Source organism: Macaca thibetana, chromosome 17 (assembly GCF_024542745.1).
Source record: "Macaca thibetana thibetana isolate TM-01 chromosome 17, ASM2454274v1, whole genome shotgun sequence".
NCBI lineage: Eukaryota > Metazoa > Chordata > Mammalia > Primates > Cercopithecidae > Macaca > Macaca thibetana.
Genome location: NC_065594.1, coordinates 59,075,841 through 59,652,556, shown reverse-complemented (window position 1 = coordinate 59,652,556; position 576,716 = coordinate 59,075,841). Strand labels below are relative to the sequence as shown.

The 576,716-nt window shown below is 37.5% G+C and overlaps 2 protein-coding genes, 2 long non-coding RNA genes and 1 pseudogene across 17 annotated transcripts; 2 read left to right on the top strand and 3 right to left on the bottom strand.

Annotated features, from left to right (window-relative positions):
• Nucleotides 1–119,758: 119,758 nt before the first annotated feature.
• Nucleotides 119,759–190,828, bottom strand: NDFIP2 (Nedd4 family interacting protein 2). The gene is made up of 8 exons (XM_050766647.1): nt 190,015–190,828; nt 154,471–154,636; nt 142,167–142,300; nt 135,826–135,919; nt 131,907–132,031; nt 127,223–127,289; nt 124,515–124,620; nt 119,759–123,116 (listed from the first exon to the last, which is right to left on the bottom strand). Exons 1-7 carry the CDS (start codon nt 190,333–190,335, stop codon nt 124,517–124,519), a joined length of 1,011 nt encoding a protein of 336 aa, XP_050622604.1. The 5' UTR covers nt 190,336–190,828; the 3' UTR covers nt 119,759–123,116; nt 124,515–124,516.
• A 770-nt stretch (nt 190,829–191,598) lies between these two features.
• Nucleotides 191,599–249,200, top strand: LOC126940630 (uncharacterized). Its single transcript, XR_007720842.1, has 3 exons — nt 191,599–191,773; nt 243,942–243,985; nt 249,125–249,200. It is a non-coding gene; the product is annotated as an uncharacterized LOC126940630 (long non-coding RNA).
• A 776-nt stretch (nt 249,201–249,976) lies between these two features.
• On the bottom strand, nt 249,977–266,288 carry LOC126940629 (uncharacterized). Its single transcript, XR_007720841.1, has 2 exons — nt 254,536–266,288; nt 249,977–251,381 (listed from the first exon to the last, which is right to left on the bottom strand). It is a non-coding gene; the product is annotated as an uncharacterized LOC126940629 (long non-coding RNA).
• On the top strand, nt 266,287–361,398 carry RBM26 (RNA binding motif protein 26). Of its 14 annotated transcripts, none has more exons than XM_050766640.1 (22): nt 266,287–266,903; nt 294,870–294,988; nt 296,269–296,405; nt 300,702–300,790; nt 301,469–301,686; nt 303,636–303,896; nt 305,725–305,964; nt 306,357–306,527; nt 306,841–306,996; nt 312,863–312,974; nt 314,111–314,270; nt 317,126–317,290; nt 317,957–318,088; nt 319,293–319,364; nt 327,737–327,862; nt 328,210–328,284; nt 329,703–329,870; nt 331,413–331,517; nt 335,341–335,541; nt 338,194–338,280; nt 350,708–350,821; nt 358,223–361,398. In XM_050766640.1, exons 1-22 carry the CDS (start codon nt 266,833–266,835, stop codon nt 358,241–358,243), a joined length of 3,000 nt encoding a protein of 999 aa, XP_050622597.1. In that variant the 5' UTR covers nt 266,287–266,832; the 3' UTR covers nt 358,244–361,398. The 14 variants fall into 14 exon arrangements, with proteins under 14 accessions (XP_050622597.1, XP_050622596.1, XP_050622595.1 ...); XM_050766639.1 differs by having other exon boundaries at nt 358,220–361,398; XM_050766638.1 differs by lacking the exon at nt 358,223–361,398 and adding an exon at nt 352,461–354,117 and having other exon boundaries at nt 306,387–306,527; nt 306,856–306,996.
• A 143,036-nt stretch (nt 361,399–504,434) lies between these two features.
• LOC126940628 (pre-mRNA-splicing factor SPF27-like) lies at nt 504,435–505,106 on the bottom strand (annotated as a pseudogene).
• Nucleotides 505,107–576,716: the final 71,610 nt, after the last annotated feature.

The following is a 576,716-nucleotide window of genomic DNA, read 5'->3' as shown; positions in this document are numbered from 1 at the left end:
CATGAGTTCAAGTTTTTAGGCCACAGTAAGATATAAAGAAGCATACTTCTAGAATTGCCCTAATTGTAGAACTCATTTTATAAAGAGTATTTCTCCTTTCACATTAGATAATAGTTTACAGGAAACTATTATGTATGTAGTAAAAACATTTTACTACAAACATGAGGGTTTCTTATTATTTTATTCTTTCAAATTATGCTGCCAAAACTGAACTTGTAATTCTACAGAGGGCTCTATTTTTTAACCACAGTATATATTACATGTTACCCATTCACTGGCAAATGCCACTTTGTTCCTATCCTGTTTAGTAAAAAATAGATAAAATTTCAATAGACTGTCTTACGGTGTTGACTAAGGTAATTTTCCACATAGCTTAAAAATTACCAATTTTCTTCACTATCTGACTATCGCAACTGAAATTTAGCATCCATGTTGTGAGGAAGCCCAAGCCCCATGGAGAGGCCTTGTGTAGATTTTTCAACCTACTGTTAGGTAGTAGGACTGAGAATTAAATATGGAATTGGAAAGATACATCCAGTTGGATTTCAAAGTCTCTTTGGACCACTCATTGCTATATTCTTCCCATTTCCCTCCTCCCATTACACTTTTTGAAGGAGAATGTCAATAGCAGTTGTCTGTGCTTGCCCTCCCATGGCATATGGATTATGTAAGAGGCAGGTCATTTATCTCTTTAGTTCACAGATCTTTAGACCAGGAAAAATAGGCCTCAGAGACCTGATAATCTACACCCATAGAGCATATTACAGATATGGATTTCATTTTAATAGTGAGATTCTGAACCTCAAAACTAAGTCTGATGCTGAAACAAAAATGGGATTTTAGAAGCCCTGGAAGAGGGCAAGTGTATCTTACTATTATATTGCAATAGCCAGAGGGCTAATGGTAGACATTTTGTTTTCCCAAAATGACCAAAGCAACATTTTCAGTCCCACATGCTCTTCCAGAAATTGCCACTCCCCCATCAAAAGGTGAGATTTCTTTTGTTGTCCTTGCAATTGGGCCACCTTTTGTGGGATTTCCTGAAAGAATAAAATATGGCAGAATTGATGCCTGTATAACTTTTGAGGTTAGGCCATAAAAGGCAATATGGCTTCCATCTCTCTTTTTTTCTATCTCTCTTCTCTTCTCAAGATGCTCACCCTCGGAACCCAGTCACTATGTTGTAAGAAAACCCAGGCCTCATGGGGGACTACAGGTATATGTTTGGTAATGGTCTCAGTCGTGGTCTCAGCCAACAGCCAGCACTAACTATCAGACATTTGGATGAGCAAGTTTCAGATGATTCCAGCATCCAGACTTCAAGCTGCCCCAGTTGAGGCCAAGTTGGAGAAAAACAAACTATCTCCAACAAGCCCTGCTCAAAATGCAGGTTAACGAACAAAATAAATGTCATTTTTTAAGCCATTCACAGTTTTGAAAAATAACTGACTTTGGAACTCATCACGAAAATTATTTTTCTTTCTCCCACACCAGGAACACAAATATCTCTGTCACAACCTATGTTTATAGGAACGATTGCATACTTAGATGAAGGAAAATTAGGCTTTTCTGTGAGGGTCCCCTACCCTAGAAATTCGTGAGGCTCATCTACCCCACAGAATCTCCCAACCCTCGCCACAATTGAAAAGAATAATTCTATTTTTGAAAACACTATGCTCCTTGTGTATAATTAAATGTAACATGGTTTTGATGAGGTCGGGACTGAGGCTCAGAAAGCCACAGTACGAGGTCAGTCTCACTCCGCACACTGCAGTACTACAGTGCTTGTGTTCAAATGATCCTTCTTTTACTTAATAATGGCCCCCAAAGCACAAGAGTAACGATGCTGGCAAATCGGATATGCCGAAGATAAGCCAGAAAGTGCTTCCTTTAAGTGAAAAGGTGAAAGTTCTCAATTTCATAAGGAAAGAAAGAGATTGTATGTCAAGGTTACTAAGATCTATAGTAAAATAAGATACGTTGATAGAGATGGAGACCACATTCACATAATTTAATTACCATATATTGTTAAAATTGTCCTATTTTATCATTAGTTATTGTTAGTATTGTACTGTTCCTAATTTATAAATTAAACCTTGTCATAAGTATGTGCATATAGGGAAAAAAAACCATAGTATATATAAGGTTCAGTACTATCTGTGGTTTCAGACATCCCCTGGGGACTTTGGAACATATCCCCTGCAGATAAGAGGGACTACTGTACAGATAAAAATTATAGGGGAGAGTGCAGCAGGATAAAGAAGGTTGGGGTGGTACGAAGAGCAACTTGCAATTTAAAACAGGGTGGCCAAGGCTGGCCTCTATGACAGGATAGCATTACAATAAGGGAAATGAGGCATTTCACCATGCCTGGAATGTTCTGGTCACGTGTGAGTAGAGTTCAGTGAGTGAAGGGTGAGCCATAAAAGGTGAGATCAGATTTGCAAAGACCTTTAGGTCTTCATAAAGACTTTGTCTTTGATTAGAAGTGAAATCAGGATCCCCTGTAGAATTTTCAGCCAAGGAGTGACAAGATCTGACAGCCAGAATCACTGACTGCAATGTCAACAAACAGACTGAAGGGAGCAATGGTAGAGGCAGGGAGACCAATCCAAGGCAATCACAGTGATCCACGTAAGAGATGGTGGTGGTTTGTCAATGGTAGTAGCAGTGGGTAAGTGAAAAGCAATGTCTCTGAGTATGTTTGGAAAAATATAAGAAGAAAAAAGTGCTTCTTTACTGATCCAAGAGAGAGATGAGTAGGGAGTGAGAGTTTTAAGATGGTGGCAAAAGCAATATAGATAGCCCAAGGAGAACCAGTGCCACCATATAAGTGGTCTCAATGGAGCATGAAATGTGCAGTAGCACAGTAAAGCAAGCACCAGTGCAGCAGAGACCTGGAGCTGGTTGTCCCAGAACTCCACGGGGAGCATTAGCAGAGAAACCAGGCACACACAGCTGTTGAAAATTCTTATCGTAAACACTATTTGCTAAAATTAATTACATTGGCATGATGCTATCTGTCCTGATTCTATATTAAAACTATTGATTCAGGTTCCCCAATGGCAAAACCTCAAAATTTCATGAGTTAAGTTTTGTAGCTTGTATGTTTTAACTTCAGTTTAGCCAAAAGCATAAAAGCATAGAAAATGAAACATTAAAGACCAGGATAAACTGCAAAACAGAAATTGAAAACTTCAGAATACACATCAGCTCGGGTAAGCATGTTCTTGTCACAGTCCAGCTTTTAGCTTCCATCTTTCGGGTTTCTTTAACCTTTAAAATATGCAGTAGCAGTATTGACTTAAAGTTGTAATATATTGAGATCTCCCCTTAGATGTGTGACAGGTATTTACATTTGGGGAAATATTTTCATTTAATATCCATCTTATTAGTCAAATGAGGTTGTAATTTCCATGAAGCTATATGGACTTGTACATTAATACAAAGATCTCTTGAGACAGTGTATTCCCATGATACAGTTTTTCCACTGGTTTGTTCTCTACCCAACCAGAGAGGTAGTCAGAAACTTGTTTCCCTAAACATCTATGATTAAATAAAGAAGAAAAAATGGGGAGCTAGAAAACAAGGGTAGACACCATATTTGTCTTACTGATTCCTTTTCCCTTCCACAAGAAAAAAGAGCCAACTGACATTTTTCTCCTAAATCTCCAGAAACTGTCAGACTAAAATTGTTAATGTTCCAAAAAACTTGTTTTGATAAATGAAAACATTTCAAGAATACCTTTAAATTTTTGATAAATTTCACTTAAATGGATTACACCTAGAGGAGGAAAAAAATGGCTAAGTGGGTTTATTTCCATCTTCAGAATTAACATTCTCCAAACAGAAAATGTGTTTTCCATTTTTTCCTCTCTCCATAGTCATGCAGCCATGCTTCTATATTAATATTTCTTTTCATAATCTGTCTGGAATTCTTTCACCACTCTTACGTATCTTCCTTGATACCACTGCTTCCCTCTTTACCCTGAAATCACAGTGGTAGTCCTAGATCTGACTTTTTGTACCTATTCTTTCCCCCTCATTCTGCCTGCCAAATTAATCTTCCTAACACATTTTGGTAGGTCACTACCCTGCTCTGAAACCTTCCGTAATTCCCAAGTGCCTACAAAACTAAGCATAAAAGCTTTACGTAGCTGCCCCCTAGTGGCCATCCACTGACTCACTGTTCTGGACTCCAGTTCCTACCAGCTGCTGAGAATGTTTTCCATTCAAGGTGGAATGGCTTTTTATGTTCTAAAGGGAGGCAAAGGTGGGAAATTAAGAAGACAGAAGCCTTAACTTTCACAGCTATGGCAAAGAACACAAAAGGGAAATAATCTCGCCCTTCCAAGGGGGCATTTGTCTTACCAAGAGCTCTTGTAGAAAGAGCTCCACATGTTAAGAACACTCTTTTGCGTTATTTCCACCTTTGATAACGACACCAACAGTGGAATTTTCTGTACAAAGCACAAAAAAAGACACAACACCTGATTTACAACCTAGTTGGTCCCCTGACCTTATTTCCTAAAGGCGCAATGTCGTAAATCAAGACTCCACTCTTGGACTAGAACGTAATATAAAAATAGCAAAATTGATCAGAAAATACACTTTTAAAAACACAAAATTTGCCTTTACAAATATTAAGAATGTAAAACAAATATTTAATGTCACTTCTTCAATGTTCCTTTGGGGTATATTTTTCTTTCTGTGGTCTGGACAAGCTAATGTGTCTTAAGTTGTAAGTGCAAAAGGGTTTTAACGTGAACTATTTTGGTCTCAGTCTCAGCTGAAGTCTTAATACAAGGGAACGCCAGTTACTCTGACATTCAAAACTATAATCCCATATCACTTAGGCAGAATTAGCAAAGGAAGTGGGTCAAAACCAGGTTGCAACATTGACCCCTCAAACCTATTACAAGGTGTAAAAAGATTAAATTTGAAGAGCCAAAAGGAATTGGAAATGAGAGAGAAGATTTCTTTGAAGACTGCTGTAACTGTGTGAAGTCTCCACCCACCCACACTTTGAGAGTGGAGTGGGAGCATCAGGTTGTCTCCTAACTTAAAGCCTAATTAAAAGGGGTTTATGGAGATCACTTAGAGAGCTTGAAATGTGTCCCCTGAAGTTTGAGAAACAGAGTGGACTGGTGTATCTGACTCATACCTAAGTAATCGAAAAGACAAGGGTCTGGTTGGGGCAGAGAACAAACTGTAGTTTGAAAAATAATCTTATTCCTTTGGACAGAGTCTCAGATGTGCATTTCTCATACACTAAATGTGAGTCATGAGCAAGCAAGAGGAAGAGGAGCTATCTTAGATCCTGTGCAACAGAGTCTCTGGGAGGAGCAAAGAAACATCAAAGGAAAGATGCTGGAGGGACCGCTAGCATTCTCGGGAAATGACAACTGAATCCCAATGATCATGAAAGAGGATGGGTATGTCCACATTGAAGAAACTGCGTGTGTAAGACCCAATGCAATGGCAGGGGACAGAGAGAATGTCTCCCAAGAACCCAAACACCCCTGAGATGCCACCATGGTCAAAGTAAACCTTTGTCGTGTCTGAGATGTTTAAGAACACTTCCTTCTGCCCTTCTACCTCTCCTTCCTCCCTTCAATTAACTATAGAGAAACCAATCTCGGGACAAAGGGAGAGGAGCAGAGGCACTAGGCATGGAAATACACAAGGTAGCCGTGCCCCTTAATCCCAATGCATTTGACTAGACATATTTCTGAACTTAGACATTTGGTGATTAAAAGCTACTAGTAGGATTTGTATTTTTGGAAAAAAAAAAAGTCATGAGTCCACATTTTATTTGAAAACAGAAAAGAAAATAGCATTCCAACTGTATTAATGTTCATGAATAGTAAAATACTGGTGGTAGGATACTTTTCATGTAATGTAATTACATTTTTGTGTTTCAAAAATTCCTTATTTTTCCATTTGAGTAAGATCTACGTAATTCAAGAGTCAATACTTTATAGTCACTTCTTAAGTTATTATTCCAGATTTTTTATAATACAAGTATTTATCTACCATAAAATTAAGGAAAAAATGCTAGTCAACTAAAGGAGTTATTTTAATATAGATCAATTATGAATAACTCATGCAATGAATCCAAGATTCAGAACTTTATAAAGTTACTGTTCATTATTTTCCAAGTAAATTTTTTTCCTGAGTGTGTCTGAACATGCAAGAACAAAGTCTACTTGATTTATCTGTACTTTAAGAAAATTTTCCTTGAGTCTGGAAATGTAAACCTCAGAGATTAGATCATTGCTACTTTTAACCCTCAGTTAACTGTAGAATGGATCTTGTCTTAATAGCCTTTTAATATGACTTAATGTGAGTTATGGCAGATTCAACATCTTTGTATCCCAACTATAAGATATCTCAATCACTGTTAGGTCCAGAAGGCTCCCACAGGCCAGTCATACTCAGAGGGCCACAGGGGATTGGTGATCACTCCGTCTGCCCCTTAAGTTGGTATAATATTTAGCAAGCATCTACTAAATGAGGGAAGATATATTGAGATGGGAGGATGGGTGTTAAAAATAATTGTAGCAGCTTGGTTTTCACTTACTATCTGTTATTCATCTTACCAAGTGAAGAGATAAAATCGGTTTCATTTCGTATGTATTTTGAAAGATAAATGTGCTTTTTCAAATATTAGTACTACTACATCTAGAATTTATGTAGCAAATTTTTATCTACTAGGCTATAACATCTGCAAGGGAGAGGGAAAAACACTCTTTTTTCTTACCCATCCAAAGATACATGAAGTGTTGGTTATGCTAGGCTTGAATACCACAGTGAATAAGCAATCTAACTAAAATACAATTCAAACCCAAAAGTAGGAGATAAAGACAGATAGGTCAAATGTGACCTAGATATAAAGGTATTGACTTCTACTTTTAGTCATCTATTCATGGTAAAGTAGCAGTGACTGGATTAACCCATCTACCTTAATTGCAAGCAGATAAAATACATAAAACAACACATTTCAGACTTTGGACAGCAGGTAGTGTAAGACATGATCCTTGAGAGAAGGTAAACAAGGTGAGCTCTACAGGTAACTGTAGCTGACTCCTGTCTCAAGCCTAGAGAGTGTTTTCAGTGCGGTAGAGGTAGAGGGAGCCCAGGCACAGCCTCATAGTCTCCCTAAGTAGAAGACACAGAGCTAAATAATAGGAAGCTATGGCGGCTAGAATTAGCAGGACAGAGCGCCATAGAGGAGAGACATGCGCAGAAAGCAAGCAGGCTCAGGAATCCGCAGTGTTGCCTTGCTTCTTTGAGTACTGAAAGGCGTGTAGGAAACTATCAAGGCTAGAGAAAGAACTACCAGAAAGGAGCAGGAGGAACCATGCCTGGAGCTCACAAAGAGCTAGGAAGAGTTCCTGTTCCCACCAAGCGAGAGAAGAAAGACCTCAGAATACACGGAGCATTGAGGAGTGTCCTCCGAAAGGTTACTACCCTAGTAGTGGTGCTAAATCGGGCATGGACTATAGACTACAGGCTACTCAGGACCTGCCTAAGAATGCTTAAAAGCATGCCTCAAAAGGATCAAACTGATGCTAACCAACTTAATTACATCCCAGAGCAAAGCCCAAAAAGATTTAAGGAAATACAAAAAAAATCCAGCAGCCAGCAATGCAAAATTCACACTGTTTGGCATTCGATAAAAAATTATCAGGCACAGCAATATAAGCTACAGCTAGAAAAATATAAATTAATATAAAGAATCATAAACATCATGTGAGGTGCTTTGTCCTTGGTTTCTTGAAAGGGAGATTTTGGGGTTTAGGGGTAGAAAATGAAGGATTTTAATGAAAGATGCAAGAAAGTAGAACCTCTGTCACAAGATTTAGGAAGAAATCTTGAAATGAGGTAATAATGTTCTGCTCAAGAACTGCTGCTCTTGAACAAAGAAGAGATCAGTTTCAAATGTATGATCCATAGAACTTGCGTGGTTGTTTGCATATGGCAAGTCATGAAGAAAAAAGTTTAAAAGCTCCATTGTTTTTGAATTAATGTAACTTAGAAAAGAATGTTATCATAAACCAACAAAGGAAAGGGAGAGGAGGATAAGATCAGCGGATATGTTGAGTGTCAGGTCATTGTGGAGCGTGTCCAGTGGAAGATGGGCCATATGAGACTAGAAAAGGATGGAAAGAATTAAGTAAATGGTGGCAGCCACTGTGCTGCAGGCTCTTACTTGCTTTCTGAGAATCAGGAGCCTCCAGGCATGTGGCTTTGTTGCTATCCTATGCATTGTTAAATCGCCCAAGTAAAAACTAAAGAGGAAACCCTATTCAATTGCACAACTCCATGGAAAAACTAGACTTGCTTCTGAATGATCTATAATTTTAAAAGGAATTTCATGTAAAATTGGACTTCTGGGAGAGCCTAGAGACTTCTAACTTGCATCTTTCATCACGGCCTCTGGACCCTGGCACTGATCCTCACTTCTCTAATTTGGGGTCTGGTTTTTATCCCGTGCTGACCTGATGCCTTTGTTCAGCTTTGGCCACATTGAGTGGGTCCTTTGTAGACGAGCTCTAGGCAAGCTCTGTCCTGCCTGGGCCTTATAGCTCACTTCCTTTTCAATCTGTGTCATTGCAATTATTTCCAGTAAGTTGATTACCCTCCCAGGTGTCTACCTCATGTTCTAACCCAGTGCCCAAGAGCTCAGCTAGGGGAATACCAAACCAGTGAACTGACCTGTGCTTTCTTCTGTTTTACCAGCTAGTTAAACTTATATTCAGCTTCACCTGATGGGTAAGTCCTAAAGACTTGTTGGCAATCATCTTCCCCTAAATGTCAAACATAGTTTGCTTTTGTCATGTGTGCTCAATTTAGTCTGTGTTGTAGAATAAAAAGAGCTATAATCCCCAAAGCTTAATTTCCCCATCAAAATATTTCCTATGGAAAATTCTTGTATTATCTTTTAGTGGTTATCAGCCTGGGATCAGAGAACTGTAGATGATATGTGATTAGTTTCCATAGAAATCCTATGTTTTATGTTTTATGCATATATAAAATATTATTCTGAATAAAGACTATGGGTCTCAACAAACTGTTAAAAAAAAATCATCGTGGCACCAGAAAAAGGCTAAGAAATCCTACAAAATCAGTGGTCTCATTGCAAAACTCTATTCTTGAACTCATTGATATATTTGAAATGTTGAATACCTAGGAAGGCATAAGGTAGTTTGTGGGAAAAATGGAGAAGATCAAGATGTGTAAGGCATGGTCCTGGGTAGTTCAAGTGTACTTTGGAATCACAAGTCTCCTATTTTTATGTGTGCCCCTCATAAAAGCTAGACAAAGTCACTCTCCACCACATGTTCCTGTTCTATTTTCATCAGAGCACTAATAATATTTGACATTATCTCATCTGTTTCCACTTTACTTATTGTCTGTCTCTCCTACCAGAATATCTATCTGTCTTATTGACTGCTAAATGTCCAGACCCAAAACAGTGCCTGGCTCATAATGAGAAGTCAATAAATATGCAACAGATGTATATGTGAATAAATGAACAAATGAAAAGTGAGAGTCACCCTAAGACTAAACTAGACCCCGGTTATGGAATGTTTATGCAGCACCATGCCAAAAAACTAAAAAACAAAAACAAAAAAATCTTCCTGCTCATTATTTTCAGATAGCCATTTGTCCCTCTCCCCAAAAGCCCACACTGAGAAAAGTCACCTGCCTTTTCTTCCTTGCCCCCTCTTTCATGGAGTCCTCACCCATATGCAGTGTTCTCTGTGTTCTTCCTCCTTTGTCCTCTCAGAGCCAGTTCACAGCCTGCCTTCACCCACTCTGCTCTCCACGAGTGACCTTTCTTGCCAGACAGCCACTTAAAAAGTCATTCTTTACACAAGCAGCAGCAGCCCCCAGAATTTCTGTTGGGTAAAATTCTCCACCTTGCTACACAAACACGAAAAGCTAAATTAATAGTGCGATCTCGACAAGTGCATATGAGTTCAAAGGAGAGAAAAATCGGCGGGCCCTGGAATTGTCAAGAAAAACTTCATGGCAGGCGTGTGACTTGAGCTGGTGCTTGAAGGATTAGGTTGCAAGAAGTTTGCACCGTGCCCTGTCCCAGGAGAGGCCCTCGTGCAGTACAGATCAGCATTTATAGCACTCACTGGCTGACATGCAAACTGTTCAAAAAGGGAATTGGAGCTACTATTTAAACAGGCCCAGAAGGATCCTCAGTACTGTGGGTCTATTCACGCTTTAGTTCAAATAAAACTGAACTCTAAATTCTCCAAGTAAACTTCATCACCTCTCAAACACTTATCCCTTCAGCAAACCGTGGCATATTCCCTGATTTATGAAATCTTTAGAAGGTGCTAAAGGGCCTGGAGGAGGATATTCAATTGCAAATTCCTCAGTGCTTCCCTGCCCTGGGATTCTATAATGACAGGAATACTAATATTTAGCTTTTGACTAGGACTTTCCATGCAAGGTACCCAAAACTCTTCACGCATATTATCTCCTTATAATTCTTACTGGAATTCTGCATTTTAAAAATGCTTCAGGCAGGCCTCCTGTCTCTCTAACATTTCCTCAGGTTCTAGTCCCAAAGCACCCACCTATCTGCCTCCATGATACCTGAACCATTACGGTCCTCCTTCCTTAAAGTGGTATATTTCCAACAGGTCATTTTTAAAATACTGATGCATTTTCTGGGATGCGTCAGACATCACAAACTGATGGAGTACTTTGTCAGATAAAGGCTGGTCTCTTAAAAAGTAGAGAGAAATGTACTTAAAAAAATGAAAACAAAGGGAATAAATTTAGATTGTGGGGAGTAGAAAAAAAAGATGAAACTTCCAGATCATTAAAAAAAGCAGTATATGGGACTGCTGGGCAACACAGTCACTAAATGAAGTCAATGGAAGCTCTAGGATGAATAATCTAAAAGAAAGTGGTACTCCCCAAACTCAAGCTGAGCTTATTGGACTCCATATAAGGAGGATTAGTGGGTTAGTAGAGCTGCCCTGACTGCTGAGAGCAGTTGTTCACGAAGTAATGGAGCTGGAAGTTGCACCAGAATTTGTTATTCTTAGTGATGATTTTAGGAAATGCACAAGACTTTTTTTGCTGTAAAACAAGACTGAGTGAAAGTCAATTCTGATGCTGCTATCATCTCATCAAAGCTCTGCTATAAATACAGTAAAGAGTACAGCAGATCTATCCATTCTGAAATTGTTCCCAATAATAATTCTCTTAACATGCTCTCGCCACTCTTTCCAGTCTGTTCTTCCTTCCTGCTGAAAATGGGTTGGCATCTCTGCTTTCAGCTCTCAACTTAGACCGACTTCTACTCTTTTTGGGCTCTCAGTTTGGTTGCTCCTGCCACCTCCATGCCCAGCATGCTTCCTCTTAGCTCCCTTCCTCTCTATCCTCCTCAAGAGCAGCAGCAGGTCCCCTGATGTGAATTCGCCATGCCCCTGCCTCCCTCTAAAAGCAACTGAACTGAGGGTGCTAAAATTCATCATCTTCCAAGTCTGTATGCTTTAAAATTAATGTATAATTCCTAAAATCTATCTCTTAGTTATAAAGTGTATTTCTCCCTTGTAATCTGTATCTCTCTCAATTGAGCAAAGTGAGATAGACAGATTCTGTTGAGAGATGTGTTATTTAGAATGATTATTTCCTTAGCAAATTACTATCATTTGTAGTTGTTTCCACTCTAAATAAAAGAAATATTCTAAATTTCATCTTTTCTTTTCCACAATGTGTACCCTCTTAGTATCTTCTTTTGGGGAACAAAAATATTCTAAATTTCATCTTTTCCACAATGTATACCCTCTTAGTATCTTCTTTTGGGGAACATAATATTAATCTTAGTTTTTCTCCCCAGACTTTTTAGTTCTGTGTATCTAAATTTTCATAAAAAGATAAGCAAACACTACAGGTTCCCTCCAGAACAGAATATTCTCAATCAAAAGTCACTTGGCCTTAAACAGGGAACCCAGAACAATGAAACATGTGTTTGGCTACCTTTCAAAAGAAATACTGCTTCCCTGTTCCTCTCACTGCCAGTCCCTCAAGGCAAGCATTGATCCCCAGAGATCTGTGAAGTTTCCACATCTCAATTACTTACTTCAGAGCTTAAGGAAAAATCTTTCCAAATTACCCAGTACTAACTAATCAGTTTAGGTAACATACTATCATTTCTTTGTTAGTGTCATTCTGTGGGATTGGCATTACTGCTCTCTTTCCATCACTTCCTTTTTTTTTTATTTATTTATTTTTTTTTTTGAGACAGAGTCTTGCTGTCTCCCAGGCAGGAGTACAGTGGCGCAATCTCGGCTCACTGCAACCTACACCTCCCGGGTTCAAGAGATTCTCCTGCCTCAGCCTCCCGAGTAGCTGAGATTATGGGCATATGTCATCACGCCTGACTAATTTAGTAGAGACGGGGTTCTACCATTTTGGGCAGGCTGGTCTCGAACTCCTGACCTCCAGTGATCCACCCGCCTCGACCTCCCAAAGTGCTGGGATTACAGGCATGAGCCACGGTGCCCAGCCTCTTCCCAGCACTTTCATACTTCGTTTGCCTTGGATGCAAAGATTAATAAAACAATATGGTAACTCCTGTGAAATAAAATCAACTGCTTTTTTTCTCTTTTTTTCACCAATACTTCTCCTTGTCATCCTAAGTTACATTTTGTTGCTAAAACTAGAGATTCCTTCCTTAGAAGACCATCAAATTAATCATACTATGCTGCATTGTGGAAGGAACATTCAACTACGACTCAAAACACCTTGGTTCTATGCCAGAATCAACCTATCATTACATAATACTCCCAGTTCCACTAGGTTTCAACTTCTTCATTTGTAAAATTAGCAAGGCAAGCTGAAAGTTACCACTCTCTTTGCGAACTTTGTTATTCATTTATTCAGTATTTACTGAGAACCTACTATATGCCAGGCACTGTGCTAGGCGCCAGATATATAAAATGCCATGGCCTCCAGGAGCCCACATGAGACTGACAAGTAAACAAGTATCCACAGAAGAAGGGGAGTTTGAGAAACATACAGAGAGGGAATCCTACCTTCTCCCGGGGATGGGAGTGTGGGTGGTGCAAAAGAGGTGACAGCTGAATGAGGCCCTGTGGGTTAAATAGTAGTCCAGGAGAGAAAAAAGGCAGGATAAGGGGTTCTGGGTGGGGAAAATTCCAAACATAGAGGAGAGAATGTGTAACAAGATAATATGCTGGAAGTTCTTTGGCCTTTCCAAAGCACAGACATATGAAAAGGAATGACACATTTGGGAACTGAGAGACGTGTGGATTAGCTGAAACTCAGTGCATGGTAAGGCATGGCCACAGATGAGCCAGAGAGAGAAGCTGGGGCCACAAGGCCACGGGGTCACGCTGTGTGGAGTCCTATGTGTATCAGGATTTAGGCTTCATCCCAAGCAATGGGAAGCAGCATATGTTTTACGTTTTAGATTTTGTTGTTTTTTGTTTGTTTGTTTTTTTAAAGAGACAGAGTCTCATGCTGTTGCCCAGGTTAAGTGCAGTGGCTTGATCATGGCTCACTACAGCTTCAACCTCCCAGGCTTAAGCAATCCTCCTCCCACTTTAGCTTCTCAATGAGCTGAAACTACAGATGTGTACCACCATGCCAGGCTTTTGTGTGTGTGTGTGTTGGGGGGGGGGCGTTAAAGACGGGAATCTTGCTATGTTGCCCGGGCTGGTTTTGAACTCCTGTGCTCACTCAAGCCTCCTGCCTTGGCCTTACAAAGTGTTGGGATTACAGGTGTGAGCTCAACCAGGCACTGGTTTTAAAGCAGGGGATCATGTTGGCAGTAGGGTGGGGATGGGCTGGTGGGAGCAAGTCTTGCAGTGGCGAGAACAGGTGGAATGCTCCTGCAAGAGTCTAAGCAAGACAGAAGAAGGGCTCAAAACAAGGGGATGGCTGGGGGATATGGAGGAGGGAACATATATGAGAGGTACTTCTGAAATATCATTGACTGGCTTTGCTGACCACTAAATATGAACGGAGAGTGGGAAGAAGAAACTGGGAAGCTATTTGGGTGATGATCCCACTCACCAGAATGGCACAACCAGGAGGAGGAGCATTTACGAGATTAAATGTTCAATTCAGGACGTAAAGTGTAGAAAGTGTCTATGGAACATGCAAATAGAAGTATCTGTAAGATAGTTACACAATCAGATCCAGAGTTTGCTAAGTAGGTAAAGAGTTGGAGGTTAATACGGACATCAGTCATAGCACACAGAGGGTAGTTGAAGCCAGGAAGCTATGAAAGTGGGTATTTTCCAAAGAAAATATATAGAGTAAGAAGGAAAGTGGGTCAAGAATGGAAACAAATAGAACAATAAGATTGGCTCTTAAACTGTTTTAGGTAACAGACCATTTGAGAAACTGATTATAGCTATGGACCATCTATATCCCCAGAAAAATGTTCACACAAACAAATTTTAGCATGGAATTTTAAGGGAGTCACTGACTCCATGGTTCAAGGATGGCAAGTCAAGGACAGGGAGCAAGAGAACATAAATAATTTCTATTTTTCATTTTGCTGTTATAAAGCATATTTCCAAGGATACTAATTGCCAATAAATGAGACACTCAGAGTTTTGTTTTTTTTTCTCCCCCCTGCCACTAAAGAGTCTCTGCAGTGTGATTCTTCACATGAAGAGAGAGTTTCAGATTCCATGCTATGGAAGGTTTGCCTCTATCTGACCATGTCTGTCTGAGGCACAGGATCATCTGATCAGCCACCTATTTCAAGTAATGGCAAAACCAAAATTCTAGCAGGAAAGTGGCATTGTATCTTGGAGGTAACTGTAATGTCCCAGACAGCTCATCTGTCCCACGTCTGAAGAATCTGAGACCTGAGCTCTGTCTGACATCCAATTATCAAGGAATAATTCTACTTGTGCCTCTCTTCTTTTCTCTTGGCTCACTTCATTTGCCATCCAAGTCCTTTTCTCCTTATAGAACTTGACCTTGACCCTCTGGTCCAAGAAAGACATCTGACATCTCCCTACTTCTGAGTCCAGCACTGTTTTCTTGCTTTTCTTATTCAGCTCCCTGAGCTCCAGGGTCACAAGTTCAGGATCTCTCTAAAGTACACTATGTCTGCAGGAAGCAACAGTGCTACCACCCCCAATGGAACTCAGAAGCAGATAGATTACTGAAAAGAGCTCAGGCAGAAACTGATTTTTCTTATCTAAATTATGGGCCACGTGAAAGTTTTAAGCGCACTTTGAATTATAAGGAAGCTGTACTTTTCTAAGCGTAAATAGGAGTGGGAGAGGTTTGTGTCCGCTTTTATCTTATCATCCTACCTCAATCCTAAACTTTCCCACCTCGAAGGGACAGACAGAATGAAACTTTGCCTTACCATTTTCTTTCCAGATTTTACCGCCTTTTATCATTTTATCACGTGGCCAACTAAGGCTGAAAACTACTGCAGCTTCCTCAATACTTGCCTGTACACACGTGCAGTAAATGACACCAATGTTAAATGTATCATTTGGTATTTAAGGAGATGAATCCCTACTTTCAGATCACACATTCATTGGTACATTATCCTGAATCTCCCTACAGAGCTCTATATTCTTTTTCTCAATCCACTAAACTCTGAACTACAGATATCTCTTCCTAAGCGTTCGAGGAAATAGTGTTGTGATATGGCACTAAACAAGGATGCTTTGTTTAGGAATTTTTTAATGGTCAAATTGGGAAACAGTTACTTCCCTTTGTAACTCCAGGTCCTTTTTTCAGATTACAAGAGCAAGCAGTCTGTAGTCCTGTAAGTTTTCTGAGGATTAGGAATACCATGACCATTCACGAAATAAATCAACAAAAAAGCATTCAAGAGCTCCTAATGCTAAGTCCAGCACTGTGCAGGGGATATAAGAAAAGCACAGTTAAGGAGAAAAGAAATGAAGCCAACACATCCCTCTAAGTCTCAGTCTTTTTATCTATAAAATGGAGACGTTATCTACTACTGTGTTATGGAGTACTATGCAGTGCTCTTGAAAGAACTGAAAGATACTGTTGGCAAAGCCCTAGCCAAGGTTTGATCTCCCTGTCATATAAGTTCTTTGAACTTTTTCTTTATACCACCTACCATAATAGTAATTATATTGCTATTTGTGTGATTATTAACTGTCTCCCCCATAACACTACAGTCCTAAGAAGAAATAAGGTCCATCTTACACTATACTCCATAATGCTCCACATGTGGCCCAACCTCAATAAATGCTTGTTGAATAAATGAGTGGATAAACAAAGGCCAATAAGTTTTAGCTCTACTTCAGACTAAACTAAGAATAGTGTGTATTATTTTATTCGAGTCTATCCAAAACTATACTGAAAAATATAAGATGGATTTTACTATTATTTCACACACGGGATGACAGAAGTCCAAAAGGAAGCTCACCAATGAAATGCAAAGCCGAAATCCACATTTCCTGACTTCCCGTTCCCAAACTCTCTTTAAAATGGGAGCAAAATGCCTCATTTGACTATTTTCTGTACTCAATGAGTTCTCCTTAATTACATAAATGGTATAATAAAAACATCTGTAACAAATTAGAAAAAAGAGAAATATGGGGAAAATACTCTAAAGAATCACTTTTTTACCCTGCCCCCTTCTAGCCAAAATGTAAACGAGCATTTCTATTCCTTTCTCCCAACAATATGCTAACAAGCTTTTTTCCTAGTTGTTTCATTGTTGTGTTATTTATTTTATTAACATTCCACCAGGTTCTGTCACTTGGGGTGCTTTGTGCCTTTGGTCAGAGCCTTGTCCCATATTCCCAAGTGAAACAGCATGGCGTCTTTAATGTCCCACCCATGCCACACTGCCTCTTGATAATTCCACACTCCTAAGGCACCAGGGGCCTCAAAAAATTTACAATGTCCAGTCCTCAGGAACCCAGGTAGCCTAGAAGCTCCAAGCCTTTCTTAATTTCTGAATTTCTTTAAATCCATCTGTTTAACATTTGTCTCTGAAAACTATAATCTGCATGTTAGCAGGTTCATCAGATATGTGTGTCTTAAGTAAATAATATGTGATCTATCCAAAGAAAACAAACAAACAAAAAGCTTAGTTAATAGATTCTTACTTTCCAAAGACAATTGAGACTCCGTTTTAAAATTCAGTTGCAAATTCTGTGGAGATGTTGAGAATGATTTTGAGCATGACATGGCATGAGTCTGTTTTTATGACCATTTATGGCAACAATTTTCCAGCAGTGCCAGGGCTCATGAACACGTAGCTCATTTTTACCTGATGAACGAACACTAAGAATTATAAAATGTATATACAAAATGTTTATACATTCCACACATGAGATTCCATACACATATAACTCTACAGCAGTTATGGAATACTATACAGCAATAAGAACAAACTGGCATATGCTGTAATTCATATGAAGCTAAAATACAATGCACTATGTCCAAAAAGCAGACACAAAAGACTACACACTGTGTGGTTCCATTTATATAAAATGTCCACAAAAGGCAAATTTCTGGAGATACAAGTAGATCAGCAGTTGCCTAGGATGGGAAGTGGTAGTGTGTCCTTTCCTTAAACAGATAAGGAGAAACTTTTTCAGGTGATGGAAATGTGCTAAAACAGGATAGTGGTGGTACTTGAACAATTCTGTAAATGTCCTAAAAGTCACTGGATTGTACACTTACAATAAGTGAAAATTTTGAATGTAAATTATACCTCAACCAAGTTGTTTTTAAAATGATGTCTGTGGGTCGAGTGCGGTGGCCCACGCCTGTAATCTCAGCACTGTGGGAGGCTAAGTGGGAGGACAGCTTATGTCCAGGAGTTGAAGACCAGCCTGGGCAACATAGGCATACCCTGATCTTTACAAAAAAAAAATTAAAAATTAGCTAGGTGTGGTAGTATGCATCTATAGTCCCAGTTTTTTGGGAGGCTGAGGTAAGAGGATTGCTTGAGCCCAGGAGGTAGAGGCTGCAGTGAACCGTGATGGCTCCATGGCACTCCCGCCTAGTGTAGCAACAAAGCAAGATCCTGTCTCAAAAATAAATAAATGACGTCTCTGAGAGCCAGTCAGCACCTCAGGATTTACAAATGGAGCCTTGACACTTGAATGCACTGTTTCATGATGCAGTATTTAGACTTTATATTCACAAAATCCTTCTGTACCGAGTTATGGATAGATGGGTTCTTTCCAAGGAGTCCTATTAATCTGCTGGACTGCGTCTGTTGTGATTTTAAGAAGATTTAGTTTAACAACTATCTTGCGTTAACTCTGGAAATCGTTATAGTAATTCCCTGTGGTCAGGAGGGAATACGTGACTGTGTGAGGTTTAAACCCTCAGCAGATATTCAATGAGGATCACTTCATTATGTTACGACCCTTTGGATAGTTGGAGTGGTTTGGCTCAACATAAATAATGTTTTTGTCTTTAATATTTGCTTAAGTAGAACCATCATCATTATGCCATTAGGTTGAATTTTAGGATTTAGGCTTGTTTCGTTGGCTTTTGGTGCATTTATTTTTGGCTTTCTTAGGAATTAACCGCAAACCATTAGTGAAAACAATAAAGCGGCCAGAAGAACTGTACAGAAAGCCTGGGCAAAAACAGTTGAGGAGGTCGTTAGCAAGGTCTCCCAGATTTTTGCCTGAGTTACCCGAATACATTGACAAATATCTCTATTTTAAAGTCATCAAAAAGGAAAAATATCTGGAACAATTTCTGCAGAAATCCCTTGGACTTTTCCTCATTTTCCCCCACTTCCCCCTAAGCCTGTGCCACAACACATACCACTAGACACCCATGACAAATTACCAAGACCACACCATTTATTAAAAGTAAAACAAGATTAAGTTTGGTTGTCCATAAAGAGGAAAGATCTGGAAGCACCTTTTAAACTAATCTCCCACTATCACCAAGATTCTGATGAGTGTAGCAGGGAGAGATGTTAGAATATACTGGGCATGGGAAGGCTGTCTTTGGAAGAGTCTGACCCAACCTCAAGTGGGAGGGGGCATGTATGTGAATTAGAGATGAGGGTGAGCGCGTGTCCTTTGAAAAATCTACCCAGATAGTTTGCCTATAGGAGTTAGAAGTTTCCTCTTTAGTACTTTCATACCTCTTTGAATCTGATTCTATTTTAATCACAATATATTGTTGTCCTTCTTCCTCATTACGTTAAAATCCTCAAAGATAAAACTAACTGCATCTTATACATTGTTCTATCCACAGTTCTGGGCATACTGCCTCCTCCTCTCCATACGCCCTGTTCAACTTTTAAGTTCAGTGGTACATGTGTACAGGATGTGCAGGTTTGTTATGTAGGTAACCATGCGCCATGGTGGTCTGCTGCACATATCATCCCATCACCTAGGTATTAAGCCCAGGATCTATAAGCTATTTTGCCTGATGCCCTCCCTTCCCCCATCTCCCACCCTCCCACAGACCCCAGTGTGTGTTTTTACAACCAGGTGTCCCTGTGTTCTCATCATTCAGCTCCCACTTATGAGTGAGAACATGCAGTGTTCGGTCTTCTGTTGCTGCATTCGTTTGTTGAGGATAATGGCTTCCAACTCCATCCATATCCCTGCAAAGGATATGATCTCGTTCCTTTTTGTGGCACACTGCCTTTCACACAGTGTGTTCAATACCCATCCCTAGGAGGAATGTATTTACTGTAGAAAGACTATTGTAGAAGTTTTACAAATAAAAGTAATTATGTAGTGAAATGAATTTATTGGAACAACTACATTGGTTAACACATTTACCTAGGGAAAGAATGTACTCGTTTGAAGATTTTCCATCAGGTTTTATACTCAATATCCATGTAGTTATTTTTGTAAGCCAGTTGCTTATGTGAATGTACAGCATACTACATACCTTTAGCACCAAAGAGTCATGTCATGCTATCACTAGGAGGTTCTCTAACTAATATCATGTCAGAGAAACTTTCAAGCGTGCTTTAAAAATGCTTATGTAAAATGTTTCCCTGGCCATGATATCATGTCAAGTCTAAATATAGAACTTGCTGTCTGTAGTGTTTTTAGTCTTCGGTACTATTCCTTTTAGCTATGGCTGTGCAACTTGTTTTGTGAACCAGTCAACCTGTTATGATGATGTCAGTATAGAAGTTATATAATGGTTTTCCTTCAAAGATTAAAGATATATGACCAATATTATAAAATACTTAGATGTGACAGAATGCTTTATAATTAGATGAAATGTGCTTTTGGAAAAATTCTTATAAAATGTACCAAATAATGTAACAAACCAAGCCCATGAAATCATTTCTTACTCTGTGTAACTCTTTTAGCTCAATATCATGTTTTTTTTCAGACATGCGGAATTCTAATGATCAAAGGTTTATTAGTAAGACAGGAAAAGGAAGGGAGACAGAACCAAATCGGTTAATACCTTATAAAGCTACTTTCTATTACATTTAAAGTATATTAGGAAAAGAACATGTATTGATTAAATAAGTTATCACTAGTTATTCTATTACTGCTAAACAGGAAAGCTAGACCTAAAGTAAGCAGACATAGATCTGCCGATGAGTACATAGCAGGGGAAGTGGCTGTGTGCCACAGTCTGCCATCTGGTGACACCTCATTGAAAGAGAGATAAGGAACAAGAAAAATTATTGTGAACTTTCTTTATCCCAGATAGTTAGGATGTTTACTTCCACTCACCTTAATGGCTACATGTCACTAGTTCCCAATATCTGACCTGGAGTAAACAGACTCTTCATGATTTATTTCACTACATTTCAGTTTCTCATGAAGACTCTGTTGAGTATGAATTCTAAAAAGATTGGTCCTTAGGCAACAGGAAAGCTCAATGCCCAGTTAGAAAGATAACACAGCTGTTTGTTCAAACACTTTTCTAAGTGATCCGCAGTGGCAGCAGGAATGAAAATGATGTCTCCCAGAAAGTAACAACTTGGCTAAAGTTAAACTAGCTTCATTAAAGAGCATAAGAGAGAAAGACTCAAAAGAATGCTTGAAAAACTATCCTAAAGAAGCTCAACAACCAACTTTACTTATTTAAGTGTCTAAGAAGCAGACATCTGAGTGTCTCTAATCTTCTAAAATAAAATGATGATCGTAGGTTAAAGACAATCTGAAGTGTTAATTAAATGATTTTGGTTTTAAACCCATATTTTAAGGTATATGTAATTTATTGCTTGTTTGTATTAAGTGTATTTTTTTTTTTTTTTTTGACAGGGTCCTGCTTTGTCAACAAGCTGTAGTGCAGTGGCACAATCATAGCTAACTACAGCCTTGAACCTCTGGTCTCAAGTAATCCTCCCGCCACACTGCCTCAGCCTACCAAGTAGCAGGCACATGCCACCATGCCTGGCAATTTTTATTTTATTCTTATTTTTTTAGAGACAGTGTTTTTTTTCTGTTTCCCAGACTGGTCTCAAAAGATCCTCCTGCCTCAGCCTCCCAAAGTATTGGGATTATAGTGTCAGCTACTACACCCAGTCCCTAAATGCAATTTCAAAGAACTATCTGATGTCAAAAATGTGTGAGAAATTTTTTAACAAGCCTTTATTTCCCCTAAGGCTAATAGTTGTTTTGGCTGGTAAATATGGATCTAAATGTATTGTAACCTCAGAATAAATTCAATTAACTTATATTACAGAATCCATGGGCAAATGATTTTCTCATTCTTGCAGCAGATATATTCTCTAAAAAAGCAAGAGTACTATAAATTGCTAGGCTTCTCTCTGGCCAAGGTGCTGCTACTTTAAAATAACCTCCTCTAGGTCTATCCTAAAAATCAGCGTTGCTGCATGAGAAAAGAGAATGGAGTCTAAGTAAGCAGATCTGGAGTGAAACCCAGATTTTCATCACCTTCTCATGGTATGACCTGGTAAAACAGTTTAACTTTTCTTAGATTTGACTGCCTCCTCTGTAAGGCTTTGTAGGCCATTGTAAAGATTAAATGAAATAGCATATTGAGAGTATCTGGCACATATTAGATCTTTAATGAATACTAGTTTGCTTCCTTCTTCCTGTAACAAACATTGAAGATAATACATTCTAATATATCTAATAGGTTTTTATTGGCACAAGATTTTACTGACACTCGAGAAGACAGTGGACTCAGACAAAGTGCTTATCTTTGAAAAGCTTTACCTTTTTCTATGTATCGAAAGAATTCCATGAGATAAGACAGGATTTTCCTCTCATTTCTTTGTTCCATCCCCTCCACTGCCTGGGTGTGAAATAAATTCACAATAACTCATAGAAATTGCATTTTAAAGGGCTGGGCGTGGTGGCTCACGCCTGTAATCCCAGCACTTTGGGAGGCTGAGGAGGGTGGTCACCTGAGGTCAGGAGATCAAGACCAGCCTGGCCAACATGGTGAAACACCATCTCTACTAAAAATACAAAAATTTAACCAGGTACTGTGGCTCACGCCTGTAATCCCAGCACTCTGGGAGGCCAAGGCAGGCAGATCACGAGGTCAGGAGATCAAGACCATCCTGGCCAACATGGTACAACACCATGTCTACTAAAAATACAAAAAAAAAAGAAAAAAAAGAAAGAAAAAGAAATTGCATTTTAAAAGAATGTCAATATGTCAATTTAAGCTTTTGATTTATAATAATCCACTCTGAAGAATCAGAAACAGCAGGACTTAGGAGTCTGGTGAGGGTCAGTCACATGTAGAACTGGAAGGACTCTCTCTCTACATTGACATGAAAACCAGCAACAGTCTGGCACCCTCCAAGAGTACTGGCTTTGAAAGAATTGGACCGTGACACCTTAGTATGGATGCTGGGATTTCCGTGATGGATCTCAGGCACTGCTAACAGTAAAGATACCTCCAGTCATTTCAACAGCAGAGGACATCAGCAAAAGGAAAACAGAGAGGGAGAGAGAGAGAATACGGCAGATTCCACTCATCAGCTGAAACTAGTAGACTTGTTGCCTTCCCTTCGGGGGCTTCAGGAATATTTTAGTTATGCATATATCATAAACTTTACCTTTAAACTGTATAATTCAGTAGCTTTTAGTATGGTTACAGAGTTGTACAACTGTGACCACTCTAATTTTGAAACATTTTCATTACCCTGAAAAGAAATCCTAAACCCGTTAACCCCATTCTCCACCACCCGCCTGGTAACCACTCATTTACTTTCAGTCTTGACACTCTTATCAAAGTGCTTCATTTTTTAAAGAAATCTGTATGAAGTAATCTGTGGTTTTCTTCTTTCCTCTTCTTTCTCATGTATTTTTCATTTTTGTTACCATTTTAAATCTCTGCTTTGCCCTGAATTTCTCCTTGCCTGTCCTTCGTAGCTGACACGCTGGCTCCCACACTTTCTAACCTGTCTTGCCTCAATGTGTCTTAATTCTTTTGACTCCAAGGCTCAGAGGCAATGGCCATCTTATCATCAAAACATGAGTGAGAAAAACTAGTGTATGCTTAAGTCTGGGATTGCTAGGGCAAGTGTAGGTAGACTGAGAGTGTCTCTCAAGTTCCTTTGAGGAAGTCATCAGGATAGTGTTATGCCCACTTCCACCCCAGACTCCAGCGGGTACTGTTCTAATTCTCAGCGTTTACACAATGCCTGGCATATAGCATGCCCCAGTAAATCATTGTTGAGTGAAAGGAATAAACATATTCCTCTGTGATGTCTACTGGTCTGCCCCTTCCATAGAACCATGTGGCTCGAGCATTATTTACTTTCCTTCAAACATTATCTATTAAATGCCATCCTGGTGCTTAAAAGGCTATAATAAAATATAAAGAAAGATATATATGTCAACTTGGAGTGTTTTTCCTAGATTGCTGAATCCAACAAACTCAAAGCCCCTAGAAAATAGCCTGTACCTTTTTCTCCGTAGAACATGAAAATATAAATACATTCATTTACAATGTACATTAGTTTTTCATTAGTGTTTTTTCTAGATGACTCCTCAGCCAGTGCTATTCAGGACATGCAGAGGATTTTCCAGTCTTTGTGATATTCTTTAACATGTAGATGGGAGGGGAAGGAAAAGAGGTATGAGGCAGTGAGCTACAAGTCTCCACACAAACCTTTCTTTCAGTTCAAGTAAGAAAAGGGAGATAAAAAGCCAAACGCAGGCATACTGTACCCAGCAAGAGCCAAGAGCTACCTTTAAGATTGGCAGTTCCAAAAGGCATCAACAGGAATCCTTTTGGTAATTACCAGTTCGGAAATGTCATCCCATTGATTGTGACAGACATAAACCAGCTGTGCTTTGTTGAGGGAGAACAGAGGCCCAGCCTGAGCAGAAACAAACAGCGGGCCAGCTGCAGCCTGCACTCCGACTTCCTCCCCACAGAACTCTCCCACTTAATACTTGCCAAACTCTGAAGCAATTAATCACACAGCAGAAGTAGATCTGAAACGTCTGAAATTGCCTGTTGAAGATTAACTGAATCTATCATATTTCCAGCTTCACTGGGAGGGAGGGAAGAGCGTCTTTTCATTGCAGAAAGATTCTCAGTCAAATGAATTGCTAAGATCTCAGGCTGGTCCTTCCAATTCTGACTGGAATTTAAAGAATCTGCTGGCCAGAAATCCTTATTCTTAAGTGCAAGACAGGGAAAGGACATAGACATTTGCGTTTATGAATTTCTGGAGTAGAATTGAAGGCACAGCTTCAAGCCAACACATGTGTCCCTACAGCCTAAATAGCTATTTGAAGAGCAATTTTTAATTTATTCTGCCTATTATTTGTATGAAACAGCTCCTCTGCTGCAACACCCACCCCTTCCTGGGTGGGGAATTGCAGTCTATGTCAGGGGTCGCAGGTGCACCCACCACGTGTGCCGCCCACCTCACCTTCAGGGTAATGTGGGCCTCTCAGCTGGAGCTGTAGTGCAGCGCTCAGCATCCAGCACGGCTACTGCCTGGAAGTCACACTGCCTCGGGCTCAGGAACAATCAGCTGCTGCCATGTAGCTGCCTGGTGCAACTCACCCCCATCCACCTGAGGCAAAGGCTTCTGGTGACTCCAGGGTGAGGGGTGGGCATCTGCCCTCGGGGCATCACTGATCTTCCAACCCTAAATGGTGTGTCTTGGGCTAACCCAGGGCATCTTTATATCTTTATATCCTTATCTAGTCACTGTCATTAGATACCCAGACTAGGCCTCCAGGGAAGCCCGTGAGATTGCCATTTCTTACAGGAAGATGATCACGTCTTCTTTATACCCAACCAGAGTGTCTAGTTTAACTCTCTGCCTGTTCATTTCTTTAAAAGTGTCATCATCGCGGGATCTGGAGGCAAGTTTACTTCTTCCTGTTTTAAACTATTCGTTTACATAACATTGATTCCTGCCAAAAATGCAATTGTTTTTATTTTTAAAAGCTTTGTTTACATAAGTATCTTCTTAGTGACATAACTTCTAAACAACATCTGTGGCATGTATTAACTATCTTTTAAATAGAATGAAAGGCCTGTAGGTTCTTACATGGGATGAAAGCCCAAAATATGCTAGAAAGTAAAAAAGCAACCACAGAATGTTTTGTATGAGTTTGTTTTCTGAAAAATAGTCATATATATAATATATAATATCATATATATTATATATGTAATATACATATTATATATATAATAATTTAGAAGACTGCACACTGAATTTTGACAGCAGCTCTCTTTAGGAGGAAAGAATATTGGGAATTTTTGATCCCTACATTTTGTATTTCTGTCATGTGTAATATTTTTATGTCAGATCTTGGTAGTTGGAAAAAAGAAAAAACTAATTACCAATCAATGCCAATTATTAGTTGTGATTTGAAAACAGAGAAAGCCTTAGCTCCATTGGGCCTTCCACTCAAAATGTGGTCCCTAGAACACCAACAGCAGCATGACCTGGGTTATTCTGGGAGATGCCGAATCTTAAGCCCCATCCTGTGTCTATATCCATGTTCACACTAAGGTGGGAAAAGCACTGGCTACCCATGTTAACTATTGCCTTCTTCTCCTGGCATATGTAATTCCTTGTTATAATAATAAAAAAAAATAAGGCTGAGTGAAGTGGCTTACACCTGTAATCTGTGCAGTTTAGGAGGCCAAGGCAGGAGGATTGCTTGAGTCCAGGAGTTTAAAACCAGCCTGGGCAACGTAGTGAGACCCCATCTCTATTAGTCCACTTTTGCACTACTAGAAAAGAATACCTGAGACTGGGTAATTTATAAAGAAAAGAGGTTTGATTGGCTCAAGGTTCTACAGGCTATACAAGCACGGCACCAACATCTGCTCAGCTCCTGGTGAAGCCTCAGGAAACTTACCGTCATAGCAGAAGGCAAATCAGGAGCAAGCACATCACATGGCAACAGCAAAAGCAAGTGAGAGAGAGGGGAGGCCCCAGACTCTTGAACAACCAGCTCTCATGTGAACTAACTGAGCAAGAACTTACTTATCACCAAGAAGATGGAGCTAAACCATTCATGACAGATCTGACCTCATGATCCAATCACCTCCCACCAGGCCCCATTCCAACACGGAATCACATTTCAGTATGAGATTTGGAGGGGATAAACATCCAAACCATATCACCGTCTCTTAAAAAAAGAAAAGAAAAAAAAAGAGGTGAGTTTTTGTTGTTGTTGTTTTTAAATTAGCTAAGAATGATGGCACATGCCTATACCTGTGGTCCCTGCTACTCAGAAGGCTGAGGTGAGAGGACCACCTGGGCCCAGGAGGTTAAGGCTGCCGTGAGCCAGGACTGTGTCACTGTACTCCAACCTGGACAACAAAGATCTTGTCTCAAAATCTAAAATTTAGCAAAATTATCTGCTGTTACTTTATTTTAGAACTTGAACTACGGCATAAAAAGATTTTCGTAAGAGTATATTTTTAGTCATTTGATAGCAATGAACTAAGCTCCCACTGAGTACCTGTCTTCACTGGAGAAAGTCAAGATGGAGTCTATGCCTCCAGGTGCACGCAGTCAAGTAAAAGAGAGAGACAAATAAGCAGTTGAATGGGAAAATATGTAAAACTGGTACAAATACAGGCAAAAAGTGTTAAGGAGCCACAACTAATCAAATTCTGTTATTTGTATTATTTGGTGAAATAAAGAGTGTTCAATAATATCTTTGCATACCTTACTGATTTTTTTTTTTATCACTCAGAAGTAGAGGAAGGATATTGGAGCAACAAACTCTAGACTTAATTATGTCTACTAGGGAAAAACAAGTTGGAGCTATAAAAACAAAAAGGAAATGGGGGGTGGGAAAGTAGCAATATTGTCTTGAGCTTATGATATTAAAAACAAAACAGTAAACACAGAAGAGCAATGAGTACATCCAGATGTTAGACAAGCCCCACTGATCTGAGAGTCTGGAGTGGGACATTTTGGAAATGAATCATTTGGACAGAAATGAATGATTTGGACTATACATCTGCCCAGAGTCCACATTGGAAAAGAACAGAAAGGGAGAAACTTTTGTTTAAAAAAAAAAAAAAAAAAAAGTAAAATAAAAATATGTGTGCCTCTATACCTAAAAGGGAGGTCTCTGGTGATCTAAAGTTTTAAAGGTCATTTACAAATAATGAAACAATGGGCATTTGATTAAAGAGATTTATGACACTCCCCTTTAGAATACTTACGTTTAACTTTTGGCCTATGTGAAAATGGAAATAATATTTGCAATTTTGTTCTAAACCCAATTCAAAGAAGCTTAGACTGGTGAGCTGAAAATGTAAAACTCTTTGGGAGAAATCTGTGTGCTCCCTTGGGAACTGGAGACTTGCATACCGACAATAAGAGAAAATGACACACTATGCTAGTCATTTTCTGAAGAAGGAAAATAAAAGGCTAGATAAAAAAGGTGCTTTGAAGTATCATTACATGCATGACTTTGGTGGACAGCCCTGGAAGCTAGAGAAAAAGAGGATGCACTGACCATTTCAGAATCAGGGGCCAGTCGCGCTTACAATCCTAGACTCTGCCCACACATCTGGAACATTTCAATAAAAGACTTGGAGATAAGATTGACAGCTTCACGTCAGACACAATTAGAGGAATGAGGGTTTCAGTCCCTGATATGTAAGATGAAAGTAAAGTCAGACAAAAGCAGAAATAATAGCAACTCTTGAGATAAAAGTGAATAGCAGAGAGATATTTGTGAAATAAGTAAGAGAGAATCACCAAAATCATTCTCCTTTCAACTCAGCAATGTTTTAACAACCCTTGCTGACATTCCAGCACTTGAGTCTGAAGATGTATCTTAGCAGAATCTTCCACGCAGTGTTCTAGTCATATCCTATTAATACTCGTCATTTCTAATAAGTATTATCATAGCTTGTTAACTGATCTTTACAATACAGTGTACCTAAATTAAAATATATGAAGATTGCATTTTAAATATGGCTCTAACACATAGCTTTTTTTTCCCCACAAAAAAATAAGAACTTCTGAATTAAACAGATAAAAAGATGCCACATCATTAGAATTATTTAATGATGGTCTCTTTCACTTGAAGAGTGAAAAGATTATTTAAAGATGGTCTCTTTAACTTTCAACTTAAAGCCTTCAATGTTTTAAATCAGTGCTATCTGACTAAAACAATAGAATGGAATGCATTTCTTCATATTTTACCTCTTTCAAGTAAACAAAATTTGAGGTGACTTACAGCAGAAAAGCTACACGGTAAAATCTAGTAGATATTCATTAAAATATTAGAAACTTAAAAAATAATTAGAGCCCAGGACAAAGATATGACCACTCTATGCTTTACGATTTGCAAGATTGTTGCAAATGAGTTGCAAGCATTGCTCCACTCTTCCTGGTAAAAATATCATTGTTGTCATTATTGTGAAAAAAACTTTGAACCTCTACCTATGAAATGATGTATAAAAAAGTACACGTTGTTTGTGTCTTTCTTTTGTTAATATCATGCAAAAGGCAGAGTCAACATTAATCTTTGTCCTCCTCGAATTCCTACAGCTGTTTATACCATTCCAAGTGTGCTCTGTGGACCGGCAGCATTGGCATCACCTGGGAGCTTGCTAGAACTCCAGACTCCCATGCGCCATTCCAGACCTGCCCAATCAGAAGCTGCATTTTATCAAGATCCTCACGTGCTCTCCCATGCGCCATTCCAGACCTGCCGAATCAGAAGCTGCATTTTATTGACATCCTCACGTGCTCTCCTGCATCTCAAAGATTGAGAAGTACAAATCTGTAACACCAATCTTCCAGCAAAATTATCATCTCAGAGCAGAAACTAGCTTATTCCCTTCTTTTTTCCATGACAACAACCACAGTAGAGAAAATATTATGCAGTTTGAAAAAAAGCTTAAGTAAAATTATTTTAAGAGAATGAACAGTTATAAAACAAAAAAATTAGACAAAGCAGATCAAAATTCAGGACCAAAATCAGTTCGTTAGATTTCAAAATTAGACTATGAGTTATACGTTTTAATAATGTCATTGTAAATATTATTAATGACTAATTTATTACTTATGTGTGACAGATACTAATAAGCACTTTGTATCATCTTCCTTGCAACTTTATGAGGTAGTATTACACCATTTTATTAGTGAGGAAATTGAGATTTGAGATTAAGCAAATTCTCCAAGTCAACTGTTTGAAAGCGGAGGAACTACAATCTAAATACAGGCTATCTGATTACAAAAACCATATTTTTAGCTTCAGAGCTCTGAGTTTCTAAATGGTATAAAACTTCAAGACCACATGAACTTGGAAACCTTGCAATAGGTCAGGTGATTGAATCTTTTCAAAGTTTGAATCAAACAATTGAATCTGATCAAAGTTGATAGCTGAGTAGGTCACATTTTTAAACAACTATAGCTTGCTTATGTGTTTGTGACTGTAAAATCACAGGTCTGATTCCACAAATTTAAAAAGTATATTCTAGTATCAATGGAGATGAGAAATAGGGAAATAAATTGAGTAAGAAATGGCAAGAATGCATATATATACATATGTGTTATATGTATCATCCACATTTCAAAATATTTAATACATATTCATCCTTGTGGATGTTTCTAAGTATAAGCTTTCTGTTTCCCTTGACAATAGTTGTCAAGTGTAATTAATCCTCTCTACAGCTAGAGAAACTGAGGTTCCAATCAGTAAATGTGAATCAGGGGCCTCTTCAGGTGATGTGTGGACTCATTGTTAAGATATTCATGTTTATCATCACTCTCTACATTTGGTTTCTCCTGTTGGTGGAAAAATGTAAAGAAGATAGCAGGTGTGTGTATCTAACTACATGAGTATGGACCATGTGTATAATGAATGCTATCACATGCAGGTGGAAAGATACATGAAAGGTGGGGTCAATGATCCATGAGGGAGAAGAAGGTACATTCCTCCATAAGGGCGGGGACTTTGTTTTTTTATTCATGATATCCCCAGTGCAATGCCTGGTACTTAAAAGGTATTTGATTCCTTTGATTGGGTGAATAACCATTGGGGGTTTCACTACTACTCAAAATTTATCCATTGAAACTTTGTAATCAGACATATTTGCATTTGAGTATCAGTCTTACTAATTCTATGATTTTTAAGTAAGTTGTTTAACTTTCAACACCTCAAATTCCTCATATATAAAATGGATATAATGATGCTAATCACGTTAAGGTAAGAGGATCAAGTGAAACACTGTGTAAATTGCTTAGCGTGGCTCATGGCACTTTGCATGCCCAATAAATGTAGCTGGAGATATCAGGTCTCCAGTGGGGAGACCTCAGTTTTTACCATGGGATCCTAGCCTAGCTTGATTTTTCAGATGTATAGACCAGAAAGAACCATGAACTGACAGCCCTTCAGTGGTAGAGCCATGACCATGAGCAGGCCCTCGACTGTGTCTAGCCCTCATTATTCGCAATTGACAGAAGAAAGTCTTTCTTTAAAATCAGATGGACTGGGCGCAGTGGCTCACACATGTAATCCCAAAGACCGAGACGGGCAGATCACTTGAGCTCAAGACCAGCCTGACCAACATGGCAAAATCTCATCTCTACTAAAAATACAAAAACTAACCAAGCATGGTGGCAGGTGCCTGTAGCCCCAGCTACTCAGGAGGCTGAGGCAAGAGAATTGCTTGAACCTGGGAGACGGAGGCTGCAGTGAGCCGAGATTGCACCACCCCAGCCTGGGCAACAGAGTGAGACTCTGTCTCAAAAAACAAAATCAGATGTAGAGTTCTCTGGATGTCTTTCACCATCAGAAAGCATCTCTTCAAGCCTCTTCAACACTCCCAATAGCTGAGTGGATTCCCGCCTAAACAACAAAGACCACCCTGCAGAGTAGTTGTGACCACAAAAGTCAAAGTTGCCCTCTTCATTTGTGAAGAGGAAATAGTTCACTTCTCCTGCTTAGTTAGGCCACTCATCCTTGGGTACTATGGAAATAATTCAGATCAACTACCCCCGTATTTAGATTTCCTTGATATTTAGAGGTTTTGAGTTCCTTATATTACTTTAACCAGTCCCTAAAGGGGATATAGCTGATAGAGAAATTACCTGGGAACTTGGGCCTATTGTTGCATACTTTTTTTTTTTTTTTTTTTTTTTTTGAGACGGAGTCTGGCTCTGCCACCCGGGCTGGAGTGCAGTGGCTGGATCTCAGCTCACTGCAAGCTCCGCCTCCCAGGTTGATGCCATTCTCCTGCCTCAGCCTCCCGAGTAGCTGGGACTACAGGCGCCCGCCACCACGCCCGGCTATTTTTTTGTATTTTTTAGTAGAGACGGGGTTTCACTGTGTTAGCCAGGATGGTTTCGATCTCCTGACCTCGTGATCCGCCCGTCTTGGCCTCCCTGTTGCATACTTTTATGAATGATGAAAACAAGAGGAGGTAGATCCAATGCATGACAAAAGAAGAATTAAGCCCTTAAGATGGCATAATTTCTGAGGTTATTTTGAGTGTGACCATTATGATGTTGACAAGAGGCAGTATAGTGCAGTGGTTAGTTAGAAAGCTACGATCTGTGAGACAAATTTGCCTTATGGCCTGTTTTTACAAGACCTGCAAGCTGAAACTAAAGTTTACATTTGTTAAAGGTTATAAAAGAAGAAGGAGGAGAAGCAGCAGCAGCAGAGATCATATGTGGTCTATAAGTAAAATATTAAATATCTGGCCCTTTACAAAAATAGTTTGCCAAGCCCTGGTTAGACTTCACAGCTACACTGACTGAGATCAAGTCACATTAGGACATCTTATGGCAAAAACTCTATAATTCAGCTTCTTCATCTTCTAAATGAGAAAATAACATTTACCTGTTTCTGGCACAAAACAAACCCCCAATTAAATATTTTCTTCCATTATTTATGTTGAGGAAAACAAAGCAAGATAAGTGAAATTAGCTCAACTGTGGTTTTCTTTTTCTTCTTCTAATTCTGATTTATCATTATATTTCCAGCACTTGGCACATAGTAGATGTACAGCAAGTAGTTAATGAGTATTTTAGGAGTTAATGGGTATTAGAGTCTTTGATTTTTAAATGTATTTTAATTTTAATTTTTCAGTAAATTTATGTTCCAAATTAAAAATAAACCTGTTGGCCAGACAAATAAATGAAAGTTTTTTAAAATAAAATTTTTTACATGTAACTGACCTTCCAAAAAGTAAATTACAGGAAAAAAAAAAAAAAAGAAAGAAATGCAGAAAGTAAACTATAGATTAAAAGAGAGTTAATAAGAGTGAATAAGATTAACACAATGTATAAATCTTAATTTTGATTTAAACATTTTTTAAAGTTATTTATAAAATAATTGGAAATGTGAACACAGAATGGATATTTGATGATATATCAAGGAATTATTAATTTTTACATGATGTATTATGTATGGCTATTATGTTAAAAACAGAATCCTGATCATTCAGAGATAAACATTGAAATATATGTAACAGAAAATGTATAACATCTGGAATTTGCTTTAAAATGTGAATCATTACATAGTCTATGCATTTAACAAAATATCACATGTATTCCATAAATATGTACAAATATTATCAATTAAAAATTATAATTGAATCAATTATTAAATGGGGGAGAAAAGACAAATTTCCCATGCAAAAGAATTGCAAATATCTTATGTAGATATCCCCTCAAGAAGAAACATACCTTAAGTGTGGACTTAACTTCACATATCTTAAGTCACTTAAGTCACCTTAAGTGACTTCCTTAGAGGGTGGGGTAGCTTTATTGTAGAAAAACCTAATAAACATTACTTCAGCCAGGTGATCAAGGCCAACGTCAGCAGTCATAAATCATGTTGATACTGCGATGTGACATGATGTGATGAAAATGACACTTCACCTCTGTGAATAAACCATAACCCATAACCTCAATCTTATGTCATGAGAAAAAAAAAATCAAATTCTAATAGAGTATTCTAAAAATATCAGAGTGGAACGCCTCAAAACTGTCAAGGTCTTCAAAAGCAAGAAAAACTGTCACAGCCAAGGACAACTAAATAGAACATGGTATTCCAGGTAGGACCCTGACATAGAAAAGGGGCTTTAGGCAAAAAATAAGGAAATCTAAATAAACAATGGACTTTAGTTGATAATAATGTATTGATATTGGTTTATTATTTGTTACCAATGCATCATAATAACATAAGATAGTAATAATAGGGGAAATTGGGTGTGATTGATATAAGAACCCTCTCCACTATCTTCTCAATTTTTCTGCAAATCTAAAATTATTCTTTAAAAAAATTTCTAAAATATGGGATGGGGGTTGGGGGATGGGGAATTGATGCCTGAATAGATGAAACAAGATTTGTCCTAGAACTAATAATTCTAAAAGTTGGGATATGGGTACAGAGAGATTCATTACGCTGTTCATTACATAGTCTAGTAAACTTATTTGTTAGATTTTGCTGTCTACTAAATATGTTTGAAGTTTTCCACTGAAAATGTTAAGAAAAAAGTAACTTTCAATCAGACAAGGAGGTTAAGAAATAGTGTCCTGAAATGTGGTATACATATAAATACCATGAAATACTACTCAGCCATTTAAAAAAAAAAAAAAAAAAAAAAAAAAAAAACACGAAATACCTTTTGCATCAACTTGGATGGAGCTGGAGGCCATTATTCTAAGTAACTCAGGAACAGACAACTAAGTACTGTGGTTCTCACTGATAAGTGGGAGCTAAGGTATGGGTACACAAAGGCATACAGAGTAGTTTCATGGACATTGGAGACTCAGAAGCAGGGAGGGTGAGGGGGGATGAGGGATGAAAAAAAATACCTATTTGTTACAATGTACACTACTCAGTGATGGGTGCAGTAAAATCCCAGACTTTACTAATTGTACAATTTATCCATGTAAAGATAAAACCACTTGTCCCCCTAAAGCTGATGGAATAGAAAAATTAAAATGGAAAAAAGAAAGTGTCCCAAACTACATTTTTCCTGACAGTTATACAGAAACACCTTACTGATGTACACTAAGTGTCAATTATTAAGAAACCATTAGAAATAAGAAGTTTGATTTTGACACACTAATTCAACATAAAGCATCATTTGTTTACTAAACAGTTGTCTCGTGATATTTATAACTACTGCACACGGGAGACAGCTGTGATCGCTATTGAAATAGATTTGTGCTATGTATAAATTTGTAGATGATATCTATCTCTTTCTACATTTATAGAAGTCATGCAAATTAAATTATTCCATATTAATACTCCTAAGTTCATCTACACTCAACCTCCAATAGTACTGTTTCACATTACTTTATGAACTCCATCCATTAGGCGTGGGATCAAGGCTGTGCTAATGAGCTGGTGAGTGACTATAATTCAGTCATCACTACAGAATCCCCAAATCATATATTTCACATAATCTGTTATATGATGGATGTATATGCAACTTTTTTATTAAAGTTGAGTAAATATGAGAATGGTACTTGATATGTGAAAAGTCTTTAAAAACAATCATTAAACAAGAAAAAAACAATTTTTCTCTCAGATAATTCATCTTCTAAGATACTTTGCTCTCAAATAACTAGTCAAACAATGTAATTAAATGCACTAAAATAATAATTAGTGTAAGAGTAACTTACAAAAAGGATAGAAGTAACCCATTTTGTTAATAGGGAAACTGTGGCAATGAGAGGTGAAATCCAAACTCACAGAACTGTTGAGTGACAGAGCCAGATATATAAACGCAAGCTTGAGTGAAGTTAAAGCTCATGGTTTTGCGCTATAACAGATGCCTCTCTTGTGAAATATTCTGTACAAAAATTCAAACTGAAAAGGCTCAATTGCTCCATTACCCTAGCATCGGCCCCATCTCTTCTGCAAGCCAGGTCAGCAAGCGTTCTGACCATTAGGCCATCAAAGTTAGTAGACATGTATGTAGCCTGCGTTTTGTTCTTGTTTTCCCTCAATTTCCTTGTGCAACTCATTTTTCTGTATATTTCTTAACATATTATAATCATTTTTATCGCTATATTATTTGATCCCCAACAGCTATTTTCACCTGTTTAACTACAACCATCGGTAAGTTGTGAGTGTTTATGGAGTTAGTGAGTTCCCTTGTTGCAATGCAAGGGATTTTTGCTATTATTTATTAAATATGTTAGACTGATGATGTGCAAAATAAACATTTGCAATCAAGGTTGACTGTACTTAAGAAATTGCCTATGATAAGAATTATATAGTAATTGCAAAATCTGTACTTTCTTAATGCTAAGTAGAGTCTGCATAACAGAATAGCCTGCTCTAAGATTCCCTCAGTCATTCCAAACCTCACCTCTTTCATTCACACATTCAGTCATGTAGATGAGACATAACCCCAGGAAAGTTAAGGAAAACATTGGTTGTGAAAAACATCTTCAGCAAACTATGTACTTTGTCTACACCACTTTTCTGAAGGGGTAATATTTCACATGTGCTCAACGAAGGGTTTGTTGAAAAAATGAATGAGATAATCCCTCTAAATCCTAGAAGCTTTCTGAACTAAGTTTACCATATACAGATTTTACCCAGGTAACACTTTAACAAGCTGGGTCACCAAGAAAGCTCTTCCTTTCGCCCTGAAATCATTAGTTGGTGCTTCTACATGTAAAAGCTGGTATTTTGTCAGGGGCCTCAACAACATGTAGGGTTCTCAGGAACATTGAATTCTAAAGCTGTGGTTAATCCTCAGCAATTTTTTTTTGAAACTGTGTGTTTTAGCTTCACCTACAAAAGACCTAACAGAGATTTCCTACAGAACAAACATCAGCAGAGAGGATAATTGTAATGCCCTTTACAAAAACAACTGTTAGGACTATTTAGCCAGAGCCAGCAATGTTAGAACTTGTCCCCACTTGCTGAGAAACTCAGGGGTTGTTCTACTGAGCTACCCTTACCCACACAGTAGACAAGCCTCCCAGCCTGGCTCATGATGGGACTTGTCGTAATTCAGCTGGAGCCACTGGTAAATATCCACCTGTCTATTACTCATTAATAGAGAGAGACAGGATGTCAGCTGTTTCCGTGACTTGGAGAAACATAGGCTTTTACCACCTTCTGGCTTACTCTCAAAGTAATATTAGAAACAATAAGGCAGACAAGAATAAAAAAGAGCAGGAAGATGCGATGTCAAAAATAAAAATAAATCATCATTGGCTGAAGGATACAAAGATTATAGCCTTTACCTTGCTTCACAGGTTTTCATAATTCAAGTTTGGCAGTTCAGTCATCTTAGAAGATAGGGAAAAATAGACTCCAAACTGATTTACATATTAGAAAAATTTATTCTGCTAATGCTGATAGATATTATAACATTTGTTGCTTATTAACCCCCATCACCGATATTTAGATTATATAACTTGTGCTGACCTGTTTGAACAGTAAATAACTTACATGTCACCATAAGCTTAATTATGATAAAATAAGGCAGACAAAATTGAGGCCCTGCTTGCTGACACAGCCTTCTAGTCCTCCATGTCTAGAGTTCTATTCCTTTAATGTCTTTATTGTACAGATAATTATGGATCAATACTAGGAGTCAAGCACTTGGTTTGCGACAAAACAAACATGCTGCTTCCCATTCAGGGGTTAGTCTATTCACCAACAAATAAATGTATAATTTCACATAAGCATAAGTGCTACAAAAAAAAAATAATAAGTGGTGCAATAGAAGCAAGCGGGTGGCGGAGGTGGCGACATAGGGACAGGAAATCTATTTTGAGCAGAGCTGTCAGGAAAACTTCTCTGTGTAGCTAACATTTAAGCCAAGACCTGAAAATTGATGTCAGTGGTGAGAAGAAAGTGGTGATATTGGTGGGCTGGGAGTCCCTAGATTAAGAAAGCCTGACAGTACAAGAAATGAGAAGGAGGCCAGTGTACCTGAAGTGTGGCAGGGAGGGGAGCAGAGATTAATTTGCAGTAATGTGTGCGCCCAAACATAGAGGAGTTAAGATTTATCTGATTGACAACTGGGATCCACTGAAGAGTTTTAGCAGAAGAGTAATATGATCACCTTTTTTAAAAGATTATTCTGGTCTCCAACTCCTGACCTCGTGTTCCGCCCACCTTGCCCTCCTAAAGTGCTGAGATTACAGGTATGGAGAAACGCTGTCTCTACTAAAAATACAAAAATTAGTTGGGCGTGGTGGTGTGCACCTTAATGCCAGCTACTCAGGAGGTTGAGGCAGGAGAATCACTTGAACCCAGGAGCCAAGATTGCACCACTGCACTCTAGCCTGGGTGACAGAGTGAGACTCCATCTCAAAAAACAAAAAACAAAACAAAACAAAAACAATATATATATATATATATATATATATATATATATATATATATATCCTGCAGGTGCTATGGAGAATAGAGGGGAAGAAGGAATGGATGATGGCAGAGAGGCACTGCAGTGGCCCAGGGATGAGATGATACCTTGGAATATGGTAGTGGTAGACAGAGAAGTTAAATGTGTAGAGTTGAGATGCATTTGGGAGATAGAAGTTGCTGGTGGGTGAGCTTTGAGGAACAAGAGAAAGGAACGCATTAAGTTTGGCTTCTTAGGGTTTTGGCTTTCGCAACAGGACCAAACTCAGCTTCTGAACTGGGGAAGGATGAGACTTTGTCATTTTATAATGACCATATTTCTCAATGCTAAGATGCATTTTTTCTGCAGTTTGGTGTTTCTGAAATTGATATGTGTCTTACAATCAATGTCAAAGGAAAACTCTAGAGAAGCTGTGACAACATTGTCTTCCCTTATAAATATGTGAAATTGGCTCAAGGTGGAAGACATCTATCCATTCATCAGATAGTCACCTAGGCTATTTGCACTGATTGCACAACACATGGTGTATCTTAATTTGCTTTACTTAACATGTTTGCATAGAGATTACACTACAAAGCAGCCTTGAAACAATGACATTGTATATGCAGAAGAACAATAAATATATTAAATAAATAAAGCCAGAGAACACAAATTTACCATAAATTAAGCACATATTAGCCCCTGGAAAACTGTTTTACCATGAAACAATCAGCTAGTGTTTTTCAGGCTCTGAAAATTACAGATAGCCCCAAGAAGATAAACTGGGGCTCATGGTGGGGCGGGAGGGAGGAGTGAGGCTAAAAGAGCTGTCATTAAGATATGTACAAATATGTTACTTAGGCTGGGCACCGTGGCTTATACTGGTAATCCCAACACTTTCAGAGGCTGAGGCAGGAGGGATCACTTGAGCCCAGGAGTTCAGGGCTAGCCTGGGTAACATAGTGAGACCCTGTCTTTACAAATAAATGTATAAAAATAGCTGGGTATGGTGGCATGTGCCTGTAGTCCCAACTACTCAGGAGACTGAGATGGGGGGATCACTGGAGCCGAGTTCGAGGATAGAATGAGCTATGACACTGCACTCCAGCCTGGGTGACAGAGCAAGACACTGTCTCAAATTTATATATATAAATATATATATACACACACACGTATGCATATATATATATATATAAACTTGTCATATACCAGGTAATATATGAAAGGCAATACAAATTGTTCCGTCCTGAGTATTTCATAATAGGATTTTCAGTGATAGGAAAGATTAACTTGAGCCATTCAGATGCTAATTATCTATCTGACTAAAACATTCAGGTGACTTTTGAAGAAGCTGTTGGAATGCCAGTGAAATGAGGTTTGATTAATTTTGATAAGAGGATATACCAAACATTCCAATTGCACTTTAATTTTTCCTACCTTTTTTTTTTTAAGAAAAAAAAAAAAACAGCATTTTGGCTGTGTTGAGGGGAGGAGAGTGTGCCCCAAGCCCCATCTAAAGAGGCATGTGGTATCTGACATCTAGGCTTTGCACAGTGGGCAATCCAGTGTGACAAGGAGACACAGAACCAGCTCTTTGTATTCCAGCAGGTTGAACGCAGCCTGATCTCTGAGTGCATGACCAGAGCTAGAAAGGAGTAGCCAACTGGGTCCAAACACTTCAGATGGAGCAAGCAACCCCTGTCCCTGAGAAGTGGCATCTTTCATCAGGTATGACACTTTTGTAAGAATCAGCCTGACAAACCATGCTGACCTGTGCCAGGAGCCAGGCATGGAAATAAATGAAGACCAAGCAAATGAGAACAGATAAAGGCTATTTATTCAGAGCTATAGCAAGGGAGTTAGCCGCCATCATCTGTCTGTAAACAGAAATTCAAAGGAGTAGAAGAGAAACCTTCAAAAGAGAAGGCTTCAGGTGTGCCCTGACTGGAGGCTATTGGCATGGGAAAGCTTTAGGTGGGCTGTCTAGAAGCAAAGCACCCTATGTGATTGGTTAGGGGTGTAGATTAAGTTTTCTTGGGTTGGTCTGAAGTTGAATGCAGAGACAAAAATGAAAGAGGTTACTCATCAAGTCCTGGGCATCTGTAGCTGATTGTTGCAGGGGTTATTGTTTAGGTTTCTAGGCTGGTTGCTACACACACTGGTCTGACTTCCTACAAGTCTGACTTAGAGATAGGCTGGTGTTCTGGGCTGGTGGCTGTAAATGATTGAGTTCTAGGCTGGTTGCTGCAGATTGTAGGTTAGAGCTCGATTTCATATATATTCTGACCATTCTCAGTTTGTATGTGTCAGTTTCTCATAGAGCCACAGAGACCTTACTCCAGTGAAGACCAGCAAAGTCTCAGGCAGAAGAAGGTTCTACTTGATAGCAACACCACCTGGCAAGAAAAGCTGGTATTTGTAGCAGCCCAGTTCCCTCAGGAGGATCATGTATAGCACTGCTGTCACTTCAGGAGAAGACATTTGCTGTAGAACTTACCCAGATAAGTATTGAGTATTTATTTCAAAAGTACTGAAGAAACCTAGAAATGGATTTCAATTAATTTTGGATCTGAGCTGAATTAGCAGGTGAGGAAGAGAATACGTTTCAGCAAAACAACGAAAATTTTTGAAAGAACCCAATTCCTGTGAAATACCATCTTTGCCATCAGTTTTACTTTACTCATCGTCTGTGATAAGCCTATGAGTATAATTAAGCAAAAGCTTCTCATCATTTAAAAAAAAATAGCTAACAGGACTAGGTTAAATGGTGAACTACCAATGGTAGCCACCCATGCAGTGTTCTTAGACATATCTTCTAGTTCTTAAGGCAACATGGAATTATACATGTGCTTCATTATGAGAAAAATAATTACAAAAACCCCAGTTCAGCAAATAAAAATGGCATCAATGTTACAACAATAATGAAAAGTACCAACAAGCAGCAAATATATATTACATACATACACACGCACACACACACACATATATAAAAAATACAGATGGGATTGAGGATTTCCTTGAGGAAGAATCTATTCCTCCTTAACATTGCATTTTACATTGCATTAACATTGCATTGAAGACAACATCAATGAAAAGTATTTTATTAACATCTTTCTCTAACAATTATTTGAAGGTTCCCAACCATTGGTCTAGGTTGACCTCACACATGTCAATACTGCATTCATTTTTAGCCTATTCTGAGAAAGGTACTGTGTGTTTTATTTTTCCTTAAACATTAGAATCTCATCTATCACAACCATTACATTATCTCATAAAACTTTTTCTAATAAATTTTAGAACAACCCCACACAATAGGTATTATTATTCTCATTTCACTAGTACAAAAACTGAGGCTTAAATAGGCTCTGAGATAAATCAAAGTGAACCAGCTAATAAGTGTGAAAGCCACTTTTCTTTCCATCTAAAATCATCTTTGTTTCACACAGACTTCTGCTTTTGAGACTTAGCCACATAAATACATATGGATCTGGTTCATTCCACTGAAGGGTAATACTTCATTTCCTTTTTCTTGGCCACTTAAGTTGCTTCTAATTTTGCTCTTAAAAACAGCACCGCAGTGAACATCTCTATATATGTTGCCTTGTACGCCAAAATAAAAATATTTGTTTAAGCTCTGGGTGTATATCTAGAAGTGAAATTTCTGGATTATTGAAAATATCAACTTTACTAGAGATTGCAAAATTACTCTGCAAAGTGCTTGTACCAATTTATACTTCTCAGTTATTCTTTTGGGTTTCTTCACTCTATATTCCTCCAAAATAAGTCAAACTGATACATATGAAATGACATTTTATTGTGATGTTTTAATGTACATCCTTTCATGTATTTAATGATCATACAGATTTCCCTTTCCATGAGCCGCCTGTTATATACTGTTAAGGACTGAAGTGTGTGCCCTCAAAATTTTTATGGTGGAATTCTAAACCCCAGTACCTTAGGATGTAACTCTATTTAGAGAGATAGGGTCTGTAAAGAGGTAGTTAAGATTGAACGAGGTAAGAAGAATAGGACCTAATCCAGTATGGCTGGCATCCTCATAAGAAGAGGAAGGGACACCTAGGGAGGCATGCACATAGAGAAAAAAGTATGTGGGGAACACAGTCACAAGATAGAGAGCCACTTTCAAACAGTGTTGCTTCCTTTTCAAAACTCAGTGCTGCCAGGTGCAGTGGCTCATGCCTGTAATCCCAGCACTTTGGAAGGCTGAGGCAGGTGGATCACCTGAGGTCAGGAGTTCAAGACCAGCCTGGCCAACATGGTGAAACCCTGTCTCTACTAAAAATACAAAAATTAGCCAGGCATGTTGGCACATGCCTGTAGTCCCAGCTACTCAGGGGGCTGAGGCAGGAAAATGACTTGAACCTGGGAGACGGAGGTTGCAGCGAGCAGAGATCATGCCACTGTACTCCAGCCTGGGCAACAGAGCAAGATTCCATCTCAAAAAAAAAATAATAATAAGATACTGTTAAATGTTGCAAAGAATAAGATCAAGGGAATCTCATCTACTACTGGTGGGAGAGTTACCTGGGAGAGTCTCATTTACAAATAAAGCTGGAGGCATCATGCTACCTGACTTCAAACTATGCAACAAGGCTACAGTAACCAAAACAGCATGGTACTGGCATCAAAACAGATAGATAGACCAATGAAATAGAACAGAGGATTCAGAAATAATGCCATACACCTACAACCATCTGATCTGATCTTTGATAAAGCTGACAAAAACAAGCAATGGGGAAAGGATTCCCTATTTAATAAACAGTGTTGGGAAAACTGGCTAGCCATATGCAGAAAACAAACTGGACCCCTTTCATTACAGCTTTTACAAAAATTAACACAAGATTGATTAAAGACTTAAACGTAAGACCTAAAATCATAAAAACTCTAAAAGAAAACCTAGGCAGTACCAGTCAAGACATAAGCGTGGGCAAAGACTTCATTTCTAAAACACCAAAAGCAATGGCAACAAAAGCCAAAATTGACAAGTGGGATCTAATTAAACTAAAGAGCTTCTGCACAGCAAAATAAACTATCATCAGAGTGAACAGGTAACCTACAGAATGGGAGAAATTTTCTGCAGTCTATCCACTTGACAATGGGCTAATATCCAGAATCCACAAAGAACTTAAACAAATTTACAAGAAAAAGCAAACAACCCCATCAAAAAAGTGGGCAAAGGATATGAACAGACACTTCTCAAAAGAAGACATTTATGCAGCCTTTAATTTAAAAGTTTGATCCTGTATTAAAATGGAAAACCCTACAAGAAGAGTAACAAAGGATCTAAAAGCAAAGTATCAAGCTGGATTGCTCTTGGTGCAATTTATACTAATCTCCTCTCTTACCATATTTGTAGCATGCTCACGTATTCACATTTTTCTCACTTTGGCTCCTTACTTTGAAAACCATAGCCACACTGGACTGTGATTATATATGTGTTGGTACCTAACGTCTTACTTGTCCAAGGTAATTTCTATTTTAACAGTAGTCCTCTGTAAGTATATTTTGTTGGTAAAATTTTCAAGCCAATAGTAGAAAATATTTTTGCAGATGTATCTTCCCATCGTGATCATCACTCTTTCTCAATGTCTTGAATTTCACTTCTTTGGGTTGGCATATGGTTTTAGAGATGCACATGGAAGTTGGTCAAAAATTCCAACTACAGGAAACTTCAATATGTACCAATTTTTTTCTCTAGGAAATTACTGTGACCTTTTATTTAACGTAAGTGGAGCTCATTCAAAAAATAATGATTTATACAATTTATCTGCTATTCCTTTTAGCAATCATGCAGAATTATTAATTTTGCTCCTAGAACTGGAATACCAAAAACATCTTATCTCCAAGTCACAGAATATGATGTTTTAGAATTTACAATATAGATGTTTTTATCTCCTTACATGACCAAACAGAAAGTTGTAAGCTGTGTTCATAAAAATGGAACTTCAGATGTGAAAATGGACCATACTAACTTCCCATTTTGTTGTTTCCTCAAGTTCTGCCATTTAACATTTACTTAAGACTCAACAAGACATATTTAACAGAAAGGCTTTCCACCAAAGAGGCACAATTTAGGACACATATTTGCTTACTTTGTTTCTAGGTCCTGATGTAAGTGGCAATGAAAACTGAGCTATCTATTCTCACACTCAGTCTGTAGTAGTCAGTATTTGAAGCAAAATGGAAAAACAAATCACCCTACTTAATCTTTAGCCTTGACTTGTCCCTACTGAATAGATCTGTAGCTAACAATATTAAGAGTTTAAAAAAAACTGGGAAGAATAAAACAAAAAAACAGGAAAGGGACCAGAGAAATAAGAAAATAAAATGGACATTCTAGAGAAGTTTGCACCTGCTTAAAGGAGAAAAAATGATGTCAGACCCTCTTTGCCTTCTCTCCTTTAAGAACAGGGTTAAATAATTTGTGTTTCTCCATATATTCTCCACTCTTGATCTCTCAATACTTTCAGTTAGATTTTTGGTTCATCAAATCCTTTCCTCAGATTCTATTTAAATGACATTAACATTTGCTCACTGGGAATAGGACTGATATTATCAACTTACTTAACAAGGGCTATGAAATTTGAGACAGACTGTGGGAAAATGTTGGCTCAATGGGTAGTACTCTATTTCTGGTTCTCTTTTCTGGGCCAGAATGTCAGAGAGATAAGTTTCTGAATTCACACGAGTTACTTTCCCTGCCCTGTCTGCACATTGCATGGCAGATGGCCGAGTGTGGACTAATGTTCTTTAGTAACTTAAGTGTGGGATGGAACCAAAGCCAAGTTATTATCTTCACTTTTTTTCTTGATCAGAGAAGCAGCCTTGAAACTCATGACCCCATTCTTAAACAGTGAAATGTCTTTTAAAATACTGGTTCATTTTAAGTAGCAAACCCGCAAGACACTATATTCTATATATTTATCTCTCAGCTACAAAGAAAATCCTAACAGTGAAGGCTTTTGATAAATTAGTAGTTATGTTTCAGACAATATTTTTGTTTCATCTAAAACTACTTTTTATTATTATATGCTATATAATACATATCAAATAGTATATAAAACATTATTTTATTTATGTTTTACATAGAACATATATAAAGAAATGTTATCAATAGATTAAAGAACCCACGGTACCCCTCCCTGATAACCTCTTATTTCCCTCTAGGGACAATCACTGTGATAAATTCATTAATCACTTCTTTTCATAATTTTGCTTTATATGTATGTCTTTAATGTATGTGCATCACTGAACAATTACTGTTTTTTGTTGAGCTCTGCATAAATAAAATCATAGAATGTGTGCTTACATGGCTTGCTTCTTTCACTCAACAGATTTTAAGATTCACCCATGTCGACACTTGCAGCTTTCATTCATTTATGTATACTATATACATAATATATACTCTATGCTATACTATATACCATGCCATGAACATATAGTATAAATACACCAATATTTATTTGTACATTTTATAGTTGGTGAACACTTGAATTTTTCTGGTTCTTGACTACTCAGAATCATGCTGCTATGAACATTTTTGTACATGTCTTATAATACACTTGTGCAGGAAATTTTCCAGGAGTTATATCAGGAAGGGGAAGAGCTGGTCATATCCTAAGCACAAATTGTACCCTTACTGGTAAGACTAAACTGTTTTGCAAAGAGCCTCTACCAGGTAACACTCCTACCAGCAGTGGATGAGATTCTCATTGATCTATATTCTTTCCAGCATTTAACAGTAACTTTTTGTTTGTTTGTTTGTTTGTTTGTTTTTTGAGACATAGTCTTGCTCTGCCGGCCAGGCTAGAGTGCAGTGGTATAATCTTGGCTTACTGCAACCCATCTGCCTCCTGGATCCAGGTTCAAGAAATTCTCCTGCCTCAGCCTCCCAAGTAGCTGGGATTACAGGTACATGCCACCATGATCAGCTTAATGTTAGTATTTTCAATAGAGACAGGGTTTCACCATGTTGGCCAGGCTGATCTTGAACTCCTGACCTTGTGATCCGCCCATCTCAGCCTCCCAAAGTGCTGGGATTACAGGCGGGAGCCACTGCGCCAGGTCCAACCGCATCTAACTTTTCATATTTGCCAGTCTGATGAGAGTTAAATAGCATTTCATTAGAGTTGTATATTTCATTTTAGGGATTACTAATGAAATTAAACATTTTTAATATGCTTAAGCCAGTCATATATTGTTTTCTATGAAAATCCATTTATGTCTTGTGCCTATTTTACTATTGAGTAAATTTGTGTTTCAATTCTTGATTTGTAGGAACTATTTATATATTTATAGTCACAATTATTTATTAGTTATATATGTTTGTAATATTTTCTCCTGGGTTTGGATCATGTTTTTATTCTGCTTGTAGGATCAAAAGCTGTTAATTTTAAATGGTAATTCATCAACTATTGCACTTATAGTTTTAATTGGTAATTCAACTATTGCACTTATAGTTTGAATTTTTGATTTTCTGGCCGCTTAATAAAGTCTTTCTTTCCCAAAGGCTATAAAGTTATGCTTCAGTACTGTCTTCTAAAATTTTTAGTTTTGCCTTTCACATTAAAGGTTTAATCCGCTGGAATTAATTCACCCTGATTCCCTTAATGTCAACAATTTACATAATCAGAGTAGTTATCAAAACCAGGGAATTAATATTGATACAATACTGTTTACTGAAAAAATTAACATTTCATTAGTTTTCCCACTCAGATCCATTTTATGTTTGAGGATCCAATCCAAAATCCTACATTTCATTGAACTGTTGAGGGTTCCTCAAGTCTTCTCTGACCTTAATACTTTTGATGAGTACTGGTCAGTTATTTTGGAGAGTGTATCTCAGTTTTGAACTTTCTCATGTTTCTGATGATTAAAATAAGATAGGCATTTTTGTCAAAAATGCCATAGATGTGATGGCATCTCTCACTTCTTCATCTCAAGGGGTTCATAATCTCAACATCTTAACCATGATTACTTCATTAAGGTGGTACCTTCCAAGTATCTCCACTGTAATGTTACTATTTTCCCCTTTGTAATTGATAAATATCTTGGCAGAGATACTTTGAGACTATGCTAATGTCCTACTCCTCTTCAAACTTTTACTGTTTGATCTTGTCCTACTCCTCTAATGTCCTACTCCTCTTCAAACATCTACTGTTAGATCTTGCTTGCTACAATTACTGAACTCTTTGTCTAATGGGTGTTTATCACTGTCATTTTTCTGATTTATCAGTTTCAATTATTCCATAAGCAAAGACCATCCCTTATTCCCATTTATTTATGTCTATATAGACTCATGAATATCTATTTTAATCTGTGGACTAAAATCCAACACTATTATGAGTATTCTGTTCTTCAGATTTGTCTAGTTTGGGCCATAGGGAACTTCAATTTGATTCTGTGTCCTTTTGGCATGGCCCATACTTTTTTACCTTTTTTTCCTCAACCACTTTTTTTTTTCTGCTACCACAAAATGGTCCAGGCTCATCTTGTATATTCACTGGCCCAATCATGCATTCAACTAGAGAATCCCTAGTTCCTCTTACTAGAGAGTAATAGTATTTGGAAACAAAGATTTGAGTGCTAGGTTTACTTTTCTGTGGTGCCATTGCCCCTATGCTTTCTGAACATGTGCAGATAAGAAACATATGCCTGTGTACTAACTCACACATGTATCTCTGTTTCTGTATCTGTGCATATATATTAAACAATTTGAGTTTATGATACCATCAGTCAGCACAATATTCATTGCAACCTTCCCCTTTTCCTTATTTTTACATTTCTATTTCTGACTGGGAAACCCAACTCTCATTATCTATCATATATTCATTTTTTTCTTCAATCCTATTATACATATAAAATAGTTACTGAATTACTAATCCATACTCTTATAGATTTACTAACTAGAGCATGGTGTTTGTGTACAGGATTGTTTTGGGTTTTGCTTTTGTTTTTTGGTCTAACCTTATGATATCCAATTAAACTACACTTTTTCCAGAGTTACTCAGATCAGGCCTTACCTTCCCCATCCCCTTCAGTAAAATGTTATTTATTTGTAATGCAGTTAGGTTCATTTTTTTTTTTTTTTGGCTATTTATACTCCATTTTGACATCTGTATACCCTGGTTAACTTAATTTGTTTAGTACATGAAACATTACTATGGTTATTAGAGTCAGAGCTATAGAAAAGTTGAATTCATTGAAGAGTATACCTCTTCTTAAACCATATTATCCTACTCCCATTCCTCCCTTCTCTCTACCCTCTTTCCATTTACCTCTGTAAGTAACCAATCTCCTTGTTTACAGATTTATCCTATATTTTGCATGAACTAGTATATACATACTTTCTCATATCTCCTTCTTTCTTATATGATTGTTGTCATACTTTACATACTCTTTAATAGTTTGCTTTCACACTTAATATATCCCGAAAATCACTAGTCACTTCCCAGAAATCACCCACCTTCAATTTTATAGCTATATAGTTTTCTGTTGGGTAAATATACCATAATTTATGGTACTATTCCATTATGTATAGATGCTTATATTCCCAATAGTCTGCAATGGCAATGTCTCAATGAATAGTCTTGTGCATATGAATGTTCATATTGTTGGAGGTTTAGAGTCAGGACAGATGCTTAGAAATGAAATCTCTGGGCCAAAAAGTAAGAGAATATGTAGTTTTGTTGAGTCTTGCCATAGATCCCTTTAGAAGAGAAGTACCATTTTGCATTCCCACTAACAATGTATGAGAATGCCCATTTCTGCACAACCTCACAAACAAAATGTTATTGCTTTTTAATTTTTACCACTCTAAAAATGAGAAATGTTATCTCTGTGCTGTTTTAGTTTGTATTTCTCTAATTATGATTTAATTTGAATGGCTTCAGATGTTTAAGGACCACTTTTGTATCATTTTTAATGTAAATTGTTTGTCCATGTTTTTTCTAATTTTTCTATCAGGTTTTTGATCTTGTGTCTCTCAACTTTTAAGAGTTCTTTGTCTCTACTATGTGTGGTGAATTTTCTTCCGGTTCATCAGTTGCCTTTTGGTGGTGCTTTTGATATGGGGCTGCTTTTCTATGAAAATTTTTTTATTTTTATATAGTCAGATTTTCAATCTTTTTTTGTCTCTGGATTTGGAATCATAGTTATAAAGATTTTCCCTGTATCAAGGTTAATGAGAGTTCAAGGTTAATAAGAGTTCATTCATAGTTTATTCCAATACTTGAATGGTTTTGTATTTTTTACACTTTAGATCCTAATCTAGAATTTGCAGTTTATTCTTATGTATGGTGCAAGGTATACATTTAAATTTATTGTTTTCCAAATGGTGATCTAGTTGTTCTAGCATATTTGTTAAAAACCTGCCTTTCTCCCAGTGATTTGAGTTGCCACCCCAGTATCCTTTATGTCCACCTATTGCCTATACAACGATGAGCTTTTTTCCATTTTCTTTTTCCCTTCATCTCCCAATTTTTTGACGCATTATTTCTATTTTGTTACAGTATATGGCATTTGTAAATTCATTTTTCATCCTCGTTCCTACTTACATTTAGTCTTAGATGCACATTTATATATTTTCAAGTGTTCGCCATCAGTCCTTTTGCTGAACTTTTTCCAGTCAGCACTTGGTGGGATTTAATCCTCTAGTAGATTCCTCAAGAAGAGATGATGAGTACAGAATTTCCTAATTCCTCACATGTTGAGAATTGTTTTTCTATAGGCTTCATATTTGACAGATACCTTAGTTGGCTGAAAAATCCTTGGCTTTCACTTTTTTTCACAGATTTTTTTTCAAAGTGCTTTCTTGTCTTACTTTGTGAGCTTTCAAAAGTCTAATGCAGTGGGACACGGTGGCTCACACCTGTAATCCCAGCACTTTGGGAGGCTGAGGCGGGCAAATCACCTGAGGTCAGGAGTTCAAGACCAGCCTGGCCAAAATGGTGAAACCCCATCTCAACTAAAACTACAAAAATTAGCTGGGCGTGATGGCAGGCACCTGTAATCCCAGTTACTAGGGAGGCTGAGGCAGGAGGATGCTTGAACCTGGGACAGGGAGACTGCAGAGAGCCGAGACCATGCCATTGCGCTCCATCCTGGGTGACAAGAGTGAAACTGTCTTTAAAAAAAAAAAAAAAAAGTCTAATGCCAGTCTAATTCTTTTGCCTTTGAAAGTTATTTGGCCATCTACCTGGAAGCCTTGAGAATTTAATCGTAACCTATGAAATCTAATAATTTATTGATAAATTATTTGGGACTTTATATATGAATAATCACACAATCTAAAACAAATTATATTTTTCTAGCTTCCTTTCCTATCCTCTTCTTTCCCTCCTTTCTTTCTCTCTGTCTCTATCTTACTGAACAAGCCAGGACCACTTTCTTGATTACAGGCCAGTCAAGTCCTCCTCCCTATGAATAATTCTTGGTGCCTCCTGACTCTATGCTATGCTCTTGGTTCTACCCTCTGAGTCATCCTTCCTTTTTCATAAAAAATAGCCCGAGGCTGCAGCAAAGTAGTTTTCCAACTTGTTCCAGTTGGCATCAAGTTAGAAATCCAGTCTTCTTTTCATTTTGGGCAGGCTCTGCCCCCTTCAGTTCAAGCTAGCATAAACAGGTATTTAGTTTACCAATATAAAATGCTAAGACAGATGGCAATAAATTAAAAGTGTACTAAGCACTTACATAAAGAGGTAATTAAGAAAATAAGCAGTTTGGGGCTCTGATGCCAGGCAGACTTGGGTCAAACTCACAATCTGCCACTTACTAGCTCTACAAACATGGGCTCATGTAAGTTCTCTTTATTTCCATGTTATCGTCCTAAAATGTGGATGAAGGACATAAATAAACAAACATTTAAAATACTTTCAGGGCCTACTACATAGTGAAAACTAAATCCAGCTCGGTTATTGCCAAATGGTTGTTATTCCTTCCCAAGTAGCGTGTGCATTCACCATGGATAAATGAACATGAAAAGATCAGTGGCAGGAATTGAGCAAAGAAAAAAGAACTACAAGCTATTTAGCCATTTTGACCAACATTTTTAAAAGAATAAGTAACAAGTGATGGTAGATGCTTTCTTGCAAATTGTATCTTGATTCTTTTTTCTTTCTTTTTGGTCAGGGGTAAAAGCAGCACCTCTGAATGAAAAAGGCATTGAACAGAAGTCAGAAGCCTTGGCTTTTCATGTTGCCTCCTCCTCTGCCCGGTAGCCACTTGATGTAACTCACAACCATCCAAGGCTTAGTTTCTGTATCTACAGAATAGGAATTCTAGCCTTGTCCTGTTCTCTCCCCACGATTATTGTCACTCTGAAATGGACAATGAGGCTGTCAAAAAAAGAAAAGAACCAGCACTGTACCCGCTGTGTGTCCAGTACTTGAAATACATGGTCTCACCTACACCTTTCAAAAACCCTAAGAGGGAAGTATTATTTTGAGCAACTTACACAGAAAGAAATTGAGACTCAGAAAGTTTAAGTGACTTGTTCTGGATTACTTGCTAAATGGCAGAGCTGGGTATGAATCTAAATTGAGATAGTGAAGCTCAGTTATCAGAACTAAAATGTCACTTCTACCTAATCAGCAGGAAAGACGTACTGCTGAGTCAAGAAATGCCAACTTAGAGGGATCTCCTACTGAAAAGCAGAAATGGACAGACTTCAGGAAAGGTTAAACCTGCTGGTAGGAATGAAACTGGCTTCAAGGAAGAAAGGACAGAAAAAGATCAGGCCCATAGCATCCATCAAGTTCCCCTCACATTACTTCATGAAAGCTCCCACTTGCCATCACCACATTCCAGCTACCTATTATGCTCTTTTCTACCTGCAGCCTCTCCCCTGGGTCAGTGAGACTTGGGCATCTGGGTACACTTGCACATGGATTTTCTTCAGGTAGCCAGCTGCTAGTTTTCACTTAAAGTTCACTGTGAAGATAGGACCCAAGCTCTTGGTTTTAGCTAGTTCCTCCAGAGTTCAATCTGCATACTTATGGGCTCAAGTTTCAGTAGCCCTTTCATTGATACAAAACCCAAATTCATAACCTTATTATTTTTTACGTAGAATATTGCTGTCGCTGAAAAAAAAAAGTCTAAGGTGTACCATCACCTCTCCCTGGCAGATGAGAACTTCCACATTGACTTCTCCCTGGGATTTGGACCTAAACTTGTTCCTTTATCCATGAATTTATGAGAAACCACTGTGCCTCACACAGTTCCATCCCAGCTTTCACTCTCTTCCCTCCACACCCTCATTGCCAATAATATATCACCTTGCTCCACCCCTAGAGTTTAGCAGGAGTTGCCATCTTGTTTCATGGCTAGAACTGTTTATGATACACAAGTGATGTCTTTATCCTGATTAACTGTTCCCAAATATGGACTCTGGAAAGTTGCTTTACTTCACAATAAACTTATCAGAATAAGTTTTTTCTTATGGTCCTACAAACCATTAAAAAGCACTGGACGTTGGTTTATGGAAATTATTGATAATCCACTCTAGTTATCAAAATAACAAAATAAAGATCACTATCTGTCAGTATACCTATGTCCAAATACTGTAAAAATAATGCATCAGCTAAAGTGGACAAAGGAGATGATTAACAGTGTGCTGAGAGAACATCAAGCTAACATCAAGTGTGTCAATCACACTCACCCTCTGTGTAACAGGAAAAGAGTCATGATTAGTACAGAGGATTACATTTATTTCTCTGCTATAATCTGAACTTAATCAAAATATCTGCTGGTCATGTTTATGTCTATCTACCACAAAATAAGAGTTAAAGAAAGCATTATTTATCTTTATTTTAACACTTAATACAAAATGCAAATAGTCCTAAAATATCTACCAAAGCTGAAAGATCAAACTGATCATAGCAATTTCCATATTAGCTCAGAATATGTCAAAGCAAAGAGCTACACAATAAATGCCTAGTTGTATTCTAAAAAGTGAGAGGGCAAGAAAAACTCTAAATAGGTTCACTTTGAAGACTGCGCAAAAAGCAGATGTCATCAATACAAATTATCCCTGAGTTTTGTTTAACACAGGGCAAAAAAATTTTTTTAATGTTTTCATCCGAATTATATTTTTTCAGAGAGGATACTGACACATTGTTGCCTCTCAGAAAATTAGTGAATGTAGGAATACAAACTCTAATAAAAAAAACTTTTTGGCTTCTTTCAGCTCCTAACACATACTCTAGGTTCACTTTACGGTTATCAGGAGAAATCTAAGGAAAATAAAGCTCAACAGAACTGCAGAGCATCAACTGGCTTAACCTTGTCAAGTAGGGATGAAGCCGGAAGTGCCATGTGACACTGACTGACAGAAATCAAAACCGATGAAGAAAAGACACTGAAGAAAAGATGGCAAAAAGTTAATGAGGTGTGTCCTCCACCATGGCCAAGATCACAGAAAACTGATAGACACATTCTGTGTTTCAGCAAACTAGTCAGTTCTGGCAGCCTTTTTTAACCTTCCCACAATCCTGTTTACATAATCGTGTTACTGGCAATGAGAATCACATGGACAGACATTTCTAACTGGACAAATCACATTCCTGATATCCCAATACTAAGGTTATTACAGTATGTAACGTCATAAAGTGGAGGGGAAAAAGGATTTGTAGACTACAGTGCATTTTTTTCTCGCTCTGTCGCCCAGGCTGGAGTGCAGTGGCGCGATCTCGGCTGACTGTAAGCTCTGCCTCAGCCTCCCGAGTAGCTGGGACCACAGGCTCCCGTCGCCACATCCGGCTAATTTTTTTTTTTTTTTTTTTTTTTTTTTTTTTTTGGTATTTTTAGTAGAGACGGGGTTTCACCGTGTTTGCCAGGATGGTCTCGATCTCCTGACCTCATGATCCGCCCCCCTGGGCCTCCCAAAGTATTTTTTTCTTTTTAAGAGACAGGGTCTTGCTGTGTTGCCCAGGCTGCTGGAGTCAGAGGCAAGATCATAGCTCACTGCAACCTTGAATGCCTAGGCTCATGCAGTTCTCATGCCTCAGCTTCCCTGATAGCTAAGACTACAGACACACGCCAACACACTCAGCTATATATTTCTTTTTAATAGAGATGGAGTCTCACTATGTCACCTAGGCTAGTCACAAACTCCTGGCTTCAAGCTATCCTCCCACCTCAGTCTCCCAAAGCACTGGGATTATAGGCATGAGCCACAGCACCTAGCCCAATTATTGTTAGCCCTTTTGGGTTTTAAGATAGAGTCATTTTTTTAATGGTGGTAAAATAAGCATAACATAAAATTTACCATCTTAACCATTTTTAAGTATACAGTTTAGTAGTGTTAAGTACATTCCATTGTTGTACAATCTCCAGAACTCTTATCTTGCAAAACTGAAAGCTGTACCCATTAAACAACTCCCCATTTCCCCACTCCCCAAGCCCCTAGGAACCACCGTTCTATCTTCTGTCTCTATGAGTGTGACTACACTAGGCTCCTCATTTAAGTAGAATTATACAGTAATTGTCTTTTTACAACTGCCTTATTTTACTTAGCAAAATGTCCTCAAGTTTCATCCATGTTGTAGCATGTGTCAGAATTTTCTTCCCATTTAAGGCTGAGTAATATTCTGTTACATGTATATACCGCATTTTGTTTATCCATTTATTTATTAATCAATGGACATTGGGGTTGCTTCTACTTTTTGGCTATTGTGAATAACGCTGCTATGGACTAGCGTTTCTGTTTTAATCCCATGCTTAACTGTGTCTCACACCCACATTCATTAAAACAAACCTGCAACCTCAAGTGGCTCACATTCCGCTGAATGGAATGGGAAGATTGAGTAACATGGAACGATTAACCACAAAAATGTGGTACGCATTTCTACCAAAATATTAAATTATATTTTAAAAGAAGATTCCCCATACATTATACATCATGCCTAGAAACTTTTTGTTTTCTGCTTTTTTGTTGTTGGTATTTATTTAATGATATACAACTTCAGTTATATCATTCAAACATTTTGTTAAAGCAACTAACACTCAATACCTGTTGGTTGGTCTTGTCAGAATATCAGCCTGTGATACTGAGGAAAGATAACTAACAGTTTCTCTGAAAGAAAAGAAACTTATTACAACAGCGTTATATCCTGAAGTTCATTGAGAATAATAGGTAGATTTAAAATTATCATTTTAAATAGAAGGATACACAAAAAAAGAGAAATACATGATTGGAAAGTTCTAGACAGGCAAAGTCTATCAGAACATGGATAAGCATTTTTTTAAAGGCAAATTGTTGCAAAAACAAGTGTGGCAGGTCCTCAAATAATATTGTTTTATTCAATGTCATTTTGTTATGAAGTTAATGAGAGGGAAAAAATTGCCTAGAGTAAAACTGGTTTCATTATATCTTGTTTTACTTGAAGTTTGCAGTTTCTAAGAACATATTGATGACGTTGAGTGAGGACTTACTGTATTCATACTACATTAACTCCTGAGCAGGATTGTTGGAATAAATACTATTACTGTTTCTTGTGTGAGAATCATGAAAATACCTGTCAGAAGTGGTCAGTGAGGGAACTGCTACAAGATTGAGGATAGCAGCCCCTGACTGCAACATTCAAGTTAGCTTTAAAATTACTCCAATTTTAATCAATCTCATTGTACTTCCGTGGGACATGAAATGAACGTAAAACAAATAAAAGGACTGTTAAAATAACTACTATTAAGATACGAATCAAATGATTAAATTTGAGGTTAAGAAACTATTTTCTCACTGAAGTAGAAACAGTATTGGTATATTGAGAAGCAAAAATCTGACTGTCATCTTCATTTATTCAAGGGTATGTAGACTTCGCAATTTTCAGTTCAGTTTAAGTGTCTCATCAATGGTGACAAATGAACGGTGCAAATCTGAAATCTCAAAAGCCCCCTAAAGGGAAGGGAAACTCATATTTAATAATAACTTTCTTTTACTAGGAAACATACTAGTTGCCTTTAAATTTTTTCTTATTTAAACCTTATAACAATTCTTTAAGAAAGGCAAGTTTAGCTCCATTTTACAGGTGAACAAAATGGAGATCTGATAAATTATTTAATTGGCCCAAGGTCATAGAGCTAGGAAATTATAAAGCCCCAAAAAGTACTTAGCTCTGTTTGAATCTCTAACCCCCCGCCGCCTGAACAGTGAACTTAAATTTTAGAAACTCTTCCCCCTATATTACTGCACTAGATGACTTCATTTCAAATGTCTTATTTTTAGCCACACCTTTTTCCAAACACTTCACAAAGTCTTAAACCAACAGAACCATAAGAATCTAATACATAATTGTGTGCTAAATAAAAGATGTGAGATTAAACTGCATGTATAATATTTTCTGAGCAGCTTCATGATTCTAAGTTACTATTTGAGAATGCTGTTTGAAGTTTTCTTTTGCATGTATGTACCACTTGTCATATAACAATCACAAAATAATGTATGAAAGGATGTATCAATCATCTCATTTTGTTATTGTCTTCTACATTTAATGACTAAGAATTTATTAAATGAGTAAGTGAATGAATATACCCATATGAATAAATTTTATAAACAAAGTGGTAAAATGGCATACCATCTTCTTTGGAAGGTTCACAGCAACTCCTCCAGGAAACAGAAGACATTCTATGATTCAGAAAATCTTTAAAGCACAGAAAATCTGAAAAACGGCCAAGCAAAATCAGACCCACTATATCCTTTATTGAAAGTTCAGTAACTTAGCAGGTTCCTGCCCATTGAAACCTAAGCATGTCTTCCTCTTGTCTAAATCTTAATGATGGTGAATCCGTTACTTGAACACGCAGTGATAGTTCAGGCTACATAGATGGCCTGCATATTACTTAGTTGTCCCCAGTTTATTTCCCCAATTAATCTGCAGGTACTCCTCATGCTACTAACACCTGTACTTCTTAAGTTCTCAACGTGAGTCCCTGAAAATTACCTGTGAGCCCTCCTATCACTACGTAGAGAGTAACTGTCTTCAAATGAGGGTTGAAGGCTGGGGTATTAGAATGTCCTGTGAGAAATTTCAAAGCTATATAACTTTGCCCTGCCCCCGTTGTTTCACCCCTTTCATGTTTTGATATGTACTATGGGACACCTGCCAAAATCATGGGGAAGACATATAACGTATTAACTTACAAAAAGTATATCCCAGCTTGGGAACAGGGGGATATGTCAAATCTGGGGCAAGGGGCCAATGGGAACAGCTTGACAAAGCTCCAAAGTTACTCTGATACATATAACTTCTTGAGACCTACATCAGCGGGCCCCCGGCCAGTAAAATATGAAAAAAATTCCTGAAAGAAAAATATTCAAAATTACATAGTTCAGAATTTAAGGCAGTTCCTTCAATGTAAGAAATATAACTGGATAAACAGCTGACTTGTTTGCCATGAATGAAAGAGAACTTTCTCAGTTACATCACACCCATAGGATCCACTTCGCCCACACGCTCTGTCCTGTGTAATTAGCATCTCACTAGTTACAAGCCAAGCTCCCTCCCTTCCTGCCCCGTGATCTTCACCATGCGCAAAGGACAGGAATTGTTATGTCCATTTCAGGGACAAGGAAACTCATGCTCTAGGTGGGTAAATGTGTTGCCCAAGGCAACATGATCAGGAAATGGCAGAATCCAAAGTAGAACCAGGCACTTTCGTGTGGAACACAGAACTGTTAAGTGCTGAGACATTTTGTAACAATTTATGATTGCCCTGTTAAATATAAAAATAAATAAATCAAGGATTTGTAGTTTGTTTATCTTAGAGGTTTTTAATTTCATTGTTCTCATAATTAATTGAATTGTATTCTAAAAAGTATTGATCCACAAGAATTTGGGGGAAAAAAAATGAATGAATCCTTCATGATGGTGTTATTGAACAGAACTGGGGCCCACATGCCTGGTGCAGCAAAGCCAAACACTGACATCAGGAAAGCCGTGAGATAAAGTGAGGCATTTATTGCAAGATACCAATCAAGGAGAACTGGGCATCTCGCGCTTAAAACTCAAACTCCCTGATGGTATAAAGGTAAGAATTTTAAAAAGCAGAGAGGCAGAGGTTACAGGCAAAGTCATAAGTCAATACAAGGAGGCTAAACATTAATTTGACCTAAAAAGATAGGACACCTAGAAGTGGGGACTCCCAGCATAAGTGGACTTCAAAGACTTTCTGATTCATGATTGGTTAAGGAGGCAAAGCTTTGTCTAAAAACTTGGGATCAGCAGAAAAGAATGTTAGCTCTAGCTTGTAGGCATGACCTCCTCCAGGCCCCTCAGGAAGAAATTCAGAACAAAAAGCAGAGGTCAGAGTTCAGTCCTTAGTTTCTCCTTATCTGAGATCTACGTGCCAGTGGATCTATTTGGTGTGGGTCTGGATTCTGAAAAACAACTCAGTGACATGGTTAAGATGTTAGCTTTAGTTTCTATAGGGAACAAAACATCTCCTGACTCCAACCTCCTTGGTGATTGTTTTAAGTTACTATTACCTTCTTACTTATGAGCTGCTTATTTACTCTTCAAGGCTAGCTAGATGCCTGGAATATCCCTCAAAGGAGCTCAAGATTTTCCTTTATTACCCTGCTTTGGGGGGCCAACAAGCCCCTAAGAGGGGTCCCTGCTCTGTCTCAACAGGGACATTCCTCCCAAAAGTAAATCAACACTCAAGCTACAAGGGTATGGGTAAAAATAAGTATATATTAGGAATTCCATATACTATTTCAAAATACTTTATACGTAATTAAGGAATGCAAACATTTATCAAATACAAGCATTTTCTGACCACCTTACAAAAGCAGCATATAACGCACAAATAGGTAAAGATTACACTTTAAAATAGCAGAAGAGTCAAAGACAGAATCCAAAACCAAGGTTATTCAAACCAAGATTCTTCAAATCAAGGGCATAGCTGCTTCATCACGGAACACAGAGTAAACCACAACCCTGCCTAGCCCCTGCCCCTGCACTGACCGCTCCAGGTGTCCTCTGGTGTTCAGCTACCCTCTTTGGTCACTGAACTACTTTCCTGGAGGGGATGTCCAGTGCCTTTCCCATCACCTTCGGTCACTCGCAGGCCAGGAATAAATGGCAAAAGGGGTGTCCCTGGTGCCCAGTTGAATGATGATGTAATCTGTTTAGTACAATCCCATAGCATTTTTCATAGCTAATACTGAATTCAAGTTCAATACAATTTACAGCATAACAACAAGAATATTTTTGAGGTAATGAAACTATGTACTGCAGTTTTTGTCTATTGTAAAATGGTCCTTTAACACCACAAAGTTGATAATAGACCTGCTGTGAACTTTCTTGTAAACACGAATTGTTTCATACTCCGGTTTTTCATTGTCTTAATTTTCATGTAATTATACTCCTTTGTTCTACTCCAAGTAGCACTTTACCTTCCTTGATATTTAGACATCCAAATAATTGCAGATGGTTATCAAGGACTATCTTTGCTTTCTCTAAGCCAAGGTGAACCTATTTAATTCCTTTAACCTGTCCTCCTAAGTCAGTGCCTTCAACCCCTCAATCATCTTCCTGACTTCTTGTTTGAACTTTTTCCAAGAAAATGTCTACATCTTTCCTGGTCTCAGGCTCCCAGAACAAATGTGGTTTTCAGGTGCCATTTCATCAGAATCACTTCCCTACCCTGGGGTAAATCTCTTGAATTCTTCACATCCCTTTGGTCTTTTTCTCCCTTTCTATATCCAGGGTGGGTCCAAGGTGTTTCACTGCCCAAGGCAGAATGAAACTTCTTTTATGCCATGTAATTGGATTCATTTCAGAAGCACTCACACTCTCTGTCCTCCACCCTCTCCTCCCCCTTCTTCTGCTTCTGAATTATAGGTAAACTGCTAAGTTATCTGGCTGTAAGAGACTATAAATAAATCCCAGGTCTTGTAGTATTAGAAAAGGCAACAGGCCCTGGGAGGCAGAATTGTGGAATCTGGCAATTCATTTAATTCCTAAGAGCTTCAGTGTCCTCATCTTTAAAAGTAGGCAATAATAACTGTTAAAAATGATTAATTGGAGGTCCTTAGACTGAGGTGGCTCCTGCACCCCAGGTTCCTATGTAAGCAAATTGAAACCCAACTCAGTGTAAACAGTAAAACAAAATTTAAGCTTAACCAAGCATAAACTGTCAACTAACCTCTAACTAGGGACTTTCCACTGAAATAATCCAAATAAGGCTACTGCTCCACTATGACCAACAAATATTTTTTTGCTTTGCTTCCATGTTCACCCTATAAAAGCCTTCCCCTCATTCCCCTTGGGCAGAGCCTCCAACCACACGTGGTCTGTTTGGAGCTGCCCAATTCATAAATCAGTCTGCTCAAATAATCTCCATAAATGTTAATGTGCCTAAGTTTATCTTTTAATGTAACAAAAAAGTATATAAAAATAAGAAGTATACAAAATTATGTGTATAAAGTAAGGTTTTGGGGGATTGTTTTGTTATAATCAGAGTTTGTCATAAAAAAAAACAAGGCAACAAAATGACTTCTCAAAAAAGTAATATTACATATAGAAGAAATGCTACCAGTAATGCAGACATCTTGCTTTCTCCAAAAACCCTACAAATTATGAATGATCTCTTGTTTACACATGTACCAAGTCAGTTTTAGTCCTATCAGAGAAGACAAATTAGCACTCTTTAGAGTCTGTGCATAGTATTTTCCCTTACTCCTAAGAAGCAGGCTTTGTGTGCCTATGAAACCTCATGTTTTCAAAAATCACATTATAAAAGCTACTCTTTCAGCCAGAGTCTAAAAAGAAGGAACTCATAATGTACAGATTATCAAACTCATCGAAAAAGCTATTATTTTTCTGTAGGAAACTTTTAAATAAAGTGTTTGCTATAGCCAGCTTTTAAAAAGTCAGACCAATTTACTGAACATACTCAATGCTGAGAACTCCCCAGCTTTTGTTCAAGATAAAAGGCAATTTCTTTTCTACATCTTTTCTGCACATTCTTTATCCCTTTAACATTCTTATTGTTAGGATAATCAGCCTCCTTGGGATTCCTGTACCTCCTTCAGCAGGATGAAGACTAAACTCATTAGCAAGGGAAGACCTGCCCCACCTCTCCATGCCCACTGAATGCTTCAAGGTCCCAGATGCTGGCCCAGATCCTGCTCAAGAATTTACTCCGCAGTTGTTGTGTGCATTGGTGGCCAACAGTTCTCAGCCACATCTGTCTCCAGGCATTGTTCTGCATTAAAGACAGCTCCCTCACCCACTCCTTGCTTCTAATGACTGATCAATCAAAGGCATTACAGGCCTCAGGGTTGATTGAGGACTCTGTTGCAAGTGCATTGTAGTTCAACTTCTGGGTACAATCCAGCTTCCTAGTCACCCTAGGTGTTGAACTCTTGCACTTTCTGATAAAGTTCTTGCACCCAAATATGTCTCAGATGTTGGTCCAAGGAAGCGGACTCTGAAGTGGGATGTTGTATCAACTGTATCACTAGATGGCCAACTCATAGGACCCCTTCACTTGTAGTAGGGGGAGCACAGAGAGCCCCTGGCATAAGTAGCAGTTCAATTGTCAAAATTTTCTCAGTGGTGAGCTAGACCTGTGTACCAGTGGAAGGTAATGCATGGGCTGATGCAGCATAGCAGGGATTTGTAGTTCATGTTGCTAGGATCAACTGATGTTTTAGGAAAGGATAGTAAATAGCTGAGAGTGAGTAATCGTTAATTAAAGTATAATTATTTAAGCAGGGCAGAGGGGACCCTCCCTAGGCAGTATATAAAGAGACTCGTTTTTTACAACCAGATGCTGTATTAGTTCATTCTCACGTTGCTACAAAGAACTACCTACAACTGGGTAATTTATAAAGAAAAGAGGTTTAATTGGCTTGTGGTTCCACAGGCTATACAGGAAGCATGACTGAGAAGGCCTCAGGAAACTTACAATCATGGCAGAAGGCAAAAAGGAAGGAGGAACATCTAAATGGCTGGAGCAGGAGGAAGAGAGCAGAGAGGGGTGTGGGGTGTGCTACACACTTTCAAACCACCAGATCTCGTGAGAACTCTGTCATAAGACAGAACTAGGAGAATGGTGCTAAACCATCAGAAACCATCCCCATGTTCCAATCACCTCCCACCAGGCCCCACCTGCAACACTGGGAATTATAATTCAACATGAGATTTGGGTGGGGACACAGAGCCAAACCATATCATTGGGCAAGAAAAACTTGGGAAGGTTAGACTTATGACTTAATTTAAGACTAGCAGAGCTCCAGGGGAAGTTGTACTCTCAACTTTGACTCGTATGCTACATCAAGATCAGAGCCCTGACTGGGATGTAGTGGGAAGTTAAGACATGGGATATCTGCATTGATACATTCAAAAATCTTATATCCTCAATTTTTCCGCAGCCCTTTGGGCCTGCAGAAGTGGCCTACTCCTCCCAGTTAAAGTCTAGTGACCCTCTCCTTTCTTAAAAAGTATTAAGAGATTTCTGCCTTACAATATTAAACACACACATATGAATACACAGGTCACTCTTGATCTACTACCATCTCGTGGCCACCAGACCAATAACCAAGTCAAAATATAATCCCACTGAAGTAGTATTGGGTCTGTTAAGAAAACAAAGGGATTATACCTTAATATTGCCACAGGACCCCAAGAGGTCACACAGAAACCAGAAGAGTACATAAAGGACTGGAGTCTAAGAGTACTAGATCACCAGGAGAAGAACATAAACTGGACGGGGAAGAGTTTATGTCATGGCAGCACTCCTGTGACATAGAACTCAGCACATTGGCAAGGATCCAGGGAGACAATCCAAACGCACTGGTAGGGTGGCTCTGGGAAGCTTGGAGAAAATGATAGCCCTCACTAAATGAAATAGAAATGCCAGAATTATCAAGGCAGATGGTGAAGAAGGAATTAGAAGACTCAAGAAGTGGACACATCAGAGTGGAATAAATAAATCACAGGAAAAAAAATGAACAAGTATCTTACTTTTCCTTTGTAAGGTACATTCATACATTGTTGCCAAAATTATCTTTTGAAACTCATTCCCGATCATGTTACTCCTCTTATTGCATACTGAATAAAATTCAATGCAATAGTTTTAGGTTATTTTTATTATATGTGCCTGCCACATTACATAGGTGCTCAGTAAATAGTTGTTGAATAAATGAATGGACCTCGTAAGCCCTCAAGACTCAGCTCTTCCTGTTACCTTCTCTTTCAAACACTTCTATCTATCTACCTACCTACCTACCTACCTACCTACCTACCTACCTACCTATCTATCTATCTATCTATCTATCTATTTAAGAGACAGAGTATCTATCATTCTGTGGCCCAGGCTGGAGTGCAGTGGCATGATCATAGCTCACTGCAGCCTCAAATTACTGGGCTCAAGCAATCCTCCTGCCTTAGCTTCGCCAGTAGCCAGGACTACAGGCACGTGCCACCATGCATGGCTAATATTTTTGTAAAGACAAGACCTCACTATGTTGCCCTGGCTGGTCTCAAACTCCTGGCTTCAAGAGATCCTCCTGCCTCAGCCTCCCAAAGTGCTGGGATTACAGACATGAGCCCCTGGCCCTGGCCCAAATACTTCTCATTTAAAAGGACAGACCCAGTGACTTTCTCACCATTCCCCAATATGACAGCCATTCACAGCCTGTGCCTTTGTATAAGCTGATTCTCTGCCTCAAATGCTATTTTATCATTCTTTTATTCATGCAGCCAACAAATGTGTATTTAATGCTACACACACACACCCTGGAAACTCCCATCCACTCCTCATGTCACCATCTCTGAGAAGGGATTGTAGGCTTCCCCAAGTGACATATTTCCTCTGGGCTGTGGCATTTGGGGCCTGCCCTCCTAGAACTTTCCCCTTTGTCATTTGTCAACATTCATATTTTTCTCCCCCACTTTACTGAGTGCACTCAGAGCAGAAAGACCACTATCTAGCTCAGACCCCAACAAACAGGGACGTGTGCCAGAGATATCTATTTGTTTTGTCTGCATAGATGGACTTTCAACGTTCTTCTTGTAACAACACCCCTACTTCTTTTGGTGAACTACCACCTTCTCCCCACCTCCCCCCTACACTCTATGTGTCTCTAACTGCTAATTACAATAATTTATACCCTTAAGCACAAAGGTGGGCATGTGACCCAGCCCTAGCCAGCAGTGCATCTCCTTGACCATCATACCTGGGCCAAGGATAGACACATGATCCCAGCCAGACCAATAGGAACAGAGTCCTTCTCTGGGATGCTATAAATGGGCCCTATAAAGGGAGGAGATCCCTCTTCCCTTTGGGTCCCTAACTTAAACCAGCTGATGGCCATGAACTCCTGCTCTCACCATATGAAGGAAGTTCGTCTGAAATAGGGAGAATGTGGCAACCAGCAGAGAGAAACAGAGCAGGACGAACAGAGAGACAGACCCAACAACATTGTTTTGGTCTTTGAAATCTCTGAGGCCAGCTACATCCCTAGTTACTGAGGTAAATCTATCAAAAAGAATTTGTTAAATGAACACAAATAAAAAATTTAACTTTCAAAATTGTGCTCATTGTCAAATCTCAAGTCAGTCATATTTAATTATCCCATAAATTTTTACTGAGTCTCTACTATGTGTAGGGTATTCTGTTAGATGCAGGCTGGCACATGCGAGCACCTTATTATTTTCATAATGTAAGGCCATTGTATGATGCTATTTGAAATTAGCACCTCCGAAAAAGTAAATAAATTTAAATGTTATTAAATATTTATATTTTAGGGTGATAAACCCAACCTATTTTATTGTACTTATATTCTTGGTTATGGGGGTAATTTCTTATTGTATCATTTCACATAAAAGCAGATAATACCAAAAACATGGCATAGATATTGGATTAGCAATGTAAAAGTCAGCTAACTAGTAAACATATCAAATGAGGCCAGGAATAACAATGCATGCTAAATATATGTGCCCACTAGAAGTTGAGATTGGTTTTATTCTTGATAGAGAAGGAATGATCATGTAAGAATCTGATTGCTTTTTAAGGTTGTCTCTAATTCTGCCACCTAAACTGACATGTTTTCCCCGAAGGTAGGTTAGCAGAGTATAAACGTCAGATTGCAAATTCAAGTGATTAGTGTTCCACTTGAAAAACTAGTGTTCCAGTGTTCAAAACTTAACACCTCTAAAGAGGTGAATATATGGCCAACTCTTGATTTTCAAGCAGTGGGTAACTCATTTGAACATTTTTAGGCAATAACTGACTCACTCTAATTAAGCCTTAAGGCCAGGTCTAGGAATACGAACTAGAAAGAGAAGTCACAGCCTCATCTAATTTTAACAGAAGAATCTCTTTCCAGGCTTTTCCATTATCATCAGTTTTTCTAAATGTTGAACTACATATAATATTAATTTCAACAGAAAAATATAATAGTAGGTAAGGATTCAGAAGATTTTTTTCTCAATAAGTAGTGTAATAATACAATGTGTATCAACCCTATTCATAATTTCATCTTATCACATCTGAAATTTTAATATATAATATTTTTTTCTACACAATCAAGTTGCTGGTCATTAATTCATGAATCATATCAGAAGTAATAAATTCAGAAGTAATAAATGCTGTGTTCAAGAAAATAATATGTGCTATGACAGGAAATTTTAAAAACAAGGGTAGTTTCAAAAAAACAAATCAACATTACATTAAAGAAAAGTTTTATTTTGAGGATATTAGAGCAAATATTTGGAGCACATTTGCTAATATTTTTATACTCTTTCTACTCAGTTAACTTTCTCATTCAAAAAAAAAAAAAAAAGAAAAGAAACAAAACTAACCTCCCCTAGGCTGCAAATTTTTTCTCAAAGTAGGTAACTCTTGAAAAGTTCAATGGTCCAAACCTTTATATTTGAAAAAAAAAGGCAGGGGGGTCAAAGACAAAAAGGAATTCAACAGTTTGAATCTCTTCCTGTTTAGAAATGACAAGTATTTAAAACTAAAGAGTGACATATGAAAACAAAATTTATGCCATATTGCATGGTATTAAAAAATACTAAGGGTATTTATAATTCAATATTGAGTCACCCTAAAATATTTTATTTAACACCCTCATTTTTCTTGGAAGAAGAAAAACTTGAAAGGACGTACAGTAAAAGAATCTTAACAAGGTTAAGAAAGGAGACTATAAAATAAAAACTAATAATTGAGGAGAAATCAAATGTGTCAACCATAAGTATAAACATAATTGAGAGTAAAATGTATCCATGATTTTCCTGAGAATTAGGATGAAAATAGACACACTCACCTATGATGTTGTTTTGAACATAAACACTCAAAGCATAAAGCACATCAATTTCTTGTCTAAATAGTAAATAGTAATTAATATCATCTAGGATTTTATATATGTACAGTGTATGCTTCAAGAACTAATGTTCTTGACAATTTTCCAACAAATATACAAGTTTTTTTTTTTGCTTAATGACTCTTCTATAGCCCCTGTTTTCTAGAGAATATGTCCTAAAGATAAAAATAGGTTCCTGATAAAAGTCCAATTCCACCCCACTTGAGGAAGCTCAGCCCATTTCAAATTCCTAAACAAAAGAAAGTTCCCAAGAAGGGCCTTCTTGGCTAAAATGAGGCATCCATCATTTTCTCTCCTGTTTCTGCAGTGATAGTTCCTATCACTACTGAGGACAATAGTGGCAGCCATATTACTGCAACTCACAGAAGTGGTCATCACCAGTGGTTGACACCACCACCAATAACACTGCTTAGACCCATCAATATGCAAGTCAAGGCTGCCTCATATCATAAGTGCTGATGTCTGTGCTGGAACCACCATCTCCCATTTCTGCAGAACTTCTGTCCCTTGGACTGAAAAATGCTGAATCAATGGAGATGTTATTGAAAGTGTTTATTTTTATTCTTATTGAGACTGTTATTGTATCCCCCTTAAGCACATGTGGCTTAAGCTAGTAGATGAGGTGGTATACACAGGCTTACCAACCCTAACTTTGGCTTCTTTTCTTTCAAACAAATAAAGTATCTTGACTTCTCTTAGGCTAGGCTAGTTCTTTCTCAAGAGGCTTCTGAGCACTCATGTAAGTAGATTCACCCAAAGAACTGCTCCACCCATCTTCTAGACATACTCAGGCATGTCTGAACCTCTGACCTTTCCCTATTTACATCTCCATGTGGATATATTATCTTCAAAATGAATATTCCCATATCTACCCCAACTTAATTCTTCCTCTAACCTTATCTCAGCAAATGGCCCATTCATCTATCCAGTTAATCAAGTCAAAATCATAAAGTCAACTGTAATTCTTCTGTTTCATTTGTCCCCTACATCCAATACCCAGCAAGTTATATCAGTACTATGTCCAAACATTTATACTTCTGTGAGAGCCTCCTAGTTAGTTCTTCCACTACTACTCTTGCCTCTGTGCTGTTAGTTCACCCACACAGCTGTCAACGTGATCTTTTAAAATGTGGTCATATCCTTCCCTATACTGTAATGAGAATACAAACTCCTTACCATAGCCCATAAATCTCAATATGATCTGACCCTACCTACCTGTATTATTTATCTGTTACTGTATAACAAATTACCCCAAAACATAGTGACTTGAAATGACAACACTTATTATTTCACAGTTTCTGTAGATAAGAAATCCAAAGGCAGCTTAACTGGGTCCTCTGTGTCAGGGTCTCATTCAAAGAATTGCATAGAGCTGCAGGTCATCTCAGTGCTCAACCTGGGGAGATCCCATTCCAAGTTCACTCATGCCGTAGTTGATAGGATTCAGTTCATTGTGGGATGTTTGTGTGAGGGCCTCATTATTCACTGGCTATTGGACAAAGGCCACATCTAGTTCCTTGGATACAGGCCACATCCAGTTCCTTGGATACAGATCATAGATCTCTCCATAGCACATCTCAAAACATTGCAGCTTGCTCCACCAGAAGGGGTGAGCCAAAAAGAGCCGAATAGAGAGACAGAAAGGGAATGACACAGTTGACAGTGTCCCCACCCAAATCTCACCCTGAGTGTTAATAATCCCCACATGTCAAGGGCAGGGTCAGGTGGAGATAATTGAATCATGGGGGTGGTTTCCCTCATACTATTCTCATGATAGTAAATAAGTCTCACAAGATCTGATTTATAAATGGGAATTTCCCTGCACAAGCTCTCTTCCCTGCTTTCACATAAGATGTGTCTTTGCTTCTCCTCTGCCTTCCGCCATGACTGGGAGACCATCCCCAGCCACGTGGAACCGTGAATCCATTAAATCTCTTTCCTTTATAAATAACCCAGTCTCCGGTGTGCTTTATTAGCAGCATGAGAACAGACTAATACAGTAAAGTAGTATTGATAGAGTGGGGAGCTACTGTAAAGACACCTAAAATTGTGGAAATGACTTTGGAACTGGGTAACAGGCAGAGGTTGAAAGTGTTAAGGGCTCAGAATAAGACAAAAAAGTAGGAAAATTTGGAACTTCCTAGAGACTTGAATAGTTTTGACCAAAATATTGATCGTGATATGGACGATAAAGTCCAGATTGAGGTGGTCTCAGATGGAGAAGAGGAACTTGTTGGGAACTGGAGCAAAGGTGACCCTTGTTATGCTTTAGCAAAGAGACTGGTGGCATTTTGCCCCTGCCCTAGAGATGTGTGGAACTTTGAACTTGAGAGAGATGAGTTAGGGCATCTGGCAAAAGAAATTTTTAAGCAGCAAAGTATTCAAGATATGCCTTGGGTGCTGTTAAAAGCATTTAGTTTTATATATTCACAAAGACATGGTTTGCAATTGGAACTTATGTTTAAACAGGAAGCAGATCATAAACATTTGGAAAATTTGCAACCTGATGATGTGACAGAAAAGAAAAAGCCATTCTCCGAGAAGAAATTCAAGCCAGCTGCAGGGATTTGCATAAGCAAAGAGGATCCAAATGTTAATCACCAAAACAATGGGGAAAATGTATCCAGGGCACATCAGAGACCTTCATGGCAGGCCCTCCCATCACAGGCCCGGAGGCCTAGGAGGAAAAAAATGGTTTCATGGGTCAGGCCCAGTACCCACAACAGTGTACAGCCTAGGGACTTAGTGCCCGGTGTCTCAGCTGCTCCAGCCATGGCTAAAAGGGGATAAGATACAGCTCAGGCCATGGCTTCAGAGGGTACAAGCCCCAAGCCTTGGCAGTTTCCACATGGTGGTGAGCCTGCAGGTACACAGAAGTCAAGAATTGAGGTTTGGGAACCTCTGCCTAGATTTCAAGGATGTATGGAAACTCTTGGATGTCCAGGCAGAAGTTTGCTATGGGGTAGGGGGAACCTCATGAAGAACCTCTGCTATGGCTGTATGGAACGGAACTGTGGGGTTGGTCCTTTCCCCATGTGAGGACACAGCTACAAGGTGCCATTTATGAAGCAGAGACTGAGCCCTCACCAGAAACCAAATATCCTGACCTCTAGATCTTGGACTTCCCAGCTTCCAAAACTAACTTACTTCTAGATGGAAAGATCATGGCAGATGGGAGGCAGGACTAGACTTAAGCTCCCACTCAGGTGGACAGAACAGCACGTGGAGGCTGGCAGCATGAACTTCGGCTGCAGAGCAACTGCAGAAATTCATTAGGAAAGCCAAGAGAATCCACAAACCCTCTGAAGGAAGCAGATTGCTCCTGCAGGACCCAAATGCTGTGAGTGCTCAAACAGAGGAAGTAGGAAAGGGATATCGTCCACCCCTGAACACACATCCTCACTGGGGAACCTGAAGGTCTAGACTACAGGAGAAGACTCTGACTTTACCTGGAGCTGAGTCAGTTTAGAGAGCTTAGTGAAATACAGGGCAAGAGGAAGCAGTGGAAAAATCCCTGTGGGCTTTCTGGGTCCCCAGCAAGCCATTTCTTCCTCACCTAATAAGAGTCCTTGAGGATGGCTTCCAGAGGCACTGGGAAAAGACCACAGAGAGAAGAAAACCTCCAAATGAACTTTTTAACAATTTGAACTGATTGAGAAGTCTTCCCCTGCCTTGCTAGAGAACTAAAACTTCCAAATACAAGAAACTCAAAGAACACCTGGGAAATTCATTGCAAAAAGATCATCACCTAGGCATGTTGTCATCAGTTATCTAAAGTTAAGACAAAGGAAAGAATCTTAAGAGATGTAAGGCAAAAACACCAGGTGACCTATAAAGAAAAACCTATAAGATTAACAGCAGATTTCTCAGCAGAAACCCTACAAGCTAGAAGGGATTGGAGCCCTATCTTTAGCCTCCTCAGACAAGACAATTATCAGCCAAGAATTTTGTACCCAGTGAAACTAAACTTCATAAATGAAGGAAAGATGCAGTCTTTTTCAGACAAATAAATGAGAGGATGTGCCACTACCAAGCCAGCACCATAAGAACTGCTAAAATGACCTCTAAATCTGGAAACAAATCCTGGAAGCACATCAAAACAGAACATCTTTAAAGCATAAATCTCACAGGATCTATAAAACAAAAATACAATTAAAAAAGAAAACAAAATATACAGGCAACAAACAGCATGATGAATGGAATGATACCTCACATCTCAATACTAATGTTGAAGGTATATGGCCTAAATGCCCTACTTAAAAGATACAGAATTGCAGAATGGATAAGAATTCACCAACCTTCTGCTGCCTTTAAGAGACATGCCTCACACATAAGGACTCACATAAACTTAAGGTGAAGGGATAGAAAAATACATTCCATGCAAAGGGACATCAAAAGCCAGCAGGGGTAACTATTCTTATATTAGACAAAGCAAACTTTAAAGCAATAGCAGTTAAAAAAGACAAAGAGGGTCATTATATAATGATAAAAGGCCTTGTCCAACAGGAAAATATCACAACCCTAAATATATATGCACCTAACACTGGAGCCCCCAAATTTATAAAACAACTACTAATTGACCTAAGAAATGATTTAGACAGCAACACAATAATAGCGGGGAATTTAATACTCCACTAACGGCACTAGACAGGTCATCAAGACAAAGTCAACAAAGAAACAATGGATTTAAACTATACCTTGGAACAAATGGAGTTAACAGATAGTTACAGAACATTCTACCCAACAACTGCAGAATATACATCTATTCAACAATCCATGGAACTTTCTCCAAGATAGACCATAGGATAGGCCACAAAATGGGCCTAAAAAAATTTAAGAAAATTGAAATTATATTCAAGCACTCTCTCAGACCACAGTGGAATAAAACTGAAAATCAACTCCAAAAGGAACCTTCAAACCCTGCAAATACATAGAAATTAAATAACATGCTCCAGAATGAGCATTGGGTCAAAAATAAAATCAAGATGGAAATTAAAAAATTATTTAAACTGAATGACAATAGTGATACAACCTATAAAAAAACCTCTGGGACACAGCAAAGGTGGTGCTAAGAATAAAGTTCATATCCCTAAATACCTGCATCAAAAAGTCTGAAAGAGCACAGTTAATTTAAGGTCACACCTCAAGAAACTAGAGAAACCAAGAACAAACCAAACCCAAACCCAGCAGAGTAAAGGAAATAACCAAGATCAGAGCAGAACTAAATGAAATCAAAACAACAACAACAACAAAAAAAACATACACACAAAAGATAAATGAAACAAAAGTTGGCTCTTTGAAAATATAATAAAATTGATAGGCCATTAGCAATATTAACCAAGAAGAAAGAAAATCCAAATAAGCTCAATTAGAAACGGAATGGGAGATATTACAACTGACACCACAGAAATACAAAAGATTATTCAAGACTACTATGAACACCTTTATCTACATAAACTAGGAAACCTAGAGGAGATGGATAAATTCCTGGAAAGATACAAACTTCCTAGCTTAAATCAGGAATAATTAGATACTATGAACAGACCAATAACAAGCAGCAAGATTGAAATGGTAATAAAAAAATTACCGACAAAAAAAAGTCCAGGACCAGATGGATTTATAGTAGAATTCTACCAGGCATTCAAAGAAGAATTGTTACCAATCCTATTGACACTATTCCACAAGACAGAGAAAGAGGAAACTCTCCCTAAATCATTCTATGAAGCCAGTATCATCCTAATACTAAAACCAGGAAAGGACATAACCAAAAAAAGAAAACTACAGACCAATACCCCTGATGAACATAGATACTAAAATCCTTAACAAAATACCAGCTAACCAAATCCAACAACATATTGAAAAGATAATTCACTGTGATCAAATGGGGATGCAGGGATGGTTTAACATATACAAGTCAATAAATGTGACACACTACATAAACAGAATCAAAACCACAAATCACATGATCATCTCAATCGATGCAGAAAAAAATATGACAAAATTCCACATGATTTTATGATTAAAACTCTCAGCAAAATTGGCATACGAGGGACATACTTCAATGTAATAAAAGCCATCTATGACAAACCCACAGCCAACATAATACTAAATGGGGGAAAAGTTAAAAGTATCCCTCTGAGAACTAAAACAAGACAAGGATGCCCACTCTCACCCCTACTTTTCAACATAGTACTGGAAGTCCTAGCCAGAGCAATCAGACAAGAGAAAGAAATAAAGGGCATCCAAATCAATAAAAAGGAAGTCAAACTGTTCGCTGATGATTTATTGTTTACCTAGAAAACCCTAAAGACTACTCCAGAAAGCTCCTAGAACTGATCAAAGAATTCAGCAGTTTCTGGATGCAAAATCAATGTACACAAATCAATAGCTCTTTTATATACCAACAGTGACCAAACAGAGAATCAAATTAAGAACTCAACCCCTTTACAATAGCCACAATAAAAATAAAATACTTAGGAATATACTTAACCAAGGAGGTGAAAGACAAGGAAAATAACAAAACACTGCTGAAAGTAATCACAGATGACACAAGCAAATGCAAACACATCCCATATTCGTGGATGGGTAGAATTAATATTGTGAAAATGACTATACTGCCAAAAGCAGTCGACAAATTCAATGCAATTCCCATCAAAATACCACCATCATTCTTCACAGATTAGAAAAAACAATCCTAAAATTCACATGGTACCAAAAAAAAAAAAAAAAAAAAACCAACAACAACAGCCTGCATAGCCAAAGCAAGACTAAGCAAAAAGAACAAATCTGGAGGCATCATACTACCTGATTTCAAACTATACTATGAGGCCATAGTCACCAAAACAGTATGGTATTGGCATAAAACTAGGCACATAGACCAACAGAACAGAATAGAGAACCCAGAAGTAAACCCTAATACTTACAGCTAACTGATCTTCAACAAAGCAAACAAAAACATAAAGTGGGGAAAGGACACCCTATTCAACAAACAGTGCTGGGATAATTGGAAGTCACATGTAGGAGAATGAAACTGGATCCTCATCTCTTACTTTATACAAAAATTACCTCAAAATGGATTAAGGACTTAAATCTAAGACCTGAAACTATAAATTTTAGAAGACAACATTGGAAAAACCCTTCTAGACATTGGCTTAGGCAAGGATTTCATGACCAAGAACCCAAAAGCAAATGCAATAAAATAAAAATAGGTGGACTTCATTAAACTAGAGAGTTTTTGTAGAGCAAAAGAAACAGAAGAGTAAACAGACAATCCACAGAGTGGGAGAAAATCTTCACAATCTATACAGCTGACGAAGGACTAATATCAGAATCTACAATGAACTCAAACAAATAAGCAAGAAAAAAAAATCCCATTAAAACATGGGCTAAGAACATGAATATACAATTCTCAAAAGAAGATACACAAATGGCCAACAAACATATGAAAAAATGTTTAACATCACTAATGATCAGGGAAATGCAAATCAAAACCACAGTGCGATTCAATCTTACTGCTGCAAGAATGATCATAATCAAAAAATAAAAAAATAGATGTTGGCATGGATGCAGTGAACAGGAAAGATTTCTACACTGCTGGTGGGAATGTAAACTAGTACAACCACTATGAAAAACGGAGATTCCTTAAGTAGAACTACCATTTGATCCAGCAATCCCACTACTGGGTTTCTACCCAGAGGAAAACAAGTCATTATATGAAAAATATTCTTGCACATGCATGTTTATAACAGCACGATTTGCAGTTGCAAAAACGTGGAACCAACCTAAATGCCCATCAATCAATGAGTAAAGAAACTGTGGCATATATATTTTTTTCTTGCTAATTTGAGTGCATATATGAATATGATAGAATAAAACTCAGCCATAAAAAGAAATGAATTAATGGCATTTGCAGCGACCCGGATGAGATTGGAGACTATTATTCTAAGTGAAGTAACTCAGGAATGGAAAACCTAACATCGTATGTTCTCACCCACATGTGGGAGCTAAGCTATGAGGATGCAAAGGCCTAAGAAAGACACAATGGACTTTGGGGATTCATGGGGAAAGGATAGGAAAGGGGTGAGGGATAAAAGACCATAAATTAAGTGCAGTGTATACTGCTTGAGTAATGGGTGCACCAAAATCTCACAAATCACCACTAAAGAACTTCCTCATATAACCAAACACCACCTGTTCCCCCAATAATGTACGGAAATAAAAAAATTTAATTAAAAAATAGAAATGTTGGGTTGGAGCCTCAACAGAGAGTCCCAAATGGGGCACTGCCTAGTGGAGCTGTGAGAAGGAGGCCACTGTCCTCCAGACACCAGAATGGTAGATCCATCGACAGCTTGCACCATGCACCTGGAAAAGCCAGACACTCAACACCAGCCCATGCAAGCAGCCAAGAGGGGATTGTACCCTGCAAAGCCATAGGAGCAGACCTGCACAAGGTTGTGGGAGTCCACCTCCTGCATCAGCGTGACCTGAATATGAGACATGAAGTCAAAGGAGATCATTTCAGAACTTTCGATTTGGTTTCCCCCCTGGATTTCAGACTTGTGTGGGGCCTGTAGCCCCTCAGTTTTGGCCAATTTATCCCATTTGGAATGGGTGTATTTACCCAATGCCTATATCCCCATTGTATCTAGGAAGTAACTAACTTGCTTTTGATTTTACAGGATCATAGGCTAAAGGAACTTGCCTTATCTCAGATGAGACTTTGGACTGTGGACTTTCGAGTTAACGCTGAAATGAGTGAAGACTTTGGGAGACTGTTGGGAAGGCATGATTGGTTTTGAAATGTGAGAACATGAAATTTGAGAAGGACTGCGGTGGAATCATATAGTTTGGCTTTGTGTCGCCACCCAAATCTCACCTTGAATTGTAATAATCTCCACATGTCAAGGGCAGAGCAAGGTGGAGATAATTGAATCATGGGGGGCAGTTTGCCCCATACTGTTCTCATACTAGTGAATAAGTCTCACGAGATCTGATGGTTTTATAAATGGGAGTTCCCCTGCACAAGCTCTCTTCCCTGCTACCATGTAAGATGTGCCTTTGCTTCTCCTTTGCCTTCCACCATGATTGCAGATAATATATCCACATGGAGATAAAAACAGGGAAAGGTCAGAGATTGAGTGTCTGAGGCCTCCCCAGCCATACAGAACTGTGAGTCCATTAAACCTGTTTCCTTGATAAATTACTCAGGCTTGGGTATATCTTTATTAGCAGCATAAGTACAGACTAATACAGGGAGAGAGCAAAAAGTCATAGTTTTTTATAAGCTAATCCCAGAGTGATATTGCTTCACTGTTGCCATATGCTATTTGTTAAAAGAGAGTCACCAAGTCCAGCTCGGAGACAAGGGAGGGGATTACACAAGGGCATGAATTCCAGGAGGTGGAATCACCAGAGGCCACCTGCACACCACATCTGTTCTTGAACTTCATCTCCAACTCCTCTCACCTTTGTACTCCAGGTGCCAGACACCTTGGCTGCCTTCCTGTCTTTTTAATACACTAAGCTTGACTCTACCTTAGGGCCTTCTCCCTAACTATTCCTCTGCCTAAAACCCTTTCTCCCCAGCTCTTCATGTGGCTGATTCCCTTTCAGGAATTCATGCATCTGCTCAGACATCACTGCCTTCCGAACACACTAACCACAGTATGATCTTCACCCATTCCTCTCTAGTCCATACCTCAATTTTATTTTGGATTTGAAACCAAGTTACCAAAACAATCACTCTTTCTGATTCTTCCTGAAGGAACAAAAAACAAATCAAAACAAAACAAACAAGAACGCTTAAGAGCTGGCCAAGTTAATAGACAGTAGAATGAGTTCCCCAAACATGTGCTGCATTAAATAAATTAAGAGAAGCCAGTACCCTCCACTTCCACTTTTATCTGGGCATGAAACTTATCTTGACTTCTAACGCTGCCATGGGCCCTGATTGGATGCTGTGCAGCTCCACAGCAAGAAATAAGAAAGTTTCAAATACATTTCAGGATGTTTTTCTCAAGTTAAATGTTTGCATGAAATAAAGTTAATTTACATTAACCTTTAATTTTCCATTCATCCCCAAAGTACAATCAATGTTTATATATGTTTATATATAAAATAGAAAAACTGCTGATCCCTAGAATAGAGGTATTGGCCTAGAAGCTGCGAACAGGAGCAATTTCAATTAAAACTCTGATGTATAATGCATAATAATTTTAAATTACACCTCTTAGAAACAGGCACTCTTAAATCTTAAAGCAGTGAGGAATGAAGAAAGTTTGGTTAGCTGTGACAGGAAGTACTTTATTTCATGGCAAGTCAGAGCATGCAGAGAAGTCAGAACTGTTTCATAAGATTTGCACGGTGGCTCCTCACAAACTGAAAGGGATATTTGGCCGTAATCTACGTCCTTCTCCAAACAATGATACTGTGATAATAGCACATGCCCAACATTGATAAGAATGTTTTTATTACCTAGGGAGTTGATTTCAGGAAGGTTCAGGTTTCATTTGCAGAATTTAAGACAAGATTTAAACAAGTTAATAAGTATTTATTTAGGTTGTCCTCTTTGAACGTTGGCATGAGAATGAGGCTGGTTAGGAAATGTAAACATGCTGTGTGCCTTGGTGGTGCTTGATCTGGGGACCTCACCATTGCTATTGAAGTCCTAAGACACAATAAGGTATATTAATCCCTGGCAGACAGCTATAGGATACCCTAGAAGAACTTGCAAAACACTGAAAAAGCAGATTTGGCATTGCTGTGATTCAAGACCAACTACTCACAGAACTTTATAAAAGCAAACTTTTTTTTTCCATTATAATTTTGTCATAAAATCGGTGAATGAGTTCAGGGTGAACATTTTAGCCAAATCTAAAGACCAAAACAAACAAAAACAACAACAACAAAAAAGTATTTTTCTATTTCCTAAAGACAAATTTCCTGTGAGAAAGAGAATCAAACATTCTTTAGTTTAAAAACAAAAACTAGTAGAAAAAAGTGGAAAGTACATATACCGTTCCCTTTGATAGAAAGGCAAAATGTCAACTAGGATTTCCATGTTCGCTTATAAATTTAACTTAACTCTAATGACGATATGCATGGATTTTTTAAATTTGATAAACTGATGAAAAAGCAAATAAAAATTTAAAATTAAAACAGTAAAAATAACTATAAAATTTCTGAAATGATAATGGTGGTCAGGGGACATTAGCCTTCCTAGGGATTAAATCAATTATCAAGCTAGTTATTATAAACAGTATTAAAATGCTCCACATCACTAATCAGAGAAATGCAAATCAAAACCACAATGAGATACCATCTCACACCAGTCAGAATGGCTATTAATAAATAAAAAGTCAAAAAATAACAAGTGCTGGTGAGGTTGTGGAGAAAAAGGAACACTTATACACTATTGGTGGGAGTATAAATTAGTTCAACCATTGTTGAAAGTAGTATGATGATTCCTCAAAGAGCTAAAAACAGAAAAGACTACTATTTGAGCCAGCAATCCTAGGTTGGTATACACCCAAAGCACTTGATATACACCCAAAGGAATATAAACCATTCTATTAAAAAGATACATGCACTTGTATGTTCATTGCAGCACTGTTTACAATAGCAAAGACACAGAACCAATCTAGGTGCCCATCAATGGTGGACTGCATAAAGAAAGTGTAGTACACATGCACCATGGAATACCCCATAGAATACTACACAGCCATGAAAAAGGATGAAATCATGTCCTTTGCAGCAACATGAATACAGCTGAAGGTCATTATCCTAAGTGAATTAATGCAGAAAGAGAGAACCAAATACCACATGTCCTCACTTATAAGTGGGAGCTAAACACTGGGTAGTCATGGACATAAAGATGGCAACAATAGACACTGGGGACTACTGGAGGAGGGAGGGACAAAGGGGGAAAAGGGTTGAATAACTATTGGGTATTATGCTCAGTACCTGGGTTACAGAATCAACCATACCCCAAACCTCAGCATCATGCAATATACCCAGGTAACAAACTAGCACATATACTCCCTGAGTCTGAAATAAAAGTTGAAATTATTTTTTTTTAATTTTAGTGCACATAGTTTTCACCCAGGTATTCCACCTCTAAAAATTTATCTTACAGAAATACTTGCAAAATTACATTTATATAAAGATATTCACTGTAGCAAAAGTTTAGAAAGTGCCATCAATAGCGCATTTTACTAAATAAGTAACAGATGATCTAAACCATGGCTGATACTGTTGTTTGTCTTCTGTTTCGCCAACAGACTAGTTTCACTAATCCTCTCCCCAGCCCCAGGAGATTCATCTTGAAGAGCCTATGCCAACAACAGTCATTCTGTTTTCATTATTGGAATGCAATAAAATATCCCAAACCACTGCCTCTGGGTGAACTGAGTAGCTGGGGGATAGGGGAAAACAGGAGATTTACTTTTCACTAAATACCCCCTTTGAATTCTTCGAATGTTGTTACATGGGCATGTATGTGTGAAAAAATACATAAAAGTTGTAAAAAGCATTGTTGCCCATTTTTAACTAGAAAACTAGAGCATAAAAATGCAAATTTTATAGGTTTTGAAAGCAGTAGAAATAAAACCTAAGCCTACAATACATTATCTCTAGTATGAGTTCCAGCAAGTCCCGACATCTGCAGATACATCATTTGCTGTTAATATCTCTTGCCTAGTGATTATACAGAATGGCTTACAGGCTGGTGACTATAAAATCACGCGGACAGGTGACAGAGCGAGACTCCGTCTCAAAAAAAAAAAAAAAAAAATCAAGCAGACAAGTTCCAATTCATTTGTGCTGATATAACAAATACCAATTGTGCTGATATAACAGAATACCTAAGACTGGGTAATTTTTATAAAGAGCAGAATTTTTTTACTCACCGTTCTGAAGACTGGTAGTTCCAAGGTCTAGGTGCCAGCAGGTTCAATTGTTTGGTGAGGGCCAAGTCTCCACTCTCAAGATGGTATCTTGTGTGTGGTAGATGCACCTGACAGCAATAACTTAAGCATACCCTGAGAATGACCCTGTATGCTAGAGTCACCTAATAATGTGACTTACAAAATGAGGGTTACCACATGGAGGTTGCTGGGGAGGGGAGGGTGCTAAGTGAAGGTGCTGTATAAACTGCATGCTTTTTGCAAGTGGTTGTGGTTCTCCCGTCCAGACTGCCACCACTGGACCTTTCCTGTATGTAAGTCCTTCCCAGTAAGACTCTGTCTTGTTTGTTGGCTCTAGGTCTCTTCTTCAGCCTCCTGAACCTGGTGCCGTCCCTACTGAAGTTCGCAGGGGTCCCACACAACACCCTGATGCTGCATCCTCTGGAGGGGAGGAACACTTCGTGTTCACTTGCCAAAAAAAAAAAAAACAGGTGAACCCACTCCCACTCCTGCAAGCTCTTTTTATACGTTCCCTAATTTATTTATGAGGGAGGAGCTCTCAGGATCTATCACCTCCCAGAGGCCCCACCTTCCAATACCATCACCTTGGTGATCAGGTTTCAACGTGAATTTTAGAGGGGACACCACATTCAAACCATAGCAGTCTCTGCCACCCTTTACCAGTTATATGACTTTAGGCAGGAAATGTAATTATCTGAATCTCAGTTCACTTATCATGGAACAGGATGATAATTTAGATAAAGCCCTTAACGCTGTGCTGGGCTTTTATGGGCGCTCTTGTGGATACTGGCCATTGTAGTATGCTCATCTAATTAAGGCAGATTCAGATGCATTTTCAGCTCAATATTTAGAAACTTTTTCAGCACTTCTTAAGATAATCAGAAACATAGCATAAGGGGGTCATAAAACTAAGATTGGGATAACTCCTTTTGAATTAGCAAAAGAAGAGTATTCTGGGCCGTGTTTCTTACACTTTAACTTTGCCTCAAACATTGGAATCACCTGGGGAGTCTTTTAGATTACTGATGCCTGGGCTCCACCTTCGAAGATTCTGATTTAATTGGTTTGGGCTGCAGTCTGGATGGGAGAACCGTTTAAGTCCTCAGGTGATTCTAATGTGCAGCCAAGGTTGAGGACCACTGGCATAGCCTCTTCATTAAGCCATCTGTTCTCAATTAAGTCTTAGCTATTCTTATGCTGGTAGAGGTTTGGAGGGCTTATCCATTTCCCCCATAGGGCAAAAGTTTCATCAGGGCTTTATTTCTTTTTTTTTTTTCTTTTAGCCTGCCTAAGTGCCTTGTAGAATCTCATCGTCACTGTTGATTGACTGTTTAATGGCAAATTGTGACGGCAACTAGAAACCTCCCTCCACGAGGCTTTTCTTCCTCAGGTGGTCAGTCTGCTTAATGAGAATCCCAGTTAGGTGTGGCACACCTTTGCACTGCTATTCTGCAGGCAAATATTTCAGAAACTGGTTTGATTCCTGGCCATAGCAGTCATTTTCCCGTTGTCTATCTTTCCCTCCCATTTGTTTTTGACTTTTAATGGGTTAAATAATTTTGTACATAAAACCATGCCCAGAAGTAACCAACTTATTATTATTATTATTATTTTGCTTTCAGATGTTTAGGAAGGGAATGTGCTGTAGCTGAAGAGGGTGGGATTTGTGGTCAGGAAATGAGTTCAAGTCCCAATTTGCCACTTATTGCTGAGGAGTCACTTTGCATCATTGCTAGACCTCAATTTTCTAATTTATGGTAGGATAATAATAGTATAGGTTGTTAAAAGGATCATGTGTATAAAAAGCATTTTAGAAAATATAAAACATTTTTCAAATATATGATTGTGAAAGGAATAAATGAAACCTTATACAACTGATACAATTATGTATAACAATTACTTAGTATCACTCATTTAGAATAGACATAACTTTCCATTTGTCTGTCCTTTCTCATTTGCCTCATCTATCAGATCCCACATCCCTGTCTAAATTTTAACTCAGTTACCTTTATTTTCAACTCTACTGATATTTGTCATATAAACTCAAAACAGATGTGTCATTATGAACATATAGTATTCCTTTTCCCAAGGACCTCTTTACAAGGAAGCTAATAGGTACTGTTCAAACATTCATTAGGCAGATGTGTATTGAGAACCTGCCAGGTGGCAAGCACTGTGCAGGGATCTGTGGTTGAAGGAATGACCAGGACAGAACACTGGTAGAGCTTAAGTCTAGCAGAAATGTGATCAATGTTGCAACTGGAAAAGATTATTTGCAGGGACCTCACATAGTCAAGGGTTAGAAAAAATCACCTCGAGCCAAGTGAAGCTTAGCAAATTTGCCAGCCCAAACAGAGCTAGACGGGGATGGTGCCCAGGCATGGAGAACAGGAAGGTCTGAGTGACAGAGACCACAGTTCGTTAGGGTAACTGAAAGAAGTTCAGTGTACCTGGAGAGTGAGAGAGGGAAAGTGTTGAGTGAAGAGGCTAGAAAGGTCAACATTAACCATAAGCCTCAGAACCCTATCAAGGGATTTGGATTTTATCCTAAGGGCATTGGGAAATCATTAAAAGATTTGAAACAGGAGAGTATGTAATCAGATTTCTAGGGGTTTTGTTTATTCTGTTTCCTTTGTCTGGTTGCAATGTGGAGTATGCATTTGGGAAAGGAATAAGGCAAGGAGACCAGATGTAATACTCCTGAGGTCAGATGGTTGTGATCAGGCTTCGTATTATGATAAACGGGGTTGGAGAGACATGGAAGGGAGCAATTTTTGTAAAACATAGATCTGATCGTGTCATTCCCAGAATCAAAACTCTTTAAGCCTTTCCCATTGTACTTAGGATAAAATTTCAGAATTCTTAACATGGCTTAAGGAGCTCTTTGTGTTCTGGCCCCATTCCTCTTGCATACTCACCCTTTCTGTTCTTTACAGGTACCAAGCTCTTGGGACAGGAGGAAGATCACTCATAACCTACCTAAAAACTCTGTATGAGATAAAATTGTTTGGTTCACTGCTTTATTCCAAAAGCAATGAGTGAATGAAGTCTGTGGTTTAAGACGTATTTACGAATTCAACAGAATTTGGAGGGGAGATGAACAAAGGTTTCTGGCTTGAACAACTGGGTAGTTTGGGGAATGGTTTAGAAAAGTGACAGAAAAGATGGCTCAATATAGCTTATGTTGAATTTGACATGCTGCAAGGTACCCAAGAGAAGATGTTAAATGGGCAATTGGATACAAGTACTTAACATGTACCATATTCTGTTGGTCCTTTCACATGTATTTTCTCACTCAATTAACTAAAGACAAATGTAGATAGAAACAATTAACTACATGACCTAATTTTTTAAAGTACTTTCTACACTATGTTAATGCAGATTATGAATATTCCCATACATATTTATCTGGGGAAATGAGCAATTTATCATGGAGGAATTTAAAAACTGTTTAAAAACTGATTTGAAACATTTCATTTCTAAAGTATCCCTATAGCACAGTTATGGGAAGACTTAAATAAACAAAAACAAGTACAAATGATTGGGTGAATATTTCATTCCCATGGAGCAATTTTAGCCTGTCCTATTCTTTTGCATGAGTAATTATGGGGCCCAGCTTATTTTAAATCGGCCCAGTTGAAGTAAAGAAGAAAATATCCTATCAGTCCTACATCCAACAAGACTCATTACTCCATATCACTTTCTAAATCAGTTTATTCAGGAGTTCCCTCTTCCTGCTTTTGGCAAAGTATTAAAAGCCAAGTATGTGGAGTATTTCTTCTTCTTAGTTTATATATTTTATACATTTTTGTTTCTAGATTCAACTTTATGCATTGAGGATGCAGTTCCACTGCATCCTTCAAACCTTCAGATTCCAAGCCCATCAGCAATAGAACTAAGCACTTGGCTCCATCATATTTTAGAACAGTGCTTCTCAAAGTGTGGTCTGTAGCCAAGCACATTGGAAGCAACAGGGCTGCTTCCTTAAAACACATACTTGGGTCCTTAACCCCAGATCCACAAAGTCATCATTTCTCAAAATGGGGAAAGCTCAAGAATCTGCATTTTTAAATAGCTGCCCAGGTGACGTTTATACACACTAAAGTTTGAAAATTGGGATAATTAAAAACCATGTAAGGCAGCTAATTCTCATTACACACCTTGCCACCAATAATGGCTATGAGCTACCTTCTCACAGAAGTAATATACCAGAACAATAAATACATTAAATGAAGGTTTGAATTCAAGTAAAAACAAGAAGCTGCTTGAACACTCTGAATCAGACTCCATGAGAGAAGTTTTAAAAAGCTTTTATTTACCAACTGGTACCACTACAGTAATTGCTGGAAAACTGAGTTACAGGTATTTTACATGGAACTACTAAATACCAGATTAGTATTCACTGATTACAAAAAAATAAGCTAATTGAACATAAACATAACCAAAGGGGAATGCTTCACATTTAAGATGTTTTATTGAGAATAAGGAAGATACACATTACAAAATGATTCCTAGGTTATGAGGTTTTAATTTTTAGATTTTGTTGTTGATTTTGCTTGTTTGCCTTTCAATGAAGTTTCCTAAAATGTATGGCAGAATTGATTGACTGAATTAAACTCAATTATTGCCCACAAACCTTTATTCAATGTCTTAATGTTACTTGTAGAAAAATTGTGTGTATAATATATATAATTTTTAATACTCAATTCCAAATAGGGATATTACAGTTTGGTTAAAACTTTTGTTTTCCAAGACAAATAAATACTGTTATTCGAAAGATGCTAGGCAAATGGAAGTATATGAGACTAGATTTCTGCTGAAGTGTCTAGTCTGTACTTTTTAAATTTGTAAAAGAGAAGGAAAAAATCATTTCTGTGAATATTTTTATTCACAAAGCTGCAGTCTTTTTTATTCAGATCCTAAAAGGTTAATTTTAAGTGCTTTTCTTTTGCAAAAGGAGTAGAAAATTCTATTATCCATCAATTAAACATAGGTAAGAAGTAACAGACAGCGAACAGAAGAGAGATACATATTATGCATGCAAGGAAAATTAAAACTCGGGATGTTGAGGGGCGGGGTGTGCTTTGATGTACAAAAGAACCATTGTTAATGTGGGACAAAACCTCCCCAGTATGGAACAGAGATAAAAAGGAGGGAGTTTCTAGCAGATCAAGGTCAACAGAGATATGTGAATAACATAAATGCTATTAATCTAGTACCAAATGAATCACAGGAGTTCAGCAGGGTCTGCTTATGTGGCAGAGTTCATGGCAGGAGTTTTTTATGTCACTTTGTATTAGATAATGAACAGATTCATCAAGATTCCTAAATACCATCCAAACTGGCATAGAAGAAGCTTTAAGGAGCTTGAGAGAACAAATCAAAGCACTAGATCTGAGGCTCGGAAAGGTAATAGGGATGTTCAAACAGTGCAGCGAGTTTAGATACTTGCAGGCATCCATACAATCTCACTCTGCAGGAAATGGCGTGAGAAAGGATTTCGTAGTTGGAAGACTAGCAGCTTATTATGTATAATGTCACCTCACTCATTATGTCCTAGTTTAATAGTTGGAAAAGATGCAGACAGTATTACCTTAAAAGAGTGTATGCTGGAAAACATGAAATTCTTTTCCTCTTATGACTCATTTAAAATACAAAATGAACTGCTTCTCCTTTCTCCAGATAAACTATAAAATTGCTAATTAAGTAGCATCCCCTTTTCTCAGATTCTGCCCAAATGTTTCAGACTCCTTTGATCTAAATCTTATTTAAGTATACAAGACTTAAGTCAGATTTCAGTCTTATTTAAGTCATTATATATATGTGTATATATATGATTAATACATATTAGTAATATGTACTAATATTTTATACATATAATTTATATATAATACTAGTATGTGTATATATACATACAGACATACATACACACATGCACATCATTCTAGGCACATGCCTTTTAAAAGCACAATTATGAGGAATTGAAAAAAAAACTGTGAAGAAAACAGGACTAGTAGCTGGTAATCTAACAGAAAATAAAAAAGGAAGAAATCAAAGAAAGAGAAGAAGATAGAAAGTAAAAGTAAGAATTTAAGGATAAGTTTTTCAAAAATAGACTACAAAGTAATACTGTTTTCAATAGTAGGTTACATTTCCATCTATCCAATGAGGCGTAGAAGCTTATATAAATATATCGAAAACTCTAAGAACAGGCATCCCAGATTGGCCCATGAATGACATCTTAATTTGAATGTCAGCAACATGTAATGAGTTCCTCTCATTTCAGCTTCAATCATTTTTTAAAATATTAAGTGCCTTGAATGTACTAGGTATTGAGGATCCTGTAGTGAATAAGGCAGACACGATTCCTGCCCTCATAAAGCTTATTGTTTTAAGACTGCTATTGGTGGTTACAGTAGGTTGAAAAGTGTAACTCGAAAGGTCATGTCCACTCAGAACCTCAGAATGTGACCTTATTTGGGAATACTGGTCTTTGTCAATATAACTAGCTAAGGATCTTGATTAAGTCACCCTGGATTTAGGACCCTAAATCCAATGACTTGTGTCCTTGTAAGAAGAGCAGACACAGAGAAACACAAAGAGAATAAGTCAACTGGAAGGTGGAGGCAGAAATTGGCGTGATGCCTCTATAATCCAAGGAAGGCCAAGGATTGCCAGCAGCTGCCACAGGCTAAGAGAAAGGCCTGGGATAGTTTTTCCTTAGAGGCCCCAGAAGGAAACAATATTTTCAACACCTTGATTTACTTTCTGGCCTCTAGAGCTGTGAGAGAATCCATTTCTGTTGTTTTAAGCCACCATGGTAATTTGTTATGGTAATGGTTCATGGTAATTTGTTATGGCAGCCCTAGGAAACTAATACAGTGGTGAACAGAGTTAATGCAAAAATGACTACCCACACTGAAGTCTCCCTTATCACAGTGCCACTGAGCATGGGCATGGCCTGTCAAAAACAAAGATGCAGATGTGGCATGGTCTTTAACAAAATCCTCAAAAAAGAAATCAAAGAATGAGGAATGGGTTCACTAATAGTTGCAGAGGCTCTTAGTGTTGGAAGGGACTTTGAGACCAACTAGAGTCATCCTGTTCAGTTGACAGCAGAAGAAACTTAAATGAGTTGTTTCTTGGCTTCCTCTCCCCTTTGCCTCAGGAGAGATGCAGATGGTCTGTCTTATCTCCGGCAGGAAATCTCCATCTGGCTGGCACCCTAAGTGATTCAGCTGGATTCCCAGGGAGGGGGAATTTCTCATGAGTAAGATGGTAACCACAAAATTCATTTATTCCAGTTATTCTAGAGCATCTACTCTGTAAGTCACAATGGTAGAAGCAAGAAATACAAACTCCTATTTGTTAGAAACACATACACAATCCCAAATATAACCCCTCTTACATTTAAATTATAAGTAAAGTCAGAACAAGTATATTTTTGGTTCCTTGGGTTAAAACTAAAGGTTGGAAATAAGGCAGACAAGAAAGGAAACTTGCCTTGGTCTTTTCTGGTTTCTATCATAGAATACCTTAGACTGGGTGGCTTACAAACAATGGAAATTCATTTCTCACAGTTCTGGATGGAGGGAAGTCTAAGAACAAGGTGGTAGCAGGTGTGGAGTCTGGAGAGGTCTCAATTCCTCACCAGACACCAAATCTGTCTGGTGATGGCAGTTGGCAGTCTTCACATGTGTCTTCACATAGTGGAAAGGTAAGAGGGATCTCTCTGGATCTCTTTTATAAGGGAATTAATCCCACTAAGGGATTAGTTATGATCTCTAATTAGTTATGAGTGCTTCGATCTCATGACCTAATCACCTCCCAAAGGCCTCGCCTCCTAATGCCATCACTTTGGGAGTTAGGATTTCAACATAGGAATTTGGGCAGGGGGCAGGGGGAGGACATAATCATTCAGTCTATTGCAAAACTATAAAACATTTCCAACTGTGGTAATTAAAACAAGGGAAAGACTTTGCTTTCTGACTTATAGCAGAGTAATGCTTCTACTAGTCTTAGAAAAACTGGAAAAGGACAACAAACACAAACACACAACCCTATTTAATGGCATTGAACTACAAAAGTAGTCAAACTTCAGGGGTAAAGATCCTTGATTTCCTTGTTTTTTCTTTCAGAAGAAAAAATTAAGCCTAAGCAGAGACTGAGAAGCTGAGCAAAGCTTTTAGCAACCCCATGGGGCTGGAGAAACAGAAATTGCAGTTCAAGACTATCAAGAGTCCCATGTTGAGAGGAGGCAATATTCTAGAGAGAAAGAGAATAACTTTGATATTCAAGCTACTATTCCTCTGGAGACAGTCATCCATTTCTTTGTGGCTTAACCCAAGAGGGAGACAAGCTGATCCAAGAAGTGCTTGCTAGGTGGCTGAAAAACTGAGCAGAGCTATTGGCAATCTCAGTGTGCTAGGGGGATTTTTTTTTTTTAAATGGAGTCTCCCTCTGTCACCCAGGCTGTAGGGCAGTGGCACGATCTTGGCTCACAGCAACCTCCGCCTCCTGGGTTCAAGGGAGTCTCCTGCCTCAGCCTTCTGAGTAGCTGGGATTACAGGCACATACCACCATGCCTTGCTAATTTTTTTGTATTTTTAGTAGAGACAAAGTTTCACCATGTTAGCCAGTCTGGTCTCGAACTCTTGACCTCAGGTGATCCACCTGCCTTGGCCTCCCAAAGTGTTGGGATTACAGGCATGAGCCACTACGCCCAGCCAGGGGATTTTTTTAAAATGGCATTCAGGGACTTGTCAGGTGGAGGTGCTCAAGGGTATTATTAGTCCATTTACAGGCTGCTGATAAAGACATACACGAGACGGGGTAATTTATTTTAAAAAAAAGACGTTTAATGGACTCACAGTTCCACATGGCTGGGGAGTTCTCACAATGATGGCAGAAGACGAAAGGTACATGTTATATGGTGGCAGGCAGAAATGAGAGCCAAGCAGAAGGGAAAACCCCTTAAAAGATCATCAGATCTCGTGAGACTTATTCACTACCAAGAGAACAGTATGGGGGAAACCGCTCCCACGATTCAATTATCTCCCACTGGGTCCCTCTCACAACACATGGGAATTATGGGAGCTACAATTCAAGATGAGATTTGGGTGGGGACACAGCCAAACCATATTGTCAAGTAAACAAACCAAGGTTTCATTTGAGACTTTCTACACCCTAGACATAGGGTGAACCCAAGGTAGTCAGAGCCTTAAAGACAGGCACAGCCTCAAATGCCTTGCTCCCTAATTAGATGAATGTGATCTGCTGATATACTAACCGTCTCCCAGAAGATAAATAACATTCTTTCGAAGAAACAGATCACCGTCTAGACCCTCTACCATTTTCCACACATAATGTCCAGACTCCCATGAAAGATTATCAGACATACCCAGATAGACAATTAAGAAACAAACCAGACTCTGTAGTAAATCAGATATTGAAATAATCAGACACAAACTTTAAAACAAGGGCAAATTCCACCCCCGCCCCCAACCACAGATAGTTTATAAAGGATCATAGATGAATTTGTAACATATGAAACTGGAAGGGGACCTGGCTAGAAATCTTGGTAACTCAGGAATGAACTCCTTGTTAACTCCTCTGAAGGCTGTTGTTCTGAGTGAGTAGTCCTTGTTTAACAAGAGGGAACTTTGACTATTGCCCAGAGGTTCATTTCTTTACTACCTAGTGATTGTTCATGAAGTCAGGACCTCTCAAAGTTCTCAGAGTCTGGAATTATTGAACAGTACACAGTACTTGAATTTTTTTTTTTTTTTGAGATGGAGTCTTGCTCTGTCGCCCAGGCTGGAGTGCAGTGATGCAATCTTGGCTCACTACAACCTCCAGCTCCTGAGTTCAGGCAATTCTTCTGCCTCAGCCTCCCAAGTAGCTGGGACTACAGGCCCACACCACCATGCCTGGCTAATTTTTGTATTTTTAGTTTCACCATATTGTCCAGGCTGGTCTCAAACTCCTGACCTCGTGATCTGCCCACCTCGACCTCCCAAAGTGCTGGGATTACAGTTATGACCCACTGCACCCAGCCAGTACATGAATTTTTTAATGGTAAAGCTGAATTGTGTGAGAGAATGGGAAATTTAGGACAGACCTGGTAGGTGAATAATAAGGGCTCGGAATATCAACATTGTGCTTCCTATGAGTTACGGTGGGGGTCAGACACCAACACAGACTGTGGGAAGAAAGTAAATGGATTTCCCCCATAAAGATTTAATCAATAGTCCTTTATTTTTATTCATCAGAGGATAAGGGAGAAAATGGGACAGGGGGCTCTGAAAATTGTAATTCCCTGTCCTATCTTCTGCCCCCACACTCATTAAGCCACAAACTGAAAATTAATAAAATTAAGACAAGCCTCCCCATTACCTGATTCAGTTTACTTTTTTTTATCTTTTCTTGCTTGCTTTTCCTTCCCTGGTTTTCGCCATAGACACTGCATCTTGTGCTCTTCCCTGAAGATGTCTGAAAAGCTATGCACACTCTTCTATGTTCCCCAAAGTCCTGGCATGGAACTCTCCCTGAGGTAAGAGTTTCTGGGATCAAGATCAGCACAGAGGAAACGGGGCAGGGTGGGGGGCACTCAGCCTCCTCCCCTGGCATCATTAAGAACTTTCAGAATAAGGGAAGAGCTCTAACCCTGACAAGTTCCTGCATGGGGAATGAACCACTCACTCTGCTGTAACAGGGCAGCTTTGCTCTGGGTACCACATTTGTGCAATGTGTGTATTTCTAGGCTGAAAACAAAAGAGTTTTTTACCTTCTCAATCCTTTCCCATAATTACCTTTAGTGGTGAAGCAGTTAATGCAGTATTCCTCCTCTTGGCTAAAAGTTTTCATTTTTTATTGGCACTATTTTACCCCTGGAGACAATAGCAGATTGTTTCTGGTGTGTGCAGAAGATCTTGTTCTGGCAGGCAGGCTTCCAGTCAACAAGCTTAACATCCTCTGCAAAGAACGTGTGAGTGTCTTGTTCAAACCTGACTTACAAGTAACTTTTATAAAGACAGTCATCCTAATCACAACCTGCCATGGTGTTAGAAGCTGGCACAAAACCGAAACCAAAAATACGCTCAAGAAAGTCTGAGGTAGAAGTAAACCCAAAAGAGTAGGAGAAGGAGGCTATTAATGAAATCCTTGGGTCAAAATGCTTCTGACCTCAGACTCTCTTCATAGCACCCAATTAGAAAAAGCCTTTCTTTTTCTCATACCTCTGACCTGGTTAACAGCCTTCAAACATGTATATTGGGTAATCTTAACCGCAGCAATCACCCCAGATTGGGAGTGTACCAGGCAGAAAGGGAAGGAATTTAAAGCAACGCAGGAATCCTTACTGTCTGGGCCTAACTGTCTGTCCCCAAGGCAGAAATCACCAGCCTCCACCCTACCCTAATTATGGAGGAGGCTATAATTCCTCTTCCACTAATAGCTGCTCAAGTACTCCTGATACCCAGTGGAAACGCATTGTTTAGGTGGCCTCCATGAGAGGATCTCTCTCTGGGGGGACAAGGAATCTGAATTAGGAGAAACAATTAGTAAGACCTTCATATAGTCATACTCTATAAAGCATAAAGCATTTTGCCTTACCATATCTCACAAAATTATGTGAAGAAGGCAGAGTTGAAAGATAGGGAAATAAACCCAAGGTAAATGGACTTGCCAGAGGTAGCATGGATGGCAAAGACAAAGCTGGTTATTAAAATCAGGTTTCCAAGGGAGAAAAGACCAATCTCCCATGAAGAAAAATACCGAATAAGTTATGGAGGTACTGTGTCCTCAAGGAAGTGGAACATAACTCTCCACTCCTTGAGTATGGGCTTTGCATAATGACTTCCTTCCAAATTACGGTTGGGAGGTGAAGTCATTTCACAGTGGAGAAACCCAACAAACACTATCTCAAACAGGCAATGAAAGTGAATATCAACAGTGATCCTTCATGTTAACAATATATACCCTTGAACTGTTGTGATAAGAATGGCGCTTGACCTCTGTGGTCTTCCCCCCAAAATCTCTTAACCTCAAAGTAATAATGAGAAAAACATCAGACAAATTTCAACTGAGGGACATACTACAAAACACCTGCCCAGTATTCATCAAAAGTGCCAAGGTCACAAGACAGGGATGCCCTCTCTCACCACTCCTATTCAACATAGTGTTGGAAGTTCTGGTCAAGGCAATCAGGCAAGAGAAAGAAATAAAGGGTATTCAATTAGGAAAAAAGGAAGTCAAATTGTCCCTGTTTACAGATGACATGAATGTATATTTAGAAAACCCCATCGTCTCAGCCCAAAATCTCCTTAAGCTGGTAAGCAACTTCAGCAGTCTCAGGATACAAAATCAATGTGCAAAAATCACAAGCATTCTTATACACCAATAACACACAAACAGAGAGCCAAATCATGAGTGAACTCCCATTCATAATTGCTACAATGAGAATAAAATACCTAGGAATTCAACTTACAAGGGATGTGAAGGACGTCTTGAAGGATAACTACAAACCACTGCCTAACGAAATAAAAGAGGACACAAACAAATGGAAGAACATTCCATGCTCATGGATGGGAAGAATCAATATCATGAAAATGGCCATACTGCCCAAGGTAATTTATAGATTCAATGCCATCCCCATCAAGCTACCAATGACTTTCTTCACAGAACTGGAAAAAACTACTTTAAAGTTCATATGGAACCAAAAAAGAGCCCGCATCTCCAAGACAATCCTAAGTCAAAAGAACAAAGCTGGAGGAATCATGCTACCTGACTTCAAACTATACTACAAGGCTACAGTAACCAAAATAGCATTGTATTGGTACCAAAACAGAGATATAGACCAATGGAACAGAGTAGAGGCCTCAGAAATAGTACCACACATCTACAGCCATCTGATCTTTGACAAACCTGACAAAAACAAGAAATGGGGAAAGGATTGCCTATTTAGTAAACGGTGCTGGGAAAACTGGCTAGCTATATGGAGAAGCTGAAACTGGATCCTTTCCTTACACCTTATGCAAAAATTAATTCAAGATGGATTAAAGACTTAAATGTTAGACCTAAAACCATAAAAACCCTAGAAGAAAACCTAAGCAATACCATTCAGGACATAGGCACGAGCAAGGATTTCCTGACTAAAACACCAAAAGCAATGGCAACAAAAGCCAGAATAGACAAATGGGATCTAATTAAACTAAAGAGCTTCTGCACAGCAAAAGAAACTATCATCAGAGTGAACAGGCAACCTACAGAATGGGAGAAAATTTTTGCAATATACCCATCTGACAAAGGACTAATATCCAGAACCTACAAAGATCTTAAACAAATTTACAAGAAAAAATTAAACAACCCCATCAAAAAGTGAGCAAAGGATATGAACAGACAATTCTCAAAAGAAGACATTTATGCAGCCAACAGACACACGAAAAAAATGCTCATCGTCACTGGCCGTCAGAGAAATGCAAATCAAAACCACAATGAGAAACCATCTCACACCAGTTAGAATGGCAATCATTAAAAAGTCAGGAAACAACAGGTACTGGAGAGAATGTGGAGAAACAGGAACTCTTTTACACTGTTGGTGGGAGTGTAAACTAGTTCAACCATTATGGAAGACAGTGTGGTGATTTCTCAAGGATTTAGAACTAGAAATACCATTTGACCCAGCGATCCCATTACTGGGTACATATCCAAAGGATTATAAATCATGCTACTATAAAGACACATGCACACGCATGTTTATTGTGGCACTATTCACATTAGCAAAGACTTGGAACTAACCCAAATGTCCATCACTGATAGACTGAATTAAGAAAATATGGCACATATAAGCCATGGAATACTATGAAGCCATAAAAAAGGATGAGTTCATGTCCTTTGCAGGGACATGAATGAAGCTGGAAGCCATCATTCTGAGCAAACTGTAGCAAGGACAGAAAACCAAACACCACATGTTCTCACTCATAGGTGGAATTGAACAATAAGAACACCCGGACACAGGGCAGGGAACATCACACACCAGGGCCTGTCTTGGAGTAAGGGGAGGGCGGAGGGATAGCATTAGGAGAGATACCTAGTGTAAATGACGAGTTAATAGGTGCAGCAAACCAACATGGCACATGTATACATATGTAACAAACCTACACTTTGTGCACATGTACCCTAGAACTTAAAGTATAATAATAAAAAAAAACGTGCCAAGGTCGCCAAACCCAAGGAAAGTTTGATAAACTAACAGCCAAGAGGCGCTAAGAAGACATGATGACTGAATATAAATAATGTGGTATCTTAGATGGAATCCTGGAGCAGAAAAAGAACATTATGTGAAAAACAAAGAAAATACGAATGGAGTATGGACTTTAGTTAATTAGAATGTATCAATATAGTCACACTAATTGTAACAAATATACCAAACTAGTGAAAGATATTAATATGAGGGGAAACTGTGCTGCACTCCATATATGAGAATGCTATTACTGACTCTCAGTTTTTCTCGAAGTCTAAAACTGATGTAAAATTAAAAAGTTGTTAGACAAAAAAAATCAGGCTCTCTGTCCCAACCCTCAAATATTTCCATACGAGCAAACACACTGTTCTGCCTTGTATGAAGCAAACATTTTCCTGAGAAGTCTGTAATTCAATTAGTGTCTCCCCCACCAGAATCTGTAGGCTCTGGGAAGGGAGACCATGCCAGTTTTTTCTGAGCATTAAATCTCTAGGACCTTGTACAGTGCTTATCATGTAGTAGATACTCAATAAATATGTGCTGAGTGAAGGTAATTAGGTCCAGTGTTTAGAACTGGTTTGTCTAAACTAATTAAATTCAACACATTCAATCCTAGGTCAAAAAGGATGCTAAAATATTTTAAATATCAAAATAGGAAAATAGAATTACAGAGCCTCTTTCAATAATGTTTTAATTCTAATAGTAGGGTTCAATGTGGACATTCAAGAACAAAGCAAAACTAGAGCAAAGTTAAAAGTGCCAATTAAGGCCAGGTACAGTGGCTCACACGTATAAATCCCAACATCTGAGAGGCCAAAGCAGGAGGATTGCCTGAACCTAGGAGTTTGAGACCAGCATCTCTTCCAAATATTAAAAAAAATAGCCAGGCATGGTGACATGTATCATGTATTTGCAGCTACTCAGGAGGCTTAGGTGGGAGGACTGCTTGAGCCCAGGAGTTCAAGGCTTCTGTAAGCCATGATTGCACCATGGCACTCCATCCTGGGCAACAGAGCAAGACCCTATCTCTAGTAAATAGAAACACCAGTTGGAACCCACATAAGAAAGAGGAGGAATAGAAGAGTCAATGAGCAGTCCTGCCTTCAAATACATATAGACAATATGGTTTCACATTAAAAGCCATTGATAGCGTGCATACCCCCAGAGAAAGGTCACAGTTGTAAGACAAAAAGTTATGCTTTCACTTTCCTTGGCTTTTTAGATTTCCTCAAAATCGTGTGGACAGTTTGAATTTCCCTACAGAAAAATAAATATGAAATATTAAAATTAAAGAATAGATAATATGCCATGAGAAAAATCTCAAAAAGTTGAGAAAGTTTAGCTAGAAAAAGGAAAACTGAGTATGTGATTCAATAAGTTCACTTAATATATAACAAGTTTTTGTAAGGAAGACACTGATCACTTCTACAGCTTCACACAAGAACAGGGAAGAGAGGGATGAGCTTAAATTGCAATAAGCCTTTAAGAGTAGAAACTTCCTCTTTTATATCCTGGATAGCTTTAAAAACATAATGGTCAAACATCTGGTCTACATGACCTCCATGGAAGAAGGAAGGTGCTCATGAAAGTCCCTTTTAGCCTTGTCAATCCATGATTCTACTATTTCAACTCTGTCTTGACTCTGCAACCAAAAATGGTGTCTGTTATGCATTCTTCTGACACCAACCAGACCACAACCTTTATGTGGATAGAAACCATTTCTGTTTTGTTCACCTCTCTCCTCCACACCTAGCTTTAGTGCCTGGCAGTTGATGCCCAATAAATAGTTGTTGAACAAATGAACCATCTTGAACCATGAAAGAAGATGACCAATTACATTCCACTTTTTTAGACTCCTGAGAACATGATATAGAAGAACAGAAATAAAAGAATGTTGCTAACATCAATTTCTTCTTTTTTTTTTTTTTTCGAGATGGAGTCTTGCTCTGTCACCCAAGCTGGAGTGCAGTGGTACGATCGCAGCTCACTGCAGCCTCTGCCTCCCGGGTTCCAGTGATTCTCCTGCCTCAGCCTCCTGGGTAGCTGGGATTACAAGTGCATACCACCACGACTAGATAATTTTTGCATTTTTAGTACAGATGGGGTTTCACCATGTTGGACAGGCTAGTCTCGAACTCGTGACCTCAGGTGATACACCCGCCTATGCCTTCCAAAGTGCTGGGATTATAGGCGTGAGCCACTGCACCCAGCCCATTAATTTCTATTCAATCATCTAAAAAAAGTAAGTAAATATTCTAAAGAAAAGCACAGAAAAATGTATTAACAGGGCCTGACACATAATTGGCAAGTCATATTTTCTAAAGGTGGCCACACTTAATATATATCCCATCCCATATACTCTTCTTACAAAGTGACATCAGCACACAGACCTTGTAATTGTTCCAACTGATAGTATGTTGCAAAAATGAAGCTGCATGACTTCTGAGGCTAGATTATATAAGGCAATGCCTTCTGCCTCTCTCTCTCTCTCTCTCTCTCTCACAAGCTCTCTCTTTCTCACACACACACACACATATAATCTTACTCACTGGATGATTAACTTGGAACCCAGCCACCATGTTGGGAAGAATCCCAAGCCACGTGGAGCTCATAATTTTTTGTTGATAGCTAGACATGATGAAGTAAATAGGTCTTTAATATGAGATTTTATGTTTGTCTGGCTAGGAGTTAGGTTGTATTAATTGTTTGCTGTAGACGTAGGTGTCAGAAGCTAAAATTTTTCCTAGTGTCCTCATTTTTTCCTCCTCTGTTGTCTTTGGGCTTCCCTAGAGACTCTTTCTTAAATAGAGTCTGAGTTTTGCAGTCCGTTCAGGTGTAATTCCTTGTTATTATATATACAGGGGCCTGATTTATGTGGTGGTAATGCGTGGTAATGCATAGGAGAGGGGAAACATTCTCCCCTCATTATGTCCCTGTCTTTGTGAGCCTGTGTCCCTGGGCTGTGACCTTCACAGTGCTTGTCAATTTTTTTTTCCTCTTTAGGTAAAATAGAAAGGCTAGAGGGGGATGAAGTTGTATATTTCCCTTCCTCTAGGTCAGTTAGGCCCTAATGAAACCTGTGATAATTAGGGTCTGGTATAATAATTTCCCTTGAGAGAAACAGAATGTTCTGGGCATATTTCAAAATGGCCACTCCCTTTAATTCTACCAGAAACATAAGCAGATTTTTCTCCAGTATTCATGCTAAGAACCCATTGGGGCTCCTGGAAGTAAAATTCACACACACAAAAAAATGGTAAACCCTTAAAACTTGTCCCCCAGAGTGTTTAACTCTTAAGTTTATCCAGTAATTGGTCAATTATAGTTCAAATCTTCCTACCCAATACTGGCTTCTGCTCACAGTAAGCTATGATTCTCTGTATTTGCCTGTCTCTCCAATTTTGTGGGCAACATCTTGCCCCATTATCTCAATCTTCTGACAGATCTAAGAAGAACTGTTAGTTTTGTTAGCTTTCAGTTTGTTTAGCTTTGTCTTATTGTGAGGACAACCATGGTGACTTACAAGCTTTTTACATGTCAGACAAAAAACAAGCAGCTCACAGTTCATTCTGCAAACTTCTAAATTTTATAAATAAAATTTATAATTAAAATATTTAAGTCTTGTTCCCTTCTACCTAAATAGCACACTTACAGCATCCATAGAAAAGGAAAGAGAAAAAAATCAAAAGTAATAGGACTGTCTGGTATGAGGGGTTTCCTGATGGGCAAGGCATTGGCCACTGGTCTGGATGGGTCACTCCAGGGGACACAGCGGACAGAGCTGAGAACCAAAAAAAGAAAGAAAAAAAAGAAAAAAGAAAAAAAAGCAGCTGTGCAGGAGGATGTGCTGTCCCATAAGTGCTCTCAAAACCCCTTTATTATTTTTCTGTAATAGTAAAAATATATAATATACATAATTGGCAGGAATAAGCCATAAAAGAGCACCTGGAATCTTAATTTCAATTTCAAGCCAACCTAATATTTTCTAAACACATCTGCAGATACGAATGTTCTCTAAATCAGATTTGTCAAACTTTCAAGAATATTTTCAACTATAATCTGGGACAAGGACTAAGTTGTACAGGTCTGGCTCATCAACAATTGTGAGCTGATTTCAAAAAGAACACTTTGTATTATGTGTGTTCTGTATATGTTTGAAGAGGGATGGGAAAAGTCTTGTGTATTCAGGGAAATAGAGGCCACCACCCCAGTCAAAATCTGATTTCACCCAAGACATTGTAGTAGGGCCTTGTTGCCTAAGGTCAATTCTTTCTTTTCATTAAGTGAAGATATTATTGTAAGAAGAATGATTGAGGACTTTTTCAGTTTTAAGTACCAAAAACCAATGTAACTAACTTAAGGAAAAACAATGGAAAGATTTTTAGACTGGCTCATGAAATTCAAAGATTTTTGAAAATCAAGGCTTCAAGACTCCAGTGGGAACCTCACTACATGAGTTCCTTCCTCCCCACATATGTCTCAGCTACTAAAACTCCTAGTCTGTGTATTTTACATTTTGAATTTCCAGAAGAGAAAATTATATTGACCTAGCTTGGATCAGTTGTCCACCTTTGAGTCAATTATCTATGGCCATGGGACTGTAGAAACACAACAGCTGAAATAGCATGTCCATGGTTTACGGGGAAGGCTCTTCTCATATAAACAGAAACAGAGGCATCATTACAGGGACCCAGTATTTAGGATTTACATTTTCCCAGAAAGGGGAGGGCAAAAGCCTAGTTGTAGCCTATTGGTTCTTCTGAATCAAGGTCTTCATTTAAACTTAGTTTTATATCACAATATTATTTTCTCCACCAAGAAAACTACTGTAATAGCACTGACATTTATTTCACAAGAACACTGTTGAAATTAGAAGGGGAACCCTTTCCAAATGTATTAAATCTTGATGGAACTAAGCTATAAAGTGAAAACCTACTCCCCAAAGGTTGATATTTAAACTTTTATATATAATTTAAGATATTTTATTTTATTTGAATGTGTAAGATTCTGATACAAATTTTTGACTAGATCTTTATACTAATAACTATGTAGAGACATTGAATCTCATAGGCTGCAATTCAGGCACGTAAAAAATATTTTTCCAGAAAGTGGAAAGATGGCTGACTAAAAGCAGCGGCAATCAGAAGCTCCCATCAAAAAGAACCACAATAGCATGCAAATCCTGCACTGGCAGCCAAGGTATCCAGATTCTCTTATCAGAACCGACTACGTCAGCATGATCCACAGGGAGGAAGGAAGAGCAGCATGGTGCCCACCTGAGAGCCACACAGGGCAAGGGAGACCCCACCACCCCAGTGGAGGGAGACGGTGAGTGAGCATGCTATCCAGCCGGGAAAACTGCTTTTTCCACGGAACTGTGCAACTCAAGGATTGGAAGATCCCACTCACAAACCAATGCCACTGGGGCCTAGGATCCCAACCCCAGAGCTGCACAGATTCTCAACAGCTACAATCTGCTTAAGCCTGCCAAGTTCCTGGTGGGAGGGGCAACCAGCACCACAGCTGTGGCTGCCTGCTGTCTAAGCCGTTTGAGCTCCTTGGGACAGGGGCAGCAGCCAGCACTGGGACTCATAACTGCCTAACTTGCTAAGCTCCCTGGGCAGGGGAAGGAAGACATCCATCTCTATAGCTCCAGGCTGTGCTTTTACACCGCTGGAGCCAGGAAGTCTGGATGGCCTGGTCACAAGAGGTGTCCCCCACAGCCCAACACACTGGCTGTGACTGACTGCGGCCAGAATGGCTCTTTAGGCCTCACCCTGACTCATCCATCCTCACTGGGTGGGGCCTCCCTGCAGGAGCTCCAACAATTCCAGCCAGAGATTCAGGGACAGAACCCTGACCCCCCTGGGCCTGAGCCCCTAGAAGGAGGGTGGTCACAGTCTCTGCAGACAAGCAGACTTAGCCTTTCCTCCTGGTAGTTCTGAGGAATCCCAGCAGCCCAGAATAGTGGGTTTCCCCCAGCGAAGCACACCCCCTCCACCAAGGGACAAAGTGCTTCACTAAATGAATCCTGTTCCCCATGCCACCCAATGGGTGAGACCCTCCAACAGGAGTTCTCAGACACCCTTTACAGAAGCAATCCTACTGTTATCCGGTTGGTGGTCCTTGAGGTCAGAGGTCCAAGAAGAAGGAGCAGGCACCCATCTTTGCTGTTCTCCAGCATCCTTGAGTGACATTTTGTACCATTCAGGACATAGGCATGGGCAAAGACTTCATGACAAAAATGCCAAAAGCAATTGCAACAAAAGCCAAAATTGACAAATGGGATCTAATTAAACTAAAGAACTTCTGCACAGCAAAATGAACTATCATCAGAGTGAACAGGCAACCTACAGAATGGGAGAGTTTTTGCATTCTACCCAACTGATAAAGGTCCAACATCCAGAATTTACAAGGAACTTAAATAAATTTACAAGAAAAAAACAATTCCATCAAAAAGTGGGCAAAGGACATCAACAGATGCTTCTCAAAAGAAGACATTTACGCTACCAACAAACATGAAAAAAAGCTCGACATCAGTAATCATTAGAGAAATGCAAATCAAAACCACAATCAGATACTATTTCACACCAGTCAGAATGGTAATTATTAAAAAGTCAAGAAACAACAGATGCTGGCAAGGCTGTGGAGAAATAGGAATGCTTTTACACCGTTGGTAGGAATGTAAATTAGTTCAACCATTGTGGAAAGCAGTATGGTGATTCCTCAAGAATCTAGAACCAGAAATACCATCTGGCCCAGCAATCCCATTACTGTGTATATACCCAAAGGAATACAAATGAATATAAATCATTCTGCTATAAAGACATATGCACAGATATGCATTACTATTTACGATAGCAAAGTCATGGAACCAACCCAAATGCCCATTAATGATAGACTGGATAAGAAAATATACTACATATACTGCATGCAATAATTTGCAGCCATAAAAAGGAATGAGATCATGTCTTTTGCAGGGACATGGATGAAGCTGGAAGCCATCATCCTCAGCAAACTAACACAGGAACAGAAAACCAAACACTGCACGTTCTTACTCATAAGTGGGAGTTGAACAATGAGAACACATGGACACAGGGAGGGGAACATCACACACCAGGGCCTGTTGTGGGGTGGTGGCGAGGAGAGGGAACTTAGAGGATGGGTCAGTAGGTGCAGCAAACCACCATGGCACATGTACACCTATGTAACAAACCTGCACGTTCTGCACGTGTATCCCAAAACTCAAAATAAAAAATATATATATTTTTCCATAACTAAATTTCTTTTTTGAGCTGTTATCCTATGAATGACACAAAATTAATGCTAATCAAGTAGAATTTCCTCTGCCAGTTCAGAACATTTTCCCCATTCTCTTTCCATTTCTCTGAGATTGATTCCAAGATGCAAAAGGATCTCTAATATCCAGGCATGGGGGCAGGTGGGTGATCAGATGCCTTCTGACCACCCATCTGCCCCCATCTGTCCATGCTGGTATATCTTGCTGGTCCTTGCTCTCACTGGGCCCTAGTGTGGAACATCTATCTAGCTAACACCCACCAATGACCTGAGTTCCATCTGGTCTTCAGTCTAAACTCCTAAAGTATTTCTCTGTGTCACCCTTGTGCTAACCTTGGGGCTCTGCAGGCCCAACAGCCTTCTCTACCTGTTTCTGTGACCATCTTAAAAACAGGGCAATGTTTTAGATGTTATCCATGTCATGTTGCCTAGATAATATGACCCGCACCATGATGTGGAAAAACACTGGAAACCTCACCTCTCTCTCCTAGATCCACCCAGGAACAAAGCAAAGTTGCAAAGAATTCCTGTATCCTTAAGTGTGTGCATGGAGTTCTTTATTCCCTCATACCATCATCTAACTATGGCTCTTTTTTTCTATTCTTTCCCTGAACTGCAGTAACATTATCTAGTCTAGGAAGGTGGGCTACCTGGATCTGTCCAATATTCTTCTGTGTCTCTCTTCTTTGGCATAGACTTCAGCATTCTGACTTTGACATCAATTTTCTTACAACTCAAAGCCTTTATTTCTTACACTACTATCCTTGCCATGAATGTCAAGATTGTGTTTCAGAATTTGAAACTGAACATTGACTTTTTTTGTTAGTTAAGGCCTTTACTTGCTAGTCTTCGCACTACTATAATGAACACACCTTGAAAACTGTTGGTACTACCTTCCCTGCTGTCTGACTAAGGAGCACATGGCAGGAAGTCACAAGAAAGACCAAGGAATAAAGCACAGATTAACATTTCAGGCTATCATCTCATTGCACTAAAGAAAAGTATGTAATTATTCTTGATACTTTATTTTAAAATAAGTATGCCTTTAAAATTATAAGATATTTTCCTTTAACTTACCATAAATGAGTGAAATGGAACATTTATTAATGATATATCAGTGAACAGCAAACCTATGCATGAACCGTCTGATCCATCTCTATTTGGGGGTTTTGTTTTGACATTTTAAGAGTCTTTATTAAAGTTAATGACATTAATTAAAACATTTCTTAAACATATTTCCAGTGCAATGGAATATTTGAAAAGCATCTAAGGAACAATAACCAACCGTATCCAATGAAAACCCAACACCTCGATTTGACTTAGCCAATTTGCCCAACCTATATGAACATTGTTCGGAACTCAAAGACACCCTGGCATCAGTCATAATCTTGGCTCTTTCTGTTGAAGAAACAGTTGCAGTTTGTGCTCAGCACAGGCAGCTGAAAATTCTGAACTAAACTGAACCAGCCTCACTCAGGCTGCCAGCATCCAACATTTCAAAGTAGTTTAATCCAGTCTCTCTAAATTTTTCCTTTACCTATCTCCTCTTCTGGTTTCCACAGCCAGGTGACCTAAGTCAACACAGCACATTAGTCCTTCCTTATAGAAAAACCTGATGGGAAAGAATAATGTCTACAACTTGTCCACTCATTTCTGCTTATAGTACTGCCAAATATGGGGGCTTGTTTCACTTTTGTTTTACTCTAAATGTTCACAAATGGTTGGGCCATTCCTGGGCCTCCTCTAGTTCTATAATTCAATCTGTTAAGTGAGGTTTTTTGTAAGAGACCTAACACATGAGGCAGCACTGAAAGATGAATCAACCTCCTGTGAAATTCAGCTTAACGATCAGAGCCCTTGAGCTGACCAAGAGCCATGATTAGAATCTTCATTCTTCCGGCTACTGTTGAAAGCACTGACATCATATTCCATCCAGTGTCATACAGGCCATGATTTATCACTGCCAGCCAAGGAATATGCTCATCCTGCTATTTTCCTGAATAAGGCTACCATGACATCTTTATATATTTTTTCTTCTGTTGAATTTTTTCCATGTGTTAAATTCCCATAAAGGAGATTACAAAAATGATTACAAATGATAATTATGACAATTGTATAAAAATAGAATTTAAGATAAAACACTTAAGAAAAATAGAATGCAAATTTACCTGAATAAATAACAATAACTGTGCTTGTGGTCAAGGGCCTGGAAGGAACATGCCAAAATGAACATTGTACCAAGATAATGGGGTTATAAATAATTTCCTTTTTCTTTAGAAAATTTATAAAATGATGTTAAATTTTGTTGGAATTTTTTAAAAGACCACTGAAGTTTTCTAATTAGAGGAGCACTTTAGTTTCGCATTGAAATGATTGTTCTGATTCTGTAAAGAGCATATGGAAAAAGAATGACTTTTCTTTAGCGCATTATAGCTTTTTAATGACAAACTGTACTTGCATTGTTTGCTGGAGGTTTCAATATTTGAAAAGTATCAAAGGAACAATAACAGTAAAAAAAGAAACAGTACCCTTTTATATTGTACTACTCTTCCCATAATTATGCACATTTGGGGAGTTATAGTATCAGCTGATCTACTAATTAAACATAGATGAATAGTAATTTTTTATAGTTTAGTTCTTGTTTATTCAGATTTTAATTTAATTTACATTTTGTATATACATTTCAGAGGAAAGACAAAATAAACAATAAGAAAGAAATAAAATGGGGATGGGGTTTAGTGGCTATTCTTTGGGTGGACAAGAGAATAAGACATTTCCTGTATTTGTAAAATTATCTTAAAAGACAGCTAAGAGCCATTAATGCATGCTAGTTGCCTACTTTAAATCAAAATAGAACAGACCCCAATTCTTTCTTTGTTTCCAAGTATCACTGTATGTCACTTTATCTCTACACTTCAACAATTAGGTAGGTTCTAGCATTTAATCGAGAGCTTTTGTTTTACATCAAAAAACTTCCACATGGGCAAAAGCAGATACTGTTAAAAAACAAAAACAAACAAACTAAACAATGTGCCTAATTCATCTCCCTTAGAAATCGCAGCACAAAAATGCTGTGGACTGCTGCTTTGCGTACTGTATTTTTTTTATTTTTTATTTTTACTTTTTAAAAGTTTTTTTGGCTGATGAGTTGTGTGTGTGTGTGTGTGTGTATGTGTGTGTGCATGTGTGTTCCCTCTTGTAAGATTCAATAGGGGAAGGTATAAGGAAAGGAGGTTAGAAGAAAAAAGGCATTCAAGTTCTCTAACAACTTGTAGTTGCCAGTCTGGAAGGGAGTTTTACAAATAGGTCACTCATTAAAAGTTTATAGGGTGAATTCAGGAAGGCTGATCCTGAGGAGAACAACAGTGAAGGTTTTATAGAGCATTCTGGGTGGGCATAAGCATTGAGCAGAATCCAAAGCCTACAGAAACCTTTTTTTTTTTCCAGATATTCATCTAGCCACTCACTAAGCATTCAGTTAGTGCTTACCCTTAAGTAAACACATCTAATCTCTGTTTCTTCTTCTCAGGAATCAAGAGAAGAAAAACTTGGTGACACAATTGATGAAGTCATTTCTCCCTCATACCCCTTCTGCAGATGTGTGAATGCTGATGAATGCCAGACCTAGGGGATGGGAGGATGTAAAATAAGGAGTTAGTAGTGCTTTTTTTTCTTAAGAATGTCATCTTTTTCTATTTTAAAAGCTGTTCAAAATTTACCCAAAACTGTGTAAAAATCAGCAACAATGTACACTAGAGATACAAATGTTTAAGATTTTTAAAACATTTTAAAATTGTACTAACATGGGCAACTAACATATCTACTTAGAAAAATACAAAAATCTTTTCCAGTAAAAGCTACAAATACTTCTCTTGTTTTGTTTTCCAGATATTTCTAGAAAAAAATCCAAGTATACAGGTCTCATTCTGTCTGGACACATTTCATCTCATCATTCAAGGTCACTACTTCATGGTTCTCTGGATGATCTTGCTCCCTTTCCTTCATTCTCCTTCCAATCTCTCATCATGAGGGCTCTTTTATGTGTTCAACAAAGCATCAAGCTCAAAGCATAATAATCACAAGGCTGTACCTGCTTCTCTCTAGTAACGTTCTTCAAAGACACTGAAACAAATAAATAACAAATGACTGATCAGCTGTATTTTTTCTCCAATCTAAATCACTTGTGGTCAGGTGCAGTGGCTCACGCCTATAATTCTAACACTTTGGGAGGCCAAGGCAGAAGGATTGCTTGAAGCTGGGTGTTCAAGACCCCATCTCTACAAAAATTAATTAGCCGGGCCTGTTGGTGAACATCTATAGTCCTAGCAGCTCAGGAGGCTGAGGCAGGAGGATTCCTTGAGCCCAGGAATTGGAGGCTGTAGTGAGCTATGATTGCACCGCTGCACTCCAGACTGGGTAATAAAACAAGAACCTGGCTCCTCTCCCCCACGACCCCCCCCCCCTGAAAACTTTAACAGTCACATGAGGATTTATGGATTTTTTTTTCCTGGTTTTAGATTTTTAGTAACTGCAAAACTGAAATCCTTGTTATGATGAGTAATTTTTGTAAAATCTGATCACTTCATATTTTAAGACTCTGAATGTTACTTAAACATTGCTTTTGCTGGTTTTCTCTAGCAAAGGAAGGGAGTTCTTCAGTTACTACCTAATGGAGGTAGAAGTCCCTGTTCTCAACTCAGTCTGCTTTGATGCCTGAGAAGGGGCACTCCTCATTACTGCTGGGGAGGGAAGCGTGTTTCAGCTCGCTCCGTGGTCTCCACCGACACCAAGGAGGGGTTAACTTTGTTACTGCTGGGTACTGGAGAAGATCCCGATTCCCCACTAGGCAGCCTCTAATACCTTATTTGGTCTCCTCACTCCAGCTGGGGGTGTAGGGTGCCTGTGACAACCTGGCAAGTGTAGAAGTCTAGACTTCCCATTTCATTGGTGGAGGTACGGGTAGAACCACAATTTTTCCTGTGTGATTGGTTGCAGTAGAGTGGCTATTGTCTAGAAGTTTTCCATCTGCTAGTCTGTCCCTTTCCTGGTCCTTTGCATAGAGAGGCCAGAGTTTCACAGGTGGCCTTCTGTGTCTTTGCCCTTTGGTATTTCTAGGCTGCTGGCTTCCTCAGTCCCATGTCTGAGATAACTCAGAAAACTCAGGGAACTTCACCTGTGTTGTTTCTCATATCATAAGGCTCCAAGCCAATGTACTGCCTTCCCTCCACCTTTTGATGTCTTCTAGTGTTCATTTTTTACATAATGTCCTGGGTCTTTAGTTGTACTTAGTGGGAAACAGGAAAAGTGTATCTACTTCATCCTCCTAGAAGCAGAAGTTCTCCGTTACTATCTTTTAACCTGTAGTATACCTAAAACAAAAGGTAAAGAAACTATCATTACTAGAGGGCCATATTTTAAAACTCCATTTAACTTCACACCCAAACGTGTTGTTTTTCAATCAGTTCTCACCAAACATATGAAAGGTCATCCTAGGCAGGATGGATCCTTCAGTTTGATCATGTGTCTGGGACCAAAAAGTGTGCTAAAGATACCAATAATTTTCTGCCCACTTCTACACAAGAGTCTGTTCCTACCAAGGCTCCAAATAAAAGCAGGTATGACCCTGCCCTTTGCCCAGTGCCAGATGGCATTATGGGTGAATACAACTGACCCACAGAGTTGGAGGGTTCCTGGGAGAGAGGTGCAGCGGATTCTATCTCCTGTGAATTTGAGGTTGGGACTTGAGAGACTTCATAAGTTTGTTTCTGTCGAGTTCATGTGGTCAGGTCAATAAAGGGCTGAGCCAGGCATTTGGAGGTGACTGTGATGAGCCAGGCACAAGTGGAATAAACTGAAGAAACCAATCTACAGAAGGAAAAAGAATAAAGCAGACACCCAGAGAGCAGAAGAAATAAGAAACCATGGAGTTCCAGAGAGCGATTGTGTGAATGTGTTTCTGACTTGGCTCCTCATCACTATTCCATTGCTAGTTCCATGTTCTTGTGTATCCAGGCTACATGCCCTGCCCTTGGGTTTCATGAGTCAGATACCCCTATATCCTTCCAACAGCTTGCTTATGTTTCCAATCTGTGCAAAGGCTGAGTGCAAAGACTTCTCAGCCTTTGCATGGAGTATCTCTACGTAAGATTTTGAGTGAGCATGGGCCTTTGATCTTGCTGCTGCACCTCTCCATATGGAGAATGTTTCTCCCAATGGCTGTAGAGAATCACTCCCTCCTAGTTTTCTTCATCTCTTCCTTTGCCCCACTTTCTCTATTGTTCTTCAACATAATTACAGAATTTTGAGAAATATTACATCGTTTATGGGAAACAAAGACCAAAGAGACATATAACTTGACAAGACTTGCTGAAACGCCGTCAGAGAAGATAACCAAAACCAGAAATAATCATAAAACATGGTAGAAAATAAAGCATTTTACAAAAGAAGATCCAATAGACAGGTATGGAAGTTCAGAGGAGAAAGACACTCACTCAGATCTCCTCCTGCTTCACTAATCTGGAAGTCATGTTACTGCCAGCATCAAGGATCCATTAGTATATGTCTGGCATAAATAATATAGACTGTAAATAGACACTGTGGAATATACTGACTATTGGGCATCCTAAATCCAAATGAGTGTGCAGACATTATAAGATCAGTAAGTTGATTGTATTGGTTCAAGTGGTAAAACTATCGGAAGGGATAGTGGGTTATTTTTGAGAGGACAACTTCTTAATTTCTTCTGAGCCTTCTACTTGCAAGTCAGGTGGTGTCTGTTTGATGATCTTGGAAAAGAAAAAAAAAATCCTTATCTAAAAGACTTCAAATATAAGAGAATACAGATAGTCTTGCATTTGATTCATTTATATTGAAGGTGGCTAATGGGGCCTCTAGCCAACAGCAGATCTAATGGGATGTATATGGTGAGTCACTGAGGATTCCAATACAGCACCCTTCTTTCCTACCTGAGATATGCGTAAATAATGAAACAAAGCAGTGGCACATAGACAAACAAAATATTAACTTTACTACTGATAAAAGTAGATTGGAAAAAATAGGTTAACTAGATGAATTCCAGAATTGGGCCCCCTTGTCCCCTACCCAGGAAGTAGTGGACTATGAGCCGCTTCCCTGGGTGGGGATACAGGAGAGCCGACCCTGGAGAACACAGCATGGCAACAACTGCTGTGAACTGAGCTCCCCAAAGGAAGAAGACAAGCTGAGCAGAGCATACTCAGGTATTTACATCTCAAATTTACCCATCAAATAAACGACTCCCCTGGGGAAGAGCTAATAAAGAGGTGGAGGAAGATCAGGAGTTACAGTAATTACATTCCCTCCACATGGAAGAAACATCAAAAGTAAGAGGGGAACTTTTTCCCTTCCCACTGTCCAACAGTATACTAAATCTAAAAAAATAAAAATAAACCTCTAGTTCACAGACATGTAAGATATTAGCATTATGAAAAATGAGAAACATTTTGCTAGAATTCAAAGACCCGGAGATTTAACAATGCATATGAATGGCTAAAGTTAATGTACTTATATTGCAAGTAATTTTTTTTTCATTTCTCTTCCAGATTTTTTTTTCCAGAGACAGTGTCTCCGTCACCCAGGCTGGAGTACAGTGGCATGGTCAGAGCTCACTACAGCCTTGAACTCTTGGTCTTCTGCCAACTCCCTCCTTGGCCTCTCAAAGCCCTGGCATCACAGGTGTGACCACTGCACCAGGCCTCTTCTGGATGTTTTAATATTTGGGCTTTACTCCTGACTTCAGGCAATGATACAAGAAAATGGTGAGAGGGAGGAGGGGAGAAGGAAGACAGGTCAAGAAGTAAGGCAGTAGGAACAAAAGAAGAAAAGAGTTAACACCTACTGTTAGCAAATAGGTGTGAATAGTCCTATACTTTTTCTATGCATCTCAACTGCATTCTACAGAGTTGAGAGAAGGTCAAATTCAAAATCTGGAACCTGAACAGGCAAGAGGTGTGTCTCTCTGTAGGACTTCTTTACATTTTTTAACTTTTAAGTTCAGGGGTACGTGTGCAGGATGTGCAACTTTGTTACATAGGTAAATGTGTCATGGGGGTTTGTTGTACAGATTATTTCATCACCCATGTATTAATTCTGGTATCCACTAGTTATTTTTCCTGGTCCTCTCTCCCTCCTGCTAACCTCCACCCTCTCTTTGGCCCCTGTGTGCATTGTTCCCTCTATATGTTCATGTGTTCTCATAATCTAGCTCCCACTTATAAATGAGAACATGTAGTATGTGGTTTTCTGTTCTTGTGTTAAGTTTGCTAAGAATAATGGCCTCCAGCTCCATCTATGTCCCTGCAAAGGACATGATCCTGTTCTTTCTTATGGCTGCATAGTATTTCATGGTGTATATATGTACCACATTTTCATTATGCAGTTTGGCGTTGATGTTCGGAATTTAGGTTGATTCCATGTTTGTGCTATTGTGAATAGTGCTGCAATGAACATACATGTGTATGTGTCTTTATAATAGAACTATTTGGGGTATATACTCAGTAATGTATTGCTGAGTCAAATGGTATTTCTGTTTCTAGATGATTCTTTGAGGAATAATCGCACTGTCTTCCGCAATAGTTGAACTAATTTACACTCCCACCAACAGTGTAAAAGCATTCCTTTTTCTCCACAACCTCACCAACATCTGTGTTTTTGTGTTTTTTGTTTGTTTGTTTGTTTTTGTTTGTTTGTTTGTTTTACTTTTATAGTCAAAATAATAGCCATTCTGACTGGAGTGAGATGGTATCTCATTGTGGTTTTGATTTGCATTTCTCTAATAATCAGTAATGTTGAGTTTTTCTTCATATGATTGTTGGCCACATGTATGATTGCTGGCTGCATGAGAAGTGCCTGTTCAGTCTTTGCCCACTTTTTAACTGGGTTGCTTTTGGCTTGTAAATTTGTTTAAGTTCCTTATAGATGCTGCATAGTTTGCAAAGTTGTCTCCCATTCTGTAGGTTGTCCATTTACTCTGTTGATAGTTTATTTTGCTGTGCAGAAGCTCTTTAGTTTAATTAGATCTCATTTGTCAGTCTTTGCTTCTATTGCAATTGCTTTTGGCATCTTCATCATGAAATCTTTCCATGTGCCTATGTCCTGAATGGTATTAACTAGGTTTTCTTCCAGGGTTTTTATAGTTTTTAGTTTTACAGTTAGGTCTTTAATCCATCTTGAGTTGATTTTTTTATGTGGTGTAAGGACGTTTCAATTTTCTGCATATGGTTAGACAGTTATCCCAGCACCATTTATTAAATATAGGGACTCCTTTCCCCACTTTTCGTTTTTGTCAGGTTTCTCAAAGATCAGATAGTTGTAGGTGTTTAGTCTTGTTTCTGAGTTCTCTCTTCTGCTCCATTGGTCTATGTGTCTGTTCTTGTACCAGTGTCATGCTGTTTTGGTTACTGTAGCCCCGAAGCATAGTTTGAAGTCGGGTAGCATGATGCCTCCAGCTTTGTTCTTTTTGCTTAGGATTGCTTTGGCTATTCAGGCTCTTTTTCGGTCCCATATAAATTTTAAAAAGTTTTTTCTAGTTCTGTGAAGAATGTCAATGGTAGTTTAATGGGAATAGCATTGAATCTATAAATTGCTTTGGGCAGTATGGCCATTTTCACAATATTGATTCTTCTTATCCATGGCATGGAATGTTTTTCCATTTGTGTCATCTCTGATTTCTTTGAGCAGTGGTTTGTAGTTCACCTTGTAGAGGTCCTTCACTTCCCTTGTTAACTGTATTCCTAGGTATTTTCTTTCTGTGGCAATGATGAATGGGAGTTCACTCATGATTTGGCTCTCAGCTTAACTGTTCTTGGTGTATAGAAATGCTAGTGATTTTTGGCCAGGCATGGTGGCTCATGCCTGTAATCCCAGCACTTTTGGGAGGCTAAGGCAGGCAGATCACGAGATCAGGAGATCGAGACCATCCTGGCTAAACGGTGAAACTCCGTCTCTACTGAAAAAACAAAAAATTAGCCAGGCATGGTGGTGGGTGCCTGTAGTCCCAGCTACTAGTGAGGCTGAGGCAGGAGAATGGCGTGAACCTGGGAGGCGGAGCTGGAAGTGAGCCAAGATCACACCAGTGCACTCCAGCCTGGACGTCTGGACAACAGAGCAAGACTCCATCGAAAGAAAGAAAGAAAGGAAGAAAGAAAGAAAGAGAGAGAGAGAGAGAGAGAGAGAGAGGGAGGGAGGGAGGGAGGCAGGCTAGTGGTTTTTGCACATTGATTTTGAATCCTGAGACTTTGCTAAAGTTGTTTGTCAGCTTAAGAAGCTTTTGGGCTGACACCATGGGGTTTCTTAGATATAGGATCATGTCATCTGCAAGCAGGGATAGTTTTATTTCCTCTCTTCCTATCTGAATACATTTTATTTTTTTCTCTTGCCTGGTTGCCTTGGTCAATACTAAGTTGAACAGGAGTGGTGAGAGAGGTCATCCTTGTCTTCAAGGATGCCAGTTTTCAAGGGGAATGTTTCCAACTTTTGCCCATTCAGTATGATATTGGTTGTAAGTTTGTCATATAATGGCTTTTATTATTTTGAGGTATGTTCCTTCAATAACTATTTTACTGAGAATTTTTAACATGAAGTGATGTTGAATTTTATCAAAAGCCTTTTCTGCATCTATTGAGATAATCATGTGGTTTTTGTCTTTAGTTCCGTTTATGTGATAAATCACATTTATTGTTTTGTGTGTGCTGAACCCATCTTCCATCCCAGAAATGAGGCCCACTTCATTGTGGTGAATAAGCTTTTTGACATGATGCTGGATTCGGTTTACCAGTATTTTGTTGAGGATTTTTGCATCAACACTCATCAAGGATATTGGCCTAAAGTTTTCTTTTTTGTTATTGTAACTCTGCGCAGTTTTGATATCAGGATAATGCTGGCCTCATAGAATGAGTTAGGGAGGAGTCCTTCCTTTTCAATTTTTTAGAATAGTTTCCGTAGGAATGGTACTGGCTCTTTTTTGGACATCTGGTAGAATTTAGTGTGAATCCATCTGGTCCTGGCCCTTTTTTGATTGGTAGGCTATATATTATTGCCTCAATTTCAGAATTCATTATTGGTTTACTTAGGGATTACATTTCTTCCTGGTTCCGTCTTGGAAAAATCAATGTGCCCAGGAATTTATCCACTTCTTCTAGATTTTTCTAGTTTATATGCATAGAGGTGTTTCTAATATCCTCTGATGGTTGTTTGTATTTCTGTGGGGCCACTAGTAATACCCCCCTTATCATTTTTGACTGTGTTTATTTGAATCTTCTCTCTTTTCTTATTAGTCTAGCTAGCAGTCTATCTATTTTATTAATTTTTTCAAAAATCCAGTTCCTGGATTCATTGATCTTTTGAATTTTTTTTTTTTTTTTTTTTTTTTTTTTTTTTTTTTTTTTTTAATCTCTCTCACCTTCAGTTCAGCTCTGATTTTGGTTATTTCTTGTATTCTACTAGCTTTGGAATTTGCTCTTGGTTCTTTAGTTCTTTCAGTTGTGATGTTTAGTTGTTAACTTGAGATCTTTCTAGCTTTTTGATGTGGGTATTTATTATGATGTGCTATAAATTTCCCTCTTAATACTGCCTTGGCTGTGTCCCAGAGATTCTGGTAGGTTGTATCTTTGTTCTCGTTAGTTTCAAAGAACTTCTTGATTTCTGCCTTATTTTCATTATTTATCCAACAGTTATTCAGGAGCAGGTGGTTCAGTTTCCATTTAGTTGTGTGTTTTTTAGTGAGTTTCTTAATCTTGAGTTCTAACTTGATTGTGCTGTGGTCTGAGACTGTGTGGTATGATTCAGTTCTTATACATTTACTGAGGAGTGTTTTACTTCTGATGTGATCAGTTTTAGAGTACATGATGTGTGGTGATGAGAAGAATGTCTATTCTGTTGTTTTGGGATGAAGAGTTTTGTACATATCTATCAGGTCCACTTCATCCAGAGCTGAGTTCAAGTCCTGAATATCTTTGTGAATTTTCTATCTCTTCTAATATTGTCAGTGGGGTGTTAAAGTTTCTCACTATTATTGTGTGGGAGTCTAAATCTTTTTGTAGGTCTCTAAGAACTTACTTTATGAGTCTGGGTGCTCCTGTACTGGGTGCATATATATTTAGGATAGTTAGTTCTTGTTGAATTGATCCCTTTACCATTATATGTAATGCCCTTCCTTGTCTTTTTTGATCTTTGTTGGTTTAAAGTCTATTTTGTCAGAAGCTAGGATTGCAACCCCTGCTTTTTTCTGTTTTCCATTTGTTGGTAAAATTTCCTCCATCCTTTTATTTTGAGTCTATGTGTGTCTTTGCCCATGAGTCTCCTGAAGACAGCATACCTTGGGTCTTCGTTCTTTATCCAGCTTGCTACTCTGTGGATTTTATTTGGGACATTTAGCCCATTTACATTTAAGGTTAGTGTGTGGATTTCATCTTGTCAACATGAGGCTAACTGGTTATTTTGTAAACTTGTTTATGTGGTTGCTTTATAGTGTCACTGGTCTGTGTACCTCATTGTATTTTTATAGTGGCTGGTAACAGTTTTTCCTTTCCATATTTAGTGCTTCTTTCAGGAGCCCTTGTAAAGTAGGTCTGGTGGTAACAAATCCTTTCAGCATATGCTTAGCTGAAAAGGATCTTATTTCTCCTTCATTTATGAAGCTTAGTTTGACTGGATATGAAATTCTGGGTTGGAGTTTCTTTTCTTTAAGAATGCTGAATATTGGCCTCCAATCTCTTCTGGTTTGTAGAATTTCCACTGAGAGGCTGGCTGTTAGTGTGATGGCCTTCCCTTTGTAGGTAACCTGGCCTTTCTTTCTGGCTGTTCTTAATGTTTTCTCTCATTTTGACCTTGGAGAATCTAAAGATTATGTGTCCTGTGGATGATCTTCTCATTGAATATCTTACCAGGGTTCTCTGCATTTTCCGAATTTGAATGCTGATCAATTTAGCTAGGTTGGGAAGGTTCTCCTGGATGATACCCTGAAATGTTTTCCAAATTGGTTCCATTCTCTTCATCTCTTTCAGGTACCCTAATCAGTTGTAGATTCAGTCTCCTTACATAGTCCCATATTTCACTGAGGTTTTGTTTATCCCTTTGCATTTTCTTTTTTCTCTAATCTTGTGTGCCTGTCTTATTTCAGAAAGACAGTCTTCCAGCTCCGAAATTCTTTCCTCCACTTGGTGTCTTCTGGTACTAATACCTGGGATTGCATTGTGCAGTTTTCATAATGTGTTTTTCAGCTCTACCGGGTTGGTTATGTTCTTCTGTATACTATTTTGGCTGTCAGTTCCTGCACTGTTTTATCATTATTTTTAGCTTCCTTGCATTGGGTTACAACGTGCTCTGTTAGCTCAGTGAAGTTTGTTTTTATCCACATTCTGAAGTCTACATCTGTCATTTCAGCCATCTCAACCTCAGCCCAGTTCTGAACCATTGCTGGAGAAGTATTGCTGTTATTTAGAGGAAAGAGGGCATTCTGGCTTTTTGAGTTTTTAGCGTTTTTGCACTGATTCTTTCTCATATTTGTGGGCTTATCTACCTTCAATCTTTGAGGTTGCTGACCTTTGAATGGGGTTTTGTTTTATTTATTTATTTATTTATTTTTAACAGTCTGGACACTTTTCCATAGGGCTGCTGTGGTTTGCTGGGGGATCCACTCCAGACCCTACTTGCCTCGGACTTCCCAGTACCTGGAGGTACTACCAGTGAAGGCTGTGATTCAGCAAAGATGGCAGCCTGCTCCTTCCTCTAGGAGTTCCATCCCAGCGGGGCACAAACCTGTTGGCAGCCTGAACACACCTGTAGGAGGTAGCCTCCTACAGTCCACCTCTGAGGACTCGGCTGAGGTCCCACTCAATGCAGAATAATAGATCAGGGTCCCACTTAAAGATGCAGTTTGGCCACATTTGGCTAGAGCAGCTGTGCTGTGCTGGGGGATCCCTTCCACACCCAGTCTGTTTGGACTCTCCAAAGTCTGCAGGCTAAAATGGCTGAGTCATCCAAATAGCAAAGATGGTGGCCTGCTCCTCCCCCAAGGGGCTCTGTCCTGTCTCAGGTTAAGTGCCAGTGGCTGGCTGGAATTCCAAGCCAGTCAGTCTTATCTTGTGAGGTGCCATGGGAGTGAGATTCACAGACCAAAAATGCCCAGCCCCCTGGATTCAGCCCCCTTCCCAGGGGTATGTACAGACCTCCTACCCTGCTTAAGTTGCAGTCACCTTTGTCAGCAATCCCAGATCCCAAATATGTAAAGTTCTCAGATCTCTGTGCACGCCTGAGTAGCTGTTTTGCTGAGACTCAATGCAGCTCTGTACGTCAGACCCAAGGCCCTGGTTAAATGGGTTCATGAGGGGATCTCCTGATCTGAGGGTTGCAAAGATCCATAGGAAAAGCATGGGTTCCTGAGGTTGCATACTCACTGTTTGCCTGGGCCAGGGATTGGGGTTCTCTTGGTTCCATGTCACTCCTGGGTGGGCCGTCACTCTGTCTTGCTTTTCTCCATTCGCCATGGGTCGAGCCGTTTCCCTGATCAATCCCAGTGTGAGTACTTGGATGTTTCAGTTAATGGTGCTGTATTTACTCACCCCTTTTGCTCCTTTCTGTGAGTCACACATTGTAGCTGCTTCTAGTCAGTCATCTTGCTTCACTCCTGCCATATTTTAACTCTTCTCTGAAAAGCCAACATTACGTATTTGGGAGCTGGACTACCATAAAAGGGAGTGTTGATTTCACCCGGCCATTCTGATTTGTTGTTTTTCCAAGCAGATATCTGAAAATGGCACCTGCTTTCCCAGCCAGGAAGGTGGCCAAAAAAAGAAAAAAAGGGAAGGGAAGGGAGAAGGAAGGGGGAAGGGGGAAGTGGAGGGGAAGGGAAGGGGAGGGAAGAAAGAAAATGGCACCTGCTTCGCTTGGCAAAGTTTTGTTGGTGGTTAATGTGGACAGCATGGAATGACCTTTGAGATAGTTGTTGAAATCATGGCTGCTGACATTTTCACTAAGCCATTCTCCAGAAGCGACTGGGAAGTAGTGGGTTCCCAACTGGAACACAGTTGAAGAATAAAGAGAATAAAAGGGCGAGAATCAAGCAGATATAAACCCATTACTTAAACTACTTACACACTGCCACAGTAGTGAGTTGACTGAAAATCAAACCATGCGTGAGGAGTCTGGTCAGTAACCCCTGTGGGAAGGTAAGACTTGCAACTTTTTTTTTTTTTTCATGTTGGTGGTTTGTGAAGGCCTAAGCAGCTCTCCTGTAAATTCTATAGAACATAGGTTACTGTAAGCACCTTTAAAAAACAAGGTGCAAGATTTTGCACATCACTGTGAGCCACTGGCTTAGCCACTGAGGATATTACTTACTTTGGTCATGTTTAAGAGCAATCCAAACTGTTTATCACTACACAGTACAGAGAACCCAAACTGTGTATCTGGGTCCCGCTTCACCTCCAGATACCATACTGGCATTCAGGCAGGAAAAACTGGGGAAGAAGAAGGGTGTGATGGTTAATTTTATGTGTCAACTTGACTGAGGTAACGGATGCCCAGATAGCTGATTAAACATTATTCCAGGTGTGTCTGTGAAGGTGTTTCTGGAAAAGATTAACATTTCAATCAGTAGACTGAGTAAAGAAGATCTGCCTTCACCTATGTGGATGTGCATTGTCCAATCCATTGAGAGCCAAAATAGCACAAAAATATGGAAGAGGAGTGAACTATCCCTCTTTTCTTGAGCTGGGACAATTCATGTTTGCCTGCCCTTATACACTGGAGCTCCTGGTTCTTGGGCCTTTGGACTCCAGACTCACACCATTTCTTCACCCCACTCCCAACTTCCAACTGGGACTGGGAGTTACACCATAGGCTCTCCTGGTTCTTAGGCCTTCTGACTCAGTGAATTACACCTCCAGCTTTCCTAGTTCTCCAGTTTGCAGACTGTAAATAGGACTTCTCAGCCACCATAATCACATAAGCCAATTCCAATAATAAATACCTAGACAGATGGATCTATTGACCATACATATATACATACATACATAGATCCTATTGGTTCTGTTTCTCTGGAGAACACTAATACAGAGGGGTTCTAAATGGCTGTAGGTTTAGTCAGAGAACAGTGACTGCCACATCCTGGGACATGCTGGTCCCAAAACAAAGGGAATTCATTTTAAGTCCAGCATTATTTGTTTCTTTACTTTATTTTTTGAGAGGGAGTCTCACTCTGTCACCCAGGTTGCAGTGCAGTGGTGTGATTTTGGCTCACTGCAACCTCTGCCTCCGGGGTTCAAGTGATTCTCCTGCCTCAGCCTCCCAAGTGGCTAAGATTACAGGTGCCCACTACCACACCCAGCTAACTTTTGTATTTTCAGTAGAGGCAGGGTTTCACCCTGTTGGCCAGGCTGGTCTCAAAACTCCTGACCTCATGTGATCCACCTGCCTTGGCCTCCCAAAGTGCTGGGATTACAGGCATGAGCTACCACGCCCAGCCTAAACTCAGCATTATTTTAGTCTTCTCTCAGCCTACCCAGGCTGGACTTTCTTGCCAACTCTGACCTTTTCCCTCCAAATGACCTCGTTTCAGAGAACTTCTCACCAAATTGAGTTGTAAGGAGTTCATAAAATAGGACATTTACATGCTGCATATATCAGATCCAGGAATAGTTCAGCTCCCAAAGGCCTCGAAACCACAAGTCATTCTTCATCTAGAGACTAAAGGACCAAGAAAATAAACCTTGGTTTCGCAGTAAATAAACTATGTTTGCAATAAAGAAACACTACTCTCCCCTGAGAGCAGTCTCCTATAAATACAAAGCAAGAGGTACACTTTTTCAGACATTTATACCTGGGATCCTCTCACCTTCATAACCAGAAGTTATGCTGACATCATAGAGCACAGGATCATCCTAGTAGAAAAATCTATGTGGAAAACATCTGTAAGAGTGTGTAATAAATTGTTAACAGTGGTTACTTCTAGAGAGGGAGATAAAGTTGGGAGATATGTGAAAAAGATGTTCACAATTACTCTACATATTTCTTGTACAGTGTTTTGGAGAAAAGGAAGGCTGTACCATTGTGGACATCTGCAGTGGTATCTGCAGTGGTAAAGTGAGTGGCTCACAATGATGTGGAAAATCTTGATCTTTTAAAGGTGTTTAGTATGTGCTAGGCTCACTGGAGGCTACGATTCTATACCTCACACAGATCCTGCCCTCTAGCAGAAGTGGTGAGGCATGAATGCACACTACTGAGACACACAGTAGAAAGTGGTTTAATAAAGAGCCTCAGAAGAAGTGTTATGAGAATTGGAAAGATAATTCCTTCCTTCTGAGGACAATCAAGGAAGGCAGAGAACATCATGCAAGAGATGGAAAAATATGAGAATGCATGAAATGCTTAAACACACTGCACGCTTCTACTTAAAGATCTAGTTCCAGTGTCACCTCTGCAGTGAAGAGTGACCATTTTCTCCTGGAGTTCAATTGCTCTGACCCATAATTTTTGTTCATACCTCAATATTAGGCAATTTTCCTCTTTATAAATCTTCCTCTATTAGACATTGAGATAAAGGCCAGAAGACATTTTATATATACCAGCACACAGTCTCACACTGGCATCCATCCTATCCAATCATTCACTAAATGTATTGAGCTTTGTGCTTAGGTGTTGTGGGCGGGGGGGAGGGGGGGGTGGTGACATGCAAAATTGAGTAAGCTATAATTGAGGATAGTAACCTAAAAATTAATACTCCCAGCACTGTCTCGTAAGTACCTCACACACATAGGGCTATAGAAACCAAGATGATGAAAATTAAAGAGGATGAGAGGAAAAGGTTTCCTGAAAGAGATAGCAATTAAGGTTTGTTTTTTTGTGTGTGTTTTTTTTTTTCAAAGAAGGTGGAAAGAAGAATAGGGTAAAAGACAGATTTTATGTGGCAGTAACAGCATAATCCCTTCAAGAACTATTAACAGGCACTCAAAAATATTTCAATGATCCAAAGTATGATCAGGGTAGAGTCTGGAGAACTTGATTCCCATCTAATTATTTCCCTTTTGACATAACAGCCATTTTTGAAAATAAACCCAAGGTTGACCTATGATTGAAAGAGAAAGCCGGTGAAGTAATTTGTCCTAGAATCAGAAACAATATGCCCACCAGCTTACTTCCTGATCACTTCTAACAAGGATTTCAGTGCAGTGGCTCTTTGAGCAAAATAAATGTGTCACTAGTTATAGGATAGTATCATCTAAGTCAATTCAGAATGAAAATCTAAGGGACTGGCCTCTGGGCTCCCCACCCTTCTGCCTGGAGAGGTATGTCAAACTTCCACTTTTCCTACCAGCTAGAATGCTTTACTGCTTGGTAAACAGGCAACTGCCTTCCCCCTTTCACCTAATTGCATCCCTTAAGATCAAATGTCATCTAGGTAACTTTTGCTTTAATTCCACTTGCAGGAGACAAGACATAAGGAGCAAATATGAATTTAATTAGGGAGTAGTAAAGTGGTTCTTTGCAAGACTGAAGAGAGAGAAAACCTCTAAGATTCTGTGAACTGGAAGTATTGCTTTGGTGTGCTATAACCTCTGCTGTTAAAGGAGTAATACCCCATATATTCTCTATTTAGGTGAATTTTTTTTTTTTTTTAAATAACAGTTTCTAATAAAACAAGGAGAATTTTTTTTAAAGCACAACTCAATCTCTCAAAACAAAAATAATGAAATATAAGCTCAAAACATTAAAAAAGTAAAAGCAGCACATACTCTGAGCTTGAAGTAAACTTTAAAAACATGTTTTTAAAAGTATGAAATGAGTTTTCTATTTTTCTTATTTACTTGCTGGAAATTTTTGCATGTTAGGTATTATGTCCCCAATAAGAATTCACACCCATAAGCAGGTCCGACCTACGTGACCAATGATACTTTACAAAGTAGAAATGAACAAATTATTTTCAAAAAGCTGGTATTTTGTGTTTATTAAAATTAAACCACAATTTATCTCCTGACATACAAATAACTGAGAAGTTAAAAGATGTTTAAACTCCAACCTAATTTCAGAAGTGTTGTTTCCATCTCCAATCTTGAAAGGTTTGTCACATAAACAGTTTAGTGAGGCCAAAGTGGTGATAAGAAGTGAATCTTAAACTGATTTTGAAAAGGATGCATCACAGGTTCACACTTCCACATCTATACAACTTTTATTAACAAGTAAAATACATGCCAGCATGTTTTATATATGGGCAAGGACATTCCTATGATAATGAATGGCACATTATCATCTAACAATTGACCTTTATCAAATATATGTTAATATTTCATATGACTATTTGAAGAATTAAACAACTAATAAATGCTAAAATAACATTTAACAGCAGTTAAAAATATAAAAGCCATTCAGTTTAATATTTACCATAAGCTGGATTCAAATACAACTATTAAAAAAAATACTATTCCTCTTCTACAGGCCAAATGGTTCATTAGAAAACACTGTGGCAATAACAACTGGCTCCTACCCTTACCCCAGTTCCATCCCTCAAAGGGCAGTGGAGCTAAGGTAGTTGCTTCTTGGTGCGGTCTACAATTATACACAGGACGATCATATAACTTATCCTCCAAATTAGAACACTTTCGAGTACGACGAGGCACTATTAAGCTAAGAAAACAGGAATAACCAGGACAGTTTTGAGCAAACTAAGGATATATATTACCTTAGTTAAGTACGGTGTCACATTCACTATCATTACCTTATGCACTTCTGGAAATAGTGCATACTAGATGAAAAAAATTATATTAAATGAAGGAACTCTGAATTTTTCTCCAACTGGATATCTGGAACTCCACTTTTCCTGTTAGGAGAGATTTTACTGGAAATAATATTGTTTTAGCAGGTAAAAATATGTGAACAACTTCAAAGGCATGTCTAAAATGAAATATATCTTACAGACTTAAAATAATAGGCTAAAGTTTAGTATTTTTTTCTATTAAGCAGAGATTTTCATTTTAATCAAATGTAATGGGATTTCTATTTTAATCTAAGTTCCTAAAATCTATCCTGCATACACCATATGGAAAAGTGTATTTTTGCCTTAAAATTCAGTTTATTGCATAAATACATGAAAATGGATTATCCTAGCCATGACCAGCTTATTAATTTACAATAGAAGTAATTTGAAAAATTTTTGTATTAACTTCCAATCCCCAGTTCACACTCAAAAATGTTTAGATACCCTAACAAGAGTTCTGATTTTTCAATCTTTAAGGCAGAGTGTAAAGATGATCAAGTGTCCCCAAAACACAACAGCAGCTGTTCAAGGTCACAGGAAATGAAGTATGCAGGATTTGATATATCTGAAGGGAACATTAATTTCTTGAAAATAACATTCTGATTCCCTTGCTTATGTGATGAGATTTAAGGCTACCATTGAATTATGCCAATTATAGAGGATTAAGTCATATGTATACTTGAACCTTATAGATTTGGGGGGAAAAAGTCAAAACAAAAAGTGAAGTTTTGATGCTGGATCAAAAGTAACATATCCATATTCAGAAAACAAGCACATATACCATAAAAGCTAAAATGAAATTCTAGTAAGTCGATGTTTGACAGCTAAGCTTCCTAGTAATTATTTAATTACCATGTAGCAAAGCTTTAATTTAATTTAAAAATTATTGAAAGAATAAAGTACAGGTCTATAAGAAATTAATACGAAAGAGATACAGCATGAGTTTGAATATGTTATTAGTACAGTTTAATTTTAATTAATTTCCAAATTAGGCAACTAAACCAAGTATTTTTTCTTTACCCCATGCTATTGTCTTACTTCAAGGGTTGTAACACAGGTACTTTAATACAACAATAAAAATTTTAATACAACAATAAAAATTCTATGCAGGAAAGTAAACTGAATGAGACAAAACAAAAAATAGGCTATATTAGCAAAACTAAACTATGTTTTATTTATCAAAGACAATGAAACAATCAGAAAATACAGAGAAATACAGAAGGGGTTATAAAGCATAATAAATTTTATTTTTTGGAAATGGAAAAATGTCCCTGAATAGTTAGATGTACCTTTTAGTAGTAATGTCTAATAATAAATAAGAAATCAATTTTATACGTTCCATATAGCTGTATTAAATAATTTTTAAGTTTAAAAGATAAAATACCATCATTTTAAATGTTGGTATTCAAAACCAAAGATATAACCGAAAGGAAAAACAGATGAGACATAAAATGATTTGCAAGATGGGAAATATAGTAGTTTATGAATGTAAATTAACTTCCAGTTGTAATAATGGTTACATACTCTCACTACACACACAGACCCCACAGTCCTATATGCCACAAACACATTTCCATAACTTGAAAATGAGTGTTTTGCATATCTCAGTTCAGGATATGTTTTTTACAAGTTAATCCTAAAGTCATAAAGCAAGAAGCTATTAATAGTACAAGATTTTATTTGCTAAGCTTTACAAATTAAACTCTAAAAAAATTATTACAATGATACTGACAGATATTTTATTGGCTTTTTAAAAGACAAACACAAATGAGAATTATCTTATTTAGAAAATTAACTTTCAAAATTATCTTAAATGAAATAAATATAATATCTAATACAATCTCTTCCTGCAAGAATCTCCAAGACGGGCAATCCTAAAAACCCAGCTTCTCATCTGAAAATCCCTAAAACTAGTATGTCCCTTAAAAAATTTTTTTTTTATCTTATAAAGGACATTTGGTATTCCCACATTTTCTTAAAATTTGTCCTAAAAGAAATTCTATCTTTAACACTCAGGTTTCTAAATATATATATGTGTGTGTGTATGTGTGTGTGTGTGTGTGTGTGTATATATATGTATACATATACATATATATATTTAGTTCACTTAATTTAAAATTAATGGAAGCTATCTGGACACAATTTCTAAGAAAACATTGCAGAAAGTAAGTTATGCATGGTTATTTACAGGAAGAGTTTTCCTAAATAATAATGTAAATGTCATGTTCAAAAATCTGACAAATCCTTTCTAATAATCAGCACTGCAGGTTTCAATAAACCTTATGTAACAAAAGATGTTTCATGTGTAGAATTACCAGATGAGTCTAAGAGCCAGAAACTAAATCATTAGACATGGTTAATAATTTCATTTTTATTATACTAAATGTCAGGTCAGAAGTCAATGGCATTTACAAGCTGGAAGACTGTTTATCCACTCAACTCTTTCAATTATATCAAACACTGATTAACCAAATGTGACTGGACTTAACTGCTACAACTTTACGGTTTCTATCAAGTATACGCAAATCTCTCAAATGGGCACATATGCGTATGTGCAAAACAAATGAAATACAGATACTTAAAGAATGAACAGAAATGGCTTGTAAGCATAAACCACCCTGCCATTCAATTTTGAAGCTCCGTCTTTTCTTCACTAGTCTTCTGTTATTAGTAGTCTTCTATTAAAGTTGTAGGTTTACAGATGATCCAGAAATTTCACATTGGTATAAGAAAGGAATGTCAGGTTGATGCAGTCTGGAGACAAAGAAGGAATTAGTCTTAAAATGTATTAAGTTGTCTTTATCTAAATCACAGTATAATACAACACATTTTATAGAAGAATTATATCAAGTATATAATATTCTTTTGATAAAGTCTATAAATCAGAATATATTCTAAAGTGTAAGGTTTCTATAGCAGACTTTCATCTAGAAAATATTTGCATTGTATTTTACACTCTTTGAAATGCACAGAAGATAACCACACAAATTAGTAAAATAGCAAAATTACTTTGCCTTTTAATCTTATTATTAATACTGACAAATTCTTAATGCCACTGTTTGCGAAGATATTTTGCTTGTTAAAATAAAGCGACAGCGACTTCTTTGGGAGTGGTTGGGGGAGACTTTAATAGAACACTTAAAATGATACTTAAACATGATCTAGAAATACAAGTGTATTCACAGTACTCTAGCAGAAATAAGTAAATTATATAAGCTTATGTATAACTTACATAAATGATAAATAAAATGTAAGCAACCAAATCACAAAGCATAAAATTTATTTGAAAAAAGAATACTTAGTAAACTTGAAACACTTTGTTCCTTATAGTCCTACATTCAGAAGTTAAGCACTAGTAGACATTTTGGTTATGGAGTTCAAATGCTTTATCAATTTACATTATTTATAGGCATAAAGTATATGGTACTTGCTTTAAAAAATAGAATAGGGAGTAGGAAGTCACTTTATGTGAAGATACTCCCGCTGCACAATAAATAAATACTATTACTATATCCACGGCCTCCAGAAATTCACTGGATAACTAGTAAGACAACGTCTACTCATTTCTTCATATTCCTACTTATTCAAGTTGTAGCCTTCATAGTTGATAAAAACCAGCACACATTAAGAAAACAATAACAGAACTATTTTCTTCACATGACTTTTATTCCTTGATCCAGACTGTTAAAAGGACTGCAAGACAAATTGTTTTTCAATCACAGATTTTTTTTTCCACCAGATATCTATGCGAATTTCACATTGTTTTATACAAAAATGCCCATTCCTTCAGTCTAAGTACTATGTCATAGTTTGTTGTTTTTCAAGCTTTCAAATTTTGTGCTGGTGGTTACTTCATATACATTCTATGGTTAATCTTTAAAGAGAAGTTTTAAAAGTCTGATTTAAAATTTCAGTTTACTCGTTATGTATTTTAAAAACTAAAATTTATGAAATTCAATTTTAAAAATCTAAGAGTTATCTAAAAAGGTCTATGACTTATTAAATTTCAATAAGCTAACCATTAGCAGTATTAAAAAATATTAAATATGCTAACAGTAAAAATCATGAATACTCATTAGGCATTTAACATGTATCTGGTAAATTTGAATACATAAAGGAAATAGGCAGAGTTCACAGATTAATATTTCTTACCTCTATAATAAGAAGAAATACCTTGTTCTATGAGCAGCTGCCATACTTTCAGACATGTTTCTGACTTTTAGATAATTAACAAATCCTCTGAAGAAAAGGAGCAGACCTGAGAAAATTGAAATAATATGGATATATATGTTTTTATACAGAAAGGGGCAAGATAAATTTAAAGTAGACGATTATGAACAAGATCCTCTTGGCTTAAGGAATTTTATTTGCAGACTTCCATTCATTTCTGTAATATATTTTACACTATAAGGATAAACTCTGTCACAAGGAAATACAATTTTTCAATTTGTTAAGCCTAGATGTACCAAAATTAAAGCAAATCTAGTTATAAAAATCCAGAATTACATAAAAACATACATTTAAGTAATTTCCTTAAATAGCAAAGTTACCTGATGCACTTAAACTGATTCAACTCATAAAACTCCCATTGAGCCCATGGGTTCAATCTTTTCAATTAATGTAACTACTGAGTGAACTAAGACATAGTTATTTATATAAAATACATAAAAAGGAAAAACATACATGTGGTTGCTAACAACTGTGGGGAAAAAAACAATAAGCCTGTACAGCAGTATCAAGTGCCTGTCATCTGTGAAATCTGTATTTGAAGATATGTGCATTATGTACATGTTTTCAATTATGAGTTCTTATTTTGAAGTAATAATAAGAAACTAACATAATAAAAAATTAAGAAGAGTTAGAAAAGACAACTTGGAAGACAATTACTCTAATGATTTAGATTATTTGGGATTCTTCTTATATCTATCTCAGTTTTCTCCTTTGTAAAGTAGTATTTTAAAATAACCACAGATATATGTAATAATTTAAAAAGCAATACCTGTGAAATTCTCTAAAGTTTCACATAACAAATATTAGATCAATATAAAACATTACCATTATTAGTATAAGCCTTTGAAATACTTAAGCACATGATTCTTAGGGAAACATTAACCCCAGTAAATTTTTAATCAGGAAATTGGGGTGGGGGATCCAAAAACAAAAACAGAAGGTATCTACTGTATGTGTATGACTTTCCTCACCAGGAGGAAAAGGAGTTTGTGAATTTAAAATACAAAGTCTCAAACTAAATTTGTACCCCAACTGCAAGGCAATAATCAAATCACTAAAAAAAAGAAGCATGTGTGTAGTAAATTGGAGAGGAAAGACAGAAGAGAGCTACAAATGATGACTTAAAGGGTATAAATTTCAGCTAAACCCAATTGCATCTGCTTCCCATGTCCTAACTCCCTCCGTTTGGGACTCCCTCTGCATTCCACCCTCATACCCTTCCGGATGCTGTTCAAAGATAGTAATACTGTTATCCAAATGTAAAACTATTACTGAAAAATGTAAACCAACTTATTTGTGGGATCCCTTCCTTTCTCTCTAAAGCTGCTGTTTTCTAACACACATTTTACTTTTCAGGCATTTTCTAAAAGAAGTCACCCAGTTCATATCTAAAAACCAATCACTCAGTGGCTACTGTTTCTGAGCATTCTACAAAGTGCTCAACATTCTTTTCAGCATATGTGAGAGCAACATTTTTAGCATTTATTACATTTTCACATTCCCCTAAATAAATAAATACTAGATTACGGCTCTGAAGTGGAACTGGCATTGTCCTCTGTATTCTACTCTGCCCCACATTAACCTCCCTAAGATTCCTCCAATCTCTAAATAATATATATACACACACAAATGTACTCATTTAATATACTTAAATACTTAACAGACTTTATAAACCTTCTCACTTTTAGGTAAAAAACTCAATAAAGAACACGGCATTCAGGCAGTTAGAACACAACAATATAAAACTGGCTTCACCTCCAGATGCATCTCAACAAGGTCATAACACTAAAATAATTTCACTATAGCTATTAAAGAATTAAGTGACCTTATTTAACAATAATCTGTTTCCCAAAAGATCCTAAAGATCTAACAGTACGACTAAATAAAAACTTAGAGAGAAGACTGCCACCTACTGAAATGCTGTTATTTTCTGGTACAATTCTGAGTGAAACATGGGCTTTTAATCCTAACAAGAAACAAAATGTATTCCTTATGTCAGCAAATACATCTGAAAAGTGGATTAAAGGTATAATGTGATTTAATGATTAACTTAATTATCTCACATCGAAGGTAAAAAACAAAAGGGAACAAAAATTGAAAATCCATAAAATTCCATCAATATTAATAAAAAGACATGTCTTATAAGACAACTCAAGAGAAGTACTGTGATCATTAGGCATAAAGCCTTTCCTTATGCCTGGTTGATTAATAATTAATTCAAGGCACAATTCAAAAGCATAAAGAATGTTTCCACGATCGAAAAATAAGAGAATAGACAGAACAACCAAACTATCCAACTCTCAAATTTCCTAAGATCATTAAAAGAAGTTATTTGTGTATATTTTCTGAGATAAATGCTAAGACAGTTTTTTATCACATTGTTATTTTAAAATTTTGTGGCATTCAATGATCATCCCACCACTGACTCTTTACACTGATAGCCTCTGGATTTTAAATCTAAGAAATCTGTAGTGCTATGTAGAATAGTTTAAAAATGTGAGATGATGTGTTTGAATATGAGAATTTTACAGAAGAAAAATAATTTCCACATAAATTGTGCCATAGTTTATTTATATTTACAGTTTTTGGAAATATCAAAGTTAAACTAAATACATTAAGAATAAACTTACCAAGTACAAGAAATATCCACCAAAGCCAATACTGTCCATTGAAATATCCAGTAAAATAATCAGAAAACTATGGAGTGAACATAAATATATTAACCAAATTCGTACACCTGAATTTGAAAATCATAGATTATCTTCAGTTTCAGAATGATTTACCTCAAATAATCTTTAACACTTAAAAATAGCACAAAGGAAAAATAAAAACACCTAATGGCATACATATATATAAATTATTTGAGAAAAAAATCATCTTATGCAATAGCAAAAAAAAAAAAAAAAAATTAAATGAAGTATTTTGGAAACAAAAACCAGTTTCAAACTCCCTGCAAGAAATACAAGTAAATGTTGTATGTCTGAATCACACATTTTCTTATTAAAAATTTCACATCAGTCCTTCTTTCATAATCTCTCAAAACCACAACTACCATCCCAAACACACTATAGCAACCCGCTGCTTCAGATATTAACACCAAAAGCCACATTAGTTTAATCTTATCAGATGGGGGTATCCTGCTGACCTCCAAAAAGAAGAGCTTTTGACCTTCTGTACACTCCCTACTGCTAATCACTGCCAAAAATACTAGGTGCATAAAGACCCCCATTAGAGTCTTTCTATTTTCAAACTAGATGCTCTAGCATTCAGTTCCCAACAGTGAGCTGAGAACAGCTAAATGAACCTTAAAGTGGCATTTCAACAGTTCCTATTAGTGGCCATGGCAGACAGTTTTATATTCTCTGTGGTGTGGGAATATGAACAGGCAGATGGAAGGCAGAGTTTGATGATATTGGACACAGTTATCTTTTCCTTGATTAGACTCTAGACATTACACTTCATTAATTTTAAAAGGCTTTTTAAAAAATCAATCTGATTTTCTTCAGTTACTTCAGATAACTTTAGCACCTAAAACAATGCCTCAAATGATTTTTTAAAAAGTGTTTAATATAACCTACTCTAAAATTATTAAAAATTAGCTTGTATTTACCCACCCTGTTTCCACTGGCCTGCAAACTGAATCTGATGTAACTAAAAATGATTTTGTTAAATGCAGACTTGCTCCCAAATCTGATATTAATTAAAAGTATTTGTAACTTTATAGGTAAAGATTTCCAATTATTTGTTGGTAATTTCCATATAAGCTTAAAAATCCTAGGCTTTGGCAATAATAAAAAATGCTTACAAATTGTAAATAATGTTATTTAGTAAGCATATCAAATAAAGATTACCTAAGTCTACTTTTTATAGCCTTTTAAGTATTTTCTCAGGAAGTATTTCTAATTAATAAATCAACCATTTATAGTAATTTCAGTATTTACAGTAATTTCATGTTTTACATTTTATAGTACTTTTTAAAAATGTATAGTAATTTGAGCGATTTAAAATTTCAAAGTACTACTAAACACAGAGATCCCACATACACCTACATCTTTAAAATATGTGTACAATGAAGGAGGGACTTGAACTGGAAAAGATGCAGCTTACACAGGACTGTACTATACTATTTTTTAGTCAAGTGATTCACAGTTAGAAATAAAACACTTTCATATAGGTCTTAAAGGCTTTTCAAGAACAAAAAAGAATAAAGAACCAAGGCAATACGTTTTTATTTTAAATTTCTGCGTGTTACCCAGTAACAGGCAACCCGAACAGCCAGAACAGAGTCTGTCTTCACCAAAATACTTTGAAAGAGAAGGATTCGCTATGTAAAAAGGATAAAGTAATGTTGGACTCATTACTGTGTTAGCAAAAATGTTTTAAAATACTAAAATCATAAGCCTAAGCCAACTGTTGTTGTTGTTTTTTAATATAAGTAAACCAATCATGTTGATTGGCCAGTCACAGGCTAGAGAAATCAAATTTTGGAAAATAAATTAATGAACATTAAGAATTCATCTGATTTTATTATATTAATACAACATCACTATTTCATTGTTTACATCCTACTTTCGAAATGTAATTTCTTAGTTTTTAATAAAACACATATGTATTTTTAACCAAATAATAAAAACCTTAGACAGAAGTAGTATTGGAAGCCTAGGCTAAAGATATTTACACAAAATCCGAGGTTCATGGCAGCTTAGACACAAAATGGACAGCAGCAGTATGATTTATAAATTACTTATTGTCTAATGAAAGGAAACACCAGGTTTTTAGGGGAAAACTTTTCTCTCAGCACTAAACTCTGAAAGGAATGTTTTACTTGGAGCATTATAGTAAAAGTCAAAATACAGTGTAACAGAGGCAGTACAGAAGTAGGAACATAGGCGATGAATTGAGACCAAGGTAGATGCCAATTCACATTGAAAACTGTGGGACTGGCTGGGCACGGTGGCTCACGCCTGTAATCCTAGCACTTTGGGAGGCCGAGGCTGGCAGACTGCCTGAGCTCAGGAGTTTGAGATCAGCCTGGGCAATGACGTGAAACTCTGTCTCTACAAAAATACAAAAAATTAGCCAGGCGTGGCGGCATGTGCCCGTAGTCCCAGCTACTTGGAGGCTGAGGCAGGAGAATCGCTTGAACTCAGGAGGCAGAGGTTGCAGGGTGCCAAGATGGCGCCACTGCACTCCAGCCTGGGTGGCAGAGTGAGAATCCGTCTCCACAAGAAAAACAACTGTGGGACCTTGAGCAAATTATTAGACTCTTTATTCTTACTTTCATCACCAATAAAATGGCTAGATCATCACCAGCATCAGAGATACAGTTAAAAGTTTGAAAACTCGTTATTTGTAACAAATTATGCCTGGCACACACTAAGGGTTAAATGAATGACAGTTATTGTTATTTTATACAAAAGATTTTTAAAAATCCTTTTCTTATAACACTTCTTAATACACACTAAAGGCATAACATTAACTCTAACTCAGTAAAAGTACTTTAAGGGAAACTAAACAGTCCTGGAGATCAAACTTGATGACAGTATATACCTTACAAAACTGTAAGAAACTCCAGTCCTTGAATATAAGTTCCCCATCTTATCACATCAACTAGAGTTGATAACTAGATAATCTAATCCCTTCTCAACCTGAGGTTCTTATGAGAAAATTAAGCTGTAATACTCTAAGGGCATAAGTTGTATAGGATGCATTAACTTCTTTCTTATACATCTAGAATGATACTAGCAATTTACTAACTGGGAGAATTGAGAAAATAGTCCTCATATCATTTTCTGTGTTCTGTGATTTAGATGAGAAATCCCATTTGATTAATAGTGCTTAAGAGTATCATAATCAACGTTGGACTTATCTAGGCCCAACTTCGAGGTATTTTAATAATAATTTCTATAAGGGAAGGGATTGTGTCTTTATCTTTGTATGTTCTGTAACACCTAATAGATTTATACTTGTGTTAGGAACCCACTGTACATCTTTTGCAGTAAAACTAAAACAAGAAATTGTCAGGGGATAGTTCTCACGATGGCTCAAATTTTAATTTTCTTAGAAGAAACCAGTCCATAGGTCCCAACCAATAATTAATTGATTAATAACCAAAACCTATGGATTACTGAAACCCTGGGAGGCTATAAGTTTTAAAATAATGAAGAAATGCATCACATCTATAAACATTAATATTTTCATAATAGGGACTTTTAAATCAACTTAGTAATATAGATATATTATCAAAGTGAACATTTAAGAGAAGCTAATATATTTGATCTATGATTCTACTAAAAATTTTAGGAGGACTTAGCTCATTCAATAAGAAATGAATGTTTAAATGCAGAATGTATATATTTTAATTTATTAATTGTATAATAGCATTTTAAATGTGTAGGTAACTTTTCAAAAGACTTATTAAAACAGTAAGTAAAGCCATTCTTGATCATTATCCTAGATCTTATCGTAAAAGAAAAAAAAAAAAAAAAAAACTAGGAAGAAACATTTGTAAAAAGAAGTGAAAAGAGGCCTTCAAAAGGCAAAGGTAAAGAGCTGGGGGAAGATGATGCTAACAACACTAATGCCTAAGCAATTTTTACAGAAAACTTTTTTGGGACTAGAAAAGTTGTTAAGGTGGGGAAAAGGACTTATCACTGTCTCGCTACACACTATCTTGTAAATGATAAGAAGAAGGCAGAGGGTGACTTCAGGGAACAACAGGAAAATAAGGAAGGCTCAGAAGAAGCATGAAGGAAAAAAAGGGTTCAGATAACCACTTCATAGGCCTTTTGAGCTCTCAATGTTTTCAAAAGAAAAGAGTGAGAAAATATTTAAGTTCATGATAATGTGACTAAATGAGAAATTTTTATGTTTTAACTGATTTTAGGCATACCTGCACTATATCACAATAATAGTAGCCATGATTTACTGAGCACATATATTTGTGCAGTAACTGGATAAGGTACTTTAATTACATTATTTCCATACCTCATAAAAATGCCACAAGGCAGCTATCATCAGCCTAATATAAAGAAACTAATGCTCAGAACAATTAAAGTTAAAAGACATATAAAAAAGTTGAGACTCAAACTTAAATTTTTATGATTTCAAAGTTCTTTCCACTATATTAACAATTTCTCATATGATAAAGTGTTCATACCGCAGAGCTCACTATAATGATTAAATATAGGATTTAAGAATAAGCCTTCAAATAACTGAATTCATGAAAATAAAGTGCCCATTTATGAATCACACAGAAAATTTCATACATCTCATTTTAGAGATAAAAGAGATACAGGCTATCAAGACACTCACCCTGACAATAAGGATCCATTTGATCAAGGAAAGGCCAAATCCGCAGATAGCACCATACCTTCCAGCTATGGTATTGGTGATACAGAAGGATAAACAAAATCCAAGCCAGTTGAAAATAAATGCCACTAAAAGTAACAGAAACAGTTATTTTATAAACCACAATTTGGAAACAAATTAACATAGACATATTAATAATATTTCATTGCTCAATGGAAACAGCAGTTCCCTTTCTTTTAACTCTGCCAATTAAGCCTTCTTTATAGACTATAGCCTACTTTTTGCAAACGGCTTATTTGCTATACTGTATATCAACAAATGGGTAAGCTTGGTTTCTCGTCAGTCTGGCCAACAGGAATCCATTCCTGAAAGCTTATCATTAATAGTTGAAACCGCAGTTTTAAACTAGCTTAAAACCAGATCACAATGTAGCTCACATGTGGTTCCACGCAAGAAGTCCAGCCTAAGCAAACAGCCAACAAAATTGGCTTTTTAAAAAAGGTAAATAAAAGCAGGCCGGGCGCAGTGGCTCACGCTTGTAATCCCAGCACTTTGGGAGGCCGAGGCAGGGGGATCAGCTGAGGTCAGAAGTTCGAGATCAGCCTGGCCAGCATGATGAAACCCTGTCTCTACTAAAAATAAAAAAAATAGCTGGGCGTGGTGGCAGGGACTTGTAATCCCAGCTACTCAGGAGGCTAAGGTAGAATTGCTTGAACCTGGGAGGTAAAGGTAGCAGTGGGCCAAGATCACACCACTGCACTGGAGCGTGGGCAACAGAGCAAGACTCTGGCTCAAAAAAAAAAAAAAAAAAAAAAAAAAAAAAAAAAAAGAAAGAAAAAGAAAAGAAAAGAAAAAAAAAGGTAAACAAAACAATAAAATTCAATACTTCACAAATAACTTCATGGGTTTCTTCAGCTGTAATTACAATTCTTAGATGTTCCTTTTCTGGATTTACTTATGCTATGTAATGTCATCTAAAAGCTATATAAAAAACAGCTTTTAATGGACAGAATAAGTCATCAATTTTTGTTTTCCAAGATGTGTAGTGTCCAGATAACCCCTTTAAAAACTGTAACTTTTTGACTTGTATATGGTAGGTGCTCAAAAGAATGAACTGAATAAAGATGCTTAACATGAATTGTTAGGGAAATAAAATTAAACCACAATGGGATACCATCATCAAATTATTAGAATGTCTAAAAAAAAAAAAATCATCAACACCAAATACTGGTGAGGACACAGAGCAACAGGAACTCTCATTCATTGCTGGTGGGAATGCAAAATACTACAGCTACTTCGGAAGACAGTTTGGCAATTTCTTACAAATCAGAATTCACATTTCAAAACACTCCTCTAATTCTTTTAAGGTTACAAGTATCTTCTCTTTCTGTTTCCCGCAAGTCTAAAATGAGAATAGTGCAGGTGACTACTTATTACCATGGCATGTTGACGTGAAAATTCACACACGGTACAAATGGCTAAACCTCAGAAGAAAAGTTTTCTAAACAGGATCAAATAAGAGCCCATTACATTTTAAAGTACTAAAATTTAAGGTCATTTCCATAGACTGTCAATCATCTGTAAACTTTTCATTTCTAGTGTTTGGCAAATAACCAAATTCTGTTCCATTCTCTTAGAAAGTTTCTTAAAAATAAGATCAGAGATACGCATATTATGCATGTATCTGAGGCATTTTATGGTAACACTTTAAAAGGATTTTGAGAGCAAAAGCATTATTACAAACATTTCTTCTTTTACATTTTCTGAACAAGAATACACAATTATCTCACCAAATTTAAGTGTAAACTTTTTTTAGGGTTATATGAGGTAAAACACTAAAAATAAAGAAGGAAAGAATTAAACCACCAAAAGGTTTTAATTGAAATAGTCTTATTGATATTCACTGTAATTTTACTTGTGCAAGTTATGTAACATGACATGCTTAAGTTATAAATAAACCACACTAAAAATAAAATCTTTTTCTGGACCGTTTTACCCAGAGTAGCTATTAGATGTTTAAGAAACTTGGAAAATATAGCAAGTTGCAATCTGAAAAACAGCCACTAGATGGTAGTGATGACAAACAAATCTATGCTTATCAAGCAAATAAACTCTAGGCCTATAGCCTACCAGAAAAAAAAAAAAAAAACCAGGAAATAGAGGTAAAAACAAATTTACTGTCACAATATTGGCACAATATTTGTAAAACAGGAAGCGTTACATATATGAGTTGTGGAAAAAATTTAGTAAAAATTTAGTAAAATATTTATATTAAATCTTAAATATAAATATATACATTTACATTATATTAGCTAATAATACTATCACTGGCTAAGAATAAAGTCATCCAGTGTGTCTAAGTTACCACGCATTTATAACACATCAGTGAAAGGCCTTCAAATCTAAGAAATAAAAATTAAAAAGAAGATACTGGTGGTAAATGAAATAAAGAAACGGAGAAACAAGATTTCTGAGTTACATAATTAGAAGGTGTCAAATAACATGTTTTTATTCCCAAGAAACAGGTATTTATACTAAAATTAGTACAATATATTTAGATCCTTTCTTTTCTAATTAAGGTTTCTTAAAAGGTATAATAACAATGAAAGCAATGAATGTTTAAGCTACTCTTTTTTGTAAACAAACTATGTGAGAAGTTTGTTATTAAAATGTTACTAATATATAGGATTACCAGTTAAACCAAAATTAAGATAAAAACCAAGGTTCACAGGACTAATATTACAAAACAGCACTCATTTGTAACCAGAGTTTATTTCCTTTTTATTATAACTAACATATCTAACTAGAAATTGTAACTAAAACCAATTTAAGATTTAAATCTTGCATATACATTTGCTGGTTGACAACCTGAATATTACAATTAGTAAATTCGAGGAGCTGCCCGCCCTCCTTCCTCATTCCTCTCCCCCTCTTTTCTTCAGCAGATGAAAATAGAAGGGAAGCAAGAAACCATTTCAAACTTGGAGGACAAGGTTTACATGAACTTTCAGACTCAAAAGTGTCAACTCATGAAGTTTGTATTTTCTACTTTTTAAAGTTGAATGTGACACTTTAAATAAGTTTATTTCTCGGTTTTACGATCATAATAAAGCTTATAACTAAACTGAATTAAATCAGCATTCTATCCAAGAATGAAAGCTTGATCATTTAACCAGGTGGTGGGCAGAAATTAACTATATCATAGATTAATAAACTTACTTAAATGAATATTAGGTTTCTACCACTGGCTTTAGTAATTTATTGGGCATCTTATTATTTAATGAGTTTACTATGTCAATCCCTGTATTAAGAATTGAAATAATGAAGACTTTGACACAGTCTTCTCTCAAGAACATTAAATTTACTTTATAAGTCAAATACTAAGAATTCTGCAAGATGTTAAAATGTTACTAAGTTTCTGATCTTCTAATTCTTACCATTCCCCCAAATAAGACTTATACTTTCATAACTGTCTGTCTCAAGTGACACTGTTCCAGTTGCCCAGAATGTCGTTTTTTCCAATCCTTCTTCTAGCTTAAGGACACTCAAATGGAAATCCTCTGCCCCCAAAGTGGAATTTATAGTTTCATTCGATATGCTCCTAGAGAGCTGAATGGGCACCAATATAGCAGTATTTCTCTTTAAAAATATGAAATAGCTTAAATACGCTTAGGTACTTTTACATGTCAGCGTCTTCATAATGGCTGCAATGCATATTTAGGCAAACAAGAGTTTAATAAATTCTAGGATTTGTATTTAAACATATGATCACAGTATTCATTAGTTCAATATCAGAAACAATTTACATTTTAAGAAAGGTAGACACATGCTAACAATATTTGCTTCTCTTCACTATGTTACTTTAATACACATAAAATCAATACATGCAAAAAAATCAAAATAGTTGGGAAAGATTGCTTACTGAAAAATGCCAGCATGAAAATGCCATCATTACCCACTCTGAGCTGGTCTGCATCACTGAAGTCATCTCTTGGTGGACACTCTTCCTCCTGAATCTGTAAATATGTAACATTGGAATAGTTCACTAAAAATTACAACTTTACCATCTTAAATGTAAGCATAAGAACTTCAACAAAATCTAATGTTCTCAATTTGTTGTACAGACAAATAAAATAATGAGTACAATGTCTGGCACAGAGTAATCAATAAGCATTAGCAAGTACTATTTTTTCACAGTCACATTTGAAAAGAGTAACTTTAAAGACAAACACAAAAAAGACAAAAGATGAGTAACATCAAACTCATAAAAATGGTATCAAGAAGACACATGTGACAGTGCTGCATTAGTAATGATTGGGAAATAAGAACTTTCATAACCAGTGGTGGAGTATAAATTGGTACAACTTCTATGGTTGGCAATTTTGCAATAATTATCAAAAATAAAAATGTGCATACCCTATGATCCAGCCATTCCAGTTCTTAAAATATACTGCACAGATATATACATACATACACATATTCCCTCTTATAAAAATGATGTATTAAAGATAATTCATTCCAGCAATGCTAATAAGAGCAAAAGATTAGATACAATCTAAATGCCCATCAACAGCAGACTATGTTAGGAGATATTCTCCACACTTCTATCATGTTTCTACATGTCTTCCAGGTAAAGGCATTGGCGGCCTTTTTTCTGGAAAAGCTGCCGGCATTCAATGCCAGCCCCGGAAAGCAGCCACAGGAGCTGTACACTGCAAAGCCTCAGGGGCAGAGCTGCTCAAGGCCTGGGAAGCCCATCCCTTGTACCAGAAAGCCCTGGATGTGAGACATGGAGTCAAAGATTATTCTGGCCAGGTGTGGTGGCTCACGCCTATAATCCCACACTTTAGAAGGCCGAGGCAGGCGATCACTTGAGGCCAGGAGTTCAAGACCAGTCTGGCCACCGTGGTGAAACCCTGGCTCTACTAAAAATACAAAAATTAGCCAGGTATGATGGCACATGCCTGTAATCCCAACTAGTCAGGAGGCTGAGGAGTGAGAATCGTTTGAACTCGGGAGGTGGCAGTTGCAGTAAGCCGAGATCACACCACTGCACTCCAGCCTAGGTGACAGAGTGAGACTGTCTCAAAAAAAATATCATTTTGGAATTTTAGGATTTAATGACTGTCATGCTTGGTTTTGGTCTTCTATGGGGCTTGTATCCCGTTCTGTTGACCAATTTCTCCCTTTTGGAACCAGAATATTTACCCAATGCCTATAGTGCCATTTTATCTTAGAAGGAAGTAACTTGTTTTTTATTTTACAGGCCCATAGGTGGAAGGGACTTGCCTTGTCTCAGATGAGACTTTGGATTGTTGATTTTTTGAGTTAATGCTGGAATAAGATTCTGGGGGACTGTTGGGAAGGAATGGTTGTTTTTTGAAATGTGAGGAGGACGTGAGATCTGGGAGGGGCCAGGGACAGAATCACATGGTTTGATTTGTGTCCCCATCCAAATCGCATGTTCAACTGTAATCCTCAACTGTTGGAGGTTGGGCCTGGTAGGAGGTGATCGGATCATGGGGATGGTTTCTAACGGTTTAACATCACTTCCCTGCTGTTCTCATGATAGTGAGTGAGTGCATTATTGTTTTTTTCTGAGATCTGGTTGTTTAAAAGTGTGTGGCATCACCCCTCCAACTCTCTCTCTTTCTCCTACTCCAGGTATGTAAAACAGGCCTGCTTCCCCATCACCTTCTGCCACAATCGTAAGTTTCCTGAGGCGTCCCCAGAAGCTGCTATGCTTCCTGTACAGCTTGCAGAACTATAAGTCAATTAAACCTCTTTTCTTTATAAAGTACTCAGTCTTGGGTATTTCTTTATAGCAGTGTGAAAATGAACTAATATGCTACACATCATCTCAGTTGAGTGTGAATAACTCAATTTTGTGAGGCCAAGTCTGAGAAGCTAGGGTTCTGCTCAAGATCACATAATTAGGAGGGTCAAAGTGGAACCTGAATCCAGGGCACTGATGTTCTTTCCACACAATCATGGTAGCCTCACTAAGCATACTGCTATCCTCAAATTTAAAAACTTTCAAAATCATTTTATATTGCTTATTATTTAGGTACAAAAATCCCTTAAATTGTGCAATCATATATCACAGGTAAACTCAATATACTAAATTTAATCACTGGCCATGACTAAGTATATATTTATAAAATTTTATATAATTTCAAATTAATTCAAGGAATAAACATTAAAGCATAGTAAGAACAAAAAACTGTCAGTGTGATGGCAAAAATATATTTCATACTGTGTATTTTAAAACATCAGTCCAGGCCAGGCACAGGGGCTCATGCCTGTAATCCCGGCACTTTGTGAGGCCGAGGTGAGGTCAAGAGCTCAAGACTAGCCTGACCAATATGGCAAAACCCCATCTCTACTAAAAACCCCATCTCTACTAAAAATACAAAAAAATTAGCCAGGCATGGCGGCATGCTCCTGTAGTCCCAGCTACTCAAGAGGCTAAGGCAGGAGAATCATTTGAACTGGGGAGGCAGAGGTTGCACTGAACCCAGATCGCACTACTGCATTCCGGCCTGGGGGACGCAGTGGGACTCCGCCTCAAAAACAACACAAAACAAAACGACAACAAGAAAATCAACACAGAAATTTTATCAAAAGTCGTTAAAAAAAAATTTTTTTAAGGTCGATCTCACTCTGTCACCCAGGCTGGAGTGCAGTGGCACAATCATGGCTCACTGCAGTCTTCATCTGGGCTCACTATAGCCTTAATCTCCTGGGCTCAAGTGATCTTCCCACTTCAGCCTTCCAAGTAGCTGGAAGTACAGATGCATGCCACCACACCTGGCTGAACTTTTTTTTTTTAGTGGAAATAAGGTCTCGCTATGTTGCCCAGGCTGGTCTGAAACTCCTGAGCTCAAGCAATCTGCTTGCCTCAGCCTCCCAAAGTGCTGAGATTACAGGAGTGAGTCACTGCAATATGCCCAAAGATGTCTTTTATAATATTAATAGAAAAAAACCAAAACACAAACATTTGAAAATACTCTAATTGTTCACTCTAGAGGAATGGCCACTAAATTTCAATAGCATATTGATTCCAGGGAATTTAACTCAACTATTAAGTAACAGGGAAATGTTTATATAAGATGTTTAAAAAATAAAATGGTATCTAGGCAATAATTTCAACTACATTAAACATTAATTTCTGAATCCTGAAATTGGTAAAGACATCGAAATATTTTAAAATAGAGAGCTGTAATAGAACACCTGTGGTATTTTCCTCTTCCTATTTTCCCACATTGGCTAATACAGAGAAAGCATTCATTAACATAATCGACTGTCATTTACTAAACAACAAAAATGTGCCTGGTAATAACTAGGTACTGGGAATGTAAATGCAAGATCTCTGTCCTGGAATCGCTCATGATTTATCCAGTGGTAGTTCTAATGTCAAAAGACAAGTTACTGCAACAATTTAAAACAAGTTACAAAAAAAGAGCCCTACCCATTATAAGATGATGAAATGAGACTACCTGAAGAACAAGCCATGTTCTAAACATTTTATAAAATTAATGGTTTGGAATTAGCATTTTTCATAGAAATATTAAAAATGAGTTGTCATTTTCAGAAAACTACTTAACCATTTCGTGACATACATGCAATTCTACGCATCAGAAATAGGAAATAGTAAAAAACAGTAGTTTTAAAGTCTCTTGACTATCTATATTCTCCCAATGAGAGTTGATTTAGGACATACGCTTTCACACCCAGCTGAGACTCATTTACAACTGAATGTACTCAAATGCTAATTCGATGAGACTTTTTTTTCAATTTTTCAATTTTGTTTGTAATTGACAAAAACTATATATGTATGATGTATAACATGATGTTCTAAAATGTGTATACATTGTGGAGTGGCTAAATTGAGCTAATTACCATGTACAGTACTTCAAATATTTTTTTTTTGTGGTAAGAACACTTAAAATCTACTCTCCTAGCAATTTTCAAGCACAGACCAATATTTTAATCTCAATCAGGTAATGGAGACTCATATGCAAACATTCATACTCTGCACAAAGAGGGTACTGAAGCACTGGGTTAAGGAAGCACTGGTAAATTTAAAAGATTTTTTACAAGACCTAAGTTAGTCTCTTGTACACAATTCTATTAATACTTGGCTGTCTATGAAATTTTCCACAATGCTCACAAGCTGGAGTTACAATGATATCAGAAGCAGGTGAAAACAGAGAATTTTTCTTTATGGACATGTTCCAATTCCCGCTGAGGATTACATTTACTTTCTAAAACAGGGTGCTGGAAATGATGACAATGAGGAAACGGAACAGTAACACTTCAGACTTTTCTCTCCAAAAGGGGTAAAACCAACTTTCCTCAAAGCACACTTAGCAAGACTTAATACTTCCTACGTTGTCTTTAGAATTCTATCCTATTCTATGGAAGTTAGGGCAGTAAATGATCTAAGGTCCATAATACTCTTTAAGGACCTTTGCCACTGCCAAGGTCTCTAGGGAAACACCCCTTGAGAAAAGGAGTTATTGGGACTTTCATAGCTAGAGAGGACTCAATCTACTTCACTGAGAGATGGGCATGTGCATTTACAAATATATGTGTTCTAAGTAACCTAGAACTGATTTAGACAGAAACACCCTATTTAGATCTATCCTCCTCTATGATGTTCCCCTCACAGCAACAAAAATTCTTATTGACTTAGCTATATTATGCCACTGTGTTAAGAGACTTACTTTCCTCCTCTGTGAAGGAAAAGGCATAACAAATAAATCTGGAGTTTACTGTCTTTATCTACCTCCATAACTGTGTCCAAAGCTATTTATTTATGTTGACATTTAACCCTGTGTGTGCTGGAAGAGGGTAGTGGGAGCAGGCAAAAAAAGGGTTGTTGCTGATAAAAGAAACACATCCAGGGCACATGCTCATCTCTCAAGAGGATCTGCTCGCTGGGCTCTGACCTCATAGCAGCTAGAGGAGAATGCCATACATGGAAGTACATCTCTCTCCCTTGATTCTTCACCTAATTCTACCTTTCCTGGGTGAATTGATATTTTTTCTTTTCCCGAACAAAATGGGGTGAATCCAGGGATCTGAAATGGCATCTCTCAAGTCTGAAGCAAGAAAAAAAAGGCAAAAAATTCTAGCACTCCTTGCAGCCACACTAAAATGTAAATAATTTCTGCCTCTTACCTGGCTGCAGAATAGCAGCTGTATATGCATGTCACTGACTCTCCATGACTGAGACAGCCACTCCTTTTACCAGAGCAAAGAATAATATACATGTATCTCATTAACTCTATTACTAAAACAGGTAGATGAGGAAGACAGAATGCTTGATCATCATTCCAAAATTCTAGAGTAGAATATGTTATTTAAAAAAATAGCTGACAAAAATAATTTGAAGGCCTTGTAACATTTCTGTGTGTTTTTTGGCTACCTTGAGTTCTTTCACAGTCACTAAACCGGCTATGCTAATATAGAAAACATAAACAGAAAAAAAAGATGATTCACAATTAAAATGATAGGCCATAGAATTCAAACTACGTAAGCAGAGAAATAAGTACATGGACATCAAAGGGTCCATGGACTTGAGGTCCAGGCAAAGAGAAGAACTTTCCAAGTGGTGGTAACCAGAGTGAGTGAGTTAGGATGCGAGGTGAAGGCTAACACATGAGGTGCCTGAAATCAAAATTTAGGAAATGGTAAGTGGGGAAGAGCAATAGAAAAGAGGAAGTCAAGGGATGGAGAAGGTGAATTTAACTAGGGGAATGTCAATTTCAACAAAAATGACCACACACATAAGCAAAAGTAGAACAAATACAGTAACCCTTCAACAACACAAGGATTAGGGACACCCACCCCCCTGCATGTGGTAGAAAATCTGAGTGATTTGACTTCCCCAAAACTTAACGACTCACAGCCTACTGTTAACTAGAAGCCTTACTGATAATATAAACAGTCAATAATACATAAACTAGTATCTACATACATTTTATACATTCATTACCTGCCTTAATTTTTTCAATATTTCTGGGCTACGCAATTCATCCCAAGTTTTTTCAAATTACTGCAGATCTCCAAAATGTTTTTCCAATATACTTATTTAAAACAATCTGCATACAAGTAGACCTGTGCAATTCAAACCCATGATGCTCGAAAAAAATCTACATACACACTTAAACACAAAGAACTATTTTTAGTATTACTAAATGTACATATCAATTAACAAAAATAATTTTATCAAAAGAAATGATAAAATTTTCTTACTCTTTGAGATGTTTCTGCTGCTGCAGCCGCCATTGCAGCAGCTTTAGCCTTCTCAGCTTCATCGTATGTAGGAAGAGAGGTAGCAACGCTATAGGGAGGTGGCACAGGATAAAACTCACCATAAACTTCTGTATCTGAAGAAAGAATTCAAAAAGAACCACCAATAAAATCTATTTAATTTTGTAGCCATACTTAACAATTTACAATAGGCCACTAATACAGGACTACTATTATAGTCCTATGTTATAAGCTATAAATTACTATTACAATCATATATCTTATTTTAGTCCAAATTTATTATAAAGAGAAAGAATGGATAAATACCATTTAAAGGCTAATACACTAAACAAGAACCTCTAGATTGAAATTCTGAAAAAGAGTGCCAGACAAGAGAAGTTAAGAATCTCACAATACTTATTACTCATGTGTTCACTGTAGTAGCACTTTTAATTTGCTTCAGGAACTTTTCTTTTGCATTCATAACTTGGCAGTTTGGAGCAAGAGGTCTGGCTTTTGGTGTATAGGCTTTCGGTGCACATGAGCATCCTCTATGTGCTTATTAGTATGCACAAATAACTTAAGTTTACTTGCCTACTATCTCACAGCCAAAGAAGCAAAAAGAAAAAGTCAGGAATAATAATAATAACAAAACATTTACACAGCACTAACCATTTCATATACCACTTCTATATACATTGATCTTAGCATCTCTGAGGTTCAGAAAAGTTGCTTGTACAATATTAAACATTAAGTGGCAGACAAGGAAGCTCCTGACCCCAAATCCTTTGCTCCAATAACATACAAGGGGTAATTTTTTTACATATGTTGATTTCAGCAACTGCCCTAATCTCTTAAGCAAATTCAGTATTTCCCTTTGCTAAAAGATTGAAGTTTTACTTTTTCACTCTTGTGCCTTTCTCTTCCCATTTTTCCTTTATCCATCTGTTTCTTTAGATTTTCTTTTATAAAGTATTTCTCTCTCCAATTTTTGAAATATAATATCCAGAAATACATTACAATAGAAAGTACAGACTGCTTATTTTAAAAATAAAGCCCATCACTTATTACAACATAAGTAGTAAAGTAAAATGCTACACGTCAATCAACTCATTAGACTGATGCTAGAGTCACTGACACACACACAAAAAAGTAGGTTCTAAAAGTAGCATACACCACATTGTCTGACATCACTTTTGTATTTTCCTCCATTATAACTATAGTAGTTTTCTATAAGCATATCTGGTTTTATACACTTTGCTTTAGTGTATTTTGCAAATACTGTATTTCTCACAAACTGAAGGTGTGTGGCAATTCCGCATCGAATAGACAACATATCGAATTTCGATAACACCATCGAAAAATGGTGTTATCAGCACCACTTTTCCAAGAGCATGTGCTCACTTTGTGTGTCTGTCCTATTTTAGTACTTCTAGCAACATTTCAAACGTTTCCAGTGCTATTATTATATCTTTTATGGTGATCTGTGATCAGTGATCTTTGATGTCACTATTGTCATTGTTTTGGGGCACCACAAACTGTGCCCATAGAACACAGGAAACCTAATTAATAAACACTGTATCTGTTTTGTCGCATGTCTCTCACTCTAATTCAAAAGCTAGAAATAATTAAGCCTAGCAAGGACGGCATGTCAAAAGCCAAGACACACTGAAAGCCAGACCTCTTGCTCCAAACAGCCAAGTTATGAATGCAAAGGAAAAGTTCCTGAAGGCAATTAAAAGTGCTACTACAGTGAACACATGAGTAATAAGGGAAACTACTTTATTGCTGATATGGAGAAAATTCTAGTTCCAGTTAGAAGATCAAACCAGTCACAACATTCCTATATGCCAAAGCCTGGTTCAGAGCAACGTGCTAACTCTCTTCAATTCTATGAAGACTGAGAGAAGTGAGGAAGGTAAAGAAGAAAAGTTGGCCACTGGCAGAGGTTGGTTTATGAGGCTACATCAAAGAAGCCATCTTCATAAAAGTGCAACATGAAGCAGCAAGTGCTGACGTAGAAGCTGCAGCAAATTATGCAGAAGATCTAGCTAAGATCATTGATGAAGGTGGCTATGCTAAACAACAGATTTCCAATGTAGATGACACAGCTTTCTACTGGAAGATGTCTTCTAGGACTTTGATAGCTAGAGAGGAGTCAATTCCTAGTTTCAAAGCTTCAAAGGACAGGCTGACTCTCTTGTAAGGAGTTAATTCAGCTGGGAACTTTAAGTTGAAGCCAATGCTCATTTACCATTCTGAAGATCACAGAGCCCTTAAGAATTATGCTCAGTCTACTCTGTGCTCCATAAATGCAACAACAAAGCCTGATGACAGCACACCTGTTTACAGCATGGTTTACTGAATGTTTTAAGTCCACTGTGGAAAGTTCAGGAAAAAAAAGATGTCTTTCAAAATATTACTGCTCACTGACAATGCACCTGGTCACTCAAGACCTCTGAAGGAGATGTACAAGAAGATTAATGTTGTTTTCATACCTACTAACACAACATCCATTCTGCAGCCCATGGATCAAAGGGTCATTCTTTCAAGTCTTACGATTTTACAGCTATATTTCCTAAGACAATTGCTGCCATACTGATTTCTCTGATGGATCTGGACAAAGTAAACTGAAAACCTTCTGGAAAGGATTCACTGTTCTAGATGCCATTAAAAACATTCAGGATCGTGGGGGAAGGTCAAAATATGAATATTAACAGGAGCTGGAAGAAGTTGATTCCAACCCTCACAGATGACTGAGGGGTTCAAGACTTCAGTGGAGAAAGTAACTGCAGACGTGGGAGAAACAGCAAGAGAAGTAGAATCAGAAGTGAGGCCTGAAAATGTGACTGAATTGCTGCAATCTCATGGTAAAACTTGAATGGATGAAAAGTTGCTTCTTACGGATAAGCAAAGAAAGTGATTTCTTGAGATGGGAGATACTCTTCGTGAAGATGCTGTGAACATCGTTGAAATGACAAAAAAGGACTTAGATTACATAAGTTTAACTGACAAAGCAGTGGCAGGGTTTGAGAGAACTGACTCTAGTTTTGGAAGAAGTCCTAGTGTGGGTAAAAGGCCATAAACAGCACTGCACGCTATAGATAATTCTTTCGTAAAACAAAGAGTCAATTGGTGTAGCAAACTTCATTGCTGTCTTATTTTAACAAATTGCCACAGTTGGAGCTGGGCACAGTAGCTGGCACCTGTAATCCCAGCTACTCATGAAGCTGAGGCAAAAGGATCACTTGAGGCCAGGAGTTTGAGACCTGCCTGGGCAACATGGGGAGACTCCATCTTTAAAAATATTAATTTTTTTAAAAAATGGCTGTCCCTGTAGTACTCAGGAGGCCCAGGCAGGAGTATTGCTTGAGCCCAGGAGTCCAAGACTACAGTGAGCTATGATAGCGCCACTGAATCCTGTCTCTAAAAAAAGAAAAGAAACTGCCATAGCCACCCCAACATTCAGCAACCACCACCCTGATCAGTCAGTAGCCATCAACATTGAGGCAAGATCTTCCACCAGGAAACAGATTATGGCTCACGGAAGCTCTGATGATCATTAGCATCTTTTAGCAGTAAAGTTTTAAATTAAGATATGTACATTTTTTAAACACAACGCTACTGCACTCTTAAGAGTATAGTGTAAACGTAACTTTTGTATGCACTGGGAAACCAAAAAATTCATATGACTCTCTTTACTGAGATATTCGCTTTACTTCAGTAGTCTGAAAATGAACCAGCAATATTTCTGAAGTATGCTTTTATTTTTTTACATTTGTTTACAATTTTCTCTAACAGAATTTCTTGCATTTCCAACCTAAAAACACATTTTACTCTAGCAATACTTCTACTGTATTTTCATGCATATAGGTCTTAAAACAATTTTTAGTGCTGTCAATAAGAGCTAAGAACCTGAAGTTAGGTCATTTTTAATCTAATCACATGGAATTGGTACTAGCAGTATAATACTGAATGTTATCAAACACAAGAGACAAGAGTCAAATTCTTAGAAAAGATTTATTATCAGAATGTAAAAACGTAAGTGGTCAAGTAAACAGATTTCTTTAGTTCTGAAAGAGTAGAAGCAAAACCTAAGTAAAAACAATGTTCACAAATTCTAAGGTAGTAACATTAAAACTGTAAATTTTAAAAACTGGAACAATGGCACACATTATCCGAGGAGATGTGATCTTTCATAATAACAAGGATGTAAATTTTTGAAAGGTTTTAATACTCGAGACAGGAAAAAAAATCCCTACGACTAATAGATGAAAGTTGGGTAGGAAAACTCAACTGCTACAGCTTTAATTTTCACTTTTAAATTTTACTTATTTTTCTCTACCCTTTTAAGAGAGTAGTTCTCAACAAAAGGATTTAAAGTCTGGCGAGCTCCAGCTCCAAATCCTCCTCTTAGAAGTTGTGTGACCTCAAGCTAATCACTTAAGCACTATAAAGCTCCACTTTCTCATCCATAAAACTGACACAGCAGGGCTATTACTTGCTATTACGGGATAAAATAGAAGAGTATTCAAGAGGACTCTGTAAACTGTGAAGCATTACACAAATGTCACGTATTATTATTTACGTTGCTCAGATCTATTAAAAACTAGCCAAAAAGTGACCCAATGGAGAATATAATCTCTGCAAAATCTAGCACAGTTCATGTTTAAAATACAGTCATGCATCACTTACTAACACGGATATATTCTGAGACATGTGTTAAGCAATTTAGTCTTTGTGGAACATCACAGAGTGTACTTACATAAACCTAGAGTGTAGAGCCTACTACACAACTAGGCTATATGGCATATAGCCTATTGCTCAGACTACAAACCTGTACAGCATGTTACTGTACTGAATACTCTAGGCAACTGCAACACAATGTTAAGTATCTGTGTTATATAAATACATCTAAACATAGAAAAAGTACAGTAAAAATATGTTCTAAAATATTAAAAAGTGGCCTACCTGGATAGGCCCCTACAATGAATGGAGCTTAGAAGACTGGAAGTTGCTCTGGGTGAGTCAGTGAATGAGTGACGAGTGAACGTGAAGGCCTAGGACACTACCATACACTACCATAGACTTTAGAAACACTGTACACCTAGGCTACCCTAGATTTATTTTAAAATATTTTTCTTCCTTCAATAATAAATCTCAGCTTTCTGTATTTTTACTTTATAAACTTTTAAATTTAACTTTGTGACTCTTTTATAAGAACACAGCTTAAAACACAAACACACTGTACAGTGTACAAAAATATTTTCTTCTTTATATCCTTACTCCACAATCTTTTTTCTATTTTTTAAATTTTTTAAACTTTTTAAACTTTTTTTTTTTTGAGACAAGGTCCCACTCAGTCACCCAGGCTGGATTGCAGTGGCACACGGCTCACTTCAGCCTCAACTTCCCAGGCTCAATCAATTCCCTCACCTCAGTCTCCGAAGTAGCTGGGACTACAGGTGTGCATTGCCACACCTAAATAATTTTTGTATTTTTTGTTGAGACGGGGTTTCCCCAAGTTGCCCAGGCTGGTCTCAAACTCCTAGGCTGTGATCCTCCCACCTCAGCCTCCCAAAGCACTGGGATTATAGGCATGTGCCACCATGCATGGCTAGTTTTTTTGTTAAAAACTGCAACACAAACACACACATTAGCTTAGGCCTACACAGAGTCAGGATCATCAATATCATTGTCTTCCACCTCCACATTTGTCCCACTGGAAGGTTATCAGGGGCAATAACACACATGGAGCTGTCATCTCCTATGACAACAAACGCCTTCTGGAATACCTCCTGAAAAGATCTGCCTGAGGCTGTTTTACAGTTAATGTGTTTTTTATAAGTAGAAGGAATGCACTCTAAAATAATAATTAAGATTAATAAATATAAAAATCAGTAATATAGTCATTACCATTATCAAGTATTATATAATGTACATAATTGTATGTGTTAGACTTGTACACAACTGACAGCATAGTGGATTTGTTTACACTAACACTGCCACAAACACTGAGTAGTGCAACCTTATGACAGCTACCACGTCACTAGGTGATGGAAATTTTTCGGCACCATTGTACATGCAGTCTGTCACTGGCCAAGATGTTGTTATGCAGCATATGACCAAATCTCTTTAAAGAAAGTGAAAACAACCCAATTACTATACCATCGAGACTAAGTGATTATTTTTAACATATCTTGGAATTTCCTTTACATGGAAATGTTCATCTATTTCTTAAATAATGGGGATCACATCATATATGTCATTTTATATTCTACTTTTTAAATTTGCTGTTTCAAAGTATGTGATATCAGTAAACGGTCTTCAAAAAACCTAATTTTAATGGTTATGCAATAAACATGCTATTATTCGAAAATGTATTTAATGATTCCCCTATTTTGGGCATGTGTGATGCTTCCATTTGTTAGTTATTAAAGTCACTTGCTGTCTTCGCTTTCTCCCTACCTGTGCGCTTTTTAACCCATTATATGCTAGGTTTCTATTTGAAACACTCCAAAGAAACCATTATGGCAAAAGTCACTAATGACCTTCAAATAGCCAAAATCATAGGACACTGCAATTATAAAACATGACTGTGGACTTTAGAATTAGATACATCTGAGTTCGAATTCTGTCTTTACCACTGAGAAGCTATGTGAACACGGGCAAGTTATTTAATTCTCCATCATTGGTTTCTCCTCTGTAATTTGAACCTCATTTTTGCAGATGTGATTTACTCAGGATGGCTGGAAAATCAGATGAGCTATATACCTAAGAACTTGGAGAAAGGGCAGGTATGCAGTAAGCACACAGTAAGTGCTAGGTATAATCTTTTTAAATTCTTGACCAGCCACTTCTTTTTAAAATTCTCTCCTCTCTTGGCTTCTAGAATATTCTTTTCAGAGTCCTCGCCTACCTGCCTAATAGTTCTTCTTTACTTGTGTTGCTAGTCTTCAAGGTTCTCCTGTTACCCTTTATTTAACTTCATTCTCCTGAAGGTCCTTAGATGACTCTATCTTGGTGTTTCTCATACCTCTCCAGCTTCTCTTTCGCTGATCTGCTAATCTTCCCCTACTCACTGTTAAATGTTGTAGTTCCTCAACATAGACAACTTCTTCCTCCTCTCTACTCTCTCCTTTGCTATTTCATTCATGGATTAAGAATTCAACTACCAACTACACACAGTTGATTTATAACATTTATTTCTAGCCCAAACCTCTCCTCTGAATTTCAGGCTTATTTGATGTGGGTCTATTTGTTATCACTTGACTGCCTATTTGCTATCTCCTCTTTAGTTCTCAAAGGCACCTAAAATTCAACATGGCCAAAAAATAACATTTTGATCTTCATCCCAAACCTGTTCCTTTTCAGTGATACTTGGGCATCATTCTTAACCCCTTCTCCCTCATCCTTATCCAATCTGTCACCAAGGCATTGATTTTTACTTCCCACATATTGCTTGAATCCACATACTCTTCACCACCAGCACTCTAGTCCAAACTACCAGCATCTCCTGTCTGAAGTTTTAGCAGCTCCACCTCTTCTCTCCATCTGCTAAGAGCATAAAATTATAGATCTCACTAATATTGCAAAAACTTTAAAATATTCACAAATCTAAATCCAGAAGAGATTAGAACATGGCATGAAAACTGTGTATTTCAGAACATGGAGCTGGACTAGCTTAAAGACATATAATAATATATTTCATTTCATCAAAAATTAAAAGAGAAAAACCATATACAATAATTCTGCCTTAGGCATGGTTTTGCTTTCCACAGTTTCAGTGACCCCAAGGTCAACTGCAATCCAGAAATATTCAATAGAAAACTGTAGAAATAAACAACTCATAAGTTTTAAATTGTGCGCTGTTCTGAATATCACGATAAAATCCAAACCAACTCACTGTGTCCTGGCCAGGATGTGAATCATCCCTTTGTCCAGTGTATACATGATGTCAATACTACCCACCCATCAGTCATTTAGCAACTCTATGTTATCAAATCTACGATTGAAGTATTGCAGTACGTGTGTCCATGTAACTCTATTTTACTTAATAATGGCTCCAAAACACAAGAGTAGAGATGCTGGCAATTCAGATATGCCAAAGAGAGCCATAAAGTGCTACCTTTAAGTGAAAAAGTGAAAGTTCTTGCCTTAATAAAGAAAAAAAAATAGTAGGCTGAGGTTGCTAAGATCTACAGTAAAAAAGAATCTTCTATCCGTGAAATTGTGAAGGAAAAAGAAATTTGTGCTAGTTTTGCTGTCACATCCCCAACTGCAAAAGTTTTGGCCACAGTGTGTGATAAGTGCTTAGTTAAGATGGAAGAGGAATTAATTTGTATGTGAAGGACACAAGCAGAAACATGTTCCGATTGACGGCAATGTGTTGCACCAGAAGGCACTGAGCCTATACGAAGATTTCAGCAAGGAATCTCCTGAAACCAGAGACACTGAGCCATTTACTGCAAATAAGGAATGGTCACACAGATTGAGGATTAGGTTTGGACTAAAAAATAAAAAATTACTGGAGAGTCTGTGTCTACTAATGAAGAAGCTGCTGTCGCATTTCTGGCAGAGTTGAAGAAGCTGATTAAGGAGAAAGGATACCATCCAAACAAGCTTTCAATTGCGATGAAACTGGGCTCTTCTGGGAGAAGATGCCTGACAGAACTGACATTTATCAAAGTACAAAGGAGGCATTAAGGCATAAAACGTGGAAGGACAGATTAACTCAGGTACCGTGTGGTGACACTGCAGGGCATATGACAGAGCCAGGCATACTGTACAAAGTGAAAAATCCATGTGCCCTCAAAGAAAAAATGAAAAATTATCTGCCCAAATTCTGGCAACATAATTAGAAAGTATGGGTGACAGCTATCTCGTTCATGGAATGGTTCCACCAATGCTTCATCCCCGAAGTGAAAAACTATTTGAAAGAAGACAAGTTGAAATTTAAAGTCCTGTTAATAACAGACAATGCAGCTGACCATCCTGAACCTGTTTGCTATGAAAATGAAAATGTCGAGGTTTTATTTTGACCTCCAAATATAACCTCATTGCTTCAGTCCCTTGACCAGCGCATCATCTGGTCTGTCAAGGCCACATATACTTGCCTAGTATTTAATCACATTTGATCAGCAATTGATGCAGACCCTAATATGGACATAATACAGTGCTGGAAATCACTATTGCTGATGCAGTAACATTCATCAAAGCTGCAACTGATGAATTAAAACCAGAAACTGTAGATGTCTCCTTGAAGAATGTTTGGAGCAAAGTTATGAATGATTTTAAAGGCTTCTTGGGGATCAATGGAGAAGTCCGGAAAATCATACAGCATGACAAGTTGGTAGAGAAGGATTTGCCAATATCCTTGATGAAGAAGTAGAAGGTCATAACTGAAGGCCATCAAGAAGTGTTAATAAATGAGGCCATGGAAGAGTTAGAGTCATCTACAGAGGAAGAGGAAGACGAAGAATAAAATGAAGCAGAATCAGTAATGAGGCCATTACCAAAATTTGCTGAAGTGTTTCAAATTGCACAGACATTAAATGACAAAATTATTGAATATGATCCTTAATGGGACATAGTATCAAAGTCACCCAAATAATCACTGAAGCACTACAACCTCTGCAGCAACACTTCAACGAGTTAATAAAAAAGAGACAACAACTTCCAGTTACAATGTTCTTCCAAAAGGTTTCAGCAAAATAACCTTCAATTATCAAGGATCCCCACTCATCGACATCATGATGGTTTTGCAGTCCAGGATCACCTGAAGTAGACAATCCCCCTTCTGACATATCATCAGAAGATCAATAGTAGCCTAACACTACATCACAATGCCTATGTCATTCACCTCACTTCATCTCATCATATAAGCATTTTATCATCTCATATCATCACATGAAGAAGAATGGGTATTCCAAGAGAGAGAAAGAGGGACTACATTCATATAACTTTTATTACAGTATATTGCCATAAATATTCTAGTTTATTATTAGTTGTTGTTAATCTCTTACTGTGGCTAATTTATACATTAAACTTTATCATAAGTATGTATGTATTAAAAAAACACAGTATGGGCCGGCGCGGTGGCTCATGCCTGTAATCCCAGCACTTTGGGAGGCCGAGGCAGGCGGATCACCTGAGGTCAGGAGTTCGAGACCAGCCTGACCAGCACGGTGAAATGCCGTCTCTACTAAAATTACAAAATTAGTCAGGTGTGGTGGCACATGCCTGTAATCCCAGCTACTTGGGAGGCTGAGGGAGGAGAATTGCTTGAACCCGGGAGGTGAAGGTTGCAGTGAGCCAAGATCACGCCATTGCACTCCAGTCTGGGTAACAAGAGGGAAACTCCATCTCAAAAAAAACAAAAACAAAAACAAAGAAAAAACAGTATGTATAGAAAAAACACAGTATTTATAGGGCTCAGTGCTAGCTGTAGTTCTAGGCATCCACTGGGGTTCTGAGAACACATCTCCCTTGGATAAGGGGGCTTGCTATAATTTTAAAATCAGGTACCAAAAGAAGACTCCAAGGTTTCTGGCATACTGAAGCCATTTGTAACATAGGAGAGACTGTAGAAGGAGAAGGTTTGGTGCTACAGAGAAGAGTAAGTATGCAGTTGTGACAGTTTTAAAAGTTAGTCTTCAAGTTCTTTAAAACTCCTCTCATCAAGAAGTAGAGATGAATTCCTCTCCTCTTGAATAAGGACTAAACTTAGTGACTCATTTCTAACAACCAAATATGGCAGAAGTAATACCATGTGACATTTGAGACAGTATCATAACAGGTGATACAGCTTCCATCTGACTTTCTCTCAGAATGCTTGTTCTTGGAACCCAGCCACCATCTACCGAGGAAGTGTAAGCCACAATAAGAAGCCACATTTAACTGTCTTGGCCAGTAGCCCCAGCTGTGGTCCTAGCTGAAGCCAGTATAAACCACCAAACATGTGAAAAAGGAAGCTTTTGAGATCATTCCAACCCAAGCCGCCATGAGACAACAGTCACATAAGACTCTAGGAGAGAATAGCATAGTTCAACCCAGTCCATGCCCAGAACAGTAAGAATTAACAGTAATAAATGATTGATATTTTACTCTATTACATTTCGGGTAGTTTGTTACACAGCAATAGCAATGGTAGTCACAACAAAGGGATCACAATTTCACTCTTAAAATTATTCACAGCATCTTTCATTACTCAGACAAACATCACTGGGAAAACAACTCATTTTCTTTCTTCAAAATTATAGTCAAATTAATTTTTTAAATCTAAGGTAGCAAAGTCTTATTATTATATTGTGAAAATTTGTAAAATATTGAAGAAGTATTTAGCATATAATAAATTTTAACAGACATCAAACCAGCTGTTAAATCTTAAAGACAAAATTGTTATCAACATAAAAACTGTGCATAAAACTGGGCAATGAGCAAGCATATTCATCAAATAAACATTTTATACAAATAAAAGGAGTAAGCATGTATTAATTTCATTAGTGAGGACACCATGAAAAAATGATTTTCAGTAACTACACAAAAAAAGTAAATGAATTTGGTAGAAGAAATATTGAATTTACATATTCCAAATGTAAAAATGGTAACCAGAGAAAGCTGGCATTAATTTGAGAGCAGTAGATGATGTTAACTACAGAATAAGATGAAAAGTTCCAGTGAAAAATTTTTACTGTTAAAATGTTTTTCAGTAACTGATTTTTAAAATGAAATTTTTTCATAATGAGTATACAAAATATTTAGAGAAGTTATTTAGAATTTATTTAGAAATTATTAGACTAGAGAAGTTATAATCACATACAAAATTAAACAATCATCAGATAGTATACAAAATCACACTGGTATACAAAAGTGATCAAACTGAATAATTTATCATTGCTTAGGAAATAAAAATTGTAGTCAGAAAAACAGATTAGTTCTTTAGAGTGACCTGAATAAGATGAACAGCAGCAAACAGGAATTAATGACTTGTATTCAAGAATTATCATATGTATGGGATAATACTATATACACCCTTCACCTGTAGTCACACATACCACATTCTCACACTCATCATCGTCTTGTTTTATGGCTACATAATTATGTACACATATATACATACACACATATATATGGGTATATACATTTGTATATTTATATGTGCACACAGTATGTATACACATATATAAACATCCATGTGCATATATGTTTAAAAGTCCATTAACAGACTTGATAAGTACACAAAACCAAAATGTCAAAAAAAAAAAAAAAAAAAGAACTAATAAAAACATTACTAGCTGTTTCATACCTGAAGTTGTAGGTACTTCCACAGTAATACTACTATATGGTGGAGGGGAAGAATCAGTTTCAAGTGCTGGTGCTGAGGAGGCAGCCTGCACAATCTGCGGTGCTGGGTTTGAAGTAGATGGCTGCTCTATGGCCGATAATTCCGAGTTATCCTCTTCATTAAGAAGCTAAGAGAACAAAACAAAAAGAAAACATTCATGTAATGCTAATTATTTTTTAAATTTAGGCTAATTTTAGGCTAATTTTATCATTTCAGACACAGGATCACTTTTTGGCCAAACACAAAGTAAAATGGCATTTTTAGATAGTATACAAAATCACACTAGTATTTCAAAGTTTTTGAAAAACAATTTGTAAAGACTTAGTTATTAAGAAGTTCAGAATTTTCAGTTTCTTTACAATAAAGTTCAAATTAAGAATTTATAAAGAAAATATCATGATTCAAAATAGATACAAATTCATATGATCCTACAGTAGATATCAAAGGTCCACCACATTGCTTGGATAAGGGGGCCTACTGTAATTTTAAAATCAGGTACCAAAAGAAGACTCCAAGGTTTCTGGCCTATTGAAGCCATTTATTGAAATCAGAGAGACTGTAGAAGGAGAAGGTTTGGTGTTACAGGAAAGAAGAAGTATGCAATTGTGACAACAGTTATTGCATACTACAAAGAAAAGCAAAAATCCTAATAACATAGCCACAATACCATCTCTACTACCATCTCTTCCTACTTATGAGCCTCCTGAAAAAATGTGTGAATCTAGAATAATTAGAAATGAAAGCTGAATTAATGAAATGGAATAAAACAGATAAACATTCTAAAAATGTGGAGTACTCTAAGTAGGTTTTCCCAAGTACAAAAAAAATTACTAAAGCAAGGCTGGGCGCAATGGTTCACGCCTGTAATCCCAGCACACTGGGAGGCCAAGACAGGTGGATCACTTGAGGCCAGGAATTTGAGAACAGCCTGGCCAACATGGTGAAACCCTGTCTCTACTAAAAATACAAAAATTAGCTGAGTGTGGTGGCGCACACCTGTAATTCCAGCTACTTGGGTGGTTGAGGCAGGAGAATTGCTTGAACCCGGGAGGCGGAGGTTGCAATGAGCCAAGATTGCGCCACTGCACTCCAGCCTGGGCGATAGAGCGAGACTCCATCTCAAAAAAAAAACAAACCAACAAAAAAATTACTAAAGCAAAACGAGTTGATGTGTATATAAAACTCTAGCAAATGTTCTTCATCTCAACAAATTCACTGAGAGTTCAATAAATGTTAATAACATGTTGAGATCTTTAATCACTTAACTCAATCTTCACAACAACCTAGGAGATCCTAGGAGACAGAGACTGTTATTATCACCAATAAAAGGAAAACAATAAACAAACAGGGAGTACAGAAACTAATTTGCCAAACGTCACAACAGTAAGAATGGGTAAAGTAAGGAAGTAAAGCCAAGCAGTGCGACTGAAGACCTTTTGCTTACTTACGGTAATCTTTGAAATGGTCATTCTTCAGGAACTGGTAATAACTACATGCAGACAAACTAAGATGAGTCAAAGGCATCAATACTAACTATAAAAAGTGATTCATCAAGAAGTACTTTGATCCTTAAATATATTTGGCAAAAAGTCTTACTAAAAATTTTAAGATACTTTTAAAACTGGAATCTCGATTTCAAAAGAAACTACTAGTTTTCCATATTATTTAATTTTCATATTTTGATGTATTCCTGTTACTCTAAGAAATTCAATGTTAAAAATAATCCCCCAAATAAATTTTGTCAGAGCTAGTATACATACCAATTTGAATGTGAAGTAGCAAAATGAAAATGAATTTTGGAATTTAGAAAGAGCAGCATGTTGGACTGGGCGCAGAGGCTTGCACCTGTAATCCCAGCATTTTGGGAGACTGAGGCAGGCGGGCTACTTGAACTCAGGGGTTCAAGATCAGCCTGGGCAATATGGTGAAACCCAATCTCTACCAAAAAATACAAAAATTGGCCAGGCCTGGCATGTGACTGCAGTCCCAGTTACTAAAGAGGCTGAGGTGGGAGAATCACTTGAGCCTAGGAGGATGAGACTGCAGTGAGCCATGATCATACTACTGCACTCCAGCCTGGATGACAGGGTAAGACATTGTCTTAAATAGAAAAAAGAAAAGAAAAAAAGAAAAAACTAAAAAAGAAAGATCAGCATGTAAATTTTTGCTCTACCATTTAGGACCTCTGATAAAATTTTCTCCATGCCTTAGTGTTCACTTATTAGCTCTGAATGCAGTCAAAATCCTCATAGGGTTGTAAAATAATATTTGGAAAGCATCTAATATAACAACCAACACACTGAAGGATTTAACAAATACTATTCTCCCACTTCTTCCCTTTTATTTAGTTTAGTTCATCACCTCAAGGAGAAATTATGCGGTACTCTCTAACAATCCAGTCAGTAGTCACTCATCTTTAAAATAAATAAGTAAATGCAAAGAAAACAAGAGGTCAATTTACTACACATTGCTTTTCCATGTCTTGGTAAATGATCACACTAGCAAAACATTTTTGTGAGATAGTAAATGTAGTATAACTTAACAAAACTGTCACAATCATGTCTAAAATCATTTTTGAAATTACTAAGACCACTCTTTCCACAAACATAACATTAAAAGTTACATAATTAAATCAATTCACATAAATTGAATTCTAAAACCAAATAAACATAAGTGAATTTTATGATTATGAGCCTTATGAAATTTATATTTCTTGAAGCACTTTTCAAGTAGGCACTAAATGACCACCCTCTTGACTAGCGACATGTTGCACCTGGTATTACAATCTGTCTCCCATGTCTTCCTACTACATGGTATCCAGGAGAATTCCTCACTTAATTATCTTTAAGTGATAATATTTTAAGACCAAAAATGTTAGATGAGCAAAGAAAGTCAAATAAAAGTACAATACAGATATCTACTTGTTAATATCACCTAAACAATTAATTGTGAAGGTGTCGAAAAGGGAAAACCACTTTTCCACATCTCTTATTAAAGTTGCAAATGTAGATACAGCGAGCTTTATATGCAAAACAGCATTCTTCCAGTTTCTCACAAAAAAACACTCTTTACCACATTAAATACAAAAATGTGCTCCCCAGAATGACCAACTTACTTTCAAAAACTGTCAGAATTTACTCAAATAACTAAAATGAAAGGAATAACTACAAACACTTTTATATATAAGCTCCAAAATAAAGCTTTGGAGCCTATAAAACATGCCCTAATTTATTTCAACTGCCCTACCTAACACCTACGGTTTTGACAAAATTATAATATGTGAATATTACCATGCATCAACAGTAAAACTCACTAACTCAGTCAACGACCTCTACCTACTGTAGCATATATAACTTTCAATTTACTTTAAATAATATTATGCAATTTTGATATCTTTGTGCCAGCAATAAAATTGACTCTATGAATTAACCAACTTTGATTGCCTTTTAAACAAATTCATTACAAGGGTTAAAAGAAAATCATATTTATCAAATTAGACAATTCCACTTGAGAATAATTTCTCTTAAACATGTTCTCCAATGGTTCTATTTGACATTCATTAACAATTACCTAATAGCAAAAAGGGAGGAGGGGGAGGCAGGAGAAGAGGGGACCTACCTGTATACCGTAATGCGCTAAGCTCTGTGCCCGATTTATACATCACCTCAAAAGCTTCCAGCTTTTCCTACTTATAAGTCTCCTGAAAAAATGTGGGCAAATAGCACATGAGAACTAAACTGTCTTTAATATATCAACCAGGGTGGTGAAAAGTTGCACAGTGAATGAACCAAAATTTTTTTCTTTTTGTTTAAAGAAAAAAAATGACAACAGAGCTGTCTTAAAAGCATTTGTAGCTAGTCTTTACAGATGTATACTGAGTGTTTTTAATAACAAGAAAACTGTAAGCATTATGATTAACTCTAGCTGGAAGCACAGCCTTCTAGTGTATAAAGATTGTTTCTTTTACTTTTATTGGCATTTATCCTGTATAATAACCTTTCATTCTATCTTAAGGTGATAAAATATTAATGTAATAACTGGATGCTTTGCTTTTGAGAAGCTAGAGACCTCACTGAATGTTCTCTAAAAGTAACAAGATAAGACTGTGCAGATGCGCTATCAAGTGTTGCTTGGCAAGCAGTGCACTACATTAGAGCCTGGTGGGTCAGCCAGCAATGTGACCTCTTCTCATTTCTTTTCTGTTTTAATTTGGATGTAGGTTAGACCTACAGGAAGAGAACTGTAATTTTTTACAAATCATTTTTAAAGTAGGAAAAAAAAGTGATCTAAACAGCCTATGAATATGTATACTATCATATTATTACTATGTTTAGTATCAGAGGGCAGATCCAGGAATAAGAGTCATTGCAATGAGATAAATTTTAGCTCAATAAAAAACTTGGCTGACTGTGGTGGCTCACACCTTGTAATCCCTTTGGGAGGCCAAGATGGGAGGATCACTGGAGCCCAGGAATTCAAGACCAGCCTGGGCAACACAGGGCGACCCTGTTAAAGTAACAGCTCTCCATAAGTGGAGGTTATGTCTGTCTTGTCGAACACTCTGAAAATATTAAATAGAAGTAAGTCCCCCAAAGTACTCTGATTCAGCCTTGGTTAACATTAAAAGAAAATATAATATAGGTCACCAGTCATAATGACATAAGATGGAAAGCTCTGAGAGAGAAAAACCTTGCTAACACAAGTATTTTGACGTCTCTAACAGTTAGTACTACTTTCCTTAATATGTTGCCATTACTTTTAATGGCAAAATCACAATTACTTTTGCACCAACCTAATAAATTAAAGAGAGAGGGCTGAAGAACATTAACTTCTCAAAGACCTCCAAGGAACAAAGAAGTCAAACGGGTGGAATAAAGATCTTATATAAATTTCTATTTAAAAAAGAATCACAACTCTGGTCAACTTCCTTTTCATGTGTTAAGACTGCAACGTAAATATACTAAATACCAAGATTCCCTCCTGGAACACAACATGCTCTCTATGGCACATTCATTTGTTGTGTTTACACTCCTTTGATTAGGAGAGATACGCTTCTTGAAATCTTACAAAATATCAAGAGAAACATACTCTCTTCAAAATTCTATTTACCTTACTCAGATCTTATCTAAGGAAACAAGTATTTACGAATCTGTCCTACAATTATGACTCTTTGTCAATAGGTCAATATGATCTGAACATATGGCTTGCTGATCTCCTAATCCTTAATGAAAAAAAAAAAAAGAGAGAGAAGAGAAAAAACCAACATAAAGGAGAGAAAACATCTGAGTGTGCTGGGTTGACACCTTCTCACGCTTTCTTTCCCTCTAAGGTTGTCTATCTTCAAGGACGCTGCTCCCTGCTGGACTCCACTCACCCTCTCAAAGTCTTCTGAAAATCCAACAATCTAGCTCCCATCAATTTATCATGAAAAGCCCACAATGTATGTCATTAATGTCTATATGTTTCATCATGGGATGATGTTCAGCTCACTTTTTGTAGTTTTATATCACAATATGTGTTAGATATATTTTAAGTTTACCTTTAAAAGATGGCATTTTTTGAAGTCTGGCAACGAACTTGAGTTTGTGTCTCTCCACAGTACAATATCTTGATTTCATTAAGGCCTGGAACTTTTTGAATATTTGTTGGCGACTATGCTGGGTGTTAAACAGAGTAGACATGTGATTGTCTCCCTAAAATCCTTTCCATAACTCTTTCATTGTAAGTCCACAGTAATTTCTGTGGGAATTAACCCACCCTACTCGAAGCCTAACCCCAACTACATTAATCAGGATACTCCTTTGGCATGACAACTGGTTCCCAACCAGCATGGCTTTCCTCCTGTGTAGGATACCTGGGTCAAAGCTAGGTGATAAGGTAACCTAAAATGATCCAATTAAAGATGATGGCATATTTTAATATTCACATAAATTAATTGAGCTAATTTCCAAGACAAATATGGTTTTCATCAAATTGTTTTAATAAAATGACAACACAGAGTGATTCTAGTTTTTAAGATTTCCCTCCTTAAGTGGCTTGGAGACCATAATTTAGAAACCAAAATGGAGAAGCTACAACCACAGGACCAGCCCAAACTGAGCCTACTCTGTCAATAACAAAATGTCAAGTACCTTTTAGGTGTAACAGATTCAGAGACTGCAAGACATGTAGCCTGGGCATATGCAACAGAAAAAGCTTGACTTCTAACAATCCCCACAACCAAAGAATCCTCCCCTCAGAACCAAGAAGACTGGGATGTGACCAAAGACAGGGGTCCATTGGCCTGGAAGATCTGAGACTACAATCCACATCAATATACCTTTCCACAAATGGTCAAATTCGCAGCTCTCCAATCAGACCCTGCCAAGCCAACATTCCTAAATCCTTTTCCTGGCCCTCTGATCCCTTAAAAGTTGCCTTAGAGCCTAAACTGGGGACACGGTTTTGAATCTGTTCCTATCTTCTTGCTTACCAGTTTTGTAGTAAAGCCTTTCTTTTCTCAAAAGCCAGTTCCACATACTACTGGGTCTCTGTGTATCCATCAGGCAGCAACAGCAAGCCCATGTGCTTGATAACAAGGCTGTTTCAATGCATTTTTTAAAAGCAGAAGACATTTTAAATGATAGTGTTTGAATTTATAAAACTATTTAAATTTTCAAGTTTTCAAAATATTCCAGTGCTTTGGTTTTCACAAGCTAACATACTAGTATTCTATCCAACAAAGCCATCGACAATATAATGATAATGGTAACTAGTAATCAAAGGTTTTGTTTCCTTAATCAAATTAAGTAAGGACATTTTGACAGATTCTCCAGAAAGTTTCTGATTTGCAGGTACCAAAAATTAGTCAAAAATGGGGTGGCTAATAAAGTTTGAAAGTCAAATTGTGCAAAGAATATATACATAATAATAAAAGACTGAGGTCTCACACATTAAAGCATAGAAAAATATCAAAATATTCAGCAATCAGAATCTGAACATTAAGAGGTTTTAAAAGCAAAACTATTTAGGGAGAAGAACAGAAAACAAGAACTAGTAAATTCTAATTGCAACCATTTCCTTCCAGGAAACATTCACTCACAAGTTTGTGCTGCTTTCTGAGTCCCTGGGGGCTTAGGGACACCTGGCCATCTCTAATTAGATTTGGGAATTATGTCTGCCTTCCCAATCAGATCATAAGCTTTTGATATTTAGGAAATATGCGTTGTTCATCTTGGTATCCCCTAAATCAGGTAACAGAGTTTAGGGCATAGAATTGGCTTCACATTAAATATACTGTCCTCTAAACCTCGTAGAGTTTTTCCCTCATGGAAATGGGAGCTTGTCAAATAATGGATGCAATATGCACTGAATACATCAAGATTCAGTATTACACACCTCACAGATTTCTACAATTGCCACAGCGCTTTACATATATAAACTTGAAATATTTCATATTCAACTGTTATGAAGCAGTCACCATAATTTAGTAAGTAAATATGTGCCCCTAAAAGTTTACAAAATTAAACAATGGTTTCTGAAAACTACAGGTCACTCAATATGTATCCTAAACAAGAATGTAAATTCCAACCCCACATCACCCAAGCCTTTATAATAACTACTACTTTAGTGACGGCCATGCTTACCATAGCTAGACGAGAGAGCTAAGGAAATCAAACTATTTTACCCCAAATTATACGGCTTTGACATAATTTGAGATTGCTATTCAGAGGGCCTGCAAACAGAAGTAGCCCTGAAAAGCCATCTTTTGTGAGAGATTTCCATCTACAGAGAAAATCTACGTTGACGCAGCCAGGCTTTCTCTGAGGGCCTTCCCTTGTCCAATCCAGGAAAGTTTAACTGAGACCAATTTTTTTTTTTTTTTTTTTTTTTTTGAGACAGAGTCTTGCTCTGTTGCCCAGGCTTGAGTGAAGTGGCAAGATCTCAGCTCACTGCAACCTCTGCCTCCCAGGTTAAAGCGATTCTCCTGCCTCAGCCTCCCAAGTAGCTGGGATTACAGGTGTGTGCCACCACACCCTGGGTAATTTTTGTATTTTTAGTAGAGACAGGGTTTCACTCTGTTGGCCAGACTGGTCTCGAACTCCTGACCTCCATCACCATCTAGCCAGCACAGCTAGAATATAAAGCAGGCAGAAAAATATGAAAAGACGAGACTGGCCTACGTGCCCTGCCTACATCTCTTTCCTGTGCTGGATGTACATTTATTTGGTCTGGAAAGCTGAGTAGCAAGGAGAGCCATTCTGAGTCCCAAAACTGAAAACTGAAGCTTGCAGATGCAAGGCCTACTGTGGGACCTTGTGATTGTGTGAGTTAATAAACCTCTCTCTCTCTCTCTCTCTCTGTCTCTCTCTCTCTCTCTCTCTCTCTCTCTCTCTCTCTCTCTATGACTAATACAACTCCTCCCCTTGGCCAAGGGCATTCCAAAGTTAACCTGTAAAACTAATTCAGGCCATGATGAGAAGAGGGAGTGGACATGCCTCATTACCATTAAAATCAACACAGACCTTAAGGCTGATAGAACAGACTCTTTAGGTCTGATAAGAAGCATTTATAATCGATTCTCTCTGAAGCCTGTTACTTGGTGGCTTCATCTGAATGATAAAACCTTGGTCTCCACAACCTCTTATCATAACTTCTTTCTATTGATTCCAAGTCTTTAGATAATAACTCAACCAATTGCCAATCAGAAAATCTATTAATCCACTTATGACCTGAAGTCCCCACTCTCCACTGCCCCCCTACCCATTGTCCCACCTTTCCAGACCAAATAAATGTACATCTTACACATACTGATAGATATCTTATGTATCCCTAAAATATATACAACCAAGTTGTAGGCCAACCACCTTGGGCACATGTTGTCAGGACCTCCTGAGGCTGTGTCGCCAGTATATCTTTAAGCTTCGCAAAATAAATTCCTAAATTAATTGAGACCTGTTTCAGATACTTTTTGGGTGACACAGTAAAAACGCCAACTCTAGAATAATTTTATTACACAAAACACATGAAACAACAGCACACAGAAGAAATGTAAATCAATAAAAATAAAATATTTCTAGTAATGAAGGAAGTAAAACTGCACGTTGGAAAGAAGAGAGTTGGAGCTGAATTAGCTAGTAACAGTATAAATAAATTCAATCACCTTGAAGAGCAATCTGGTAATTCCTACTGTCAAGAGATGTTTGAACCAGAGCAACTCCATCTTGAACAGGAACTGGGTAAAATAAGGCTGAGACCTACTGGGCTGCATTCCCAGAAGGTTAAGGCATTCTTAGTCACAGGATGAGATAAGAGGTTGGCACAAGTTACAGGTCATAAAGACCTTGCTAATAAAACAGTCTGCAGTAAAGAAGCTGGCTAAACCCCACCAAAACCAAGATGGCCAAGAGATGACCTCTGGTTGTCCTCACTACTACACTCCCACCAGCAAGCATCCTGACAGTTTACAAATGCCATGGCAACATCAGGAAGTTACCCTATGTGGTCTAAAAAGGGGAGGCATGAATGATCCACCCATTGTTTAGCATATAATCAAGAAATAACAATAAATATGAGCAACCAGCAGCCCTCAGGGCTGCTCTGTCTATGGAGTAGTCAGTCATTCTTTTGTTTCTTTACTTCTTTAATAAACTTGCTTTCACTTTATGGATTTGCCCTGAATTCTTTTCTTGCATGAGATCTAAGAACCCTCTCTGATCCAGACCCCTTTCCAGTAACACTAGTAAAGGTAAAAGTGTGCAGGACCCAAGAGTTCTACTTCCAAATGTTAACACTAGGAAATTCTCACATGGAAATAAAGTGGTATGTACAAGAATGTTCAAGGCAGCAATATTTGTAATGGTGAGAAACTTAAAACAACTTTCTAGCCAGTAGGCAATAAATAACTATTATCCCATGATTTATAAGACTAATTAGATCTATATTAACCATCACAGATAAATCTTTAAAACATGCTGAATGAGTAAAGTTCAAAAAGTATAAAACAGAATACTATAACAAATACATTTTCACATAATCTAAAACTAAAATACATATTATAATAAAGCATACATGTAAGTATTAAAAGAAAAGCAGAAAAACATTCACAGAAATGATAAATATCAGCTTCAGGATAACGTTAAGAGGATAAACAGATGAGGAAAAGCATAGAATGTAATGCTTTATTTCATTGCTTTTAAAAAAAAAAGTTCAAGATCTCAAACAAATAATACAGCAAGATGTTAACACCTATTATGTCCATGGTGGATATAGAACTATCTTTTACTTTATGTTTGAAATGTTTCATAGTTTTAATGTTTAAATTTTTAAAAAAGTTCATCCTGCCAAGTTGTCTTCCACGAATAGACATTTTTAAACATGAAAGAAGACAGAATACACAGCACCCATGTGTCCTTGAAAAAGCAACTCCCCGTGATGAAAACAAGACAACTAAAAACTCAATCAGAACAAAAACCACAGAAACAGAAAATCCATGGAAAAGATACAATGGTAAGCACTAAATCCATTTAAATATAGACCTAAGGCTAAACATAGAACTAAAGACTAACTTCTGGTAAACAGAAAGCAAATATTATATGCCCTAAAAAAGCAAAAATACAACATAAAATTCAGAACTGAAGAAAGAGATGACAGAACGTATGAACAGCACTCAACTTCATCTTTCATGGCAGGGATTTCATATCTCATATCTAAACTTTAAACATGCAGTTTTTAAAAATACTCCGATTTCTTACTGTTTTTTATAAACCATTTTCCTAATTTTAGTGAACTCTTATAGAACCTAAGATTTTTGTGGCAAAGAAACCTTTACCTAGAGTTCAGCATTTACCTAGAGCTTAAGGTATTTTTCCCTTGTTATTAAATTCAAACAAAATCATAATTTAAATTTTTTGTTTTTTAAAATAGCATAATCCCATAATTATGAAATTATTCCTGTCTGTCTACACATAAGCATGAATAAGACGATGTTCACCAAATGTTAACATAGGTAAGATCTGGGTGCCTGGACTGCTTGTCTCTTTATACTTATATGTACTGCTATATTTTTAAAAAATAAAGTATATATCGCTTATTTTTCGAACACAAAACGCTCACACATGTCAGTCTAACACTTCCCATTTTAAAACTATACCCTAGGGAACTAACCAGAAACTTAAACAAGATTTCTTTCTAATGTTGTTCATCATGATACTACAATAATAGGAAACTGAAAACAAAAACAAAAAAAAACTACTTGTCCAAAATAGAAGAGTTAAACAAACACGCTGTATCAAGGTAATAAAATATTATACAGCCATTTTAAATGGTGTTTTGAAAGACTCTTTAACAGTGTAAGGAAATGTTCATGAAAAGATGTTAAAGAAGTAACAGAGTTGTGTCTGTGTCTGTGAGAATCATATATTATTCCAATTTTAAATAAGACAAAAATGTTAACAGTTTTTAAATGACTGTTAATAGACAAAATAGGTATCATGGTTGCTTACAAGTTGCATTTTCTTTTTTACTTTTCACTTTTCTGTATTTTTTCCAAGTTCCCTAGAATAGGGATAAAGAAAGGAACATATCTTTCTGTTTTTAATGTAGGACAGAAGGTAACATGTTAAAGAGATTTCCATCTGTGCTTAAAGGAATAAGTTTCTACAAGTCAGAAAACTCATATTTGTTAAATTTCTCCATGATGATAAACAAGACCATCACAGATTCTACAACCACTCAAAAACCTCTGATATTTTCATCTTCACAAGAAAGTACATAAACACAAGATATGATGTTGGTTGCCATCAATAATTTAACAATAATAATACATAGAGTAAAAACCAGCATGTATCCACTTTAAGGTGATGATTTTCTAATGAAACCCAGTTTAGAAGTTACAATGATTCGTAAGGGCTTTTTTTTTTCTTTTTCTCTTTCCCACTTGTTACAAGATTTTTCCTCATAGTGCCCTTTTGCTGTAACTAGTTATTACCTACACTGTATATTCATTTATATAATCTAAAATGGCATTCTAGTTTCACAGCAATACTACCTATTCTTTGGGAGCTTTTTGGATTTTGGGGTTTTTTTTAAAGGCAAGGTCTTTCTCTGTTGCCCAGGCTGGAGTGCAGTTGCACAATCATAGCTCACTGCAGCCTCTAACTTCTGGGTTCAAGCAATCCTCCCGCCTCAGCCTCCCAAGCAGCTGGGACAAGCAGACACCATCACGTCTGGTCAATTTATTACTTTTTTTTTTTTTTTTTTTTTTTTTTTTTGTAGAGTTGAAGTTTTGCTATGTTACCCAGGCTGGCCTTGAACTCCTGGGCTCAAGCAATACCCTTGTCTTGGCCTCCCAAGGCGCTGGGATTACAGCCATGAGCTGCTGCACTGGCAACTACCTATTCTTTAGAACTCCAATAGTAAGGATGACACACCCACATTGTGAGCAACATGCCACCAAAGTTCCAACTGCTTTATTCAACAATCCAGCTAATAAAGGACTCTAGCAACCTTTCCACAAGCAACTCTGTGAGAAAATGTTCATTATCCACCTAGCACAGTAGCAGTAAGCTATTGTGGCAGTAACTATTGTGTTGGTCAGTTTTCTCCCATTGATGCCCCATGCATAAGTGTAAACAGTGCTTCTTCAACCCAAATTAAACTCCAGAAGTCAGACATATTCACATTATCTGAATGCTCTATGGTAAGAAAGTACAAAAATGCCAAGAACATGTTACAAGGATGCAAGAGCAGATGGAACAGGCTCCTGCTGGCCAAATCGGCGATAATATGAGCCTCAAAATAAATTATGACAGTATCAGATTATAACTCATAAAATAAAGCATGAATCCATGAATACATACCGATATAAATTAATAGATTGGGAGCAAGAGAAAACTGTTACAGAATTCTAATTAATAAACATAGAAAAAAAGGAATTAGGAAATCACCATTTGACAACCACTAAAGTTATAACTATTTAAGGCAAGAACCACCAATGAATTTTAAAACCAGTGAGTGAAAGTATAATAAAACAGAGCTACAAAATAACTGACCTGAACCTTTCTAAAACATTAATGTAATGAAAGACAAAAAAGAAAAAATTAGAGAACTGTTGCAGGTAAAGAGACTTGATAACTGAGTGCAATGTTTAATCAGAGATCAGATCCCAATTTTTTATAAAAATGTATTTTCTTTTGCTGTGTAACACTAGTAGGAAAACCAGTGAAGTATGTTTAATACTGCACCAATGCTACAGATTTTGATAACTGCACTCTATATAAGAGAATGTCTTTGTTTTTGGGAAATACACACTGAAACATTTAGATACAAAGAAACATCATTTCTCCCATTTACTTTAAAATGTTTCAAGGAAAAAATGTACTTGTATATAAATATACATAAAGAACTCATCACAAAACAAATGTGGTAAAATATTATTTGGGGACAATGGGTAAAATATACACAGGAATTCTTTGTATTATTTTTGCTACTTTTCTGTAAGTCTAAAATTATTTTTAAATAAAGTTTAAAAAGCAAAATGCTATATAGTAAGAAAGCAGAATATATTGTATAAAAACAAATACATTAATTTAAAACACTACGATTCAGTATCTAAAAATTTTCACTCTATCTCTAGAACCCCTATATTAACTCCTCTATACCTTCAGCCATTTTATAAAATGATCTCTCCACATTTAACTGAACTCCAACTTTCCATGAATGGGACTACATCCCTCAAAGCCCTCTCAAATAAGAGTGCTAATCCTCACCTCTCTCCCTCTTATCTGGGAACAAGACAAGGAAAATTTTCTTGGATATTTTCAATCTAGATCAAGAGGCTCTTTTGAAGTTCACACTGTCCATATAGCCTGCCAGACTCTCTATCGCCCTATTCTTATCAGTGGCATTGACAGAAGTCCATTTATTCACAGGGAGTAAGATTTATAAGCCAGCTCTCCACCCACAATATCATCCCCTCAACCTTAAATCCTACTGTAATACAAGACAACTAAACCATCCTAACACCTCAGCTACAAAACAAGAAGTAATGATATCTAGAGTTGGGTGGTTCAGTACACCTCAGTTCTCTATCCTCTGACAGAATGCCTGATCTGGTTGGTCACCTAGAACTGCTTCTTCTCGAAAACATTACATTCACACAACTTGGTTCTTGATCCCAACCTCCTGGCCTCAACATTTTTCATTCCTTACTTCCATGGAGCCTATTCTCTGGGCCCTCTATTCCCCGCTACCTGGTTTTATCTTCTACCCTATGTAGTCTGGACTATAAAATGGAAAACTTGCATGACATTCAACTGCACCCTCAATTCTCTAGTCCTCTTATCCTTGGCCACATCTATCCCATTAAGACTCAATTTGGGATAAGTCTGTCTACTGCCTTCTGGTGGAGGAGGAAAACAAACCACGTGACTATGTAGATGGCTGCCACAGCAAATTTAGTTTCCAATTCCAACAAGGCCATCAGAGTTCACTGACATCGTGGCAGGTGTTCCAATTCCACCATTCTCCACTTCCAACCATGAGACTCTCAGTCAAAATCTTTGCTTCCTATTTCATGTAGGAAAATAAGCTTTCAAGCAAAAATTCCTTTAACTTCTCTCCTCTGCAGCTCTAAACTTAGCATTATGGCATCCATCCTAACTTATGTTCTTCACTCCCAAATGCCAGACAACTGTACAGAGAAGATCTTGCCTCCCAAAGGATAGTTTTTTCTTTAAATTCTCTCTCCTTCCTTTTCAACACTGACTTCTTTCTCCCTACCCACGTGTATATTCTATTCACACCATACTTTAAAGAGAGAGAGAAAAAAAAAACCTCCCCCCAGCTAAAAATAAACACTTTTTCTTCTGCTTTTTGAACTATTTCCATAGCTCCCTCTTTCCTTTAGTGACAAACATCCTGAAAAGAAATATATATACGTATGTATATACTCCCATTTTCTGCACTTTTTTTATTTCCTCACCAATTCATGACCATGTAGCTTTCACCCAAACATCTCTTGCTTAGAACAATGACCTTCTAATTATTAAATCCAAAAGCCTATTTTCAGTCCTCATACTATTTAAATATTTAATATACTCAACACACTTAACTGTACTTCTAATTAGTTTTTCTTTAACTATTCCCTTCTGATTTTCCCTCTATCTTCAACCATTCATTCTGTTTCTTTTGTAAGGGGCTTTATTCTCCTCAGCCAACTTTAAAGAGTCTTATCTAAAACTAAATCCAGAGCTACGGATACTGTCTCAGACCCAGGGACTGGACTGAAGCTGGATAGTGTGTAATTGGTTTGGTTTAAGTTTCATTTGCAAGGGCATTAAAGCAATTAACCCCACGTAATATTGTTAGAGTTACTATTAGAAAAATTATTTTGTCCTTCTTAAAAATTAGCATGATGTACTGTCTTACTTAATTTCACATCTTTTTAGAAAAAAAGTTAGTTGCTAAATGAATAAACTAAAAAAAGAACACGATTTGATGCCAGGAAATCTAAATTTAAGATATAGATCCACCACCTACCAGCTGGATAACCTTGATGTTATTAATCTCTTTGAGCCTCTTTTTCTTTCTATGATTCGTGCATTTTCATTCAGTCAGTTAATCATCCATCATTCAGCTAACATTTACTAAAAGCCTAATATGTTCCAGGTACAATACTCGGTGTAGGAAACACGTGCAAATCCCATCTCATTAATCCCTACAACTTCTAGCTTCTAACAACTAGAAGCTCTGAGGCAAGGTCATAATAAGTATGACTTCAGCAAGAGGAATAAAGGAAAAGTCAACATATTCTACCATAGGCAAACCAAGGAGCTGAAACCAGTAAGGACCAGGCCTGAAACACCAACTTCCTTCACAGAAAGTTTCATTCTTCCCTCAACAAACTCAGAGAAGCTAACAACAGAATACTCAAGCAAAAGTAAATACAGTAACATCAATTACTTAGACATACTGTTGTTAGTGATTCATCCAGGAAGCATAGCAAATGCCAAGACACCACTACAGACGATAGTTAAGGGGTTGATCCATCAAAGTGTTATATGCCAAAGCAAAAACTCCAAAGTTGGCCGCTAAATCTAAACACATAATTTGAATAACTTCAGAATATCGAAGACGAACACACATACACACACTATCACTCACTCTTTCTGTTTCCCTCTCTCAAAGTCAGCAATCATGTAACCCCCATAGTAATTCACCAAATCACATTTTTTAACAGACTTCACTTTTTAGAGATTTAGATCCACAGTTAAAGTCCACATAAGGTACAGAGCTTTCCCATATACCCGCTTTTCCCAACACAGGCAAAGCCTTCCCCATTAACAACATTCCTCATCAGTGAAACATTTGTTATAACTGATGAACCTACAATAACATATCATTTTTACCCAAAGTCTACAGTTTACATTAGAGTTCACTCTTGGTGCTGTTTCTATGGGTTTCGACAAACATATAAGGCATCCACCATTACAGTACCATACAGAGCACTTTCACTGTCGTAAAAATCCTCTGTGCTCCACCTATTCATCCCTCCCTCCACACTAACACCTGGCAACCACTGATTGTTTTACTGTCTCCATAGTTTTGTTTTTCCAGAATGTCATACAGTTTAAATCACATAGCATACAGCCTTTTCAGACTGGCTTCTTTCACTTAGGAATATGCATTTACATTTCCTCCCTGTCTTTTTGTATTTGGACAGCTCATTTCATTCTGGTTCTGAATAATAATCTGTTCTCTCTATGTCTCACAGTCTATCCATTCATCTATTGACAGCCATCTTAGTTGCTTCAAAGATTTGGCAAATATGAATAAAGCTGCTATAAACATACATGTGCATGTTTTTGAATGGACTGTAAGCTTGCAACTCCTTCAGGTAAATATCAAGAAGCATGACTACTGGATAGTATGGTAAGAGTATGTTTAGCTTTATAAGAAACCGTCAAACTATCTTCCCAAGTGGCTGTACCAGTTTGACTCCCATCAACAAATGAGAGTTCTTGTTTCACATTCTCACAAGAATCTGTTGTCCGCGTTCTGGATTTGGGCCATCGTTAACAGGCATGCAGTGGTACCTAGTTGTTTTAACCATCATTTCAAAATGATGCAGAGTATCTTTTCATTTGCTTACTTGTCATCTGTATATCTTCTGTGGTGAGGTGTCTCTTAAGGTTTTTGTCCTGATTAATAGGGTTGTATTTTAAGAGTTCTTTGTATATTTTGGATAGCAGTCTTTTATCAGATGTCTTTTGCAAAGATTTTCTCCCAGACTGTGACTTTTTATTTTCTTGGCAGTATCTTTCACAGAGCAGAAATTGTTAATTTTAATGAAATCTAGCTTTTTACCTTTTTTTTCTAAAAAGTCATCACCACATCCAAGGTCATCTAGCTTTTCTCTTATGTTATCTTTTAGGAGTTTCATAGTTTTGCCTTTTACATTTAGATCTGTGATCCGTTTTGAGTTTGTGTAGAGGGTGTAAAAGTCTGTACTTAAGTTCTTTGTGGTTTTTTTTTTTTTTTTTTTTTGCATGTGGATGTCTAGCTGTTCAGCACCATTTGTTGAAAAGACTATCTTTGCTTCACTGTTTTGCCTTTATTCCTTTGTTAAAACGAGTTTACTCTAATTTTGTGGGTCTATTTCTGGGTTCTCCACTCTCTTCCACTGATCTATTTGCCTGTTTTTTCACCAACACCACATTGTCTTGATTACCATGCATCTACAGTTAACTCTTGAAGTTGGGTAGTGTCAGTCCTCCAACTCTGTTCTTCTCCTTTAATATTGAGTTGGCTACTCTGAATCTGTTGCCTCTCCATGTAAACTATAGAATTTGTGTGTCAATATTCACAAAATAGTTTGCTTGGATTTTAATTTGGATTTCACTGAAAATACAAGTCAGGTTGTGAAGAACTGGCATCTTGACAATATTGAGTCTATCTATCTGTGAACATGGAATATATTTCCATTCATTTAGTTCTTTGATTTTTTTCAAAGTTTTGTAGTTTTCCTCATATAGATCTTGTCCATATTTTGTTAGATTTATACTTAAGTATTTCTTTTGGGGGGATGCTAACAGTATTATGTTTTTAATTTCACATTCCACTTGCTCATTGCTAGCATTTAGGAGAACAGTCTTTTGTGTATTAACTATTTATCCTGCAATCTTGCTATAATCACTTCCAGGAGGGTTCTGTTTTATTTTGGTTTGTCAATTCTTTCAGATTTTCTACACAGATAATCAACTCCTCTGTAAACAAAGATAATTCTATTTTTTCCTTCCCAATCTATAACTTTTATTTCCTTTCTTGTCATATTGCATTAGCTAGAACTTCTAGTAGGATGTTGAAAAGCAGTGAAGAGGATATCCTTGCCTTGTTCTTGTTCTAATCAGGAAAACTTTCCGTTTCTCATTACTAAGTACAAAGTATGACGTTTGATATAGGTTTTTAGTAGATGTTCCTCTCTATCACTAGATTGCTTAGAATTTTATCATGAATGGGTGTTGGAATTTAATGCTTTTTCTGAAGCTGTTATATGATCATGTGATTTTTCTTCTTTAGCCACTGATGTAATAGATTACATTAATTAATTTTTGAATGTTGAACCACCCTTGCATACTTGGAAAAGATCCCATTTGGTCATGGCACATAATTAATTTTACACATTGTTGAATTTTACTTGTTATTTTGTTGAGGACTGTTACATCTGCATTTATAAGAACTATTGGTCTGTAGATTTCTTAAAATATCTTGTCTGGCTTTGATATTAGGGAAATGCTGGCCTCAGAGAATGAGTCAGCCTTCAATTTTCTAGAAAAGACTGTAGAGAACTGAAATAATTTCTTCCTTAAATTATTGTTAGACGCTATCCTTTGAGCATGTCCTCCAAAACTCCTGTGATACAAACTTAATCTCCAGTGCAACAATGTTGAGAGATGGAATCTCCAAGAGGTGATTTGGTCATGACAGCTCTGTCCTCATAAACGGATTAATGTAATCAGTGCAGGAGTAGGTTCTTGATAAAAAGATGAGTTCAGTTCCCTTCTTTTTCTCTCATACTCTCTTGCCTTTCTACTTTCTGACGTGGAATGACATAGCATGAAAGCCCTCAACGGATGGCAGCACCTTTAATAATGAACTTCCCAGCATCCAAAACTGTGGGAAATAAATTTCTTTTCTTATAAACTACACAGTCTGTGGTATTGATATGGCAGCACAAAATCAGACTAGGACAGAAGAATTCTCCAGTGAACCCATTCGGACCCGGTGCTTTCTGTTTTGAAAGGTTCATATTCCTTTATTTTTGTATTAATAATACCCATTTTCAAGTTATACTGACCATTATAATGCCATATCTCTTAAGGCACTAGACAATTTAAAAACACTGCCATACTGAGGTTTTTAAAGAAAACAACATGACTAGCATTTTCTAGTAAAAATGTAAAAACCTGAATTTCATTACTTCATTTGTCTGCAATAGGAACTAAGATGAACAAAACAAAAAGATTCACACCCGGGTTTAACGGTCTCTAAATTCAAGCTCTTTCTATTTTAAGATGCCTCCAATAAAAATTCACAGGTAGTAATCTCCTCTCAGCACAAATTGACCTTTATGAGTATTTGTAAAGCTGATTTGAAGGTACACACTCAAACACACACATCTTTGAATCCATCCACCCACTTCTCTTTAGTGACACTACCCTAATCCAAGCCACTATTATCCTTTACCTAAACTACGGCCATAACTTCCTAAATAAATTGCAGACACTGACATCTGGGAGGGTCCCACAGAAAAGGCTGGTTCACCAAGACATGATAAAACATCGAAACCAAGATCAACAAGTACACACACACACACACACACACACACACACACACCCCCACAGATATAGGATATAAATGGGCATGGAAGGAACACCTAAATTTAAAGAAAACTTCCAATATGAAAGAAAAAACAAAAATACTAGGGGGAAAGTTAATGCAGTGAGTAAGGAAAAAAAAAAAAAACAAACTCAAATATCTACAGTTGGTTCTACTTCCAGCATGGCAGTAGCCCCCTACAGTCCAGCCTTCCCAACTGAGAGCAATTATGAACTTAGGACAAAATACAAAAAGAATTTTAAAAAATTAAAAAAACACAACTACCTGGGCATTCTCAATATTAAAAAAGACAGGCAAAGACGTAGAGGGAAGTTAAACTTGAAAAAGTAACCTGTACCAGGTAAGTTTCCCTTTCTTTTTGCAGCTTTGTTCTAAGGTAAAGCCACAGTTATGGAGAGGAACAGAGATACAGGATGCTAAAATTCCACTAGAAACCCTATTCTAGCCCGAGGAAGCATGGAATGGAGCCCATGCAAACTAGAAAGTAAGGGGAAACCATTAACCCTTAAGCCATGCATATGTAGGACTGATCCAAAACTGATACTAGTAAAAGCCTAAGGATCTGAGCTAAGATTTGAATCACTGCACACAGCATAAGAGATCCAGCTTACAATCTGAATCTATGAGAGCTGATTGCCTGCTAAAACAAAACTGTCTTAATTTAATTTAATGTAACTTAATTTAATACTTAATTTAGGAGAGCTAAGTAATTAAACATGAGGCCAAAGTACATATGAAAGCGGCAGCCCTTTATTGCAAATATGCACACACTCTCCAGCGAGGTTCTCTGGTCCTCAGGTGTTGGGGGGCCAGGGAAGTCGCACTGGCGCTCTCGCTCTCCGGTGAGGTTCTCCAGTCCACGAATGCGGGGGCCAAAGAAGTCAGGCCAGCTCCTGCCCGCAGCGGACTTTTATGCATTGGTACTTGAAGGGGGAGGGCAGTGGGCGGGATTAGGGCATGATAGGGGCGTCTCCATAGGCGTGGCCGGGTAAGTTTCGATCTCTTCGGATTGAGGTCCGGTGGCGCCTGCTCAGTTGATCTGCATTTTCCCAGGCGCGGTAAGTTGGTGATGAAGAACCCGGAAGCAACAGGGGCGGTGCCTTCTTGTTTACCTTCCTCCATCTTGTCCCTTCTCCCTCACCCAAACAGTAAATCAATCATATCAACAATCACATTAAATACAAACACTCCGATGAGAAGGCAGAAGCTGTTAAAAGTAGGACCTAACTATAAGGTACCAACAAAAGACATATTTAAAGGACCTAGATAGGTTGAAAGTAAACAGAAAAAGATACACCACACAAAAATATTTAGGTTGTTGCAAAAGTATTTGTGGTTTTTGCCATTTGAAAATATTTCAAAGAAATGGCAAAAACTGCAATTATTTTTGCACCAACCTAAATATAAAATAAGAAGCCTATGTTAGTATCATGTAAAATAGACTTGAAGACAAAGATCACTATCAGAGATAAAGTGGGGCATTTCATAAGAGAGCAAAATTTAGAAAACAAGAAACAGATCATTAAAGGATCATTATATCATTTCAGATTTTAATAACTCTTCTTCAGCAATTAGTAGAACATAAAAACAAAATCAGTAGAGACAAAGAAGATCAGAACAATACTATGAACCTGATCTGACATTTTTAGAACACTACATCCAACAACTGAAGAATATACATTATTTTCAAGTGCACACAGTATATCAAGTTGGATATATTAGCCCATAAAAATGTCTCAAGAAATTTAAAGTGAATAAAATCAAATTAGAAAATAAGATTTCTAGAAAAATATCAAATAAGTAGAAATTAGACACACACAAAAAGTAAACCATAACACAAAGAGAAAAACAGTAAATAAGGTAAAAACAGAAATCGGTAACATAAAACAACAGAAATTTAACAAAGTCAAAAGATGATTCTTTAAAAAGATCGATAAAATTGACAGAAAATCACAGCTAGACCATTTAAGGAAAAAAGAATACAGAAGATCTCCAATACCAGGAATGAAAAAGAGGTTATTATCACTACAGGTATTACAGACATTAAAATGACATTAAAATGAGCTTTACGTCAGCAAACTCAATGTCTTAAAAAATGTTTAACCTCCCAAGTATCCCTTCTTAAGAACCTATGGGAAAACATCTTCCAGCAAAATAAACGAGTAAACAAAAACAACAAAAGACTTACACTTACAGTGCAACAAACAGGAAATATAACACATCTACAGGGAAAAGTCTCAGTATGACAGCTGTGCATCAGGCCTAGAGAGCAAATAGTACAGTTGAAATAGGAGAATAGAGGGCTCTAGGAAGAATGTCTTCAAAGAAAAAAGGAACTAATCCAATGACTCTGACCATGCAAAAATTAACATGAAAAGTAAGTTTGGGAAAGTCACCAGAGGATATGCAAAAAATTAACAATATATAGATAACTAAAGAAATAAAAATTAAGTAGCCCCATGAAACATTTTTTAAATTATACAAAATATACTGCTTAACTCAGTGATGAGTTATTTTTTCAGTCATAAAATGTAAATATCAGTCACTGATTTAAGCAAAAATTAGATGGTTTTCATACATTTAATCTTCACAATAATTCTGAGATAGAATTCTGTACTGTCCGTACGTTACAGATGAGGAAACTACAACATAGAATAGTTGGCCCAAGGTCACAATGTTTTTGAGAAGTCAACACTTGAACCCAAGAGGCAGGACTACAAAGATCATGATTTGGGTAGGGAAACCAAGGACATGTAAGAAAGCAAAGTAAAATTAATAAAAATAAATTAGTGGCTGAAACTGCATATGTTAAAAATACAGAGTAAAATAAAGCAGCTGAAATAGTTCAAAGGTTTTTTGGGTTCTTCCCCTACAAGGAGAAAAACTTACAAGATAAAGGGTGAAAAGGAGATTGCTGTTTTTAATTATTTGTCTTTTGGTGCTCGGAATTTTAAAACTGTACATGTACTACTTGACTTTTTTTTAATGACAGTTAAAGAAAACTTACCTACCAGCTAAACCCAGCCCAATGAAAGGTTACTGAGTTGTGGGTGCTACACAATCGGCTGGGTTCACTGTAGCAGACTTTTATGCTATACCATCCATGCTCCCTATGTCTGGCATTGTCATAAATAAAAGAAAGTTAGCTATCATAAAGGTTTTATTTCCCAGGATCCTTGATGTATTTTAACTCTGTTGCTATGTTTATGGTAATAAAATTTGTCCTCGAAGCTTTCCTGCATAACCTTGAACAGAACCTCCCTTGGATAGTCTTCTGTAAAATGAGCACATTGAAGAAAATGATCACTAAAGACTCCTCTACTTCCACAATATCTGGAAACAATTTCCTTTTCTGTTTTCCATGGGTAGACAAAATAACCTAACCATAGTTACTGTCTTGCAAATGCAAGCCATGGGTCACAAGAGGAATTTTTCAAAAATACCAGAACTCATCTAAACTGATTAATCAGCACTATTATAAAAGCAAAGGATATAGCCTAATTATGAACATCAAGAATATCAACAGTATATAGGCTGTGCAAAACATTATTACTTTTATAGCACAGAATTCTCTAAAACTACATATCGCTTTATAAACATAAGAAAATATACCAGTATTGCCATGCATACACTTGGAGTCATTCAGAAAAGACATCCATTTATTTCTTTAATAAGTATTTATTTTTCACCTATAACAGGACCAGTACAATGACAAACTATTATAAACAAGACAGATCTAAGCCCTGCTTCCCACTGAGTTTACAATCTAGTGAGGAAATACACACCATGAAATAAGGGCTATAACAAGGATAAGTGCACACTGTTAAAAGAACACACAGAACTTGAAAGTAAAGAGCAGGAAATGGAGATGGAGAGGTAAAAGGGAAGGAAAGGTTTTTCGAAGAAAATAAGATCTAAATATAGATCTGAATACAGAATTGAAATTAGTCCTGGAGGAAGGAGGGAGAAAAGAAAAAATGGGAAAGATACATTTAAAAGCTACAAAGCAAGAGATAGCATGATTTGGGATGGTGATAGAAGAAACAAAAGCATTATAGTTTAAAACATGGCCAAAGTACGCAATGCAACAACAAAGTAGGCAGGGATGAGGTATGCGGGTGCTCCTGTTGCTCTCTAAAGGTTAAAAACAAAAACTTAAAAGGGTCTTAAGTGTGTCCAGGAACAGTGGCTCATGTATGTAATCCCAGCACTTTGGGAGGCCAAGGCAGGAAATGATTTGAGAACAGACTGGGCAACATAGTAAGATTCTATCTCTAAAAAAGAAAAAAATCAGCCAAGTGTGGTGATGCATGCCTGTAGTCTTAGCTACTTGGGAGGCTGAGGGGGAAGACTGCTTGAACCCAGAAGGTTGGGGCTGCAGTGCTGTGATCCACCAGACTGCACTCCAGCCTGGGTAACACAGCGAGACTCTGCCTCAAAAAACACAAAACTCTCAAGTGTTATTTCAAGACTCTTCCCTTTGGAGAGAAATCACACAAAAAGTCATCTGATATAGATGAAAGCTCTCCCGAGGTGAGAACAAATGTTCTATAAAAGCTGTCACTTTGAACACTTGTAAAGAAAGGAAAAAAAAAAAAGTGTCACTACTGGATTTCCTCAGTCCAATATCCAACAGGCTATATGTCCTAAGACCCCTAAAATTAGTAAAGGGGTTAATACCATCACACTGAAAGGTTCTTTTACACAATGAACTCCAGTTCACTCCCTTATTCTCAAAACCTCTGTCCAAACAGCACAATTTCTTTACATAATGTTATGAGTAATTCTGGAGAAACATCATAGACGAACTAAACCACAGCACATTACTGAACTTTTAAAATATTAAACTGTACATGTTCAAACAAATCTTAAAAGCAAGTCAAAACCCTGAAATAATCTGATAGTACATCTTAGACTACTGCATTTCCCAACTTGCATTTAGCATGTCTTTAACAAGAATTTTACCCACACCCTAATTCCAGCTAAGTGATCAAACATCTGAAAGTTCAAAACCATAACAACAAGGCCCAAAAACAGAGACATACAATGATTTACAATTACATAGCCTTAATTACAGTGATCTTGTCAGTAAATTTACACTGACTAAACATCAGCAGAAGATTCCATACCATTCCACAGTTAATTAAACTCAAGTTAGGCCGACATATATAGAATACATACAAAATCCTAAAATAACATACTGTGGATACACATACAATTGAGCAATGTTTTAGAATGAAAGTCAGATATTAAGAAAATAGTAAGAAGAAAATAGTTGCTGAGTAATCAATATTAAAAAGATAAGGAAAATCAAACCAGTATTCACAACTCCAGAGTTTATGAAAGTGATAAGCAGGGCCACTGCATATGGCTCCATAGGCTACTTACTGAACAACTCTAAAGGACACCATTCGGAGAGAGAGGAGAGGCGGAGGAAGATTCAGAGAGAGAGGAGAGGCGGAGGAAGATTCAGAGAGAGAGGAGAGGCGGAGGAAGACTAAGCAATATATTTTAAGCTGGAAGAGAATGCAAAAAAACCACCACCACCATCACCCCCACCTTAAAGAGCCCAGGTCTCAGTAGCAGAGACAGAACAAATATAAAAAGGAATAAAATAACATAGGCAAGGTTTTATGTCTGTAAGATTGGCCTTGAACTAGCACCATTCATTCACCTTTATCAAATACTGAAAGTCTACCACATGCCAGGTATGGAAAGATATACACGGTAGTGAGCAAAACAGACAAAAATCTCTCTATCATCATGAGACTTAAATTCAGGGAGGAAGAAGGGAGGTAGGAAATAAATAAGCAAAATATTTGGAATACCAGATGGTGGTAAGTACTCTGGATAAAACACAGTGATTTAAAATAAGGTAGTCAAGAATAACCTCGGTGAGGAGATCACACTAACAGAATGAAGATTACACCATATTTGAATAAGCTGTCTTTGCCACTCTCACAGGCAGTATTATATTCTCTTCTACTATCCACTCATATCCATCCCAATTCTAGGGACAGACTAGGTGCTTGACTGATTATCAGGTGCAAATAAGGGATGCAAAACAACCTCACCACATCGTTAGGAATTTATTTAGAGACTGGGTGAAATAAAAAATTAATTTTTCTGCGCCAGGCACAGTAGCTCACGCCTGTAATCCCAGTACTTTGGGAAGCCGAGGTGGGAGGATCACGAGGTCAGGAGATCGAGACCATCCTGGCTAACACGGTGAAACCCCATCTCTACTAAAAATACAAAAAGTGAGCCGGGTGTGGTGGCGGGTGCCTGTAGTCCCAGCTACTCAGGAGGCTGAAGCAGGAGAATGGCATGAAACCGGGAGGCGGAGCTTGCAATGAGCCGAGATCGCACCACTGCACTTCAGCCTGGGCAACAGAGTGAGACTCTGTCTCAAAAAAAAAGAAAAAAAAAATTAATTTTTCTGAAGTGCCCTTCAACATGCCAAGCTTCAGGACTATATGAGGTACATTCCTATAACATCTACATTGGAGTGGGCAAACTAGAGCAAGTAGGCCAAATCCAGCACACTGTTTTTGCAAATAGTTTTCTGGAACACAGCCCATTTGTTCATTTTCATATTTGGTATGGATACTGTTACATTACAATGGCAGATCTGAGTAGCTGTGACAGAGACCACATGGCCTGTAAAGCCGAAAATACTATCTGGCCCTTTACAGAAAGGGTTTACTAACCCCCGGTCTACATCACCACCACCACCATCCCAAGTAACACAGCCTTCAGGGCCATCTTCATGAGCATGTGATCACTGTAGTCACATGGGACCACCAGTCAGGAGGAACCCATGATTGGAGTTTAATACCCTGTGATCACTGTCTTAAAATTCTTAATAATTTGATCTCTAAATATCAGTTTTGTAAGTAAACTCTAATAGGACTCCAATGGAGCATGTGCCAGGGGCCTGACACCTCAGCTTACCAGCAGTCTGCCTCTCCAGGAAGTGTTCTCACTCAATTGAACCCTTTGGCTCAGTCTGACCTCCCAGTCCTCACGCCACAACTCGGGGAAAGGCAAGGTGACAGCCATCTCCATCCTAGGCTAGAAGCACCCTGGCACATTTCAGAGGGTGGCCTCTTGCCTATCACTGATGTAGGTAATGAGCATGTCCTGACGTGGAGACTCCATATTTGCTTAGGGGTCCATAGACCTGTACAAAGACGAGCTCTGCAGAAAGGGGAGATTGACTTCCTCATCACAGGCCAGGGCCCCACATTTTCATTCAGCATTAGACTTTGCAAATCATGTAGGTGGCCCTAACTGCTTTCACGAAACAATTATAAACTAGAGTTATAAATGAGAGTTGCATTCGTCTATCGAATCCAGCATAAAATTTGTTTCTGTTTTGTCCCATTCCACTCTAGGCCATCCCCTTAACTTTGCTGCAGCCATACAGCTTTCCTCCTATATCTTCAATCAACAAACTGATTTTCACTACAGGTTACTATTACATTTACAATCCTCATCAACTAGAACTAGATCTTCACATTTCAATCAAGTCTGCCTGACTGTCACAACTTCAGAGTGGATGGAGTTCCCTGACTAAGCTGATCCCTATTTACTAAGGGGTCAAATTGACTGGTGTGGTACATCATCTCCAAAGATGGCCACTATCGCTTTCTTCCCTCCATGTATGTGCATGTTTCTCCCCCACTGACAGATGGAATTTATTCCTTCTTCCTTTGAATTTAGGGGGTCTTTCAACTGCTCTGACCAATAGGACACTGCAAAAATGACACTACAAATTTCCAAGCCCAGGCCCTGAGAACGGCAGCTTCCTCTTCCTTGTATGCTGTGGGAAGCCAAGGTCACATCAAGAGGGCACACAGAGGAGAACTGAGATGCTTAAGTCAGCAGTCCCAGCTGAGCTCCCAGAAAATAGACAACATCAACTGCAGCCAAGTGAGTGAGACATCCTGGAAATTCCAACCCAATCAAGCCCCAAAATGGCTCAAGCCCCAGCTAACCCCATGTAGACTAGACTCAACAATTCCCTGATCACACTCAACCCATGGATCTTAAAAGAAAATAAAATGCTTGTATTTAGAGATGATTGTTACACAGCAATATAAAACTAAAACACCCAAGTCTGAATACCAACTCCATCACAGCTGGGCCTTTATTTAACTTGTGTCTCATGTTTCTCATCTGCAAAATGAGGATAATGACATTATCTACTTCATAGAAGTGGAAGGATTAAGTGTGCTAATATGTATAAAGCATTTAGCAGCATTTTATTAATATAATGTAATTACTGTTCTATTATTGCTATTTCATAATTGATAGAATGTATTATTTATTCCATCAACTTGCTTTATTTTCTTCAAAGAATTCATTACTATCTGAAATTAGGCTTACTTATCTATCTGCACTCCCTCCACCAAAGCATGAGCCATGAGACAAAAACTTAACTGTCTTATTCACCAACACCTAAAACAGAAGCAGACAGAAGTACTTCATAAGCTATTATATGTCAGATGAATGAATTATAGGATCTTTGTTTCATAATTAATAATGATATCTAAAAACTGCTACCATATCTTTAGCATAAATCTGACAAAGGGCACTCAAAAACATAAGCTATAAATTATAATATGGTATTTTCATGATATAATTCCAATGCAATTATTTGCCACTCACATATAGCCCTCCAGTACTAGATCATGTACTGCTCAAATGTGCCTAAGCAAAGGCTACCATTTGATTCAGCACTGTTCAGGTGTGTACTCATTTGTATAATTTTTTTTAATGAGCTAAACTCAAACAAATAAATAACATATTTACAGTTAATATCATGACATGCACAAAAATAGCAAGAGAAACTTTAATCTGGGGTATGTTTAAAAGCAATTTACCCTCGCAACCCAAATTAACATAAAACTGGTCTTCAAGTTAGAAGCAACAACTTGGTATACAACACATTTGAGTATTGGTGTACAACTTGGTGTACTACTTAGTATACAACATATTTGAGTGTAAATTTCCTCAATTAGTTTTTTCAACATGTAAAGATCTATTTTAAAGATGAAATAAAAATCAGACATTGACATAACCCTGATACACCTTTGAGAAAAAGCAAGAGTCTACAAGGTTAGAAAGACACACGAACACATAATTCAGTATAACGAGTTATCCTAACTTTCTTCTGCCTTGATGCTGATGAGAGAGGTAAGAAGCTCTCTTTACCTCCCCCTTTCAATTATAGATTCGAAGGAGTTTTTACATTTAAGAACAGGATTTTATGAGGCAAACAAACCAGAGATAGTACAGAACTTCAGATGAGAAATGAGTGCATAAAAATTAAGAAGACAGATTGCTGAGATATGTCACTGTGCAGGTAGGGAGGGCCCATTCAAAAAAATTTGTATGCTAAGAACAGAAATTTTAAACTTCAAAAATGTAATAAACCCACCAGAATGGTTAAAATTAAAAAGACTGACAGCAGCAGAATGTTTGCAAGTGTGTGGAGCAACCAAAACTTTCATACATTGATGGTGGAAGTATAAAATGGCATAACTACTTTGGAAAAAAGTCTGGTGGTTTCTTATAAAATTTAAACATACACCTACCCTATTACTCAGTAATTCCACCCATGGCAAATAAAAACATATGTCCACAACAAGATTTGTACAAGAATATTCATATCAGCTTTACAAAAAGATTTGTACAAGAATGTAACAGTTTTACTCATAACAGCAAAAGAAAACTAAAAACAAGCCAAATATCCATCAATAGCAACGGATAAACTGCAGTGTATTCATATGATTTATATGATGAAAAATATACAATAAAAAGGGATGAGCTACTGATACACACAAAAACATGGATCAATCTAAAAAACCTCATGCTGAATGAAAGAAGCTTTGTAGACTACATGCCGTATGATTCTAGAATAGGCAAAACTAGGTAATTTGAAGTGAAAAAATCAGAACAGTCACCTGGGGGGTAGGAATTGATCTAGTAAGAATAATAAGGAAACTTTCTAGGGTGATGGTAATGTTCTGTATCAGGTCAGTAAAATTTATCTGTAAAAGGTAGTGGTACAAACTGAATGTCTGTGTCTCTCCAAAATGTGTATGTTGAAACCCTAATCACCAGAGTGATGTTATTTGAAGTTAGAGCCTTTGGGGGGTAATTAGGTTTAGATGAGGTCATGAGGGTGGGGTCCCTATGATGGATGAGTGTCTGTGCTAACATCAGAGAGTGTACTTTTGCTAATCTAGGTTGTATATATAGCCTACTACATACTAGGCCGTATGGTCTAGCCTATTGCTCCTAGACTACAAACCTGTACAGCAAGTTATTGCATTGAATACTGTAGGCAATTGTAACACAACAGTATTTATCTAAATATATCTTACAGGACCCTAGTATATGAGGTCCCTCATTGAATGAAAAGTCATTATGCAGTACATGAATGTCCTCAACTCTACCACTGTAAATGAATGGGCACGGCTGTGTGCCAATAAAATTTATTTACAAAACCAGGAGTTGGACCATAGTTTGCTGATCTCTGCTCTACATGTCAAAGGTGGTTTGGGTTACATGAGTATATAAATTTGCCAAAGTTCATCCACTAGGCCATGTAAGATTTGTGCATTTCAATATACACTGATTTTACCCCAAAGAAAAAGAACCATAAACAAATATTAAAATGTAGGCTAATGAAAAATTCGTGGCTTGCAGGCAAGTACACTGATCCCTGCAACTTACTTCAAAAGGATCAAAAAAAAAAAGATGGATTGATAAATACACAACACAAATAAAATAAACTGTTAACAACTGTAGAGCCTACAATTTGTATGGAGGTTAACTGTACAATTCTTTCAACTTTTTTATAAATTTGGAAGTTTAAATATTAAATGTTATTAAATGTTGGGGGCAGGTTCAGTAAGGGGCCACTGAAGGTTTTTGAGCAAAAGAACAAAAATAAGATTGATACAGGTTGAGTATCCCTTATTTAAAACCCTTGGGACCAGAATGTTTTGGATTTCAGATTTTTTTTGGATTTTGGAATACTGCATACACATAACGAAACACCTTGGGAATGGATCCCAAAGATGAACGTGACTGTGCATGAAACTAAATTGTGTTGAATATGTACGTGTGGTATTTTCCACTTGTGATATCATGTGGTGTTCAGAAAGTTTCAGATTTGGGGGCATTTCAGATTTCAGGTTTTTGGAGTAGGAATACTCAACCTGTATTCTACAAATACGATTCACATAGTACAAACAATTCCTCAGGGATGGTCAAATGAGGAAGAAAGTTAATAGACAATATTCCATACCAGGTAATGCATCAATATTTAAGGAGAAGGAATTAAGTACAAAAAGAGTTCACTAAGACAAGAAAAGTCAGAAGAAGTCAAGAGAAGTAGGAAGTTTCTTATTATCAGGAATAAGGATGGACTTTCAAAGAATGTTCATACTGTCAATATAACAGAGAAATCAAGCAACGTGAGAACTGAAAAGTAGCTGTTAGACTATGCAGTTGGGTAACCTTGATAATGTAAAAAAGGTATAGTAAGAATATAAACCAGATAAAATACACTGATAAATTCCAAAGAAACAAACAAGAGACGATCAAAGGAATAAGGTTGGCAAGAAAAGGTGACAACTAGACAGTAAGGAAAGGTAAGAGGCTGCAACACTTCCTTCCAATGGAAAATGAAATGACTATACCGAAAACTCATTATATATTATCTCATCCAGAACATGCACTATTGGGTGAGGCAGTCAGCCATGGGCCTGAATGTCCCTGCACATTCTTGCTGAGTGTGTCAGTCTGTAAAGCTTTCCATTTCCTGATACTGAGCTGTTTCTTCTAATAAGTTACATCGGGAACAAAGATCAGGCAACCACAGTGTGTAACTACCATCCCAGGAAAAGGTAAACTAGTTTGTTTTTTGTTTGCTAAGACATTTGCTGCTTGAAGAAAAAAAAAAAAAAAAAAAAAAAAAAAAGGCTGCACCCTTGGTTTTGAGTTCCTCAGCTGTGATGCAAACCCACTGCACGCATCCATATGGACACCCAGCCCCTTTGTGGAATTTGGTAGCTAGGAAAACCTACACAAATATGCTGATGTTCTTGCTGCTTGCTATGCCATGAGTAATGATCGGTCTCTAACCTGGAGGTCACCTCTTTTTTGCCAGCAACCGTGAAACATTAGCACACTAACTTATTAGCTTGTAAAAAGGGTACTTATTTATCATGTACCAGTCTTTATATGTTTTACACACGTATTATATTATTTCTCACAATAATCCTAGTCAGGTAGGTACTAATATGAGGAAAATGAGGCTTCAAGATGTAAAGTAACTAAGCCAAGGTCTCACAAATTGCAAACAGCATCATCTAATATATAAGCCCAGATGGCTTTAAAACCTGCAGGTTTTTTACCCGTTAATAGTCAGGCCTCCTTCAAGCCTCCTTCCCAGCTGATTTATTGAGGGCAACTCTAATTCCCCAGATACAAGAGCAAAGTACTCAGATCTTTGTAGAATGAATACTTCAAATTATGTTCCATGGAAAATTGATATTTTGGAAATGTTAACATAATCTTAAATTTTTAAAAACAAAGAACAAAACAAAACAAAGATTAAGAAGAGCTAGGTTAAAGAAATCCAAATCACTGTCTTTACTGCAGAATTTTTCATGGTTTTAATATGCTAATGTATTGTAAATCTTCCAGTTACACTTACTCTCATTCTGAAATATAGTTTGGGAAATTACTGCTACAATCAACACTGCCAATTTAACTTGTACACAGAATAAGAAGTCAGCTTGGTACAGGTACAATCTTAGAAGTCAGCTTGGTAGAAGTACATAATCCTTCAAAATAGAGAACTTTGGACGGGCTCTGTGGCTCACACCTGCAACCCCAGCACTTTGAGAGGCCAAGGCGGGCAGATTATTTGAGGTCAGGAGTTTGAGACAAGCCTGGCCAACATGGTGAAACCCTATCTCTACTAAAATACAAAAATTAGCCAGGCATGGTGGAGCACATTTGTAGTCCCAGCGACTCAGGAGGCTGAGGTAGGAGAATCACTTGAACCTGGGAGGCAGACGTTGCAGCAAGCCGAGATCACGCCACTGCACTCCAGCCTGAGTGACAGAGACTCCATCTCAAAAAATAAATAAATAATAAAATAAGAACATCAAAGTTAGAATGTGGTCTAGCAGCTGCAAGCCAAGTCAACTTTATCATAGTTAGCAACACTGCTCATTTACTAACGAACAAAACTGAATTTCCCAGAAAATTATGTACCATACCTGGCTTTTTCTGAAATTAGAAGGGTAACAATCAAGAATTTTTGTAGCTCTAAACTGTTAACTGCTTTACTTAATAAATTTTGGGTGCTTTTAACAATGAAAGGAAAGATCACAGAAAAAGCAGTTTCCAGATAAAGCTTGTGCACTGGCTAATGGTAGTAGGTCGTTCTGATGACCCTGAGCATCACTGCTAGCTTTCCAGTATGAAAAGTTGTATTTAAATTCTTTAAATAAGTGAAAAATTAACATTGTATACCATCTCACCCCTAAGTATACTTGCCTATCTCCTGACTTAAGTCATCCCTTAACATTCGACAACTCAAGCTGTTTATTGCTCCAGTTTATTACACATTCCAGTTTTCCCAAAAACTGAGCTAAAGGCAACCACAAAATAGTTATGTTCATCATATAAGCCAGAGCTGAATACTGATCCCTAGTTTAAAAAGTCTACTGAAAATGTCAATTCAGCTTTTTCTCTGACATACACTTAGATGTTATTAATCAGGCCATTATAAACAAAACCAAGAGTTATACTGGATAGGTTAAATGACTATGTAAGTTGTGTAACCCTAACACTGTTGCCTTACAAGGAAAACAAATCGATGTCCTACCTACTTAAAGTATTATCTTTAGAGGGACTGGTAGGCATTATCTTTAGAAGAACTGATTTTTGCCCTCTGCTCTCAAGGAACATTCAAAGTCTATGTGGGACACATCATCAGTTTGAAAAAAATGAGGGGAGGGGGCAGCAATAAAATATGTCCATTTATTTTGAAAGGAGCTGTAGGGAAAACAAATATCTTAAAACTGAGAGCTACATAAATTAACAGTGTTTTAAGTAGTGACGTGTGTAGGAGAACATGGTTGATGTTTCTAATCTAACAGGAAGATTAGAAAAATGAAACAAGTTCCACTGCTGATATTATTCAATATTTGTATCATTTTATTTTTGCTAACATTTACAAACCTAGAAATGCCCTTCAAACCATCAAAAGGGTGTACACTTGAAATATGCTTTCCATACTAGGAGAAACAGTATTTCCCAAGTTGTTGAGAAAAGCTGCTACATTTTCAAAGAATTCGGAACACGGACCTTTTGTAGGTTTTAAAGAATGCAAACCAGTTGAAAATAGAAGCCTCATGAGCTTTTATCTTAGAAAAATGCAAAATTACATACATTGGGATCTCATCTTACAGTGTCCTTCATATTGCCAAAATGTACTTATTAATAGAAAGTCTTGGCTTACAACTAAGTCTTACATGTGCAGATAGATTTGAAAGTTGAAACCTGGGGTTAACATACCTAAATTTGTAAAATTTTATAAACCATAAATTGCACCACCACTGCTATGTATTATTTATCTCGTCTCCCTCAGTAAATGGGCTGAAAGTTTGTAGAATGACATGCTACCTAGCTGCAACAGCACAACAGCACAGTCAACTATTGCTCAGTCCATTTTTAACTAAGGTTTACAACAGGAATCTTCAACGTCACCACCAGAATACACAAAGAAAAATATATTTAAAAATTGACACTGAAAATATAGAGGAACATATTTCACTTTTTTCAACATACAGTTACCAAAGTTTACACAGTTAAGCTGGAAAACCTTGTATTTAACGAAAAATAATTTTTCGAACAAGATTAGAATTTGTTCTACTAAAACTACCTCTGTTTCCCCTCTAGCCAAACAAAAAAAAACAAAAACAAAAAACTGGGGATTACAAAAAATACAGTCATTTTTAATACTAACATAATGGAAAAGGACAAAAGTGACAAGGTTAACGAGCAGACAAGATCAGCACTATGGCTAGTCTTTCTCTTCGGTTCCACAATTCCTAACCCACATTTTTGCCAAATCCCACTCTACACAGTACTTACACCTTCACCCACCTACCCACCCACCCACCCCATTTATGACGGCGATCACCTTCCGGGCAGGTATGTGAAGTCAGCCCCACTTCCAGTAGACAATCGACTAGAATGTCTCAGAAGTGACTGAGTCAGAGAATAAGAAAATGATAAAGTGAGAAATTAAAACAGATACAAGTTGTAAGGTGTGCGGAGGGAGGTGTCTCAAAGGGGGCTAAGGGTACGGGTGAGGAGCTAGGAGGAGACTTGGGGCGACAGGGAAGGGTTTCGAAGCAGTCCTAGGCAGGAGTGCGCAGGAGAGGCGAGTGAAGCAGCTCCAGTCAGAAGATCCAAAAGAAAACAAAACAAAAGCCACAGCGTTTCCTCTGGGAATAACCTGAGGAAAGGGACTCTCGGGACGCCCCGGCGGGAGGCAGTCCCGGGAAGCACAGGAGGCCGGGAACTCACCACCTGGTAGCGCCCCGTCCCCGGCTGGTGGTGATCCATCCTGCCCGGCTCGGGATCCGGCTTCCGAGCGGGGGAGTTCTCTCCGTGCTCAGCTCCCTCGGCCACCCCCGTCGACGACGTCGTCGCCGCAGGGCCCCTTCCGCCTCCGTTCCTGCCGCCGCGGTCTCCCGGCGGAAGCTCTTCACTTCCTGTGCCTCCCGCAGCGGCCGCCGAGACCTCCGCGTTGGTCGCGGTTCCGCGGAGGAGCACCGGGGCGCCGCGCGCACTATTGAGCATGCTCGGGCCGCTCGCGCAGACTCGCTGGCTCCGCCGGCGTCCCATCCGCGCCGCCAGTGGGAGGGTGTAGCTAGGTGGGAGGAGATGGAAAAGTAAGGCAAGTCCGGGGGAGCTGTCTAGGTTGTCAACCTGTCGAGTGGGCGGTCGCAGAAGGCGCGCGGGGGGCGGGAATGACCCGTCCTTGATTGGTCTTTTCTATGTGCGCGAGTCTCGCGCAGGCACGAGCCAGTGCGCCTTCTCACCACACAGAGACAGAGGCTGACAAAGGTATGGGGCCGCGTTCCTGGAACACCTGAGGACAGGTCTCCCGGGTACCCGACACTTCCTCGTATTACTCACCCAGCGTAGGACGTGGGGAGGAGATTCATCTCTAGAACATTGCTAAAACGCTTATTCAAAAATCATTCGTAAGATAAGGGATTTTTAAAAGACTAATATAGAGTAGTTGTAGTTTACAGCAAAATTGAGAAGTTACAGAGATATCCCGTATACACTTTGCTCCTACGCATGCATAACCCCACCCCCAACCCCGCCATTATCAACATCCCCCACTAGAGTGGTACATGTGTTGCAACTGATGAACCCGAATTGACACATCATCATCACTGAAAGTCTATAGTTACCTTGGGGTTCACTCAGGTTGTTGTATACTCCTCGAGTTACGACAAATGTGTAATGGCAGGTATTCATCATTGTAGTATCCTACAGAGTTATCCACTACCCTGAAATTCTTCTGTGGGATGATTAGAGACGGGGTCTCACTATATTGCCCAGACGAGTGCAGTGGCTGTTCTCAGGCACAATCATGGCTCACTGCAGCCTCGAACTCCTCAGCCCAAGCTATCCACCTGCCTCAGCCTCTGGAGTAGCTGAGACTACAGGCACCAGCTCTTTGGTTACTTTTTAAATTTTTTTCCACTTTTTGGTAATAAGAGATTTAAAAATTCAACAGACTCTCCAGACAGCTCTCAAAGGAAGAGGTCTCTAGAGTTCTAGGTTACTGGAAGGACGTTAGAAGAAAGTAATGAAATCAGATAGGATTATTTTGTGGTAATAATAATTCCAATGGATTTAACAGCAAGGAATCACTTGGGAGCATTGTTAATAGCATCTCAGTGTCTGGTTAACCACACATGACACGGCATAAAACATATTTCTCTAGCAAGTAGAAGAGTATGACAGAGCAGTGAAAAGTGCCTTTTAACCTGAAGACCAACGTTCTATACCCTCAAAACTATGGTGCTGCTTGATGTGGCCCAGCTATGTTTTTAAGATAACACCACATTTTCCCAAAATGATCTTACAGTGGAGCCCCCTGAAGGGAAGGAAAGGAATCTGGAGCCCCATTTACTTTATTTCCTTCATGAATGTCCAGAGGACATCCTTGAAATGAAGACTGCCACTGGGTGAGCCTAATCAACTGGTTAAAATAGCAAGATACAAAAAAACCCAAAAACTCTTTGCGAGATTGACAACTGAAAAGGTAAGCCTTCCTCGTAGTTCTTTTTAAAGCATTCATCAACTCTTCCTATTTGTGCCATTTTGACATGTCTAATAGTAGAAAGCGTTACTGTGCTAACAATAAGAGGCAATGATATCTCATACTTCAATATTGTTAAACTTGCCTTGTTTTGATCTTAATGTATTTTAGTTTCTAAGCCAATAAACATATGCCATTTTATTGGTATAACTGGTATAAACGCTCACTCTCACAATTTCACTCCAAATGGTATTGCTTCTCGATGACCAAAACAACAGCCAGTGTCAGCAGACTGAAATTAGATCCTTATATCACTTACGATCTATAAGATTTATTTAGAACTTAATTTTATATGTATATGTGTTTTCGTTAATCATTCATGTGTTCATTTGTTTCTCAAATAGACGGCCATTTCTTACACCCAACGCAGCACTGAGAACATAACCGTAAAAATCAAAGACCTGATGAAAAGCAGACGTCTTGAATCCTGATAGAGTAACAGATTCTTTCTATTTTACCCTCCTCTCAGATTCCCTGAACATTTTGCTAATCTAGTGAAGTAACAAATTCAGCAGGAAACCGTATTTTTAAAGAGGAAGAGAAACAGGAAGGAGAAGTAGAACAACAGCTTACTAGTATAGAGCCCTTTCTAAGCCAGTACTATGCATCTATTATTTTAGCCTCACCACAACTTCATGATATAGGCACAATTGCACTCCTGGGTTAACAGATGAAGAGGGAAAATAAGGCACAAAGAGTTCCATGAACTTGGCTAATGCCAAATCACTAGTAGATGATGACAGACATCAGAGCCTCCACCATATTAAGCACTACATTAAGCTGATATTAAGTGTAATGTACCTAATAAAAAGAGTCCTTGTCTCTTTCTTCTTCCTAACCACCACTACCGTGAAACGTGCAGAAGACATAAAAAGATAGCAATGTATCACAAAGAGCCAATCTGACTTCTTTAAATCCCACCTTCTTGATCTATGTAAAATAATGATTCTTATTCATCATCCCCAAAAGAGCCATTCTGAGCTGCTTTTGCCCACTTTACAACTAAGCCCGTGTGACCTATAATGGACCATTACAAGCAGAGGCACTGAGTTGTCCCACTAAGAGAAACTTACTTGAGATGCGATGGGAATAACAATATTCTTTACCATTTTACAGACCTTAAGCAACATCCAGTAATATTTTCAGTCTCTGGTATTATGGTGACAACTCTAGTTATCTAAGGAATTTGCGGTGGTGCAGCACTAGAAGCTACCTCAAGTAGAATTGTAGAATTTTAGTGCACTTCACTAACACCTCTCATTCTGGCCTGATCAATTTTCATCTCCAAACACACAGCCACCCAACATTTTACTAGTGCTGCTCTGCAGTACTGGAGAAGACATGGAGATAAGCTGCCCAGATTCCCTTTCAAGAAAGCACACTCTGCCCAGCTGGAAGGAATGTGGCTGTGAGACAACTTCCAGTTGGTTGCTTTGTCAGGGTCTCCCTCAGCTTTCAACCTGAGGAGGTGCTATTTTCAGGGTGGCACCCAGCCACTAACTGAGCAAGGCAGTGGTACAAGGCTCTGGCTATTTTTGCTAGACACTGAAGCCCTTTAAGGGACAAACTTTGCTTCAGAGTTCCCTGTGAAGCTGGCAGAGACTTTTCCAGCCCTGCAGCATGTTGTGACAGCTCGCCCTACCCAGTCCTTTTTCTTTTCACAGATGTTGCTCCCCAGTGAATCTGTTGCACTTAAAACTTTATATCAGCATCTGCATCCTGGAGAACCCAACTAAGACAAGTACCAAGATGTATAGTGATAGAGGAGCATTATCAAAATTGTGTTAGATAATTTCAACTATCATTCTACATGGTTGGTGTTTCATCTTCAGAAAAACCCTCAGGACTCTACATTGTTAGCATTTTCTCATGTGGATTTAATGTATCCATAAGCCTTCCTACTAAGAATGACTTTGATGTTGTTCTGTAGTGTGATGCTGTATAGAGGTCATGGGGATCTCTTTGCCTGGGGCGTACTTCCCATTGGGAACCCCTCCCACCTTCCCAGAAGCAGGGTCATTCCCTCTAGAGGTAAACTAGCAACTTAACATTCATCATCCTCTTTCTTATACCGTCAGATATATTGAGCTGCACACCCAAATGCCAGGATTCTTTGTTGGGATTCCCACCAGTTAAAGAGCAATAAGACATGCCATTGCCTACAGAAAGCCATCTACACAGGCCTAAATCACGGGGAGGCGATGTTCCAAATTTTCCTTACTACTTCACTGATTTTTAGTTTCTTATCATTTCCTTTACCACATAGAACTACTCAAAGTAGCTATTGATGGTTAGTGTGATCACAGATCTTAGTAATGAATCACATTTGGAATATGTATGGTTTTTGTATAATTACCTGAAGAATGACTAGAAAGAGGTAAAATTGTATTATCTGAAAATTTCTATCTCTACCTAATGAAAATTCACTAGCAATCATTTTCTGGACATTAAATTCTAAAGTGTATTTTAGAAAATATAAGAAACCATTGCTTTTCATATATAAATGAAAATTAACACAATAATGACTCCAGTTTTATCTCTGAAACTTTTATAATGTGTGTGTGTGTATATATATTTTTTAATCAGTTTGTAGGCTTGAACCTCAGTTCAGCTTCACATAGTGTTTCTTATTTAACTGGTTCTGAGATTCCTGTCATCTGTTCAGCTCTATAATTTTAGAGAGGATATCTAAGTGAGCAATTTTAAAATCAAGTATCTACTTGTTTTTCCTCTCTTTATTCTCCTCCACTATGTTGGAAGAATCTGAAATAAAACTTTTTATCAGTCAGGATTCAACTAGAGAAACAGAGTCAGTAGAAGACATACCTTAAAAGATTTATTGCAGGGAATTGGCTTACAGTTCTGTGGGCTGGTCCAGCAAGTCCAGAATCCACAGGGCAGACCCCTGTAACTCTAGGGTTGGAGTTGAAGCTGCTGTCTACAGGCAGAATTTCTTCTTCCTCAGGGAATCCTCAGTTCTGCTCTTAAGTACATTTAACTGACTCAATCAGACCCACCCAGATTATTGAGGATAATCTTCTTTACTTAAAGTCAACTGATTCAAGACTTTAATTACATCTATTAAATCACCACAATGCCTATGTCAGTGTTTGAATAATTAGGGCTACAATCTAGCCAAGTGGATACAGAGAACTGACATTCCCTATTTATGTAAATACAACAAACTAATATAGTATCTATATAATAAAGATAAAAGTAGAGGAAGGAACAGGAGAAAGGAAGGAATTACCACAGAGTTAGCTTAGAAATTTAAATGAATTTCCTAAATTTAAGTTTTTCTATCAGCTTTATATAATACATATAGTTATATATGATGGCATCACCAGTAAACACTTGGAAAAGATCTGAATCCTGATAAGCTACATCTCAGTCCTAACAATATTTTTATTTAGCATTTTCATTTTTCCTTTATTTGTTAACAGGCAACAAATGTGAGCAAATCAGTAGCCATGTTGCTTTGGGGAATTCATATTTGAATTTGGAATAACTCATAAGTTGTTAAAATAATCTTTGCTTTACCTTGGGTATGGAAGGCTGTTCTTTGACCATACTAAAGCAGGACTTTCTATGATGTTATCTCCTTTTTACTCTGTAAGCCATAGAAGAGCAGCACAGTCACTGAGCATAGGGCTGTTATGACAGGTGTCCCTTAACTGGCTAATGTGATTATTGTATAAGAAGACAAATACTGTGTGTGTGTGTGTGTGTGTGTGTCTGTGGTATGTGTGTGTGTCTGTATGTGCAAAATATTAGGAAAGAGAAATGTGTGCTATGCACCCAGATCTTCTTAACATGTTAATGTGCATTTGCTCTTTTTATTTCATAACAGAAACCAGGCCTCATTTGTTTAACACAGTCTAATGTCAGTACACTGCCTCACCATTAGCAACATATTATGACACAACAATAAGATCAACATATAAGAAGGTTGCCTGATATCAGTCCTGATGATAAAGGTCACTAAATATCTGAAGAATAAAATGACAATGATAATCAGATGGAATAACTTACCAGATGCTGCCTTTCTAGAACTACGAAGAAAATTATACCCATTTCCTGGCTTTAACATTCAAATAGGGGAAAAAACTACTGGCCTGACAAAGCCAAAGTAAGCCAAGATAATGTTTGGGGAAAAAAAGGAAGTTCCTTTTGTATCTGGCAGGTATATCCTAGAAAAAATAAAATATTTATATTGCATTTCACTTCACCTATCAATTATATGTGAAATTTTCATGAAATACCTATAAATTCTGTTTATGAAGGTGATTATTGAGAAATCTGTCATGATTTCCCCAGTGAAGGTGAAGACACCAAGTGCAATTCCAGATACTGACTTTAAAAAAAAAAAAGCATACATTTAAGTCTTTAATTCATCTTGAGTTAATTTTTGTATACAGTATAAGGAAGGGATCCAGTTTCAGCTTTCTACGTATGGCTAGCCAGTTTTCCCAGCACCATTTATTAAATAGGCAATCCTTTCCCCTTGCTTGTTTTTGTCAGGTTTGTCAAAGATCAGATGATTGTAGATGTGTGGTGTTATTTCTGAGGCTTCTGTTCTGTTCCATTGGTCTATATATCTATGTTGGTACCAGTACCATGCTGTTCTTGTTACTGGAGCCTTGTAGAATAGTTTGAAGTCAGGTAGCGTGATGCCTCCAGCTTTGTTCTTTTTGCTTAGGATTTTCTTGGCTGTGCGGGCTGTTTTTTGGTTCATATGGAACCAAAAAAGTAGTTTTTTCCAATTCTATGAAGAAAGTCATTGGTAGCTTAATGGGGATGGCATTGAATCTGTAATTACCTTTCTTCCTATCCATGAGGATGGAATGTTATTCCATTTGTTTGTGTCCTCTTTTATTTTGTTGAGCAGTGGTTTGTAGTTCTCCTTGAAGAGGTCCTTAAATGTAAGACCTAACACCCTAAAAACCCTAGAAGAAAAGCTAGGCAATTCCATTCAGGACATAGGCATGGGCAAAGACTTCATAACTAAAACACCAAAGGCAATGACAACAAAAGCCAAAATAGACAAATCAGATCTAATTAAACTAAAGAGTTTCTGCACAGCAAAAGAAACTATCATCAGAGTAAACAGGCAACCTACAGAATGGGAGAAAATTTTTGCAATCTACCCATCTGACAAAGGGCTAATATCCAGAATCTACAAAAACTTAAACAAATTTACAAGAAAAAAACAAACAATACTATCAAAAAGTGGGCAAAGGATATGAACAGACACTTCTCAAAAGATGACATTTATGCAGCCGACAGACATATGAAAAACTGCTCATCATCACTGGTCATTAGAGAAGTGCAAATCAAAACCACGATGAGATATGATCTCACACCAGTTAGAATGGTGATCATTAAAAAGTCAGGAAACAACAGATGCTGGAGAGGCTGTGGAGACATAGGAACGTTTTTACACTGTTGGTGGGAGTGTAAATTAGTTCAACCATTGTGGAAGACACAGTGGCGATTCCTCAAAGATCTAGAACTAGAAATACCATTTGACCCAGAGATCCCATTACTGGGTATATACCCAAAGGAGTATAAATCATGCTACTATAAAGACACATGCACACTTAAGTTTATTGCAGCACTATTTACAATAGCAAAGACTTGGAACCAACCCACATGTCCATCAATGATAGACTGGATTAAGAAAATGTGGCACATACACACCATGGAATACTATGCAGCCATAAAAAAGATGAGTTCATGTCCTTTGCAGAGACACGGATGAAGCTGGAAACCATCAGTCTAAGCAAACTATCACAAGGACAGAAAACCAAACACTCATGTTCTCACTCATAGGTGGGAGTTGAATAATGAGAACACATAGACACAGGGCGGGGAACATCACACACTGAGGCCTGTCAGGGGATGGGGGACAGGAGGAGGGATAGCATTAGGAGAAATACCTAATGTGGATGACAAGTTGATGGGCGCAGCAAACCACCATGGCACATGTATACCTATGTAACAAACCAGCACATTGCGCATGTGTACCCTAGAACTTAAAGTATAATTAAAAAAGCATAAATGTTACAAAACCACACATACACACACACACACACACACACACACACACAAATACAGCACATGTACTAGAAAATCAAAATTTTTTTGTCTAAATGAGACAGATGATGTGGCTCCCTGTAGTCCCTGTACATTCTTTTTTTTTTTTTTTAAATATATATATATTTTTATTATTATTATACTTTAAGTTTTAGGGTACATGTGCATAACATGCAGGTTTAGAAAAGAGAGAAAATGCATGTTTTCATAGAACAATAAAACTTTAGCCTTTATTTACCCTATAACTTTGAGATCACCCACCCCAAAGCTTAATTTTGAAGCTATGGAACCTGAGCCTTAGAGAGGTAAATGCAGCCTCAGAGTGATATCTAGGAAGCAACTACCACGCCATTTCCAGCTTGATTCAAATGTGGTAACTAATAGAACAAGCCAAAATAGTCCGTTGACCATTCCTACCTCATCCAACTAGAAATAGCCCTCCAAAACAGCACTAATAAAAATCAAAATTAAAAGAACTCAAACACATTATAAACTCAACATGTCAAAAATGCTTTTGGAAGAAACATTGCAGGCATTGTATTGTCACCAAAAAGGATAAATTCTAAGATAGTTGTGAATCCTCTCAGGGGTTGACGCTTTAAAACAAGTAAAACATCAACTTTTAAAAGTACAATAAAAAGTGTCCTCCACAAATAATCATTGAAAATACGATGAGTACCTAACATTAGTTGTATGTATTCAAGCTTAAAAACCAAAGAATCCCAACTCCACACATACATTTCCATTTATGTAAGGTTGGGATAAAAGAGAACCTAAACACGTAAAGTATGTGGGAGCCTACGTCACTTGGTCCAGCCTCCAAATTTTGACCATGGAACTTTACCATGATTCCTGAAACAATACAGCTACACTGTCCAATATAGTAGCCACTAGCCACGTATGATCACTTAAATATAAATGTTAAAATATTAAACATTCAGTTCTTCAGTCATACTGGCCACATTTCAAGTGCTCAGTCACCACATGTGTCTAGTGGTTACCATATGGGACAGAGCAAATATAGAACATTTGCATCATCACAGAAAGTTTATTGGACATCATTGCTCAAGCAGATATTCTCTTACTATTCACCTTGCATTATTCTCCTCCCAGCTAGGCTCACACTTGTAATCCCAGCACTTTTAGGAGGCTGAGGCAAAAGGATCACTTGAGCTTAGGAGTTAGAGGTTGAGGTGAGCTATGATCACACCACTGCACTCCAGCCTGGGTAACAGAGCAAGACCCAGAGACCAGCCTCAGCAACAAAGTGAAGCCTCTGTCACTACAAAAAATAGATGAATAAAAAAATTAGGTGCAGTGGTATGTACCTGTGGTGCCATCTGCTTGGGAACTTGAGGCAGGAGGATCCCTTGAGCCCAGGAGTTAGAGGTTGCAGTGAGCTATGATCACGTCACTGCACCCCAACCAAGGTAACAGAGCAAGACCTTGTCTCAAAAACAACAAAAACAAAGCATCTCCTTCCTTCACTTCCTGAATTATCCAAATAATTTTGTAATAGCCTTGGTCCCAACTCTGCTGTATATTAGCAAGGTGACCCCAGATAAGTTACTTAACCTGTTGAGCTGGTTTGCTCATCTTTAATATCAGAATATTAATTCCATCCCTGTCTGGTTGTTGTGAGGCTCAAGTGAAAATATAACCATACAAATATAAAGGCTTATAATTCCTAGAGGTGCTTTTCTTTTCTTTCATTTTCCAGTGGCTCCCAAAGAAGAAAAAAAGAAAAATTTTAAAATATTTTGCACTTAAAATGTGGAGTAAAAATTGTAATTCAGGGAGGATAGAGGCTATCTAATAGAACAGACAAGTCGGTTACGTCTCCCAACTTAGCTCCATATTTTTTCTAGGCTATGTGTCTGAGCTTTTACCTTACATAATGACTCGTCACAAAATTAATAGATTCCAGTGTGTGCAACCATGGAAAATATGTCACTAGTTGTTTATCCAGAAGTGAAACTATTATATGTTTGTCGATCATAATAATTATGGCAATAATAGCTTACATTTATTGAATGCTGCTAGCATTTTGCTAAGTGCTTCATATGTATTAAGTCACAACTTCATTGTATCAACTCACAACAAACATACAGAATAAGTACTATTGTTATTACCATTTCACATAGCAGGAAACTGAGTCTTAGAATCTTAAGAAATTTTAACAAAGGTCACAACTAGAGAAGGAAGATTTGCTGGCTTATTATTATTATTTTTTTTTACTTTAACAACGTTTTTATCACAATATACATCAATACAGGAAAGTATACACCTTATGTATACTTTAATATACTTGTACACCTTGATGATTTTTCCATCAACTGAACAAACCCATGAAACCAGCACCCACATTAAGAGACAAAATATTTCCAGAACCTCAAAAGACCCCAGTACACTTCTTGCCTCTACCTTTGTGCAAAGGGTAACCATCATCCTGACTTGTAACACCATAAATTAGTTTCTACTGTTTTTTAACTTTATGTACATAGCATCATACTATATGTATCCTTTTGAGTCTGATTCATTTTCTTCATGTTTGTAAGATTTATTCATATTGTTGGGTGTAGTTATAGTTGATTCATATTTGTTGCTGTACAGTACTTCATTGTGTAAATACACTATTTATTTACCTGTTTTACTAAATAAATATGACTGGTGAGCATTTGAGTTGTTCTGTTTGGGGTCTTGCATTAGTTTCCTAGGGCTGCTGTTACAAAGCACCACAAACCAAGTGGCTTAAGCAACAGAAATGTATTGTCTCATAGTTCTGGAGGCTAGAAGTTCAAGATCAAGGTGTCAGAAGGGTTGATTCCTTTGAAGGGATGTAAGGAAAAATATGTTCCATGCCTCTCCCATAGTTTCTGGTGGTTTGCTGGCAATCTTTGGTATTCCTTGGCTTGTAAAAGTATCACCCTGACCTCTGTCTTCATCTTGATATGGCATTTTCTCTATGTACATTTCTATATCCAAATTTTCTCAATTTATAAGGTCACCAGTATAGTGGATTAGGGACCTACACTTCTCCTGTATGGCTTCATCTTAACTAATAAAACCTGCAACAACACCATTTCCAAACAAGATCACATTCTCAGGCCAGGACTTTAACCTATGAATTTGGAGGGTGGAGGGGACACAGTTCAATCCATAAGAGAGCTATTAGAAACAATACTGCTAAGAATACTCTTGTACATGTTGTGGTGAATATATGCGCAATTTCTGATGAGTATATTCCTGCAAATGAATATAGTGTGTATATATATACACACACACAGACACATGTGTGTATATTCAGCTCTAGTAGATGCTGCTAAATGGTTTTGTAAAATGGTTATTCCAGTTTTTCCTCCCATCATCAATGTGTGGGAATTCCAGGTGAGCCACAGCTTCACAAACATTTTGTATTGTCTCTGTTTCTTATTTTAGCTATTCTGATGAGATTATAGTTGTATCTGGTTATTTTAATTTGGATTTTCCAGTGACTGTTAAACTCTTCTTTATATGCTTCTTGACCATCTGGAGGTCATCTTTGCCGACCTATTTATTTGTCTATTTTTGTATTGAGTCTCCTACTTTTTTTCTTGGATTTGCAGCAACACATTATTTTTCTGGAAATGGGTCCCTTGTTAGATATAGAAATGGAGGTAGAGATATTGACGTCCCTTTTCATTCTTCTTGGCTTTAGGAACCAGGCTTCAGGCGGATGGTCAGATGTGGCCGATTTGCCTCACTTTCTGCCTCTTTCTCTATGCCTGTGTTGAAAATGCCCAAGGTAGAAGAGGAAAAATCATACTACAAAATAGGGAGAGGAGGAATAAATTGGTACAGAACTGTCCATCAGCAGATGGTCTCTTTGAAGTTTTGTTTTATTTTGTCGGTTCTGTATTTGACCTTTAGTTTCAGGGAGTGTGTTTGTCCATGTGAACATCCCAGTGACTATCTGTCTCTTTCTTTTGATGTTCCCTTCAGAACACTTTATCAGTTTTGCCTGCTCACCTCGTTTCTTTATAATTTTTTATCTGGGCTTGCTTCCCCTGCCGTCCAGCTCTGGCTGCAGAGGATTGGATGTTTCCACTTTCAATATCTAACATAAGACCTGCATAGAATAAACCCTGTTGTGGGAAGTCAGGGACCCCAAATGAAGGGACTGGCTGAAGCCATGGCAGAAGAACGTAAATTTGTGAAGATTTCATGGACATTTATTAGCTCCCCAAATTAATACTTTTGTAATTTCTTATGCCTGTCTTTACTGCAATCTCTGAACATAAATTGTGAAGATTTCATGGACACTTATCACCTCCCCAGTCAATACCCTTGTGATTTCCTATGCCTGTCTTTAATCTCTTAATCCTGTCATCTTCATAAGCTGAGGAAGATGTATGTCGCCTCAGGACCCTGTGATGATTGCATTAACTGCACAAATTGTTTGTAGAGCATGTGTGTTTGAACAATATGAAATCTGGGCACCTTGACAAAAGAACAGGATGACAACAATGTTCAGGGAACAAGGGAGATAACCTTAAACTCTGACTGCCGGTAAGCCAGGTGGAACAGAGCCATATTTCTCTTCTTTCAAAGGCAAATAGGAGAAATATCGCGGAATTGTTTTTCTCAGCAAGGAACATCCCTGAGAAAGAGAATGGCCCTTGAGGGTAGGCCTCTGAAATGGCTGCTTTGGGGACGGCTGTCTTTTATGGTCAAAGACAAAGGGATGAAATAAGCCCTGGTCTCCTGTAGTGCTCCCAGGCTTATTAGGATGAGGAAATTCCCCCCTAATAAATTTTGGTCAGACCGGTTGTCTGCTCTCAAACCCTGTCTCCTGATAAGATGTTATCAATGACAATACGTGCCCAAACCTTCATTAGCAATGTTAATTTCACCCCATCCTGTGGTCCTGTGATCTTGCCATGCCTCCATTTGCTTTGTGATATTTTATTACCTTGTGAAGCATGAGATCTCTGTGACCCACACCCTATTCGTACACTCCCTCCCCTTTTGAAAATTGCTAATAAAAACTTGCTGGTTTTACGGCTCAGGGAGCATCACGGAACCTGCCAATATGTGATGTCTCCCCTGGACACCCAGCTTTAAAATTTCTCTCTTTTGTACACTTTCCCTTTATTTCTCAGACCAGCCAACGCTTAGGGAAATAGAAAAGAACCCACGCTGAATATCGGGGGTGGGGTTCCCCTGATAAAGGCCTCATTATTGATTTGTTGACTAAACTTGGTTGAAGTTTCCCTTCCATTGCTAGGTAGAAATAACCATAAGATGCTGTGTCATTTCTTAAGAATTTTTAATTTCAAGAAAGGAGTATTTCAGGAGGTTTAAAAAAAGTATCATACTTTGCAAACGAGGTTTAGAAAACTTCTGACAGTTCTCCACAAATTTTTCTCTGATTTTCTCTAAGTGTAAGTACAGTTCTCTAAATTTTTCCCTGTTTTTTCTCTAAATGTCAATAGGTCTGACCACTTAAATGGTACCTCATTAATGACCTCCTTTTGTTTATTATTACAGATAGTCTCTTGTGATCCTCAACCATATGTTGGTTCTATAATGAGCTAGAACTCTACTGAAGAGACTTTATGGGTGACTGTTTTACTCTGAAAAAATATAAATAACATAACATTTATGATTTTAACTATGTTTAAATGTACATTTTAGTGACATTAAGTACATTCACATTGTTATGCCACCACGGCCACCACCACCACATCTCCAGAACTTTTTTATCATCCCAAAATGAAACTGTGTACCCATTAAACATTAGCTCCCCATTCCCATCTCCTTCCAACCTCTGGCAACCACCTTTCTACTTTCAGTCTTTATGACTGTCACACTTCTAGTTACCTTACATAACTGGAAGCAAGCAATATCTGTCCTTTTGTGTCTGGCTTATTTCATTTAGCATAATGTCTTTGGGGTTCTTCCATGTTATAGTATATGTCAAAATCCTATTGCTTTTTGTTTGTAGTATGTGTCAGAATTTCATTCCATGTTGTATTAAGTGTAAGAATTATTTGGTTAAATAATATACACTTGCATTATAAACCACATTCCCTTTATCCATTCATCCACGAATGAACATTGGGTTGTTTCTACCTGAGTTATTTTATTTAATCTTCATAACTACTGCCCTTGGCAGAGCTGAATTTTAAAGTTGGTTCTGTTACTTACACAGCAGCTGGCCCTGGCCAAGTTGAATTTTCGCTTTGTATCTTAATTTCCTCATTGTAAAATGGAAGTGAAAATATCTACCTCACTGGACTGGAGTGAGGATTTAATAAAATAATGAGATACCTAGAATAAACCCTGCAAATAGTAGGTATCCAACAATTAGCAGCTAGAAACATGACTCCTGGCAAGAGAAGACAATTCAAGTCAGTTCCAGACATCTCAGGAGTCCAGACTAAGGTATGCAATGTGTCTCTTGCTTTATTAAAAGTCATCTTAGGTTGTGTATATGTGGCATGTCCTGAAGATATTTTTAGCTTGTAAAATACTGAAATCAGTGAAGGAAGACAGGAATCATTTGTAAAACATGAGCTTTCTTTTCTACCCACAATCTCTTTGGTAACCTCAGAAAAGTCAAGTCAAAAAATTCAATTTAAGGAGTACCAATGATTTGTCTTTGGGGATAACTGTTTTACTTTGTTTATCTGAAAAATAAAATCACACCTTTAAGAATATAGACTTAATAATTCATTATAAATAAAAGCATCTTTAGACTCAACTAAAACTACTCTAATTATCAGGGTAAACATCTGGGAAAATAAATGGCCAAATCTTTTCAGCTGGATTTTTAATGAACTTTTACAACAAACTAGATTTAGATTGCCTCTAACTTTGGTTATTAATACAACCATAAATAACTTCTAAATATTCTTCATAATTTTAATAACTAAAGTTTTATAATAAACACTTTTCTGATAAAAGAAATTTTGAACATACAAAAGGTAGACAACAGATTTATTTCAGGTCTTTTTTTCTAAGCATAGTTTTTTGAGGGTAGGGGGAGATTAAACATAATGAACAATTCTCTATATTCAATTTTGTATCCTTTTTTCACTTAACTTTATAATATAATTACCTACATGGGATTTTTCCAAAGTGATGAGAAAATTTGTGAACACATTTTTAACAAGTACTTAATCATTCTCTCTTAATCCTTCTCTAAGCAAATTATTTCAAGAGCAATAGTATAGCAAAGAAATTAAAGAAAGGATCGAAACAAATTTCTGGGTTCAAATTCTGACTTCCACCAGTTGCTAGCATAAACTTGAGGAAGTTACTACTTCTCTATGTCTCAGATTCTTCGTTGAAAAATGAGAATGTTAATGGTATACCTAGCTTTTAGGGTTGGTATGGGGTCAATGTGTTAAAACATATAAAATACTTAGAATAGTGCCTCACATATGGTAAGCATTCTATAAATGTTTACTTATCATTAGCTATTTAAAATCCTTGGTTTGACATGTAAATAATGAAATCTTAAAAGAAGGTAGATTAATAATGAACTAACTGCACTTAAAATCTATATCGTTATTGTTGTGGACTGAATTGTATCCCCTTAAAATTCATGTGTTGAAACCTTAACCCCTGAGTGACTGTATTCGAGGATAGGGCCTTTAAGCAAGGCAATTAAGTTTAAGTGAGGTCACAAGGATGGGGCGCTAATCTGATAAGATTGTTGTCTTTATGGGATAAGGAAGAGACACCAGAGATCTCTCTTTCTGCATGCATGCACAGAAGAAAGGCCATATTAGGACACAGTGAAAAGATGGTCATCTACAAGCCAGGAAGAGAGGCCTTATCAGATCACCAATGCTAATCGCAACTGGATCTTGTACTTCTAGCCTCCAGAACTGTAAGAAATAGATTTATATTGCTTAAACCACCCAGTCTGTGGTGTTTTCTTATGGAAGCTCTTCAAACTAATACAGTTGTTTATAGATAACTTATTTGTAATGCTTTTTCAGTTTAAGTTTTAACATCAAGAAAGTATTTGATGTCAAGTAGTATAACTACTAATCCCTGATTTTTTTCATTTATGGACTAACCTTTTTATTTTATTTTCCACTTGTCAAAGGATGTATATCTTAACTGAAAAACATAATTTGTCAAGGCCGGGTGTGGTGGCTCACACCTATAAATCCCAGCACTTTGGGAGGTTGAGGTGGGTGAATCACCTGAGGTTGGGAGTTCGAGACCAGCCTAACCAACATGGAGAAACCCTGTCTACTAAAAATACAAAATTAGCTGGATGTGGTGGCACATGCCTGTAATCCCAGCTACTCAGGAAACTGAGGCAGGAGAATCGCTTGAACCCAGGAGGTGAAGGTTGCAGTGAGCCGAGATTGCGCCATTGCACTCCAGCCTGGGCAAGAAGAGTGAAATTCTGTCTCAAAACAAACAAACAAACAAACAAAAAACATAATTTGTCAAATCTTCTAAAGGAAAGTGCTTAAACATATAAATGATAATCAGTAGATTTAAATGTTAATTTCCCAGTTGCATTAACCACTCAACAGTTGTGTTAGCCACTTGGTTGCACTAGTCAGTTTAATAGCCATATGTGATTAGTGGCTACCATATTAGACAGAGCAGATATAGTAAATTTCCATCATTGCAGGAAGTTACGTTGTACAGAACTGCACTATGTCTGTAGCCAGAGAGTGGCATGCTTGGATTATGCGTCAATTCAAGAGCAGTGTGTTTTTGTCACAATTTTGTGCAACTCATTATGCAATATTTAGACATTAAAAATTGTTTCTAGCTAGGCATGATGGTGCACACCAGCAGTCCCAGCTACTTGGGAGGCAGAGGCAGGAGGATTGTTTAAGCCCGGAGTTCAAGTCTATCCTGGGGATGGAAGGAAGGAAGAGAGGGAGAGACAGAGGGAGAGAAGAGAAAAACATTGTTTCTAGTATGAGCCAAGCTTAATATCATTTGAGAATAATCAATCATCTATGGTAAGAATAAAATATGAGAAAAGCAATATGTGAGTATAATATACAGATCTTATTTTACATTTTTCTTTTCTGCATTAAGGGAAAAACAACTCTCAATATACTTACCAATGTAATCTTTTCAAATACTTAAAAATTAAGTGGATTTAATACAGCTTTTTTAAAAAAAAAAAAAGTCTTTAAAATTAAAAATCATAATTTGCCCCAGCTACTCAAGAGGCTGAGGCAGGAAAATCACTTGAACCCAGGAGGTGGAGCTTGCAGTGAGCTGATATTGTGCCACTGCACTCAAGCCTGGTCAACAGAGTGAGACTCCGTCTCAAAAAAATAAAAAAATAAAATAAAGTTTTAAAAAAAGATTATAATTTGCTCAGAAGTAGAGAGACCAGTATAATAAACCTCCATGAATCTATCACTCAGTTTCAATGATTATCAACTGATTACCAATCTTGTTTCATCTATAACCTCCCTCTTCTCACCACCTATCCTCTACTGTATTGTTTTGAAGCAAATCTAAGACATGATATAATTTTGTCTGTAAACATTTTAGTATGTGTTGTGGTCTGAATAGTTGTTCCTCCCCAAAATTCATATGTTGATATCCTAACACCCAGTGTGATGATATTAGGAAATGAGACCTTTGGGAGGTGATTAGGTCCTGGCGGAACTCTCATGAATGGATTAGTGCCCTTATAAAAGGGACCCTAGACAGCTCTCTTGCTTTCTTTCTGCCATGTAATAATATAATGAAAAGTCTGGAACCAGGAAGAGTGTCCTCACCAGAACCCAAACATTTTGGCAGTCTGATTTTTGTATTTCCAGCCTCTGGAACTGTGAGAAATAAATATCTGTTGTTTAAACCAGGAGTCCTCAAACCCTAGGCCACAGACTGGTACTGGTCCATGGCCTGTTAGGAACTGAGCCACACAGCCTGAGGTGAGCGGTGGGCAAGCGAGCATTACCGCCTGAGCTCCATTGGATTTTCATAGGAGCACGAACCCTATTGTGAACTGCGCATGCAAGAAATCTAGGTTCCACACTCCTTATGAGCATCTAATACCGGGATGATCTGAGGTGGAACAGTTTCATCCCCAACTATCTCCTCACCCGCCACTCTCTGTGAAAACATTGTCTTCTACAAAACTGGTCCCTGGTGCCAAAAAGGTTGGAGACTGCTGATTTAAACCACACAGTCTATGGTACTTTGTTACACAGCCCAAACTAAGACAGCACATACCACTAAAATATAAGAACATTTTTAAACATAATCACAATATCCATGATCATAGCTTGAAAAAAAGCCTAAACAGTAATTCTTAATATTATCAAATATATAGTCATTAAATGTGACCTTTTTTAAAAACAAAAACACTTAGTTTTTTTTACTTTACCACAAAATTTCAAGGTTGGGAAGTACCTGTGATTATGTCATCAATTTAAGGTCACTGATCATCTGATGTTAGAAACACTATAGATCCGGAACTTACAAGTTGAAGGGGAAAAAAAAGAAACGCTATAGATCAGTATTCAGGAAATGAAAGCAGTATGTTTTATCTATCATTTGCTAATAACAACAAAATGCTTCAGAAGCAAACTAAAATATTATCAGTAGAAACAAAAGTACTTTAAGCTATCCAATTAATCAATTTAGGTTAAATAATCCTAGTAATAAAAACAAGTCACCCCCTCACACCCATTAGGATAACAACTGAAAAAAAAAAATAACAAGTATTAATGGGGATTTGGAGAAATTGGAACGCTTGTACATTGTTGGTGGGAATGTAAAATGGTATAGCCATTGTGGAAAATAGTATGGCCATTTCTAAAAAACTAATATGGTAATAGAATTACCATATAATCTAGCAATTTATTAATAATTTCTGGGTATATAGCCCCCAAAAATGAACACAGGGTCTAGAAGAGATATTTGTACACCCATGTTCATAGTAGCATTATTCAAAATAGCTAAAACATGAAAGAAAACCAAGTGTCTTTCATGGATGAATGAATAAGCAAAACGTGGTATATACTTAGAACATTATTACTCAGAAGGAAATTCTGTCACATGCTACAAGATGGATGAACACTGAGGACATGATGATAAGTGAAATAATTCAATCGCAGACAAATGATTCCACCTATATGAGGTACTTAGAGTAGTAAAAATCATAGAGACAGAAAGTAGAAGGGTGGATGCCAGGGACTGTAGGATGGGGAAAATGGGGGTTATTATTTAATGGGTAGAGTTTCTGTTTTGCAAGATGGAAAGAGTTCTGGAGATGGATGGTGATGACAGTTGTACAATAATATGAATGTACCTAATACTACTGAATTCTACACTTAAAAACAGTTAAAATTGTAAATTTTGTGTTATGTGTATTACCACAGTAAAAAAAATTGGAGGGAAAAATAATATTATCCTATTTGCAACAGAAGACAAATCTTGTGCATAAAGAATGATACAAGATAGATTAATACATATTTTGCACATGTGCTTGCAAATCCAACATACATACACCATACACAAGTGATCCCTGTATACCTTGAAGAAAGATAATATTATTTACATCATTTTTGCTTCAAGATTTTATAATCTACAAGCCAGGATACTGGTACCAAAACAGAGATATAGACCAATGGAACAGAACGGAGACCTCAGAAATAACACTACACATATACAACCATCTGATCTTTGACAAACCTTACAAAAACAAGCAATGGGGAAAGGATTCCCTATTTAATAAATGGTGCTGGGAAAACTGGCTAGTCATAAGCAGAAAACTGACTGGACCCCTTTCTTACACCTTATACAAAAATTAACTCAAGATATATTAGAGGCTTCCATGTAAAACCCAAAACCGTAAAAACCCTAGAAGAAAACCTAGACAGTACCATTCAGGACATAGGCATGGGCAACTACTTCATGACTAAAACACCAAAAGCAATTGCAACAAAAGCCAAAATTGACAAATGGGATCTAATTAAAGAGTTTCTGCACAGCAAAAGAAACTATCATCAAAGTGAACAGGCAACCTACAGAATGGGAGAAAATTTTTGCAATCTACCCATTTGACAAAGGTCTAATATCCAGAATCTGTAAGGAACTTAAACAAATTTACAGGAAAAAAACCCATCAAAAAGTGGATGAAGGATATGAACAGACACTTCTCAAAATATGACATTTATGCGGCCAACAAACATGAAAAAAGTTCATCATCACTGGTCATTAAAGAAAGGCAAATCAAAACCACAATGAGATACCATCTCACACCAATCAGAATGGTGATTATTAAAGTCAAGAAACAACAGATGCTGGAGAGGCTGTGGAGAAATAGGAACACTTTTATACTGTTGGTGGGAGTGTAAATTAGTTCAACCATTGTGGAAGACAGAGTGGCAATTTCTCAAGGATCTAGAACCAGGAATACCATTTGACCCAGTCATCCCATTACTGGGTATATACCCAAAGGATGATAAATCATGCTATTATAAAGATACATGCACAGGTATGTTTACTGCGGCACTATTCACAATAGCAAAGACTTGGGACCAACCCAAATGTCCATCAATGATAGACTGGATAAAGAAAATGTGGCACATATACACCATGGAATACTATGCAGCCATAAAAAGGAATGAGTTCATGTCCTTTGCAGGGACATGGATGAAGCTGGATTTCAGCAAACTAACAAAGGAACAGAAAAACAAACATCACATGTTCTCACTCATAAGTGGGAGTTGAACAATGAGATCACATGGACACAGGGAGGGGAACATCACACGCCAGGTTCTGTCGCAGGGTAGGGGGCAAGTATAGGGAGAGAATTAGGACAAATACCTAATGCATGTGGGACTTAAAACCTAGATGATGGGTTGATAGGTGCAGCAAACCACCATGCCACGTGTATACCTATGTAACAAACCTGCACGTTCTGCACATGTATCCCAGAACTTAAAGTAAAATTTAAGGCCAGGCACGGTGGCTCACACCTGTAATCCCAGCACTTTGGGAGGCCAAGTTGGGTGGATCACAAGGTCAGGAGTTCAAGTCCAGCCTGGCCAAGATTGTGAAACCCCATCTCTACTAAAAATACAAAAATTAGCTGGGTGTGGTGGCAGGCACCTGTAATTTTAGCTACTCAGGAGGCTGAGCCAAAGAATTGCTTGAACCCGGGAGGCCAAGGTTGCAGTGAGCCAAGATCATGCCACTGCACTCCAGCCTGGGCAACAGAGTGAGACTCCATCTCAAAAAGAAAAAAAAAAAAGGAAAATTTGGTAGCCATTGTAGGACTTTACAGGGAAGAGGAAGATAAACAAAGGAAACGTGAGAGAGCCAAGGGTACAAAACAAAACAGGAAACAGTTAAATACACTTCCAGTTGGTTTTAATGAGCTGTATGTGTAAACCTGAGTTACGTGTTTTTGTTTTTTGTGTTTTGTTTTGTTTTGTTTTGTTTTAGTTTTGAGACAGGGCCTCACTCTGTCGCCCAGGCTGGAGTGCAGTGGTGCAGTCTTGGCTCACTGCAGCCTCTGCCTCTCGGGTTCAAGCGATTCTCCTGCCTCACCCTCCCGAATAGCTGGGATTACAGGTGTCCCCCGCTGTGCCTGGATAATTTTTGGTTTTTCAGTAGAAACAGGGTTTCACCATGTTGACCAAAATAATTTCGAACTCCTGACCTCAGACGATCCGCCTGCCTCAGCTTCCCAAAGTGCTGGGATTACAGGTGTGAGCCACCGCGCCCAGCCCTGAATTACATTTTATATTTTAATTTTTTTTAAAGTGCTGGCATTTGTAAAATTGATTATATGAACTTTGAAATTCTATCCACTTCTAAATCTATGCCCTAAGTTTCAGTTGCCTTTAGAAATTTTAATTTACATTCCAACACTTCTTCCCTCAGATATAACTTGTTGACTTTTAAATATATGTGTGTGTGTGTATATATGTATATGTATATGTATATGTGTGTGTGTGTGTGTGTGTGTGTGTGTGTGTATATATATATATATATTTTTTTTTTTTTTTTTTTTTGACAGAGTCTGGCTCTGTTACCAGGCTGGAGTGCAGCCGTGCATCTCGGCTCACTGCAACCTCCGCCTCCTGAGATCAAGCGATCCTCCTAGCTCAGCCTCCCAGGTAGCTGGGACTACAGACATGCACCACCAGCCCAGCTGATATTTGTATCTTTAGTAGAGACAGGGTTTCACCATGTTGGCCAGGATGGTCTCAATCTCTTGACCTCGTGATCTGCCGCCTCAGCCTCCCAAAGTACCGGGATTACAGGTGTGAGCCACTACCCCCTGCCTTAAATATTTTTTAATTTAATCATTAAATGGTTCATCTGGGCATCCTTTCTTTTAACGAGCAGCTACAACAGTCTATTAAATATTATGACCTTGTGGTATACAGTGAGGGCCACGAAAATGAATCGGATACCTTGTCTGTTCTCAAGGAGCTCACTATTGGTAGTAAGGGCAGACAGGCATATGAGTAATTCCTGTGTCTTAAAGGATAAGGAAGAGCGGGGTTAAGAGGTGGACTAAAGGTTTTCCAAGTAGAAGCAGCTTTGACGTTGCACAAGTAAAACCTGAGGAGCGAGAAGGTGCAGTGCCTGGAGAAATTGCAGGTGATTAAGTATTCTTGGGGAGTGGGGAGTGATGAATGATTGGGGTGCACAGTTAGGAGTGGCATAAATAGGAGCTCTGCTTGGCATGACAAGGAATTTGGATTGTATCCTGAAGGCAAAGAGAAATCCTTTAAGGACTCAAATTAGGAATGTGACAAGATGTATGAATTTATGACGTTCAAATTGAGGATCAGTTGGAAGTGTGTTGCAGGAGAGTAGAGGCATGTAAGGCATGGTAGGGCAACTGAAAGAGAGCTACAGTATCCCTAGCAGGAGTCATGCTTGCCTGAGCCAAAGCAGAGCCAGTGGGCACTCAAAGGCAGAGACAGAGCCCAAAGGGATTGAGGAGGTAGAACTGGCTAGGCATAGGAGGGTCCTTCCCTAGGATTTAGTAGGTCTGGAGAAGGACCTTGAACAAATAGTTTAAATAAATTTCCCAGGTAATGCTGATGATTAGTCAGGTTTGGGACCCACCAGTGCAGACTGCTTCTCAAAGAGCTTGAGTGTCCAAGAAAAGGGGAAAGAGTGACAGAAAGCCAAGAGGACCTTTGGTTAAACATCAAAGAGCCTGGATTGTTCATGTGCCAAAGAAAAAGAAGCAGAAGGGAGTGAGAAGTTGGAGATGAAGCTATATCCCTGAGTTGCTAAGTTTCTGGAATCCATGCAGTGGAAAGATTTTCTCTCTCTCTCTCTCTCTCTCACTCTCGCTGTCGCGCGCGCTCTATCTCTCTCTCTTTCGATGGAGTTTGGCTCTTGTCACCCAGGCTGGAGTACAATGGCACAGTCTCCTTTCACTGCAACCTCCGCCTCCTGAGTTCAAGCGATTCTCCTGCCTCAGCCTCCCGAGTAGCTGGGATTACAGGTGCCCACCACCACGACCGTCTACTTTTTTGTATTTTTAGTAGAGATGGGGTTTCACCATGTTGGTTAGGCTGGTCTTGAACTCCTGACCTCAGGTGATCCACCTGCCTCAGCCTCCCAAAGTGCTGGGATTAGAGGCATGAGCCACTGCGCCTGGCCCAGGGGAAAGATTTTCAACAGGAAGAGGACCTCAGATCTGAGACAAGAAGGAATGACTCAAGGATAGGAAAACAGACACGGACATTTGAGGAGGGAGGGATAGGGAACAGTCTGAGGGAATTCTATCTAAGCTGTCCCTGCTTCCCTTTTTCCCTTTTCTGAGAAAGCTAAGATGTTTGAGAAAACTATAAAGGTCATGGAGAAGATGAGAGGGGGCTCATAAAAGACAGAGAAAAGTTATATTACTAAGCCAGCAGAGTGGCACACGTATATAGTCCCAGCTACTCCAGAGTCTGAGGCAGGAAGGATCTCTTGCGGCCAAGAGCTTGAGTCCAGCTGGAGCAACATAGCAAGATCTCTGTGTCTTATAAAAAAAACAAAAAGGTGAGGTAATGTCCTGCTGAGTTAAGGAACTTTATATTAGTCATGGTACCAGTAGGCACAATTGTGTGATTTTCTTCATGTAAGTTCACCCAATTCAGCAAATAAAAATTCAGTTCACCAGCTAAATTTGAATTTCAGATAAACAATGAATAATTTTTTTAGTATAAGTATGTCCTATGCAATATTGCAGACATAAACTAAAAAAAATTCCTTAGTTATTTGAAATTCAAATTTAACTGGGCATGCTGTATTTTATCTGGCAACTTTATACGAGAACTTGAAAAATCAGATGTGAGGATTATGACTTAATACTTAAAGTTGGAATTTACTATGCAAATCATCTTCGTTTATTAATGTTTATTTATTTGCAAGCATGATTCACTGCTAGCAGACAGGGCCATGAGCACACACTCATAACATGGCAACAAACCCAAGCAGTACTGATTAGATCACAAAAGCTGAGCTGCATCTCTCCTCCTACTTCTGTCTCATTTCCCAAGACATCCACCTTCACCTCTGACCCCAGAAATCAGCATTTTCTATCCCAGTCTGCCTTGACCATGCTGGGGTCCTTCAAGCCCATATCTCTGTGTTTATCATTAAGCTTTAATTCTCACAAGAATTATAATATTTCTCTCCAAAAACACCTCATCTTCATGACTTCTTTTATGTAAAATGTAAGATGTTGCAAAGGAAAAGGTACATTTTTCATATTTCATTCTATATCACATTCTAGTCCTTAGAACATTCTCATGAGAAAAGTGTGTTAATTATCAGATCATATTTTTTCTAGGCTAATTATTAGTGATGTAATTTTTAAATCATTAGATCAAGGAAAGAGTTGATCCTCACATATAGGCTGGCTTCATCCCTTATATATATTGTATCAATTTGGAGATATCCTATGATCCTTCAACTTACAGAATGACAAAATACATATATATATGTACATATTTGTATACTAAATGCAAAACATAAATGACTGGCCACCTGTTTTACTTTCAGAACTCAAAAATCTTAGTTTTGTACCTTGAGGTTAATTACCCTCATACAAACAAACTTTAAGAAAATCTGCATTCTACTGGCTTCGGCATATCTTTCACAGGGGAAAAACTGAAGATAACTTAATTTTGGAGCCCTGCTTTGATCAATTAAACCATTATTGTGATGACAATGTTAGAGTCCTAATTTACAGTTATGAAAGAGACAAGCTGTCAAACCAATATTGATTCTCTTCTTCTATATGATCAGCTGAACTACTCCTTTTCACAGCCTCCATGGCAGCTGAACACGAAACTTCCAGAAAGGCTTCTTAAGAGAAGCATAGCCAGATTGCACAAACTCTTTTATACTTTTGTCCTTTTCCCTTGCTTCTTGCCTGGAACTCAACCATGGTGGCTGGAGCTCCAGCAACCACTTTGGACCATGAGAAAACCTTAAAGATAGAAGCACGCTACAAATTACACAGTAGGAATATAAGAAGAGACTGGGTCTCTGATAAGTATGGTACTACTCTATGGGGTACAGATCCATTAACCCTCAAATTTCTTTTACTTGAGACAAAAACAGTTAAAGATCACGTTATTTTTGTTGTTTGTTACTAGCTACCAATGTAAGTTCCAACTGACACAGCTGTTAATGGTAAATTTAAAAAGATGAGTATTGCTTGGCTTAGTAATAACAGTAAAGCTTATTGAGTGTTTACTGTGTGCCAACCTCTGACATACTTTCTAAAGGTTGTCTTATTTAATGATCACAATAACTCCATAAAGTAGATACTGTATTTAGTTCATCTTTCATATGAGAAAACTGAGCTTAGGAGTAACGTGCTCAAGGCTATAGCACTAGGAGGTGGTGGTGTTGAACTTAAACCCAGACAAGGTTCCAGAAGAGCCCTGGCTCTTAACTTCTCAGAGATGGAAAGAATAACATTTTCAATGACAGAAAGCAAAGCACATTTTACAATGTTTAATAGATCAGCCATTCATTTGTGAAAATGTTGTTGAGTATTTTTAATGAGCCTTACTTGTTAGTAGAAACTGATTATGTAGAAATGAATAAGACATGTGTCCCATCTTTGTAGCTCCTGGTTTAGGGGAGAGAATGGTTAGGAAATATTTCTTATGTCACTAACATCTACCTCAGCACCATAGGAAAAGTAAAAAAAAAAAAAAAAATCTATTGAATATCCCTAAAATTCTACTTTAATAATCTTAAGTACATTATGAGATAGGGAAAGTTTTCTTCAGGGCCCTCACAACCCTCATCAATCCTATCCCCAGCTTTAGTTATAGGCAGGACTATTGCATAAAGTTTTGCAAGATTACGCAATGCTGGATTCTGGGGAGAGCTGTTCATACCCATTGTCTTCATTGAATTTTGGTATTTATCACCGTGATGTTCTGGCTGATGGCAGTAAAATGTCTTGAGAAAGGGTGTTTTTTGTTGTTTGTTTTTTTTTTTTTTTTTTTTTTTTCCGAATTTGCACAAGGACACTCTTTGGACTAGTGGTAAGTCTGGTTATATGCTTCTGCTTCCCACTTCAGGCACTCTGGCTTGTGATTTTCCACTGAAAGCGCCCCAACATCCCTAACCCAGTCCTATTCCAACCTGAACGCAACAAGCTCTGTTTCAGAGAGCTTACGATGTATTGGAATTAACTCTCTCATCTGACAAGTCAATGAAGTCCATAAACTCAATTAAATAAAAGTAGAAATTAGTCTGTATTCTTGGTTTTCTCTCTTGTCAAGACACACTTGCATAGTCAAAGTCTTAATTCAGAGGGATGTGTGTCTGAGAGAAAGAGAACTCTTAGTGAAGTACTGTAATAACAATTTTAAAATTATGGTAGTCCTGTAATCCCTTGCCCAATTCCGTCTCATTCCCCAGAGGAAAGTATTTTCAACGGTGATCTGAGAGACCAAAATAGATGCCCCTTTATCAACTAAGATGAACTCTAAGGTTAAGGAAATGAAAGATACCTATGGGTGGAAGATTCAGGGCCCCGCTGGCATGGCAGATTTCTAAATTCCTAGGGCTACAAGAAGAACCACATTCTTGTTAAATTCCATATAGCGGCCAGGTGCAGTTGCTCATGCCTATAATCCCAGCACTTTGGGAGGCCGAGGTGGTCAGATCACTTGAGGTCAGGAGTTCAAGACCAGTCTGACCAATATGGTGAAACCCCACCTCTAGTAAAAATACAAAAATTAGCTGGGCCTGGTGGCAGGCACCTGTAATCCTAGCTACTCAGGAGGCTGAGGCAGGAGAATCGCTTAAAAGTAGGAGGCAGAGGTTTCAGGTAGCCAAGATCACGCCACTGCAACAGAGCGAGACTCCATCTCAAAAAAAATAAAAAATAAAAATAAAAATAAAAATGTCATATAGCTCCTATCAGACCCCTCCTAACTCTGATTTACAACACAGACCACTACAGCACTGATTGGACAGAGGACTGGCCTTACAAACATTCTTTTCTAATAAGAAACTACAAACCTTGAACCTGTTTTAGCCAGCTTAGAGGCTGAGCACAAATTGTCTTTGTGTCTAATAGTTCACCTTTTGACATAAACAGCCAAATTTGACTTCGTTTTAATGCTAAAACTCCACCCAAAGTGAATATGGCATGTATGTTACATCTATGTTTACCTATTGCACATGTGTTTGGCTTCTCTCATAAATATGTGTAGCTTTTCCCCCTAAATCTGTTAAATATGTATAGATGTACTGTGTAATATGGGCACTCTGAGGCATCAAAACCAAACCCACCCTTCCCTTCTCAAAGAGAGACCACCTTTAGTACACGCTGGAGACTCTCTCTTTCTGGTTTGCAAGCTGGTATTGCTAATAAAGCTCTTCTTTCTGCTATTTAGCCAAAAGACTTTGGATGACACAACTCATATGGGGTTGTTTTGGTATTTACCTCCATATTTCCAAACAATCTGCATATACTGGTATGTCTTGTTTATCAATTTCAAATTTATTAATATCCTATTAATAATAAATATGGATGTACATCTCATATACCACCAATCCCACTTTCCTTGTATCTCTCACTCTCCCGAGATAGTTAATTCAATACTTCTCAGAGGTAGAAGGAATAACATTTTTAGTGACAGAAAGCAAGGAGGATTTTACAAATTTAATAGATCAGTCATTCATTTGTGAAAACTGTCATTGAGCGTTTATTATGAACCTTGTTCATTAATAGAAGCTGATTATGTAGAAATGAGTAAGACATATCCCATCTTTGGGATTTTTAGCTATGCCAGTATTCAGTGTTGACGTTTTTATGAGTGGTAAATATTGACCCTTCAGAGCCAAGTTCTTTCATATAAAACATTGTTTTTCCTAGTGTTAATAATTGCCGCATTTTGTCATTTCTTAACATTAATAGCTGCCTCATTCCTCGATTTCTCATGGAAAATTTTTATACATGCTCCATCACATCTCTCAACTACTTCTCAATATTTTTCAAGTGCTCAGATATATCAGATAATCTGTCAATCCTATTTTTTCCTGGAGGCTCTTCCCAGCCCTCCTGCTCCAATCTTGAGTTATTGATTTCTGGTTTGTTACACAGCAGTCATGTAGGATGCCCTTTTGCTATTACGTGAGAATATCCTTTGCCTCCTGCCTGCATTGGATCTCTTTCTTCTTGTGGATCCTGGAGTCCTCTGTCATGGATACTCCCTCTTCTGTTGGCATATATTCTCCAGTTGTTTCCTACAACAGTTATATGTTTGAATTATGTGTCTTCGAATGTCTTTATTTACCCTCATACTTGACCATTAATTTGTCTAGGGGAAAATAATTGTCTCACAAGCATTTGAAGTATGGCTTCATTTTCCTCTAGCATCCTCTAGGATGCCAAATTGCTGCTAGCACACTTTGATGCCATGTGGATTTCTCTTCCCTTGCATGTGGACTAATTTTAAAGTCATTTTCAAGATTTGTTCATCTTTGGTGTTCTGAAATTTCATGACAGTATGCCTTGGTGTGGATCTTTTTAAATTTACTCTGCTGGTATCAGTGGCCTTTCAATCTGTAGGCTCATGGCCTCAGTTCCAAGAAATTTTTTCTGCTTTTCTGGACTCCCCTCACTTCAGATGTTCTTACAATTTGATCATTAGAATCTATTATGTTTTCTCTAAGAATGCCTTTTTGTTTTTTGTTTTTTGTTTTTTTCTTCTGTTTCTCTGGGAGATTTGATTAACTTTATCTTTAATCTCTTCTATGAAAGGTTTTCTTTTTTATATTATACTTGTAATTTCTGAGCACTCTTTGTTATTTTTCATTTTATCCTGTGTCTTTGTTTTTTATGGATGCAATATCTTGTGGAAGGAAAGGTATATAACAGGATATGGTATTCGGGGATCAGGTTGGGAAAAGATGGTTGGCAGCCTTCTTTAGAGAAATCTGAGGACTTAAAACACTATAACACTTTCTATGAAAATACCAGGAATAACATAGAATCAGACTTCTTACTTCTCAAAGTGGCTTCAGGACTGTGCTTATTTAACGCTGTGGAATAATGATACAATTTTCATTTAGATATAAGACAAATCTGTAGATTAGGTTACAACAGGCATTAGATACTCTGATGGACTGGATAATGATTTCTAACCAAATAAGATTATTTTCCTAGTATTGGGCTCTCACCAGTAACAAACAATCCAGTTAGATTTCAGTTTGTCTTCCAATTTTCTGGCTGCAGGATTCCTTAGGTTCAGAAATAATTCAGACAGCTTTGCAGGGGAGAGAAAAATGGCTCCCCTCCATCCTTGTAGGTTCTTTGGCTGGGCTACAAATTAAATTGACATAAGACAGATTAACTGAAGAAAAACCATTTTAGTTATGTGCATATGCATGGGAGTCCCAGAAAACATGAGACTCGAAGAAAGGCCAGATGATTGAAGTTTATATAGCATCCTGGGGCTTCTTGTGGTAGGAGGCACCAAGTTATGGAAAGCTGATGGGGGAAAATGTATGGTAAATGAAGTTTGTCTTGTTATGCAGATAAAAGTCTCTCGAGTAATAAAAGTTGTATGGAGCAGCCCTCTTCCTGATACCAATATCTTTGATAATTTAGATTTGTTTTATAGATGTAAATTTCTCTTACACAAGGGGAGCTTTTCAGAGCTACCCCTGTGTCTGTAGATTCTTAGAATAACTAGCTCAAAATATTCCAACGAAGCATATTTTGGCATGGCATATTCTTGTCTCCTCCAGTCATATTTTGGGATGGTATGTCTGAGTCCCAACAATATCATAGAGATTATAGATATTTGTTCAGTTTTCTCAGTTTCAAGAGACACCTAAATGCACAATAATAATTGAGATTCACAACTTTATCACACTGAATGATTTTCCTCAGTTTCTTGTTTATGACTCTTATAACTGGGTAAATCTTACGCTCTGTAGTTTGCTTAGGTTTTTTGTTTTGTTTTTTGTTTTTAGATCTGTCTTAAAAGAACAACCAAGTAGGCAAAACTCTTTGTACCTTATCTAGTCGTCAAGTTAAACTTGATTAGTATCTCTCTCTTTCTCTTTCCCTAAAAGATCTAACTGTATTAATTTCCCTTTATGAAGTTCTACACCAGCTTGATCTGGGACAAACATCACAGCTTCATTCCAGCTAATGGACCAAAGTTTTTATACAGGTGGAACGGCATTAACGTGAAGATTAGTGGCAACTGGAGTGTTGTTTAAGAAGCATAAGGGAAAGACAGTCCAACCTTTTCCTTTGAAGACAATGGAGGCTGTCATGTGCTGATAGTGTAGATGCAGATCTCAGGTCTGTCTTTCGAAGTGGCTGAGCCATTTCCTTTCTTGCTGAAGAGAGTCTCTGCCCTGAGTCACCACCCTGTTGTTGCTAGGGGCTTGTTAGCTGCGTGGTAACACTCTCCACCACCACCTCCCACATGCTGAGTTCTGGGGAAAGGCCCCAGTTTTCAGCTTTGCTGAGGTGGTTTGTGACTCATCTTCTTTTCTCTTTAGTGACCTTTTAAAGGTCATTTCTCTTGTAGGACTTTTTTTTTTTTAATTTATTTGAACACAAGCAACAGTGGTCTAAAACCGATAAATTCATTTTTCATACCATTTATATAAAATTGGCTTTCTATTCTGCTTCAGATAAAATATTTAGTTTCCATTAGGGAAAAAACAGTGCAGGATGATCTTATTTCCTATGGGACAGTCAAGATTATATTTCCAAAAAATGCTATCAGTAAGTGTCCAAAACAAGGTAAAGAGCCACAATCCTAGGAGTCTTATTTAGAACCTGTTTATTCCTAGCTTTACATACAATACCTTCCCTAGAATGAATAGGATTGCCAGTGCAAGCAAAGTTGAAGCATCCAATCTTTGCAATATTTTGCAATAGTAAGTAATTTTTAAAAATCTTTTTAAAAATTTTGTATAAATTTAAGGGGTACAAGTGCAGTTTCATACACGGATATATTACATAGTGGTCAAGTCTGGGCTTTAAGTGTAATGATCACCTGAATAATGTACATTGTGTCCACCAAGTAATTTCTCAACCATAAATTCTCTCCCACCCTCCCACCCTTCCAGGTCTCCAAGATCTGTTACTCCACGCTCTATGTTCATGTGTATAAATTATTTAGTTCCCACTTATGAGTAAGAACAAGCAACATTTGATTTGTTTTATTTAAAAATTTAATCCTAGTGTATATGTTTCTTTGTTTTATTGTTATAGTTTAAAGATGTTATCATAGTTAAATATCCTCCACCTTTTAGAATTGAAAACCTCCTTGCCAATATTTCATAAGTCAGAATTCTTGGCATGCCGATTAACAATTTAACTCCCCATACAGAGGAGAATATATATGGATGAGATATGGAAGATGTGCCTTTGCTATGCACTTAACTCTTATCCCTAGGAACCAACTGGGCTAGGGAAGTATAAGCAGCTCATTTGTGTTGGAATATAAAGTGTGAAGGTGAGAACGGTCGGTGATATAAGAGAGACAGCATTAAGGAGCTTACATTTTTGTCATTTCATTTTGAAATTTATATTCTCAAATTTACGAAATTGGTAAAGTTCAGAGGAAAAACATGTAAGACTTTTATATAATTCAAGAGAGTTAAAAACTACAGAAATATATTTCTCATTATATAATTCAAATGGCACAGTAATCACACTACTACTGAGTAGATGCTAAGTAAATGCTCTATACTAGAGTTTCATTGGTTTAGCATATGTGTGAGTCTGAGAGTGAATGGGGAAATATCAAAAGAAACAATATGATTCAGAGTGTACATTTTGGCAATCTCACATTTAAAACTTCATAGTTTTATTTTGTATACACACATGCACACACACACACACACACATAGACATGTATACATTATGAAAATAAAAACACATAACTAAGGCAACCCTAGGAGTCCTAGGATACCAAATGCCTAAATAATAAACTGAGATTAATTTTTAAATACCATACATAGCAAGTTGTTTCTTTCCTTCCTGCTTGCCTCCCTTGTTTGTGCCTTTCCTCTCTTCTTCCTTTTCTGTTACATTTCACAACAGGAAAGGAAGGAAGGAAGGAAGGAAGGAAGGAAGGAAGGAAGGAAGGAAGGAAGGAAGGAAGGAAGGAGACGGAGCAAGGGAGGGAGGGAGGAGGAAGGAAGGAAGGAAGGAAGGAAGGAAGGAAGGAGAGGGAGCGAGGGAGGGAGGGAGGAGGAAGGAAGGAACGAAGGAGGGAAGGAAGGGGAAGGAAGGAAGGAAGGAAGGAAGGAAGGAAGGAAGGAAGGAAGGAAGGAAGGAAGGAAGAAAAGGTAACTTCAAGAGGGGCGAAGATCAAATTTGCATTCCCAACGCTGGCATGTGCATGTGGTTGGTCCCAGCCAGCCACCCCTTGAGCATGTTTGCAGATTGGTCATTGTTGCATAGTGCCAATGAGAAATGATTGTAGTGCCAGTGTACACAGATAACGGCAATCATTTCTATGGACCATGTAGCAAGATTGTGTCTATGACATTAAAAAACTGTACCCAGAACCAGGATGATGATCCACATAGCATAGTTTACTTAAGACAGGTTTAGATGCCATATAAGTCCTCATACGGTTTGTTGGGAGAGCCCTACTTAACAAGAAATAAAAACCGACAAATTCAATATTTCTGTGATCTCTCCCAAGGCCTTGGGAAAGGCTCATGCAAGTGAGAGATTCTAAAGCTTAAGCTTAGATATTCCTCTGCTCCAATAGGGCACATTCTTTGATGTGGCACAACCTTCCCATGGCCAATTACAAAACTATTGCCACCAACTGCCTTAGTCCATTTGGGCTGCTATAACAAGATACCTTAGACTGAGTGGCTCAAAAACAACAGCAATTTATTTCTCACAGTTTTGGAGGCTGGGAAGACCAAGACTTAGGTGCCAGCTCACTTTCTTGTTCACAGATGGTATCTTCTCCCTGTCTCCTTGCATGAGGGATGGGGCAAGGCAGCTCTCTGAGGTCTGTTTTATAAAGGCATCAATAACTTCCTAAAGGCCTTACCTGCTTATAACTATCACCCTAGTGATTAGTGTCCAACATATTAACTTTAGGGGACACAAACCTTCAGACCATAGCACCACCCAAACACATGTCCTCTGGGGAAATCAAGAAGCTACATTCTCTGCTTATCTGAGCCACACAGCATCAAAAAATGTTTTCGGTGACAATTTTCTCTATTAGCCCAAGATGGTCACATAACTAATACCACTCCAGATGTATAGGATAGAAGTTAATTATTTGTATATCATGGATGCATTAGTGCAATAAGGCCTAATTCTCTCATGGAACTAGTTGAGAAAGACTCCTTTATTCTCATATCTTGTTATTCTTTGCTGAAAATGTATCACTGGAAGTTACACAATCAAATGTATAAAATACATGTGTTAGAGTACTAACTAGTAGTAATCTTCAAGCCAATTTCTGTGAGACTAATTTATCACTCTAGACTATAGTCCCAGGAATAGGGGTTACTCAGAGTGGTCACATATAGGCAGATATAATCCTCTGGTTAGTACTAGAAGAGCAATGTCAGTCACTAGGGCCAAGAGGCAAAGATAAGGTCATAAACAGGAAGTGAGGAAAAGCAGCAGGAACCATGGTGGTCAGGAAAGAAAGTATCAAGTCTAAACAAGGAAGAAATGTTGCAAACTTGTTCTTAACAGGCCTGAGTCCCATGGCACAAACACCAGCTTGACAGAATGAGCCCCAAATGAGACTCAGTGGTGTGCTGACACAGAGAAAGAATACTCTTTATTACTTATTCTCATGTTTTCCAAAAAAGGAGAACAATCTTTTAATGAACAATCATGAAATTAATATTAGTCAAGAGTAGAAAGTCACAATTAAAGAACAGGTTGCAAAGAGCATATCAATAATCTGAATGAAGTCTGGTAACTTGCATAAATTCCATGTCAGTTGTGAGATGCATATTAGCTATTCCAGTGGGGAGAAAGGCATCTGGGAGGGATTCTCAGAAAAGGCAATGCTTAAGATGAACCTTAGAGATGAATAGAACATTTCAGGATAGATTAAGCAGGGTAAGGATAACAAAGTGATGTGAATAAGAACTTGTATGTGTATCAGTGTACTTGAGGGACTGTGAAAGATGCAGGAATATAATAAAGATTATCTAACATTCAAAAGAGATAAGAAGATCATTCCACACATTTCCCAAGGAGGATTCTAAATTGGATTATTAAAGAATGCTTCAAGGTCTCTAGTTCCCAGCATGGATTAATTTGAAAAGATCAACGCATCCTAGTCTCTCCAAATCCCACTTCTACCATTCATTACCCACATTAGAGAGTGTGTCTGTGTGCTTGCAGAGGGAGTGGTGGGGACGAGAGAAGGAGAAGAGAAACATTTACCAAGGGGCTGCAATGAAAGTTAGTGCAACATGACACTGGAGATTGAAGCAGGCAACAGAAAGTCTATAGCAATGTGAGCTCTTTAGGCCAGATGATCAAGAAAAGAAAAAGAAAAATTTTGCCAAGTTTCAAAAATACTAGAAAAAAAGTTGCAGGAATTGAAGGCAGAATGCCCTACCGAAAATATAGATCCCAGGAAACTAATAGCACATGCAAACAGTTTGGGATGAAATAGGAGGAAAGGGTGAAAGTGGGAGAAGATAAACTCTTGCTCTAAAACATTGGTTCTTAGAGTTTGGTTCCTAGACAAGCATACATGAAAATTTGTTAGGAATGCAAATTCTACTGAATTAGAAACAGGGTGGAATCCAGAAGTCTGTGGCTTGATGAGCCCACCAAGCAATTCTAGTGCACACTGAAGTTGGACAACTGCTTCCCTAGAGTATCAGCTAGAGTTTGCAGCTTGTTTTAATGGGATTAGGGAGCTCAGTGTAATTCCAATGGCCAGTTTCTGCCTTGTTATATGTTAAAATTTTAAAAAGCCATCCAAAATCTTTACCCTGCATTTGGAGTCCAGGGATCAATCACAAATCCTTTTGCTAAAAAGATCTGCTACACAAAAGAATGCCAGTTTTTTCCTAGCCACCGAGAGTTACAGTGCTTTTTATAGTTCTGAAAATAAAAGACCTAAAAAGAGAAAACTTAGTGAACTTGCGGCTGATTCATTTGTATGAAAATTTAGTGAACTTGCTGCGTCGAATTTTATTGACCAACCAATACAATTTATGAACCACCATCAATTTTTCACTCCAGCTATTGTTTTATGACTTTTGGCAATTATTTGCAATACTATTTCATAAAATCTTAATGCTAATTCAAGTATCAAGGTTCCTATTGTGTATTTCATAATAGATAAAGTCAGGTTTCCATAGCACATCCTCTTCTTCTTCTTGGGGACAGGAGCTTAGAGAAAAAAATACTATACACTATAAAACAAAATGTAATCTGATTTAGGATCTGTATTTCTATCCTAATAAATCCAATGAGCAAAAGACAATTTACTTGGAAAAAAAGAAAGTACATGATTTTCTTTTCATAGGGTTTATGAGCCAGGGTCCAGGCAGGAGACAGAACCACAGCAGTTATTTAAAAGCAAAAGTTCAATATAAAAAATTGTTAGTTGAAGGGGTTATCTGCGAATATGGGCAAAAGGAATACAGAAGTATTGGGTGTAAAACAGCAGCTACTACCTACCTATTGTCTGTGAAAACACAGACAATAAAGGAACTAAGTAAGTACCAAGAGAAGGCTGCTTCTTGAGCCCAGGCTGAGATTTTGATCTCTTCCGAGATCAAGCCATTGCCATGGAGCGCAACAGCCTGCAGGTGGTGAATGAGGTTGCCAGAGTGGAGATTGGCTCTGGACTGTAGAAGAGGCTTACAGGCCGGGCGCGGTGCCTCAGACCTGTAATCCCAGCACTTTGGGAGGCTGAGGTAGGCAGATCACCTGAGCTCAGGAGTTTGAGACCAGCCATTCCAACATGGTGAAAACCCATCTCTACTAAAACTACAAAACAAAACAAAAATTAGCCAGGCCTGGTGGCCAGCGCCTGTAATCACAGATGCTCGGGAGGGTGAGGTGGGAAAATCTCTTGAACCCGGGAGGCAGAGGTTGCAGTGAACTGAGATCTCACCACTGCACTCCAGCCTGAGCCAAAGAGCAAGGCTCTGTCTTAAAAAAAAAAAAAAAAAAAAAAAAAAAAAAAAAAAAAAGGCTCACAGTTGTCAGGAAAGAAGGAGTGGGCAGAATAGTGTTGCTCAGAAGTGGGTTCTGATAAGGAGATCATGGGCTCAGGGTACGACGAGAGCTCATCTGCACGGCTGGCTACTCATCTCCTGTTCTGAATAATACTCTTTAAGGACTGGAATCGGGAAGGGGAAGGGTCTTCCTGCTGCTATTGCCTGACATGGTTACACCTGTGCCCCCTACTGGCGAAGTCTAACATTCCCCTCGCAGGCAAGTGGGAACTGTTGAGTCCAGCTGCAGTATCATAAAACAGGGCAAAGAATAGTGCATTTGGAGCTGAGAGACAATAAATTAATAACTGTACAGCCCACCCTTTGGCCACTTAGCTTCCACTTACAGTTTTCTACACACATTTAGACTTCTACTCAAAAACAAAACCACTCAAGTTTTCCATCCAACCAGATGTAGCTATCCTTCATACAAGTGAAGTTCTGATCTTCTTCCCAAAATGAGAGGACACACTATTCTAAGGGTTATTGTCACTCAAAGTCCCACCAAATACTCTGTTATCTAAAGGCTAAATTGTAAATGCAACCTTCAGAAACTTGTATGTAAAATAATAAATGAAAGAGAAGAAAACCACTAATACATACAAATAAATGCATACGCATACCAAGCAAATAGAAAATATACTAAGCCTCTACAGTCCTTGTTTCTGGAATAGGTCATGAGGCTGTAATTGCTATCTACATCCTTCTTCAACTATCCTTTCCACATTTCCCTTGCTTTCAGAAAAATATCAACTGACTGAGCCTCTTTACCTGGTGTAATAACCCAAAACCATGGATAAGATATTCATATTTTATAAAGTTGATATAAAATCTTTTTCTAGTGGATGACATGGATCACATATTTGCATACATAATACATAAAGTGGACAATATTTCCCTTCTTTCCTTTTTCCCAGCAAGTTATGATATGAACTTCTGATGATCCTAATGTTTTTTGTTTATACCAAACTTTCCACATAGTTTGTCCTTTTTATTTTTTCACTAGCTATAAGGCCAAAGTTTGTCAAAGTTTCTCATATAAATGAAATGGCTTTAATTATAATTACAACAATGAAAATTAGTCTTGTAAAAAACACTTCTAGAATTTTTCTTACTAATATCACACTCAATGTAATTTTATAATTTAATATTTATTTTATTTAATATTAATATTTAATGTTTGTGCTGAAAATATTTATTATATTTATAAATATATAATATTTATGCTGAAAATATAACTGTCTTGTTTATGAAACACATGATGTATTGCAATTCCAAATACCTGCTCCAAACATTGTTAAGGCCGGGCGCGGTAGATCATGCCTGTAATCCCAGCACTTTGAGAGGCCAAGGTGGGCAGATCACAAGGTCAGGAGATCGGGACCATCCTGGCTAACACGGTGAAACCCTGTCTCTAGTAAAAAAAACAAAAAATTAGCCAGGCATGTTGGCGGGCGCCTGTGGTCCCAGCTACTCGGGAGGCTGAGGGAGGAGAATGGCGGGAACCTGGGAGGCGGAGCTTGCAGTGAGCCAAGATCCTGCCGCTGCACTCCAGCCTGGGTGACAGAGCAAGACTCTGTCTCCAAAAAAAAAAAAAAAAAAATTGTTAAATATTTCCATTTTAAAAAAGAAAAAACCCAGATTTAATTTTAATCAGAGTTCTATATTCTATTTATATGAAGAATTTAGGAAATGAAAACTCAGTTTATCTCATCAGCCTCATTAATATTTACTTTTGCCCAGATAGAATGTTAATATAGCTTATAAAAACTACTGAATTGTAATTAGTATATACAGTTTTCCAAACAATAGCTAGAAAAGGGTGATTTTGTAATTCATATCTCTTATTTTAAAATAACTTGTACTTATTTTTTATTTATTTTAGCATAGAAACTTGATAAAAGTCAAAACTGTAAGACCAATATAAAGAAATATTATGGGCTGAATGTGCCTCCCCCTAAAATTCATATATTGGAGCCCTAATCCCCAGTATCTTAGAATGTGACTGTAGCAATAGGGCCTTTAAAGAGGTAACCGAAATAAGGTCATATTGGTGAACCCTAATCCGATAAGAATAATGTTCTTATAAAAAAAAAAAGGAGGGTAGGAGATAGACATGTGCACATACACACAGAGAAGAAAGACCAGGTGAGGGCACAGTGAGAAAGTGACCATCTGTAAGCCAAGGAGAGACCACAGAAGAAACCAGCCAACCCTGTGGATGCCTTGATCTTGGACTTCTAGCCTCCAGAACTGTGAGAAATACATTTCTCTTGTTTAAGCCATAGTCAGTCTGTATTACTTTGTTATGACAGCCATAGCAAAATAGCACAAGGAGTTTTTGACATTTTTCTCAACCTGTGTTGAAAATGCCTACTATATGCTATACACTATGAGAAACACAAATGTTTTAAGAAACGATTGTTTCACTCACGTTTGGGATATTCATGCTTATGGGGGTTGAAGACCACATTTGTAGATCTTATATTCTCTAATAAGCAGATGAGAAATTTGAGGGCTTTTTTCCTTCATGATGGCTAAAATACATCTGATAGCATTTGTTTGAACTCTAATACATAAAATCTTTCAATAACATGCACATATAGTTTATTCACAGAAAAAGCATTAATGAAAGACAAGAATTTTTTCAATTCAACTGCACTATCACAAGAAATACCAAAGCAAAAGCAGTGAAACTTATACTGCCTTTAACTGAGAATGTCCCAGTAATTTCCAAACAGGTGCTTATTATCAACTGAGTACCCACTGAAAAATAATAATTTGGGGCCAGAACACTGATAACTAGAACTGAGTAGAGAACAGAGTCCAAGCACCAATGGAACTATCTTCCCATCTGTGATACCCAGGATTTTTCTGTTTTTGTTTTTTTTTTTTACATGGAGTCTCGCTCTGTCGCCAGGCCAGAGTGCAGTGGCACGATCTCAGCTCACTGCAACCTCCACCTTCCGGGTTTAAGCTATTCTCCTACTTCAGCCTCCTGAGTAGCTGGGACTACAGGCACATGCCACCGCGCCCAGCTAATTTTTGTATTTTTAGTAGAGACGGGGTTTCACAGTGTTGGCCAGGATGGTCTCTATCTCTTGACCTCGTGATCTGCCCACCTCGGCCTCCCAAACTGCTGGGATTACGGGCATGAGCCACCGCCCCCGGCCTTTCTGTTCTTATAAAACAGGAGTGGCTCTGGTATTTGTTATGGTTCTGAGGAGTAATTACAGAGAATTTCTCTCCAGTAAGAAGTTTTGAGGCCTACACAACTTCTTTTATCCACTTAAAAAAGAAAAGAAAGAAAAAGAAAAACCTGGGGTATTACTTAAAAGAAGATATGTTAGTAAATGAGAGTTTCGTCTGTTCTCTGTGGATTGGTACAAGCTGTATAATCCATTCCAACCCACTCATCTACATTACTCATCTCTATCACTGAATAATTGAAAGTTAGCCTCACTTTTGGGCACTTACTGCATTGTCTTCTCATACATTCTTAATTCTGCATTGCTAATAATGTATTAGCAATACATTGTTGATAACGTACCCCCTTATATTAGAAATAAATAATTAATCAAAGGTGCTAAACTCTGGGAATATGAGCAGTCAGCTTTGCTTTCCTCCCTAAATATTGAGTTCATGACTTTTATTACTTGAGCCAGTGGTTACAGTTAGCCCACTCCCTGCTGAATATTAAATAAGCATTTGGGGGAAACTCCTTCTGGAAATGAACTAATTAATTTTATCATAAAGGGACAGAGGCAGATTTACAGACATGTTTATTTATAGTACTTGCTAAGAAATGTCCCCAAAACATACTTATTGCTGAATGTGAAGCATTCTTAGGCTGTGTCTCTATGTTTTATGATTAAATTAAACAAGATTAATTCCATTCATTGAGTCAGTCAGTCCACAAACATTTGTTAAATGCCTGTGGTAAGATATTATCTACATTAAGTTCCCTAGAAGCAGAGTGTGAGATGGGGATTCTTGTTTATTTATTTATTTTTTTAGAGACAGAGTCTCACTCCGTTGCCCAGACTGGAGTGCAGTGGCTTAATCTCAGCTCACTGTAACCTCTGCCTCCCAGGTTCAAGCAATTCTCCTGCCTCAGCCTCCCAAGTTTGTGGATTCATAGGAATGTTTCCACCACACCTGGCTATTTTTTGTGTTTTTAGTAGAGACAGGGTTTCACCATGTTGGCCAGGCTGGTCTTGAACTCCTGGGCTCAAGTGATCCACCTGCCTTGGCCTCCCAAAGTGCCGGGTCTGTCCCGCAGACCCTGGCTGACGGATGAAATGAGTACTCAGAAACAGGTGTGCAGTGTAAAAGCAGCTAGGTGACTGCCTGACTCTAGTGGCCAGAGAGCAGCCCCAAGAAGCTGGAGCTGCTTGCTTTTTTTCAGTACAGGCATAATGCCGAAAGCCTGGAGCAAACACAACCTATAGGTAATTAACATTTATTGTTCCCCTTTCAGGGAACGTCTTGTGCGAGGTTGATCAAAGGTCAGTTCCTGGTCAACATAAGTAAACAAGCCTGTTTAAGATAAATTCCCCTACACTCCCTTGTACCTACACCTTGCCCTCTGCCTCTCAGTTATAGAACAGCTGCCTTCAGCCGTTCTCCCCAGGGGCTCTGCAGAACCTTCCGAGCTTTCAGAAGGTTTGCATCCTTTCCCTATAGTTTTCCCACCACTCTGACCAATTTCCTCACCAAAGTGCTGGGATTACAGGTGTGAACCACTGTGCCCAGCCCAAAATGGGGATTCTTATTTAAATGATTAGTTGAGGAAATGCTCAGGAAAAGTGGGGGGTGGGAGGCAGGAGAGTGCAGGAGGAAAAAGCTTAGCAAGGATGTAGTCTCATTAGGACACAGTTTTCTGTCCAGTCTGATGGGAAACTCTGGTACCACCTTCAGGGAAGGGAGTCACCTTTTGTGCTTCATGTCAGTCAATTATTGGATGGGGTTATAACCCTTGAAGGTGTGGCTGCTCTAGTCTTCTGTTCCCCTGAGAAGAGACCAATTCTCCTGAAATGGTGACAGTTGTGAGTTGTTAACAGCAAATACTCATAAGAGCTAAGGAATAAACCAAGGCCAGGGGAGTGGGCACCAACAGCGTCCACTAGATCAGGGGCCTCCAACTCCCGGGCCATGAACCAGTACTGGGCTGCACAGCAGGAGGTGAGTGGCAGGCTTCATCTGTATTTACAGCCATTCCCCATTGCTCACATTACTGCCTGAGCTCTGCCTCCTATCAGATCAGCAGCAGCATTAGATTCTTATAGGAGTGCAAACCTTATTGGGAATTGCTTATGCAAGGGATCTAGATTGTACACTCCTTATGAGAATCTAGTGCCCGATAATTCCTCACTGTCCCCCATCACCCCCAGATGGGACCATAAAGGTGCAGGAAAACAAGCTCAGGGCTCCCACTGATTCTACATTATGGTAAATTGTATAATTATTTCATTATATTACAATGTAATAATAATAGAAATAAAGTGCACAATAAATGTAATATACTTGAATCATCCTGCAACCATCCCCACCACCTTGGTCCATGGAAAAATTGTCTTCCATGAAACTGGTTTTTGGTATCAAAAAGGTTGGGGACCGCTGCACTAGATGACTGTGTTAGATATGATAATGACTTATTAAATTTTACAAGTAGAAAGTACCATAGAGATTATATAAGAAATTACCACTCCTTTTCCACATAAGGACAACTGAGTTGAAACACAGTCCCAGAAGCACCCAATTTGGCATAATTTGGATTAAAGCACAAATCTCATTTCCAGCAAATGCAATTTTTATCATAGTGTAATTCTTGTTTACTTCCAGAAACTCTTCTGTTGATTAATATACAGGTAGCAGAAATCTTATCTCTAATATGTTTCAGAGAACTAAAGGACTAGAGAACATATTTTGGGGCTGAGTGTTGTAATAGGAAAGAATTAACTGCTCACGAACAGGTAACTGGATGACTTCTTCCTACAATGAGTTTAAGAATTCAGCATCAAAGTTTATACGAAAATGCAAAAAATAATAATAGTAGAGCCCCAAACTGCACATAAGAATAGGGAACAACAGATCGGTTTCTTCCTATCCTAAGTGACAAGGCAGAAAAACCCCAGGGCTGGAATAATGCCTAGAAATGGAAGAGCTGAAAGAGATGTCTCATCACCAATATTTTTTAAAAACACCATTAAGTATTTTGACCATATTTTATGAGGTGGAATCTCGAAAGACTGAGGATTCTATATTCAAAGCTTTAGAATTGACATAGACAAAACCAGGAATTTTCCTTTTCTCTTAAAATGTCCTGATTTTATAGGTATTTTTTTTTTGCTGTCTTTAAGGATTCTGTAACTGTACCAAATAGCCAAAATGTGAGAGTCATAAATTCTATTTATCTGTTTATATCAGGAGTTCTTAACCTGGAGTCCCTGGATGAACAAAGGGTCTGCATGGATAGAATTCAGAGGGTCCTTGAATTTGAATGAGGAAAAAAAATCACATCTGTATTTTCAGTAACATTTAACTGAAATATAGAAAATCCTTCAAGTATAAATGCTTGCAAGAATCTTAGTCCCTGTGACCTTGCCACCAATAGAAATTACAGATACTTTCCTGTCACAGTGAATGCATGAGTGCATTAGATCTCAGCTTTCCTGTCTACAGACACTCATGCACCAGAGCTGGCCAACCAGAGTGCAATGCTGGGCCTGCAAATGGTGAAGCTGTGTAACCTCATAATAGAAGTTTAACTCAATGGATTTGGATAATTTTCATATTTGCAATGGAGTTAATGTTTGTGCCCCCCGCCCCACAAAAAATTTACATGTTGAAATACTAACCCCCAGTGTGATGGTATTAGGAGGTGGGGCTTTGGAGAGGTAACTAGGTCATGAGGGTGGAGCCTTCACTAATGGGCATAGTGGCCTGATAAAAATACATGAGAGATTTCTCTGTTCTCCACCATGTGAGAATACATGAAGAAATTAGCGGTCTGCAATCCATACAATGGCCCTCACCAGAACCTGACCATGCTGGCACCCTGATCTTGGACTTCCAGCCTCCAGAACTGGGAGAAATATGTTTCTGTTGTTAATGTCACTTAGTCTATGGTAGTTTGCTATAGCAGTCCAAACTGGCTAACATAGTATTTCTTGAGAGTACCTATCCGTTTCTTATTAAGCAAACCATGGAAACTTTAATTATATTTATGGTAATATATTTTTTAACCATCAGGAGGCCAGATGTGGTGGCTCATGTCTGTAATCTCAGTGCTTTGGAAGGCCAAAGCAGGTGGATCACTTGAGGCCAGGAGTTCGAAACCAGCCTTACCAACATGACAAAACCCCATCTCTACCAAAAATACAAAAATTAGCCAAGTGTGGTGGCATACTCCTTAGTCCCAGATACTCAGGAGGCTGAGTAGGAGGATGGCTTGAGCCCAAGAGGTGGAGGTTGCAGTGAGCCATGATTGCACCACCGTACTCCAGCCTTGGTGACAGAGCAAGACCCCATCTCAAAAAAAAAAAAATAATAATCTGGATTATCAATACTTGAACTAAAAATACCAAAAGCTAGAAGTCAACTGGGTTTTTACATGACATGCACATTGCCTTATCAAAGTTTATCATTCTTATCATTTTTAGCAACAACAGCCTCACACTGATGAACATGGTAAAAATAAAATTTAACTTTGACTTGCCAATATTTTAAACCTATTGTTATTTAACATGTTTTAGAAGCTCATATTTTGCTATCTTATAAAAATATTTTCGGGCCGGCGTGGTGGCTCACGCCTGTAATCCCAGCACTTTGGGAGGTCAAGGTGGGTGGATCACCTGAGGTCAGGAGTTCGAGACCAGCCTGGCCAACATGGTGAAACCCCGTCTCTATAAGAAATACAAAAATTAGCTGGGCGTGGTGGCACATGTCTGTAATCCTAGCTACTGGGGAGGCTGAGGTAGGAGAAATGCTTGAACCCGGGAGGCAGAGGTTGCAGTGAGCCGAGATCATGCCACTGCACTCCAGCCTGGGCAACAAGAGTGAAACTGCATCTAAATGTGTATATATGTGTGTGTGTGTGTGTGTGTGTGTGTGTGTGTGTGTGTGTATGTGTGTGTCTGTATATATATATATATGCAATTGATTTTTCCTTGTAATCTTATATGTTTCTTATATATTTTATATATTCCAAACATTTTCTTAATAGGGGTACATTGACTTTACCAGACTGCCAAGGGCCCCATGATATAAAAAAAAGTTAGGAAACTCTGGTTAGGTATAAATTACTTTCTGTCTATGTAAATAATGACATTCACTGGCCTTTGCTTTTATGTTTTCACTTAAATAATTCTATTATTTTCAACTAAATTTTTTCCTATTTTTAACACATTTAACAAAATATATCATATATTATAAAATTCACCTATTTATTGTGTAAAATTCAATAATGGTAATAACTTTATCAAGTGGTGCAACCATCAGCATAAGTCACCTTTAGAACATTATCATGTCTGCAATCAGATCCTGCATGCCCATTTACAGTCTTTAGCTCATTATTAGGCATATTGAAATTGCATTCCACCTAGAATGCAATTGATTATAAATATTTTTATGTTATAAAAGTGAGTCTATAATAAAAATTCTGCAACAGTGCTGACACCATAGCATGACATTTTAGAAACAAAATTAATTTAAAAATACTCATTCCAGGTTAATGGTTACAAACATGCAGTTAGAAGAAACATGTTCTAGTATTTGATAGTACGGTAGTTTGACTATAGTTAACAATATATTGTATATTTCAAAATATCTAGAAGAGAAGATTTGAAATGTTCCTAACACAAAGAAATGATAAATGTTCAAGGTGATGGATATCCTAAATACCTTGACTTGATCATTGTACATTCTATACATGTATCAAAATATTACACATACACACTATAAATATGTACAAATATGTATAAATAAGAAATTTTTAAAATATTCTAATTGATTCAGGCAGGAGTCATCAATGGATACAAAAACTAGTGTGAAAATGTTTGAGGAGTAACCGGATAGTTATGTAATCTCAAAATATCTTTGCGTAAGGCATTTATTAATTATAATGGGTATAACAATGTTAAAGTGGAGAAACACAACAGGCATCAACTTAGCCAAATGGTCAAGGTTAACATCACCAATAACAGGACAAATCAACAGCAAATGCCTTCTAAGATGGTGCACCGAGAGGAACACAGCATCATTTCTCTGGTATTCCTGCCAAGAGTATATAACTTGAATCTAATCAGGAGAAAACATAAGACAAACCCTAATGTGAAGGACAGCATGCAAAATAATTGTCCCATACCCTTAAAAACATAAGCTTCAGTGGGTACCGTGACTCATGCGTGTAATCACAGCAATTTGGGAGGCCGAGATGGGAGGACCGCTTGAACCCAGGAATTTGAGACCAGCGTGGGCAACACGGCAAGACATTGTCTCTACAAAAAAATTTTTTTTTAAATTAGCCAGGCATGGTGGCACCTGCCTGTGATTCCAGCTACTGGGCAACACAGTGAGATTCTGTCAAAAAAAAAAAAAAAAAGAGGCCAGGCGCGGTGGCTCATGCCTGTAATCCCAGCACTTTGGGAGGCCGAGAGGGGCGGATCACGAAGTCAAGAGATAGAGAACATCCTGGCCAACATGGTGAAACCCCTTCTCTACTAAAACTACAAACATTAGCTGGGTGTAGTTGCGCACACCTTAATCCCAGCTACTCGGGAGGCTGAAGCAGAAGAATCGCTTTAACCCGAGAGGCAGAGGCTGCAATGAGCCGAGATCATACCACTGCACTCCAGCCTGGCGACAGAGCGAGACTACATCTAAAAAAAAAAAAAAAAAAAAAAAGGCAGCTTCATGAAATACACGAAAGACTTTCTACAAAGAAAGCCTCAGGAATTCCATAATATAGGCAAGTAAAGAGATAAGGGCTGTATATTAAGTAACAGTATTATATCAGAGTTAATTTCCTAATTTTTATAATTACGCTGTAATGTAAGAAAATGTCCTTGGTTTTAGGAAATATACCCTAAAGTGTGTAGCAGGAAAAAGACATTTTATCTACAACTTATCCTTTTAAAAATGAATTTTATGGTGTATATTTGAGAGTTGCAACATGTTATGGCATACATACAGATAGTAAAATGGTTACTATAGTGAAGCTGATTAACATATTTATTATCTCGCATAGTTTCTATTTTTGTGGTAAGAGCAGCTAAGATCTACTTAATTAAAAATTTCTAATGCAATATAATTTTATTGACTTTAGTCCTCATGTTGTACACTATATCTCTAGACTTGTTCATCCTACATACCTTCTATTTGGTATCTTCTGACCTTCATCTCCCCATTTCTCCCCCACTCCACCTCCCCTGCCATGGTAACCACTGTTTCATTCTCTAGCTGTGTGTATTTGAAATCTTTTTTTTTTTTTTTAATTCCACATGTAAGTGAGGTCATGCAATATTTTTCTTTCTCTGTCTGGCTTATTAACGTAATGTTCTTCAGGTTGTTCCAAGTTGTGGCAAATGGCAGGCGTTCCTTTTTTGTAGGGCCAAATAATATTCCAGTGTGTGTGTGTGTGTGTATATATATATACACACACACAGACATACACACACATTTTCTTTATCCATTCATCTGTCGATAGACACTTAGGTTGTTTTCATATCTTGACTATTGTGACTAATGCTGCGATAAACATTGAAGTCAGATATCTTTATGAGGTGGGGATTTTATCTTCTTTGGGTATGTACAGAGAGGAGAAATTGCTGGGTCATATGGTAGTTCTATTTTTAATTTCTTTAGGAACTTTGCACTGGTTTTTGTAATGTCTATGCCAATCTTCATTTCCACCAACTGTGTGCCAGGATTCCTTTTCTTTCACAGCTTTGCCAATACTTAATATCTCTTTATGGGTGCCATCTTTATGCGTGTGAGGTGATAACACACAGTCGTTTTAATTTGCATTTCCCTTGTTATTAGTGAGGTTGAGCATCTTTTTATATATACCTCTTGGCCATTTTTATGTCTTCTTTGGAAAAATGTTTGTCTTCAACTTACTTTTAAATGGTTAAGAAAATGTATTTGCATGGTGTGTGTTGGGGGGGAGGGGGATAGAGAGAGAGAAGAAGGAGGAGGAGGATAAGAAGAAATAAAAATTAACATTTGGGGAATCTGGGTAAAGATTATTCTGAAATTCTTTTTACAGTTCTTGAAACTTCTATGAGTATGAAATTATGTTAAATGAGAAAAAAAGGCACTTAGTCTTAAGTGTACTCACTGTCATACTGAACACTGAGAGTTCTGATACTTCAATTTATACTCTACTATCAGTTATCTTTAGCTACTGGGGTAAATTTTCTCCATAGACTTTTTTTGATGTGCCCCATTTGCTTCTTTATTTGAGTCTTTGTGCTCTCGTGTTTTGTTTATTGCTTCCCTAGGGCAGATGATGCTCAGTTTCAAACATATGGCCATCTTTATTTTCTGCCAATCACATGCAAAAGAAAGACCAATCGTTGTGATAAACTAAAATAAGGTATGGAAAATGTGGAAAAGAATGAGTCATGTGTTTTGGGAGTCAGCAGCTTTGGTTGGCCACTGATTCAATTCATGACCTTGGAAAAAACCACGTCATTGCTTTGTGCCCTATTCTCCTCATAATCTTTTCCCAGAGCTTGTATTACCGAGTGTTGACAGGATTAACTTATGATTGTGCATCTCTTTGAATCTCCATGATTTAGGTATTAAAGAAGTTGCCACAAATAAATATCCCTAAAAATAGTGTGCTTATGCAAATCCTCCTCTTGATATTTTGGTGGTTGTTTTAGAACTGTAAATGCTTTTCAGAAAACTCACAGTATTACTGGCATTGGCTTGTGGTATACTTTCTCCCTGTGGATATTGTATTATTGAATATTATTAAAGACACTAGAAAATCATACAAGGAATTTATTGAATATCCAGTATGTTTCCTATTTTGCCTTTTCATTTCTAGACTGGAAGTGCCTAAATTACAATTTTTTTCTTCCAAGTTTTTACCCTCTGCATCAGGCATACTATTTTTGCCTTCCTGGCATCTAGTCACCCTTTTTCTGGCATCAGCATGCTGAGTTTCTTTTCAGAAAATATGCCTCCACCAACTTAGTTTATCTGATTTAATTGGGACTGACCCAGGGAGATGGGGTCCATGAAGCAGGTCCGACCAATCAAAGCAGCACATGTCCTATCTACAGGAACGAAATGTGATACCAAGGACCATGAGTCCCACGCATAACTCATACTGAAATTATTAAGAAACGGGTGATCTCTTTCCACTGGGATTGCTAAACTGGGAAAATGGAAGCCTGGTCTTTCTCGCAGCTATCTCACTAACTTGAGGAAGGGATATGTCTAAGCCTGTTTCCAATCCAGTTGAAAGAAGAGCTGAGAAATAAAAGGAATAAGTTTCCTTTTATTTAATGATTATTTAAGCACCTAGATTGGATATGCCTATATAGAGATACCTGAGGTTTGCTAATGTGGGTCAATATATTTCCTTGCCTTTCTTCTGCTCTCCTTCCTCCTCCTCTGTCTCCTTCTCTTTCTCCTTTTTCTTCTCCCTCTTCTTCCTCTTTTTGCTTAAGTTTGTTGATAGAGCTCTGACCAAATCATATGGTACATGTGGTAGAGACAGCTAGTTGTTTATTCAATATCCATTTCCCCCTTTATTCTCAGCAACGTAACTTCAGTTTTATTCAAGATGTCAATGACCCCCCCCCTTTAAAAATGCACTTCACAGCCTCTTTCCTGGATAGGTATGACCATGTAACTAGATACAGGCCAAAGGGATATAGACAGAAGTTATAGGATGGAATTTATTAGAAGGCTCTTATTAACAGAAGCTCAGATGAGTTCATTTGCTCCTTGCGCCTCTGCTTATTCCTGCCTGAAATGGACATATGATGGTTGTGTCATGGGATCCTTAGGGTGTCACTTCACCAGCCGGAAACCTCTGTGGCTGGCAGTGCCTTCTGCCTGAGTATTACTTGCTCCCACTGGGCTCGTTCCACCCACTCGGCCTGGCAGGCTGCACTCAGCTCGCGCTACCAGCCCGGATCCCACACCTGCCAAGTGTGAGCCAGGCACAGAGTAGCAAGGGGTGTGTGGGCGAGCAAGTGCGGGGTCCAGCCGCTGTGCACACCCAGGCATGCTGGCTGCTGCAGTGGGGCAGGCAGCTCCAGGCACTGGCATAGGTGCCGGCTCCGTGCAAGGCTGAGGCTGGATGAGATGTACTGCACGTGGCTTCTGCTGCAGGCATCTACATCTGGCCAGGGGGAACACAGTGCTACCTGGAAGCTTGGAGATGCCAGGAACCACAGGACCCCAAAGAGCAGGTGTCACAGCCCTGGCTCAGGGAGCCCCCAGGTCTGGGATCCCCAAAGGGCCACAGCTCTTTTCTTCTTCCCTCTTCTCTCCTCATCGCCCGCAACATGGCGAGTGCAGGGGCATGTTTCAGCTCTGTTTGTGTTACAGCTCTTTTAATCCCGTCATTAGCGGGCCCCGAGGTCTTGTCCCACCTCCAGGAAGAATTAGGTATGCAGACACCTGGAGGGTGAGCAAGGCAAAAAGGTGCTTTATTGAGAGCCAGAAAAGCTCAGAGGAGACCCTCAGTGGGTAGCTCCTCTCCTCAGGCAGGTTGTCCCGTCATCTGCCAAGTCGGGTGGAGTCTGAGGTTTTTACGGGCTTCAGAGGGGAGAAAGTGCATGCTGATTGGTCCATAGGCAGCCGTGGGTGGGCCCAGAAAATGTACCTTAAATTCTCACTCCAGTCCACAGAACTGGCAGCCAAGCCCTCAGGCTTCAGGCCATCCCTGGCTTGAAGGTGGGGCTTCACCAGGAACCCGCCCCTTTTCTCCCAGGAGCCTGTCTGCCTCTTGCTGCCATCAATCCGCCATCTCTGAACAGCAGAGGCTGTTCATGCCTAGGGGTGCCTACAGGCCCATGCAGAGCTGCCCTTAACCCTCCTTGGCCTCCCTCCCATGCTGATCGGAGCCCAAAGTCCAAAAGGGGCCCAAGTGGCAGGGGGATGGTTGTCAGCACTGCCCAGGGCATGCACACACCCAGCCAGGTCATGACAGTGCCTGGGATAGGCCATAACGTTGCTCCAAATTGGAGCAGGGGCCAGGAGTCGGGAGAGGCCAGGCAGTGGGAGTAGGCACTTCCGAGCCTGTGGGAGCACAGGAACTTCCCGGCCCCCGAGAGTGCAGAGATGCCCAGGTCCACAGCTGCACCAGGGAGCACAAGGCTCCCCCACCCTGCCAGCTCAGAAGGGGATGGGACTTCTGCCTGTTGCCAGCTCTTGCCGGCTCTGTGGAGCGTGCAGCCCTGGCTGTGCCTCCCCTGCTGCAGGCAGCATCATGACAGCGGCCACTCCAGATGGGCCACCACTGCCATCAGTTGCAATTCCAGTGGCCATCTTATAACCTTGGGGATGAAAGACATATATTAAGAAAGGCCTAGATTCCTGCTGTCTTTGTGGAACTCCCATTTCTGAACCATTTTTTAATGTAAAATAATATAATCTTAGGCATTTGAGTCATTGTAGTTAGGTCTCTATTTCTAGTAGCTGACAACATTTCTTGCTAATATGATACTTCTCTGCAATCAGACATCAATGAAATACTTTGGTTATTTCGTGTGGATGTGATATAAGGAGAAATTATGTAACAATATCTTTGCTTAAAATGATAGGTATTTCTCTTTATTTTTCTTCATTTATGAATTTTAGGTGAGAAGCAATCAGTGCCGGCCACTACTATCTCAACTTTTTAATCTCATCTTTTCCATATTATTACAAAAAATTTGGATAGGTCAATGTGTGGCAGTTTAGAATCAAAAAGCTTCGCCAATATGAGCTCATAGATCTCCTCAACTTTTAACCTTCTGTTTATGTTTACTATTATTGTCCCATTTTAGGCCATTATCATTTAGTCAGTTACTTGGGGCTTCCTGTATCTAAATCTTTTTCACTAAGTCTAATTATCTGCACTGACATCAGAATAACCATTCAATATACATTCTGATTTTTAAAATTGCTTTAAAAACAACTACCTAAATGAACTGGAGAGTAACTAAAATCAGGTAGAAGCTGGATATAAGTCAACACTTAAAGGAAAAAAGTGGCAACAGATGAGATACAGCACTAGAAAGAAATGAGCTATCAAGTCATCAAAAGACATAGAGAAACCTTAAATGTGTATTACTAAGTGAGAAAAGCCAATCTGAAAAGGCTACATACTGTATGATTCCAAATATATGACATTCTGGGAAAGGCAAAATTAAAGACACCAAAAAAGATCAATGGTTGCCAAAACTTGTGGAGAGGGAGGGATGAATTGACAGAACACAGAGGATTTTTAGGGCAGTGAAACTATTCTGTGTGATACTACAATGGTGAATAAATGTCATTATATATTTGTCAAAATTCATAGAATGTACGACAGCAAGAGTGGGTTCTAGTGTAAACTATGTATTTTGGGTGATAACAATATGTCAGTATAAGTTCAATTTTAACAAATGTTCTAATATGGTGTGAAATGTCCATAGTTGGGGAGATTGTGCATGTATGGGGACAAGAGTGTATGGGAAGTCTCTGAACTTTCTGATCAATTCTGCTGTGAACCTAAAACTGCTCTAATAAATAAAGTTTGTTAATTTAAAAATTTATAATCTTCTAAGAAATATGATAGAATCCAAAGTCTCTACAATATGATTTTTTTCAAGAACACATAGAAAATTACTACCTACAGGCCATACTTATAAGAAAAGGTAATCAATGAAGACCAACCTCGTGATGACTCAAATGTTGGGATTAGCAGAGGATTTTAAAGCAGCTGTTATGCTGTGCTCAAGGATATAAGAGAAAATATGCTCATAATGCTTGAACAAATAGGGAATATCAGAGAAAAAAACAAAAATAATATCTGAAATTTTAAAAATACTGTGTGGGCTTAACAGCAGTTTAGAGATGATGAAAGTCACTGAACTTCAGATACAGCAATCAAAATTATCTACTCTGAGAAACAGAGAGCAACAAAGATGTAAATTAAACTGAAAAAAAAAAACCTCACGGTATTGTGAGACAATTGAAAAAAATCTAATATATGTAAATCAGATTTCTAGAAAGAGAAGCAAGTGGGACTGAACCTGAAAAAATATGTGACTTAATAATTTGTTAAAAAATATAAACGTACAAAATCAAGAACCTCAGACAATCTCAACTAGGAAAATACGAAGAAAATAATATCATAATCAAATTGCTGCAAATCAAAAAGAAAAAGAAAATCTTGAATGCAGCCAGAGTAAAATGACACATCACATATAGGAGAATCATGGTATGAGTGACTGCCAACTTTTCTTCAAAAACAAGGGAGACCAAAAAGACAGTGGCACGACATTTTTAAAGGGCTGGAAGAAGATTACTATAAAACTTATATCCATGGAAAAGATCCTTCACAAATAAGAAATACATGTATTTTCAAATAAATATAAACTAAACCTTACACCAAAGAAATAAAAATGTATATGTATAAATAGATATGTACAAGAATGCTTGTAGGCTTGTAGCAGCTTTATTCTTAATTCTTAAAGCAAAACAGTATCTACAAGAGCATGGATAAAATGTTGGTATATTCATGCAATGGAGACTACTCAAAAATAAAAATGAATGCAATACGGATATATACAACAACATGGATGAATCTCTAAAACAATGCTAAGTGAAAGAAAGTTTATGCAAAGAGTACATACTGTATGATTCTGTTTTAGAACAGTGGTTGTCTATGGGTGGAGGGGTGGGCATTCACTGTAAAGGGAGTATGAGGCAACTTTTGTGGTGATAGTATTTTTCTGTATTTTCTTTCTCAGTCATTTGTTCAAACTCATGGAATAGTACACTTAAGATATGTAAATTTTATCAAGACATAATATAAACAAATAATGAACTCATGTTAATGACAACAACAAAACTATAACACTTCTACATATCATAGTGGCTTATTCACTCTTTTGTCACACTTATTAAGTGTAATGTGCTCAGGTAAACATTCCATTGCCATGGAAGGATGGTATTTTAACGATGGTAAAGTGAATATTGGATATATTGCATTTGTGTCACAGAGAGTAAGTTGGTAGATAGATTTCTAATTACAGATTCAATCTTTTAGTCAGTTTTAGTTCTATTCAGAATTCTAATTTTTCCTCATTTTTTCTAGGAAATTGTCCTTTTCACCTAAATTTTCGAATATCTTGGCATGAGGTAAGATTCTTTATATGCTGTTTTAAATCTTTATTGTATTTATAGAAACGTAATTTTTAAAAATAGGAGGTGATCCTGGTTGGATCACATTCTCTCTATTGGAATTTCATTGTGTCCTGATTTTGAAGTGTTGGAAGTATCCAGGCCAGATATATCACTAACCTAGTTTTAGTCCAGTTTTCTGGAATGAGTTTTCATAATATGTATACATACACAGATAATATAAATAAAGACTAAAAACCTACATCAGTAAAGGCTTGAGGTTTTGATTTATGAGATATTCCCTCCTCCCTACCATGGCTGCCAGAAGCCTCAGCTCATGCCCTTATGACTCTGATTTGAATTTTCTTTTTCATTTCTGTTACTAGTGGCATAGTACTTTCTTTGTTGCAAGCTTAACTAGGATTTTAAAACAATTTTCTCAAGAAATTCTGAGAAGAAAAATGTCTAGCATTAATGGTTATAGAAAAAAAATGAAAATAAATGAATCAAGCATTTTACTCAAAGGATTGACAAGGAATTACAAAATAAGCAAAGGAAAACAGAAGGAACTAACACAGATAAAAACAAACATTGGTGAGTTAGAAAGCCTAAAGAAAAAGTAGAGCTCAAGAATACAGTTACAGAGTAATTTGGAAAATCAGTTAACTAGCTAAGATAATCAAGAAAAAATAATACAAAATAAAGGGGAAAATAAGTAAGAAACAGAACTTAGAATCATGAGACAAGTTTGCTTAAAACTATGCCAAAATGTTAGAACACCTGAAAAAGAGTATAATTTTCTAGGAAAATTATTTGTGAAAGCTGAACTCTGAAGACAGAAAACTTTTAAAGAGATCAACTACCACAGGAGAAATAGAGGAAGTAAAGACCTAACTCTTCAAAAGGCCCAGATCCAGACAGCTCTAGGGGAATTTAACTAAACTTTTTAAGATCATATAATTCCAGTGCTGTTTTAAAATGTTCCAGAGCAAGGAGAAAAAAAACTATTGAGTTCATTTTTATAAAGTGAGTAAATACTGATTCACTATCTGAAAAAATGCACAGAAACCTGTATACTGATTTACATGAATACTGGTACAAAAATATTAAACAAATGGTATCAAAGAGAACCCAGGATGGCAATAAAAAAAAAACTATCACCATTTGGGATTTATTCCGATAATGCAAGAAAGCTTCAATCTTAGAGTTGTCAACCTAAATAACATAGAGAGAGGCTCTCTTTTAAAAAATGCTATTTATTAGAGAATGGATATTGCAATGGGAATACATGTGCCACAGTAAACTATGTGCGTACTCAAGGAGTTAAAACAAGAAAAAGGTTTTTTTTTAAAGGAAAAATGAGGAGGATTAAATAATTGTTTTGAGATAATTATCCTTGGCTACAAGGATTGGTAACAAGAGTGATACCAGTCTGAGATTGGACAGGCAGTTGCTGGGCAGACGACCTCACGGAAGTATTTTTGTGTGTGTAAGATTGCAACGCCCTTCGTGCAAGGTTGTGTTTTTTGCAGTCTTTTGTGATAGTTCTTGTTGTCAGGCATTCATGCATGACAACTCTTCCTTCATGGCCTTCCCTGACTCCATTTGTCAGGGTTTTAACACAAATAACTCCCATTTTGATTCTGACAACTTTCACAGGTCTTTATTAGTACATATAATATTAATACATATACAATGAAAAACAACATAATCCTGAATCATATAATGACCTCCACAGATGGTGAACAGACATTTGACAAAATCCAACAACTACTTATTATTAAAAAAATTTTAATGAAATAGAAATTCATTGATATTTCCTTAAAATGAAAATTTTACTTATCCCAGACCAAAATTTAGCATCATAATTGTGATCAAACTTTACAAGCATTTCTCATTAAAGCCAGGGACAAGACATGTCTGCCAACTCTCATCGCTATAATTATTATTGTAGTCTAGCTACTGAAAAAATAAATAATACAAGAGAAATCTATGTGAGGTACAAAATTGGAAAGAATTTAAAACTATCACTAGTAGTATTACTATTAGTACACAGAAAATCCAAAATAAGAATAGAAAAATTCAGTAGGGTAGTGAGGTAGAAAATAAAGAGCTTTCTTATATACATATTACAATATAATATGTAATTTTAAAAATCCAATTTATAATAGCAACAAAAAAGATAAAACTAAAAAGAATGCAATATATGTATATAAACAACTGTAAACTGCCTCTGAAAGACATTAAAAAATAGAAAAGAATTAGTATTATATGTATACATTTTTACAAATTTTATTTAAAATATTAATAAAAAGCAAGTAACAAATATCAACTTTGTTTTCAGTACACAGTTTGATCCTAAAACTCATAGGAAAAATAAACAGTCAAATAGCCAGGAAAGCTCTGAAAAGGAAGAGCAATGAAGAAGGGCCAGAATTACAGAGCAATAAAATAAATTATATAAGCACCAGTGATTACAGTAAAAACTACAGAAATAGAATCAGAAGTGTAAGAAAATTTACTATTTGGCTTAAGTGGTACTGGAACATTTTGGTAACCATTTGGAAAAACAGATATGGATCCTTAACTCACACAGTACTTTATTTGTGAATAAAGTCCAAATCTAAATATTTCAATGAAAATTTAATAAAACATGAAAATACTAGAAGAAAACATGGAAGAATTCTTTATACTATGGGGTTAGGGGTGGCTTTTCTATGACCCCACATTTAAAAGGCATTAAACAAAATTAACAAATTTGGCTACATATATATGAAAACTGCATGCCAAATAAAAACCATAAGACAAATGACTTAACAAAGTGGCAACACATATCACAAAAGGCTAATCTCCCTACTCAATAAAGGCCTTCTACAAATGAACAAGGAAAGGATCCTAAAAGTGAGCAAAAAATGAGCAGAAAGTTAACAGAAAGGAAATACAAATGGCTTTGACACATTCTAAAGATGTTCAACTCACTCATAATAAGAATAGTACATTATACTTAGAGGATACATTTTTCATCTATCAGACTGGCAAACATCAAAAGTTAGATAAGACTCAGTTGGCAATATTATGAGGAAATAGACATATTGCTCCTGAGGGAGTATAAGTAGCTATAATTTTCATAGTGAAGTAATTTGGCAGTATCCATCATTATTACAAATGCTTATGTCCTTTTACCTAGCAATCCCACTTTTGGGACTTTATCCTTCACACACATAGTCTTCACATGTAGAAAATGGCAAATATATACAAGTTCATTATTGGAGAATCTTCTGTAATTGAAAATGGAAACAACTGAAAAAATTTATTAAATGGGAATAGATAAATTACTGTATATTCTTACAATTTGTCTGCTATACACTACACACACCTAAAAAAAACAAAGGAGTAAGGTCACTACTATAGACTTATGCCAATATTTCCAATATATATTAGTAAAAAGAGCAGGATACAGAATAGTGTGTATGATATGCTATTTTTGCATAAGAAAAATTCGATTAGAGTAAGATTTTATGTTCATATATGTCTGTATATTAATAAAGAAATTCTGAAAGGATACATAAGAAACTAATAATGGGTCAGATGTGGCGGCTCATGCCTGTAATCCCAGCACTTTAGGAGGTCAAGGCGGGTGGATCCCTTGAGGTCAGGAGTTTGAGACCAGCCTGGCTAACATGGTGAAACCCTATTTCTACTAAAAATACAAAAAATTAGCTGGGCGTGGTGTATTACAGAATCCCAGCTACTCGGGAGGCTGAGGCAGGAGAATCGCTTGAACCAGGACATGGAGGTTGCAGTGAGCCTAGATTGCGCCGTTGCACTCCAGCTTGAGCAACAAGAGCAAAACTCCGTCTCAAAAAAAAAAAAAAGAAAAAGAAAAGAAAAAGAAACGAATAATGGCATTTATCTGTGTCTTTGGAGGGGCTGAGAATTGAGTGAATGGGAATGTATTTAAATTATGTGTTTAATTTCATGTGTGATAACTAAATTTGAAGTGTGTCATATTTGTCATTTTTTATCTGTTATGTTTTATGCTTGTAGCTGGAAGGTTTCCATTTTAGTTTACTCCAGAAATCTCTTTTATAAACATTTTTTTTTTAAGTATAGGCTATTGGAAAAATAAACTGAATAGCTGAGTGCAGATGAGTGCAGTGACTCACACATGTAACCCCGACAACTCAGGAGGCTGAGGTGGGAGGATTGTTTGAAGCCAGGAGTTTGAGACTAGTCTGGGCAACACAGCAAGACCCTGTCTCTACAAAAAATTTTTAAAATTAGCTAGGCATAGTGGAATGCATCTGTAGTCCTAGCTGCTTGGAAAGCTAAGGCAGGAGGATTGCTTTAGCCCAGGAGTTTGAGGTTGCAGTGAGCTATGATCACATCACTGCACTCCAGCCTGGGTGATAGAGTGACACCCTTGTTTCTAAAAAAATTATAATAAAAGAAAAATAACTTGAAAGTATGAAATTTTAATTGGCATTTTTACATAAAATAAATATCATTAATATCTTTTTATTTAGAATAGATTATTTCAACCTAAAGTATGAAGTGTTTTGTTTACTAATATATTTTCATTATTTAAATAACATCTGCATTATTTTTCAGAATCCAGCAGCTTTTTTTTTGTCTTTTTTCTTGGTACTCATTGGTTATAACATAGTAGCTTTTAAAAGATTTTCTTTAGTAAGTTGAAAATAATAAAAAAGTATGAGCTCCCTCTGCTGGCCCTGAAGTGGCATATCAAGGTACATTTTGTTTATTTGGAAACAAACTGGCACATGGTACATGCCATTAATGCAATTTGCTAATATTAAGAAGAATAGTTTTAAAATGTGTTTTCCATAATTTTATAAAAGTTAAATTATGCTAATGTGCCACTAATATTGGCAAGTAAGATTAGCATTTCAATATAAATTTTAAAGTTGTATTCATTATGTACCTGAGCTATTTGGTATATTCCTATATAGTGCCACATAAGTGTGTTGAACAGGAAAAGTTTCTGCATGCACCACAACAGGTACAGGAGGATTTTAGTTTTAAAATTTATTATGACTTTTGAATTGCAGTAATCATAAAACCATGTTGTGTTAGTATATTAATATTTAGTTCATTAAAAATATCATAGTTTTTGTTGTTGTTGTTTTGAGACAGAGCCCAAGTAGAGTGCAGAATCACCCAGGTTCAGATGATTCTCGTGCCTCAGCCTCCGGAGTAGCTGGGATTACAGGTATGCTCACGACGCCCAGCTAATTATTCTGTATTTAGTTGAGATGGAGTTTCACCATGTTGGCCAGGCTGGTCTCAAACTCCTGACCTCAAATGATCTGCCCACCTCGACCTTCCAAAGCGTTGGGATTACAGCCATAAGCTACCACATCTGGCCCATATGCATATTTTAAAGCTAGGAAAAATAGAAAATATTTGCATAGTAAGTGGTGACATATAATTCTGAGTATCTATAAAATTTTTTGTCATGACACATAATCCCTGATGCATTGATTTATGATGTACTTTGCAAAATTTCAAGATACTTTTATTTTTATGATTTGTTTTTATCTTCCAGATCATTGATCTGTGTCTCAGTGGTGATCATCTCATCCTATTTATCTACTAAATTCTTTAACTTTTTGTATTGTACTTAAATCTGCTTAATGATGCCTTTTTAAAAAATTCAAATTTTCATCTCTCTTTTACAAGTTCTACTTTCCCCTTGTTTCTTCTGACTGATATTCCTCTCTCAAATTGCTGTCTCTTACATAAGATGCTATTTTTCTTGGTTTGCTCAGAAGCTCAATTCTGATTGTTGAAATACTGGGAATTCCACATGTGGTAGAAGGCAAAGGTGTTTCTAGTCAGCGGTGTGCTGAAGGCAGTTGTCACTAGCCTATGAGAGCTGATTATTAATTTTTCAAGAATTCTTCAAGCTAGTTGTTAAAGACAGATTTTATTAAAGCTGACACATAAACTTACTTATATTAAAAACCAACACAATTTTCAAAATCATTTCCTAATTATTTAACTTCATTTTATTATTATTTATGCTCCTCAGTTAATTTACATCAACTGCATTTGTATGGTGAAAATATAGTGTAATGGGGTGCTGCTGTGAATCTCTTTCCAATTCTGCATTCTGTGATCTCATAGTGGTAACTTGAAATCCACCATGGTGGGGACATTTACACAATAACTGGCAAATGCTACAAGGCTGGGCTTTTTCACTGTTTTGTTGATTGTCTGGACATAAAAAAAGTGATACAGAAAATGTTACCGATACAAGCATTTGGGAAAAATAAACTAAAACCTTTTGTGAAAAACAATAGGTTCTATGGAATTTACAATAAATAATACTGTATATCTTATTATTTGTAAATTCTGTGCTACACATTCTTCATATCAGTAAAACTTAGAACATATATATGTATCCATACATTTTGTTTTATAGAAAGCCACTGGTTGAACATTAACCAGCACACTACTGGAGTCTCTACCCACAAAGGTAATATAGGTGGGCAAGCAGTCAATTCTCTGTGAGACTCCTGGGGGAGTCACGGACTTAGTACATCAACAGTAGTGCTATGATTTTAAAATATGTCCACAAATTCTTTGACACATCTTCTATCTAAAGACAAGCCCTGATTTTCCTCCCCATGAATGTGAGCTGTACCTAATGACTAATGAATGTGGTGGAAGTAACCGTGTTAGACTTCCAAGGCTAATTCATAAAAGACATTGTGGGCTCTGTCTTACTCTCTTTTGGACTGCTTGCTTTGGGGAAAGCCAGTGGCCATGCCATGAGGACATTCGAACATCTATGAAGAGGCCCCACATGGTGTGCATGAGGACTCCTGCAACAGCCATTTTGGACCTAGATTCTCCTGCCCCGGACAGGGCTTCAAATGACTGGGGTCCCAGCAGACATCTTGACTGCAACTTCACAGGAGACTTTGAGCCAGAACCTCTCAGCTAAGCAGCTCCTGAAATTATGACACACAGAAACTGTGATGTAATGAATGTTTGTTGCTTTAAGTAAGCCCCTAAGGTTTGGAGTAATTCATTAGATGGCAACAGATAACTAGTATGAGCAGGGAATACTCATTATCCCCATTAAACTTCTTGGACTTTTGGGAGTCAATGAAATCTAAGACTCTCTCATATGGTGCTATACCAACTTTGTTGAAGGAAGGGTGTCTTCCCAGAGATCTGTGAAAACCAAACTCTATTCAGGATTAAGGAGGTTCAGAAGCCACCAGTACCACTGTTCTTCATTTGTTTGCTTAATCCATGGGGGAGCAAGTCGTGGACCAACTTCTCATAGCAGAGTCCCCAACAGAGGTCAAGGTCCCACCTTCTCCTACCTTCCTATAGGCCTTGGCAAGGATTTGGCTCAAGGGAGGCAAATGTCTTAGAGCTGGAAGAGAGGGAAAGGGAATTATGGCTAAGTTGCTATTTTTTAAGAATCTCTTGTATTTTTATATATATATATAATATATATAATATAATGTATATATATATACACACACACACACATATATGAGATAGTAATCTTATTGCCAAAAAGTAAAACAAAGTCAATAAAATTAGGTAAAAAGGTTTTAAAGACATCCATTATTTGAGAAAATGAAAGAACAACAAATCTCGTGTAATAATTTCTTTCCTATTCAGTTTAAATATTTTTCATGAAAAAGCACAAATGAAGGCCAGCATTTATTGTATTCATGCCTTTGGGCCATCTATAAACCTTTTAAAACTTTCTCCTAACTTTATATTAATGGAAAAATATACTAAAAAAGGGAAGCAGACCAACAGTCTTGTGTGTTTTGCCTCTCATACCTACCAAATCATAATTACCAAAATGTCCAAGGCCGTTTGTATCTATTATTTGTATCCTTTATTAGAGACATTCCATTTTACATTTTTTGTTGATATATTCATATATTTATAGTCCAAATATTGAGGAAATGAACTAATGCATAAATAACGTGATTTAATATCGCTATTTTGTGGTTAGCTTTTTAATTTTAGTATTTTATTTGTCTATTTTTAACTAAATAGCTATTGCATTCTGTCAGTTAACAAAGCCTGAATTAAACAGCTATCACATTCTGTCAATTAACAAAGCCTGAATTGAATCTGGCTCTGGGTCTTACAGCAGGTAACTTGTTTCTTCTATTAGCTTTCCAGCTGACTTTGGAAAAGTCCTTGCACATGCCCAGACCCCAATTTTGTCATCTGTAAATATGAAGATACTGATTTAGGTTATTCTTAAACTCCTATTCAGTTTCTATACTTTTAAACAGTTATTGAATAAAATACTAATCATATAAAAGGATACAAAAAAATAAAAACTGAATTCTTATCTGAAACAGATTAAAATTTACTTGGCAAAAATAAATTCATATAAAGAAGTAGCTGGTCAGTAAAGTATTAGAAGAAGTCACAAGGAGGAGAAAGGAGTAGAGGCTGTAGGGGTTAGGGAAACTCAGAGGAAACAGAACACAGTGTGAATCTAAAGAATCTGAAGTTGATAGAAAAATCCAAGCAAGACCTCATAAGATCATTATTGCTTTTTTAGCTCCCAGAAAGTCTTATAATGATAATTTGCACTAGGTTTGTTTTGGTGTTTTGTGTACTTGTATGTCTGTGATTTGAATTTGTCTTTCAAACATACAGCTCTCCAACTCATATAAATTAGTATCTACCTTCTGGAAAATTACATGCAAAAAGTTAATAGTTTATTAAAGAAAAAGAATTAGAATCTGGTTCTTGTTAAAGTATTAGAGTCACAACTTTTAGCATGCCAAGTGATCTCCCAACTTCTATTTGTAATAAATCCCTCTTCCTTACTCAAAGTGATAGGCATATACTTAAGCAAAGTCAATTAGATTCTCTATCTTGATAATTTGTATCTCAACACCCAGGATGGGTGATTGTTATTGAGTCAGTTGAATGCAGGAGCATTCTATAGAAAAAGCCCATGACTGAACAAGCTTTGGCAGCTCTGATTCCTAGAGATTTGATGGTTGCTGTTGCCTTGGAAGCCTATTCAGCATTTCCTTTGATGCAATGAGTTACCTGAATTTCATTTTTTAAAAAAGAATTTATTCTTATATAAGTAAATTGACTATGGATATTGGTTGAATGAATGGAAGTACAAGCTGTGTTATAAGAAAAATATATGTCAACAGAGGTCGCGAGCCTCAGTGTGTGTTTGTTAGGCTTTGTATCAATGTTCACTACCCCAAGCTTAGTGGCTTAAAAACATTTATTACTTTTCACCATTCTGTGAGTTGCCGGGGAGTTCTTTTGGTTTGCACTACCTGTGCAAGTTGGTTGGTTTAGGCTGGTCTCACTCACATGCCTGGTGGTTGTCAGGCTGGATCTTACTGGGACCTCATCACATGGCAGCCTCAGCATTCAAGCACTTTTCTAGTTGTTGCTTGCATCACATTTATTTTTATCTCATAATATTTACCTTAATCTCACTAGCAAAGCAAATCACTTGGACAAATCCAGAATCAATGTGGGAGGACACTACTCAAAGCTCTGAATATGGGAAGTGTGAACAAATTGAGAGGATATTACTGTAGAAATTTGTCAGGTGCTTGGAAATATGAGTAGAGATGGCTTTTAGCCTCCTCTACCTTTCTAGCTCCTTAAAATGCAAAACAAACAAAAACCCTGTAATTCTTTTTTTTTTTTTTTTAACTAGTTCATTTTATTTTTTCCTCTTTCTCTGGGAGATTTACAAATATCAAAGAAAGTCCGTTTAAAAAAAAAAAAAAAAAAAAAAACCCGCCTTTCTTGTGGACTAATGTTTCACTTCATGGCACCTTGAGAGTCAGACAAGTGTCAATCAACATTTCAAAAATGGTGATTATAATGTAGGAAAAAAGTGATAGACTTTAAAAAGGTATCATCTATCCTATGTTAGATTTTGGGAATAAAACAGTGGATGAACAAAAGCTTTTGCCTTCAAGGAACCTAATCTTTTAATAATACAACATGATGTAATTGTAACAGAGATAAACACTGTGAACACTCAGCCCAGTCAGGGAAGGTTTCCTGGAGAAAGTGACTTTTAAGGTAAGTCCTGGAGTTAGATGAAGGATAGGGATGGGCATGGTAAATGTTCTAAACCGAAGGGGCTCTTTGTGCAAAGAACACAATGAGGGACACCATGGCTTGTTTGTAGAAATAGATTAAGGAATTTACAGTCTCTATGCACCAAAATATTATAGTGCTCTCTCACTTGAAATTCAAAATAAAAATAATGCTAATTATAAAATTACATGTAGGGAAGTCTTTCTGATTTTTCCCATGTTCTCATCATTTAAAAAATAATAAATACTCTAAAAACTGCCCCTGTGTTGATGATTTATTCAGCATATACCAGTTCGTCTATTGCATAATGCAGGACTATTCTGGGAACTGCAGATACATGGTATGACACCATTGTAGAATGTAAAAAGTGGAGAATGGAAGAAACTGAAAAGCTAGGCAGGTGTCAATTAATGAAAGATGTAAGAAAGCATGTGGTTAAGGATGTGGTGTTGATTACTGACCTGAGTTCAACCTCTGCCATTGATTCATTCTATACACTTGGGCAACTTGAAGCTTAATTTCCTCAGCTGTAAACTGGGAATGCTAAATTGTGAGAATAAATAAATGTAAAGCATTTAGAACAGTGCTTAATACCATAAAACACAGTTAATTTCAATTAAGTATTACCATTAATAAATTTGTACTTTAACCTGGGATATGGGAAGCCAATAAAGGTTTACATGTTTAGAGGGGGCTTTAATGGGTTTCTTTGGCTGAAGTGTATCATCTGGGTTGAATGACAATGAGCAGTATGCCTAGGAGGAAGACTCAATAGATATTAATTGGGATATTAATTGGATAGTGGTAAAAGAAGAAGGATGATACCTAAATTTTTGACTTGAGCAATTGGATCATGGTGGCTTTCTATGAGTGACATATCACAGGAAAGGGGCAAAATTGGTTAGTGAAGATAATGAGTTTAGTTTTGGAGACTGATTTGAAATGCCTAGAAGACATCCAAGTAATGACCTTTGGGAAACATCAGCATGGATATAGGAGTTTAACTAGTAAAAATAGGTAAGATGGGTTGGGGATCATGTTTAGATTGAAAAAAGGACCAGCAGGAATTCCAAGGCACATCCATATGAAGTGTGGTGAAGTTCAAGAAGGATACTTTAGAGGGTTCAGAAAAATCAGGGGGAAAAAAAAACCAAGATTGTGATACAGTAAAAATAGTGGGGAAAAAAGCGTTTCAAGAAAAAAACGTGAACAATGTTGTCAAATGTTATATTTGGTCAAATAACACAGGACTAAATGTGGACATTACATTTAGTCAATGTCAGTGAAAAGCAAATCACTGATAACCTTGGCAAGAAGTGTTTTGGTAAAATGGTGGAGACAGAACTAGTTCATACTGGAGTGATGGGAGGAGAGGAAGCTGAGACAGTGAGTACAAACAACTCTTGCTTGCCTGTAAAGAGAAAAGAATGGTGGCTGAAAGCAGATCTTCAATTGATAGAGCTGAATAGTTGTTTTTTAAATGATAGACACATAATGTCTATCATTTTGAAAATATCAACACCATTAACACTCTAGTTCAAACTTCCAACATCTCACATGGACCATTACAATATTCTCGTTTCCTTCTTCTACCACCCCCATTGTATCTTTCTTGGCTACCCCTCCCTCAGCCCCATATACACTCCATACAAATCTAATTATAGCCTTCCCTTACTCATCTAAGCCAGTTGTAGAAGGCTTTTCCTTCTTGAACTAGAACGGGTATACCTCTTAATATTCTCTGGTGAGAGAGATCAGAGAAGCTATGGGGCCTCACACTGCTGGTGAGTGTTCATCTCTATCCAGTAATTCATCTGCTGGTAAGTGTTTATTATTACTTAATAGTTTACAAAAGGAAGGGTGGTGGCCCCCACTTTGCTCTCAGTATTGGCTGGTCCCCCTGCAGGTACTCTTCCCTCCCTGGGTCCTACCACACCTGAGCTTCCCAAACTGAACAAATGCCAATGGTGTTTTCAGTAGTAGTTTCATAGAAGCATTCTAAAACATACCAAAGCAGTACAGAGTAAGAGGACTAAGAGTTACTCTATTAATACACTGAGCTCTTTATTCCTCTCCTTTATTTCACATGAGAGGAAAAAGTTCTTACCTTTTAGGAAGGCACTGTCCGACAAAAATATGTGAGCTGCATATGTAATTTTAAGTTTTCTAGGGGCTACGCTTTTAAATAAAAAATAGTAATAAAAAGGTGAGGGCCAGGCGCGGTGGCTCACGTCTGTAATCCTAGCACTTTGGGAGGCCGAGGCAGGCAGATCACTTGAGGACAAGAGTTCAAAACCAACCTGGCCAACATGATGAAACCCCATGTCTACGAAAAATACAAAAAAATTAGATAGGCATGGTGGCAGCTGCCTGTAATCCCAGCTACTCAGGTGGCTGAGGCAGGAGAATCACTTGCACCTGGGAGGCAGACGTTACAGTGAGCAGAGATTGTGCCACTGCACTCCAGCCTGGGCAACAGAGTGAAACTCCATCTCAAAAAAAAAAAAGTGAAATTAATTTTATTAATATACTTTATTTAACATATTTATAGGCCAATATATCCAAAATATTATTCTTTCAATGTGCAATTAATGTAAAAATGAAGATATTTTACTTTTTTGTTGTTGAAGAACAACACATGAAAAACATTGTTCACGTTTTTTCTAAGGCTTTGAAATTTGGTGCACATTTTATACTTACTGCACACCACAATGCCAAATAGCCACAAGAACTCAACAGCCACAAATTGGTAGTGGCTATGGTATGTGGCAGTGTAGTTTGTTCTACCCCCTATGTTTACTATTCATTTACTATGAAAACACATGATGAATGCTGCTTCCACAGCCAGGAATTGGTCCAGCTGATGCTGTTAAGGGAGTCAACTCTTTCTTCTGGGAAGGAAGGATCAAATCCTGTCTGAGCTCTGGCAGTTACATGAAATGCAGGCTGTGAGCTCATTCCTAAATTCTGGTTCACCTTGTATGGTAGATTATATTATAAACTCACTTATGTTTGCTGCTCCTCCTTGCTCCACCCTATTTTGAATCAGGCTTGGTCACATGACTTGCTCTGGTCAATGAAATGTGGAGAGAAGTGAGCAGAAATTGTAGGAGACAAAACATGGTTTGCCATAATCTCTTTTGTGTCCACCATTATGACTGACAATGTTCCAAACAGACAGAGGCTGCTCCATCAGTCTGGGACCTGGAGGGAGGACCACGTGGAGTAGAGGTGTAGCTAACCTGTAATGGACATGCAGGGTGTGAGAGGAATGAACCCTTGTTGTTGTTCATTACTGCAGCCAAACCTAGCCTCTTCCTAACTTATGTACTATTGTTTGTAGGTGTTGCAGACTGTTTTTTCTCTTTGTTGTCTGGAGGATGGGACAGTGCAGCTTCAAAACTTTCGACAGTGTCTCCTAAGGGCATTTCATTATGCCTGATGTTTGTTATTGCAATGTTATTGGTTGTTTTCCTGGCTTAGGTTCTGACCCCCAATAAAAATGGCCTCACAGGAGAATGGCGTAAACCCGGGAGGTGGAGCTTGCAGTGAGCTGAGATCCGGCCACTGCACTCCAGCCTGGGCGACAAAGCAAGACTCCGTCTCAACAACAACAACAACAACAACAACAACAACAAAAAAGGCCACAAATTTCAAAAGCCCTAATTAAGGTTCTACATCATTACCTTTTTCAGTTTTGTCCCAAGGCTACTAAGGAACTAAGAACAATATGCAAAGGTGAATTTTCTTCAAAAGATTATCTGTGCCTTTCCACACTTCAATTAGTAAGCAAATAAGATTTCTTTTCTGATTTTTTCCCCGATTTTTGGCTTGAAGGACAGAGATACCTCTACAATAAATATTTGTTGGGAAAAAAAGGAATGAAATGAAATGATACGATAGCAGCTTTCTAGGTGGGATCATATGCATATAAACATGTGCATATCTACTTATGAAATCCATGGTGAAAGTTTGTGAATCTGCTTTCTCTTGGAGTGGTTATTTATTCTTATAATAACTAACAAATGCCATTTGTAGTGTGACAGGTGAGTGAACCCCAGGATTCTTGACTTTGTCTGAGCTGACAGACTGTCACCTAGGTTATGGGTTTTATTCTCCAACGTTCATTCATTCAACAACAGAACCTGCCACGTGCTATCAACTTCTCTAAGCACAAGAGATACAGTTGTAGAAAAGACAGGCAAAATCTCTGCTTTCCTGAAACTTCCATTGTAGCCAGTCTGTTAGACATTCCCAGAGATCTTTTTGTTTTCTGGGTCTCTCTGCCTTAACAGATTTTTTAAAAAAACGTTTTTTTATTATGGAAAATTTCAATATGTAAGAGCTCAAAGAATTATAACCATCCCTATCATCCAATTTCAACCACAGTCAACTCATGTCCAATCTTATTTCATTGATACTCTACTCTCTCTCCTTATTCCATTTCAAATCATTTTGATAGCACAAGTATCACATCATTTCACTTACATCTTTAATAATATTACATACATGTTTTTCCTCTGGATGCTGAGATTTATACTTACCTGTCCTCATTTGACTGTTTGTATGGGAGACTTTGTGTCTGCATGTCTGTGTGTGTGAACATGCAATATATGTATATGTACCTTTTTAATGTTATGATTATTACTCACCATAACCATATCCATAAGCAGTTCCACAGCACCTATAGAGATGGAGTCATAATTCATCATGGGTATAAACAGAGTGCCCCCTGAAGAGTTGGTGATTGCCTCTCAAAGCTTTTTAGGTAGGTGTGGTGGCTCATGCCTGTAATCCCAGCACTTTGAGAGGCCAAGGCAAGCAGGCAGATCACTTGAGCTCAAGAGATCAGCCTGGGCAACATGGTGAAACCCCGTCTACCAAAAATACAAAAAGGAAATTAACCAGGCATGAGTGTCATGTGCCTGTGGTCCCAGTTACTCAGGAGGCTGAGGTAAGAGGATCACTTGAGCCCAGGAGGTAGAGGTTGTAGTGAGCTGAGATTATGCCACTGTATTCTAGTCTGGGTGACACAGAGACTCCATCACACACACACACAAAACAAAAGCAAAAAAAGCTTTTTGTATTTTGGTTTTGGTTTTTTGAGATGGGGTCTCAATCTGTTTCCCAGGCTGGAGTGCAGTGGTGTGATCTTGGTTTGCTGCAACCTTCGCCTCCTGGGTTCCAGTGATTCTCCTGCCTCAGCCTCCCGAGTAGCTGGGATTACAGGTGTGTGCTACCGTTCCTGGCTAATTTTTGTATTAAAATAGAGACAGGGTTTTGCCATGTTGGCCAGGCTGGTCTCAAACTCCTGACCTCAGGTGATCCACCCCATCAGCCTCCCAAAGTGCTGGATTACAGGTGTGAGCCACAGCACTCGGCCTTAAAAAAGCTTTTTATGCCAGAAGTGCTCTGGTCCAATTTAGGGGGATATGATAGTATGTCTTTTTTTTTTTTAGATGGAGTCTCACTCTGTTGCCCTGTTGCCCAAGCTGGAGTGCAGTGGCGCAATCTCAGTTCACTGCAACATCTGCCTCCTGGGTTCAAGTGATCCTCCTGTCTCAGCCTCCCTCCCAAGTAGCTGGGATTACAGGAACCCACCACCATGTCCAGCTAATTTTTTTGTTTAGTAGAGATGGGTTTCACCATGTAAGCCAGGCTGGTCTCCAACTCCTGACCTCAAGTGATCTGCCTTCCTCAGCCTCCCAAAGTGCTGGGATTACAGGTGTGAGCCACTGTGCCTGCTCTGGGATATGATACTATGTATGTCTTCTGATCTCAGTTTACAACATCAGTAATTGCTCAAGTGTTTCCTCTTGAATTACCTAAGGATATCACAGAAAGTGTTATTTTTCTTTGCAAGTCATCAGTGGCTAGTCTTAGATAAGAAAACTATATTCCCTTTATTAACATGACCTTGATCTTCTAGGAAAATAAAAACCCTTGAATTATTATATTAAGAGTACGATATGCTTCCTGTTTTTATTTTAAAATTCCCAAATTTAATCAGATTCTCTCTTAAAAGAAGTATGCGTTGGTGTGTTCCTATTTTAAATTCATCCTGCAACACCAAAAACCTTTCAATGGCTTCACATCATTATTTTAAATAAAATCCAGTTCCAAAATCTTAACATGAAATTTTTTTTACCTCTAACTTGACTGACAGCCATTTCCCATGTCCCTAATTTGATACCCTCCCACCACTCTGTCCTTAAGATCCTGACTCTTCTTTATATCAGGAACATCCCACAGGCTATTATGTGTGCTGGAATGTTCTTGTCTCTACTTTGATTCACATGACTTTTACTCATAATTCACTTTTCTTAACCATTTAAGTATCATATCCTTAGAGAAACCATGCTTGAGCCTTTACAGTCTAAATTGCTAAAATGGTTCATAGTTTCCTCTTTCATAATACTTAAAATTTTATTATTAACTATGATTTTTTAAATGTACAAAAACAGAATGAATCAGATGATTAAATTCGTGTTATAGTGTTCTCTGGGGGAGTGGATGCTGAGATGGGGTTAAAAGCGCAAAAAGTTTACTGGAGAGTAGCACCTGTGAAATGGAAAGCGGGGAAGCAGAATTGGGTGGGAGAGCCATTAGATTACCATGCAGGTCTGACAATACTTCTGCCATCCCAATATTGAGCAGGTCCTTATCCCTTGCTCAGTCTTGAGCTGGGGATGGGCATGCGAGAGAGGGTTTGCCCTGAGAATAGTGTAACTTCAACGTGAAAGCTGAGGTGAACCCAGAAAGAATTAACAACTGGAGGCTGTCATGTATCTATGCTCCTTGCAGTTGGGCAGTGAGTCCTTTCTTGAAGGGAGATCTGAGCTGCACACCCCTGTGACTGCTATACATTGTAAGATGTCAGCTCAATCCAAATTAATCCATAACTTCAATGAAGATTTTTTTTTTACAAGTTCAACCATCTTGTTCTATGTATTTGGAAAACTAAAGGTTCATATTTATTTATGTATTTATTTATTTAGATGTAGTTTCACTCTGTCGCCAAGGCTGGAGTACAGTGGCACAATCTCGGCTCACTGACAACTCCACTTCCCAGGTTCAAGCGATTCTCCCACCTCAGCCTCTGGGCTGGGTACTACAGGTATGTGCTAACGCACTTGGCTAATTTTTGTATTTTTAGTAGAGATGGGGTTTCACCATGTTGGCCAGGTTGGTCTGGAACTCCTAACCTCAAGTGATCTGCCTGCCTCGGCCTCCCAGAGTGCTGGGATTATAGGTGTAAGCCACTGTGCCAGACCAAGATTAATATTTAGCCAAGTTAAATTTGAAAAAGAGCAAAGAAGAGGGATTTGCCTTATTATATATTAAGATATTCTATAACATAATACAATAGTAAATAAAAACAACATGGTACTGGTGTAGTCACAGACAAAATGACCAATTGAAAAATAGGTCAGAAGCAGAACACAAATGAAATGAAAACAGAAAGATACCAGTGGCATCAAAAATCAAACAGGAAGGAGACTGGGCACAGTGGCTCACACCTGTAATCCCAACACTTTAGGAGGCCGAGGCGGGCTGATCACTTGAGGCCAGGAGTTCAAGAACAGCATAGCCAACATGGTGAAACCCCATCTCTAATTAGATGGGCATGGTGGTGTACGCCTGTAGTCCCAGCTACTTGGGAGGCTGAGGCAGAATTGCTTGAACCTGGGAGGCAGAGGTTGCAGTGAGCCAAGATTGTGCCACTGCACTCCAGCCTGGGAGATGGTGAGAGACTCCATCTCAGGAAAAAAAAAAAAGAAAAGAAAAAAAAAGAAAATCAACAGGAAGGAATAAACTGAGTAGACTTATAGAAAAAAAAATGGCCTAGATCCTCACTTTACACCACAAACAGGGATGTATTACAGAGAGAATAAAGACTTAAGTGTGATTCTAAGTAGAGTAATGGACTGTAAAAGAAATAGAAGAAAATACAGAATCTCTTTGTGATCTGGAAATCACTGGAAATGCAGACTGTTTTTAAACAAGACTTCAAAAGCACTATTGAAAGTAGTAAGACTGTACTCAACTGGAGAAGACAGCTGGAAAAACCTGAGGAGGAATTCAGCACACTATAGAGAATATTCCCGGGATCAGTGCAGCTGAAAGATGAAGGCAACTTATGGTAATAAACCATAAAGAAATATAGGTCTGTTAGAGGGTATATCACTCTCTTGCCTATCTAAAATATTTTCTCCTGCCTCTGCTTCCTTCCTATTTAAAACAAAGCATGTGTCTTCAATAAACATTTTTTGAGTTTCAGACAGAGTTAAGAGCAGATAGTAGAGAGGAATAAACTTAAGTCCAGTCCTTAAAAGAGCTCATAAGGCCAAGAAAGATGAGAAAACTAAGTAAAACGTTTTATTTTTATCTGTCCTCACTATCTCTTCCCAGTAAATGTTTTAACTCCTGTTCTACAGGTAGGGAGCTAGACCTTTGTCTACGGTATCACTGAGGTACTGGCATTTGAGCAATAAGGAAAATCATTCTGGCAAAAGGGACAGCGCTAATAAAGTCACAAGGCCTTGAAAGAACATGGTGTATTGGAAAATGTTAAGCAGGTAACCTAATACTGGACATCCCAAAATGTACGTTACTGAATAGAGAAAGTAGTCTATGGCAGCTGTTTAGTCTTCTCTTAGTAGAATTGATGATTACATCAGCTAATTGTTACCTTTGAAGGCAGGGCCAAAGAAGATGAAGCAGGGATAAATGAAGGATAAATGTTAATGGTTAAGGAAGAGAAGCATTCTAGGAAGCAAAAATGACTCGCCGTGGAGTGATAATAAACACTGTACTATAAATTTAGAGGAGGAAGATATTGCTATCAGCCACAGTGGCCAGGAAAGGCTTCATGGAAGTGGTAGGGCTTCCTTTGGTCATTCAAAAAATAGAGTTGATCCTTATTACTTGCAGATTCTGTATTTGTGAGTTTGCCTACTTGTTAAAATTTATTTGCAATGCCCAAATCAATACTTAGAATGCTTTTGCAGTCACTTGTCGACATGAACAGAGGCAAAAAATTTGAGTCACGTGATACACATGTTCCCAGCTTTGGTGAAACAAGGGGATGCTTTGCGTTCCTGTTTTAGCCCTCACACTGGAAACAAGTGTCCTTTTCATGGTCTATTTAGTGCTATATTTGTTGCATTTTTGAGCTTTTTGTGATTTCACTGTTTAAAATGCCCCCCAAGTGTAGTGATGAGGCTATCTAGTTCCGTAAGTGCCAGAAGGCTCTTCTTTTTAAAGAGAAAATACATACACCATGTAAGCATAAGTTACAGTGCCACTGGCTATGAGTTCGATGTTAATGAATCAACTATATTAAATAAGGTACCTTAAAAATTTTTTTCTGCCTACATAAGGTGCCTTTTAAAAGAAACACACATAAAGCAAGGTATTTATGGGCTGGTTGACAAACATTTGATAAGAGGCTTGAAGGAACCTAATCCTGTATTTCTCCTAGTAGCAATGGTTCCATATTCACTAATTCATTATTTGTGGCTTTTTACAGAACCACTGTGAATAAGAATTGGCTGTATATATTAGTGGCTGTTCTTGAAGCAGGGGATTCAAAGCTATAATCCACTAAAGAACAAATAATCACATACTTGCAAAAATAAAGCTATGAGTGCTATAAAAGAAGCAAACACAGGCTGATGTCAGAACATCTCAGAGGGACTCTTGCTTCAGATAAGGGAGGTGAAGGATGGATTTCCAAAGGTGGTGCTGCATTTTGCACTGCAAAAATGCACTGCATTTTGACGTGTAAGTACGAATCCATCAAATGAAAGGTAGGGAAATGCATTTTGCAATGGCTCAATTTAGTGAGAGGACACACTTCTGTGGAGACAAACGGTTACTCCATCTTGAATGCTAATTTGTCATGCTGACTTCTGATTAGGCCCAGTCCTGTGATTATTACTTTATTTACTGTCCTTAGTGTAAGAACAAAGCAACCCTGATGTTATCACACAAATTACAGGCTATGATGCATATAGCATTCTTGCCTGTCTGGAGGGCTGCCTTTAAATGTCTCTATAGAGTACGTACACCCTTTCCTTATGGCACGTAAGTACTGGTCTGGGGAGTAATAGGGCAGAGATCTACCTGTCTTGCTGCCACTCAAGACCATGCTTCTGTCTGTAAGTTACCCCCAACAAAACACTCTTTACTGACCAAACTGGATTGTCTGCTTTGTTCATTTGATTTCTCCTTTGATATCTGGGGGGCACCTTGCATAAAGGGTCTTTTCATGGAACAACTTCTTTTAAGGAACTCAAAATAGTTTAGGATGGCTGGAGCAAAGACTGAAAGGCACTGAAAGGAGTTTCTAGGCAAAAAGGAAGGTGTCTGATTTATGAAAGAACCTTTATAGGATGTTAAACAATGTGTTTTATTCTAAAGATAATGTGGAAGTGAAGATTTTAAGCAAGAAAGTGACATGATTAGATCCAAATTTTTGAATTATTGCTATTAAAGGCAATGATTATGAGGGTAACTGAAGATAAACTGAGATGGAGGTCAGCATAAAAGGCAAAGATATTAAAAGACTTTTGCTATTATTTAGGAAGAATAAACTTTAAAGAAGACAGTGACAGGTATGAGAGATGGATGGGCAAAGTTTGAGCAGTCAGGGAAAGAAGTAGAAGCGTTCTCTGTGAAAATAAAGTGAACAAATGTTTGGAGAAAGGGAGGGTGAGCAAATCAGTTTACCTGGGGTATACAGTATTTGATAGAAGCTTTGGAAGGCTGAAGTGGAGAACCAGAGTCATGGAATAGCTGGTGATAAGGCTGAAAATACTGGTGACATCAGCCTGTGGCAAGGCTACAACAGACTAAACAAATATAATTTTAACTTTTGGCAGTATTAAATTTATAAACAAATTTTGTTGTAAAATACATATAAAACCTACCGTTTTCATTAAGTATATGGTCCACTGCATTAAGTACATTCATATTGTGCGACCCACACACCACCACTCATCTCCAGAATCTAAATCATCCTAAACTGAAACTCTATTATTCACTGAAAAATAACTCATTTCCCCTTCTCCTGGGCACCCTCTCCACCCCTGCTCTTGCTACCTTTCCAGCTTCTGTCTCTAGAAGTTTTGACTACTCTAGATACTTAATGTAAGTAGAATCATAATATTTGTCCTTTCATGTCTGGTTTATTTCACTTAGCTAAATCACTTTAATCAACACCCTGGTTATTCAGTAGCTGGATTCTAATTTGTATTCTACTCTATATGCTGTATTTTAAAACAAATGTCTTGCTTTGTAGTTCATAATCTTTCCATTTAATCCTTGAGGAGACTTCACTCTAGCAAATTATAAACTCAGAGTTTCTAAGAACAATTTAGCCTACCGGTGTCTCTCATAAAGAGCTTTCATTGATCTCCTTACTGAAAATGTCTTTAGATTGTGAATATTTTCATTCCACTACAGTTCATGGAACGTAGACGCTTCGTAAAATTCCACCTAGTATCTAAATAGAACTCAAGCAGGAATCAAACTTATTTGATCACCCAGGAAAAGAGTTTATTTGGGTTGCTGATATGAAGACTCTCTTTTTTGATACTATATAATCTCCCGATGTGAGATAGGGCTGAATTTGCTCTAAATAAAGAGCATTTTAAAAATAACAAAACTTATCTTTATCTGGGGGAAAGTGCAGTCTGGAAACTACCTGAGAGACGTGAAGGTTCTCTCACCTTTCCCTTGGAGCATCCCTGAGTCATTAGGGCTCTACCAACAAGTCGAGTACTGTTGGACAAGGCACTAATCATCTGGCGGTCTCGTTGGGCTCCATCAGACCAGCCTGTATTTATAAACCTCGTTCACATCACAGCATACACAGAATATGGTACTGGTAGGGCACTTGGGTAAATTGACGAGGAAGCGCGCTCTGCACCTGGAACCTACGGGCCGCCTGGTGTCGCGCACGCGGGTGTGTACGCTCTCAACAAGCGATCCATCCGGCAGATCCGTTCCAGCTGACAGGCCACGGCCGTCATACCGGGGACGAGCTAGGGCTCCCGCTGTTTCTGAAGTTCTAGCTCGGGGACGAGCTAGGACTCCCTCCTTGTAAGAAATAAGTTCTTTATATCATAAAGATAAGCAAAGAATAAAAAGGCACAAAGGCCGCAAGCAAAGCACACACTCAAAAACCGAACTACAGCACTCGACCCGCGCATTCTCCGCCGACCTTACGTCTCTTCCCAGCAGGCTCCAGGAACCACCGCGAGACTTCATCAATTATCGCGAGATTTATCGGCAGCCATCTTCTTGGGGGTGCTGGGAGGCAGGAAGACCCCCTGAATCGTTCCCATTGAGCTGCCCTTCGCCTTCGCTTTCTTTACTTTTGCCTTTTCGACGTAGCCAACAAGCACCTGGTCCCGAGGCCGAGAGAACGCCTGGGTCTAAGCGCGTGTCGCGCTTCCGGTCTGGGTAGATTTGCTGGGGAAGAGGGAAGGGGGAGGGCCCGGGCAAACCGTTGCTGCTTCAGCCCGGGCCAGGGTCCGGGGACGGGGAGCTCCTGGCATCCCGTGCATTTGCGGCCTGCGGCGGTCCTTGCAGAGCTGTTCGCCGACCGGGGCCCGCGGGAACCTGCCACCGGCGCCTCCCACCGCGGCCCACGCGGGCGGCGCGAGGAGGAGGGGGCGGGGGCAGCGGCGGCTGTAGCGGCTGCGACCTGGGCGGGCGGAGGAGTGTGACGGGCCTTAGGGCCGCTGTGGATGGTTTCTAAAATGATCATTGAAAACTTCGAGGCACTCAAGTCCTGGCTCAGCAAGACTCTCGAGCCCATGTGAGTATCCGGGGGATATCTCTCTGCAGGGATGGCAGTGGGAGATAGGCGGATCCACAGATCTGTGCGGTTTCCCCGAGCGCCCACGGTGGAGGCCGAAGCGGTGAACGGAGGTCCCAGGGCTCTGTGGCTTTTCCTCCTCGTCCACCTCGCTTCTAGGTTCAGGATACCCCTAAGAGCCTGACTCGAGTTTTATTTTATTGCTGAGCTGGTCTCCTTTTCCCGTTATATGTAGACCGATTCCAACCCCCCACCCCCAATATTTTCCGAGGGCCTCAAAATCGGTTTTTAGTGAAACCGACTGTATTTTCCTTCCTACAGACTATTTTACCTTGTTTTTCTAAATGAAGTAGACGGCCTTTATTAGGGATTCGGGCAGTTCTAGCTTAAATCACTCACGTTTCACCTAAATACAATTCCTGAAAGCAAGGCCACGTCTCCCATGTGCTGTCTGGCTCATCTGCACCTCTCTTCACTGATTGAAGATGTAACAGGTGCTGAGGTGGCCAGTAAAATTCCCCTTTCCCGCCTACACGTTCGTTAGCTTGGAGAGGAGAAAGAAAATTGAATCTTCATACATATGGAATATTTAGCAGTTTTAAGTGGGATGCTATAGATAGACTTTGTGTTGGGGGGGCCTTAGAGTGCTGAAATAGTCTTAGATTGGAAAATTTAAGGAGTGTTTTCACGACTTGTTAATACTAAATATAACATGGACCAAGTGCTTTATCAGAATTGGTTGATTTATAATGCAATGAGGAAAATTCACGCATTTAATGAAGTTATTAGGTACCTACTATGTACTACGGGAGGCTTTGGGGATAGAGCTTTTAAATTCTAAAATCGACAAGAGATAAATCCAGATATTAATAGAGCTGTGACTATTTTAATAATCATGTAAAAGAGTGATTATGAGGGAGGCTACTTCACATTGGTCAAGGAAGGACTCTCAGAGAAGGTGACATTGGAGCAACATCTAAAGAAGAGAAGGGACCATCTGTGTCAACGTCTTGGAAAAGAACGTTTCTTGCAAAAGGAAGAGCAAATGAAAGGCGCTGTAGCAGAAGTAATTGTGGTGTGTTTCAGGAAGAGAAAGGCCACTGTGGCTGCAAGGAGCCTTGTGATGAGGGAGAGAATGTAAGAGAAGTTGGACAAGTAGGTAGGGGCCACATCATGTATGGGAAGATGTGAGATGATTTAAAGCAGACAAGGACTGATTTAATTTTGTTTTTAGTCTGCCTATTTTGTAGCGACTGAGAGGACAAGAATGGAAGTAAGGAGACTATTCAGAAGGGTATTGTAGGCAGAGATGTGGCTAGTTTGCATTAGAATTTATTGTAGGCAGAGATGTGGCTAGTTTGCATTAGAGTGATGGTGGAGACAGGCAGATCCAAATACATTTCGTAAGTAAAATTAATGGATTAAATGTGGGAGATGAGGGAAAGGGAAATCAAGGGTGATGATCGCCTTAGATAAACCAAGCAACTGAATGGGTTATAGTAGAGAAGGCAGAGAACAGGTTAAGGAGAGAAGGAAAGGGGTTGGCTAGTTTTGATAATAAATACAGTAAGTATGAAGTCTGTGGGATACATCTAAGTGTGAGATCATTGAATGTATGAGTCTAGAACTCAGGACTGGAGAAATCTGGAGTCATGCAGATGGTATTTAAAACCATGACATTGTGGGAAATTTCCTACGAAAAATGTGTAGATAGGGAAGAGAAGAGGACCTAGTACTGAGGCAGGAGGAAAACTGGGCTTTATGTCATTAAAGAACAAGTGTGTGACAAAAGAGAGGAGTTTATGAAATGCTGCAGAATGCGTGAAAAAATGTAGGCAAATAGGTGGCCCTTAGATGTAGCAAAGTGGAAGTCGTTGGTAACCTTAGCAAAATAGTTTGACTGGAGTGGAGTTGTGCAGATGGAAGCCCTATTTCAGTGTATTGGAGAGTGGGCATCATAGTATAGGGGTGAGAAGAACTCTGGAGCAGAATGTCTGGTTTTGAATACTGCCGCTGCCGCTTACCAGCTGTATGATATTGGGTAAGTTACTTAACTCAGGGCTTCCATTTCCTCAACTGTAAAATTGGGAAAATAATGAATATATATTAAGGAAATCTTAGACTACTGCCTGGTGTGTAATTAGCATTCAGTAGTTATTAGGTGAACACAAAACTTATAAATGTTTTGGGTTGAAATAGCTTTCCTTTAGGCGTTCAGTTTCATATCAGATTTACTGCCTATCCCCCCGTCTTACCTAAATGAGAAGACTGTAGCCACTTAGAGTGTATGCTTGTAATTTTTCTTTAGTCTTAATAAAACATATTCCATGTATCATAAAGCCTACTCTCGATGGCTGTAGCACTGCAGTCATTATGTTGTCGTAAATAAGGCACTGCTAGTAGAGCCTAGACACTGGGAATTGTAATTGGTCCTTTTCTAATGTATGTAGCTGTGGTAAAATTGAGCCCTTATCCAAGTTCTTGTCCTTTTAATTGCATTTCAGGTGGATTCTTTTGTATAATTTATAAAAGCTGATCCCAGTTATTTAAGATCAGTGATTTCTAACCTTGGTTTTGTGAAATGTTATGATCTGTTATCTAAAAGGATTTTTTATTTTTTTTATTTTTTTTTTGCTTTAACATTGTGATTACCAAACTACTCTGTTTGAGAGAGGAACATACAGAGGACCAAGGGTAAGCTGTAACTTGAAACTTACATAAAACTTTTTAGTTACCTGTGCTGGTTAAATACTTCATGGTTTTGGACTTACTCCACATTTTGAACGTGTTAATTCAGCAAACATTTATTTTAAGAGTACTTAACCTACTCTATGCTAAGCAGTGTGCAAGATATTGGGGAAATAGGTAACAAGACGTGAAATGACTCTCTTCATTTTATTTACCATTTAGCAGGAAAGATAGGTGTTGAAGTCTGGGAACACTTCCCTGGTGTAATGTTTATCTCAGCTTGGAAGGATGAAGAACACTTTGCGGGGGAAAAAAAGGATGGGATTGGAGACCTGTGAAAGCATTGTAGGTTTGGTGAACAGATTGTATGGAGGTCCTAAAAATGGACAAAAAAAGATATCTTGGAGGAAGTGAAAGAAATAGAAAAAAACAAGGGAGAAGAATGGCAGTGGAAAGCTCCAGAGAAAGGAGTCAGATCACACAGGACTTTGTTGAGTCATGTTTAAGACTTTGGATGTTATTGATAGTGGGAAGCCAGTGAAGGGTTTTAGGGCAAAAGGGTTTTCAGATGGATGTTTAAAAAAAAAAAGCCTGGTTGTGTTTTCAGCGTGGAATAGAAGTCTGCATATCTGTATTTTACTCTTTAATAACTTCTGTACATGTACCAGGGTTCTGAGTTTCATAAATTATTGAAAATAATTTTCAATGTCTTTTTCATCAAATTGAAAATTTTGAACTTTATTGTCATCTTGAAACACTTAAGACTGATGTTTTCTTATCTCAAAGATTTGCTTAGTCATACTTGCTAATAATATGAGACTAAATGTTAATCTTTTTTCTAATATTTCGTTTTGATGATAAGAAGTCCTGAAAAAAAATTAAGCTCTTTTGTTGTAGTAAACTTACAAAAACAAAAAAAAAACAAAAAACTTTCTACTGTATTTAAAACTTTTAAGTGGACTTACTCATCAAAGTCATGTTGTTTGTTTGTTTTATTTTCTGAAGAGACACCGAAAGATCTAATGAAACTTTAATTTTTTAGAAAATAAAATTGAGGGGCAGATGGGTGTAATGATGTACTCAGGTTTTGTGAGTTGAGTAGTAAAGAAGAAAATGCCTAGTGTTGTGCTTCTGCCACTGTGTAGTGCTGTGGAGGAAGTGTGTGGTGGAAAGAAGGTCTCTGTGCCCAGATAGATCAGTATTCAAATCTCACTTCTGCCGTTTATTAGCTGTCTAGGCAAAGGAACCTCCTCTTTCCTTATTGGTATAATAGGAAAGGGTTGAATGGGACACTTGTTTGAGAGCCTTGCCCTTCCCCTCCTTTCTTAGATAATTGGTTGATTAAACACAGATAGGTTACATTACTACTATTGCTACTGTTAGAATTATCACCAACACTCCTGCTGTGGCTACCACCTAAACTGTATGCATTGTTGTTAAACATTTTGTATTATTGTACTTAAGTTTTATAAGGTAAGCATTGTTATCTCTCCATTTTGCAGGTGATGAGACTGAGGCACTGAAGCATGAAGTTAAGATTTATTTGCCTACAGTGATTTAAACTGTGGGCAAACTCTAGAGCCACATGCATATTCTTAATTTACTGCTACACAATGCAGCATCCTAGTGTTTTCTATTACTGTATATACTTTTTTACTATGACATTTTCATAGTATTGGCTACTAAAAGAACAAAATTCTAAAGCATCATGGTTATCAGTGCTTTAGAATTTAAGAAATAAACATCTTTGGAGTTTTTGTAGTATTTTTTCCTTCACCTGTACTTGTTACTACACCTTTCTCACCATATTAAAATTTATTTTTGTTCCTGTCTGATAGGAAGAATTATTCTTTTGGGTTTGCTAAATGATCTTTTTACTCCTGAACCTTTGAGTATTTTTGCTTCCTTTGACCTTTGCTTTTCAATTGGCTCCTTTTGGCATAGTAAGTCCATTTCCCATTCCTTAGGAAAAACTCAGCAATAGCAGCAAAAAACAAAACAAAAAATAAAATGCTTCTAGTCACTTTCTTGCTAGCTTTCTGTTCCTGTCGCTGGTAAATCTTGAAGTAGTAGTCAGACTTTTAATTTTTTGTTAGTTTGACCTCAACCATTTACTTCTTAATGTCTTGGAATAGAATTTCTTCGTTGTAATATAATTAGAACCAAAATTGCTTACCTCAGTGTTACCACTCAATTTATATTTATTAAAATAAAGGCCCAAACTTTTATGTTTTTTGCCCTATGCATGTATAACATCAGTGTTGATGCCGCCTTTTTAACTTACTTACCTTGAATCCCTAATATGTTGGTTCCTTTTCTTAAATCAGTCTTACCCTCTTTTGTTCCTTTTCTTCAGATTCTAATTGTGTTTTTCAGTGTTGTTTCATTGATATTTTTTTCTTCATCCATTTTTTACTTCTGACATTTCATTAATTACTGCTAAGATTTAAATGTTTGTCTTCTCCAGAATTATTGTTGAAATTTAATTGCATTAAGTATTAAGAGGTGATTAGGTCACGGGGGCTTGCCTTTGTTGATTGGATTAATGCCTTTATAAGAGGTTAGTTTTGCCTCTGCCCCTCTGACTTACTTCTGCCATGGGAGGAACTCCAGAGGATGCAGTGTTCAAGGTCTGTCTTGGAATCAGAATTTTCAAACCTGCCAGTACCTTGATATGGGACTTCCCAGCCTCCAGAACTGTGAGCCAATAAATTTCTTTATAAATTGCCTGTCTTGTCGTATTCTGTTATAGCAGCACAAACGGACTAAGACCTTTCCCATGAATGGTTTTCTTTGTAATCCATGCCAGTGGTTCTTAAAAACTTCTTTGGGAGTGTATATTGTAGATCCTTTAAAGTCTGATTAAAGACAGCCTCCCTAGGATTTGCAAATACATACACATTTGCATTGAATTTCAGAGCTTTTCACCCTGAGCTTGTTAATGGATTCCAAACTAGAACCTCTACTCTGCATTTATTTTCACATAAGTATATTTAGACTTAACCACTCTTCACAGTCTTAAGCTTTTATCTCTAATTACTGGCTGTATATCTGCTTGGATCTCTCATCTAAACTTCAAACTAATTTCTGAAAAGAAGTGTTCTCTGGATTCACTTATTTTAATTTCACTTCTCCAAATTATGCTGGCTTGAAATTTTTTGGCTTCTCCTCCCTCCCATTCACTTAGTCATGAGGTTCTCTCTTGATAATCCTTACTGACATTGCTTTTAGTAGGGGGCTCACACTCCGTATCTAAATGAATGCAATTTGCTTTCTAACAAATCTATTTTTATCTCTAGGCCTTTCTCCCTTCCAGTTCTTCTGACATGGATGCCCAGCCTTGTTTATATCCCATTGCTTGATCAAAACCTTCAGCATTCCCAGATCATAAATTGCATTCTTTTTAGCTTGCCTTTAAGAAAGCTAATGATTTGCTTTAAATTATCTTTCCATTGATATCTTTCTACTTTTTATATGTCTTAATTTCAGCAAAGCTGAACTTTCGTGATTCACTGTCATGTTATTTTTACTGTTTCTTTTTTCTGAACATTAGTAGTAGGCACCATTTATTGAGTGCTTACTCTTAATATATGTTAATCATTATACAGTCATTGTGTGCAAGATAGGTTCTTGTTTCTTGAAGATGAGGAAATTGAGTATTAGGAAGATGAAATAGTGTACTTTATTCATAGCTAGTAAATGATGGAGACAGGATCCAAAAGAAGACGTTTTGATTCCAGAGCCTTGTGTTATGGTGTACTGTCTTTATATCCTTTTGGTGTGTTGAAGTCAAAGATGAAGTGTGATTCCAATTCTTCCAGAAAGCTATCTATGATCTGTCCAGCTGGACGAAGTGACTCCTCCCACCATGACTTCTCTCTCAGCACTGGTTTCAGTTGTCATGACACTCATCACTTGTACATTAAATTATTTAGTTGTGTTATTTTAGCTTTATTATTAGAGTCTCAGGTCCTTGATGGCAGACTCCAACTCTTAAGATTTAACTATATTCCCGTTCATTATATACATTATCTAGCACAATGCTTTGTGTGTAGTATATATCTGATTAAGTGCATTAGTTGAAATTTCAAGGTTGTGTACCTAAAGCCAAGGGAGGAGGCAATAATTTGGGTAAAACTATAGAATCTACCCTACTTCAGAACAGCAGATATGTGAGCCATTTGAAGATTAAGTAGTCTTTGGGTCTACTTCTGTATTTTTACTCCTAGCACCTTTGGTTTAGGTAAAGCTTAAGTTTAGTTCAGATTTTTTTTTTTCTTCTTAGAGGGAAAGGTCACTGAAGTATATTAATATTTACTTGTTAAAGTATTATTGAATGTTGCTATGTGCAAGATTGCTGTCTCCATAGAGCTGCACATAAAAGAATTATAGTAATTCTAACCCGATGAATGTTATAGCTGGTAGAAGAGTTAGTAGTCTATAATTATTGGTTAAAACATTTTTCTTTATCTCTTTATCCCCTTAACTTTTGATGAATTGACTTTCATAATCACATTTTGCTGCTGCAATCTTATTTGGCCTTTCCGTCTGAATGCTGAGTTTAAATGCATTTAGTACTTTTTTTCTGTATGCTTTAGCACTTCCTTATTGTTGGCTGACAGTGCTTCTCAAAATTATTTTACATGCTTAAACCAAGAGACAGGGACTGTATTATGAGCAAAATGTAAAATATTCCCATGTTAGGTATATACATAACCTAAGCTTGAGAATGACTAACCCAAGCTTGAGCTAAATAGCTTCTAAGATTTTTTTTCCCCTCTTCTTGCTTCTTTTGTGCCAGAGAAAAGAATGAATGAGAGAAATGAATGAATGGTAAGCTGTTCCTAATAGACTTACTCATTACTCTCCTACTACCTACCTTATTTCTGTGGAAAAAAATCTTTTCAATTTACATACCGTAACTTTGAAATAGGTAAAAGTTTATTTTTAACTTAGGGTTTTATTTAGTATCTTTTATGTGTGTATTAAATAATGGAGTAAGTTCAAGGTCTGTGACTTAGTGATTCTTCTTGAGATATTTTTCCTATATAGAAGCATTTCTTTTGCTATATATTTTTTTCTGTGACATGTTTTACAAGTGCTTTTAAACTTTTGATTTTCTAATTTTTATTTTTAGTATAAAGAAATATATTTGTATATTGACCTTGAATTCTGAAATTTTACTAAGTGTACTTATTCTAGTAGCTATTTTATAGATTCAGTGGAATTTTCTTACACCAATCTCATCATCTATGAATAATGACCATCTTTTCTGATTTTTATACCTTCATTTTATTTATTTATTTATTTATTTTTGAGACAGAGTCTGGCTTTGTCGCCCAGGCTGGTGTGCAGTGGCATGATCTCAGCTCACTGCAGCCTCCACCTCCCAGGTTTAGGTGATTCTCCTGCCTCAGCCTCCCAAGTAGCTGAGACTGTAGGCACGTGCCGCCATGCCTGGCTAATTTTTAGTAGAGACGACGTTTCATCATGTTAGCCAGGATGGTCTCGATTTCCTGACCTCGTGATCCACCGGAGGATTGATTTTCAAATATTAAGCCAATTTTGTATTCCTGAGATAAACCAGGGTTGGTCATGTTGTATTACACTAGATTTGATAATATTAAAACAAGTGGAAGTATTCGATCCTCTGTTTTTCTGAAAAAATTTATTTAGGATTTGTACTTTTTTTTTCTTAAAATTTTTGGGATCCTTCAGTGAAGCCATCTGGGACTGAAATTTTTGTTGTGAGGATTTTTTGATTATAAAATCAGTGTCTTTGATAGTTATAGGGCTGTGTAGGAATTTCTGTTCCTTCTTGTGTCACTCTTGACAATTTATGATATTCAAGGATTTTTCTGAAGTTGCCAAATTTATTGACATAAAGTTAGTTGCATGTAACCTTACTGTTCATTTAATTAGGATTTACTGTGATGCTTCCTTTCACCTTTTAAATTATACCTTTGGTTGCTCTTTTATTTTCTTAATCAATTTTGCTATTGGCTTTTCAGTTTTACTCAGCTTGTTAAAGAACTGTGTTAACTTTTTTTTCTATTTTCTATTTCAGTATTTTATTTTTATGATTCCTTTTGAAAGCACTTTGGGTTTAATTTGCTGTCCTTTTCTTCTTAAAGTGGAACCTAGGTCATTGGTTTTACACCTTTCTTTCAGCTATTTTATGATGTTGTTCCATTGCCACTGTCATCTGTTGTTTCTGGTGAGAAATCTGCTGTCATTTGAGTGTTTGTTCTCCTGAATGTAATATGTCTGTTTCCCCCCTCTGACTACCTTTAGGATTCACTTCCTTTTATTTGGTCAGCAATTTGACTATGGTAGGCTTGTGTGTCTGTGTTTGTGTTTTACCCTTCTTAGATTTGCCGTTTTGGGTCTTTCATCAGTTTTGGAAAGTTCGTGTTCACTATATCTTCAAAATTTTTCTGCCCCATTTTTCTTTCCTCTTTTTCTGAGACTTTATATTTAGTTCCTTGTATGTTAGATTATTTGATAGTATCCTACAAATCTCATGTATGTTTTAAAAAATTACTTTTGTCCCTTTGCTTTTGATTTGGATATTTGTTATTTTCCTGTTTTTTTTTTTTTTTTTTTTTTTTAAAGAGACAGCATCTCACTCTCTTGCCCAAGCTGGAGTGCAGTGGCGTGATTGTAACTAATTGCAGACTTGACCTCCTGGGCTCGAGGGATTCTTGTGCCTTGGTAGCTGGGATGTCAGTCACACACCACCACACTCAGCTGATTTTTTAATTTAAATTTTTTATTTTTTATTTTTTGTAGAGATGGGGTCTCGCTATGTTAACTAGAGTTGTCTTGAACTTCTGGTGTCGAGTAATCCTCCCACTTCAGCTTCCCAAAGTGCTGAGATTATAGATATGAACCTCTTTCCCTGTTTTCAAGTTCACTATTGTTTTTTCTCTACTGTTTCCAGTCTGCAAAGGAGAGTTATTTCTGATTCAAATTTTTTATTTCTAAGTTTTCCCATTTGGCTCTTTTTAATAGTTTCTATGTATTCACTGAAGTTCCCCCAGCTCTCCATGCATGTTGTCCACATTTTGCAGTAAATTCTTTAGCATTTTTATCATTATTGTGAAGTCCCCATCTAATCTATTATTTGGGCAGTCTCTGAGTATGTTTCCATTGACTATTTCATCTCATGTAGATCACATTTGCTTACTATTTTGTGTTCCCCTCAGTTGGTTTTATGCTAGATCCTTTGTGTAAAAGGACTGTAGAGACTGAAGTAAATAAGATTTATTTTCAGTAAAGGGCATGCCTTTTTTTTTGTTAGGCCACTTGAGTGGAGGCTGAGTCATTTAGTTGCCCTGTAGTCTAATTGGTTCTGGGCTTTGTAACAACTTTCGTTTGAATCAGTTCACTATTGGCTTCAAATGCTTTGAGGGCAGAATCAGAATTTTCCCTTTGGGGCTGGGTGCCATGACTCACACCTGTAATCCCAGCACTTTGGGTGCCAAGGTGGATGGATCACCTGACATCAGGGGGTTCAAGACCGGCCTGACGAATGTGGTGAAACCCCGTCTGTACTAAAAATACAAAAATTAGCTGGGTGTGGTGATGGGCACCTGTAATCCCATCTACTCAGGAGGTTAAGGCAGAAGAATCACCTGAACCCAGGAAGCGGAGGCTGCAGTGAGCCGAGATGGTGCCACTGCACTCCAACCTGGGCAACAGAGCGAGACTGTCAAAAATAAAAATAAAATAAAATTTAGCTAATTGCCGCAAGGGGGCTGGACTTCCTTTCATTCAAATATGACCTTGAAAGTCTTGATGCATGTTGAGAAAGGCATGGAATAGAGGAATGGATGCTACAGAAGGAAGTTGGGAGGAAGCGAGAGAAATACTTATGGAAAGCCTTTATATGCTTCCAAAAACAGCACTTTGATTCCAGAGGGCAATGTTTATTTGTCCTCTTGATAGAAAGTAGTAACCTCTAGAGGACTTAGGGCTTGAGGTAAGCACTCGCAAATGGCAAAAGAAGAATTTCTCTTCCTCCTAAAGGGGTGCTAATTCAAAAAGCAAGTAGGTGGAATCAAAGGGCCAGAGTGAGCCCTTATGCAGGTTGACAAACTGCTTCAAAAGCCACCAGAAAACTCAACCATGGGGCATAACAGGAATGGAAAGCATATGGTAAGTCATAAGGAGCTGACAGAGCCGCAGTTCCAATTAGTGTTTGTCCCAGCAATGTGCCAGCAGACAGGGGAAGGGTTGTAGGTCATTTGAGCTGGTAGGATAAGAACAGGTATACATCTTGGGATATCTGTAGGGGATCCTGGGCCTTTGCTACTGTGTAAACTCAGTAAAAGCCGCAGGTGCACAAATAAGAAGTGTGTATTTAAGAAGTCATGTGGCATGCAGAGTGAAAACAGGCAGATTTTCTCCCAAGGTGAACAGTCCAGCAGGCGCACACAGCCATTTGCAGAACACACATGCACAAAAAGAATAGGCAGTGCCGCTTCTTGGGGAAAACTGAGTTTAGTTGAAAAAAGAGGAAACCCAAAGCACTACACGGGTTTAGGCTTTAGCCCTATCATTCTCGTGAGCCTCGTGTCCAGGAGGGTCATTAGTGCCTCAGTTCTACTCGGTGTAGACCCCAAGGTCCTTCCCACCACCACGAGCCACTCAGTAGGGTGATCTCAGTGGTCAGATGGGGGAGCAGAGCCACTTGTGACCAAGAGGAATTGTTCTGATGGTTGGTTAGTAAGCTAGACAGTGAATGGGAGAATAAAACTGTGTCTATGTGGTTTGAATGCCTCCAGCCGAAGACGGCACTGCGTACAGGTCTCTTATGAGTAGGGAATGTACCCAGGTCATGCAGCACCAACATATGTTAACTGCTGCAAATTCGTATGGGTCTGCAGCAATCTCACTTCTTGTCTCCTCAGAAGAAAAAATTCGACCAAGGAGATATAAGGCAGAAGGAAAAACTGAGGCAAGTTTTAGAGCAGGAGTGAATGTTTATTAAAATGCTTTACAGCAAGTATGAAAGGAAGTACACTTGGAAGAGGGCCAAGTGGGCAACTTGAGAGAGCCGGTGCCTCTGGTTCCAGGTTTTTGAATTGCTGAGGAGATCTTTGTTCTTCAGTCTTACCTCCTGCCTTTATGACTTTTGGAACTATTTTTCAACAGTGTTGTTCCTTTCCTTGTCTTTTGAATGGTAACCCACCCAAGAATGCCTCAGAGGGGTTTCCCTCAGCCCTTGTGCTCTACCCTCAGACTTTGTTAGCTGGAAGCTTTTAGTTTCTTGGTGATCACTTCTAGTTCTTCCTTGCTCCCAGAATTACTCACGAGTCTTTGGTTAGTAAGTGTTGATGAGTGGCTGTAGACTCACTTTGTGGCTTGTGGTACTTCTGATTCTAATCTCTCTCGACAGCACATATATATGACTGCTAAAAGATGATTTAAAGTTTGGCTGGTTTCTCTTTACCTCCATCTATGGAGTCATATTTTTCTTCCTGACTTTCCACCAGGAATGAGAATAAACATGGGTTTCTTTGCTCTTCTGAAGGGAAGAGAATTTCTGGAATTTAGTTCATTTATGAATTTTTTTTTTTTTTTTGGTCTCCTCAAGCTCTTTAGGTTTTAAAAAATACTATAGTTTTGTAGTTAAAGTGGCTTGTTTTTTGTTGTTGGGGTGAAAGCAATGGTCTCTTGTGATTTTCCACATCCAGCCCAAGATGGAATGGCTAATGTAGTTTTAATGTGCATTTATCTTATAAAAGTTAGGTTGAAAAAATTTTTCCTATGTTTATTTTATATATAAATTTATGTAAATTATTATATATAGATAATATGTATTTTATGCATTAGATATGTTTATATGTATAACATATATAATTATATAACTAATATATTAGAATATGTTTATGATTTATGATGCTTATATATAATACATACTTATATAATTATTATATATAATATATAATAATATATAATGCTTCAGAGATTAATAATTTAAGAAAATAAGCTTTTTTCCCTAAAAAGTAACGGTTACATCATAAATAATATATAATGTAATTGTGTATGATTACTAATTGTATATTACTATTATATAATTATATTACATATATAATTATAATTATGTAATATATAATTATATGTTGTATGTTACATATTATGTATTTTTTTCTGTTGATTGTTCTTACACTCCCTGGTTTTTCTGATACATTGTTGGTTTCTTAAAAAGTTGATTTGTAGGAGCTTTTCATGTATTAGGGAAATTATGATATGAGCTGCAACTTTCTCTTTTCCATACTGACATTTATGTTTTGATCCGGCTTGTGTTAATTTTTCTAATATAGAAATGCTTCAGCTGGGTGCGGTAGCTCACGCCTGTAATCCCAGCACTTTGAGAAGCTGAGGTGGGTGGATCATTTGAGGTCAAGAGTTTGAGACCAACCTGGCCAACATGGTGAAACCCTGTCTCTACTAAAAATATAAAAATTAGCCTGGTGTTGTGGTGGGCACCTGTAATCCCAGCTACTTGGGAAGCTGAAGCAGGAGAACAGCTTGAACCCAGGAGGTGGAGGTTGCAGTGACGCAAGATGGGGCCACTACACTCCAGCCTGAGCGACAGAACAAGACTCTGTCTCAAAAACACACACACACACACAAAGAAATGCTTCATTTTATGTAGTTGAATTTATCCTTTACTCCATGGAGTCTAGATTTTCTATTGTAGTCATAGTCAGAAAAACTTTCCCTGTTTTGAGATGAAATTATTGCCAGTGATAATATAGCAAAAGTTATCACTAGTTGTGCTTACTGTATGCCAGTGTACTAATTGATTTACCAGTCAATTAATGAACTCTAATTGACAATATGTGTGCTATAAATCATACTGTGACCACGAGAAGTCAGGCAAAATGGAAACCAGTCACTGTATTTTCTCAAGTAGTATCACACATGTCCTTTATTATCTTATTTTGAAAGAAAATCCAAGTATGAAGTAGGGATAAAGCCTTATTTATGTATTTTTATCCAGATGCACACAAAGGTATCTCTATAAAACTTGACTGCATAATCCATGTTTTCCCAAGGATTTGAGATGCAACCTTAAATAGATACTGAGTTCTTATATGTATTTGGGTTTATTCTAGACTTTTTATATGTTATATTTATCTATGTCTTTTACACTATTCTCTTATTTTTGGTGATAAAAGGCTAGTCCCCTGCCAATAATGTTCATTTTTAGAATTTTCCTGCCTGGTATGCTTGACTGCCCTTGCCCCTCAACTTTATTATGAAAATTTTGAATATACAGAAAAGTTGAAAGAATTTTACAGTGACATACCCATCATTGAGATTCTGCCATTAACATTTTAGTGTGCTTGTCACTATTATCCTTTGGTTCATTTCAGAATAAATCGCAGATGTCAGTGCACTTACCCCTAAAGCATGCATACCATGCTTTACTTCAGGATTTTAGTTTTTATTTTAATTTTAGAATTTTGATACAATCAAGTGCACAGATCTTAAGGGTACCATTTCATCATTTTGACAAGTGTATACATTTTTGTAACCCAGTCACCTGTTAAGATAAAGAACATTACTATAGCCCTGGAAAATTTACTCATTTCTTTTCCTGTGCCCCCACCTACCTCTAGAAGGAAGCAGTGTTCTTTTTTTCCACGTATATTAGTATTACCTCTTGTGAAACTTTCTGCCAATGGAATCAGAGTATTATTTTGAGCAAGGCTTCTTTTTAACTCCTTGTAATATGCCTGAGATTTATTCATATTATTGCATATATCTGTAGTTTGCTTCTTAGTATTTCTGAGTAGTATTCTGTTGTCAGATTCATGGTATATATAGTAGTTAATAATAATGCTCTCATTATTTTTAGGCTGGATTAGTTAACACAATTTCTTAAGTCTTATTAATTGAAAATAGTACGTGATGGTTCTAATAAAAATTTAAACAGCATAGAAATAGAAACCAAAAATGAGTCTTCTTATTGCTTTCTGATTTTCATATGTAAACATGTAAACATATTTGTAAAAATAAGCATACATGTGCCACCTATTTATGAAGATACGTAACTTTTTTTCATAGATAGAATCATTTATATGTTACTACTGCAATTAGTATTTCCAGTAACACTGCACATCATCCCATAAAAGTATACTATTAGGTAGATTCCTGTTCTTTCCAGTGGTTCCATAGAATTCCATTATGTGAGTATATTGCACTTTGTTTAAATAGTACTTTATGATGTAATTATTACTTTTTAGGGGGAAAAAGTTTATTTTCTTGAATTATTTAAGTAATTCCTGTACATAGTCAAGGAAAACTTAAAGACTTTGAAATGAAAAGCAAAATCCTCTTCACGTTTCCCATCCTTGAACTTTTACTATTAATATATAGTTTTTATGCTGTTACAATGGCTGATATCCAGTGTTTTTGCATGACCAAATCATCTACGGCCATACCACTCTGAATACCCTTGATCTCATCTAACTTGGAAGCCAAGCAGGATTAGGCTTGGTTAGTATGTGGATGAGAGACTATAGTTTATGTAACCGTTCTGTTCTTATTTGTCATTTAGGTTGTTTTCTTTTTTCTTTGGCTTTCCAAATAACTTTTTTTTTCCCTGTTTCTTTTTTTCTTTAACAACACAACTGGTACACTGTTTTTGACTTTCTAAATAACTCTGCAATGAACATCTTCCTCTGTGTGTATGGTTTGCTTTATTCTCATTAGTAGAAGTTATTTTCTAGAAGTCAGCTAATGCTGCTATTGGGGGCTTTCTTAGTATTAAGTGTACTTTCTTGGTTTAAATCCAGTAGTTCAGATGAACTTGTTTTATGATGTTATGTATTGCATTATTAGTAATTCCTCATTTTGTTTTTTAAAGAGCCATTTTAAAAGAAGTGACAGGAGATAGTGTATCAACGTAAATTCTAGTCTGCTTTTGAGTTCTCTATATCTCTGCTCCATACATTCTGCATTTATTTATTTTCCATTTTACAGGCAATTTAAAAGTCGATAAAAAACATTTATAAAATCTTAAATGAAGTCACTTATAAATGAAAAGTGTTTGAATGATTACAGATTCCACATTGCATTAATATATACTTCAGCAGATCGTTTTTTGGTTGCTCTTTGTATCAGTTATAAATGCAATAACAGGTGCTGTAAGGTCTATAACTTGTGATCTTTTTGTGGGCATATTTTGTAAGAGGTTGTTGTGACGTTTCTTGTATGTTACTGTTATTTTCTTTAATGATCTCTCAAATACTTATCTTACCTTTTTAAAAAGTTTAATTTTTTATAGTAGCCGGCAGACTGTGAAATAGGTAGACCTTATTTTGAAAACTGCTTTATAAACTTGCAGTTACCAGTCTGCAAAGTTATTAATGTACTTTCCTAAATTGAATCATGTTGAGTTTGGATGCCTCTGATGAGGTTAAACAGCCAAATTGGAGGAACAGTTAAGTTCTGTGAGAATACATGAAGTTTGGAGGAATCATGAGTATACATTGTGATTAGGAAAAGGCTCTTGAATCCACCTAACCTCTGTGGGTTTCAGATGTAGAGAAAGTTTTATTGCCATACTGAAGTGATCGGACAGTTTTGGAGCTATATTAATGAGATGTGGTGAAGGTTAAAACAGGAGTTACTTGATCCGATCTCTTTTTAAGAATGTTGCTTGCTGGGCACGGTGGCTCACGCCTGTAATCCCAGCACTTTGGGAGGCCCAAGCGGGTGGATCACCTGAGGTCAGAAGTTCAAGATCAGCCTGGCCAACATGGTGAAACCCCATCTCTACTTAAAATACAAAAATTAGCCGGACATGGTGGTACATGCCTGTAATCCCAGCTACTGGGGAGGCTGAGGCAGGGGAATTGCTTGAACGCGGGAGGCAGAGGTTGCAGTCAGCCGAGATTGCCACTGCACTCCAGTTTATGGCATGTAGAGGTTTGATTAGATAAAACATTTTGAAGACAAAGGAAGACTACTTAGCCATTTCTTAGTCTAGTTTAAGACTGAGTTGTGAATGCCTGAATTTAGATTGGTATAATGTTGGTAATTAGAAGCTCCTTCTCAATACATTGTGATTTGTTCTAGGGAAAAGGCAGACATAGTTATCTGTATACCAATGGGAGAAACAGACAAACATACCGGTAGTTGCTATATAACAGTGGTAGAAACAATGTATAGATACATAGGTCTGACAATTTAGGAGAAATACACAAAATGTTTCTATTAAGTAGAATCTATCTATTTATGCCTTCCAAGGGCTCAAAATTTGGTCATGAGTGCTGAGGAAATGGGATTCTGTGACTCTTCAGAGAGACATAAAGGAAAAAAAAAAATCTCTTGATGATTCTAATGCTCTGTGCTGAATTATTCTGAAATTCAGTTAACTAAAAGTTACTGGGAATGAGAAGGGAGAAAGAGTGCAAAGTGGTAAAAGCTTAATATTTTTTCACAAAAATGACCCACTTCTTCAGATTGTATGGTTCAGTGCCTTTATTTTTAAAATGAGTAAACTAAAGCCTAGAGAAATAAAATGCTAACACAGGATTATATAACTAGTGAATAAAGTAGAAATGACACCAGACTGGAAATCTGAAAACTCTGTGTTTTTTGGAGTACAGTTCAGTGCTTTTCTTCAATACCAGACCGCTTCATAGAAAGGCTGACAATTTGGCTTGGGACAAAGTAGGTTTGAAAGGGAATATAGGACTTAAAATATGACAACCAGAATTTAACTAAAGTATGTTTTTAGGGGCGATTATAGGCATTTTTAAATCATAGTTCATTATTTAGTAATTCCTTAACGATTGTTAGGGTGCTTGGCAGGTTAATAAAGTGCTTCTTATTTGTAATTATACTTATTGGTAATTATTTCTAGTTTGGGAGGTCAGCTTTTAGATGAAGAAACTGAAGCTTAGTTTGCTTAGTCTTAAGATTCATGAGCGGAAAAGTGTCTGTAACAATTTCTCCTTTTTAAAGAAAGATTTTGGCATGACTCTGGTAACCGTATCAGAAAATTTTGGTAGCAATGTTAGAGAAAGACTTAAAAATGAATCTCTAGCATACATAACCACACAGCATTAGCCAGACGTTTTAAAGAAATATCAGAAAAAGTTTAAAGGTTTAATCGACTCAGCCAAATTTATCCAACAGGATGATAGAACTAGGTTTTTTGTATTTCTAGTTTTAGTGCTATTTCTTTTGGATAATTTTGCCTTTTTGGTTTTAAAAGAAAATGTTCACTAGCCTCTACTCTCTAATTTTAGTAACCAGAGGGAGAGATTATCTGAGCTCTGTTGTTAACTAGATAGAATGTGAGTAACTGGAGTGGGGGTGGCCTCTAGAACCAGTCTTTTCTCAGAGAACTCAATTCTTCCTCAACTATAAATAGGAATTAAAAAAAAAAAACTAAAACTAAATATGAAGATTAGTCATGGGCTACCATATTGCAGATCCACCTTTTTTTTTTTTTTTTTTTTTTTTTTTAAAAGAGAGAATTCTGTGGCTTGATGTTATAACCATACTTATAACCACAACGATCTGTGCTTAGTTTGTCATTTGGGCTGCTGCTCTTTGCACTGAATAGCACAAACTTTTACTTTGGTTTTGTGATCTGATTGTTGGGTCTTTGACACTTAATGGACACTTCTTTTTTTTTTTTTTTTTTTTTAAATTTAATTTAGAAGTTATGTAACTTCTAAAGGTATGGTTCCCAAGTGTGGTATGAGGATTCCTGGAATTTCCTGAGAGCCTTTCATGGTGTCTGTGAGGTCCTTATTTTTCCAACTATGTATCTGCGTCAGGTCAGTTTTTCTTCATGTACTTCAAGCAATATAACATATCATAACAGACCGAATGTAAAAACAGATATAAGAATCGGCCTGTCCTCCATTAAGCCAGACAAAGGTATTTGCAAAAAGTGTAAAACGTGGTCACTCTTCTCAGAAAAGTTGTGTTTTATTTTGGAAAAATAGTTTTTGGGTTTTTTTAATTTAAAAAATATGGTATTTAATTTCAGGTGAGGCTGTTTATCATAGAGCTCCGCCCATCCCTGACCTGCAGTGGGCATATGACCTAAGCTGGGAAAGATGAGTCATTTTCAGAGGCCAGTATGGATGCTGGGGGAGAGAAGAGTAGCCTCCTTTTTCTGGTTTCACTAGCTGTGAGAATAATGTAAGCTGGGAACTGCTTGGGGGCCATCATTTTTGCCACACATAGAGAGCCTTTCTGAAAGTGAAAATGCAGAATAGAGAGTCCTGGTGATATGATTTGAACTCCTGGATTCAGAAAAAAAGCCAGCCCCACATATAGGCTTCCTGTTTGTTTGCACGAATAAATTCTTCTTCTCATTACTCAAACAAATATATAGGGTTTTTATGCTAAGTTACAATGGATTTATTATTTCAAACTAAACTAAATTTTTTCTCAATTTTAATTCTTAATAAATATTGACATAACTCTTTTAAATAAAAAGCTGTTTGGACTGGTTCCTTATTTGTAAAGCATAGAGGGCTCCTGATACCAAAAATGTGAGAATCGTTGTTCTAAAAGTAAGATGGAATCACTGCTATTTCTTGGAGTGATGTGGGGGAATAAAAGGACTGGCCAGTAGTTTTCAGTGTTGTAATTACATGTATTGTGATACATTTTGCAGTGATGAAGAAGTATTAATAGAATGTGTGATGCTCAAGGATGGATCATGTTTAGATGATTTTATTTTGTAGAATGAACTGGGTGTATAATAATTCTTAATGAGTAGTCTTTGCTGTAACTAATTGCTGTATATAAGTAATCTATTTTTGCTTTCTTGTTCGAATTGAATGAAGCATGTAATAAATTACAGCAATTGAAAATTTCAATGTATGTATTATGCTTGCTGCAATGAAATTTGGATTTTTAAAAGAGTAATTCGAAGTACAGAATATAAAATCATGACTTTGATGCAAATTAGATATTTTTCCTGAATATAAAATGAAAATTTGGAAGGAACAGACGTGGGTGCATATCCGTGTTCTAAAGTTACTCAGTTAACATATTTAAATTTAATTTTTAATTCCCACTGCCACCTCCAGCTCCTTTTCAAGATTACTGAAAATGGAAGCTTGGGTTAAATTCCGTGAGTTACATTCTACTAAATGTCTAAAGTCTCCAAGAAACTCGTGCAAAACAAATTTTTTTGAAATATTGTATTGGAGTATTAAAGATTTCTTTACAGTCTCATTACTGTTTTGAAAATCTCAAAAACTAAAACACACTATGAGTGTGTTGGGGGATTAGTATGACCTTTATTTCTAAAGGTGATTTGTTTCTTATTAAGAATATTTAGTTTTTAAAGATATTTTATTATAACATTTGATTTTCTGTATTATTTTTGGCTTCTGTAACTTTAGTGTGTGTATTTCCCTCTCCATCCCAGATATAGTTGGCAGAGAATGACCTTCTTAGATGGTCACTTCTATGCTTTTAAAGGGTATGCATGAAGCTGGAAGTCTCCAACTGAACTATTTTTTAAAAAACAAAGATGCCAGCTGGGCACTATTGCTCACACCTGTAAATCCCAACACTTTGGGAGGCCGAGGCAGGGGGATCACTTGAGGCCAGGAGTTCAAAACCAGCCTGGTCAACAGAGCAAGACCCTATTTCTACATACACACAAAAATGAGCCAGATGTAGTTGTGTGCACCTGTAGTCCTAGCTACACGGGAGGCAGCGGTGGGAGGATCTCTTGGCAGGAGTTCAAGGCTTCAGTGAACCATGATTGCACCACTGCCCTCCAGCCTGGGTAACAGCAAGACTTTGTCTCTAAAAAAGTAAAATGGGAAAAAGGCTTTATTAGCTGTGTCGTTAACACAGTATATTCAGGAATTGACAAAGTTTTATTTTTATGCCTTTAAAATCATTGATGTGAATGACTTGGTAGTGATTTAGAGATTTAATTTGCCAGAGCTCACTGAAGCAGTTAATTTGAAATCCTTGGAGAATTAAAATTGGAAACTCCAGTGTTCATGAATGCTCACTTTGCTCCATTTCACTTGACTCCTATCCCTCATATGTGTCAAGTAGGTCAAGTAGGCCTTAGGCTCTTTCTGATAGGTTCCCTTGGCCTGGGCTTTTAAAATTTTTTTTTTTTTTTTTTCCTAGATAGCCATAAAGCATGCTTGCATTCCATTTCCATTCCTATCTAAATTCAGATCCCTGTTTAAATGTCACTTCAACAGAGTCCTTCCTTGATGATCTTAAATAATACTTGTTTTATCTTTTCTGTTTTCTTTCTCCTTACCTTTCTTCCTTTCTCCTCCTTTACACTTTATCCTTTCAACCTGGATTTTTCCTCAGAGCACATGTTGACAATACATAGTATAAACGTATGTTTGTGTAATATGCATATTGTCTCCCCCCACCCACCAATGTAAATTCTGTGGCAACAGTGACGTTTCTAAAAGTTGTGTTTTCAGGATCTAGAACAGTGACAGAGTAGGTGCTTTTAAAATGTTCTTGAATAATGAATGCGATATTTGGACGATAATCACCAAACTCAACATATTTTCTTATTTTATTCATCAAACTATATGAAGATGAAAGATAATCCCTGACAGAAATGAGCCATTGATCTAGTGAAACAGATATTTGTACGTATATTCTCTTGCTTAGTAACTATTAATATGTCTCAGATTTTTTGTAAGGTATATTTTATCTACAGTGTAATTTTTAAAAAATGCTTTTTTATTACTAATATATGTAGATCAGTAATTGAACAGACTACTGTATTATCTTATATTTCATATATATGCACAATATCTCATGAACAAATTTAAACCTAATGATTATACACATTGATATTTGTGAGGGATTTACTATCCAATCCAGTGCTTATCTGCCAAGAGCTGTTCAGCCTATGCTTGAAACCATTCTAATGATGGAGAACCCTCGGGCATTTTGTTCTGCCTTTGGGAGGCCTCTGATTATTTAAAAAAAAAAAAAAAAAAAAAAAGTCTGTCTCTATTTTAAGCCAAAACCTGTTTGGCTGCTTCTGCTTACTGGCTTTAGTTACGTTCCTTGGATATATTGGACAAATGTAATCCTTTTTCCTTGTGATAACCTTTCAATTATTTGAAGACTTACCAAGTTCTCTCTGACGTTTCAGTTCTCTAGGCTGAGAATCCCTAGAAAACCATCTAATAATGACATCCATGTACCATCTTGTTCATTTTCTAAGAATCTGTTTGAGTTTGTTTATGGATTTATAAAGGTGGTACCTAGAACTGAAAGCACTAACACTCTACTGCATAGGAGAGCAGCACTCTTTCCTGTCCAGTTCTCAGTTTTCTGTTTATTGCATGTTTAGAGTTTGTGTTTCCTCCCAGCCATTTCACACTTTCATTTCCTTTAACTTAGCCATTTATTAAAGTACTTAAGTTGTTCACCTTCTATTTGCCCTCTACAAATGCTATTGTTAAGTCACATCTCATGCCTTGTTTTGTAGTTTTTGCTTTTGTTTGTATTCTGTCCCCTCACCAGCCCCAACACACACACAAGAGTAATTGCAGTTGGAGCACTTGGTGGTCAGAATCCTACTTTATTGGCAGATTTTGTTGTTTGTGGGAGCTAAGAAGTACTTTTCAAAACTTGATTCTTTTTTTCCTTGATCTGTAAGGCAGTTTCAGCTCTACTTTTTCTTTCACGCATTTTCAGGATGCTAGAAGTATAGCAGGGGTAAAGAAAAGTCTAGCTCTGACAAGATACAGATCATTCAAATTACAAACCTTTTATCAGCAGTGGCAACTGGTATAGTAAAGTACCTCGAACAATCTTGCTAGCCATGGAGATAATTTTTAAAAATAGTTTGCTATATGAATATAGTTTTTTTAATTAGGTAATTTGAATATTTAATTGACTTTGCATAACATCATTACTAGATGTTCAGATAATATAACACAAAAGACGAATAGAAAAGAGAACATACGTTTTGCCTTTCTGTTCCTGATATATACCATTTCAGTATATTACTAAATTTCTGTGGTCTATATTTTTTACTCAGCTTTTTGTTTTCAAAAATATTGAAGTAAAAATGGAACTTCTTATAGGACTTAAGGAAAATTGCCTCCTAAATGCAAATTCAGTTGTTTTGCCATTAAATGCGAAATTTTAACCCCTGCTTCTATGTAATTTGAACTCTTAACACATGTTAAAAAGTCATCTGCCTTTCAGATTATTTCAAGGATTTAGAACTGTATGTGGTAGTTTATTTGTTGTGGCTAATGGTTTTTGTTTCAGTTCAGATTGCTTCTACAGAAGATGTTGAGCAGAGATTCTTCTGGAATTCTGTCTTGCTTTTTTATAAAACTGGTTTATAGACCATAATAATTTAAAAAATCATGAAAGGCTTCCTCTAGATTTTTAGCTGCTAACATTTTAATTCATTTTTAAAATGTCCTATTTAAAAAATAATGGTGTGAAAATGAAACAGATTTGGTATTGCGTTGAGAGAATTGAAAAATGGCAGGTAAGTTACTGGAAAAACCACTAATAAGTTGAAAATTCACCATGACACCCAAACCAATATTAAATTACAGCATTTAGACTCAGTGTAGACTGAGTTTATTTACAGCAGTTCAATAAAACGCAGTAATAGTATTATGTATCATAATGATTTCCAGTAAATTGAAACAGGTTTAGCTTGATGTCTAGTTTGGTTGATGTCTGGTTGGTTGTGCTTATTCAGGATATCTGTTTCATGGTCTCATACAGTATTACCAGATGGCCAGATGTAAGTATATCTCGAGATACATCAAAAGGTTATTATTCCAATTCTTCATCCTTATTTCATCATAGATCTGAGTATTCCCATGCTGATTATGATAAAACAAAAATTTAGTGTATCATAAATCATTGTATTTAAAAATGTTGAAATAAGTATATGGAAGTAAATTTTTGAAAGAAAAAGTGAAAGTATTTAAAAAACCTCTTGTACCATCGAAGTGGATTTTTTTTCTTGTTGCATAGATCATAACTCATTTCAAATCTTTGTAAATAAATGGAAATAGCTTTATGAGAAAAGTTGATCTGTGAATCCTGAGTGACAAATTACCCTGAAACTTGGTGACACGGCATACATTTATTATCTTACGGTTTCTGTGGGTCAGGAATTTGGGAGCAAGTTAACTGGATATTTCTGACTCAGTGTCCCTTATGAGATTGTAGTCAAGCTGCTGGGCACACGTGTAGTCTTAAGGTTGTGCTGGGACAGTAGAATCTACTTCCAAGCTCACTCACATGTGGCTGTTGGTTAAGAGGCCTCAGTTCTTTGCTAGCCATTGACTGAAGGCCACATTTATTAGCCACATGGTGTTCTCCCTAAGGCTGCTTTAGTGTCCTTCCTTGGGGCATAGCAGGTGATTTCTGTAGAACAAGAGAGAGAGAGAGAGACAGAAAGAAAGAAAGCCTGCACGAAGATGTCACAGTAACTTTTAAGACCTAGTCTTAGAAGTCAAACACACCGTCACTTCTATTTGTTAAAAAACAAGTCACTAAATTGAGTCTATGTTCATGGGGTAGGAAATTAGGCTTTACCTTTCTGAAGGGAGGAATGAAGAATTTGAGGATACTGTAAAACAACCACAGTGATGTTGATCAAGTGAGTCTTATAGCATATACAATAAACTACTAGTTCATTAAGAAAGTAGCTCTTATCTCTGACACTTTATCAGTTGCCTTTGTGGTCTTTATAATAAGTAAAATCCGTCTGTTGATTGACTTACAGTCAAGTTTCTCTGTACAAATTCTGTGCAAGCAAAGCTATCCACTCTTTAAGATGTACTTTTTGATTCAGTGACATATGTTACTGTTTACTCTTATAGAACTATTATATGCCAGAAACATATAGGAATTGAGATGTTTTCTATATGTCTTGCAGTATTTGCTAGCTTTACTTGGATGTGTATCAGTTATTTTATTAACATTCTGCTTTTCAACTTTAGGTAGAACATGTAGAATCTCTATTTTGTATTTATTATTAGTTAAAATTGCTAACAGATAAAGAGATTGAAGGATGTCATGTCAAATATATCATTGTATGTATCTCTTTTTCTTCAAATGAACTATTAAGTTATCCTTTCCCTGTGCTCATTTGTAGTCATCTTCCTACTGTGATTTCCTAATATCTTTATTATATCCTTTTAAAGCTATTACTGTTAAACCTTTTTGTATCGTCAGTATCCTTGGAAGATATTATTTACTGACCCTCACTTATGTTATGGGTGTGAAATTAAGCCATTGTTTTTATGCTGCCAAGCTATGAAATTAAATCTAAGTTGAGGGGTTGATTCTCTGTTGGCATTTTACCCAGCTGGATAGATGAAAGGATGGTAAGAGGACCATGAGTCATACGTGGTTGAGGCATTGTTTAGAGACTGCTTGAAATAATGGTCTTTGAAAATTAAGCTAAGAAGGGGAGAGAGTACAGGAAGAGGTGAGCATGGACTGTGTCATGGCAGCAACTAAGGATACAGGGAGGTGGAAGCATTGTGGATGAATTTTTTTGAGATGGAGTTTTGCTATTGTCGCCTAGGCTGGAGTGCAGTGGCGCGATCTCCGCTCACTGCCACCTCCACCTCCCATGTGCAAGCGATTCTCCATCCTCAGCCTCCCGAGTAGCTGGGATTATAGGCGCCCGCCACCACGCCTGGCTAATTTTGTGTATTTTTAGTAGAGACAAGGTTTCGCCATGTTGGGCAGGCTGGTCTCAAACTCCTGACCTCGTGCTTTGTCCACCTCAGCCTCCCAGTGTGCTGGGATTATAGGTGTGAACCACTGCGCTTGGCTGTGGATGACTTTTAAAAGGAGTAATCAGGTGAATAGGGAGTGACTGTAACTCTAAGTGTTTAAAAAGTAAATTGGAAGTCAGGTTTCTGGCACCTCGTAAGAGGCAGTCTAGTGTGGTGGTTAAGAATGTGGACTTTGGAGTACGAGATTTAGTTTTAAATCTTGATTCATTTCCTTGCTATATAGTCTTGGGCAGTCTACTTAGCTTTTCTCTGAACCTCAGTTTCTTTGTCAGTAAAGTGAGAGCCCAATATAGTATGTAAAATTAGAAATGCAGTTCATGGCACAAACTAGGTCTTGAGTAAGTGTTAGTAATTAACTACTGCTATTATTTTATTGTTAGTTACTCTAACTTGTAAAACCTACATAATAATTTTAGCTTAGTTATAAACAATTATATCGTTTTTTTGAATTGGATGAAAATAGTTCAGACATCAAACATTTTCCATTCTGATGTTGTTAATTGAAATAAACCAGGCACAGAAAGATTAATGCTGTATGTTACCACTCATATATGGAAGCTAAATAAGTTGATCTCATATAAGTAGAAAGTAGAATAGTGGTTACCAAATGCTGGGAAGGGTGGTAGGGAGACAGGGAGAAGTTGGTTAACAGATACAAAATTACAGCTGGATTGGAGGAGTAAGTTCTAGTGTTGTTTAACGCTGTAGGGTAACTATAGTTAATTTATTATATATTTTCAGATAGCTAGAAGAGAAGATTTTGAATGTTCCCAACACAAAGAAGTAAATGTTTTAGGTTATAGATATGCTAATTACTCTGATTTATTCATTACACCTTGCATACAGGTATCAAAATATCACATTGTACTCTATGAATACATAGAATTATTATTATTATTTTTTAAAAATTTTCCCTTCTGACCCTGTCCTTCCTTTACTTATAGTTCGTACTATCATCCTGCCCAAATAACCATAGTTTATTTATCCTTCCACATATATATAAGCCAGATTTCTCCCTTCTCCCCCAACACAAGTGGTACATACTATACAAACCTTTTCTCTGTCTTGCATTTTGAATTTAATAAATTGATATGAAGATTTCCTTAAGGGTTGAAAACTTCATTACCTGTTTCTTGTATCCTTTGCTACATGTCATTCTTTTGTGTGGATTTTAATAGTTTATTTTTCCAGTCCTCTCTAAATGGACATCTGCACATTTTTGATTTTACAATCAGTATGACAATAAGTAACTTGTACGCATGTTATTTTGAACACGTGAGTATATCTGTAGAATTCATAGATGTAACTTGCATTTATGACTTTGATACTACCAGAATACTCTATCATCTACCAGTTCACTCACACCAGCTCATGTTTAAAATTGCTTTTTCATTAGTCTTGCCACCAGTATACATTTTCATATTTATTGGATTTTGCCAACCTGATAACTGAAAAATGTTTCAGTGTAACTTAAATTTGTATTTCTCTTATGGGTGAGGTTGAATTTTTACTCATTTAGGAATCATTTTTATTTATTTTATGGTTTAGCATCTATTCATATCCTTTGTCTTTTTTTCTCTTATAATGTTGGTCTTGGTAAAAACACTGTGGGTTAGGGGAATTAGCCTGTTTGTGATGAGATAAACTGAGCTTGTTTTTCATTTGTTGACTCTTCATTCTGAGTTTTTTTTTTTCTTTTTAATAATCACATAACTTTTTTGATATATGGATGTTATGTCTTTCTTACTCCAGGGTTAAATAAACTGTGTTTTCCTCTAACATGTTTCCAACTTTATTTTGTAAAGATAACTGCCAAGTTGTCTCAATACATTTTCTTTTCTTTTTTTAAGACAGGGTCTTACTCTGTCACCCAGACTGGAATGCAGTGATGCGATCACAGATCGCTGCAGCCTTGAACTTCTGGGCTCAGATGATTCTTCCCCCTCAGCTTCCCGAGTAGCTGGGACTATAGGCACACACTATCATACCTAATTTGTTTTTCTTTTTTTTTTTTCTTTTGGTAGAGACTGGGTTTTGCCATTTTGCCCAGACTGGTCTTGAACTCCTGGGCTCAAGCGATCTGCCCGCCTCAGTCTCCCAAGGTGCTGTCATTACAGGATTGAGTCACTGGGCCTGGCCTCAATACGTTTATTGCATAATTTATCTCTTCTTTGTTGGTTTGGATGCCACTTTTATAAAATCTGAATTCCTAGTACGTTTGGATCCATTTCTAGACTTTCTTTTTTTGCTGTTTAAACTAATATACTGATGGGTATGTTTTTAAGAAGTAAAATGGCTACACGTAGCATTAAGAAGTGTTAGTATAAAGAGAACTTAAATTTCTTCAAGGTCCTCTGTGACCCAGGTGCTTTTTACATGTATTAACTCACTTAACTGTTATTCTCACTAATTCAGTTTGTAACTGGAATTTGTAGAATGTGCAGTTGGCTAAATTTTCTTCAACGTTGGTTTTTTTCTTTAGCTGTGATGCAGATCCATCTGCCCTAGCAAAATATGTTCTGGCTTTGGTAAAGAAAGACAAAAGTGAAAAAGAGTTAAAGGCATTATGTATTGATCAGCTGGATGTATTTCTTCAGAAAGGTAAGATCTTTGGTTTGAAAATACTACTATATTTTAAAAAGTTATTTAAGCCTTGGCACAGTGGCTCACGCCTGTAATCCCAGCACTTTGAGAGGCTGAGGTGGGTGGATCACCTGAGGTCAGGAGTTCAAGACCAGCCTGGCCAACATGGTGAAACCCTATCTCTACAAAAAATATAAAAATTAGCTGGGCATGATGGTGGATGCCTGTAGTCCCGGCTACTTGGGAGGCTGAGGCAGGAGAATTGCTTGAACCTGGGAGACGGAGGTTGCAGTGAGCCAAGATCGCGTCATTGCACTCCAACCTGGGTGACAGAGTGAGACTCATCTAAAAAAAAATAAAGTTATTTAAAATAAGTTTATCCACAGAATATTAAAGGAACTTAGTAAGAAGCCCTAATTTTAACAAAGTTAAATAAACAATATTAGTACTGAGTATATCCATAACTTATTTAAAATGGATGCCACCTCTCAGTAATGTCCACGTGCTTATTCTTAAAGCATGTTGATATTTTTTCTTATGTAGATTAAAAGATTAAGAAAATGACTGCTTATTTATTTAAAGCTAATACTGCTTAGGAAACTGCTTTGAATCTTACCTAGCACATTGCTTTTCAGCTTTTTGCACCTTGCCACATCTAGATAATGATAGTGTTTGTGTTTGCCACACTGAGTAGGCTACATGGAGAAGACTTAGTCATGGCTGGAAGTGACTGACCCAGAGGCTGTGGCCATTCCAGCCCCTGCCATCTTGAAAATAGCATGAATCAGTATTGCCTCAGGACTTGTGCCATTGCACACTGGTTGGGAAGCTGTTGATATTAGTATATTTTCTTCCTTTTTTTTTTTTTGAGATGGAGTCTTGCTCTGTCACCCAGGCTGGAGTGCAGTGGCGTGATCTTGAGTGCAATGGCGCAATCTCGGCTCACTGTAGTGTCCGCCTCCTGGGTTCGAGTGATTGTCCTGCCCCAGCCTCCCTAGTATCTGGAATTACAGGCACCTGCCGTCATGCCTGGCTAATTTTTATGTTTTTGTAGAGACGGGGTTTCACCATGTTGTCCAGGCTGGTCTTGAACTCCTGACCTCAGGCAATCCGCCCGCCTTGGCCTCCCAAAGTGCTGGGATTACAGACGTGAGCCACCATGCCCGGCCAGTACTAGTATATTTTCTAATTTATAAAAGTCAAGGTGTATTTCATCATATTAGAGATAAGAGATGTGGAAGCGGAGAATTAATCTTAACAAATGTCTTTTAATCTATGGTGTTTGGTTTTACTTTTAGAGACACAGATATTTGTGGAAAAACTTTTTGATGCTGTGAATACAAAGAGTTACCTACCTCCTCCAGAGCAGCCATCATCAGGAAGCCTGAAGGTAGAATTTTTCCCGCACCAAGAAAAAGATATAAAGAAAGAAGAGGTAACGATTTGTGTTATACCTTACAGGTTATTTAAACACATAAGAGGAATAACTAAACTGAGTTTTTGTCTTCTATATCTTTTTGTTGGGAGTCCTCAGGACCACTCCCAGTTTAAATGATTTCTCTAGGAGGACTCATAGGACTTTGCATGTAATTATGCCCATGGCCCTGGCTTATTTCAGCAAAAGGATTCAAAGCAAAGTCGGCAAATGGAAAAGGTGTATGAGGCCAAGTCCAGTGGAAAACAAACGCAAGCTTCTAAAGTCCTCAGAGTTCCACAGGATGTGCTTAATTCCCCTAGCAGTGAACTGTAACAACACATGGGGATTAGGCAAGCTCCTTAGATACTCTGCCCAGCATTCTTACTTGGAACTGGTCACATAGGCACCACCTACCTAGTATGTACCAAAATTCCAGACTCCTGGGAGGAAAGCAGATGTTCAGTGTAGACCATGTTGTTTCATAAACAGTTCAGGCATAGTGAACCGTTCCTTATCAGGGAGTAATGGGAATGCTCAAGAAATCATAGTGCCCAGGAGCCAGCCAAAGGCCAGCCTTACAAGCATGCTGGCTTTCTAAGGATAGTATTGTCAGGCCCGCTTTTACTCTGCACAATATCTTACAGAAATAGAGTCTTATCATCTGTTCTATGAAAATAATTAGGTTGACAGTTGGTCTGTTTGCTTTTGTCCTACGTGCATTTTAGTAGGGGACTGTTTTTAAGGTAGTAAAACACAAGGACCTTCACAGGACAGTGGAACTGACTTCATACTTCAAGAGGTCCTGAAATTTTTGTGTGTATTTTATAACCTCCTTTCTTCACTCTAATAGTCATATAATAATTTATATCTTTTCAATTTGATGTTAAAAGATAATTTGGCCAGGGTGAGCGTGGTGGCTCATGCCTGTAATCCCAGCACTCTGGGAGGCTGAGGCGGAAGGATCGCTCGAGCCCAGGAGTTTGAGACCAGTCTGGGTAATATAGTGAGACCTCATCTCTCTGAAAAAAAATTTAAAATTAGCCAGGTGTGATGGGGTGGTGCATGCCTGTAGTCTCAACTACTTGAGGGGCTGAGGTGGGAGAACTGCTTGAGCCCCACAGCCTGAGGGTGCAGATTGAAGCACTACATTGCAGCCTGGGCAACTGAGCAAGACCCTGTCTTAAAAACAAAAAGAACCTATAATTTTAGTGAAAATAATTGTTTGCAGTTAAGCCATTATGTTTCTGCATTTAGCCCTAGCTTTAGGTCACACAAATCTTGGTTAAAATTTTGGTTCTACAAATCACTGGTTTGTGACCTTGAAAACTTTACTTTTCTGAGCCTCATTTTACTCAGCTGCAAAATGGAAATACTAAAGATTCTTGTGAGGATTAAGTAAAATAATGTATGTAAAGCACCAATCAAGTGCTTTACATACATTATTTTACTTACTTCTCACACATGGCACATGGTAGGTTCCCAGTCAATGGTAGCTGCTGTCATTTTTGAGATTGTAGGAGATGTTGCTGTTGTGACCTTTGTCTCTTTTTCTCCTTTTATGCTTTTTCCAGATTATATATAAATAATACATTTTATTATGCAATAAAATATATATAATATGTAATAATTTTCAAATATATTTTTATCTCTATCTGAATATATTTACACACATGTATATTTGTATATTTTCGTATACACATACCCACATGTAACATCCCAATCAGTTTTATCTGCCTGGGAATACCAGAAATGTAATTTATAAGTGAACATATTTCATACCTAACAGTATAGGGGTTCTGTTAGGAAGAAAGGGACGGTGGATATTGTATTGGCAATTGCTTATGCCACATAGAGATATGCAATGGTTTATTCAAGTTTTGTCTATTGGTGGAACTTTGGGTTGGTTTCAGATTTTTGCTGTTAAAAATTATACTTTGGCCAGGCGTGGTGGCTCACGCCTGTAATCCCAGCACTTTGGGAGGCTGAGGCGGGTGGATCACCTTAGGTCAGGAGTTCAAGACCAGTTTGGCCAACATGGTGAAACCCCGTCGCTACTAAAGATACAAAAATTAGCCGGGCGTGGTGGCAGTCGCCTGTAATCCCAGTTACTCAGGAAGCTGAGACAGGAGAATAGCTTGAACCTGGAAGGCAGAGGTTGTAGTGTTGTAGTGAACTGAGACCACGCCATTATACCCCAGCTTGTGTGACAAGAGCGAAACTCCATCTAAAATATATATATATATATATATGTTTTAATTCTCAAAAAATCTTGAGTAGATCACAGTCCCTTGGTTTGAGAAGTAGTCTTCCCCCAAATCGGGTAGTAGCAAAGCTTTAGTCTTACTATCTATTGATGTAATACTTCCTGTTTTTTCAATCAATTGTGGGAGATACTTATCCCTGATCTTTCAGAATTGTCAAAGTGCCAGACGGCAATCTACGTTTAAAATGCTGTGGCTATACTAAGATGGGCATGTACTGTGGAATATGGTGATCTGTTAGATTACTTGCAAAAGTGCATTGAGTAAATAGAAGGGAAAGAGTGTATCAGAAGGGTTGTATTAGTACCCAGTTTTTTGTCTGGTCTGGGAGGAGAGCTGGAATAGGTGGAAAGAGTACAAAAGTACTTGAGTTTAAAAAGGCAAACTGTTGAAAGAATGCTTTCAAGATTATTTCTCCTAGTTTGGTCTGTTAATAGGATTTCCATCTGATTTCTCATCTAAAGTGGCACACTTTTTTTTTTTTTTTTTTTTTGAGACGGAGTCTTACTCTGTTGCCCAGGCTGGAGTGTCGTGGCCCCATAGCAGCTCACTGCAACCTCTTGCTTCCTGGGTTCAAGCAGTTCTCCTCCCTCAGCCTCCCGAGTATCCCTCCTGTAATCCCTTCCTGGGATTACAGGTACGTGCCACCATGCCCAGCTAATTTTTGTATTTTTAGTAGAGGTGGGATTTCAGCGTGTTGGCCAGGCTGGTCTTAAACTGCTGACCTCAAGTGATCCACCCACCTCGGCCTTTAAAAGTGCTGGGATTACAGGTGTGAGTCACTTAGCCCGGCCTAAAGTGGCACATTTTGACAGAAGGTCTTACCAAAGGGATGCTGGAACAGCTGGCATAATCTGGGACATGTGTACCCTGTGCGTAGACTACCTGCATAAGAATATCTTATGGTTCTCAGTAACGCAAAATCTTGAGCCCTGTCTTATTTATGGAAGCCACTTGCACAACATTTCCTGAATTTGTTTAACCTCTAAGTCCTTTTTTCCTAATTGTCTAGAAAAATAGTGATTCCTATCGCTCCTATTGTTGAGGACCATTGTTCTCAACAATATAGTCTGGAGAAGGCAGCACTGAGAATATTTTCCAGGGTTGCTTTCTAGTAGCTATATGATGTGAATGGAAGCACCTTGTAGGAAACAGGAATATATAGCTGTCATGCTGCTATGAGAAACTGGAAAACTCCTTCATCTTATACATTGTTTTCCCATATATATAAATGTATATATAAATATGTAAGTATATGTAAATATATATTTATATTTTTATATTTATATATAAGTATATATATAAATGTGTATATATATGTGTGTATGTGTGTGTATCTGTATTTATGACTTGGTGAGTTCTAATGTATTCTCCTATTTTCTTTGATGTGTTTGGTACCAGACCAAATCCATGAAACCAAAACACGAATATGTGTTAGACTTTTGAAAGAGGAATAAAATTGGATTTCCATTAATTATGTTAAAATGAGCATACTTGCTTAAAATGTTTTCTCACCAGTGTAATCATTTCATTACAGTTAAATGATGATACTTAGTAGAGGAATTTACTTTGTTTGGATACTTTTAGGAGATGATGATTTTGCTTCTACATTATAGAAACTAATTTTAATATTAATTAAATGTTAATGTTAATAAAGTCTTAAAGTAGTAATGTGTCTACCTAAGGCTTTTTTTTTTTTTTTTCCTGAGACAGAGTCTCACTCCTTCGCCCAGGCTGGAGCGTGCAGTGGCACGATCTCAGCTCTCTGCAGCCTCTGCCTGCTGGGTTTAAGTGATTCTCCTGCCTCAACCTCCAGAGTAACTGGGATTACAGGCACCCGCCACTGCGCCCAGCTAATCTTTGTATTTTCAGTAGAGACGAGATTTCACCATGTTGGCCAGGCTGGCCTCGAACTCCTGACCTCGCGATCCACCCGCCTCAGCCTCCCAAAGTGCTGGGATTACAGGCGTGAGCCACCACGCCCGGCCGTATCTAAGGCTGTTTAACAGTGGAATAACTACTAAACTTGTACACCTTTTTTTTTGTATATCAGATCACAAAGGAGGAAGAGCGAGAGAAGAAGTTTTCTAGAAGGCTAAATCATAGTCCTCCACAGTCAAGCTCCCGATACAGGGAAAATAGGTGAGCGGTTCATTGAACCATATTCAGTGTTTTGACATAAGTTACCTTTTATATGAATGTTTAGACTTAGATTATCTTTTATGCAGAGACAAGTAATATCTACTCTTATTGGTCTAGGAAAATATAACTAGGTCCGTTTCTATCTTGAAAATCTAGGTCAGATTTGTAGATCTTGGGAGTGAGTTTAGAACAGTGCTTGACATATATTAGCTGCTAATCTTTTTATTCCTAACTTCAGATTCCAGTAGAATCTTAATGTGTGGCTCTTTTTTTTTTGCCTGCTGTTTCCCTTTAGTGTGATTAAATTGTTTTTCTCATTCAGGCTTCAAAAACCCTTAGAATAGAATGCATGCGATACATGTCTGGAAGTGTGTGACTATATGTACGGGATAGTATGTTCTATATGTACTGTAAGTCATGTGTATAGATGCCTTTATCTACAGATGCCCAATTTTATAGTTGCCAATGTGTATAAGATTAAGGGTTAAGGCTTTAAAAAGATTGTTTTTCATTTAAAAGGGATTTAGAGTACTAAATATTAAGCTCAGTTTTTTCAAGTGTCTGATGGTAGGATAAAAAGTTATGTTACAAGAATTAAATATAACTTTTGCATTTAATTAGCTTTTTCCTGTGTCACTTAAAAATTATTTGTATAAAAGTGACCATATATTTCTTTAGAAGCCGTGATGAGAGGAAAAAAGATGATCGTTCTCGCAAAAGAGATTATGATCGAAACCCTCCTCGAAGAGATTCATACAGAGACCGGTACAATAGAAGACGAGGGCGAAGTCGCAGTTACAGCAGAAGTCGAAGTCGAAGTTGGAGTAAAGAGAGGCTTCGTGAAAGGGACAGAGATAGAAGCAGGACTAGAAGCAGAAGCAGAACACGAAGCAGGGGTAAATAGTACATATATATGTATATTTTGGTTATCTTTTTATTGTGAAAAACTCCATGTTTAAGTGTTTTTAAAAATTGCTTAACATTTTGTCAGCGTTTTCTTCATTTTTTTCTATTATGATGTATTCTGTGGTCCAAGAGAATGCTTTTTAAAAATTCCTTTAAAAGTTTTATTCTGTGCAATTAAAATCACAGTTACCACTACACATTCAACAGGATAGCCACAATGATAAAGACTGATTCTGTTTGGTGTTGGTGAGAATGTAGATCAGCTGGAACTCTTTGGAAAACATTTTGGCAGTATGTAAAAATTAACATATGGGTCCGCTATTCTACATCTTACTGTTTACCTGGAAGAAATGAAAGTTTATGTCCGCACAGATACTTGTTCACAAAGTTCATAGCAGACTCATTTGTAAGAGCCAGATGTAGAAGCAGCCTAAATGCCCGTCAACAGGTGAATGTATAAACATGTTGTAGTATATCCATACCATAACATGGATGAAAAGAAAAGAACTTTTGATACATTCAACAAAATGGATGAATCTCAATATAATTATGCTGAGTGAAAGAAGCAGGAAAACAATATGTATGTATATCCAAATATTTTTTTCTCAGTCTTTGTTTTTGAGACAGAGTATCGCTGTGTCGCCCAGGCTGGAGTGCAGTGGCGCTGTTTCAGCTCACTGCAACCTCTGCCTCCTGAGTTCAAGCGATGATCATGCCTCAGCCTCCTGAGTAGCTGGGATTACAAGCGAGTGCCACCATGCTCGGCTAATTTTTGTATTTTTAGTAAGAGTCATGTTGGGGGTTTCACCATGTTAGCCAGACTGGTCTTGAATTCCTGATCTCAGGTGTTCACTTTTCTCAGCCTCCCAAAGTGCTGGGATTATAGGCCTGAGCCAGTGTGCCCAGCGTAAAGTTTTAAAAAATGCTAACTAATTTGTGATGACAGAGAGCAAAGCCAGTCGTTGCCTGAGATGGGAGTAAAGGAGGGATAGATTACAGATTACAAAGGGGCATGAGGATTCTTTTGTAAGTGATGAGTATGTACATCATTTCAGTTGTGGTATTGGTTTCAGAGGTGTATACTTTGATTAAAACTTACACAATTTAATATGTTCAGTTTATTATGTATCACTTACACTTCAAAACTGTTTTTAAAAGTTTAAAAAGTGTTATTTCAGATACATATTTCTGCAAGAGCATGTCATTCCCAGCATGTATAATTTTTCTTCTAGTACATGTTATTGAAAGTAAGATATTTTAGTAAAACACCTAAACACTTTTCAGTGAAACACCTTTTCTCAAACTTTTTTTACTACTCTTAATACTATTTATGGCCTTTGTATAAGCCCTGTATTGTTACTCTTAGAAATTTTCCGCTGCTGTGATCTAGGTATACTGGGCTTCTTGGAATGTTGCTTCACTTAACTAATCTCTTTAATTTCTTTTCTTTTTCTTGAGGACCATATATATAGTCTAGTTAGTTTCTTTGTGCATGTTTAATATGAACTCCTTTTGGCTCATCCGTTCTTATCTTAATAAACAGCCATTGTAGTAACTTCAGATGGATGACTACAAAATGTTCACCACAGGAAAAATAACTCTACTTTATTGCATGTTTTGTTTTGTGGTCTGCAGTTATGCATACTAAGATTGTGATGAAGAAAATAAAAAATTTCTTTTTTCTATAAACAAAACTCTAAGGAAAAACATTAAATCATTAAATACGGCAGCGTTACCTGGTTTTGTAGCTGGGGTTATATTGAAAAGAAATAACCTTTTAGCATTGTGTATTAATTAAATATTTTTTAAAAGAAAAGGATTATTATGCAAAATTTAAAACTTTTTTTTCTATGTTTATAAAAATATCACTATTTCTTAGATCTGGGACTTGTTTTTTTAATACAGTGTAGTTTTATATGTCATTTATCTTTTGTTGCAGAAAGGGATCTGGTGAAACCTAAATATGACCTGGATAGAACAGATCCATTAGAAAATAATTATACTCCAGTCTCTTCGGTACCTAGTATTTCATCTGGCCACTACCCTGTACCTACTTTGAGCAGCACTATTACAGTAATTGCTCCTACTCATCATGGTAACAACACTACCGAAAGTTGGTCTGAATTTCATGAAGACCAGGTGGACCATAACTCTTACGTAAGACCACCCATGCCAAAGAAACGGTGTAGAGACTATGATGGTAAGTCTTTCGGCTGTTTCATGAAGTATTTAATTAACATTTCCAGCTGCCTAAATTCTGTGTTTATGTTGTACACAGTTATTCAAAGACTTACCTCTGAAAAGGGGGAAATTAGCCTTAATCACTTTTTGAATTCCTCAATATGATTGAAACATTTATGAAGTTGCCACTAATTATTTTAGTATCAATTTAAAGATAATATTTATTTGCAAGTAAGTCTTAATAAATTTTGGGAGTTTACCAAATGAGTAAATATCTACTGAGTTATTATGAGGGAATCTGCTACTGAAACATTGTTGACAAAACTCATTTCTTTTGAATGAGTGATTATTGGACTACAAGTAGAAATGTACCTAGAAATATAAATGTCACCTTTGTAAGAATTTTATTAAAGAATTGAAGACTTTTGGCTGGGTGCAGTGGCTCACGCCTGTAATCCCAGCACTTTAGGAGGCTGAGGCAGGCGGATCATGAAGTCAGGAGATCGAGACCATCCTGGCTAACATGGTGGGCAACCCTGTCTCTACTAAAAATACAACAAATTAGCCAGGCGTGGTGGCGGGAGCCTGTTTTTCTAGCTCTTCAGGAGGCTGAGGCAGGAGAATGGCATGAACCTGGGAGGTGGAGCTTGCAGTGAGCCAAGATCGCACCACTGCACTCCAGCCTGGGTGACAGAGTGAGACTCCATCTCAAAAAAAACAAAGAATTGAAGACTTTTAAGGATTTACTGTAAAAGATTTGTAAGTAGTATTAAACCGTAATTGCAGTCTTTTTAGTTTTAAGCTAGAGATTTAAATGAAGGACATTTCTAAAGACAAAAATATGACAAAAATTATATTTAAGTCTGATATCTCTTGTTAGGTTATTTTCGTGTGTGTGTGTGTGTTTAGTATGTATACGTGTTAGTTTGTTTAACATTGCTCTGAAGTAATGCCTGAGCCTGGGAAATTTATAAAGAAAAGAGGTTTCTTTGGCTCATGGTTCTGCAGACTGTACAAAAAGTGTAGTGCCAGCATCTGCATCTGGTGAAGGCCTCAGGAAGTTTGCAATCATGGTAGAAGGCAAAGGGAGAGCAACAAAGAGGGAGCAAGGGAGCAAGAGTGGGGTTGGTGGTGGGGGAAGTGCCATGCTCTTTTAAACAACCAGCTCCTCTGAACTAATTGAGGGCGAACTCACTTGTTACCTTGTGAAGATCACCAAGCTATTCATGAAGGATCTACCCTCATGACTCTAACACCTCCCACCAGGCCAACCACCAACATCGTTTGTCACATTTCTCTCTCTTTTTTGCGGGAGATGGAGTCTCACCCTGTCCTCCAGGCTGGAGTACAGTGGCGCAGTCTCGGCTTACTGCAACCTACACCTCCCGGGTCCTAGCGATTTTCCTGCCTCAGCCTCCCTAGTAGCTGGGCTTGCAGGCGCCTGCCACCACGTCCAGCTAATTTTTGTATTTGTAGTAGAGACGGGGTTTCACCATGTTGGTCAGGCTGGTCTCGAACTCCTGACCTCAGGTAATCCACCTGCCTCAACCTCCCAAAGTGCTGGGATTAATAGGCGTTAGCCACCATGCCTGGCCAGATTGTCACATTTCAGCATGAGATGTGGAGACGATAAACGTAGTAACTATGTCAGTATGTTAAATATACTCTTACTTGACAAATATTTATATTACTGGAGAAGAGCAAGTAGCTCTTGGGAAATGGTTAATTATCCTTTTGTCCTATATTAATAATATTCATATTTTTAAATACTTTACTTTTGCTAACTTAGAGAAAATATATATCTCCAGTGCTTTTGACATTTGTTTCTAACTATTCTTTCCCCATAGAAAAGGGTTTTTGTATGAGAGGAGACATGTGTCCTTTCGATCATGGAAGTGATCCAGTGGTTGTAGAAGATGTGAATCTTCCTGGTATGCTGCCTTTCCCAGCACAGCCTCCTGTTGTGGAAGGACCACCTCCTCCTGGACTCCCCCCACCTCCACCAATTCTTACACCCCCACCTGTGAATCTCAGGCCCCCAGTGCCACCTCCAGGTCCATTGCCACCCAGTCTCCCACCTGTTACAGGTAAGTAAATCTGTTTGTTTGCCTGTATTTATCTAGCCATTCTCAGTCTATTTTTAAAACTTAATAGATTCTTAAATTAAAAGTATCTAAAGGAATCCCAGAACTGCCTAATAGAAATTAATAGCAATATACTTCCATTTGGAATACACTTCCATTTTGTAGCCTGTGCCAAGCCAGTTACTATGGTTTGGAGTGACCTTGTAAATTAAGTACATCACTGGTAAAACCCAGCTGCCTGCAGGCCTTCATGGCTTAAGGCAAACCTGCTTTGGAATGTGTTAAAAGGATATCTGATTAGTTGTAAGAGCTTGGTGTTTATAGATATTATAGTTTGATAAATGAGAAGATTATGTTCAGATGTGCAATAACTTGTTTTATTTGTTTGCTTTCAGATGATATTTCTTATTCTTTGGTTTTGACAGGACCACCACCTCCACTTCCTCCTTTGCAGCCATCTGGCATGGATGCTCCTCCAAACTCTGCAACCAGTTCTGTTCCTACTGTGGTAACAACTGGCATTCATCACCAGCCTCCTCCTGCTCCACCCTCTCTTTTTACTGCAGGTACAGTTTTGGCCCTTTTTATATTCGTAATGTAATATAGTTTTAGATGAAGAATTTTAAAATGTCTAGAGAGAATTGCTCTGTGAGGACTACTTTTCTCACTAAAATTATGTAGGCATGGTGAATGAACGTTAAGCCCTCAGTTATGAATGTTTTCAAAATGTTTCTTTTTAATAACTTTTAAAAATAAAGTTATTTTCTTTTTGATACATATAAAGCATGTTATATGTTAATATGTTATATTGTTTACTTTTTCTCTTATCAATATTAAAAAATTACCAAGTGGAGTTTTATAATTGTTTTTTAATTACAGTTTTTGTATTACCAGATACATATGACACAGATGGCTACAATCCTGAAGCCCCAAGCATAACAAACACTTCCAGACCTATGTATAGACACAGAGTGCATGCACAAAGGCCCAACTTGATAGGACTAACATCAGGGGATATGGATTTGCCACCCAGAGGTACTATAATTAATCTTTCCTTCCTGTCATTTTCGTAATATAAACAGTGGGAAAACATTTATAAAGAACAGTTGGTCTTGCCTTTATTGGGGTTGGATAAGGAATGGTGATTTATTTTATTTTACTTTATTTTATTTTATTTTTGGAGACAGTCTCACTCTGTAGCCTAGACTGGAGTGCAGTAGCATGATCTCAGCTCACTCTAACCTCTGCCTCAGCCTCCTGAGTAACTGGGATCACAAACGCATGCCACCATGCCTGGCTAGTTTTTGTATTTTTAGTAGAGATGGGATTTCACCATATTGGGTAGGCTGGTCTTGAACTCCTGACCTCAAGTGATCCGCCTGCCTTGGCCTCCCAAAGTGCTAGGATTATAGGCTTGAGCCACTGTGACTGGCTGGGATGGTGATTTTATTTGTTCCCTGTATCCTTCATTCCCCCATTAGAGAAAATATATTGTGTAATTCTGTATTTGTGGTAGAGGTGACACTTTATTATACAGTTATTACACTGTCCAAGAGGGAAAGGAAGTTCCTTAAAGAAGCACATTTTCTTGGGTAGGCTTTTTTTTTTTTTGTAATTTGTATCATTTGTAATCTTAATTGATTCATTTAAACTCTTGAGAATAACGTTTTAATTCCTAAGAAGTTTATTCCTAGTTTGGAAAATCATCTGTAAAAATTGTGCTTGTTATTTATTTTTACTGACTTTTCACATGTTAAAATTTAATATTAGTTTGCGTGTATTTTTAAGCAAAGGATATTGTGTGTTAGGAAATGACTCAAAATTTTCTTAGAGGAGGCAGACTTTTGGATAAAATTTCTAAAAGGTACAGTTTGGGTTGACATAGTCACAACCTAGGGCAGCAAAAGTGCTACACTAGAGATGTAAATGTAAACTAATAACATTCAGAGGGAGAAAGTTCACATTAATTTGGAAAATACAGTATTTGCTACAGATCACGTTTGATATGGGGAAATGATGGATTGTCAGACATAATGGAAAATATTTCCTGGGCTAATGAAAAATATGTCTTTTTCCCTAACCACCTCAATTAAGTTTTAAATCCCATTTTCTTTCCAGTCTTTTCTTGTCTTACCTAGTCAGAATTAAAAATCATGCTACGTCGGTTGTGAATAAAAATCTTAGTTAAGTAAGTAACAGTACCTAATGGAGTTTGGTAAATGTGTGATTACTTACATACACTTTGTGTTTTTTCTTTTGTTCATTGGAAGCGATCAGATTCTGAGCATCTTCCTTGAATGTTTAAAGGACTTTTTGTAATGAAGGTGTAAGGAACGTTTTAATTCAGATTTATATCCTCTTTGAGATCATAGGACAGCATTTAATGTGGATGCCCATTCCTCTTAAATTCTCTTGGAGGAATTTCAATAGCTATTAACAACAACAGAAAAAAAGATTTTTTTAACAGTTTCTGTTCTGTGTGAGGAATATAGGGATTGCTTGTAATTGAAAAGTGGCCACTTAAGAATTTAACTGTTATGTGATGCTTACCCATGTCCTGAACCTGTCTCCCACCTGGCTAGTTCATAGAAACCCTCTTTTCTTCTTTGGATAACTATTTAGCATGTAGTTTTGTTTCCCTCATACCAGTACTCCTTGCTTTTACTGGGAACCTTTTAGTGGGAATTTCCACCTCAGTTAACCTTTTATTGGGAATTCCCTCTAAAGTCATTTCTTTCTACCTTGCTGCTTTGGAGTGCTATAAATATATGCTACTACAGGTCAATATTTATTAGATCCATTCACATGCCAGGGCAGTTTCTGGTTGTGATCAAGAGAAACAAGGGGATCAAACCCCTTGCATATAAATCTTACCGTGTACAAGTTGAATCTATGGTAATTGCAGCTCTTAATGCTTATAGTTATAGGAAGTGGTCCTGTTCAGAGATAAATGTCTGGCATACCTACTTAGAAATTTGAATGCCTTTTCTCATAGAATCATTGTATGTAGTGATTATTTTAGTACTCTTCTTTAGATACATCATGTACCATTTTTGTGAGCTAGTTTAGGATTGAGTTCTCCATTAGTAACTGATTTTATGTACCAAACAACTGATTTAGCAACCCGTCTAAATTGAGGATTGCCTATAGTACTTCTATTTTCTTACCTCTTTTTAGTCCTCTCCATCCTCCCACCATATGTTCTCATCTATTCCCAGTTTGGATTTTAAATTTACTGTCCTGAATTGTGACAGATACCTAAAAAGCTTATTTATTGTTAATTATATAATTATTACACATTCCTAATAGCCTATAGATGGCCTTAATTTGAATTTGTCATAGACTTATTGTTATGTGATAGCTAAACTTTTATGCTTACTGCTTTAAATCTTGAGGGGAATTATTCAGCAAAAGGAAGGAAATTTGGGCCCTTTGATGCATTGAAATTACTAATGTAAAAGTTACCTGGAGGCCCTGACAGTTATGTTTTGCAGAGTTCTAAAGAGGTGGAAAACTTGATAGATGATCTCATGATTGAATATAGGCAGGAGGAAGGGTTAAGTAGTTTTCCATTTCTAGTCAACAAAACCAGTGCTGACAATTATAGGCAGAAAAACAATTCATTAAAAGGATTATTGGGGAAAAATACATTACATAAAACTATTTAATATTAGACCATTTGCTGACTATATACCAAGAGGAATTTCTGTGTTTTTAATACCCTTCTTTTAAATATATATCGATGAAAGGGATTCTGAATTAGAGAATACAGATGAGATGGAACAAACCCATCTCAATTACTGGAGGCACAACACGTTATTCCTTCTCTTAGTAAACCTTCAGGTACAGAACATATTAAAGTTAAAAACGAAAGATGTTGGATAGGTCACAGATTCTCTAAAAGGGCCGGTGAACCAGGCTTGGGAGGCAGGAATAAGACCAAAAATCCTTTTGCAGAACCGGTCCTGTGAAAGTACCACTGGACAGAGAAACATCACAGGAGCTAGATACAGGATGTTTCCACCCTATCTGCTTTAGAGATGTAGGATAAGTCAGAGTTAGAGGAAGAGAGTAGATACAGCCTATGTACCCTGTGATACTTTTAAGAAACTGAAGGAATTTTGTGACTGGAAGAGAAGTAAAGAATGTAGAGGGAGGTAAGAGGCTAATTAAAGCATTTACAGAATTTTAGAATAGAGGCGATGATAGTAGCTGGACTAGGGTAATAATAGAAGTGAAAAAAAATTAAGTTTAGTGGAAAGAATTGACAGAACTTGTAACTTACTGAATTTGGAGGCTTAGAATAGGGGTAATAAGAGGATGAAATTAGACACCCGTTTCCTGCCCTGGATAATTGGGCAGGAATTCTCATTCATTGAGAAGAACAGCTTTGACAGAGAGATAAATTTAGTTTTGAAAGTGTTTAACTTCTTGTGCCCCTGGGGCATGTGAGTAGAAAAGTCCAGTGGGAAATAGGATATGGAAGTCTGAGGCCCATGAGAGACAGCTGGCTAGAATATACAGATTTTGGAATCATGCATATGTAGAACTTCAGTCCTTTATCTTTTCTTCTGTCCCATTAGTACCAGTGGGAGGTAAAGGGAAATAGAAGGAGCCATACCAAAATCTGTAGGTCTGAACATAATTTTAAAAACCTTTCTCGTGTGTTTCTAAAATCTTCCTCTCCCCATCCCAACTGAGAATCACTGAAAAAGATAAATGAAGCCATGGCAGTAGATAAGAAAGTTATTTTAGGAAGGCTACATAAAGTGAGATGAGAAAACCCAAGTATAACTGCTTGACAAATATCAGCATCAAAGTAAATGGACAGAGAAAGGGGAACTTTATAGAAAACTTAGAAATGAAGCCCAAAAGCTGCAGACAAAAGCAAGGAGTGGGGATTCCTAAAAACCCAGGGAATATAATATCTAAGATGGAAAAGGAGATGATCAACAGCCACAAATTCTCCTGTGAGGTCCAGTAAGAGGACTGGGATGTATTCATAGACTTAAGCAACAAGTGAGGACATGAGTGATTTTAGCACGAGCAAGTAAAGTGCAGTAATGGGAGCAACTGCCAGTTTTCAGAGGATTAGTGAGTGGGTGTTAAGAGAGCAAAGTTAGTAAGTGTGGACATTGATTAGGAAAGGGCTGTGGGGGTATGGAGAGAGATGTTGTTGCTAAAGGGAAAACTGGTTTTAGGAGCGTTTCTTTTTGTTTAAAATGGAGTAATTTGAGCTGTAATGTTTGAATGTTGATGGGAGGTTTCAGTGTCCTGGGAAAGGTTCAAAATGGAGGAAAGTAGCAAGGGTCCCAAGCATTGATTTGAGTCTCTGTATGTATGGCATCTGTGGGTAGTTATATATCAAATATGACTTGACTGGAATGATTGGGAAAATGGTAGTTTCTTTAATAGAAATGTTTAAGAAAAAAGAAAGGTAGACTTAATATGAAGATAATTTGAATGTTCTGCATACTGAGTTTTGAGATACCTGTAGGATTTCCAGAGAGAACCAAGAAGTTGAAATTTAGAATTGACTATATGCTGTCCTCCTGAAGGAGACCATAGCTGTAGCCATGACAGAGATTGTGCTGAAACAGATCTTCAGTTCTTTTGGTTAGTTATGTGTTTAGAAATATGTAAGAATAGGATTTTAGACAATCAATTTTACCATCTATAAAAAAGGAGTTTTTAAGTTCCATTTTTCTCTGTGGATTAAGGTTTGCATGTTTTAAACTTTGGAGTCATTTGGGAATAACAGATTAAATGTGCTATGCTCATTACATGCCATGAAGTAAATATAAAATGTTGAAAGTAACAGACTTTTACATCTCTTTTACACTGTATTTTAGACTTGAATCTTTTCCTTTTTAAAGCAAGTATGCTTTCATTATGTTCATATTTTATGAATCTATTCCATATTTAAAAGCAGCTCACTTCAAATCGTAACTCTGAGCTATCACTTCTCAAAGGTTATTGGTTTAGTGTTAAGTTTCGAACCTTTTAGGTTGTGCATTTGATTTCAAAACTGTGAACTTAAAGCCTCAAAGTGATTCTTTCTCATTTGTGTGCACATATATATATATATATATTTGTAGTGATGGTAGATGGGAATGGTGACTTGGGTTTTATCTACAAAGAAGTGACCTACAGAATCACATTTTAATTTGGCATATGAGAATTGATTCTTTTTCATAGTTAGGTGTGAAATGAATATATTGAAATAAGTTTTAGAAAACCCTTAGATTACTGTATTTGAATATACAGTAATTCCCCTTCGTCTGTGGGTCATATGTTCCAAGACTCCTCGTGTGTAAAACCACACAGAGTACCAAACCCTACATACACAATGCTTTTTCCTATACAGGCACACCTGTGATAAAGTTTCACTTGTAAATCAGACACAGAGCTAAACAACAATGTCTAATAATAAAATGAAACAATTATAACAATATACTATAATAAGTTATATGAATGGTCCCTGTCTTTCTCTGTCAAATATCTTATTGTATTTACCCTTCTTGGGATGATAGGAGATGATAAAATGCCTACATGGTGAGATCGAGTGTTGGAGCAGGATGGTGTGAGATTTTATCACACTACTCAGAACTGCAAGCAGTTTAAAACTTAGGAATTGTTTACTATTTCTGTAGTTTTCCGTAATTTTGGACTGTGGTTGACAAGAGGTAACTGAAATCGTAAAAGTGAAACTGGATGAGGGGGAGCTAGTATACATTTATTTCTATTTCTACTAGTATACATTTATATATATTTCTTCTAAAAAATATATATATATGTTTAGACAAAACCCAGAAATTTTTCTGTATGAAGAAGGTATCTATGATAAATAGAAAAGATTAACCTATGCTTATTTTTTTCATTTTCTTTTGTTTTAAAACAGAAAAGCCTCCTAATAAAAGCAGTATGAGGATAGTAGTGGACTCAGAATCAAGGAAAAGAACCATTGGTTCTGGAGAGCCTGGAGTTCCTACAAAGAAGACTTGGTTTGATAAGTAAGGTGGCCGGGAAGATTGAGGAGTGTAGTTGTGCATTGATTTTTAGGATCGTTTCTGTATTATTATGATAATACGGTTTGTTTTCTTCCAAAAATGTTACTCTATTCTGTAAACAATTCCTAAGTGTGAGTTTTCTAAAAATTCGTAAGTTAGTTGTCTGATGTTAGAAAAGCATTTTCTTACAGAAATGGTGTGGTAGTTGAGGGCCTAATTTTTTCCTCTTATCATTTACCCTCCTCCAAAAAACTCACTCTTTAACTTAGACCTGTTGAGTACTAGCTATGTACAGGATAATCATGAGCCTCTCATCATTAGAGAAAGGAGGTATAGATCAGACCTGTCAAGACACTTTCATATGTGGAAGGTTGCTGTTTGGAGCTAGAAAGGGCTTTTGTGGGGGTTAGGGAATCTGGATAGGCATTGAATGGTCAAGGAAGAGCTTCAGAGAAAGGGATAAGGAATCAGAATGTTAAGATATGTGTGAAATGATTCATTTATAAATAAATGTGTGAAGAGAAACTAGGATCACTTTTAGAGCTTTAACATCTACTTAATAATGGATAGTTTCTGGTTCTTTGTGATTAATTCTGTGATTTAATGCAGTGTAACCTCTCCAGGCCACAGTTTTGTCCTTTTTTCAAGTGTCAAAATGTATTCTCTATAGTTCCAACAATTCTTTTTTTCTTTTTTTAAAAAAGTAGGAAAGAGGTTGAGACTGTCATCAAAGAAAATAAAATTTAAAATCAAATTTAAAACTTAAAGTTTTAAGGTAGGATATTTTTTAGTAAGCTGGCGTTTACAGAATCAGAATAAAGGTTATATATGCAAATTGACTAAAAGAGGGTACTGAGACTTTTCCTGATAGGAATATTAAGTAGAGGTGGATCAGAAGTGGAAAGTAACAAGTGATATGGCAGAACCCTTCTCAGCTGGCTTCCATGAAAGGTGCTAACAGTGCTCATTTGGAAACTTCATTGTTGGAAGAAAATTTAAATTTCCTTTATCAACCAGTAATTTCAATTTGGGGGAAAATTGAACTTAATCGGATATCTATTTTGTTAAACTTTATTCCCTTATATTTGGTCGGGGTCAGGATTTATAAATGTATTGGCTAACTTGAATTTTGTTTACAGACCAAATTTTAATAGAACAAACAGCCCAGGCTTTCAGAAGAAGGTTCAATTTGGAAATGAAAATACCAAACTTGAACTTAGAAAAGTTCCTCCAGAATTAAATAATATCAGCAAACTTAATGAACATTTTAGTCGATTTGGAACCTTGGTTAACTTACAGGTAAGAGCCATGAAATGGTTTTGTTATCTCTTCTTATTGTTTAGGGAACTTAATGTAATAAGAAAACTACCTTTAGAAATAAATACTATAAGGCTGGGCGTGGTGGCTCACGCCTGTAATCCTAGCACTTTAGGAGGCCAAGGCGGGCAGATCACCTGAGCCTGGCCAACATGGTGAAACCCCGTCTCTACTAAAGATACAAAAATTAGCCAGGTGTGGTGGCAGGCACCTGCAATCCCAGCTACTCGGGAGGTTGAGGCAGGAGAATTCGCTTATATCTGGGAGGCTAAGGTTTCAGTGAGCCAAGATCATGCCACTGCACTCCAGCCTGGGCGACAAGAGCAAAACTCCGTCTCCAAAAAAAAAAAAAAAAATAGAAAATTTGTTACTCTCAATTGGGAAAATTGGACATGAAATGGAACTCTGTCTTTTAGAAAAAATACAATTTTCAGTGTTTCAATTAATCATATTATAAACTTTTTGTCTAATAAAGGTTGTCCTAAAACTACAGCAAAGTTAATCACAGTGGTAAAATCCAATCTTACAATAGTTTTCATTTCCTCAGTTTCTCAAAATCATTAGATTTATTTTTGTCACCCGTATGGCGGGACACACTTAATAGAGACTTTTGGGGCCCAGATACCTTGTAATCCGTAATTAGTTTAAACGTTTACTTTTTCTTTACCACTTTTGAATATCCTTCAACGTAAGTAACAGTAACAGTAATTTGTATTTGACTGCACCTATAATTAGACCTTGGCTTGGGTATATATAACTTGGGTGTTTTTTTAGTATTGAGTTTATATTATGTGATGTGTTGAAAGTGTTGAAATAGTATGTTGAATTTTACCCCCATTTTGTATGGTGTTCTTTTTGCAATTAAAATAATTATGTTTTATAATTTAATAAAAACAAATATTAGAGGATACGATTCATCCTAACAACTTAGGATATTTTGGAAAATTTTATGTTTTTTGCCATTAAAAAGTACTATAAAAGTAATAGAGGGGAAAAATTCATGTTTGATTCAGGTAGGGCGACAGAAATATATACATAGAATTTAAAGGAAGTGGTTCCCTTTCAAAAACTCTTTGTGTCTGTTCCATTCCCCTGCCCATCTATAATTACATTATTGTTGACAGTTTATCATATGTTATTTTAGATTTTTTGTTACACAATTCTGTGTCTGTTTATCTGCACACAAACTTAAAAGTATTTATGAGCCCATAGTATACACATTACCCTGTGGTTAGTTAGATCTTGAATGTCTCTGAGTTATCTTTTTATGGCAATTTTATTTGATCTACCACTATATCTAGTCATAAAAAGGTTTTCAAAATATTCTTCACACAATTAACTACTAATATTTAAAATTTTTTTTAAAGCTGAGGGGCAAAACATATCTCACTGTTGTTTCTATTTGCTTTTACTCAATTACTAGTGAGGTTGAAATCTTCTGTTGATTGGTTCTTTTGCCATGTCTATGTACTACCTGCATTATTCTTAAAACATGTTTTTCAAAATCAGTTTTCAAAACTCTTTAGCTTCATGCTAATTAAACATAGTGATAAAATTGATGTTTATAAAGTCTTAAAAAATGTATAATTTTTAAAATGTTACCAAAATTATCTTCATAGTTAATGGTTATTGAATACTTCTGACTGTGTATACTCTCTGTTCTATGTGAATTATTTAATTCTTAAAATAACCCTAAAGAGTGAGTATGGTTATTCTCATTTGTAGAAAAAGAAAACAAGGCCCAGAAAGGTTAAGTAACCTGATCATGTTCATGTGAAAGTAGTAGCCAAAGTTTGAGCCAGGCAGTTTGATTCCAACTACTCTTTTGTTTTGTTTTTTGTTTTTTGTTTTTTTGAGATAGAGTCTCACTCTTGTCACTGAGGCTGGAGTGAGGTGGCATGGTTACGGCTCATTGTAGCCTCGACCTCTTGGGCTTATGTGATTCTCCTGCCTCAGCCTCCCGAGTAGCTGGGACCACAGTTGTGTGCCATCACACCCAGCTAGTATTTTTTCAATTATTATTTGTACCAATGGGGTCTCAATATGTTGTCCAGGCTGGTCTTGACCTCCTGGGCTCAAGCAGTCCTCCTGCCTTGGTTTCCCAGAGTGCTGGGATTACTGACATGAGCCACCATGCCTGGCCCAGGCCACTCTTAATATCTGTTCTGTATTGCTGCACACTACAGTGGTTTATATACCACACTTTGGAAAACTCTATTATTGAAAGAATAGGAAGTTTGAAGTGAAAAGTCTTGGATTTATTACTTATTAGCTGTAAGTGTCTATAGAATCACATTCCTTGAAATCTCAGTTTTCTCATGTATCAAATGTGATTGATGCTGTTATTATATGGTCTCTTTTTTTGTTCTTAAATTTTCTTGTGCTTTTGGAAATGTGAGAATTACGAATTTGGGCAGTTGTTCAGATGGATTTTTCTGTAATTTTTTATTAGAGCTAACCCCTTGCAAAGTAGTTTACTGCCTTCTTCAGATTCTGTGGATCTTTGCCATGTCGTTTATTGACAATCGGGATTGTTTCTCATAGTCGCTATTAAAATTGGGAATAAAAAGAGAAACACTTTGAATGCCTATGTATAACATTTATGCAGTTGGCTTTCTCTGCTATTATATAGAGGGACTCTTTTTATACTGTGAACAATCCTTGGTTACTATTTCTTCTGGAGCAAAAGTAGACTGTGGTCTACTAATCTAGATACTAGGAAGTATAAATACAGAATCTTACTTGGAGGGACCAGTATTTCACTTCTTGAGGAATTTTACTCTATGAAGCAACAGATTCCTTTGGAAATTCACTGTTCTTAATATTTTAAATCTTAGGTTGCTTATAATGGTGATCCTGAAGGTGCCCTTATCCAATTTGCAACATACGAAGAAGCAAAGAAAGCAATATCAAGTACGGAGGCGGTATTAAACAATCGCTTTATTAAGGTTTATTGGCACAGAGAAGGAAGCACCCAGCAGTTACAAACTACTTCTCCAAAGGTAAGATAGAAATTTGTGTAAAAGTATGTGCATTTCTTAGAAAGCTCTTAGCATAGTGTTTACAAGTAGAGGCATTGGAATCAAGTAGGCCTGAGTTCACACCTGAGTTCTGCATTTAGCTTCCGTTACCTGTAAAGACTTGAAAAAGTTACTCAACCTTTCTAACCTGTTCTCTCATATAATTGTGATGTTAATTGCTAGTTGAGAGAATAGCATGATGTGTGTGAGGCATATAGAATAGTCCCTGGCAGATAGGAGGTACTCAGTAAATGATAGCTATGTATATTCCAGAAATTTAGACTGTAGGTTCATCTTAGAAATTCTCTCTTCTTTCCCCTCTCCCTTTTCTCTCTCCTTTCTGTCCCAACCCCATCAGTGAATCAGTCAGTGTTTATATAGAGGTTTATTAACAGCAGTGTGGGTTTTGATTGTTAAAACAGAAGACAGTGAAAGATGGACTTTAATCTTTTCCAGTAAATAAGTTATTTTATGCAAAGATAACATCTTTATATATGTGTGGATGAAATTAGAAGGCAGTTAGGTTTTGACTCTAAGCTGTATTTTAAAAACTTTCTCTGCATGGGCAATTTAGTAACAAAATAACACAGGTCGCTTTCCATCCTCTTGAATGAATCAACTTGTTTAACATTTTTTTCTTGTTCTGAGGTAATGCAGCCTTTAGTCCAGCAGCCCATTTTGCCTGTTGTGAAGCAGTCAGTCAAAGAGCGACTGGGTCCAGTACCTTCAAATACTATTGAACCTGCAGAAGCCCAGAGTGCCACTTCAGACCTTCCTCAGGTAAAGCGAAGATCTTACGATTGTGCCTGTAATAGGTTCTCAGTAATTTAGTTTCCCTTGGTGATTTGAATTATAGTTAATTATATATATTTTACATAGAAATATGATAGTCTTTACATATTTGAACCCCACCTATAAGGTTTGTTTTTTTTTTAATTTTTACCATTACCATAACATTTTCTCAGTCTCTACTTTTCCTATAGTATTTGAATCTTAAATTCTTCTCTCCAGTTAATATTTATGAGAAAGATTTCTCTCTCACTTTGTGGAGGAGATATATTTCAGCAAAACTGCCTGAAGAGTGAAGTTGAGTACATTAAATCTTATTTTTTCTATCATCTTTTTACTTAATTAGAATTCTGTTCCAGAGATAATTGTGTAGTAGACTGACTAAAAGCTTATGGGAAGGGAAGGCTTAAACCATCAAGTTAAGCATGCTTGATATTATACTGTTTTAAGTACTTAGACCGCTCTCATAACTTTGCATCACTTATTCCTGACTCTGGGATTCTTTTCTCCGTGTATCATTTCCTTCCCACTTCCTTCGACACTTGAGTGGCAGTTTCTTGTTTCTATACTCTCAGTCTCTGAAACTTAGCTTTCCTTTGTCTCCCAATGTTTCAGCATTTGCTGTGTAAAATAGAGTTAGGATGTAGTATCCTACTTAGCTAATGGATGCCACCTTACTAAAGTATTCTTCCTAGATAATTCCTGAAGAGTAAGATGTTGAATTTCTGCAAGGACATGCAGAATATCAGTTGGTAAATTATTAGTTAATTTTAAAAATGCCCAGTCCTAACATCCCAAATTATCTCCAAATACAGTATATTTGGATATAAAATAAACATACTTTAGAAGAAGTTGGCACTATTTTTAAGCTCAGTAAATGGGCATATATTTTAATTTTTAAAATTTGAGATTTTCTCCTAATTTATTCTGTGTCAGTGGCAGGGACTTTAGCAACCACATGGCTCAGACCTCTTAGTTTACATCATTTTTCATGATTGAATAATATTGCATACTGTTTATTTTTGTTTTCCCACATATTTTCTTTCTCTTTCTTTTAAGAAGAACCAAGTTTTTGTGGTTAGTGTTGGTATACTCATAGGCTCTGTATATATTAGTAGAATCAGAATGTTCAAGATCCCAACAGACTTTTATATGTTTGGGGAAACACTGAATATGTCCATTTTAATTTTTTTAGAATGTAACTAAGTTATCTGTGAAGGACAGGTTGGGTTTTGTATCAAAGCCATCTGTTTCAGCAACTGAAAAGGTAAGAAGAATAGCATGATGTGTTTGTCTTGGCTTCATAAATGTTTTCAGGTGGCATCTTAATTTTTAATTTTTTTCATAGTTCTAAACTCTTGCTTCTTAATAGTATCTGTATCTTTTCCTACCTTTTGCTTTCCATTTGCTGAAAAAGAAAAATATTTTCCTTTTTTTACTTTTGCATCAGCATTTTAATACTTGCCTCCCACTATATTTCCGTGTACTCCATTCCTTTTCTTTGTTTTATTCTTTTTATTTACTTTGTTTTCCTTAGAGATACTGTGCATTTTGATTTGACAACTCTGGCAGCCTAATAGAAAGGGCCATGATTAGGAATTTCACTCACCTGAGTTTGAGCCCTGGCTCTTCACTTACTAACTGCATGACATTGGGCAGTGTTCTTAATTTTTCTGAATCTTTTTACTCATCGGTAAAATGGTGATGGTAATATTTGTCTTGCTCATGGGGTTTTCTGAGGATCAAATAAAATCATTTGTTTACATAGATTTTCGTAAAATGGAAAGGATGATGTAAATGTAAGTTTTTTACTTATTACTCAACAGTAATTGATGTAGCATAACAATGCGTTTAGTCATTTTTAATGAAGGGGGTAAATATTTATTAAATCAGGACCATTTATGGATATATCTTATAGTTTTGTGTAGATGTTATTTTTTTTCTGTTTAGGTATGAGTAAATGCTTTGTCTTTAATTTTATTTGAGGCATATGAAATCACAGAATGTGAGAATTAAATAATCTTTCTTAGTTCTAGATGCTTATCTTAAAATCAAGGCCCAAACAGTGTTATGATTTCATCTGTATACTGTGAGTCACTGAGCCAGAACTAGAATTTGGGGCTCCTATTTCTGGTCCATGGCTCTTTTCAGTTTGAAGATTGGAAATCGATTTCAGAAATAAACAGTACATCAGTGAGATAGCTGCCCTGTTGTCTTCACTATATTCTTCAGTATATTATTTTCTTTATTTACAGTGTTAAACTTCGGCAGTTTTAGATATTTGAATCTGAGTTTGTGTATCAGACTTTCCTCTTGGGCATCTCAGCATTACTTCGGGCATAATGTGCCTAAAATGAATTCGTTGTTTCCCGTATAAATTAACTTATCCTAGCCCTTAGATCAGAAAGTGATACCACCATTTTCTAAGCTGTGTGATCTAACAGCCTTACAATCATTTACTTGTGTTTGCAGACCACTTCTTTTTCTGCCACCTTCAGTTCCCTAGCCTCTGGGTGCAGTGTCTTAACTGGAATCCTGGAATTCCCCTCCTCTAGTTTGTACTGTCACCATCCTACACTCAGACTTATTTTGGTGTTAATTCATTATAGAAACTTTGAGTTTCTCAGCTAAATTACTTTCCTTGATTCACAGCTCATCGATAACTCAATAATTCTAGTTCTGTTACTTCTGCTCTAGTCTTTCCTTTCTACCCAAGGGAGTACTTTTCTGCTCATTGTCCTTTGGCCTTTCCTGACTTTTATTATTATTGTTTTTTGGGGGGGTGATTTTTCTGGAGTGCATTTCCCCCACCTAACTAAATTCTAGTCATTCTTTAAAGAGTGAAAGTCTCTCTAACATCTCCCATGAAACCTCCAGATTTTTCTGTTATCCCCCCTCCTCCTTGGAATTTCTGTGCTGCTTAGTCTGTGCCACTAAATTTAGCAGTATCAAATACTTACTTTGATTAGGTTTATCCTCCTTGAAAATAAGTATTGCAGAAGAAAGAAACACTGGAAGTGTTTGAGGTGATAGATTTTGATTATTACATAATGTATGTTTGTATCAAAACATCACACTGTACCCCATAAATATGTACAATTCTGTCAATTAAAAGTAAAATAAAACTTAACACTAAGTTCAGCTATACTTAGTGTACTACTGAGCAATTCTAGAGACATCTGAAATACTCAGTTATATTTGGAGTCTGTGTAATGTAAGATTTGGACTTTTAAAATTGAAGTATGTACTGATAGCTTTTATAAAATTTTTGCAGTGTATTGTGAGTACAGATTTCTAGTTGATAATATAACTTTACTAATGGATAGACTAATATATATATATTATGCTAATGCAATAAACCACTAACTGAATTTTTATGGAGAAAAATTCATTTGTGGTAGCAAGCTATTTATGGGGAAAAATATTTTTGATAAATACTGTAAACAGCCTATTAAGGAAAACAGTAAGTATGTAACTTTTATTTGTCTTCAGTGAGTGTCTTTACAGAGAAACATTTTATTTTTGCTTATTTCTGTTGTTTCTGTTCCCCTAATCATTAGGGGGTTTGGGTCCAAAACACTTACAGGGCAGTGATTCAAAGAAGTCTTAGAAAGAATAGAAGAATGTCCCCCATCATCAAATATTAGTTGAAAGATTCTTTATTTAAAAAAAATGAAGGCAGGGGAAAACCCAAAGCTTGTATCTACACAGTATCCTATGTCATTATTAAAGTAAATGAATGCGCAAATGTAACATTTTATACCTTCCCTATCAACCACATGCAGTAAAACCTTTAGTGATTATTCTTTATTCTGAGACCCCATTTTCATGAGGGGGCTAGAAGAGATTAAAGTTAAAACGTAATTGCTGATGGTAAATACGAAGATTTGCAATAGGTATTTAGTTATTATGTGAATAGATTTAATAAATTGTGTTTGAGTGCCTCTGCTTACTAAAGAAATTCATGAAGAATAAAGGGCTACATCTGTATGTACTGTCCTGGTTAGTTTTTTTAACTGTTCAAATTATCTTGCTAAATGCCTTCTAAATTCTAAGAAGGTAAACTGAATAACCAATGGAATATTTAATCTTTTTTATCATATCAGCTTTAGATATCGAATTTATGATACAGGATGTTATTATTCTTTACTCATGTCTTTTGCAGTTTAAAAATATATCTTGGTCTCTTTGCTTGATGGTATATTAACATCTATACCATGGAACTTTTAAAAGGAAAATTGTCTGGTATAATTAAAAGAATATTGCATGTCATAGAGAAACTTCAGCTGTTGGTTTAGCAGCTGCCATTGTGTAGATGCTAAGCAAATCTTACTATGTTTCCTTGGATTTTTGAAATTTGGATTTGTTGTGTAACTTTGCTACTTTAAAGATTTAGAGGAATTTGGCCGGGCGCATGGCTCACACTTGTAAACCCAGCATTTTGGGAGGCCGAGGTAGGCGGATCACGAGGTCAGGAGTTCGAGACCAGCCTGGCCAATACAGTGAAACCCCGTCTCTTCTAAAAATAAAAAAATCAGGTGGGCCTGGTGGCGGGTGCCTATAATCCCAGCTACATGGGAGGCTGAGGCAGGAGAATCGCTCGAACCCAGGAGGCAGAGGTTGCAGTGAGCCGAGATGGCGCCACTGCACTCCAGCCTGGGCGACAGAGCTAGACTCTGTCTCAAAAAAAAAAAAAGGAGGGATTTGTGATAGTTTTTTTTTTTTTTTTTTTCTTAACTATTACTGACTTTTTAATTTTTTTAAATTAATGCATTGGCCTCTGTTGGGATTATCTCGATTATTTTTTTACAGGAAAATATGAAATTAATTTATTTGAATATATTAGCTTTGCTGAACTTTGTAGTAACTAGGCTCTTTGTGTAGCAAAAATTCATTACTAGCTGTACATATTTTTTACTTTGATGTTTGTTAAAATATATCTCTGCAAGATTTTTAGTCTTTGTTTCTTTTAATCCCTTTGTCTATTCCACTTATATGTGGAATCTTAAAAAGTTGAACTCATAGAAGCAGAGAGTAGAATGGTGGTTACCAGGGGCTGAGGGCAGGGGATTGGGAAATGTTGATCAAAAGATATAAAACTTCAGTTAGGAGAAATAAAGAAATCTATAGTACAACATGGTGACTATAGTTAATAACAATGTGTTGCGTTCTTGAAAATTGCCAAGAAAGTAAATTTTAAGTGTTCTCACCACAGAAAAAAAGGTGAGGTAATACAAATGTTAATTAGCTTGACTTAGACATTTTACAGTGTGTATATTTCAAACAGCATGTTGTACATGATAAATATACAGTCATCAACTTACAGTGATTTTACTAACGACTTTTCAATTTGATGATGCATTTATTACTTACAAGTTAAAAATGTATCTTCAACTTAAATGGGATTTCAACTTACAATGGATGTAGCCCCATCATAAGTTAAGGAACATCTCTATGCAGTTTTTGTCAATTAAAAGAATAAAATTTTGAAAGATACAAAAAAGGTAAGATAGATCAGTGCATTCAAACATACTTTGTATTCTTGGAATTTAAAAACTATTAATATCTAAAAGTATGTATAAATTTAACTTTAAATCAAAATCCCATTCTTCTCATCAGAATTCTCAGGCTTGGTACAGAACGCACATCTATGTGCTGCTTTAAGTGAATATCATAAACGAACATTCAGATTTACTGAACAGGTGACTATTTACTTACTATGAAGACTGACCATACAGTAACTGTATTAATACACTTCCTACACATAGTTCCTCAGATACCGTCTTTTGATTGCATTAAACCAAGGTATTTCTGCTTTAAAAACCTGTTGGAGCTATTTATTGTGAGTGTGGCTGTTAAACATCATAACTATATTTGTATGTAATGTCTACTTGGGCATTGGTTATTTAAAAATGATACTTGGATAACTTAATTTTACAAAACACTTTTTCCCCTTCCATTCTTATCTATGAAAAACAGCTGTTTTTCTCTTTCTTTACAATTCCCTGTAGTTATGACTGGTAATACTTTACATAGGAAATAAAATAAGGAGGTGTTAATGGATTGTAACCTCCCTCTCTTTAGGGAAAACTAAAGGTATTAGTGGTATACATTTTAACAACACAGCATGTGATACTTTTCAACTTACTTTCTGAGTTCAGCATACCAAACCTGACAATATACTATAAAAAAGGAAAATTACAGACCAACATCTGTCATGAACATAGACACAAATATCCTAAACAAAATATTAGCAAATGCCCAGTGATACGTGAAATATATAATCAGTCATGGCCAAGTAGTATTTATTCCAGCAATTCAAGGTTGATTTACCATTGGAAAAATCAGTTTAATTGACATTAGTAGAATGAGGGAGGAAAAACCCTAGATGATTTACCTCAGTAGAAAAAGCGTTTGATAAAATCCGTTACTTAGTTACATTAAACACTCTGCAAAGGAGGAATAGAGAAAAACTGTTTAATTTGATGAAGGAAATCTGCAAAAAAAAGAAAAAAAAACTGCTACAACTAACATAATATTCAATTGTCAAATATTGATTGTTTTTCCTTGAGGTTGGGAAAGACAAGGATGTCCATTCGCATCACTTTTATTTTTTTTTCAGTTTCGTACTGGAGAGACTCATGGGTACACTAAGAAAGGAAAATAGAATAAACCATATAAAGATTGGAAATAAACAAAACTGTTTGCTTGCAGATGACATGGTTGTAGATACAGAAAATCCAAAATAATTCACACACAGTTGAGATTAAGTGTAGTAAGATGTATAGAAGTAAATATGTAAAAATTACAGCACATATAGAAATGCATTTGGAAAATAGAGATGTGGTTGTTTGGAGAAGTCAGTGTGTGTGTTCTTAGGAATTGAAGTATCTTCTTTTCTGTTGGGCTTGTTACTTCCCTCCACTTATTTCATTTTTAATAGATTTTCTTCTTTTGAAAACACGTGTTTCTTACTATCCAAACTATCTGATCTCCAGAATCAAATAGATTCAAATAGTGAACAACACAGTTCATTGTTTATAAGTCACATTTTTACATTTTAACACCTCTGACATTGGGCTGTGTCTTATAATTGTTAGACACAGGTTATGACTGGCAACCTTTTTTTCTTTAGAAGGGGTACATAATGATAGTGTGTCTTGCAGTCACTGAATTGTAGGCTCAGTGAGTCACATTCGCGCATGTTCTAGGTTTACAGAGGGATGTTCCTAGATCATAAAAAGGAAATGGGAATGCTTCTAGGAATAAAGGAGTCTTATCATTGTCAGATACTTTTATTCACTTTGAACCAGCACTCCTTAGCCTGATACTACATGTTAAGAATGATTTGAAAAGAAGTATTCTCACTGAAACTGGAGATACTTGGTTAAATCAATTATATGGGTCTGTTCTGGGCTTCTCACTGCTTTTATTATGAAGATAATATAAAATAAAAACTGGAAAATTGAGTTACGATATTCATTGTTTCCCACTTAAATAATTAGGAATTTTTTTTTTTTTTTTTTGGCCACAACTTTTCAACTAATAGAATCCTCATGAAGAAAACAGTTTGTGAAACTTAATTAGACTCTGTTTTCAGCAGCTTATCCTGTGTTTCCCTACTAATACAGTTATTGTCTTATCTTTGTATAGTCATATGGTTTGGCGTTTTGTGCTGTGGTAAGGTAGCATGGAAGAAATTTTTCTCTAGAACTGCAAAGAAGGGTCACTGAAGTCTGACCACAAACAAAATCTTTGTTTAATTGGTCAGTTGTGGTGGCTCACACCTATAATCCCAACACTTTGGGAGACCAAGGCAGGAAGATTGCTTGAGCTCAGGAGTTTGAGACCAGCCTGGGCAACATGGCGAAACCCTGTCTCTACAAAAAATACAAAACATTAGCTGGGTGTGGTGGTGCGCGGCTGAGGTCCTAGCTACTTGGGAGGCTGAGGATCACTTGAGCCCATAAGGTGGAAGATTCATTGAGCCAAGGTCCGTGCCACTGTGCTCCAGCCTGGGTGACAGAGTGAGACCCTGTCTCATAAGTATAATAATTGATCAAATTTTAATACACATCAAGTGTTGTTAAGAACCTTTATTTTTAAATGTCAGCTGTACTGTATGAAACTAGTACAGTTATAGTATTTTAGGTTTTTATTTCATTTAGAGGCTGACACCTTCTTGAATACTTAGAATAGTGATTCGTGATGTTCCCTAATAAAATTTCATGATAAAAGCTTAGAAAGTAGTCTTCAGATTGCTACTTACCTGTTATAACCAGATGTTAATGTTTCAGTGGCTAAAAAATAGGGCCACTTTTCTCATTTATACTCTTAAACTTGAGTAGTTCTTTTAATCTTATTTAGGTCATGAACTCCTTTAAGACTTTAGAAACAGTCTTTCCTCAGAAAACTTGCAGTGTTCACACACATGCTTTGATGTTTAGTTTTATAGCGTTCGTAGATGGCCCTGCAGGGATCCCTAGGCTTCTTTTTAAGAACCAGTAACCAACCACCCCATGGAACTTAAACTGTTTTGCTTTTGAAGGGTAAAAAAGGTACCCAATCCTTTTTTTTGTTTGTTTGTTTTTTGAGCTGACCATTGTGTAGGAAAGGTTGTCCACTCTGACCTGTAGTCATTTCAGTCTAGTTTAGTGCAGAAATGGTTTTTTAAGTACTTATCCTGTGCCCTGGGCACTGTTTGTAGCACTGAACCAAGTTAAAAAACAAGCAAAATCTCTGCCATCTTGGAATGAAGTTTTGGGTTGGTAAGGACTTTAGACACCATCATGTTCATCTTCCTTATTTTATAGATGAGCAAACTGAGGCCCAAAATGGTACTTGATCTTACCCGTGGTCTCATAATTAGTTGGTGACAAGACTTAGGTACTGGAAGATGCACAGAAGAGAAAGGCATAGTCTTTATGTTAATGCCCTTACAATGTAGATGGGGAAAAGACACATTAATTAATATATTATCAGGTCGTTTTTTTACTAAATCGCTAACACTAACTAAAAATAGCTAATAGCATTTTTACCTAATAGCCAAAGGAATAAAATTTCATGTGAAGACCTGGGTAGAAGAGAGAAATGATTCAGGCTTTGTAGAGGTCTTGATTTTGTTAGGCTGATTCTAAGCTGGGTTTTGGGGAATAAGGTCAGTTCAAGCTGAAGGAACATTGCTACCAAAGGAATGGAGAATGAATGCAATAGGGTATGTTTCAGAACTGGAGATTGCAAATGATCATGTTAAATTGAGGGACAGCAACCAGTTTCCTCCTGTGCCATGCTCTTGAGTGTGGTTTTTGCTTTAGTCACTAAAAATATTAGTAAATATATTCCACAACTAATACTTTCTCAGTGATACAGTAATAGCAGTGTTTTTGACATTTTTATGTTTTTCTTTATTTTTTTTTCTATAGGTATTTGGTGTTAATTTTTTTTAAATGTTAGAGCTTATTTATACTCTACCTTTCAAATCACCAAATATGATTTCATTTTTATAAGTATAAAATACGTTTAGTTCAGTGTGTTTTGAAGCTGAAGTTTGACAGTAGTGCTTTAAAGTTGAGTTTTATAGAAAATAGGATATCATGAATGGCTGATACATATTTTTAAAAGTTAAATTTGTATTGGTAGGTGTTGTCTACATCTACTGGCCTAACAAAAACAGTTTATAATCCAGCTGCTTTGAAGGCTGCACAAAAAACCTTACTTGTTTCCACCTCTGCAGTTGATAATAATGAAGCACAGAAAAAAAAACAGGTAAGTACAACTGGTATAGTATAAAAAATTTTTGCATATAAGAAAAGTTTTCTTTGTGTATGTGTTTTTTCAGTGCTTATTGCAAAATAAGACTAAAAGGGTGTTTGTTGGCTGCCACTGAACCTTTATTTTCCATAGTATAGCAGTAAATAAAAATTTTTTCTTTGAAAGAAAGGTTCCCGTGATTAATCTTTGAAACTTGCATACATATTTTAAGTTTTACATAGAAAAGGCTTGCATATAATTTTTGTTGACAGGCTTCTGCGATTACAACCATTTCTCTTCTCTTGAATAGTATTGTTTATCCTTAGTAATATTCTAATGATATTTTTGATCCCTGATTCTAGGAGGCATTGAAACTTCAGCAGGATGTAAGGAAAAGGAAACAAGAAATTTTAGAAAAGCACATTGAAACACAGAAGGTAAAATATTAGAGTTAGATTTGGCAGAATTGCAAATGTTATAATTTGGAGTGAACTTAATGTTATACTGCATAGTCATAAAAAGATTTGCTGTAATTGGTAATGGTAAAACAAATATTTGTCAATGATAATATTGGAGATGAAGAGCATACATCAAATGGTGGGTATACTTATACTTTAACTGGTACTATAGTTATCAACATAAAATGAAATTAAGGTGTTTATTCAGCTGTGTTGCTGCACAGTAGTTTGTTCAACAGATAATTAAATGGAACTTTTTTTCTCAGTATTGATATGTACCTTTCTTTACTCGCTTAGGATCCTCTAGTCCTGTGTTGTTTAGTATAGCAGTTAGTAACCACATCTGACTGTTGATAGCTACATCTGACTGTTGAGCATTTGGAATGTCTCTAGTCCAAACTGAGATGTGCTATAAATGAGAAATATACACTAGATCTCAAAAGGTAGTACAAAGAAAAAAGTAAAACATCACAATTGTTGAAATGTCACATTTTGGATATATTAGGTTAATCAAAATATTTTATTTAATTAATTGTATTTGTTTCTTTTTATGTTTTTAATGTGACTGCTAGAAAATTAAAAATGACTTATGTGATTTGCATTCTTTCTTTTGGACCGTGTTACTCTAATTTATAACATTTAATTAGTCTCAGTTCTTGATTATGTCTAGTAATGAAGGTTAGTAGTATGACATTTCAAAATGTTGAAAATACAGAAACTGCATTTTGATTTGAAATGTATATCTTTTCTAATTTAAAGTTGGATGTACTTAAGAGAAATCACAGTACTTTACAAAACCAAAAACTGAAGCCATCCTAATTCAGGAAACCTACAATAATCATGTGGCTTCTTTTACCCCATATTATCTTGTTTATCTTATTGTTTCCTGTTCATGTTGGGAATATCATTCTCAGGTGAAAAAGTAATTAAACATTCATTTTTTCTAATATCTCATTGTATGAAAGAAACCATAAAGCTTTTTCTCTCGTTCTTTCTGGGCTGGAGATGACATTGATAGTGGGAATACTTAGAGGTGGTAACATCAACAAATGAATTAGAAAGTAAAATTGTTAATATATTTTTCAAAAATGATAATTTTTCAGTGATAGAATTGAGTTTCTTCTGGTTGTGTGCTTTGAACTTATGTTCTGAGAGACCCGAATAGTAACAGTTCTTCACAAATTTAACCAAGAGTAAAACTTGAATTGAGATACAGTTAGCATCACTGAATCTGCTATTCTGCTATCTTTAGATAATTAGTCATGGTTAGCCTTCTCACAAATGCATAAACTAAAAAAAGTAGTAATATTTATTTTTAAACTTACTTTGCAGTGTTTGTTTTGTTAATGATAGTAGGAGTAATTAGCTTTATTTTTCTCTTTTTAAAAATTTGGCAGATGTTAATTTCAAAACTGGAGAAAAACAAAACAATGAAGTCTGAAGATAAAGCAGAAATAATGAAAACTTTAGAGGTTTTGACAAAAAATATTACCAAGTTGAAAGATGAGGTCAAAGCTGCTTCTCCTGGGCGCTGTCTTCCAAAAAGTATAAAAACCAAGACTCAGGTATTTTAATTTGTATTGTTGTTCATATTACTACTTACTAAAGAGTATTAGACACTACATTTTTAAGATTCAGTTTTTCTTGTAGGTAATATCTTATGTTCAAAATCTGACCATTGTATGTACCATTCTCCCCCTGCCATAAATTAAAAAGTATGAACAAGTAAACTCTACTAATTTTTTAAATTCTGTGGAGTTATAGTTGGAAAGTCAGTAATTAGAAAAATAGTCATGGGTAATCTTGAAAAGGCAGCTTGAGGACAAAGTGATATAGGTACTTGACTGCTTGACTGAGAGTTTGAGTTTTATATAGTAATAGTTGGTGATATAGAGGGTTAATAATAGAAAAGTATTAATAACATTCTGACAACACTGTCCACAGTGGGTTGAAAGGGGAAAATTCAGGTAGATCAACCTATTAGATACAAATAAGTGAGCAAGATAGTTTTAGATGGTAATAAGTGATTAAGAAAACACAGAGTTATACAGTGTTTATACTTGGTGTGTCTGTATGTATGTATATATGTATAAAGTCATGACTCCAGTTGATATTTTAAATTCAAACCCAACACCACGTGGTTCTTCCTTATTTCATATTTTATTTATATTCCCATAATGACAACTTGGTTTCACTAATATCAATATATTATTATTAAACACAGTACTATAATACATTCAAAGTAGTACCAAAATTGCTACAACAATACCGCTCCCAACAGCTAACTAAATATAAAATTCAAAATTTATTTACGTTCTTTAAAGCCTAGGTGTATTCCACTAAAGGTGTGAAGTCAGAACTATGGTCTAAAATTACTTTTGTCCCCCTTTTGTGTAGTTGCTAATTTGATAAAGTTAAATCTATTTGCATTTGTATTCAGTTTTGGATCCTCTCTTTCTGGCCCCAGTTCTTGCAGATTATATTTTATTTTTTGAACAAATGAAACAATTCTCATGGTTCAAAAGAAAAACTATGTAAAAAGGAATACATAAAAGACCCCTTTCCCTTTGATTCCTGGCACTCTGTCCTCACCCCTTATAGGTCACCAGTATCATTAGTTCTGTTTTATCCTAGATTTTCTTTTTGCAAATGTATATATGTAGATAGGTATGTTTTCTACACCAGTATCATTAGTTCTGTTTTATCCTAGATTTTCTTTTTGCAAATGTATTTATGTAGATAGGTATGTTTTCTACATAAAAACATACTCCGTTATGCTCATTAGCGCCTTGGTTTTTTAGGGTTTGTTACTTACTTTTCCTTTCAGTTATTTCCTATTTTAAATTACCCCATATCAGTCTACATAAATCTCCTTCTGGCTACTATATGGAAAATGAATTATAGGAAAATCAGTGAAAGTAGCAACAAGTTAGGAAGCTGTTGCAGTATTGTGGAGGTGTGGAGTATTTTGGCTTGTACTAGAGTGATTATACTGGAGATAGAAATATATGGATTAAATAGGACTGTGTAAAAGTTATTATAAAAAGGTTTGTATCAGTACAGGATAATAATTACTGTCACCTAAAATATTAATTACTATTTTTTAGATGCAGAAGGAATTACTTGACACAGAACTGGATTTATATAAGAAGATGCAGGCTGGAGAAGAAGTCACTGAACTTAGGAGAAAGTATACAGAATTACAGCTGGAAGTATGTTTAATCACAACTACACAGTAGGCTTGAAAGAAGCAAATGCAGTTGTAGTGGTCAATTTAAAAATATATTCCCTTCCCTTCATTCTCATTAGTAATTGTTGGTAATCCCTGGCATATATATTGAGATGTTAATATAGGAAAGAGGGAAGAGGTCAACAGATTTTTCAGAGCTGCTAGGTAAAATCTTACTTAATGAGGAGTGGCAGTAATTCAGCCTATATCCCCAAGTTCCTCCATTTCTAATGAATTTTATTTCTTTTCTATTTTTGTTCTGTCCTCCCTGGAATAGAAACCTTATAATAAAGGCTTTTCAGGTATTCTTATGTAGATATTCTTTGCATATAAATTGAGTTGCTGTATGACAGTTTTAGTTGGAGAACTATATTGAGAACTATTTTGAAGAATATGTTTACTTGAGTTTTGCCTATAGATGGTGCTGTGGATGTTTAGAAAAGAGAAATAAACTGCTTTCTTGTAATTTAGTTAGATGGTTATTTATATAAGAAACAACTCCTGGTGAAATTAATTCCTGTTATATGACATGAGAATTTTTGAATAGCAAGACGATGTTCAAAATTTGGAACTGTATTTTGAAATAGACATTGACGTCATTAATACAGTTGGCACATGTCTATATTGTGGTTTGATACAGGAATTTAAGATTTTTATACTTTAGATTATTTAGCTTTGTCTGAGATTAATGCTTTTTTCTGAATTTGTTGGCAACTTGATCATTTTTTGGACATGGTAGAAATCTATTTTGAATACTATCATCCAGGTATTAAAGACTTAACTTTTAGTAGCTACCAGACTTGCCTTAAAGCTGTGTCTTCTCTGAAAGTCATAGGAAGCCATAGGATGTTGTCCTAAATGTGTATACCTTTGTATTCTCTGGAAACTTGAAGTGGTTGCATGTGTGTCCTGCCCAATATTTTTTGGGGGAAAAAAAGGTTTGAAAAATATTTTTTTTATGTTAACAGAGAAATTGTGTTTTTCCCATTGTAGCAATTTTATGCCAGTGTTGGTGGAATCTTTGAAACAAAATATCATTTTCAAAATTCTGGCCCATAATTTAAACAAATAATAGCATTAACAAAATTCCTTATTATTCTGTGTTTTGCTTTTTTATTATAACATAGCTAAACACTGAATGACATTCTCTGTTTTTCCTTTATCATGGCTTATGTTTAGTTTTCAGTAATTATTAGTTTTATGCAGTAATGCAATACTTCCCAGAGTGTGTTCGTTCACCACAGTAATTCCATTAGTTGTTAATAGAAAACTAGTGAAAAAGGTTCTTAGGCTAAATAATATAACCTTAGAACAGGTTGTATTGGATGTGCGTTTTTACTGTGGGGTTTCTTAGAGGCTTTTAATTTCTGAATCTCTAAAAATACATATTAAGTATTCAGTGTTACTCAAATTTATTTGTCCAGGGACCCCCCTTTTCAAGGAGCATTTTGAGGCATTAATATTCCTCAGAGCATACTTTTGTATATACTGTTCTATTACTAATATTAATCCTTGACCTTTAAAATTTATTATTATGTATTATTTTGTTATACTGACAAATGAAGAATTATATATATGATAATCCAAAATGTTTTGATATATGTATAAGTTGTGAAGTGATTACATCAAGCCAACATGTCCATCACCCCACATACTTGTGATTTTTTGATGAAAATTGAACATTTAAAATCTGCTGTCTCAGCAATTTTCAATTATACAATAATTATTATTAACTGTAGTCACCAACCAGTGCTGTACAATAGATCTCTAGAACTTACTCTTCCTATCTGACTGAAATGTTGTATACTTTGACCAACATCTCTCCATTCTTCGTGCCCCCACAGCCGCTAGTAACCACCATTCTGCTGTCTGCTTCTATGAGTTTCATCATTTTAGATTCCATGTATAAGTGAGATCATACAGTATTTGTCTTTCTTTGCCTGGCTTATTTCACTTAGCATTATTATTTGGATATTAGATGATTATTTTAGCTAATGTTAAGATTAACTGTCTTGAGATGAAGAAACTGAAATACTTATACTAGCAGAGATTTGGCAGCTGTGCCAGCTTCACACTTCCATTGGGTATCTCACATCTAAGACTCAACATCTTCAGAGTTTTGCTTATCTTGCTCCTACACCCCATCTGTACAGTTAAGCAAACCAGAAATCTGGCAGTCTTAATTGATTTCCCCTTTCCTTCAGCGTCTATATCTAATTAATTATCAAATTTTACATATGTTACTCCTAAATGTATCTTAAATGCATTTACTTCTATCTCCATTGCCACTACTGTAGTCCAGACTTCCTTCTTCCGGTCTTTCGTAGTGGCATACTGAATGGTTTCCCAGCTTCTTTTCTTCCTTCTACTCTGTTCTTAAAACTCTAGCCAGAATATCCTCTTCAACACTGATTTGGTTACATCACTCTTTTACTGCTTAAAATCTTTTAATTTATTTTCATGGCTCTTGGGATAAAACTCAAAATCCTTGACATGATCCGTAAAGTTACGTGTAATCTGACTCTGCCTGTCTCCAGGCTTATCTCCCCATCCAACTACACTGAATTATATTCATTCTTTGGGAAATTACATTTCTTTCAGTGTTGGTGCTTTTTTTTCATGCCGTAACCCCTACCTCATTCTTACCTTTTTCTTTGCTCCTCCTTTGATTCATTGAACAAGTATTAAATACAATCCACCAGCTACTGCTGGGAATAAAGCAGAGAATAAAATGGAAAAAAAAATAGTTTCAGGGGACATACATTCTAGTGGGTTATTCACTGCAAATCTTTGAAGTTCTTTTTAAATCTTAAAGCATTTCTTCACTTTTTGAGTCACTTCTCATTAATACAATTAAATAACTTAGTTGTTCATGTTGTTTTTTGAGATGGAGTCTTGCTCTGTCGCCCAGGCTGGAGTGCAGTGGCGTGATCTCGGCTCACCGCAACCTCCGCCTCCCGGGTTCAAGTGATTCTCCTGCTTCAGCCTCCCGAGTAGCTGGGACTACAGGCACTGAGCCTGGCTAATTTTCAGTATTTTTTGTAGAGATGGGGTTTTCCCATGTTGGTCAGGCTGGTCTTGAACTTGTGGCCTCAGTGGATCTGCGTGCCTCGGCCTCCTAAAGTTTTGGGATTACAGGCATGAGCCACCGCACCCGGCCATAACTTAGTTGTTTAATGCTTCTTTACACTTAGGATTTGAGTTTTGTGAGAGTAAAGACTTGTACACAGAAAGTGCACATTAAGTATTTGTGGAATGAAGGAATGGTGTGCTGTCATCATACAGAATAATGTGGTAGAATATCAATATGTTACAATGGTTCTATAATGATAGAGATAAGTAATTAAAATGATTTGAGATAACTGTACCTATTGAAGTCAACTGGCAAACAAATAGAAACATTGTATTTGAAAATCATAACTGGAAAAAATATTTATTGTGAATGTAGGTATTATTTATCTGTTGATTAGCCTGACTTCTGTAGTAACATTTAACACTGTATACTTGGAAATCAGGAGTTGCTGATCTTTTGGTGATATATCCTGATATCTTAGAGAGCAAGAACTTAGAAAAAGGCACAGTTAGTAATTCCAAGGCCTCAGTGTTATTTTTTTGTTTCAATTTACTAGCCACCTACGTTTACTTTCACCAAACTAAAATCCCGATTTAAATTATGTGATCCTTCTATAGAGCATTTGAATACATTGTCAAATTGCATTAAAGTTTTATTTATCTGCCAGAGTGTAATGCTTGGCTTGTGTTAGTAATCGCAGCATTGTTTAACCTGTGTGTCTGATCTCTTCTAGGCTGCCAAGCGAGGGATTCTTTCATCTGGTCGGGGCAGAGGAATTCATTCAAGAGGTCGAGGTGCAGTTCATGGCCGAGGCAGGGGGCGAGGGCGAGGACGAGGTGTGCCTGGTCATGCTGTGGTGGATCACCGTCCCAGGGCATTGGAGATTTCTGCATTTACAGAGAGCGATAGAGAAGATCTTCTTCCTCATTTTGCGGTACTTTCTTACTGCTCAACAAAACAAATACTGATAATCATCACTGGGGATAGTAGACATATTTAAAGAGGATGTTATGAAAAGGACATAAGTAATTCCAACTCGTTAATCTGAACAAAGGGTTTGAATAATCTTTAATTTTTTTGTTAATTTAAAAACAAACTGTAGGATTTGTGTAATTATCTAGAAGAGACATTACTATTCTTACACTTAGTAGGCCATGAAGTATTGTGAAGTGAACAATATAAACTTTATTATTTCAGAGAGGGAAGACTTGTAGTTTAGTTTTATTTGATATTTACTTTTAAAGAAAAAGTTAACATATTGCATGGGCCATCCAGATTTTTAAAAATTAAAATAGGGTTTGTATTTGTTAAAAATGTATTCTTGATCTAGCTGACCCAGTATTGAAACAAGATAAAATTTTGACCTATGATCTAGAAGTTGCCTTAGTCTGTGTCAGGGTGTAATGAAAAAGACTTTATCTAATGGTAATAGATTGACCTACAAGAAGGGAGAATGGGATTCTAGTCTCTGTTAATCCATTATTTAACTTGGACTTCCTGGGATTTATTAGGCTCGTGTTCAAAATGAAGATTATACCTGCTGAATGACCCTTTCATCCCAAATGCTGTGATTCTTAGTGGTATCCCAGAGGTTGGTTACTAAGCATCAGTTTTACCCTCAGCATTATATTTAATAGTAGTTGCTCTGGAGATATGAAGGAAATAATCAGTTATTTATCCTCAAGGCTTTTAAATATATCAGTTTAACACAGAGTAAACTACAGACATAATTTATAATGAAATTATAATTTATTAAGCACTATGAATACTTTAGTAACTTAGAGAAGTATCACACTGGCATATGATGGAAAAAACAATAAAGGAAAGTTTCATGAAGTAGTAAAACTGTAGTTTGGATCTTAAAGAATAGGTAAGCTAGTAGGTAGGTACATAAATGATTTAACCTTTTGAAAATTCAGACTTAGGTGTTATTGGAGGCTTGCAGCAGTTACAGATATTTTGTCGGGACATAAGCAGATATTGACAGAAATTGTTTATGTTTAAGAAATAACCAAAATGATTAGTATTTAAGAATGAGAAATCTAAAGTCCTGTTCTTGATGGATTTGAAGGGATAAAGAAAGGAATTAGAGAACTAGAAAGGAGCTTGGAGATAAATCTTGCCCAACTCTTCCCTGCTGTGTACCCCACTTCCACACCTTCCACAAGAGAAAGGAGATCCAGATAATTTGTATGTTGTGTATAGTTTTACAACTAATCAGGAAACTAACAACGAATGTGCTAAAATAATCCAAACAGACAAAGTGAGTTTGTTGTGAGTATGTTTTGGTGAGACTAAAGTTCTTTTGGCTGGAGAAGTATTCAGAGCCTCTGAATAAAAATTCTGACATGCATTTGGACATTCAAATTTCACTCCAAAGTTCACATTTAAATTATTAGTCTTAAGTTTAGTTGAAGTTTAGCTTCTTTCTCTCAACCTATAATTTGAACACATGGTGGATGTCAAAGAAAAAAATTGACATTATTTAATATCTGTAATATTAAAGGGCCATTAACTATTACAAATTGTGATTAACAAAAATGCTGTATATTCCAGTACCAGTAGTAATAGTAATAAATATTATAACTGAAAACCTGTAGAATACTTACTTTGTGTCAGGTATGCCCTCTGAGTGCCTTATGATAATTCATTATGAGTTATTTGGATAACCCTGAGAGGTAGATACCTTTATTATGCCCATTTTAGAGATGAAGAAAATGATGCATGATGAGGTTAAGTAACTTGTTTACACAGCTAATAACTGGCAGAGCTAGAATCTTAGTGGCTCTAGGACATTCTCTTTACTGTGCTCTCCAGAACATTTTTATGATATGTGTGGATCTAAGGAGATTAGTTATAAACTTTGGGGGTGTAAGAAGGAAGATATTGGTAATGATATATAAAGGACTAGAATTTTGTGGGATAAAGGTTGCTGTTTGTAGAAAAATCCTCCCACACATGAGGGAAAAAATCCAACAAACCACAAACAGGAATAATATAATGTTTTTAGTGTTTAAATGTTCTAAACAAGTATAAAGTACAGTGGAGTGTGTAGTAAGCAAAACCATGGTCAGTTAGAATGTTAAACTTTTGAATCAAGAGAACTGTAATCTCGTCCCAGTAATTAACAATTAACTTTGAGGAAGTTAACTTAAATTTTCTTTTTCTTTCTTTCACCATTTGTTGGGAATGATACCAAAAACTCATAGAAATTCTGAGGATTCAGTATGTTGCTTAAGAAAGAGTTTATCTTGGGATTGGTTTAATGAGTATAAGAGGAAAGTTAGCAAGAAAGCTCAGGCTTTGACCATTATTTCCTTCATTTAAAGCATACTTCAGTCGAGTATAAGTCTTATTAATTCTGGGAAGTGTGAATTGTGAGTAAGATTGGAATATAGGACCACCTTTTATCTTATAATATCAAACACTAAAATAAGTTGCTCACTATACTTTTCTGTTAACCATTATGAATTGGTATGTATTATGGGTTATATTTATTAGTATTTTAATGTTTTTTAATACCATTAGGATTTTTGGATATTTCAAAATATTTATTTGGAGGAAATACTTTTTTTTTAATTTAAAGCAATATGGTGAAATTGAAGATTGTCAGATTGATGATTCTTCACTTCATGCAGTAATTACATTCAAGACAAGAGCAGAAGCTGAAGCAGTAAGTTTTCAAAATAATTTATCAATTCAGATTTAAATGATTTATAAGTATTACTTTTAAGTTTTAATATAAATGAATTGTTTTTAACTTACTAGATAATATGCTTTGATAATAGGTAGAACACCTGAAGTGGAATTCATGCCCTCAAAGAATGTCCTAATGCAGTTAAGCAATTCTGTGTATAACGTAATACAATTAAAATACGTATTTAGTCACCAAGTGGAATGTCAAATTGTGTTGTCATGAGATACCAGGGATTCTCCTTTCTTTCTTTTTCATAGTAGATAGGGCCACCCCACTACCCATTATTCTTTTTTTTCAGCTGACCCAAAACAGGATCTGCTTTGGCCGAATGAGTGGTGAGGGATAAGGTACAAGCAGTTCTAATGTCTACCCATCTTAACCATTCCTCATCTGCTGCTTTCTGGTCTCATCAGGGTGAACTCTAAAAGAAGTGTCCCTAGTTCAGCTTAGCCCCAACTAGACTTCTGTGACTTTTTGCCTAAGACATGGTATATACCTCTAACTTTGAGGGTACTTTTAGTAAGGTTACCTTAAACCATCAATCTTGAATTGTCTTTCCAAGGACTGACTGGAATATATGCAACCTTGTCTTTCATTTGGGTTCCAAAGATTTAAAAAAAGGAAAATGGGAGTGAGGTGTGGGGGATTCATAGGAGCCTTTTTTGCCCTGTGTGTTCTTTCTTCAGGAATTATAGAGAAGACAATGTCACTGTTTTGTCCTTGCCATTGTTTCAGGGATGAAATAGTTTTCCAAATGAAAGAGTGGGATGCTTTTCACAAGTTTTAAATTGATTGCAACTTAAATAAGTTTTGAAAAAACCTCCAAATTTATTTATCCTCTTTGTAGTGAATGTTCTCTGCCAGCACAGTGGTACATTGCTTACCTGATAGAAGTTGCCTTTGGAGCATTGTAACCAGTATAAGACTATGGGTCTGATAAGTCATTCAACTGGAGCCTTAATCTAGTTTTGGGGGTGAAGGTAGGGGGTAGTACACTATTTTATAAAACAGGAATTCCTGATCTTAGGGTGTTCTCTTTTTAAAGCTAGTTTTGAATAATCATTTCTTTAATGATCTTTTGTGAAAGTAAAAAGTAATTTAAAATTGATGAGATTTTAAAACTCTTATATGTGTGTATGTTATATTGAAAAGGGTATATCTTTGATTAAATGTTCTCTCCAGGGTATTGTTAAGTGCAAGTGTAGAATAAACTTCCTTTCAGTGGTGGCTTCAGTTGACAATTTTTAGTCTATTGCTAGATAGGTAGTTATGTTCTATGTATTTTCTAGGGAACAGTGGTATTGTAAAACAATGATAGTTATTACGTACAAATGGTTAAAATATTGCCAAATTTGTGGATTTAGTAAGAACTTTAAATATGTACTACTTCCCTTGCTTGCTTACATGGCTGAGAAATATAGGCTGAGACCTGTTGACACATACCTTCTTTCTTGGGTCTTGCTTTTTGTACCTTAGATGTTTATACAATGTATTTTTCAAAATGAATAGCAATCAAAAATACCAGGGATTAATGTATAAGGAAGACTTTAACACTGAATTACAGGAAGGTTGAATAAGTGACAGAATAACTAAGGTCAAATTAGGTCTAATGAGAATTACCTATTTAGAGGAAATAGCTTTAGTTGGATTTACTTAATAGACTAAAAAGAGTAATGACCACTGCTATGATAAATGTTTAGATTTTTAGTTATAAAAATTGTTAAACTATAAACATAACCTTAAACCAGAAAGTTTCTTAAAATTTTGTAGTGTTGGAAAGAATAGAAAATTAAGTTGAAGCTTATCTTATACAAGCAGGATACATATAGAGCAGTGGTCTTCAAACTTTTGGATTTCAGGGAACAGTAAAGTTTAGGAATTTAAAAATTTGTGTGTTTGTCATAGAGGTGGCAATTTTTTATTTTGCCAGGGAAGAATACTTTAAAAATACAAAAAGATTGTCATGTACTGTCACCATTGTTATATAAAATAAAGGAAATTTTAACACTGAAAATGTAGGAGAACATAAACTCGCAATAAAAGATAGACTTCCCAAGGAAAAATTGTCAACTCTTGCCAATGTTTACTTTCAAATATTACATTGTTCTTATTTTCTGGACCATTGTCCTAGATGAGTGAATGAATTTATTTTCTATAACCAATAGATGCATAGTATTTCAAGGTGAAAGTACAGGAATAAATAAGGTAATCGAGACATTCATATATAACTGAAAAGTGAGAAATTTTCCTCAGGAAAAATATTGAAGCATTTTAAAGACTATAAGCAGAACCCTTCTAGCTTTAGGTTAAGATGGTTTATGGTTTGACTCTGTCTTGTTACCTAGAAGATGGTTCCTATTACCTTATTTTCTATTTTTTTGTATATCAGCATGCCAGAGTACTAAAGTCGGATAAGTACTCAGACAAGAATAAAGAAACAGTCTCTTCCATGACCTGATGAGAATATTATCTTTTCTGCCCTGAATTGTTACTGTACCTTTGTAGGAGCCCTAGATCCTGTTGAGAATAGGAATAATTAAGTTGCTGTTTTAGAATAATCAGACCAAAGATGAAACCTATAGTCCCAAACTCAGAGAAGTACAATTTTTTTTTTTTTTTTTTTTTTTGTCTGTCGCCCAGGCTGGAGTGCAGTGGTGAGATCTCACTGCAAACTCTTGCTCACTGCAAGCTCTGCCTCCCGGGTTCATGCCATCCTCCTGCCTCAGCCTCCCCAGTAGGTGGGACTGCAGGCACCTACCACCATGCCTGGCTGATTTGTGTGTGTGTGTGTGTGTTTTTAGTAGACACGGGGTTTCACCATGTTAGCCAGGATGGTCTTGATCTCCTGACCTCATGATCCACCCACCTCGGCCTCCCAAAGTGCTGGGGTTACAGGCGTGAGCCACTGTGCCCAGCCGAGAGGTGCAATTTTTTATATCAAAAGGAAAGAGGGGCCAGGCGCAGTGGCTCACACCTGTAATACCACCACTTTGGGAGGCCAGGTGGGGTTGGTCTCGAGTCCAGGAGTTCGAGACCAGCCTTGGCAACATGGAGAAACCCCATCTCTACCAAAAAATTAGCCAGGTGTGGTGGTACGCACCTGCAGTCCCAGCTGTTTGCGAGGCTGAGGTGGGAGGATCACCTGAGCCCAGGAGGCAGAGGTTGTGGTGAGCTGAGATCATGCCACTGTGCTCCAGCCTGGGCGACAGAGCCAGACCCTATCTTAGCAAAAAATAGGGGGAAAGAGAATCATGTTTTAGTAAATGGATTCAACCAAAAGAAGTCAAATTATGTGCATAGCAGAGTTTTTGTGTGTGTGTTTTGACTGATACTTAATAGTTATTAAGTGCTGCTATGTGATGGGCACTGTGCTACCAGAATTAGTAACTTGAGGTGTGAAGCTTGTGGGAAAGTAGCCATGTGCATTGAACACAGGAGTTAAAGAACTGGACGTCTTTTCTTTGTAGCTTCTAAAAATTACATTTTGCATGTTTTAAAAAATTCGTGGTCATATATATTATATAATTATAAGTATTTGTATTCATAACTCATGCTTTAACATTCTATAGCATTACAAATATTAATAAACTTGCTTTTAGACTTCTTTTATATATTAGTTATATTATCGTTACTAAAAATGTAAGGAACCGTAGGATTGCAATTTACTCTTTGGTGATTATCTATATCTCAAGTCACTTTTCTCCATAGTTTTTGCAAAACACTGTTTCTGCAAGAGATCCCCTAACAAAGGATTCTCTTGTCACATAAGTTTGTGAAAGGCTGCATTTTTATATTCCATTTAGAAGTGTAGTCTAAATGAACTAAGTCCAGAGGTAAACAAACCTGTTTAATTTTGTTTCACCCAACATTTTTCCAAATTTAATTATTTCCAGAACATTTTCCATGTAAGATGTGGAATCCACAATTACTTTTCATAGTTTTTTCCTCCTTTGTTAGATCTTTAACCTTTTTGCTTTCTGTTGTGTATATGCCTGTTTTCCTTAATTTGCTGTAAGCTTTGAATGAATGTGTGTAAGAGTAGTCAAAAGACTAGAGAGAAGCCTCTAAATAAAATATTTCAACTTTAAAAGTCAATTTTTTTGTACATTTTATAGTATAGAAATCAGAATCGTAAAATGTATTCCCACATGCCCATCATTGAGCTTCAGCAATTATCCACTTAGGGCCAATCTTATTTCGTCTATATTTCACTCACTACAACTTGCCCACTCCTTATTTTGGAGCTATTCACAGTCATTGTATCATTTCATCTGTAAACATTTTAGATGATAGAACCTTAAATGATGGAACCAGTTTCTGGAGGTTCAATTCCTTCTTTTTTCATTTAGTTTTTCACGTAGGTTGGCTCTTCGAATGATAGAGCCTTAAAAAAATACAGTACTACTATCACACCTAAAAATTATATTTCTAAATATCAAATATCCAGTCAGGGTTGACATTTGTCTAATTTCTTGTAAGTTTACTTTTTAAAAATTAGGATCTAAATGAGGTTCATATTTTGATATAGCTTGATTGGTGTTATGCAGTCATAAATTCATAAATATTTTATGGGTACAAATCCATTGCTGTCAGTTATTAATGTTAAAGTTATTCCATCTTTGGCCAGGAGACTACAGGTTGGCTCCTGAGTTCTTTTGACAGGACCCGAGTGGTCTGTGATAGTTTTGTTCCTTCTGGTATGAATAGGTGTTCTAGGTTCATTTTAAACACTGTCTCTTCCAGACCTGGAATTGACCCTTTCTCTAAAGAGCTTTGGTTTATTTATTAGGCAAAGGTATTTAGACACTAGTCTGGGTACTAGGGGTATGCATTACTATTAAGTATGTTACTGTCACTAATCCTTCTCAGTTGTCAGAGCTGGGAGTGAAAAAAAAACCATATATATATATATATATATATGCACATATATACACATGTATAAAGATGAAATAAATTTAGAGCTCATACTGATACTTTGGATTTAATTTGGGCTATAAAGTTTTTAATACATACACATATATACACACATGCAAGTAGATAAAGATAAATTCAGAATTTACTCTGATGCTTGTTAATTCTAGACTATATGGTTCTTTCTTAATCTCATGGGTCTTAATGTGTCTTACTTTTTTCCACCTTTCTCACTGACACCAACATGCTGGGTGAAAGGATATGTATGTTTAAATTTTAATGAAGATTGCCCACCATACAGGTTATACTTACTTGCCCACCAAAGATGTGGGCAACACTCTTGCCATAGTGTGCATGCTACATACTGGTTTTACTACTTTTCTTATGAAAAAAATCCATAGATGTGTAGTTTGTCCTCATTTTTATCGGAGTGGGATATCAGTTTTATCTTCAGTTTTATCAAACTGAAATAGCAACTCATTTAGGTTTTAATTCACTTTTCTGATTGTAGTTGAGCCATTTTCACGTTTAATTAAATGCTGTTTGTTTTTATGTCTATCAACTATTAATGTCATTTGCCCATTCTATTATATTGCTGAGTAGTCTATTCTTTTTTTTTTTTTTTTTTTTTTTTTTTCTTGATGCAGGAGCTCTTTGTATATTTGGAAATTAGCTCATAGGTTATATTTTTATGAATTTTCATTTATGCTGTATTTTCCACAATAAGAGTTAATTGTCGGTTAATCTTTTTTTATAATTTGAAAGGCTTTCACCAATCTGAGATGATAAACATTTTCCCTTGTTTTTTCTAGTACTCTTAATAGGTTTTTTTTTTCTTTGAAGACTTTACATTCACTTTTTAAAAAATTTACATGGAACTTATTTGGTCTAAGGAGTGCAATAGGAGGCCTATTGGGTTCATTAGTTAAGTCTAGTTTTTCCAAGCTTATGTGAAATATATAAATTTCCGGTATGTTTATTTGGGTGTTCCAGACTCTTCCACTGATAAGTTTTCTCTTCATGTGCCTGTTTCTCACTGTTTTAATTAAACTAGCTTTCTCATATATCTCAGTAGTTTGTCAGGGCAGTTGTTTGGATTCCCTCTCACACCCAATTATTACTCACTTTCAGACTCTTGCTGGTATGTTTTAAGTGTTTATTTTCTGTGTAAACTTTTGAATAAACTTTCAAAGGATAGACTAAGTTATGGGAGAATGAACATAGTAATACTAAATTTTCCTCAAATACCAAACCTTCCTCTGAAAGCTCATTGTCTTTCAAGTTCTCAGTACTTTTTACATTGTAAGAGCATTTTAATTTTTTTAATATAGCCAGTGTATATTACTTACTGATGTTAAGGTTTTCTTTTTTATTTATTTATTTATAATTTTTATTTTTATTTTTTGAGATGGAGTCTCGCTCTGTCGCCCAGGCTGGAGTGCAGTGGCCGGATCTCAGCTCACTGCAAGCTCCGCCTCCCGGGTTTATGCCGTTCTCCTGCCTCAGCCTCCCGAGTAGCTGGGACTACAGGCGCCTGCCACCACGCCCGGCTAGTTTTTTGTATTTTTTAGTAGAGACAGGGTTTCACCATGTTAGCCAGGATGGTCTCGATCTCCTGACCTCGTGATCTGCCCATCTCGGCCTCCCAAAGTGCTGGGATTACAGGCTTGAGCCACCGTACCCAGCCAGGTTTTCTTAAAAATTAATTTAAGTTTTAGATTCAGGGAGTACATGTGCACATTTGTTAATGAGTATATTGCATACTGGTAGGGTTTGGGGTTCTAGTATACCCATTACCCAAATAGTGAGCATTGTACCCATTAGGTAATTTTTCAACCCTCATCTGTCTCCCACCCTCCCTGCTTATAGTTTCTGTATATAGACAACATATATTGCTTATAAATTTCCCCATAATAATTCATCTTTTTATTGCTATTTTAAATGATATGTTTTGTTCCATAATATTTTCTACTGGTTCTTCAAATGTAGGAAGACTGTTCATCTTTTTTTATTAAATATGTAACTGCCATCTTATCAAACTATTTGATGATTTTAATTTTGCTCTCGGGTTTTTTGGGTTTCATCCAATTTATCATTGGTTAAAAATGATAGTTTTACCTTTCACATTTCTACACTTACTACTTTGTTATTTCATTGTTTACCTTTAGAAAAATGTTAAAAACAGTAATAATAGTGACTGACTTTTTTGCGGAATGAAAATGCTTCTAGTATTTTCAGTATTATGTGTGATGCTGGCTTTTTGTCTTAAGGTAGAATACAAATGACTCTGTTTCATTAAGAGCTGTTAAGATTTTTGATCAGAAATGGATTTTTTTTTTTTTTTTTTTTTTTTTTTTTTGAGACAGGTTCTCATTCTGTCACCCAGGCTAGAGTCCAGTGGTATGATCACAGCTCACTGCAGCCTTGATGTCCTGAGCTCAGGTGATCCTCCCACCTCAGTCTCCCAAGTAGCTGGGACTATAGGCACACGCCACCACGGTTGGCTAATTTTTGTATTTTTTGTAGAGATTGGGGTCTCACCATGTTGCCCAGGCTGGTCTTGAACTCCTGAGCTCAACCACTCTGCCTGTCCGAGCTTCACAAAGTGCTAGAATTACAGGTTTCTGTCACTACGCCCAGGCTAGAAATGGATTTTTATAATGCCTTTTGATGTTTATATAACAATGAATTTTTTTTTCGCCTTATTTCATTGTACTGCTTCTAATCATTCTCTCCTACTTTAAATCCCATAGTATTGTATTTTTAAAAATCACTAAACTCTTCTTTTTCTTTTTTTCTTTTTACTTTTTAAAATTATTTTCAAAAGTAAGATTGGTTTGTAAATTTTGGGAGGGATATTTTTGTCAGGTATCTCTGTTAGTTGTCATTGGAAAGTTTCCATTTTTCTTTGCTTTCTGAGATAAGTTGCATTGGAAATACATTTTTTAAAATTTTAATAGAATTCATTTGTGAAACTATCAGCATCTAATGGTTAAACGTGTCTTTACAGGCTGTTCTGTAGAAATGATTGGTTTAGGTTTATCTCTTCTGACTTTAGTTTAGTACTTTGGTAGTTTTTTCAAAAGTTATCTTTTTAATCTAGATTATCAGCTACATTTGCATTGGGAGGCAAATTTTATCTTCATCCGATACTATTTCCCCCCTTTCATATTTTGTGGATTTGTATCTGTAGCTCCACTTTCACCTTTTTTGACCACTACCTCCTTGCTCAAGTAGGCATCCTGTAGAGCACGTTTAAACATGGTGTTCCTTAACATTTTATAAATGGCTATACAGTTGACTTTTAAAAATATATTTTAATGAAATTTTAAAGTACATGCGTAACTCTTGAAGCACCGCCATAGCATACTTTAGAAAATTATTTATATTATTTGTACTGTTTTATTTATTTATTTATTTATTTATTTTTGAGACAGAGTCTTGCTCTGTCGCCCAGGCTGGAGTGCAGTGGCCGGATCTCAGCTCACTGCAAGCTCCGCCTCCCGGGTTTAGGCCCTTCTCCTGCCTCAGCCTCCGGAGTAGCTGGGACTACAGGCACTTGCCACCATGCCCAGCTAGTTTTTTTTTGTAATTTTTAGTAGAGACGGGGTTTCACCGTCTTAGCCAGGATGGTCTCGATCTCCTGACCTCGTGATCCGCCTGTCTGGCCTCCCAAAGTGGTGGGATTACAGGCTTGAGCCACCGCGCCTGTCCTGTTTGTACTGTTAAAAAGCAGTACAAAGCAGATTAATACAATACAATACAGTTCAGAAATAGACCTAAGTTTATACAGTCATGTGCCACTTAAGAGGGATATGACCTGAAAAATGTGTTGTTAGACAATTTCATTGTGCACACATCACAGAGTGTATTTGCACAATCTAAAATGATATAACCTACTACACACCTACACTATATGGTATAGCCTGTTGGTCTTAGGCTACGAAACTGTGGCATTGTGTTAACTATACTGAATACTGAGGCAGTTGTAACACAATGGTAAGTATTTGTGTAGGTAAACATATCTAAACATAGAAAAGATACAGTAAAAATAGCGTATAAAAGATAAAACATAGTATACCTGTATGGGGTACTTACCATGAATGGCGTTTGCAGGACTAGAAATTGCTGTGGGTGAGCTAGTGAGTGAATGTAAAGGCCTAGGACATTACTATCCTATTTTATAAACTTGTACTTTAGACCTTATAAACACTGCACAGTTAGGCTATACTAAGTTTATAGAAACATTTTATCTTTCTTTAATAATAAATTAACCTTAGTTTGCTATAACCTTTACTTTTAAACTTTACGATTTTTAGACTTTTTGACTCTTGTAACACTACTTAGCATAAAACACAGACACGCTGCACGGCTGTACAAAAATATTTTCTTTCTTTATATTCTTATTCAATAAGCTTTTGTCTATTTTTAACTTTTTTTTAATGTTTTACTTTTTAAAGTTTTTAATTAAAAACTAAGACACAAGCACGTACATTAGCCTGTGCCTAAACAGGGTCAGAATCATCAGTATCACTGTTTTCTACCTTTACGTCTTGTTCCACTGGAAAGTTTTGAGGGACAGTAACACACACACAGTTGTCATAGGCAATGTGTGTATCATAGGCAATGGCCTACGATAACAATTCCTTCTTCTGAAATACCTCCTGAGGAACCCGCCTGAGACTGTTTTATAATTAATTTAAAAAAAAAAATGAGTACACTGTAAAATAACGATAAAGAGTATAGTAAATACATAAACCAGTAACAGTCATTTGCCATCCATATTCAAGTATTATGCTGTACATAATTGTGCGTGCCATACTTTTATATGACTGGACTGGCAGCACAATCAGTTTGTTTACACCAATATCACCGTGTGAACAAGGTATTATGATAGTTACAAGGTCACTAAGCAATAGGAATTTTTCAGGTTTATTAAAATCTTAGGGGACCACTGTGGTATATAGTCATTGTTGACCAAAACATTGTTCTGCGGTGCCTGACTTTATGAGGATTTTAATGGATCACAAAGGAGATGTTTTAAGTCAAGGAATAAAACAAGTTATTCAGTAAATGATGTTGGGACAATTGACTAGCTGTTTGGAAAAAAGACAGCATTATGTCTTTTTTAAATATCCAAATACATATAAATTGGATGAATTTTTTTTTCTTTTTTTAATACATAAAACATTTAATACATGCTACAAAATTCTTTTTTAAAAAATAGTGAAAACCTAGGGATTTTTTTTTGAAAATAATATTGAGAGGGCTTTTTAGGGTATGGCACGATATTCATAAAGGAAAACATTGGTAAATTTCAGTACCTGAAAAATTTTAAACTTGTTTATGACAAAAACGAACAACAATAACGCCTTTCTGTCCAATAAAAAGTGCATCATAAAATCAAAGTCCAATTGGGGAAAATATTTTGCCCAAAATATCACCAAATTTCATTCAATTAGAAAAATGCAAGCAGCACAGATTGTGAAAAAAGTCAAGAAACATTTAGCTTCTAATAGAAAGTCACACAAGATGCACAAATACACAAGATTGTTCATATCTGTAGAAATTGCTTTAGTTATGCTAAATATATACTATATATGGCCATTCAAGAAAAGTGACAGATTTATTGGTATGGACATTGAGAGATATTTATAAAAAGAATTGAGTTAATAATTTAACCATGAAGTTATAAACTAGTATGTTCCCATATATATATCATACATATTTGTATACAGAAGTTTTTAGTATGTGTATAGAAAAATATATGTAGGATTTGACTCCGAATTCCTCACAGAATAGTGATTATCTTTTAGGGCTAGGGATAATCATGAACTGTGCTTTTTTACATTATGTGGCCTGAAATTTTGAATCTTTGTAAAAAATAAAATGGGTGGTTTGCAGAAGGAATTGTTTAAACTTTAAAAATTTTATGTTGTACTTACCTGAAATATTGGTTTCTTGAACTTTTCTAATATAAAAACATAGTTTTATCAAAATGAAAGTATAATTATGGAGTATGTTTCTTATAACATCAGAAGTTCTTAGTTTTCCTGAGTAAATTTACATCTTCAGAAAGCAAAAACTCAGTTCTTTCAAAAATTTACACAGCCTGATTCTCAAGTTTGTAATGGAGCAATGTTAATAAAAACTTTGAAAATCCTCTTGTAATTAAAGTTGAAACTTTAGAAAGTTTTAGGCTCATCTTATAGATTTGAGGAGCTTTGTGCTGAATATAGAGATGTGTAAAGTTAGATCATCGGAAATTTTTGTCAATAACTTATTTTTTTAAATGTCAGTAACTCTTTGCTTTTTAGGTGAATTTTTTTAGCTGAATGTAAGGATGAGTTTTATGAGTAGGTATTTTGCATTAAACAGTTGGAATTCCTTATAGTAATATGAAACATTTTTATGTAATAGTGATAGCTTCAAAAAATTGCAACTTATCCTGGAATTGAAATATATGTAAGTACTTTTTAAAAAAATTCTAGTTGTATGACATTGTGACAAAAATACTCCTGAGCAGCGTTTTAATAGGCATGAAATCTTTTAAATTTATCATAAATCTATATGTGTAGATTTAAAATTTATACCTGGGGATTTTAATACCACACAACTTATGTCAAATATCATTGAATATGTCATTGCTTCTACATTTCATATTATGCTGTACTTTGAGATTGTATTATAAATCTCATGTGAGTATAAGTTATTTGCAGTATGTTGCTAACAGTGGATTTACCTTAGTTCATATTACTCTAATTTGAATGCAGTTTCCAAACCAGCCACTTGGTATAGCAAGTACTTAGACATGACTGTTTTGTAAGTTCATGTTTTATATTCAGTTATGAAAGCTTAGTAGGAAAAACTTTTTCAATGGAAAAGTTCAGAGGGTTTTTTTTTCCTTTCATGGAGACACTTACATTTCATATTAGTTTTACAATAAACATTTCATGGTAGTTGGTCATTTGATATAATTTGAAAATAATGTACACATGCAAAATATTATTTATTAAAGATTAATAATTACTATATACCATTTGTAAATGAACAGTAATTAAAATGAAATAATATATATTTAGCATATTGATCCTAATTTAGACATTGATTCAGACACTAAAACTAGGATCTTGAAGTACCTTGGGATTGTCATCTTAAATAGCAATCGTCATTGTGTTATAAACATGTAGACATATTTGTTTTAGTCAAATATTGGCCAGTAGTGAAATAGCTCTATTTTATTATGAGGTATTATCGTTATTTTCTTTTTAAAGGGATTTGCTATTACTAGTCTGATTGTTGGAGTAAATAACCATAAAAAGTAAAGTGTAAATTGTAATAGTAAATTGAATAGTAAATAAAAAGCAAACAGGTAGATAGCCATCTTCAGTTGTCTTTAACTATTTTAATTTTAATGTTAGGCATTATGAAATTTATTTTTTTCTTCAGAAATTTTTAATGTCTTATATTCCAATATTTTTAATCGTTTTAGGCTGCAGTTCATGGAGCTCGTTTCAAAGGGCAAGATCTAAAACTGGCATGGAATAAACCAGTAACTAATATTTCAGCTGTTGAAACAGAAGAAGTTGAGCCTGATGAAGAAGAAGTATGTTATTTTTTTTTTCCACTTATTTTTACCCTTAATCGTTCGTAGCTTTTATATAAAATGTGATTTTTGTGGCTGTGATTTTAACATAAAACTTTTATTCCTGACCCATAGTCCAGGCAGGGGATATCAGATAAATGCAAACAACTTTAAATTTTCTGGATAATGAGAAGAACTGTGGATTGCTAATCCAAAAAGAATATATGAAAATCATATATATACTCCATTTTTATTTACCCTTAGAGACAATAATTATTCATTAGCTTTTTATCCACAGGAAATCTTGTAATATCTTAAGTTTTAGGGTAATCTATTCTCAGTTGCTTTATTAACATTTCAACTTTCCTTTATTTTAATTCATATATCATTTTAGTCATTAGAATGAATGCCTGTTATATGGTAGATAACTGTCATAGGCACAAAAATGAATAAGACACGGTCCCTATCTATCATCAAGGAGCTTATAATCTGAAAAGGGGGGTGGTGGCAGACACATAAGAAACTAGTTACAATAAAAGTCAGACTGATAATGCTGAATAAAGATTTGAACAACATGCTCTGGAAACTCAGAGGAAGGAGTGATTGTTTCCATCCCGGAAAATTTTAAAGGAGGTATTGACAGTGGAACTGGGCCCTGAGCAATAAGATAGCTTTCATAATCTAGAACTGGAGCTGGGAATATAATTGAGAGGTATTTTAGATGGAGGGATAAGCATCAGGAAAAATGGAAGTGTGCATTTTTCTTTGAGTAACAACAATTAGTCTGATGGCTAAGAGGTACGGGCCAGTGAAGTGGTAGAACCCTTTGAAAGCAAAAACTTAAAAGTAAACAACTCTTATTTAATCACCAAATAAACTTTAGGAGAAAGTTTAACTTAAGAAATAAAGGTAAGGTGGGGAAACTAAATGATTCCATGTTTTACCTTCATAGTGGCACTTCATTTTGTTTGAAGAGCATTTCAAGGCTGTTATACATATCCATAGTCAAATGCAAGAATAAAAATGTATATTTTGAAACTCATATACATGATTTGTCATTTTATATTTTAGATTATACCTTTGTCCTTCCATGAGTTTGAATTGAATGGGGAGAAAAGCAGGAGAGCTCCTGGTATTAGGTATTTTGAAAAGTTTGAAATAGCAGTCTGAGAAGTGTTTATGAAGGGAATGGGGAAAAGAAAGGAATGCAATATTAGAAAATGTTTGTTGCATACAGCAGAAAATAAATATAAATATAAATCCTGGTAGAATTTTATACAAGTCATTGGTTGATTTTAGTATTCAAGGTTAGGAGGGTAAATTAGAGAAAACTTACTGTTTTCTTTTTTAAAAAAGTTTGACCAATATTTTAAAGTTACAGAAGATGGCGTAATTTGCTAAAGAGAGGCAGGAAAAAATGGCATGTACAAAGGCTTAATTTGATAATTTGTTTAGTGTGTTTCATGCAAGCAATAGAATAGATCATATAGAGAAACCATCGAGTGGTTAAATGTCGCTTTTCCTTGTTTTGTGAATGTTCTAGCTATAAAAATGCCTTTTGTATTCAACTCTGTTGAGAGAGATCAGTATTTAAAAGTGTCACCTTTTTTTTCTTTTCTTTTTTTTTTGGGTAAATTCCTAAATACATTTTAACCTAAAGTTTCAGGAAGAGTCTTTGGTGGATGACTCATTACTTCAAGATGATGATGAAGAAGAAGAGGACAATGAATCTCGTTCTTGGAGAAGATGATTTGACTGATCATTGATCTACATATGCTAGAACTCTACCTGTGTTTCATTAGTATTATCTAATGTACTTTTACATATTTGTAAAAACAATTTTTGGTAAAATGTGATGAAGATGGATTTCACAAATAGACAAAAAAGAAGAAAACTACCTTCTGATCTTGTATTTTGAAAGATTGATGTTTGCATTTTATTTCAGTAAACAATTGCTAAAGACATCACACTAGAAACATATGCAATGTTTTTATTACATACTTCTACTGGACATTACAGAATTCTTTGGGTTCTTTGTAATTTAATGAATAGGTCTGAAAACTTATGACCAATACTTGTTATAACTTAGAGGATTTTGTTTTATTCCAAATAAGGAATGAATTTGCATTTAAAATCTTAATGAATGTTTTCAAAACTGAATAGATAACATAGTACTCTAACTAAAGTCTCCAAGTTATGTATTATAATATTACATAGTAGTATGCTTAGGCTTTACTATGTATTAGCCTTTTGTTGGACTGTGTATGTATTTTACCATATGGGTTTTAATGATAATGGTGTATGACTGCTTTACATGAGTCCTTATGCATCCGGATGTTATAATAAAGTGGAATGGTCTCTTAAAAAAAAAAAAAAAGAAAAGAAAAGAAAAAAGCAATGACAAAAAAAAAAAAAAAAAAAAAAAAAAAAAAAAGCCAAGACAATGTTCCTTGATTTAAAAAAAGAAAAGAAAAGAAAAAACAAAAGAAAAAACTTAAAATAGACCATTCCAGATGGTGATCTACCCTTCCCCCCAATTATCACAAAAGGAGCTATAATCACTAATTTATTCTTAATAATAATGGTTACTGGTACCCTTACAATAATGTACAATCCAATGTTTAAAAATTATACCACTTGAGTTTGGTTTGATCCTATAAATTTTCAACAAATGTCTTAAAATTTAAAAGCAGGCTGATTAGTTTGGAACCAGACTACAAGTAGAGCTAACATTTGGTGAATAAGAAAACATCACATTACATTTTGGATGTATGAAAGAAAACTTGACCATTTGAAGATAAATGAATAAAGAAATGTACTATAGATACTACTTTAGGAAAACACTGTTTGGTAAGTGTTCCAGTCTGATATTTTAAGTGTGTACTTCCTATACTTGTATAAAAATCTTTGACGTTTGCAACAATACTGTGATTTTTTTAAGTGGATTTCTTTTGCAAGTGAACATCATCATTGCAAGTTGATACAGCAGTTTCCAGGAAATGAATGCATTCTTTATAGAATGGGGGTGGGAGATTACATATTTATATTTTAAAATTCATTTCGATTGCAAGTGTTTCTGCCTCTCTTAAGATGATAGTGATAATATTAAAAAAATCACATTTAAAAAATTACTTTCTTCCATATTGGGGTCCTCACAATCAAAAGCTGTTGTTCCACCACCACCATAGTCTTCTGCCAGTGGAGTAACTTAAGGATGCTGTTCTTTTTCTTCTTCCCCATACCCCACTAATTGGGGTTGAAGTTGTGTGTATTTTCTTGATGGTAACACTATTTCATAGAAATGCTTTGCCTTGCAATTCGTGTATACGTTTATATTTAAAATTTCAAAATCAGATTTCAGTTGTCAAAATAGTGACTTTGCTGAAAAAGTCACTATTTTTACTTATATATTTAAATCAAAGATCTATTTTTATGTAGTCTCTTGTATGTTGACTATGTGCTATTCTGATTCATTAGGTAAGTTTGTTTTCTTTTCTTTTTAGTAGTCGTGAAAGGTGCCAAATTGGCAGAGGCTCACGTTTCTTCTCTTTACACCAAACAGGTATTATAAAGAAAGTAAATCTTTCAAAGGCCAGTTAAATCTCCATGCTGATTTTTGGCTTTATAATTTGATTAGTATGTTTTAGCCTGATATTTCAAAAATTTAAAAATTCCCTTATAATGTAACTGAAAATACATATTCTGTTTATTTCAGTCCATGAATAGCTAATCTGTTTTCCTAGCCTAAAATTTCCAAGTAACCTAGAACTTAAAATATTTTAAGCCATGTTGCTTTTAATGAATCAGAAGACAAATATGTTTCAGTGTGGTCCCAAAGAATGGAGATTAAATCTTACGAACATTAATTAGGTTTACAGTTATATTATCATAGTATTAATATGATTTTAATTATAAATATTACTTAGTATTAAGTTGCTACTGAATATTTTACTTGTTTATAAATACTAGTACTCTACATGTACTTTCATATGTTCTTATTTAAAACTTAGGAAGGAATTGTTAATTTCCATTTTATAGATAAGGAAACTTAGGCTAATAGAGATGGAATGATTTGCCCAGTCATAGCTAGTGGATGAAAATAGATTTGAATTCAAGTATTCTGATTTCAGTGCCAACTTTTTTTTTTTTTTTTTTTTTTTTTAAACTCTGTGTTGTTGCTGCTTTCCTAATTATTGATGGAGTGGAACATGAGATTGTGTTTATAGTAAATATGGTAGTTCTTGCCTCAAAGGTACGCACAAAAGTAGTAGACATTCTACTTGGTCATTCGCCAGTTCATACTTATACCCTCCCTTTTAATACAGCACTTTGTTCATATCTCTGTTACAGTACTTACATTGTAATATAATTTATCTGGTTTATGTCTGTCTTCCCCACTAGATTACAAGCTCCTCTAGGAAGGTGGACCATGTCTTATTCATCATTTTATCTCTAGTGCTTATCACAAAGCCAGGCTTATAGTGGGCACTCAAATGTTTGTTGGATGAATTAATGAATGAATGAATGCATATTTAAATATCCAATCATAGAGTGACAGATACCTCCCTTGTTAATTCTTATCAATTTTCCAAAAATCTCTTGAAGATATCCTGAGTCACTGGGAGCATTTTGCTAAGCAGTTGATACAGTTCAAGTTTGTCACTGGTGGGGTAACAAGTACTGATGGAGGTATACACATATGTAGACTTAGTGGAGTTTCCAGAACATTTAGTAAGGCATTAATATTTTGGGGTAATAAATGTTGTAGTCTGTTTCAGAGGTAAAATACACTTTTCGTTTCTGTCAGTGTGTATGATTAGAAATGCTAAGAGTCACCAGTCTAGTCCATCCCACTAATTTTTATATCCAAAGGTGACCTAGTTTAGAATACTAGACAAGGTTTATAAGAGATTTAGCTTTTGGTCCCAGTTCTGCAACTTAACTCTGTGGCCTTAGGCAAGTCTCTTGCCTTATCCAGGGTGGTTTCCTTGTCTGTAAAGTAAAAAGAGTTGGACTAGATGATCTCTAAGGTCCCTTTTACATCTGTAGTTTCCCTGGTACTATATTAGTGTTTGATACAAAACAATTTAATATAAGCCATTTCTCCCTGTTGTCGTTGTTGTTTTCTATCATTTTATCATTGGAAACAACTTGGATTTGGTTATGATAATTTATATGATGCCTCTTGGTACAATTTTGTGTATAGTGTTCCTACATGCTTGCATTTGCCAGCACAAATCACTTTCAGCCTATAAAATAGAGATGAACTTCTGTATTCACTAGCACTTCCTTTTCCCAATTGTAACTTTTCATTTTCTGTCTAAATTCAGAGTTTTAAAGTAGAAGTACTTGCTAGTAATGCAGATACAGTCAGTTCTCTCACCAGTATGGATTTAAATTCTCCTTTCCATCTCAGTTTATTCTTTAAAAAAAAAAAAAAAAAAATATATATATATATATATATATATGCTACCTAAAACTAGAAACACATTTTTAATTCTGCAGCTCTCCTAACGGATTATTTTGCTTTAGTACAGACCTGGGCTGCAGGCTGAGTTGGGAGTTGGAAAAGGATTGAGGACAGCAATGTAGGTCACCTCTTCCTACAGGAAAAAATTGAGGAACATTGTGTATTACTGGTTAAAAGATTGATTAGGATTATTTCAAGGGATGGTTGAGTTGTCGTTTTACATATTTCACGCAATATTTTGTGTCTCTACTTAAGCATTGTTGTTTTAAATGTTACTGGATAATTGTAACATATCAAATTAAATTTTATATTTAACTGATACCCAAGCATTCGATGAAAACATGTTGCAGGAATGGGAGAATATTCCATAGCTTTTGTTTTATTGTGATTTGATTAAGTATGACAACTAATAGTTTAAAGACAGGACTTCACTGTTTTAGCTGATTTCCTGTAGAAAGTGTGGCTAAGTTTAATGGAAAGAAATGTCTTCTTACTAGAACTGATTTTGGGGGACTCTATCCACTCTTACTTGGAACACTAACCGTTGCCTATAAGGGTTCAAAAAGGAAGCAACAGTTGCTTATTTGGTATGTTGAAATATCACTGGCTATTTTAGAGTATGAAGCAAACTTTATCAATGTTTTTTCTCTTTTCCCCCTTACAATGTAGACTAATGATAGAAAACTAGTTTTAGTTCTTCTAGAATTTATATAAATTTTGTAAGCTCCACCCAACACACACACACACAGACACACACACCCCGCCCCACTTACAAAAGTCTGTATTAGCCTTTTAAAACAAAAATTTCCTGCGTGAAATTCTGGCTTAGTTAACTTTTTGGTCTTTCTCTCGGGGCTTTTCTAGTTCTTATAAAATACTATAAATTACAAATGAAAATTTAATGCATAATTAAATTACTAGTGTACAATATTTGTAAGACAAGAAGAAAATTTCCTTTTCCCAGATTTCAGGAACTACCTTGTTCCTGTTAACTTCTTGAACTGCCTAGTTGCTCAAAGGTATGTATACAGGACTTTAGAGAAGAGCAGTTTTTAAATTTTTCCTTTCTGATCATTATATACCTATCAGATGACAACAGATAATCTTCCAAAATTGCTACCTAAAAATCCTAGGAAAGAAACTGGTAAACATGACTGCCATTCCCAATAATTGCTAATGAAAAACATCAAACTTGCGTAGTAGAAAAACACCTAACTTTCTTGCCGTTTATCCATATTATGTGCTTGTTACTTAATGTAATTAAAAGCATTTTAAAATTCTACTTTTTTTTGTATCTACTTTTTATATTTGCTACTTCCTAAATTCCTCCCTCACTGTTTATTTCATCCATCTACTCATTTTCCCATCATCCAAAGTAAGCCTCTCCTTATATACCAGGCACTGTCTGATTTCCATGTATTCCTTTTATTTTTACTGTGGGCCTTTGTGCTTAGTATACTTTTACTTCATATAATGTGATTAACAAATGAAGTGATTATCATATGGAGTTTAAGGAAATTAGATGTATCTTGCAATTACTTTGACATCTTTGAGAAACCTTAAGAAAATTGTTTCTGTTTTCATTTTTATTTACAAAGTCTTGGAATTTGTTCATGATTTCTTAAAATTTCTTTGCCTACCCACATCTCTGTGAAAATTTTCCATGTCAGTTACTAGTTTTTCTAATGAAAATTTTAGACCATAGATATGTTGTATGCTGTGATTTTTTGCAGCCTAATGTTTGAAGGAAGCATGATGCAGAGAGGTTTTGTTAAAATCATTTTAGCCCAAAGCTTTGTGTAATTTTCCTGCAACTTTGATTTTGATTTCTTTCTCAAATAGATTTTTTTAATGTTTAGAAAAGTTGGAGGTCAATTTATGATGTGATTCAAGTTTTAGATTTATTTGCTATTTTCAAAGTTTTTTTTAATAGTCTTCTCTTTTTCCAGCAGAGAGAGATCATCATTGCCTGAATTCCCTTAGCTTTGTGACTGCAAGAGCAAGACCAGTTCCTGTCTGGAGACGACTGTTACAATAATATCATCCTATTATTTTATGTTCACTCTTTATCAATTTGAACAGATGTTTACATGTACTATAATTAGCATTTTATCTCTACAGTTCTCTAAGAGTACATCTGAGTTCAAAGTGTATCTGAATGTGTGCTCTGACCTTATTCTTAAATGTTTTCTCCCCGTACTTTATAGCCATTTATTTTTTAAACACCTTAAGAAGGAATGAAAAAGTTCTCTTGGATGACGTATATTCAGTCTGAGCCAAATTGAGGATTGTGTCTAGGAAATCTGTAAAGCCATATACTACTGTGTTCATTAGCATGAACAATTTAAAATGAAAATGAATTAAAAAGTTAAACATGAGTTTGGTTTTAATTTTGGGGGGATCTTAAGATGTATTTCTGGGAGTAGGATAGCCACTTAAAATAATTTTGAATAGATGATAAAGTACTTTTTTATGTACTGTAATAGCTTGTGCATTTCTTCTGACTATACTTTCTGATGATGTTGCCAAGGTCATTTACCCAAATATTTTTTTAAAAATTCTTAACTCTTCAAAGCCAACAAAGAAAATAATTTTCTTCCAAGTGACAAATGATAATCTGTAGATTACAAGTCTTTTAAAACTTATTGTATGTCTTAACATAATTTTTTCACATTTTTTGGACTTTTCAATCAAGACATCAAAGACGACCTTTAAAGCAAGAGGAAATAGTGTCGTGTGCCTAAAATTGGTAAAGACTAGTTTTTACCCATTTTAAGAAGTGTATGTCCAAATTATTTATAAGCAGTATGGCTTAATATGGCTTGGAATTACTTATAAAGAATATGATTAAATCTCATCCTAAATATGTACCCACAATATCCTTTCTATAATGGGCACCATAAGAAATGTTTTCACTTAGTTTCTGAGTATTCCTTCATAGATTCTCAGGAGGCATTTAAAAAGTTGGAAGCTATACTTGGTAGTAGCTATATTAGAAAAGTGCAATTTACACTGATTTTTATTCACCCTCATCACCTTTTTTTTTTTTTTTTTTTTTTTTTTTTTGGTGCAAAGCTGAATATTCTGCAAATTTTTTTTCCCCTTGAGTATGCATTGCATTTGTCATGAAAAATAAAAAGAATGTAATAAACACATCAGTCATAATGTAAATTATCTGTTTTGATCCACATTGGTTGGACACAGCATGGTTAATTCTAGGCTTGGTTAAAGAAAATACATCATTTAGAAAGTCTTCTAATATTTTAAGGACCTGGTAGCTTACAAGGCACTTTTTTTTTTTTTTAAATTGTTAAGACTTTTGGTTCACATTTGCAAACTAGCCACAGGGTGTTCATTAATATTTTCCCAAAATAGTTGAGTATTTTTAATTTTGAACAAAGAATTTTCTGCCCTACTACAGTGGCTTACTGCTAGGGTAAAGACTATTGTCTGAAGACACTATACTTGGTGTTAACAGTGTTGATTGCTTAATGGATATGGACCACATGCCACTACCTGTAGCTTTGTCATCCTGGTGGTTTTGTTTGGTTGGGTTTGGTTTTTCATTTTTGCTTTTAAAATTAAAAACAAAGCAAAACAAAATTGAAGATACCGTTGAGAATCAGAAGTCAAGATGACTTAACTCTCACGAAGATCACTGCGCTTTTTGAAAATTGCTGTGAGATCTAGTCAGTTACATATTTTAAATCCCCATATGTTGATTAATTAAAGATAAGGTTTTCATTATTTTCCTAAGTAGGATTCTCATGGAGCTATTGTAGATAACTGTACAGAATCACTTTTGTGTAATTGAATGAAGCAGTTTCCTCTGCATGATTGCATAATGAAAGCCTTTTATATATCTTTATATTTTTCAATATACTTAGATTTTACACTATTAAGCTGCTCTAGTCATGCTATATTTGTTTTTTTAAAAATAGAGTTTATAAATATTTATGCTCAAAATACAGATCAACTGAATATTTTTGGTCTTGTTTACAAGATAAATCATACTTTAAAATGATACAGGCCCCTCAAGTGTCTTAGGAAAAAGTCATTGGTGCTATAAAACCTTTCAATATCATTTTTGAACCCGTTGTTCAGACTCTGCTAGGTTTTAATCTGATTGCTTGTGATTTTTGATAATGTAGCAGCAGCATAATTATAAAAGTGGTCTCTGATGTGTGGATAAAGAGCTCAGCCCATTAGAAACACTTTGTAATTTAAGAATATGATGCAGAATGACCTTACATTTACTTGTGCCCAGCTTCCCAAAAAGAAAATTGTTTTGTTAAGAGGAAGGCAGTTAATTTGGCTAGAATCCAAAAACTCATTCAGCATGGCTGTTTTTCCCTTATTTCAAATGAAAAACTTTTCTAATACTAAAATACATAATCCTGCTTTGCTTTAAATTCCCATATCCATCACTCAAGAGGAGGCATAGTGATTCTTAAATATTCATAGAACATTTGGTGAGTTATAAAGAGATGTATTATTGCATTGTAGGTTTTTGCATTGATGTGTCGATTTTTTTGTTTTGTCCCCAAGATTTCCTTCCAGCACCTTAATGAATGTTCACATGATAGAATGTTTTAAGTATCATCAAAGCATTCATGGATGCCTGCTTTTCATTCTCAGAAGGTTAAACCTGTTTTGGGTGTGATGCTACTTCAGAACATATTGTCTGGCACAAGATTTCTTCTAATAAGTGGTTTATTTTAACTCAGTTTCTGTGGACTGTTGAATTGAAAAACACCAAAGGAGTCTTCTTGTTTGGAGACTGGATTGTTCCAGTTTTAAATACCTGTGCCCATAAGTATCCCATTTCATGAATGTGTGTTGGCATGGGGAAAAAATTTCCCTGCTCTTTGAGTGGAGCGAAAGCAATTGGTTAAGCTGTAGCAGCTTTTTTGTTTATTTTTTTAAAGTGATAATACAACTTGAACTGAAAAAAGATAAAACTTGAACTAGAAAACTACTCTTGTATGCTTAGAATGTTTATAGTATTAAATGTTTATGTGGGGTTGTCAACATTTTTATTATTTATAGTTGAATTATGTTTTGTTAAATCCATATTTATTATTTTTATATTTTGAAAATTTTTAAAATAAAAGTCTTACTAAAAACAGTTAATGTTTTAAAATTGTCCTACATCTTGCATCAGTTATATTAATTTATACTGGAAAAAAATTGCATTCATTAGGCATTACATTATTGAGAATTCTGAGAATGTTTATACAAAGAAATGACTTCACATTTCCTCTTCCCCTCTTTACCCTCCATTTTAAGTTGTATTAAGTCAATTTTGGCACCAATATGTCACTGGCTTAATGTCTCCTCCTTTCACACATACACAAATCCTCATGACCCTTCCCCCAGTTCCTGACTCCTTTACTGCTTGGAAGTTTTTCCTATTCCGCTTGGCAGCCAAAAAATTCTCCTTATTGTAAGTGATAAGTGTAAAAATACTATTCTGATGTTAAAGAAGGAATACCATAGTTCCTGAAGTGCAATTAGACACAAAGTGCTTATAATGTCAATTTGCAAAGCTGTTGAAAGTTTTCAGAACTTCTGTAATTTCCACAGTTCATCTGGACCATTTTTCCCCCGATCTGATTTGGCCTGCTTTTCCATCATTCAGCATGTTCATTTCATATTATATAGTTTATTGAATGATGAATTATTTCGATTTTCATCACATATGTATTTTCTGTCATCTGTGACATGGTAACGTGACACTGCTGCTGCAAGAAAATACATTCTCATCTACAGATCACAAATTTGATAAAAGTCTAGTTAAAAGAGATGTAGTGAAGTACAGGACTTTGGTTAATAATGGTACAATTATTTTTAAAAGTTACATGTTTGTGTGTATATACAAACCAGCCCCCGTGGAGTAGTTGCAGATTAAGCATGTTGTCAGCCTTCACTTATCTGAAAAGTATTTCTGCACAATGAATGAATTTGTCCTTTAATCTTCTTTTTAATCATGTAATATTGTGGAGAAGCTAAACATTTTTAAAAGTGTGGAGGTAATATGATAGCCTGTCATTTATAAATGATCTCCAGACATTTTAAAACTGGAATTAAATAATTTCTGCCTTGTAACCTTTTTTCCCTTATGATATTGATACTATTTTTAATGGTTCCTCCATTATTTGAAGATGAATCAATGTAATGAATCAGTTCTCATTTTGGGAACTTAACCTCTCCACTTTTTAGTATGAACAATGCTGTGAACATCATGCCTTTGATTATTCATGATATATTCTCAGAACTTCATGGTCAATTTATATAGTTTTTAAAACTCGTGATACATTTTGCATTTTCTTTTACAAAGCAGATATGTATAAATACCTAAGCAATAATTTTGCTTTGTTAACAGCATGTTATTTTTTCTGAAATGTGTTAGAACTTACTGAATTTATTCCATATTCATAACAGAAACCAAATTATGCCTAATACAGTGGTTAAGCTCTGCTGTAGTAGTGACACTATTATGGATATTTTACACAATATATAATTGCCAGGATTTTGTATACCATAGCAGATTTTTTTTTCTTGAAACTACAGATGTTTTATAAATTGTCAAGAAAACTTTGATAGTCTCATCATGAGTATCTATTGAAAGATATGGGAGATAATCTTTATAACTTTTAACTTTTAATGTTAAAATGTTTTTTGTTTATCCCAGAGATATATAAACCAAATCTGTCTGGAAATACAGGTAAATATTCATAATGTCAAGGACATTTCAAACCAGTTTCTGAAGGTTATTATCTGTGACTTCAGACTTGAAAAATTTCCTGTATTTTCAAATTGGAAATGTTAAGAAATACTTAAAAATTATATGTTTATAATGTTGGAGTTAGAAATTGTCAAAGTAGTTGAATAATGTTCCAATTTTACATTTTTTATCAACTTAACAGAAATTAAGGAATGTTAGGAAGGAGACTGGCACTTAACAGTGGTTATGTCTGAGGTAATTTCAAAAAAATCAAAAAGGCAACTCTTGGCAAAAAATATTCTTGATTACTGATCTGATTATTAATCATGAGCCCTCATTTGTCATACTAAAATGAAGACTACATATATTAAAAATCGTATAGAATCCTAAACAACCATTTTGGTTAATGGAAAGAAGAAGGGGCTTTTTTGCTTTGTCAAGATCTCCAGTGAAGCAGAGAGAATCCTTAATTTGGGATGCTTACAAAATAGAGCCATGTAAGGTATCATAGATGGGAAGAGGAAAATGGGTGACAAATTTAATCCTGCATTTGTGAAAGTTCTGTTTTAGGTTATAAGCTGCCTGGAAGCAAGTAGTCCAGTTTGACTGCTTCTCCAACTGATAAGGTTTATTGATCATCAAGTGACATTAAAACTTCATAGAAAAGGGTGCATCCAAGAGCACATCTGTTCAAGGTCTCTCTCTCGTGTTCCTCCTGGGGGAGCCCTCAAAATAGAGGTAATGATCAGCAATCTGAGTGGGTACTAAGGTACTCCTTTTTTTCTTTCCTGCCGGAAAAGCAGCACAATTTATGTTATCACATAAGGGCATAACCATACCCTGCGACCTAATGTCAACATTCCAAGATTTTTTCTATGCTATGTTTACATAACTTACCTGTGACCACTCTTGCCCAATTGTACCTGGCAATTTTCCCAGTGTGTGTACAAAGGGCCTTCCTGTGTGGAGATGTAACTGTGGTCGACCACAGCATGCCTCCAGATTTTATGGCCCTAAGAAGGGTTGGGGGAGGGAAGGAAAGGTTCCTACCTAAGATTTTACCAGAGTCTCTGGTCTTGTATTGGGATTCTATGTCAGGTTTCATTTGATGTAAAGGATCCATCGTTTTTAAAATACTGAAAACCAATGTTCTCTACCACATTTGAATCCCCAAATTTTGGTATGTTGTACTCTGTCTCCAATATAGCCCTCATCAAACTCTCATCCCACCTTTGTGTTTGTTTGTTTGTTTGTTTGTTTGAGACGGAGTCTCACTCTGTCGCCCAGGCTGGAGTGCAGTGGCGTCATCTCAGCTCACTGCAAGCTCCGCCTCCCAGGTTCACGCCATTCTCCTGCCTCAGCCTCCCCAGTAGCTGGAACTACAGGCGCCCGCCACCGTAACCGGCTAATTTTTCTGTATTTTTAGTAGAGACGGGGTTTCACGGTGTTAGCCAGGATGATCTCGATCTCCTGACCTCGTGATCCGCCCGCCTCGGCCTCCCAAAGTGCTGGGATTACAGACGTGAGCCACCGCGCCCGGCCCCCCACCTTTGTTTTTTAAAAGTGTGAAGGACGTATAACCATTAGGGAAGATGAGTTTATAATTTTAAATCTCCCCCTAAAGAGAAATTCCAATCCAATACAGTAATTATCTGTTAACACTGGTTAATCATAAGCACATAAGGGCCTAATATTCAATCAGTTGATCAATCAATCCATGCTCAAAAAAAAAAAAAAGTTGACCTGGTCCTGCCTTAGGATTACAGGTGTAATCAAGGCAGACAAGGTAAGCACAGATGAAATAATAATAGGCTTAGCCATATTCACTCTATACAATAAGGTAGTGGTTCCCACACTGCAAAGTATAATCACCTGGGGAGATTTTTAAAATCCCCACGCCTGGGTCATGCTACATGCTAATAACATCAGAGTGTCTGGGGATGGAAGAATTACTGGAGAATTCTACCAAATATTTAAAGAAGAATTAACACTAATTCTATACAATCTCTTCCAGAAAATAGAAAAGGAGAGAATACTTCATTTTGTAAAGCTGGAATTATTCTGTTGCCAAAACCAGAGACAGTACAAGTGAGAAAACTACAGGCCAATATCCTTATGAATATAGATGTGAAAATCCTTAGCAGAATGTTAGCAAGTAGAATTTAGCAATACTTTTTAAAGACCAAATGAGGGTTATTCCAGAGATAGAAATCTGGTTTAATATTTTAGAATTGACTACTGTATTATCAGGCTGAATAAAAGTAAATCACATGATTGTATCAATCAGAGAACAAGCACTTGACAAAATTCAGTGTTTGTGATACAGAAATGACAAAACTTAGGAAATTAGAAATTAGAGGGTAACTACTTCATCTTGATAAAAAGCACCTACAAAAAAGCTACCGCTAATGTTCATTAATAATGAATGACTGAATTACTTCCCTCTGATAGGAAACAAGGCAGGGAAGTCTGCTTTTACGTCTGTTAATTAACATAGTGTTGGAAATTGTAGCTAATGTGATAAAAAGCAAAAAGAAAAAATAGAGATTGGAAAGGAAGAGTTAAAACATTAAAACTCCCTATTTGCAGATAACATTGTTTACATACAAAATCCAATATGTAAAACAAGCTCAGTAAGTTTCCAGAATAAAAGATAAACATACAGGTCAGGCGCAGTGGCTCATGCCTGTAATCCCAGCACTTGGGGAGGCTGAGGTGGGCAGACTGCTTGAGTATAGGAGTTCAAGACCAGCCTGAGCAACATAATGAAACCCTGTCTGTCAGTTTCATGACTATGCCAAATGTCATGCCCAGGGTCAGGTTCCAGCCCATGCTGAGGTTCAAGGGAGTGGGTAGATGAGCAGAAAGAACACTTGGGGAACCATAGACAGGTGAAAGATGATTTTATTCAGCAGCTCTCATAAACAGCTCTCTCCGCCCTGTCTCGGCTGCTTAGTCAGGCGGCCCCCACACAGAGCTGTGCAGCCAGTTCTCTCTCCCTTGCCTTCGGGGTCAGCAGCTAAACTCTCTCTCTTTGGGCACGAGCGGGCCAAGCTGTGTCCTGGCTCCCCTCTATCTGTCTGCAAAGACGGACAGCTTTGGCTCTCTCTCTTTCTCTGGGTGCCAGTGTGCCTGCACAGTGTCAACAGGGCAATTATACCTTTCACTGACAATAGTGGCATAGAGCCAAGTGATGAACCTTCCCTATGTTATGGCTATGGTGGTGAACTCCTTTCTGTTATGTCTATGTGGCTATGATAACAAGTGAAGTTATACACCTGCACTCTAGACTCGCTGAGTCACTCTGGATATTTACCTCGGCCTATCCTTGACCAAAGTACTTCCATGTTCCTTACACCGCCTCTACCAAAAAACTACAAAAACTACCTGGGTGTGGTGGAACATGCCTGTGATCCCAGCTACTTGGGAGGATGAGGTAGGAGGATCGCTTGAGTCCAGGAAACAGAGGTTGCAGTGAGCCATGATGGCACCACTGCACCCCATCCTGGACGACACAGTGAGACCTTGTCTCAAAAAAAAGCAAAAACTCCAAAACCAAAAAAGATAAACATACAGAAATCAATTATGCAAGTGAGAAACAGACTTGTGGTTGCTAGGGGTTATGAAGGTGGTGGGGGTGGGAAGGAAGTAGGTGGGATTGTAGAAGGGCGACATGAGGGATCGTTATGGTGATGGAAACATTCTGTATCTTGACTGTATCACTGTCAGTATTTTGGATGTGATATTGTACTACAGTTTTGCATGACAACGCTATTGGGGGATATTTGGAAAAGGACACATGGGATCTCTGTATGTTATTGCTTACATCTTTGTGAATTTAAAATATCTCAAAAAATTTAATTTGGAAAAGAGAAAAAAAGTAATCAAAGGCAGAATAACATCTAACTAGCAACATATTGGACATGCAGAAATGCCCTGGAGGCATATGTGCTCCCTGATAAGAATGAACTTGGGAAAGCAAGAATTGGAGATATAGAAAAGGAATAAATTGAGTGTGCTCACCTGAGAGTTTCTGGAGGCACTGCAGACTCATTTCTCCCAATTGTTTCACTGCAACCAGTGCCAGTAAGTGCCACATGCATGTTGCTTCTTTTAAACTTCCACCAGTATTGCTAACTAAAAGAGACTCTAGACTAAGAAATGGCAGATCTCACCTACCTCAAAAAGGTGGATGATGATGAAAACAACCGTTTGCTTTGCTCTCTCTGCCTTTACCATAGATCAGGAAGGTTGAAATCATCCGAAACGGGAGGACACAGAAAAAACTCGTAACTGTAAATTAAACGCTCTGAAGGAAAGAGACAGTGTTATGGGAGTGCAAGGCAAATGAACCTGACCTAGGATGATGTGAGAAAAGGCTTCTTATAAGAAGTTCAGTTGAGATCTGAAAACTGAAAAAGAGTTGCTAGGTGGGGAGTATTATTCTTGATAGAATGAACAGTTTGTGCAAAAATATAGGGAGACTAAAAATGATGCATTTGAAGAGCTGAAAGGCCAGTGTGGCTGCATACAAAGACATAAAATTTGAGAAATATCGATATGGAAATCTAAATTTAACTGATAGGTAAGAATTAGACTCTCTAGAGATCAAATATAGAATGAGCAGCTCTACATTTAATCTAGGTAGTGTAGGCTAATTCTGCAAAGGAGAAGTAGAAGGGGCAGTCAAAAAGGTAGGAAGAAAACAAGAAAGGGAGTTAAAGAGGTCAAAGTAAAAAAATAAAATAAAATGGCTTTAGGAATGAGGGAATGACAAACAGTATCAAGGATTGCAAAGTAAGACAACGAAACATAAAATATACCTTGGAATTTAGGATAAGGAAGCCATTGGTAACCCTGGAAGGTGGTTGTTTTGTTTTGCCTACTTGCTTTTATTATTATTATTATTATTATTATTATACTTTAAGTTCTAGGGTACATGTGCACAACGTGCAGGTTTGTTACATATGTATACATGTGCCATGTTGGTGTGCTGCACCCGTTAACTCATCATTTACATTAGGTATTTCTCCTAATGCTATCCCTCACCTCTCCCCTCACCCCACAATAGGCCCTGGTGTATGATGATCCCCACTCTATGTCCAAGTGTTCTCCTGGTTCAATTCCTACCTGTGAGTGAGAACATGCAGTGTTTGGTTTTCTGTCTTTGTGATAGTTTGCTCAGAATGATGGTTTCCAGCTTCATCCATGTCCCTACAAAGGACATGAACTCATCCTTTTTATGGCTGCATAGTATTCCATGGTGTATATGTGCCACATTGTCTTAATCCAATCTATCATTGATGGACATTTGGGTTGGTTCCAAGTCTTTGCGATTGTGAATAGTGCCACAATAAACATACATGTGCATGTGTCTTTATAGTGGCATGACTTATAATCCTTTGGGTATATACCCAGTAATGGGATGGCTGAGTCATATGGTATTTCTAGTTCTAGATCCTTGAGGAATCACCACACTGCCTTCCAAAATGGTTGAACTAGTTTACTCCCACCAACAGTGTAAAAATGTTCCTATTTCTTCACATCCTCTCCAGCACCTGTGGTTTCCTGACTTTTTAATGATTGCCATTCTAACTGGTGTGAAATGGTATCTCTTGTGGTTTTGATTTGCATTTATCTGATGGCCAGTGATGATGAGCATTTTTTCATGTGACCGTTGGCTGCATAAATGTCTTCTTTTGAGAATGTCTGTTCATATCCTTTGTCCACTTTGTGATGGGGTTGTTTGCTTTTTTTCTTGTAAATTTGTTTGAGTTCTTTGTAGGTTCTGGGTATTAGCCCTTTGTCAGATGGGTAGATTGTAAAAATTTTCTCCCATTCTGTAGGTTGCCTGTTCTCTCTGATGGTAGTTTCTTTTGCTGTGCAGAAGCTCTTTAGTTTAATTAGATCCCATTTGTCAGTTATGGCTTTTGTTGCTGCTGCTTTTGGTGTTTTAGACATGGAGTCCTTGCCCATGCCTATGTCCTGAATGGTATTGCCTAGGTTTTCTACTAGGGTTTTTATGGTTGTAGGTCTCACGTTTAAGTCTTTAATCTACCTTGAATTAATTTTTTGTATAAGGTGTAGGGAAGGGATCCAGTTTCAGCTTTCTACATATGGCCAGCCAGTTTTCCCAGCACCATTTATTAAATAGGGAATCCTTTCCCCATTTCTTGTTTCTCTCAGGTTTGTCAAAGATCAGATGGTTGTAGATGTGTGGTATTATATCTGAGGGCTCTGTTCTGTTCCATTGGTCTACATCTCTGTTTTGGTACCAGTACCATGCTGTTTTGGTTACTGTAGCCTTGTAGCATAGTTTGAAGTCAGGTAGCGTGATGCCTCCAGCTTTGTTCTTTTGGCTTAGGATTGTCTTGGCAATGCAGGCTCTTTTTTGGTTGCATATGAACTTTAAAGTAGTTTTCTTCAATTCTGTGAAGAAAGTCATTGGTAGCTTGATGAGGATGGCATTGAATCTATAAATTACCTTGGGCAGTATGGCCATTTTCACGATATTGATTCTTCCTATCCATAAGCACGGAATGTTCTTTCATTTGTTTGTGTCCTCTTTTATTTCATTGAGCAGTGGTTTGTAGTTCTCCTTGAAGAGGTCCTTCACGTCCCTTATAAGTTGGATTCCTAGGTATTTTATTCTCTTTGAAGCAATTGTGAATGGGAGTTCACTCATGATTTGGCTCTCTGTTTTTCTGTTATTGGTGTATAGAAATGCTTGTGATGTTTGCACATTAATTTTGTATCCTGAGACTTTGCTGAAGTTTCTTATCAACTTAAGGAGATTTTGGGCTGAGACGATGGGGTTTTCTAAATATGAAATCATGTCATCTGCAAACAGGGACAATTTGACTTCCTCTTTTCCTAACTGAATATGCTTTATTTCTTTCTCCTGCCTGATTGCCCTGGCCAGAACTTCCAACACTATGTTGAATAGGAGTGGTGAAGAGGGCATCCCTGTCTTGTGCCTGTTTTCAAAGGGAATGCTGCCAGCTTTTGCCCATTCAGTATGATACTGGCTGTGAGTTTGTCATAAATAGCTCTTACTATTTTGATTCTGTCCCATCAATACCTAGTTTATTGAGAGTTTTTAGCATGAAGGGCTGTTGAATTTTGTCGAAGGCCTCTTCTGCATCTATTGAGATAATCATGTGGTTTTTGTCTTTGGTTCTGTTTATATGCTGGATTACGTTTATTGATTTGCATATGCTGAACCAGCCTTGCATCCCAGGGATGAAGCCAAATTGATTATGGTGGATAAGCTTTTTGATGTGCTGCTGGATTCAGTTTGCCAGTATTTTATTGAGGATTTTTACACTGATGTTCATCAGGGATATTGGTCTAAAATTCTCTTTTTTTTGGTTGTGTCTCAGCCAGGCTTTGGTATCAGGATGATGCTGGCCTCATAAAATGAGTTAGGGACAATTCCCTCTTTTTCTATTCATTGGAATAGTTTCAGAAGGAATGGTATCAGCTCCTCTTTGTACCTCTGGTAGAATTGGGCTGTGAATCTGTCTGGTCCTGGACTTTTTTTGGTTGGTAGGCTATTAATTATTGCCTCAATTTCAGAGCCTGTTATTGGTCTATTCAGGGATTCAGCTTCTTCCTGGTTTAGTCTTGGGAGGGTGTATGTGTCCAGGAATGTATCCATTTCTTCTAGGTTTTCTAGTTTATTTGTGAAGAGGTGTTTATAGTATTCTCTAATGGTAGTTTGTATTTCTGTGGGATCAGTGGTGATATCCCCTTTACCATGTTTTATTGCATCTATTTGGTTCTTCTCTCTTTTCTTCTTTATTAGCCTTGCTAGTGGTCTATCAATTTTGTTGATCTTTTCAAAAAACCAGCTCCTGGATTCATTGATTTTTTGAAGAGTTTTTTGTGTCTCTATCGCCATCAGTTCTGCTCTGATCTTAGTTATTTCTTGCCTTCTGCTAGCTTTTGAATGTGTTTGCTCTTGCTTCTCTAGTTATTTTAATTGTGAAGTTAGGGTGTCAATTTTAGATCTTTCCTGCTTTCTCTTGTGGGCTTTTAGTGCTATAAATTTCCCTCTACACACAGCTTTAAATGTGTCCTAGAGATTCTGGTATGTTGTGTCTTTGTTCTCATTGGTTTCAAAGAACATCTTTATTTCTGCTTTCATTTCATTATGTACCCAGTAGTCATTCAGGAGCAGGTTGTTCAGTGTCCATGTAGTTGAGTGATTTTGAGTGAGTTTCTTAATCCTGAGTTCTAATTTGATTGCACTGTGGTCTGAGAGACAGTTTGTTATAATTTCTGTTCTTGTACATTTGCTGAGGAGTGCTTTACTTCCAACTATGTGGTCAATTTTGGAATAAGTGTGATGTGGTGCTAAGAATAATACATATTCTGTTGATTTGGGGTGGAGAGTTCTATAGATGTCTATTAGGTCCACTTGGTGCAGAGCTGAGTTCACATCCTTGTTAACTTTCTGTCTCATTAATCTGTCTAATGTTGAAAGTGGGGTGTTAAAGTCTCCCCTGATTATTGTGTGGGAGTCTAAGTCTCTTTGTAGGTCTCTAAGGACTTGCTTTATGAATCTGGGTGCTCCTGTATTGGGTGCATATATATTTAAGATAATTAGCTCTTCTTGTTGAATTGATCCCTTTACCATTATGTAATGGCCTTCTTTGTCTCTTTTGATCTTTGCTGGTTTAAAGTCTGTTTTATCAGAGACTAGGATTGCAACCCCTGCTTTTTTTTTTTTTTTTTTCCATTTGCTTGGTAGATCTTCCTCCATCCCTTTATTTTGAGCCTATGTGTGTCTCTGCACATGAGATGGGTCTCCCGAATACGGCACACTGATGAGTCTTGACTCTTTATCCAATTTGCCAGTCTGTGTCTTTTAATTGAAACATTTAGCCCATTTACATTTAGGGTTAATATTGTTATGTGTGAACTTGATCCTGTCATTATGATGTTTGCTGGTTATTTTGCTTGTTAGTTGATGCAGTTTCTTCCTAGCATCGATGGTCTTTACAGTTTGGTATGTTTTTGCAGTGGCTGGTACCAGTTGTTCCTTTTCATGTTTAGTGCTTCCTTCAGGAGCTCTTGTAAGGCAAGCCTGGTGGTGACAACATCTCTCAGCATTTGTTTGTCTGTAAAGGATTTTATTTCTCCTTCACTTATGAAGCTAAGTTTCACTGGATATGATATTCTGGGTTGAAAATTCCATTCTGTAAGAATGTTGAATATTGGTCCCCACTCTCGTCTGGCTTGTAGAGTTTCTGCCAAGAGATCCGCTCTTAGTCTGATGGGCTTCCCTTTGTGGGAAACCTGACCTTTCTCTCTGGCTGCCCTTAACATTTATTCCTTCATTTCAACTTTGGTGAATCTAACAATTATGTGTCTTGGAGTTGCTCTTCTCAAGGAGTATCTTTGTGGTGTTCTCTGTTTTTCCTGAAGTTGAATGTTGGCCTGCCTTACTAGGTTGGGGAAGTTCTCCTGGATAATATCCTGAAGAGTGTTTTCCAACTAGGTTCCATTCTCCCTGTCACTTTCAGGTACACCAATCAGACGTAGATTTGGTCTTTTCACATAGTCCCATATTTGTTGGAGGCTTTGTTCATTTCTTTTTACTCTTTTTTCTCTATACTTCTCTTCTTGCTTCATTTCATTCATTTGATCTTCAATCACTGATACCCTTTCTTCCCCTTGATCTAATCAGCTACTGAAGCTTATACATGCATCATGTAATTCTCAGGCCATGGTTTTCAGCTCCGTCAGGTCATTTAAGGTCTTCTCTAACACTGTTTATTCCAGTTAGCCATTCGTCTAATCTTTTTTCAAAGTTTTTAGCTTATTTGCGATGGGTTCAAACATCCTCCTTTAGCTCGGAGAAGTTTGTTATTACTGATTATCTAAAGCCTTCATCTCTCAAGTCGTTAAAATCATTCTCTGTCCAGCTTTGTTCCATTGCTGACAAGGAGCTGCATTCCTTTGGAGGAGAAGAGACACTCAGATTTTTAGAATTTTCTGCTTTTCTGCTCTGGTTTCTCCCCATCTTTGTGGTTTATCTACGTTTGGTCTTTGATGATGGGGTTTTGGTGTAGATGTCATTTCTGTTTGTTAGTTTTCCTTCTAATAGTCAGGACCCTCAGCTGCAGATTTGCTGGAGTTTGATGGAGGTCCACTCCAGACCCTGTTTGCCTGGGTATCACCAGCAGAGGCTGCAGAACAGCAAATATTGCAGAACAGTAAATGTTGCTACCTGATCCTTCCTCTGGAAGCTTTGTCTCAGAGGGACATCTGGCTGTATGAGGTGTCAGTCGGTACCTACTGGGAGGTGTCTCCCAGTTAGGCTACTCAGGGGTCAGGACCCACTTGAGGAGGCAATCTGTCCATTCTCAGGTCTCCAATTCCGTGCTGGGAGAACCACTACTCTCTTCAAAGCTGTCAGACAGGGACATTTAAGTCTGCAGAAGTTTCTGCTGCCTTTTGTTCAGCTATGCCCTGCCCCCAGTGGTGGAGACTACAGAGGCAGGCAGGCCTCCTTGAGCTGCGGTGGGCTCCACCCAGTTCAAGCTTCTGGGCCTCTGAGCCAGGCGTGGGATATAATCTCCTGGTGTGCCGTTTGCTAAGACTATTGGAAAAGCACATTATTAGGGTGGGAGTGTCCCAATTTTCCAGGTACTGTCTGTCATGGCTTCCTTTGACTAGGAAAGAGAATTCCCTGACCCCTCGTGCTTCCTGGGTGAGGTGATGCTCCACCCTGCTCTGTGGTCTGTACCCACTATCTGACAAGCCCCAGTGAGATGAACCCCGTACCTCAGTTGGAAATGCAGAAATCACCCATCTTCTGTGTCGCTCACGCTGGGAACTGTAGACTGGAGCTGTCCCTATTCAGCCATCTTGTAACCTCCCTCTGCCTGCTTGCTTTTTAATGATGAATATGGGAGTCAAAGGAAGGTAAGGACAAAGAGAGAGCATATAGGCAAGTTTTTTCAGAAGATTTTTTAAGGGTAGAAGAGAGATAGGATTGTAGTTTGAAAGTCAGGTGGGATAAAAGGAAGCCAGGGAATTATGTTTAAATGTCTACAGAAAGGAGTGTCAATAAAAAGACAGAGTGAGCAATAATGATAGTTTAAGGCAGCCAAAAAGATAGGATGAGAAAAAATCTGAAGCACAGTTATAGGAACTGCCCTTAGACAGGAATAGAAACAATCAAGGTGGGGGGAAAAAAAGTTCATTCTACTTTTAGATTTGGCAGTGGAATTAAGGGAGTCCCCATTAGATGGCTTCAGTTTTCCTTGCAACCCAGTAGACATGTAATTTGCCACCTAGTCCCCACCTGCATAACTCCTGAATATCACCCCTCTTTCTCTATCTTTCCCAGTTATACCTGGTAATCCTCTAGAATATCTGGTCTCAACTACTCCCCTCATGTTCTTCCATTTCAAACTCATCAGGACCCTTCACCATGGTCTTCACTCCAATCATAGTGGCCTCTGTGAAAGCACTGCTATGCTGGGGTTACTCAGTCCCCATTATCCCCCTACCTCTACCCTATACCTTCAGGGCACCAGAGCTGTGCTGTGGTCTGAAGAAGTCAATGACCCATCCCAACTCTGTCAGTCTTTGTTGCTGTGACCCAGTGTACAGCATCTGTTCAGAGCGGGTCTTTTGAACACAGCTCCTATTTTCTATGTAAACTTCTGCAGCTAGCGTGTTGACAAACATCTTGCCATCCCTCCATAATTATTCTTTTCTGCTTTATCCACTCTGTTTCCTAATATCTTATATTTTTAAAGTTCCCATGACTATCAATTCATGAAAATAAGTACTCAGAGGAGTGGCAAGGATCATGAAGTGATTAGAATGTAAACGGTTTTAAGGAAAATAGGAGAAATCAAAGCAGGAGTCTGAATAACAAAGTTCAGAGCATGGTAAGAACTTTGAACTTCATTGTGAGGTGCTGGGGAGCCACTGAAATGTCTGAAAGTTTGAGAGAAAGAGGTTGGGAGAGGAGGAGGACAGGGATAAGGATGGGGAATAGTAAAATGATTAGATTTGCAGTTTTTGATGATCTTTTTTACGATGGTGAGGAGGATAAATTGGAAGCATGGAGAACATTGGGCATAAAAGGGACAGTTAGGAGACTCCAAGTCTCTGGGCTGAGCAACAAAGATGATGGCCGTGTGATACACTGAGATTGAACATATGGGGTTGGGAACAGGTTTATAAGACAAAAGAAGAAGTTGATTTCGTTTTTGACATTTTGACCTTATGGAATATCAAAGTGGAAATATCCTGTAGGCAGATATCTGCTATCTGAAGCACAGAAGAGTCATTTAGGCTGCAGACATAGGTGTGAGAACCATATATATGGAAGAGATTCCTCAGAGAGCACATGTAGCACATGAAGAGGGAAGGCTAAGGATAGAATCCTGATGAACCCCCAATATTTACAAGACCTAGAGGAGGAGGTACACATGAAGCAGATGAAAAAAAATTGCTAGAAGAAAAGAAGAGCTAAGTGAGGTGGTGTCACAAAAGCCAAGAAGGGAGAGAACGTCACAAACCACGGCTTGATCAAGTAAGAAGTCAAATAAGATCAAGATGGAGAGGATCTAGCAACTCATAAATCCATATGCAGTTTCATGGGAGGAGAAGACAGACTGATATAGAATGAGGAGTAACTGGGAAGTTAAGTGGAGACTGAATGTAGGGAACTCAACGTAAACAGTGGAAAGAAGGCAAAATTTAGTATGGAAGCTTATACTTTGCTAGGTAAAGGAATGTTTATTTCTTTCTGGAATGGTGGATACTAAAGACGTAGGGAACTCCATGAACATGTTTTATAGACTGAAAGAAAAGAGACGGTGGAAAGGAAGAGGTTAAAAATGTAAAGGAATTTGTTTATAATGGACAGAGGTTTCAGGATGCACCATGGGAAGGGATGGAGAAAAGAGGTTGTGAAAACAGTGATGAAAGTGTGCAAGAATGTGGTGCTCGAGGCCCAACTGTTCAAGGACTGCTCAAGTGTGACATGGCTGACAGAAATGCATGGAACTAACTGGACTGTGTTTTTAAGTCACTTTTGAGAGAAAGTTCTTTTGACTGGAACTGGGACAGGTATCAGGTACTGAAGTGTGCTGATTGCCATTGGCAACCAATCCCCAGAAATACTAATACAACTGAAATGTTGTAATTGTCCATTACAAAATTAAAGTGACTTGCCCATAATAAGCACCCATAATATTTGTAAAATAAGTGAATTAGGCTGCTCTGGATATTTTGAGGGATTGGGAGAAGGAAAATGGTGAGTACTAAAGGCATAGAAAGGAGTGCTGGGGAAAAAAAGAATCCCAGGGGAGAAAGATGAGATAACAAAGCCCAGCAGAGAATAAAAACACCTGATGCAAGGAAGAAATGCATTTTGTCCATGTTTGCTATAAGTAAAGTACAAAACAAAGTAATTTTTTTTATTTGCTGTGAATTGTTTATTTCAAGGACTGTATCTTCTTGCCTAGGATAATGAAAATCTTTCTAGGGCAGGAGTTGGTGTCTACCACTGCTTCCTAAAAACAAGTAGCATAATATGGCTAGAGTAGAGATGTTAAGCATCTGGATTTACTAACTGTGTGGCCTCAAGCAAATGACTTAGGATATATATTTTAGTCTCCTCATATGTAAAATGCAGCTAAAAATAGCACCTTTTTCACTGAGCTGTTGAGAAAAATCAGACGAGATTGTGTAGATTAGAGATTTACTTGAGAGATGGTAATAATTCAATGGATTAGTAATTTTCATAAAATGCTCACCTTCTCCTATGAGCTCCATGTCTTGGTGAAAAGGAAAGGCCCAGACGGTTCTAATGAAAGTGGATGCTGGGTAGTTCCACCATCCACTCCCAAGGCCTCATTTGTAAAGGTGAATTGAATTTACCTTCCGGCCTGGTTAGATTTAGATATAGGGACTCCTGTGGAAAGTCTCAGCATTTCTCCATTTCCACTCTCTGGAGATCCAACCTTCAAAGGCATGAAGGCTATGGAACAGAGACAGTGAGCTCTTTAATGTTTCAGAGAATTCAGGCTGCTATAAGCAAAAAAGGCTGGGAAGTCCAAACTTACTCTAGGTGAAAAGCAACCACTCTGTGTCTTTTTCCATAGCACCTCAGCTTTGTCTGTGTCTTTACTGCATTTCCTCTGTCTACCAGCTGGAAAGTCTTTGTGTTCTTCAGTATAACTTTTGGGGGGATTTTCTAATTAGCTTCATGCATACTGTTGCCCTGTATTCATCAGCTATTGCCAAAAAAAAAAAAAAAAAAAAAAAAAATCATGAAACATTCAACAACTCAGCGGCTTACAATAAGCTTTCATTCTGCTCGTCTGCAGGTTAACTGCAGTTCAGCTGATCTACCCTGAGGTCAACTGGAAAGATTTGCTCCAAGGCTATAGCGCTTGCTTTACTTCTGTCCCACAAATATTCACACTGGGGCTCAGGCAGGAGGAGTAGCAGAGTCTTAGGCATTCTCTTTTTCCTGCATGTAGTTGTAGAATGAGAGGATGACTAGATACATGTCATATCTCTCGGGGCCTTGGTCTGGCACACTGTCACATCCACCCACAGTCCATCAGCCAAGCCACATACACTCTGCCTACTCTCATAAAGCAATGTCACTGGCAAAGGCCATGGATGCAGAATTCTAAGGCAGGAAATTTTGAAGAATTGCAAACGAGGATTGAAACAACTGTAATCCATATGCATGAGGTGCCCACTCTCATCTAATCTTTGTATGTACTTACACAGAAGGCAACTGAATAGCATAGGCCACAGTGCCCATGGGCCAATGGGCTTGACTCAGCATGACTCACATATCTAGTGTGTGAACACCAGGAAATGTGTAAATAGCATGAGGAAAAAGAATAAAAGGGAACAGATTGCTTTTATTACTCATAAAGCTTCACCATGAATTTGTTTCTAAAAGAAAAAAGACCAGTCTAGTCTGTTTGGAGGTGCATTTATTGAAACAGATGAGTTATAATTCAACATGAATGAAGTTATGAACCCCCAAATAGTTGAGACTTAACAAATAGCCAAGTGAGATCCTTGCTGTAGACCCTTCTCATGTGCACCAATTTCAGTTACCACAGTTTATGTAAATAACACCAATCCTCCAATACCATAATTAAAAATCAGTTACCATAGTATATCAACTGTGGTTAATTGTATAAAGTACAAACTTCATCATTAGCTCTTTAATCTGTAAATCACTGTGTAAATAAGGGACCTGCATCTTGATCCCTGAATAGTCATGTTGCTTCTTTCAAAGTCTGTCAGTGATTGATTACTGTGCATCTTTTATTCAGTACCTGCATATACAGCAAAGCACATACTTGTGTTGCTTTCTTGTCTACCAATGACAAACTCATGTAACATTTTACAAAAATGGTTAACGCAATGTTAGTTACAACAGCTTAGAAATTAAGGAGAGGGGTTGCTGCTGCTTCAAGGGCTAAGAATACAAGGGAACAGATAGCTGTCATGGAAGAGCAACCAACTTGGTGTTGGTGCCTTGATTTCTGGGGGGACCACACACACCTGGTTCTAAAGGTGATAAAAGATGCTGGAGGGATGCACACAGGAGATGGAAGATGCTCCCACTGGAGCAGCCTCTTTCTTCCCCATCTTGCAGCCTCTCAATAGTGCTTCCCAGTGGTGGAATCTGACTGAAAGCCAGTTGTCAAGTTAGTGTGGGAAATACAGTTTTCAGACACCTAGTTGTGGCATTTACAGAGTTGAATACAGAAGGGTTGGAATGGGTCTGAGAGACAGTAGGCAAATAACCACCAGAGCTGCCGTCACCATTTCTCCCAGGGATTGTTGGCAAACTAGTATTGCTCTAGTACCCCTGGTCTCTGAAGAGGCATGTCTGTGCGGCCACTGTCATAAGTCTACTACACCTGTAAATCATGCAGTGATACAAATGGACACATGTAGCCCAAATATCAACCAGAAGTCAGTTACAACTATTTTTTCTTGGTCCACAGAAATCAGACCTCTTTTTCCTCTCCAGAGGCTACCATTGTTATTTGCTAATAGTTTATTTCATTTCTTATCCTCAAATGGCTAACCTTTGTGTGATTCCATGTCCAAGACCTCTGCTTGTCTTCTTTTATCTATTCTCAGGCTGTGAGGCTGCTTATTCTTTACCTCCTTTCTCATTTGCTTGTCTATCTCTGGTAATGAGGTATCCTGGGTGTTGATTCTTCGAGAGTATCTTGCGGTTTGCCATGCAAAGAAAAAGAGGCTATGGAATCTGAGATTTTATGTATTTCAACTTTCTCTGTTTCTTTCTCATACCCCTGCTGACCCACTTGGAAGAAACAACTCTATCCCTTTGGAGGATTTTAAACTCATGCTCTGAAAAAGAAAACAGTGGTTTGTACTCACTTCTTAATATATTTCTTGTTTTCTGTAACATACATTCTTTTACACATTCGTGTGTGATAAAGAGAGAGACTTCTAGCATTGGAGTTGCCTAAACAGTAACGTTAAGACAGTTCGGGGATCCTCCTTGATTCCCCCTTGTATTGGTGGCAGTGTCACCACATGGAGGAGGATGAACTGAATTTATACAGTGAAAATTAGTATATGTTACTAACTCCATAACCCTTGACTAAAATAATGTACATAAACAGTCTTAAATTCTGATTTCCACAGCTGTTTTTTTTCCAGATAGGTCCTGCATATGCCAAGAAGCTATAAGAAAAACACCAAACAGTTAAATTGACCAATGCTTGTTTTTTATTGTATTCTTTTGGGTTTTACTGTTTTTTTATGGCACACTTTTAGAGCTACCTCACTTTTGACTTAAAAACATAGATATTATAATATGTAATGTAATATATAACACACACAAATGTTATGTGGCTATATTATATATTATATAACATATTCTATAGCTGATTAATAGGAATAAACAATTCATAGAACATATTGGTTTTGTTCATATATGTACACATACATATGTATATAATGTAAAAATGTTGGTTTTGTTCATAATTGTATACATATAAATATATACATATATACATATAACGTGATGACCACAACTAACATTTTCTATGAAGTATTCAATCCTGTAGCTATAAAATTAAAGTGTATTCTAGTGGAAAGAGGCTTAGGTGACTTGGGTCTAGTTCAGGCTCTAATAATTAGCTTTGGAATCTGAGCTTATTCATTTTACCTTTCTAGACCTCACTCTGCTTATATGCAATAAGAGAGAATAAACTAGATCAAGGATGGCAAGCAGGATTCATGTTGACCACCAACTCCAGAAAGCAGCTTGTTAAGTGCTGAGTTGAGGATTCTAGGCTGACCATGGGCTTAATAAGGAAGTACGCCATGATCCATTAGTGCTGTCTGCTATGGGTGCAGGAGGTGGAGAGCAGGCCACAAGTGCCATATATTAGCTGTCTCCTTGGATGAGATTGCCTCCAAGGTCACTTGTACTATGCCATATAATTCAAGATATTTATCACTTAAATTTAAATTTATAAACAACAACAACAACAAAAAACCTGGAAAAACAAATCTTGAGGGTCCCTATCTAAGTATGGATTTTGGAAAAACACTTTTTCCTTGGAAGTAGAAATAAAAAAGGAAGTTTCTGCCAGAACATTTTTTGAAAGAATTTTTAAGATAATGTAAATTTATCTTCCTTCACTCTTTCATTCTCTCCTGAAATATTTATTAAGTACTAACTTTGAAATTGACACAGTGCTGGGTGTTGAATATTTGCTGAATTGAATTGAAATGGAGGATTGAAAGATGAATAAGACACAGTTGTCGCTCTTGTGGAGTTCATGGCCCAGTGGGAAAGGCAGACTTCCTAGCAGGTAATTATAATACAACGTGTTAAATGCTATAATGATCTTGTGAAGCCCAGAAAATGAAATGACTAACTCTGTCTTAAGGAATTTGCTGCAGGCTCCACAGAGGAGGTGACACCTGAGATGAGTGTTAAGAATGAATAAAAATTATCCTCGAGAGAATAGTTTAAGCATTTTGGTGCTATTGACAAAATAATGTCTTCTCAGAAGTTGTTTGTGATTTTTTTGTGTGTTGTTTTGGTTAAGATGTAGTCTAGAAAACTGATGTACCATTGTTAATGATTATTCTGATGTTTAAGAAATTAAGCAGATGATGTGGGCCTGGAAATGAGATTTGACTGCCTAGGAGAGGAAGAATGATGCATTTCAGATGGAAACTTACATATCCCTGGATGATAACCTTGGGAACAGCTTGGAAGGGAGAGAGCAGAACTGTGCTGACCAAAACTGGATGCTCAGAGAGAATGGAGGTGGGTGTGCTGGCTGAGAAAGGGACACTGGGGCTGCTCCTCAGAAAATCCGTGTGTGGTTCTGGGAAGGAGTGACTTCCCAGAAGGGGACCTAGCTTCTCCAGGGAGGTAGCAATGGAAAGAGTGTCTCATGTTGGAGAATGATGGTAAAGTGTCATGAGGGAACAGTGAGAGGGAGGTCAACAAGAGGAGTCTGTCCCTCGAAGAAAGGTGATGTGGAACCTGTGGAGGACAAGTTGATTGGGTACTAGCGAGTGTAGACTTCACTATTAATGTGTGTGAAAAGCCAAAACCTAAGACACAATTAAGAAAAAGAAAAAAACAAAAACAATTAAGAAAAAAAACCATCTTCTTTTCTGGAGAGAAGTAGAATTCTCAGGCCTGAGGCCTTTGGGAAGGGATGAGATGCAGATTCCAGCTCCTTCTCCTTATGAGCTGTTGAAAACTGCTGGGGAAAAGCAGCACTCACTGTTCTGAGTCTTATCATCAGATATTAGTTTTGTCTACTTATACATAGTTTTGTCAACTTCGTATACTCATATATAGGCTTCCCAGACTCATGCTTAAATAAAAAACTACATACATAGACTTCATAGACTCATGCAGTTAAAAAAAGGAAAAAAGATAATATGAATGGTTGATTATACAAGGGAAAATAATTACAAATATGAATATGTATAGCAGATGACACATGATTTGTTTATTAAAAAGTTATAGCTTATCAAGAAGGTAATGCTATAATTAATGTATACATTATTTTATTTATCATATTGTTAATTTTATTTTGAAACTATAGCCAAAAACTTTAAAGCTGTTGCCTATCTGTATTTATATTTCCATGTATGACTAAATACATACACATGAAGTTATATTAACAAATCCTTTACTACAAGTTACTATATGAATAATGAACAAAAGAAGTAAAATTAGATTTTTTTAAAATAACTAAATTATTCTCTTCCCATATTAGTAGAGGTTTCCCTTTGTCACCAAAATAATCTGTTAACTGTTGTTGGTTTTTCATATATTCTAAAATAGTTTTTGACAACAGTTCTTACTTTTATTTAATTAGTTTTGAGACAGAGTCTTGCTCTGTGGCCCAGGCTGAGTACAGTGGCACAAACACGGCTCACTGCAGCTTCAACCTCCTGGGCTCAGGTGATCCTCCCACCTCAGCCTCCTGAGTAGCTGGGACTACAGGCATGTGCCACCAGATCTGGCTAACTTGAGTCTTTGCTTTTTTTAAAAAAAGGTTACATTTGTAATAATCATTGTGGTTTGTTGTGTAATTTTGCAATGTTAACTATAAATATTTCTTGTATTTATATACTCATGATAGATTTTGTCTTCTTTAACAACCGTTTTTGATTTTTGCTTTCCCCAAACTCAGAATAATAAAATCAGTGAAATGTCAAAAAAGAAAGAAAGAAAGAAAGAGAAAGAAAGAAAGAGAGAGAGAGAGAGAAAGAGAGAGAGAGAGAGGGAGGGAGGGAAAGAAGGAAGGGAAGGAAAGGAAGGAAAGAAAGGAAAGAAAGAAAGAAAAAGAAGGAAAAAGAAAACGGAAAAGTGTTGGGCAGAGCAAGGTGAACCCGACTGTAATTTTCCCTGACATAGCCTTCACCGTTGTCTGGAGGGTTTCATCGCTGATACTTGGAGCTGTCGCCATTCGTTAGCATGCGCAGCCGATAAAGGTAGCAATTGGATTTGCATCTTAAACTTCGTGTTCCCATCATGGCAGCAGAGCAGCCTGATTAGGCTTCTCGAGTAGTCTGGGCCCTCTCTTGGGTAAGCATAGATAAGAGGCTGAACAGTGAGCACTCTGCCCATTTAACCTACTGGAAAAGCACATTTACAGATTAAGACCGCAACAAACCTTTTGTTGTCCCCAAAAGATAAAACCAGACATGTTAGAGCAATAAAAATGTGGTCCATGTTCTGAATGCTATAGATTGGGTGCTATGTCTGCCATAAAAGATTAGGCTTTGTAGGCCGGGCGCGGTGGCTCAAGCCTGTAATCCCAGCACTTTGGGAGGCCGAGATGGGCGGATCACGAGGTCACGAGATCGAGACCATCCTGGCTAACAAAGTGAAACCCCGTCTCTACTAAAAAATACAAAAAACTAGCCGGGCGAGGTGGCGGGCGCCTGTAGTCCCAGCTACTCGGGAGGCTGAGCCAGGAGAATGGCGTGAACCCGGGAGGCGGAGCTTGCAGTGAGCTGAGATCCGGCCACTGCACTCCAGCCTGGGCGACAAAGCAAGACTCCATCTCAAAAAAAAAAAAAAAAAAAAAAAGATTAGGCTTTGTAGGCAGATATATCTAGTTTTAGCCTCACAGCGCTTTTTGAGAGGCCCCTCAACAAGATCATCATTTTACAGTACAATTAATGAACTCCTTAAGTAGATTGCATCAGAGGTGACAAGCAAAACTATCCCCCCCATCCTTTCACAGTGAGACATACACAGTTGGGGCAGGGCTAGGAGAAATTAACATTTAGGTTTTGATTTAGGCGCATTATTTTCTAAATTTTAGTTGTGCATATGGTGTGTGTATTTAGTTTTGGCCAATTTTTTTTTTTTTTTCTTACTGGTTTTTTCTTTTTGTAACCTTAAAGAAAATTTCACAGGGTATGGTGTGTTTGTTTACTATCTAGAATGCTTGGTTCCATTTCAGAAAACTGCTATGGAGAATCCACTAATGCTATAAATTCATATTAAAATATATGTGTATTTCCAAAGACACAGCAATCCCACTCCTAGGTCTACACTCTGTAGAAATGAAAATACATGAGCACCAGAGTAAATGTACAAGAATGTCCATAGCAGCATTTGTAATAGCCCTAAACTGAAAATAACCTAGGTGTTCACCAATGGTAGAATATTCTGTAAATACAATGGAATGTCATGCAAAGCAAAAGAATAAACTGCTGCGTACACAGGAATATGGATAAATGCCACATACTGAGTAAAGTCAGACACCTCCCACCCTCAACACTCCCACACAAAAGAAGACAAACACAAATAAAAGATTTTACGTAATTTGATTTGTATGAATTTCAAAAGCAGGCAAAACCGAGCTGCGCTGATGGAATTTAGGGAGCCAGGAACTGGAAAAGGACATGGCAGGGGCTTCTGCTCTACTGGGGACACTCCCTTTCTTGATCTGGATGGTGGTTACACAGTGTGTTTACCATGAAATGTCACCACTAGACACACTTATGATTTGGGCACTTTTCTGTGCATATATTTTTACTTCTATAAAAAATTTTAAAAGTGGTTTGCCCTTTTATTTGTAATATTCTGGTGTCTTATATGTGAGACACATTTAATTACTTTGTACATATTAGCACATTGCACAAGGTAATAGTATTTTGATTTTGATGTTCCTTTAAATACATATGTGTACCAATTAACATTTGCTGAATTTTGTGACATTCTTTATGGTGGCTAATACTGTGGCAAACAATGATACATTTTAAGAGATGGACTAACAAATTATGTCAAAGATTCTTCTAGAATGGAAAAACTTCTATTAGCTAATATCATCAACTATTAAGGAAAATTATATTTTATTTTAACATTTATGTACTTATTTTATTGAATATAGGCATTACACAACTCATCCAAACATAGTTTGACTTTGCTATCATCTTTACTTTCTGCCTCCCTTCATATTGTATTGTACTGTTTGGAATCCTCCCTTTCTCTAAAAAGAATTTAAGATTACATTCTCCCTTTATGTCTATGCTACTTACTTATAAGATACATACATGTGAACTTTTCCTGTCTTTTTGTCTAAAATCATTGATGTCTTCTCAGAATGTTGTGTGCGTGTATGTGTAGTGATATGAATAATATCATAGAGAAATTGCAGTCATGTTGAAAAGAACCAAAGACAATAGTTGAGATTCCCGTTTGCAGACAGGCAGCTGCTGTCTAAGAAATTGAGTGTTTTAAAGCATTCTATTAAGAACTTGGAGAGATGATAAAATCATAAGATCTAAGTGAGGCAAATAAGGTAACAAGCTCCAGTGTTTTTCAGCTTTTTCAAACTGATAGAATTATAGAATGTTAGTGCTGGGTGGGACAGAGGACAGACATGCAACAAATTCATTAAAATGGTCCTTCAGAGTCTGCTCGGGGCTGGTAGGTGTGCTCCCAAGGCCCTATACGTAAAGGAGATGCCACCCTGAACCTGCCCCCTTGGCAAAGTCACATTAGTACCATAGAGTCAAGATACATTTAAAGATGAACTGGCTATACCAACTTTGTAGAGGGGACGTTTGCCCTCCTAGAGATGGAACCCCATTAAGAAGTCTGGATGCCTGGAATTCCTTTTCATTGTGCTTCACTTGTAAATTTTTAAACTTTGCTTCAGTCCTAAGGCCGGTGGTAGAAGAACACAGCTTTCCAATCTTATCTATTTTCCAATGTAGTATAAACATATTGGGTTTAGTTAAATTATGAATGCTGATAATATTCATTTGGTACAATTTATATTCTTCTTTTATCTTTTTATTTTTGACAGTTTAGGCCAGGGCATAAAGCATAATTATATTCTTGGCATCCTCCCTTAGAAGTTTTAAATCAGTTCATGAGGCTTTCAGCGTGGCTCATGTCATTTATCCATCAGCATTCAGTCCATTTAATCCGGGCCTCTCAGCCGCTCAGCCCTAGCCCCTGTTGTGAATGATTGGCCTGCTCCAGTGCTCCCAGCTTCTCCTGTCATATCGCATTTGCATAAAAGAGGACAGATAACCAAATTTGAGCACACAAATGAAAATGCTAAGCGCTAAACCTGTCACAGTTGTTGTTCAACTAATTGTGAAAAATTTGATTTGCTCGCCTTTCACTGTTTGTCATGCGGACCCCCTTCTCAAATGTGCCTTGGCTTCTGCCTCTGTCTATGTAGCTTTTAAACTCTTGAGCACAAGCAGCCCACCCTGGGGATTACTTACCTCTCCTACCAGCTTTTAATGTTGGCTCATCTTCTTGACTAAATTAGGCCACCATGGCAAACAAACACATAATTAAAAACCCAGGAAAGACAACTGCAGTTGCACTTCTTAAATTGATTTTTACAATGCTGGTGTATGCCTCCATGTGCTCTTCCATTTCATAATTTTATTTCTTTATATAACCTTTTGGTAGAAGAAATTTAAAGATGGGTGCTGTTGCAAGCTTTATGTTTTTAAAACGTATGTGTTATTTTGTTTCTTACTTTCTGTTTCTCAAATAACAAAAATTGTATAATGGGTCTTTAAAAGCACATTCCTATTCCCTAATATCTGACTTGACATACCAGTATACATTTTTAATCAAGGTTTCAAATGATCCCATTTGAAATAGTATTAGAAACAACAGATAAAATTCCTTAGCCTACAACCCTTAATCACAGGACCTCTTTTAAATGGTATGTAATATGGGTATTTAAAAAAACTTGTATGTGTTATATGCACAATGCAGTTCAGTGTTTGCTATATAGAAGCTTTAACTGTTTTCTTTTTACCGGCATTATGTTAGTAATTTCTCGATGTCCATTAAAGCATACACATGTGGTTTGTCTAGAGTCAAAAACTTATTTTCTAGAAGTCATGCAAGAAAATGTCTCCTTTGTTTATAACAACATAACTGACTGCTTTGCTGCATTAATTTGCTCCTAATAGTTTAGGTTCAGGCAACAATGAAGATGCCATTAACTAAAGTTGAAACCTTTTAAGCTTGAGTATAGCTTAAATCACCTTTGAGAATTGGAAGGATATAGTCTTGAAATTGGGTTGAAATGAAATGTGACATTGCAGTGACAGTTTGCAGTTTGCAAAAGTTGGATGTGGTGTCATTTATTGCAATATGCCTTTGGGATTTATTTTTAGTAAGTCATATGAAATGACTAATGGAAGAAATATTTAAATAGATATACATATGTATATACACACACACATATATATACAAACACATACATAACTCTTTTATTTTATACAGTCATATCCTAGAGAAAACAGTATGTCTTTCTCTTTGCTACAATCTCCGAAATGCTGAGGAATTAAATCTAATTTGAAAATTTGAGCCAGCCGGGCGCGGTGGCTCACGCCTGTAATCCCAGCACTTTGGGAGGCCGAGACGGGCGGATCACGAGGTCAGGAGATCGAGACCATCTTGGCTAACACGGTGAAACCCCGTCTCTACTAAAAAATACAAAAAAAAAAAAAAAAAAAAAACTAGCCGGGCGAGGTGGCGGCGCCTGTAGTCCCAGCTACTCGGGAGGCTGAGGCAGGAGAATGGCGGGAACCCGGGGGGCGGAGCTTGCAGTGAGCCGAGATCCGGCCACTCACTCCAGCCTGGGTGGCAGAGCGAGACTCTGTCTCAAAAAAAAAAAAAAAAAAAAAAAGAAAATTTGAGTGTGCACAAATCTTTTTACAATGTTTCATCCCATTTTATTTAAAAAAAGAGTATAGTACGAAATGCTTACTACTTTGAAACATAAATGATACATTTAAGAGGTGAATTTTCTTTTTAACAGAGCTCGGGAAATATTTCACTCCTGGTACATTTTGTGTAGGCTTTTTACTACAGGTGTACCTCAGAGATATTGCAAGTTTGGTTCCAGACCACTAAAATAAAGTGAATATCACACTTTTACATTTTTTGGTTTCCCAGCATGTGAAAGTTATGTTTACACTATACTGTAGTCTATTAACTGCAATAGCATTATGTCTAAAAAGCAGAGTACCTTCTTTAATTTAAAAATACTTTATTGCTAAAAAATGCTAACAATCTTCCAACTCTTGTTATGCTGATATTTTGACCTCCTCCAATGAATTGTGAATGCTCTTAATGGCATCTAGAATGGTGAATCGTATCCAGAAGATTTTCCATTTACATTTCCCAGATCCATCAGAGGAAACCCAATCTATGGCAGTTATAGCCTCACAAAATGAATTTCTTAAATAATAAGACTTGAGAGTTCAGATGACTCCTTGATCCATGGGCTGCTGAAGGGATGTTGTGTTACAGGCATGAGGAAAACATTAATCTTCTTGTACAACTCCATCAGAGCTCTTGGGTGACCAGGTGAATTGTCAATGAGCAGTAATATTTTGAAATAAATATTTTTATCTGAGGTTTCAATAGTGGGCTTCAGATGTTCAGTAAACCATGCTGAAAACAGATGGGAGGTAGGCTTTGTTGTTCCATTTCTAGAGCACAAGTAGAATAGATTTAGCGTAATTCTTAAAGGCATTAGGACTTTTAGAATGGTAAATGAACACTGGCTTCAACTTAAAGTCACCAGCTGTGTTAACTCTAACAAGAGGGTCAGCCGGTCCTTTGAAGCTTTGAAGCCAGGGACTGACTTCTCCTCTGTAGAGATGAAAGTCCTAGATGGCATCTTCTTTCAATGGAAGGCTGTTTTGTCTAAATTAAATACCTACTATTTAGTGTAGCCTCCTTCATCAATTATCTTAACTGGATCTTCTGGAAAACTTGCTGCAGCTTCTGCATCAGCACTTGCTGCTTCACCTTGCACTTTTGTGTTATAGACATGTCTTCTTTTCTTAAACCTCATGAACTGACCTCCGATAGCTTCAGGCTCTTCTTCTACAACTCCCTCACCTTTCTTAACCTTTACAGAACTGAAGTGAGTTAAGGCCTTGCTCTGGATTAGGCTTTGGCTTATGGGAATGTTGTGACTGGTTTGATCTTCCTATCCAGACCACTCAAACTTTCTCCATATCAGCAATAAGGCTGTTTTGCTTTCTTATCATTAATGTGTGCACTGGAGTAGCACTTTTAATTTCCTTCAAGAACATTTTATTTGCATTCACAACTTGGCTAACTGGCACAAGTGTCTTAGCTTTTGGCCTATCTCAGCTTTGACATGCCTTCCTCTCTAAGCTTAATTATTTCTAACTTTTGATTTAAAAGGAGAGATTCATGACTCTTTCATCCACTTGAACACTTACAGGTCACTGCAGGATTATTAACTTGCCTAAATTCAATATTGTTATTTCTCAGGGACTAGGGAGGCCTGAGGAGAGGGAGAGAGACAGGGGAATGGTTGGTGGGTGGAGCAGTCAGAACACAGACATCGATTGATTAAGTTCACCACCTTATATGGGTGTGGTTTTTGGCACCCCAAAACAATTACGATAGTAACATCAAACATCCCTGATCGCAGATCACCATTACAGATACGTTAAGAATGAAAAAGTTGGAAACATTGTAAGAATTACCAAAATGTGACACAGAGATACAAAGTGACCACATGCTGTTGGAAAAATGGCACCAACAGACTTGCTCTGTGCAGAGTTGCCACAAACCTTCCATTGTTTGTAAAAAATGCAAGGTCAGACCAGGTGCAGTACTGCATGCCTGTAGTCCCAGTTACTGTGGAGGACTGCTTGAGGCCAGGAGTTGGAGGCATGAGCTATGATGGGGCCTGTGAGTGGCCATTGCACTCCAGCCTGGACAACATGGTGAGAGCTCGTCCTTAAACCAAACCAACAACAACAGAGGCCAGTCGCGGTGGCTCACACCTGTAATCCCAGCACTTTGGGGGGCTAAGGCAGGCAGATCACCTAAGGTGAGGAGTTCGAGACTAGCCTGGCCAACATGGTGAAACCCTGTCTCTACTAAAAATACAAAAATTAGCCAGGTGAGGTTGTGGGTGCCTGTAATCTCAGCTACTTGGGAGGCTGAGGCAGGAGAATTGCTTGAACCCAGGAGGTGGAGGTTGCAGTGAGCTGAGATCAGGCCACTGCGCTCCAGCCTGGGCAACAGAACAAGACTCCATCTCCAAAAAAAAAAACCAAAAAACCAAAAAAACACCATGTCTGTAAAGTGCAATAAAACAAGGTTGGCTTGATTTTTATGTCATTGTTACTATAATTTCTTGTTTTGTGAATGCAGGTCTCTGTGTCTGCAGGTATATATTTCAACTAGTTACATATGAACAATATTGGTAAATATTGCTTATGAGGCGTTTTTATGTTTCGAAACCAAAAATTGCGAGAAGACTGCAGAACTTAATTTAACATCCCAGGAAGGATTGAATGAAACCATCACCAGAGAAATCTCTTAAAACACTACAAGGCCTTATACAGAGTAGAAACAAAGTAGTCTATTCCACTTATATTCTATTTCTAAGTCATGCTAATTCCTCTTCAGTCATTTTTGGTTTCCTTTCCTTTCTTTTCTCCTTTCCTTTCCTTTTTTTCCTTTTCCTTTCTGTGATAGTCTTGCTCTGTCACCCAGACTGGTGTGCAGTGGCATTAATATGGCTCACTGCTGCCTCAACCTTCTGGGTTCAAGCAGTCCTCTTGCCTCAGCCTCCTGAGTAGCTGGAATCACAGGCATGTGCCACTATGTCCAACTAATTTTTAATTTTTTTGCCCAGACAGGGTTGGATCTTGTCATGTTGCCTGGGCTGGTCTTGAACTCCTGGGGTCAAGCAATCCTCCCCACCTTGGCCTCCCAACGTGCTTGGATTATAGGTGTGAGCCACAGCACCCAGCCTGCTTACTAACTTTTGGTAAGTTAATGCATGTGACACTTTGGAACAGAATTCAGCAAATATTAAGTGTCCAAAAATTGTAGCTAGTATTATAGTGCCTTCGATATTAATGCTTTACTTTTCCCTTTGACCAATTTTAAATAGTTTCTGAGGTTTCTAAGCAATCACATTTAGCATTTTCACAGCTTTATATAATATTCTGTAGTTTACCAAATATTTCCACACCCATCCATATTATTACTAGTTTTTGTTTTCTTTTATAAATACATGCAGCTGTCAGTATCTTTGTTCAATCATGCTCCTTTACCTCCCCGCACTCCCCTCCCTGCGTTTTTATTACTCTTCCGAGTTAAGTTTCCAGAGGTGAGATTCCCATTTCATATGGCATAAACATTCATTGATTTTGAACTATATTGCAAAATCATCATCCAAAAAAGACGGAACCGTTTCATAATATCAGCTGCAACCTCTGCCCTCTTGCTAGCATTTCTTGTCTTGTGTCTCCCTCACCTCAAAGCCAAAGCCAAACCCAGACTGAGCACTCTCTAAACTACTGCCATAGTCTTTTCTTGTAATACCACGTCTATGTCTAGCACTCCCTTTCTTATTCATTTCATATGACAGTAATTCTTCTCAGTCATTGTTTATGTCATGACAGTGTGAGAAACATTCTTCTGAATTGCGTACTTCTTTTTAAATAAAGTTCTAAGTTTGTATTAGTTAAACTAGTACATCACTGGTCATCTACTAAGCCTACTATTTCTATTTTCTTCTATCAGAACATTGTGTATTCTAGTTCTGAGAATACAGGCTTTTGGATCAGAGAGAGATCCCTGTTGAAATCCCAATGCTATCACTCATCAGTGGTGTCACTTCAGGTAGATTCTCTGAACTTCAGTTATTTATCTTTGCAATGAAAACAACCATCCCAGCCTCACGTGGTTACTGTGATACATGGTCTGTGAAATCTTGACTGGTGTCAGGCACTTCATATATAGTAGTTTCTTTACTATCTTAATCATTACTATATTCCTACTCCTGTTCTTTTCTCAAAATATTTCCTGCAAATATTTTTTCACTCTCATCTTCAAACCATTGTAAACAACTGGGATTCTTTGCTCCCTTCTGCTGAATTTGATTTTTTTTTTAAAATAATCTTTCCTCATTTTTTCATGTTGGACTTACCTGCTTAGACACGTACTTCTTTTATTTGGGATTTGAAGATCTCCCAAATGAATGTTTTTACATGTAAAATTTTTTGTTTGAGTAATTAAGTTTAAATGGGGGTAAAAAGCTGAAGGAATCCATAAATTAATATGAAAATGAGTGTTTTCAGTTTGGTGCAGCGCAGGGGAAAAAAGAGAAAACGTTCATTTCTCTTCCCCAGTGACTGAAACCATTTCTGCACCTGAGTGGCTCTAAGATATTCTCCTGGTCTTAGTGTTGAAGGGCTTGGAATAAAAGAGATGTAGCACTCAGCAACTCTTTGGCTAATTATGTTTACAATGTGCTTTCCACTCCTCTTGCCCTACGTAAATTTTTAATTGTATAAAACATTTCCCTGACCTTAGGAAACTTAGAAGTTAGTTGGAAAAATAAACAAAACATTTAAAAAATTTTGCAGGTAAAAATCATGAAGTAATGCCACCAGCATGACATGACATGGACAAGGGTTTTTGAACTCAAGGGCTAAGGGACCTGAAGAGTATACGTGGTCCCTGAAAACAGTAAAATTTAGTTTAAATAGTAGCAAAAACACCATCACCATGTTGACCAAGAAAAAGACATCTGAGTAGCATTCTGTGGGATGCTGTTCTGTGACTACCCGTACACAAATGATGTTATATTATAGAGCTAACCATGATTCAGAAAAAGTTTATGGAGGCACTGGGACTAAGCTGTGAATGACAAAGGGGATTTGTCCAAGTGAGGATGGGAGGCCACGTGCCAGGCAGAGGGATGGGTGGGGAAAGGCAGAGAGTGAGAAAATAGATGATCCTTCTTAAGGCCAATGAGCAATTTGATTTTCTATAGGAGGAAGTTCATGCCCAAGACAAAAGCTCCAATGATGAAAAGGGATTGGTATTTATGCTGTATGCAGTGGCAGGCTATAAAAGGGTCCTTCCCACCTGCGCTGGGAAATTAACATAACAAGAGTGATGTTTTAGGATGATTGTGCAGGTGGCATGCTGGAATTGGAAGATGCAGAAAAGCCTACAGCAAAGGAGACCAGTTAGAAGAGGCTGTGGATGATCCAGGTGTGAGGTACTAAGCACCACATTAAATATAGTGATGGTGAAAAACTGAAAGGGAACAACATACAAAAGAGACATTTCATAAAAAGAATTAATAGCTTTTGTGGATGGACACAATTTGGGGCTAAAATGAATGAAGGTTTCAAAGTTTATTGACGTTTCAAACTTGGGCAAAATATTAACTAAAATAAGCAACCAAGAGTACTGGCTTGGAGGGGAAAAGTATGAACATGATTCTAGATATGTGAAGTGAGATACTCAAGTGGTAGAGTGTCTCTGTAGCTGGGGTGATTCAGATTGGATGCAGATTTGAAGATCAAATTTGACAATTACATTAAAGGCAGAAATAGAAAATGATGAACAAGAATTAGAAGATACAACTTGTTTCAGTAGTTTGACAGTGAATGGAAAAAAAAAAAAAAGCTAAAGAGGCAGTTTGAACACATCAGAGAATAACCAGAAAGCTTTTTATTTTTCAAGAGAAGGGAGGGAAGTTGAAAGAAGCCATTGAAATAGGAACATCTCTTTCTTCTATAGGTGATTTTCTGTGGGTTGTTCCCCTGCTTAAAAAAGTCATATAATCATATGGATTAAAGTCCAAATTCTACATTGAATTGGATCCAATAATTAGGTCTCTTTTTTGCTGCTGTGAGGACAGAGAGGTAGAAACTTACTTCCTTCTAGTATGGGACAAGATTAGCATTCAGAGTGGGAAAAGAAGCTACCACAAATCCCTCAAATTAGGTGGCAATTAACAGTGTTTTAGTAGAGCTCTCCTTTCATGACCTTTAACACCTGCTATGGAATTTTGTTAAGTGTTCTATTGGATTTGTAATGTAATGATAACTTTTTATTAAGAGCCTTGAGAAATTACAACTGCCAAGCCCCAGTCACTGGACAAGTGATTAATACGATCCTTTACAATCATGGCAGGCATTACCACTCCTCTCTGATGTCTGCTTTTCCTCCACTTTCGGCAGGTGAGTGGGCTGCTTTTCCCACCTGCTGCACCTGAAGGATAGGCATGCTTTGCGATACGCTTTGGCCAAGGCGAGTGAGGGGAAGTAGTACGTGTTACTCATGACTGCCTGTTAGCCTGCTCTTCCCTCCCACAGCAATTGATGAGGGATGTGCATGTTGCTGTGGAGGTGCCCTGAGACAGAAGCAGGAATGTATTAGTTTGTTCTTGCATTGCTATAAAGAACTACCTGAGAATGGGTAATTTATAAAGAAAAGGGGTTTAGTTGACTCACAGTTCTGCAGGCTGTATAGGAAGCACGGCAGGGGAGGCCTCAAGAAACTTACAATCATGGTGAAGGCAAAGGGGAAGCAGGTACAGCCTACATGGTTGGAGCAGGAGGAAGAGAGCAGGGGAAGGTACTAGACAATTTTAAACATCCAGATCTCATGAGAACTCACTATCACGAGAACAGCAAGGGGGAGATCTGCCCCCATGATCCAATCAGCTTCCATCAGGCCCCTCCTCCAACACTGGGGATTACAATTTGACATGAGATTTGGGTGGGGACACAAATCCAAACCATATCAAACAGAGAATGAAACCAACAAGTAACCAGCTGCCCTGGACTGTTGTCTGTCATCTGGACCCATAGTAGACCTGGAAGAATGAGTGATACACTTTTGTCAGACTCATATTAATTTTTTTTCAAATCACAGCATAATCTAGCTTATCCTGGTCAATAAAATGAGAGAATTGAAACAAAAATATAAAAAAGGTGGTTGTAGGATGCCCAAAACTCTTTCTTTAGCTGCTTGAAATGTTTACGGTGATTCAATGTATGAATTCTTATACTTAGCCAGGTGCGGTGGCTCACACCTGTAATCCCAGCACTTTGGGAGGCTGAGGCAGGGGGATCATGAGGTCAGGAGATCGAGAGCATCCTGGCCAACATGGTGAAACCCTGTCTCTACTAAAAATACAAAAATTAGCCAGGCGTGGTGGCACACACCTGTAGTCCCAACTACTCGGGAGGCTGAGGCAGGAGAATCGCTTGAACCTGGGAGATGGAGGTTGCAGTGAGCCAAGATTGCAAGACTGCATTCCAGCCTCGTGACAGAGTGAGACTCCATCTCAAAAAAAAAAAAAAAGAAAAAAGAAAAAAAATTCTTATAGTTAGAATCTAAACTTTTGTAATCATAATCATCAGGTGTAAACAGAATTGTAATAATAGTTAATAGTTATTAAGCTCTTGCTATGTCCCAGGCCTGTTCTAAACCCATTTTAGCTCTGTTCATTCTCTCATTTGCTCCTGTCTAAATTCTAAGAGGAGACTGCCATTAATAAGGCCAGAGGAGGAAGCTAAGGACCAAACAGGTTGATTAACTTGTCCTTGAACCTTGGGATTCAAGGTTCAAACCCATGTTTGTCCAAGTTTAGATTCTGTGTGCTTAAACACTTGAAAGGTGAGCAGTAATTAACACTCTAAATGTTGTGGACTGTAAGTAAAATCCACTTTTTCTTCTGTTATAATTACATTAATCAAACCTTCAAACTTGAGATCCTTTCTGCTACTAATTAGTAAATCTTCAAACTAAAAGACAAGATACAGATTTGTTTTGAGAAATAATAGCAGTTTGAAAAGAAGAGATCCCTCAATTAGTCTATGAATGAGAAGCAGACAAAGCTTAGTCAAAGTGGATTTACCTACAAAACAATTTACCCTCAGAACCAATTAACTGGTTGGTTGATTAAATACATTTGGGGATGGAAAACAAACTCCACGGATAAGATGGGAAATCATTGACTATGCAGACTATTTCAATAAACATTTATTTGGCACCTCCAATGTGCAAAAAACAGCCCTGGGTGTTATGAGGACCCAGAGATGAATAAACACAGGACCTCAGGGAGCTCACAATCTAGCGCTTATGTGACATCACTGACAACAATATCTAATATTTCTGAGCATTAAAAAGGTGCCAGTATTCTAAAAACCACTAAATTGTGCCCTTAAAAATATGTGCCAAGAATTTCACATCTATTTCTCCTTTAATCTGCAAATTAATTTTATGTAATAGTTTTCCACTTTTTAAAATAGAGATAAAATATCTGAGGTTCAGAGAAGTCAGGTAACTTACCTGAAGACACAAAGTAGGTGGTGAAGTTGGTACTAAAACTGAATTATTTTGGACATCATGGCCCATGTCTATCTTTTCTAGACCAGCATTGCTAAGAGTGTATTAGATGTATACCAGTGGTACATCAGAAATTTGAAGGTGTTACATTGATAAACACCTTATTTTAAGAATTATGGTTTTTACAGTCGGTTTCTACTTATTGGAAGTAATACTGGTTTTCAATTTCCAATAATAATCTGAAGTTTTATTTTAACATAAATGTATATGGGTAAATAAATTTAAATTGATGGAAGTGAAGACAGTATTATGGCATGTAAAAATATGTGAAGATGGCAGTTGAGTGCTCAGGTATGGAAGATATTCCTCTGGAAACATTAGACTATGGTTGACAAAGAGCTAAGGAAGGCTAGGCTATGCTGTTGTGACAAACAGCCCCTGAATCCAGGGGCTTAGGAAACATGATTGATTTATGGCTCACATTATATATCCAACATGACCAGAGGGGGCAGTGGTGGAGATGGGGCTGTCTCTGTTCCATGCAGTCACTCGGCAACCAGGCTGACAGAGGTGCCACTATTTTATGTCACTCAACCAAAGCCTGGAGGATTAAGCAGGGACCAGATCCATGAAAGGTTAAGGAGCTTGGATCTTATCCTGAGGGCAAGAAGGATTAGTGTTTTTAATGTCTTTTGTTCTATTGGTTGCTAGCACAGGCAGTGTCATGACCCAAGAAGACAATACAATATGTTGCCTGGGGACCAATCACTAAGATTTTCGCCATTCAAATCTAATATATGAAAATCCAGGCTTACGGTGCAAATACATATGGAGATTGTTCATATTGCAAAAGGGTTCTTTGCTATATAAAGGATTAATTGAAGGGTGGTCTTTAAGAGTAAATATCCCTTAGCATGGGATGTTTGAAATGAATATTTAATTTTGTTTAAACTCAACTTAAAAAAAAAAACTTTTCTATGATGTGGCATTTCATCTGTTTTACAATGAAGGTAACAATGTTACTATTTAAAATGTGAATATTGATCCCATTAATGTTAACAGCAAATGGATTTCTTCCCCCCTGAGAATGCAATGAAAGCAAGGGTAATTTAGATTCTATGCCTTATAACAAGTAAAATTTTGAGGGACAGGAACATTTCTTTAGTGATTATTTGAGCTCCCAAACTCTTGGTTTATGTTTCTATAATAGTGCCTGGCAAGTTTCATTAGCTGCTTGTGGAGCAGAGCTGTGTCCTCCAGAAACTCCTAGAGGGCAGGGGCTATTACTAGGTTGGTGCAAAAATAATTGCCTTTTTATATTAATTAAAAGTAATGGCTAAAACCTCAATAACTTTTGCACCAACCCAGTATCTTTGTCTTTCTGTAAACAGCACCTGACACGGCTCATAATAGGCCCTCAGTAAATATTTGCAGAGTGAGCAAAATATACATTGTTTTTGCATTTTTCAAGCCAAAGTCCAATACAAAAGACTTTTCTAGTGAATTTTACCTCTGCCATTCATAACACTCTTTACTTCTTCAGTCTTTCTCTTTGGATTGCACCTTTGCTAAACACAACAGTTAAATAATTACTCTAAGTAATCTAAGATAAACAAGAAATATGCTTCAACAAAGCCAGTGTGTTCTTAAATTGTTGATTCCCATGACTGAGTGAGAAAAAATGAGTGTGTCTGTGTAGTCAGGAAGTAAATTCCAGGCAAGCTTAGCATAGTTGTCTAGTTTTGAAACATTAAGGACAATTTATCAGCCATTACACTTCAGTTAAGTGCTAATCAAGTTTATGTTTCTCCTCCAAGCTAAGTAAAAGAAAAGAACTCTGATTGCAGAGGAACACTGAAACCATCGATTACATGGCCTTGAAATGCTTGTGACTTTAATTTCGATGACGAGCATATGCTTATTGTGTTTAAATGTCAGTTTCACAAAAGCCTGCCTTCTTAAGTGGGACAGTCAAGTAACTGGAAAATAACTGGCAGAAATTTGAGTTCTCACTTTATCCTCCCACTTTCCAAACTTTTTTTTGTTCCTTTAGGTAAATTACTATTACACCTCTTTATGTCCTGAAGGGTACGTACTGATATAGACTCCAAATTCTCTACCATTTGTGCCACTGAGAGCTCTGATTCCCAAACCATCCCATTCCCTCTACTCAAGCTTACACCTCATTCCTTATCCTTGAAATTTATGTGACAACCCAGAATTGTGGCCATATTTGCATTTGCTTCTGAGAGCACAAAACTTACAAAGAGGTAGAAAGTAGATGCACTCGGGGCTCAGATTAGTACTTGAGCTCAGTAATAAAGGACCTGCCAGTAATTAACCCACCTCTCAATAATGGAGTGATTGTACCCAGGACTGAGAGAGGCCCACCGTTAGATTGCCCATCATAGCTAAAGGAAAAGCAGACCTGGGCTTTGAGGGAAGCATTTACCTGCCAGATGTTTTCTTTTGATGCTCGTGAAAGATTACATTATTCAGAGGCATTTAAATAAGCGCATCTTTGTTTAGATGAAATGCAATGTTAGGGTCACAATATATTTATGTTTTCTATGGGTTTTCAAGCATTCAAGTCTAAGGACCAAATTTTTTGGAGTTCTTTGTTAATCAGTATGCACCGTGTCAACCAGAAGGAATTTCTGGGGGGCAAGGGGGTGGGGTAGAGGCCAGCCATTGTCTAGCGAACAGTTGGAGTGAGTCCTCCTCCCCAGCTTATGTTATTGTAGTTCCATTTCAGAAAGCAACACTTAAAGCTATTTAGATGGAGGGGACTGAATAGGGATGAAGAGACCAATTAACCAATTTTTCTTGGGCTTTCCTCACACATAGACACATTCTGTACAACACCCCAGTTTTGATGTATTATTTTAATTAATCCCAGTCTTTTGATTCCTGCAAAAAGAAGGTTAGCAAATGTAACAATGCTCGGGAGTTTCTTTATCGTAAAAGACACATAATTTCAAGCATTTAATAAGGTAGATTTATTCTGGGTAGTTTAGCTTGCACATTCACTCAAACAGCCCTCCCCAAAGACAACATTAAAAATGTGATTAGTTAGCTGCCATCAATAACACAAAATAGGAAAATGCTCTCTGAAGGGACAGCTTTGTGGAGGGCACTGCACAGTGTGTAGTAAAAATATATGGCCTAATAAGTTTACATTTGCAGGCTCATTTGTTAAAACTCTTGAATTTCTAATTTGTGTCGGAAAGATAAATGGATGGAGCCACAGTAAAGTGTGAGATTAATACTGATGGATGGGGATTCAGTTTTTTGCTAGCCTCTGAGTTCCACACAACCCAGTAGGCAGTTTATAGAAAAACCAAATGTAAATAAAAGGAAGGACATTATTTACTCTGGTTGAGACCAATTACCAGTTATTTTGTTCCATTCAGCACCATAGTTAAGGACATTTCTATATAATCTAATTACTATACTTTAGTAATCAAAAGGCCTATAATTTATAACTTGATGTTTCTAACACCAGCCCCCAGAAGCTCTATTATGTAAGGAGCAGTTAGGGGTGGTCTTTCTCTTTGTATTTCACAAACTATTTCCTCAAATTGTCCCTAAAAAAAATTTCTGGATACAACATGGGAAGAAGGCTTAGGTTCTTAGGAAATAAATAAAAAGAATGAGCTTTTTTATAGCCAAGGATTTAGGAAAACAAGATAAGATTTCTGTGGAAAATCAATAGCAAAAGGTAAATTTAATGCCTCTGTTTTGCATCTTCATCCCCCATCACCTCCACCACCAGGACATAACACCCAAGGCCTTCAGCAGCCCCCTGGAGTGGAGTTGCTGCCATGCCTCATGGATTTCCTGCCACTGTGTCACTTATGGCCATGATGTCAGAAAAACAGTGGCAATGTCCAGTGACAGAGAAGGAAGGAAATCAATACACACAACACTTGGTCTGGCAAAAGTCACTCTAAAATTATGAAATGACTTTCCAACACATTTGTAAATTCTAGCTCCTTTGACTGAAGCTAGACATATTTCTCACTGTGAAAAATGCTGTACGTTTTGCGCAAATATATTATGAGGTCTACTTGGAGAAGTAGAGGACATAGTAGGTTAAATTATTTCTCCTCCTCTTCCCTTCAATCCTCTCTCATTTCCTTTTCTTTTTCTCCCTCCTCCTTCCCTTGCTCTCTTTGTCTGTCTTTCCCTCCCTCCCTCCTTCTCTCTCTCTATTTCTCTCTCTCTATCTGTCATCAAACATCTGAAATCAGTCTCCAGGAGGAAATCTCTAACCATCCTTGAATTCCTCACTGACTCCCCTTTCTTTTCTTGGCCTACCCTAACGGGTGGTTTGCCACAGAAGAATGAGCTTTGACCAAGGGCACAGAAAAACCTAGGAGGTGGCTCTGGTTTCCTGGCTTCAAAAATGTGTGATAGACAAGTCACTTACCTTCTCAGTTTCATTTTTCTCATTTCTAGAATGGAGATAAAATTATTTATTATAAGGGATATATGAAGATGAAATGAGATGAACATATAACAGTGCTTTAGAAAGTAGTTCAGTTCCCTATCTTTCATTAACCTGAAAATTACCCTAAAATATTAAAAATTGCAAGGGAGAATTTTAAAAAATCTGTGTGGAGTAATTGTGTGGCTTTGTCAGTAGCTGTTGATGTTAACCATGGTACCTCCATCAATATAATGTCCTGGGTCATTGTTAACATGTGCTGGCTGACTCAGAGGGATAGCTTGGTTCCCACTTCTCTAAAGTATACGAAGCCGAAGCTGTAACTGTGCACTGGCCTCAGGCCCATGGCCTCCAGGCCTGGACTGGCTCTCTCCTGAGCCCCAGTAGCAGTTTTTAGCCTCAGGCTCTCTGGAGAGATTTCTGGATAAACTACATCTGTTGATCTGGCACTGTACAGCAAGGCTCTTCAAAGAACTGTCTTTAGCCAGCAGTGTAACTGAGGTTAATTTTAGTGCTGATTGGTTTTGTGCGCTCTGGTTAGATCAGTCCTAGGAAGGTGGCCTTGCCTGGACATTTTTTGTGTCTCTAATCTGCTTAGAAATTAGCAGGAAGTGCTCATAAGTCAGGCAGTCAGTGAACATTTGTTGAACACTTATTATGTTTCTTAAAAGAACCTCTTTTCATAGGAATGCAAGAAAATGATCTTCACCTGTGTTTAAGATGTGACACAGAGTCAAGTGTTTGTGGCACAAGTAGAGTGATAAGGAATGAAGGTGTTCCATGCTGGGTAACCACATGTCAGATTAGTGAAAGGGCACACAATTCCTAATATGTTGACTTTTTAAAATTGGGAGACATATGTCCTAAAAACCAAAGCAATATGTAGAACAAAGATGAGAGGCATTTGAACGTTTTATCTGGTGAGTATTAATTATAGAAAATTCAAAGCTGCAAATTACTTTAGTAAATTCTAGGAATAGATTTAGCATGCAGTTAAGGCCCCTTTGCTTAGGGCTAAGAAGAATTAGAAAGGGTATAAAATACATAGAATAGATGTATTCTTTCTTTTTATGGGCTTTTGATTTAAGACCAGTAGACGAATTTGTGTTGGTTGGTGAATCCTCTTATAAACTCTGAAACAGAAAAAAGAAACTTCTCAGAGTCTTCTTAGGTGAATATGTGATAAAACATGAAGAAGCAGATTCATTTTGAAACTTACAGGACTATATTCTCTTACTTCAAAATTCTGAATGGTTCCTTGTTACCTACAAGATAAAAACCCAAGCTTCTTAGCCCAGCATATGAGGCCCTTTGGAATGTATCCCTAAACTTTGTACCTTTCCATTCCCTACTCACCTATTTCAGCCTCAGTTACATGAAACCCAATTATAGGTTCTAGAAAACGCTGTCCTTCTAGGCAATGCCTCGCTGTTCAGATGCTGTTCCCAGGACTGGAATGTTGCCCTTGAATTAGGCTGACTGCTGTCCTCCACCCCACCAAAATTCAAGGACTCACTCCAGTGCTGCCTCAGATGGGGCCAGAGTGAGCATCTCCCTTCACTCGGCTCATTCTCATGCTGACTTCTCTGCTAGTCCTCATTCAGTATCTGGCAATTGTCTTTTTGTCTGTTGTTGCCTCCTACAAACTACGAGCCCTTCAAAGAAAGAAATGCATGCTGTTGTCCCCACTCACAGTGTAAGGACAAAGGCACAAGGAGTCTGAAGGAAGGAGAGCCATCTTTCCCAATTAATGTCCAGTGTTTTGTGGCTGGGAGTAGGATCAGGTGAATTGAGGAGGGTGACTGCTGGGAGAAGCCACTCACCTGTATGTCACGGCTAAACATACACAGTGTGTACAGCCTAGTGAGGTTGGGGAGGGGTATGGTGTTGGCACAGCCAGAAAGCAAAGGCAATGTAAGTGCTTGGGATGAGTGATTGGCATGGGGTCTGGGCTAACATTTCCCATTATTAGTTCAGAGGGTTTCTTCTGTGTTTTCAAGGGTCTTTAAGACTCATTAACAAGCTGCTTGTGGCTTTTTGCTCTTTAAGGTGATAAAAAAGAAGACAGTGCCTCAGGTAACAGCTCTCAGTCTGTTATAGGTGAGAAGAAAGTGTGTAATGTTAATATGAATAAAACACACTATAAATGAATGTCCTTTATTTGGAGGCCACAAACTTTCAAATCCAAAATTCCATTTGGTGAAACATTCAGGAGATCCAGTTCCTACGTCAATAATCAATAACCCAAATCCCCAGAATCAAACAACCTGTCGGTCCCTTGTTTAATCAGAATTGTTGGAAGGATTAAATCTGTAATGAATCCTTGTACATTTGCTTTCAATCTTCTCCATGTTGATGACATCCTTGCATATGTATATCCACATTTGCTTCTCAGTGGGAGTGCATATCTGACATTTCAAAGACTGCAAAATATGATCTGGAAAATAAACACTGCTGTAGTAATTTTGATGGCTGATCATCTGTTTAAGGTAATGTCAGCTAACTTCGAGACAGTAAATTAGGCTGACTTGATTTGTTATCAATTTTCAGTACTATTTAGCACCCTGAATAAAAACCAAACCAAAACAACCCCCTCACCATTAGATCTGGGGAGGATAAAATATAAGTATGAATTTTTATCTTTATGAGAAGAACTGTCAGATGTTTTGCAGCATCCAAATATAGGTTGCTTTGATGAATTTTAAGAGACAAAGGCATTTTCTGTTTTCAGATGTAAGGAATTGATATTCCAGACAATGGGCCTATAGCATCATTCTTTGTCTTATTTCATGATATTGATGAGCTTCCACCCATGGAGAGAACCCAAGTCTCTCTTTTAGGTTGTCTTGATTCATAAAAACAAATTTCTATGGAGTTCTGTTAATAGGTATTTGGTAAGTTTGTGCTTATATGACATTATTGCCTTTGTTAAAATGTTCATGTTTGTCTTTAATTGATTGCTTTAATGTCATACAGACCTAATTTTGGGATTAAAGTTGTTATTGTATTTCAGGTCCTGATGATGGGGAAAACTTACCTGGGATATAGAAACTTTCATGTCCCCCAAGTTTCATCTTTTGAACATAAAGTTGTAAAATTTAAAATCTTGGAAGTGACACAAATATAAAAAGAGCAGGTAATTCGACTCAACAAACATTGGATGTATGCTACAGAAATAGCCACTATGATTTTTCCCTTCCTGCTCTGTGTTGCTTATTATAAGTGTGTGTGTTTTTGAGTGTTTAGAATCTAAGGGAAGGGAAGGAGTGGAGTAGTTAAAAAGAAAATTAATTTTATAAAGTTGTTTTCCATTTTTATCAAAGTAATACACACAGTTTAAAATGTCAAGGCTTTTCACGCAAGTGTATAATGAAAAACTGTAGCCTCTACCTGCCCTATTCTTCCCTACTCCTTTGTTCGGAGACCATTACCTTCAAGTTTTTTAGTTGTTTCTGGTGGTCTTTACATCTGTATTTCTAGGAAATATGCTCAAGCTACTGCTTATTTTAATTTAATTTACTCATTTTAAAATTGATTTAGCAATTTTAGAAATATGTATTGACCTATTGTCATGGTAGATGAGGACATAGCTCTTGTCACCCTTCCTTTCCCCCATATCAATGTAGTTACATCTCAATTCTTCAATACAGTTATGTGATAATTTTTTCACTCACATAAGGCTTTTATGTAAAGGCAAGGGATACAGTACACTAAGAGAAAAAGACTGCATGCTAACATCAAAGGTTCAGGAGACATCCAGGTACAAGATCTCCAGAATCCTTACTCACAAATGAACATGCTTTATCTCCACATTGAAACACCAAGATATCTGCCATGAATCTTGGCTTTGGGAGAACTCAAGGCAGATATCCAAACAGGGATTTTTATATGTTGTTTTTTAAAATTAAACATTTTAGTGTTTATTCTGGCAATGTAAATATTTTTACTGCTGAGCAAAATAGTGTACTATGATTACATTTCTTTTCCAGTAAATGTTGTTTTCCTGGTATTAATAGTTGTGTCCTATTAGCCATCACCTTGATTTTTGCCTTAGTTTTTTGACTACTACTTCAACTTTGTTTTTTCTTTTGCTAAGTTTTCTGTTATTTTCATAAATTCTTCCTAATCCTGCTAAAACATTTCAATGCAATTTTCAAAGTGATCAAATGTATCTGATCATCTGGTGATATGGTTTGGCTGTATCCCCACTCAAATCTCAACTTGAATTGTATCTCCCAGAATTCCCATGAGTTGTGGGAGGGACCCAGGGGGAGGTAACTGAATCATGGCGGCTGGTCTTTCCCTTGCTATTCGCCTGATAGTGAATAAGTCTCACGAGATCTGATGGGTTTAACAGGGGTTTCCACTTTTGTTTCTTCCTCATTTTTCTCTTGTCACCACCATGTAAGAAGTACCTTTTACCTCCCACCATGATTCTGAGACCTCCCCAGCCATGTGGAACTGTAAGTACAATTAAACCTCTGTTTTTACCCCAGTCTTGGGTATGTCTTTATCAGCAGCATGAAAACACATTAATACATCTAGCAAGTGCATTCTCCCCTTTATCACAACCAAACATCCCTCCTGCAGCCCTCCATCCACCTACTGCAATCTAGGATCGTCTCTAGGCTGATTAATGCTATCATCTTTGGTCCTTCCTTTATCATCACCCTTAAATTCTTGCTTATTATTCCTGTATTTGATCCTCTGATTCCTGAATCCCATGTTTTCCTCTTTCTTGATTTACTTTAAAGACTATAATAGTAACTTATGAGAAAGAGTGCAAGGGAAACAGATAATTTGGGAAGATGTATGGATGAAAATATGTTTATTCTATCCTCACACTTGATTGGTAATTTGGCTGGGTATAAAATTTGAGTTCAAAAATATTTGTTTCTTAGATTTGGATCTTTTTCATTTGTTGTACTAAATTCTTATTGTCCCTTTCCACCTGAAGAATCAATGTCCTTTTATTATTTCCTTGATAATTTCTTTGTCTTCATGATCTCTTTCCAGTACTTCACTGTTTGGTTGTGGAGCCTCCTAGACTGATGCCCTCATTTAAAAAAGTCTCTTGTGTCTTGTTAGTCATCACCTTGATTTTTGTCTTAGTTTTCTGATTACTACTTTCACTTAGTCTTTCAAACCTTCTCGAGGTTTATTTAATATACTAGGGCACTTTCATATTCTCTGAGTGTCTCCTCTGTGCCTTTCTAATAAATAGCATTTAGTTCTTGTTTTATAGAAGCGATCTCCCCTTTTCTCTTAGGATATTCTCCTCCTCCCTCCTTTCATTTTTCTTCACATCAATTTTAATATGCTTCTGTCATTGCTAAGGTCTCTGTTTCTCAATCCCCCTCCCTCCTCCTGCCATCCTGTGTTTGTTTTGTATTCTAGGTTTCATTTTCAAGGTTTTTCTCCAAATTGTGATACCCTTTTGCTGTATATTTTTTTACCTGGAATTCAATTGACTTGAGTGTGAATGGGACTTGTGAAATAGTGAGCTGTTTCTAGGGAGATTTCATGGCTAGCCTATATTTTTTAGGAGAGGTATTACATATCAATGCCTATGGGTATTTTCTCTGGAGCATGCGATTTTCCCAGCAAACAAATTCTTGAATTTTTTATCTTGAGACAAGTGTTTGGAGTTGAAACTTGGTTACCAGAGATTTGGAACCTGACAGGTTGAGTATTTGCTGAGAGGCCTGGTGGGGGCTTCAATGTTTTCAGTCTGATGTTTCACCCCTACCTGTCCCTGGTGCCTGTAGCCTTTTTGATTCAATTTTCCCAAATTTCATGTCCTCTAATAAACTTTCTTGAGAAGTTGGGAGGGGTGGTCATTTGACTTCATATAATAGAGATATGTTATTTAGGCTTTTCATTGATTGCCCCCTTTTTAGCCCTGTTTTTCACCTCCACTTGATATGTATTTGATACCTCAAATTACAGAACTTTTCTGGGGCTCTGTGACTGAAGACAGTTTGCTTCTTATTAGAAGATATGCAGGTTTTAACTCCTATATGTCAGACTAAACACTTTGAGAAACTTTTGCACTTCAAAATTTGACATGATCTGTTGTGCTCTTTTCTTCTCTCCTATTATCTTTGTCCCTGAGTATTTCTGATTTCTTTTTATTCTTTATTGTTGCTTTAGTGTGATTTTTGGAGATAGTGAAGGTAAATGCATATGTTTGAACTGACATGTTTAAAGAGAGGCCCAAACACTTAATTTAGTAATTTTACTTGTACTCTGTAAGATACTTTATAGTTAACTCTCATTATCACAACAATCTTCAAAAGGAGATATTAGCACCTTTACTTTGTAAATGAGGGACCTGAATTTCAGAAAAAAACAAGTAATTGATCCAATTGCATCATTTAACAGGCAAGTTGCTGAGATTGGGTTTGAACCCTGTCCATCTGACTCCCAAACCCCATCATTTTCTGTGGTGCCATAGTGCCTCTTCATGTGAAAGACATTATATTAAGTCATCATGTTAGCTCAATAGCATCCTGGAATTTTAGCTACTTATAGGAAGCAGAGCTAAAGTTCTGTCCCTAGATAGGCAGCCTCGTGATACACTTGAGCATAAGAAGGCCATCCTCCTTCTTGCTCTGGCACTCAATTTGCTTCCCTGTGCCTCACACATCTTCTTGTTGGAAATGTCTCCTTGGTGAATCGTGAATTCACAGTCTTTGTTTCATTCCCAGTCTTGATCACTTCTCTTCTTAGATGTTGCTGTAGTTCCTAGCTCCCACTCTTCCAGATGGCTATTTTATACTCACTCTGATCTCCTCTAACTTTTACACTCTCTTTTCCCTACTCATGCTCAACTAAAGACCTTGTTTCTTCTGTCACTGAGAAAATGGAAGCGATCAGAAAGGAGCTTCCACATTCCCCTTCTACTCAACCCACCCACAGGTATCCATACCAAGCACCCTGTGCTTCCTCTTGTTGCACTGGATGAACTATCCCTTCTCCTAACTCAGGCCAACTCCACCTCAGGGCACTGGATCCTAGGCCTTCATACCTACCTGAAGACTGTTTCATCATCATTTTTTCCCTCTGTTGCAGTAGAATGTATGTAACTATACATCATGGTATAATAGTCTCCATTTTATTATTTATTTATTTACTTATTTATTTGATAGGAAGTCTCGCTCTGTCACCGAGGCTGGAGTGTAGTGGCCCGATCTCAGCTCCCTGCAATCTCTGTCTCCTGGATTCAAGCAGTTCTCCTGTCTCAGCCTTCTGAATAGCTGGGACTACAGGCACTCACCACCCCACCTGGCTAATTTTTGTGTTTTTAGTAGAGATGGGATTTTACCATATTGGTCAGGCTGGTCTTGAACTCCCATCCTTAGATGATCCACCAGCCTCAGCCTCCCAAAGTGCTGGGATTTTAGGCATGAGCCAGTGTGCCCAGTCAATAGTCTCCATTTTCTTAAAAAATAATTCCTGACTTGAATCCTGATCCCCCATATAGCTACACTTCTCTGTCTCTCCTTCCTTTTATGGCAAAGTTCCTTCGGTTGTCTATTTTGCTTTCTTCATTTTTCATCCCACATTATTTCTTGAACCTTTTCAAATCTGTCTTTTGCATTTAGCACTCTATTGTGACTACTTTCACCAAGAAGACGGAGGACCGTCCCACTGCCAAGTCCACTGAACAATTCTCAGTGCTCATTTACTCAGTCTACCAGCAGAATTTGGACCTGTTGGTTTCTCCCTTCTTCTGGAAACACTATCTGGCATTTGGCTGCACCCTGTTGGTTTTTTTTCCTCTTTCGTAAACCACTCACTCATTCTCTACTTCTTTTCCAGATCATCGTCCTCTTCTTGATCTCTACCTCTTAGAATGTTTCAGAGCTCAGTCCCTGAACCTTTTTGTCTTTCTGTGAACATTGATTTCCTAGATGATACATCCACTCCTGATGCTTTAATATCATCTATTTGCTGATAATGCCAACACTTGTGTCTTTAGCTTGATTTTTCTTTTGAATCTCAGACTGGCATGTTCAACTACCTTCTCTGCATCTTTACTCAGTTGTATAACAGGCCTCTGAAATGAAAAGCTGTTTATGAGGCCCAAAAGAACTCTGAATTTTTCCCTGTATACCTCCTCCTTTATTTATTATTATTATTATTTTTAATTTCAATAGTTTTGGGGAAGAGATGGTTTTTGGTTACACAGATAAGTTCTTTAGTGGTAATTTCAGAGATTTTGGTGCACCTGTCACCTGAGTAGTATACACTGCACCCAATGTGTAGTCTTTTATTCTCCACCCACCATCCCCTCCAGTTCCCAAAACTTATTATATCATTCTTAGGCCTTTGCATCCCCATAGCTTAGCTCCCAGTTGTAAGTAAAAACATACAATATTTGGTTTTTTATTTCTGAGTTACTTCACTTAGAATAATGGTTTCCAATTCCATCCGGGTTGCTGTGAATGCCATTATTTCATTCCTTTTTATGGCTGAGTAGTATTCCATGAACACCTACTCTTCTTAATGTCACTCACTTCTGTAAATGGTTTCTTCTTCGTTCAGTATTTTTTCAGTCTCCAAATCTTTAAATCATCCTTGACACGTCTGTTTCTCTCACACTCTACATCCAATTCATTAGCAAATACTGTTGCCTCTATCTTCAGAATAGATTCCACTTATAACCCCTACAATGGCTTTCATCAATAATACCCTACTTCAAGCTGTCCTTATTTCCTGTCTTGTCCGAGACAATACCATCCTAGCTCGTCCTCAATAGTGGCTTACTGCAGTGTATTCTCTACACAGCAGCTGAATGATATTTTAAGTGTAAATCAGATTACACTGCCCTCTGCTTAAGAGCATCACATTGTTCTGCTGTCTTTACTTCACAGCACTCACCACTACTGGACATTATATAACTACTAATTTGTAAATTTACGTTCTTTACTGCCAGAATGTAAGCTCCATGAGACCAGGGACTTTGTTGGTCTTGCTCACCTCCATATCCCCAGTGCCTAGGAGAGGACCTGGTACTTAAGAGGCATTAGTAACTATTGAATGAATGAGTGATTCATCAATATCAGAAGAAGCCCCTCCCTGGGATCATGTAATTGTTTCTTGAAATCTTACTGCTTACTTTGGCCCCCTTTGTCATCCAAAATAGCCACTCTCCCAAAGATCTGCTAGATATATAAAATTTAAAGTCATGCCATTTGTTCTATTGCTCTATTTAATTTATTTCAGTATGGCTTAGAATGCTGGATAGTAAAATAAAGTACATAATAAATAGATAATTAAATGACTTAAAATATGGCTAATGTGGACTTTTCTGTGAAGCAGGCTTTGTGTAGGAACAAAACTCTATGACAACAGTTTTAGAGAGGAAATAAGTTTGAGTTAATTATTTTATCTTATAGAAAATGTTCAGGCCAGTGGCTCACACCTGTAATCCCAGCAATTTTGGGAATCTGAGGTGGGTGGATCACCTGAGGTTGGGAGTTTGAGATCAGTCTGGCCAATATGGTGAAACCCCATCTCTACTAAAAATACAAAAATTAACTGGTCGTGGTGGCACACACATGTACTCCCAGCTACTCAGGAGGCTGAGGCAGGAGAATCGCTTAAACCCAGGAGACAGAGACTGCAGTGAGCCAAGATTGTGCCACTGCACTCCAGCCTGGGTAACAGAGCAAGACTCCATCTCAAAAAATAAAAATAAAAAATAAAAAATGTTCTCTTTGAATATGAGCTGGGGTAAATATCTAGTTACCTGTTTTGTGGCTTGCACCGTGTGTGCTTGTGTGTAAGTGTAAGTATGTGTGGGTGGATGTATGCACAAGTATGTTTTAAAAGCTGAGATAACTACACAGTTAAAGACACAGTCTCTGCCACCAGGAAACCCACATATCCTGTATTTAATTGCTAAATTTTCTAATAAAAATAATATTTCATTACCTAATGTCCTTCAAGTAAAACATAGAACATGGCCATTGTTAGAACATAATCAAAGGCAAACACAAGATTATTTACCACTCTGTTGAGATAGGTACAAAGTTTGCTTGCTTGCTACTTTCATGTGATACTTTTTCCTTTTTCTTGGAAGTGTTTGTGCCATGGGTTGTTATACACATTTACAACAAAATGGCAAGTCCTTCATAGACAAATTTCTATTGGTTTAACCTAACAGCATATGGCAATTTACATATAAACTGCTCTATGTTTGGAATAATAAAAATGTCAGGACAAATAAGAAATGTTAAATATGCTGATATTTTTATACCACTTAAATTTATTGCCCCATTTAAAAATTAAAATTATTAAAAACTGTGATTGATACTGCACAAAGCAGTTGCCAGAGACGCTATGCAACACCGCTGGAATTGTGTATTCACTTTCTGGGTGAGTACTGTTTTATTTGGTAAATAATTTGACTGCTGCAATGTACTTTTGTCTTGTAACCCCATATGAAGCCTACCTAGAAAGTGTAAGAATGTTCTGGATGTACTGACTTTTGTGTAAACAAGTTTCCTTCCTAGCCTTCCTCATAGGAATGGAATGAAATATTGGCTGAATTCTTCATTCTATTTTGCTTCCCTCTGTGGAGTTTACTGTGATTTGGTGCTTCTGAGGTCCCGAAAGATGGCTGGTTTTCAGATTGCTTTCCCAAGTTATACAGTAAGAGTACGAGGTCCTTAGTGAGTGCAAACTGAAGAGACTTATACGGGCCTCTTCAAATGGAATAAAATAGGCTCGGCAAAGAAGACGATGCAGAAAGGAGACATGTCTGAACAAAGAATGTGCCAGACAGATAGTAGATTTTGTATGATGTACTCAAGGCTCGTGTTTTTATTCCTTCTAAATTTTGAAAGAGGTGAAAGATATGTGTGAACACCGAGGAGTATATATAAAAACAAATGTGTGCATAAAATTTTGTATCTAAACCATCTGAAATAACTCAGGCTTGTCAGCTGGATTCCCTTGAAAAAAGAACTGGTGGAGAGAAATTCTTTAAAGTAGTTATAGTCTCTTTTGGGATCAGAGAATGAATTTTGACTTGTGTTTAGAGACTACATTAATATGAGCGGTACAAAGATCTAGATAACATATCCCAGCCATAAAAAAAGATAAAACCAGAAAAAGAGAAATTTTTGCATTAACTCAAAAGTTGGGCAGGGGTCAATAGGGAGTCGTCAAGCTGTGCTTTTCAAGCACAGAGGTGTCTGTTGCTCTTTCTTGATGAAATGCTGGAATGGAGGTAAATCGTGTGCATTTCATGCCTTTGGAGCAGACAGATAGGTGTCTAGTCCTACTGGCACTAATTATAAATAATGTACTCCCAGAGTGGCGTGGTACTAAGTCTTGGCAATTACTCACATTGTACTGTCTCTCACAGCCCAACTATGGATTTCAGACTCTGCTCTTCATTGCTGGGAAGATCTTCAGGAGGACTTCAAGTAATTCCTTCCTGCAGCCTTACTCTTCTTCACAGCACTTTTGCCAAAATAAGGCAAAAGAAGTAGCAAGGGGGACAGGGCAGCCCAAACCCAAAGTCCTTCCAGGTTATAATTCAAGTGTTTTCTAAAACCTTCTCCAATGAAGTATTCAAGGCTAACGTGAACATCCCTTGCTTCCATAGGGCCTAGTCTCACACAGCACAGTGTATGTAGTCAGAGGGAAAACAGCTAGTCTTCATCTCCATATTAATTTTGAAGTTAGTATTGCATTGTTGCTATTATTATTATTATTATGCTCATTTGAAAGAGGAGAAAACTGAGGCTAAGAGATGTTAAGTAATTTGTCCCTGTCACATACTACAGGGTGGAGCCAGCAATTAACTGGTTCCTAAACAGAAGCATTAATGGCAACATTAGGCTCAATAAATATTTGTGAAGTGAATTGACAAACAGGTAAAATAATTTCAAGGCAAGTCCACTGTTGTAGCATGTAAGAAATATTTTGCTTCTGTCGAGTATTAGAATCATCTTTAGAAAGCATAGCAATCATTTATGCTGCCTGCCACCCTGACATATTGCCAATAATAAATAACACTCCTTCCAAATAAAACAGCACTTTAAAATTAGAGAATGACTTTGAAATATAGAACGTTTACCTACATTATGCATTTGATTCTTACAAGAATCCTGTGAGGTAAACAAACCTTATTGTCCCTATTTTATAAAACTATGGAGCCTCATGACTTGCTAACATCTGTCCACTGCCAGTATTTTGAGCTGTAAGAAGTCAGAATCTTCTCATTTAAACTCTTCCTCCTCTTTTCTTTTTTTCTCTTTTTCTCTGCTGCTAGAGGCAACTGGTTACTTATTTCCACATTAGGGACATTTGGGATACAGCTGAAGGCTGTATGAAATGAATTTCATGGCTTTCCTTCCAAAAAAATTAAAAAAGCATTTATCCATTGGTGCTTCCCCCTTTTTCCCTATTATGCCTGCATGTGTGGCATCCCCAGCCACGGCTTAACACAGAAGCGGCAGGGCAGGAAGTGAGAAACACATGTGGGCTGAGGCAAGGTGCTGTCAGGTTGCAAAATGTCAAGCTGGATGGAGCCCACCTAGAAATGGTCACTGCAGCAGCAGTCAGAATAAAAGATAGGTAGAGCAGGAGATTCTGAAGAAGTATACACAATAGGTTCAATATATACAAAAGAATAAATAAGCAAACAAAAGTAAACAACACAAACCACAAAACGTCAAGAAGCACTAAGAATGGGGCAAATACAAATAAAAAAGATTGCAAAAACAAGTCCAACCATATCAGTAATAAGGAAAAATAGATTAAACATGCTAGTTAAAGACAGGAGTGATCAGTTTAAAAACATTCTAGCTGACATCTGAAGTATAAAGGCATAGAATCATTTAAAGGATGGAAAAACATACACCAAGCAAATGTTAACCAACACAAAAGTTGTAGAGATGTATCATTATCAGACAGGTTAGGCTTTAAGACAAAAAGCATTATTATTATATTTTCCCTCTTTTTCTTGCAAGTGTTTGTGCCATCAGTTGTTATACACGTTTACAACAAAATGACACGTCCTTCATAGACAGGATTCTATTGGTTTAACCTAATAGCATATGGCAATTTACATATAAACTGCTTTAGGATTGAAATAACAAAAATGTCAGGACAAATAGGAATGTAGAAAGTCACTAAATAATAATAAAATACTGAAATCACCAGGAAGATACAGCAACTCTAAGCTTGTACATCTCTAACGAAATATTTTAAGTATATGAAGCAAAAACTGATAGAACCACAGGAAGATAAGACCACCATAAATAGGAAAAGACTCATTTCATCTGTCTCAATTATCATAATATCTAAGAGGAAAGATTAATAAAGATATGAATCTTTGAACAACACAATAAACAAGTTTGATCAAATAGAGATCTACACCAAATACTCCTGCACATAAGGAATAACATTCTTCTTAAGCACACAGGGGATGTTTACAAAAAAATGATCATAAACTAGATTGAAAAGCAGGTCTCAACAAATCTCAAAGAATTGGTATTATATACACTGATCAATCACCTACATTTCTTAGATCTTCAAAAGTTCTTGGGCCTTCTGGTAAACCTCTGAGCAACAGCTCCTGTGTGTGTTAACTCCATATGGAGAGACTTCAGTAGTGCCTGAATGAATTTACAATCTTAGGTTAGTGGTGTATGGGGAAGGAACAAATAGGCTTTGTTGCGAGCTGAATTATGAGCTGACAAACTACTTCCAATAATGCCTAGATATAAATATGTATACTCCTGTTGCAGAAAATGCAAAGAAGGAATTGAAATTGAAGCAACTGGGCAAGGGCTGAAAAGAATTCAGTTAATCAGCAGCTGTAGGAGTCCAGCTTCTAGTTAAGGGCAGTTACTGGAAATCTAGCTGAACCCAGGTGAAGAGATGTTTAGTTTATTAGAACAGAATGAAAAATTTTTAGTTGTTGAACTATGTCAGAAGAGGTCAGATTATATGAGTTAATGTGAAACTAACCAACTCTGCAATGGCTGTTTCATGCTGTGTCTACAATTTAAGGCCATTTCTTCCAGGTAGTAGATGCAATATGTACAGCCACATACAATTTTAATTTTCTGGATAATATCCTCATTTTGGTTCGTTTCACTGCTTTTTCTTATTGCCCAATCTATATAGTTGATGCAGCCCTTTAGTTTCTACTTCTTTATTTTTCAGTATTTAACCTAGGTGATATGACATTAGATTGACACATGTATACATCACAAATCTCCTTTGATTATTCTTCCTTTAAGGAGGGCTGATAATTCTGGAGATAGGAAATATTAAGTGCTGGTTGGACACTAAACTTTACTACTGACATTACCTATTAAGTATCTCTAAAGGAAATAATAAAATGGCAGCTTTTTAGAGCCCATTTGTGACTCATAAAATATGGGTTAAAACATCCCATTTTATTATACCTTTAGTTCTGTAATTATTACTATAAGTGATAGAACAGTTCAGGACACTCAAGAAATCAGCTCTCTCAACTCCTACAAAGAGCTACAGGCACTCTGGAAATGATACAGATCCTATAGTTGTAGACTATCTCTAAAGGACTAAAAAAGAGCCTGATGAAATAAAAAAAAAAATAGAGAAAAAAGTAGAAAAAAACAAAAGATAAACTTGGAATAAAGTAAAGAAATAGAAATTATGTTGATATCATAGATTTGCAGAACGCCCGAGCCCAAACAAGCCTGCTCTTACCCTGCTTCAACCCTCGGAGGACCCCAGGAGATGTGCTCAATGACTCCAGACCTTTATTTGCTCATTCAGAAAATGGGGCATAATCATTGTATATAATGAATTTTGTATTGTGGGGACTAAGTGAGCTGACATGTGGAAATACATTAGCACTGGTTCTGACAAAGAGCAAATGTTCTATAATTGTTAGTTAATATTAATAATTATTATTGCTTTATCAAGCTTAATAATCATCATTTTCTTACACATAATCCATTAGATTTTCTTGTGGGATAGTGTATTAGTCCCTTCTTGTGCTGCTATGAACAAATTACCCACTGAGACTGGGTAATTTATAAAGAAACGAGGTTGAATTGGCTCATGGTTCTGCAGGCTGTACAAGGAAGCACGGCAGCCTCTGCTTCTGGGGAGGCCTCAGGGAGCTTTTACTCATAGTGGAAGGCAAAGTGGAAGCAGGCGTGTTACACGGCAAGAACAGGACTAAGAAAGCAGGGAGTTTGGAGAGAGGTGCCACACCACACGCTTTTTAAACAACTAGATCTCACAAGAACTCACTTTTGTGATGACAGCACCAAGGTGGGATGGTGTTAAACCATGACAAACTGCCCCCATGATCCAATTACCTCTCACAAGGGCATCACCTCCAGCATTGGGGATTACATTTTAACATGAGATTTGGATGGGGACACAGATCCAAACCATATCAGATAGCTGATGCGATGTTCATGAAGTTATCTGACTGATACTTTCTATTTTTTTCCCACCCTAATATGGGTTTGAACTAGTAATCACGGTTGACTTGTCATGGTAAAAGCCCGTTCTCACTTACTCTAACCAGGAGTGAATGGGAAGAGAGTACATCTAACTTGTTAGTTTTCACAAATACTGTGTGAATGCTTGCTGTCTTTAAAGCATTGCTCTTCTAGTTGTAAGAATAAACCATGGTCCCCGATTTCAAGAATTTATGGTGTAATATAGTGCACAGACACAGATACAGTCATACAATAGGGAGAACTAAAAAAAGGTTGCACGGGGAGGGGAAGGGTGCCTGGATTAAGATTCAGATTTAAATTAAACCAATATTTAACCAATGAGCTACTGGATTTCAGGCACTTTTCTCAGCATTCACTGCCGTTTCATACTGAACCAATCACCCACAGCTCTAAATTGGAACATTAGTTATTGTGATATGCAGTAATCACTTTAAAATCCCATTGCAATGGTGTTATTTAAGATAGTTCTATCTGTGTTTGAAGTCAGGAGAAAAGACGAAAGGCTCAACAAGAGTTTTCATGGCTGATTAGTAGAGTTTCCTTTCTCGGTTCCTCCCAGGTCTTGTATGATAATCTATTCAATCATTTACTTCATTAACTAATTCAACAACAAACATTTATTAAGCTCCTATTATGTGCCCAAAACTGTGCTAAGCATTGGGGATTCAAAGATGAGTAAGTTACATTCCCCAGGCTCAAGAGGCTCACAGTTTAGTGAACAAAAACAACAGTATAGCAACAGGTATATTACTATGTTATGTAATAAATTCTATTATTGAGGAATGTAGCAGAGATATATGTATGGTTTTCCTAGAATTAGTCCTAGTTTGTCTCTGGGGAAAAAGGACAAGTTTGTGAAGCGTATCTTTGGGCCCATCAGTGCCCTGGACACTTCTGTAATCTTTGATTTTCTACTCTATTCACTCCAGATCCTTACCCTGAATACCTTGCCCAAGGCACAGGTTCTCTTTTTATTTGTCATCTGATCCATCCCTAAAGAAATATTGATTATTCCTTCTTGATATTTCTTCCCTTTCAGGATTAGAGTTTCAAGAGGGACATCTTGAAGAACCAACCATTTAAGTACAAAATGAGGGATGAATGTGAGAAAGGCCTTTAGTTAGGGTGCCTGCCGAGGGGCTCCACCAATCTCATCATAGAGTTTCCTGTGCCATATGGTGAAAAAAAAAATGGATTTTTTTTTAAGACAGGGTCTCAGTCTGTTGCCCAGGCTGGAGTACAGTGGCATGACTACTGTGACACCAGAGTGAGACTCTAAGTAAGCCTGGCTATCTTTTTTTTTTTTTTTTTTTTTTTTTTTTGAGATGGAGTCTCCCTCTTTTGCCCAGGCTGGAGTACAGTGGTGCGATCTTGGCTCACTGCCACCTCTACCTCCCGGGTTCAAGCGATTCTCCTGCCTCAGCTTCCCAAGTAGCTGGGACTATAGGCATGGGCCACCATGCCCGGCTAATCTTTTATTTTTAGTACACATGGGGTTTCACCATGTTAGCCAGGCTGGTCTTGAACTCCTGACCTCAGGTGATTCACCTGCCTCAGCCTCCCAAAGTGCTGGGATTACAGGTGTGAGCCACTGTGCCCGGCCACCTGGCTAATTTTTAAAATTTTTTTTGTAAAGACAGAGTCTCTCTATGTTGTCCAGGCTGGTCTTAAACTCCTGAGCTCAAGTAATCTGCTGGCTTCAGCCTCCCAAAGTGCTGGCATGAGCTACAGCGCCCATCCAAAAAACAATGGATCTTGCAGATTGAGAGATCTGAATTTTAATTCTTGCTCCCACATACACTGGTGGTCTTGGGCAAGTTACTTAGCTTCCTTGAGGCTATTTCCTTATTATTAAAAGAGAATAAGAAGTGTCATTTCAGGTACCTATTGTACAAATCAAACTGAGGTCAGTATATCTAAATTGCCGGATGCAATGTATGTTGAAGCTATTAATAACAAATTACAATGGGGAGAGACCAACAATAGACAAGACTAATAACTAAAATGTAGAGTGTCAGGGTAATTAAGGCTATGGAGGGGAAGAAATGGCAGGGAAAAGAGGAAGGCAATTTTAGGGATGATTTGCGACTTTAAATGGGATGGCCAGGAAAGATCTTACTCCAAAGGGGTTGTTTGAATAAAGCTGTGAAAGAAGTGAGGGAATGACTCACATAGAAATCTGTAGGAAGAGAGTTCCAGGCAGAGGGAAAGAACAGTGAAGAGCCTACTGTATCTTTAAATATACAAAGATACCAGTGTGGCTGGAGGGCAGGAGCTGTGTGTGGAGGAAAGAAGGCAGGACGCAGTGGGAAATGAAGACGGAGGAGAGATGTAAAGATGTAGGGTGTGGGATGGTGCAGATTGCTTGCACCTTTATTGGGTCATTACAAGAGTTTGGCTTTTACTCTTAGAGAGACAGGAAGCTTTTAGAGATTCTTGTGGAAAAGAGCAATGTGATCAGACTTACATTTTTAAATAATCTCTGAAGAGGGATAAATAATGTGACAAAACAAGCATCATCATATGTTAACGATAGAATCTAGGTTGTGGATATACGTGTTTACCGTAAAAAATTTTTCAGGCTGGGCACAGTGGCTCGTGTCTATAATCCCAGCACTTTGGGAGGCCAAGGCAGGCAGATCACGAGGTCAGGAGTTCAAGACCAGCCTGGCCAACATGGTGAAATCCTATCTCTACTAAAATTACAAAAATTAGCTGGGCATGGTGGTGGGTGCCTGTAATCCCAGCTACCTGGGAGGCTGAGGCAGGAGAATTTCTTGAACCTGGGAGGCTGAGGTTGCAGTGAGCCAAGATCCCGCCACTGTACTCCAGTGCAGGGAACAGAGCAAGATTCCGCCTCAAAAAAAAAAAAAAAAAAAAAATTAATTCAGCTTTACTGTAAGTCTGAAAACATTCATAATAAAATGTTGGGGGAAAAAGATTCACTCTGGTTGATGGTGTGAGAAGAGGCTGAAGGGGTCAAAGGTAGAGCAGGGAGACTGGATGTGGAGGCTAATAGGATAATCCAGGGGAAAGCTGGTGGCTTGGAGACGGCGGTGGTACTGGAGGTGGAGACAGGGTTCTGAGTCTGCTATTGTTTGGAGGGACAACCAGGAGGATTTCACAGCAGATTGGTTGCAGGGTATGAGAAAGAGAGGAGTCAAGCTTGACATCAAGTTCTTTGGCCTGAGCAACTGGACAGATGTAGTTACCAGTCCTAGAAAACGGCCAGGCTGCCGTATTCCATGCTTCAATTTTAGAAGGGCCCCTGCCCACTGTAAAGCAGGTCAATGTGTCTTTGTGTCCTCCTTTCCCAAGGACTTTCCTTGTCCTCCCCAGACCCAGGCTGTCACCCTGTGTGGCCTCTCCTAGCCTGACTCCTTTATGATGCTCACTGCATGCTTCCATCCAAGCCTTGGGATTGCTATGGAGTAGAAATAGAGCTAAACTTGGAATCAGAAGATACCATGCCTCAGATACATTGTCGAACTTTTCTGAACCCCAGTTTTCTCGTTCATAAAACAAAGCTAAAAATGCACATCAAGAGCATGGTGGGAAGTGAGAAAACAAATGATCGAACACTGAACTTGAAGATAATCTTGTGCATTTCCTCTTTCCTGCTCTGTTTTCTTCACATGTCATTCCCCACTGAAATTTTCCCATTTTGGATCTCATTACCCTGAAGGTCCTGGATTTGTTGGAAAGTTCCGTGGAATTCCTGGAGTTCTATGGTGCCATTGTCAAGTACAGAGCACTGGCCTAGGAGCTACGACATAGGAGTTCCAACCCTGCCCTTTCTCACACGAGCTGAGTGAGTGACTTTCACAGGTTGCTTCAACCTTCTGCAACTCACTTTTGTTGTCTTGATATTCTCTGAGGTGCCTCCTTTCCAGATAGTGCCTATCAGGTGCTTCCTTGCAGAAACGTCATTTGATTCTCACAGTGACCCTATGAAGTAAATACTTTCTGATTCTGGAGACAATTTTCCCACTTGTTTGGTCTAAACCAGGGCTCCCCAATCCCCAGGCTGCAGACAGGTACCAGTCTGTGGCCTGTTAGGAACTGGGCTGCACAGCAGGAGGTGAGCTGCCAGCACGCATTACCGCCTGAGTTCCGCCTTCTGTCAGATCTGCGGCGGCATTAGATTCTCATAGGAGCACGAGCTCTATAGTGAACTGCACATGTGAGGGATCTAGGTTGCTTGCTCCTTATGAGAATCTAATGCCTGATGATCTGAGATGGAACAGTTTCACTCCCAAACCAGCCCCCCGCCAATCCCCAACCATGGAAAAATTGTCTTCCACAAAACCAATCCCTGGTGCCAAAAACGTTGGGGACTGCTGGTCTAAACCATTTTGGATTCTAAAGGTAACATTTTGAGTTCAGTGTGTCTATGCTTGAGTGTATTTAATCCTACATTAACATATATTTATTGAATGCTTAGCCTGGGTGAGGAGGGAGGTGGGCCTTGTGAGGCCCTCAAAGTCATGCTCCTCCAGCTGTTCCTCCCATGAAGAATCACTCTTGGTAGCCAGAGTGTGAAGAACTGGGAATGTGTTTATAGCCAGGTCTAAGAGCTGGTCATGGACTCTGAAACAAGAAGAAACTAAAAGTAATGAGTTCCTTGATCCTTGTAGAGTCTCCCTTAAAGTTGGGATGAACCCTGGCTGAAAAAGAATGTTTCTAAAAGAGATTCAGGGTATCTCTTCCAAAGATTTGAAGACTTTTGTAAATTATTACAGTCTTTTGAGATTGTTTAAAACTTTCTTGTTGGGACAGAGGGAAATGGATGATGAGCTCTCATGCCTCCAAAGGTGTTTTACAAATTACAGTATCACTGTGATGCTATTCTAAGAACGGCCACTTCTAATCTCTTCCTTCTAAGCTCAAATAGAAGAAAGTTCTCCCTTCGCTTCTCTTGTCCACATGTGAAATGAATAATGCCTGTTTCCTGTCATTCTATTATTAACTTCATTCTCAGTAAAGGGAAGCCGGCCCAGTCACCACTGGAAAAAAAGAAAACCCAAGAAATACTTGAAAGCTTACCTTTCTGCCCTATTAACAAGGCCAACTCTAGGGTGGGGGAAGTGGTTTTATTTTCATGCTAACTTAGCTAGCAACTATGTGAGGTTGGCTTGCATTTTTATCGTTGGCTTTATTTTAATCTGTGAGACCAGTTGGAGCATTTAAGAACCTCAAAAGTTGCCAAATGTTGCATTTTCTATCTACCAGCATAGATGGATTTAATAATTGAATGCTGAAACTCAATTGTAGAGATAATCTGTGAATTCTTAATTTGTTTATCAAAAATATAGGTAGAGTGCAATGACAGACTTTTTTTTGCGGGGGAGGGTGGGATCAAGCTTGAAGATGCAATTGCATTACTCTGCAGCTCTACCCTGTGCACAAGTACACCAATATGAGATTTGTTATATTAGTACTGTGTTAATAGTGTCATTGGCAATTAAAACACCAGAAATATCAAAGCAAAATTAAATTCCTCAAAGTAAAGAATAATTGAGGCCAGGTGCAGTGGCTCACGCCTGTAATCCCAGCACTTTGGGAGGCCAAGGCGGGCGGATCATGAGGTCGGGAGATCGAGACCATTCTGGCCAGCATGGTGAAACCCGTCTTTACTAAAAATACAAAAAATTAGCTAGGCGTGGTGCCAGGTGCCTGTAATCCCAGCTACTTGGGAGGCTGAGGCAGGAGAATCGCTTGAACTTGGGAGGCAGAGGTTGCAGTGAGCTGAGATCGTGCCACTGCACTCTAGCCTGGTGACAGAGTGAGACTCTGTTTCAAAAAAAAAGAATAATTGAAAAGTTAAAAATTAATATATTATCTAACCAATTTTTTTTTTGCCACTGCTGTGTGACACTATTTTTATAGCTTTATTGAGGTATAATGAACACACCGTGAACTGTGTGTATTTAAAATGTACACTTTGATGAGTTTTGACATATGCACATGTCCATGAAACCATCACCGCAATCAAGATATGTGAATGTATCTACATTTCTGAAAGTTTCCTTGTGAATCTTTGTAATCTATCTTTTCTCCCCTCCCTAGCCTCCCTCTCCTTCCCAAAGCAACAACTTATCTGCATGGTGTCACTATAGTTTAGTTTGCATTTTATCAGATTTTATATAAATGGAATAATATAATATGTGGTTATTTTTGTCTGTCTTCTTTTATTCAGCTCATTATTTTGGTCTTTTTTTTTTTTTGGATGGTTCGGACAGTAAGAAAGCACATTATTTTGAGTTATGTTGTTGCACATAGCAACATTCTTATTCTTTTTAAAATTTGAGTCTTTTTTATGGTAGAATAGCAATGCATTATATGGATACAGCACAATTTATTTATTCATTCCTCTGTCGAGGGACATTTGGGTAGTCTTCCAGTTGAGGGACATTTGGGTTGTTTCCAGTTTTGGCTATTACACATAAAGCTGCTAGGAACATTCCTTTACAAGTCTTTGCTTTCGTTTATCTTAGGTAAATGCCTAAGAATGAAATCACTGAGTTGTATGGCATGTATATATTTAGCTTTAAAACTGTCAAAGTGTTTTCCAAATTTATTGTACAATTTTATATTTCTTCCATCAGTATATAAAAGTTCTAGTAGTTCCACATCCTCCCCAGCAGTTGATGTGGAGAGTCTTTTTAATTTTAGCCATTCTAAAAAAAGTAATGTTTGGGGCCGGGTGTAATGGCTTATACCTGTAATCCTAGCATTTTGGGAGACCAAGGTCAAGATCACAAGGTCACAAGGATCACAAGGTGATCACAAGGTCAAGAGATCGAGACCATCCTGGCCAACATGGTGAAACACCATCTCTACAAAAAATACAAAAATTAGCTGGGCATGCTGGCATGCACCTGTAATCCCAGCTACTCAGGAGGCTAAGGTAGGAGAATCACTGGAACCTGGGAGGTGGAGGTTGCAGTAAGCCAAGATGGCGCCACTGCACTTCAGCCTGGCGACAGAGCGAGACTCCGACTCAAACAAACAAACAAACAAAGTAATGTTTGGAAATGTAGTGAGATCTCATTGTGGTTTTAATTTGCATTTCCCTAATGCTTAATGGTACTGGACAACTTTTGATGTACTTGCCATCTGCATATCTTCTTTGATTGAATATCTGTTCAAGTCTTTTTCTCATTTTAAAAAGTGGGTTGTCTTCTAATTGAATTGTAAGCGTTCTTTGTATGTTCTAGATACAAGTTTTTTTTTCTTATATATGCTTTGCAAATATTTCTTCCCAGTCTGAGGCTTGCCCTTTATTTTCATGGCAATGTCTTTACAAGAACAAAATTTTAATTGATGAAGTCCAATTTATTATTTTTACCTTAGAGTTTGTGCTTTTTGGTGTCATATTTAAGAAAACCTTGGGCTGGGTGCAGTGGCTCACAGCTGTAATCCCAGCACTTTGGGAGCCTGAGGTGAGTGGATGACAAGGTCAAGAGTTTGAGACCAGCCTGTCCAACATGGTGAAACCCTGTCTCTAATAAAAATACAAAAGTTAGCCAGGCATGGTGGTGTGTGCCTGTAATCTCAGCTACTAGTAGGTAGGCTGAGTCAGGAGAATCGCTTGAACCCGGGAGGCGGAGGTTGCAGTGAGCTGAGATTGCACCCTTGCACTCCAGCCTATGTAACAGAGTCAGACTACATCTGGGGGGGAAAAAAAAAGGAAAACCTTGTCAAACCCAAGGTCACTAAGATGTATTCTGTTTTCTTTTAGAATTTTTGTGGTTTTTAACCATTACATTTAGGTCTATAATCCTTTTTAAATTAAATTTTGTACTACAAACTATTGCTTAGCACAATTTTAAGAAGACCTAAATAAATGGAAAGCTATATTGTGTTCATGGATTGGAAGACTCAGTACTGTTAAGATGGCAATTCTCCCCAAATTGATTTATAAATTAAACACAATCCCAATTAAAATCCCTAAGCATTTTTTTGTAGAAATTGACAAGCTTATTTTAAAATTTGTATGGTAATAGGAAGTACCCAAAATAGACAAAACAACTTTAAAAAGAACAAATTTGGATGACTTACAGTGTTAAGTCAGTGTAAATCTTACACTATCTGATATCAAGCCTTACTATAAAGCTATAGTTATCAAGAAAATTTGGAATTGGTGTATAGATGAATAGATTAATGGAGCAGAATATAAAATCTAGAAATAAACACACACATTCAGTCAATTGCTCTTTGACAAATGTGGCGAGGCAATTTAATGGGGAAAGTAAGATCTTTTCAACAAATGGTGCTAGAACAATGAGATATTTATAGGCAATAAAATGACCTGGATACTGTGAACATTTTAAGGAAACATTATTGAGGACCTAATAAAATATCATGATTTGAGTAGGGTTTTCAAAGAATAAGTAAGTGATTAGAAATAAATTCTCCACTGAAAAAGTTAAAAAATTTGTATTATCATCAACCAACTGAGGAAAATTCATACAAATGATCATATAAGTGGTAGTCAATATTGACAAGTATGGTTCATCAGTATCTGGTTTGCCTTCTATGCAAAAAAAAAAAAAATTGATTCCATTTCAACATATAGAAAATAGGAACAACCAAATAGAATCACATATTCTATCATTCTGTTTACACAAGCAAACCAATTTATAAACACATTTTAAAAAGTGATGAATAAAGATCAACATTAGGTTGCTTTTAAACAGTTTGATAAATCAGTAAAACAAACAAAGCCTCCATTTTACTGTATTTATCTATTTTGCATTCAGATGGAGTTTATAGTAGCAAACACAAAATTGGGAAATGACTGTGAAAGATTTACTAGTTTAAAAGAAATTTATTTGTGCTCTGTCCCCTTAATACTACTTATATTTAAATCTCTCTTGTCTAGCTATTATCACTGTTTCATAACAAAATAATACAAAACTTTTCATTCTTTCTCCCATTTAAACCAACTGCAGATTTGTTAGGGGCCTTGCTGCTTTCCACACCAGTAGATGGCATTCTTATTCTTGTTTTTATTTTAATAGTCTTAGGTTCGTGATAAATGTAATGCTGTGTACTATATACCGGACCCACATTTGGTTCTGGTTCCCACAGTCCAAGTTCAGGTTGACCAGTTTCGGATGCACATGGAAAGGAGAGGAACATACTCAAGAGAAGGGTAAAAGTGCAATACTTGACAAACTGAGATGTTTCCAAAAAATCGTTTCTTATTTCTTTTTCACTTTGCTGGGTATTTCCAGTCGAGTGAAGGTGGCAGGTTTTGGCAGAGGGGAGGACTGAAACCTGATTGTGCAGTGTCTCTGTCGTTTCTAATTAATGGCTTAACTTTCCCACTTCTAGGGTGATGACTCAGGTTTTCAGGCTGTGTCTACTCCTTGTTCCCCTATGTGAGATGGCTGCTGGGCACAGGGGATCGGTGACCTGATGGTAACAGTGTGGGGTCTGGGTCTGTTTGCTGGCCATTTTGGAGATGTTTCCTGTTCCCCTGGACACTGTGGACCTGATGGCTCCCCTGCTGTGATCTATTCTCTTAGCAATGTCACGGGTTCCTCCCCTGGCTCTGTGGGTGCTGCAGTATGCAGATCTCAGCCACAGACTCTGTCCTGCTCTGGTGTGACCATCTACCCCAGAGCCTCTGCTTCAGGGTCATCCTCTCAACAGGACCGTTTGTGGTTAACCATCTGGCTTGCTACTCTCAGCTGAGTATGCCACATGACTGTCTCACTGAGAATACCTGTGAATGTCTGGTTTCCTTCCACACCCTCCACATGAAACCTTGGGAATCTCAGGGCCACCAAATTTGGCTTCTTGCCTATATGTACCCCTCTGCGATTCCTATTTTACTGTGATTACCATATTCTGAGTGGGAGCAGAATGCAAAGTGGCATTTCTTCCCAGGGTTCCAAATGGAAAAGAGGCTCAAAGGCCCCTGCCTTAACCTTCCATCTCTCTGGGATGGCTATATATTCACCAGGTTTTCAAGAACCAGACATGTCTCTCCACCCACTCTCTTTCTTCAAATTTTCATCTCCTTCTCTCACCCCCAGAAAGGGCAATTCTTACCATGATGTCTATTGAGAACTTCCTTTAAGTTCTTTTTCTGCCATACAGATGATCTTTGCCCCCGATCAGTGTTCTCAACATTGTCGTACCCAAGGCTCCACTTTCATATAACAAATACTTTGAATACCTCTTTGACAGCAAGTGTTAAAACTATGTTAAAACTTTATTATAAGGGAGAAATAAAAGGGAAGGAATTTGTTCTGAAAAGATGTTTGCCCCATATGTAGAATCACCATGAATCCTGTAGCCAGTAGAACCACTATGAATCCTACAGCCACAAATGCAGACTGATGTAAATGTCTCATTGTTGACTCGAATATCATGAGTGGAGTGACTTTCTAAAACTGTGAACCCTTTTGATAAAAATCTGAACATAAAGTATGATAATCCCTTGATTTACTTTGCAGTTATTATTCTGGGAAGTCAATAGTGCAATCTTTTTTTTTTGTTTGTTTGTTGACATAAATAATACTATTGTTTATATGTGAAACTAAGTGAAGTAATTATAAACATACCTTCATTAATGTCATGATGTTTTGTGGGAACTGGAATAATTCTTCCTTGTGCAGGACTATCTTGTATATTGCAAGACACACAGTGCCTCTGCCTCCTGTCAACTAAATGACACTAGTGTCCCCAGTCATTGTGACGACTAAGCCCCAATCTAATTTCCAAAACTTCCCCTAAGGGGCCGTAGCATTCCCATTGAGAACCATTGTTCTAGGCAGTACCTTCCCATAAAATATGTTTATAATCTCTCCCAGGTCCACCCATCACATATTTGGCAACCATTTGCAAAATGAGCCTTTTGTTCATATAGCACTTTCAGATCATCCCAACATCTATGCTGTGGGACTTCTTGGTACAAGTTCTTCCCTTATTGATACATCTGGGGACTTCCAAATTTCTCAGACTTTTGTTTGAAAACCATAGTGCCATACTGCCTTCTATTCTTGTCTTTGCCCATATTTCTATTGAACCATTTTGTCATTGATTGAATGAACTGAATACCTCTCAATTAGGAAATATAAGGAAAATAAAGAACCAGAGAGATCAAGTGACTCACAGAGTCCCAGAGATGGAAACGGAGTAGACCAGGACTGGAGGCCCTATCTTCTATCTAGATATTTCCTACTATGTCATCTTATTATTGCCTTATAAATTAATTCTTGGCCAGGCGTGGTGGCTCAATCCCAGCACTTTGGGAGGTGGAGGCAAGTGGATCGCTTGACCCCAGGAGTTCAAAATCAGCCTGGGCAATGTAGCTAAACCTCATCTCTACCAAAAAAATACAAACATTAGTCGGGCGAGTTTGTGCGCCCTGTAGTCCCAAGTACTCAGGAGGCTGAGGCAGGAAGATCACCTGAGCCTGGGAGGCGGGGGTTGTAATGATCTGAGATCACACCATGGCACTCCAGCTTGACCGACAGAGCTAGATCCTTTCTCAAAACAAACAAACAAAACAAACAAACAGAACACCAAAATTTTATTATTTGCCTTGTTATTTGGAAATCAGTGTCCAGATATGTGTGTGTGTGTGTGTATATTTATATATTTATTATTATTATTTTGAGATGGAGTCTAGCTCTGTCACCCAGGCTGGAGTGCAGTCGCACAGTCTCAGCTCACTGCAACCTCCGACTCCTGGGTTCAAGCAATTTTCCTGCCTCAGCCTCCTGAGTAGCTGGGATTATAGGCGCGTGCCACCACGCCCAGCTAATTTTTGTATTTTTAGTAGAGACAGGGTTTCACCATGTTGGTCAGGCTGGTCTTGAACAGCTGACCTCATGATCCACCCGCCTCGGCCTCCCAAAGTGCTGGGATTATAGGCATGAGCCACCATTAAATCAACACAGCAGGACCTGCTTGTGCCTGGGTGAAGGTACCCATTGAGTTTCTCAACGCTGTAGACTTACAAAGTAGGGACCCCACTAACGCTACAGCCACCTCATGAGGCCCAGTCAAGGAAGTCTTTCAATTACACATATAGCTCCTTTTTGGACCCAAGGTGTATCCTTGACTTTACTGAGTTTCCTATATTGTATTTAACCATTTTTATAGTCAGGGTTTTTTACTGTATTGTCTGATTTATTTGTTTTTTAATGTGAAAGTTTCCATTGCTTAGGTTTCCAGTTGCTGACTTGGAACAATCCATTTGCCTGGAACCAGATATTATAATAAAGTGAATCAAACATATTTAAAAATGGCAACAGTTTAACCTTCTTCTCTTGATGTAGCAAGCCCTGTTTAAAAGGAAGGAAATTTGTGTCTTCTGTACAAAATTAAAAAATAATTTCTTTGTCAAGGGAAAATTTTATGATCCAATTCCCCCAATTTGAGTACTTCTGATCTACCTAAATGTTATCCTTTCTAAATCAAGAAAAGTACGTTAGGTGTAATGGTTGAGTTGTGAATGATAAAATCTGCATGTGTATTAGGGAGAGAATGCATATGTAGCAATTGACTTAACAAGGTGTGGAGCCTTGTGCACATTTATGTCTGAAATCCAAATCAAGCCCTTAACAGGCAAGATTCTTTAATATAAATGAGAAATAGGCTTTATCCTGCCATAATGACCTGCAGCCTCTTAGACATGACTCTCTACAGACCGATCACTCCACAGAAAGGTTGGCCAGCTCACTGAAGCCATTATGTTTTATTTATGCAGATCAGATTGTGACAATCCTTGGAATTCTTTGTTTTATCTCCCTCTCTCTTTTTAATCCTCTTGATATGGTTTTTTTCTTTCTGTTTCTATATAGGCAACTCCCCAAACAAGCATTTTCATGACTTCCCAAGTCATTGAATGAAAATATTAGAGTATAATTTGGTTAGCTTGTATTACTACACAAAGAAAAGAAAACTGTTTTAATTTTGGAGGCTACTAGATAAAGGGAAAAGGGAAAGTTCCTTAATTTTTTAAGCCACACAGGGAGCTATGTACTGTGCCAACATAGTAACCAGCACCAAATCCCAATAGTTTACATTTTCATTATTTAATATGCCCTCTAGAGTTTTGGATGTGGCTCAGAAATTTTTTTAAAACAAATTTCTTACATATGACCTTAATTTCAATGAGTATGCTTTAAAAAGCTGTAGCTTTCTTCCTTTTACATTTCCCATTAGTCAATATTAGCTACATATTCATGGCTGAGAACCTAAATAGCATACTTTTTATAAAAAAATGTGGGGGTGACTTTTTTATGGGTGTGTTTCCAGTGATCTTTTCCTCTGGGGATGGGGGTAGTATTCAATAGTAGGAGTTGAAAGAAAGAGAGAAGAATATTACTTTTGATTGTAGTAGTTTAGTCTCCATTGCATATTACCATTTTTTTCCTCCTGTAGTGCTGTTCTTTCTAGCTTTTATCTGAGCCAAGTAGCAAGGCAAGAAACCCACTGAGAGATCAGGAAAGAACGGTGGTAGGAAGGATTTTCCCAGTTGATTTGGGGTAGTGCTGAATTCAGCTGACATCCTTAGGGTTCTTATTCCTGCATTTAATCCATAAGCATTTTATTGAATGCTAATTAAGTTTCAGTTACTTTGCTAGATGTTATAGCAGATATAAGAATGAAACAAGTACTATTCTTACGTTTTATTTATTCGTTTGATAAATATTTGCTATCCACTGGCAACACAATACCAAACCAGCAGCCACAGTGATCTTTTCGGTCCAGTGTGGAAGACGACCTGAGTAAGTGATGGGGAATGTGACAGAACAGGGTAAGTTGGGCTGGCTGTCATAAAAGTAGAAGTGTTGGGTGGTGTGGGAGCATTAAACATGGGACATTAACTTAGTGTGTATGTGTCAGGGTTAGCAAAGGTTTCCCTGAAGCAATAAAGTTTATGTTGAGACAGGAAACGTGACACCAAGTTAGCCCTTGGAGTGTAGGGAATGGAGTGTCCCAGGAAGATGGAACAACAGTTTGGATGAAGGTTGAGGTGAGTCATGCATTGGAGGAACTAAAAGAAAGCCCTAAGCCAATTTGGACTCAGTTCCTCTTTCTCATCCAGATGGTGAATCTCAAGGGCTGCTCTGCAGTGGCTGCTCATGGCTGTCTTCAGTGACTGGAAAAGATGAGCTGGTTAGGAGCAGCTCACTATCTACAAATCACATCTCGCTAGGATTGGGGTAGCCCCAGCCCCCGTCCACCCTGTCACAGCAGAGATTAGGTGACGGGGAAGAGAGTTCAAAAACAAGATTGGGACGGAGGTAATGTAAAGAACAGGCAACGTATAAAATATTAATTGATGATAAGGTAAAATTTCTCTCCACAAGCAAGGAATCACTGAGCTCCTGAGAGTGATATGAACTGTATTGCAGGCTCCTTATCAGACGTTATTAACAGCTTTCTAGGAACGAGTTTTTAGCTGTTGGTTTAAGACAGAGGACTAAGAACATGGGATTTGGGGCAGGAAATTCCGTGGGGGATTTGGAGAATGGAGAAGAGATGGGACTAAACTACTGAATAAGAGAGGGAGAAAGCGTAAGACTTGGGCAGCCAGAGACTCCATGAGGATAAGGGGGCACAGGGGCTTCAATTACTCACCCATCTTGTCACTATCCAAACCACTTAGGGTGACAGTGGATACCTCTATCTGCATCTGAAGGTGGAGGCATCATAATTTATTAGAGATGAAGTTTGCCGTTGTTCCCTCTTCTATGGTTATCAGGAAAGCCATTTTCCACAACAAAGGAAATTTCAGCATCGGTAGGAAGACATGTTTTTTGGGATTGAGAATAAGGTATAATAGAATAGTCCTGGAAGGATATATTACCTCAGTGCCTTCGGGAGAGAGGAACAATTTTTTTAAAAAACTTATAATTTTCATGGAATATTGCAGTAAATGGCACTGCATTTATGTTTCTTGTTATTTTCGTTAGGGCATTTGTTTTTCTATTCATTTTTTCAAAAAAAAAAAAACCACTTCAAATATCAGAAGTAACTTTAGGGAACGTGTTTCATCTCAGAAAAATCCCTCATGGCTTTAATTTATAATGGTTCAGGATTATTGTTTAATTTTTGAGATGAAGAAACTACAGAAGAGACCCTATTTGGCTACATTTATGTAGCAGACCAATGGTGAAGCATGCAGTGCAAAGTGGGGATCCTAGGAACACAGAAAGAAAACTAGTTTGAGAATAGTAGAAACAAAGGGGGAGGTATACATTTTTAAAAATAATGAAAAACTTCTAAAACTCATCTGTGCAAAAGTGCCGGGACCCCCTTAAACAGAGCTTGTCATTTTGTACTGACATTATACGAGCATATGGTTTTGACCAATTAATGCTAGTTTCAGGTGGATGGGTTTCATATTAATACTAATCACTGAAAATGACCATTGTATCTGAAATTTCTGTGTTCCAGGATGACAGCTCCATTCACAGGGCACATCTGTGAGAATGCAGTACTTATTTATGGCATTCTGGATAAGGCAAGCTATCTTGTTCATGTGTGAGAAACTATAATGCATCTTTCACATTTAAAGTGCCCTGTGAAGCTTTCTGCTTCACAACCTCTCTCCTTTTTTCCTTGTTACCTTTAAATTTTTCATACCATCTTGAGCATCTCTCAAAGAATTGCAAATTCTAGCCAGAACATGATTAATTTAGTATTCAGCCTCCTCCGATGGAGCGCACTGCTGTCCGTCCTCCTTAGACAAGGCTACCTCTCCTCTTGGCTCTTAGCAGGAAAAGTGAATTAAGGCAAAGGCCCAGGCTGTTCCAGTGGGCTGCTTGAAAATGAATTTTTACTTTCAGTGCCACGAAGTCAAAAGTGTGGTGTGGCAAAGGCAAAATTACAATATATAGTTGATGTTATTTTAGTTGGGAAGCTCGGTCATCCCATTTTCTTCGCTCAGTTTGCCAAGGAAATATCTATTATTCTTTATTTGGAGGTGAAGGGCAAAATGCAGGCATTTCTCTTCCTGAAATTCCCTACCTTTATTTTGTTCATGTTTCCAACACCTTCTTTATTTACTTCATCAGCTAATATTTTCTATGAGAAGGTCACTTGTCTTTAATGTTGAAATAAGAGGCACATTTATTTCTGTTGTTGGGATTCTTTTAACAGAACTCAATGAAGCTGAGTTATGAAGGCTAATGCCACTATAATCACGATAACTTCCGGTGGTACGCACCAAGGAATTCTGCCCCAGAGTATCTTTTAGGCTGGGGTCCATTTGGCTTAATCTTTATGAAGAAGGACAGCAGAAAATACAAACTTCCTCTTTGAAAGGTATTATAAAATCTCATTTGAATATACAATCTATAATTTAATTATTTGTTTAGAAACCCTTCCTGTACAAAATGTGATTATCAGGTATTTAAAGCATTTAAATTACCCAGTATGTAGTCAGATCTCAATCCTTGTTAGTGATGATAATGATGATAATGTAATACTGGCACTCCAAAAATATCGCCAAAACAACTCGTTGATAAGAAAAGGCTGAGTTTATTCTTACTGCATCCTAGTTTATTGTAGGACCCCACAGAGCCCTAGTATTGAGTGGCATGGTAAAATCAGCAAGTCTGGCTTAAGACAGGTCTTTTCAAGCTGAGGTGTAGTGGAGATTGGGGAGTTTGGAGGGCTAGGGCTTAGGGGAGTGTAGGAGGGTGATGTTAATCGGACTGAGTAATGATTATCATATGGTAGTTTAAAATTGGTAGAGTTGAGAGTTTTGAAGGATCTTGGGGAGTAAGCAGTCGTTTGAAGAGGTGAACAGTAGATGTTCACTTAAGTGGGATTTCTAGGAAGTTGCTGAAACTAACAATAAAGTTACTTGCAGCTTTTTGTTGTCTTCTTGGGCAAGAGTTTTCTGAATTAGTAAAGTCATTGAAGACAGGAAGTAATAAAGCAATGCTAACGAGAGTAAAGATAGCTAGCAGTGAAGCAACGTTAACATAATACATAGTAAGTTGTGTGGATGTAGATGGCTTTGATTCTTCTTCCTCCTCCTCTTTTTATTCCCTCCTACTGCTCCTCTTCTTTCTTCTCCTTTTCCTGGCATTTTGTAGTTGAAGCTATATACTATCAGGGAATTAGTTATTTGAGACTAGTTGTGTGTGAGAGAGTGTGTGTGTGTGTGTGTGTTTTATAATATGGTAAACATTCTGTGCTAATTTGAAAAGAAGCCGTGTTAGGAAAAACATTTTTTTGAGGCCCATTTCCAATGTGACTCTTTATATAAAGAGTGTAACCAAAGTACTGGTGGACGTCTACATGTCCTTCAAAATCTAGCTCCTTGTGCCTCCCAGGCATGCCAGAGAGGTATTGGGCTTTGCTACTTTCTTGCCTCCTCCCCCTCCTCCTCCTCCTTACATTTCCAGATCCTCAAAGCAGGAGTTGCATCATCTTTGTACTTGATGCCAGGAATGTACTATGTGTGGAAGATCCAATAAAGAAGAAGAAGCAGTGCCTGACCTCTTCGAGTTCCCATGCTAGCAGAGAAGGTAAATAAAATAATGGTCATTTATTTACCTTTTTAATGTTTCTGTGTGCCTAACAGAGCCGTGACCCAATGAATCTGTGCCGAATGAAGAAATGACAACACATCTATGAGATGGGTGTGAAAGTGGCTTTATTTTCCTGAGAAATTTGAACCCACACATACACACACACACACACACACACACACACTGCCCATTTATTGTTTCTCTTCTAAAATTGACTAATTATATCTTTAGTCCACAGTTTATTATTAGGTTGCTGTATTTTAAAAAAATAGATATGTGGAATTTTATTTTATTATATATTTTATATTTTATTGTATACACTGAGTTAAAAATTTCTTATTGGTTTTAGGGATTGTAAACATCTGTTTGCTGTGTCTGGCTTGTGTCAGTCTCTTTATTTATTTATTTATTTATGACAGGGTCTCTCTCTGTTGCCCAGGCTGGAGCGCAGCGGTGTGATCTCAGCTCACTTGCAACCTCCACGTCTGGGCTCAAGCCATCCTCCCACCTCAGCTTTCTGAGTAGCTGGGTCTTCAGGTGTACACCACCATGTCCAGCTGATTTTTGTATTTTTTTATAGAGATGGGATTTCGCTTTTTTGCCCAGGCCAGCCTCGAACTCTTGAGCTCAACAATCCGCCAGCATTGGCCTCCCAAAGTGCTGGAATTACAGGCATGTGTCAGCGTGCCCGACCCAGTCTCACTTTTTATATGTTGTCTTTTGTAGTCCAGAAGGTTTAATTTTAATGTACACAAATGTATTAATCTTTTCCTTTATGGCTAGTGTTTTTTTGTCTTGTTTAAGAAAAATTCTCTACCTTGATGTGATAGAGATGTTCTTTATTTTCTTCTAAAAGTTTACGCATTTTGCTTCTTGAGTTTATTTTATTAAATTTACCTGGAATTGATATTTGTGTATGGTATATGTGGCTATCTGATTTTATTGTAGTTTTCTCACATGGATATGCTGATCGGTATCAGTGGGATACTCAAGCAGGACCATCTGCAAATCTCTGGGGGTTCTTCCGTTGTTCAATTCTCTCTTCCCTTTTACTTTGTCTTCTAGCTTCAGGCTCCTTAGTTTCCCTGAATTCCCAGCTGCATCTTCTTAACTCAGAGAGTACACTAGGCTCGGCCTGGGTTCCTCTGCTGTGTGCTGTGACTTCAAAACTCTCTCAAGGCAGTAAACTGGAATGATCACAGAGGCCACTTCATTTGTCTTCTGTCTCCCAGGGATTATAATCTGTAGCTGTCTGATGGTGGATGTCTTGACAACATTTGTTTCATATATTTTGTCCACTTTTGGTTGGTTCAGGTAAAATGGTAAATCTGGTCTGTTACTTCATTTTGACAGAAAGCAGAAGTCTGAAGAGGGGAATGAGATTTGAACTAGTTAAGATCTGAAGCTGGAGAAGGCAATTTGCAAGACCTAATTTTATAGATCAACAATCTGAGAATTTGCAATGATTTGATACAACTAGATGAGGAAACTGAGGCTAGGAGAAATTACATTCTTTTTTTTTTTCTTTTTTTTTTTTTTGAGACGGAATTTCACTCTTGTTGTCCAGGCTGGAGTGCAGTGGCACGATCTTGGCTCACTGTAACCTCTGCCACCCAGGTTGAAGTGATTCTCCTGACTCAGCCTCCCAAGTAGCTGGGATCACAAGTGCCGGCCATCATGCCCGGCTAATTTTTTGTATTTTTAGTAGAGATGGGGTTTCACCATGTTGGCCAGGCTGGTCTCAAACTCCAGATCTCAGGTGATCCACCCGCCTCGGCCTCCCAAATTGTTGGAATTACAGACGTGAGCTACTACACCTGGCCAAGAAGTTACTTTCTAGGTGTGATCTGTGCACCAATTACAGTCAGCATTCCATATCTGTGTGTTCTGCCACTGTGAATTCAACCAACATCAGATCAAAAATATTTGGGAAAAACCCAATAAAAATGAAACAAATACAACCAATACAGCATAACAGCTATTTACATAGCATTTACGTTGTATTAGATATTGTAAGTAATCTAGAAGTGAGTTAAAGTACACAGGAGAATGTACATAGGCTATATGCAAATATTACTCAATTTTACAAGAGGGACTTGAACACAAATTTTGGTATTTGTGGGCGGTCCTAGAATCAATCCCCAACTGATACCAAGGGACAACTGTATTGCAGGTTAAGTAGCCCTTATCTGAAATGCTTGGGTCTACAACTGTTTTAGATTTTGTATTCTTTTGGATTTGGGGATTTTGCATACATATAATGAGATATCTTGAGGAATGGGACCCAAGTCTCAACATGAAATTCATTTATGTTTCATACACAACTTATATACATAGCTTGAAGGTAATTTTATAGAACGTTTTCAAATTATTTTGTGCATAAACAGACTTTGTGTACAAAGGTGTCACAAATGTCATCAAAAAGCAAAGGTGTCAGTATCTCAGCCACCCACACACACAGGCAATCTGTGGTTGTTCGGCATCACCATTACTCCTGATTAAATTTATATACCTCTGTTAAGCAATAATCTTCTTACACTTATTCGCACAGAAATACCAATAAATACCATTAATACAGGTGTATTAATGTGTTCAGGGTAACTAAGCCGCAGAGTAGCACCACCAGAATACTTGGATTAGCTGCTAAATAACAGCAACAACAAACAATGCAGGCTTTTGGTCTCCACCTGTTATGCTGTGTTTTGATTAAGAGGTTACTGTCCACTGTATTTTATTTTTTTAGGTGAGAAAAAGCATCAGAGGCAGTTGTAGGACCAGGAAGTGAATCCTTCAGGGATGAGGAGACTTTCTGCTGGATGGCTTTTTAAAATGTTTCCTCTGGAGTCATCTGCCTCATTAACAAAAGTTCTTGAGAAGTCTCTCTTTGATTTCGTAAGCTGACATGACATCTGTTCTGTTATGAATGCATGCTGCTCTAGTCCTTCAATAAGCTCATTGTACATTTTCACCATGTGATCTGCAGGCACTTTTAATGCAGTGTCACCAACCACATCATCATCATGTTGGCCCTCAAAAAGTTTTGAATTTTGAAATATCTCAGAATTTGGATTTTTGGATTAGAGATCGTCAGTCTGTACTATATAGGAAATCAGATGGTGTCTTGAGTTGCATTTTTCCTGAGCTCTGGTATTACATTTGGAAAGACAAGATCAAAAGGATCTTTTCTCTTGTGTTCATGGTACCTAGGAGAGAAGTTGTGGTTTGGACTAGAATAGAATCAGAGCAGTTGTAAGAAGAGAAACAGTCTTCCTGAAAATTGAAGGCTAAGTTACTGCAAGGCGTCTTCTGACCTATCCTACAAAGTCCTGCAGCTTCACTTCCACCACAATCCATTGGTAAAAATCAAGTCATAGGCCCAGCCCAGAGACAAAAGGTGACACAAGGATGTGAATACCAGTGTGGTTATACAGTGCAACATCTTTGCAGCCAATTACCACTACATGTTTTGAATGGAGGAATGGGAAATAAAATGAGAGACAGGATATGACCAGATTGTGAGAACTTCGAATGCCAGAATGTAGGCAAAGAGAAATCAAAGACTCCTGTGCATGGGATGAATACAGGGAAATTAGTGTTTTAGGAAGAGTAACTTAGTTGTGATACGTTTCTGATTAGAACAGGGAGTAATTGGATGAAGATGGAGATGTGAGATGGCCATTGCAGTAACTTAGGTGTGCAAAGGAAGAACCAGAGCACAGGTGGATGCAGTAGGAATAGAAAGGAAAGGATATTTTGAATATGATTTGATCAATCATAATTCTGCCTGCAGAAAGATGGCACATGACAGATATGGAAAGCAAATAAAGGAGTATGCCAACTCAAGAAATACATTAAGCCAAGAAATCTTTGAGAATTCATAAAAAGAAGACAGAGAGAGGATAAGAGATATATTAAAATGGGAAAGAGAAAGGAAGTAGCAGAGAATAGAAACAGGGTCAATAAAAGTGGAAAAGGACAATGATTATACTCACCTAAATTATAAAGCAAAAAAGGATATTCACAGGGGAGGAGAAAAGAAAACACTGAGTAGAAATGCACACCATTCTGTGTAAACTCAGCATAGAAGCAAGTGGGACATAACTCTCAATGACATCATTAAGAAGACAATAATTAACTTTCACTAGTGATAATATTTCATATATTTATGTAATAAATATTTCTAAATATTTACTATGTACACACAATGTACTTGTCTCTGATACTTTTATGTACAGAGAGATGACCTTCAGGCCCACTGTGCAAGAAATCTTCTATTTATTGCAGTTTACAGAAAAAATGGCAGCATCGCAATATAATTCCTAAGTGCTAAAACAGTAATAAGAAAAGATTACTTGCGTGATGGAGGAGGGAATTAATGACTTTGCCTGAGCATATCAGAGATGACTTCACAGAACACTTGAGGTGAGCAGGAGGAATAGAAGTTTGGCAACTAGAGAAGGTGAATCATTGCATTCCAGGTAGAGGGGATGGCTAGTGTGTGCAAAGGCAGAAGTCTTCAGAGAGCATGGTGGATTGGAAGACCCAGTCTCCTCTGGGTAGAAGCCCTATACTCTGCTCACCAAGGAAGGGAGGTTGGGAAATCATTAAACGATTGAAAAGTATTTGAGATCTTTGGCATCCAAAAAGTTAAAATATCAGTTATCTGGAAGCCTGTTGATCCACAGTAGTTCTATGTTGCTGATACTGCCTGAAAATCAAAGTATTTTTTAATTGTATTGACAACTATTGACTACTTCTACTCTCTTGTCTTCAAAATGGTGGTGTGACTTCTGAAATATTCGTAGAATTCCTAAGCAAATTAAGAGGCTGCAGAACCCAATTATCTACATTACAGGGCAGAGAGTGGTACGTGTAGACAGGGAGGTACAGAAACTATGAGGGCCTGGGGAATGGGGATATTAATTTCAACCAGAGAAATCAAAACAAGATCATGAGGGAGATTTCTTGGAGCTGAGTTTGCCATATGGGTAAGAGTTCAAGAAATCTCAATCTGTTTGGGGCTTGAGAGGTAGAGCAAAGGACATTCCAGGAAAAAAATGCAGGACAAAGAGTTGAAAGTGGGACGGTGTTTGAATAACTCTGTTGACTGTCTGATGTCAATCCAGTAGAAGATTTTCCCAAAGGTGTAGGGCAAGAAACAAGTAGCACAGAGAATTAGGGGCAGGTCATGAAGGTCATTCGATGTCTCTATGGTTTTCGTTGTGCAAGCCTGGGAAGATGTCAAGATCCTGAGCCGAGGAGGGGTACAGCTGAGCTGTGTGTGAGAAGATTGCTCCACGGGCAGTTTACAGAAAGGACGAATGAGGGCTGATTATCCTGGAGAGAGGATTGAAGAGAAGGGTTATAAAAAGAGGGAGACAGCTGGGTAAGATCCTGATGAGATCCATGCTTCGGAAGTGGAATAGGAACGGAAGGACTGTCTGGGAAGGATAGTCACGTAGTGGGCTCAGGGAGAGGTAAGAGCCAAAGATAACGTTGAGGTTTTTTAGCTTTGGTGAGGATGGTGATGATGGAGAAGAATTGAGATATGGAATAAAAGGGTGAGCTGGGGAAAATACATTTGTTTTGTTTCTCTTTTTTTTTGTTTGTTTGTTTTTTAGATAGGATCTCACTCTGTTGGCCAGGCTGGGGTGCAGTGGCATGGTCATGGGTCACTGCAGCCTCTACCTCCTGGTCTCAAGTGATTCTCTCCTGCCTCAGCCTCCCAAGAAGCTGGGACCACAGGTGTGCACCACCATGCTCGGCTTTTTGCTTTTTTTTTTTTTTGATGTGAGGTCTCACTCTGTTGCCAAGGCTGGTATTAAACTCCTGGGTTCAAGTGATCCTCCCACCTGGGCCTCCCAAAGTGCTGGGATTACAGGTGTGAGCCACTGTGCTTGTCTGTCTTTCTTCTTTCTTCTAAATTCTCATAGAATTTTAGTTTTGTGGATAAAGCACAACAATCATTTTTATTTTGAAAAAAAAAATCGGCAAGCAAGAACTATGTGTTCTGTGGACTATGATTTATAGTGTGTGGTTGTTGAGTAAATTTCACTGTCTTTGGCCTAAGCACTCAAAAGAGAGCTCTTGCTGGGACACATATTCCAATTTTGTGTTTCTGTATTTTATAAGGGAATTGAAATGCACCACTTCAGAGTGAATTAGAAGTGAGTTTGTACATTTTTCTGCTTAGTGGAACTCAAATAGTTTCCCAGGGAATACGTTCTCCATTTTTCCAACACCTTTCCCTTATTCCCCAAACAGATTAGCACATGTCTCTCATACTCCCCACACTGTCATCAGAGTAAGAGAGTGAGAGCGAGAGATCGGGCGTAGGACATGATAATTTTACACTTGAGACAGTGATGTGTACGATCTGAAGTTTTTAAACTCTGGGAAGACTCTTGGGTGTGAGATATCTTTTGTGTTTCAGCACAAAACCAAACAGCACATGCAGTAAATCCCTAAAGGTATCTGGGCCCATAGACTCTGCACCTGAAAGCTCTTATTGTTCAGCATTTGGAAACATTTCAAATCATTTCCTCAATGCCCAGTTTCACATTTATAACATATGATAATTAAAAAGAAAGCCTTTGTTAATATTTAACAGGACTGACAGTAGGAAATGCAGACACAGTTTCTCTTACGTCTTCTTTTAACACCTTTCTCCCATATTTAATCTCAGGGGGTCCTTTCTCTCTTTCTTCCACTCTGTACTACAGTCCACAGACCCCCGGAACTCTCACACCCGCTAACTTCTGAGCCACAGCTGGGAGAAATTCTCCGATCAAGACCTGGTAACACTCAGAAGAGCTAGTTAATGGATCTAATCATGAAGAAGAAGCTTCAGAAGTTACCTGTATATGTGTCGTATATATATATACACACACATACACATATATATGTGTGTGTGTGTATATATATATATATGAGGCTACTTATATAGTAGGGTTGTGAATTTACATGCATTACACCCAGATGTGCTCGGAAAAATAACTAATCTGCTCAAGAAAGTGGAGGAGAAAACAAATAACTAAAGGTGGCATATAGTTTAAACCTAGTTTGATAGAATTTAAATAGGCCTTCGTGCTTGCTCTCCTCCCTCTTCTTTACTCCAAGAGTTGTCTGTCTGTCCTGGGAGTGTTTTCTGATGCTGGGGAGGAGCCCCGGAGTTTTTCGGTGTATCCCTGCTCTGTCCTGCGTCAGCGGCCCTTGTCCTGTGGGTGCACGCTGCCCCACTGGTTATTGAGGCTGTGTGAACTGGTCTCTCTTGCTTGGCCAGGACTTGGAAATTTTCCGTCAATGAATCAGTTTCCTCTCAGGTCTGAGGCAGGTCCTGGTCAGACCCACAGCTCGTTGTGTCTGTGGAGCTTCCCCTCAGAGGAGGGCGAGGGTCATGGGGCATCCTGAGTCCCATCCTTACACCCCTTGTGACCTGCAAGCGACCAAGGAAGTGCTATTTCACTACCTTCTGCCTGTACACCATGCAGTTTGTTTGCTGTGGCTAAGTGTTGGGTTGGTGTGAATTGCCTTTAAGGATCGTTGATTCACTCTGCAGTGACCCTGTGACAAAGGGGGAAAGATGGGTGATACGGTTTGGCTGTGTCCCCACCCAAATCTCATCTTGAATGGTAGCTCCCATAATTCCCATGTGTAGTGGGAGGGACCTGGTGGGAGGTAATTGAATATGAGGGCGGGTCTTTCCTGTGCTGTTCTCACGATAGTGAATAAGTCTTGTGAGATCTGACGGTTTTATAAATGGGAGTTCTCTTGCACATGCTTTCTCTTGCCTGACACCATGCAAGATGTGACTTTGTTCCTCCTTTGGCTTCTGCCATTATTGTGAGGCCTCCCCAGCCACATGGAACTGTGAGTCCATTATGCGTCTTTCCTTTATAAATTACCCAGGCTCGGGTATGTCTTTATTAGTAGCGTGAGAACAGACTAATGCAATGTACTTTGTTCTTCATATGAACTTAGGTCTCTGCTCTTCTTATCGCTCATCCAAGTAAAGTGACCATGGAATTTTGTTACTTTTTTATTACTGCAATACTTTTGAGACAGAAGGGGGTGTTAAAATAACTATAATTATACAATATTTTCAAATATATTTTTATTTACTGATACATTGATTTTATAATTTTGATGGAGTAATGAAATAGTTCTATTAATTATTTCAAAATAAAATGCTTTTTACTAAGCATAACAATGACCTTTGTCTATGTACAGGTCAAAATGGAACAATAGGCATCCCTAACCATGAGCTGAGCCTGCAGGAACCTCAGATTCACATTCCCAAGAGAGCAGGGCACTCTAGGTTGGGGCTGCGAGCTAACTGGCACTGAGGCCAGTCCTTGGGGGGCCCCTGTGCCAGGGCTGAGTCATCCTCATAGAGTTTCTAGATCTTGGCCACATCAAGAGACACCAAGTCATACACCTCAATTGATTTGGAGCAGCGCCCACTTGCTGGGCAAGGAACACCACCGCAGCAGCAAAGGGGTCCGTGAAGCCAGTCTCCACAGCTGGTTCTGCATGCCAGAGCAAAGTCTTGAGATGCTAGGGCTTTGGGTCTTTTGCTATCTTTGTAGGAATTATTAGAGCCAGAAACGATAGTCTGCAGAGAAAGCACCTAGAGCAATAGAAGAAGGAGGCCTCCCACAGAGTTATTTTCTGCTGAGGGTCTGATAACCACAGGAAGGTACAAAAGCACTAGCTATAGCTCTTCAGTGAGACAGGCCCCTGTAAAGCTGGTAAAATACCAGAGTCAGCATGATAGTCATGATCTAGGAAATATTGCCTGGTAGAAAACAATGAAAAGAAACCAGATATGTTGGGATTAAGCAGAACAAACACTATGCTGAAATTGATCAGATGAAGAAAGTTTTGAAACAAAGAAAGCCATTAACTTTATTTCCAAATGAGTTGCAAAGGCTCTCTGAGCACCGTCATTAGCTACCTGCCTTCAACTGCCACTAAAGTTTTCAAATAATTAATATGTTAGAAATAGCATTCTAATGGTATTTTTCTAAGTGAACCCGAAAAGGAGAGCTTTCGGCTTTCACTGAAGGGAATGCAGAAGCTCTGACAGAGAACATTTAAATCACAAACCCAGCACAGTTTCATGGCATGAGAGTCTTTTTGGGAATGGTTGTCATCAGTTAGTGGTGACCTCGCGAGCTCTTGTACCAGACGGCTCTCCGTTTTCTGACGGGGAAATGGAAGCCGGGGCAGCACCTAGGTTGGGATGGTCCTTCCAGCCTTTCTAAGGACATTGAGCTTTTTCATCTGGGGAAAGACAGGGAATGGCCACAGGGGTTTAAGCAGTAGAGGCGTAATCACATTTGGGTTTTAGGAATCACTCTGGCGCCATTCTGAGGCACAATAGGACAATGACTGAGGGTGATCAATACTTCTGGGATGATGGCCAGAAAAGGAGTTAAAGACTCCGGAAAACAGCATTTCTCTGCAACCAAAGAGCACCAGCGATGACAGAAGAGGTCTGTGAGGTCCAGTCACACCAAGGGGAGTCTGCTGCTCTTGAAGACACCAAAAAAAAAAAAAAAAAAAAAAAAAAGAGTTATTCTTTGCTCATACAGAATTTCTCTCACGAAAGGGCTTTTTTTTTTTTTTTTTTTTTTTTTTTTTTTTTTTTTTTTTTCTGTCTAGATTTGCCCCAAATCGTGTTCTACAGGGTTCATTCTATTATTGTTTCAAACTGAGAGTCAGATGTTTTAAAAATTTAGATGCAATATTTCTATCTTGGACCTCTCAAGCAGACATTAAGATCAATACCTTGAACTGAATTCGAGGTACCTTGAATCTTTAAAAAAGGAAGCCAGCCATTGTTTTATAGAACTAAAGGTAAAAATCTACCAAAAGCAATAACACGGAATGCATATAATTTTGAAACATGGCAATTGGGTTACAAAAATGTAAACATTTACAAACACCATTCTGCAAATTATGTCTCATCTCCTGATAAAGTCATTTAAGGCCGAGTGAGGGCAATGCCTCGTTTTATGACTCCGTATCCTGAGGAGTGCTGGTCTTTCTCATTGTCTCCTAATTGCATGCGTTTTCCCTAGTAAGCCAAAATCTCATATAACCAGGGTCACTCTTGGTAATCACCTAGTATTTAGTGCAATTTGCCTTCCTACCCTTTGTGGTTATTGTTTTTAAAAAACAAGGCACACACACTCAATTCTTTTTGTCTTGTACAGAGTTTTTTTTTTTTTTTTTTTTTAACTTGATTGGTCCACATGGTAGAACTCTGTCAGTGGAGATTTTGAAATAAGGATGAGTTTATTTGAGCAGCTGTATTCTGTTGTAGAGTATCTTGTGACTTGCCTCAAGGAAAATGTCTATATTCCCCAGACTGTTTAATTGCAGCTCTTGTTTTTGACTCTTTGGGGCTGGCTGTCTCTTCATGCTATCTGATACCAGCTGTAGTAAGCGGTGGGAGAGAGATCTTCTCTGCGGCCTGCTGATGTCAGGGTCTTGGAGAGCTCAGATTCGAGGTCAAATCTGCCCTGGCAGGAGTTCTTTATTTGTATTGCTTGTGTACCCCACATTTCCCAGATCAGAATACTGGGAGTCAGGCTAACAGCTATAAAGCAGTATTTTTTTTTCTTTTCTTTTCTTGAAGTTCTGTTGCAGTGCATTCAGAGGGACTTACAACCATGGCAAATTGCTTTCCAGTAATCCTAGGAGCCCTCAGGGAGTGTCTCGTGCTCTGTAGTCTTACTTACTGTCAAGCATGTCCAGCATCTTCCTCTTCTTGTGATCCAACTTGCTGTGATGATGTTCCTGTTCCCTGGGAAACTCTGTGTGGCCACTCTGTCCCTCTCACTCACCAGCAATGATATCTGAGACTGGTGCCTACTGGGGGAGGCCTGGGTAGAGAATGTCTTCTGTTTCCCCATAATGCTGGTGCCCACTGAGGGGGAGGTCTCAGCAGAGGACACATCTTCTATCACCATAAATGTTGGTGCCCACACTGCGAGTGCGTTACTCTGAGTGAGACATTGCTCTCAGACTAGACACGGACATTTTGATGGGTGTCCTCCTGCTCACAGAATAGCATCAGGCACGGAGGGTCCATGACAATTCCTGTTCCCTGCAGGACTCTGTTTGAGGAGAATGCATACAGCTCCCTACGTCTGTCTTGTACATTCCTGGCCTCTTTCCACAGGAATATGCCCTCCGCCCCCTCCCGAGGAAGCATCCCAGGATCTCTCAACCTGGCTCACTCCAGACATAACAAGACAGGTTTGAGATTTGGTTTTCTCAGAGCTGAAGCTCAAACTGGGATCCCTGCTATTTTCAATGAGTAGACCTAGGAGGGAAATTGTGCAGGTTAAAGCCTCTTTCTTTCTTTCCAAGGGTCTGGCTTTGTCTTTGTCTTACAGCTTCTTATTTATCTACTCTTAGTCCTCAAATCAAATGGAAATGATCGTCAAATTGGTGTCTTTACTGCCTCCTACTTTTTTCTACCTCTTCCCCTTTTCTCACTCAATTTTCTTTTCCTAAGTTAACACTTTCTCCTCTTTTCTATCAATCCAAGTCTATTCTTTCTCCTTTTACTCTTTTTTCCTCTCTCCCTTCTTTTCCTTCCTTCCTTCCTTCCTTCCTTCCTTCCTTCCTTCCTTCCTTCCTTCCTTCCTTCCTTCCCTCCCTCCCTTCCTTCCTTTCTTCCTTCCCTCCCTCCCTCCTTCCCTCCCTCCTTCCCTCCTTCCCTCCTTCCTCCTCCCTCCCTTCTACAGATATTAATTGTGTGGCTACTGTGTAAGGTATAGTGTTATATTCTAGGGATAGAAACATGATTCAGTTATAATTTCTTCTTCTAGAAACTTAAAATTCAACCTCACATTGTCTCTTTTCTGATTTCTTTAGTTTGTCTTGCTTTAAAGTTCCTTTCCTTCTTTGAATTCCTACTGTGCACATGACATGCACTGTAAGCTTTTTCATATTTCATTATTATTTTTTAAATCCCTAGCTGTCTTGGACTTGACTGTCCCTGTTTGCAGACACATTGGATTTGGTTGATTTATATGAATGACATATAAATGTAACCATACTCTTGTCATGAAAGTCTTTTTTTTGCCTTATGATATGACTGTGTGCCTTATGATATAACTTATTATATACTATGTTCCTACTCTGTAAGCTGGGGTGGGGGTGGAGAAGCAATGATTGATAATGATAACCTAGAAACAACATTCTCTGAATATTTAAAAAATCTATCCATTAGGTGGCAGTCACTTTTCTAAAATTGTTTTGCACCATCACCTCTTTTGATACTCATGGCAGATTTTATTTGCTATCATTTTAAGTCCCATTTTAGGTAGGGAGACTGAGGATCTTAGAATGTTAAGTCATTTATTCAAAACTACAGTATGACCCCTGTTCTTCTGAAAGCAAGACCAACACAATCTCCAACACCCTTTGCCTCATCTTGCCCCCCATCACTTCTGCACACCCCATCTCACCTTCCTCCTCTCACCTCACCTCACCTTGCTCATTTTGCCAGAGGAGCTCTTTTAAAGTGATTTAAAGGCTCTGTAGTGCTCACCCTCATCACATCACAGTGCAGGAGGACATTGTAAGTAAGTTAGGTACACCTTTTCTTTGTAGTTCTAACATTGAATTTTGCCTCTTTAATAGGACAGGCTATGTGCTGAAGCCATTTGCATGTCTACCTACGTCTGCTAGTAGCCTGTGAGCTTGAGGAGAGGGGCTGCCACTTGCTCATCTCTGTATCTCTAGCTCCGTGCACAGAACTTGGGCCCACCAGTGTGGAATCTGGAGTAGAGATTAAGATGCCTGCAGGGTGCTCAAAGTTATAGCAAGGTTCTGTGTAGAAGCAAAGACTTGAGCTCTTGCCTTGGACTCTTGCTCCCTATAAGGGAGCAGGACTGGTCTATTCCACTGGAGTGTGCTGAGTTGAGAGAGGAGGACTCTATGGATGAGATCACACAGTATTTTGGAGACCATGAGTAACCTTGATGATTAAATTGTTTCCTTGTCTCTGATCCTGAGGTCTCATAGCCCAACTGGAGTCATTCTCATTGGGTTTGGGGAATGCCTCAAGAACCCTCATTGTAGAGGATACCAGCAAAAAGGTAGCATATATAACCTTTAATATTTAATGCAACACAACATTCCCGTTCTTACATTTGATGGCACTACTTTCTGTCTCTATCTTTTCTGGAATTCCTACCCATTGTGTCCCTTAGTTATGATGTCAGTTTCCAGAGCTGCTGTAATAAAGTACTGTACCACAAACTTGATTGCTTAAAATAACAGAAATCTACCCTTTTACAGTTATGGAGGCTATGGGTCTGAAATCAAGGTGTTGGCTGGGCCATGGTCCTCTGAAGCCTCTAGGGCAGAATCCTTCCTTACCTCTGCCAGCTCCTGGTAGTCCCCTTCCTTGGTTTGTGCCTGCATGACTCCAGTCTCTGCCTCAGTTTTCACATAGTCATCTTCTCCCTGTGAACATCAGTCATGTGGGATTAAGGGCACACCCTACTCTAATATGACCTAATTTCACCCTGACCAATTACATCTGCATCAACGCTGAACTATAACATACTTTTTTTTTTTTTTTTTTTTTTTTTTTGGGAAATCCATTCAATCCCTAACAATTATTACAGAGGAGGGGAAGCATATTGTGTCTCGAAGGCAATCAAAATTAGCCAAACCTAAGATTAGTCAGGATGCCTAGATGTTCTCCAGGAGCAGAGAGGTGCGTCCTGGACCTGTTGCCCTAGAGTGGTGTGATGGTTAATATTGAGTGTCAACTTGATTGGATTGAAGGATGCAAAGTATTGTTTCTGGGTGTGTCTGTGAGGGTGTTGCCAAAGGAGATTAACATTTGAGTCAGTGGGCTGGGAGAGGCAGACATACCTTCAATCTGAGTGGGTACCATCTAAGCAGCTGCTAGTACAGCTAGGAAAAAAAAAAAAAAAAACAAACAGGCAGAGGAACATGGAAGGACTAGACTGGCTGAATCTTCTGGCCTTCATCTTTCTCCTGTGTTGGATGCTTCCTGCCCTCTAACATCGGACTCCAAGTTCTTCAGCTTTTGGACTCTTGGACCTACACTAGTGATTTGCCAGGGACTCTCAGGCCTTTGGTCACAGACTGAAGGCTGCACTGTGGGCTTCCCTACTTTTGAGGTTTGGGGACTTGTACTGGCTTCCTTGATCCTCAGCTTGCAGAGGGCCTATTGTGGGACTCCACCTTGTGATCATGTGAGTCAATACTCCTTAATAAACCCCCTTTTATATATACGTCTATCCTGCTAGTCCTGTCCCTCTAGAGGACCCTGAATAATATAAGTTGTAAAGTGCAAGAGTTTCTTGGGTTCTACAGGGGAGAGTCTGTTCCCATGGGTGGAAGGTGAGAAAGGGGAATGTCAAAGGGGAAGCTCAGTACAAGCGGCCTGAGTGGGTAGGGCCATGGCAGAAAGACCCAAGGGCAGATGAGGGATGTGGGAGGGGACTGAGAACTGACACAGGAGATATGCTGGGAGAGATTTAGGATGGATCCTTCTAGCCAGTCTCTTCTCCTGTCCAAGACTCAGAGGGGTGCTCTACACACTGTTAACCATGCTTCCGGGAAGGGAATTTAGAGTACTCAAGCATCAACTTCACCACAATAAGTGTGTTCTCATGTGAAACCTTGAGGCCACCTCATTTCCATTCTTGATCCATATCCAGGACTCCCCTTGCCACTGCCTCTGCCTACTTAGTTTACTTATATTACTTCTGTATGTGTTTGTATGCTCTATTCGATTTTAAATTCCTTTGAGGGTAGTCATTGTATCATTGTATCTTCCCCATTTTTATTCCATTCTCCAAAATTTAGCACTGAAATTTACATATAGTAGGTGCTCAATAAACACGAAGTTAAAATAAGTGTATCAGTGTATAACGCTATTTTTGTGTTGCTGTGAAGAAATATTGGCGAATGGGTTATTAAAGAAAAGAAGTGAATTGGCTAATTATTCTGCAAGCTGTAAAGGAAGCATAGCTTTACAGCTTCCTTTACAGGAAAGGAAGGCCTCAGGAAACTTATTATCGTGATGGAAGGTGAAGGGGAGCAGGTGCGTCACATGGTGACAACAGGAGCAAGAAAGAAAGAGGGGAGGTGCCACATGCTTTTCAGCAACCAGATTTTATGTGAACTCAGAGTGAGAATTTACTAATCACCACGGAGATGATGCTAAGCCATTCTTGAGGGATCTGCCCCCATGGTCCAAACACCTCCCTCCAGGCCTCACCTCCAATACTGGGAATTACAATTCAGCATGACATGTGGAGGAGACAAATATCCAAATCATATCAATCAAAGCATGGGAATATTTCACTTATTTCAATAGTATGTTAAGGGCTACACTTGGTGAGAAATTCTTGGCTTAGGACTCACTATATTTACTGTCTGTGAAATAGAGATAATCTTAGTCCTTCATCATGTAAGTAATGTTATTAGGAATTTTAGGGAAAATAATCCATGTTAAGGATATACCATGTTGTTAATTCTTAGTACATGTTAATTCTTATGATTTATGTAAATGCTAACAATACCTGCTATTTTGCAAAGCTGACCAAGTCTGAGAATGACTAAGTTTAAAGTGTCTGTAAAAGTTTAGAACATTGCTGATTTCATCAGTTTGAACAATATCAAATGCCAAGGGAAACTTATGTGGATTAAATGGTGCTTCTAGTCTTTTTTGTTTGCATTAAAATATTTTGTAACAATTTGTTCATAGCTAGTTTAACTTACCAAGTTTGGCAGGCCTGTATGTAACCTGGTGATTAAGCCAGTCAGGTGAGTGGAGAGGAATGTCTCTTGACAGATAAGACTGATACATCTACTAAACTGCAAGTCCTATGAGGGCTGGTGGAAAGGACTCGGTTTTACTCACCTCTGAATCATCAGACCACAGGAAAGCACTTGCTCTTAAAAGAGGCTGAATATATTTGGTAAAAGAATTAATGAATGGTCCAAAGTAAAAATTCCTTGAAAATTCTAAATTATACAAAAAATATATAAAATATATCACATGAAAAAAGTTTTCTGTATGTGGCTTTGAGATGTGGATGTTTATAGCAAGGTGATTATTTCTGATGGTAAACCAAAAGATCAAAGTAGTTCAACTATTTGTGACTGAATAGCTAACTAGAGTGATCTGAGTGGAAAAAACTTGCTATGGTTTAAGTGTGTTCCCCCTGAATTCATGTGTTGGAAATTTGGGAATTCCCCAGAGTTCACCACCCCAGTGTGGTGGTGTTGGGAGGTGGGACCATTAAAAGGTGATTAGGTCATTAAGGAGGATTAATGCTCTTCTTTGGGACTGGGTTAGTTCTTGAGGGAATGAGTGAATTCTCACTCTTGCGGGACTGATTTGTTACTATTATACATGAGCAAGTTGTTATCAAGCGAGACCACCCCTTTCTAGTTTGCCCCTTTCTCATGCACCCACTTCCCCTGCCACTTTCCCACTATGTTATGATGCAGCATAAGGTCCTCACCAGAAGCAGACCAGATGCAGCTGCCTGATCTTGGACTTTCTGGTCTTCAGAACCATGAGCCAAAATAAACTTTTTCTTTTTCTTTTTTTTTTTTTTTGAGACAGAGTCTTGCTCTGTCGTGTAGGCTGGAGTGCAGTGGCACAATCTCTGCTCACTGCAACCTACACCTCCCGGGTTCAAGCGATTCTTCTGCCTCAGCCTCCTGAGTAGCTGGGACTACAGGCGTGTGCCACCATGTCCAGCTAATATTTTGTATTTTTAGTAGAGACAAGCTTTCACCATGTTAGCCAGGATGGTCCCAATCTCCTGACCTCGTGATCCGCCCGCCTCAGACTCCCAAAATGCTGGGATTACAGGCCTGAGCCACCGCGCCTGACCATAAACCTCTTTTCTTTATAAACTACTCATGCGTAAGAATTCTGTTATAGTAACAGAAAATGGACTAAGATACAACCTAAGAGGATTTCTGTAAAGGGCATTGATTTGAATGTTTGGATCCAAATGCTTTTGGTGAATGTGAAACAGTAGGAAAGCTAAGCAGTTTAACAAGTAATAATTTGTGAAAGAATACTTACATAGACCCAGATTTCAATAAATGTGAGTAGAAATGCTGATTTGGAGTTCTGTTTCCAGGGCCCTGAAAGTACATGTAGTGCTCCTGCTGTGTTTGCCTAGAAAATTGCCCCACCATGTTCCTTTCGCTTTGCTACACTGTACAGCCTTAGTCCAGACCACAAGGTCAAAGAGAGGCTTCCATTTTAAATGTAAACTATTAGATTGGTGCAAAAGTAATTGCACCTTTAAATAATAATAATCACAATTACTTTCGCACCAACCTATACCAAAGTTTTCTCCTCCACTATAAAGTAACAGAATTCACAAGCTCATGAAGAGTATTAAATGAGGTCATCTATATAAAAATGATTTTTGCTAACTCTTAAGTACTACTTTTTCTTTTATTTCTTTTCTTTTTTGTTTTTCAAATTACAAGGTAATTTTACATACTTGACTTTATTTGATCTTCACAATAATTCTGAATGGTGGGGACTATTATCAACCCCAAAAGATAAAATAGCTGAGGCTAAGAGATCAAATGCTTGTCTAATATAGGTCCTATTTGACATTTTGAGTGTCTTAATAACTGCTGAACAACGGTTGAGATGGAGGCAGGATGAGGGGGAGTCAGCAGTATTGTTGATGAATAATGAGACCATGATGTGTGAGCAACATGAGGGCGGGGAGCCAGCTTTCCACTTTGATAAGCTCGTGTGTGCAGTCACACCTACACAGCCAAATGAGGACTCCATAAATACCACCTTGAAAGTGGAAGCAGCTTAGGCATCAGGACACTAACACAAAAACAAAGACCTACAGAAGAAGGATTAAGCTGCTATTGAATTGTTGGGGACGTGTCCACAATGTAACAAATGTCCTGAGAGAAGCAATTTGGAAAAGAGTGAATTGGAAACCTTGAGGGGAAAGGCAGAATCTTTAGTCATAAAACACCTGAACAAGACATAATTATTAGCCTCAAGCTTTATTTTAATGATGTGCTATGTCTTAAATATAATACTGATAGTTTGCTGAAAGATGCCATCTGCTCAGAAGGAATGAAACAAAAGGAAAAGGAAGACCATTTGTAACGAGTGTGGATCTCTGTACAACCTGTCATTTTGATTGCCTGGTGCTCTGGTACCCTCAAGGGGCTGCCAGAATGTGCTGGCATATGCCATGGGACATCTGCCAACAATCCCCTGGGCTGTGAGTGGTCCCCACTTTGATCCTTCACCCTAGTATGTGCCTCAATACATTTCCATCATGAGAGATGGTTGCGGAGATGACTGGTGGCCGGTGCTTGGAGTAGGGCAATCCGTCAAACATTTTCCTTGGCATTTGGAGATCTGGATTCAATATCTGACTCTAAATTTGACAGATAACCTAGCTTTTTGACCCCTCAGTTTCTTATCTGCAAAACAGGATTGAATCCAAATACCTTAAATGATTTTGATGAGGATTAAGTAAGATTCTCTTTGTGAAAATGTCTGGAAAGTAGCAGAAGCTTTTCTGAAGGAAAGGGCATTATTTCACTATCCCTTTGGGAAGATCAGGTCCCCTTTAAATCAAGTACAAATTTAATATTTATCTGCGCAATCAGAACTTTTATTTCTATTATCTACCTTATTTTCTCTGTTATAAAACTATATTCTCCAACCTAAATTCCTTGAGGCAATGTGCCTTATCTGGGTGAATGAACAGATACTTTCATTTAGAGAAGGGAATAGGTTGCTGATCTTCTTTGGCCATTTTCACTTAAAACTAATTAGAATTCTTCAGTCTTTTGAAACAGGAGGAGATGAACAATACCCTCTGATGCATTTAAATAATAACTCAGTCTTGATACTCTCAAGAAGGCATTCACAAACACCCAAGCTGGTTTGACATATTCATTCACTGGTTCCATCGCCAGATATTCATTCACACTTCTCTGCTGCCATAATTGCACACACACATCTCCATCATTGTTCTTATTATTTCACATACAATTAAGTTTTCATAGGTTTCCTCTCCTCCACTAGATTAACATTAATATTTGTAATAGCAAGTAGAATTCATATGGCACATTGCAGTTTACAAAGTGTGGTCTCATACATTTACTTCTTTTGGAGCCTCACAAGAACACCCTAACGAAGATGAATGAGGATTGTTATTGCTATTATTATTGTTATGCTCATTTTATAAGAGAACAAGATCAACTCCAAAGACTAATTATAGGCTAGGAGAAGATAACTGTAACGGATTTCCACTTAAATGTGACGGGTAAGTAAAGATAAACTTAGCATTTATCTATACCCTCTCCTACAAGATCCACAAAAACAGAATTAGGAAATGGCCAAGGACAAGGGACAACTTCACATTTTGGGAAAATACAAAACCCGTGGAGGAGAAGTAACTGATGTAGGAGAGTAGAGAAAACTGAAACTCGACTGCCTGGAGAGAAGATTGCCCAAAGAAACGGGCTGATTCCCTTCACAGAACCCTAGAAGGGCTTAGGAAAGAGAGGCCCTTGGGACTAGAAAGAATGAGATTAGAGCTGAACATAGGACACTTGACTTAAACTCTATCCAAGGAGCACTTATGCCCTTGACTCCCAATGTTACCCAGTATTGTCTGGTAACTGTTTCTTAGACGCTGGCAGGAGACATGCAGTTTATTCTCCAGAGTAGTCTCTGGCACAGCAGAGGGTCATCTTAAGGCTCTTTGTTGAAAACAGAAGGGTTAAATTAAATTATACTGGATGAATTGAGAGACTCCATCCCCGCTGCACCCAGGTGGTTACCCCCTGCACCCAACCACCACCCTCAATTGGTATCCAGAATTTTGAAAGCCAGGTTTGTATACTTCTGGACAAACTGAATGGTAGCAAAGAAAATAGATATAGACACTGATATTATTGGTTCTCCTATTAAAATTACTCCACAATGCAACCTTAAAAGTCTATAAGCCTTATCCACTTGCACAAAGTTTCTAAGCAGCTTTTTAGTAATTCACCATCGACCCTTATTATACATTTAAGGAAAGCCTCTAACATCAAAGAGACAAAAACAAACATGGAAACAATAATTTGGAGGAAATATATGCAAAGCAGGATGTACAAGAAAAAATCAGAAAGATGAGAAGATATTACATTCATGAAACAAGAACAGAATACCATAAAAGGAATAAAGAACAAGAAAGAACTCCTGGAAGTATATGTGTGTGTGAATATATATTCATATAAATGTATGTTCTGTGGACTGAATGTTTGTGTGCTCCCAAAATTCATATGTTGAAATTCTAACTCTCAGTGTGATGGTATTAGGAGTTGGTGCTTTGAGAGGTAATTAGGTCACAACGATGGAGCCCTCATAAATAGAATTAATGCCCTTATAGGAAGAGATGAAAGAGCTTGCTTCCACTCTTTCTTCTCTGTCTCTACCATATGAGGATACAATGATAAGGTGGTTGTCAGCAAACCAGGAAGCAGACCCTCATCAGACACTGGATTTACCAGCACCTTAATCTTGGGCTTCCCACCTTCTAGAACTGTGAGAAATATTTGTTGATTAAGCAACTGAGTCTATAGTATTCTGTTATATTGGCAAATAAGAATATTAGGAGATCATCCCACGAGTTCCAATATAAAATGAACAAAAATTCGAGAGAGAGAAAAAGAGAGACCAAGCCCATGTGCTGAGAAAATGGAGGGTATAAAATTATCAAACAAATAACACAAATGATTTTTCAGAATTAAAGAACTTAAATTTCTACATTTAAAGGGGCCGAAGCCCACCATCCTAAGTGATTAGCATCATGAACAAACAAAAGACCAAAAAAGACACAAACATTACTATGAAATTTCAGAACACTGGAGATAAGAAAATAATTTAAAAGCCCCTAGAGAAGAAAAGGAAAACAGGTTAAATATGGAGGACTCTGAATGATAATTAGACTCTTCAACAACAACTTCGGAAGCCAGGCCACAAAGAAGAAAAACTGTCAAAACAGGAGGAAAAATAATTTTCACCTCGGAATTGTATACCAAGCTGTGGGTTTGTATGCATGTATCACTTTTGAGAATGGAATAAACATTTTCAGATTTGAAAGATGTCAAAAAATGTCTCACAAAGGTACTAGAGGATGTGCTCCACTAAAATAATAAAATACATGAAAAAACAAGACAGAATCCCAAAACCCAGAGGATTTCAGAGTGGAGTAGCAAAGAGAATTCCCAGGGTAAAAACAGGGGGTTCCAGACAGAGAACCGTGTGTGTACCCAGTTAAAACAATAACCAGTCCAAACTGGAGCAGAAGGACAAAGAGGTGCAGAAGAAAAAGGAAGATCATTTGATATATTTATGTAGAAAAGAGTACTGAGAGAGGCTGGAAACTTTATGGAAAATTATCGAAAGGAAAGCATATATATTCTACCATATGTAGAAATGAAGCAATTATTAACTCCAGGAAGACAAAAGTTATGTTTTTTTTTTTTGTTTTTTGTTTTTTTTTTGTTTTTTTCTTTTTAAAGGAAATACAGCTGAGCACAATGGCTCATACCTATAATTCCAGCACTTCAAGAGTCTGGGGTGAGGGGATTCCTTGAGCCCAGGAGTTAGAGACTAGCCTGGGAAACATAGTGAGACCTAATCTCTTAAAAAAAAAAAAAATTAGCCATTACCCAGGTGTAGTAGCACATATCTGTAGTTCCAGCTACTTGGGGAGGCTGAGGCAGGAGTATCACTTGAGCCCAGGAGACAGAGACTGCAGCAAGGCATGATCCTGCCACTGTACTCCAGCCTGGGCAACAGAGTGAGACTTTTGTCTCTAAAAAAAAAAAAGAAAAAATACAATAATAGTAATGATCTAAGCAGTGATCAATATTTATATGATCATAACATTCTAAAGTATAATATTTTTAAGAAGAAATTGAGTTATAATTTTATTGGGAGGATAAGGTAATGTTGCAAGAATGCTAAACCCTTACCTTCTATATAGGAAATCAATAATAATCACATATATAATTATATTTCTTAGAAATATGAAGATAAATATTATAAAAAGCACTAAAATTATATAAAATGATTCGTTCTCAACAGAAAAATTCAGGAGTGATATGGTTGGGCATAGGATTTTTCATTTTTATTAAGCTTTGTAATATTCAACTTTTTAGTTTCCAGAATATATATTCCTACAAATCAATAAAAGAAAACTCACTAATAAAGAGGCAAACAATTCCCAGAGAACATTCAAATAGCCAATTATGGGTAAAAGTTTGCTCAATTTTACAGGTAAACAGAAAGCAGCTTGAAAATTAAAACAACAGTGAAATACTGTTTTACTTCTACCAGAATGGCAAAGACCTAAACTTTGACAATGATAGGTGTTGACAATGATGTGGGGAAATTAGAATCATATCCTGTTTGTGGGCATGTACCTTATTCTACTTTGGGGAACAATTTGGCAATATCTCGAAAAGTGGAAGATGAGCACATACTATGATGAAAGTTTTACTTCTGTCTAGAGTGGTTTTCCCAAAGCTTCCCCGAGGATAAGAATCACTCAGAGTGGCTGAGTGGGGGACTTGTGAAACATACATCTTCCCAGTTTTATCCCTGGAGATTATGATCTGGAAAGGCTGAGATGAAGCTTGGCATTCTGTCTTAAAGAAATGTTGGACTAAGTATGCAAAGCTGTTTGTTGCAGCATGGTTTTTAAAAACTATAATTTGGAAATTAAATATCTATGAACAGATTTATGAATAAATTGTGGTACAAGGAAATAATATTGAAATAAACTATATACATTACTACATATGTATTTATTAACATGGATAAATCCGGCCAGGCATGGTGGTGCACACCTGTAATCCTCGCAATTTGGGAGGCCAAGGCAGGAGGATCACTGGAGGTCAGGAGTTCAAGACCAACCTGTCCAACATGGCAAAATCCCGTCTCTACTAAAAATACAAAAATTAGCTGGGTGTAGTGGCATGTGCCTGTAATTCCAGCTACTTGGGGGACCGAGGCATGAGAATCGCTTGAACCCATGCAGCAGAGGTTGAGCTCAGATCACGCCACAGCACTCTAGCCTGGGAGACAGAGTGAGGCTCTGTCTCAAAAAAAAAAAAAAAAAAAAAAAAGATCTACATCTTGAAAATATACTGAATTAAAAAATTCACAAAATGATAAGTATAGCATATCATGTATGGAAAGTTTAAACACACAAATAGTACTATATAAAGTATCATATATATTATTGAGTACTATGTATACTCTTTATAGTACTCTTACAAATATTACTTATATATTTATATGATATATAAAACAATGGAGGAGAGTGATATATTTAAACTTCAGGAAAGTGGTTATCTCTAGAGAGAGAAGGGGCTTTAAATCTATGTCATGTTTATTTACCGACTAAAAAAGATCTGATACAAATATAACAAAATTGTGCATTGGGTACACGGTGTTATTGCTTTCTTCTCTACCCTTTTTATGTTTTGATTATTTTGTTTTAAAAAGCAATCAAGTAGGCTTAAAAAATTTAGTGGTTTGTACAATGTCTCATTATGATGGAAGCACAGTTTGAAGCCACATATGTTTTCAAAGTCTCTTTCTTTAAGAATTAGAAAAGGAGTAGATAGAAAATCAATGAATCTAGGGGAGGAGTATATTGGAAAAAAAGCACAGGATGTTGTGTTAAAACTCCTGGGTTCTAATCCTGAAAACAAGTATTTTCAAGTTATATGACTGGAGAGAGTAATTGCAGCTGGCCTTACTTTTTTCAGCTGTAAAGAATAGAGATACATTAAATACCTTAATGTAGGTGGAGAGCCTAACAGTGCTTGGAATGTGGTTGCTTCTCTGAACTCCCTTCTTTTCTCCTTAAACCAAATCAACAACCATGTATCTAAAGAAGGCGGTGTAAATGTGCAAACTGCACTGTTCTTTGAAATAACATCAAATTCTAATGCGATAAAAGGTTATTTGACCGATCTCTAACTGTATGATTTGTTCTCATCTAAATGCTCTTTGAACTATAGAAATTCAGGTCTGAATGACATACCTGTCTTCTCAGAGAAGAGTTGTTTGCTTTTCCTCAGAAATTTTGCCTCCTAAACAAGGTGCCAGCATTACAAAACAAACAAACCCTTAATCATGCACCTTTATGCGTCTTCACATGAAAGATTAACTTTCGACTCTCTCCAGCTCTGCTGAACCTCTCAGTGTTTGCTTTACCCTCTATGTAGTTAAATTGTTTAGAAGAACTGCCATGAGATAGCACACCTGTTAGAATGGCTGTTATTAAAAAGACAAAAGATAAATGCTGGCGAGGATGTGGAGGAAAGGGAACCCTTGCACACTGTTGGTGGGAATGTAAATTAGTGCATCATTATGAAAAACAGTATGGAGTTCCCTCAAAAAATTAATAATAGAACTACCATCTGCTCTAGCAATCCCACCGTCGAGTATATATGCAAAGGAAATGAAATCAGCACGTCGAAGAGATACCTGCACTTCTGTGTTTATTGCAGCATTATTCACAATAGCCAAGACATGGAATCAATCTAAGTGTCTGTCAATGGATGAATAATTAAAGAAAATGTGGTGTATATATACAGTGAAATATTATTCATTCATAAAGAAGGAAATCCTGTCATTTATGGCAAATGAATGAACTTGAAGGACACTAAGTGAAATAAGCCAAGCATAGAAAGACAAATACCACATAATCTCATTCAAATATGGAATCTAAAAATGTTTATCTCATAGACAGAGAGAGTAGATAGAATACCAGGGGCTAGGGTGGTTGGGTGTGGGGGTTGGGAAGATGTTGGTCAAAATATACAAAATTCAGTTAGATGGGAGGAATAAATTGCACAAGAGATCTATTGTGTAATAATGTGTTACATTCTCAAAAAATGCGATGAAAGTGCACCATAAAAATAAGTATGTGAGGTTATGCATACATTAATTAGTTAAATTTAATCATCTGTCAATGTATATATACAAAACATTATGTGGTACACAGTAAATACACACAATTGTATCTGTTAATGTAAAAAAAGAGAGAACTGCCATGAATACATCTCTATTTTGACCTTTTTATTAAACACTTTGAAAAGTTGTATGACTATTTCTCATCTTGACTGTATCGTCAGGGCCAGCTGGTATGGTAGAAGCTTTTAACGGGACTGTGATTAAGACTGCTCATTTGGGAGTTAATTGGAAAAAAGAATCACTTAAAGCATGACGTTATTGAAAATTGATTAAAGGTTTAACGGTCTTTTACAAGTCCATATATAAATGTGCATACTTGTGAATTCATTGACCAGTAAGATGGAGCCGAGGTCTATCCTTTGTGTATGATTCTCATTACAGGGCCAGGATTTCTTGTGCACACCACACTGATACTGGATCCTTGATAATTTCCAGCTTGGGATTCTTTAAAGAACAGCAAAAAGTTAAAGACCCCTGGAAAGCAATTTGAGAGAGCACAAAATTCCCTTAGAATTTTCCGATTTTTCTTTTCGTTTCATAATTCTCTATAATTTCTGAGCATTTTTTTTTTTTTTTTGGTCCCCCAGGCTGGAGTGCAGTGGCGCAATCTCCGCCCACTGCAACCTCTGCCTCCCAGGTTCAAGAGATTCTCCCGCCTCAGCCTCCCAACTAGCTGGGACTACAGGCACACGCCACGATGTCTGGCTAATTTTTGTATTTCTATTAGAGATGAGGTTTCACCATGTTGCCCAGGTTAGTCTCGATCTCCTGACCTCAAGTGATCTGACTGCCTCGGCCTCTCAAAGTGCTGGGATTACAGGTGTGAGCCACCGCTCCCAGCCTTCAGAGTATTTTTTAAATAAGCTTTACATTAGTATGTCTCTTCAAAGTATTCATCTTAGTTTTCAAAGAAACATCTGTTTTAGAACTTGTATTTAGAGGTTGATGTAGTAACACATTAAATAATACAATAAAAACTGAGATCATGGACACGCCTTGTGAATATACACAGCTAACTCTTTTATTCTATTTTTTTGAATTTAGAGACAAGGTCTCACTAAATTGCCCAGGTTGATCTCGAGCTCATGAGCTTAAGTGATCCTCCCATCTTGGCCCTCCAAAGTGCTGGAATTACAGGCATGAGTCACTGTGCCCAGCGCACAACTAACTCTTGACGTACTGTGCCACCCACCTGGAGGAGAGGAAATGGATGTGGGTGTAGTAGAGAGAAACCTAACATTCGAGAGTATTCTGCATACTGTCAATAACTGCTGGAATATTTCATAGAGGGAAGGGAATGTGTAGTGAATCTGATAGATTAGTTAATTAGAGGTTGGTTAAGACCGCTTTTATATTTTTATCTATCTGAGTATAACTACAAATAAGAACTGTGAGCTCTTAACAATTGAAGTCATCAAAAATATACTTTCTCTGAAGTACAAGGAAGCTTGTGTAACTTTACAGACATAAATGATTTTAAACAAACCTCCACTTTATGCCATATGACAGAGTAGAAATGTTCATAATCGCTTAGAGAAGAAGATAATGTTTTATGTATCACTGGAGGAAAGTGTAAAACAAATATTTTACAATTTTTTCTGTAGCCTATTTATTGTTTTGATTTGACTCAAATAACCTTTTTTTTATTATTGTAATCGACTTCCTAATGCATCTTCTCAATTGTGTGGGCAGATACACAGAACTTTATATGCATGAATAATATAAGTTGAGGTAGCAATATATTTTCTTTGTTTTCACATTATACATATGGCACAAATCCTAATAAAACTAGACTGGAATATATTACAGATTCATTTGGTTAGGATTCAGTTACTGAGTGAATAAATATATATGATTTAAATTAAGCATATGCAGTCCATTACTTTCATGCCACCTCTCCTACTTTATTTTGACTTTTGCACTTATCATGTTTTATTAACATTTTGAAGTCATAAACATGAGTAGAGTGAAAGTCATATCCCAAAGTTGAGGTTAGAGGTTTGTTATATGTTAGAATATGGAAGTCCTGAGAGCAAATGCAGAGAAACTTATTCTTAGCATTGATTTGAGAGTATTGCCATGTCTGTGGTGCACTGATGATCTAGACCAGTGGATTTCAGAGTGGTCAGTAGACTGATGTATTTAATCCATATTCAGAGTTCTTAAAAATACCCAACTCCAGGCACACCATGCATGTATTAAATTTACTTCTTTGGAGGTAAGGCCAAAGAATCTGCATTTTAAATTAACCCTCCTATTGATTACCAATTGCTATACAAAATAAAGTTTGAGGTTATCTTAGTCCCCGTTCCTTAGCAGCAGAGCCTTTGATACGGTAGTTGTAATCTTGGCACATGATTTACTGAGGAAGTGCTCTTCAGAACAATCTGTGAGGTTGAGAGTGAAGCAGGATGGAGAAGAGGAAAAAGTGGAGCGATGGTGTGGTCTCAAGTAAAATGGATCCTCAGGGGCAGGCTGTGAAGGTGTCTCCCTTTGAGGCAAGGGTGGCAGTATTTAGTACCTTCGGTTCAGTCAGTCACATGTTGTGGGATGCGTGGAGTTAGGAGGTGGGGGAGATTTATGCAGTTCTTCCCTGGTGCCATGTTGAGCCCCTACTAACTTCAACAGGGATGGCATCAAGTTCAAGAGGCTGAAAAAAAGACCTGGAGCCCGCGAAAGAGACATAGGGTTTTTTGAGGGAACTTACAGGGCAGCCCAGTGGTGGTGGGCTGGACGGAAGAACCACTACCACTTGTAAAAACATGCGGTTTATATAGCATTTTCACGTAGCACCCTCCTCCTAGCAACCTTCCTTTAACCTAGAACAAAGGGCCTCAACCCCTGTGCAGCCTGCATTCCACAGCATGGGCCAGGGGTTCAGCTATTCCTCACAGATAAGGAATGAACCTGCAGGTTGGCCACTCCTGATTTCATAGCTCAGAACTCCAAACACACAGTCTTCTTAGACCATTGGGTCATTCTCAGGTTATGCTTAAGTTATTGCCGTCAGGTGTGTCTGTCGTACACCTGGTGAGGCAGTTCCTATTCGCAGAGGGTGATCTTCAGAGAAGCGGGTGGGCAACCGCGTGTCCTTGGCAGCCAAAACTCACAGCAGCTGAGAGATGGATGCTCTGATCTGGTTAAGAAGGGTTAAGGAGATGTCGGTGGGGTTATCAAAACAGGACCCTCACAGTTCAGCCCCGCTCAGGTCCACTTGCATCACATATTAAATTCACTTCAAACATATGGATCCTGAGATCACAATTTCTAGGGAAACATAATAGAAGGGTTGATGAGATAAACTACAACCCCCACTACTGCAATTGATACTCATCATCTCCCCTCTGTATTACCCATTCCTGACCCCCCACCCTCAGCTAGCGCTTCTGACTGATGTCTAGGTGGCTTGCATTTTGGGTTTATGTGGCCTTCATCCCTGCAGAGCCTGAGTTCCCAGTTAGCATGTCTTTGTGAAACTGGGGTTGTTAAACTTGCCCATTTATCGTAATAAATGGGCCCACAAATGCACCAAGAGATGTACTGGCAGATGGCCAGACATATTCATTTATGTTCTCATTATTCAGTGACATTTCTACTTTCTCATGATGACGATGGTTAATTTTCCTGGCCATAAGAGTAACTCCTTTTTCTACCTAATGGCCTATTAACATAAAAATTCAAATGTGACTAGGTGGTAGTCATTGCTTTGATTTTAGTTGGAGTTTTGCTGTGTCCTTTGGGTGGGGATGTTCCTCGTCTTGCAATCAGAAGCTCTAGACTCCTAGACCTTATACATACGGGGATGAGAAACACAGATTCTTCAAGTGAGTCATCAGAAATGAGGTGAATGGAGCTACTTCCACCTTTCCATTACTTGATAACTGCTCAAAGGTATTCTATCTATTGGAGACACAGCACTACGTAATGGACCTTCATTGAAGGAATTTACTAAATCCTGCAGAACAGCACCTGTCTTCATAGGATCTCATCTTCAAGCTGGTGTCTCAGCTACATCTTTAAGAGACGGGTTCATCACTCTGGACGGTAGCTTCTTTATGATGTGGAATGTAGTAGGACTGTGTGCCCCACATATACATGCCCATTGCCACACCTTTTAGCCATAAAGTGGGTCCCTTGATCTGCAGTGATACTACATAGATTCCATGACTATAGATCACACATTCTGTGAACCCTTTGATAGTGTTGCTAGCTCAGAACCTATGGGTGACAAGGGCAAACGTGTACTGTTTGTCAATCCTGGTTAGAAGGCTCGGCTTCCCTTTCCAGAATGGGAGATGTCTGATGCCACCAACTTACCAGTAAGTAGTTAGTTGGTTTCTTTGAGAGATGGGTATATTGTATGCCCTAGTAAAGGAAATCTGGGTGAGACACCAAAATTCATTCTGCCACAGAGACCCACTGGCCTTTTGTTTCAGAGTATAATTTTAACCAGATTTAACACAACTTTGATCACATTTTTGGATCAATTTATTGATTGCATACAGGCTATTTGATTAAACCAAAAATATGACAAATTAGTTAAACTGACAGTTATTTTCAGTTTAGTTTGAGTAAACCCAAACTAGATCTATTATTAGACCAGATAATTCAGTAAACACAGATGCTAGATATTAAATATTATCCAGTTAATAGGGGCCAATGTATAGAGTCAAACTTTGAAAACCTTAGCTGCTATTCACGAAGAGAAAGCTCAGAAGCAGGAACTGCAGAGAGATGGCATGGCCAAATGAGAACCTTTTTGATTTTGAAAATTGCATTTTATAAAGTGTATTTCCTTAAAAAGTTACTGACCTATAATTTTGGAATAGAAGAAACTAATTACTACCATTTTTTTCAATTGCCAAATTACTTATAAATTTTAAAATAGAGAATAATCAGAGTTATGGCATCTCAGAATTGAGAGGGCTTAGATCCTTACGTACATCTTTCTTTCCAGTAAAGGAACCCTGTTTATTATAGGCTGATGGTCAGACAGCTTCAGTTAATCATGTGATAGAAAATCTAGTACTTCACAAAATCATATACTTCATTTATTTTAAACACTGTATTTTTACGACTGTAAGGATAATATGTGTTTATAATAGAAAACACTTGGACTCAGAACTAGAAAGTAAAGCAGCACTTCAAACTTCCTCATAAAAACTGTTGCTATTTAGCATTTTGTTGTTTTCTTTTCAGTATTTTTACATGCTTTAATCTTCCACCAAACTAGTTACAATCATGTTACATATACAGCTGTATACCTTGCTATTTTTTACTTTAATATAATAAAAGCCTTCCTATGTTGTTATAGATATTTTTGAAGCATCTTTTACAATGATGCATAACATTCTGTCCTGCGGTTCAACCACAATTCTATTTAATCATTCTCTTCTGGTTAGACAATTAGATTATTTCCATAGGCTAAATTGCAGGGTGACAGACAATTTACCCATATATACTAAAAACACCTACACACATAAGATTGCCTTCTGAAAGTTATGCCATAATATTAAGACATGATGGACAATTATTTCTTTATTCTTCTGCGAATCCTAATGAGCTTTATGTTTCACTTTCAGTTTGCATGTAATTCCCCTTGATAATGTATATGCAAGATAAAAACGGAATAATTTCATTTTCTCTGGTGTCAACACACACTTCAAAAGCATAGGAACTTGTTTCTCTTTGATCTTCTTGCTTTCAAAGAGCCAACATGTCCTCTGTGCTGTACTTAGTTTCTTTCTTTTTTTTTCTATAGGACTCAACTCTGTTCTTCAGTTTTTTTCTTTACCTTTGGTTTTCAGCAATTTGTCTATCACGTTCCTAGATTCGGTTTTCTTTGTTTTTACCCTGTTTGGGTCTTCTTCAATCTGTTGGTGGATATTTATCATCAAATTTGGAACATTTGCCACCATATTTCTTAGATTTTTCTATTCCAATATTTCTCTCTTCTGTGATTTTAATTATGTATGTATTTGATATCATTTGGATATTAGTTTCCTTTAAATCTTGTGTTGAAATTTGATCACCAGTGTTGGAGGTGGGACCTGGTGGGGAGTATTTGGGTCAGGGGGATGGATCCCTCATGAATGGCTTGGTGCCTTCCCCACCATCACCATGGTAATGAGTGAGTTCTTCTCTTAGATCCCCCAAGAACTGGTTGTTAGAAAAAGAGTCTGGCACCTCCTCCCTGTTCTCTTCCTCCCTTTCTTTCCATGTGACATGCTAGCTCCCACTTCCCTTTCCACCATGCTTGAAAGCTTCTTGTGTTCCCTGCTAGAAGAAGATGTTGGTGCCAAGCTTATTGTACAGCCTGTGAATTGTGAGCCAAATAAACCTTTCTTTATAGGTTACCCAGCCTCAGGTATTCCTTTACAGCAGTGCGAAACAGATAAGACAAAAAAATCAGACTCCTTGATATTTTTCTATGGGTCAGAAGCCCTTAAAAGTCATCTTTTCTTTTCTATTTATTTTTTATTTATTTTTATTTTTATTTCTTGAGACAGAATCTTGCTCTGTTGCCCAGGCTGGAGTGCCTGGAGTGCAGTGGCACGATCTCAGCCTCACTGCAACCTCCGCCTCTTGGGTTCAGGCAATTCTCCCTGCCTCAGCTTCCCGAGTAGCTGGGATTACAGGCATGTGCCACCACGTCCGGCTAATTTTTGTCTATTTAGCAGAGACAGGGTTTCACCATGTTGGCCAGGCTTGTCTTGAACTCCTGACCTTAGGTGATCCGCCCGCTTCTGCCTCGCAAAATGTTGGGATTACTGGCGTAAGCCACCACACCCGGCCTCTTTTCTATTTCTAACATGGAATCCAGAGTGTTTTTTTGTTTGTTTGTTTGTTTGTTTTTAATATAACCTTACCAGTATTTCCTTCTGATGATAAAAATTTACTTATTTTTAAAATAATAGTCATCACGTGTTTTGGTAATGTTTGTTTTTCCTTTTAGTTTGTCAACTCCGTAAGAGAAGGACTCTGTTTTCTATTGAACTGTTAACACACAGTACTGTGCCTGAACATAGTAGATACTTATTTGTTAAATAGTAATACTAACTGATGTTGTAACTAATCTTTGTCAAGAGCCATATACTAACAGTCCTTCTAAGAAACATGCATTATTTTTAAAAAATTCCTTTGCTGTGTATACAGTCATGTGTTGCTTAATGACAGGAATACATTCTGAGAATTATGTTGTTAGGTGACTTGGTGGTTGTGTGAACATCATAGGGTATATTTACTTAAACCTAAGTGGTATAGCTTACTATATACCTAGGCTATATGGTATAATTTATTGCTTCTAGGCTACAAACCTGTACAGCATGTGACCGTGCTGAATACTGTAGGAAACTGTAACACAATGTTAAGTACTTGTGTATCTAAACATAGAAAAAGCATAGTAAAAATACAGTTTAAATAATTAAAAATGGTATACCTGTGTGGGACACTTACCGTAAATGGTACTTGCAGAATTGGAAGCTGCTCTGGGTGAGGCAGTGAGTGAATGTGAAGACCTAGGACACTACTAGACACTACTGTAAGCTTTATAGACATTGTACATTAAAACTACAGTAAATTTATTAAAAACTCTTTTTTCTTTTTTTTTCTGAGACGGAGTCTCGCTCTGTCACCCAGGCTGGAGTGCAGTGGCGCCATCTGGGCTCACTGCAAGCTCCGCCTCCTGGGTTCACACCATTCTCCTGCCTCAGCCTCCCGAGTAGCTAGGACTACAGGTGCCCGCCACCAGGCCCGGCAATTTTTTTGTAATTTTTAGTAGAGATGGGGTTTCACCATGTTAGCCAGGATGGTCTCAGTCTCCTGACCTCGTGATCCACCTGCCTCAGCCTCCCAAAGTGCTGGGATTATAGGGATGAGCCACCACGCCGGGCCCAAACTATTTATTCTTAAATAATAAATTAACCTTCACTTACTGTAACATTTTTACTTTATAAAACTTTAATTTTTTTAGCCTTTTGACTCTTTTGTAATAACATTTAGCTTAAAACACAAACACATTGCCCAGTTGTATAAAATCTTTCCTTTAGGTCCTTATTCTATAAGTTTTTTTCTATTTTTAAACATTTATTTTTTGTCATTTAAACTTTTTTGTTACAAACTAGATACAAACATTAGCCTAGGCCTACGTGGGGCCGGATTTATCAATATCACTGTCTTCCACCTCCACATCTTGTCCCACTGGAAGGTCTTCAGGGGCAACAACACTCATGGAGCTGTCATCTCCTATGATAACAATGCCTTCTTCTAGAATACCTCCTGGAGGACCTGCCTGAAGCTGTTTTACAGTTAACTTTTCTTTTATAAGTAGGCGTACACTCTAAAAAGGTATAAAACTACATAGTAAATGCATAAACTAGTAACATAGACATTTATTATCATATCAAGTATTATGTGCTGTTTATGATTATATATGTAACACTTTTATACAACTGGCAGTGCAGTAGGTTTGTTTACATCAGCATCACCATGAATGCATGATAACGTGTTGTGCTATGATGTTTATGATGCCTACAATGGTACTAGGGGATGGGAATTTATCAGCTCTGTTACAATCTTAGGAGACCACCATGGCGTATGCAGTCCATCATTGAGCAAGATATTATGGGACACATGATTGCATTTAATTTTTCTTTGACCCCTCAGTGTTGGCTTTTGGCAGGAGCATTTCCCCCAACAACATAATGTAGGTGATTGAAGAAAATTTTTAAGTTTTGAAATTCCAAGGGACTTAGAGAAAATGGATTTTCCTCGAGATGTGGCTACCTGAAGAAGAAACAGTATTAAGCAGGTGGATTGGATCCTATTTTTCAATGGGTGGACTGTGTGAGGAAGGGTTATACATCAACTAATGGAGGGAGCCAGTGAGATGGGGAAAGCTGTGTGAGGCATGATACTCTCTGTAGCCTGTTAGCGCTTCAGCCACATTGTTGAATTCACTAAGTTGACGAATGCAATTGCATTTCTTGTGGAAAACAGTGAACTATTTTTGGTCTGTACACTGACTTGTGAGAGGGCAGAACTTGGGTGTTAGATCCCCATAGAGGAATTGAGAGCAGCCAGAGGAATTAAAGTCAAGAATCTACAACAAACATTGTGTTACCCTTTTTGGGAAAAAAATAATCCATAAAAATTATAGGGAGAGAGCTCGATTCACAGGTTCTATGAAACTGGGCATTTTGATCAAAGTTGAGCTAATATTCAGGGGGCAGAAAGGCTGTATGTGACATTTGGGTCACATCCTCTGACAGTACTCATTCAGCCATGTGGTTGTTGCTGGGACTCAAAAGTGAGTTAATTATTTTGGTACCCAATTTTGGACTCATGTGCTTCCTACTATCCAGCTCCTGTTCATAAAACAAAATAGAGAAGAAAGGGCTCTACACACATACCACTATTTGACAGCCTCCTGTAGTGGGCCATTAGAAAATATGTCATAGCTTGTGTCCTAGAAAATTAGACTAATGGTCAGTGCTAGTTGCAGAAGAAGCTCTTTGTAGATGTTTCACTGGAGAAACACAGACCGAGAGAGGTAAGGTCTCTTTAAATGCCACTTTAGCCACCCTAGATTTCAGGGCTGATAAAACTGATCTTGGAAGAGGAAAAGATGGACACAAAATTGGTTAATCGGAGGGAGTAAGACTGAACAAAAGTGGCAATCCAGGGTACCAGCTCAGACATTAACAGTGGGAGTTGGTATGGGAATGATTACCTTCCATGTCTCCATTCCCACCGCCAACCTATCTATATAAGAAAGAACAGGGAGGAGGGGAAGAACAGGTACCTCTCACCGTTGGTGAGGAGATGACCCAAAGGTGGCTCAAGCCTTCCAACAGTGATTATTCTCACATCTGTGATTCTCTTGTGAGAAGCTGATCTCTCTAACACGTGTAAGCACATGAATTTATTTACCTCCTGCCCTTTGGAAGTCTTCAGTATCGTGTCAGGTAGATTAAGAAAATATTTAAACTGCCTCGGATTCTATGAATCAATTGTCAGGTTCATTTGTGGTTAAGGCAGCTACCTTGTTACCTGCAAGTAGTCCCTCAGGAGTTTCCAATAAATGAACATCTGGACAGAAGTAGGAAGAGTGATGAGGTCTTCTGGGTTTAAGAGAGGAGAAGCTCCTGAAACCATTATTGTTTTTCCCGAAAAGAAGTAAGACCACTTGTGCAGTTGGGCTGGGGGAGAAGCCTCAGCCATAAATAAATACGGCTCTTCTCACCGATTCTTCAGGGTGAGAAGTTGTAGTGAGACAGCAGATGTGTTATTCCGCCGAATTTCAGAGTGAAAGTGTAGGGCTGCTCCATGTCCCAGAAGCAGTGAATGTAGACCATGGTGAGCATGCACATTTCCAAGAAGCAGTGGATGTAGGCCATGGTGGGCGTGGACATCTCCCAGAAGCAGGGGATGTAGACCACGGTGGGTGTGGACATCTCCCTCAGAAGCAGGGGATGTAGACCACGGTGGGTGCGGACATCTCCCAGAAACAGTGAATGTAGACCATGGTGGGCATGGATATTTCTAAGAAGCAGTGGATATAGACCACGGTGGGCGTGGACATCTCCCAGAAGCAGTGGACGTAGACCCTGGTGGGCGTAGACATTTCCAAGAAGCAGTGGACGTAAACCATGGTGGGCATGGATATCTCCTAGAAGCGGTGGATGTAGACCATGGTGGGCGTGGACATTTGTCAGGGTCTTGGTTCTCTCAGAGGTGGAGGAGCAGGAGGCAGGCCTATGGACTGGAGAAAGCTGTGTGGGTAACAATGACCTCTCTTTCTGTAACTCTCAAGCTGAGCTGACTTGCTAAACTCACAGTATTCACGAGTGTCATTGGCTTTCCCATGGGAAATAGTGCAGGGTCAAACTGAGATGGCAGATCCCATTAGGAATGGAAAAGCAGACAGGCCAGAAATATGCCAAAAATGTATGGAGGATTCTGGACTCACATAGAAGTGAAATCAGGGGAGCCAGCTTGACAAGTCTTTGAGGGACAGGGTAGCCCCAAATGATGCCTGGTTTACAATGGGTGCAGCTTTAGTAAGATTTCTGAAGGTTACTTCTTATAGTTTTCAGTAACCAACATGGCATCTTAGCACTCCAGACCCTTTTGGATACTATAAGTGCCAATGATGATCTTTCTGGATTCTACCTTCAACCTGATGGAAGAGACATGATATGCAATTAAAGAAAGTAGTCTCAGGAACATGCTTTTCCTACTCTTAGAGGAAGGTAGGCCACCAGAAATCTAATGCATGGCTATGCTGCCTTATTTATGTATAATACATTTTACATTTATGGAATGGCAATGGGTTTTGAGATTTATGACTAAAAGAAACAAGGTGAAAAGCACCACCACCACCACCAATGATAGCAATACTGTTATTGAAGACTTTTTGTCCTTTGCTTTACTTGGAACTCTTGATAAAGTTCTACTTGAGAACATTATTTAAAGATTTAGTGCCCAGAAATACATTGTAACCTCAAAGAAAATTGATGTTTCCTCTATGAGATAATTAAAATGAAATGACAGAATGAAACAAAAGTGAAATGACAGAAATGTTTACTTTTTGTCCTTGTTCAATGGATGCTGAGAGCCAAATTTGTTAATTATTTGTAATAATGTTATCGTCTTCACAGTTAGCTTTACTTGTTGGCTACCTACAATTTTGATTTTCTATTTTCCATTTTATTAAGCTTGTCTAAATAACCTTTGTTGTAAACTGTCACAAATCCCAATTATTATTATAATCCATTCCTTTGGAGATATAAATTAATTTGGTACATTAAATTACTAAAAACTTTATTAATGACTTGTGGATTAATATATCATACATGCTTATCATAATACCTTAATTTTTACCCACTTGATATCAAAAGTAAGTTAATTATTTTGGTACTCAATTTTGAACTCACATGCTTCCTAATTTTGATTATAGAACTAAAATCAATGATGTGAATAGAAAGCATGGAAAACACTTACGTTGTTTGCCCATATGCATGATATATTATATTCCTTATTTCCTACTTTTTAATTTCTTTCAAATGGTTTCTATGTAAACTGAGGCATTGCATTTTCTATTTATCCCTTTCTTCTTTTTTTCTTGTCCAAAATAGATGCATTTGGTCTGTTACACTTAGTTCAAGAGTAATTATTTTTCAGCTCAAGGTGACAATTTAATCTATTTTATTATGAACGAATCAAATTTTCCAGGCAGTGTATTTATTTGGGGACTTAATATGCTCCATCGACTGCCAGTATAAGATTCAATAGTTAATTTATTCCTTTTGAGGAATTGCGTGTCCACAGCCTCTGGGGTTTGTGCTGAAATACTCCTTTAGGAAGGGGTAACATGGGATGACTTTTAAAGATAAGACAGATTTGCAGAGCTGGAGTTTCATTGTAACATCAATTAGATTGAATTGTATTATATAAGCAAAGGTTATTTGCAGAGCTCTCAGTGACAAGAACAGCATTATTCTGAAATTCTCTGTTGGTTTGTGCAGCAGACTTCCCATGGGAATTCGGGGCTCATGTTCCTGTTCCTTTCAGGGAATGCACAAGGGTATGAGACTGGATTTAGTATAGGACTACTTGAATAAGAGGTAGACATTTTCTTGAAAAGGATGGTAAAATCTGGAATGCTTTCAAAAAAACTGATGGAAAGGTAATTTTCCCTGTTAAAGACTCTCCTAAACAAACAAATGAAGTTGCAAGAGACTATGAGTTTACCATCCAAGCAGAATGCTTCAAAACATCCCCTAAAATTGATATAACTCCTTAGCCATGAAAATTCTTATTGCATAGTTTTTTTTCTCTGTGTCTGTCATTGGCAGAGTAAGGATGTATTGGATGGAATAAATGTAATTGATTGTATTTCCAAGGCCCATCAGATTTTCAAGCATGTATAGCCATTACTTAAATGCATTCTAATAATCTAAAAGTAATAAAGGTCACAGACTCCACTCATATGAACAAATATCACTGTTTCTTTGCTCCACATGGATCTGTGTCCCCCTTTGCTGGCACAGGACTCTTTCCACTAAATGGCATAATTGTAGCTCAGTTATCTCCAGTATTTCTTGGGCACATAGAGAAAAGAACTCATTAATTGTACTAACTACTGTATTAATTAGGGCTAGTTACAGTGGCCTTTTCTAGCTTGCCTATTATTGCAAATAAAAATTCCGTATGGGGACCTCAAATGTAAACTTAAGGTTCAATGACCCTGAATTAAATACAAAGTCAAGTTAATTTAGCTGATATAAAATGTAAATTCAGTGTATACCAAACTGTACCCTGTCATGAAGGCTTCACAAAGCAGAGAAAGGAGACAATGGAGCCTGTTTTGTTTCTCATTTGGCCCTTGCTGGGTTTACTTTCATCCTGCTGATCCTATAGACAGCTATGGGAGAGAGAAGGGCTTAGGACCCGGAGGAGGAGACCTGGGTTTGAGCCCAGCTCTGAAATTCATTATTCACGTGACCTTGGGAATATCACTCAAACTTTCTGAGTCTTAGTTTCTTGACCTGTAAACTGGAGACTTAATAGAGGTTAATCTTAATTCACCATTGGAAGGCTGGGAAGATTAGATGTGTACAAATTTTTGTAAACTAAAATGTGTACTAGCCATATAAAGAATATTAATACTTATAATGACATTAATTTATATCGTACAAGATATTCTGATAAAATTTGGGAGAGCAACCCACCAGATTTATTTCTTTCAAAGGTGTCCTGGATGCCTATGGTGGTAAATAAGTAATGATGATAATAAATAAATCCAGGAATTAAGTATTTATGTATAATACTTTACAACTTCATTTGGTGGAGCATCTTTCATGCCAACTATATCCCCAAACAGATTACATTCAATAAAGACTTACAGTGATAAGCAATAAATACTAGCAGTGAGAGACAGACATTGAGATAAACAGGCAGCAAAAAGTGCTTTTCAGCTAAATTCTGAAAAGAAATGAAGAATTTAGGGGTGAAGAGACCCGGGAGAAATGTCACAACAGGCAGACACTTTTGGAGATAAAGTTCTCACACTCAATTTTCTTAGTGAAAGGCCTGAGGCATGAGGTACCAAAGTGTTGAACTTCTGCCTGGGTCATCTCGCAGGCAGCGGGTCTTTACTGGGGGAAAAAAGAAACAATATTAAGTCTGAGAGAGGTGAATTCCAATTTCATGGGGATTATGAAGCAGGAAAATCTTTTGTAAATGGCTTTGCTTTGATCTATATGGACCAGAAGAGAACTATGTATTGGTATTTTATTGTACATAGGCTACCCAAAAAGTGCAGCTGCAGTGTTCATCACTAAAAATCAGCTGGAAATTTGATTTGCAGTCTAGAGTAAGGATTTTCAAGTTAGTTCAGGATAAACTGATTTCTGACTCTTCCATAGGTTTGCCTTTGGCTCAGCCAGTTTTGACACAATAGATGAGAGTGATTTCCTTATATGTTAATTTGACTTTTTAGTAGCCATGTGGATAACAGAAGCACTCTGAGTAACACTATGTGTTGTGTGTGTGTATGTGTGTGTGTTTGTATTAGTCAGTTCTCACGCTGCTAATAAAGACATATCTGAGAGTAGGTAATTTATAAAGGAAAGAGGTTTAATTGATTCACAGTTCCACATGACTAGAGAGGCCTCACAATCATGGCAGAAGGCAAATGAGGAGCAATGTCACGCCTTACATGGTGTCAGGCAATGGAGCTTGTACAGGGGAACTTTCCTTTATAAAACCATCAGATCTTGTGAGACTTATTCACTGTCATGGAAACAGCATGAGGGTAACCGCCCCCATGATTCAATTATCTCCCACGAGGTCCCTCCTGTGGCACAAGGGGATTATGGGAACTAAAATTCAAGATGAGATTTGGGCAGGGACACAGCCAATCCATACCAGTGCTTGAAAGACGAAGTGGTGGTGGCACACACAGCAGTCTCTCGAGGAGGGTACTAAAATGAGTTTCTATTTCTGTATCACACTGGCTGAGATTGGAGAACATAAGAATGGGGAAAGGTGACCAAGCTCAAAGACTAAGGAAAGGTTGCTTGGTATGAGAAATTTTACTCCGATAACCTCAGGAGTGTATAAAGAGGAGTTATTGTATTCTACTTACAAAGGGTTTTTGTTGATGATGGCCTGATTGGAAGATGAACTACCACCTGCCAATGAAAGGCAACCTTACGAAACCATTTGAAACCCAACTATCTCATGTTATATTGAGTTGTGGATAGTACAGTTCAACTTCCACAGGGTACCTTTGGCTATGTGGGTGCGTGTTGACAGCTTTAAGGAGGGCCACTAAAGTGTCTTTCATGGTGCTAAAAGCACCTCAAAATGAGTAATTTATTTTGGAAAAGCATGTTAAGAGTAGACAAATGTTTCATCTAGAAGCACTGATACGAGGAAGAGAGTAAATAAATGAATGAAGAGGTTAGTGCAGAGTAGCCATAAGCACGAATTGGTTTCACAGCTGCTTCTGATATGGCCAATAAAAAAGATAAAGAATCAAGCAGCCAGGGAAAGGTCAGCTCCTTAAGGGCAGGCCTCCTGCCTAGCAGCACACAGTTATCCCCAGTGCCTAGAGTATGATAGGCACATGATAGTCTCACATTTTGCAGTAAAAATAAATAAATATGTATAGGAGCTAATAGTATATATTAAGAAGGGAGTTGCTTGACATTAGGTAGAGTCTTGATTATTTTAGCCCCATGATAGGGGTTGTCTTTGACAAAATTTCCTTTTTTAGAGTTGTCTTCTAGGTAGCTATCTCTACTGGTGGTGTTCTTTAATAGGTGCAGGAGAGATGCCTCAAGGGACAGAGTGATCTGAAGTTGTTACATTAAATAGGTTTCCCAGGCAAAGCAAGAAATGGCGTGGGGTCTGCTCCTGGTTACAACTTTAATCATTACATACAAGCTGACTGTGAAAATCCATCAGAATGATGAACAAAATACTTTAATCTGGACTTCATTATGTTACTTTTGCTACCTTGGAACTCTGAATTCATCATAAGAGTGTGAAAGATTTACCTGCAATGTCAGTCCCCTCGAATTCCAGTAAATCCATGACAGAATGTGTTGCTTCATGGAATGGATGAGAGAGGGAAAACACTCTCAGGGAATCAGGAATGGGAGAGATTTGGGTGGCTGGGGGTGGAAGAGCAGTTCAGGTTCCAGAAAACAGAGCTATTGGAATTTGGATGAGGGTTTTAAAACATGATAAGGCCTATCAGGAGTCATAGGTTGATAGCAATCAATGAGTAAAATCATTCCTTGTATTTGGAAAGGAAAATTAAGCAGACTTCTGGAAGTCTGTGGTCTCGGATGCAAAAGGAAGCTAAAGCTACAATAGTCATTGAGTCAACGGAAGTGAGAAGGAACTTTCAGAAAATTTGATGAAGACAGATAAGGGACTGGATTCCAGGAATTAGGTTAAGAGAATGACAGCACCCCTCAGAACATAAGGTTTGTCTAATTATTCTGATATAAGGATTATTAGTTAAAAGACTATTCTCATCATGTAGGTGGAGGAGCTGGTGCCCCAACACTACAGGCACAACAGCATGGAGATGGTTCCTCTCTGCAGAGCCCTGCATTCAGCCGCATGCCTAGGACAGTGGAAAGTGCAGGGATGTTCTTTTGCCTGTTTACCTGTGACGAGATCATCAAGTTTCTCAGCTCAGAGGGGACACTGAGAGTGGGGGAATGGGTAAGACTTTGCTGCTAAAAGGGAGGAAAACCAAGAAATGAGGAAAATGACAGAACAATCTATTCCAGGGTCAACTCTAGTATATATTATAGGATAATTGTATTTTTTGCAAATAAAAGCAGAGACCTTCTGATGTTTGTCTTTTACTTTAAGATAGGAGAAACTCAATTGACTCTTCCTACTCTGCATCTTAAATACACACAAGGAAGGTGCCCTGAGTGAGGCACTTGTGAGAAGTTAGCTAAAGTCATTTTCAGATTTGATGATTGCAAGTGTCATAATGAGTGTGACATCTCTAGTTCTTTAAATAGCACTGCAGATGTTCTTCTGTGGTTAGTCTGGCTGTCCCAAATTACCCAGAAGTGAAACTGCATTTTTGGTGATGCCTGTGCCTGATCCATAACCTCCATCTTTTCTGTTTTTTGTTTTGTTTTGTTTTTTTCTCTTAAGATAACACAGCACATTTGAGTATGCTTAAAGTATTTGAGTGGTGCTACTGGCTATAATTAAGTTCTTTCAGCCTTTCCATTACAAATTCTTCTTTCCAAGGCTTCATATCTCAGAGACTTCTAATCCCACTGGGCCAAACTTAGTATAGAAGCTGTCAGCAGAAATGCAAATTTTTTTGCTCACCCCTAAATATTTCTAATCAAACAAATCTGTTTTTTTCCCCCTCATTATAGCATAGGTATAAGGAAATAGGTTTCAGGCACTTTTGAAAAGCAAGAAAAAAAGAGTAATCTAAGCACAAAATCTGAGAAAAATGCATAAGAATGCAAAACCTGTCTAGTTTCGGGGTAGGTGGGCAAATATTGAAGACTTCCAGCATCAGAGAATCTTTACCTTGTGTTTTTTAGCTAAATTCAAGATGTAGTCATGAAATAAACTGACAGCATATTGCTTGTTGGTTTGAAAGTTTGATTTTTTGTTTTAAGGAGAAGTCCTTGTTACTTCTGTGAAAAGTTAAGATGAACAAATGATTCCAATATACCCACATAACTTGGGCTATGGTTGAATATTTTTTCATCTTTTCCTTTGTGTCTTGAAGCTAATTGAATGAAAATCATTTGTAACATTATTGGTTTATTTAAAAAGGTTTAAAAATTAAACGTTTTATTTTTATTTTTTGTTGTGGTAAATAATGCATAACATGAAATTTACCACCTTAGTCATTTCTAAGTGTGCAGTTTAGTACTATTAACTATATTCATGTTGTTGTGTAACCAATCTTCAGAACTTTTCATCTTGCAAAACTGGCACTGTGTACTTACTCTGTTTCGATGAACTTGAGTACACATAGAAACCTCATATGAGGGAAGTCAAGCAGTATTTGTCTTTTTATGACGGGTTAATTTCAATTGGCAGGATGTCCTCAAGGTTCGTTTGTGTTGTAGCATGTGTCAGAATTTCCTTCCTTTTCAAGGCCGAATATTATTAACATTTGACTTTTTGGATGCTTATGCCATATTGTCTTTATTTTTTTATTATTAATCAAAAGATTCTATTTCTTAAGTAGAAGGCCTTGTTATGTCCCCAAATTATTTCATAATTATTAAAATCCCTCTTTTGGGGTTTTAACTCATTAGTTTAAGGGTACAGGTTTTTGAACTTGGCTTTACTGCTTAAGAGAACGAACATCTTTTTAAGCCAGCTTTCTAGATAGTGAAAGATGGACCTTCTAAGGTCCCTGGCAGTGGTTGTTTGCCCCTAGGTCAGAGCAGTCCTAATCATGTCTTGTCTTTGTCCCTGTTAGCACTGCTATTGCACAGCCATTCCCCATGCTGTCTCTTTGGGGGAATTTTGCTCTCCCATATCACATTTCTGAGTATTCTAATCTCTTTGACACTTCTAAATGTGGCTGTCATGTTCTTATCTACCCCTAAAGCCATTTCTATTGTGTTCTGTAACCTTTCTTCTCAGTTCATCTTCTGTCTTCTGCCTCCTAGAGCCTCTCTAATATTTCTTGTTTTTTTCAAGAAAAGATTAATACTTTCAAAATACATGAGCCTTTTTATTCTCTTTCTCATTGAACTCCTACCATTTGGTACAATTCCATCCAACTCCCCCCACAATTTATGGAATACTTCTGGCTGTCAGACTGATATGCAAAGACAATAGTTCAGTCCTTTTTTCTTGAGGGGATCAGAAGCTAGTGGGCAGATGAATATGCAGACAATCCCAAGGCACTGTAATAGCAAAAGGGGAGAGAAGAGCCTTGTGATTTCTCTGAGGGGCACAGGTGAGGAAGAACTGCCCTATGTAGGAAAATGAGATCAGTTCATATCAATAAGGCAACATTTAAAATCAGTCTTAAAGAATGACTCAAGGTAGCTGGAAAAAAAATTATGGTTTTGACCTAGTCTCTCTCCAATTATTTTCTTATTTAGTAAAAATATTCTTTGAAAAGCACAGACCCCAAATTCCTTCCCACCACAAAGACACACTGGATACAATCTGTAACTTCTCTCAGGTGCCTTTGTTATTTGCCATTACCTTGATGCTACTATATTTTCTACAAGGACATTGTATTTTGAGGTCTTCTGAGTTTGAAATGTTAAAGAATCCTGAGGGATCTGAAAAGCTGAATTTTGATGAGCTAACATGTTATAAATTGTTATTAGTCATTTACATCTAGATACGAATACACCAAATGAAAGCAAGCTTTGATGGGGCAGGAAAGATGGCAAGAGGGTATGAGGAGCTTGGGAAAGCGATGGCTAGAGATTCACTGGTGGAAAAGGAGTGGTAGAGTGGAAGAACAGAGAGCTTGAACAAGTGACCTGATTCTCTCTAGAAAGAAGGATACATCCTGAGTATTTTATTTTAACAGTGAAAGTTTGAGGGCTTTCCATGGTGCTCTATAATGAGTGGCTAATCTCTTTCCCACGTGGGTTCCAAGCAAGTTGAGAAATAGAATAAAGAGTAAATATGGAATAAAAAATGTCCCTCTTGCCACTAATAGAATTCAGATTGGATGACAGAGCTTAGAGTCTATTACTCTAGTGAGCCTGTTGATTTTGAGCCTGGAACTGAACAGACTTACTCCCCCCTTGCACATTTTGGTGTCACTTGACTGGGATAGGCCAGATAAGTTCCCAAATTCTTCTCTAAATTTAGCAAGCACACATGCCACTCCTCTTCCCCTAGACTGCAGTGAGGAAGAGGGCAGGGAGAGGCTGGAGTGACGCTAACATGTTTGTTTCATAGGAAGAAAACATAAGAAATAAAGAAGAGCAGAGCTTTCCCCTCCAACAAGTTACTCCACTTAATTTCTTTCTTCTTTTTCTAAAATGGAATTCAGTATCAGCATAGATGGCATTGCCTTTCAGTTCTTTTAACTTTTGTTTTGCCCTGTGTTTTTGGCATTGAACTTCCTCATAAGTGTGACTAGCCTAACTCTATCCCTCTTTGATTGCAGAAGTCTCATCTTTAGTTGTTGTTGTTGTTTTTCTTATGGAGGAACCCATTTCTTGAAGCACTATACAGAAGAGGATAGGAACAGGAAGCGCTAGAGTTATTGGTGCTATTGCCAACTTCTGCTTTGGCACCATTGAGCTCTCTGTTGTTCAGAGGAGGTTGATTCTGTCAGGTGTATTGCTGATATGCTCACATCTTAGCACAGTGAATGCGAAAGCAATGGCTTGTTTACTTGGTTTCTGCATTGCAGTGTGGTTGGAGTGTGCTGAATTATTATTGCATTAAGGCAGTCACCTCCCTTGTTGTTCAGTTCCCACTATACAACATTTCCTCTGCGAGGTTTACTGGCACTGAAGGAACTGAAAAAATGAAGTAAATGGCTCTCTAGAGAAATCTTCCTAGGAGGTGTGAACCACCTGGAGTCCGTAAATGCTTGAAATTTGGTTCTCAACAGGAAACAAAATCAATGTAAGACAGAAATATAATGAAAACAACACTTTCTTCCAGTGGGTAAAGTTGGATTGGTAACAATTAGGTGTTCTGATCATCACGTTTCATAATCCGGATTGATTTGTAGAGAAATTTAAAAACCATCAATTTTTACAATGCTATGAATATGTAAGAATACCACACTGATCTACATGAAAGCTAATGCCATCGATGCTAATTTGTTTTCTGTTTTGCTCATGACACAACAAAGCGGCTGAATATAGTTTTTGCTGCTGTTGTCACCCATCTTTCAAATGAAAGAATACGGGTAGTTTCAACATTATACTTTTAAAAAGTAACTTCTGCATAGATGGTACATATTGATAAAGCACACAGAGCAGTGCCTGGTAGACAGTGAGCACTGCATGAGAACTTTGTTAAATAAATAAAGTGTTAGAGTAAACGAAACCACCTTTGCCAAAATTCACAAATGACTTAGCGTTGATCATTTATAATCCAGGTAATCATCCCTGTGTTTCACATCTTAAAGCAGCAGGGTCTCTTCTGGTACTCTCCTATAATATCAATTAATACCACTCACAAATAGCCTTCTAAAGTTATCCAAACTGAGAAACCAATGTAAATGTAAGGAAACTATAGAGAATACTAATGAGAATTTATATATCGATTAACAAAGGATTATGGTAAGTTAACTGAAGGCAAAGTGATTTAATTAATTTGTTTTTATTTATTTATTTATTTTTGAGACAGGGTCTGTCTCTGTTGCCAAGGCTGGAGTGCAGTGGCATGATCTCAGCTCACTGCAACCTCCACCTCCTGGGCTCAAGCCATCCTCCCACCCCAGCCTCTAAAGTAGCTGGGACCACAGATGCACACCATCACACCCAGCTATTTTTAAAAAATCTTTTGTAGAGATGGGGTTTCACCATGTTGCCCAGGCTAGTCTTCAACTTCTGAGCTCAACAGATCTGCCCACCTCAGCCTCCCAAGGTGCTGGGATTACAGGCATGAGTCACTGTGTCTGGCTGTAATTTAATTTATAAACAAAAGATGACACTGTTAATTGTAGAAAGAGTCAGTTATAACACTACTTACAACATTTGTCAAATTCAAGAATGGAAGAGAACAATGTGTGTTATTGTCCTATAACAGATTTCTCTATGGAAATCAGTCCCATCACTTTGGGTCCATGGACTATATGAAACAAATGAACCAAAAGCCTTAGAACCCTGAGGTTTGGCTAACTTGCCCATATTTATACAACGTATAGAGGTTGTTTCTACTCCTTGTGAGGTTCTATACTAGTAATCTTGTAAACAAAGACCAATATGAGGAGAGAGGAGATGGTTTGTTGTCTACCGTGTTTTGTGAAAGTTTGCCATGTAGCCGATTTGGATAATGCTTAGAATTTCATTTTGAAACATTTTCAGTTATAGCATGTCTAATTGGTTCTTTAAAATCTCTTCTTAAAGGATCCTGAAACTTAAAGAAGGGGAATGCTTATATTTTCCATAAACAAAAGTGGTGGTTCTATAATAATAGGATTCATTCAAAGATGTGTTGTTTAGAAGGTGATAAACAAAAAAAGTTGTGATGAGAGAAAACATAGAAGAAGGAAAAAGCATAAAAGATAAGTTTGACAGTGTCCTGCTACCAAGGAGAAATTCGACTTGGTAAGAGCATATTTTGACTTTGGGGGGCCAAAGTGAATGGGTTGCTTGAGCCTAAGAGGTCGAGACCAGCCTGGGCAGCATGGCGGAACCTTGTCTCCACAAAAAACAAACAAACAAACAAAAACAAATAACAAAAACAAAAATTAGCTAGGCGTGGTGGCATATGCCTGTAGTCCTAGCTATTTGGCAGACTGAAGTTGGAGGATCGCCTGAGCCCAGGAGGCGCAGGTTGCAGTGAGCTGAGATTGTAACCAGCCTGGACAACAGAGCAAGACATTGTCTCACCTCACCCTCTCCTGCCCCAATAAAAACATATTTTTGAGGCTTAAATGGATTTTGGGAATACCTGGGGTAGGGATTGTAAATACTTAGAGCTCTTAATCAAAATCATCTACCAAGTCCTTTTTTGTGTGTGCTTGACCAAAACAGTTTTTGACTTTGGGACCCAAGATAGGGCATGTCCTAGTTCTAGGCAAATTTGAAGTTGGTTTTCAGACACTTAAGCTTATAGAATTTAGATTACCCAAATTTATCCCTTCCCCCTCCATGACCTGTAAAGTTTCTGGTAGTCCTCTGCTTCACACTCATGTTCATCTCAAAGAAAGGAGGAAAAAGCAGCTGCAATGTTTTGAGTATCTTCTCTGTGCCTTCCACTTCCATATACTAATTTTTGCATCAGCCCTTTCAGGAGTATTTTATTATTTCCAGTTTGCCTATGAAGAAACAGAAAGTCAGTGAGACGAAATGCATTACTCATCATCATACAGCCAGTGACAGTGATGCTAGCAGTCAACACATGTCCTTGACTCCAGACACCTGCTCTTTCTGCTATTCTAACTACTCCCCATGAAATTCACCATTACTCTACATTTTGCCTGGTGTTCTGTCATACTGCTGAGAGTTATGAGTCCTGACTTCTGTTCCATGGTGCATCTCTTTCTGCTGGTTTTTCCAATAATCAAAATCATGTGATGGTATTTAATGGCTATCAATGTCTTTTAGCAAAGGTATAGGTCTTAACCCTGAAAAGAACTAATGGCAGAAATGTAAGGCTTGTCATCACTTTTTACATTGCCTGTACAATGCCTGTGGGTGGGAAAACTTAGGATGTATTTTCTTTTGAGAGTCTGAGGATAGAGCACTGCAGAACATTGTGTGTATAGCACACTTGCAAAATTGTATTGTGTGGATGAATGAATGAGTTGATGGGCAGCATTCATCCTCAGCAGAAAGGCAGTTTAAGTGGATTTCCACTTGTGACAGCCTCCTTTTTACTCTTCATGAATAGCAATGTTATCTGTACAAATATAGGTTTTGAGCCAAATAGAACATGGAATCTAAGAAATCATATACAGTGAGTGTTTTTGGAGCTTTTATAAACTCTGAGCGATTTATGAAGTCATGTTTTCTGACTGCAGATATCTTCTTTTGTCCCTTGGAGTGTATTTTGCTATTTGAATGAAGATCGTAGTGGAAGGCTGTTGCTGAACTCAAGCTGTGTTAAACTGCGTGGCTACCCTGTTTTATTGTTTGTGACGAGGGGTAAGGCTGGGTGATAGCAAAATAAAATATTGATGAAAATGTACTGAAAATGTGTTAAGGCAACATATTTTGAAATGTATGTAGAACTCTTTGAAGTGAAATAATGGTTTTCAGTGAATTAATAAAGTTGTTAGCTCATCTCTTTAGTGATAAAATTGTGGTGACATGTAAATTCTTAACCTCACCCAAGAGCATAGATTCACTACAGGGTTTATTAATTTTCCAAATTTCAGAATAATTTAATAATAACAATGTAGGAAATATATGCTACAATGACTGAATTTTTTTCTTGTTAATCTCTTTAATCTTGGCATGACCTAATAAAGATGCATGTGGCTATTACAAGATTTACACAATGCTAAATATTTTTAGATTGATTTCAACAAGAGAGATTGAAGATTGTTCCTTCAAAAGTCTCAGGAGAACTGTTTTAGCATATTTTGATAAAAACTTATATGCACATAATAAACAACCTCAAGTGTAATATTATTTGAACAGTTAATCTGGTTGCCTTTTGACCTTCATAAAATGTTAGACCTAGATTTCAAACGTAATAAAGGAGGTGAAGTGTGTGTTTGTGTGAGGTAGTTTTAATATAATGCAGATCTTAGTTTTTCCTCAGAATAACCAACTCCCATTTATATTCTTGGAAGACAAAATGGAGAAAAATATGATAGAAATGAACGGATATGTAGGAGTATCTTTAAAAGTACATTTATACATGAGGCCACCAATCTGTCCATTTAGCAAGGATCTATTTTAGAAGAAATTATACTTTGATAACAGCTTGTACCCATTATTTTAAGTTGATGGAACATAGACAGATACATGGAACAAGAAGGAAAGCTAGATGGAGCTGGCTTTCCATAAGTCACAAGCTTTTTCTTTAAGAGAAAGGCAAACTCCAATGTTTTAGATTCTGTTCTAATGAGAAAAATAGAACACTCAAGTGTTCTTGCTGGTGGACTAGTAATGACAGTAAAAGATGAGTCCCATTAAAAACAAAACCAGAATAAATTGTCACTTAATTGAACACAACAATGCAAAGATTGCCAAGGGGCTTGCTTTCCCACAAGAAGTATTTTCTTAGAAGCATCCAAGATCACAATTGAACCCTAAATTTACATCAACTCTAAATCTTTATCATGTAATCGCCTTACTACTTGGTAACTAGATTAAGACGGTGACATATTTTAAATGGAATATCTAGGGATATATACAGCATACTCAATTTCCTTTATTAAAGGAATTTATTTCTGGCTGCTTTCTATTTCATCATAACAGCTATAAATTCCTTCTTATAACACATTAATGAAAAAATATCTTTAAAGTTGTTAGACCCTAGACTACCATATTTAGATTTAGAAATCAAAGGCCTAATATTATTTTGGTAAAGACCAAAATAGCTGGTAAAGTTTTTTGCCTTCTCCTCTTTTCTCCTCAGATTTCAATTACATTGAATCTCAGGTTCTAAGGATTTCTGCAGGTCTGATAACACAAATGGCAGCATTTCCATTATTTTCTGCTGAGACCACAAGGCACTGGACATCATCCTGTGCTTTCTGGTAAAGGGTCTCAAACACTCTAGAACTTTCTAGGGGAAACCCCCAAAGGCATCCTCTTTTTGAGAGAAGAAAAACAATGTATTACCCTGGACACTTATTCACATAATTTTAACCCATTTTTCAGGGAGAGTAGTAAAGAAATACAGAATCACTGGACTCTTAATTTAGATGCTCAGTTTATCATAATGATTTTCACAAATAGCCTTCTTGTATTGGGTTTTGGAAACTTTCTCTCACTTGTCAAAGCATGGCCTGAATTGCTGGGGGTTCACTGAGATCCTCTCTGAAGTCTCATAGTCAAAATTATTGACATAACCATAGTAAGACATTATTTGTCTTTTGCACTGTGTTGATGTTTGCACTGATTGTGCAAAAGCCATGCTGGCGTGTCCGGACTTGGTGGGTTCTTGGTCTCGCTGACTTCAAGAATGAAGCCGCAGACCCTCGCAATGAGTGTTACAGTTCTTAAAGATGGTGTGTCCGGAGTTTGTTCCTTCAGACGTTCATATGTGTCTGGAGCTTCTTCCTTCTGGTGGGTTCATGGTCTTGCTGACAGGAGTGAAGCTGCAGACCTTCGCGCTGAGTGTTACAGCTCTTAAAGACAGCGCGTCTGGAGTTGCTCGTTCTTCCTGGTGGGTTCGTGGTCTCGCTGGCTTCAGGAGTGAAGCTGCAGACCGTCGCGTTGAGTGTTACATCTCATAAAGGCAGCGTGGACCCAAAGAGGGCGCAGCAGCAAGAATTACTGCAAAGACTGAAAGAACGAAACTCCCACACTGTGGTAAGGGACCTGAGCGGGTTGCCGCTGACTACCTCGGGCAACCTGCTTTTATTCCCTTATCTGGCCCCATCCAAGTCCTGCTGATTGGTCCATTTTACAGAGAGCTGATGGGTCCACTTTACAGAGAGCTGACTGGACCGTTTTGACACGGTGCTGACTGGTGCATTTACAATCCTCTAGCTAGACATAAAAGTTCTCCAAGTCCCCACTACTAGGTTAGCTAGATACAGAGTACCAATTGGTATATTTACAAACCCTGAGCTAGACACAGAGTGCTGATTGGTGCGTTTAGGATCCCTTAGCTAGACATAAAAGTTTCCCAAGTCCCCACCAGACTCAGGAGCCCAGCTGGCCTTACCCAGTGGATCCCGCACGGGGGCTGCAGGCGGAGTTGCCTGCTAGTCCCGAGCTGCACCTGCACTTCTCAGCCATTGGGCGGTGGGTAGGACCGGGCATCACGGAGCAGAGGGCGGCGCTCCTCCAGAGGATTGGGCCGCACGGGAGCCCACGGCCTAGGGGGGGCTTGGGCATAGCGGGCTGCAGGTCCTGAGCCCTGACCCGCGGGGAAGCAGCTGAGGCCCGGTGAGAATTTGAGCGCAGCGCCGGCAGTGCTGGGGGACCCGGTGCAACCTCCGCAGCTGCTGGCTGGGGTGCTAAACCCCTCACTGCCCTGGGCCGGCGGCGCCGGCTGGCCTCTCTGAGTGTCGGGCCCGCCAAGCCCTCGCCTGGCGGAACTTGCGCTGTCCTGCCAACGCCCGTCGCAGCCCAGGTTCCCGCCTGCGCCTCTCCCTCCATACCTCCCCGCAAGCAGAGAGGGGCGGCTCCGGCCTCGGCCAGCACAGAGAGGGGCTCCCACAGTGCCTTGGCAGGCTGAAGGGCTCCTCAATCACTGCCAGAGTGGACGCCGAGGCCAAGGAGAAGCTGAGAGCAAGGGCTGCTAGCACGTTGCCACCTCTAAGAGACAAAGTGCTGGTGTCTCAATACCAAGAAAGGCAGTGGTGCCTGCTCTGGTGATGGTCATTGTGTTCTTCACTTTCGCTCACTCACAGGATGTCTTTGATGAAGCAGTAGAAATTACAAATATTACGAAGTATCCATTCTAAGTATACCTCTTTAATATTCTACTGTTGAAGTGGGAAGCATTCAAGAAACATTGCTGGCATAACAAAGTACAATGGACATTTCAGGAAAAAGAACTGGTGGGATGGTTTGCCTTGTCAGCTGAATTAGCTCCCTTTCCATGAATTTCCATTTCTACTGGAAAGCATAACTAACAGATACACTAGAGTTACTCAGACTTGGATATTTAGCAGATATTTCTTAAAAGTAAACAAAATGAACATGTCCCTTTAAGGAAAACAACTGACAATTTTTTGTTTGAAATGATAGAATTCAGGCTTTCAAGCAAAACTTAGAATTTTGGAAAACTTGTATATGCCACTGTAAACTAGACAGTTCCTTAACACTTAAAGACTTTTCAGATAAAATTGGTAGCGACATTAGCAAATGTAATTTTTTGATACATTACATATATGTGTAATGGAACACATGAGTTATAATGCATTAGTTACACGAACATGCAGGAGTAAAAGATCCATTTGTAATGTAAGACCAATCAATATATTTCAATGTAACAGAGTAGTGATCAAAGTTGTAAAGTTCATTGGTACGATTTCAGTTTCCATGTACAACTAGCTTTGAAGAAACTACATCCGCCAGGTGTGGTGGCTCACGCCTACAATCCCAGCACTTTGGGAGGCTGAGGTGAGCGGATCGTGAGGTCAAGAGATCGAGACCATCCTGACCAATATGGTGAAACCTGTCTCTATTAAAAACACAAAAATGATCTGGGCATATTGGTATGTGCCTGTAGTCCCAGCCACTTGGGAGGCTGAGGCAGAAAAATCACTTGAACCCGAGAGGCGGAGGTTGTGGTGAGCTGAGATCATGTCACTACCCTCCAGCCTGGTGACAGAGTGAGATTCGGTCTCATAAAATGAAATAAAATAAAATAAACTACCTCTTGTTGAGTTTTGGGGCATATTAAAGAAGAGTATTCTTAATTAACTGAAAGGCTTTTATTTTTTTGAGACAAGGTCTCATTTTGTTGCCCAGGCTGGAGTGCAGTGACACAATATCTGTTCACTGCACCTTGACCTCCCAGGCTCAGGTGACTCTCCCACCTCAGCCTCCCAAGTAGTTGGGACTAAGGAGCACACCACCATGCCAGGGCTAATTTTTAAATTCTTTGTATAGACGGGGGTCCTCCCTGTGTTGCCTAGGCTGATCTCAAATTTCTGGGCTTGAGTGATCTTCCCACCTCAGCCTCCCAAAGTGGTGGGATTACAGGTACGAGCCACTGTGTTCTGCCTGAGTCTATGAAAATGAATTTTCCTTTTTCAGCTACATGTCTGTGTGAGGACGTATTTTCTTCACATACTTCAACTAAAAATGACTATTGAAATAGATTAAATGCAGAAGTAAAGTATCCAGGAGTCTTCCATTAAGTCAGACAAAAAGAGATAGACAAAAAAATGTAAAAACAATTTCAGTATTATCACTAATTTTCTTGTTTTTGAAAATATAGTTTTTTTCCGGTAGATAATAGATTTTTATTGTTATTTAAAAATAAGTTAATACATTTTAAATATGATCTTAATTTCTTTTTTTCTTTTTCAGACAGAGTCTCGCTCTGTCGCCCAGTTTGGAGTGCAGTGGTGCGATCTTGGCTCACTGCAACCTCCGCCTTCCGGGTCCAAGGGATTCTCCTGCCTCAGCTTCCTGAGTAGCTGGGACTATAGATGCCTGTCACCATGCCTGGCTAATTTTTGTATTTTTAGTAAAGATGGGGTTTCGCCATGTTGGCCACGCTGGTCTCGAACTCCTGACCTCAAGTGATCCACCTGCCTCAGCCTCTCAAAGTGCTGGAATTACAGGCGTGAGCTATCGCACTTGGCCTTAATTTTTTTAAAAGGTAAATATAATCTATACAAATATTACTTGGAGTCCTCAATAGTTTCTAAGAGTGGAGAGGGATCTTGAGACCCAAACGTTGGATTGCTGCTGTTCTATTGTCCAAATAGAGATGCTGATCTCAAGTCTAGATCACTAATGTGTGAGAACACTGCGATGTGCTGTGATCTCCCCTTTGAGGAAGAACATACTGCCCTAGTTGCTGGGAGTATCGCTCACTGACAGCTTTCAGCTGTTAGTCCCTTCAAGGATTGTTTCAGCTGCAGAGAGCCACCTCACCAAAGGTCGCATCCTTTCCCAGAGTGACCCACATCTAGTGGTTGATAGATGCAGGTGTAAAAAGACATGGCCATTTTTGTTTAACTCAGGGCAACTCCTGGAGTTCATTCCAACTCCAGAGCTCCTGGTGGGGTCAGCTGAGGTGTCAGTTGGCCTGCATCAGTGCTTGACTTCTCCCTTTGCCCTTTCTTCTCTCCTTCCCCTCCCTCCTTATGTGTTAATCCCATGAGCTCTCCTTGGTAAACATCCTGCACAACAAAGCCTTCAGGGTCTGCTTCTCAGGGAACTCAATCTGCAACAGCAATGAGGGCACCATAATAGGTTAAAAGTCAATTATCTTTACAGTTTTCAGTAAGGTGCTACACTTTTGGCTGTATCTTCATACAGGATCCTAAATTCCTTCTTGACAAGTCACACAAATCCATTGGCCTGTAAAAAGCTTTATATGTCCTGGAACACTGTAGGAGTTTGGAGTGAAATAACACTGTAAGAGTTTGGGGTGAAATATTGAAATATATTGATCCGTCTTACATTGAAAATAGATCTTTTACTCCTGCACGTTTGTGTAATGAATGCATTATAACTCATGTTCCATTACACATATATGTAATGTATCAAAAATTACATTTGTTGATGTCACTACCAATTTTATCTGAAAAGTCTTTAAGTGTTAAGGAGCTGTCTAGTTAAGGAGCTCTCCTAATGCATATCCATGTGGCCTGGGACAAGCTAGTTCTGGATCCAGTAGGGTCAGTTCAAGAACGTGCACAAAAAAAAGCAGGCTTCAGCTTCTGGAGAACGTAGGTGGAAAAAAAAAAAAAAAACGATGCTCCTTTTTGTATGCTCTTGGATTAAAGCATCTTCCAAATTTTAGGTGTTGATGAGAAGACAAGAATTGAATAGAGAAGGGGGTCAAGAGGAGAGACCAGTCTCTTCATTTAACTCATCTTCACATTAAACATGCACCAACAGCCTAAGCCAAGTCAATTTAGCTGTGACCTGGACCAATAGTTAATACCATCTAAAGTGAATGGCTGTTCCCCAATCTGTCTTTCTATCAGGCACTCCTATCTGACCTGGAAACAGAACTTGGAAGTCAGCCTCAGTTGGATTGGAGAGCATTGCCTACTTCAACATTTTAAAGAATGAGGAAGCTTAAGTGAACTCTCTGTAGCTCCATTGATATGGCGGTAACAAGAGAACATTTGTTTCCACTTTGATAAGGTTAGCTTTCTTGCTCTGTGTAAGAAAACTGTTTAATAGATTCCAGATATACAGAGGATACATGATTTGAAAATGAAGCCAAGTTTTAAACACTCTGCCATTTGAAAATGACCCATCTGCATGCTGGCGAGCTAAATATTTATTCATCTATCCCATAGATACTATGTTTCAGTAAATATTCTAGGTTCGGGGGTATATATTGGTGAATAAGACAAAGTTGCTGACCTTAAGGAGTCTCTTATGACAGAATAACAGTGTCTGAGTCCTAGTTCATTTGCCTGTGTAGGTAAACCCACCCACGGTGGAACAGGAAAGAGTTAACTTGAAAATGTTGAAAAGAGCTTTTCTATTGAGATGGCAAAGCACTGAATGTAAGTCACATAGTTTGCATACCGAAGGCACTGTTCCAGGTGCTGGGGGCTCAATAGTAGAAGCTATTTTGTCCCTGTCCTATATTTTATGAGAGAAAGTGAAAAATTAGGACAGGAAAAAAATAGACACTTCTCTGAAAATTAAACAAAGAATAAACAATAACCTAGAATATCTGAATAACAATCAACATGATTGCTCCATCACATATGCAGATCTTGAAGGCGTACACATTCTTTTCAAAATACAGAGAACTTTTCAAAAACGAACCATATAGTTGATTAAAAAATCCACAAAATAATTATCCAAAGCTGAAATGATGCTGGTCAAAATATTTGCCCATAATGCAAATCATATTAGAAATAAACAACAAAAAGATAGTTTTTTAAAAAGATCCCAAACATTTTTAAAGAGGGAACCAAAGCTATAATTATAGGCCATTTAGAAACAAAACCAGCAAATTGATTTGTATTTATTTCAAAACCATGGGATACAGCCAAAAGTGTACTTAGGAAATTTTATAGAAATAAATGCATTGATTAGGAGACAAAATTTGAAAATGAATAAGCAAAGTGTTCAACTCAAGAACCTGAAAAAAGGAAAACAAAGTAAACAGTAGAAAAAAGGAAAAGCATATATATGCCATATAAAATGAAGCCAAACATAGTAGATATGGTAAATAATACTAGTCTAAAATTTGTTCTTTGAAATAATCAGTAAAGTATTTAAAAACATTTGGCAAGTTGTATTAAGAAGTAAAAGGTGCTAAGTATGGTGGCTTGCACCTGTAATCCCAGCTACTCTGGAGGCTGAGGTGGGAGGATGGCTTGAGACCAGGAGTTTGAGGCCAGCTTGGGTGACATAGTGAGACCCTGTCTCTAGAAAAGTTTAAGAAACAAAGGGAGAGAAGACATAAATAATATCAGAAATGAGAAAATATAACATAAACTCACATATAAAAGATATTTTAAAAATTTGAGATAATTATAATATATCAATAAATATAAAAATATTATAAAATGGATGTTTTCATGGGCTACTATATATAGTAAGAATGACTTGTGAAGGAATAATATATGTAAATAAGCTAATGAAGATAGAAGAAAATGAAAGGAAAAATAAGTACTTATTTAAAAAGCACCAGAAAAGGAGAGTTTAGTGTATGAGTTCTATCAGTCCTTCAAAAAAAAAAATACTTTCTTTCCAGAGAACGTTAAAGATGAAGAGCTTTTTATCTTATTTTTTAAGGATAGAATAATCTTAGTGCCTAAATTAGATAAGCATAGCTTCTAAAAGAAAGCTACACAACAATTTAACTTATGAACACAGAAATAAAAATCTTAAGTTGAAGAATGCCAAGATTGTTGGTGAGAATGTAAATTAGTGTAAGCCATTATGGAAAACAGCATGGAGTTTCCAAAAAAATTAAAAATAGAACTCCCATATCATCCAGCAATCCCACTCTTTGGTGTATCTCCAAAGGAAGTAGAATCATTACATCCAAGAGCTATCTGTAATTCCATTTATTAGATATGAGTTCTAAATTTCTTTTCAAAGAATTAATATGTCATTATGTGCCAGTATGTTCAATTCTTTGCCTTCTACTTTTAATCTTAACTTCCTCGTAAAGCAACCTTTTTCAATTACCTACTCCACCCTGACTCATTCTGATCACCTGTTCTACCCTCCATTCCAATCTCCTGCTTCACCCTAACTCATTCCAATTACCTGCTACCTGCTCTGTCCTGACTCCCGCCAAAGCACTCACCCCTTCATTCTCTTTAAATTAGCCAATCGGAATTAGTTTAGCCTGTGTGGTCTAACCCTAGCCAATAGGGGAACGACACAGCAGCAGGGGCCACGTGTGTCAGGGATAAGAACCCCTTCCCCGCCCTTGTCCAAGTGTGTGCTCACCATTGTACCATCTGTAAGGGTGCACCCTTCTGTATAGAAGTAACTTGCCCTGCTGAGAATGAAAAAGAAAATTTTATATTCGAGTGCTATTACTTTTGTGGCACCGAAACTTTATATGTAACACATTTTTATTGCTATATTATTCACAATAGCCAAGATATGAAATCAATTTAACTGTCCATCAACAGATGAATAAAGAAAATGTAATGTATGTGTATGTGTATATATATACACACATATATGTATATGTGTATGTGTATATATACACACATATATGTATATGTGTATGTGTGTATATACATATACAAACATATATATGTATATATACATATACATATATGTATATATGTTTATATATGTATATATGTATGTACATATGTAAAATGTAGTGTATGTGTATGTGTATATATACACACACATATATGTATATATATACACACATATATGTGTATATATATACATATAAACATATATACACACACACATATATACACACACACACACAATGGAATACTAGTCAGCCATTAAAAGAAAAGAAATCTTATTTGTGACAACATGGATGAACTTGGAAGACATTATGTTAAGTGAAATAAGACAGTCACAGAAAGACACATACTTTATAATATCACTCATATGTGGAATCTAAAAAAGTTGATTGTATAGAAGTAAAGAGTAGAATGGTGGTTACCAGGAGCTGGGATGATTGGAGAGGGTGGGTGGGTTGGGGAGATGTTGGTCATAAATTTTTAGTTAAACGGAAGCAGTAAGTTAAGAGGTCTATTGTACAACACGACTATAGTTAATAGTGCACTGTAATTTTTTTTTTTTTTTGAGACAGGGTCTCTGTTTCCCAAGCTGGAGTGCAGTGGTGCAATCATGGCTCACTGCAGCCTTGACTTCCTGGGCTTGAGAAATCCTCCTACCTCAGCCACTGAGTAGCTGGGACCACAGGCATGTGCTACCATGCCTGGCTGATTTTTTTATCTTTTTGCAGAAATGGGGTCTCACTATGTTGCCCAGGCTGGTTTTAAACTCCTGGGCTCAAGCAACCCTCTCGCCTCAGCCTCCCAAAGTGCTGGGATTACAGGGCCGAGTCCCCATGCCTGGCCTTGTATTGAATTCTTGAAAATGCTCAGAGAGTGGATATAGTGTTCTCACCACAAAAATGATAACTGTGTGAGGTATTGCATATATATTAGTTAGCTAGACATAGTCATTCCACACTGTAGATGTACTTTAAAACATCGTGTTGTACCTGATAAATACATACGATTTATCCACCAATGTTAAAAAATATGCAAACACAGTGCCAAATTAAATCCAGCAATCTATCAAAAGAATAATTCATTTGGGATTTATCCTAGGAATGTAAATATGAATCACCACTACAGCTCCATCAATATAATTAACCACAATCAATAAATTCTTTATTAACATTTATACAATTATTCAGGAAATATTTCTAAAATGTCTATAGTGAGGAGGGCACTGTTCTAGGTACTGGGGAAAAAGTGTGAACAAGATAGGCAAGATCTCAGGGCACTTGCATGAGATGAAAGTTTAAAAATCCATATAAATCATCTTGATATTGAAGAATACAAGAAGATCTAAGAAATGTAAAGGATAGTATGCTTTTGGTTGAGAGGATTCAATAATGTGAAAATATTAAATTTCTTTGTGATTTATCTATAAATCAATATACTGATAAAAATAGCAACAGTATTTTTTGGAAGTCGATCCACTATGTAATCTTGAAAAGAAATAGAAATAATAAAAAACAGATTGAAAACAAAATAAGCAACAAAATGAATAAACAATGAGGGGAAGGACTCACCTTATCAGATGTCACAATATTCTGTTGAGATATAATGAAAAAGGTGTGATTATTGGTGCAGATATACACAATACAGAATAGAGACTCTGGAAATAGACATGAGCACATGTTAAAATTTAATATAACAGTGACATTTCAGATCATTAGAAAAATGTGCATATGTAACAGCATATTGACCCACAAATATACAAAAAGACCCATGAAACAAAATAGAAGGCCCAGAAACAGATCCCTGTGTTTTGGTTATTTTTCTGACATACCAGGCTCCAACCTCTTGTCTATCTTTCTTTGATATTCTATGTTTCCTGAAAGCCATCACCTAGGCTCTCTTTCAAATTGCATTTGGACAATGGATAATGGGAGGCAATAGCAGGAGATGAAAGAGCGAGAGGAGAGGGCAGGGAATTTCTTCCTCCTTTGTTTCCCTCTAGCTCTATTTCTCAGGCTGCAGCTGAATTCTTCTACAACTTTAGCTCCAATGGGAAGCTTCTGCTCCATGGTTCCGGTTCTCATTGGGTTCCAGCTTTTGCTGGGTTCCGGTACTTGGGTTCTTTCCCTTTGATAATAGCTTCCTGGTTTAAGTAATCCCTGGATGTATCAGTGTCCTTTATTTCTTGCCTTGACTCCGCTCAGACCTCTGTAAATATCATCACTTAAATTATCTGTGTGAATTCTCTTTGCTGCTGGGATCCTGTTTGATAATGTACTTGGCGTCAGAAGTGAGGAAGTCTCATTTCAGACCTAATAACTTATTTAGAGAAGTTTTGCTTCTTGTCTCTGCAACTTGGGGCTGAACCGTTTAGAAAGCCTAGTTCTCAAGGAAGAAATGTTTCCAACGGTGATGGCTCTAATGGTATGTAAGCTCAGACTACTCCTAAACATTTTTAGTTCCTCATGACACTAAATTCTCAGACAGAGAAAGCAGAGCTTACTCTTCTTGCCAGGGTGTTTGATCCTTTTACCAAGGGGTTTGGGGTTGCTGTTATGTCATGAAAAAGAAACAATGTCTCTGAAACTCAGGTCATTCACTAGAGCACCCCTTATTACAATGTTTGGTGATTGCCCTCAGTGGAAAACTGTGGCAATGTATTTTTAATACCAGTACCATGCTGTTTCAGTGACTAAGGCTTTATAGTATAGTTTGAAGTCAGCTAATGTGATGCCTCCAGATTTGTTCTTTTTGCTTAGTCTTGCTTTGGCTATGTGGGCTCTTTTTTGATTCCATATAAATTTTAGGATTGTTTTTTCTAGTTCTGTGAAGAATGATGGTGGTATTTTGATGGGAATTGTATTGAATCCGTAGATTGCTTTTGGCAGTATAATCATTTTCGCAATATTCATTCCACCCATCCGTGAGCATGGGATGTATTTCCAATCGTTTGTGTCATCTGTGGTTTCTTTCAGCAGTATTTTGTAGTCTTCCTTGTAGAGACCTTTCACCTCCTTGGTTAGGTATATTCCTAAGTATTTTATTTTATTGCAGCTATTGTACTGCATCCTACTAAGTATTTTATTTTTATTTTTTGCTGCTATTGAGTTCTTGATTTGATTCTCAGCTTGGTCACTGTTGATGTATATAGCAGAACTAATGATTTGTGTATGTTAACTTTGTATCCTGAAACTGCTGAATTCATTTATCAGTTCTAGGAGCTTTTTGGATGAGTCCTTAGGGTCTATGATCATATCACCAGCAAACAGTGACAGTTTGAATTTCTCTTTACTGATTTGGATGCCCTTTACTTCTTTCTCTTGTCCGATTGCTCTGGCTAGGACTTCCAGTAGCACTATGTTGAATAGAAGTGGTGAGAGTGGGCATCCTTGTCTCCCATTCTCCAACTTCCTCCATTCAGTATAATGTTGGCTTTGAGTTTGTCATAAATGGCTTTCATTATCTTAAGGTATGTCCTTTGTCTGCCAATTTTGCTGAGGGTTTTAATCATAAAGGGATGCTGCATTTTGTCAAATGATTTTTTTGTGTCTATTGAGATGATCATGTGATTTTTGTTTTAAATTCTGTTTATATGTTGTATCACATTTATTGATATGTGAATCTTAAACCATCTTTGCATCCCTGGTATGAAACCCAGTTGATCATGGTGGATTATCTTTTTGATATGCTATTGAATTCATTTAGCTAATATTTTGTTAAGAATTTTTGCATCTATATTCATTAGGGACATTGGTCTGTAGTTTTCTTTTTCATTTTGTCCTTTATGGGTTTTGGTGATACTGGTTTCATAGAATGAGTGATACTGGCTTCATAGAATGATTTAAGGAGGACACTATTTTCTAAGTTGTGGAATAGTGTCAATAGGATTGGTACCAATTGTTCTCATTTTGAATGTCTGATAGAATTCAGCTGTGAATCCATCTGGTTCTGGAGTTTTTTGTTATTGGCAATTTGTAAAATTATCATTTCAATCTCACCACTTGTTATTCATCTGTTCAGAGTTTCTATTTCCTCCTGGCTTAATATAGGAGGGTTGCATGTTTCCAAGAATTTATCCATCTCCTCTAGGTTTTCTCGTTTATGCACATAAAGGCATTCATGGAAGCCTTGAATTATCTTTTGTGTTTCTGTGGTATTGGTAGTAATATCTCCCATATAATTTCTAATTGAGCTTATTTGGACCTTCTTCTTTTCTTGGCTAGTCTGGCTAATGGTGTATCAATTTTATTTATCTTTTTAAAGAACCAGCTTTTTGTTTCATTTATCTTTTGTATATTTTTGTTTCAATTTTATTTAGTTCTGCTCTGATCTTTATTTCTTTTCTTCTGCTGGGTTTGGGTTTTGTTTGTTCTTGTTGCTCTAGTTCCTTGAGGTGTGACCTTAGATTGTCTGTTCATGCTCTTTCAAACTTTTGGATGTAGGCGTTTAAGGCTATGAACTTTTCTGTTAGCACTGCCTTTGCTGTATCCCAGAGGTTTTGATAGGTTGTATTGCTATTATCATTCAGTTCAAGTAATTTTTAAATTTATATTTTGATTTCATTGTTTACCCAATAATCATTCAGGAGCAGGTTATTTAATTTCCATGTATTTGCATGGTTTGAGGGTTCTTTTTGGAGTTGATGACCAATTTTAGTCTACTGTGATCTGAGAGAATATTTGATATAATTTCAATTTTCTTAAATTTGATAAGACTTGTTTTGTGCCTATCATATGATCTCTCTTTGAGAATGTTCCATGTGCTGATGAATAGAATGTAAATTCTGCAGTTGTTGGGTAGAATGTTCTGTCAATAACTGTGAAGTCCATTTGTTCTAGGGTATAGTTTAAATCCATTTTTTTCGTTGACTTTCTATCTTGATGACCTGTCTAGTGTTGTCAGTGGAGTATTAAAGTCCCTCGCTATTATTGTGTTGTTGTCTATCTCATTTCTTAGGTCTTCTAGTAATTGTTTTGTAAATTTGGGAGCTCCAGTGTTAGGTGCATATATATTTAGGATTGTGATATTTTCCTATTGGACAAGTCCTTTTATCCTCTTTGTATAAAATGTCCCTCTTTGTCTTTTTTAACTACTGTTGCCTTAAAGTTTGTTTTGTCTGATGTAAGTCTAGCTACTCCTGCTCACATTTAGAGTCCATTTGCATGGAATATCTTTTTCTACCCCTTTACCTTAAGTTTATGTGAGTCCTTATGTGTCAGGTGAGTCTCTTGAAGACAGCAGATAGTTGGTTGGTGAATTCTTATCAATTCTGCCATTCTGTATCTTTTAAGAGGAGCATTTAGGCCCTTTACATTCAACGTTAGTATTGAGATATGAGGTACTATTTTATTCATCATGCTGTTTGTTGCCTGAATATCTTGGTTTTTATTTTATTCAGTGTCACTCTCATGATATGAATACCTTTTTTTTTTAAAAAAAAAAAAAAAAAGGCACATAAATCAATGGAACAGAATAGAAAACCCAGAAACAAACCCAAATATTACAGCCAACTGATCTCAAGAAAGCAAACAAAAACATAAAATGGGGAAAGGACAGCCTATTTAACAAATGGTGCTGGGATAATTAGCAAACCACATGCATAAAAATGAAACTGGATCCTCATCTCTCACCTTATACAAAAATCAACTCAAGATGGATCAAGGACTTAAGTTTAAGACCTGAAACCATAAGAATCCTAGAAGATAACATCAGAAAAACTCTTCTAGACATTGGCTTAGGCAAAGACTTCATGACCAAGAACCCAAAAGAAAGTGTAACAAAAACAAAGATAAATAGATGGGACTTAATTAAACTAAAAAGCTTCTGCATAGCAAAATAAATAATCAGCAGAGTAAACAGACAACTCACAGAGTGGTAGAAAGTCTTCAAAATCTGTACTTTCAACAAAGGACTAACATCCAGAATCTAAAAGCAACTCAAACAAATTAGCAAGAACAAAACAATCTCATCAAAAAGTGGGTTAAGGGCATGAATAGACATGTCTCAAAACAAGATATACAAATGGCCAACAATCATGAAATAAATGCTCAACATCACTAGTGATCAGGGAAATGCAAATCAAAACCACAGTGCAATAACACCTTACTTTTGCAAGAATAAGCATAATCAAAAAAAAAAAAAAAAAAAAAAGATGTTGGCGTGGATATGGTGTTGGGGTCCGTGCCGGGGGTGGTGGAGAATGAAAGAACACACAAAAGACAAAGACACACAGAGAACATGGCGGCCACACTCAGAGCCTCCGCCTCACTTTATTTATACTCCATAAACCCCACGTCAGCAGAAAGAATGCAATGCAAAACAAACTTTCTTTTCCCACATGTAACCTTCTACTCAGTTCCTTGTTTCTATGCTCTTCCTTATCTGCCCGCCTTCTTGGCGCCTACGGGAGTTCATTAAAAGTTCAATTGGAGATACTGTCCTTGAGCCCTATCTATTCTCAGCATACTGTTTTCAAAGGCCCCTGCATATGGTGAAAGGGGAACACTTTTACACTGCTGATGAGAATGTAAGCTAGTACAACCAGTGTGAAAAAGCAGTGTGGAGATTCTTTAAAGAACTAAAAGTAGAACTACCATGTGATCCAGCAATCCCGCTACTGGCTATCTACCCAGAGGAAAAGAAGTCATTACACAAAAAAAATACTTGCACACATATGTTTATAGCAGCACAATTCGCAGTTACAAAAATATGGAACCAACCCACATGTCCATCAATCAATGAGTGGTTAAAGAAGTTGTGATTAGGGCTGGGCGTGGTGGCCCATGCCTGTAATCCCAGCATTTTGGGAGGCTAAGGAAGGTGGATCACTTGAGGTCAGGAGCTCAAGACCAGCCCGGCCAACATGGTGAAACCCCATCTCTACTAAAAATACAAAAAATTAGCTGGGTGTGGTGGTGGACGCCTGTAATCCCAGCTACTCAGGAGGCTGAGACAGAAGAATCGCTTGAACCCAGGAGGCAGAGGTTGCAGTGAGCCAAGATCATGCCATTACACTCCAGCCTGGGCAAGAAGAGTGAAAATCCATCTCAAAAAAAATAAATAAAAAGGAAATTGTGATTATCTATCTATAGATATATATACACACATACACACCATGGAATACTACTCAGCCATAAAAAGGAATGAAATAATGGCATTCACAGTGACCTGAGTAAAATTGGAGGCCATTATTCTAAGAGAAGGAAGTAACTCAGGAATGGAAAACCAAGCATTGTATGTTTTCACTTATAAGCGGGACCTAAACTATTAGGATGCAAAGGCATAAGAATGATACAATGGACTTTGGGGACTCAGCGGGAAAGGGTGGGAGGGAGGTGAGGGATAAAAGACTACAAATTGGCTACAGTGTATACTGCTCAGGTGATGGGTGCAGCAAAATCTCAGAAATCACCACTGAAGAATGTATTCATGTAACAAAACACCATATGTTTCCCCAAAGCCTATGGAAATAAAAAAACGTGTGGTAACATATTAGGGCCACTAAGGGCTCAGATCCGAAAAGAATGAAGTTTGGGTCACTTTGTGGCCAAAGTGATAAAAGAGGAAATGAGCGGTGGAAAGGGGAAGTTGTGATTGCCAACTTTTGCTTGGTAATCAGAGACAAAAGGGACAGTAATCAGTGTAATTCAAAAGCATAATCAGAGGAAGAACAAAAGGAGCCATGGATATCTTACAGCAATTGATGGTTTCTCTTTTACTCCTCTTTCCTATTACCTTTTATCAAGAGAACAGGTGGAGGCTAATATTTGAAGTTAGGTTCCAAGTGGGTGTATAATTGAATTAACCTCATCCCTTGATAATACTGTAATTGACTGGATTATGTGGATCACCTGTGTGGAGAATGAGGTTGTTTTGTTTTGTTTTATTTGTTTTGTTTTAAATCCAGTAAAAGGCAAGAATAGATGCTGAATGGCAAAAGAAGTGGACTGTGCTGGTGACTCCCACCCACTTTCTCTATCCTCTACTTACCCCTACTTAGCCCTGCACTATGGGAAGCTGAAATCTAAAGACTGCCTACTGGGCCTCCCTGACCTCTGGCTTCACTTTGGATTTGACTGATGGATGGCAACTGCAGAGAATCAGAGGGTAGGAGGAGATTCAAGATTGCTTCTAAGGCAGCAGCTCTGTTTCTCTGCAGTTACAGCTTCTGCTGGGCAGCCCTCCTCCAATACACTGCTCTCAGTGGGATCCAATAACGCTAAATCCTCCTTTTCCCTTCAGTGCTAAGGGTGGAAAGGACTTCCTGCTGTCACTGGTTGCCTCCATACCACTGTTTGTTTTCCTAACCCTGTTCTTATCTCCCTAAATTGTCCCCCTCATTAAAGACATTTAAGGCACCTGATCAAATCCTCTTTTTTGATGGGGCCTTTACAACATACATACATGAAATTTTAATTTATGTCTGAGATAGCATTAGAAATTTGTGATGAAGGACTGGATTATTCAATAAATGTGCTCTGCTAGGGTAAATAATTTTCCACATAAAATTAGATCTAGGCCTCATTCCACACACACAAATTAATTCTAGAGGGATTAAATCCCTGAATGAGAAAAAACTTTTAAATTTAAAAATAGTATATTTATGAAACCAGAATGGGGGAATATTTTTTTCAACAAGACACAAAAACTGTAAGCACAAAGGAAAAGGATGATAAATTTGAATATGTTACAGGAAATTTTTTTATAGAGACATCAAAAAACACCATGTATAGTCATGCCGCAGACTGGGAGAAGATACATGAAACATATATAACTGACAAAGATTTGTATCTAAAATATACAAGGAACTAAAATCAACAAGAAAAAGACTAACAGAAAAATTGGCAAAGGATGCAAAGAAACAACTCATAGGAAGAATATCATAATGGTCGAAGTCATGTGGAATGATGGTCAGCTCATTTGCAGTCAAATAAATTTTAAAAACTCACTAACTTCAACAGGGTAGCATTTCTTAAATATCAGCTTGGCATTTAGTCTGATAAAATCTAATGTTTCAAGAAAAATGAGGAAAGTGGAACTCTTATAGTGTGCTGGTGGGAGTGTGACTGGCCCAACCTCTTTGAAGAGGAGCTTGGCAATATCTAGTAATGTTGAAGATTTGCATGCCATCTGACCTCATGATTCTTCTTCTTGCTATATAGTCTGGATGAAACTTTTGCACAGTGTACATAAGCATACGTATACAAGAATGTTTATAAGTGTATTGATTGTAATAGAGAAAAATGGAAAACAACCCAAATAAACTATTATGAATGAATTATATCATACAATGTATTTTACCATATGGCAATTAAAATGAATGAAATGAGAGCTCTATGTGGCAAAATGGATAATCATATGAAGATAATGTTGAGGAAAAAAATGCAAGCTGCTAAAGCAATGAAAACTATTAGAGATGCATCTGAAATCTAGATTCAATACTTACATTATGCCCATGTTCCAGGTTTACCCATGACAGTTGTTGAGTAGTTTGGTTGAATTCAAAATATGTTGCCTATTCTGGGTATATACTCCTTCAAAACCAGAAAACTGAGAAGTAAATATTAGAATGTGCTACATTTAAACTTTTATTAAAAATTTGTAATAAAGTCATTTTCTCTATTGATTCTTCCTCGGGTAGATTATTTTTTAAATTATTTTCATTTTTAAATTTTTAATTATTTATATAAATTTAAAGGGTACAAGGGCAATTTTGTTACCTGGAAATATGTAGTGGTGAAGTTTAAGCTTTTAGCGCAATCACCACCCAAATAACGTACATTGTACCCATTAAGTAATTATTCATCGCTCGCCCAACTGTCATCTTCCCACTCACCTGAGTCTTCAGTGACTATTATTCCACACTCTATGTCCATGTGTGTGGATTATTTAGCTCCCAGTTATAAGAACATGCATTTTTGGACTTTCTGTTTCTGAGTTGTTTCACTTAAGATAATGGCCTCCAGTTCCATCCAGGTTGCTGCAAAAGACATGATTCCATTTTTCATGGCTCAATAGTATTTCATTATCTATCTATCTATCTATCTATCTATCTATCTATCTATCTATCTCATATTTTCTTTATCCAGTCCTCTGTTGATGGACACAGGTTGATTCCATATATTTCCTATTGTGAATAGTGCTTGATATAATGATTTCTCTTCCTTTGAGTAGACACCCAGTGGTGAGATTGCTGGATTGAATGGTCATTCTATCTTTAGTTCTTTGAGAAATCTCCATACTGTTTTCCACAGAGGTTGTACTAGTTAACATTCCCAACAATAATGCATGTGTTCACTTTTCTCCCCATCCTCACCAACATCTGTTACTATTTGTCTTTTTAATAATAGCCATTCTGACTGGTGTAAGATGACATCTCATTGGAGTTTAAATGTGTATTTCTCTGATGATCAGTGATGCTGAATGTTTTTTTCATGTGCTTGTGGGCCATTTCTATGTCTTCTTTAGAAACATATCTATTCATGTCCTTTTCCCACTTTTAATGGATCTGTTTGTTTTTGTTGTTGTTGTTATTGTTGAGTTATTTGAGTTCCTTCTAAATTCTGGATATCAAGCCCTGTCAGATTCATAGTTTACAAATATACCATTTCATTCTGTAGGTTGTCTGTTTATTTTTAAAACACTTTATTTCTTTATTGCAATTTTGGGTTCACAGCAAAGTTGAGAGGAAGGTACAGAAATATCCCACGTTTTCTGCCCTGACGCATGAATAGCCTCCCTGAGGTAGATTATTTTTAGTGTGACTTAAAATGTAAAGAAAATTAAGAATAATCCATTGGCCCAGATAGTAATTGGTGAAGACTATTCTTCCTGGCAGACTGATGGCATCACTGTCACTGTGTTTCCAAATGCAGACGTGGGAGCCATATTAGTCTTCCCTCCTTTTCACTCTCTTCATTAAAATCCAATTGCTTCTATGTTCTAAACATCTCCAGATTCCTCCATTCCCACAGATACAGCCTTAATTCAGATGATATCATCATTTTTTATTTGAACCGCTGCAATAACTTACATGTCTTCTCTTTTTTTTTGAGACGGAGTCTCGCATTGTCGCCCAGGCTGGAGTGCCATGGCACAATCTCGGCTCACTGTAACCTCGGCCTCCTGGGTTCAAACAATTCTCCCTGCCTCAACCTCCAGAATAGCTGGGATTATAGGTGCCTGTCACAATGCCCTGCTAATTTTTGTATTTTTAGTAGAGACAAGGTTTCATCATATTGGCCAGGCTGGTCTTGAACTCCTAACCTCAGGTGATCCACCCACCTTGGCCTCCCAAAGTGCTGGGATTACAGGTGTGAGCCACCACTCACATGGTCTAATTTACATGTCTTCTTGTCTCTGGTCTCAACCCTTTTCAGCTCATTTTCCATACTGCTAACAAAGTAATCTTTCCAATACCCCAAATTGGACCATATCTTAGCACCAACTAACACCCTCCAGTATCTTTCCACTCATTTTAAAATCCAAGCATCTTAGCATAGCACACAGATGTCTTCAGGATGAGACTCTATCCCACATCTCCAGTGTCATATGCTGGCCCACCCTTTCCTACCTTCCCAGTTCCAAACTTTCCGAACTACTGTTTCATATCTCTTAGTCTTTGGGCAAGCAGCCACATCTGCCTACAGTGCCACAATCTTTCGAAATTTAACTTGTTAACTACTTCCAAGAAATCTTTTGTTGCACTTCCAGGTGAAGTTCCCACTTCTGTGCTTCCTCTCCATTGTACAAGCCTCTGTTGTCACATCACTCTTTTGTTATAACTATTGGTTTGTACGTCTGTCTTTTCTTGTTTCACCTGTCTTGTTGAACACTCTAGTAAATTCTCAAAATGTATGGTGACTGTTGGTTGCTCTATGTAGATAATCACATTGTTTGTAAATAAATAGATATTTTTCTCTTCCTCTTAATCCTATTTCTTTTTTATTTTAATATGACATTCCTTCTGCCTTCCTATCCTAAAATAGATGTGTTTTTCTACTAATTGCTGCCAAGCTGCTCTAGGCTTTTGTGTTATAACTTTGACTGAATTAATGAATTCCTTTTTATTCTTATTTGGTAAGAGCCTTACAAACTTAATATATGTAGAATTTTGTGTGTCTGTTTAGAAGTATCTCTTTATTAGACAAAGACATAAACTAAAAGTTTCCAACTTCCTATACGTGTTGAAAGGATTAAATAAAGATTCTTGGATACAAAATATGGTCTACACAGCTCAAAATTAATTCAGTGACATAATATTATGCTAAAGTTATACTTATTTTGAATGTCTAGAATTTTTTGTTAATGGTTATAAAAATACCACCAGCCTAGACATTTTTATTTTGCTAAGATAGAACAGAATTACAAATCAAATTACTACAACAGTCCACACATTCTAAACATTTAAACATTAATGGTTTCTGGAAGATGCTGTTGTCCTTCACAGTTTAGAGAAAGTTTAGATGGCTTTGGTGAAAGCCAAACTTTTCTTCCACCCACAAAATTGTCTTTTCAGAAGTCTTGCTGGATGTTTTCTTTGTTTGCCTCTCCGTATTGCTACTTAATTTGATGGTTTTCATTTTCTAGTTGAACAATTGTCCAATAGTCTGTTCAATCTTGTAATTCTTACTGATCAGGGATATCCAATTTGATTCGATTTCTCTTGATTTAGCTCCAGCTGTGAGTTTCATGTTCTTTGGCTGCGAGTTTAAATCTTGAATATGTTTCCTTAACTTCTGAAGCCTTCTTCCTGTGTGTGTTCGATCACGTGAACTAGATTTTCATTATATACCTTCCAGGCATTACATCCACACTGTGACATTCGTTCCAGATTCTCAATTCGAAATGCGTGATGCTCTAGCTGGGCCATAGAATTGTTTACACATTCTTGCCATGCAGTAATGTCATTTTTCTGGCCGGAGGAAGGGGCTAGAAGCTCAGATCATTTCATATGAAGCAATTCAATTGGCTGTCGAGGGGCCAATCTTTCAAATCCATTTTTCATTATGTCTTCAAAAGCAGAATAATCCAAGGCTGTCAGGTAGCTCAGGTAGTTCTTAGTAGTTCAGTGTCTGTGAGTGTCCTCTTCCACAAGCACTGTACACCAGGGGCTTCAGAACCTTGATCAAAATACAGCAGCACATCCACCGCAACCTCTCTGGCCACCAAACCCGTGACTGTCATTCTGGAGACCTTAGGTTTCTATGCATTATTTTGATACACTATTGATACAGATAGCTAATATTTTATTTTTGATATTCATACCTGTGATAACAAGTTAAATAGGCTTGTGATTTTCTTCAAGTGCTCTTGCTTGGTTTTGAGATCATATTTATAGCCTTATAAAATGAAATGGGCGGCCTCTCATGGTCTCTCTAGTTTCTGGAGCAATTTAGATACGTCTTAATAGATTTCTTGAAAATTTGGTAAAACTTGTCTATAAACCTGTATTTGAGGTTTTTTTATTTTTATTTTTTCTTCTTCTCCTTCTTCTTGTTTTTTACAAAGGAAGTCTTATATTACTATTTATATTTCTTTATGTTTATTGTTCTGGTCAAGTTTCTATTCTACTTTTTTAGATAGTTCATATTTTTTAGATAATTCATATTTTGACCTAGGTTTAAAAATTTGCTTACAGTTGTTAATAATATCCCTTTAGCATTTTAATGTATTGTTTTAGTACTTATTTACGTTATTCCATTTTGAATTTATCTTTCTCACTCAAAATAAATTTATTTTCTTAAATTTTCCAAAGAACCACATTTTGGTTTTTGTTAAGCTCTTTCTGTCTCTATCCTATAAGGTAATGTATATATACTTTTTTTTTTTTTTTAAACAGTTTCTCTTTTGTCTCCCAGGCTGGAGTACAGTGGCATGATCTTCGCTCACTGCAACCTCTGCCTCTCAGGTTCAAGCAATTCTCCTGCCTCAGCCTCCTGAGTAGCTGGGATTACAGGCACCTGCTGCCACGCCTGGCTAATTTTTTTGTATTTTTAGTAGAGACGGAGTCTCACCATGTTGGCCAGGCTGGTCTGGAACTCCTGACCTCAAGTGATCCACCCGCCTTGGCCTCCCAAACTGTTGTGATTACAGGCGTGAGCCACCACGCCCACCATATATACAAATTTGATGATGTTTCTCCTTATCTCTTCAGGTTTGCAATATTGCTTTTTTGCCAACATCTTGTGAACACTGAGTTGGTTGTTTTCTGTCTTTACCTTGTCCAATAAATGTATTTATATTTGCATATTACTCTAAATATTATGCCTACAAAATTTCAACAGGGAACATTTATATTGTCATCAACGTGTAAGTATTTAGTAATTTCTCTTATTTTATTTTTAATTATAGCATTTTAATTTCTAAATATACAATATGTTTTAGCTATATATCTGTTATTTCTAATTTTATTACATTATGATCAGAGAACATAGTTTATACAGTATTCAATTTCTAAGAATTTTTTGAAGTTTCCTTATGGCGAGTACATAGCCAATATTTATAAATATTTTTGTGTGCTCAAAAGCAATATATCTTTTTTGTTTGTTAGATTAACAATTCTATATGTCATATATAGTTTGAGCTAATAATTGTATTTTTTAGATTTGTATTATGGCTTTTTGATCTGCTTGATCTATGTGTCTCAGAGATATGTTGATTTTTCTCATTACAATCGTTGATTTATGTATTTTGCTCTGCAGTTCTTTTTAAAAATAATCATTATTTAACTTTTATTTTCTGTTTGGGGTACCTGTGAAGGTTTGTTATATAGGTAAACGTGTGTCACGGGGGTTTGTTGTACAAGTTGTTTCATTACCCAGATATTAAGCCTGGAACCCAATAGTTACCTTTTCTGCTCCTCTCCCTCCTCTCTCAGGTAGACCCCAGAGTGTTCTGCAGTTCTGTTATTCCTGCTTTACACATGTAGAGACTCCATTGCTTCTTATCAGTAAATATTGTCTCTCTGTTCTTATTAATATTTTATGTTTTAACTACTACTTTGTGAGATATGATGATTGCTATATGAGCTTTATTTTAGTTAATATTTGTCTAGTACATCTTTTCACAACCTTTTATTTTCAACCTTTCTGTATCATTTTGTTAATCAATATGTCTTTATAGATAAAATATTGGTGAACCTTCTTTATTTAAAAATCTAGGCCAAGAATTTCTCTTTTTAATAATGATAATTAATTATTTTAAATGCTGTCGCATAATGAGTGTTTTTTTGACATTATACTTTTTTTGTTGTTACTAATTATACTTTTTTAAAACTCTTCTTCATTTCTGTTAGATGAAACTTTATTTTGTTGGTTTAAAATTAATGCATTTTCTTATGGTGCTTGCACATATTCCTAAGACTAGTATTTATGTTAATTTATTCTATTATGTTCTTAAACATAAATATCGCTATAAAAATACAAGTTCTTTAGCAAGATTTTCTTCTCCCATTCTTTTCTTTTCTTTTTTTTTTTGAGATGGAATCTTGCTCTGTCGCCATGCTGGAGTGCAGTGGTGCGATCTCAGCTCACTGCAACCTCCTTCTCCCGAGTTCTAGTGATTCCCCTGACTTAGCCTCCCGAGTAGCTGGGATTGCAGGCACGCACCACCACACCTGTCTAATTTTTTTTGTATTTTTTTTTTTAGCAGAAATGGGGTTTCACCATGTTGGCCAAGATGATCTTGATCTCCTGACCTCGTGATCTGCCCACCTCTGCTCCCAAAGTGCTGAGATTACAGGCATAAGCCACCGTGCCTGGCCTCCTTCTCCCACTCTTATCATCTTGGTATTATCTAGAACTTTAGTTATGGGTTATTACAGATTTTTTTGTTTTTCTTTGGTTAATAGATTAATAAGCTTTATTTTTTTTAACTTCCCTTATCTCTTGCAATATCCTTCTGGTTGTATCTGCTCATTTGAGTATACTTTGCAAGAGTGTTTTCAAAATGCATCTAAGTGAGGATTCCTCTGCTTGAAAATATGGTTCTAACATTTGAATGGCAGTTGACTGCATATAATATCTTAGGTACAAAGTTTTTTCTTCAATATTTTAAAAATATTGCTCCATCCTTTTTGTATCCAGTGTTGCTGTTGAGAAATCGGTCACTCAAATCATTTTTCCTTTATAGGTGGTCGGCTATTTCTTTGGAATTGTTGCATTTGATCTTTTTTTTAATCAGATACATTAGACATAATGTGTCTAGGTATGGATCTTCCTCATCTGTACCTGTTAGCATTAAATGAGCACTTTTAATCTCAGGTCTTTCTGTCACTACTACTGGGAAATGTAATTGTTTTCTTTTTCTATTAATTGTTTTCTTTCATGCTTAGACTATTGCTATTCCATTAGCACTTCTATCTCTATCCTTGATGTACTTTAGTTTTCTTTTTTTCTTGCTCTCTACTTCTCATTCTATCTTTTTATTCCTTCCTATTCTGTAAGAGTTTCTCAAGTAATTTATTCAACTCATCAATTTTCCTTGGCTATATCCATTCCGTTATTTATTGTGTCTATTAAGCCAATTATTTTTATTATATTTTGTATAGCTAATATTTTCACTAAGTTCCTTTCTGTGAGTTTTTGTTTCAGCTGTGTATTACCCCTTTTATCCCTTTAAGAAAATACACTCATTTTAAATCCTTGACAAGTTTTAGTAATTTAATTTTATGTAGTATGTGTTTCTCAGTTTTTTCTGCGTTCTATATTGGTTGCATTCTTCAGGATATAGTCAATTTGGCCTATAGACATCATATTCCCTTGGATGTATCAGCTGCCTTGTCTGGCAATATGCATTAGAGAAGGAGCTCATTCCCAGGCCTCTGTTTGTGAATCCACAGGTGAGCTCAAAGAGAGGAGATGGAGGGCAGAACAGGATGGAGAGCCCTAGATACCACAGAAATCCTGGTGCTGACCATCCTCTGCTGCTACTCCACCAAACAACTCAGTGGTCAGAAATATTTCCTTAAGCACTGAGCAAAGCAGCCTGGAAAAAAGACAAGCTCCTTAGACTGTAACACATTACAGCTGAGGATTCAACAGAACAGTGGTGAGGAAATGAATGCCCCCAGACAAGGCACACTCCTAACATTTGTAGGGCCTAGGGCAGGAGTAAAATGAAGGCCCACATATTATTTGTCTAAATATTTAAAAGTTATAAATAAAGTAAAAAAAAAAAAACTGTTCAGTAAAATATATTCTATACCTCTACATTGACAAATGCACTGTCATAATATCCTGGAAGACTAGGTTAAATTTAGAATTCTTAGTCTCCTTTTAGTTTCATGCCACAGTGTGGCAGTGGAGCAAACTGACCCCCAGGGCATCTTCTTACTCTAGCATAAAGGAGTCTCATGCATGTCCATAGACACTGCAACTTTGCATGCCCAAACTCTGACGACATTCTCCACCAAGAGTCACCCCATGGACTAGGGTTGTACACACTAATGATGAGGACCTGGTCTACCCTTGGAAAGATGGGACTGAGGAAGAGGCCTGCACAGCTCCTATCAATGAGATCAAGACCATATTACTACCTGGAATGTGATCCAGAGGGGATGCATGGACTCTGGTAAGGATAAAGAGCAAGGGCCCCTCTTGCCTGGGAATACATGCAGTATTGCTGAGGGTGGCTGACTTCCCAGCATCTGCTCTCTTCACTCCTCATCTTCTTAGAGCTTTGGTGCTACCCTAATGTTACTAAATTACCTTAAGAGGGCTGGGCTCTCACCTGTGGATTTCTACCTATCAGTGACAATAGGGTAAGCCATCATTTCCCCAGTGCACATGGGGGAAGGAAGAGCAAATCTGAAGACTTTCCCCATTCCATCCACCCGGTCTTCTGTCATTGTCCATCCTCCTCCCTCCATCCATACTATAAGTAAACCTGACAACAGTTCATGATAGCCTTCCTTCCCTCAGAGGTTTCTTGCAATTTCCATCTTAGTTTCCCACATCCTTGCTTATTTCTTTCTTTATAATTTCTCCAAGGTATTTTTCAGGGAAAAATCCTGTAGCCAGTGCTGGCTCACCACCTTTACAGAAATCAAAGGCTCATTTCTTTCTCGTCTTTTCGACTGTGAGCTACTTGAAAGCAGGGATGGTGAATTATTCATTTCTGCATCTCAGCAAATACCATAAAAACTGGATCTCAATAAAAGTTTGTGGAATTGTCAAAGCAGACTAGAGAGCTGTAATAGTCAGGCTGGGGTCTGGCTGGACCATGAAGCCACTGTAATCAGTAGGGCTTCCTTTCATTGAAGTTCGAAGGAATCAATGAGACCAGAAACATAAGACCAGTGATATAAATGTGCTTGTAGCCATGCACCCAGTGTGGGATTCTTTATGTGACTAAGAACTGCTAACATAAGCATAAATTTAACGATGATCTAGATCCTTAAGATGTTGATTCTGAGAGCTGCCCCAAAAGGAAACAGATTAGCAGAATATATTGCATATGTTGATTGTAAAATTAGAGAACACTCTAATTAAATAGTGCAAAAAGGAATAAAGCTCAATAGACAAAAAATGAGTGCATGCAAAAATTAGTGAAATCCCCATAAGGTCTGTTGATTGTAATGTGTCAATGTAATTTTCTGGATTTGACAATGTACTATAGTTACATAAGATGTTACTATCCAGGAAAACAGTGATGGGAACAGTAGACCTCTTTGTACTAACCTGGCAACTTCTTATGAGTCTATATTTATTCCAAAATGAGAAGTAAAAAAAAAAAAAAAAAAAAAAAAAAAAAAAAAGAGTCCAGCCTTCATAGCTAAAACATGAACAAAATATTTTCAGAATAGTGTAATCAGGGGCAATATGCTTTAAATTTAATGGAAATAAGAGGAAAATGTTACTTAACATTGTGGGTGGTACATCTGCCAAACTCTTTAGGAGTTTCTAAGGCCTGAATATACAAATAGGTATAAGAAAAGTGTAGAAAAATTCACAAGTAATTAATTCATAATTTTTATGTAAAAAATGCTCTTTGGGCTATAACTTTCATAATTTCTTTGATGACATTCAAAGATAAAATATGCCACTGGGTGAAAATACTGGAATCTGGTGCCCGGCATGGCAACATTATCCAAAATGGAGAAATGATATCAGGTGCTGAATGAACTCAAAAGACAGGAACCTGGGTTTGAATCCAGACTCCGACAGTTACTAAATTAGTTCATCTTTCCAAGCTTGGTTTCCTCACTGAAAGATGTGGGTAGTAGTGGTATTTACCTTGTAGGTTTCGTGTGAAAATTAAATGAGAAAATGTACATAAACCAGAGCTTTCCATACTATTGTAGTAAAGAACCAGTTAAAAATCATTCTTTCAGCTGTCATGGATTAGTATTTTTGTAAAATACAGTAAAAATAAATTAATAGAAAAATTAAATTTAAAAAGACAGCTATAAACCTAGAATTCCAATTATTAGATCCAACAGATACAATATTACACTTTCAAATTACTATAAAAGTTCTTGCCAGCATTTTAAACTTTTTGTCTTTTTGATAATAGTCATTTTAATGGGGTGAGATAATATGTCATTTGTGGAGAAAGTAATATCTCATTTGCAGAATTCTTAAACGTTAGTGAGAATGTAAATTAGTACAACCACTATAGAAAACAGTATGGAGATTTCCCACTACTGGGAAGGAAATCAGCATATCCAAAGGAAAGGAAATCAGCATATCAAAGAGATGCCTGCACCCCCATATTTATTGCAACAATATTCACAATAGCCAATATATGGAATCAACCTAAATGCCCATTAACAAATAAATGGATAAAGAAAATGTGGGGGCTGGGTGTGGTGGCTCATGCCTGTAATCCCAGGACTTTGGGAGGCCGAGGTGGGTGGATCACCTGAGGTCAGGAGTTTGAGACCAGCCTGACCAACATGGTGAAACCCCCATGTCTACTAAAAATACAAAACTTAGCTGGGCATGGTGGCACCCACCTGTAGTCCCAGCTACTCAGGAGGCTGAGGCAGGAGAATCACTTGAACCAGGCGGAGGTTGCAGTGAGCTAAGATTGTACCACCGCACTTCAACCTGGGTGACAGAGCGAGACTCCGTCTCAAAAAAAGGAAAAAAAAAAAAAAGAAAGAAAGAAAATGTGGTATATACACACAATGGAATACTGTTCAACCATAAAAAGACTGAAAACCTGTCATTTACAGAAACATGGATAGAACTGGAGGTCACTGGGTTTAGTGAAAGAAGCCAGGTGCAGAAAGACAAATATTGCATATTCTCATTCATATATGGAAGCTAAAAGAGTTCATCTCATGAAGGTAGAGAGTAGAATGATGGTCAACAGAGGCTGGAAATGGTGTGGAGGTTGGGAGGATGAAGAGAGGTTGGTTAATGGGTACAAACACAATTAGACAGAAGGAATAAGTTCTACTATTCAACAGCACAGTAGGGTGACTGTACCTAACAATAATGTATTGTACATTTTAAAAGAGCTAGAAGAGATTTGAAATATTCCCAACACAATGAAATAATAAATGTTTGAAATGATGGATATCCTAAATATCTCAATTTGATCATTACACATTGTCTGCATGTGTCAAAATATGACATATACCCCACAAATATGTAAAATTATTATGTATCTATAAAAATTTACAAATTGGTATACAGGTTCTTAAATGCATACTTTCAAATTCTATTGCCATGGACTGGTAACAAATAGAGTTTCTAAGTCCTGAATATACAAATAGGTATAAGAAAATTGTGTGTGAAGCACTTAGAAAGAGCCTTCAGCACGGAGCTTGGTTATAATAATAAAGTCTAACAACAATCTCCTTGTAGTCCACTTCATTTTTGTTTTTCTGTTGAAGTTCTTCTTTAAAACACCGATTTATTTTTCATTGACAGATACACCTTGTATATTTATGGTGTACAACATGGTGTTTCGAAATATTGTGGAATGACTAAATCAAGCTAACCAGCATATGTATTGCTCTGTGGTAAGATATTTATCTGTGGTAAGAAAACTTAAAATATACTCTCTCAGCAATGTTCAGGTATGCACTGCATCGTTAATAATTATAGTCACAATGTTGTACAATAGATCTCTTGAACTTTATCTCCTAAGTGAAATTTTGTGTCCTTTGATCAGCATCTCCTCCAGGCCTCTAGCACTGGTAATCACCATGCTACTTTCTGCTTCTGTGAGTTTGACTCTTAGATTCCACATATAACTGAGGTCATGTAATATTTATCTTTCTGTGCCTAACTTATTTCACTTAGTCTAATGGTAGACCATCTTGTTTTATTCTCATCTTTTTCTAGTTTTCTCTAAAAAGCAAAGTAAAATAGGGCCTCCCCTTTTTTTGAGTATCTGCTTGTTTCCTAGCAAGCCCACTACCCTTAGTTACTGAAATTTCTTTTCCAAGGAGGATGTCTCACTTTTAGAGGCAATTCCAAGGATAGTAGGTCTGGCCTTTTCAGTGTCTGCAGTGGGGGCTTGAGGAAGTACTCTTCAAAAATATCCTTGAAATGTAAAATGTTAGCTTTAAGAGCTGATCTGGAGAATTCTGTGGACTGGAGCTCTATATAAGACCAATCTTGTAGGGAATTGGCATCTGGAAGATCCTCATTATGCATGTCCATGTTGAGATGCAGCCTATATTAACAAGGTGGTGTGGCACGTGGCTAGACATGCCAGAAGTTAAGTCTGTCTTTGTCTTTGGATTTTAACATGTTTCTTCTTTTTTTGAGTGCTGAGGTTTGTTTTTGTATTTATTGGGGAGAGAAAAAAATCATGCTTGTGGGAACTCTGTTGATTAGCTAATGGGTTTGTTTGTTTGTTTTGAGACGGAGTTTCACTTTTGTTGTCCAGGCTGGAGTGCAATGGCACAATCTGGGCTCACCACAGCCTCCGCCTCCCAGGTTCAAACGATTCTCCTGCCTCAGCCTCCTGAGTATCTGGGATCACAGGCATGCACCACCACACACGGCTAATTTTGTATTTTAGCAGAGATGCGGTTTCACCATGTTGCCCAGCCTGGTCTCACACTCCCGACCTCAGCTGATCTTGGCCTTGGCCTCTCAAAGTGCTGGGACCACAGGCGTGAGCCGCCACGTGCGGCCTATTAACTAATGGTTTAAAAAATTTCGTTGAACAGTGTTTACTGTTGAAAAATAAGAAATTATTAGGAATCCAACAAAAATAAAAATTTTTAGAATTTTTGTACATTTTCAAAATGCATTTATTAAGATGGAAGGATTGAAAACAAATGGCTTGGTTGCAATATGATGGGTGTATTCACAATGCTTTGTTTAGCCTCTTGCTTATCTATTGATAAAATATTAATACATATTGAGCACAATACCATCAAAAATCTTTAAAATGCAATTTCTGTAAGTATGTGAAAACCTATTTACACTTTAGCCAATAAAAGACCTAGAGAAAAGGTTGCTTAGTTTGGGTTTTTGAAACTCTGTTTATCTGAAAATTGACATCTGAAGAATAACATTTACTCATATGAAACTACCTTAGCACCTTGCCAAATTGCAATTTCCTAATTAACTACCAAAGATGCTGTAGTTTTTCTAAAGTATGGAAAATTACAGGTTTGTTTTCTGGGTACAATTTGTATTTTATGATAGTTTAGTTGACAAATGATTTGAAATTGCATTAACACCATCATAAATTACACATCTCTTTCATTTCTATTTTCAATTCATATGAACTTGTTTATTATAAGTACCATGAGGCAAAACCATTTTTCACATGAAGATACTTGAAACTGAGAAATTTTAATATTTTGTCAAAAAACAATGTATTTTTCTTGTTACCATTTGAAATTAAGTTACTTTTAAATAATTTTAACAGAAGAGTTTCTTTAGTATGATTCATCATTGAACTATATAGATAATCCAAAGTTACTGTATTACATACTTTGTAAATGCCTTGCAAAGTAATTAATTTAAAGGATTAGTCCTGAACATTTATAGAAGTGGGCTTATTCTACAAAGCTGAAATTTGCTTAAAATAAATGTAAAAGTTTTTGACAAGATGACATATAAGAAGAGACAGAAAGATAAAACTAAAAGATGATATTCATGTAATACAAAAATCAGTTTATATTTTAAAATCATATTTGAGATGAAAAAGAAATACATAATAAAAGATTGACTTTTATTTTGGGGGGAAAAGCAAAACAGTCATTTGAAATCATAAACGTCTTTTTGACTCAGAAAATGCATAATTTAGGAATGACTTAGTAGTGAAAAAGGATCCCCTTATGTGTTTAGCTTGCCCCTAGGTGGTGATAAAAGCCTTGCAAAGTAGAAAAGACAAGCCAAAGGCAAAACAAAACAAAAACAAAAACAAATATAGGCAGGATACAAAGTTCTTCTCTGAGATTCTGGTTTTGATTCTTAAGTGTAAGTTGACTCTAGTTGTGTGTTTCTTTTTGTACTTTTGCTCATATCAACAAGTGTAATGATTTTTAAGAGTTTTGTATCTGGTTGTTTTCCTCATTCCTTCTTCCTCCCCTCCCTTTCCCCACCCAATCAGGCACAAATACAGCTTGGAACACTTATTTTCTCAGCTATCATCTTTGACTCATCAAGCTGCAGTTTTGATAGAGATCTACAAAAATAATAATGATGGTGAAATAATGAGGGTTATTCAGTTAGGTTATGTTAAAGTTTGTTTACTGTGAGCTTATATTGCATATTCAATTCTTTGCTTACAAGAATAAAAAGTAACCTGCTAAATAACTACATATCTTGATTATTACATCACAAATTAATGCCAGTGTTTCATATGCACTTATTTAATGTGAAGACATATCATTTGGCAAGAAATTATCTGAGAACTGAAGAAACTTATTTCCAATATATATTCCCAAAAATTGAACACAATTTTCTTTTTAACAAACAAATGTTTCTAAGGGAAAAGCACAGTATTCTTTTTTCGTCTTGTTTTTAACTTCAGATGCATTTCCATTCTGTATTTTCAATAAAGCATTTTCATTGAGGTTTTCCTGTGTTGGTGATAAGCCTGATATATACATTGTGAGAGTAACAAAATTATAGGTACTTAACTACTTCCCCATATGTTTAATATTCACTCTGGGTAAAGAGGCATACTGCTAAGATTGCAAGTCCTATTCAATCAGAAGGAAAAAAATCAACACTACTAATAAATATTCTATCAACATTCTAAAATTAAGAACACTTATTTGATGCCTATTTTAAAAAGAAAACACAGACAACAAAAGGTTGAATTGATATTTGGTATTCTGATACAGTAGTAATTATTGTTTAAAATGAAGGTAATACTAAAAGAGTAAAGAAGTCATCTGCATAAATCAAAAGCAGAAGCAGATCTGTTATACACAGGCTATATATTGTACAACTCTAAGGAGCAACATTTCTACAGAATACAATGTAAATGGAATTGTGGATTTGGAAAAGAGGGTTCCCTGAGCTGGAGGCCTTGAGAGAATGACCAGTAAGATGTCTGTTTTCCAGAAAAGGTTGTAGACCTGTTTTCTATTGAACACAAATGTAAACTTATTCTTATTACATAGAACAGTCCAATTTCTTGAGATTAGGAGTTCTATACAACAAGGAGATGAAATTGATCATTACCTCCACTACCTCCACAAACATTAATTGAGCATGTAGTGTGCCTGACAAATGTTAACTAATTTAAACTTTTAAATTTAACCCTCACGATAATCTTATGAGAAAATGAAGGTCTAGGAAGATAACTAACTTGCTCAAGGTAATACAGCTGGTAATGTTCTGCTGAAGCTCAGAAATTGGAACCAACCCAGGTTTCTCCATTATGAAGCAGGTGCCTGTACATGCTATGCTGTGATACTATGATGGCACATTAAACAATTCCTGCTGGCCCATATTGAAGTTTGTATCATGGGGTTCTTGGCCAACAAGTACTTGTACTGTTACTGTGTCTGAAATTTGAGTACTTTTATGTGAGAATGTTATGAAGAAGATCAAACTATAGAAATCTGAAAAATACAAAATACAAATACAAAATGTCTTGTTCCTAGATGCCAGAGTAAGATTTTTGCAACTTCTTAGTAGTATCCTTTCAAGTACTATTACTCCTTTCTTCCATTTATTCACTCTTCTTAAATGCAAGCTATAGAAAAAGACTCTGACACACTTAAGTAGAACAGGCATTTATTGAAAGGTTATTGGATCTTATGAAATTGGTATTAAAGGTGGAGAATTGAGCTCAGAGACTGCTCAGAGGAGAGATATTATACAATCAGAACCACAGCCAAAATCAGTTCCTAGAAACAATCAAGGGCAGAACCCACAGCTAATAACAATTTTTATCAAGTGACATTTAGATGGTAATGCCCAGGGCAGAACTAGGATGAGGCATGTGCAGCACTAGCCTTGTGCACATAACTTAAGGGACTTCAAAAAACTAGTAATCAAGACAAATAATATTTTGATAAATATGTTAAAAAATCAAATGCAAAAACCCATTATGAGCAAAATATCAAAATTTTAAATAAAGTGGGGTTATGATAAAAAACAGTATGAGGCGCAGAACTGAGGGGTGTGTGTGTGTGTGTATCAGCAAGTTCAGTTCAAGGTAGGATGAGTTTGATGCATGTACAGGACTCCAAAAAGGGGAAATACTTAATGACAGCTTGAAATGCTATTCTTCTGGTCATTATTTAAAAGCTGAAAAATAATAGAGGTTGGTGTGGATATGGTGAAAGGGAATGCTTACACACTGCTAGTGGGAATTAAATTAGCACAACCTCTATGGAAAACAGTGTGGAGATTTCTCAAAGAACTAAAAGTAGATCTACCATCTGATCTAGCAATCCCACTATTGGGTGTCTACTCAAAGGAAAAGAAGTCATTATATCAAAAAGACACCTGTGTGCGTATGTTTATCACAGCACAATTTATAATTGCAAAGATATGGAACCAAACTAAGTGCTGATCAACCAATGAGTGGATAAAGCAAATGTGAGCGCGCTCTCTCTCTCTCTCTCTCTCTATATATATATATGTATATACCATGGAATATTACTCAGCCATTAAAAAGAATGAAATAATGTCTTTTGTAGCAACTTGGATGGAGCTGGAGGCCCTTCTAAGCAAAGTAACTCAGGAATGGAAAAAACAAAGACTGTATGTTCTACCTTATAAGTGGGAACTAAGTTATGGATATGTAATGGCATACAGAGTAGTATAAAGCAGTGCTTTCCTACCTTTTTGGACTGGTTTTGTGGAAGACAATTTTTCCACAGATTGGGGTGGGAGGGATGGTTTGGGGGTGATTCAACAGCATTACGTTTATTATGCATTTATTTCTATTATTATTGTAGTGTAATATATAATGAAATAATTATGCAACTCACCATAATGTAGAATCAGCGAGATCTCTGACCACGTTTTCCTGCAACTAGACGGTTCCCATCTGGGGGTGATGGGAGATAGCGACAGGTCATCAGGCATTAGGTTCTCATAAGGGGAGTGCAACCTAGATCCCTCACATGCGTAGTTCACAATAGGGTTTCTGGTCTTATGAGAATCTAATGCCCCCGCCGATCTGACAGGAGGTGGAGCTCAGGTGGTAATGCTCGCTTGCCTGCCACTCACCTTCTGCTGTGCAGTCTGGTTCCTGACAGGCCACGGACTGGTACCTCCATAACCTAGGGGTTGGAGACCCCCGGTATAAAGAACATTGGAGAAAAGGGAGGAGGGTGGTGGGGGAATGAGAGATAAAAATCTACCTGTTGGGTACGATGTACACTCCTCAGGTGACAGGTACACTACAATCCCTGACTTCACCACTGTACAATTCATCCATGTAGCAAAAAACCACTTATAGCCTAAAAGCTATTGAAATAATAATAGAAAAAGAAATGCAATTCTGGAACTCAAGATATGCTAGAGCTAAATATATAAATTTAAGGGTCTTTGAAAGTAGGCGTTGGATAACAAAATAGGAAAGGAAAAGACCTTCTACAAAATAGCCAGAGAAGAGAATGGAGGACTGAGACCTAGAGGAAGCCCACATTTAATGGGAGGGAGAGGAAGAAGAACCCGTGGGAGAGTCTGAGAAGTTAGGGAGGCAGCAGGATAACCACCAAGGTCCTCCGAGAGCCCACAGGAAGAGACACTTGCAAGATTAAGACGGGTGGAAGCAATGAAGAGCATCAGACAAGTTGTAGGGAAGCTGAGCAGTCATAAAAGCTGTCCTTTATAAGCCCTGGATACATCCCGTGCACTGCACAACTTACTTAACGTACATATGTATGTTAAGCCCATCAGGCAGGTATTATCCTTGTTTTCCTATATGAAGAAATTGAGATGTGAAGATTTTGAGAGGTAAATAACTTGCTCAAAGTTACAAAATACTAAGGGACAAAGGGATGTGGAATTCAGGTCTGCCTGAATACAAAACTCGTATGGTCTGGTATTTCTTGCCAGACCCATAGTTTTCATCTCTGCTTGAAAGCAGCTTTTTGGGCTTGCCAGAAAATGCAGGTTCTGAGGCCCCAGCCCTGAAAACTCTGATTCTACAAGTCTCAGTAAATGTCTTTGAGACTGTGGTGAAGTCACAGTTTCTCTTCAGTTCAACTACTTTATCTGTAAAATAAGAAGTTTAGACCAGATGATAAATAAATTCAATGATTTGTGACTAATGTCTTCGAGAAAAGCAGATAGATGGTGATCTAATGAAGTATACATGCATTTTTTCTATCAAAAAAGGGACTTTATATTTTCAGTAACAGAAATTTCATATTCTTTTGTAGTATAGAAACCCTTTATGCCAATAGTCAGAAAGGTAGTATTGCAATGAAATGACTGTGCATATTATTCTCAAGCCCTGGGAATCTGCAAAACAAAACCTGTAGCAAATCATCTTAAGTACTTGAGTGTAAGATAATGCACAATACATCCCATCTCCTTTATTATTTAATCATTTGAGTTATCATTTGCTGCAAATCACCATTTTGCTCATAAAGGAGAGTATCTGCTTTATTAAAGAAGTAAATAGGAGCAAAAAAAAAATCTTCTTTGGCCTTGAAATGATTTTTTAAAAACTCTCCACTAAATGAGGTTATTTAATGTAACATCTGGTTTTAATTATCTTAGTGTAGTTCAAAAAGTAGCCCATATATAAGTCACTCGAATAATGTGCTACTAGTTTTATTTGGCACTGAGAACAAGGACCTGCACTGAACGGATGCTCAATATTATTGAATGCTTGCTCAATGACATTTATAAAGCAGAAAAAATTCAAAATAATATGGCTGTTATTTATAAACTATTTACTGGATGCTGAGAAAACTTGATTTCTGAAAATTATGAAACTACAATTAGGGATAAAATACTTATATACAGAATCATAATTATGTTTTACAACTTATGAAATAAATACAATAGATTTTAAATGATTTTTATTTTATCAATACTCTAGATTCCTATAATGCACTAAATTTAAAAAGACAACTATGTATTGTGGTATAAAATTAGAGGTTACTTATATCAATATTGCTTATACATGCCAACAAAAAATCTTAACAATAGAATTACATATACAAATTACACATATTGACTTTTCTGATGAAATTTATCATTACCTTTGGGATTGTTTTATTAAACCATAACACTTGTGGTCTGTATGTATCTTTTATGGAAGGGACTCAAAACACTTTGCAATGACTGAATATCATTTTAGATATCAGTGACAAATGACACATTAGTAATTAATTCCTGTGGTAATACCCACCAGGTCACTTTCAATCATGAGACTTTATAAGATTTCTTGCAGGCTCCTTATTTCACAGTGGAATAAAAATCACTTGCTTTGTACCACAATTTCCTCCAAAGGCTAATGTCTGCAAGAAAAACTAACAAAAGTAGCTACTGAAAAATCCTCATCTGAAATACATTTTCATTCATTTTTGTTATACAGACTTGAGTCTAAATATTAATTATTGACACAAATCTTAACAGCACACTAATTATAAGAACTACCATTTTGTGAGAGCTTATTACTGTTAGGCACTTTATGTGTATCTCATTCAATTCATACAACCACTTCAAGTAGGTTTTGATAATCCTCTTTTACAGAGTCAGAGGCTCTGCCCCAACTTGTGGAGTTATTAAGTGGAAGAGCCAGAGTTTGAACCCAGATCTTTCTGACTCAAAGTCTGGACTGTTAATCACTGAGATCAATGCATCTATAACTTCATGGAAATTAGTAGAACTGACTCCTATGATTCTGGAGCGATGAGAAACCCAGCTAGTTCTGCTGGCTGCCCTGAAGTTTCAAACCATGCTCTAAGTAGTCTGCATTGTCTTAAATTTGCCCAAGGGTCATAAGATATTCTTCATATAAATTATCTTAAAACTTGAAAAATTCCAATCTACAGATTCTTTAATTCAACGAATGCAAATGCAGACCATTTCCAGAAATGATGTTGTTGGAAAAGTTGTATCTTATAAATAATGACTGAAAAGCTCTGGCAGAGGTTTTGGAAGAAATAAGGTACTGTTTGAATTATGTCCTTTTAGCATTTTAAAGATAGCACTCCATTGTCTTCCAGCTTGCATAATTTCTGATGAGAAATATCCTGTAAGTCTTGCTTTTGTGCCGAGCCTCATTCATTTTTTTCATATAAATATTTGAAATCTTTATTGAGAACCTACAGTATATAACATGGCTTCTCTCTCTGACAGCTTTTAAGATTTTCTCTTATCTTTGGTTTTCAGTAGTTTATTATGACATATATAGGGGTTTTGTAACATATATAGATTGTTTTTTAAAATTATTCTTGTTTCTGAGAAATTATGGGATCAGTGGTTTGATGTGTTTTATTAATTTTGGAAAATTCTTAGCTATTATCTCTTCAAATACTTTTTCTGCCCCATTATTTTCCTTTTTTGTCTTCCACTTGTATGGTAGCTTCACCTTTCTCCTGTGGGCTGCTACAAATGAGGCAGGACTATTGCACCATGTCTCCCTGGAGACACTTACTTACGTGGTACTTACTTACCTTTCCTTAGATTTCAGACTAACTGATTACCCTGCAACTTCTGGTGTCTGATAGAATTAAGAAAAAACATAGCTTTTTAGATTATATGGCTTTTTTTGTTGTTGTTAGGGTGGGAGGGAAACTACCATTTTTTTTACTTTTAGGTTAAAGCTGGAAGTTTCTTTGAGTTATTTTGAAAAGTTGATGGCAATTAAGAGATTTCCCTTAAAGATGGCCTGGAGTCCACTATAGAAATTTTGTCAAAACCTTTGGTTAGCTTTTGTGGAGAAAAGGGTTCAGTTGATGTGTTATTCTGGCATATATTATAGCTTTTGACAGGTGTTTCTTCAGCATCATTTTCAATTTTACCTCACCAAACCTAAGAGTAAGTAGTCATTTTTCTTTCTAAATAAAATCCTAGATATCCTGCATTTGGGGTTGTCATGGAAACATGATGACTACCTTCTACAATAACTACATAATTTCTCCATAAAATGTATTCAATATAGAAAGTTAATGAAGGTGACAGCTTATGAACAGTTTGAATTCCACTGGCAATATTTTATTCCTTAATACCTCCTATCAAAGGAAGAGCCCACCACTCAAATATATCTGGAAGAAAACTGAACTTATTATAATTTATCATTAGTTGCTATGCAAAAGGGAACTGTATTTATGAAACACAATGTCTCTGAACAAAGCAAAGAGTAATCTTTTACTAAGTTTAGAGGAAGTATGGAGTGTAGGGATTTGCTGACATTCAGGAGCACTGGAAAAAATCTATGTTTGACAGATTTGGGTGGGCTTAAAACTGTTCTGTTGTTGTTTTTGACTTGGAATAGATGCAAAAAACAGTATGTTTCCTTTATCAAAGTTGGAAAATAAGAACTTTTTCTTCTCATCTTATACTCTATTGAAGATAAAACTAGTTTCAATTCATACATAGCTAATTATTTGATCACATTTGCTCAGTTGAGGAGGAGGGTTCTGAGAGATGGATGTTGTACAATAAATTTGGGAGATAGTAGAGTATGTTAGTGTATCATCAGGGTTCTTGGTTGCAAGGAATGAAACCAACTTGATTTTAGGAGAAAAAGAGAGGGAACTGATTGGAAAGATTTTGAAGATAACAGAATCAAAGGGAAGTTAGAGGATTACATGTGGAAGATGGTCAGAGATCAAGACAGTTTCGGAGGTACCAAGAAGCAGTATTTGGGAAGCACAGACAATCTGTCCAGGATGAAACTGCTTCCACAGGCCACTGCCACTGCTGCTATAGAAAAGCTATTCATTCATTTATTCTTTTATTGTGAGATGGAGTCTTGCTCTGTAGTCCAGGCTGGAGTGCAGTGGTGCGATCCTGGCTTACTGCAACCTCTGCCTCCTGGGTTCAAGCGATTCTCCTGCCTCAGCCTCCCGAGTGGCTGGGATTCCAGGCATGCACCACCATGCCTGGCTAATTTTTTGTATTTTTAGTAGAGGCAGGGTTTCACCATGTTGGCCAGGCTGGTCTCAAACTCCTGACCTCAGGTAATCTGACCACCACAGCTTCCCAAAGTGATGGGATTATAGGCATGAGCCATTGTGCCCAGCCTCATTCGTTTTTTCATATAAACATTTGAAATGTTTATTGAGAACCTACTACATGCCAGATTCTGTTCTAGGTACTGGAAATACAGCTGTCACTACCTTCTTGAAATTTACATTCTGAGGAGAGAGACAGACAATAAATAAACAAGTAAATATACATCAGATAATAATGAAAGCTCTGAAATATGTTTTATCCCCAGTGTAAAGGAATTGTGTGTCAGGGTTTGCAGACATTGGGTTACGACTTGACATATGATATCTAGGGTGGCTCCTACAGATTGGGTGAGATTTTTAAAAATCAGACACCTGAAGAAAAACGAGTAGAAAGCCATTTGGATATGTAGAGGAAGAGTATTTCAGATTGAGAAAAAACCAAATGCAAAGGCCCTAAGGCACAAATGTGTTCAGGGAAACACAAGGTGGCCAATGTGTTTGAAACAGAATTAGGGAGGGAAAGAGGGGGAGCAGATGAGGTCAGAGACCAAAAAAGGTGGGGAGGGGTTAAGTCATGTAGAATTTTGAAATCCATTATAAAGACCTTGGCATTTATTTTGAATGAAATAGGAAGCTATTGTAAGGTTTTGAGCAGAGGAATAATGTGATATCACTTATATTTTAATAACACTGCTTTGGCTACAGTGTTGAGATAAGAAATGTATATGAGGTGGGGGTTAAGCAAGGGCTCAGTCAGGAGCATATGGAGGCCATTGAGTAATCCCAGTGAGTTGTGATGGGGCCTGAATCAGGAAGAAGCTGTGGAGTGCTGAGATGTGATTAGTCCCCAGATATATTTTGAAGGTACCTCTGAAAGAATTTGCTGATGAATTAAATGTAAAAGAAAGAGAGGAGTCAGGGAATGCAAAAATAATTTCAAGGCTTCTTCTTTTTTCCTTTTATTTCCAAATCACTATCTGCAAGTACCAAATCTTTTGGCCTGAGCACCTGGAATGTTGGAGCTATATTTACTGTACTTATTGAGATGGAACAGACTGCTGGAGAAGCAGGTTTAGGGGTAGAAATTAGGAGTTTGGATTTAGACATATTAACTTTTAGACCTTTGCTATAGTCTGAATGTGTCCTCCGAAATTCATATATTGAAACTTAATCACTAATGTAATAGTATTAAAAGGTGGAACATTTAGGAGGTGATTAAGCCACAAGGGAAGAGCCCTCAGGGATGGGATTAGGGTCCTTATGAAAGGTCTTGAGGGAGTGGGTTTGTTTTCTTCTGCTTTTCATTCTTCTGCCATTTGAGGATACCTAGATGAAGCCATCTACAATGAACCAGAAGTCAAACTTGCTGGCTCCTTGATCTTGAACTTCCCAGCCTCCAGGACTGTGAGAGAATACTTTCCTGTTCTTTATAAATTACCCAGTCTTAGGTATTTTGCTAGAGCAGCACCAATGCATCAAAACAACATTCATGTGAAGATGTCAAGCAGATAGTTGTTTACATGGACAGTAAAATAGGTGGAACAATGAGAAAGTGATTTTCTAGAAGGTAAATGAATAACTTGTTATAAGGATGAGGATTAATCAGTTGTGTTAAGATGACAAATGAAACCTGAGAACTCACCATGAGTATAGTATGCAGTCCAATGTCCCCTGTTTTGCCTCACTTTCTAAAGATTCAAAGTCCCACCTCCCATTATGTTCCAAGACGCTAGTAGTCCTGTGTGTGGAGGAGTAAGTTTTTGTATCACAAACTGGAGAAGGATATCCCACTGAGACTTTGTAGTTGTAACAATGAGGAATTCTCCAAAACTAGAAACAGGAGTTGGATACTGTGTAGACAAACACTAATACATGTCTACTGCAGTCATCAATTATAACGTTCTTTTAGTTTGTTTGTCATGGTTGTAAAGACATATAAAGCATATACTATGTATGGTCAAGATTTTTCCCATCCCTGTAGGCACACTTCTTTTTCAGGATGATTTTGCGTCTATTCCCATCAAGAGTTAGTATTTTTGCCCCTACTCCTTGCATCTGAGCATGTAAGATTATTTTATCTGATGGGTCATTTAATAAATACATCACAAGGAGTGGCTTGGAAAGTGCCTATCTATTGGGACCTGCATTGTTGCTGTATTTGGAACACTGTAAGCACAGTTATATAAAGAAGCTCAAGCTAACCTGCTGGAGGGTAAGAGACATGTAGTACAGTCAATTAGCCCTTTACTTCACTGACATAGCCAAATGAAAGACATGGGGTGAGACCATCCCACATTATCCAATTCCCAATTGATTCACCAGCTAGCTCAGTAGAGAAATCAGTGAAATTGGCCCAGCCAACTCACAAAATTGTGAATGAAATAAAACGGTTGTTGTTTTAAGCCACTAAGGTTTGGAGTGGTTTGTTATATAATAAAAGCTAACTAATGATGTATAATTCAATGAAATCCCAACCATAATCGCATCACAGCAAGTTATTTTATGGATATAAAAAAACTGATTCTAAAGTTCATATGGAAAAGCAAAAGACCCAGGATGGCCAGCACAATATTGAAGAAGAACAAATTGAAGGATCACACTACTCAACATCAAGACTTACTATAAGCTACGGTAATTGACAGTGTGGTTTTGGAGACAGAATAGAAAAACGGATCAATGGAACAAGATAGAGAAGCCAGAAATAGACACACATAAATGTAGTCAACTGATCTTTGACAAAGGAGCAAAGGTAATATAATGTAGAAAAGATACCCTTTTCAATAAATGGTGCTGGAACAACTGTACATCCACATGCAAAAAAGTGACTCTAGACACAGACCTTATACGCTTCACAAATATTAACTCAAAGGATCACAGTTCTAACTGTAAAACACAAAACTATAAAACTGCTAGAAGATAATATAGGAGTAAACCTAGGTGACCTTGGGTTTGGTGTTGACTTTTTATGTACAATAACAAAGACGTGATCCATGAAAGAAGTAACTGATAAGCTCGACTTCATTAAAATTAAAAACTTCTGATCTGTGAAAGACAATGACAAAAGAATGAGAAGACAATCTACTGAGTAGGCGAAAATATTTGCTAAAGACATATCTGATAAAGAGCTGTTCTCCAAACTATATAAACAATTCCTAAAACTAAAAAATAAGACAACAAAAAACCTGATTAAAAATGGGCAAAAGACCTGAATAGACACCTCACCAAAGAAGATTTACAGATGGCAAATAAGCACATGAAAAGATGCCCAACATCCTATGTCTTATGGAAGCAACAATGAGATACTGCTACAAACCTGTTAAAATGGCCCAAATCCAGAATGCTGACAACACCAAAGGCTGATAAGGATGTGGAGCAACAGGGACTCTCATTCATTGCCTATGAGAATGCAAAATGGCAATGGCAATTTAGAAGATAGTTTGGTAGTTTCTTACAAAATTAAATGTACTCGTATCACACGATCCAGCAATCATGCTTGTTAGTATTTACCTAAATAAATGGAAAACTTATGTTTATGCAAAAACCTGTACATGTTGTTAATAGAAGATTTAGTCGTAAATACCAAAACTTAGAAGCAACAACATGTCCTTCAGGAGGTGAATGGATAAATAAACTGTAGTACACCAGACATGAGAATGTTAATCAACAATAAAAAGAAATGAACTATCAAGCCATGAAAGATATGGGGGAATCTTAAATGCCTATTACTAAGCAAAAGAAGCAAATCTGGAAAGGCTGTATACGATATGATTCCAAATATATGACGTTTTGGAAAAGAGACAGTAGAAAGGCCAGTGGTTGCTGGGTGTTGGGGCGAGGGAGGGTTGAATAGGCAGATCACGGAGAATTTTTAGGGCAGTGAAACTACTCTGTGTGATACTATAGTGGTGGATCCATGCCATTATGCTTTTATCCAAATCCACATAATGTCCATTACTGAGAGTGGACCCTTATATAAACTATTGGCTTTAGGTGATAATGTGTAAATGTAGGTTCATCAGTTATAACAAATGTCCCACTCAGGTGTGGGATGTTGATAGTGGGGGAGGCTGTGTGTCTATGTATGGGGCCCGGTGGTATATGGGAACTCTCTGTACTTTCCACTCAATTTTGCTGTAAACCCATAACTGTTCTAAAAAATAAAGTTTATGTAAAAGAAAAAAAACAGGTCGGGCATGGTGGATCTCACCCGTAATCCCAGCACTTTGGATGGCCAAGTCGAGGGAATTGCTTGAGCCCAAGAGTTCGAGAATAGCCTGAGAAATACAACGAAGCTGTCTCTATCAAAAATAAAAAAGTTAAGCAGGCATGGTGGTGTGTGCTTGTAGCACCAGCTACTCGAGTGGCTTAAGTGGGAGGATCACCTGAGCCTCGGAGGTGGAGGCTACAGTGAGCCTTGACTGTGCCACTGTACTTCTGCCTGGATGACAGAGTGAGACCCTATCTCAAAGAAAAGTAAACAAACAAACAAACCCAAAAAGCTGATACTTGCTTTTACTTAAAAATAATTGCTGAAGTATCGTGTGTAAAGATCATCAAGTCCTAAACTTAGAAGTGGTTGTGTAGATGATTAACAGGAGCAAGATATCCTTTTTCAACTTGAGTGAAGAATCTGTACAGATTTTGGTTCAGAAAATTGTGAAAAAGCATGTTAGTTTATTTATTTACAAATGTATTTTGTGCCTGATACTGAATAGGAAGACCCCATACTGGTGACTGAGGAGATGATGATTTGTTTTCAAGGAAAAAAGAAAAAATGAAAGATAAAAATGCAAAGTCTTGGGATAGCAAAATATTAATGTATTCACTTTGGGTTTTTACCTATTAGCAGTGCTGAGCAAGCCACTAAGCAGAGGTTCTGGGACCAGAAGATCCAGTTCACTTCTCTCTTTACTGTCCCTGGAACACATTTCCAAAATACACATTACTCCATATGCTCTTAGAAGAGACTGAAACTTCTGGGACAATTTCATTCTGAGCAATTCACCTAGAGCCCTCTCTGAGTGAATGAACACATTGATTATCATGTTATAAACTCATCAACTTTTTGAAAACCAATTCAAAACTAATTTTAATGAAAAATATGATTTGTTAAATGGTTTGTTAAACCAATTAAACAATTTATTTGAGGGAATTCCATTTTGCAGACTAGGAAAAGTAGTATTGTTCTATTTGGAACAAGATTGCTTCCACAGATTCTGAAGTGCTCATTCTCAAAGAATTATAAGATCAAAGGGGACTGGCCTGCTAACTAACCCAAAGAACATGCCATCGCTCCCCTCGGAAAATCAAAGTATTAATGCCTTTGCTGGTGAGAACTTTGATAGAGGAAAGACACACTATCGCATGATGCCAGTCTCAAAATAATGTTGAAAGTGAAATTTGCTTCAAATTCTTGAAATTAAAGGCGGTCTGTATTTTAAATCATGATATAATTTGTGCCAAGTCTATTGGTAGGTATGACTTTACCAAAATAACATTATACTGTTATTATCTGTATATAATATATGTATATGTTATATATGTATTTTACACAATATATAATATGCAAATATACTCTCTATTCCAAATTTTTCTGTTATCCATTTATTGTGCAAATTATCTTCTATATGCTAAATATGGACTCTCATCTAGGCAAGCTACTTCAGACTTGTCCTAACATGATTCAATTTGCTTTTAAAAAAAAAAAAAAAAAAAAGAAAAGAAAAAACAAAGAAACAAAAACTGTGTGTAATGTTCCAGCAACAGAGGCAGTTTACCATCTCAGAGGTATTTGGGCTAATATTCTGCCTAATGCAATCTTCCTGTTATCAGCCCATCATCAGCTCATCATCCCTTCAATAATGTAATATAAGTGACTAAACCCCTAGAGCTGATTGTATCACAAAGGGATTACCCCAGTCCCATTCTGGGAATTAAACCTGCAGACAAAGGCCAGACAGCTGGGCAGCTGCATCAATTTGACATCGGTTATTTGCTGTGTACATTAGTACAATCTGCTGCCACGGTACAGAATTGTCAGCATTCTAGTTGTGTTCTCAAGACCCTGTTTTGAAAATGTGAACATCCTTGAGTGAACTTTAAGTACTCAATAATATAGCCAAATTCACAGCAACGGAGGATATAGAAGGAAAACTTAATGAAACTGAAAGGGCTCTGGATTCTGCAAGACGTGTCTGTGAGTCTGAAAATTGCAGGCACTGAGTTGAATCTTGGCAAAGAACTAAAAGTGTGGTCCATAATCATTCAACAATGACACCTTTTCCCTTACTCAGCTTCTTAAGAACTTTTTTCTTCCTGTTAATTACCTTACTATTTGGAAAACTTGATTCCATTTGAAATTAGAATTGCAGTAAACGATACCACATTTTAACAAATTATTATTATACTTTAAGTTCTAGGGTACATGTGCAAAACGTGCAGGTTTGTTACATATGTATACTTGTGCCATGTTGGTGTGCTGCACCCATCAACTCGTCAGCACCCATCAACTCGTCATTTACGTCAGGACGATACCACATTTTTACTTATATTTCCTGATGGTCTTATAACCATTTGAGCACAAATTCATGTATTAAAACGTTTCTACTTTGGAAGCATAATAGGGGAAGATTTTCAGATGTAACCCAAACTTATTAGATTATCAGAATTTACTAGTTGTAAGTAACTTACATATTTGCATGCAAATATCAGGGCAGAGTCTTAGGACATTTTTGTTATTGTCCAATATGAGAATCTGAACTTCTGAAAGGCTGTCAATTCCATGCCTTTTAAAGATGCTTCGTATATACCCTTTTAATCATTTTTCAGTCTCAGTGCTTCCTGTGTGACTCCCTTATCAAATGGGATTATGTATTAAAAGAGACTACATTTGAAAACAGCTTTCCCAAGTAACACAATTTGCTGGTGCCTATGATGTGCCTGGTAGCTAAACACGAATCTTATTTCAATTGAACCCTGTTTGGACTCTGGAATCAGGATGTTACCCAGTTTGACTTTAACACAATCAGTCAAATTAGCCTAGTCCTAGAGGCCAGGACCTGATAGATATTGGGTGAAAGCTAAACTAAATCATGTTAAGAGTTACAATAATACATTAAACAGAAAATTGTACTTACATTTTAGTCTAGAATTTAGAAAGTCTAGAATAAATGTAACTTTAGGTATAAGTTAGGCAATGCATATTCTTTGTATCATTGATAAGCAAAGAGATAAATATTAAAAAATATACAAGGCCCATAAAGCATTTCCTGGAGATGAAAGCTTTTTGAAAGCTAAGTACCCCAAAGTCTAATTTAAACCCCATTTCCAAAGAGGGGTGCTAAATATTTCATTCAAAATTTGTTAGAATTTTACCAGCACAGGTGACAAATGTAAAATCGAATTTTTCCCCTTAAACTGGTTGAATATACTAAATTTTATTTGTAATTATGATTTAAACAACATCCTTGAAAAGAATCACAAACATGCACCTCAGTGACAGCTACCTCATACCAGTAATATCAGGTGTAATTTGTCCTTTATTTCCCAGAATTCCTCTGGTTTGTAAGGGATAGTCCTCAATTAGTTGTGCTATGTTTCCTCTTGCTTGGTAAGCATTTTTGGTCAAACAAGGAATGGCAGAGTTCCACAATTAGATCAAAAGATCAATCCTAATGTACCATTTTCTCCTCACCCTCCTGCTGTAATAAAGTGGCTGCAGTTCTCCAGGGGACAACTCAAAATCCTAGGACTGATATTTCTAAATTAGCTGACTCTCTGACCTTGCTGGTAATTGCGTTAGTTTATCAATGTTCAACACAATTTATTACTCTCCAATATGTACCAAAGTGTTTATCTCTCAACACTAACAATATTAAAAAATCTAAACTATCTATTGGCGCACAAAGAAGCACCCTTTCATTAGGGAAAAGCATAAATAAGGGGGAAACATCACATGACCTGCCTCAGCACAGGAGAGTTGTGAATCCTGAAAGGATGGGGGCAGCTACCTCTTTCTCTGATTTAGCAATGTTATGTTACTTAAATCTGGAAGAAGAGAAAATAAGTTTTATTTCCATTTGTGTGTGTGATGCTGAAATAAAATGATGCTTCCTGCATTACTAAAGTAATGGCTTCATTACTTCATTACTCCAAGAAAAATGAATGGCATTGATAAAGCCTTATCAAAGCATTTGAAAGTAATGTGGGCATTGATAGCATCTCACTCTGGCTTTAAACGTGGTGCACTTTGATGGAGAAAAGCATTAAGTTCATGAGTCCCATTTTGGCGTAAAGAAAATCAACAGCATTCATTTAACCGCCTTCATCTTAATCATTTTATTATATGTTATTTAAGCCTTGTGTTTGATTATGGTAGTAAACAAGCTATGACAAACTCAGTGTCTATTAGATTAACTAAAGGTAATATGATATCAAAGTTTTGCAAGCACAATATGCTGTCTGTTTTCAACATGCTGTGGACGAGGACATGTGGCATATCCTGGCTATGAACAATGTTAATAACGTGCTCAGCCAGAAGCAGGTGTGATAAAGATCGTGCTGTCCAACTTTAACTCATGTGCTGTCTTTTATCTACCTTACTCCTTCTCCCCAGAGGTAGACTGCTCTTCACCGTTTCTTCACAGATGATAGAGAAGTTAGGAAACATCCTCTACCCATCCACCCACTCACCCACCTGCTATCTCCCATTAAACCGAATTATTGTGTTTGTTCTTCGCTCATAAGGAATGAGTTTTAAAAGCAGCTCACACTCAAATAAAACTGGTCTGGAGGCTTGCAAAGCATTTGATGTCTTCATCTAAAATCTTGGAGTCTTTAGATTATACGTCATATTATTATTGCTATTATGATTTCACTGTATTAATTGTAGTTAAGCTGATTTTCTTTCAAAAGCAGATATGTCTTAATTTCTTTTGTTCCTTAGCAGCTTATTTCAGTGCGAAGAGCAAAATCTTTTTGGTAAGGGAATGATGAGATTTGAATCCTCTATGCAATTTACCTTAGTTTTCCACAGCACTTAAAAAAAAAATCTGTATTTGGGAAACTTTATTGTTTTCATTACATGCCAAAGTCGTGGAAATTCTTTTAGTTTTAAAAAGTCCTTGACTTCTCTGTCACCCCTTTAGTGTTTGGATGTTATTTACACCGCATTAATGCTGCCAACCCAAGTCAAGAAATCCCTAAAGTCTGTCCATTGTGTGTGTTGCTCAAGCTAAACTACAAATGCAATTTACGCTGTTATAGATTCACACTGAACCCTCACTGAGCACCACTCAGGAGTCACATTCTGTCCAATGCATCTCATGTGCACATTGCCTCCTTTCATTAGATAATATAAGAAATGAATTTATGTCCATTTTAGTAAAAATTTTACTCAGATTCTTTGATGAACCTTATAGCACTTTAAGTAATTAGACTATTTTCTAAGTAAATAATTAGACTATTTTCTAATAAAAGATAAATATGAGTCATAATTTTGAGCAATAAAAATCATTTTTAAAATTGAAATAGCAGATTTTGTAAATATAAAAGGCCTCTGTCTCAGTTTGTTCAGGCAGCTGTAACAAAATGCCTTCGACTGGCTAACTTGCAAACAACAAACAACAGGAATTTATTTCTTACAGTTCTAGAGTCTGGAGAGTCCAAAATCAAGGTGCCGGCAGATCTGGTGTCTGGTGAGGCTCGTTCTAGGCTCTATAGATGGCGCCTTCTCAGGCTTCCTCACTTGGTGGAAGGCAAACAGCCCCCCTTGGGGCTCTTTTATAAGGACACTGATCCCATTCAGGAGGGTAGCGCCCTCATGACCTGATGCCTCGTAAAGGCCCGATCTCTTAATACGATTGCATTGGGGATTAGCTTTCAACACATGCGCTTAGAGGAGACACATACTTTCAGACCATGGCAACCTCCTAGTTAAAAAGGGTGGTGAGCATTTACTGGCTGCCTACTGTGTTCCCTCAGTACTGCAAATAGTTTACCCGCTCTCCAAAAACTATGAATCGAGCATTTACTTTGTGACAGGCACTGTGTTTATCACAAAGGATGTGAGGGTGAATAAAGTAATACTCTGGCAGGATGCTGTGGCTCACACCTATAATCCCAGCACTTTGGGAGGCTGAGGCAGGAGGATAGGTTGAGGCCAGGAGCTCAAAACCAGCCTGGTAAACATAGTGAGACCCCGTCTCTAGAATAAATAAACAAATAAATAAAAATGAAAAAAGTAGCTGGGTGTGGTGGCATGCACCTGTATTCCCAGCTGCTCAGGAGGCTGAGGCAGGAGAATCCCTTGAACCCAGGAGTTTGAGGCTGCAATGAGTTATGACTGTGCCACTGCACTGCAGCCTAGGTGACAGAATAAGACTCTGTCTCAATAATAATAATAATAAAATAAAGTAATCCTGCATGAATTCTAGAGGATCCAGAGAAGTGTTCAGGCCCTTTATACACAAAAATTACAGAAGTATGACTTGATTTCTGAATTACGTCTAATGATGCAGATAGAGTCCTGGCGCGGTGGCTCACGTCTGTAATCCCAGCACTTTGGGAGGCCGAGACGGGCGGATCACGAGGTCAGGAAATCGAGACCATCCTGGCTAACATGGTGAAACCCTGTCTCTACTAAAAATACAAAAAAAAAATTAGCCAGGCGTGGTGGCGGGTGCCTGTAGTCCCAGCTACTTGGGAGGCTGAGGAGGGAGAATAGCGTAAACCTGGGAGGCAGAGCTTGCAGTGAGCCGAGATCGCGCCACTGCACTCCAGCCTGGGCAACAGAGCAAGACTCTGTCTCCAAAAAATAAAATAAAATAAAAAAAAATAAAAAAATAAATAATAATAATAATAATGCAGATAGAAAGCAAAAGTTAGGCTGGGCGTGATGGCTCAGACCTGTAATCCCAGGACTTTGGGAGGCAAAGTGGGCGGATCACGAGGTCAGGAGATGGAGACCAGCCTGGCTAACATGGTGAAACCCCGTTTCTACTAAAAATACAAAAAATTAGCTGGGCGTGGTGGCGGGCGCCTGTAGTCCCAGCTACTTGGGAGACTGAGGCAGGAGAATGGCGTGAACCAAGGAGGTGGAGTGCCACTGCAATCCAGCCTGGGCGACAGAGCAATACTCCATTTCCAAAAAAAAAAGAAAAAAAAAGAAAGCAAAAGTTAACAAGCTCCTCATTATACATTCTGAATATGAATTCTCTGAAGTAACTAAAGAGAAGACTTTTTTTATTATTATTATACTTTACATTCTGGGATACATGTGTAGAATGTGCAGGTTTGTTACATAGGTATACATGTGCCATGGTGGTTTGCTGCACCCATCAACCCGTCATCTCTTAATTAGATATTTCTCCGAATGCTATCCCTCCCCTTGCTCCCTACCCATGACAGGCCCTGGTATGTGATGCTCCCCTCCTTGTGCCCATGTGTTCTCATTGTTCAGCTCCCACTTATGAGAGAGAACATGGGGTGTTTGGTTTCCTGTTCCTGTGTTACTTTGCTGAGAATGGTGGTTTCCAGCTTAATCCATGTCCCTGCAAAAGACATGAACTCATTCATTTTTATGGCTGCATAGTATCCCATGGTGTATATGTGCCACATTTTCTTTATCCAGACTACCATTGATGGGCATTTGGGTTGGTTCCAAGTCTTTGCTATTGCGAATAGTGCTGCAATAAACATGTGTGTGCATGTGTCTTTATAGTAGAATGATTTGTCATCCTTTGGGAATATACCCACTAATGGGATTGCTGTGCCAAATGGTATTTCTGGTTCTAGATCTTAGAGGAATCGCCACATTGTCTTGCACAATGGTTGAACTAATTTACACTCCCACCAATAGTGTAAAAGTGTTCCTATTTTTCCACATCCTCTCCAGCATCTGTTGTTTCCTGACTTTTTAATGATTGTGCTTCTAACTGGCGTGAGATGGTATCTCATTGTGGTTTCGATTTGCATTTTAGAGAAGAGATATTATATGTGTGTTTTTTTTCCAAAAAATGGGATCACCCTAAACAGGTTATTCTGCAACTTGCTCTTTCTCTCAAAACTGTGTTTATGAGGCCATATTAGAAACCAAATAAAAATTCCTTAAAATGCCATACTGAAAATCAGATCTGTGTTTTCATTTGTCCCTATAATTTTTATTTTCATCCTTTTTTACTTTCTCAGTTAATGTTATACCATGCAAACTCCATTTTATGACTATTTTTTTCACCTCCTCCCTCCTTGCTCTCCCCTCCTTCTGATGTTAACTCTTAATGACCTCCTCACTTTGAATACCTTCTCTTCATTTGATTCATTCTCAATGATAAACCATTGAGTAGTTTACCTTAGATAATACCTTAGATAAACCAAGGTATTATCTAAGCTCATACTAATCAATTTATATGCCTCCTAACATATGTATTCAAAGACATTAATAGATCCTGTTGTGAAGATTTTATAAAAATTTGGTCATATAAGCTTCTTAATATTCCATAATGAATGTAATAAAATTCACTCAACTATTACTCTATGAGTGAACAATTTGGTTGCTTTTAGGACATCACAAAAAAATCTTGCAACAAACATCCTCTGTGTATCCTACATATGACAACTTTTGTTTATGAAGAATAAATTGTCCAATTGAAGATTGCTGGGTTCAAATTTAGGTGTACTTTTAGCTTTCTAGCCATTGCCAGATTGCTTTAAAGTTATGAAAGTATTGACCAGCAATATATGAGCTTTCTGGTTTTTTCATCAACACAGGATGTGATTGCTCTTCAATTTTGCCAATATAAGAGTAAAAAGGAGGTGTCTATCTCATTGTTTAATTTGAATTTCCTGTGCTGTTAGTGAGAACACGCATTTTTATATGCTTATTATTTATTTATTTTTACAGTGTTCCTGTTTATATACTTTGCTCAGTTTTCTTTGAGCTGTCTTTTTTTCTTCTTCTTCTTAAAACTCAATTTGTAGAAGCTCTCTCTGTATCGGAGGTATTTGCTCTTCGTTTTGGTCAGGGCTTTCAGTTGATAACAATGGAAACCGGTGGGCTGAGATTGTCTGAGATCTATTGAAGAATGTTGAGCAGCTGACCAATCAGTGGAAAAAGGGTCAGGCCGAATTTCCAGGAACAGCACACAGTATAGCACTGAAGGACTGGCCGGGGGAGAACATTCAGGCCCACAGCTATGACTCTGCTGCCGCGCACTCCTGCAAAGTCAAGTAACTCCGCAAGGCTGTTCCCTCAAGTGGTCTAGTTAGGCATCAGGAAGCTGCATATCATTGGCTGAGCATGGGAACATGGCTGTGCCCCATCTGCAAGGGGGGCTGGGAAAATGAGTTTTTTGATTTCTACTATGTAAAGGTGGGATTCAGAATGAGATAATACATTAAAAATGTAGGGAGGATATTCGAAAGAGTTTGTGCACCACAAATGACAGTGTCTACTACATCTGTTATCCGTCTTATGAGTTACAGATATTTTTTTCTAATCTATATTTTGGCTTTGTTAATGGTATCTTTTATCAGATAATTACAAAAAAATATGTTTCTCTCCCTTTATAGCTTCTGGGTGTTCTGTCTTGCTTAAGGGGTTCTCTACCATCCCAAAATTATACAAATAATTTCTTAAATTTTCTTTTAATATTATTTTATATATTTGGATCTTTAGTTCATATGAAATTTGGTTTTGAATATGATATAAATTGGAATCTAAGCATTTTTCTTCAGATTGACATCAGCACCAAAAAAAAAAAAAAAAAACAAAAAAACCACAAAACTTTCTTGACCCTGTTCAGTGGAAATGCCAGTTCTGTAAAAGATTAATTTCCCATAGAAACTTGTATATACTTCTCAACTTTTATTTTACTTGTCTTTCTTATTCTTGTGCAAATCTATATTGTTTTGAATTATAAGAGCTTTAAGTACCTCTTATAGTTTTAATAGTTATAATATACTTTAGTCATGGTTTTATAATATTGTAATGCTTTTTATGATTATCTCAAACATTTTAAATATAAAATATAAAATAATGTTACCCAGTTCTCAGAAAACAAATTGGAATTCTGGTCCAAATTGCATAAATTTCATAAGGATAGACCACATTATGAGACTAAGTCTTCATATCCAATAATATACTCTCCAATGAGTTTTTTATCTTTCCATAGGATTTTGTAACTTTCTTCATATACGTCATGTATCTTTCTTGTTAAATTCATTCCTGGATTAAATTATATTTTCTATTGCTATTGCAAATGGAATATTTTTCTACTTCAAATAATGATTGTTGACTAGTATTATAGACAAAAGCAGTGAACATTTGTGTATTTTCCCTGCATCAAGACATCTTCCCAAGTTCATTTATTACAGTTTGATAGTAAGAGTTTCATGGATCAAATGTAGAAATTTGTGTTGCCTTTACTCTAATATTTATACCAATTATTTGATATTTTTATTGTAGTAAGTGAAACCTCTCAATGTTGAACATGGTAGAGGTTGGTATCATCCCTGTCTTATTGCTAGTTTTAGTAACAGTGATTTAAGTATGTATTTAATTGTGATCTTTGTAGCTCGTTTTGTAATAGACTGTATCGCACTTAAGCAATTTTCTTCTATTTCCCTTATATTTAAAATACATTATGAAATAATTGCCGATTTTAAAAATAGTGCCTATTTGGCATCTGTCAGTATAATCATATGGATAATATTTAATTTTTTGATGTGATCATGTTGTTTAATCATTTATGAATTTCTGGACTAAATACTATGTGTCATACTTCTTATGGATTCAATTACTTAGTATTTTATTTAGAACTTTTATCCATATCATAAGTCAAATTTTTATATATATTTGTCATTTTATATTATTGTATCAAGTTTAGGTATTGAATATTAGCAACTTTTACTAATGTTTTCATCATTTTCATACCCCTGTTTATTTGGACCTCTAATTCCAAAGAGTAGAAGCTACATGGAAGGCAATTTTTTCTGTAAATGTGGAACTAGATTTCTTTAATAACAAATGAGATGTCCTTTGAGGTATTGTTTCTTTTCATGAGTTCTGCTAGAACTTATTGAAGAGGGATTGTTCTTCTGACTTGGAGATTTGAACTAGATGACTTCTAAGGCCCCATCCGACCCCGACATTCATAATTACTGAATTATACAGGTGTTGGAATTGTAGCCTCCAGAGCCAGATTGCAGGGTTTGAAAATAAGCTCTAAGACTTAAGAGTTGTGGCAATTTACTTAACTTTACCAAGCCCAAGTTTCTTCATTTTCCAAATGTGACGGCATAGTGTTTGGCAGATGATAAACACTCTGTAAATGTTAGTAAGTAATTTCATGAGTGTGGAAACTTTCCACAAATTTATCAAAAAGAATGTTCTCCATTTTAAAGATGTGGTTTATGTAAGAAAAAAATTCTCTTCTAACGTTGTGATATTTTAGAAATTGTCCTTTTTCACATAAGTCATTGCCTTTTTTTTAAACTACCTGTTTCTTAGGTGGTCTTTTCTTCATTATTTATTTTGGGCCTTTTTTTGGGTGGGGGGCTCTGCACACATTCTTTGGATGGTTTCAATTACTCTTTAATTATCATCTCTTTTCTGATGACTCCCAAACAACTGTCTCTTCTGAGCTTTGGATTCACGTATCTACCTGCCTGCTAGATGTTCCCACCTGGAGATCCTACAGGCACCTCCATCCTGATACAATCAGAATGCATCTACCATTTCTCCTAAGACGTTCCCCCTAACATGCTTTTTCTTCATTGCTACCCGTCTCAAGAAATGATGCTACAATCCTTGCTCATGCCAGAGATCTGGCGTTATCATTGATTTTTCCAGTTTCTCCCCACTCCTCACCTCTAATTCCCAAGTTCTGAAATATTCCTCAAAGCAATCTATCGCACTCCATCTCCACTAACACATCTCTAGTTTTGGAAAGCATTAATGAGAACTGTCCTTTAGTAATAAGACACTTCTTTGAGAATGCAAATCTAATGGCCCAAGACTACTACTTCCAAATCATTTCTAGTCTCAACCTTCTAAATTTGTATCCCAGCCATTTTGAATTTCTTTTAGTTGCTTAAACATACCATCTTCACAACAAGCTGTGAACGAGGAACTCTTATTATCCCATTCTCACACACGTAAAATCTAAGGCTTAGAGAGTTTAAGTAATCTTCCTGAGATCATGGATCCTGTATGTGAAGGAATTAGGATTTCAATCCAGGTCTCTGACTCTGGAGCCTGTTCTCTTTAGATATCATCTGCTCCAGAAAGCATCTGGCACAACTGTTCTTTCTCATTATGTTCATCTGTGTATCACACAGTCTCTATTCTAACACTTACTACTCTGCAGTATAATCACTTGTTTCATTCTGTGTGTCTCCAAGTAGTTTGTAAACACTATGAAATCAGGGACTGTTTGTTCTTGTATTCTTAGCACCCAGCACAGTGCCTGGCACATAGTAGGTACTTAATAAATATTTGATATGTGACTGCCATTGTCTTAATGTTTGTTCGCCCTGTCGAAATCACTCATTGTAATCCTAACCCTCCAGGTGATGGCATTAAGAGGTGATTATATCACGATGGTATAGCACTTATGAATGAGACTAGTGTCCTTATAAAATAAACCCGGAAGAGAACCCTCACCCCCTTCACCAGGTAAGAACGCAGTGAAAAGATGGCTGTCCATGAATTAAAAGGTGAGACCTCACCAGACACCCAAACTGCCAGTGCTTTTATCTTAGACCACCCAGCCTTTAGAATTGTGGGAAATAAATTTCTGTTGTTTATACGTCTCCCAGTATATGGTATTTTGTTATAGCAACCTGAACAGACTTAAGACAGTAACCCAGATGTATGGGGCCTCCATGTACCTTGGTCATCCATGGCCTTTGAATAGCTAGCACTCTCTGCAATTCCATGTATGTCTCTTATTTACTCATTGTTTCTTCTTTCTCTATTTCTGCATGGTAGTCTGCCATATTGGTTAATCCTATGTATCATCTTTTGGCATTTTCTCTCAAACACTCCTACCTCACTTAGGATACTGTGAATTTGTCAATTTTATTGAAATCTTAAGGACTTATGGGGAGGACTTTGTTACTCATAGCCTCCCACTCTTCCTTTCTGGTATTCCTTTTGTCTATGCTCTCCTGCCTTAAATCCCCAATCCATGCTTCTCCCTGTCGTGCTCACCACCCAGGAAGGTAGGCCTTTCCACGATTTCCTGAAATTTTGGTAATAGATGTTTTGCCACTCCATTGTAGTTGAGTGAATGAATGAATGAATGAATGAATGAAGGTGTGAATGTGTCAATAAGTCCAGGCTGAAAATTTGAGATTAGACTTACCTTATATGATTTTAACCACCCCAAAAAACTTTCTTTGAGGGTGAATCATTGACTATATTGATACACTACATCTGACGAACCTGTTTATATTTTATATGTAACTGTTTGGCTATCTTTTAGGTACTGTATTATGAGAAAGATTTGTTTAATTTTTTTCAAGGTGCATGCTGATTTATTTTGGGCTCTGAGACTGTGGGAGAAGGTGTCCTCTACTTCTTTGTGTCTGCCACATGATTTAGCAAAATGTCGTGTGCAGAGTAGGTACTCATTTAATAGCAAGTTGATTGATTGAATAATTATTCCATCTATAAACACTGCTGCAGTGCATTACCTGATGAGTGTCTATTTCAGTGTGACTATGGCTATGACCTTCGTGTAGTTCATTAGCAAATGAAAAGTATGCTCATTTCCATGGAAGGAAATGAGAATATAAAAAATGTGGTTCTATTTGTAGTGCCATTACTGTCTTACTATTTGATTAAGAACAAATTCTTAACCTTTTAATGCTACCAGTTACCTATGACTCTGATCTCAAGGCTATTGCAGTACCAAAATCCTGGGGAGGATAATATAATAACCCTGATCTATTTGAAGGGATAAAAATAGGCCAAAAATGAGGGAACTCATTGACTAAAATCAATCAGTAGTAGAGGAGAGGTGATGTCTTAGAAACAAACAAACAAACAAAAAAGCAAACAAGCAGTTTCCCAATCACATTTTGTAATCATAACAGTTCCCAGTGAGAATATCACAATTCTGCTGATGAGGACACTGAAGCTGAGAAATTTTAAGAAACTTGAGTCAAATCATATAGCTGGTAAGAAGTAGTCATTTCTGGTTCACTGTTTTCCCTCCTCATATCAACCCACTGTTCATTGTATCTTGTCAGTTTTGAAATGCTTATGGTAGGATACCTCAATCCATGACACCCTATTCTAACAAAGGAAAATGAAATTACACTGATTGGAAGTAGCAGCAGCAACCAAAAAACCTGTTAATAAAATCTTTGAACATTACTTGTGATCATGCCCCTGATGTACATTTACTGAACATTCTCTGGGACAGACACCCTCCTATGTCCTAGAGACATGCAAAACAGAGAAAAACAAGGCTCTGCCATTGACAGGGTTCTGGGTCATGAAAAATGAGAAAGTTCCCAGGTGGACAAGGGGAGGAAGGATGTTCAAGGTAGAGAGAAAAGCAGGTACAAAGTCAGCGAAGCATTCAGGCCTATGCTTTTAGGAGTTTTGAATGTTTCAGTCTACCTGGAGGGTCCAGAGTCATTGCAGAAAGCAGAGTAGAAAAGCAAACGGAGGCAAAATCAAAGGGACTCGAGCTGAGGAATTTGACTTTATCTGGGCTTTGCCTGTAGGTGATGGAGAAACTGCAGGAAATTTTAAGCAGGAGAATCCTAGGTTTAAATCTGGTTTTAGAAACAATTTATTGAGGCCAGGTGGGGTGGCTCACATCTGTAATCCCAGCACTTTGGGAGATCAAGGCTGGCAGATTACTTGAAGTCAGGAGTTCAAGACCAGCCTGGCCAACATGGCGACACCCAGTCTCTACTAAGAATACAAAAAAATTAGCTGGATTTGGTGGCACACCTGTAATTCCAGCTACTGGGGAGACTGAGGCAGGAAAATCACTTGAACCCAGGATGTGGAGGATGCAGTGAGCCGAAATCATGCCACCACACTCCAGCCTGAGTGACAGCATAAGACTCAGTCTGACAAATAAAAAAAAATTTAAAAAAAGAAACAATTTATTGATATTGAAGAGGAAATGTATCAGGTGTAAGTAATGGGAATGGGAGAAAGAATGGAGACTCTTTGGTGTAGACACTATTGCTGTAAATTGAAAGCTGAAGCCACTTTTCCTTTGGTAAATAAGTGGGAGATGCTACATTATTAACTTTGCTCAATGATTTGATTTGGGTTGTAATCACATGAAAATTGGTACCTTTGATAACATTTGAAAATTATCACTAGTAATTCTAACTGCTCTTCTAAATTATAGCTTACTCTAGTGATTTTATGGCTGTCTTTGTGCTAAAATTGCAACGTTTCTTTTCACTAATGCCTTTTCCTTATTTGCTTCCATTGACTGTGTAAATCCTTTCTAGCCCATTTGCCATTTATACCATAACCCTCCTGTGTTTGCTCCTAATGTGTTATAATTCTTTATAATCTGGTCCTCACGTGTTTCTGATTCCTGCTAATATTTCTTTTTCTTCCCTTGAGGAAAGTATATCCATTTTTGGTTTCAAATGCTCTTCACCTTTTGTAAATATTAAGGCAACGATTCAATTTAATTTTAAAAATAATGTTTTTCTATTTCTTCTTTTGTCAATAAATTACCTTTGCCAGCTTTTAAAAGCTGTATTGTCTCATAATTTTCTTATGTGCTCTGCTGTTTCATTTTGTTGTTCCCCAGAGGATGTGGGAATATATATTGATATAATGAATAATGTGAAAATAAAAAAAAGAAGAATTTAGGGTCATATTCATACTCTATAGTGTTTACTAGTGATCTATTTCAAAATAAGTCATGTATTTCGGTCCTGATAAATCAAATATTTAAGAAACATTCTTTAAGTGGAGAAATATACATGGAAAAAAATTACTAGTGACCCTGAGAGGCCTCCTTGAATGATTCTTGCTGTGGATGATTTACCTTCAATTTCAGTCCTGCTTCTGCTACCAAGGGTTATCATAGTACACATTGCTCATAAGGGTTCTGGGAGTACAAACGAGGGTCAGAGATCAAAAAACATAAGATATAATATTAGATAAAATATTAGCAGCCCTGCAAATATTCACAAAGTCATACATCATGTTAGAGCTACTGTATTCCATGTAGGAAAATAAAAATGGGAAATTGCATGAGCTACTTTCTTTTTTATTACAGAAATTAAAGGTCTAATTTAGAATTGTAAATTTATGTAAATAGCCATTAATACCATTTTATTAGTTCAGGTACTTGGGGTATGAACAAATAAATATAACAGGATTTTTATAGAGTCTGCAGTAGTAGTGATTCAGTATATATGTAATATGAGGTATTTAAAATTTATAGAACTACAAAGATGCTCTGAGAAGCCTTCAAGTTCATATTAAACCAGGTTTATGAAAATTACTTAATAGATTTTTTTTCTTCCTTTCTACTAATTACATGATGTTGTGTGATGATACTGATGTTAAAAATGGCAATTCTCAGTTCCTTGTGCCGTACAAGTACTTCGGCACTTTTGCCATGTATGTGTTGTGCCACTTAACCTTCCTAACCCTGTAATGTAGGTGTTATTCTCATTTTACAGATGAGGAAAGACACAGGGAGATAGAGGAAATTGCCCAACGTCACGTAAGTGAGTAGTAGAACTGGGAATGAAAGTTAGGTTTGACTGTGACCAAAGCCTGTGCACTCCTGTTGACCACAGGACATTAGTCATAAAGGAGCACTGAGTATGAACAGAGGTGGAGTGTAACTGCATTTAACTCATGGTAAGATGGTAGCTTTTCCCCCTACACTGGGAATGTTTACACAAAATCCTGCTGATAATTCTGCATGGCTTTTCTCTGTGTTATAATCTGAGGGCCATGATATACTTCATAAATATCCAAGTCTTGGACAAAATGTCACATCGTTTTGTTCTTTCTCTTTGGCATCTCTCCTGAACTTGCTTGAAAATTTGTGCCTCCAGTACTGAAAGTAAAAAAATTAAAATCACAATTGATTCAGTAAACTCGATCAAACTGAACTGTTTATTTTCTTGTTTTATTTTTGTCTTTGCCTTCAACATTGATAAATGCAGTATATGTGCAAAAAAGTATAAATTATATATAAGTGCAATTTAAAGAAGAGAAAAGCCATATACTTGCTAACACATCTTACCAAATAGGACCATGCCAATATCGTAAAGTCACTGTTTGCTCTTCCTGGAACCCATCTGTCTCCCCCTTCTTCTCGGAGATAACCATTAGTCTGAGTTGTATGCTTAGCACTTTCTTGTCTTCCTTCAAGATCTTACCATATGTGTAGGTGTTCCTATATATTTAAAATGTTTTATTTTTCCGGTTCAACGTATAACTTTTAAGATTCATCTGTTTTAATGTTGGTGATTATAGTTTTTTCTCTTCATGGCCCAATATTTTACTAATATGTCACAATAAATTCACTTCATTATCAATAGGGATGTGGATTTCCCCATATTTTTTCTGCTACAAATATGTTTCCCATGAATATTTTCATACACGTCTCCGATGCACATATACAAGTGTTTCTTCAGAGTATTTGTCTAGGAATGGAATTGATGAGCTATTTATGTAATTCTTCTAATTTGGTAGGCAATGCTTAATTATTTTCTAAAGTGGTCGTACCAGTTGTTATTTCTACAAATCCAAGCCACAGATTCCCCAGGTTCTTGCTGATATGTTGTATCATCAGAGTTCATAACTTGCCTGACTGGTGGGTATGAAATTGTATCTCCTTGATGGTTTATTTTGCTCATCTTTTGTTTCAATGACCTCAATTATCTTTTAAAATAATTATTGGCCATCTGTTTCCTCTTCAGAAAAAAATGCCTGTTCTCAATTTTTCTAAAAATTGTTAGCCTTTAACTTATTATCTCTTTTCCAAAAGTTAAAAATAAAGTATCTGGATAGTAATTCCTTGTCAATTATATGCATTGTAAACACACAAATCGTTGCCCAGGTTTTGGCTTGTTAATTAAGACCTTTCTTGCTCCAGTTTCTTCTCTTCTTTTCCTATGGCTAATTGCCAGAGTTTTCAGAAACCTTAGGTAACAAACTGGAAAAGAAGAAGCAGGAAAAGGCAGAAAAAACTGACTACAGTCCTTCCCTGATTCAGAGCTTTCACCCTGTAGCAGGCCGCAGCTGGAGAAGATATAACTTTAAATGAGGATGAAAGCTTTGGCAATTACACTGATCTTTACATTCAGAGTACAGAGCTGAGAGACTGCTTGGTGACTTAAAATCGGAGTGGGACTTTGAATTACTGAAGAGTGACTAACACAGTTATAGGACTGCCCATGTTTTTTATCCAGATGAGGGGAAAATCTTTCCTGTCATGTATACCTTCAAGAGATAGAAGAATACAAAAGTAAGTTTCACTATGATTAAATCCCACAAGTCCCGATTGTTTGATATACACATTCATTCAACACACATTTGCTGAGCACCTATTAAGTGTTGGATGCTAAGCTGGGCTATAGGGATAGATAGTGAACAAGATAAGCATTACTTTTGCTCTGTGGAAGCCTGTTGTGTAATGTAGCTCAGAATACCTTTGGGAAGGAGAATGCAATTGCCCAAAATTTTCTTCAAGTCCCTTGCAAAATTTTGGCAATCCTGCCTGTAGGGAATATAGCATCAATGACTAGTCACCTTACTCTAAATTTGTATGAGGGTAAACTTAGGAAGAAGGTTAGGTGGTCTTCTATGTCACCCACATCTGCAAATTATGCTTCTCTATACATGAAAGAAATTAACCAATGGTATGTGAATGTATTCATTATCATACAATGATTCAGTTTTAGCTGTATCATGAGTTAACAAGTTGCAAATCTCAGTGGAACTGTGAAAATAGAACATAAATGTAGCTAATCACTTTTCCAGAAGCTAATCATATTTAATGTCAATAAGCATGACCCTCTCTGCAGATAATCATATTTTAATTTCAAAAGTGAGAATACTAATAGAATTAAGTGGGAAACCAATAATAATTTACTACTGACAGGTTAATGTAGGATAAAGTGACTTGGTAGTAGCTATAAGTGGAAAAATCTACAAATATCTATCATTTAGGATAATTAAAATACTGGAAGATAAAATAAAATTCTATTAGCATCAATGTCATTGAAACAAATACAGTTAGATATATACCATGTGAAACTTCTTTGTTCTCATTTTTAATTTAATTTAATCTTTGAGACAGAGACTTTCTTTGTTGCCCAGGCTGGAGTAGTGATGCAATCATGGCTCACTGCAGCCTTGAACTCCTGGGCTCAAGACATCTTCCCACATAAGCCTCTTGAGTAGCTGGGGCTACAGGTATGTGCCACCATGCCCTGCTAATTATTCTGTTTTTTGTAGAGATGGGGACTTACTTTGTAGCTTACCCTTTTGGATCTAAGTTAAATCAGACTATCAAAGTTTTGAGCAAGACGCCAAGTCACAATAATTTCTGTGTCCTGTTGGATATGGTGGACAATATACAGAATTTATGAGGGAGGCATCAGAAAACTAGTTAGGAGTCTCTTGAACTACTTTACCCACTGAAGATACCTTAAAATACGAAGATATAAAAGTATTGAGAGATAATATACTGAGATGATGAGTTTTTTTTTTTTTTTTTTTTTTTTTTTTTCGGAGAGAGCTATCCTGTGTATCCTATTCTCTGCAAGAGGGAGGAATGTAGATAAGTGCTATTTTCTAAGCCCTGGTCTGAGGAGAAGGGCTTCATGACATCTACCTATAACACTTACTGCACAGCTCCTGCAGTCAGCTATGTACTCTGACATACTGCCTTGGAAATCTAGATGGCAAGAAAGAAGGACCATTGAACCATTTTGGCAACAGAGTGAAGAAGAGTGCTGCTGGGGGATTGACTTGCACCCCGAAGTTGGTCAGCACAGAAAGGTTGTGAGTGTTTCCTTTGGGCCAGATGAGGGCCACTTGGGAGAAAGAGCTAGCCTGGAGCCATTTTAAATTCTACCCAGTGGACTGGGCACAGTGGCTCATGCCTGTAATCCCAGCACTTTGGGAGGCTGAGGTGGGCTGATCACCTGAGGTCAGGAGTTTGAGACCAGCCTGGCCAACATGGTGAAACCCCATCTCTACTAAAAATACAAAAATTAGCTGAGTGTGGTGGCGTGCACCTGAAATCCCAACTACTCAGGAGGCTGAGGCAAGCAAATCACTTGAACCTGGGAGATGGAGGTTGTAATGAGCCGAGATCAGGCCACTGCACTCCAGCCTGGGTGATAGAGCGAGACTCTGTCTCAAAAAAAAAAAATATATATATATATATATTTTATATATATTTTATATATATATATACACACCCAGTGAAATACAGAAAATCTGAGATTTGCTTAAAAATACCCCCAGGGGAATAACAATAGGTAAAAATGCTGATAATTGTTGAAACTGGATAACAGTGCATGAAACTTCACTGTCTCATTCTCTCTTTTTCGGAAATGATTACTCATGTTCCTAAAAGAAAGTTTAGAAAATTTTACTCAAGAGGATCTCTGTGGAAAGGCAATGAGATTCCCATGGAGAAAATTTGTTTGGCATTTACCAGTCAGCAAACTGGGGACCAAGGTAGCACAGCAGGAGAGGAAGTAGAATGCACCGTTATCGTCGAAAGGACTTCAGGAGAGGTACTCAGTGCATGGGACTGTCTGTCGAATATGTGAAAGTACTGTGTGAGAATAAGTGCTCCTTAAACACCTCCCCAGCTCAGACATTGAGAAGCCTTCATTGATAGTACCAGTCAAGCAGTGAGTATTCTATCCTAATGCATTTTTTTCTTTCTCTCTTTCAAAAACAGGTCTGGCAAGTAAAGGAGAAAATTAGTAAGATAGAAGAAATGGGAGAGGGGATTAGCAAGAGAGAAGAAGGCAGAAGAGGTGAGTGAGGGAGCGAGAAAAGCTACACACCCCATTTCAAGATGGGGAGAAGCTGTGTGTGATCAGCTCCAGTGATCCCACCTGCAGGCAACAAGATGCTTCTGGGAGAGGAAAAGGTTTCTTAATTCTAAATCAAGTTTTAAGAGTTGATGAATAAATGAGACCGGAAATTTAATTACTGAATTAATGTTTGGTTTTTGAATTAAAGCATCTGCAAGACTTCACACTATCTAGACGTGACCTGCAAAGTCTTGGGCTTTGCCTGCATTTTTATCCAGTGACAGGTGATGAGCTGCCTGTGTTGAGTTCATTGAGAAGTTTTTGTTGTTGTTGTTGTTTTGAGGCAGAGTCTTACTCTGTCGCCCAGGCTGGAGTACAGTGGTGCAATCTCAGTTCACTGCAACCTCTGCCTCCCGGGTTCAAGCGCTTCTGCCTCAGTCTCCCGAGTAGCTGGGATTACAGATGCGCACCACCATGCCCAGCTAATTTTTGTATTTTTAATAGAGACGGGGGTTTCACTATGTTGGGCAGGCTGGTCTTGAACTCCTGACCTGGTGAGCCACCCACCTCAGCTGCCCAAAGTGTGGGGATTACAGGTATGAGCCACCACACCTGGCCCCATTGAGAAGTTTTAATGAGGCAGATTGAAAACAAAAAAGATGCAGAAGATGCTTTTGGCTTACGTTGAAAGCATTCTGCTTGTTCAGTCCGTTTTGTATATGTGTTATCCCATATTAACCTTATAGCAAGCCTATGGATGCTCAAGGGAGGCATTATTCACTGCATTCTGTTAATACCAGTAGATAAATTAAAATGTTAAGGAAGTTGAGTGATTTGCTCAGGATCACAGTATTGCTAAAAGATTGAAGCAAAGCTGGAACCTGGGCTTTCATTACTTTATTGGTGTCACGCGCCTCTGTGTGAAGAGACCACCAAACAGGCTTTGTGTGAGCGATAAAGCTTTTTAATCACCTGGGTGCAGGTGGGCTGAGTCCGAAAAGAAAGTCAGCGAAGGGATATAAGGGTGGGGCCGTTTTATAGGATTTGAGTAGGTAAAGGAAAATTACAGTCAAAGGGGGTTCTCTGGCCGGCAGGAGTGGGAGTCACAAGGTGCTCAGTGGAGGAGATTTTTCAGCCAGGATGAGCCAGGAAAAGGACTTTCACAAGGTAATGTCATCACTTAAGGCAAGGACCAGCCATTTTCACTTCTTTTGTGGAGGAATGTCATCGGTTAAGGTGGGGCAGGGCATTTTCACTTCTTTTGTGATTCCTCAGTTACTTTAGGCCATCTGGGCGTATATGTGCAAGTCACAGGGGATGCGATGGCTTGGCTTGGGCTCAGAGGCCTGACATTGGTCCAGCATTTTTACACTTTATCTCCTAAATCCAAACGAGTCCGAAAGATTTAGAGAAACTCTGAGGAATGGACTAAAAGTGTTAAAGACTCCTTCTAGACCATGGAGAAGCATCAGGGTTTACCTGGTGGGTTCTACATTCTAATCCTGTAACTTGGTTCCTCCAGATTCCAGGGCCTTGTCACTTTTCTAGGGATCTCAGAGACTGAAAGTAGCTTCATGTTTAGAGAAGTCTGTTGGGGCCAAAGAGCCCAGCCCTTATTTTCTGGAATTTAAACAGGTGTCACTTTTCTGTCAAACAAAAGACACTTGAAGGCTGTGACTTTTTTCCTCGTGACTCAAGTTTGATCAATCAATCGATCAAAACAGTGACTCTCATTCGAATGTATCCATTAGGGTCTCAAGGTAGAGACATAGACATAATTAGTTAATTCATATATAGATTATTGTTGGGTTAATTAATGAGCACCCACAATGTACCACCTCTGTGCTTGGCATTAGAGATGTGATGGTTAGAAAAAAAGAAAAGAAAAAGAAGAGAGGAAAAAAGGAAGGAAAAAAATGCAGTCTCTCTTGTCTCATGAGACTTAGAATCTAGGAGGGAAAATGGGCATTAATGTAAGAATCATGCAAATACAAATTAAATATCAGCTATGGTAAGTGGTAAATAGGAGAGGATATGGTGTTATAAGAATCAGTACAGGGGTTTGTGGCCTACCTAGTGAAGTTAGAGTAATCTGGAGGAGTTTAACATTTCATCAACAGAGATTAACTCAGTACATTCAGTTGGGGTCAGGGAGAGAGAAAGGGAGATAGTTTTTAGAGATGTTCCTTCTAGAAGTGTTATCTTTCTTCCCTGAGAAAAATAGACTATTAATATAAATAGAATTAAAATTAATTTCCACAGGGAGAGCCTCTTCCTTCCATTGATCTGGGAAACATGAAAAACCTGAACTTAGTACTTTCGTAACTTCTGTGCTTTTAATTTCTGTAGAATAAGCTCTTTGTTATGCTCTAGGCTTTGAGGGAGCAGGAATTAAGACTTGGACTTAATTTCTTTTTAATGAACATGGTGACAAAAAGAAACTTTAGCAGGACTCAGCAGCAGTCTTGGCTTCCTGAGGCAGAGGAAGACTGACAGGGAGGATGGGGGACTGTGAATCAGACAAGCAAATGGGTCCCCATAATAGCCTCCCTCTGGAGCGGTGTGAGGGTGGCAAATAAAGGTGAAAGGGAGCAGCAGGCCTTTAGGAAGAGGACACAGCTCTAAAAGACCCAGGGTCTCATCAGGACTGTTTGTGAACCAGGAGTAAATCTCCTTGAGCACTGGGATCTTCATGTCTCTCTCTGTTATTGATTCCCATGTTTAGTACCAGGCATTGCACAAACTGCTCTGCAAAAAAAAAATATTTACTGAACAAATGATGAAACTTGAACCAAGAACTTTGATAAAGTAATGAATAGAAAGTGAAGACCTTGGAAATAATGGAGAAAGAACAAAGTCACCCAAAAGGAGGGTGGATACTGTAGTTGTAAATTGCTGAACATCCAAATTGGCCTTCAGCTTCCTGCACATGGTCAAACCTTGACTTCATGCTCCAGTGAATTGGGGAGTCTCTACCCTTTTTTCTCAATAGTGTTTATGTATGATAATGTTTTGCAGATTTTGAAAGCCCGTTCAGTCCTGTGGGTGGGGATAGCAGGCTGATGAGTCAGGATGACTGCTATCAGATTACTGATCTTGGAAAGTGGCACTGTGTGGGGCTGTTGCTCTGGTTACACAGCAATACCCAACTTTTCTCCTGCACTCCAGGTAGCAGGAAAGAGGGTAGAAAACTGACGAGGGGAAAGGATTGAGAGCACCCTATACCTCTCTTGGTTTTGGTAGGAGGGATGATAACTTAGCTCTATCATTTCCTTTAAGACTTCTGTATATGCTAACTGTATTTTTGATTATTAGGACTGTCACACATTGGCAGCATTCAATGAAGTGTCATATGCACACCAAGCCACCAGTATTACATCAAATCAGTGATTTTCTATGCTCTTTGAGAACAGTCTTAACTGTACTGCAGTCTCATATAACATGCATTAGTCAAATCAGAAAAATACATTGCAATAAATAAAAAGGCAAATTGCAAAAATGGTAGTGTAATGGCGTGAAAAAGGAGAGAACAGTTGCTCATTCAGGTGTGGCAATAAATTTCAGAGTCTACCAATTGGCTTTTCTATCTTAAAATAATTTTGTTGCCTGGAACATTGCCTAATGTATTCAGGTGCTCAGTACATATTTGTTAAGTGAATAAATGCATTTTCAGGCACTGCCAGTACTCATTCTACAACCTTGTTGAAATTATAATTACTTCCTTGGAGTAATAATGGATTTACAAAAATGAATCCCAAACTTTCAAACCTGGTTTTAGGGCAATATGAGGCTTTCTCTTTAGGGTTAAGTAAGTGTTATCCTCAGGATGTTCTTTATTTAATCTTATTTTTATTTGATGGCATTGTTTGAAATTAGTCTGGGTATAGGAGTAGTAAGTTTAAATCCATAATATCAAAAAAAGTTACTTGAATGCATATATCTGGGCCATTAAGAGAAGAAACTGGAATCAGCTACTTCTTTTTTCTTGATTTTGTTTTTGTTTTTTGTTCTTTTTGAGATAGAGTCTTGCTCAGTTGCCTAGGCTGGAGTGCAGTGGTGCAATCAAGGCTTACCGTAGTCTTGAATTCCTGGGCTCAACCAATCCTCTCACCTCAGCCTTCCGAGTAGCTGGGACTAAAGGTATGCACCACCACACTTGGTTAATTTTTAATTTAATTTTTACCCTTCCTTCCTTCCTCCCTCCCTCCCTCCCTCCCTCCCTCCCCCTCTCTTTCTTTTTTTTTTCTTTCTTTGTCATGTTGGTCTCAAACACCTGGGCTTTGTTTCAAACTCCTGGGCTCAAGCGATCTTCCCATCTTGACTTCCCAATTAACTGAGATTACTGGCATGAGCCACCACACCTGTCCTTGGAATCAGCTACTTCTGATCCTGAACTAAAAACTGGGTGGATGGTCTCACACTTTAGGCAAATGTCAGGCTAATTGGGCCTCCTTAATCCATACCCATATCTAATTGTAGGTAATTTCTAGGGTTCTTGCATGACCCAGGAGGAGTGAGGTTAGCTAGACAGGAAGATTCCCCACAGCTTGTCTCCCTTGCTGTGTCCCAAAGGGAAATTCTAGGTAGGTTAGGGAATTTTTGTTTCACTATGTTGATGTAAACCTATACAGCCTATCCCACTCGCTGAGTACAACTAAAAACTCTGGATAAAATACAAAAAATATCTATCAAAGGCTCAGATATTACAGTAAACAAAGGTAGGCAGATTGTGAAGAGGCGACTCATATGGGGAAGGGACAGTGAGCCCTCGTTTTCTTTTTTCTCTCCTAGCTTTGCCCTGAGAGTGAATCTCAGTGTGGAGTTACTTGGCAGAGGTAGCTGAAACTTTGGAAAAATCTTACTTCTCTGTCTGGGAGAACTAGGGAAAGAAGCATCTGTGGGCCAGAGAGTATGAGAAGAATTTTGGAAAGGAGAGCCTAGGGAAAAAGACCCCTATTTCTCTGAGTGAATCCACAAAAGTATCAGACTAACCCCTAAGCTATACATGTATGGCTCAGTCGCAAATGAGGTAGCACAGCTTGGGAGACCTAACCTGAGATTTTAACTGCTGCTCTCAGATGATGAACCTAAATGGCTTGAATGTGTGCTAAAACAAAAACAACGCTTCTCAGATAATTACAGTAGGACTCAGAGTCTACAGAACATCACATTCATCAATCTAAAATTACTCAGATCAAACAAACATAGCAGAAAAAGAACTAATTTTCAAGGGAAAGAAGAAAGAACAGATGCCAAACCCTAGATGACTCACATGTTGAATTAATAGACAAAGATATTAAAGAAGCTATAATGTCTATGATCTATGAGGTAAGGAAAAACATACATTTCAGCAGAGAAAAATTATAAAGGACAACCAAATGGAAATTTTAGAATTGAAAGTTAAATATCTGAAATAAATATTTCACTGAGTGGGTTCGATAGCAGAATGGAGATGACAGAAGAAAGAGTCAGTGAATTTGAAGACTGATCAATAGAAATTATTCAGTCTGGTACACTGTTGTTGGGAATGTAAATCAGTATAGCTACCATGAAGAACAGCATAAAGGTTCCTCAAAAAAAAAAAAAAAAAAACACAAAAAACAAAACTAAAAATAGAACTACGATATGATCCAGCAACCCCACTACTAGCATTTACCCAAAGGAAAGAAAATCAGTATAGCAAAGAGACATCTGCACTCCCGTGTTTACTGTAACACCATTCACAATAGCAAAGATATGGAATATGCCTAGGTGTCCAACAATAGATGAGTGGATAAGGAAAATGTGATATATATACACAATGGAATACTATTCAGCCATAAAAAGAATGAAATCCTGTCATTCACAGCAACATGGGTGGAACTAGAGGACATTATGTTAATTGAAACAAGCCAGGGGCAGAAAGACAAATATTTCATAATCTTATTTCTATGTAGGAGCTAAAAAAATTTAACTCATTGAGATAGGGAGTAGAATTATGGTTACTAGAAACTAGGAAAGGTAGTGACGAGGGAGGATTAAAGTGATTACTAGAGATGGGAAGGATTAAAGAGGGGCTGATTAATGGGTGCAAAAATAGTTAGATAGAAGGAATAAGATCCAGTATTTGATAGCACAACAGAGCACTGTAGCCAACAATAATTTATTGTGTGTATATATCTATATGTGTATATACATACATAGAGAAGAATTGAGATATTCCTAACACAAAGAAATGATACATACTTGAGGTGATGAGTATTTAATTACTCTGATTTAATAATGAAAAATGAAATATTTACATAAAAATATATTTACCTCATAAGTATGCATGACTATTTTTTTTTAAAAAAAGAAATTATTCAAAATGAAGAGAACAATGAACAAAGCAGATTGAAACAAACAACAAAAAAACACAGAAATTCAGGCACCTGTGGGACAATATAACAAGGTCTAACATGTGAAAATTGAGTTCTGGGGAGAGGAGAAAGATTGAAACAATAAACATATTTGAAGAAATAATAGCCAAGCCCAATTTGGCGAACAGTAAAAATGTACAAAACAAAGCTCAGTGAAGAGGAAATAAGATGTATTTTAAAAAATCGGGCTTTGACACATTATAATTGTATCACTGAAAATCAAAAATAAATAAGATGGCAAGATGGCCGAATAGGAACAGCTCCAGTCTCCAACTCCCAGCGCGAGCAACGCAGAAGACCGGTGATTTCTGCATTTTCAACTGAGGTACTGGGTTCATCTCACTAGGGAGTGCCGGACGATCGGTGCTGGTCAGCTGCTGCAGCCCGACCAGCGAGAGCTGAAGCAGGGCGAGGCATCGCCTCACCTGGGAAGCGCAAGGGGGAAGGGAATCCCTTTTCCTAGCCAGGGGAACTGAGACACACAACACCTGGAAAATCGGGTAACTCCCACCCCAATACTGCGCTTTAAGCAAACAGGCACACCAGGAGATCATATCCCACACCTGGCCGGGAGGGTCCCACACCCACAGAGCCTCCCTCATTGCTAGCACAGCAGTCTGTGATCTACTGGCAAGGCAGTAGCGAGGCTGGAGGAGGGGCGCCCGCCATTGCTGAGGCTTAAGTAGGTAAACAAAGCTGCTAGGAAGCTCAAACTGGGTGGAGCTCACAGCAGCTCAAGGAAACCTGCCTGTCTCTGTAGACTCCACCTCTGGGGACAGGGCAATAACAAACGCAGCCAAAACCTCTGCAGACGCAAACGACTCTGTCTGACAGCTTTGAAGAGAGCAGTGGATCTCCCAACACGGAGGTTGAGATCTGAGAAGGGACAGTCTCCCTGCTCAAGTGGGTCCCTGACCCCTGAGTAGCCTAACTGGGAGACATCCCCCACTAGGGGCAGTCTGACACCCCACACCTCACAGGGTGGAGTACACCCCTGAGAGGAAGCTTCCAAAGCAAGAATCAGACAGGTACACTCGCTGTTCAGAAATATTCTATCTTCTGCAGCCTCTGCTGCTGATACCCAGGCAAACAGGGTCTGGAGTGGACCTCAAGCAATCTCCAACAGACCTACAGCTGAGGGTCCTGACTGTTAGAAGGAAAACTATCAAACAGGAAGGACACCTACACCAAAACCCCATCAGTACATCACCATCATCAAAGACCAGAGGCAGATAAAACCACAAAGATGGGGAAAAAGCAGGGCAGAAAAGCTGGAAATTCAAAAAATAAGAGCGCATCTCCCCCGGCAAAGGAGCGCAGCTCATCGCCAGCAACGGATCAAAGCTGGACGGAGAATGACTTTGACGAGATGAGAGAAGAAGGCTTCAGTCCATCAAATTTCTCAGAGCTAAAGGAGGAATTACGTACCCAGCGCAAAGAAACTAAAAATCTTGAAAAAAAAGTGGAAGAATTGATGGCTAGAGTAATTAATGCAGAGAAGGTCATAAACGAAATGAAAGAGATGAAAACCATGACACGAGAAATACGTGACAAATGCACAAGCTTCAGTAACTGACTCGATCAACTGGAAGAAAGAGTATCTGCAATTGAGGATCAAATGAATGAAATGAAGCGAGAAGAGAAACCAAAAGAAAAAAGAAGAAAAAGAAATGAACAAAGCCTGCAAGAAGTATGGGATTATGTAAAAAGACCAAATCTACGTCTGATTGGGGTGCCTGAAAATGAGGGGGAAAATGGAACCAAGTTGGCAAACACTCTTCAGGATATCATCCAGGAGAACTTCCCCAACCTAGTAGGGCAGGCCAACATTCAAATCCAGGAAATACAGAGAACGCCACAAAGATACTCCTCGAGAAGAGCAACTCCAAGACACATAATTGCCAGATTCACCAAAGTTGAAATGAAGGAAAAAATCTTAAGGGCAGCCAGAGAGAAAGGTCGGGTTACCCACAAAGGGAAGCCCATCAGACTAACAGCAGATCTCTCGGCAGAAACTCTCCAAGCCAGAAGAGAGTGGGGGCCAATATTCAACATTCTTTTTTTTTTTTTTTTTTTTTTGAGACGGAGTCTCGCTCTGTCGCCCAGGCTGGAGTGCAGTGGCGCGATCTCGGCTCACTGCAAGCTCCGCCTCCCGGGTTCACGCCATTCTCCTGCCTCAGCCTCCCGAGTAGCTGGGACTACAGGCGCCCACAACCGCGCCCGGCTAATTTTTTGTATTTTTAGTAGAGACGGGGTTTCACCGTGGTCTCGATCTCCTGAGCTTGTGATCCGCCCACCTCGGCCTCCCAAAGTGCTGGGATTACAGGCGTGAGCCACCGCGCCCGGCCTCAACATTCTTAAAGAAAAGAATTTTAAACCCAGAATTTCATATCCAGCCAAACTAAGTTTCATAAGTGAAGGAGAAATAAAATCCTTTACAGATAGGCAAATGCTTAGAGATTTTGTCACCACTAGGCCTGCCTTACAAGAGACCCTGAAGGAAGCACTAAACATGGAAAGGAACAACCGGTACCAGCCATTGCAAAAACATGCCAAAATGTAAAGACCATCGAGGCTAGGAAGAAACTGCATCAACTAACGAGCAAAATAACCAGTTAATATCATAATGGCAGGATCAAGTTCACACATAACAATCTTAACCTTAAATGTAAATGGACTAAATGCTCCAATTAAAAGACACAGACTGGCAAACTGGATAAAGAGTCAAGACCCATCAGTCTGCTGTATTCAGGAGACCCATCTCACACGCAGAGACATACATAGGCTCAAAATAAAGGGATGGAGGAAGATTTACCAAGCAAATGGAGAACAAAAAAAAGCGGGGGTTGCAATACTAGTCTCTGATAAAACAGACTTTAAACCATCAAAGATCAAAAGAGACAAAGAAGGCCATTACATAATGGTAAAGGGATCAATTCAACAGGAAGAGCTAACTATCCTAAATATATATGCACCCAATACAGGAGCAACCAGATTCATAAAGCAAGTCCTTAGAGACTTACAAAGAGACTTAGACTCCCATACAATAATAATGGGAGACTTCAACACTCCACTGTCAACATTAGACAGATCAACGAGACAGAAAGTTAACAAGGATATCCAGGAATTGAACTCATCTCTGCAGCGAGCAGACCTAATAGACATCTACAGAACTCTCCACCCCAAATCAACAGAATATACATTCTTCTCAGCACCACACCGTACTTACTCCAAAATCGACCACGTAATTGGAAGTAAAGCACTCCTCAGCAAATGTACAAGAACAGAAATTATAACAAACTGTCTCTCAGACCACAGTGCAATCAAACTAGAACTGAGGACTAAGAAACTCAATCAAAACTGCTCAACTACATGGAAACTGAACAACCTGCTCCTGAATGACTACTGGGTACATAACGAAATGAAGGCAGAAATAAAGATGTTCTTTGAAACCAATGAGAACAAAGATACAACATACCAGAATCTCTGGGACACATTTAAAGCAGTGTGTAGAGGGAAATTTATAGCACTAAATGCCCACAAGAGAAAGCAGGAAAGATCTAAAATTGACACTCTAACATCGCAATTAAAAGAACTAGAGAAGCAAGAGCAAACACATTCGAAAGCTAGCAGAAGGCAAGAAATAACTAAGATCAGAGCAGAACTGAAGGAGATAGAGACACAAAAAACTCTCCAAAAAATCAATGAATCCAGGAGTTGGTTTTTTGAAAAGATCAACAAAATTGACAGACCACTAGCAAGACTAATAAAGAAGAAAAGAGAGAAGAATCAAATCGACGCAATTAAAAATGATAAAGGGGATATCACCACCGACCCCAGAGAAATACAAACTACCATCAGAGAATACTATAAACACCTCTACGCAAATCAACTGGAAAATCTAGAAGAAATGGATAATTTCCTGGACACTTACACTCTTCCAAGACTAAACCAGGAAGAAGTTGAATCCCTGAATAGACCAATAGCAGGCTCTGAAATTGAGGCAATAATTAATAGCCTACCAACCAAAAAAAGTCCAGGACCAGATGGATTCACAGCTGAATTCTACCAGAGGTACAAGGAGGAGTTGGTACCATTCCTTCTGAAACTATTCCAATCAATAGAAAAAGAGGGAATCCTCCCTAACTCATTTTATGAGGCTAACATCATCCTGATCCCAAAGCCTGGCAGAGACACAACAAAAAAAGAGAATTTTAGACCAATATCCCTGATGAACATCGATGCAAAAATCCTCAATAAAATACTGGCAAACCAGATCCAGCAACACATCAAAAAGCTTATCCACCATGATCAAGTGGGCTTCATCCCTGGGATGCAAGGCTGGTTCAACATTCGCAAATCAATAAACATAATCCAGCATATAAACAGAACCAAAGACAAGAACCACATGATTATCTCAATTGATGCAGAAAAGGCTTTTGACAAAATTCAACAGCCCTTCATGCTAAAAACGCTCAATAAATTCAGTATTGATGGAACATACCTCAAAATAATAAGAGCTATTTATGACAAACCGACAGCCAATATCATACTGAATGGGCAAAAACTGGAAAAACTCCCTTTGAAAACTGGCACAAGACAGGGATGCCCTCTCTCACAACTCCTATTCAACATAGTGTTGGAAGTTCTGGCTAGGGCAATTAGGCAAGAGAAAGAAATCAAGGGTATTCAGTTAGGAAAAGAAGAAGTCAAATTGTCCCTGTTTGCAGATGACATGATTGTATATTTAGAAAACCCCATTGTATCAGCCCAAAATCTCCTTAAGCTGATAAGCAACTTCAGCAAAGTCTCAGGATACAAAATTAATGTGCAAAAATCACAAGCATTCTTATACACCAGTAACAGACAAACAGAGAGCCAAATCAGGAATGAACTTCCATTCACAATTGCTTCAAAGAGAATCAAATACCTAGGAATCCAACTTACAAGGGATGTAAAGGACCTCTTCAAGGAGAACTACAAACCACTGCTCAGTGAAATAAAAGAGGACACAAACAAATGGAAGAACATACCATGCTCATGGATAGGAAGAATCAATATCGTGAAAATGGCCATACTGCCCAAGGTAATTTATAGATTCAATGCCATCCCCATCAAGCTACCAATGAGTTTCTTCACAGAATTGGAAAAAACTGCTTTAAAGTTCATATGGAACCAAAAAAGAGCCCGCATCTCCAAGACAATCCTAAGTCAAAAGAACAAAGCTGGAGGCATCACGCTACCTGACTTCAAACTATACTACAAGGCTACAGTAACCAAAACAGCATGGTACTGGTACCAAAACAGAGATATAGACCAATGGAACAGAACAGAGTCCTCAGAAATAATACCACACATCTACAGCCATCTGATCTTTGACAAACCTGAGAGAAACAAGAAATGGGGAAAGGATTCCCTATTTAATAAATGGTGCTGGGAAAATTGGCTAGCCATAAGTAGAAAGCTGAAACTGGATCCTTTCCTTACTCCTTATACGAAAATTAATTCAAGATGGATTAGAGACTTAAATGTTAGACCTAATACCATAAAAATCCTAGAGGAAAACCTAGGTAGTACCATTCAGGACATAGGCATGGGCAAAGACTTCATGTCTAAAACACCAAAAGCAACGGCAGCAAAAGCCAACATTGACAAATGGGATCTCATTAAACTAAAGAGCTTCTGCACAGCAAAAGAAACTACCATCAGACTGAACAGGCAACCTACAGAATGGGAGAAAATTTTTGTAATCTACTCATCTGACAAAGGGCTAATATCCAGAACCTACAAAGAACTCAAACAAATTTACAAGAAAAAAACAAACAACCCCATCAAAAAGTGGGCAAAGGATATGAACAGACATTTCTCAAAAGAAGACATTCATACGCCAACAGACACATGAAAAAATGCTCATCATCACTGGCCATCAGAGAAATGCAAATCAAAACCACAATGAGATACCATCTCACACCAGTTAGAATGGCGATCATTAAAAAGTCAGGAAACAACAGGTGCTGGGGAGGATGTGGAGAAATAGGAACACTTTTACACTGTTGGTGGTATTGTAAAGTAGTTCAACCATTATGGAAAACAGTATGGCGATTCCTCAAGGATCTAGAACTAGATGTACCATATGACCCAGCCATCCCATTACTGGGTATATACCCAAAGGATTATAAATTATGCTGCTATAAAGACACATGCACACGTATGTTTATTGCAGCACTATTCACAATAGCAAAGACTTGGAATCAACCCAAATGTCCATCAGTGACAGACTGGATTAAGAAAATGTGGCACATATACACCATGGAATACTATGCAGCCATCAAAAAGGATGAGTTTGTGTCCTTTGTAGGGACATGGATGCAGCTGGAAACCATCATTCTTAGCAAACTATCACAAGAACAGAAAACCAAACACCGCATGTTCTCACTCATAGGTAGGAACTGAACAATGAGATCACTTGGACTCAGGAAGGGGAACATCACACACCGGGGCCTATCATGGGGAGGGGGGAGTGGGGAGGGATTGCGTTGGGAGTTATACCTGATGTAAATGACGAGTTGATGGGTGCAGCACACCAACATGGCACAAGTATACATATGTAACAAACCTGCACGTTATGCACATGTACCCTACAACTTAAAGTATAATAATAATAAATAAATTAAAAATAAATAAATAAATAAGATGTCCTAAAAGCAGTTACATGAAACAAAAGCTTGCATATAGGTGCACAATGATTTGAATTACTGTGGATTTCTCATCGGAATCTATGGAGGCCAGGAGACAATGAGACATCTTTAAAGTACTAAAAGAAAAGGGCTGTTAATTTATTAACAAAATTCTAAGTCCTGTGAGATATCTTTTGGAACTTTAAAGATATTTTTGGATGAAGGAGACAAGAAAATTTGTTTCTAGCATACCTGCTTTATAAGAAATGCTAAAGGATGCTTTTAAAATGAAGGGGAAAATGGTACTAGGGGTAAACCTGTCTTTAGGAATGTGAAAAGAACAACATGATGGTATATAGTTGGATAATTATAAAATACTACCATTTTCCTTTTTCAGTACTTTAAAATACATATGACCGATTGAAGCAAACAGTATAACATTGTTGGGTAAGGTTTTCAATATATGTAGATGTAATTCATGTAGCAACTATAACATAGACTTCAGCCAGAGGGGGACTATTTGATTTCAAGACTATTCTATTTTACAGGAAGTAGTACAGTATTAACTCTATGAAGACTGTGAAAGATAAGATACATACATTATAATCCCTAGAGAAACCCCTAAATATAATAAGAGATAGCTAAGAAAGTAACAGATAAATTAAAATTGAATACTAAAAATATTCAAGTAACCAAAGAGAAGGCATGAAAGAAACAGAAACAAAACACAGAGGGAACAACAGAAAACAAATTAAAAATGGTAGACCTAAATCCAACCATATCAATAATTATATTAAATATTAATGGCTGAAACACTAAAATTAAAAGGCAGAGATTGATATAGTGGATAAAAAAGCAAGAATCTGGGACGTACTCCCTGTAAGAAATGCACGCTAAATATGAGGACATAAATACATACTTGAGGTGATGAGTATCTTAATTATGTAAATGTAATGTAAATAGATGGAACAATATATGGCATAAAAATTATAAACATATCAAGGTTGGAGTGACTTTTTAAAATTTTAGGTTAAGATGATTTCAAGACTCAAAGTATTAGAGATAAAGAGAGATATTTTATAAGGATTAAAAAGACAATTCCTTAGGAAGACAAAACAATTATAAATGTCTATGCATCTAATCATAGCTTTTTAAGTGTAATTTAATTTTTATTTTACTTTAAGTTCTGGGATACAGGTGCAGAACATGCAGGTTTGTTACATAGATATACATGGGCCATGGTGGTTTGCTGCACCTATTAACCCATCATCTAGGTTTTAAGCCCTGCATGCATTAAATATTTGTTCTAATGCTCTCCCTCCCCTTGTCCCCCACCACCCAACAGGCCCCAGTGTGTGATCTTTCCTTCCCTGTCTATGTGTTCTTGTTGTTCAGCTCCCACTTATGAGTGAGAACATGTGGTGTTTGGTTTTCTGTTCCTGTGTGTGTTTTAAGAATTATAGCTTCTACTTCATCCATGTCCCTGCAAAGGACATGAACTCATTCTCTTTTATGGTTGCATAGTATTCCATGGTGTATATGTGCCACATTTTCTTTATACTATCATTGATGGGCATTTGGGTTGGTTCCAAGTCTTTGCTATTGTAAATAGTGCTGCAATAAACATATGTGTGCATGTGTCTTTAGAGTAGAATGATTTATAATCCTTTGGGTGTATACCCAGTGATGGGATTGCTGGGTCAAATGTATTTCTGGTTCTAGATCCTTGAGGAGTTACCACACTGTCTTCCACAATGGTTGAACTAATTTATACTCCCACTAACAGTGTAAAAGCGCTCCTATGTTTCCATAGCCTCACCAGCATCTGTTGTTCTCTGACTTTGTAGTAATCACCATTCTAACTGGCATGAGATGGTATCTCATTGTAGTTTTGATTTGCATTTCTCTAATGACCGGTGATGATGAGCTTTTTTTCATATGTTTTTTGGCCACATAAATGTCTTCTTTTGAGAAGTGTCTGTTCATATCCTCTGCCCACTTTTTGATGGGATTGTTTGTTTTTTTCTTGTAAATTCGTTTAACTTCCTTGTGGATTCTGGATGTCTGTTAGATGGGTAAGTCGCAAACATTTTCTCCCATTCTGTAGGTTGCCTGTTCACTCTGATGATAGTTTCTTTCACTGTGCAGAAGCTCTTTAGTTGACTGGATCCCATTTGCCAATTTTTAACCATAGAGTTTTAAAGGTACTGTTCAGATCACGTGGTCACCTTGGGAAAGTCAATGCCAAGTCTGCTTTGTCTCTGTGAGGTATCCTCACTAGCATGGCTTCAGTGGTACCTGATATATATGGGTCCTGGCATATATATGCCAGTTGAGTCTGGCATAGTTACAAAGGCTATGTCCTCTCACCATTAGCTAAATAGTAGTCAACTTTTCATTTTTAATTGTTCAGGTATTTTAAAGTGATGATCACAAATATAATACAATTTTTCAGAGAAATTCAAACTAAAGATAAAATATAAATGAAAATCTTAGCTTTTGAGTTCAGTCTACATAGTCTTAAAAATTTAACAGGCTTTTCTTGTTGACAAAATACCCTGCCAAGTGATATAGAGGCAGATAATATAACTGTACGTAACTGAAAAATAATCTCCAGGTGTTATTGGCTGATTTCTGTTCCACCAAAACTCATATGGTGAAGTCCTAACCCCCAGTTCCTCAGAATGTGCCTGTATTTGGAGACAGGGTCTTTCAGTAGATAATTAAGTTAAAACAAGGTGAAACAAGGTCGTTAAGGTAAGGCTTTAATCCGATATGACTGATATGTTCGTAGAAAGAGGATGTTGGGACACAGACATTCATACGCAGAGGGAGACCCATGTGAAGACGAGGGAGAAGGTGGCTAACTGTAAGTCAAGGGGAGAAACCTCAGAGAAAAACAGTTTTCCTGATGGCTTGATCTCAGACTTCTTGCCTCCAGAATTGTGAGAAAACAAAATTGCGGTTGTTGAAGCCACCCAATCTTTGGTACTTTGTTATGGCAACTCTAGCAAACTAATACACTAGGCAAATGCCAGGGAAGGAGCAGGAGTGAAGTGAGATCCTTTAGGGATTAAGCAACACCTAAACTGTCTGCAAGGGAAAGCATTTCCTGCTTTGCAAAGGTGGTCACTCATATCCCAGGATTTTATTATTAATACGTGTGAAGTTTCTCAATATGTATAAGTATATATACATGATTTTCTTGTGTAATGAGAATAATGGAAGTAAGTTATTACTTCCATAAAATGTTGGAGTGGATGTAATTGTAGCTGAAAGGATGATTTTATTATATAAGAAAGATACTGTTGGCTAAAGCCAATTCATTAGAATGGTACACCAGTCTGTTGTTATTATTTTTATTTCTAGTCCTTACAAGATTTCATTCTTTTAGATAAAAACATGCATATCAGCTTTGGAGTTTGATTGCCTTATGGGCATAAAGCTTTGCATATTTACTGCCCATGAATCATACCGGTATGTGAAATCCAGAGAAGATTCAATTTTTTCCTGCTAGATGCACCTCCAGCCGTTTAATTAAAATATGTATTATTAATAAAACTATATTTAAGTCATATTTTTTACAGATATGACTGAAACATTAAGTGCAAATTGTTTCATACTTTCATGGTAATTTGCTTTTAACGTTTTGTGCCTTAATCAAGGTAGTACACTAGTCAAAGGTTTGTGGTACTGCAGACTTCTTGATGGCAAAATTGAGAAAAACAAGTGGAAAGTCGTGATTAATGAAAGGACACATTTACTTTTCAGAAAGACTCTGGTTTTATTGCAAAAGGGTTCTGCACTAAATTGGAAAGAGCAATAAAAGAAAGAGCAGAAAAGAATATTTAATCTCTTTTAGTGCATAGCAATGCCATTTGCCATGTGCATGATAGCTTTGTGCATGTTTCCAACACTGTGTTTCAGCCTGGCTGTCTGCCTTTAGATGTCACAGTTGTTCTGCCATTGAACTGAACTGACTTCGTCTCTGTGTTTTCACAATTCTTCCACTTTCCAGAAAGCTTGTGTAATCAGTAAGACTGATTAGAGGCGTTATAGCTCACTTACATAATTCTTAGCATGGAATTGATTCACAATAGTTTTATTAAATAGGTGATGAAGGTGATGGCTGGGTGGCTTTGTTAGACACTACGTAGCTTGCTCTAAGAATGTAGCCATGGTGAATGGAGTTTGTTATTACAGATGACAAAATTTCCAAACTCTTGAATTTGGTACAAATGACGACGGTGGGGAGTGGTGCAGAGTTAGCAGAAAGGAAGAAAGTATGTAATGACTTCCTACTATGTGCCAGGTCCTGTGCTAATCCATTTGCCAGTTGTTATTTCATCCTCATGACATAACTTCAAGGAAGAAATGTACATCTCATGGGGTTCACATGAGAAAATGTAGGCCCTGGGAAGTTAAGTAACTGCCCCAGTTTCGTAGCTGGAAAATGACTGAGTCTGGGATCAAACTTTTGGCTTTTTAACTCCAAAGCTCCAGTGGGATCACTGTATAGTCTCTTGCATGTTGTGCCTCTATGAATCTATGCATCTTTTATGTCTGTTTCTAACTAACTGTATGAACATCACCACCAAGCCCTCGCCCCACCATGAGGTCCCCAAAAAATCAACAGTGCTCCTTCCTGTGCACTTTCCTACTCCTGTCCTTTCGTAATCCTGCAATCCTTCCTACTCTCTCACTGCTTTTCTCTCTACCGACACAAGAATGTTCTACATTACGTTAAATGGAGCGATGATGATCTTCCTACTTTGACATATTCTTTACCATAAGAATCATATATCTTCATGTTATTTAGCATTTTCAATTAAATTCTATTATGATAGTTTTTTGCTAAGTGACCTGGCTGCTAAAATTTAATTTTTAGAAGTAATTTATTTGTGATTCTAGACCTGTAATTATAGAGTTCAAATTAATGAAGCCCCCTCCTTTACTTTAAAATGAGCTAGATGGGAAGCCATTAGCTCAGCTAAAATGAAGACAACATTTTAGCAAGTTTTCTTTCGATAGATAGATAGAGATTCTGACTTTATGACATCTACTTAAATGGCGTCGGATTGGATAATTCTCCTTCGAGAAGAAGAAACAGCGTGGAGCTGACATAGGTCATAGAACAAAAACCCTTACTGAAATGTGTTTGCTGTAATACAGACATCTCTTTTAATACTGAATTCCCATTGCAGAGATACTTAAATATGACTTTTTGCTTTCAATTTTCCCATTTCTTTATGCTAACTATAGAAATTGAACTTAGCATCATGTTGCCACCAGAAACATGGATGCTTCTGTCTTTTCCCTAACCAGTGGGAGAGTTTACCTGTGTTTAAAGTAACAATGATGGCTGTATTAGTCAGGGTTCTCTAGAGGGACAGAACTCTCTCTCTCTATATATATATGTGTGTATATATATAAAATAATACTTAAAAATGTAATACTTATAATATTTAATAAACTCATATATATGAGTTTATATATATACATATATATACACATATATATGTGTGTGTGTGTATATATATATAAGTTTATTAAGTATTAACTCACACTCACAAGGTCCCACAATAGGCCATCTGCAGTGAGGAGCAAGGAGAGCCAGTCCAAGTTCCAAAACTGAAGAACTTGCGGTCTGATGTTCAAGGGAAGGAAGCATCCAGCACGGGAGAAAGACGCAGGCTGGGAGGCTAGGCCTGTCTCTCTTTTCACATTTTTCTGCCTACTTATATTCTAGCCACGCTGGGCAGCTGATTAGATTGTGCCCAGCAAGGTTAAGGGTGGGACTCCCTTCCCCAGTCCCCTGACTCAAATGTTAATCTCCTTTGGCAACACCTTCACAGACACACTCAGGATCAATACTTTGTATCCTTCAGTCCAATCAAGTTGACACTCAGTATCAACCATCACAACGACCATGCTTGAAAACAAAGGGAAGCTAAGTAAAATTAGGTCTGATTTTCGTTAATAGTAGAAGAATGTTTAGGCAAAGAAACAGAAAGCCCCCATAGCCCAGGGCAGCCTAAATTCCAAGAAACAAGTGGCAAATCCCGAGTCTGGTTTTGCAGGTGCTGGTGAGTTTCTGTGTTCTGTATATTTTTAAATTTTATCTTTCACTGAGCATCCGTGAAGAGAGTTCCATTGGTTTCACAGTGGGCGTGCTGCTTCTTGACTCCACAGAACTCTTGGCATGGAAATTAACCAAACTTCAGAAGTTCTTTGTGTTCTAAAAACAAACAAAACACACTCTGAGGGACTTATTTGCAACACTAAGACACATGCACATGCACACACATACTTACACATATTTCAAAATGTGATGACCTATCTTGAAAATTTTGTAACTACCCACCCCCTGCCAAAAGCAGCATGATCTCTCAAGCCAGTTCAACCCATACAAAGTAGAAAATACCTAAAATAAATACAATTAACTGGGCACCACAGTTGCACAAACACAAATCTTCAAAGAAGAAAAACTGGAGAGGAAATAAACTAGAGCAAGCCAGCAACTCTGGCAGGAGTGGGTAATGGAGAAACCCTTTACAGAGTGGCAGCTGTTAAAACACTCATCATACCAGACGGTCCAGTTGAGCAAGGCTTGGCCTCTGAAAATATTGCTGGGTTAGGTGGTATTTTTTTCTAAGGTGCCACATACATTTTTAGAACTGAAAGTGACCCAGGAGGACCTCATGACAGCAAAGTGACTGAGATCTGTTAAACAATGTGTTATCTGGTGCTTTCTTTGTAAATTTTCATTCTGGTTTTAGAGTCAGGGGAGGTTTAGTAAGTCTCGTTTATGGGCAGATACGGATGAGACCAGACATGGAAATTTTACTTGAGCGAATTTAATCAGTTTTGCTTTTAAACTTGCACATGGTTAAATAAAACATTTCAAATGTGGCAATCACTTTCTTTAGGCCTTGTGACAGTCAACCTTGCGAGGTTGGACCATGATCTTCTGATCAATCTGTCTGCCCCGTGTAAGTACCTACTGTTGTGCTTACACCCAGAGGGCAAGCAGCAAACAGGCATCATAATGCTTACCTGCGTCCTTGTCCTCTCTCCAGTCTGGTTTTTGGAATGCTAATTTTAAGACTGAAACTTAAAAAATGTAATATTTTTGTGCTGTTATATATTGGTGCTTACCCTAAACAGCTGTTTCCAAAACCTCTACGAAGTTTTAGGAAGGGCCTTGCAGGAGATGCCCCAGTGGAGTCCTTATTTCTGCTGATGACTCCTGAAACAAGTAACTATTTTTTTTTTCTTTCCCCTTTTTGGAATTGTCTTGAGCAATGCACTCGAAGTTGATAAATTACTTGTGAACTTGTTCTAGCTACTTCAGAAAAAATTCAGAGACATTAAAAAAATTTAGTACATTTTGCTTGAATTGTGAGGGTTAGGTCATGTATAGGAAAAGTGATTTGATGCTGTAGGAAACCTGCATAGCCTTTTCTTTCAAGAGCCATTCTTGAACCCCATGCTGAACTAAGTGTCCATCCTCTGTGGTCCCACAACACATAGGGCAAAGCTTTGCACTTCTCACACTTGATTCAATCCATACATTTTTAGGTGTATCTCTCTCAGTAGTCTAAAATCTCCTCGAAGACAGGCACTGTGTCTGATTCATCTGTGTGTTCCTATTACCTATTTTGGTGTTTACACATCTTAGCCCTTACGTATTTATTTAACAGAACTGAAATGGGGGCAGAGGATATAGGTAACTACATTTCCCTGTAAGAACCTCCATTCATTTAGAAGCATTCTTTATTTAAAAGCTGAGATAGATTTGGCTGCAAATACTTGATAAGTTTTTGCCAGACTTCTCCTATCTCTGGGCATTTGCTGTATCTATTGATTTTTTAAAAAAATTATCTGGTTGGACAATTTGTTGTACAATAATGATCCATCATGAAAATTAACTTCTAAATCCTGAAACATAAATTTATAAAGGATTCTTCCACTTAGAAGCACCTCTACTGTGTTCCCTAGGTGGTCTCTACCATCTGTTGAATCCAAGTATACTTACTTGTCATATTCACTTCTAAGTATTTTCCAATTTCTATTATTTTTGTAACCAGTAAATTATTTAGCATATTTTTCACTCTTCAAATGATTGTTTATTTAAGCAATATTTTACTATTGATATTGCTATTTATATTGTTGTTAGAGAATATCATCCAAGTGACATGGATTCCTTTTTTTAACAGACTTTTAAAATAATTTTTACTTTAAGCTCTGGGATACATGTGCAGAATGTGCAGGTTTGTTGCATAGGTATACATGTGCCATGGTGGTTGGCTGCACCTATCAATCCATCATCTAGGTTTTAAGTCCCACATGCATTGGGTATTTGTCTTAATGCTCTCCCTGCCCTTGACCACCACCCCGCCACAGGCCCCTGTGTGTGATGTTCCCCTCCCTGTGTCCATGCATTCTCATCATTCAACTTCCACTTGAGAGTGAGAACATGTGGTGTTTGATTTTCTATTCCGGTGTTAGTGTGCTGAGAATGATGGTTTCTAGCTTTATCCATGTCCTTGCAAAGGACATGAACTCATCCTTTTTTATGGATGCATAGTATTCCATGGTATATATGTGCCACATTTTCTTTATCTAGTCTATAAATGATGGGCATTTGGGTTGGTTACACATCTTTGCTATTGTAAATAGTGCTGCAGTAAACATATATGTGCATATGTCTTTATAGTAGAATGATATATAATCCTTTGGATAAATACCCAGTAATGGGATTGCTGGGTCAAATGATATTTCTGGCTGTAGATCCTTGAGGAATCGTCACACTGTCTTCCACAATGGTTGAACTAATGTACACCCCCACGAACAGTGTATAAGTGTTCCTATTTCTCCACAGCCTCTCCAGCCTCTGTTGTTTCCTGACTTTTTTAGTAATTGCCATTCTAACTGGTATAAGATGGTATCTCACTGTGGTTTCAATTTGCATTTCTCTAATGACCAGTGATGATGAGCTTTTTTTCATGTTTATTGGCTGCATAAATGTAGTAGACTATTATTTTTTAAACAATTTTAGGTTCACAGCAAAATGTAATGGAAAGTACAGAGATATCCCATATATCCCTGTCCCCCAACATGCATAGCCTCTCCCGTTATCAACAACCCTACTGGAGTGGTTCATTTGTTAAAATCGATGAACCACACTGACACATCATTATCATCCAAAGACCATAGTTTATGTTAAGTTTCACTCTAAATGTTGTGCATTCTGTGCATTTAGATAAATGTATAATAACATGTGTTCACCACTGTAGTATCATACAGAGCAGTTTCACTGCCCTAAAAATCCTCTGTGCTCTGCCTATCTATTCCCCCTTCCCCTCTAACCTCTGGAAACCATTAATCTTTATACTGACTCCACAGTTTTGCCTTTTCTAGAGTGCCATGGAGTTGGAATCATGTAGTAGATAGCCTTTTCAGACTGACTTCACTTAGCAATATGCACTTAAGTTTCCTTCATATATTTTTGTGACTTGATAGTTCATTTCTTTTTAGCACTAAATGAATTCCATTGTCTGGATGTGTCACAGTTTATCTATTTACTTACTGAAAGATAATTTAGTTGCTTCCAAGTTTTGGCAGTTATGAAGAAAGCTGCTATAAACATCTGTGTACAGATATTTGTGTGAATGTAACTTTCCAACTCCTGTTGGGAAATACCATAGAGTAAGATTGCTAGATTGTATGGTGTGAGTACACTTAACTTTGTATGAAACTACTAAACCAATTTCCAAAGTAGCTGTATCATTTTATGTTCTGCCCAGCAGTGAATGAGAATTCCTGTTGCTCCACATCCTCATCAGCATTTGGTGTTGCCAGTGTTCTGGGTATTGGCCATTTTAATATATGTGTAGCTTTATCTTATTGTTGCCTCAATGTGCATTTCCCTGATGACCTATTTCGCTGATTTTCAAGTTTATACGAAGGGGAAAAACTCCCAGAATAGCCAACACAAAATTGAAAGAGAAGAACAAAGTTGGAGGACTGACATTACCTGATTTCAAGACTTAACTATAAAGCAATAGCAGCCAAGACAGTGTAGTATTGAAGAAAGAATAGATGAATAGATAAATGGAACAGAATAAAAAGTCCAGAAATAGACTTACACAGATATAGTCAATTAATCTTTGACAAAAGACCAAAGGCAATACAGTGAAGCAAAGATACTCTTGACATCTACATACCAATATTAAGATGTACCTAGACACCGACCTCACCCTCTTCACGAAAATTAACTAAAACTGGATCACAGACCTAACTGTAAAACACAAAACTATAAAACTCCTAGAAAATAACATAGGAGAAAATCTCAATGGCCTTGGGTTTGCAAGGAGTTTTTAGATGCAACACTAAAGGCGTAATCCATGAGAGAAAAAGAGTCACTATAATGGAAAGTTTCTCTTCTACAAAAGACACTGCAAAGATAAGAAAAAGATAAGCCACAGACTAGAAGAAAATGTTTTCAAAAGACATATCTGATGAAGGACTGTTATATAAAATATCAAAATAACTCTTAAAATTCAACATAACAAACAATTGACTGAAAAAATGATGAGAGACCTTTACAGACTCCCCATCAAAGAAAAGGCATAGATGGTAAATAAGCATGTGAAAAGATGCTATACATCATATGTCATCAAGAAAATCGATTCTTTTTTATTTGCTGATACTTCATACAGGCTCCAGAACATAGCTGTCCACTGATTGTGAGATATGAGGTTCCATATACGTCTAGTGTTGTTCAAATCTTTTCCACCTTTGTTGTTAAAGTATCTTTATTTTTGTTCCTTTAAAAATTATAGCTTTGCTGGCTATAGACTTTTAATTTGACAGTTATTTTTACCAACTATTTGAAGTTATTATTTCAATGTCTTTTGGCTTCTATCAGTATAATTTCTTTTCTGGCCTTTTTAATGGGTAATTTCCTCCTCCCTCTTTCCAGCTTGCAAGATTTTCTTCTAGAAATTCTACTTCATTAGTCGTATTTCATCATGGTTTCTCTTTGTTACATGCTTATTATATTAAGCATATTTTAAATTTTTTTCTTCAAATTATTTTTTTATAGTGCCATTTCTCATTTGTTCTATCTGCTGACCCTCCCTGTTTCCTTGTGTTTTATTGTGTTTGGCAGATAATTTTTTCTCTTTGTTTTCTTGGAAAGTTTCATGTGCCTTGGGTTGAATATATTTTCCTATGTTGCAACCGCACAATTTTTGCCAAGATATTAGAGATTTTAATTTCTCAGTTTGGGATTCCAACACCACAGGGATAGCATTTAGCCTTCCATAACCGTGCAAAGTGTAAGGTTGGAATTTTCATTTTTATGCATATTTTTTTCTCAATCTGCAATGATGTCAACACTGAGACTGAACTATTCTTTAAAAGAGAAAAGAAAGTTTGTGCATAATATTTTATTCAACTATATTAAGAAAAAATATCTGATCATTTGCTTCTGATTCCTTTTTTTCTTGTTCTTTACCCTTTTATTAATGTAAGCTATAAGAACAAACTGTAGTAGCATAATGAAACTTATTTATTGGTTTAGGATAATGGCATTGCACAGTTATGCACAATACATTCTCATTCCAGACCTGGTGAAAAATGAATGATAAGTATCAATATAAATTATGTCCTATGGTTAGCAGAAATTAGGTGAGAGGGTTATAAGACAAACACACACATATGCAATTTGTCTTCAAATACAGTTTACTGTTTTTGTTTTTCTTATCATAACTTCATTGGTAATTAAACTAAAGAACTTCTGCACAGAAAAAGAAACTATCAACAGAGTAAACAGACAACCTAAAGAATGAGAGAAAATTTTTGCGAATTATGTATCCGACAAAGGTCTAATATTCAGCATCTATAAAGACATTAAAATGACAAGAAAAAAACCAAACAACTGCACAAAACAAATGGGCTAAGACATGAACAGACACTTTTCAAAAAAGGCATACATGAGAAAATAAAAACTCAACATAAATGATCATTAGAGAAATGCAAATCAAAACCATAGTGAGATACCATCTAACACCAGTCAGAATGGCTATTATTAGAAAGTCAAAAAATAACAGATGCTGGTGAGGTTGTGGAGAAAAAGATTTTTTTTTTTTTTTTTTTTTTTTTTTTTTGAGACAAAGTCTCACTCTGTCACCAGACTGGAGTGCAGTAGCACAATCTCAGCTCACTGCAACCTCTGCCTCCCAGGTTCAAGTGATTCTCCTGCCTCAGCCTCCTCAGTGGCTGGGACTACAGGCACCTTCCACCACATCCAGGTAATTTTTTGTATTTTTAGTAGAGACAGGGTTTCACCATGTTGGCCAGGATGGTCTCGATCTATTGACCTCATGATCCACCCAACTTGGTCTCCCAAAGTCCTGATCACAGGCACGAGCCACTGTGCCTGGCCCCCTTAAAAAAAAAAAAATTCAAGAATTCACCAGAAACAGGGACGTATAGCAGTCTTAACTACATCTACAAGCCAATAGTTAGAATTTTAAAAAATTTCTTTTCAGTGACTAGGTGAGCTTTTAAGGATATTGGCTTTATTAAATGATCTTCATCCCACTTCTTCTCCCACGATAACATTTCTTGTCTTTGCATTGTCATTAAAACTGCAATCCTACAATTCTTATGATCATACCTGGCTTTAAAATGCATCCAGCATTTTGGATGAAACCGCTACCCTGGCTTTAAGTTCCCTCTTCACTCCTGCTTCTAGAGGTCTTACCTTCCTTTTCACCTTGGCTACATATTTAAACATAATTTTTAATATCATTAATCTAGTGTCTGGAATTTTATCGCATCTATAAGTTGTAACTGGAGGGTGTGCCTACTAACCCAATCTGATGTAAGGTTAGCATTGAGGCTAAACTATTATTTAAAGGAAAAAAGTTTATGGAAAATATTAAAATATTATATATATGTAATAAGCTTATTAAACATATTAAGAATATACAAGAATAAGTTATTAAACATATTCATAAAAAAGTCTAGTTCTGATTCCATTAAAGAAATCAATTCACCTTGCTTTGAATATTTGCTAAAGTTGTTTGCTTTTCTTCACTGAGAACAACTATCCTCCTCAAGTTCACTTGAGAGGCAAAAAATATTTACCGTTTTCGAGGGGTACAAACGAACTAATTGGGAGAAATTTGCTGTTATGTTACATTCTACGCAAGAAGGAAGAAATAAATACGTTATAATTTTATATTTGTTTTCTCATTTTAAAATTGCTATCTGAAATCCTCAGTAGTATTTGCCGACAGGAACCATTGGAAGAATCTGTTTTCCAGCTGAAGCCAGTGATGCTAAATACATGCCTAGACTCAGGTTGTGCCCATTTGTTTACCACTCTAATTGCATAGGTGGTACAGTTCTAGCACATGGTAACTTCGAGAAATCTGTCTTAAATAAATACCATTGCATGAATGGATGAATATACCCACAGCAATTCTCCAAGTACAATAGCAAAAATGTGGTACATACGCGAGTTATTGCCAGAGAATTGCTGCTTAAGAAACTGTCCCCACAACTCAGTAGTATAAAGTGATATTTATTTTTATATTAGTGTGATTTTCCTAATCTAGACTATGTTCAGCTGGGCACACTTGTGTATCTGTGTGTTGAGGATTAAAAAAAATCTTGGCTGGGCTCACTGAAGGCAGCTTGTATGAACATTAAGTGTCTTTCTTGGAGCTTCAGTGACGAATTGGCTAGTCCATACATTTCTTTTAAGGTCAATGGCAGAGGCTAGGAGAGCAAGCTAATTGCTGGACTGTTAAGAGACTCTGTTTGCCTCATGTTTGCCGACATCCCATTGGCTGAAACAAGTCACATGGTCAGGTCCAATGCCAATGAAATGGGAAATATGACCCTCCTCTGAAAGTAAGGTGGAGGAAGAGAAAATTTCTGAATGATAATCCAGTCTACCTCATGTGGGAAGAGTTGAAAACATACTGAAGTCTGTTTCACCCAAAGTGCATTTTCTGTTTAAGAGGTCCCTGCTCTTACAGACATCTGTTTGCAATTGCAGGAAGTTGTGAAACTCTCCTTTTACAAATTTGCACTATCTTCTCTTATTATGATGAATGGCTACTCTTTTCTGAGTGCCTACCATGTGCCAAGTGATTTATATATACTTTCAAATTAAATTCTTTAACATTCCAACAAATTAACTATTTTATTCATTGCCATTTTTCATGTTTTTTATTTTTTTTAAAGTGGCTCAGAATACTTAGTAACTGGTATTAACAAGTAAATGGTAGAATAGGCATTCAAATTCAATTCTCTTTGAAATCAAAATCCATAATTTTAATCCATGCCATAGCTTAACTTTTATAATCCTAAAACTGCCTCAGAGGAATGAGTTTTGAGCTCTGAGTGATAATGATTAAAAAAAAAAAAAAAACTAACATAAAGACGAGATTTGTTTTTTTAGAGGGCTCTGTTTTCTTAGCTCCCAAAGTAAGAATTTTAAAAGTGAAATATCTCTGACATATTATTGGTTAGAATAGAATCAATTACTGGCCTTTTCTATGGCTTGTTCAAAGTAATATCAATTTGTTGTTTTAGTTCCTTTTAGCAATACTGTCATCTTATTGAGTATTTCTACTTGATTACTTTTTTTTTCCTGGAATCTTGACTTGCACTTTTAAATACAAATCTATTTTGGTTCAGGATGTCCTGGAAACTCAGGCCTTCATATGTTTTCAGATGTCAAAAATACAGCTATAATTTTTAAAAGTAATTTTCTGACCATTAAAACATAACATTATAAGTTTTTAATATTTTTCTTGTTGAAAATGTCTGCAGTAAACAAATGTTGCCTGACAGTTTACAACTCCAGGAAAAAATGAATGTAGAATTACCAGTGGGGAGATATCTGTTTTTGTCTATCTATCTATCTATCTATCTATCTATCTATCTATCTATCTATCTATCTATCATCTATCCATCATATATCCATCTATCTATCTATCTGGATATTTACCAGTTTTTAAACGGTGAAAATATTAACATTTAATTGTTAATGTTTGAATTGATGATGGAGTGTGAGTAGAGATGTGTGAACTGATGATTGAACAGAGAGGTGAGTATAGAGCAGTAATTCTAGCTATTTTGGTTCTGC

What these genes read in the sequence shown, in the direction of transcription:
- NDFIP2 (XM_050766647.1), bottom strand. Translation starts at nt 190,335, where the DNA reads ATGGGACGCCGGCGGAGCCAGCGAGTCTGCGCGAGCGGCCCGAGCATG. An exon ending in GGACGGGGCGCTACCAGGTG is followed by an intron (nt 154,637 to 190,014) that starts GTGAGTTCCCGG and finishes TTGTTCTCTTAG; the next exon opens with CTTCTTAATGAAGAGGATAA. An exon ending in GGAAGTACCTACAACTTCAG is followed by an intron (nt 142,301 to 154,470) that starts GTATGAAACAGC and finishes TTCTTTCTTCAG; the next exon opens with ATACAGAAGTTTATGGTGAG.
- RBM26 (XM_050766633.1), top strand. Translation starts at nt 266,833, where the DNA reads ATGGTTTCTAAAATGATCATTGAAAACTTCGAGGCACTCAAGTCCTGG. An exon ending in CAGTCTCCCACCTGTTACAG is followed by an intron (nt 305,965 to 306,356) that starts GTAAGTAAATCT and finishes GTTTGCTTTCAG; the next exon opens with ATGATATTTCTTATTCTTTG. An exon ending in TTGAGCCTGATGAAGAAGAA is followed by an intron (nt 350,822 to 352,460) that starts GTATGTTATTTT and finishes TTTAACCTAAAG; the next exon opens with TTTCAGGAAGAGTCTTTGGT.